The sequence below is a fragment of the Aythya fuligula genome, chromosome 2 (assembly GCF_009819795.1).
Source record: "Aythya fuligula isolate bAytFul2 chromosome 2, bAytFul2.pri, whole genome shotgun sequence".
Lineage (NCBI taxonomy): Eukaryota > Metazoa > Chordata > Aves > Anseriformes > Anatidae > Aythya > Aythya fuligula.
Window position 1 is genome coordinate 157301247 of NC_045560.1, and position 576716 is coordinate 157877962.

The 576716-nt window shown below is 43.3% G+C and overlaps 2 protein-coding genes and 2 non-coding genes across 12 annotated transcripts; 2 read left to right on the forward strand and 2 right to left on the reverse strand.

Annotated features, from left to right (window-relative positions):
- Positions 1–56262: 56262 nt before the first annotated feature.
- On the forward strand, positions 56263–312514 carry ADGRB1 (adhesion G protein-coupled receptor B1). Of its 9 annotated transcripts, none has more exons than XM_032182289.1 (33): positions 56263–56963; positions 129041–129961; positions 167015–167173; positions 175354–175461; positions 180264–180428; positions 181999–182163; positions 185608–185781; positions 187113–187277; positions 190953–191054; positions 192583–192689; positions 193468–193662; positions 194706–194774; positions 199012–199120; positions 199995–200138; positions 202064–202139; positions 205855–205957; positions 206919–206962; positions 231082–231223; positions 248820–248923; positions 256070–256172; positions 260286–260436; positions 264192–264261; positions 270450–270516; positions 274718–274803; positions 279908–280006; positions 287754–287925; positions 289773–289868; positions 292501–292555; positions 296175–296854; positions 297812–297847; positions 299318–299422; positions 301059–301112; positions 311383–312514. In XM_032182289.1, the coding sequence occupies exons 2-33, from the start codon at positions 129214–129216 to the stop codon at positions 311578–311580; spliced, it is 4851 nt and encodes a 1616-aa protein (XP_032038180.1). In that variant the 5' UTR covers positions 56263–56963; positions 129041–129213; the 3' UTR covers positions 311581–312514. The 9 variants fall into 9 exon arrangements, with proteins under 9 accessions (XP_032038180.1, XP_032038183.1, XP_032038181.1 ...); XM_032182292.1 differs by having other exon boundaries at positions 292501–292540; XM_032182290.1 differs by having other exon boundaries at positions 231085–231223.
- A 159919-nt stretch (positions 312515–472433) lies between these two features.
- On the reverse strand, positions 472434–478425 carry ARC (activity regulated cytoskeleton associated protein). Its single transcript, XM_032183321.1, has 3 exons — positions 475347–478425; positions 474653–474821; positions 472434–474246 (listed from the first exon to the last, which is right to left on the reverse strand). Exon 1 carries the CDS (start codon positions 478115–478117, stop codon positions 476903–476905), a length of 1215 nt encoding a protein of 404 aa, XP_032039212.1. The 5' UTR covers positions 478118–478425; the 3' UTR covers positions 472434–474246; positions 474653–474821; positions 475347–476902.
- Positions 478426–496441: 18016 nt separating this feature from the next.
- On the forward strand, positions 496442–496514 carry TRNAF-GAA. The gene has a single exon. It is a non-coding gene; the product is annotated as a tRNA-Phe (tRNA).
- An 11084-nt stretch (positions 496515–507598) lies between these two features.
- On the reverse strand, positions 507599–507671 carry TRNAF-GAA. Its single transcript has one exon. It is a non-coding gene; the product is annotated as a tRNA-Phe (tRNA).
- Between the last annotated feature and the right edge of the window lie 69045 nt (positions 507672–576716).

The window sequence follows — 576716 nt, forward strand, 5'->3', positions numbered from 1 at the left end:
TGCTGTACAACATTGCTTTCAAACATTGTTTTTCAAACAAAGAACAAATATTGTTTTCAAATAAAATGTTTTCAGCATTGTTTCATCTGAACAGGAGGATGACCTGCAATGTGTGCTTGAACTCTTATGGTTTGGACAAGTGGATGCAGAAGAGGAGATCTTTGGACAAGTGGATGCAGAGAGGAGAGCACATGCAGATCCTTATTCTTCATGTCCAGCTATTACAAGGTCTATAAGAAGCACCACATGCCATGAATAAACTTCTAAGAACACTGGGAGTTGTTAAAGAGCAAAAGCCATACCGAGTACCTTTGTAGTGATTTAGTTTTGTAATTTAATGCTTTTCAATGCCCTTCAGCATTCCTTGTATTGGTTAAATTACAGGTAACCATCCTGTCCCTGTGTGAGTGCTGTGGAGTTGCAGTGTGTGCTATGAAGTTGTTTCAAAATCCACCAGCCACTGTTTTGCCTTGAAAGTCACTGTACTATGAAGGGAAGAGAGTCTTTGCAATTTCAAAAGCTGCAACGAAGCTCCCAAGACTGAAGTAATAAAGTTTTTCAAATACCGGTAAGTACCAATTCTGGCTGAAATTCCAACGATCTGGCACACCGGAGGGAGAAGAGAAAAGGGAAATTGCAATGGTAATTTTGATGCAGCCAAGATTACAGGTTGCTCCATACTTGGCTAGAGGTTTTACCTTGACCAAACTTCAAGGTGGAATTTAAAAACACGTTTTGGGAAAAACAAGTGTACGTTAGCCACAAATTACCATGTAATTACATCATTGAAGGAGGTATTCATTCAGGAGTTGGAACCACAAGCATCAACATGACAGTCATCTTTGTTCTGTGCAAAATTACACATCAGTGAGAAAGCCACTTCTAAGTGCACTTGTGTTTGTAAATCATGCTCAGGTATTTCATTACTGTCTGCTTCTGAGTAGCAGAAGGGCTGCTGTGTTGTAGCTAATTAAAGTTTATTTGGAAGTGACTTGTCGTCAGGGCCTGTATATGCAAAATGTATGTGCCAAATATTTTCTCTGGGTTTAAATGCCACTCTTAGGGTCTGGCAGTGCAGCCTGTGTTGGAAAGGTCCCCATCAGAACCACCCCCCTCTGTGTTTTGCAGACCTGATTCACTCTTAGGTTTAATTTTAAGCAATCTTAGTGATGGGCTAACAGTTCAGAAGACCCTTAATGATTTTCCTGTGATTTGTCTTTGCCCTGATCATATTTATTCCGGGTTTACACCTGAAATTACAAGGAGGTTGAAAGTCCTTGCAGGAGATATGTATAGCAGGAGATTGGTGTCCTATCAAGGGAAAGACCTAAGAAATTATGGCAAGGAAAACTGCTGATAAACCATGAGGATCTTTATAGCTGTTGCAGGCACAGTGAAGGTACACATTGACCTTTCTCTACTTTGCTTGGTTTCTGCCCCTATAGTTTTATCCTCAAAGCCAAAGGAAACATAAGGTCTCTACTATGGGTTGAAAGAAGGTGTCTCATTTAAGAGTTTGTTGATAAAACTATTGTACAAGCTCATCCAAGCCATGTGTGAGAGAGAAACCCAATGATTTTGGGGGGTTGCTCTAGGACCTGTCTGGGGGTTCACTATCTTTATGTTATTTCTACAGCAGAGTCCCTATGAGACACACTGTGCTCAGAGTGCTCTTGAGGTCATTGCAGCAGGAGGTGTGCTTTATTGGATTAATGGTCTTCCTGCAGGTGCCATGATCGCACACCACTGAGAAATTGAATCCTACCCACTTCAGTTTTCCCAGCCATCTATTTCCCATGCAGCATTTCTCTTAGCTTCTTGGCACTGTTTTCTTGGTACTGCTCTCTGTTGCTAAACAACTGGTCTGTTCCACCTCAAAATGTGTCACCCTTCACTCTGGGAACAAGCCAGAATCAGAAAAGGGTACTGTGTCTGCTCAGTGTGAAGCTTCGCTGTCCTCATTTCAGTTTGCAGGGGTCTCTTACAGAGGTCTCCCTGAAAATGTCTGAACATATATTGCTCCTTTTCCTTCCGTTTCTTTAACAGCAAGGATTCACACCCATTCCCATCACATTTCCTGCCATTCAGTGGGCATCGTGGTGCTGTCTGCATGAGTCCTTCTGCAGGGCGGCGGAGAGGAGGAGAGGAAAGCTGCTGTGTTCTCTGTCAGATGGAGTTTAGTAAATAAGTGTAAATAAGGCTTGCAGAGCCATCCACAAGTTTAAAAGGATCCAGCCAGAAATAGAAAGCTGGCAGGGCGGGCTGTGCTGAATAGCATCACCCTGGCCATTGAGTTTGCTTGTATATTTTTTTTTCTGTGCCTGAAGTAAAAAAATGATGGGAGAAAATGCCTGTAAAGGGTCAGGAAATGACCTGGAAGTGAAGGGATGGAAAAAAAAAAGGCTCTGTAAAATTGATATATCTCAGTCATGGGCTGGGCAGCTTTCTTTCCTCCTACACTTCATTTCTTTCTTTGTGTAAGGTGTTGTTGTTTGTGTTTGCAGAAGGATGCAGAGGCTCATCTGTCACTTGGGTGCATTATGCTGTGTACTTTTCATGAATGAGTACCAGCAGACATTTTCTGTTGCAGAGAAGGCTGCCAAAAGTGGTTTGAAATACAGCTCTCCTTCCCAGACCTTTCCATACAGCCTGGTGGGAGGACATGGGAAATCACTCCAGCCATGCCCTGAACTGGTGGGACTTTGGCCCATGCTCCCAGGTATTCCAGACCCAAGTAACTGCAAAGGGCATGCTGAGCTCAGCTTAGAGGGGTAGCAACGGATGATCTGGTCTTGGAGTACGTTTCCTGCACTTTATTGAATATTAAGTGTATTGAATATTGAGAGAAAGACACATCTCACTCAAATTGAACTACTGTGGATACTTGGTTTGTCCAGTATAGAGGAAAAAAATGGCTCAGAATTAACCTCATTGCAAAGAAAGGGAAATAGAGAGGGAGGTGTTGGTCTCTGCTCTCTGGTAACTGATGACAGGATGTGTGGGAACAGCACAAAGCTGCACCAGGAAAGGGTCAGGATATTAGGACAATTTTATTTTTTTTCTGTGAGGGTGGTCAACCTCTGCAACTGGCTTCCTAGAGAAGTGTTTGGAACCCCATGCCTGTTATTGCTCAAGAGGCATTTGGACAACACCCTTAATAAGATACTTTAATTTTTTGGTCAGCCCTGAAGTGGTCAGGCAGTTGGGCCTAATGATCTTTTCTATTCAATTCATATTCTATTCTACTCTACTCTACTCTACTCTACTCTACTCTACTCTACTCTACTCTACTCTACTCTACTCCACTATAATCTACTCCACGCTATTCTACTCTATTCTTTATCTATATATTTGAACTGGTTATCTAGGCTTCCTCTATAGTGACAACAGAAAAATGGGGAACTCCAAAGGCTCACTCAGCACATAGATGTCTGAGATAAATGGGCTGACTGCACTCCCAGCCAGGGAGCTGGACTTAATAGTTTCAGCTAGATACAGGTATTTCAAATGAACTGTTGTGAGAGAAATGCCATCTCCTCTAGAAAGCTCAGAGCATCTATTGCCCATTCCCAGAGGCCCAGTATCATCCAACAAGCAGCATACAAAGACACCTTTTTGTGGTGCTTGAGGAAAAATGCTGGAGAGATTACAGTCCACTTGGGCTTCTCATTAGGCAGGAATTTCTTTGTTGAAGCCAGATCATTGTCAGAGTGAGTTTAGATTGAATTACGCTTGTCTGGTATAGCTGGGACTCTAGAGGTTAATAGATACTCTCATTAAAATTCAGTCCTCTAAAATGAAATATCCTGAAATCTGCTGCACTTCACACCACAAGAAAGTGGGTGTAACAGCAATAGAATAAGTTGGAGTTCATCTCTGCTTAAACTGTCGGGCAATTTGCAATGCAGCATGCAATATTTTGGTGTGAAGTCATCACCTTGCTTTCTGAATGCAAACCGGACACGAATTTTAATTTACACTAGCAAAGAATGTGGTCCCAGGAGTTGCACCAAGTTGTGGAGACTACCCAAGAAACCCAGTGGCCATAACAGCGACAGAAACTGTCAGTCAGTTAGTGTAAAAATGGGCTTTGAGCATCCCTTTGCAGCACAACTTCTTAGTTCTTGCCAGTCCCATGTATATCTTTCTATAATTGCAACTTTCCTCAGTTAATCATGTCAAAAATGGCATTTGTACCCCTGGGAACTGTATCTGACGCAACAATATTTTTTTTTGGAGCTTTAATCCCAGAAGAGAATCCCCAACTAAACAGATTATGATGCTGGCAGCACAAAATAAGCTCAGACCTCCCATTAATCGCTGCAGAAACCACACAAATTCTGAGCTGAATTTAGATAAAGAGGAACACTCCTGGTACTTAAGGGAATAATAAACACAGCTTCAGACATCTTGTGAGTAGGTTGAAAGCAGAATAAATCCACTAGTTGGTGGTGATGCATGAACGAGAATCTCCTGTTCAGTTTCTTTTTTGTCTGTATGGAAGCAGTATTTGCAGAAGTAGTGGGGCCAGAAAATTGGGGTTCATTAAAATAAATTACACTGAAAGAATATTTTGCTATTTTTTTCCTTGCCTTTCCTTTACCAAATGCTGCCCAAATTCGTCCTTCCACCATCTCACTGCTGCATGGCATCCACCAGGTACAGAGCTGGGCATCTCCACCGTGATCTTGTTTAAGAAATCAAAATGACTAGAGATGCCTACTGAAACAACAGGATAGTTTCCCAGCCTGACTGCAGACACCCAAGAAGTGCAAAAGACCACATGGAGAAGCTGAAATGACTGTTAGATACCTGGAGATTTCAATTTGCTCTTGTTTTGGCCTTCTCCAGTTTCCCTTTGCAGGGAACCAGAAAGTATTTTGCATGAAAAAAAATAATCTAAGCAGTTTCATTTTACATCTCTCAGGAAAAAGAAAAAGAAAAAAAAAAAAAAAAGAATAATAATAATAATAAAAAAAAAAGATGTTTGCATCTTACAGTGTTCTTGTTCTTAAGACAACATTTTTACTGAGACAGTGAAGACAGATGTCTTCACTGTCCCTCAGGTTCATACATGCACCCTATGACCAGCTTCCTCCATTTGAACAAATACTGGTGGCACCCCCAACTCAAATTTGTACTAGTGCTGGCCAAATGGGCAAATCTTTTGGGATCATAAAAGGTTTTCTGCCCTACCAAATGACTGACCTTGCCATTTTAATGCCCAAGTCCTCAAATCCTTCTGTACTCCTGGACTTTCCTTGTTCACAGAATCACAGAATCACAGAATTTCCTAGGTTGGAAGAGACCTCAAGGTCATCGAGTCCAACCTCCAACCTAACGCTAACAGCCCTCCACTAAACCATATCCCTAAGCTTGTTAGATAACCCATCAGTTGCCACCCAAAAGAGGGCCTGAAGTAGTTTGGGCACTACCTTCCTCCAAAGAGTTCTTCCACATGGCAGTATGGCTGAGGCTGCAGTGTGGGTCTTTCCCTGCGATAAGTGAATTTAGAAGTGGAGATGTAAGCAGTGAGGAAGTGCAAAGGTATCTGGGTTGAACCATCAGGAGTAAGCAGCAGCTGATTTCTGTTCATAGTTTTTGCAGGAGAACACTGCTTCCTTTAATACCTGTCCTTGCTGGTGCTCATTCCATGATGCTCAGTTCCTTTGGAAACCATCTCCCTCTTTCCCTTTCCAGTTGCAGGGATCTGAAATTGCATTCAGATTTCAAGTCACAGGATGGCTTGTAACCACTTTATAATGGCCAGCCTCCCCCTGGATACATAGGTGATTTACCAGCAGCTTTATCACTCAGGGAATGAAGATCTCATGAGGTCAATGGAAGGACTTGATGATCCTGAAGGTCTTTTCCAACCTAGATGACTCCGAGTCTTTTGGAATGGATGCTACAAGGGTCTTTGTTAGGATATAGTATGCAGAGGATAAAAGTTTGTCTCAGAGGATTTAAAACTCAACATGCATGAAATTTCAGTGAATTCTCACTCCTTTCCTTTGTGTAAGACACTGAAGGTGTTAAGGACTGTCTCCATCAGCAGACAGTTGCTCGGTGCTGGTTTAGGACTTCAGTGTGGTCATTGTGACTCTATTTCCATCACAACCTCATCCATCTCCTTTTGAGAAGAATGCATCAAAATTCCATGTAAGAGATAAGGACTGGAGAGCAAGCTGAAAGCTATGTTACTTGACAGTGTGGTTGCATCCTTAGAGACTGATTGGTTTTCTCAATAGTCCAAATACTCTGTAAGATGACAGAGACAAAAATAATGCATATATACTCAGTGCAACGGAAACACTAATGAGCAGCCTCCACCTACCAGAGCCAAAAAGATAGGAAATTATCACTGTGGTAAATTTAAAAACATGCTCGGTATTGTTGCAAAAAATAGTTGAGTGTGATTCAGAGCACACGAGGCATTTCCACTGTGATGAGGTGAATACAAATGCGCAGCTCTGCTAGGCGAGGTAGGATGTAAATCAACGTTAATAGTTGTGGTCTTTCACAGTTCAGGACACCAGCTTTGGACCGAAGTGAGCTATCCCCAGAAATTAACACATGGTTGGGTGCCTTTTGTGAAGACTCCTCCAGGGGTACTGTGGGCAGGTGACTCCTGCTTGTCCCGGGGAAATATTGACAGTGGATCAGATGAAGCGAAGAGCAGCTGGTGTGAAAAGCTTGGCTTTGAGAGATGGAAATGAAAACGTGCCCAACAGTTTGGGAGTTCACTCCCTGGGCTAGAAAATGAGATTGAAAGAGGAGACACAAATAACCTTTGCGTTAAACTGTCCTTGCTGCTGGAAGCCCCTGCTGTTTCCATTAGACATCCTTAGCCGAGCCTCCGAGCTGTGGAAATATGTTTCTGCAGCAGGGATGGATGCTTCTGTGCAATATTCCACCTGCCTTGAGGGCTTGGAGCTTGTTTTTGTGATTTTTGCTCTCTTTCCCAATTTCACCTCCACGTGACATGAGGAAGCATACCTTTCCAGATGACTCTGAGGAGAGCTCTAGCAGAGCAGGGACATTTTCACAATGGGGCTTGCCATATACCTTGCTGCTTCCTTCACACCCAGCTTTCCATTATAAGTTAAGTCATCATGTGGAGAGCTGGGTTTGGCTGGGGAAGAGGAAAAGATACCTCTGGATATGCAGTTACATGCTGAGGATGTATCAGATCCTCTTTTCTGCCCCTCTTGCCCAACCTATTTTACATGCCTGTCCTCCAGATCATCTAAGTCCTTTTTTCCCAGGGTGTAGGAGTCATGGTGCAAGTGATGCAGTTAAGCAGGACCAGCCCTGTCCATGGTTCCTTGCCTATGTTGAATGGAAAGAGCTGTGTAACTCCAGCGTGAGTTAATACAAAAGGTTTGCAGTGATTGTCTGACCATCTATGTGTACCTGAGATCCTTATCATGGCGATGTGGGAATGATTGGATACTGCCTTGTTACTTACCAAGAGCTTTTGAGAAACTGGGCATTTTAAGGGAGATTTAAAGGAAGAAAATATAAAGAATGTAATTGAGTACATGAGGAACAGGAGACCAGAAAAACCCTTACAATAGGCTGTTGGCTGGAAGGGCCTTTCCTTGACATGCCAGTGGTTTGATTTCAGCATTCAACTTCATTGGCTTCTCAATATCTGCATAAAGTTTAGTGTTTCATGAAACAACATGCCATACCCAGAAAAGGCAAATGAAAGCAAACTGAAGCACACATCAGCATTGACTAAGGAAATGAAATAAGACAGTTTTGGTCTATTGTCTCATATAATATTTTTAAAATACACTTATATAAACACCACCAAACTTCCCTAAAAAACAAACTTTCAATGTGCATAATCTATAATGGAAGGAGAACTGATATCAATTATGTGCTTAGTAATCCTCTCAAAATATAATAACAACAGGCTTAATGACGTCAGGTCTATCTGCTGTAGTGAAAAGACATTAAAAAGCAATCATAAACAAAATCAGATCTTTACCTAATACTCTGTTCACTGGGATATAGAAAGGCAGATTACTGTACTTTAAAGATTTTGTCAGAGCCAGGAGTATAAGGAAGCATAAAGTGGAGCTCATTGTACTATACATACTTTGGTTATACCACTGGTGATGCAGGAATCACAACTTTCAACAAATACATTTGTCAACTAAATATTTGCAGAATTGTTACAGGCAAAGGAAAGATCTCACACAATTTTTGGTACATGGCTGTTCTCAGACATTTTTTTATTCTGAATCTGCAGTGTATAGTTAATTAGCAAAATTTGCATTGTTCCGCTTCTTCTCCCTTACTGAGGAAATCAATGTTTTCAGCCTGAGGATAAGGAATAGCAAATGCTACATATGCTTATGCAGTATCTGTGTGCTCTTTAGTTCTAACAAGAAATAGGATGTATCTAGAAAGAAGCTGAAAAAGATTCAAAACCAGTAAATGTAAACATCTAATATCAAACACTTAGGCACGATAATGATATCATTCAAAAAAATCACAGGAAAGTGGAATGTTTTATTCACAAAAGCAAAAATATTTGTAAATCAATTTTTAATGACATAACAAATGACAGTGTTAGAAAATAAAGACATGTTTATATTTCAGTGATAAAATAACTACACCAGCATGCATAGTTGAGCTGATACAGATCTTAAGTCGTAGCTTCATGGGAAATTCAGTAGTTCTGATTTTTTTCTTTCCATTGCAATCTGAGATATAATGCCATATTTTAATTTTTGACTCTCATGTGCATTTAAAAAAGCATCACGTTCCGGTCAATGAGAATATATCACTGAACTATTTCAATATCTTTTTTCTTTGACTTCTAATATTTCATTTCTTTCCTAGACAAAACTGTAGAATATGGAATTAAAATAATAAAGTGAATATAAAATTAAACATGAAAATAAATGCAGAATAAAAGAAAACACAATAAATAAGACTATAATATAAAATAAATCAGAATAAATGATGTAGCCTAAAATATATTTCAAACAGAATTAAGTATGACAAATATATGCTAAAATGCATTATGTAAAAGGTTTTTTAAGTAACTTTGAATTGAAATCAGCGCATTCTTGAAAAAGATTGAGATTATGATGACTTTGCAAATTGTGATGGAAAAATATTATGCCAAAACCGTGGAAAACACAGCTAATATATTTTGAAAAGCGTATGTTAAGAAACGGTTTCAGATGACATACTTGGGCCACATGGATAACAAGACTATTTCCAGATAATTTCAGATGGGAAAGCAGATGGGGTTGTTTCTTGCTGTTAGACTTCTGTGGTCACAGTCTCTCAAGGGCTGAACTTGAACATCTGAATTCCTGTAATTATTATTATTATTATTATCACTACTAAAATTACAGTGACCAAATCTGCAACCTTAACTTAGAGCCTACTGCATTTAGTGCTATGCAAAGAATGGAAAGGTTTTATCACTATGTGAAGAACCTTCAGCCCATTAGACCTTTAGGTGAGTCTCCCCTATGTTTAGGTATGGGGTTCAGTTGCCAATGAATATAAATCTTCCACTGTTTGGGAGTTCCCAGGGTGCCCAAGGCATCTTCACAAGCCTGGCAGGGAAACCTACAGTTTTCTGGACTGTCATCCGTTGCCAGGTGGGATTTCCAAGAGTGTTTTTAGTGGCATTACATTGCTTTGTTCACACAACTAAATCCCCTATTATGCATTCAGAGCATAGGTCTCTATCTGAGCAAGGTATCAAGGCTCTTGATAGAGTCAATGGGGAGTCTGTGGAAATTAGTCTGTGACCTGAGCTATTATAGACATCTATTTTAGGAACAGGCAATTTCTTCCCATTTTAGGAACAGACAATTTCTCCCCAGACTCCACTGACTCTTGGTTGCCTGTACAGGGAGCGTGGGGTGACTTGCTCATGTGGAGCTACCTAAGTAGCTGACACTGATATCTAGGGAGATAAATTTCTCTCTGGTGTTTGCTGGTGTGCTGGTGAGATGCTTATCTGGATCTGGGACCTGAAAGAGCTCAGCCATGAGACAACACATGACCACTTGGGACGGCCTCTTTTATATGACATCATGCAAAATGCTAACCTTTGAGCAACTAGAACCGATGGCCACTTGGAAGATGTCAGATTGTCAAATATTTTGTTTGTTTGTTTGTTTTGTTTTGTTTTTGTTTTGTTTTGTTTTGTTTTGTTTGTTTGTTTGTTTTGCTTACCCTTGAGATCTGCAGAGATGCATCCCTCTGTTGGGAGCAGCCTGGAGGGGGCTGCAGAAGACTCCCTGTTTCATTGCCCACAGCTGTAGGTATCCCTTGTATAATCCTACTGGAAGTTTCACCAATTTAACACCATTTAACTGCACTTAAACATGGACTGGCAGGTAGCTAATGTTTTGGATATGTTTCAGCAGTGGTTCTTTACCTTGATTGTCATTTTTAGCATGATCACACTGTAACTGTCCATCTGTTTTATCTGACTGTCAATCCCACTTCTCCCTCCTAATACTGTTTCCATTCGCTTGCCAGTTTCAATGAGACTGAAAGAATGACTCAGAGTCCCAAGAATTTGTTCTTAAAAATGTACTGGAAGAAAAAGACTACATTTGTAAGCATATGGAGGGCAGAGTTTCAGCATGAAAAACAGAATTACCTGTTCCTCCTCCACGCAATCTGATGGCACTCAAATCAGTGCACCCTGGTGGCATCGTGGAATTGCTGCCTCTTCTGCTTCTTGGTAAATGGGTAATGAGGGGACATGAGAGGGGTTGGAGACAGTTTGCATGGAAGTTCAGGGGTCATGAGAAAGACCTGGAGAGATCTGTGGAGTTTCAGGGTTGTGGAGGACTGGAGGTGTTGATATCTGAGAGGTGGATGTGGCTTGGGGTTTGGATAGGACCTGCACATATCTCAGTAGGTAAGCATCACTGTACATGGGAGGAAAGCTGAGACTGTTGTGGTAGGCTTGTTTACAAAACACAGCGCACACTATTCTGTAGAAAATCTGTCCTCATTAAATTCTGCTGTTTATGAATACCATTTGGGTGGTTTATAATCAAGAATATTCGTTGCTCCCTCTTCAGAAATGAACACTATGGAGACTGGTAGATCCTGGTCTTCAGGGCTGCCCATTTTGATTTTCATTTTGTGTTCATTTGTGCAGCTAATGTGAGTGTTTTCCTAATCAATGTTGGTAGATTCCTCTTTAATTAATATTGATGAGTTGGATCAAGAATAGCTTGGGCCACGAGTAACATTTTCCTGTGACTGTATGTTTGAGGAGAAAAAGGCAGGCTTGTGAAACAGAAATCACTATGTGAGGGACATAGTAGAATGAAGAACCTCAGGTGGACCCATATCCATTCATGAAAGAGAAGAAATGTTCCACAATCACCCTGTAAAGATGGAGAAAATACCTGACACCCGGACATGGACACCCTTGGACAGCAAAATGTAAGTGGTTTCAGCAAGCTTCAGTGGGCTGCCTACATACAAACCTCTTTACATAATAATAAATAATGCCCAAGGTGTTCTATTTGCTAGGAGAGCTTCACATCGATATGTCCCAACCTCAACACAGTACACAGCTGGGAAAATAACACTGATTTTCCCCGTTGGCTTCTCAAAGAGTGGATCTGGCAATGTGTCATGGACAAAATAGATATGTTAAAATGGAGCCACCCTGACAAACAATGTCCTTTTTAAAATTTAAATGAACTGTTCCCTCCCCCCCCACCTCCCCAAAATAATATAAGTTACAGATCTAAATTTATTGCTGTGCTTTCCCTTTGTTTCTTTTGTTTATTTAATTTGATTTAATTTAATCAACCATTTGTTTTTGGAGCTGCCTTTATGAATCTGCTTAAATGTGCTGAGTGCTACATTGGAAATAGAAATCTGCTGTCCTTATTGTCTATTTTTTTCTCTCTTGGTTTGCACTTCTTCTAATGAGGTGCGCAATCCAAAGTTTAGAAGATGTTTTTTCATGTCTATTTTAAGCAGACAATCCAGTCTTCTTAAATAAAGACTGATTAAAAATTGATTGAGGGCTTCAGAATTTGCCTTGATACGAAGTGAGGCTATTCTAGTGACCATTCCCCAGGGGAAAAAAAAAAAAAAAAAAAAGTAGTATATCTTGTCTTTGGTCAGGAGTTGAGACACTGTGCCTGGTGGTCAAACTTTCTCTAGATCATTATGAATATGACTTCATTTAAAATAGTGAAGATAGAGGCAGCCCAATGTGTCTCAGCACAGAAAGCAAAAGCAAAGGTTTTGATTTTGCTTAAAAATAAAAAAAAAAATTGCTTTTTGCTTTTTTTTTTTTTTTTTAATTAATTTTATTATGAATGATGATGCATAAAGGCTAAAAAGAGTTCAATACAGGGGAAGAATTAAGGTTGAAATAAAGACAACCAGGCTGAAGAAAGACCTTAATGACCAGGCTCATCTCCAATATTTGGAGGAATAAGAAGTGTGAGGACAGGAAACACTGCTGCACAGAGGAGCTGAAAGGGTAGATCTTTGGCCAACCTGTTCGTTGTTCACCCACCAATGGTTACCATCATTCTCCATGGATCTGACAATGAAAAAAAAGTGTGTGAGCATTGATGACCCACCAGTCATGGGTAATTTCTGTTCCCCACCCTTCTCTCCTACTTCAGGCAAGAGACAGGACCACAGTTGTTCATGCAGAGGGGGGTGTTTGAGCTCAGAGGTGGCCAGGAAAGGGAGACCTTTTATCAGGGTTCTTCTGAGCACTGTATCTTGTCAGGAGGCATCACACCAGCTGCACCATGAGTGATGTCTCCTGCTTGGCACCATTGGTCAAGGGCTCAGGATGGCTGTAGGAGGCAGGACACTGCTGAAAATGAGTGATCTGCTGGCCAGGCTGCTGTGTGATGTGAGGTGAGAGTCAGCAGTGTGACTCTCATATTCAATACATGAGCAGACAGGTCTGAGAACCTGGAGTGCTCCCCAGCCACACGCTAAACGGGACCTGCCAGCTGGTCCAAAATGAAAATGAGGTTTGTCTGCCTGGATATCAATGTACCGAATAGGGCTTATCAGAAACTCGAAGGACAGAGCTCGTTGCTTACCAAAAGGAGTACTAAACATGAGTGACTTGGGAGTACCACAACAAAGTCTGGGTGGTACAAAGTGGAGGTTTAGGTTGGATATTAGGAAAAACTTCTTTACTGAAAGGGTTGTTAGGCATTAGAATGGGCTGCCAAGGGAAGTGGTTGAGTCACCATCCCTGGAGGTCTTTAAGAAGCGTTTAGATATAGAGCTTAGTGATATGGTTTAGTGGAGGACTGGTTAGTGTTAGGTCAGAGGTTGGACTAGGTGATCTTGGAGGTCTCTTCCAACCTAGATGATTCTGTGATTCTGTGAAATGGGAGGCGATATTGCCTACACAGTTTTTCCATACTTATGCTTAGGACAATCACCTTTATTGTGCTTGTAAAGATTTTTTTTGTGTATCCCAACAAAAGATCTAATAGAGTTTGTACAAGTGGTGACATTATTAGAACAATTTATTAACATTTTCAGCTCTTTTAAGGAACCACCTTTAGAACATGGTTTAGTGGGTTACAGTGGTAGTAGGGTGATGGTTGGACCAGATGGTGCTGGAGGTATTTTCCAACCCTAATGATTCTATGATTCTATGATTCAGTGATTCAGATGAGCTACCAACTTTCTTTTCATATCATTATTTAGTATGATTTAATCATTCCAAGGTTTTCAGACCTATCATTTATTTTTATTATTATTTTTTTTCAAGTATGCAGACTGACACAGCAAAATCTGAACAGAAATTCCTTCTGTGTGCATTATTGTTTACCTTATGACAGAAGTTATCAAGCTGTATAGCTGGACATGGTCCATGTAAAGTGACCTCAGAACCCTTTCCCATCACATCTTGTAGAAAAGTAGCAGAAGAGCCTTTGGAAGAAGAGGAAGAATGTTTAAGAGGCAGAGAATCTTTGTCCCATGGCATTCTTTCTGCTCTCTCATTTCTACTCTTTTTGAGTCAACCTCAAAACAGACCAGGCACCCTGATCTGTCCAAAGCCCCTTTCTCTTTCAAGGTCCCAGGTTTTCTGTTTCAAAGTCCCATAGGAACCAATATACTTGAACCCCATTAGGTTTCACCCTTTATTTTCATATACCAGGATTGTTCCTTGGTGATCCCTGGAAGGTGTTGAAAGACTATTCCTTTAGTGATGTCCTGGCAGCAAGAAGTACTCTTATCTTCTACAGTTTTGGCCAAGATTTATCTGCAGGGATACTTTCCCTTGAAAAAGAGTGTGAGGAACAGTAACTCACTAGCCAAAATAAACTGCGGACACCAGGTGAGACAGGTAGGAAGGTGGAATCTACATCATCTCCAGGTATACAAGTACAATCTGTGCATCTGTCTGTCTGTCCAACCTTCCTCAGTGTGTCATAGAAATCTATGGAGAATTCCTACAGCAGAGTCCTGAGTAAAATCTGAGATGTGCTCAGATGGCTACCAGTGATGGGTCAGAAAAGTACTTGAAAAAAATTGCATGTAATATGCAGATATATTAGCTAATGAGACTCAATGCTGATTAAGTGCATGGTTAGAAAGGAAAACTTTTCTATACATTAATGATGAACACATTCCTTATCATATGAGAAAACTAAGAATTTATATACCACCCACTTACTATTTTTGGAGGATTTAAAAAAAGTCACAACACTTGAAATTGTCCCAAGTCCTGTTTCAGGAATGTGAATGAAGTATTTCATCTTCCTAAAGAAGGAACATGCAGTACTTAGCATTTCCAATCGGAGTTTATTTTGGTCTAATTTATTTTCAACAGCTTTCCCCTCATCTTGAGTGCTCTGAGAAGAGATAAAGATAATACATTCCCACTAGAGACAAGGGATAAGACAACATCAGCAAAAAAAAAAAGATGTGTACATTGAATCAATTCTCTTATTGAGCTGAGATTTCAGCCACTGAGGGAGAAGCCGAAGGGCTGGAGACTCCAGGTGTGTGAGGTGTGGTAGTGGGATGTGACTGGTATGTGGTAGATAGAAAATTTCTGTCTCAGTGCCACCATGCAGATATGAAAATGGAAGCACCCCTCACATGTTAAGGGTCCAATAGCTCCAGCCATATCTTTGGCATTTAGGGCAACATCTTTTTAATTTATGTCTGATTAAAAGGGTTAAAAGGAAAACATATTTTAGAAGAGAGAGAGAAATTCTTAAAAGGTAAAAAAGATGCTTCCCTTTTCTCTGCTTTTTATTTATTTTATTTATTTGTTCTTAATGAATCAGAAATAAATAAGTTTTCACAAAATATTAGCAGGTTAATCCCACATCCAGATAGACTTTGGATATAAAGCATATTGTGGGATGTTAATCATGGATATAGTTGAGACTTTCTGTTAACCAGCAACCTGTTTTTAGGCTATGTACATATATATTTTAAGAAGAGAGGTGAAATTCATCTTTGGATCCCACCTTAGTGATTCCATGTTTTCTTGTGGCTTTGCCTTGTTATGTATGTTATCTTTTTCTTAGCAGCTGTTTTTCTGGAAATCCTTAAGAAATGGAAAGCATTATTCTTCTGATATATTCTCTTCCTCCTGGAGGACTGCTAACACTCCGCAGCTGATTATGATAAATGTTACTGGTGTAGATAATCTAACTGTTATACTTGAAGTTTTCAGCTACTGTCAGACTAAAATCTAACAGTATAGCCTACTTGTTGTAAGGGTATGATACTCCTGTGTGTTGCTTTTATAACTATTCTAAGATTGTCTGGAGAGCCTGGCAGATGCTAGCAGTAACTTGTTCTTCTTTTAATCTTCTGAAGTTGTGATTTTGACACAAACTTTTTACATGCAATACTTTGCTCTGGGTGCACTAACTTCTCTCCTTTCTCATTTGGCTGTGCTCAGCAAAGCTAACTGGATCAGTTATGGCACAAAACCCTCCTCCATAAACCAAGCTTTTAAATACTCTCTCTGCAAATCCTCTGCATGGAGCAAAAGGCTGCTTATTCACAGTGCTTCTCTGTCATTTGAATAGATGCAGCATCTTCTTGTACTTTATAGGCTCCACAAGTAAAGCAAAGAACACGGAGTCCAGGGTTAATGGTGAGGTGACAACGTCTGTGTTAGCTCAGTATGAGTAATAGCTGCACACAAGGATTTGTCAGGACACTTTGAATATGCCAAGGTTAAGGGCTGTGGAGCAGCTGTTAAATAAGTTACTGGAGTACCTGCTCCTCCTGCCCTGTCCTAGGTACTCCATACTGTATTACACAAAGAAGAAGTCAATGGTAACACTGAATCCAACAGGTTGGCCTTGTCTCAGTTCATTTGATGTTGACTGTATAGGTGCATGTTCTGGTATGAACCAGCCAGGCCTACATGACTCCCACCTACATACTCAACATTGTCACCAAAATAAGATCAGCCACCCAAATCCCCCTCAAAAACAAGTTATATCTTCCATGGACTGCAGAGGGAGATAGACTTCTGGGCTCCAAACTTAGAAATTAAGGTACGTGCTATGGAGTTCCCACGTGCTCTGGGTGTCTAAATGCAGGATTGCCACCTTGAACTGTTGTCTAAACACTATGCCTACTCCATCTGGGGTGTCATAGGATGTTTTGGGCACCTCCACGGGGCTAGTGGGTATGACACAAGGTTACAGAAAACTGATGAACTTCTGGAGGTGCAGACAAAGCTGGAGAGATAATTTATGTGCCTAAGACACCTTAAGGACACTTAGGTGTCTTAGTGTTGACTTGATATCTACTGGGAACACTTAATTCGGGCCACTACAAACTCTCAGAGATGCAGCCTGTCATATTCCCTGCGTATAACAGGGAGGTAACTACAGTCTTTAAGTCTAAGTCAGGAACCTGTGCTTTTTACAAGTGATGGAAAATGCTTATCTTGACAAGTGGAATGGGATGAAGTTGGCAATCATTAGATGGTTAGCTATGGAAGACACACTCATACATCACATATTTCACCAGGAAGCTCGTAAAAATCCCTCTGGATCAGGGGTCAAGCAGGTGTGTGCCTGTGTTACCCCATAGAAACCTTGCCTTGACACAGGAGCTTGTGCCAAGGGATCTTCAATGACGAGACATCTCCTTCCCAGTAGATCAGGGTGCTGACAGCACAACACCCTGACCATGACAAAGGAGTGTTCTTTGCAAAGGGACTCATAACAGAGAATCGAAACTCTTAAATCACCACTGTCTAAAAGGCATGTTATAGAAATGCATTCTGGGTCTGGGGAAGTTCTAGCAAACCTTTCTATCCCTCAGAAGTGGGTGATATTCTAGGCAGGAATTTATGTCCAACAGCCTTTGCTAGCGTTCTGTTCAAGAGCTCACAAACTTTACCTGGATAGGTTTGTTGTTTTTTATTTATTTGCTTGTGTTTATTTATTTGTTTGATTATTTATTTATTTTTAATTTTTAGATTATTTGTCACTTCTGTTCACTTTAACTCTCAGTACTCTGTTCAAACTACTTGTAAGATACTGCCTCACCACATAGCAAAGCACAGGGGAGCAGCTGCTCTGAGCCATGCCAAGGATTCATGTTTGGTTTGTCCATCTCAAGGACTGCCTCACTCCCAAAAGAACTGTCTCCCTTTTTTCTGCCGTGCTGGATTTCCCTCCAAGCTGTGCACAGAAAATGTGTTATTCCTTCACTTCCTCCTTTTCCTTACCACCTTGGTAACGATCATAATGTAATTTTGGCCACCGGTTACCAACCTCGTTTTTGGGGAAAAAGAATAAACTATTCAGCAAGGGGCTTAAAAGCTCCAAACCTACATAGTGCTAGACGTTTGCATGTCCTTTATTATTCGCTCTTCCTTTTTCCGCTTTCCTGGTCCTCCCCCATCGCTTCTCCACCCCAGCAGCTTGGTCCCTTTTGTACACAACATCCTTTCTTTTCACAAAGCCACAAAGACCCTGTGGGGAGGCAGACACAAGAAATGTTGCAAGCAAGCAAAATCCACCCTTACCTTGTGACATTTGAGCTGTTGGGGAGAGGAGATATTGGCTTTGTGTGTGTTTTTCCTTTCCTTTCCTTTCCTTTCCTTTCCTTTCCTTTCCTTTCCTTTCCTTTCCTTTCCTTTCCTTTCCTTTCCTTTCCTTTCCTTTCCTTTCCTTTCCTTTCCTTTCCTTTCCTTTCCTTTCCTTTCCTTTCCTTTCCTTTCCTTTCCTTTCCTTTCCTTTCCTTTCCTTTCCTTTCCTTTCCTTTCCTTTCCTTTCCTTTCCTTTCCTTTCCTTTCCTTTCCTTTCCTTTCCTTTCCTTTCCTTTCCTTTCCTTTCCTCTCCTTTCCTCTCCTTTCCTCTCCTTTCCTCTCCTTTCCTCTCCTTTCCTCGCATTTCCTCTCCTTTCCTTTCCTCTCCTTTCCTTTCCTTTCCGTTTTGCTTTTCAAGTCCTTTTCTCCACATTTCGCTTCCCAACCACTGATTTGAAAGCAGATGACAACAGAACCTGCAGGCAGAACATCGCTTCTCACCCTTCCAAGAATTTCCTTTCCTTTACCTTCATAAACTACCCTTATTTTGATGGTTGAAGAGGAAGGGAAGTTGTTATCCCATTGAGCCTTGCCCATGTCTGCTATGCCCACCTAGCTCCACAGAGCAGGACACTGAAGCAGTCTTTCTGTGGCTTAAATCCCCCATTCTTACTTCACAAGACCTACATGTCCAAACTCCTGCTAGGGTTTCTATTAATACTAACTCCTGTGGTCACTATGTGAGTGAAAAGGGAGTTAATGTATTGTTCTGTGTTTTTTTTTCAGACCTTGAACATGGGATGTTTTGCTTCATCCCATATCCAAAGGCAGGACTATTGACTTCTTTGACATACATTATGGTATCAACCACAGGCACAGAAAAAGCAAATTAAGTGGAATTAGGCAACAGAGCATCTTGCAGGACTTGGGTTTGCAGCTGTTATTATTTCTGGCCATGCAGTTTAGCTGGAGGGGGATTGTTTCATTCTGATTTCATCACAGAATGCTATTTACATGAATGAGAACATGCCGTAAAATAGTTCAGAACTTGCCTCTGAATGGCTCTGAGGCTTCACAGAAAGACTCATTACTAGCAAAGTTGTGCTCTTAAGTTATCCTTGTGTGAGCTAGGCACTGACATCTGGGATTAACTTTTCTAATATTAGTCCTGGCATCAGCAGCTTCAAAGAGGAGCTGGCCCTGAAAACATGTACCACTGGAGGTGAGAGCCTGCAACCCCTGGGTTTACTCCCAGGTGAGTGGTGTGACCAATAGAGAAACTAAAGTCTCCTGCTGTCCTGCAAAAATATGCTTTTGGGTCTCTGAAGACAGCCTGTCCCCTGTTCAGGGCCAATATAGAATTATATTGAGGTTCAGGGGTGGGCACCCCTTTAAAGACCTCAGTGGGAGGGAGGCAGAAGAGATGGGAGCTGTTGTTAATTCAGATCAGAAGCCTTTGCAAGGCACTCAGCCACGCCAGCAGATGAAAGGTTTCCTTGTACTGTAACTTTCAAAATATGCATTTTTTTCTGTTTTGGAAGGGTTATGCTATCATCTCGTTGCTGGTTCCTCTGGGTGGTGGCTAGAGTGATTGTGTCTGGGGGAAAATCAGTGAGAGAGGGGACATTTTGGCTGTGGGGAACCACACACAAGAAAAGGGGGAACATCTCCTGTGAGCTGGGAGTATTCCTCAGGCTGGTAAGAAATCCAAGGACTAAAGACTTTCTTTCTGTCACAAAATCCCATTTAACACTTAAATAAATAAATAAATAAATAAATAAATAAATAAATCTAACACCCAATTTCCCTGCACCTACAGCTGCCAGTATCATGGTGTTTCGGGACTGATATCTCGTTTTGTTCTCTTCTGGTGGCTTCATTTTCTCCTTCCCCAAGCCTGCATTGTCCTGTACCTCTCCCCCCACTCCCTTTCCAGAGACTTGTGATAACCATTGCCTAGGTAACAGCATCTTGCCTGGTGTGTTTTACTGACTGCAATGCATGTGGGGGCGTGTGCTGTGCCTGCATTCCCAGTGGGATAAGAACCAGAGAGTCAAATACTGTGTGTGGGAGAGAAAACTTCTTACGTTGCTTCTGACACCAGCAGAGGCAGGAGGGTCAGCTTCTTGCAGCCCTACATAGCAGTCGGTAGGTGATGCCATGGTGGTTAACGTGGGATTTATTGACTTGTTGGGGCCCCGGTGAGAGGGTCGGTGACTCGGTGAACTTTCTGACAGCATGTTTGCCCAGGATGTTTGCATGTTTGTACAACGGGGGCTAGATGCAGCTCATGAAAACTTTGACCAAACAGAAGCCATCCTGATGAGAAAAAGGATTGACTCTTTATTCATACCTTGGGCTTCCTCGGGAGCAAAGTCAAAATTTGTTATAAAAACAAAAATTGCCATGGTCAACATCTATCAACAGAACCATCTATCAACAGAGATCAAAAGAATCAGAGCCAGCAATCCAGCAAATTAATCTGGCTCTTCTCTTTAACCACCTGAAATATTTTTTTTTCTGCTGCACAAAGGGTTAATACAGGCCCCAAAAATATTAAAAAGTCTGTATGCCTCTTGAAACTTCATCAAAGCATTAATTCAGAGAAATCTGGATTTATTTTTACTGATGTAGAGATTGGAAACCAGGTAAAAGACAGTGAGCAGAAGGACAGGTGTAGTGTAGAGGATGGAATGGAAACAGGATCCATCGAGGCTTTAATTATCTTAGTTATGAAGTGAACTCGTAACATATTCATGACTTCTTTTTTCAAGGTGCCTGAAGCAGTAAGGATTGAACCAGCCAGCAAAGGAAGGAAAGTAAATCAGAAGGTTCAGAATTAAAACCAATGACAGAAAAGACCAAAATGTGGTTGTACATGGGGAGATAGAGAGAAATACATTCATGCAAGTCTATGTAGTGGAGAAGAGAATTCAAGAAGCAGTCATGATAAAAAAGATCTTTAAGCAAGGATGGACAGCCAAGTAGGTAGGAATATGGTCCCAAAACTCAGGACTTGCAGAAGGTAGAAAGAGAAGGGAAAAGCCCTCTGTCAGCCAAGGTCTTCCCTTCTCTAAAACTAACTTTTCAGGGTAGAGAAAGGATTTGAAATATTGACATGGGGATATTGGTCTCCAGTAACAGCTCCTGCACATCATGAACCACGGAGTTAGCACAATAAAGCATGGGCAGCTCCTATCTCCCTCGCCCAGAGAGATGAAAACAGAGCTGGCAGAGGAAAGGGTTTGAGCCATCACCCAGCAAGCCACAGACAATTACTTGTGGAAAATGTCAGCCAGGTTGAAGTACACCAAAGAGAAAACCAGCTGACCTCTGGCCACTACTCCACAGCATGAAGCTGTCTCCCTTCTCCTTTTGCCATGTGGTCACTTCAGCTTCCCCTGTTCCCTCTTTTCCAAGGCATGCTCCTGACTCGGACTTTTCTCCAGTGCTTTTAATAAATCAGATTCTCTCCTCTATGCAGAACTTCACAGTGTCAGAAGTGGACGGAGCAGGACTGGCCTCCTGAAAACACCAGGCTAGGTTTCCAGGCTAAAATGAAATAGCTTTGCATACTGTGTACATCAGTCTTGTGGATTTGTTCCCTGCTTTGATTAGAAGTAAAAGGGGGAGCCCTTAGAAATAAATATATATTTTTTCCAATATTTTTTCAAACTTTTAAAACTATTAAAGTATTTGTGGTGTCCACCCTATCCTTTTTTTTTCTTTTCTTTTCTTTTCTTTTTCTTTTTCTTTTTCTTTTTCTTTTTCTTTTTCTTTTTCTTTTTCTTTTTCTTTTTCTTTTTCTTTTTCTTTTTCTTTTTCTTTTTCTTTTTCTTTTTTTTTTTTTTTTTTTCTTTTTCTTTCTCTTTCCCTTTCCCTTTCCCTTTCCCTTTCCCTTTCCCTTTCCCTTTCCCTTTCCCTTTCCCTTTCCCTTTCCCTTTCCCTTTCCCTTTTTCTATTTCTCTTAGCCAGGAGTGAATCAACTGCAAGCTTTCACTGGTCTGTTTTAGGCCATTCAAATCAGAATTGGAAGCAAGGCAGTAAACAAGGCTTCAGGGTATAAATCAAACACTGAAATCTTCTATGTAGGGAGAAAGAGAACAAATTCTACATGTGCTCACAGTATTGGAAGGGGAAATAAAATTCCCCAGAATTAATGGTTTCTTTCACTTCCCTCTCATTGCTTTTGTTTGTGTTGGATGGGTGTCCTGTGGTTTCCAGCTTGTAAACTACCAGATTTCTTCTTTTGGGATTTAATGCCCTTACGAATAACGTCTTTGGGATTCTGATGTTTTCTGAATCATCTGAAGGTTGGAAATGAAATGAAGTTTATTACAGTGTACAACAATTATCAATTATCATTCATGAATCTTGTTAACCTGAAAGCATTCAGGAGTTCCAGACACGAAAACCTCATTGTAGGACCCCAGAGCAGGAAGACAGTGCCCACAGTGGCAAGGCAACCGTCCAAAGGCTCAGTGTAGGTTATACAGGTGCTTTAGCCAGACAGGTAGAGGAATACCAAGTATGATATTCAGCAAATATGGTATTCAATATGATTATCAGCACTTTGTCATGCTGATTAGCTCTTACCATCACCCCTCTGCACCAATGATTTTCCTTTCTCCTGTCCCAAACAAAAAGGCTTTTAACCTCATCCTTCCATATAGTTTTTTCTGAAAACCCTTTATCAAAGCACTCCACTTCCACTCGGTGCTGCATTCACACCCCTTCACAGCAGGAACCGAAAACTTTGAGGATGTCATTAATGATGAGGGGAATTGGAAGGTCTCTGAGGAGTAGAAAAAGGTGTAAGGCAGAAGTTACCTGCTCATGAAGAAAAATGGGGAAAAATCATAGGTATAATTACATTTTTCCCTTTTTCCATTTTTCAGCCGTCTGCCTGTGAGGGATTTGCAGGAGGTAGTAGCAAGGATGGAGGGAAAAATATATAGAAAAGGACTGGATGAAGAGTGGCTAGAAACGGAGTGAGAAATAATATAAGGAAGAGAAAGAGGCAGAAGATGACAGCAAAAGGGGGCAGTACATGGGGTAGAAAGATTTACGTGATATCCTGCCACCTGGTTCCCTATGGTCTTAAAAGTCTTGGGAAATTTCCAAGGGGAAAAGGCACTTGGTGATATAATGAATGCTGGTTTTACCCATCATGTGCTTGAATTGCTCATGAATACTAGACAGGGAGTTTGAGGCACCTCTAGAAATGGCCTCACCTTTCATGTTCAACCACTTGCTTTCAAGTTCAGAGCGAGGGACTGCAGTGATGCACTGACCATTGGTGAGGGATGGCCATGGCCATCCCCTAGTGAAAGAAAAATTCTCAAGTGGCAGAGTCCAGCGCGCACTTCTGGGTTCAGAAAAACAAGATTGTGGGTTTCTGCTCTGGTCCTCTCCCCCCAAAAATTGATGTTTTGGTGAAGTGAGTCAAATAAGTCAGACAGGGCAATTGTCTTCCTCACTTAGGTCTTCCTCATATTGTATTATCCGATGGTAAATTTGGATGTGGAGCTGAGAGGGGCTGGGAAATAAAAGGAGAAAACAAAAAGGAGGGAAACAGGAAGAGTGTGAGTAACACCAGAAAGGCATGATGCTTGCATCTGTAGGGCATTGATGGGAGGGGGGATGATCTGGGGGGTTACACCCTCCATCCACGTGTCTGTGGGGTGTGCACCTCCCTCCATCCCCTGCCTCTCCTTCTCCCACTCCTCCTGAGGCTTCTTTCAGAGCTGCTGCTGCGGCAGGTGAGTCAGTGACAGCTCAGACACAGGGCAGCCCCCTCAGCTGCCGAAATGCCAGCCAATCCCCCAGCAGACTCAAAGCCCACTATTATAAAGAATGCAATGCTTTTTTTTTTTTTTTTTTTTTTTTCTCCCTCTCTCTCCTTCTCCTTCGGCTGGCACGGTGAGTCAGTAATCAAGATCCTTTGTCATTTTGTGGGGTGCTGGTGGAGCTGGTGGTGGCTGTGCTGGTGGGGCGGGATAGCTGCATCCTTGTATGGGGTATTAGTTTCTTCCCTGACTTGGATGAGAAAGCCACACCAGCCCCATTAGACACACTAAACTGTGGAAAAGTGAGGGGAATTAAAAGAAAGAGGGAGCTGGCCCCACTCTGATTTTCTACAGTCTCCTTTCTGATTCACAACATTAAATAAAGAGCAAGATCCTTCCCCTTTAACAACAAGCGTTCGACAAATGCCTGGAAGGGGTGTGAATGAAAAAATCATAGCCAAAGTCCTGGGAGCACTCAGAGAAGCTGGCGGGCAACGAGTATAACGTCAGCCCCTTTGTTTGGCATCTCTGTGCTGAGGTGGGCTGCACGCTGTGGAAAACATGACAGCTGCAAGAGAAAGCAGCGAGGGAAGGAGGGACGTGCAGGGGAGGACAAGGGAGTGTGTAGGGGAGTGGGAGTTATGCTGTCAGCAAGGAAGGGAAAGAGAGCCCTGGGCAGAGGAGAGAGAGCCAGGGGTATTGCCAAAGGGAACAAGGGTTGTCCAGTCCTCAGCAGACAAAAAATATGCCAAAGGGAGGGCAAGAGCTGAGAAAACACGTTGGGATACATCCCCAATGTACCTTGACCCCACCAGGGCTCAGGGACATCCTGGAGAGAGCTGGTGTGATGGTACCAGGTGGTCCTGTGCCACTTTTTCTCCTCTGAATTTATCCAAAAACTTCGTTAACCCTTGTAAACACCAGCAGCAGCTCTCAGCAAAGAGCGGTGGCAGCTTAGCACAACTTCTACTGTGTAGAGAAGTATCTCCTTGTATTTGTGGTGGTCTCCCCATGTTCTTGCATTACAAAGGAGTGTAATTGCCCATCCCCTTATTCACCATCACTCAGTCCTTCCTGATTATAAAGCCTGCTCCCATTCCCCCTCAGTCATCACTTTTCTGAGACAATCAGTCCTTCATCACAGCACAGGGGTCTTCCTCACACTCCCAAATTCCCCTGTGGCAACTGAAGCATCAGGAGTGTTCACCCTGGCCTTGGGGTTGGTGGGGTCACCACGGGGTGGGCAGGCTGGCAGAGATCTTCCTTGGGTGCCAAATCCAACACCGGGGCAATCTCCCTGTATGGGGAACTTCTGTGGAGAGTACAGCAAGAAACGTCACAAGAAATGATGTGATAAATATGAAAGAGAAACAAAATGTGAGGATGGCTGAAATATTTTCTCTGCCCTGGTATTGCATTAATGTGGTTTCTCCTGTGCCAGATTGGCTTTGAGGTACACCTGCCTACCACTTTGCCTGTGTGTGCACACAGGGATCTGTGTAAAAATCTATGTTTTGAAATAAAGAGAGAAAAAACCTTGTCCAGAGCTTCCAAAAACTGTTTCTGAGTTCTGGCTTAAGCCAACTGTGCTAAGCCGCAGAAGCTCTTTGCTGGACGCTGCTGCTGGCATGGGTTTAAACCATGCTGTGTGGCTACCAGAAGCACATTCATAATGCATTTCTGATAGAGCATTCTGAAGAGCATTCATAATGCCTTTCTGATAAAATGCCGCCGTTGTGGAGTCTTTAGCATCTAGAGTGAGCTGACATGCAACATCCATTTATTTCTTTAGGTAGGAGCACAGAAAGGGTCTCTGTCCTCCAACTCCATGTGTTTGTTCAGACTTGTCTGAGATTTTTCAAAGAGTGCAGAAGTTCTTGGGAAGAGGAATAGGCAGGGAAAACAAAAAAACAAACAAACAAAAAACAACAACAACAAAAAAAAACAGTCTCAACAGTCCCAGCAGCATTGGTTTCTTGGGAATATGAGTCTAAAAATGTTTCTAGAGAAGAGGGAATATGAATAGAAGAGAGTGATGGAGATGCTGTAAAAGACAGCAAGGACTACCTGGGGCAGTGACCATGTGGGTTTAGAAAGAACAAGGGACAATGCAATAATGCAATGATATGAGTTGCACTATCTGATGTGGAGTAAAACAGAGGGTTGAAGACTGCAGGAGGTGTGGTGGAAGGGGCTGAGGAGCAGCAAACACTTGATGCTCCATGAGAAAGCAGTTTTCTGGATGCTAATGGGCCTTGGAATATTTTTTGGTCTTTGTCCCCGTTCTAGGGGAAAATTTACACTTTGAGTTGTTCTAGCACTGAAAAGAATACTTGTATTACAGTATATTTTTAGTTAATTGTGTATCGATTTGCTTTTTATTCTAGAGTAGAGATTAAGAAACAATTGACAGTTTACTTAAATTACTGACTTCTGCAGCCGTTAAATTGTCCAGAGCAGGAAGAAGATCTTAATGGAAAATTCTCTGTGTATAAAGCTGAAGGACAGGTGGGACTTTTTTCCATCATCTGTTAAACTGTTCTAAGATATAGCTCGTCTAACCTTGCTTGATGATGACAGCAGGTTAGTGCACACTTACGCTGAATAATGCCATGCTTCAGTGGTTACAGTGACACCATGACAATAGCAGGGTCTGCTGCTGAGTGCTCAGTTCAGGGGTGGGCCTGCATTGATTTCTTTTCATTTTTTTCCTTCAATTAGTTGTCCTTTTATTGCCCTATTATTATTTTTTTTTCCCTCCACACTTCCTTCTCAGATGAACACAACTAAATTACTTTCTCCGTCATTTTGCTGTAAGTGTTACTAAAATGTAGTGATAATCATGCCAGGGAGGTTGATATTTCTGTTGAGTATAATGGGTGAATGTCCACCTGCACCCAAGCTTCTCTAAAGCTGACAGGTTTTCAAGGCAGCTCTTTCAAGACAGGATCTTTGTTGTTTTTTTCTAATTTATATTATTAAACAAAATGTGACTACATTACACTTTGTGACACTTTAAAATACTTAGTCAGAAACAATTCTTTCTGAGGGAACCTACAATCCGGGGAGACAAAATGAACACACAGAAGAAGAAGGCAAGAAGTGAGGATGCGAAACATTATCCTTTTAGTGATGAGCATTTGAGTTTTTCAGCAGAAAAGGTCAGCATCTTTCAGGGGTGACTCAGACCAGCTCAGATCTGAGTCACTTCTCCTGCCCATCTCCTCTCTGTATGGTACATAAAAAAAGCCAAAGATGATGTGGTTCCTCCCATAGACATCTCCAGATGTGTCTTTAAAGACTGGACACTTAATATTTGTGTGCAGCTTAGTTATGTAAGACTAAAACAGAGCTGAAATTACCTCTAGGCTTCTCTGTGCAGCTCTGGGCACTTAAACACCTTCAAAGATCCCCTCTTGAACCACTAGACTGCAAGAGGCAGTTATGAGAGACACTATGTTAGAAGCAAATATGCAGTTCTGATTTTATGCTATTTTTTACCTATTAAAGAGTTTAAAATAGCCTCTTTTTTTTTTTTTTTTTTTTTTTTCCTTTTTTTCTGGAAACATCATTTGTGTGCGTTCATCCACATAACACCCTTAAGGGAGCTGCTGAGCTTTTTATAAAGATCAATGAAACCTAAAAGGTGGAACAACTGCAAGTTTCTCAAGTCCTTAACAAAAGGTTAACCCAGGGCTGGGGTTGCTGACCCCTTTAGGGTGATTGTTAGGAGAAAGAAAGCCTTGACAAAGCCAAGAGAGTATCGGACAGAAAAGGGGACTGTGGGACTTCTAATGGAAGAAGATGCCACAACCGTTGAAAGGTCAAAGCTACAAGCTGCATAAACACAGGAGTAAGTCCATCTGATAATGTGCAAGGGCATAAATTGGTGCATCTTTGTACAGGGAAGGGGATGAAGGGGTTTGTAAGGTCCCTGGTAAAGCAGCTGATGGATGGATTCAGAATTGTATAATAAATGTAATAATAAATGTATAATATATTACAATAAACTGTGCTTGTGTGGTATTTAGGTCTTCATTTCCTGATATATATAGATCCATTTGTTCTAGGCATTGATTTAGTGAGGGACTTTTCCCTTTCTTTAGGGGTTTTAATGTGTTTGGAAAAAACAGAAACCAACATAGTTAACACCCAGGTGTCCCTGTAACCCTGCCAATCTAACAAGGACTGTATCTGCCCCTTTGCTCAGCAGATCATTGCTGAATGACTGCCAGCTGCATTTCAAGAGCCTTTGCCCTTTCATTCATTTCAATTGGTTGCAGCTGCATTGTTTTGTGAAGTCAGGTAGCTCATGTACCTGCTTCTGTGGAGCAGCTCTGAAATTTCTTGTATGCTTGTGACCAGAAGGTGTTGCCTGAATATTAGAGAGCCATCATTACCTAAATGATATTTGATATCATAATTGTAAAATCAGATTTGAGTTAGCTCCCATAAGCCTGCCCTGTAAATTGCATTGACCCCAGTACAAATGTCATGCAAGTGCTCATCCATCTATCCTCACCATGCTGCTGTGGAGAGGAACTTTGTAGTGCACACCCAGAGTTCGTGATGTGGAGGAGAAACAAAGGTCATATCTCCAGACACCCGGACAAGGAGCCCTTGCACATCATTAAAGGAATGGTTGTGAATGTAATGTACTTACCAGAGGGGCAGACAGCAAGGATGTGGCAACCAGACCAGGTAATTTGATGTTGTACAGAAAAGCAAGTCTGATTCTGCGTCAGTTCAACTCATCTAATTCTGTTCCAGATCTCAGCAGTACAGGCACCCTTCCCTGACAAATTAAAAATTCATATGTGTATGGGAGGGAAATGAGAGAGAACCTCAAGCAAAAGACTGAATTTCAGGCAGAGGTTTAAACTTGATCTTATTTCACCTGAAATACTTTTTCTTCTATAGCAGGGAAGAGAGCTCTTTGGAATGAAACTCAGCCTGCTTGGGGCTTTGTTCTGAGCATAAAATTCAGATCATGCTTTTCTGAAAAAATGCAGACCTGGGTCAGAATTGTAAATGTCGGATCTGGAGTTGAATTTTTCTAAAATCTCTGAGCGCTTGAATTTGAGATTCTTGGTTTGATCTGTTTTAGAGAAGACATCTGAGGCTGAAGCTTCTACTTGCTTCTGAACTGATGTATATTTGGAGATTTTTCACCTTTTAAGGTTTTGAAAAATATGCGTATTCTGCCAAAAGGTTTAATCACCATTTTGACAAAATTTACAACTTGCAATCTAAACTTCTTAAAGATTAGATTTTTTATTATTATTATTTTTGTGCATATTAGTAAAAGTGAGAGTTCCAAATCTGCTTGGAAACTGAAAAAAACACAGTGGAGTTTGAAAGGATGTAAGTCAAATACATTATTGCGATAAACCCTCAAGAAGTGTTTCTGTATGGAGGAACTCTGAGAACATTCTCTGTGCTTTTATCATTCCTTCATTCTTACTCTTTCCCAACAGAAAGCTAAATAAGGTTGGTCAGTGAAAATAAATCCTCCAAAGAGTTGATGACCTGCACTTGCACTAATTTTAATTCTAGAATAACTTTAAGTTTTTTGTTGTTTTGTTTTGTGGTTTGTTTGTTGATATTTTATTTTTTTTTTTGACCTAGATAGCACATCTTCTTAGATCCCGAACGTTACCTGTGCATTCATATGGTGCCTACAGAGAAATATAATTGCATATTCATGCACCAGATGTAGCCTATCCACAGAGATTTGCACCACCATTTGGTCTAATGAAGTAACAGCTGGATTGAACGAGGGTGCACAATGAAACAGAAGAAAGACATCAATTATGAAACGTTCTCATAGTCCAAAGTCCTGCCAATATTACGTACCACATTCAAGTTTCACTTAGAATTTGGCAACTAGTTCCTATTGGAGATAATCCTGCTCTTCTGGTGTTTAAAGAAAAATGTTATCTGCTGTTTCTTTGTGCTCCCCACAGTGGGCTGGTGTCATTCATTTCTTCTCCAGTCACAGGCAGTCCCCAAAGGGTATATTCTAGGAAAAAAATCATTTCAGTCCAATTGGTGACCTTCCAAAACTGTAAGACAAGAGGAAAAATAATAAATCTTTAATTTTACCCTTTGGCTTCTTTCCTCTGACACTGATTCTTTGGAATTATATTTTAAAATAATTTTATTTGACCTTGTTATCATTCTTGCAACCTCAGGACTATCTTGAAGTTCTCCAGATTCTTGTCCATGTTCAGAATTCAAGATGAAATACGCCCCCACACCCCCCTCTTTTTTTTTTCTTTTTTTTTTTTTTTTTTTTTTTTTTTCCACTTCTCTAGGAAGGGTTTAGATGATTGCTTACTTGTGATTCATGCTACAGAAAGCAAAACAAAGGGCTCAGTAGGTTTTTCAGACACTACTGACAATGCATTTTCACTCAAGGCAAACTATGTTTGAAAAGTTTTCTCCAAAACTTAGGCTAACTTAAAGGCTTCTCCTGAATATTTTGATGCAACTAATAGAACTTTAAAAGACCAAATGCAAGCAGGCTGCCCACTGCAAAAGCAAGAGATTGACTTGTGGAAGTGTGACCAAGGAAAACTTTTAAAATGTGAGCAACCTTGAGTTGCTCTGATGTGCCATGCAGATGCTTAGTGCCAAGTAGGGTGAGGAGTCTCTGTCCCTTCCAGTTTTGTAGTCCCATCATGATAAGACCTGAGCAACCATGGCATAAATTGATACCAAAAGTCTAGTTCTTGTGGCCCAGCTCTATCCTACATGACTGTAGGTTCTTACATGAAGCACATTTTGGATGATCCCAGGCTCTCCTGCAGTCAGTGGAATGACAGTCCCGTCCCCCCAGAAGTTACTTTTCCTTGGGTGTGCTGTGGCCTATACATTACTGTGGTGGAAGACTAGATTCCTAATTTCAGTGCTTAATTTAGCTGGCACGGATTTAGTGACTCCACTGACTCAGTAACCAAGGGACACAACACATATTAGATGCTTCCCCAGGAAAGAGAGTCATGAAGTCTCAGGAAACTTTTTTTTCTCATGACTTGAACCTCTCCTTTTTTTTTTTTTTTTTTTTTTTTTTGTCTGTTGGTTGGTTATGCCATCAAAAGATCCAGCTTTACTTGTGGGAATCAAGCTAGAAGTGGGAAAAGACCTCTCTAGACTTGAACATTATCTATCTTCAATGGGAAACTCAACAAGTCCCGAAGACTTGGCACCTGTTCCATCAAGTTTTTAGGCAGAGACTTTATTCTTTTTAGTTTCTCCCAGTATCACTTTTCATGGTTTCTGCTAGCGACATTGGCTCTGCATCAAAGAGCTTTTAGTGTCTCTAAGTTTTAAGATTACTTTTGCATTTCAGTTTTACCACTTATTTAGTCTCCAGTGAAAGCCTTTACACACTTTGAACTAAAAAATTAAACTTCTGTTGTTGTTTTGAAAGCAGAAGGAATGGTTCTGAGTGGTGAAAATTGATTGCAGTGTGTGGCAAATTTAGCAGTTGTTCCTCTCACATAAGCACCTCTGCAACCCTTTAGGAAGTGTTTCAGCTTAATCTTTACACCCTCCGGGATTTTGCAGCTGTCAGAAAGGTGTTAGGTGAAGAAAACAGGAAAAAACAACAACAAGAAAACACCACAGAAAGGTCTTTCCTGATTGTCCTTGCCAGCATCATCTCATCATCCCATCATAAGAAGGAATGGACCAAGCAGTAAAACCTTATATTTTGTACACAAATGAACTGAGGCATTAACCTTTAGGTATGGAAATAAATAATAATAAAAAAATAATCATAAGTGAACGTTTGGGGAAAACAGGGAAAATAAATATGCTCATCTTTCCTAGTGCAGTAACTGTTGACCACGTCTGAAAGTGTGCTTTGATGAAGCATTGATTTCTTCTGACATTACAGATCCCATATTCTAATCTGGACACTTTGTTATTAACTCAGAGATAAGTACAAACAGATAGCTCTCCCATGAATGCTTGTGAATTCACAGCTCTTGATGGGTTGATCTCCCTCAATCTCATGAACATTAGTTATCTGAAGTAGTACATTTATCTTCCTCATCCTAAACCCTCAAAAGCACTTCAATGAAAGACAGTGCTCTGTTAAAGAGGAGAACTCTCTCCTTATTTTTATTTTTTTTCACTAGATTTGCAGTTGGATGGCAATGAAGGCAGGCTCCCTAGTGTAAGGAAGGAGTTCCTCCTTCTGTGAATTTGTAGTGGAGTGCATGTTCTGTCTGCCTGCCCGACGGTCTGAAACTATGACGAGCTGTGAAGAGATACTCCCTTGCCTATGAAGAAAATTTTAGCCATGCTTAAGCTGAAGAAAATGCTTGCCACATTTGTTCTCCTCCTGAGAGCCTGATGTAACCTCTCCCGGCCCAGCCAAATTCCCCAAGAGGGTATCTGGGATGTTTTTCAGGCTGTCAAGTGGATGCGTTTTGAAGTGTGATCCCACTTACAAGGAATGAAACCAAGTTAAGGAGAATGAATTTTTGAGCCAACTTCCGTGTAGACCTTAAATAAACAGAATCTTTTTCTTCCTCCCTCTTGGCTTCTTGACAAGAGCAGAGTACCAGGCTCTCTGTGGCTTCCTCTGCATTTTGTGACCACTTTTGCAGGCTTTTTGCTTCTGTCAGACACCAAACACTGATTCAATCCATGCTCCACCACTGAGTATTTCTTCAACTTCCTGGGAAAATTCTGGGCATCCCCAGTTAAAATTAACCTTCACCTTTGCTCTGAGGGACCAGCCACCAGACAGCATCTGCTACGATTTCATAGATCATCAAATAGGAAAACAGTGAGGAGTTTTCCTGAATGAAAAGCAGCTCACATGCCCACTATCCCCCATGGGATCAGGAGTTGCCCAGAGATCAAAAGATAATGCTAGTGACAGTGCCAACAGCTTCAGGCAAAACACCTGACATTTTTGGAGGTGAAGGAAAAGTATCTTTTCCAAGCTTTTCATCTCCTGCTTCCTGGCATATGCTGAAGGACCCACACCATTCCTAATCATGTGGCAGCGTTCCCCTGGTGGTGGTGGACAGGGGAGATGCAAGCCTATGGAGTAGCTCCAGCTGCATTTTCTGCCCAAGCAGCGGAAATAAACAATATGTAATGTAGAAATGATTGTCTTGGGGCTCTTGCAGCATTCGCAGCTGTCATTTTTCATTGCACTGAGTGATGTTGCCATGCATTTTACAGTTACAATCACAGTATGGCACACATGGGGATAGATTAGTTGGTTTTGACCTGACCCCCCCCCCCCCACCTCCAAGCAGGTTGATCAGAGGCCTTTTCTAACAGGGCTCTGAGTATCTCTTTGGATGGAGATTTCAAACCTCTCTGGGCCCCTGTTCCAATGTTTACTGTCCCGCTGAAAAAGTCTATTCTAATATTCAATCAAGTTTCCTTCTGACTTTCTTCCAACTTGTGACTTCCAGCTTACTTTTCCAGAAGTGAGGCTGGAGGGGAATAGAGAGAAACCACAGGGAGGTGTAGGAAAACATCTTGGTAGAGCTGAGAAGGTGTGCTGAGTAGGATGCAGGGTTTGCTGTGCCCTAGAACAGAAGGGGAAAAAATACATGTACCTTTTTTTCTAGCTGAGAGACTCCCAAGCTGTGGGTGTTATGGTACACGTACCTCTGCAAACCTTCCCCAAGTAGCTGTCTACACAAATTATTACTTGCAGAAAGCTGCAAGAAAGATATCTTGAGCATGGTTGCACCAGATTGTCTCATGACTTCTTTGTGCAGCATTATCAGTTTATACCCATCTGTTGTTCCTTGTCTCATCTTTCATCTGCTGAAAAGGACTTGGCAACATGGCCCAGGGATGAGACCTTCATCTTGAGGCTAGGGAAGAGATGAAAGCTAGGTGTAATGAAAGGCACAGGCAAAAGTTACAGATGTTGTCAGTCTGAAACATTAGCAGAAAGGGACCAAATTAATTCATCCTCTCTCAGACTGCTGTTACGGGGTTACTAGTGCTTTTGATTTTTCTCCATCGACTACTGTGGAGCAAGCCAGGTGATATTTTCTAATGCTTTTTTTAACTTCTTGATAGCTAAAATCTGGAAAAACATATCTTTTAAAGATTGCATTTCTTGATGAAGTGTTTCTGGAACTGTCTGATCAATCCTCCATATTTTATCATATAAAAGTTTTTTTCTAAGACATGCAGTCACTTGCCTTCATATATTTAATCAAAAAAAAAAAATGCTAAGCAAATTCTTGTACTTAGGTACAAGATCATGTGTGCATCTCAGCACAGGTGAAGACTGATAGATATTAATAATGCCAGATCATATTCCTCTTTCCTTAATAATCTTGAGTCATTTAAGCAGTAATATATATGAGACAGAGAAATGCAATGAGTCTTCAAATGTTCTGAGTTTGTCTGTTTCTTCACTTCCATTGCTTTTGATTGTTTCCAAGAGAACATACTTAGGAAATGTAGGTTTATGGCACCAAATTAACTTTGATGGTAATTCTACTAAAAGTACCAGAAATTGTTTCAACAGGTTGAGAAATCACACTGCTGAAACGTGAGCTCCACAGTTCTGTTTGTTGAGAAATTAAAAAATATCCAGTTATCATTTTGAGGCAATCAACCCTTGATGTTGCTGACCTATATTTATTTATTTATTTATTTATTTATTTATTTATTTATTTATTTTTCTTTTCTCAAACCCAGCTTTTAATCAAAAATTACACCAGACTATTCCTAACTGAGGGCTGACAGTAGATGACATGGTGTGCGATCATAGAGTACGTAACCTTCGGCTTGGGTAGTATCCATGCATTTATAATGCCTCATTCAACTCCTGCTCTCAGTTCTTCTCCAGAGGAGCCTGACATCTGAATTCCCGTTCGGCAGTCTCAGGAGACAAAAAACAAGAGCTGAAAAGGTCATAGAGACTTGAGTTCTCCTGCTTCCCTAAAAGGTCAGGCACAGGGATGGGACCATAAGAAATAAACAAACAAACAAACAAACAAACAAACAAATAAATACCTTTACTTTGCCTTCCGTACCAGAAATGTGGAAAAACAGATCTACAACTTGCTAAAGTGTCCTGGGAAGATCCTTTTCAAGTGTTGTCCCAGTTGTGTAACCTGATTGATGTACTTTGAACAGGATGTCTCTGGCATGTTGTGGGTCTCTGGGAAAACACTTTTGACCAGTAATGGCAAGAAAATGATATTTGACCCCTTCAGTGAACCCTGCTTCTTGAATAAGGCAGTTGAGAATGACTTTGAAATTCTTGGAATTCAAAAGGTGAAAATCACAGAGAGTAAGGGTCACGTTTTTATAAGTATTTAAAACGATATCTTAGTGGCTTTATGAATGAACAAAAATGGCTTCTGTTCTTTAAACATAGTGAAAGGAAATGGGAGCTAAACAGTAACTCATACAGAAATTATTTTGTGTTTCTACCTGTATCATGAAGTCGAGTGCTTGACAGACATTTGGGCACAGGAATAGAATCATACAGAGGGAAGTAAGGAACTGGGACCTAAAAGCTGGAGCACAGACTTCTATGGCTGGAGGGGGAACAAAGGGGAAAATGAAGATGTCTTCATTTTGGCAGGATTTTGAATATACTGAGCATGCCTGAGCTCCCTCTAACCTCAGAAGAAGATATGAGAAGATGGAGCATACAGATTTAAAAAAAGAGATTTGTTTAACACATCAGTAACTAATCCCAGAAGTTGGCACTACATTTCCATAGAGGAAATGCTGCTGGTTTTGGTGCAGAGGGCAAAGTCATTCAGTGCAAGAAATTCATCAAAAATTTTGTGGAAGGAGATTCAAGCAGTATCCAACTTTCTTTCCTCTAACTGAATAGCAAACTAAAAACAATCCCTAAATGAGTTAAATATTTAAATGTCGGTGTCATGTGTCATGCTTCCCCTCTCCTCCCACCACCACCCCTCCCTCAAATTTCCAGAGTATGGAGCTGTACAGTTTTTACTTTGTTTTCACTTTTTTTTGTTGTTTTTACTTTTTTGCTACCCATCTGGTTAATTAACCACCTCCAGTTTATTTTTGTCACTCTTATTATTTTCTGAACTACTACGTTATTTTAAAGGGAGAGAGAAGAAGAATATAAAAGGAAAAAGAGAAAAAAAAAAGTTGAAATTAATCTCCTCTGGTGAAAGGAATTCATATTAATTCAAATACTGAATATTTCTTTTCTTTTTTTTTTTTTTTCTCTTTTTTTTTTTTTTTTTTTTTTTTCCTGATGTACATCTTTTTAGACTTTTTAATCTATACTGTGCATGGTACTCCTATTTATTTTCTCTCCACCATCTTGTTTGTATTGGTTTATTCTTTCCTTTTCCTCTTGTGTACTCTTACTCACTGAAGGAAGACCATAAGCGGACAGCTTGAAGAAGTGGCTTTAGAAATAATGTTAAATCCAAAGGTGAGGTTAAGAACTGGTGTTTGCAGTGAATAGCAGTACAAGCAAATCCTTGGTACAGAGTGACAAAAGAAGATTCTCAAACAGTTGTTTTCCTTTTTTCCCAGGATGTGTTCAGTCTTGCTAGGCTGAGGTTGAGCCAGATGCTTTTCCTTGTACGCATACTGGCAGATTGCAAGTGGGGTTGGAAATGTCAGTGTAAGGCAGCGAAGCTCATCAGCATATTTCTGGCAGGAATACTCGAGCGCTTCTCTATCCTTCCAACCGATCATCTGTAAGCAAACAGTAATAATCCAGGGCTGAGTCCACAGTCTTGATGAAACACAAATTCATCACTGGTGGAGTTATATCTTTCTAATAATGAAGTAGCCAAAACCTGAAAAAATCAATTAATGTTAATATATTTGGCTCTGCAAGCAGATATGAATCCCAGCATTTAGCCAAGCTGTATGTGACTTTCGAGTAAAATTGAGAATGAAGACAACAAGAAATAAGAGCTCTGTGCCTTGCTGGTGTGCCAATCCATGTCAATCTGGTGAGAGTTGCAGCAGGTCTGACAGGTCCACAGATGCAAGATAATCTGAGCCATAAAAATGCTGTGTATTAACCGGAACTCTGACACCAGCCTTCTTCCTCTTCCAGTCTGATGGGAGTTCAACTCTTCGTTCTTCTTCCCCTTGTGATGGTGGACACCAGGAAGGGCATCTATAGTTTTAGTCTTTTAACCTATAACATTTAGAACCTTGTAGGTCAAATGACACTTCTTGGTTCTCTCCAGAAGCCAGTCTGGAACGAAGTCTGGCCCAGGGTATGTCTCATTTCTGTGCTTGTAACTGAACTTCAAACTTCAACAGTGTTTAAGAGACTTTTGGATAATGCTCTCATTAATATGCTTTAATTTTTGGTTAGCCCCAATGTGGTTAGGCAGTTGCACTAGATGATCTCTGAAGGCCCCTTCCAACTGAACCACTCTACTCTACTCTACTCTACTCTACTCTACTCTACTCTACTCTAGACTACAGAGCTTTGCCAAATTCTTTTCCACAACTGAATTCAGCAGTAGTGGATACAGTTCTCACTGTCAGGGACATTATTGCCTATATAACAGGAGTGCTTTGCAACTACAGCAGAAGTACAAGTGCTTTTGCAACTCTGGCTATCAGACTGCTAACGTCTCAGTTAACAGTGCTAATAGTGCTAGCAGTGAGGATGAGCCGCACCTCATCCATTCAGGGTGGTATTCGTCTGATATATCTTTAGTGATCTTAGGACTTGTCCCACTGCTTTTGTCATTCCAAAAGGGAGGTGAGTACAGGAAAATGAATCCCAGATTCTCTTTTTTTTACTCAGAGGAGAGTGAATCAGTAACACTGACAAAGTTTAGGACATGATTAGTTTCATCCTAAAGAAGGTGCCTCTCTCAGGTTCAGTGAATCATATCCCTACCCCCACTGGATGCCTTGACTTATTCTCAACTGCTATAGTATGGACATCATGGAGATACTGGGTTGTAGCTAGCTAAAATTAGAAGGGTGAATTCCATTCAAGTTGCCTACAAGTCAGCTAATGGAAATACTTGTGAATAGTTTGCCCAGGTGTGCATCCTATAGTGTGAATAATCCCTTCCCAAGGATTATTATATCCTTTCCCGGGATAAATGTCTGAATAAAGTGAGGAACCATTTACTATCTGCCTGTCATAGCATTGGCTAGATGGCTTAATCTTAGGCAGCAAAGGTTAGTTGAGATGAATGGGGTCCTGAAACACATATCATCACACACCTGTATTTAGAAAAGGCTGTCAGCACTGATGGCACTAAAAACTCAATGTCCAGTCCTGGGACCCTTTCTCCACTGATTCTCAGATAGAAAAAGAATTTGGCTAGGATCCTTCCAGTATTAAAATTCAAACTGCCATTAGGGCACAGATCTGGGCTTCAGAGACATTCATAGTGACAGGGACTTTGGGAAGATGAAGGATCTCATCCAGGGCCCACTTTCCCATTGTGCTAGGCACAGTAGAAATACCAGGCAATCATGATGGAAGCGGTCCCCTCCTATGCTCTTCCATATCATGCCTTGAAGAAAACAATCCTTCTTGCATTCATTCATTCACTCATTCATCCATTAATTCACTCATTTTCTTATCTGGGAAAAAAATAAAAAATAAAATAAAGAAGAAGAAAAAAAACAGACTCCATCCTTGTTATAAGAGGTTTTTTTTTTTTTTTTTTTTTTTTTTTTTTTTTTCAATGTTACTGTCACCACAAGCAAGAGCAAGAGCCAGACTCATCAATTTCTCACAGGCCAGTAAATGCAAATGCGTTGTGATTATTACCACTCTGCACCAGATTTCTGCCACTGACCTTTAATGGAAAAATTCCTTAACCCACTTTCCAAATCCCTGAATCATCTTGAACCCAGAGAGTAACAGTTAATAAAGCACTTGGCAAGTTTCACATTGTTTTTAGCTGACCTGTATTTTGACTTATTACATGATTCGCAGAGCAAAGAAAACCCATGGGTAACACTTCTTCCTAATGCTGAGCACTGTGAGATGGCACTTGAGAATAACACTGAAGTACCCCTGATTTACACCTGTATAAAAGTTCAAAGAAAGAAGAAAATGAGAAAAGGAAGGAGGGAAAGACAAAGAAATTCAGGGAGGGAGAGGAACAGAAAAAGAAAAAAAAAAAGAAAGAAAGGGGGAAAAAGAGAGAGAAAGGGAAAGAGAGGAAGAGAAAGTGGACAAGAACAAGGGAAGGGAAGGGAAGGGAAGGGAAGGGAAGGGAAGGGAAGGGAAGGGAAGGGAAGGGAAGGGAAGGGAAGGGAAGGGAAGGGAAGGGAAGGGAAGGGAAGGGAAGGGAAGGGAAGGGAAGGGAAGGGAAGGGAAGGGAAGGGAAGGGAAGGGAAGGGAAGGGAAGGGAAGGTTCAGCCATTTCAGTATGGGTTCACTGCATACCTAAGCTTGTAAGAGCAAGACCAATTTTGGCAGACTGAGCTATGCTGTTTTCTTGGGATCTTATATTACAGGGGACATTAAACTCATTTACCTTAAAAAACAAGTGACCCACAGAATCATGGATTTACAGACTGGTTGAGGTTGAAATGTCCCTTCATGCTGGAAGACCAGCACACAAATAACTTCTGTGAAAAGGTACTGTAGTTGGTTACCAGGTACATACAGGGGAGTTGGCAATAAAGATGCTGCCTAGAGAGTAAAAAGGCATTTTAAGTGTTTCTGCTAGTTAGGATCATCTGCACAAGTGCACAAATAAGACCAAAGAATAATTACTGACTCAAAGTATGTCTTTGTTTTCATTTATTTAATATTTTTCCCAAGCTGAAATTTGCTGTCAGTGTCATAACTATACTCTACTCCTTACAGTTGGTGCAGCAGTGAGAGCACTGCTAGCTTTGCACTTGCAGTGATACAACTGCTAATGCTGCTAGCTGGCATTTTCATGCTTCCAGGCTCAGCTGAAATGACAATGTTGGAAAGACAGTGTGAAAGAGAAAGAAGAAAGTTGACAGCTCCTTAAAAGTCTTGTACAAATAGGACATTGGTTGACATAATGCTGTTCCAAAATCAGTCACCTGGACTTGATTTGCAAACTTGCAAGAAGCTGCTGGTTGCCTGACTTTTGCCACAAAAAGTGTTTTGATTTGGTACCTCTGGGTTTAATGTCTTGAACAAAGCTGGGCAGATACCATTGGTAAAACAAAAACAAAAACAAAACAAACAAAGAAACATTGCAAGGCTTAGGTTCAACTGGGAGAAGAATTAGAGCTGAAGAACAGAAGTGTGTCTAAGGGGAATCTGGCTCTATTATTTGCAGCTGTAAATACACATAGAATACACACAGGGAGAAACAAACACTTTCTATGGCTGAATGGAAGAAGACCAAGAGTGAACCATGCCCCAGCAGATTTCACTTGGTTTGTACAGTCATTAAAAAAAAAAAAAAAAGTGTGGTATTTTGGTATTTTATTTCTCTAGAGTCTCTTGTTTGCCTGTCCTTGTTCTTTACATGGCCTCATTTAAATATCCAGGGATGAAGATCTTCCTTCTGAGAGCCACTTTCAGCTCCGTGGCTGAATACAGGCTGTTTTTCCTTCCATTTAGCCACCTGAGCATGAAGACATACCTCATGACAAGGTACCTGTCCAAGAACAAATCACCCTCTGGAAGATCCAGCCTCCCTCTGGCCACTAACATCCAGCTGTGATAAGACACTTAGTTGAGAAACCACAGGTGAGGTGAACTGTATGCTATATGATCCATCACAAAACCATAACCAGAACTTGAGATCCCACTTGCAAGGCCACTGATGTATATTCTGACCAATGAAGCTCTCCAAAGATCATTCTTTATCTGGTAGGTGAGCTGCTTTCATCAAGGGCAACAAGTCACAGACACTGCACGATACAAGTGAAGGCATGAGTGGTTCTTGCTATAAAAAGTGGGTGCTATTGGTTGAATAGTTTGTTATTCCTTTGATATAAACTGTGACTTCTCCCACACATGGAAAGGCAATTTTTCAGTGACGTTTTCCTTAAAGAAGCTTGAAATATTCTCTCTCTTTTTTTTTTTTTTTTCCCCTTAATATTTATTTATTTATTTATTTATTTATTTATTTATTTATTTATTTATTTATTTTCTGAAACGATTTCTAAACAGGCTTTAGAAGTTTCTTTTTCCAGCAGTGAGATAGGAGATAGCTGTGGTTGGATGGATAAAGAGATGGAAGTGGGAAACAGGAAAGGCTTCTGTAGTTTGTGAAACCTTTTTGATTTCTCTTTTCCAAAGCAACTGCTGCAACACCAGTAAATCCTGGGAGGCTTTGGGATCAGTCCAGGTGTGGCTGAGAGAGGGAGTAAGATTTACCAAAGTGAGCTGGGGTTTTGTTCAACCAAAGAACCTAAAATGTGATGAAAGCATTTGAGTAGGGAACCCTCAGAGTTGGTGTACGTTCAATCAGGAGACAGCCATCAGCAGGCGGTGAGGGTAATGGCCTGCCCTAGTGTAAATGCATGTTATAATGCTGACCCAGATCATTTCTTCTGGCCTCGTAATGAGAAAGGAAATGGATGCCCAGGGCGCAGCAGGGGAAGTATTAAACCGAGGGTGGATGCATAGTAGAGAAAGCTTCATAAATAATCCGTGCCAAGGAATGTAAGCTGCCTCCTGACCCAGCAGGAAGACAGAGAGGTGGCCATGGCTTTGCTCAGGAGGAGAACTGTGGCAATGAGCAGCCCTGGGTGCCCAGACCCGAAATCCATCCACATCACCCATGTGTCTGCAAGAAACAGTTGACAAACCCTACAGGAGCCTTCAGGGTCTCTGCTACGGGGTGGACTAGTTCACCCCCTCATTTCTCAGAGTAGCAACTGCTGATTCAAAATCCATCTATCTGCATGTTCTGCTTGCCAGGGTGTAAACATGTCAGCCCTCAGCAGTGCTAAGCAGACGTAAATCATCTGTGTGGGAGAAGGCTGGGAGGGAACGGGGGACCTTGTGGGGCAGAAGTGCAGGTGAGCAATGAGGGATTTGTTTTTGCTTAGCTGGAAATTAAAATTGTTCCCTGTCTTGCTACCGTCTTGCAGGGACCTCTCTACCCTCAGGGCTGCAGCATCCCCATTTGGGAAATACTGAGGTCAATAATTTCACTCGCATATCTTGCCACACTAAATAAGTGCTTCCAAAATCCCAAAGTAAACGGCTCTAGCTACACTGATGTCAGCAACTGGAAGTGGGAGGCACAAAAAGAGCTGAGACCTTCAGGCAACTGTCTCCTTCATAGGTTGGGAACGATTAAACTGCACATTTAATTGCTTTGATATATATTTGTTTTACATGAATGCAAGATCCAGCTAATCTAATTGGCTTATTCGCTCCAAAGTTGCTAACAATGGACCCTAAACTGTACATAAATGACCATTAAATTATTAGCTATCAGAAAGATCTGCAATTGGATTTTGAATGTGAAATAAAATGAGGGCTCAGAGAGGCAATTATTATTTTTTATTTTTGTATTTTATTTTTTTTTAAGCAGCCTTATTATCTCTACAAGAGCTTTGTTCAGGAGACAAGCATTCCCATTAGAAAATCAATAACAGAGCTGCTGCGATAGCAGCAGTAACCTGTCTGCTTTCAATTAGTGTTTGGGAGAGGTTGATCCTCTTCCCTGAGACTGTCACTTGCTAACGCCAGTGGTATTTTGTGCATATGTATTGTCTGGAGAAGTTTGAACTCTTGGCAGTAAAATTTTGGGGACTGAGGATAATTTCTTAATTTTATTTTTTTCTACTGACACCAGCTGGTGTTGCAGTGGGCCACAGGCACAGCTGATGGCTGCAGACAGAAATGGGAAAACCTCTGACCAATACAACCTCTTGTATTGGTCCTTGGGCAGCAACAGTGATAGAATTATGTGCATTGTGCAGTCCCATTGTTTGTTTTTATTTTTTTTTGTCCCTGTTTTCTTGGACTACTGAAGATCCTTGAGACCACAAGAGTCATTAAAGGGGTTTCTGAGCAATGCAGTAGTGAGGAGAAGAGATTTGTAGTCTGCTTCCCTCACAATTTGAGAAGAACTCTGTTGCATCTTGACGGAAGACTGATCTTTAGAGATGGTGCTTTTAATTTAAAATCAAATATTTATACAGCACCTAAAACACTGAAATGATTTGATATGAGATGGAAATTCTGGTTTCTACAGTCAAAACAGAGGAAGGCCTGAAAAGGTATCTTCAGTCCCAATCACCTTTGGTTGGCCAACTCCATCCCTCCTGCCTTTCAGGATGCAGCCGAAGCTGGAAAGGGGTATTGGGATGCTCAAAGTGGGAACCCACATTTGTGGGTTATTCGGTAAGAAGGCACAGCAAGCAGTAAATGAGGGAGATAACACCCAAGATGGGGACACGGGGTCAGGCTGGTGTTTTACAGGCACCATTTTGTGGGATGTAAATCCCAGTCATATTTCTCTTCTTTTCTCACCTCCTTCACAAGCTCTGCCAGTATTCCAAGGCCATCTTGGTGGTACCATATTATCTCTCCTCTCCATGGTCTTGTCTCACAGGTTGTCCCTCTGGGTAGCCTTTATCCTGTCTACTCTGGTGCAACCTTCAACTGGTCAACACTACAGCTCCAGGGAAGGTGACTCAACCACTTCCCATGACCATCTCTGCTGTCTCACTCTGTAAACTTTAGGGTGAATTCAGCGCGACCACCAGAAACATAAGGAAACACTTCTTGTCTGGCCTTGTCTCAGTAGCAAATGGGAATATTTTGCACATGTAACAGGAGTGTACACTTGTTTTCATCAAATGACAAAAACTGGCTGGCAGCAGATCCACTGATGGAGTTGCTGCTTTTTCAAGTGTCTCCTCAACTTTTAAAGGAAGAAACACACCCAAAGCAGAATGGTGCAGAAACAAGAAACAGTATGTAAGGACAAGATACATGCCTGATGTGACACTGGATACAGGCAAGGGCTTGGTCTATGTGATGCGGAGAGCAACAGAGAAAATCAGTTCTTCATGACGGTGACTTAATGCATACTAACAGAGTTAGTCTGCGACAGTCACCCTCCAGAAGAGATCAACCTCTTTCAATTGACCACAGAGTGACACCTGGTGAGTAATTCTCATGAGATATTTAGATCTTCTGATAAAGAACTCATTAAGAATCCCATGGCTGGTGGTTTGCTCAAAACTTTGGTTCTGCACCTCTCTTTCCATAAGAAAAATCAAAGCCTTATTTCCCTGACACGTGTTACTGCTTGGTTGTTGACATGAAAGTCTTCTATCCTCCAGTGCCTGTCACTGAACAGATGTTTATGAGAAGGGTGTATCGATATCCTTTCACGGAAAGTTTAAAAGTAGAGTTCTGACAAGATTAATTTTCTACTTCAGACAATGTCTCATCTATTAGAGATTCTTTAATACTTAATTATTAACCTGCATTATTAATGAATACTTTTGGATTCATGGATTCACATTATAATAATGCATACCCCTAAAGTTACAATGTGTCCGACAATTACAGAAACATGCAAAATTCATTAAAGTGTAGAAGTTAATACCAAATTTCTGACTGGGTGTATTTTGCAACCTACCAGAAGTTACTTTTCACTGTGATTTTAGGCAGTTTCAGAGCAAGTGGTTTCATTATTGAATGCCATCTTGCTCTGCTGGTGACTTAAAGGTGTACCTAGGATAAGGGGACAGCTTTTCTGAAGTGGAGGTCTGTATTTTCAGCTACCCAGACCCAAAGTTCATTATTTTGATTCTTGCTATAAGGCAGTCAAAAATTTCCAGCTGAAAGAATTTTGTTGGAAAAAGTAAAATCCAAACTGATGTGATTTTTTTTGACAAGGAGCTTGGTTTTTTATTGTTGTTCTTTGTTTGTTTGTTTTTTCATCTACAGAAAGAGAAAACACTCAAACAAGCAAATCAAAACATTTCACTTTGATTTGTTTCTAAACAAGATGCTTTTAAAAAAATAGAATGATGTTCCATTTATTATTTTTTTTCTTCAGTGCTGAGAAAACGTTACAAATCTTGAAAACGACATGAAGAAGTTTATTGTGGGTGGAAGACAACATTCTTTTAAACTCAGATATGCTGGGCTTGTTAGTCTGTTTGTTTGCTTTCCATTTTCAGTTAGCCGACTTTTTTTGGTTATTTCAGGTCTGCCTCCAACTTATTTATTTGCTTACATTGCAGAATTGGCAGCAAAATGAAAAACCAGTTATTCCCAGATCTCTGTTTAGCAAACAGCTTGTCACTGTCTGTGCCTAGGGGTGTCCAGAAATTGCTCTAGATCTCCAGATAACATTTTACTATAATTGAGAATAAGTAACATACATAATAGAATTAACAACAGAGCAATAGTCATGATAATAGTAATGACAGATTTGAGCAGTTTGGGATTAGTGATGATCACTGTGTTTTCCACACTGGGTATGAGTGAATGAAGCCCCAACCCAATGTCTTTCTGAGACAGACTCTTTTAGAATATCCACTTTGGTTGAATTTTGCACACTGTTCCCCCTTAAAAATATGAGACCCCTCTGCGACCTAGCAGTGGTTGACTATGGAGTGTCCAGCAGTGCCCTTCATTGGCCTCTGATGTCATTTATGTCACCAAGTCTAGAGCAGAGACCATGAAAGGGTTCTTTTCCAGGGAAGCCAAGGAGAAACTGCTCTGTCAGCCAAGCAAGGAGCAGCTGCTGAGCTTGTCTCAGCCGAGGAATCACGTTCCCCTGTATATAAGCATTGCAGATGATTTCCAAGCTCAGTCTTTTGCTTCTTTTACTGCATTGCAACAGCCAGATCATGGTTCCTATAGATGAGATGGAGATGATCCTAATGTTGAAAGGGTTTCATCCATTAGCATGCAGACAGGAGGTAGTCAATGAGTCTAAGTCTTGCAGAGATGTGATGAACCATTTCTTGGGCTTCTGCTGCATCACAGCCATTGACTAACAACCTTCTGGACTGAGAGAAACCTCTGCATAAAGCCAGAGGAACTTTCAGCTATGCCAAGACATCACCAATAAAGTCAGCTGAGAAGGATGTCGGGACTTTAATTTCTGTTACATAACACAAACATCCTCAAAATGCATGAAGCTATGTCTCTTGGACAAAACCTTTTTATTCTGATTTTTGTGAAGAAGAATGTTTGGAACTGACTTCTTGAAATCAATGCTGCAACTGGATCAGATTGGGTTGGTGCTGGAGCCTGAGTTTTGATCTGAAGCTGAGTAGTTTGGTATGCTGAACATGCTTCTTCTGGAACAGCGCCTGCAGGGGTATGGCAGCACCTTCTGCAACTTCATTTGTCCGTGCTACAGTGCCTGACAAACAACAGCATCTTTACTTAACTAAAAGACAGAATCCATCACAGCATCTATGCATGCTCACCCCCCAGTGAGAATAACAAGGGAGTTTAAGAGAAGTAACAATCTCTTTTTCCTCCTTCCCTGTGGGCAGGAGATATAACTGGCTTAGTCTGATGTAGCTTTGATTTGCTTTCTATTTTTGTGTTTCTTTCTTTGAACAAGCAGCTAGAGATGCCTAGGACCGGAAAACAGACTGCACCAGAGACTTAGTCCCTTTTGAAATAGCTAATTATTCATCTCCCAGCTTGCTGGTAAGCTTTTTGCTGCAGCGTCGCACTATTGTGGAGGCTTTCCCTTGATTCCTTGGGCTGGTGTTTGCAGCTTGCAAGAGTGAGCCACCTGTGGCCCTACCACTGTCTGCCTGAACCAGCTTGTCATAGTTTGTCTCTCCCTGATACTCCTAGTGTCTAACTAGTTTGGTATTTTCTTTTAGCTTTTCTGTGCTGGAGATATTTCCATTGGGAGCCCAATGCTCTTCATGTGCTTCACAGTTGCATTTAGCTTGAAAATATCTGACTACTTGTAAGAAACTTTCCCCTTTGCAAATATCAACTATGCTGACAAAGAGAGACACTGCAGATCACTACTTTAAAAAAAAAAAAAAAAAAAAAAAAAAAGTGGTTTGTGACATAGTGGTATGCTTGCTTAAAATGTCTTTTGAGCTCAAGTTGATTTGAGCCGTCATCTGGTTCATTGATCAACCCTCCTTTTTAAAAGACAGCCTTTTGTAAGTAAATGCTAGAGCCAACTATTTTCCCTCCTGCATAAGAAGGGCTGCGTGAGATCCCAGCTTTCTGTAACCAGAAGCCTTCATGCTTTCCATGCTGGAAGTCACAAGCAGATCACTTTTTAATAAGCACTGGTGAATTTCCTCTTCGTGGGTTTGTCTAAATCTGTGTCAAGGGAGAGCCATCCACTCTGGAATAGGGGGAAGGTGAGCAAGTCTGAGACTAATCCCATCACCTCTCAGTTGTGTAAGGTTCATATGCCAATATGAGCAAATTTGCTCAAAGGTCTTGCTTGTGTGCACAAGTGAGAATATTGCTACTGCAAGACCATGGAAGGTGTTTGCAGATTTTCTTTTTTTAATATATATATATATATTTATTATTATTATTTTTTTTTTTTCTAGCTGGGCAGCATAGATGATCAAATTTACACTGCAAAAGGATGAAATAAAAATATATCTGCTCTGAAGACAAAGGTCTCAGCTTTTCTGGTTTCATCAGCTTCTCCATCAGTGACCAACAGGACATGCAGGACATGGTCAAAATTACAAAGGTTCTGAGCCCTCCTTGGGGACAGCAGCAAATTCAGGAGACAAATTATGTGCTATTAAAATCAGGAATTAATATCTGATTTTATGTCATGCCTATGCCCTCCTTCAGAAGATCTTTAAGTAAGGCAAGGAAAATAGAAAGGTTCTCTGCCCCCAGCCATTTACAATGCCAGTGTTTTACTCTCTTGACTAGCTTCCACAGTTTGCCATGCCTGCAGAAGAGTGGCAATTGTACCCTGAGACCAAATATTTCAGTAACAAGAGGACAGACATGGTAACTGAGTTTTCCATATAGATTGAAGTACATCAGCTGTCTAAACAAAAGGAAACCAGATTTAGGGTTTGAATAATCAGCTGTATCGAGTAGGATGTTCCCAGTCTCTTCCAATATTTCAAGTCAATCCTACACTCCTAGAGATTTGCTGATTTTGTGCTTTATAACATCCCTGGGGATCTTTACTCTTATTTTACCAACCATTTTCCAAGCTCCCAGGCCTTCTGTGGCAGAATTGCCTTGGAGTCAGCGATAAAGTGTGGAGGAGTCGAAGGAAAACCTTCGTGCCCAGGACAAAACCTCCTGACAAGAGTGTGCCCATGTGTCTGCACACTTCTGGTTCAGAAAATTAAATTTGTGTCTGCCAGAAGGTTGTAAAACATTTGTATGCCCCTTGATATGGGTCATATTTCATGCTCCCTACTCCAAGTAAATTAAAATGAACTCTGCTTTGCTTTCTCATGTTTCCAGCACCATCGGGTACCTCAGCGTGGGCTTCAGCCTGTTCTATTGATGCCAGTGGATCCCTGCTGATTCCCATCAGTTGTTGATCCACTCCCCATCTTCAGGCACTCTCTGTAGTCCTCTGTGACCTTTGTGTGGTGAAGAATGGGAAGACAGGGAAGGAAATTAGGAAAATCTATCTGTAAATGTGGGCTTTGATGTAAGAAAACAATCCTATTAGAAAGAATAAAATAAAAACAAACTAGCAAACACAGTTCATTATATATTAAATGAGCCTCTAAATAGCAAAATCCTCTTCGAAGGAAATGTGGAACATGGATATCACTTATGAAGAAGGAAAGTACAAATACAGTCTGCAAGGTGGCTTTTTTAATTGCATTGCCCAGTCTGACCAAGGTGAGGTAGGACTGGGGCTACAGCTGGGACTGGAAATGGCCCCAGGGTCATCTGCTACATCCCCATGCTCCTGGACCATGGTTGTTCTTGCTCCCTTAATCTCCTTAGGCCCAAAACAGATAAGCAGCTTTTCCCTGCATAAATGACACGTTAGGGGTTCTTATGTTCCCTTCAGATTGTCTTCCAAATTTTCCAGTGGTCTCCAAGCTCTGTATCTAGGCACAAAACAGCTCTATAACCAGAGGAGATAGTTTCTAGTATCTGTGGTTTCCCCTTGGGTGGGGAGGGAATTGCTGGGGAGAGGGTGAAAGTACTTCGGTGCTGGTGGTCTTTCTTTCCATTAAAACATGTAAAGAAAATAATAAGTTTCACTTAAACTGCAGCATTTGCGTTTGTTTCTGGAAGTACAGTGGGACTGAAAACTTGAGACATAAAAAAAACAAACAAACAAACAAACAAACAAAAAAAAAAAAAGGCAGAGAAAAGAATAAGGAAAAACACACAACTGAATTGCTTGTATATTTTGAGCTTAATATGACTCGATTTTGTCCCTTAAGCTTATTTAAGCATTTAATTTGGTTCTCTTGTTCTGTCCCTGAGTACATATGGATTGCAGAGACGTTTAAGTTTAACAGGACAGAAGAAAGTTCTCCATAATTGAAACAGGCTTTATGCTCAAGTCACGATGTTATATTCAAACCTCGGAGGGAGAGAAACACACTCTTTCTGTTTCTAATGACTTATTTTCAGATTAAAGGAAACAGCTGCAAGAAGGGAGAAAAGTCACTCTTCTCTAGGTGAGAGCCAAGAACACGACAGTAGCTGAATTCTGTTCAAAGGGAATCATCTTAAAACTTTGGGATGGGAATACTGCAAAGGAAAGACTAATGCAGTGTCATGGTAAGATTCTGGGGAAGAGGAGGGTAAAACATTCATTCAGTGCAATAATTCTCACAAATTTTTACAGTGAAACTAAGCCTGTGAAAGTAGCCTGTGGACTCCGTTGCCTCCTGTGATGCAGACTTCCCTAAGAGCTGGGACAAAACATTTATTTGCTGTGCACTACTCTTCTCCCTCAGTACTCTGGGATGAAGGAATTGCCGTGCTCTAGAGGGTTGTTTTGAAACTGAATTTGGCTAACTTGGCACTGTTAATAAAACGGGGTACTGACAAGCGCCTTCAGCTGGTCTCTGAGATGAAAGCCCTAGAAAAAATCAATGAAGGGTGTGGGTAAATTCTCAAATAGCACTTAGACATCAAAAAGTAAAAGAAATCACAGGTCATTGCATTTAGAAGTAGTGTTGCACTTGGAGAAGCTTTGAACTTTTTTCTGCAAGCCTCTACAGAGTATTTATGAACACATGTGGCATCAGGGGGTGAATTGTACGCTGGTACCCAGTGGCTCCATGTGGCTCAAAGTGGCTTGTTCCAACCGACCTCGGTGATCGATTTCAGGATACAAGGATAAGCTGTCTGGTAAATGGCTTCTCCATTATCATAAAGCAGATGCTTTCCAGCATACATTATAATTGGATCTGAGAAAACACAAACAAACACAAAGGTTATGGGCCTGAGTTTGGGTGAGTCCTTTATTTAGTCTTATGGTTGTTATTTTTCTTTCCTTATTCAGGAATAACCCAACCTTACCTTGAAGGACTTCCAAAGTAAATTCACTATACTTTTGGGGGATCAACCTCATATTTCAGCATGCAGAAGATATATTTCTGTCAAATAAATCTATGTGAAAATCACAGGTTTTCATTCAGGGAAGCACCAAAGAAACAGGTCCTGAAAGGTTCTGAACACACGTCAGCTCCACTGCTTTCTGTGAAAGCCTCAAAGCACTTCACCTGGCAAGAATTACACTTTGGAGCTGATTCAAGTTACTTGAATCTGAAAAATTAGGCTGGAAATACATTGTTTTGGAAATTTTTGGTTGTTTATCTCTTCTGACATTAATGAAAAACTTATCCTTGTATGTAAGCTGAGATGCCGCCCCTGTATGCTGGGAGCATAGGGGTCAAAGAGGTGACCTACTGGCTAGCTGGGGTTGCTTACAAATGGCTGGTGAAGATGTCATTCCACCAGCTATGGGGTTCATTGCTATGGAGAAATTTGAATGTGGAAGCAGTGAGTATTCCCACATATTTTTGTCCTAGTCAAAGATTTTATTTAACTTTGGGTGCAAGAGTCATTGACTCTGCTGTAAGGACAGAGGAGAGGAGTTTGCTGAGACTCTGTTGGATGCAAATTCTCATGCACGTTGGATGCAGATCTGATGCAAAACTGGAGCTTACACACTATGGCCAGGAAGCTTACAAGCATCCTTACAAGTGGCTTCAATGGATAAAGTTCCTTTGCTCTGTAGCTTCCATACACCAAATACCCAGCAGGAAAATAAACTTACAACAAGCTGCATATCTCTCCAATTGGGTAGTTGGCTCTCTCTTTGGGCTAGAAATTACAGTGTATTGAAATTAGACCAATTTTTTTGGAAAAGAAGTTTTTTGTTATTTTTTTTTACTATGATCAGGAGGGAAAAAAAATAAAAGTGTGTCAGTATTTTTGTAAGAAATAAATATTATTACCTTAAAACTATTTTGATTTTTGAAATCCATACTCTTGAGTGTAAAGCAAAAATAATTAAAAATATATATATAAAAGAGAGAGAAAGTAGCAAGATGAATTGCCATGCACTTTGTATGCCTTTCATAACCATCAGTTTGTGAAAGCGATCTGGGGATTTTGAGTTTGGTTTGAATTTTTGTGACAGACAGTTTAGACTTCTAAAACTTTTCCCAGTGTGGGTAATTCATTTCCTCTTCACCTCTCCAGGTATCGTCCCTGTGAAAGGGGACACCCAATCACATATAACAGAAGGATTTTACATTTCAAGCTCTGCTTGCCAGTATCCAGGCAAGAAGGCTCTTCTTGCTGTGTATTTCCCCTTTTCCATTTGATTTAGGAGTTCTCATTCAGAGTGCGTTGTAACTACAAGAAAATGAAATTCTCTTGCTTTCTTCTAAAATAAGGAGATTTACTCGGGGAAACAACTCCGTAAATACTACGTACTGCCATCTATGGCTCTATTTAGGAAACACATTCGCAAGGCGAGCTCTGCACACGAAGCTGCTTTTTCCAGCACCCGATGAACCTATTGTGTTAACCACTGTTTTAAAAACCTGGCTAGCCCTCTCCAATAGCTATTGTGGGAAAAGGCTGCGTAATTATTATTGCCATTGTTATTTTTAGAGGGCGTTCAGCGCTTTTCCTCTCGTGAATCCGATTTCCAAACAAGGATAAGGAAGAGATGGGAACTTGTTAGAGAGATTCCCTTTATGTGACCATTTGGGATGCTCCGGTTTGACTTCCCTGGCAATAGCGTCACTCCGTGCCCCACCGTAATGCAGGCAGAGATAATGCAGCTCCCTCTAGGACAAACAACTTCAATGTTTTAGCAGCTTCCCACTCGTTAGAATAATCTCTATCTCTTTTTCTTTCTTCTTCTTCTTCTTTTTTTTTTTTTTTTTTTTTTTTTTTTTTTTTCCTCTTTCCTGCTTTTATTCTCAGACCTGCAGTTCTCAGTCTCTGACTTATGGATGCCCACCAGCTTTTGACCTTGCCACACGAGTCTTCAGAAGACCCCTGTGGGATTTCCGTAGACATCTGGGAACAGAAAACCTGAGATATCTCAAAAGCAAAAGGAAGGAAAGGAGATAGGAGCTGGGACAGATCATGGTGTTTGGTGCTAGAGTGGGAAGGCAGCAGGAGGACTCTACCACCCTCTCCTCCCCACGTCTTCCCTTGGGAGGGGAAACACAGAGACGGCGATGAGAAAAGATCAGGATCATTGCAAAGCTCTGGGGGAGAATAAGGAAGCTGGGAGCATCCAGGTTCGGGGATGGGACCCCCCCATCACTGCTTCCTACCACCTGCCTCAGCTTCACAAGTGTTTTCAGAAGGACATCTCCTCTCCCCTGGGAGGTCAAGGGTTTTGGGACCCCAGTGGCAGCTTGGCTTCCTCACCAGCAGTTCAAACACTAAGCTGAGCTCCACACCCATGGACACACCCATGCTTTTGGGCTCCACGAAGTTGTCCTCTGGCCCTGGTGTGCAAAGCAAATTGGGTAGAGGAGAGGACTGCAGCTAGGATTTCCCCATATTGCTACTTGGGAAGCCAGGACTGCTGACCTGCCTCACTTTGCAACTCTATAATTTATTTATTTATTTATTTTAAATACTTTTTCATCCTAGTTACCATCTGTGCTTGCCTCTGGCAGGGAATGCTTAGGAATGTTGTTCACGCTCACGTCACAACACATCAAACCTATCAATCACAGCCTTCCCTAAATACAACAAAGATAACTGTGGTTGGTCTTGGCTGCTTCTCTTTCCTCACATGGTCCTAGCAAGGTCCATACATACATGGGAAGCAGAGGGGACAGGCACTAATACAAATTTGTCTTTAAATCTCAGTGCATCCCAGCATTGTGAGCTCAGTGGTTCCATTTAGGGACACCTTTGGGAGCTATGGGGACTGGTGAGGGGAAAAAACCCTGCTAATGCAACTTCTTCATTCCCTTCCATGGCATGGTTATTTTTCCAAGCCTGCTCTCCAACTGGGAGCAAAAACAGGTCTAGAGGATACACCTGCTGGCGCACTCCTTGGGAAGAAATTCCTTGATGAAAGAGGGTTTTTCCAAGAGATGCTCCTTGCCTTCCCTCTCCCTTCTTTGCCCAGGTCTCAATGATTGTGGTGTTGCTGATGGCAAGCTGAAACCCATAGCTTTGCAGCAAGGAGTTATCTCTGTGCATCCAGGGGCTGTGTAGGGCCAATACCTTTCATTCCAGACTGTTTTATTTTTTTTACACCAAGTGTGAATTAGACCCTACAAAAAGTGAATTTGACCCAGGTGTAAATTTGACCCTAAAGTTCTCAGTGTAAAGGAACATTAAAGTAATTTTCAGACCGCTCCAAAATGTTTGCTTGGAGGAAGACTGCTATGGAAGAGACTATTCTCCCCAAGGATTACATCTGAGGTATGATGATGGGATGGAGGAAAGGGCTCAAGGGCTCAGGTTTGGTGACACCTGATGAGCTGAGAGCAACTGCTGGCCTGCTGGTGGATTTCCATGCCCTCAGGATTGTCCTGCAGCAGTGAGTTTCACAAATCCCAGCACATTATTATACAGCTATTTCCTCTTCATCACTTCAAAAGTATCCAAAACCAAAGAGACCAAATGAGGGATGATATTTGGTTACTGCAGGCAGTCACAAGCCCCAGCTCCTCACGTGCACTACTCACTGCTGCAGCTTATCCACAGTTCTTTCTAGGGGGTACCCGATGAGAAACAGGCCATCAGCCCTTTATTTTCTACATTTTTAAATCTTGGGTCATGTTCCTGCTCCTGTTAAATGAGGGCCTGGGGGTTCATGGACCTCTCCACATGAGGCTGCACAGAAAGGAGCTGTGGTGAATATTTTTCCTTGCATCGATCCCAGTCCCCCACTCCCACCAAGCTGACATTTCCACCCTGCTCCATCGCAGCCCTGGAGGCTGGAAGTGGGTTTAATTTTGTCTGTGACACTTTCTAGTATTTTTTTTTCCTTGTGCTGAGCTTCTTTGCCCTATAACACAGGAGAGATCTGAGCAGCTCAGAAGGTGTGTACCCCCATGTGCTCCACCACCCAAAGGTATGGCCAAGATGCCCCATGGGGCTCATAAATATTGTGCATGGGATCATTTTGCCACCCCCCCTGCACTTTTCCCATAGAAGTGTTCTGCTCCCCCTTGTGCCACTGGGGAAGAAGAAGAGGAGGAGAAACCTCTGGGGTGTGCACCCCATAGGAGAAACCTCTGGAGGTGCACAGGAGCCTTCCTGGATGAAACCAACCAAAATCCCGAAAGGCTGGAGAGCGAAAGGGAGAGATTTCCATTCTGTGCATGCACCGTGCTAATCCAGCATAGCCGCCTGTCGGCTGAAAACAAGCATTTCAGGCCCCAGCTGCCCCTCTGCTCCAGTCCCTGCTTAACTGGAGATGTCACAGATGCCTTTGGCCAGCAGTGCTGCAGTGCTGGCTGGGGACGGGGAAAGGCTGGCTCGCCAGGTTTTGCTGCTCAGCTCTCTGAGATGAACGATTTCCTCTTTTTTCTCCTGTTCCCTGAAGTTTTTTTGGGGGATGAAAGGGGTTTGGAGATGTGGAAATGGAAGTGAAAGGGCTGGATGTGGTGAAGGGAAGGGAGGAAAGGGGCAGAAGGCCATGGGCTGGGGATGGAGGCAGGAGGGAGGAGGAGAGAGGTACCCCTGGGGTGGCCCTGAAGAGGGGACCGGGGTCCTCATCACCTTCCTTGGAGCAGAAAGAGAAGGAGATGGGGTCAGGATCATTTCCTCTGCCCCATGAGGCAGGTCTGTGACCCTCTACTTACAGAGGGAGGTGGCATCAGCAAAGCAAGGGGCTGCTTTCCTCCTTGTGGAGCAGGAAGGGTTAAAGGCAAGGGGCATGTCCTGGAGTCTGGCAGGATGCTGGAGTCCCCCTGCCCTCCCCCTGCTCTCTCTCCCCTCCATCCCTTCCTCCCTCCTCCCTTCCCCCCCCCCCCTTCATTAAGCTCCTCATTACCGGGGACCTCCCCCTGGCTGCACACCCGGAGGCAGCACCTTCACCCCAAAGCCTCCGGGATGCAGCAGGGACCTCTCCCCAAATCCCACGTCCCCCTTTCCTCCATCTCCTCAATCTCTCTCTTCCCCCCGCACCCCAGCCCAAACCCACCCTGGGGTGTTGCACTGGGGCAAGACCCCCCCCAGTCCCTCCACAGGCTGTGTGATGATGGAGCTGGTGTGGGGGGAAAGAGGCTAGGAAAGCAGTTTAAAAAAAATAATAATAATTAAAAAATAATAATAATAACATAAGAAAGGGTTGATTGCAGTCTCTGTGCCTTGCCTGGGCAAACAGTGGTGCAAATCCACGACCAGGCAGGGCTGCATGGGGAGCTCCAACCCCTGTCCTCCTGCAGGGCTAAGGGGGGGAAGAAAAGGGGATCTGGTGGTGGGGAAGGGGGGATCCGCTGCCCCGGGGGTTCCCCGCCATCCTTTCCCCTGTCCCAGGCTGTCAGCAGTGCCTGGGAGGCCAGGGGCCCCCCAGCAGCCCCCCCCTCCACGTCCCCATCACCTAGGTGGCAGCGAGCTGGGTCCCTGCGCATCCCTCTGCGGGCACCTCTCCCATGCAGAACCCCAGTAGGATTTGGGGAAGGTGGGGAGAGGGGGGCAGAGCCCCTATTGCTCCCTTTTCCCCAGCCCCCCCCACAACCACCCCGGCTCCCTCTTCACCTCCTGGCTCCCCGCTTAGGGCTAAGCTGTCCCGGGGAGGCTGCGCTGCCCAGCTGCCAACGCGCTCCGGCTCTCGCTGGCTCCTCTGCTCCATCCATCCATCCATCCATCCATCCATCCATCCATGCAACCATCCATCCATCCATCCATCCATCCATCCTTCCTTCCATCCTTCCTCTCCTCCTATAGGCTAGCAGAGTGTGCCCGATGCGATACGGTGGCAGTTCGGGTCCTTGCCTATAGCTGCCTGTTTTACAAAGCTCCGATCCGTGCGTGTGCGTGTGGATGTGTGTGTGCATTTTATCCCTCCCTCCCATCCCTCCCTCCCTCCCTCTCTCTCTCTCTCTCTCTCTCTCTCACTCTAATGTGTGATCTGGAAAGCTTATAAAAGCCTGATGTAATCCTTAATGCAGCCCCTGGCTACAAAGACTGGATCTAGTTTCACAGAGAGAGATTCAGAAGCAGAATTTAAAAAAAAAGAAGAAAAAAAAAGTGGGGGGAGAAGAGAGAGAAAGCAAGAAAAGCAGACGAGTGGATTTTAAACAAACATATCTTTCTGCAGAAGACCATTCTCTCTCTCCGCTGCTGGGAAAGCTACTCTGAACCCTGCTGTATATTTTTTTTTTTTTTTTTTGGGAGGGGGAGGAAGAAGAAGAAGACTTGATTGTCTGCTTGGATCTAATGATTTACTGGCTTTCGACTGCGTTTTTCCCCTCTCCTAAGGATTCCTCAAAAAACGGCTTAATTATTTTCAGCTTTTCTCTTCCACCTGCCTGTCTGCAGAGACACCAAAGGTTCTTCCTTCCTTTCCCTCCCCACCCCCATTTCTTTTAGGGTATTTTTTTTTCCCCCCCGTCTCTCTTCGGTATACACACAGCTACGTCTAAGTGTGTATGTATATATATACGTAGAGGCAAGAGTGGAGGGAGCGGAGGGAGAGCGAGCTCTGCCTTTTGGACTTCACGCGCTGCCCAATGTTGGTCTGGTTACCCCTGGATATGTTGCTGCTTTCCATTTGGAATTTGACAAAGGGAAGAAGGAGGATATAAAACCTGGGGAGCTCCACAAGGTAAGGGACCCCCCCCCCCCCCGGCTGCCCTTCCTTCTCCCTTGGCAAGGAGGGACTTGGGGGGGGACGCGACTTCTCTGGGATGCGCCTTGCATCGGGCACCGGGGGTCTCCCCATCCCTGGGGGTGGGCAGCGGTGGGCTGCTCTGCTTTTTACCCCTGGAAACAGCACCCGGCAGGAGGTTTTCGCCCCCCCCCCCCTCCCCCCCTTCCCTGCCCGCTCGGCAATTTGGACTGATGGAGCACAATCGCTCCCTGCCACGGGAAGTTTTAACTTTCGTGCATGCGGGTCCTGCGGGCAAGCATCGGGCGGCGGTGGAAAATATCGGTGCCTGCAGGATGCGGGGTGTTGAGAGGGGGGGGGGAGAAACGCCTTCGTGCCCTGGGGAAAGAAGCTGGGGACTGGGTTGTTGCTTGGGGAGAAGGAGGCAGGCAGGCAGGGGAAGGGGAGCAGGGGATCGCGGCGGAGAGCTGCAGAGCCAGCCGGGGCTGAGCTGCGAAGTGCTGCGAAACCGCGGTGCCTTCGCGGGCAGCCCTGGGGTCCGGGACTCCTCAGCCCGCAAGGCTGGCAAAAAAAGTCTCAAAGGGAAAGGCAGCTGCTTGCCCTGGGCACGAATCCTGCCCCCATCCCGGCTCCTTGCCTTCCTTTTCTCCCTTGGGGAGTTTTGGGGGGATCCTTCCTTGCTTGCTTTGCCGCTCACAAAACCTTCCCAGGGCTGGAGGCGATGGCTGGGGAGGCAACGAGCTTCTCTCCCCCCCACACACATTAATGCTGTTTATCTGCACTTTGCTTCACACCGTAGGAGAAAATTAGCCTTTAGCCTATGTAGAGATGAGAGCATCGCACAGACACACACATAGGATGCTCCGGGGCTCCTGGGGGATGTCAACACCCAGGCACAGCTTCCCCTTTCCTATGGGGATGGGGTTGGTGGGGGGGGAGAGAGAAGGAGTCTCCATCAGGGATGCGTAATTACAAAGCATCTTGTTCTGAATCACCCTGTGTGGGAATGAATCGCAAAATTTGTCTCTCCCTCTTCCCCCACCGCCCCCTTCCCTTTCACGGCCTGACATTCGCTGATGGAGGGTGGCTGTTGATGCAGCCTCAGACTTTCGCAGGGAGGTATTTCAGCCATGCCTCTGCCGAGGCTGGAAGGAAAAACGGGGCATGGGGGGAGCAGCTGGCAGGGTGGGGGGCTCAGAGGGACTTTTCAGCCTGGTTGTGTCCTGCTCCTGGCTGAGAGGGAGCATCGCTCCCCGGCAATCGGAGGCACGGGCTGCAAATCAACTCTGCCAGGTACCTCCAGCTCTGTGACTCATGCTCGCATCCCCGCTCCTGCCCTGGCAGAGGAAACAACCCCTGTGAATCATTTGCATGGAGAGGAGGTGGTAGCGGTGGGGGGAAATATCAAGGCAAGGTCAAAGAGGAGGAGGGCAAAAAGATCTTCCCCCCCCTTCACGTCCCTCGCCAGCTTTTCAAGCCGGGGCTTCCTAGGGCTTTGGGCTCAGTCCTGCTCCACTGCTGGGGCTGGCGAGCTCTGGGGCCAGCTGATGGCTGAGGGAGGAGGAGGAGGAGCAGGACAGGGAAAGGGGGGGGGGAGAAAGGAAGAGCGAAGCTACTTTGACAGATGCCAAAACCTGCCTGCGAAAATCACGAAAATCACGCCGCCTGGAAAGCCAGAGCGAATCGTGAGAGTGCTGGGGGTCTGGGGCACACATCCCTGGCCCCTTTACCTGTTGATTTTCTCCAGGTTTGTTCCCTCCTGGCGGTGCAAAGCCTAAAGAAAGCCAGGAGGGATGATCCCCGGGCACTCGGAGTTGACTGGCGACCTCCACCGCGTAGCAGGGAGGACTGTGTATTAATGATGATGACTCTGCTTTGGCTGGTGCCGAAATATCTGTGTTATCTATTATCAGCTGGGAGACGAGGCTGGAGGCTTCGCAGAGCTGGGATCTCGTCCAAAGCCCCGGCTGCTAAAGGAAACAAACAACTCCCCGTGCATATTAAGTGGGTCCCGAATTAATTAATGACTCATTAACCTGGGGCCCGCAGCCCGTACCGGGCCCAAGACATTGGTGAGGATGAGGAGGGAGGTTGCAGGGAGGATTTTTTTTACCCTGGGAGGCTGCTGAGGAATTGCACCAGGGCTCAGCCAAGCTGTGCTGCCAGGGGACCGTGGGGCTGAGCTAGGCAGGGGCTGGGGACAGGCAGGACATCCCATCCTGCTGGGTGTCAGCTGCAGGAGAGGGGAAATGGGGAGCCCAAGGGGGGCAGGCAGGGGACCCCCAGGCTCTGCTCTGCTTTGGCAGGGTTTGGGGTGCAGCATCCCTCTCTAACTTCTGCTGCGGGGGGCAAAGGGGAAGGCCAGGCAGGAGCAAGGAAGGAGCAGAGCTCCCAGCCCTTCCCGTGGTACTTGGCATGGGATTGCAGAGCCCCGAGGGCAGGGGTAGGGTCTGAAGTCCCTCTCCTCCCACTCCCTGTGCCTCACAACCCCAAATTTCTCAGCACTGGGGAAGGACTGGATGCAAATTGGGGTGGGTTTCTGCCAACGAATGGTCTGTACCCCTATTCCACTTAGATGGGGGAAACTGAGGCAGGGGAGGTGCACTGGATATGTCAGCTTGTCTGTGTGTGTGTGATGGTACTGGGGGGGGGGGGTCCTGAACCCCAATCCCTGGGGAACAGCCAAAGACAGCCTGGAGTGGGGGCATCACCCACCCACCCCCCTGCTCTGCCACCCTTCAGAGAGCCCTGCAGGGATGCAGAAGGGGTTTAGGGGGGAAAGAAAGGACGGGGACACACACACAACCTTACCCTCCATCTCAGTACCCCCCTAGAAAATCCCCTTTTACCAGCACCCCAAACTTTGCAACACCCCCCCACACACCCTCCCCACGGCATCGGGGCTATCCGGCTCGGTCGGGAGAGCTTGGCAAAAGGCTGGGGGCATCGCAAAAGGATCTCAGGGTCCTGTTGGCCCCTTACTCCTCAACCCAGGCCGTTTCTCAGCACCGCGGGGGGGGTTGCCGGGGGCGGCCGGGGCTTGCGGCGAGCGGCGGGGAGGTGGCGCTCGCAGCCCGGCTATCGCCGCCCGCCGCCCCCGGTGCGCAGGGATGCTCGGCAGAGACCTTCGGAGCTGTGTCCCCCCTCCTCTTCTTTTTTTTTGCACCACGACCCCTCCAAAAAATAAAATAATTAAAAATAAAAATTAAAAAAAACTAACAACCTGCTGCTGGGGGTTGCAATCAGGGCTGCTTCTCACCCCACCGGGGGTTTATCCCCTCTGCAAACACCTTCTTGTGCCATTTTTTGCTTTGCCCCCACCCCAGTATCTATTTTTCCATGCACACCCCCCTCCCGTGCATGCATTTTGCTCCCCACCACCACTTCTCCCCTCCTCCCCAGCAGCATCCCCGTGAATGCAGAGGCTGCTCGAGGCTTTCCCTGGCTGTGCGCACAGCCGCAGCTCGTCCCCGTGCCCAGGAGGGGGGATGCAGCCCCCAGACCCAAGCCTGTGGATGCTCCCTTGGTCCCTACAAGCAAGGAGAAGGGTGCGTGGGCACTGCTCAGAGGGTTCTCCAGCAGGGATCGGGCTTTGTCATTGCTCCGGGTGGGGAGGAAGGTGATGGAGGGGGTCCCCGTGGCTGCAAGGGGCTTCTCTTTGCCCCCCTTTTTTTGGGGAGGGAGCAGTGTGATCCTACACCCCAATTCACCTTCTCCCAGAGCTGGTGTTGCACGTAGGAAATCCCCTGCCATTGATACCTGTTGCAGGCTATCAGCTTTGCTCATTAATTAGCTCCAGGAAACCTGCGCTGGTAAACAAATGAGTCAAAGCCTTTCCCTGGGCCTGATCCTGCTTGCCACCTCGCCCGGGTGGGTGCAACGAGAGCGGAGTATTTTCTTCAAGATGGATGACAGGCTGTCTCCGTAACTACCTCGCCTCCTCCCCTCGGAGAAAATTCACATCCCCGAGCAAGCCTTCGAAGCTAAGGGAGCTGGCACCTGGCCTGGAGGTTTGCAGGAATCTTTTTCGGTGTCGCAGCACATATCAGAAAGGCTTGGTGAGGCTGCAGGAGAAGTGCAAAGGTCCCTGGTGCATCTCCCTCGTCCTTCTCACAGCTCCTTCCCCATATCTTCTCGGTTTTCCCCTTGCCTGGGGTTTGCAGGAGGTGCTGGGCTGGAAGAGGACAGCTGGGGAATGCTTGTGCCTGAGTGAGAGCAGATAAGAAGTGCATGACTTGGTGGTGGGGATCACTTGCCCATCTGGATATTCAGGTGGTCTGGGGGCTTTGAGTTCTGAAGCATGTGAATAAAAGGGTTGTGGGCACAGTCCTTTCAGCCAAGGTGGGGTAGGGAACTCCTGCTTTCCTCTGAACTGTGCCTCTGTCAAGGAAAAGAGAATTTTAGCGCCTCATCTGAACTGGGGAGGCAGGGTCCCTTTTCCCTTGAGCTGTATTCTTTTCACACGTGGCCCATCAGGTCCCAAACTCCCAGGACCCATCTCTCTAAGTCCCCAAATCAGGGAGCTGTGGCAATCCTTAATTTTCCAGGTCAGCGCCACCAGAAAACATCATCCCAATCCTCGGCATCCTCCAGCCTCTCAGCACAAGTGGTCCTATCTACCTCATAACCCTTCTCAACCCTCCCAGTGTTTGAAAGGCCACTCTTCCACAGCAGCACACCATCACCAAGCCAATATTGGTTGTGTTTTGATCCAGCATAAAGAATGACCAACTGGAAGCCAAACTTCTCACTCGGAGAGCAATCTGGCAGGCCAGCCCACGTGGAGAGCGCACCTCCCTTTCTCCTGGATGCACTCCATGTGTTGGTGGGCTCTTTAATTTGGTTGGCAAGGTGACAAGGCTACAAACCACATAAAAATAAAAAGGAAAGTCGACAGCAAATGAGGTCCCTTCAGAAAGTCTGCGCGTCACCATGTCTTGAGCTTAGAAATTCCTTGCAGTGCCTTAGAGAGATGGTTTTGTGTTGGTCTGATTATGCTGAGATAATCTGTCGTGTTTCTCCAGGAGGCTCTCAGGGAAGGAGAAATAGATAAAAAATAAAAAATAAAAAAGGAAAGGAAAGATAATATTTTAAATCAGAGGGCTGCTAGATTGGTGACTCTGTCTTGCAAAGACACACATCACTGCCCCCTTTATGAAAATTTAAATTGGTTACCTCTGTCAGAGAAAATGAGAGGAGATTTGCTGATTTTAATTTGTTGGAGCAGATCGCCCCCCACCAATGCTATCAGAATTAAACCAGGGATGGCTTCCTACCTTCCTTCTCCTGTTCCCTATACATTTTTTTTTTCTTTTTTTCCTGTAATATCCCTCTATAAAGCATTGATCGAGGAGTGGCCAGCTGATGAGAAATGAGCCGATGAAACTGCAAGCTCTGTCATGTATGGTGCTGTGCCTTATCCCTGGGACAAGAGGGCTTGGGGAGAGAAAATGACATCTGGAGGAAAAAAGAGCAGGGACCTGCTAAGGAAATATGGGCTTTCTAGAATATTTTGGGGGGTAAAAAATGAAACAAATGGCTGAAATCTGCTGTGATGTCCTACGTTAGGTTGAAGTACATATCTGAAGAAAGATTCACAAAATGCAAAATTCTCCTTCCAGTGAGCATCTTAGTTTTTAGAGGTTGTTTTACTACAGGTAGAGCTGCTGCTTGCCAGACTGATGTGGCCTGAGACAAGAAGGGAGGAAACCTGCACGTATTTGGGACACCATTTTGTGCATGTCATTTACACGTAGCAGTATATATTACTGCCAACCTCTTTTCCTGAACACCTACTTTTGGCCTGAGGCAGGCCTTGTGATATCTCATCCTACCACTTCAACACTCCCACCTGCCTGCTCACCTTGTCTCCTGCCTGTTATCAGGGTGGAGTTCCAAAATGTAGATATTTCCTTGTTTTTTGAGCTCATCTGGCCTGTAACAAAGTCCTTGCTGTTTGCAAAATGGTTCTATATTAGGACTATCCCATTCCTGGCAGACGAACCTATTCCATATTCATTGAGAGTTAGCATAGCTTTCTCTCTAAATGCTTTTGGGACAGGGGCCATCATGATTTCCATGCTAGAATGGATCTTGAGCTGATACACTTTCTCTCTGTCCCATCTGTGCTGCTGTCTTCTTGTGGACCTCTCAGCTGATCATTTAAGCTTACAGCTCCATAAACCTCTGAAAATTTGGGGTACCCAACACAAGAGGCTGTGACTTGGTTTTAAAAGATGCTGTAGTCCAATCCCCACTAAGGGCCAAGGGTGATCTCTCCTACTGCCAAGCCATGGGTCTCAGGCCAGAGATTCAGGTCACAACTAATTTAGGCAGTGCTCATGCTGTACTTTAATATTTTCACCTGTAAAATGGGGGTGCCTGATTTCTTCTTTACCTGGTGCTGTTCCCCAGGCCCTAATGGGGCTCTGTGCCAGCTGCTTGAATGGACTTGGCCAAACTTTATTTCCTCCCTTTGGGATTGTGAGATGAAAGACATCCGCCAAGCACCAGGCATTAATTATTTTTGTGTCTTGAGTGAATGAATGTCTCCCCTGAAACCTTCCTCCTGAGTCATGTTTCCTTGTCCTTTCTCAGTTCTTATTTTCTTAATGCCTCCCTGTGACTGAGAGCCTGGAAGTGTGTGAGTCTCCTGTCCCCTTTCTGGGTGCCCCTGGATCAAGAACATGCTTTTCGGGAGACCTTGGCTAACACTTTGTCCTGTAAAATGCTTAGCTCTATAGTCCAGGCTGCTGATATAAAAGCAGATTAAGCCTGGGTTAGGAGCCTGGTTTAAACCATATATTGTTTAGCAGCAATCTAGCAATGACTATCTTCTTCTTGAAACAAATATCTGCTGGTTCCTGCAAATGAAAGTCGATACACCTTCAGAAGGAAATTTGTCCCAATGGGGTCTTTTGTATTGAAAACTCTGTTGGTAGATTTATTCATTGCGCGGGTTCGTTCCCTTAACAAGTCAGTTATTCATTGGCCATTGCTTGAGGGTGTGTGGGATTTATGGTCATAGTCCTGTAATCAGATATTTTGTTATAGAGGGCTTTGCCACCGCGGAAGGTTTAAATAAATCAGCATGCAGCAAAAATTGATTCTCTCACAATCTATTTCTGGACTCAGCTGTAAGTTGAAGAATACTTTCCCCCCTTCTTGAGCCATGCTACTTATCTCTGCAGGTCCATGCTCTGGTCAGCTCTACCAACGCCTTGCATTAGTGCATGTGCACACATAAATGCAAACTCGCACACACTTACACACGTTTTCTAGATTTAATTTTTCTTCTGACAGCACTTGAGATACACACTGTTGCCATTTCCCAGACCCCCAGATGTTTTCTCTATCACCTGATTTAAGCATTTTGAATTTGGAAAGGACTCTTGAAAAGGTTTTAATCAAATGCCAGTATAGAAAGGGAAATCTGATTTTGAGTACCCACACTGATGCCTTAAGTAGTAAAGAGGTCGGCGAGCTAATCGCCGCTTCTCAGATGTTGCTCTACAGTCTGATCAGCCCTATTGAGCTGAAGCAAGGGTTAATTACTGACAAAAAATCTCCTCACCTTTGTGCATACAAAGAAAGGGGCAAGGGTGGGCATCTTGCTTTTTGGTTGGTGCAAGCTCACTGTGTGCAGGTGATGGCAAGAGCCTTTGGTTCTTGCATGTGCCCCAAGAGCGTGTCTCTGTGGATGTAATTACAGCAGAGCCTGTGATTTTGGTGGCAGAAATCAGGGATGGGGGGATAGAAGGCTCTCAGTAACCTAGCAGCCTGCACAGCTGGGTGGCTGGTGATGTTAAATGTGCAGTGGCAGGGAACCTCTCCCAAGTGTTCAGGAATGAACTGTCCTGGCACCATCTAGGCTTGGGAAGGAGTTTGGCTGTGATAGGGTTAGTCAGGAGTCTGATGTACTGCCCACCCTGCGCTGCTCACTGGGGCAGATCAGCTCTGAAGGAATAAGTAAATAGCCAATAAATGTTTGCTGCATATTCCGAATGCTTAAAAAATAACAATATGAACAACATAAAACGTTCTCCGTTCTGTGTGACTTTCTGTCTCCTGCCAGCTCGGGGTTTTTAGAAGTCTTAATAGGGATAACAATGCTGTGGGGACTTCCAGATTCTCCAGATGGAGATGATTCTGCTACCAGCAGGAGAGACGGTGACAGTCAGAAGAGCAGCAAGGCTGGGAGGGCAAGGGGGAAGCAGGGAGAGATCCCAGCAAAATGCCAGTAAGCTGTGGGATCCAGCTAAGGAGGATGCATGAAAATATAAGGATCCTGTACCGTGAGAGTTGTAGTTGTAGGTGTACCTAAGGCACCCATCTGGACAACAGGGGCAATGCCTGCAGGCATGGAAATGCCACTGGAACAGGAGGTTTTGAGAGCAAGTCCCCAGGTGGGATAATCTGTCCAGAGCCTTGTTCTCTACCAAGACTGAGGAAGATGAGGGTGGGGATTGGACAAAAGGTTCCTTTCAACCCCAAGGTTATGTGTTTCTCTGAATATGGGACATGAGTGCTGCAGGGTTTGATGATCCCATTGGATTCAGTTGTCCTCAGGAGCTGCCTAGCTCAGCCCTAGTGTGCTTTGTCCTGGTCACGATGAGCAGAAGATCTGCAGGATATTAAAAGGTGTTCTGAAAAAAAGTGCTGGAGGCTGTATTGCAGGACAAGCTCCAGGGGAGTCCATGGTCTGATAGCCCTACTGTGCTCCCCCCTTGCTCTGGGAATTCCCCATAAAAGGTCCTTCTTTGTCCCCACATAATAGACTGTAGACAAAGCAAAGCATGAAAGAAGAAGAGCTTCAGGGAACTGCAAAACCTTTCTCCTTTCTATCTCGAATAGGTCATCCATGTGTTCATAGAGGAGCTCGCAGTGGTTTCCATTCTGTGTGGTGAGGGGATGTGGGACAAGGCAGTGATTTTTCTCGCCTCCCTTCCCTTGCCCGAGTCATCTGTCAGAAGGGTGTGTGGATCTAAATAGGACATGACTTTTCCCCGTGCTGGAGTTTGGTCACCGGGCTGTGCTTGCGTGCAGGTGACAGTGCTGGGAAGCGAGAGGAGAGCTGGTGCTAAATACAGCTGCCAGGCACAACCAGACACGTCGTGTCAGATGCTCAGCATTTCACATGGGCTGAAAAAAAAAAGTCTTCCTGCAACTTCCTCTACTCACAAATGCAGTTTAGGAGCTGTAAGGTGCACAGCATGCTGTAGCGATGTGGTTATTAAAACCCCAGCCTCCCACCTCAAATTACAACCCAAACGCTGTGTTTGTTTCCCACTTAATGCTGGCCCTTGGAGGTTTTCTTTTCGCTCTAAGCCCTTTTGAAGTTGCTGTTGATTACAGAGCAGACAGCATAATCTCCCCATGGAAGTTATTTGTATTTGGGGGGGAGGAAGGAAATCAATCACCCCAGTGCAAATGCCAGAAATGGGGTGGGGAATTAATGATGCTGCTGGACCACACTTTCCACTCAGGGCCCAGTACAGCATCTTGCCACTCATGTCCATTCCTGAAAGTGTCAGTCTGATTGCCACAACCCCACAGACAGGCAGAGAAGGAGGAATTGGAACAGGGTTCAGCTCTGCAAATTGGCTCCTGGGCAGGAAGGTGACTCTGGAGGTGTAATTGTTCTGTCCAACCGCCAGCTCCTCATCAAATACTGACAACTGAGCCTCTGCTTATGCCCTATTTTCTCTGTTCTTGTGGCAACTGGCCTGGCTGATTCCTGGGTAATCCACAGGATAGATCAGTTCAAGTCACTGTGCTTTATTCCTTCCCAAACTGTTGGCCAACACTGTCTGTAGTCTCTGAGGTTTTCTTGATGAACTCTTCTTCTAGGGTCACATCACTTGGTCAACATGGGTTGTACAATATCCATCATGACTATGACCAATGTGGAGCTCTTGAGCACTGAGGCAGCCAGTTGGTCCATGGCTTTAATTAGGCTGAAAGTGATCCATTGACAGAGATGAGGCCAGCATCAGGTTGCCTTCTGATTTTGCTCCATTTCCAGCCCAGCACCATCTCTCTATGAAACTCCTGGAGAGCTCTTGCATCTCCTGACTGTGACTTTATTTATGCCCTTTCTTCAGTCTCAGGGATGTTTGGATATTTGGACTGGTGGTTCATGAAATAGAGGAAGTTGATCCTCCTTTGTATAGTGGCACCTGAACCTAGGTGCCTCCTGGTATTATGGTGGCAAAAGTAGTGAGGGTGGGAGAACTCCAGATTGACCAAAAGTTGGTATATTAAAAGCCAAATTTCTATTTGTAGGAATCCAACTGCAGTTTCCAAACTTTGATTATTATTATTATTATTGTTATTATTGTTATTGTTGTTATTATTATTATTATCCTTTGGAGTCAAGGACTCTTACTGGTGAGTCTCCTCTTTCAGATATTCTTGACATGATCTGTTGCAGGTTCTCTACAGCTGCAGTATTTGGGCCTTGCCAAATGCTGACCATAAATAATCTTGAAATGACACAAAGTCAGGCATTTTTGCCCTGGTGTGACAGGCATTCAGAGATGGGGAGTGGAGCACATCAGCCCAGACCAGCACTGCCACCAGTGCTGAGTAGTGGGTATTCTCCTTGATTTCCATAAAAGCAGCAATCAAAGACTCCAAAAGTGGCTGAGGATTGGTAAAATATGAAGTATTATTTCCCTTGAAGAAGAAAAGTTCTGGCAGTGGTAAATATTAAAGGTGGGGGAATGCTGAGGAAGCCTGGGTAGATATGGTGCTGTTGTTAGCTCCATGGCAGCTAGGAGAAGCTCTGACTGAGGCTGAGGATTGTTGTGCTCTGTTCAACCAATGTTTTAAAGATCTCTTTCTTTCTTATTCCCTAAGTAGAGGCAGTTTTCACCTGGGAACCTTTAGGGTTTCTTGTCCTTCTGGTAACTCCTTGTGAGTTCTTTCCTGTGGCAGAATCTCAAGGGTGTGCAGGGATCTGAATCCCTGCTGATGTGCAATCAATGAAATATCACATCTAATGTTAATAAACAATGCATGCCAAGGCTTGTTTTACAGCCCAGTGGCACCATGCAAGTTGTTGCCACAGGACTAAGTTCTTTCTGTCTCCCCACCTGCAGCTTAGCCTTGTTCGTGCAGCTTATTAGCAATAATTCCTGGCTTGTGCTGTCCCCTGGATAGCACCTGGCATTGTTTTGCTAACAGATCAGTAGTGTGGATGACCATCAGACAGCTCTTGTGGCCAGGCTCTGTGCAGTTTAACGGTATAGCTGCAGACAAAAATGCTGCTCTCAAGCCAAATAATAAAAAATAAGAGGTGGCCAGGTGAAAGAGAAAGAACAGAACGAGAAGGGAGCTATTGGCATCACTAAGAAGGCTGAGAGGCAGGCAGTACACACAAACCACATCTCAGAACAGGACTTTGAGGATAGCCTGGCGTGTGCCAATCCTCGCTAGCAGCATGGATTTACTCTCAGAGGCTTGGCCTACAATCAGTTGAGGTCAATGTGTTGCACAGTGGCGTGTGGCATCTGAGATGAGTCCCCAGAACGGTGGTGGCTCAGCTGGGCTGCATCCCTGAGTCTTCCTGCCATTTGATGGAGGCTCCTGGCTCACAGCACAACCCCAGTCCCGTGCACACATGGAAGAGACAGGAGGGAGGGAGGGACCTGGCAGCACTTTTCTGCCCAAGCTTCAGTGACATTCGGTAGCTGGGAAGGATCTTGGCTCCTCCTTTGCAGCAGTTCTCAGTAGCGATGAGGAAACACACCACTGACTTCCCTGAGCATCTGTTTCACCCGTGGCATGGGGGAAGTGATTTTCTTCGCTGCTGTGCTGATTGGAAGTCGAACAGCCTTCAATCCTGTGTTGATTATGTTCCTGGGAGCATTGGGTCTCCTGCAGGCTCTGATAGCCTGCATGCATGAATGCCAACCTGTAACCCAGCAGAGGCTTCGAAACTATATTTTCTTTTGAGACAAAGCCTGATAATTTCTGGCCTTTTAAAAGCATTCAGGAACATCCTAAATTGTGTCCTCTGGGCTGGAATCCAATGTCAAATCTTTTGTATTTCAGACTCTCCTGTATTATTATTGGAACAGGGGGATGGAATCCCTACATGAACAATCAAGGGCGTCCCACCCCCCTTTTCTCCACTACTATGGCATTTTGCTGAACCCCAGGGTACTTTCTAATCCTCTCCCCCTCTTGCAGCGTAGCTAGGGCCTTGTAAACTAAACAAGGATAAGACAAAGATACAGAACTGCCCTGTATTTGAGCAGACAGTCTGATTTTTCAGAACTCACCCTGATTTCTTGCTGCCCTTTTCCAGCAGCGCTCTCCCACTTGGTGCCTGGACATATCCTGGAGGAAAAGCATGGACAGGGACTGCTCTCAGTAGGAATGTGGCCACCTCTCCTAGCAGGGAGAAGATTAAAATCCTCTGCCCATACAGTGAGCCTGTGTTAATTGTAAAGCAAGCAGCAGAACGTGTGCTGAGCTGTGTGGAGATGCCTATCTGGGGGCTCCTCTCTGTCCTATAACACCGCACTGCAACAATCAGCCACTTTTACAGCTCCATAGATCACTGGATAAAAAACACATTTAATTCTATGGTAAGGTCACTTTTTAGTTAAAAGGGACAGAATGGATTTAATTTACAAGCCTCTCCAACTTTATGGCTTGCATTTAGACTTATATCTATTATGTAGTGCCAAACACGTATTATAAAAATTGATTCCCCCTTTCTCCTCCCTAGATTTGCTGTGTCAGGCAGATTCTGATTCCTCTCCTGCTTGCTTCAAGCCAGCAGATAGACTAAGGTAGATCTAAATGACAGGGATGACATCTGTGACTGCAGAATTCAGGTTTATAGGGGATGAAGCTGGCTCAGATCTATTCCTGGGTGGCTGGCAATGAAAATGCTTTCTATCAACCTACCACAATGCAGGATAGGAGGAGAGGGCTATTGTCTGTGAGGAAAAGTGCAGGTCAAAGTGGTTGCAGGGTGCAGGTGGTCAACAGGTTAGCTGAGGTTACTGCCTTTGTGTGGGTCCAGTCATATTAAGGTAACTTGGATACAGCCTCTAAATTCAATGGCAAATTTCAAGAAGAAGAAGAAAGCCTAGGGGAGATCATGGGGAAGAATCTTTATCTTTTATTTTATTTATTTATTTATTTATTTTCTTCCAAGAAAACTCTTTAGCTCTTTAACTTTTCCAAGAAACTTCTTGTCTCAACAGCAGTGAGAATAAAGGTTGGGAGAGAGAGACCATGGCAGGAAAGAGAAGGAACAAAGTGACAGCAAGATGAAGCAGACCTAACTTAAAGCCTGATCATCACTCACAGCATCTCAGTAAGTGGTGCTGTAGCTTTGGCCCTATTTTATTTGAGTGGTCTCTTTGCAGAATTATACACATCAGAGAGGGGAAGACAAAGACAGAGAGAGTCAACACTTGCAAGGCCAGAAGATATCAATGTCATCTTTCTCCTGCAAAACAGGAGTGGTAGATTGTCCCTATGATGACTGAAAACGTAGTAGAGAGATGACCTGCCCTGATTTTGAAGCTCCTGGGTGGTGGTGGATGGAGCACAACATACAAGAGAAACTTGACATAGGGCCAGGGTCTGAATGAAAGGGGAATCAGGGTCCTCCTTGGGATGATGGGAGCTAAGATCCAGTGAACTTAGTGTTCCTCCCAAAGGGTTTTCCAGTGGGCCCTTCACCCCACTCGTCATTGAGCCTTTGGGCTTAGCTCTGGTCTGAGCTGCCCAACAGCACTGGAGACCACAGACAACGTGCCAGGACATGGCCGCGGGGAAGCTCTGATTTCTCCGTCTCCTACCAACAATATGCTGGTCTAAGACTTGAGCTGACAGTGGGTTTAAGTTGAGTATTTCACTACTGCTTGCCATGCTGCTGTTCTTTGCCCGCTCCACAGCATGGTTCACCCACCAGGAGGGCAGCAATGGGTGGATCTGCCTTCCTTTCTTGCAGCTGTGTTGCTCGAGCAACTGTTTTCTACCTCTGTGATTAAGTTGTGCTCATAAAATTCATAGCAAACACTCTAGACAAGATGTTTGCTGCCTTTTAAAGCTGAGAAGAGGAGAAGTGAACTGCATTTGCCTATATACAGTCCTGGCCATGCCTGACTGAGTGACTGCGGTAAAACTAGAGCTATAAATAAAATGCATGTGCCTGCATCTACCCCAGTAATCTCCTGAGAAGAAGCCATTTGCTTGAGGACTTCAGTGGGATATCCTTATTTTCAGCCTCCATTTGTATTAATTAGTGTTTGTTGGTGTTTTTTTTTTGTTTTGTTTTTTGTTTTTTTTTTTTTTTTAATCTATCTATTTTTCTGTTGCTGCTATTGATTTTTTTATTTTTCTATTTTTTATTTTTGCTTTATTACAATGCAAACAAAGTAATGCAGGACACCCTGTCTAAAATAGCAACATGGACAAGGTGACAAGGGACATTTGGACCAAAGTAGCAAGCAGTGCCAAGGAACAAGCATGGTGCCAGGCAAGGGTGAGGCTATGAAAGAGGAGGGACTCCTCTGTGTGCAAGCACATTGCTTGAACAAGGTCTCACTGTTCCTCCGACAGGTGCATCCAGCCTTGGTTTACCTGTAAATTGTGCAGTCCTGTTTGAGTGTTGCATGAATTTGAGTGGAAAGATCTATGTCCAAAAAAGAAAATAAAAAGTGTGAAACTGGATCCTTTCAAATCTTGAGTTGTTTAGAATTTTATTTTTATTATCTTTGTATATTTTTATTAATCTGAAATTTGAACTGTAGTCAGAATTTACAGCTTGTTTCAACAATGACAATTGGGATATATATATATATTTAATTGCTATTTGTATTTCTTTTATTATATATATATATAAATGTAATCTGTCTTTTATAATTGCACAACTTCAGGAATTCTCTTTTCCCAAAAGAATACCAGGTATTATGAATGCTGCCATGGCTGTGACAGAATCTGTGGGCAGAAGTATGTCCAAAAGGACCAGCAGATTACCCAGCAGTAATAAGGACAGAATACCGTCTCTGTGAGGAGTGAAGTATTCGCCTTCACATCTTTTCTTTCAGTCTCCAAGGAGCTCTGCTTCTCTAACAGCAGCATCTTAGAAACTGAAAGGAGCAGTTCACAGGCAATGAAGGTCTCTCTGGCACCATAATCCCATTTATCAGCATCCTGGCTGGAAAGGGCATGTCCTTTAAGTTAATGGCGAGCGTGGAGATCAAGAGTCATATTTTTGGAAGTCTAAACAGGAATTTGCCTAAAATTAACCAACAGAAATGTGCTAACGGGAACTTTGGACTTGTAGGTGAGATTTAAACGTGGGATGGAACTTGACAGTCACACCTACATGGGCAAAAAAAAAATATCAAAGAACCCCTCCGAAGGTGAAGATACATCGTGAGGTAATACTAAAGGGAGAGGATTAAGGGTTGCTGTATTTACAGTGGGTCCCTTCCAGCTCGGGATATTGCATTCTGTTTTATTTCTCTGGAGTCTGATTTGCTGATGTGAAGAGGTTTTTGCTGTATCAAGGAGAAAGTTTCGTCTCTACCAGATTCATTCACCTCAACATGGAGAGGAAAATAGTGCAGGAGAAAATTGAGAGCATGAACAAGAGATATCTGTCCCCAGAACTGCAGTGTTCAACAAGATTTACCAAGAGTCTGAGGCTCAGAGAAGGAGAAGGAGGCCTCCAAAAATGTTCATTATGCTCAGAATAGCGCTGCTGGTCTTGGACCCACTCATTTGAACATGGCTTGTTAACATCATGCTAGATCTTACAGGGATGAGGATCCTCTCTGGTATTTGCCCTGCACCCCTAAAATGGCTGTAACCTTGATGATAAGGTGTTAGAGATGGAGGATCTTAGAGTAAAAGTGAATAAACAAGTGGAAAGAGTCTCTCCTGCCTGCAGAAGGTAGCTGTCAGATCTCCAGAATGTCACAGGAGGTCCTTGAGGTACCGGGGTCTTTACTGTAAGGATAGAGCAGAAAACTTTCACCTTGTTGCTGATGACACACCAAACACCTGGGAGAAAAAACCCACAGGCATCTCACAGAACAAACACTGATGCAAAAGCCCCTGTTGAGCTTGGCTCTGTAGATGGAGGCTGCAGAGATGTGAAGCTGCTTCCATCTCTGCATTAAATGGAAGGGGACAGAAGTGGAAGGGTGTTCCCTGAAGCCAGCTGCCTTCCAAGTGAACTCCAGCTGAACGGGAGCAGGGGATTACCTTGTTAGTCATACAGGGATGACTGTACAGGTCTAGAACTTTTGTGATGGCTGGAAAACCCAACCTATAAATATACATATACATTATATATATAATATTTGTAATATTTGTCAAATCAAACCTGTTTATTCTCATAGCAGCACAGCTCTTTACTTGGAAGAGTCTTTTTTTTTTTTTTTTCCCATGGTGGTTCTTCCTTCTTTGTTTTGCATTATAGTGTTTAAATCTTCTGTTTACCTTCCTTTTTCAAGGCCAAATACACCAGTATTTTCTGGTGGCTTGTGTTCTCCTGGTCATCTTAATGGTCTTTCCCTATAATCCTGCCTGTCCATGAATTCGTCTTGAACTCGAGCATTAAATATGCACACAATATGTTCAATATGGCCAAAGCTAATATCTTCCTATGTTTGGAAATACCTCCCCCAGTGAATTCTAGATTGACACTGTCTTTTTTTTTTGCAGCTGAGTTATTTTTTTATACACAACCTTTCTTCAACCTTTCTTTCTTAAGGAGCTTTTCTACTCCTTAAGGGTGACTTTGTTCTCCAATAGCTTTTGGCTTAGAATGTGCTGATTATCTAAAGAAGCCCGCATTACCCTTACGTTACACCTGGGGAAACTGGGACAAAGGGAAAAAGTCACTTGGCCTTCATGAAGGAGACTGTAGGTCTTGCCAAGACCTTGTTAAGGAGAGAAACACTTCAGGCTTCAATGTCAGGCTGCTGTGGGCAGCCTTCATCCTGCAGCCACTAGCCTCTGACACTGGTGGAGTCTAGGTTCAGATGGCTCCCCATGGGCAGAGGCAGCCTCTACCAGGCGGGCATTATTATAAGGAGCCTGGTTGTTTTTCCTGCTCCTCAGCCTATGTCCCCCCCTTCCCTTCTTTGCCGGGCTGAGATGAATAGGAAGAGAGAGTCTCTGAGTGGACTCTGTTCTCCAACACCAGTCGCTGCTGAATTTCAAATAACTCCCCAAACAAAACCCAAACAAGCAGGCCCTTGTGTTCCTCTATCTCCTCTCTCTTTGGCCTTAGTCACCAGGCTTGGCAGCAGTGCTGCTCTTCTGTGGCTCGTCACATGCTAGCCGGGGAGGATGGGCTGCTCTTTCCTTCTCCTTTTCCTTCAGGGGTCTAAAACAACAGGGCCCTTTGCCTTGTTTGCTTTGCTGGGGCAGGAGGGAACAGGGATGGAAAAGGGGGAGGATGCTGTAAGCCTCCTTGGCATGGGTCAGCAGCAGGGTGGAGGCTGGCATCTTCGGAAGAGCAGCTGCCATCTCCTGTCCTTGTCCCCTGCCTCCAGTGTTCTGGTGGCATCGGGTCTCCTCCTCACAAAGAGGGTTGGGAAGGGGATGGCTGCAAAGAGATGGAGGGAGAGGGGAAGGAGCTGCCCTGTGCCTGGGGACAGAGGCTCCCTCATGTGCTGGGGCCACTCGCCAGCTGGCCAGGGTGTCCTGGCTGCTGGTCAATGAAATTGGCTCAGCTTTTGTCCTAAAGCCACCCGTCAGTGAAAGGGCACAGCAGGACGAACCCAGCTGGGAGCCACGGTTTGGCTAGCGTGCTTGGTCTGAGATATCAGGGGTGGACGTCATTCTCGTGGAACAGGGTGATGGTGTGCATGGTGGGCTGGGGAGGGGAGACAAAAGGAGAGCACGCAACTTTTCTTGTTACCTCTGTACCCCATAGCAGTCTGTGACATGGCAGACATGGCCCAGGCAAACTCATGATGTGGGCAAAGGCTTTCTAGGGGGTCCTGAGACCTGTCCAACTCACTCTACTGGTGATACAAGGCAGGGCTTGAAGCCCTTCGACCTGCAGGGAGAAGGATGTGTGGCAGGGTCAAAGCGACGGCAGCCTGGTGCAGCTCCTTATGATCTCCTGATTTTTAGCAAGCCAAGCCTGGCAGACTGGGGACAGTGTAGTCCATTTTCCATTGAAAAGAGGGAATTAGCACCATTCCTTTATCTCGTTTCTTAGACCAGAAAAGCTCTCTGTGCAAAACTCACTCAAGATGCACTGTGAGCATTTGGCAGCATATTGCAGCGTTGTTCACTCAGGCACAGGTCGCAATTCAGCCCAGCTTTAACGGGGTGAGAGGGGCTGCTCGTCCTGGCAGCGTGCTTGGTTTGCACTGACTTTAAACGGCAGGCCATGACCCTTTGCTTGTGATAAGGGTTATTAAACTCCTGACCTAAATAGGCCAAAAGAGAGCAGGAGTTTACGGAAAGCCTGTTCCACTGGTCCGAGTAAAAGCCAGCCAGCTCCTGCCTGTGATCTACTGACTAGAAAGAGAAAATCATTAATAACGTTTCTGATTGCCAAGCAGAAGAGCCTAAATGATAACCGGTGCCTGTGCAAATTCACAGGATGGGTCAGGACAAAGGAAGCTGTCTCTCTCTTGCAGATAAATACAAATCTTCCTTCTGCAAGGCTTGTTACTGCTGCTTTTTTTATGGGCTAAACAGCATCCAAGATCTTGTCATTGCAGCAAGTCACTGCGACTGAATGGCTCACAGGGCTGTCAGAAAACAGAGAAGTAAAGTATAATGGTGGGGTTTGTGCTAACCCTGGGTTTCTGGTCTAAGTGCAGGAAACCCTGGGTGAAATTCAATGGCCTCATTCTGCCTGAAGACAAACTACATGAAAAGAACAATCCCTTCTGGAATAAACATATTTATATTAAGCAAATATTTAATGAAGAATGGCCTACACCTTGTACCATCCCAGTGTTTTGCTTGAGATGAAGAAATTATCCTGAAAACCTCCTTGATAATGGTGCTTCATACCAGTTTTGCACGTGCTGCTATGTGTCCACCATCAGCTTGGTTGAGCTGGGTTGAGCTCGTGCCTCCGACTGTGCAATGCTCTGCTGCTTTTGAAAAGGTTTTTTACAGTTATACTCAACACTCTGATTCTGCGAGGGAGCTCCTATTAATATATCTTCTTATATATTCCTACATATGATCTTTATAGCTAACTATATATATGAAATAGTGAACACCTCCAGCAGGGAGTGGTGTGTAAGGAGCCTTTTACTGCTAAGCAACCGCTTCAAACCCAAGGCTGTGAATTGTTTCTCAGCCTATGACAGCTCTCTTAACCCCTGAGCTCTTCTGCTGAAACTGGGAAGAAAGAGGCATTTTGAAATGAATTTGAAAGGCATTTTTATTTTTAAAATGCAACTTGTTCCAGAGACAAGGTTCTAATCTTTTCAAGATGGATGTTTCCCAGGCAGTTGGGGAAAAATATCAGAAAAAAAAAAAAAAAAAAAAAGTAGTTAAAATTACTACTCAAAAACCCGGTTAACTTAGTATCTCTACTTTCTTTCTTTCTCTAAGTCTGTTGGGAAAATGTTTTGAGTTTCTGTGAACTCATTTGTTCATTCATAACAGCTTATCTCAAAGCCAATTTTTAGCCAGTGATCATTGCCAAACTCTCTTTGACTACTAGATATTCATGATCCCTTCAGTTGCATTATATATTAAATTATATTTGATAAAATACAGACCATGAATCACAGTCATTTCAACCACACAGTGGTTCAAGTGAGTCCATATATAATATTAACATGTATAGGCAGTTTTCCAAACTTTTTAAAAAAATATTAGATAAGTTGGTTTTACACCAATATTTGCAGATAGGGACATTGGGATTTCAGAAGTCTAATTTCAGATTGGGTGCATGTGTGTGTGTGTATGTCTTTCTCCAGCTGTGTGCTGTACACATATACATATATTTAATCCTGTTCCTTTTGTGAGTAGTTTATCAGAACAGAAAGTCAAATGCTGAATAGGGAATGAGAGATATATATGATTTTTTATTTTTATTTTTATTTATTTATTTTTTTCACAATGTCTCAGGCACAATGGTCCTGGTAAAGCTCTTTGTGGAGAACTGAATCTTCAGCTGCTGGCTTTGAGGGCCTTGCTCCTTCACCATGACCACCTGAGTTGTTGAGAGGTTGAGATCCTTCAACCTCTGCCGAAGTCCTTGTCACTAGAGAGAGGCAAAAGGATGCCTTGTACAATGAAATAGTAGACCTACATCTCTTTTGATGAGCATTTTTCCAAACGTTCCACTTATCAAAGTAATCATCAACATAAGCTATCAGAAGCAAAGAAGGAAAATGAGACAATACATTGCTCTTACAGCTGCAAATTTGTTCTGTGTTCCTCCTCCTAGCCACAATGACGTTCACCAGATTTCTGAAATCTGGAGATTCTCCATCTGTGGAAAGAAATCGATAAGGAGAAATACCAGATGGTGGTCAGGGGTGAATGTCTGGGATGATAAGGATTTTGGAAGATTTACAGAACATGTTGTTGACGGTTGCATCAAAATTGATTTCTGAAAATGTTATATGAGAAAAAAAAAAAGGCATAGCAAATCACAAGATGCAGAGGAGCTGCAACGACAACAGCATTTGCCATGCAAGTCCTGATCAACTTCACTTTCTATTACTTCCTGTACCTGGAAAAGGAAATTCTCTTTCAATATGGTGATGTTTCCACAACTCAAAGCTCAAAGGTTAGGAACCAGTATTCTTTAATCCTAAATAGCCTTACTGCTACACTAAACACCTTATTACTAGAGCTGAATGTGTGAAGACTAGAGGCAGTACTTACAGGTTACTAATGTTACTAATTACTACTGGTCATTAATGACCAATCAGAGTGTGAAGAATGACTTCGTATCTTTTCCTCCCATGACCTGTACTAACAAATCCCACTGGCTTTTTACATTTATGAAGGATTTTCCTTCTATCCATCTTAAATAAATACCCTTCTAATTTCCTGGAGCATCAACCAGAGAGGTTAAAATTCTGTGAGTTACCTTTCTCCTGGGTGTGCATTGGTGATGCATAGCTATTCTTCACTGGGTGTACATTTATGACAAAATATTTATCTGCTGGATTAGGAAAACCAAATAAATATTCTATATTTATATATAGAATATAGAATATATATTTTATTATATAGATATAGTTACATTTTGGTCCTATTTGCTTGGATGGCAAGGGACCATTTTTGCCTGTGTACCTAAATGGAGTTTTCCACACCCCACATAAGTAAAATCACAGCAGTTCCTTATAAAGCATCTGTGGTCAGGAAAAAAATCCAAATCTAGAAGATTAGTTACCTCATCTTTCATCAGATGATAATGTGTTCTTGCTCCAAGGCTTCCAACTCCCACACTTGTGAAAGGTGTCTTATAGCTAGTGTCACAGCTGAGCCAGGGAACCAAAGAATCAAGTTTTGATCAGTAGATTCTTTCCTCCTGCAGAAAACAAGACTCCCCATGGACCCGAGCTGTCTGGAAGGACATCTCAAAGATATCACTGGACAACTCCAGTTTTATTGTTTTCTCTATGAATGAGGTTGAACTCTACTTGAAATCGTGATGAGAAGAGGTGGCTTGGGAATTTGTACCAACTTACTGCCTTCCATTTGTGCATCTCTTTGAAGTTCTGCTCTCATCTAATCATTTCCCTGTATGCACCCAAAGGGAGCTAAGAGCTAAGGCTGGTTCCCGTACCACCAAGACACTGTTAATGTTAGTGGCCTCAGTTATTTTAAGTGCTCAAGTAATCCTAGAGAAGTATAGTCCATACTTAGTCAGCCAGTTATGTGAAAGTAGACTAAGACTCTTCATGGAACTACAGACTGATTGGCATTTGTCCAGGCTTGTCTGAACGTATCTCACTCAATGGACATCTGAATAAAGCACTGATATGCCCTTAGACACAGGTGCTCTGAAAGTCACTCCCCAAAATCTTCATAAGCACGTGGATATCTCAGAAACTTTGCAGAATAAATATCGAAGCCACCAAGGGCTTCCCTAATATAGAACCACGAAGGTTGTGTCACCTGGGATGTTTACTAATAGGGACTCTCTGATCTACTTCTTTTCATTAGGACATACTGGGTCACTTCATTCTCTCCGCAGAGAGGGGATCCCTTTTAAGCAGATTTCTGCCTTGACCTTTGAAAGGAACTCCCAACCTCTTGTGTTTGCTGCCACAACATATATATTTTTTTTTGCTTTAAGGCCTCCAAGGATGCTGAGAAGCCTTCAAAACACTAAAAGAAAATTTTTCAGTGAAGGAAATAAGTATCTTGGATGAAGAATGGGGATAGGTGCCAGACTGGATGGAAAACAAGGGGTGACACAGATGAGAGATTTGAGGTTTCTCCCATGGTTTGAGTCCCTCATGCAAATTCTGAACAGGGAATGAGGAAGAGAGCTTTTTCAGGTCCCAGTGGTGACAAGGGGAACAGACGCTCTTGAAGGTCGCCAGAATGCTGACATTTGATAAGCAGCAGTAATGGAAAATTACAGATCCTGACCTCCTCTGGCACAGCAAAGGACGTACCAACACAAAACCATCCCCGGGGAGAGGAGCTGTGACTGCACCTGCCTCCAAAGGGCAAGGAAGAGGACAAACGTCACAGAGGGACAGAAATCCTAACAGTTCCAGGCCAGACAGTGCCCAGTTGTCCTTGCCTGGGGGGCACTGGGATGCTCTGTGAATAGTTTTTCCCTTTTGAGATAAATCCACTTTCATACTGACTGTACATTTCGGATCTTCCTGCATGACACATGCATGTTAAATGCAACTTATCTCATTTTTATTTATTTATTTGTTTTTGCTATTCTTCACAGACATTTTAGAAAGAGGTGGATGTTTAACCTGGTTCTACGTCATGCTCAGAGAAGCAGAGAATCAAAACTGACTCTCCTGTCCCAGTGTAAGTGGTGGGGCTCTTTTGATGCTTTAAACAATTGGTGTGATAAGAAAGACTTCTTTACTGAATTTTGGAGGGTGTTTCATTCCGGAATAGCCACTCAGAAACACATCTTTTTATTTTTACCTCAAAAATCACACCACACATCTCCGTCATACTCCCATATGGAATACTTTTAGATCTACGTGATACTGTATGGGTCAGAAATTAAAATGAACCTCTGACCCACTCATTCACACTGTGTCTGTGGAATTTTCTCTGATCTAGTGTTTTTCTTATGATTACATTCATCGGTGGCCTTTTGTGACTTTGAAGACAAAAGCTATGCTATAACAAGCCCAGGAAGCCAGAAGCAAGCTGCTCTATTCCTCTTAAGCCCCATGCTCATTGCTGAGCTGAAGAAACAATCAGTGGATTGCCTTCAGCTTGAAGAGGCTGAAACAGAGCATCAGTGGGATTAGAAGGGCTTAGGGGTATTAGGATAATTGGTGGTGCTAATTTCCTATGCTGGAGACTTCCAGCTGTGTGAAGATACTGCAGGTTGCTGCTCTCTGCAGAGAAGGATGCACTTTAGAAAAAAAAAGAAGTAGCTGGCTGGTGTGCAGGAGGAGTGAAGAGATGCAGAAGAGTGTCAATATGAAAAGGATCTGAGTATAGCAAGATCTGCAGCTTTGGTATTAGGAGAAAAGATACCCTAGAAAATGTGATGTATAAATTTTGGTAGAACACAGCAACCCCAGGTGAAGGACGAGAGGATCGAGAGACTGAAAGCTTCACTGGGGACTTGATCTGCAGAAGGAAAGGGGAGATACGATTACATCTTCTTGATATGTGGGGAAAGATAAATGAAAAAGCAGCCCTGTCCACAGAAAGTGAGGATTCTCTGTAACCTGATTAGACCATCTGATATCCTGTGTATAGCTGTGTATCTCAGCTGTAGCCTGAGAACAGGAAGCACAAGTATTTAGATGCCCATCTTTAAGGAAAAGAGGCTGGGAGCCCTAGTCCTAAGATTTTTAAACATCATTCCTCTTGCTCTCTTAATTTGGTGCACTGTCGTTTTTTAGTTTGTAGGATATTTTGTTTCCTTGCTTGGTTTTTGTTTTTGTTTTCCAGAGAAAGCTGGGGATTTTGAGGGCTTCGTATGTTCAAAGAAGCAAATTCCATGAACCCTCCACAACTGCACAATACCAGATATTAGGGAGGCCATGAATTTTAACCTTCCATCTCTTCAACTGTGTTTTTCCTTTTAGTACTAAGGAGGAGGGAAACTTCCTTGCTTCCCTAAGAATGCCCCTATGAGCTCTTCATATTTCTTGCTTGAAGCTTTCAGCAAGCAGCTGGTTAAATCCTGTGGAGTCAGGGAGGATTGTCTTCAAGGAGAACCACAAATGCTGAAATTTTGTGAGCAAGACTTCTCCTGCTCCATCTTCGGGGAAGTGAGAAGTGATAGCGTATGATTAACTTATGAAGTGCTCACCGAGGCAACGTCATTAGTTCGAACAGACCCTCATGAAAATGGGAACTGCCAGAACATGAATTTTTAACGTCTGGGCTGCATTAAGATCTAAACGTGATGAAGACTAAACTTAGAGCCTGAACTCAGAGAGCAATGCTGCTATTTGTGGCAGAAGCCAGAGATGGGTTTAGGGGAAAAGTAAGGCAGTGTTTTTTTGGAGGCTCTCATGCTGGCAACATCCACCAGTTTTGGACAAGTTTCAGTGGAAATTAAGCTTGTTTCTAGAGGATGGTCACACCTCTGTCTTTATCCAGAATCTCCTCTGGGCTATTTTAACCTTTTGCCTTTAATTATTTTTATCCCTGTCTTCATTCACTTTCAGTCCTGATGGCCAGTCCATGCTTCTTCCTTCTCCCATGCCACCTCTTCCCATCTTATGCTGACTGGTGGCACCCCCTCTTCATTGCTTTGCACGCGTGTTCCCTCCCTTCATCTCCTGGAGGAAAACTCCTCTGCTCAGAATCCAGGAGCTGGCACTGGAGGGAAACTGCATTGTGAAACTCAAGTGATGTGGGAGATGGCCAGCTTGAGGCTGCCATGGCAACAGCTGGATTTTCCTCCCTCTGGAGATTATGCTGAAATGACAGGGAAAGCAAAACGCAAAGAGAAAACCCCAAACAGTTAGGGGGAACAGAAGAACCCAATTCCCCAACAAGATCTAGGGGTCTTTTTATATATTTCACGGGGCATCCCTGTTGTTTTTTTACAACAACCTTGTTGACTGCTACTTGAACAGGGTAAGCAAAGAGGGGGGTTGATTTGCTTCCATTTGGTGGGTAAAACCTTGCTCAGTGCTTCTTATTCTCTGATCTTAGAGCTCAGTGGCAGAGCAGTGGTTGATGTTGAGATTTAGAGATGACTGTTGCAGTCGTTCCATGAAGATCTGGGCCCCAGGGTATGAATGTGTGCAGGGATATCTCCAGTAGAGGTCCCAGTGGTTCTGTTTCGGCTCTGACAACCCAGAGGAAGGGCAAGGCCAGCTCTTTGTCATGGGGTTGTGAGAGAAGTTGACAGCATCCTACTTGTGCATGCAGACACGTGCAAGTCTTCTTGTATCAAGCAACAGAGATGAGATGTCGACAGACCATACTTCAAACACAAGAAGAATCTCACCTCCCTTTGCTGTTCTGAATATGATGAAGTTGAAGTGCTTTTTTCTCTCTCCCCTCATAATTCCCTTTGTGGGTGTTTGCATTGGGAAACACCAAAATTGCCTGGAATATGGAGCGCAAAAGGAATTCCCCTGTATAAACAGGAAAATCAACCCAATTGCAAATTGCTATTTAATGTTGTATCAGTGACTGTCTGGGGATGTTTGTGCAGTACAAGCTGTGCTGCCATATCACAGACCCCTTTTGCAGCATCCTCTGTTTGGTGCAAAGCTTTTCAGTGCTGCAGAGTGCTCCCAGGGTCTGTCCACTCCCAAAGGCAGTGAGCTGCAGGCACCGTGGTGCTCCAGATCTCAAAGCCCATGTTGGGCCTGTGAGAAGGTGAAGGTGGGCTGGCATCCCACCTCTGACAGTGACCACAATTGGTGCCTTGATGTACAGACAGATAGGAAATGACAGATTCCACCCATAACTCTAAAAGTTATATGCTGGGCTTTTGTACTGATGCGCAGTGATGAATATCCCTTCTCTGTGCCTATCAGCAGTGATAATAAACATGGATTTTTGTTATCCCTTTATATGTCTCCAAGACCACTCCACTGCTACTTTTAACACGTATCCCCAGGGATTTTTCCTCAGACTGAAAGCCTTGAAATGTCATAGTAGGTCAGGTTTTGGAAGACTAAACTTGGTTTCTGAATGGAGCAGCATCTAGAAGATGTCTTAACAGCTGTATCAGGGTAATTCTGTGCCAGTCAATGAACCTACAGCAACAAACATCAGCTGGGAATGTAACATAGTCAGACTTATCCTGCAGTCAAATCATTTCCTCTGAGTACCAAGATGCCCTCATTCTCCTTGGGTCTCAGCCTGAAAAAAAGGTTTTTAGCTGCTGAGATATTTTCAGTTTGCTGTCGTAGCTGCTAATGGTGCGGAGTCCTTTCCTTGAGAGAGGAGTGTTTGGTGGTCAGTGTCTGGTCAGAGGAGCATAGAGTGGTAAACACCCATGTGCACAGGGGTTGCAGGTAATATGGGCCAGGGAAGGTGAATTTCAGCTTTATCTTGAGGATGTCAAATGGCTGAGCTTTGATATCTTCACTTAGTTTCACACTGTTTGTTTTTCTCCTTCCCCCCTCCCTCCTCCTCGACAATTAACTTTGCAATTAGACTTAATTATATTCGGTAGTTACTGAATGTGTCCTCTGCCCTGGTTGATGCTGATGGAGAAATGCAGCAGTTGGGGTGAAAGATGCACAGTCAGCTCAGCAGACCATTCAGCAGTGATTCACACCTCTTCTGCATGGCTGAGAACAAGGATCTCTGTTAAATATGCAGTCTTGTGATTTACTTCTCCTTTTGCTCCCCCAGAATTTCACCTTTCTGTCTCATTTAGGAGTCAAGCAACTGCTTGCTTGACTTCTAAATAGCAGGACATCCTGGAAGGGTCCCTTTAAGGAATGTGCTTTTTTAACCAAAGGTGGCAAGTCTCAGGACAGTATTATGCAACCAGAAAGCTACGCTTTGTTTTGTTTTGTGTTTTATTATTATTATTATTATTATTATTATTATTATTATTATTATTATTATTATTGTTTTGGTTTTCAATGAATTATAAAACCAAGTCACAGGCCTCTTTAATACAATGTTGTGTCCATCCTCTCCCAATGTCTAGGGCACCTAGAGATCTTCTATTAAGTTGGCACACCTCAAAGCCAAGTTTGTAGAAGATCGAGAACCGAATATCTTTCGGTGTTAGTTGATTTGGAAGTGTCCAGATATCTAATACCCAATATCATTCTTGAGGTGTTGGTATTAAAATCACTACCTTTCCTCTGATCTGGATAACAGGCAATACATAAAGTGTGTATGTGTGTACAGGTATATGTGTGTGTGTTGTTTTTCGTACAATACACAGTTTTATGCCATGAATTATTATCTGAGATATCAGGTACTTCAGCAGTCTCTTAACAACAAATGAATTATTACAGTATATGAATGTTAGATTAATTTCATTTCCAGCTGGGAAATATGTCAGTTTTCCTTTGGGAAGGATGGGGTGAGCAGTAAATATTTCCAGCTTATTGTGCATGCTAGAGGTTGCTTTGCCTCTTGGAAACAAAATATTCCGGTTCAGCACAACCTCTGTGCAGCAGCTACAGTGAAGAGGCGGTTTGTGAAATTTGGCTACAGAAAGCCTTTGAAATAAAGGCTCAAGATCTTTCATGAAAATGACCTTTTGTTGTCAGAAAGTGAAAGATTTTCTTGATGGAGAACTATCTGGAGAAATAAATTTGTGTGGTTCTTGGTTCGTGGACTCCCCTAAATGATAATGGCCATTGGATAGGAGGAAGAGGTTTTGCTATGAACATCAATCTGCTTCAGACCAGGTGTGCGAGATGCTTTCATTTGATTGTAAGTGTAACCTACTGATTTTTATGTAAAGTTATTAACTGGATCAAAGCCTTATCTCCTGGAGGACTGATACTTCTATAACCAAAAGGCAAGAAGTGGTACTCCCTTCTGCTAGTCCTTGCAGGAAGGCAGAGACCACATCTCGCAGTAAATAGTCTCATAAAGACAAAGGGAGCAATGGTAAACTGAAGACCAAGCCTTGGAATAACTGGCTGTACTTGTTTTGTGAATTCACTTCATTATCTTGTCATGACAATCTAAATTAATTGTAATGCTCAGTACCTTCGCCCACTTTTGCTAGCTGAAATTTGACTAAACAATGCACCCCTTGGGATAAACAGGCAAAAATCCCAGTCAACTTGCTGGGAGCAGAGACATCAGTCAGATGCAGAACATTGGCCAAACACTTCCTTGGGTACTTCATTCGGGGAACCTTGGGGGAACAGCTGAAACCTTCCATCTGCTTGGCGAGAAATCGTGCTCAGAAAGCTGAGGAACCTGGTCCTTCCCAGCGAAGCAATCACTCCTTTCTTCCAATTAAGCTGTCTTTATGCTGCGTTGTTGGGAAGACATGTAATTGATGGAGAAAGAAGAAATTCACATCCTGTTGCTCCCTCCCCACTCTTTCTGTGAGTGAAAACTTGATTCTTGTTGGATTTTTTTTTTTCCCCTGAAGCTTATTTATCTATTTATTTTTTTATTTGTTCCTGTGCTTAGTAATTAAAACACTGCGTCTGGTCAGATTAAACAACAAAAAACCCCAAACCTAAACACCCGACATTACCAGAGGAAAACAAAAGCTGAAAATGTCATAAATAACACAGTGGTTCATAAATTATTCAAGCCAGAATATACTCATTTTTGTAAGGAGCTATCGCAGCTAATTATAGTCTATTGCTATCGTTCTCTCCGAAGCTCTGGCATTGATCACTGCAGGACATGCCAAATATTTCACTAAAACAAAATATTGCACTCAATACTTTCCTGTTGATAAGCAGGTCTTTCCCTGAGAGAGATCCCTGTTCTTCGGTGCGTTTTGTTCCTTAGGTCATGGCTAGTCAGAAATGGAAAAGGCCTTTCACTTAATGGACTCATTTATTCCTATTAGTCCAAGTGGTCCCAATAGACTATTTTCCCCTGCCCAACCTTGGTCTAACTGCCTTGGCACAGAAAGAGCTCACACTTCCACCATTCTAACAAAACACAGAAGATCTTTATAAGATATACATATATATATTCAATATCCAGATTTATTTGTTATTTTTTTTCAGTCTGTTTGACTCCTCTTTAGAAAAGGCTTGCATCCTTGGGAGGAGGATTTAAGCACACTAAAATCTAGCAGGATGTGTGGCTTTCCTGTTGGGTTTTCTTTCAGGTTTCCCCATGAGCTGCAAGATTGCTGGATATGCATAAGGTTTTACGAGCTGTAGACTATTGGCAAGCAACAGATGTTGACTAGACATGAGCTTGGAACCAGATAAGTTGAAGGAATGAGCTCCAGAAAGTCAAAAAATGTTGAACAATTGTCTGTAAAAGTTTTAGTAAGAATATTAATCATGATATAGAGAAAAAAAAAAGAAGTAAAATAACATAATAAAAATATTTCATGACAGAAACACAAAGCCAGTATTATTTCTGCAAAACTGACAGACAAAGAGGACAATTACTGATATCTTTAGGAGTTTAAAGGGTCTGAAGAAGGTTAACAGATGGCCAGCCTGGTAGGGGTAAATCTTTCCCAAGCTTCAGATATTAAGTTGCAAGGAATTGAGGGTGTTATTTTACCTGCAAGTGGGAACCTCAGCATGGACATGAGTCCTGTGCCAGCAAAATGCTGCTCTAGGGTAGAAATCTCCTATTATCCAGTCTCTGACATAAGATTTACAGTATGTTGTATCATTGCAAACAGTTGTTGCTTGTCCTTGGTCAGACTAAATCTAACTTTCAGTCTATTTTGAAATATGGTTCAATCTGATATTGTTGTATGGTAGAGGTGATAGTTTCTTTTCCTTCTATTTTCACTTATGTTTTTGATTCCTTTTCTTTTGACATCTCTTTTTGGCCTAGTTTTGGATAAAAGCCTGAATTTATAAGGCATAAAATTGATATTCCCAGAACTTAACTGAGAAGTCTGCAAAAATCTATTATTATTATCATTACTATCTCATGCATAACATCCTGTGCATGAATTTCCTACAGGATCTTTAGATAAAGTGAAGGCTTTTTACATGACTGTACAGTGCATTATATGGGGTTGCTCCATGATTTCATCTCTTAGACAGACCCAAAAGGTCTACTGAGAGTTAGAGAATTTTGGCTCTGCTCCAAACTCACCCGAGTGAAGGAAAAAGTCTCAGTCTGCCTGCATTGCTCTGAAGGGTTGGCTCTGGACCAGTGTTGTGGTGTGCTCCACCTTTTATCCTCTTCCACCCATCCTCCTGCCTCCTGGACACTCAAAGGACTGCTGGCAGGAGATTTCCAGGTGGTTTGCTGCACGTGGGCATGCAATGCAGGGCCTGGCTTTACCAAAAAGGAAAAAAAAAAAAAAAAAAAAAAAAAAAAAAGGTATGTTTGGCTCTTATGAGCTTCTGATATAGCAGGTAGGCAGGTGTAATCTTGAAGGTAAGTGGGGGTCTTCCTCACCTGAAAGAATAGAAAAGGTCCCCTTGACTTCCCCATCTCAATTCATTAAGTCCTTACTTACATTTTTTAAGTGGTGGGGGGATTAGGAGATAAACACATCACATCAGATTCCTTCCAGATTTGGAGTCCAGTTATTTTAGGCTAAGAAGCCTGTTTATTTCATAGGCATATACTTGTTGTTGCTAGGAATAAAAGGAAAATATCCTCTAAAAGGAGAGGAATGTTTTCCAGATGATTACAGACAAGAGAATCTGAACAGTGAGCGGCTTTTTTGGGTAGAGAAAAATCACTATACTGGAAGAAGAGGAAGAAAACTGCACATGCATTTTACATGAAGAGGTTATTTGAGAACACGACAGCTATAATGAGCGAGAGATCATCTTGCTTGTGGCTGTACAGAGAGGAGGTCAGACAGCTCTGAATTAGCAGAGTCATTAATATTCTACTACAACATAAGGCTGGAAGGGACCTTCTAGGTCATCAAGCCAACCATGTCATATAATCCCTTTTGCAAAGAGCTGATGACATTGGAGGCTAAGCAGTAGAGAAAGTGCTTGTGGAGATACAAAATATTGGTCACTGACCAAGCAGTTAGCAGAAAGTAAAGGTGAAGATTTTGTTAGGGGAATTAGGTACCTGACCAAGATGTCTTAGAAATTGCCGGTATTTCTAAGGTAATTTCTGTCTTTCTTGCTGTATTTGGGTGAGAGACTGACTCCCTACTAAACTTCTTGCATTGCCTATCTTGATAAAAAAAGGATAAATGCTGTGTTCCTCCATGGACCAGTGAAAGCTGATGGATGCAGAGCAGAGAAAGACTGATCCTGTCTGCTCTTTGGTGCCCTCAGCTCTTCCCAAAAGTGGCGGTGCTCGACACCCTGGAGATCATTCCCTTTGGGGTTGTCTTGAGCTGTGAAGGACACATACCCTTGACTACTTCTGAAACACGGACACAGGAGAGTGTTATGGTGCAGCAAGAGCAGAAAATCGAGGTGTCAGGTTTTCTTCCTGGGAATCCCACTTGATTCATGTCTCAGCTTTGCCTGAGCAGAATTTTAATTGCTCTCTCCCTTTGTTCTCATCCATGTAACGTGCTAAGATAATTACATTTTTATGTCTCACAGGGATGTTTTGAGGTTTCTCTAACATTTATCAAGTGTTTGAAGAAGATCTTATGAAGGTAGAGTGTAAGTACCAGAAATTGCTAACAGTCTTGATGAAGATCCTTCCTTCGAGCAGCATAGACAAATTCAAGCTGGAACCATGGCAAACATTTTTAACAGCAAAATTAATTAAATGCTACAACAGCTTCCCAGGGGAAGTGGTACATTTTCCATTGCTCAAAATCTGAAGTCAGAGCTGCCTGTCTTTCTGAAAGGCAGGCTTTAGCTTAACTATAAGATATTTGTTTGATGGTAGTTATGGTGATCCTGTGGCATTATAAATGTACCCCCCTGCTCTGTTTCTGAATGTTTTCATCTGGGAAGCAGGGAATCCCCTGTAGACTTTGCTGCCATTGGCAGATTCCCCAGGTCTCCTCCCCAGTATGTTGTTCTTACCTCTTCAACTAATTTTCCATCCACCTTGTAACAACAGCTCCTAAGTACCGTCATCATCTTATTTGGGGTCATAATGGTAATTCTAAAAGCCACTGTGCTGTCAGTTCTTTTATAGTCTTAGACAGCAAACAGCTATCACTACTTTTATTTGTTTTTGTTTGTTTGTTTATTTTTTTTTCTTCCATCTCTTTTCAGTAGGGACTGTGTGTTGAAATAATTCTATCTCATGTCAGGGACCATCCAAGTGACTCCCTTGTCTATTATGATCAGTGTTAGAAATAAAAGCAGAGCCCAAGTATCTGAAGTACCTGTGAAGGGGTTTTGCCACTCTATCTACCTTCACCCTCTTTTCCCTCATTTCACGTGCTGTTATGCTAACAGTTCAGAATTCTTTTTTTCTATTTATACACAGGCTCACAACACCAGGTAAAAGAATATTTTGGGAAATGGGGTTCTCTAGTTCTCTCTGATCTCTGCCTGGCTGCATAGTCCTTCATATATTTATCAGGTTGGAAAGGACACAGTCAAAAGTATTTTGCTTTCACCTTCCACATACTCTCAGCATCCCTGTGATACCTGTATGGGACTTTAGACAAACTGCTATCTCAGATTTATCGCTTTGTAGGCAGCAGGATGGATCTAGGTTTGGGAAGACCGCATCTGGTGATGCATAGTATCCAACTGTGCCTTATGTGCCAGGTGTTTCAGTCCTATCTCGATGTAATATAAAATGTGGAAGAATGCAGTGGATCTGTTGACAAAAGTTCTTTGGTCCCATAAACCACACTTGCCACATCTACTGCATGTATGAGAGGTTGCCAAAATCTACACGTGGTGCTCTCTTCCTCTCTATTATAGAGTTTGAATTACCTTGCTGTGCCCCAAAGCAAAAAAATGCTTTGTTATCTAAAACACCCAAAATGCTGCTCAAAGTCCAAACATGATTTGCTGCTTATGACAAATTTCCAAAGGCAAGTTACACCTATAAACTCTGCAGCCATGAGCAGGGTTTGAATAACAAACTGGTGGTTAGAGTTTGCTAATATGATGGATGAAGCTAAATTTTAGGAAAGAACATATTTTGCAAACAACCACCAAGCTATTCCTACTACTATTCTAAAGGGGTTTATAACAGGAACTCTGATGAAAAAGAGTTGAGAGGTGACCTTTGTGCTAGAAGGTGGGGAAAAGAAAAGCATTTCATTGAAAAGATCATATTTGAAAAAATCATTTGATAGTGATGACACAGTAACTGCTACTGTAAATACAATTTTCTCTATTTTTAAAGAGCCATTTGGTTTCCAGACACACAATTCAACATTGCGCTAACTGGCAGCTTTGGTGTTTAAAAATGGATTGTGTCGAGACAATATAATACCCAGAGGCAAATGTGCTGGTAGGAAAGAGCTGTACAGGTTTATATTAGAGTGACTGTCAGGAGGCAGGATAAGGGCAATCTTAGGTCTTGCCAACACACTAAGTTGGAGTTTGCAAAAGTTGTCTTCCATCTTGTGGCTATATGGACTGTCAAAAATACTGGAGGTTGAAGGATAGATGTTGTGTCTGTATTTCTGTTATGTTCAGGCAAGTCTTGTGGGTGCTGAGCATTCTGGTTATTATTATTATTTTATCATTATTATTTTTCTTATTTTATATTTGATTATATAAATATATAACATATACTATATTATTATATAAAATATATAGTATATCTAATGATAATAATATATAAAATATATTTATATAAAAATAATATTATATATATTTTTTGCCTGTAAAAGTTTCCTAAAACTTTTAAAAAAGTTTTATTTGGTATAAAAGTATACCAAATAAAAGTGTTTTAAAGATGTTTTAGGGCTCTATTGTCTTCTTCCAGAACCTCCACCAGCAAAAGATAATTCTTTATTTTAAAAGCCCTTTTTTTTTTTTTGTCCTGTGGTGCCAGATCTGTACATGGCTGTAGGTGTTAAAGTGCCTCTTGGACACCCAAATAGGTGATAGGTACTTGTATGCGTCTGACTCCCATGTTTTTAAAAACTGAAGTCATATTTCTCTGGTTCATGTATTGGTTGATTTTCAAAACACCTCTAAGTGAAGGGAGATCCTTGCTGTTGGCCATGGAAGAGAATAGAAGACCCCCCAAGGCTTCTCTACAAAGAAACGTTTAAAAACCAGAAGGGAACGTGATGATCTGCCATCTGTGTGGAGCAAACCATAGAGCTTCACTCAACAGTCTCTGAAACAATCCTTTAACTCAGGCTGAGCGGGAGAATTAGATCCAGTCTCAGTTTAATATTTCCCAGAGACAGGGAAGCTACTGCTCCTTCTACAATTAGTTACCACAGTTTAGAGTACACATACACACTTGGACTTTGATTTTCTTATTTGTGCTCCATATTGTTCACTAATATCAGGTTTCATCCATGGAAGGGTTAGGCAAAGATCTTAGGTGGCAGATGTTGGCTTTCGGCTGACCTGGTTCTTCATGTCACCTAGACAAAGGTTTTTATTTTTCCACTGCCAGCAGGGATGCTGGAAATACCCAAGCTATCTCTTTTCTTTGTCTATAGGCTTTTCTGTTAGAAACAAAGCCACCTTCATCCCTTCTCTCCTTGGGCTGCCTCCAGCCATCTGCAGTTACTCTCTGCATCATAGACACTATTCCTTCCCTTGGGCAGCAAAAAGTGAGTTTTGTTCATTTTTTGGTGATATTTTTTGCCTTCATAAATGAATGTCAAAGGAGGAAATTGGAAAGGGACCACCTGCCTCACCTTTCTGATAACCAGGACACGTTGAGTTGACTGTTTCACGGTCTGTGAGCCAGTGAAGAAAGACTTTTCAGAGCTTTCTGGAGTAAAGATGTGTTGCACAGTCATCTGCATTCTCTGCAGAAGATATTCAGTGGCTTAGATGATCTTTACCAGACCTTTGTGCTGGACTCTACCTCCAGTTTTTCCTCTTTAAAGTAGCCTGTCCACTCACTTATTTCTGGATTTGCATATTCTGATCATCTCAAGTTTTTTTCTGACTGTTCTTTGTGACTGGCTTCCAGCTACCTGTTTTCTTCCAACTCCTTCCTCTATGTTTTTGCCCCTCAAAAGAGCAAAACAGATGACACCACGTGTGTGACTATTAATTTTGCTTTAAGACCAGTCCCCATCACAATATGCAGTAGGACATGCCATTTCCACATGGCTTTGCTGCCATTCAGGGCAAAGGACATCTAATATCCATCCATTACAGCAAAAGAAGATTGTGCAGAATGCAGACTTGATGCTGGGAGACGGGAACCTTGTTAATTAAAATGTCAGTGACTCAAATCCCCTTAAGGTGAGAGAGATGCATTTTCTTTTATTACCATTGCTGATAATGATACAGTCAGCTCGTACCTTGTAGAGGCAGAATGCATTTCATTTATCCTGACAAGACCTGCCCACTTTGCATGCTTTCTCTGGGCAACATATAGAACTTTTCAAAAAATATCAGGATGTAAGGCTAGAAACAGAAAAGAAAGGGAAAACAAAAGTCTGTTGTTTTGGTTTTCTGTCCTGCTAGGCTAATGCTGTTCTCCGTCATTCTCCAAATCCTAAACAGGTGGAAGGTAACATTGAGGGAAGGAACAACCTAGAAGGAAATGGAAGTGAAGCCAGGCGGGAAGACAGGTGAAATTAGGAAAATGCTAAGATAACTAAAGTCTTAAGTCACCTTTTTTAAACCCATCCTGGGGCAGCTATGACTTGAATGGTCTGCTGAAAAAAAACTCCCCCCTTAATCTCCTCTTGCATAACCACAGTTATTCACTGCCCTGCTTCCACCCTATTACCTGCAATGACTTTTGTAAATCTGTTCCCCCTTCCTCCCCCCTCCTTTACAGAGGGTGGAGGAAAGGGCTGTAAAAGGAGGACTTTAAAAACTATCATGGAAGGGTTTAAAAACTGTAGCAAAACTGCACCCCACTTCATTAGGCACTTTACAAATGCATAGGGGCATCTCAATGACTTGTTTAGAGCAACAGGCCCTCACTGAAATTGTACTGATGGGATATTTTGCCTCTGCTATTTTGCCTCTGCTTTGCTGAAGTCGTGCCATGGACAACGTGTTCACAGCTCCTTTAGGGTAGAAAGTGTTCAGAGTGTTCTCCCTCCAGCTTGATCTCACAACCAGGAGGCAACACTGCTTTCACAGCTCCTTAAGCACCTGCGAGATCCCAGCCTAGCAGTAAGCATGTGCTCCAAAAGCCGCAGTGAGTGCAAGCTCAGCTTCGAGGTAATGGGCCTTTTCAGGCCTTGAGATGCACAATATTTCTGTCAGGACAGCATCTCTGAGTCAGGCTCGAGAGATTCTGATTCCACCTGGGAGTAGTTCCCATAAAGGCCAGCCAAGTCATTAACAGGCTATGACTAATTGCCTGCTGTAAGACGGGCGTGAAGCAACTTCCCTTTGAGACAGAGCTCGGCTTGAGCCCCATTGCCGGTTCCCCATTTATCCAGGATTTATCTGCTGTCTTGATGCTGTCACTCCTGACAATTTGGGTCAGAGGATGGACGGGGAGAAGGTCTGCTTTAAAGCCTCACATTTCCATGACCTACTCAATGGTGAGCCAGGTGGAGCAGGAGTGCCAGGTGAAGCAGAGAGCAGCGGCAGCCTTTACACACGCCTGCCGTTGCATCCCTGCACGTGCAAGGATCCCATTAACATCGGCTCGGCGTTGCTAGGAGATGCCATTGTCTTGGGCTGTGCCAAACCGTGACTCAGCCGCTTGGAGAAGTGCCTTTTGCTCCCGTGCAAGAGGAGGCAGCAGCTCTGGGCTGGAGGGATGAGTCTGAGGAGCTGCGAGCGCCCTGCAAGGAAGGGATGTTCGAGCCTGAGATAGGTCCCGGGGCTGTGCTGAGGAACAAGAGGGAATTTTTACTAGATAACCCTCCTTGTTTTATAAGTATCTAAATGCATTTTAACATTGGCACAGCACAGAGCCATGAGGATAACCCATTAAGTCCCATACAGACCAGCTCATGCTTTGGGAACATCTCAGACATGTTAGCACAGTTTACCCAAGCACAAATAGACCAAATCTAAGGCTAAACTATTCTTGGGCACTTTCTTGTTATGTGTTGTGCAAAGGATGCTGAGGATGTACCTTTAACTGAAATTTAGTGGGATTATTATTATTATTAACTCTGGTTATTTGAGGGGAAAAGGATCTATTCAATATTTAGTGTATTTTCTAGTGACTAGCTCTGTAAGGCTGCGACTTTGTAAAGCAAAAGTGGAGAGAAAGTAATATTGTCAAAACCCTCAAAATCTGAGATCTCATATGACTATTTACTCAGATTTAAAAAAAAAAAAAAAAAAAAAAAAAAAAAAAAGCAGATATCTGATTATCCTAATCTTAGACTCTGCTATTAACCCCTTCTGTGCTAAACATACACAGTGTCACTCCTTCTGTTGGGTGACTGAGGCTTCAAGAAACTACTGCAGTTTGAACAAATAATAATAAGCAGTGATTATTTCACTGACAGGGAAAACAGACTCTGGAAGGGAAGAGAATTAACATGAACTGATTTTTGCTCTCACACAAGTGCGTTTCTGACAGCAGGGCTCTCGTACACTGCCCATCGAGGAGCAGAAGCAGCAATCTGTGACTGCTCTGACCGATATCGCTAACCAGCATGGCATCCCAAATAGCTCTGCTTCCTTTTTTTTTTGTAATGAATGTGGCCTTGAAAAAAAAAATGCATTCACCAAGGAACAAATAATTGAATAAGTGAAAATAACTAATAAATGTGCTGAAATCCTGATCTCTCATTAGGGAAAAATACAAATTGTATCAGATCATTACCTGAAGCTGACTACTCGCTAATTTCCACCTTGGGACTCACTTTTCAGTGTGGACAGACAAAACACAGGAAAATGAACACTTGGTCAGTGTTTTCTGGACTGAAGTGGGCGGATAAAATGAGCTGTTTCTACAAATCTTGTCTTCTCGGTCTCCTCTGGTTCTTATTCACAGCTTGGTCTTAAATGCAGGGCATCAACAGGTTGGTCCAAACATGTCTTGAGATCTTACTGATAACAGAAAGAGGTTCCATTTGTTTATATTTGTTTATTATTTTATTTTTCTTTTCTATTTTTATTTTTATTTTTTTAGTGAATGTGATAATAGAAGGAATCCTGTCTTTGTGACAGAATAACAGAGCCTAATTTTCCTGCTTCTGTATCACAGCTTGCTCTAGAAGAGATGCATATTCCCCGCAGCAGTAGAGCAACCTCTGTAGAAAGCTGCTGGTGTTTTTGGACTGCTGCCTCATCTCCCTGCTGGAGGGTTTCTCTCTTGGCCTTTAATTTCTTCCTCTCGATGTGGGTTAGTTTCTGATGGATTGGGCTGCCATGTGTAGGGATCTGCTTTTCCTGCTGCGTTGATGGCTGACAGTATTTAGGGTTTGGGATACTGATGGGTGACATTATTTAGGTTTTAGGATACCTGTGAAATATTTTGCTTGGGAGGCTGTCAGATTAGCATTAACTGTCAAACAAATGACAGAGGTCTTTCCATAATGGGCCTGACAGCATTCCTCCGGGTTGTCCATTTACATAACACCAACATTAACATGAAGCAATTAAATCCTTCTGTATGTGATACACTCAGCTGCACTGCCTGCACCAACAGAAGAAAATCAGACCTTTAGGCTAACTGAATTGAATAGAGATGTGAAGACGAGCTAGGTCCAAGAACAACCGTCTCTAAAGAGGAACTAGAGGCCAGAGTATCACAATAGCTCTGACTTCTACAAATAGCTGCTTTATACCTGATACTTTCCTTTTCTGCCCGGGACCTCCTTAAGGGGTGAAATGTCTTATGTGTCTGTCGTGGGGCTTTGTTCGGGATGAATCCTCCTCCCTCCCCAGCCTCCCCGAATGACTCAATAATTACTTTAACTGATTCAACGTTCCCCCTCAACCTCCAACCACCCCCCTCGCCACCATTCAACTTCAACACAAGACCACACTGTTTCTCGGTTTCCAATGCACCCAGAGCTATTCAAGCCACTTGTTCCTCTCTGAATGGAGCTGACAGAGCTGCTTTTGTACAGAGGCAATTTTGGATTTAATTGGAGGCTTTCTGGGGGCAGGGCTGGGGTGGAGGGGGGAGGGAATGGGGTCACTAGGTCAGTGTTTTGGAAGGATCACCTCAAAGGAGAGTCCGAGGAGAAAAACGAGCATGGGTTAGATGTTTGGGAAGAGGTTTTGCGTCTGTGTGTGTACACAAGGGAAAAGCTCCCCATTTTCCAGAAACGATTATGATGCCTACTTGGCGTCAGGAAGCAAATCGGGTCAGGTCCAGGGCAAAGAGCTTTAACAGCCATTTTGAATCTATAATGACAGATCCCTGGGTCCTCTCTGCAAGGATCACAGAATAATTCAAGCTGTGGTGAAGGAGGTCTGATGTCGGAAAGGTCACTTGCTGCAGTCCGTCCCCTCGGGTCAGCCATTCATCATGCACATTAAAGGAGCTTCACTAAACTCCCTTCTCCAGTTCTGCATCCCGCCCTGGAGATAAGTTCAGCCTCAGCCCTGTCCATACCACTTATGGGGCATGGCTCAGACCAGCACTCTGAATGCACAGCAAGAGGGAAAGACCTTTTTTTTTTTTTTTTTTTGTGGTGAGGAACACGATAAGTCATGCCATACTTTGAACCAGCATAGTGTCACTATGCAGGAAGACCACAGGTCATAATCCACATGAAAACCGGGCATCAGTGGGTAACGTAAAAACAGTGTGACCCTCCTGCTTCACTGCTGTATTTGGGCCTCCTCATTTTCACATTTGACTGCAAAATATAAGGTAAACTGGAAAACTTTGGATTGATTTTGCTGCAGAAAACATATAATCTTGGTAGAGTTAGATGACAGAACAACAGAAAACGGAGATTCAATAAAGATGCTCAAAAATAAACTTTTTTTTTTTTTTTTTTTTTTTTTTTTTAATAAAAAGACAAATGTGCATGGCAGGAGATACACTACGTAAGACTATTTTGAGTAGTTTAAAAAATTCCCCCTGCTGGTGGTACCTGCTAATCCACCCCTTCCCACATCACCTGGAAGTCACCTCCCCTCAACAGAGAGGTTAACAGTCCTGCTCCCTGCTTCTCCTCTGTCTGAAAGCCATCAGAGTGATGGCTCCCAATTTGCTGACCTAGCTGACTTCATTTTTAAAGCAAATGGAGCTCCGCGAGAGGAGGTTGCCTTGTATCAGCAGCAGGACCATCTCCTCTTAAACTTCTCCATTTGAATGACAAGTGTGGAGCTGAGAGTGCCCTTGTACTGCCCTGAGACAGACACCTGCTGTGAATGTGTGCTGGGGGGGTGATACATAATTTAGGAGTAAAGCAGCAATTGAGCTATTATCCTGAGGATGCACTTTAAAACCTGACATCCCCAGCCAGATGCTCTGGGGAGGAGCAGACGGATGCTACCCAAGTGGGTTGACCACAAGTGTCTGTTTTTTGTGGGGAAGCAGGGGAATAGCCTCAGCTGAGTGAGCAAAGGTAGTGAGAAGCTGTTTAGTCAAGCTTGTTGCACCCCTGAGAATTACATTTCCGCCCAGCATCACATCTTTTCTCTGTTTCTTTCACTTACGAGCCTCGGGCTGCATGTCCCTCCGGGATGCCTCCGATGCCATCTCACATCATCCCTACAGGCCCCAGATCTCAGCATCCTCTGGGGGAGCAGGGAGAGGTGTTTAAGGATGTTGAAGACCTGTAGAGCTACATTTTAGATCTGCAGCCTGCTAGACCTGTCTCTGGCAGCGTTACTCAAATTGAAGTAACACGGAGCTCAAGCAGCCTTTGCTCTTTTCCCCTTACCTGCTCAAAAGCAGACAAGGCTGACATTTATAAAGCATTAGCAAGCCTGAGTATAGCATTAGATCTGCTGTCAGATCCATATAAGCGATTGTATTCCTCTCCACGCAAGCTACACAGGCTCAAACTGCTTGTCATTTGGGATGGTAGCAGGTAAGGATCTGTGACCTTCCCATGCAAGGTTGGGAAGAGACAAAACACATCTTCTGGCCCCTCTCAGGTTTTGGGAAAATACCTGGGGCAGTTTCTTCTTGGTATATTTCTCTTTCTTTGCCTAGGGAGGGCAAAGTTACTGTCCAAGCCCAGGATGCTGCAGTGTTTTAAGAACCACTCTGTGATGCTGGTTGCAAGAAAATAGGAGTGAGCTGTGTCAGGCAGAGTTATCTTGGTATAGCTCTGCAGAGCCCCATGGAGCTCTGATTCCTCACATTGCTGGCAGCAGGAAGGACTTGCTGCACTGGGGACATGGGTTTGGATGTGAGCCATCACAGCAAGGCTGCCACGTGCTGCTTTAGGCTGATGGTGATGGAAGTTAATAGCCAGGTACCAGCCACACCGAAGGTAATGAGTGAAGAATTAAACATGCCTGATCAAGGCTAGGCACAGCAGGGGAGAGCACAGAAGCCTGCTCTCCTCCATTCCTGAACCCAGACAACAGAGCAAACCTAAGCATAGTGAAGCTGGCCGGAGAGGCAGGCCACATACATCAGCACAGCACTGCAGTGGAGGGTTTTCAGCACAACTCCTGCCAAGCAGCATCCCATGATACAGGCCACTTCTGCTGATTTCAGCTTTGGCATGACAAGAGAAATACAGTGCTTCCCATCAACTTATGGGTCAAGCAGCATTGGACTCAGTTACTGGGATGGTAGGGCATGGATACACACAGCGAGCAGTCTGCCCATGCTCAGGGTGCCACCATCTGGGTTATCTACATCACAAAAATCAGTGAAATTTGCTTCCCAGACAGGCAATTCTCATCCTCAGTGGCTTTGGATGGAGAGCAATGGACAGTCGAACATTTTTTCTCTAAATACCTTCTTGTCTAAGACTGCTTCAAAAACAAATAAGAGTTTGCTAGGTATCTGTAGGCAGCCAAGAGAAACAGTGCTGATCCAAAACCCTTATTAGATAATGAACCTCCTGAAGTGGTTATGTTTAAAGAGAAACAATTCTTCCATCGATAAATCCACACAACACCTGGATTTTCAAAGGTGGAATGTTATCACCAGTATATATATATCTCTACCTAGACTATAGACTGTCATAGCAAGTATAATTAACAGGCTTTCAGCACTTTGAAGGTGTTTTCTGATATATATATGTACCTCCTAAATATGAGTTCTAGTATACCAAAGCATGACCCCAGCATTTCAGCTAATGTTCTTTCACTCTGATGCCAAGATCTAATGTCCAGGCGTAAGTGTGAACAATCACCACAGCTGCAATTGCTATTCCCCAGCACTGCTCCATCAGTATTTAATCTGCTGCTTTATAGAGCACCGTAGGGGATCCCCAGAAAGGAAAGCAGCTGCAGCCAAGTTCTGCTCCAAAAAGTATTTCCGATTGAAATGCCTATTAATCCAGGCAATGGGCATTAAATGACGTAATAGTAATGCTGGAGGGCTGCTATGCCCTTCTACCCAAGGCAGGACTTTTTTTTTATTATTATTATTATTTGTAATGCCTAGGATAGTTGTTATGTCGCTGTGAAAGAGGGCCCTACAGGAGTCTGAGAAAAGTGTTCCAGGATTTTTTTTTTTCCCCACTTAAGTGGCAGCTGTTAGTTTTTCTATTTTTTCTTAAGCTAAGATAATGTATTTAATTTCTTAGATTATTGCAGTAATCGGTTAGGTATACACAGATGACAGTCAACAGAATGTATTCTCAGTGCAAAAAGAGCCTGGAGCTGTGTGCCTGTCTTCCCAGCCACTTCCATTCAGTTTAACTCTTTGAGCCTGCAAAGACAGAGATGTCCTGCAAAGAAGGGCTTACAAGATCTGCTGGGAAAATGGTTGGCTTAGCAGAAAGCTGCTGCTCACTTTTCAGGATTCGTGAAAAATTGAGATTACCTTGAAAAACTTGCTCCATGTCCCTGTGCCCGAAGCCCTAGTATGGGATGTGGATTAAATAACTTTGCCCTCTCTCATGGAAAGGTGGTGAACTTTCTTGTTTGAGTTGCAAGAGCTCCTTCAGAGCAGAGATGGAGAGGTAAGAGATATTCACTCTTCTGAGGAAAAACAGCAAATGAATCTTACAGGTCAGAGAAAGACAAGTCTTGCTTGCTTATCTTGACTCCATCTCATAATGCTGATCCTGTCACGAGCATAGTCCACTGCAATGGAGATTAGATAAGGTTAGTGTGACTACAGCCAGAAGTGTGAAAATAAGAGCTGCTCTGAGAAATCCTACATCATTTTCTAAGCTTTATCATCAATATGTCCCTCTATATTGGATATAGTTCTGGATGCCCCATCCCTGGAGGTGTTCAAGACCAGGCTGGATGGGGTTTTGAGTAACCTGGTCTAGTGGGAGGTGTCCTTGACCTTGGCAGAGGGTTTGAATTAGATGATCTTGAATGTCCCTTCCAACCCAAACGATTCTATGATTCTATAATATTCAGTTTTACTTCTTGCACCTTCTATTTTCCAACAGATGAAACTTGAGATGAGATGTTTGGTATTTCTCACAATTAAAAGATCTAGAATACCATCCGGTATATGATAGCCTGATTTTTTCTTCTCTTTTCTCTGATGACGAAGTCAAGAAGCTAAGTAGGTGAGTTGGGATCGTATCTATGTAAACCCCTAGAATTTTATTGCTCAAGTCAAAATATTGAGAGAGAAGTTACTGATGCCCCATCCCATGTACAAGACCAGCATGAATGGGACTTTGAGCAACTTGGTCTAGTTGGAGGTCTCCCTGTCCATGGCAGGGGGGATAAAACTAGATGAAATTCTGAAGATCCCTTCCAACCCAAACTATTCTATGATTCTATGATATCAGAAAGCAGTTTACATCTCCGTATGTTGTCAGGGTCTGAACTTTGAAAACTCACTCCCTCATTTTGGTAAGAGGCAGCACTAAGCCATAATATTAGGCTCTAGTCTTGGAAAAAATGGATTTCTGACTCTACTCACTTCAGTGCATCCCACCCATTGAATGCTGTGATGCTATTAATGTTGGGTCAACAGTTTAATGTGATTGTTTTTTTGGAAACAAAAAAATAAATAAATAAGTAAATAAGAAGAAAGGAAGGAAAAGAAAAGTGCATTTGACTCATTGCTCCTTCCATAGTACAGATCATATTAGGCCTGCAAGGTTATTTTTGACTCTATATAATGGACACTTTATTCAGGAGATGGGTTCAGCACTTTTGTAAAATATGAAGAAAAATAGATGGCAATAAATTGCCAGGGAGCTGAAGTAATAAAGTATCTCATTGGACTACCTGGTCTGCAACTTGTTTTTCTCTGCTCAGGCTGGAAATAGGCAGTCATGCCTCTTCTTCTTCTCTACACTCCCTTCACTTTCTTTTTAGACATGTTGATTCTTCTGCCTTCAGAAAGAAATTGCTGTTCCCTGAATTTGTTTTTATTTGTTTGCTTTTTGTGATGGCATCACCTGACAATCTCCTTTCATCACCTGCCAACTTCTTTTATAAACTTACTCCTTAATCACTGCTCAGGCTTCTGATCAGCTTTTGCACAACCATTGCTTGGCTCCCAGTCCATCTGAAACCCACTGGCTCTAATAACAACACAGCATGACAGGAATATTTTTTTATAACAGTGTTTCCGATCCTGTGTTTTAAATGAACGTAATGCAAAGAAGCATGTCCCCACCTAGGTGATGGAATTAAAATTGAAATTGTCCTAGAGAGATATTTTCTTCAAGATCACATTTCCCAACACACAGCAGATCCATCCCACAGGGTAGTGCACCTCACTGCTATGAAGGATGTCAGTCTTAGGGATTTATTCCACCTACCAGACACCCATCCATGAGTGAATGTTCCTTCTACTTTTGGCTGTATTTGAAAACTCTCTCTGTAATGTCTCTAAGTTAGCTCATCCTTCTTCTCATTAGTTTGGTCCATTTCCCTGTTTTTTTTTTTCTAACTGCAGAATGAAGTCCAATGAACATATCTCTAACACACCAGACAGTCACCTTCTGTATTGCTCAGATCCTATGTGAGTATGCACTGGTTGGTTTTACTGGAGTTCTTCTACATCTCATATATCTAAGAATCACATGGTTTTGCCAGGCAAGGCTTGATGGTGACCCATCTGGAGAATCTATTGGTGACCCCCCAACGGAGAGGGACATTTGGTCTGATGAGTCACATCCTACAACTCATTGACCTTGCTGTCTTTATCATTACTGATTGTAAGGGGAATGTGCAGACTTTCACAGAAGAACCAACCTTGAAACAGATATACATGTAGGTATGGAACAACGTGCCTACTGTCTAAGTCCATTAATTTCAGATTATTTAATATCCCTGATATTGGGAAGTAAGGGCTAAGAAAGTTCTGTGGCTCTCATATATGTTGATCTTTTGATAAAATCATATTTTTAAAATCATCATTTTTTTCAAGATACTGGAGTACATACCATTGCGTAGTATCACTGCTTGTGAGAAGAAGAGCAGATATAAATTAGACAATCTTTAGACCAGTCTTTAGTATGCAGACCATACTAGGAAGGAGCTGAGTGGGTGATTATCTACTGGTGGAGCTTGGTCCACCCTGGTCCAATGTACCTAGTCAATCCAAAAGCCTGAAATTCCTCTTCCAAGCATGTGTGGAGATTGGTCTGAGATATCTTCTCAGAGTAGGTTGGTGGGATCACTGTGGGTGGAGGAGTTGAAAACATGGCTGGATGAACGTTCTTTGTGTTGACTCACTGTGTGCCAACATGGGGTGCAAACATTGACCCGTGCCTGTGGTGTTCTCACACCAGAATATTTTGGGACTCACATGACTCATGCCAAACTATGGAAGAAACAGATTTATGAGAAATGCCAAACTATGGAAGAAACAGATTTATGAGAAATCACTCTGGCATTTTCAGTTGACTTTTCCCAGGGCCAACTTTTCCTGATGTAGCTTAATATCATAAATGCCAGCTAGGTGCCAGGCACATTTTCCAAGTGTTTCCTTCTACAGCCAGTATTCTTCCCTCCAAGACCACATCTACTCTGTTGGATAAAATCTTAATGGTAATAACCTTTGGCCTGGGAGATGTGGCAGCATAACTGCATTTCAAGAGCGTCATTGCTTTCCTGGAATTTCTTTGAGCATGTTTTCTTCTCAGGCTCTCCTCTCAGGGGGCAACTTTCAGCTGCCTGTTCTGTGAGAGCATCTATCTGAACTCCTGTGTTCTGGATGAAAGTTGAACATGCAACTTCTCAGTTTATTTTCTTTAGTTCAGGATTTAAGTCACCTTTCTGAGCCTTGTACTTTGTTGTGCTTGGATAAACTGAGTACTTGTGACTGGTTAGTTAACTCCAGACAGTTTTGAATACTGCATCTTTTATCAGCAAGAGATATAGAGGTGTCATGGCTTATTTATCATACATCTCTAGCATTTGCTTGCAATTTTGAAAGGATCCTCTCGTTTTATAAGCATAGATAGGTATCCATCTTGATATAGGGGGTCTGAATCTAAGGACAAGCCCAAGAAGTCATCCAATGCAGTTCCATCGCTGAGAAAATATAATTAACACTGCAAATAAACTGCAGACATAATCTGATGGTTCAGCCACAAAACTGGTCATCAGGGCCCCATTATTTTCCTTGTACCCCTGTTACTGATTAGGCAATACAGCCACAAGCAAGTCACATTGTTCCCTATATATTGTTTTATATAGAATAGGATTAATATTACTATATCTCATATGATCTGTGCAGTTTTGTTGTGACACAAGAAGCCTCCCTGTATGTAATGACTCTTAGTTGAATTAGGAAAATCAGGGAAAACATGAAACATGATGCCAGTTTTTAAACAAATAGTAGCAGTTCACTGGGACAACTTCAAGAGAAATGAATAAGCAGCATTTTGTATGCAGACTTTCATATAATTGTAATACTTGTCTCTTACACACCTAGTTTTCTCTTTAGAGTAATATATATATATATCAAAACCAAACAAAACATGCTTCCATAGAAAAATCCTCAATTTATGGGTAAGGAAGCTGAGGCAAAGAAAATTTGGATTCGAAATCAGACACTATGCAAAAAATAGATCCCAGAGCTATGAGGAGAATGCATGTGTCTTGGGGCTCAGGTAGAGCCCTACCAATCTCTGGATCTCATGGTTCAATTTCTGTTATTTCTGAAATACACACTATAACATAGTCAAAAGTTCTGTGTAAATGTAATCTCTGACGTCATCACCATTCAGGAGATAAGAGAGATAAGGGTTTAACTAGCCTTAAAATCCAGAGTGGATGGTGGCTGGTCTTGTGGGTCACTTAAGAGTAATGTATCTTGCAGGAATAGCTCAGATAGACATAGAGACACCAGCAAACCATATAGCACCTCATGGATGATGAAATAAAATAATTCAAGGCTCATTATGAAAGGAACCTGTATGGAAATCATCTTAGTTAAAAGCAGAATAAGAGAACAAAGGAATCAGCAAGTACCCAGAAAGGTCATGCAGGGCACCCTCCCTTGATATGATTAAATAGAGGAATAAGTGAATAAGTAATAATCTAATCATGGAGGGGGGTAGGCAAATTCGGCATTAAACTACTACAGTAGGCAAGTTTTTCATTTGTGACCAAATGACCTCATATTTTTTCCATCTGCCTCTATTAAGCAGAGTCATTTCTTCCATCAGTGCAATGGTGAAAAATTTCTCCAACTGTTCCAGAGAGAGAGGACTAAATTCTGGAGAGGGATAGCAAGAAATGAATGTCCTGACATGTTCGTTACTAAAATCAGTGAGATTTTTTCTATTAATTTCAGGGAGTTGTGGGGGGATGACAGAGCCCATGGCCAGAACAAGTTTGATCTTGCATCACTGAAAGCCATAGTCACCTTGCTGGTGAGTCAAAGGGAACATCTGTAATCAGAATCAGCATTTCAGAACATCTGAAATCTCAAAATCTGAAACTGAGAATGAGGAATAGCTCCCATCTCCACCAACCATGTAGAACCTCAACCACATGCACAAGAGGATGACCCATGTCTCAGTGAACTGGGCCAGACATTGGTTTATCTGGAGCCCAGGCTGACAATAAACCTATTTTCATTCCTGAACTTCCATGCTCTCATCTGTGTAGCAAAGTGCACTACTCCCTGCCTGTGTAGAGTGTTACAAGTCTGATTTTGTTGGCATTGGGGATCTTAAGGGAAATAACTGGTGTGGTAGAGCAGGAGTGCAACATAACATGGCTATGGAGAGGGCAGATAAGGCAGATAACGGAACAGAGAAAGATGGACTTTGCAGACCTGCTCAGCATCCACGTTTCATGAAACTCATGTGATTCTGCTAGTAGCAACTGCTCCCTCCTGCAGAGTTTTTCATGTGAGACTTTAAAGCATTGCATGAGACACTTTAAGGAAGACTCAGTACCACTCAGTGCATTTTTTTGCAGACAGTGCAGTGCATCCAGGGTACAGATCTAAGCACCTTACCCAAGAGCACTCAGGACATCAGACACCTAGCAATCAATAACCATCTCTGATCTCCTGTCTTTCAACACAGTTTCCAACCTGTTAGCTTGTTTTGAAGAGAAATATCCATCCTATTCCCATTTCTTTCTCCACCTTGTTTCTGTTGGTAGAGATGAGAGCAGACTTTGACTTACCAGGTCCACATGGGACCGGTGTAGAAAGGCTCATGGACACCCCTCCCAAATGTAGTAGCGCAGCATAGATCACAGCACTTTTGCAGAGTATCTCCAAAAGCTGTGGCATTAGGAAGGTGCACGTGGACATGAGGAGCTCTGTTGTGATCCCTTGAACCTCACAAAGCTCATAAGACTAGCAGTACTCTCAGTAGTGCTCCCTTGTACTCAAAACATTCAAAATGGATCATTCTCAGGCAACAACAAATAGTTCGTGCCAGAATACAAATTTCTTTCTATCAAAATATCTGTTGCAAAGACTCTGAATTGGTAAATTTGGTACTGTGCCGCTTGGCAGGAAGAAAGCACTACAGAGAGGCAGCTCAGCCATTCATTTATTTAGAGAATAATTGAGGGTTATTAACTAGTTAATTAATAAAGATTAGATGGAGTGGTGGGGGAGGGGACCTTGACATTAAAAAAGTTTGGCTGTAGTAGTAGCTGCTGTATTATAAAGGTTTGTAAACCAATGGAAGAACAGGAAATGAAGTCAAATTGATCAGTCACTGTCCCTGGGGGTGTTCAAGGAAAGGTTGGACATTGTGCTTAGGGACATGATGAAGTGGGTGATATTGGTGGTGAGGGGATGGTTGGACCAGATGATCTCGGAGTTCTTTTCCAACCTTAATGATTCTATGATTCTATGATCAGGTAACAAAGGAGTAAGACAAGCAGAGACAGTCTCAGTAGGACAGCTCTGTGTTTAAAAAAGGAAACAAGACCGTACCTGTTAACCAGCACCAGCTGGTGAATAAGATCACTGCCTCACCTTGCAGGTTGCAAGCGGAATGTGAATTGGGCTTCCCATCCCCAGGGCTAATTCTGGGCAAGCAGATGCTCAGCTGAGTTGAGAGATTAAGTCAGCGTGAACCAATCGACAGTACATGGAGGAGAGACTTTCTAGACTATTCATAATAACTTGACTTTTCTCTCCTAAAGTCTCTCCTCCACAGGATCACAAAGCATTACATAAACCACAGTTCGCTAAGTTTTTTGATGAAGGTTTTCCTTTCTTATTTTAAAGAGTGGGTAAGGGTTATTAGCTTTGTTCCAATGATGAGGAAACCAAGGCACAGAGAAGTCAATATACCTCTACCCACAAATCCCATTGAAAGCATCCCCTGACTGCTGAGAGCCATGCAACGAATTCTGGGAGACCTGCCAAGACAGCCCAGTGCCAGGATCAGTGACTCACAGCATCGTGGGGGAATGAGAGATGATTTACACCAATGCAGTTCCAGCAGTCAGAGGCAGGTTGGACTGGTGCCATCAATGCAGACTGCACCAATGCACTGCATCCCCTGCTGCCCCCGAAGATGGAGGCTGGTGGCAGAACTGCGTATGAAATCAAAAACACACCTTGAAACAATCATCATACACTCACAACACCAAGGTGAAGCAGCTTTTTGGTGAACTAAATCTCTCCTAGGAGATGGCTGTCATTCTCTTTTGACTGTTCGGAGACTTATGTGCTGGTACCACTCTTTCTGTCTCTCTGCCTCCAGCACACTTTCTGTTAAAACAATAGTAAATCTTGTGTATATGCTGGCTGTTGGAGAGAGTTAAAGCCCTTCATAACTTTGTCAAGGAGCTCACAGATAAGTCCTAGCAGAATGTAAGTGTCTCATCCTGGGACAGAGGGACATCAGCTGTAGCTGTTTTCTTACAAAAATTGAGTTTATTTTACCCAACTCCTACTGCACACACAAATATTTTAACAGTATTTTAAACCTGCCCACTGACCTCTAATACACTGCGCCATCTCTCTCACCCACCCAATTCCCATCTCCATTTGTATCATACTAGAAGGGGAAGCATCCACTGCAGCAGACATTTCTGGAAAGAAGGAGCACTACAAAAAGATACTTTAAGGAAGTGTAATGTAACTGATAGAGGAGCTCTGCTCCTTGATGCCAGCAGTTCCCAAAGCTCCTGGATGATATTTTAACTCTTTTGCATCAAGTCCATCAGTGCAGACTGCAGCTATGTGATGTCCATTAGTGTCTCCTAGAGAAACTGGCAGGTGAGGAAACTGAGCAGATACAAAAAGAGATCTCTGGGGTAGTCTTCTATAATGTCTTTGAATGAGCATCCCTAGATTTTGTATAGGAGAGAGTGGCCAAAATGTGGCTCTTCCTAAACAGTGTCTACTATTGACATTTCTGGAAACAGAGTATTAGACTTTACTGGTAGGGCATTTTTCATGTCAACTCCCTTATGAGCTGGTGAACTCAAAGATTATATCAGGACACTACTGATGAAGAATAATAATAATAAAAAAACCTGATAAGTAAATAAATGAACGGTATTTTTTCATTCTATAGAAAAACAGAACAAAGGGAGACATGAGACTGGTTTGCTTGGTATGGGATGTGGGACTCTCGGAGGAACTGTGGCAAAGACAGAGGAAACAAAAGTAGTTTTCTGGACCTACAAGACAAGAAATCATTGGCTTAGATTCCAGTGGGAAATATCTAGGTTAGACATGGCAGAGTTTTTTCTAGAGAGATGGGTAATGATGAACTATGAACTGACAGGGTGGAGAGGCTTCTAAAATTAGTTTAGAAGGGTCATTGCTCAGGCTTGCCTTCTGTAGGTGAAACAACTCAAGAGGTAGGAAGACAGGGCAGGTTTCTCCTGTACTGTTGTCTATGATTTAAGACTGTTCTTCCAACTCTGTTTTGTTTAAGGGCCTGGAAAGTTTGTCATGAACTCTCTAGTTCCCAAAATAACATTCCTATGTTATACACATTCCTCTTGCTGTCACAGCAAAGTAGCTCACTTTGGTCATCCAGTCAGGATCATACCTCAAGAAATGGGTTGCCATTTACATGTGCTTTTCTCCAGTATTCTATTTATTTATCTATTTATTTATTTATTTTGTAAGACTTTTAAATGCGCAGAGAAAGAAGAGACCCCTTTAATAAAACATTGAAGAAGCACTTTTTTTTTTCAGAGTAAACTCCAGGTGTTGATTGGTTATTGATTTTCAGGGAGCAAGTGATTTCCTGAAATAGCCCCTTGCTTGTCCTAGACCCTACAGAAGGAAGAAAAAGCTAATAAAAGCAATTCTATGGTGGGAGATGTTGATACGGATTATAACTGGTCTTCATCACTAGTTGATCGACCGGTTTATTAGATCATTAATTGCCCTTGGCTTTGATCTGGGCCATTAACTAACAAACTTGTCATTAGCTGTTGGAAAATGACCAGCTCTTTCTTAGGATTATTGCACTGAGCAATCAGGGCTGTTAAATCCCAGAGGGGGATAGGCAGGACTCTCCAGAGCACTGTTTGCTTGGTTCATTGGTGCTGGACAAGCGTCATACCAGGCTGTTCCTTCTGCAGGGGTCAACAGCTATCTGGGATGCTGGGGCATGTTGTTTTCTTCTTTCCTGGAATTTCTAAAGACAGATACTGCCTCACTGTAAGGAAGGATTTTTTTTTTTTTTTTTTCTCTCTCTCTGGTACATTGTTTATCAAATAATGGGCTAGTTTGAAATGACTTTGCTTGGTTGATATTTTAGAGCTTTCCTGGTTTCTACCAGTAGAAGATCTTTGTTTGGAAGTTTATTTTCATGTCTCCAAAAGATGTAGGACTGAAAGCTGTGGAGATTGAAATACACAGTGTAAGCAGAAAGAAACTGGAGTCCACCCATCCTTTCTCAGTAGTGTCTCTCAGACCAGATTTCAGATGGCAGAGGAGAAGTCTCTCAGTTTCACTGAAGAATATCAGCAGTCAGGTCATTAGTGCTCATCTGCCCTGGAATTTCAGAGATGTGCACATCAACCTGGTCAGAAAATGAAGAACGGCCAAAAAATCCAGCAGGGAGCCATGAAATGGAAATTTCCTTTTCTTATGACTGATCCAAACAGAATTTATTCTTTTTTTTTTTTTTTTTTTTTTCCTTATTGGTCCAAAAAGGATTCAAGCCAGTCCTCTAGAAATGAAATTCCCCATTTTTCATTCCAAGTTCCCCTGAGCCAAATTCCCACCATGGCGCTTTGCCAGGACACCAAGAGCTTGAGCTGTTCTATCTCAGCTTTCCTAGGAAAGCAGATCTTGATGTAAACAGGTTCTCCCAGAAGAAAAATCCTTCATCTTTCCAGCACTGAGAAAACAACTCTCCTCCTTTTTGGTGAAGAAATTAACCAGGAGGCAAATTCAAACAGAATTCATGCAAGTGCCAACAAACAAAAGTGCCAGCACAGTTTTCTTTTACAAACATTTTTTATGGAAAATTCTGCTCCAGCTCAAGATGTGGGAATTCAATTCTACCATCACTCTGGACCCTTTGCTTGTCTCCCCTCCCTTCTTTCCTCCCCAGGAATTCAATCATGTCAACGTCCTACTGCTGGCAAGGGAGAAATGGAAAGGAAGAATAGATCATTTTTAGAGTCTGTGTCTCCCAGACAAATTGTGACCCTCAAGTCATGTTATTATGAAATCCTTAATAACAATAGTAGCAACAACTAGAAAAGGAGGGAGGACTTATGTCTGCATGCAGCAGACACTGCAACACAATTCCTTTCTGCAGAGCATCATTTGTGCTAATGCATCCCAGAGAAGCTTCATATCTGATTATGGGCCGTGCAGAGAAATGCAAGAAAGCTCCCTGGAAGATAACTGCTTGGGGCTGCAATCTTTCAGAGTTCATCAGCTAGGCAATGAGTTGAGGCTGATCTACAGTTCAGCAGGGAGTCCTCTAAGAAAGGAAGAAAAGTGGGGCTGATTTTTCGGCAGGTGATGTTCTGTTTTCTTCAACTTAATATTCAGTCAGATTTTCATAGCTACTGTCACTTTTCTTCATTTCCTTGTCTGTCTTGCTTGAATATTTACAGCTTTAACAGTAAAACACATGGTCCAGACAGTTTTCATCACTAAAGACATACTGGACATTTGAAAGGGGTAAGGATGGGTAAACTAGGTGATGGATGCTGTAGCCAGTAGCAGCATCCTTGCACTCTCAGAAGGAATTTTTCTCTGATTCCTTACCTCAGGTTTGGAAAGGGATTTGGAGCTCTTTAAATAAGGCGGTTAGGTCATGGGTCTGCACTGGATTGCGTTAACATCACCAGGGATTTGGGGATGTCTCAATAGTACAAGGCTTGGCTCGGGAGAAAGTCTAATACAGGAGTGTTGGACAGATCTGGCCTCTATCCGAACTCCTTGAGAAACACCTACTCCCTGCAGAGGGATGCCTCGAGGCCTTCAGAAGGATGTTCCTTAGTGTTAACCATGTGTTGAGATTTTTTTATCCCATTGATATTCTTAGTGACCCTATTCTCCATCTGTTCCTCAAGTCCTTCTCCAAATGGATTCACCCTATGATCTTTCACTCCCAGAGACTGCCTCCTGATTTTTTTTTCTCCAGCTTCCATCTGTACTCTTGCCAAATCTCCGTCCTGTCAGCAGCCAGTCTTTGATTTCTTCTTCCGAAGGTAGTTTTCAGCACACAACATGACCTGAAAGCACAAATGAGCACCAGGGATCCACAACAAGGGTCATGCTTTACAGATCTTCCTTTACACAGGCATAATGTTAGGGGTCTTAACATGTAGGATTCCCCCTTCTTCAGGTACCATGTCTCTAAAATGTGTCTTTTTTTCACCTCTGGGGATTGGTTAGTAAGTAAGAATTTTAACTTAGAGTTTTAAATATGCCATTCTTTATTACTCAAAGAACTCTCTAACAATAGCATATGGTGTATCTGTTTAACTGTATTTATCTGTATACAGACATAGGTTTGCACAGCCATGAATCCCAGGAGTATTAAAGGATCCAGACTCTTCTTAGCTGATAATTTATTGAAGCAGCATCTTAGCATAATGTCATGCCTTGTACAGTTATTGGTTCTGGCAAGGTTTTCTTTGTAATAGCTTGATCTGCTTTCTATTGAACAAGAATGGAATTGACTGTAGGACAGCAGTGTATTTCTAAGCGCACCGTCTCACACTCTGAGTATCCCAGAGCACTCAATAAAGTAATGAGTTAGTCTGGCAACACAGTGGCTGTGGAAGGAAACAACTGCCAGCTCAGATAGGCGTAAGCATTACACATTTGGGAATTATTACCTTATTTTTATTTTTTGCACGTGCCAGCGTTAAGCATCTACCTGTGCCTTTTTTTTGTGATGAGGTGCCATGGGAGCATAGCCCTCTCCGACCAGGATTCCCACCAGAGTTGGGCAGCAGGATCCTGCCTGTGCTGTTTTCCCTGCAGGGTGCACATCGGCTTTTCTCCCTCCCCTCTTTCACTTGTGCTGCAATGCAGTGTCAGCGTTGGTTGCAAGCCCAAGCCCTAGCACAGACTCTGACTCTGCCACAGTCTCCTGGCTCTGGGGAGAAGCCTGAAAACACTTGGCCCCTCTCTCGTAGCTGCTGCAGTCTGCCTGCATGCTCTGGGCGAGAAGGCAGAGCTGGGGCTGCAGGGCAGGTTAAGGGCTCATTTGCTTTGCACATCCGTAGGGCTTCTGCTGGGACAGGTGAGAAAGAGCAAAAGTCAAATTGGCAGTAGCAGTGTTGCACCAGGCTCCCTGTCAATGAATGCTATCTGGTTTGTTGGAAAGGGGAAAAAATAAAGTTAAGTCTTCTGTTGCTGGTGTTACTCCTTGCAACTGAGAGGAACAGTGTTTTCCTGGAGGGTATGGCATCATCTACCCTGAACTTTTGCTTTGAGTCTTGGCCTGAAATTAGCTCAAGATCTTCTAAAAGAAATTTAAATGGAGATGCCAGGCTTGAACACCTCTGCAGTGGCAGGCATTGGGCCATCATTATGAGCTCATTGCTTGTGCCACTGTGCTTGTCTCAGGTTTCCTCTAAATGTTGTGAAAATTCACAAATCATTCCCAGCTCTGGAGACGACTAAGTAGCTCCAGACTGAGCACCTTGCCATGTCCATGTGATCTGCACAACTGTATGGTTTATGACACCAATTAACCAGACCCCACACTGTATCTATCACACACAGGATCCCACCAGGGGATCCTGAACCTGGGGATGAGGCTGGAGGCTTTGCAGAGTGCTGATCTAGGCTCCTTGGATCAAACCCTGGATGGTCCCTCACCTTGCAACACTGATGTTCCCTTAGTAAGATGGGAGGTCTGAAGGCTGGATGTGACTCTGAGAACACAAAAACTCATTAATACCCATGCTGGGTGATACTGATGGGCTATGCACTCGTTGATACTGATCTGCTACTGCCCATAGCAGATCTCTATGAAAAGAGTAAAGCAAAGAGGGTTAAGCATAAACAGATCCCAACCTTGTTATGCACCCTTTACTTCTAGAGGTCACTGAATTAAGGATTTTGATTGTATTTTACGTTTTTCTCCTGATCTGGAAGCAAGCATATTTTGTAGCCATTGATAAATTCTTCATCTGTGAATCTGCTCATCCTTCCCGGAGCCCACCAGAATACTTGGCCTCTAGAGCATGCCACAGCAATGAGCCCCAGTGTTTAACCATTCTGCTCACTCAGCTCAGGATGTCTGCAACCCATTTACCAAGTAACTCTCGTATTATTTTGGGGGCATGTAATAAATAAAATAAAATAAAATAAAATAAAATAAAATAAAATAAAATAAAATAAAATAAAATAAAATAAAATAAAATAAAATAAAATAAAATAAAATAAAATAAAATAAAATAAAATAAAATAAAATAAAATAAATAAAAGTGAAATCTCCATGTTCAACCTGGTTTCAGCTGGGACTGGATCATGCCCTCATGCAAGTAATGAAAAAGATGGAGAAATATTCATGAGAAACTGGACAAAGTGTTTGGGTCAGTAGCCATTGGCTTTCAAAGGAGAGGAACTGGGATCAAAAAAAACATTATTTCTTGTAAACATTAAGACAAAAATAGAAAAAAAAAATCAAAGGTAAAGGAGTTCTGTTAAACTGCATGTTGCCATAGCTACTGTATCATCCAGAGTATCCAAGAGGCACACAGGATTTCATTATTTTTCCAACTTTTTCATTGATTTTATATATATATATAACTTTTATTTTTATTTTTAATGAATAGGAATTAAGAGAGGAAATTTAGGAAAGGGAGACACTAATTGTTCTTCCTGATGCATTAAGCACAAAAATGCTTTGAGACTGCTGCGAAGATAATTGTCTGCTGTCATCTGTGAGTTGTCCCAACCTTTTCTTGTTTCTGAGACAAATAACTTTACTCTCTTAGAGAGAGGAAGATCTCTGCGGTGGAAGATCTTTCATTATCACTGACATCAGAAGGACCCAGGGGTTCTCATAGCATTGCATCTTGAGGAAGGTGTGATCGATATGAATAACCCTCTTTTGCTTGCTCTCTGTCCTGAATCAGATGGGATTTTGGAGAGAGAATGAAGAATTAGAATAATATTTATTTTCCACACTAATGACTCATTGTGTTTTCAAATACAGAGGAAGGAGGACCCTAAAGAGCTTACAGAAAATGCTAAACTGAGGATTAGGACACATCTTCTGGTGTTACATCTTTCTATTACAGTATCTATTACAGATTTTTTTTTTGTGATAGTCATTTGAAGATGCCGGATACATGAAGGGTTCAGGAGGGCTACTCAGCAATGTTGCTCTTTATAGTTAATTTTCCAATACTAAGCCAGGTTTAGGTTGAAATGAATTGATCAATGCTGAACCCTCTTCTCTTGGGAGGCTGTGCAATATTACACAATAATATAATCTTTTAAAATTATGGGAACAGTGTCTCCCTAATCTCATTGTTATTGGCCAACCCAAATAATAGGAAAAAAAAAAGTGTAATTACAGTAGAATTATATTACAATTAAAATGTAGTTACACTGCGTTTTTTTCTGCTCAATCAATAATTATTTCTGTTGATATAATAAGAACATTAACGGCATGAGTGAATGGTTTGTGTTAGCTCTTATGTTCCCTTGTCACCTGAATTGAATGTACACCATGGCAATGAGATTTACAGTATTTATTCTCAGGGACACTATAAACCCTCCAGTCACTTATTTTGCAAGACACAAGGATACATGTGCATATGTGTGTGAGTGCATGCAAACATGCATGTAACATGTCCTATAATTACCAATTCTATTATTACATTATCATACAATTATATTGCAATAATAATATGTATTGTAATGGAGTATAATTATATTACATTTGTATTTGTGGTATTAAAGTGTGTCAGAGAACATACTTATCATAATTACACTGCAATTGCTCTTTAACAAGAGTGGAATTAAAGTCATCATATTATGAAATACGACAGTGTTATCTTTATACGTTATTTGTGTTAAAGTACAGCTTAGAGGGCCTTTTAATTGGTATCTGCTTAAGAAGATAGCAATCTTCCACTGGTAGTAGGGAAAAGACCAGAGTAAGCACTAGTAGAGGATCCTGGCTCAACAATATTTGTGGCTCATGGTCTGGATCCCTATTTTGAAGTCCAGTTTCTTCCTTCCCATGAAGTATCCTTGCTGAGCAGTGCTGCTGCTGAATCTGTCCATGGAAACTTGTACCCATCATTTCCAAAATGCCACCCTGCTTCAGATGCCCATTTCTTTCTGTGGACAGCTCAAGGAGTCCAGAGTGGCTGGTTCAGATTTGCATCTCTTCTTTTTAGTCATCTAAGGATAGTTCAAGCTAATTCTTTATTTGTATCTTCCAGCTGGTCCTGCCTACATGTAGTTAGAGCATTATATCACTTTTCAGCCAGACTGGGTTAAAAACCCACCTTTTCCCATATTTTGGTGCAATTTATGCACTTTTTCTTGAACAGGCTTCCAATAAAATGCACAGGTTTTAGAGGACTTTTTATACATTCTGGTTCAACCTACAGGTTATACTGGCACAATCTGCTTTATCTTCTCTTTCTGGCCCTGGAATCTTCCTGAATCTTTCTCTGGGTCACTCAGCCTGGTGAAAGCATCTTGTAGTTGAGGTGAGGCTGAACTGGAGATCCTGATATGCCAAGCATTTCCAGTCCAAGGTCTGGTCACTGCTCAATGGAGCCAATACTCTTTGATCTATGCAATTCTTCAGCTGCCTTAACAAACCAGTGCCAAAGAGGCAGAGACTGAAGCAACCATTCCTGATCTCGTTAACAAACTTGTTTGCAGATGTGTGGGCTTTACTCAGGTCAAAGTGTATCGGTGTCCTATCGAATTGACATTGTCATTGCAGTTTGTCCTCTGAATTAGTATCTCAGTTTCTTGAGAAATGTATGCACTCCTATGGCTCGATCTCCCGAAGGCAGAAACAAACAACCTGAACGAACATTTCCTTTCTGCAGTATTTATGATTCACCAAAACAATTGCTCTTGGCAATTTTGCAAAGCAGGAACTTTATTTCAGTAAAAATTAGTTGGACAAATATACTGCAATGTAGGCTTGGACAAGAATGTGTCTGAGTGTGTGGGCTTCTTACAGGATATTCAAGGAGCTCCAAGCAGAGGAGGATGAATCAGGATGAATGAGCGAGAGAAAAATCAAGAAGATGCATAAAGAAGATCTTTACAGCTGCATGAAAACAATGTATAGGCATTGAACTCAGGAATAAAGAGACGGATTCCTGGCCCCACTGACGTCAGTGAGGCTTTATGGATTCAGTGAATAACTTTGGACTTATAATAAAAAATGGGTGGTGCTTATTTCCTAAGAAAATAGCTACCAACTGTACAAGTTGGTTCCCACACTGCTTGAGTTCAGTCTCTAAATCCAACTGATTATCAGAGACCTCCAGAGACATGATGGTCTGAAGGTATTAACTCTGCAGCTGCTGACCATCATCATGCCATCTCCTTTCCTCTTTTCATGTCCTGCATCTATAGTTTTGCCAGCTATGAATCTCTAAGTATTTTCTTCTTCTTCCTCTTCCTTTTTTTAACCAGCTTTCTGAGCTTGTTGGAGTTATCCAAAAAATCATCATCATTTGAATCACCTGCAAAATGCTGCCAAGTGTACTGCAGGGGATCAGCAGTTCCTATGGACATGGAGAGATGGAGAGGATAATTAAATGAACCTTCTGACAGGGGTTGGCTAACTAGACAAAATGAGGTTTCTATACTGCTCTAAATATTCTGAGCAGTTCAGAAGAGGTGCAGGTCATGTTCAGGGTGATGCATTGCTGGACTCAACCTGTGAACACAAAGTAGAGATGTGAGATTCCTGTGATAGGTGGGAGAGTTAATATATGTAGGAATGTTTCAAGCATAACTGATTATTGACTTCTGAAATTTCCACTTTCCATCCATCTGTCTCTCCTACCATTATGGTATATGCCCTTATCAGAAGGCTGGGACGCTTTTCCAATTTGCTTTTCTGGGCTCTCATTTCATCAGGCTCCTTTCTGAGCCCATAAAGTGAGGCATCACTTCTGCCTGATAGTTGGCTTGGGGGTTGTTTTGTTAGTGGGGTTATATATATTTTTTAATTATTATTATTATTAGTTTCTAATCAATCAAAACTCATTAATCTTAGTCTCAAGAAGTGCTGATGTTGTTGTGCATGCCTTTGTGTCTCCTTATACATAGTGTTAACTGGAGACTGGAGGCATTTCCAATGAAGTGCACAGGGTTTGTATAACTGTATTTTCTTGCTGAAACTTTGTTCTGCTGTAAGATTTCCTGCTGACTTGTACCTTTATTACCCGGGTTACACAATAAGCTTCAAGATTGCAGGAATGGCAAAGACTGAAGAAGAGCAATGGAGCAGTATTAGCTGTTTGCCACAATCCATGTCCAGGATTGCTCTGCTTTCCCTGTAGCAGGTGAGATAGCAAGAAAACAAATAAGAATTTCACCCAGTGCCATTAGGAGAGAGTGGGTGGACAGGACCATTTTCACCAGGGTCCCTCCGACTAGCATGGACCCGAAACAGCACCGTTTCTGCTCAAAATAGCACGCCACAGGCAGAGACATTTTGTTTTTGTTAAAAGCAAACAGAGTTGCTAAGAAACGAATATTGCAGAGACGGAAATCCACAAAAGGTTTGACAGTTACCGAACAGTGCCTGCTAGATGGAGTGTCTTAGCAAATATGGCCATACGGAGAGCAGAGAGGAGCCAGCCAATTCCCTGGCCATGCATGGTCCTTCCAGCAAGAAGCCCGTCAGTCACTCCATGCCTCCATCATGCATGCTGCTGATGGGGCTGGACAGACCAGAGGTGTCAGAGGGGCAAGGCACACAAAGACCAGAGGATTTGCTAAGCTGGGAAGACTGAGTAGATAGAAGGCTTTGAAAGACATGCCCTCCAGCATTTCTGTCTGCCAAGGCTGGGAGAAATGAAGGTCAGTGAGTGCTTACAGTTCTTCTCATCTCTGCTCCTGAAGGAAAGGTTTTGGAAATCCTTCCTTAGTACCTCTTTAGTAGACCTCCAAGGAGAAGTCATGAAGTTGGGAGTGTGTCTCCATTAGTAATGACTTCCCCTTAGAGCCTGGTCATGGTGATTGACCCATGATGAGGGTCCATGACCCTCTTGTTACCAATGTCCTCAGGGGTGGGAACCCCTCCCTATATTTAGGTCACTGTGGAGCCTCTGTGAACTGTGGTGACCTGTGCCTCTACAGGCTTCTATGCTTTCACCTCCACTATACCCCATGTCAGGCAGGCAAATTTTAGCTACCCTAATTTCATATGTTAGGAGAAGAAATCTTACATAAACTTCTTATCAGATGATGACTGACACACAGAAGGTACCCAGAGATGCTGAATTTCTGTATGTGTGTGACTACATGCACAGGGATTTTCCTTGAAGGACACTTAGAGAGCAGTATGGATGGAAAAGACTGCTGAAGTCTGAGATGCTCAAGGGATAGCATGATGTTTGATTTAAGCCTTTAGAAACCAGAGATGAGCACTACCTGGAATAACTCAGGAGCCATCTCTGCTCTCCGGTGCAGTGGTGTTATTGTTAGGTATGTTATTCAGGAGGGTGGACTCAGAAAAAGAAAAAAAAATGAAATATTAAAATAGAAGATAAAAGCAAAGCAAACTAAGGCTGAGCCAATCTGATTAATAAAGGATGCCAGGAGTTGGTGTTAATTTGTGTCTGATTTAAAGTGCCTTGTGGGTGGAGAGAGAACAGCCCACAAGAAGCAGCTGGGCTCCTTTTCCATCCCCCAGCCCTGCTGTTGGTGCGGCATGGTGGGGGAAAGAGGAGCACACAATCAGGCGATTCATCCCCACGCTGTCGCACTTTCCAAAGGCAAAGGAGAAGAAGGGAAGGGGGGAGAGGGAGAGAGAGAAAAAAGCTGCAATCCAGTTCTCATGAAAAGCTCCGGCAGCAAATGTGATGCTTCTGCTTGTCTAATCAGGGTCAACCCATCCCATAGACACTTACCAGCCCTGAGATATTGATGGGCAACCGTGATGAAAAGGAGGAGCTGGACTGATGCTTTTCCTTGTCTGGTTGTTGGGGTCAGGCATGCTGAGTGATGGAGTACCCTAATTAGCCCTGGTGGGGCTGGCAGTGCTCACCACCTCCTCCTGAGGACAAAGTTCCCAATTTGCAGAGCTGAGACAAAGACAAGCTCCCCCGGTGACTGCCACTTGCTGGAGGAGTGAGGGGGAAAGTGTTGATGAGATCTTTCATATTGCATCATCCGTGGTCCATCTCTTGAGCACCTAATGAGGAGCTTCTCAAAGCAAGTGGGCTGAGGTGTAGATCTCCAGGTGTGACCTCATTCTCATTTACTGGCCCTTAACAGTAACGGACAGAAATCCTGTCTTCATCAGAGGACAGCTCTGGCCAAAAAAGAGCCATGGGAAGATGTAGGGACCCTGCCCAGACGAGAGGTGAAGGTGGGAGCATCAACCAACTGGCTGGCTCACCCTCAGGTCTGAGCCACCAAGAGTAGCACCCGGATTTGCTCCCTATGGAAAGGTCTCCACCAAATCTTCCAAAGAAAAACCAAAGGACATGCCCTTTGCTATTCACATCCATTCACTCTTTCTGAGGCTATGCCTATCCTCGTAAATAAATGTGGGATTAAATGCAGGTATGAGCATGGTCCCATGATCATCCAGACCATTTAATTACTTGCATGCTCCCTGGTGCAGCTTTGGCCCAAGACCGTGCCAGGGCACAGTCTGGTAGATGGCTGAGCCAAGGGACTCTCTCCCGCAGGTCTGTGGGACGAGGCCAGCTTGTTTTGCAGAGGAGGAGAGCTGAGGTGTGCAGCCTCAAGCTGTGCCATGCTTGGCCCCAGAGCCAGAGAACAGTCCCTGAACTGTTTTGTTCAGCAGCGTAGACGTAGCCCATGGAGACAGACAGCAAAAGGGCAAATTAGCATTTAGTTGGCATGTGAATTTCTGTTCTTCAGGAACAAAAGAAGGACCATCTGCTCATTGTGTCTCGCTCTCCACCAACCTGTGCTGGATTTCAGCCCATCCCTGAATGGGGAGGCAGGACAGACCCTCCTGGGAGTGTCCAGGGAGATGGAGGATGCCCACCTTATGCCACTGTGTTGGGCAACCTACCTTCTGGACAAAAAAAAAAAACAGTGATCCCCATCTTTTGGCACGTTCCTGGAAGGTCTGTTTTTCTCTCCTGTAATTCCTGGCTTAGCAAGACTGATTCCTGGGCTGCACACGTGGGTTTGTCATTGCGAGGTGCCGGGGAACACCTGGCTCTTTGCATGCGGGTGACTTATGGTGAGGTTTCTCTAAGCAGGTGCTGGGCTGGAAGCAGGACGAGCAGTCTCAAAATCACTCAGGAGGAAATGGAAGCAGAATTGCTTGCATGTGGCTTTGTAGCTGAGGTCCATTTAGCAGTGTATTGGATAGGAACCTAAATATAGTCCTGTCTGCCAATGTCCCCAGCCAGAAAGGAAAGCCCGTATAAATGAAGGAGCATGTGAAAATCATAGGCTTTGTTGTCATCCCGGTGATGAGGCACCACCTGAGCCCTTCTCAGAATAAATGTAAGCCTTCCTCATTCAATCCTTCATCTTCATCAAGGCTGCATGCAGACAGCTGACCAATGCCAGCCCCAAACCAGCACATTCCCGATGCTGCACAAATAACTCCACAGCATCCTCCACCATTTCTTCTGATTAAATGAAGCTTGGGCAAGTGCCTCCTGATAACCACCACGCTTGCCCCTCACTACTAAGCCATCCTCCCTCCCACCTCCCTTTGCTCAAGGGTTCCTAGAGAGAAAGACTGAAAATGGGAAAAGCGTACATCTGGCTCATTTATGTAAATCCTGAACGGCTTGTGGTGAGGCTGATAGATGAGATGCAAGGAATAAGCTGGCTCTTTAGTGCCTCTGCCATGATTGCATCCCTTTGCCTGCCTGTGTCGCTACAGGCTTCTTAGGATTTGTGGTAGGGGAGCCTGGAAGGCAGCCTCTGCCCTGAGGAGCCTGCAGTGACTGTGGGGTCTCCAGGGAGCAGGGTAGGAGGGTGCTCCGTGCTCCACAGTGTGGTGAGCTCAGGTAGCTGAGACCCCTACATCTCTCCTTTATAAATGATGGAATGGTTTTTTAGGGAAGGAGGAATGTCCCATGCAAGTCTGTGTGCACAAGAAAAGGCTGAAGGAGAAGTTTTCCCCCAGCTGCACCTTTTCATCTCCTAGGAAGAATAGGAGACACTTCTGGGACCAGCGGTTACACTCAGACCATCATGTCTAACAGCGACTGATGGACTTGTCCTCCACAAATTCTCTAATCCGTTTTGGCACTCTTTTATACCTTTAGCCTACACAGCATCCTGTGGCGATGAGTTCCCCAATTGAATTATGAGCCGTGTGAAAAAGTACTTCCTTTTGTTTGTGCTCGGTCTTTGGGATCGGTAAGGATGGCTTTCTGCGTCACGAGGCTTGATTCACTGCTGCTCCCCATGTCCCTTGAGGACCCTGGAGAGAAGGTGCTGTAGAAATACACATATTTATCACTTTTTAAATTTAATATTTTACATTTTTTTGGCTGCAAATTTCTGCTGCTCCAAGGTCATGGTTGGATCCAAAACTTCAGAGACTTGGGGCTTTAAAAGGGATCATTTTTATTCCTGTTTCTCTCCACCTTCAGAGCCTGTGCTCAACCTGGAAGAAAGGCTCCATGATCACAGGCTCTGGCTCAGATGTTTCTATATTCTCCATATCTTTGGGACATTCCTGTTCTCCCAACCTGGTGTCACCAGAGGACCCCAGCCCCTGATTACAGACAATGTAGGAGAAACTGGAATCACTTGTACTGCAAGTCCAATCCTGTGGTTCAAATTCTTATGTGCTCCTGACTCTAAGGATAGGGAAAGTTAGACAAGGGAGAGATTCGTATCTGTGTTGGTTTATTATTATTATTATTATTATTTATTTATTTATTTATTTATTTATTTTGGACCTATACCCTGAATCTTCATTTTCTTTCTGCTGAGACATATAAGAAAATTGCAAATCTGAGCAGTACCGTGTTAAGGTCTTTCTGTATGCAATTTAAATAGACATCCTCACCAAGCATTGGAAACTGAATACCTAAAATTATGAGCTGAATTCCTGGTGTCAGAAGAGGAAAACATTCTCAATCCAGCTTTAATTGCTGAGATTGCAGCATTCAAAAACCAAGCATTGTGCACCTCCAGGGTTGCTGTACAAAACTGGAGAGGCACCAGGACTTGCACCCGTGCAGGGCAGCCTGAAGCATATCTCAGGACACTTCCTAGCCCAGCTTTGACTCCAGCCAAAAATCACCGCCCTTGTGGGCACAGCTCAGGGGACATTAAGCACTGCAACAAGGCTGCTCTGCTATGGGGACAGGAGATTCAACTACATGGACATGAGCATCATCATGAGCACCCAGACCTCCCTGAGTAGTCCCAAGCCCTGGGGGCTTCCATTTAGCTCCCCAGCTAATGACAATGCTTTTATCCTCCCGCTGGTTTTCCAATCAATCACAGCCCAGTCCCCAGCAGGAATGAGTGGAGAGAGAAGTGGTCCAGCCCCTGCCTGCTTTCTGCCATCCAAGAGGATGACCTTGCCCTCAGAGGCCCTCTTGTGTAACCTGGTCATGGAGGAACGGGGTGGGAAAAGAGGAAAAAATGCCCCAAAAGGTTGGCTGTGAAGCATTTATGGGCAGAAGTATGGCAAGAGGGACAGCAGGAGGTTCATAGGGTTTGACGGGGAGAATCCAAGGTGTTTTTGGTAAAATATGAAACCCATGATGGCAATAAGCTGGGGATGCCAAGGGGTGCAGGTGGTGCTGGCATGGAGGAGATAGGAACTGAACATCTCACAGGGGTCAGAAGAGTTGTGTATTCCCCTGGGGGTGAGGAAATGCCCAGAAGCAGTGTGACTGCCACCACTCTAAACCCACTGTGGGATTTACCTTACCAGAATTAACTTAATCACTGTGGTTTAATTCTGCTCTGCTAATGGGAAACTGAGGCAGAGAAAGTGGCAATGTTAGATGTAATCAAGACTCCTATTGGATTCCTCCTGCCAAGAACCCCGTAGACTCCTTAGCCTCATTATGCATTGGCACCTAACCCACCTCCATGTCACAAAGTCCTTGAGAAATTCCCAACCCTGGTGCATCCCCAGTGGGCTGTGCTGACAGCACTGCCCTCCGTGAGAGGACAGCCGAGGACAAGCATCTGCAGCTCCGGATGAGGTGATGTTAAAAAACACCGAGCACACACATGACAGCTGCGTGCTGGGGCTGCGATGGGCCCAACAGAAGGTGCTGCAGAGCCCTGGGCTCAGTTCCCTTGGGCAGCCACATCTGGGAGCAGATGGAGCACATCTGGCCCTCCTTGTCTGCCAGGCTTTCCTCCATGGAAGGGTTTCAGGGTCCTGCATTTTAGGGTCCTGCCTTGTTGCTCAGGTGCTCACTGAACCAACTCACAAAAAAAAATAATAAAAAAAAATTAATAAAAATATATATGTATATATAAATGAAAATTCAGAGTCAGGAACTGATCTTGACCCCCTGCACCCCTTCCTGACAGCTTTAGCCATGGGCCCATCTTCCATTTTCTTACTTGGGAGAGGAGGTGTAAGTCTTTAATGTTATTAATCTGATATCAGGATGAAATCCTAGAGTGTTGGGAATGAATCACTCTCTTCAGTGTCTTGTTGGAGCTTTTCAGATCAATGAAGAAAAACAGAGGAGGCTTCTTACATCCATTTTTGCAGGTGGGGAAACTGAGGCACGGATAGGCAGAGGTGCTTAAATGGGAGCAAATACCAATCCTGCAGTCAGGATTAAAATCTGCCCTCTGGCTCTTTCCAGCAGTGTCTCTCCACCTGGCCGATGCTGATAGAAGTCAGACATGGGATGGTTCAGTCAAGGCTCAGGAGCTTTGGAATTTCCTGAAAGCAGTTAAAAGCCTCTTTGAGCACCCCAGCATTTCCCCAGCATTATCCATTTCTACATCTTATCTCTCAGCCCACTCCCCAGCTCCCCTCTTCTCTGAAAATTGAAATGGGAAGGGGGCTTTGACCCACAATCAAATCCCCATCACGTCATCAAATATTCCCCATCCTATTCATGTTGTTCCTGTAGGCTGTCCCAATCTACCGGAGTCCACCCCCAAAGCGTGTACCTTTACAGGATGGAGCTGAGAGAAATTTGGGATGAAGGATGTTAGTGTGTTTGAGTATCATTTATTAACATGGCAGGCAGGTGAGCATCAGGCTTTACTTGCACTCAGGAGACTGAGATGGATGGAGGCAGTGAGCAGGATGGTCTCTGTAGCAGCAGAATAAATCTGCCATGAGGCAGATTTTCATGAGGGGTCCATGAAAAAATGTGAAAGAGCAGGAGGGGAATGGGGCTGGACCCTTGGCTATCTGACCCTTGTCTGCTTCCCAAAGGAGTCTTAGCCAAGTCCAGCTCTCAGGATTTGATCCAGAGGTAGACCTGACCCAGGGAGCTGGAGCAGTTCCACAAGGGAGATGTGGTGGGTTGGAATCCTTTCCAGGATGTTTCCCACACCTGAAATCCCTCTAGAGGGTGGATGTGCACTAAAATCAGGACGAGACCTAAAGGATTTCCCAGTCCTGCAATACCCACCAGTCCATCCTTTTTCCCCTTTGGGTCCTAGTTTCCACCAGGTTCTGCTTTACCAGGAAATAAAGGCAAACCTTTGCAGATAACTCTTTCTGGGAAGGATCAGAGTGAGGGAAATCCTTGTAGAAGGCAGAAAAGAGGGAAAATGGATCATTAAAAAATTATTAAGCAAAAACCTGATTTTAAGCACTGAATTTATGGAAGTTTTGCTGCTCCAGGACTGGTCCAAGCTCCAAGGACTGGTCCCTCTCTAGGTGCCAGGTCTGAGCCCTTTCTGACTTCCCCATGCACTGTTGGGTGACAGATGCCAGGATATTTCTCCAGGCACCTCCACCGCGCTTCTCTCCCTCTCTTCTGTAGCAAGAAGAAAATTTCCAAGTGGTTGCAGCATTTTTTTTCCCTTCTGCTAGCAGATCTTTTTGAATAAGGCCAGGGCATATTCATTTCCCCTGTTTTCTCGCAGTGACAAGGGACTGAGCTTTTTCAGGGCCAGGTGTCTTTCCGCCTCCGGCAAAAGGGATATTTTGTTTGATATCGGGGGATTTCTCGCAGGGAAATGGGAAGCTCCAGGAAAGGAAGATTAGCTTGATGAGAGTGGTTTTCACCCCGCTGGGGTGTCAGCCGTGTGCCAAGGTCAGGAGGAGGAAAAGCAGAGGGAGGTAAATCCTGGACGATAGCACAGCTGAGCCCACAGGCAGGAGAGAAGGGATTTGAGGCTTGGCAGATTGGTGTTTGGAGAGATCCTATGGCCAGCAGCGGGGAAGGACGCACTTTCTGCAGTCGTGGTTTTGCTATTTTTTTTTTCTTCTGATTTGATTTGATTTTTTTTTTATTATTTTATTTTTTATAAAATGTGTGTGTGTGTTTGTGTGCGTGTCTAACAGTGCCCTCCATTGGCCAGACCCAGACTGCTGCTGCGCCGAGAACCCCCTGCCACCAGCAGAGAGGAGAGGTTGGATACCCAGGCGGGGAGGCTGCCCTTGCTGTGGGGAAGGATGCTGGGCAGCACACGCATCCTGCAAAACCCCTGGGGTAGGGGTGAAATGTGTCTGGGGCACAAGGATGTGTGCCAAAAGCAAGCATGTGTGAGAGTGATGGAAATCTCCAGCTTCAGACCCAAATTTTCTTGATTTACCATTACCGTGAATTCACCATTACAGCTCGACAAGTTTTGCAGGCTCCAAAAGTCACACGGAGCAGTGCAAACTAGGTGATTAAACCCCGCAAGCAGTCCAGGTCCTATATGTAATGTGTGATTCAGTCCCTGCCTAGGTTTGTTTAAGCTGCAAAGATCGATCTGGTTCTGTTTCTAACCCTGCCTGGCCCTGTGGGTGCCAGGGTGGGACGGGAATACTCAGCAAGAGGAAGTACAAAAAGACTGCTGAGGCTTTGGGCAGTGATGTGAAGGTGCATGGGCCATGCCAGTGGTTCAAATCTCTTATTAAAACCTTTTACTTGACCACCTTGGACACATGTGCAAGGAAATCAGAATGGGGGAGTCTTTTGGACCAAACTTATCAGCCTCTTTCTGCAGTTGCTTGGGATGAAAACTTGTCTTTCAATGGGTACACGCATAAAGAGGGCAACATTTTTGCCCTTTGGATGGTCCTTGAAAAGCTCAAACAAGGGGTGGCCCAAGGTAATTCACAGTCACCTGCTGTCCTCAAAATTTCCTCCAGCAAAGGCTTCTCTGCTGGTCCCATCTCCTGCTGGAAGAAGGAGCATAGCAGAGAGAGCCGGGCTACTTAGGAACCAGACGTGGCAACTACCAGGGGAATAAGGGCAAATTAACCCATCTGCCATAGGTACGAGGTTTTCCAGGTCGGGACAATCTGTCTTTTCATGCAATTATTATCAACTCCCCGGCCGCAGGCTGCAACCTCTTGTGTGCATCCCCCTTGGGGGATTAAAACGTGGCAGATCGATCTCCTTGCTGGAACGCAGCGTCTGAAAAACTGCCCGTTGCTTCTTCCCCACGTGTGTTGGGCCAAAAGTGCAAGTTTAGATGGGGGGTTGCTCTAAGGAAAGATTCCTACTTCAGTAAGAATCAGCTGACGGAGAAAAAAAAATATGTTTATGCTCCTTATGGTGAAACCCTCCAGATGGGACCGCATTCAGGGGAAATCAATTCTGAGACCTAACAACCGTAACACAGCGTCCCATTAACGGGTCTGTTTACTTAAAGTTTGTTGGCTTTTACGGTGTGCTTTTTTCCCCAAAAGGGGCAAGGGGAGGGTGAGTTTTGTGCTTTCCACCTCTTTGTTCAGTAACAGGGATGTGGCCGGCGTGAGAAAAGTCAGGTTTGTGGAGGGCAGGAGGCTTGGGCTGGATCCCAGGAGCTGAAGTCACCACCAGGGGCCAGATCCTGATGCTCTCCATCAGCTCCCAGCCCTGTCTCCTCCTCATCTCGTTGCCATGGAGGCGCTGCTGGCTCCTGCAGCTTCCTTCATGGGCTGGACCAAAGGTTAGGGTGATCCTGGCTGGCTCGTGGTGGGAAGGTCGGGTAGACTTGGGCTTTTACCAAGGCTGTGCCCACTTCTGAACAGCATGAGCTGCCCAGGCACTGCCCTACAGCGAGGGAGAGATGAACCAAAAGATCTGAGACTCTCTGCTCCCTTTCACAGACTCAGCAAGCATGCTTCACTTACCGAAGCTGATATTTAAAACATTCACAGTCATTTGCAGGCAACCCCTCCTGCTAATCAGGATGACCTCTCCGGAAATTTATAGGATGTTTGCTTGATGCCTGTGGTTTTCCTTGCAACCGAGCGGTGCTTTGCATCCACTAAGCAGGCTGCTGTTCCTGAAATCCAGCCCCTGAGGCTGGCACGGGGAGGGTTGCACTGCGGAGTTCTGCAGGCTGCAAAGCGCCATCAGGAGTGGGGATCCGACTTCTAAAAAATTTAAGTGCAAACGCATTTGGACTCCGTGCTGATTAGTGTCAGGTCTAACAGACACACAGGAATCTGCTGGCAGAGGCTGCAGTGATTTGAAGCTGGGCTGAAACCCAGTTTGCAAACAGCAGATCTGACTTTCCAGTTCCCTAACCCTTTCCTCCCCAGGAAAAGAAAAAGAACAAAAAAAAAAAAAAAAAAAGAAGAAAAAAAAAAAAAAGAAGAAGAAGAAAAAAAAAGGATTTTTCAGAAAAGGGGTAATGCAGAGGCAAAACTTTAATATGTGGAGAGGAAAGGAAGCAAGAGGTGAATGTGGAGCTGCATTTGGCTATTGGCTAGGAGCCTGTCTCCTCCCAAATGCACAGGATGGTCTATGGGCTTCATCTCTTGTTTAAGTGTCTCCTGGGAGGCAGGATTGGGTTTAGCTGCATAACTCATAGATTTGCTGGGAATTCATCTGGCTGCTGTGAAAGCTTCCTCTGCTTGCAGTTTGGGAAGGGAGAGCTTGAGAGCAGGGTGGGAGAGGGCAGGTTTGGGGGCAGGTTGTGTGGTATTGATGGGGATGTGAAGAGGATCAGAGTCACTGCCCCTCTCCTTAGCCAGGGAATTCATCCTAATTCCTTCCTGGCAGTGCCAGCTTGGTCCCTGATCAATAAGATGCACACCCCAGGTGATCAGAGTTAATTTTGCAGCCCAATATTTGCAGCTGAGAAGCTGGGCTGCTTGCACCCAGGTCTCCAATGCAGAGGACCTGAGCAATTCTTTTATTTTTCTGTTTGTTTATTTTAGACCATGGAAGCTCCTGACATCATCCTGATACTCGTCAGTAAGGTTTGATAGGGGGAACCTCCCTGCCTGAAGTTAGAGCTGCCCTTTCAAAATTGGGCAGCAGTCCTGGTTTGGAGGAAATACGTGCTGCAGGGCCAGGGAAATCCTCACCCAAGGGGGAACTTCTGATTTCCTCTACCTGGTGTGAGCCCAAGGGGCAGGAAAGAAAAGGGCTGGGAAGATGAGAAGTAAAAGGAGTCCCTGGCTGGGACATCCCAGGGATGGGGACACCTCCAAAGCTAACATGGGGAGGGTGATGTGGGGCTGTAAAGCCTACCAGAGAGATATAGTGGGGCTGGGGATGCTGCATGGATTCTTGGCTTTGTGAAGGGTTAATGGAAAAAATAAAAAACAAATCCCAAATCTCTTCTCTTTCTCTCCCCTCCTCCTTTCCTCCCTTCCCTTTTTTTTCCAGGTGTTCTTTATGGCCACAGGAGGGAGCTCAAATCCAGACATGGGAGGATTGGCTTGATTTCGGATCCAGAGCCTCTTAAACTCTCACTTTTCCTCTAAGCTGGTCCCTGTTATGTCCAGGATCTGGCACCTGCTTGACATTTACTTTGAGTTCCAGAGGACCAGAGACCTAGGATGAGGAGCATTGGATCTGCCCTGAACCTGCTTTTGGTATCGCCACTCTACTTTGTGTGGACCGTGGTCGCTCTGGACCTGGCACAAACTCCCTGCACCACTTTGGTCCAGGGGAAATTCTTTGGGTATTTCTCCTCCTTTGCCGTCTTCCCGTTGAACTCCTCTCTCTGCTCTTGGATTATACAGAACCCAGACCCTCGGAGGTACACCTTGTACATGAAGATCCTCAAACCCACCGGCGTATGTGACCACCAGCACATCCGCACCTACCAGTTCGACTCCTTCCTGGAATCTACCCGCACCTACCTGGGCATGGAGAGCTTTGACGATGTGCTGAAGCTCTGTGATGGGTCCACCCGCTACGCCTTCCTCCAGTCCAACAAGCAGTTCCTCCAGATGAAGCAGACTGCGCCACCAGGGGTGGAGAACGGACCCGTGCGGTGGAAGCCCATGAAAGCTCAGGAAAGGGACTTCTCGGTGGAATACCTCGTGGTGGGCAACAGGAACCCTAGCAAAGCCGCGTGCCAGATGCTCTGCAAGTGGCTGGATGCGTGCCTGGCCATCAGCAGCAGCTCCCACCCCTGTGGCATTATGCAGACCCCCTGCTCTTGCTCGGGAGGGGAGGTCCTGGATCAAGCCAGTGAGATCCTGGGGCTCGCAAAGAAGAAGGAAGATTGTTACAAGGATGGGATTTACTTGGAGAACTGCATGAGCAGCCCGAAGGACAGCAGTGGAGTGGAGTTCATGGGTGAGTGAGGGGACAGCCGGGGGGGTTTGGAAGGAAGGGATGGTTGGGTTGTCCCCTCCTGGGTCTCATGTTGTTCCCACCATGTGTGTATCCGAGTCTGCGAATGCCTGCTATGAAAAACTTCCTTGCTAATTGCTAGGCAGATCTGGCAACCCCTGGTGGCTCTTCATGAGTGGTTTCCCCGAAGTGTGTCCTAAATTGTTTCACTACTTCCTCAGGCTCTTTCCTCACTTGTTTTACTTCTGCAGCTTCATTGCAGCTGAGGGTAAGTTGTACCTGAGGGCAAGCAGTTCCCCAACGCAATTAGAAACATCCTAGAAGAGGCAGGATGCAAGCTACCTCCCGAGGTGGGCTGCACTCAGCAACCCTATCAACCCTTTAAATTAATGGGAAAAAAACTTTATCTCCAAGGCTGGTTTGAGAGAAAGGCAGCAGAAGGCATGCTCATTTTGTTCTCAGGATCTCAGCTTCATTTTCCTTCTGGAGGCTTTCAAAAAGAGAGTTCACCACATTACTTGTGCGGGGCTACGTGGTGCCTTTTGTTTGGGCTCATTCCTCGGGTATTTGGTTCGTCTTTTGTTCTCTTTGGGATGTTGAATGTGATGTAGGCTGTGCCTGCCAAGAAGCCATGAAAGGGATGGGGAAGGAGGAAGAGAAAGGGTTGAGAATAAAGAAAGAAGATGAGAAAGGGTTGAGAAAGGGTTGAGGAAGGAAGACGAGAAAGGGTTGAGAACAGGGATGAGATACTCCTGAAGTCTGATCCTCGTGTGTTGCTTCTGCACTGTTCCGGGGAGAGAAACTCTCCTTGCATCCATCCCCACCGGTGTCACAGTACTGTGCAAAGCAAGAGGGAACTGGAGGGTCAGAAAGCAGAGCCGCTATTTCAGGGACTGTGTCAGATCTGCTCCCGTCCCACCTGCCAGCAGGCAGCTTATGTAAAGCGGGGGTGTGATGCTAAATGGGAATTTGGGCAGTGTGGAGGGCAGCCTCCCATTTGGGCTGGCCGTGGGGGCTTCTGCCAAGCTTTTGCAGTCCCCCTCCCAAGCAGGGGGAGAATTTCTGCAGGTGGAAGGAGGCAAAATGTGCTTGTGGTAGGCAGGAGGTTATCAGGCAGAGTGATTTTCTTGCAGAGATTAGGATATGATCAGGTATCAGTGCTTCCGTCGGTGTATTTCGGGGGAGATTTTGCTTCTCGCCTCTCTGTAAATCAATACGCAGAGTCACACAGATGAGCTGTAAATCCTACAAATTAGTTCCTCGCCGTGCCCCTCACTCTGGCCATGAGCACAGGGGGCCAGTTGCTCCCCAGATCCCAGATTATTATTTTTTTTTGCAGTGTCCTTTTCCTCCTGTACAAACAGCTTGCTAGGAGCACTGCGCTGCCCGCCTCCTCAGAGCGATACGAGCCTCCTTCAGTCAGGTGCCACGCTCTGCCTTGGCTGATTGGAAGATTTATGCATTCAACCCAAGCAGCGTGACCTTTTTCATCGCAACCAAAGGTGAAATTTGAAAAAAGATTTTCAGCAAATCCTGAAACGTTCAGGCTTAATATTGGCTTTTGTAAAGATCTCTCCTAGTCCAGCTTGAGTGTTCGAATGTTCCCAGAAAATAAATATGGAAGAGGCTCAAAGGTGGCTGAATCTAAATCCTTTTGGGATGTCAAATATTTGTAGAGAGTGTAGATTACTTTATTAATATTATTATTATTATTATTATTATTATTATTATTATTATTATTATTATTATTATTTTTGTTTGCTGGCTGCTCACATCTGCTCTGTGCTGAAGACAAAGAATTAGCATCTTTACTGGTGGGATGCCATCTACATGGAAACAAAGCTTGCAGGGCACCCGGCCTCTCCATGTGCTGCTCTGTCTGTCACTGTGTCTGTTTTGATTTTTGCAAAGGCTTGATCAGGAAGATGGAGGCGAGATCCAATTTGGACAGCGAGCCAGCGATCCCTTAACAGAGTTCTGTGGGTGGAATATTTTGATAGGGTTTCTGATTTCTGAGCACTGCTGATGGTTAATGCTGTTATTGTTGTCCTGATTGTATGATTGTATTTGTAACATTCTTCTTCTTTTTAACGACTTTTTTTTTTTCTTTTTTTTTTTTTTCTTTTTTTTCTGATGCTTCCTGAGTCATTTGTTTTTTTTGGAGCCTGTCTTGACACTTTTGTCTTTGAACAAGGGTGTATGTGTGTGCTGTACTAGTCTGGTCTGATAACTTTCAAGGCATGTAAGGAATTGTCAGATATCCAGACACCACAAAATGTGGAGCCTTTTTTTGTCGCAGTGTGCCTCCTCTCTACCTGGGATATTTTCCATTCCTGAAGGATGGAAAATGCGCCCACGTGGCAATGTGCTGGGCAAGATGAGCATCCCTGCTCTCTGGAGATGCTCAAGAGCAGTCCAAGAACAGATCTGCACATCAACTTTGGTGACCAAAGAGCAACGGTGGACAATTAGAAGGGGTCTTCACAAAGTGGCTCTGCCAAAACTGCCTCCGTACCCCCTCCTTGTCCATAGCATCAATGCCTGGGGGAAAAAGAGCTTTTGCTTCCAAATTTGCTTCCTCGGTTTGGCGAGCCACCTCCTTTGCACCCTGCATCCCACGCAGACGTTGCAGAGGTTACGGCAGGCGGTGGTGGGAGCAAGAAGAATCTGTCAGGGTACAGAGGCGGCAGGAGATATTTTGGGGTCTTGCTGCACATGGAGCTTGTCCTGGTGATCAGCAAGACAAGGCTGGAGATATATTGACAGCTGCAGCCCACTCCCCACAGCGACACTCCTTGCTGTAGCTGTCTCAAGCTTCTGCACCAGAAAGGCTTTGAAGAGGGATATTTATTTCATTTAATTTGTATTTTTCTAGAAGATAACTAAACAAAAGAAATATTTTTGGGCAGCATCAGATCTCCTCTGTCTGCTTAAAGCAGGGTGGGAAGAAGGCAGAGACTGGTTGTAGGTCCTAAAGGTTAGAGGCAAATTCCCCTTTGGGAAAGAAAACCAAGATTCCTGGGATAGGCTCCCCCATAGGTTAGGGGTAGGGGCCCCGTGGGACAGCAGATGAGAAAGCATCCTGAAATACGGGGTCCTGGAACTCGAAGGTCTGGAAATCCTGGTGGCCCTCCCAGATGTGAGCTGGTTTCACTGTAACAAGAGCTGGAGCTTTAAATGGGACATTGATGTGACACTGTAATGAGAGAAGGTTAAATGTGTGCTTAAGTGCTGTGCTGAGTTAGGTACTTAATGAACATCTAATTAGCCCTGTCTCATTGTAATCTGTTCCTGGAAGACCACTGCTTTGCTGTCATGTCGTGGTAGCCCAGAGAGGCAGCTGTGAAACAAATGCTGGTCCTTCTCTTCTTCAGACCCCCAATCTTGGGGGGATTCATGATGCAGACTGCAAAACTGAGCTAATCATGTGTTCCTGAAATACATTGTGTGCTCCCTGGTAGAGCAGATGGCTTCAGGGCTGGAGGGATTTTTGTGACGAACAAGTCTGATCAGCCTCATCAAGAGGATTTCACCAATTCATTCCAGCAAAGAGCTTGAAACTGAATAGAAATGAGACCTGCTTCATTCAAAAAAAAAAGAAAAAAAAGAAAAAAAAAAAAAAGAAAAAAGAAAAAAAAAATTAATCAGGACATAGCTAGTTGAAAATGCTGGGGATTTTCCTGTCTTTAAAATTTACCATTGTTTTTCTGTCCCCATTGCTCTCAACACACGCAGTCCTTCCTTACCCCTGAATGCTCAATCACTTCATTGCTGTATTTTTGTGATGTTTCCCTTTTCAGCCCTGAAATGCTTTTCTTTGCCCGCTAGATTAAGAAATCACCTAGTGTCCATTCTCTACAGTGGAGAGGCATTTATAGACCCATGAACGAGTTCCTTCTTAACCTCTGCTGCGTTAAGTGGGCTGAGGTTCATAAATCTCTCACTGCAGGACACATCCTCCAAGCTGCCAGTCGGTGTTGGGAACTTTGCTTCATGCCTGGCTGGCTCTGCTGGCCAAGCATAGCATCTCCTCGGCAGGGCTGAGATTCTGCTTGGAGTGGCTGCAGAAGGAGGTCCCTGGTGCGGAAAAAGGGCCAGACATATAGGGTCAAAGCAGCTGCAGGATTCATGTTGGATGGCACAGCCTTCCTGCCCTTGAACCTCTCTTAGGGCAGGAATAACTCAATAAATCATTTCCAGTGTTTGTGGTAGGATGTAGTGAGCAGGAAAGCCCAGGGACTGATAAAAAGCTGTGAGTAATTGCCCAGGGGTAGGCTCTGAAGCCTCTCCATTGACCTCTGCCTCCACCACAAGCTCCATCCCTCCCAGCAATGGTCCCCCAGGCCCAAAGAACAGCTGGGCTTGTGGAGAAAAGGAATTTGGCTTTGGATTTGCTTCATTTGGGGGTTTAAAAACCAAGTGGCCATGGGAGTTGAGCTCAGTTTCAGTGCCTCTCCTTCCTCCCGGCATAGACCCATATGTGCCAGGGGAAGGTGTGCTGCTTTCCAGCTCCTCACTGCTCCATCTGTGTTTGTCCCAGTTCTCTATGTTTGCCCTGATCTGTGCATCTTTGAGAGCAGAGCAATGCTGCAGTGAGAGCTCCCCGGCACAACCTGGGGCAAATAAGGTCTGCTTTCTGGTCTCTATATGAAATTTTCCTACCTTATGTAAAGCATTAGGTATGTCACCTGTCATCTGGGGTGTTTCGTGGAGGCAGCTCCTCCTGGGTGCTAGAAAGGGCAGTCCTGACTTGGTTTGAAAACTCAGACCTATGTGATCTGCAAAATCCTTGCTTGCCCCACTGCTTCCCTTTGGGATCATTAAAAACCCTGCAATTAGGCAGGAACCAAAGCCTACATAGCATCTGGGGTCTTTCCAGCAGCAGAGCAGAGATTTCCTGCGTCCGCAGTGTTGTTTCAGCACTAAATCCACTCGTGCATGCGTCTGTATGGAGATGTCCTATTTAGGAGATAGGGGGAGAAAAATGAGAAAAATAGAGCGATCAGTTCCATTGTGAGCCCAGCAGCTTGTGGACATGATCACAATGCAGAAACATCCGCAATTACCATCAGAATGTGCTATTGTTGTAGCAGGGAGACTAAAGGTGGAATTTACATCCAGTTGCTGAGGGAGTTTTACAAGGCAACTACTCCCATTATTGCTACGAGGGGACTTTTATGGGTAATTTAATGAGTAGCAGCCCTGGTGAAGGGCTCAGCCTTTGAGTTATTCACCTTTTTTTTTTTTTTTTTTTTTTTTAACATTCATTATTGTTTATCATCCTCTCATATTCGGGACACATAGCAGCTGCCCCCAAACGTTTTGTATGGGAATATGGGGTGAAATTTAATGCAGGGAAGCACAGGCACCAGATTCAAAATCATCACATCTGCAGTGGAGCTTTACAGCTGTAACTGCTGAATGTGAGAACAAGGATGCTAATGGCTCAGAAGGGAAGGTGCACAGAGCAATTCCTGGCCCTTTTCACCACCCACCCTTAACCTCTGATGCATTTAAATAATCAGAGCAGGATGAGAAATGGGGAACATTATCTTTCCAAGGGAACTGGATCCACAGAGCTTTTCAAGTGCCTCATTCCCTGCTGAGGGTGCCTGATCTCCATCGGTTTCACTGGCACTGAGCTGTCTGACCTGGAGGATCCCCTATCATTTGGTTGACAGGGCTCCTGGGTTTCTCCCAGGCTTCACTGAGAGTTTTCCCTTTTTCGGTGTTGTTTCTCTGCATTTAGATTGTCGAAGATAGACTTTAGATTTAGCAGAGACTGTGCATAGCCCAGCTGTTGTAAAGGTCTAGCAGGCAACGGGTCTAGAAGGGGAGAAGAGCTCTGATCTTTCCCTAGCAGGCTGTAAACAGAAACACATCAAGGGTGAGACCTTATCCTCAACAAAACTGCAGCAACTATGGGTGCTGGTTCTGGCTTCTATGAGGCTGTACATCCCCAGGGCTGTGCTGAAGCAAGCTTGGGCTAAAGAAAATAAAAGGAAAAAATAACAGAAAACTGTTTTTGGATTCTCAGCAGGTATCATTTATTGTGGCTTTGTGACACTGTAACCTGGGGGGCATTCAGCAGCCGTGTGTCCCCAGAGTGGTTCTGCCAATGTCACCTCCAGTCTCCTTGAACCTGGTGCAGCCAGCCATCTGACACTGATGTCCCACACTTCAGCCTGCCATCAGGGTGAGAAAAATGAGCTAGGAAGGAACGTCCTTTAGCACAGCATCAGAATTGCATATCTGTTGAGTTTAAATATATTCCTTTTTTTTTTTTTGTTCCCTGGCTCTGGTTTTGATGGAGCAATAATTGCCACACAGCTCATTAAGCTGAATGCTCTCCGTGGGCTTCGAGTGATCCGTGCCGTCAAAAGAAGGGTTACCAGCTTGGGATATTCCCAGTGCTTGGAAGCAAAAAGGAAGGAAAATGGCTTGGATGGATGAAAGCTGCAGCTTCAGATTCCTGAACAAACTGGGATGCCCTGGCAGGGTGGCAGCTTTGCCCCACAGAAGTCCCACTGTGTTTCTTTGGCACAGAATAAAAGCCTGGTGCTGATTCCCAAAGCCAGAATGCTGTCATAGCTCAGGTGTGTGGACGTGATATAGCACACAAGGAGTATGGTTGGGTCTTAAAGCACAAGGATGGAATGGTCATCAGCTGGAAGGCTGGCTGAGCCCTCTCTGCCTTGCAGCAGGACCAAAAGAACTGGTGCAAGTCCTTGTTTTTTTTTCCTTGCCTGGCTGAGGAGGAGGATGCCCCGGCCTTCGCCGGCCTGAATTGTTGGTTGTTTTGTTTTAATGGATGGAAGATGGCATATCCCCCCTCGTTAGCTTTGAGGACAGAGGAGTTGGTTGGCTTTGTGCTGAAGATGCCCAGACAAGAAGATTCTGCACTGAAATCAGGAAAACCAGCCAAGGGCATAGGTGCATCTTCAGAGATGTGGCTTAAAGCAAAAAACCCAGCCACATGAAGAGCACTATGCAGTAATTTCTGTGCACTTAATATTTTTATGCCCCATGGATGAAATTGAGGTCCAGTTTTAGTGTCCTTTTCCCATAATGTGAGACTGGCTGAGCCAGCCATTTTCTAACAAGGCTGGTGGCGTGACCAAGATCACAAACAGAATCCCATTTCAGCCAGTTCTTTGGCAAGAACTGGAGGTGTGGAGGAAAGGCACTATGGTACATGTGCCATGGGAAAGACTACTGCAAGTTCATCTTATCCAACAGGGATTTCAATTATGGCACAAGCTAGAGCCCAAATGGGAAGAAGGCGACCCTGTTGTTGTGCACAGAGCTTCTTGGCTTTGTGCCTGTCTGTCTGTCTATTTATCTATCTATCTATCTATCTATCTATCTATCTATCTATCTATCATGTGTCTATCTAAAGGAAAAATAGTCCCAGTGCAGGGAAATGCCAGGAGAATAATAGTCCAGTGCTCAGGACCAGTTCCCATCCATGAGGTCAGTGCCGGTTTTGCTTTTGGTGCCTGTTAGCCTGGGATTAGGACCAAGGTCCCCAAACGCTGTGGGTTAATGATGTCTACAGAGCTGGACCAAGGGGACATCTGCACCAGATTCCCTGTTGTGGATGTGGGCTTGGCAAGCCATCACTGGCCTCACCCAGCAGCAAAGCATTAATGCAGAGAAGCCAGGCCTGCTGCTTGCAGATGTACTGCTGGCATTTGGCTTCTGCAGTGCATGCGCTGAGTCTGTCAAAGGAACATCAATAAAAGTGGCTGAAGATGATTTATTTCTGCCAGTAAATACTTTCTCTTTCCCTGCCTCCTCCTTCATTCAGTTCGTTGTTTTGTTTGTTTCTTCATTAGTTTGATTTTCCATTTTAGTGCCCTGAATTATGAAGCTTCCTGCTATACTGCCCATGGACACATTTTGCTGAGCATTCAGCAAAGCAGGTTTGAGTGCTCTGCTGGGCTGGGAGAGGCTCCAGATTGGGAGAAGTCCCACGACGCTGTGCTCTGTGCATAGCCATGTAAAAGCCCAGAATGAATTTTGGCACGTCAGATCTAGCATCAGCACTGCCCTACCAGGGGTGATTTGACCTGGAGAGGAGGTTGTTGGGTTGGCTCCATCACCATCCAGCAGTGCAGCATCTAAACCCAGCTGCCCACCTTCCCCAGCAGAGATGAGTTGGTCAGCCTTCTTAACCTCCTCAGACTCTCATCCTTAATGTTCAACTGTTAAAAGCGGGGTGCACCTTCATTGATTGGCCTGAAATTTGGCTAGCTACCAGGCATTAGGGTCAGCCGAGATCAATGGATGGTGATGTGGCTTGAGATTATTAATGAGAATAACAGGAAGGCAGAAAGAGCAGCAGAGGAGCTACTCAGAAAAATTTCTTTCTTTCTGGGGAAGGTATTCACTGAAGAAGAAAAGACGTGGGGACTGGGACAGTCCCCAGGTAACCATAGAGAGATATTTAAAGAGATTGCATTTCATGCTTCTGTACTTCTGGGCCATGGAGGAGCTTGAAGGCCCCTTCAGGGAGCTCAGCTGCTTGCCCCTGCAGACCACTGCAGCTGAGGAACCGTCAAGGAGAACAAAAGACCCCCTGGGAGAGCCGCGATGGATGCCACCAGCTGTCAGGGCAGAGATGGCTTTTCTCGCTCAGCAGCTCTTGCGTGCCACGTGCCGCTCTGCTCGGTCCCACCTCCATCCCCAGGCAGCTCAGCAGCACTGTGATTTGAGCCTGTCGCCACTGGAGCTGCTGACAAGCTTGGTGGGAGCTTTTCTCTGACATAATTTGATGCCTTTTACTTGCTGTGAGATGGAGGCAGAGGCTAATTATAAAACTTTGGCAGGTCTTTCAGCGCAACAATCTCCAGTCTTCTGCATGATGTTCCAAATGTCCTAGAAGGGATGGCAAGGTGGCATGCTGTCCTTTCTACTCTTAAAAGGATGGCTTTTTGAATAGTAGAAAGGATGATTTCATACTATGTGAAATCTTCTCTTTCCCTACTGAGGCAAGTCCAGCTCCTCCCATTTTATCCAAACCCTTATGGCCCTCATCTTCAAACAATGGCTCCAGATCTTTCCTACCACTAGCATCCTTCTGAGTCCCTTAATTACTCACTGAACAGGAGATAACTTCTCTGGAACATTGCTGGACTGGATGATGGTCCAAAGAAGCCAGATAATTGATGTGCTAGCTAATTTTTTAGTCAGTCAGTTCATACCATGGCATATTTGATGGGAATGTGTTGTGTTGAGTGACTGTGGGAGTGGAGCATCCCTGTGAGTACAAGTCCAATACCTGCACCCTTCCCTGTAACAGGACTGTCCTGCAGCCTCTTTCCTGCTGAACAATGCCAAATGCACCTAGAGTGGAGGTCGCAGACCTGGAGAAGGGTGCAGGTTACAAGGCAGGAGTGGGTCGTGGTCGCTGGAGCAGGGCTGAGTTGGTAAGGGTGAGCAGGAAGCCTTGGGAGAAATGTCCTACGGAGTGCTGGAGGCTTGAAAGGTTTCTGGAGGGGTTTTCCCTTGCCCCTTTTCTCTCTGGTTCAGAGATACATATCTAGAAGCAAACAAGTGGATTTGCATGTGGATGCCCAAGTGTGTGTGCACATGGAATAATGTGCATATGGAATAATGTGCCTGCGTATGGGGGTGACTCCACGCAGGGCAAGCAGACACACACGTGGGCATGAACGTCCCTCCAGGCATGTGCATGACCATCAGCTGAGGAGATGGATGCACGTGCTCTGGAGTGGATACATAACCATGTAAATGCATGTGAAAATATACAACTACACCCATCCCTGCACAGCCATACACCTCTGCATGCCTATGAACATGTCCAAAAGTCAAAAGCCCCATGAGTGCCACATAACCAGATGCATGGAGAGAACCAGGACATGATGCCTTCAGTTCTGGAGTGGCGGTGTGTCCATCGGGACCCTCAGCATGTACACTCGCTGCTGGAACACAGGGCTGACTCATGCTTCATCCTTTCCATGCCAGGAGGCAGCAGTGGGGAGGAGGAGCTGTGGGAAGGGCAATCTGGGACTTGTGTCTCACCTCATGGTTTGCTGAAAGCCCTCTGTGGGCTCATCGACTCACTTTCCAGATCAGCATCACGGTGCCTTTTGGAAGAAGCTGGCTTTGTTGATGCTTGTGGAATCCTTCCTGGGAAATGTACAATTTGTGTTAACCCCCTCAAAGCAAGCTAATTATTTCCCCATGATGGCTTGGTAGCATGGTGAGAGAGGACAACATGCATGGCTTAGTGCTCAGAGGGGACAAGCAGGTCCTGCTGTGGGGTTGTTGGACGTGCAGAGAGACCTGGGTGGGAGAAACCTGGTGGCCGTGCTCCTCCTTTGCAGGAGCAAATCAGCAGACATGAGGACTTTCTTTGAGACTGACATTTTTCTGATCTCTCCCCATGGCCACTCTGCTGGTGGGACACGCTTCCCTCTGCTGTCCCACAGCAAAGCTCTGCAAAGGGCTCAAAACCCAGTTCCTGCTGAAGTAGAGACTGAATTGGAGCCCTCCTCAGTGACCACCAGCTCTACCTTAGAGCTCTTCTTCTGCTGGTACAAAACCGTTTGTGTGTCTCCAGTTCTTTATTGATTTGCACATGCAGACACATAATTCCATCATACCCCCCACGCCTTCTCTTCCTTTTTACCTTGGGGTATGTTTCTCATTACACCAAGACCCTTGGATATGTTCTTGAGGAGCAAAGTTACTCCAAGGCAAATACTGGATGCTGAGCCTCTTCTCACCTCCAATAATTTCTTGGTGTCACAACAGCCCCAAAGCAGCAGACAGTTGTGGCTTTTCTATTTCCAGGCCCACGGCTTTGAGAAAATCCCAACTTCACAACACAAAGCAGCCAAAAAAGACAGCTTCAACCTCCTCATATCTTAATTAACACTCTACCCATTCTCCTTTGCCTCCACTCCATCCCGCCATCCCTTTCTCTGCCCTGCCCCTCTTGCTGTAAATGAACATCTCATGTCAGCTGGGGAAAACGCACTCATTCAGCAGTTCAATAATTGAATACTCCTCTGGCAAAATGAATTATCACATGACTTTCTTGTGCTTTACCATGTTTTTTTCCCCCCTTTCTTTTGCCCTATTTCTTTCTTCTTCCCTCCGGTGAGATAAGGCTGCCATTCTTGAAAGCCATTTTAAATATTCATGTTTTAATTAACAGACTTTATTGCATGAACTGTATGTAAGATAATAAAAAGACTGCCCGAGGCACAACACATTTTTGTTGTTTGTTCTTGAAAGGGAACTAGGAAGTAAAAAGCCTAATACCTTTCCTCAACAAACATTTGAAAGGTACACAGAAATGACAGCCGGGGGTCACTTATCCTGTGCGCCCTCCATAACTCACGTGCCCCTGAACATCGCTTTGCAATACGTTTTTATAAATGTGGAACACAGGGAAACTCTACAAGGGCTTTTGAGGGCGACTATTTTCTCTGGATGTGCATCAGGCTCTGCCATGGGCAGTGGCTTGTATCTAGAAGGTGGAGGTGGACGCTTCAGGGCTGTGAACATTTGGGGCTGAATGCAGTCTTGCATTGGAATGGAAGACGTGGAATTTCCAGAACCTGGAAATGCTTTGCTGTGAGTCTGGATTATTATATTTTTATATATATTTTTCTTTTCCAAAATAAAACAGAGGGAAGGTTTTGACCAACTTCTCTCCCTAATATTTCTGGGTTTAAAAACCCAAATATTGACTCTATGTTGCTGCACTGGATTTTGCTTTTATTTAAGACAAACAGTTTGACAGAATGTATGAATTCTTGAAACATCTGGTATTGCCAGTTATGTATTTTTGCCAGGAAAAAAAGAAAGAAAAAAAAAAAGAAGAAGAAGAAAAATCATCTTAGATGAAATTTCTCTCTATGTGGGTGTTTTCTTATGGTGCAGCATGCTGAAATTAATTTTATATTCTGAGTGTGTCATCCGTGCTGTGTGGCATGGACCTCTGCACCCAGTTTAGCTGTGGTCTTGTGCTGGGAGGGGTGCCAAGGTTGCTGGACCAGGAGTCCTCTGCTATTTCCGTGCATCTGCTTATAACCTTGAAGAAATCAAGGCATTTGCATACCTTGTTCATTTAGCCTTATTTTTACACTCCTATTTTTTAATTTTGCTTCTTTATATTTTAGGAAAAGGATACTCTTTTACAGGTTGATACCCATGCGTTGAGGCTGCTTGGCAGCTAAATGGAGAGGGGCTGTCCAGCATTAAATGAGGCACGGGGGTGGTGCAGAGAAAACATCTTTAATCACCTCCTGTAGGTTTTCAACGTTTTAATGATAAACTATACTGTGCCCTGAGAGTATCTATCTATCACATAGATCACTCCATTTGTTTTCTGCCTCGTATTGAAGGTTGTTTTTTTGTTTGTTTCTTTTTGTTTTTCATCCTAAATCAAGAAAAGGCCAGAATTGAGCAGTAGCTGCCAAGGAACAGTATGGGGTCTCTCTGCTGGATTTAGGGAAAGGTCTCTGGATTTACACCAGTATGAACAAGCACACAGGCAGGCCAGACTTTATGAAGATCATCTGGTGGAGAAGTCTCCAGCCTGTCTTCTGCATGTGCTGTCACCTCTTTGATGCTCCATTTGTGGGGGCTGAAGTGCTGGACTGCTCTCACTTTATGTTGTCCAGTCCTGGCTGGATCATCTGCTGCTTCTCTTTGGTGTTAGTTATGGGTGAGAAAGTCATTGCCACCATCCAACAAAGGATCCATCTCTCATGTGTCAGCAAAGCTGGAGGTGGGTCATCAATGTCTATGGAGCATCATGGCTTTGATGACATTGGGTTTCTTATAGGAGCTGGGAAGACCAGTTAGAAGGATAGATGTGATGTAAAAATTCTTGCTCCATTTTTTTTACAGCACTTTAACTAAGAGTAGCAGGAGAAGTAGAAAACCCCAGATTTGGGCAGATCATGGAAAGACAGGAACTCATTTACCACCACTCATGTTTTAGTATGTGCCATTGCACCACGAGTGTCAAAACCCAGTTAGAGCATAGCCCTCACCAATTAGTCTTGGACTCCCAACTTCACCACAGGGTTTGTTGCTCTCTCCATGAGTCCTGGCTCTCAGATCTGTTTTCAGCAAAGATCCTCAGCTCTTACTGTCCTGTGCCATTGTGGCTAACTCCAGCTGTCTGTGGAGACGGTGGAGATGGTTACATCTGAGCAAGTCACCCTGAGCTCCCTTCTTGGTTGACAAAAAGCTGCAGGTGCATGGTGGGGCAGATAATGCTTTGTCTCACCCCAAAAATGGCATCAGAATAAACTAGCCAGGGTCTTCCCAAAAGGAGAGCTGATTTGGAGGGAGAGGATTGGATCCAGGAGGATGAGGTGGCTCAGCTCAGCTCGAGTGCAACTGTGCTACTGGCTATAGCTGAAGTGCTAGTCTCTGTGCTGAAATGAGGTGCCAAGGTTAATTCTGATATAAGCCCATCCTTTAGACTGCTTGTCCTCATGAGCTTCTCTCCATCTCCTTTACAGGGGAGGTTTTTCTGGGTGATCTGGATCAAAGGGTTAAGGCACAAGAAAATTGCAGGGAGGGTGCTGCCAGAGCCCGTGCGTCCCTCAATATTTCTTCTGCTGATGCAGGAGGAATGAAATGAAACAAAGAGGTTCCCAGGAAGCTTTGGGTAATATCTTCTGCTCCTCCCTGACTTTGTTGAGCATCACCTTCTTTGCACTTAAGCCTCTGCCCTTCCTCTGGATCTATGGGGTATCCCAAATCATGGTGCAAGCACCTGGCTGTCAGAAAGGGGACAGTGTTACCATGCCTTCTGGCCACAGCCTGCCTTAAGGGCTGTGTCAGCTGCCCTCAGCACCCCACCTCAGCTCTGCCCCGTGCCTGAGTCACCCAGCAATCCCTTTTGTTTGCATTTAGTGTAGATCTTGCTAATTGGCTCTTTCATTCCTCTAATTAAATGTAAATGAAGAGTGGATCATTAAACGGGAATGCGGGAGTACTCGGAACAAAGCAGGTTTCAGCTGGAGGAGGGATAGGAGGCAGGTTTTCCTCTGCCACCCTTGCTCCAGGTCTCTCCCTTTTTGGGTTTTGATCCCAAAGGAGCTTCACAGCTCTTTTGTGCAAGGGATTCCCTGGTGACAACAGGATGGGATAAGGCCAGAAAAAGCAACAAGCCAAACCCAGATGCCTTCCCTTTGCTCTGCAAGCTTGTGTGTGTGCTGATCCTTCTGCACAAACCCTGCATATCACCCCATTGGCTTGCAAAATCTCTGCGGAGGCTGCAAGCAACTTGGCCAGAAACCTCCTTGGAAGCTCCCAGCCCTGTGTCACATCAATTCAGGCATGGTGCTGGCTCTCAGGGTGTCCTGCTGCCTGATTTTTGCTCAGGATAGAGGGGGGTTAAACACTGCCTTGTCGCTAATACCATGTGCTTGGCGCTGCAGTGACGCGGCCACGCAGCACGGCCGGATCTGTGGGCGAGGGAACAGATGGCATATGCTGTGCTGCAAGCAAAGCTCTCCCATCACTCGGGGTGGAAAGTGATGTTTTCATTCCTGCAGGCCTTAAATCTGTCCCTGGTGTGTTGCTTTTGGACAGTTTAGGGCATTTAAAGGGGCATTTTTCTCCTGTGTGCTGATCAGTGCTGTGAAGCATGGGGTGGGTGATATGGGGTGCTGTCTTCTTGATGACCTGACAGTGGTTGGGGTTCGGAGGCTGTTTAGAGATGGACCACTGAATTTTTTACCATTTTGAGGGATCTAGGGGATGAAAGCAGCTCCCCAAAGCAAGGACATGCAGGGAGAGGACAGACAATGCATACGACGTTGCTTCAAAGGCAGAGCAGGGTGGTCTGCAGCTGGTGCAAGGAGCCAAGGAACAAAAAAGGGGCTGGGATGCTGGGCCAGTGGGTGAGGGCTGTGTTTGTTCGTCTTTGGGGTCACCCTGCAAAGCCTGGGGACAGCAGGGAGGGACCAAACCTCTACCGTGACCAGCTTGGGTCAATGTGGAATCCAAGTGCAAAGACAGAAATGCTTCTTTTCCTTCCAGAGTCTCACATGGTTCACATAGGTGTCTTTCATTCCATTTTGAGGCTTGCACCAGTTCCTAAAAACTCATAAATTGTCATACACTTGAAAACAGTGATCTAGAATTCCCCACCATTTTATTTCTCTATTATCTTTGAAAATCCCCTTCAAACTCCCCCAAGAAATGGCACAATTCCAATTCTTGTCCTCTTGCTCCCCTCAGAAAGGATCCAGTGGGAATATCCCACACAGAACATTTGTTTCTAGCTTTTCCTTCTTTCACACAAAAATGTAGCAAAACCCAAATGTTTCCAAGAGAAATTTGTCTTTGTGTCAGAAAACCACTTAACTAGTTTAATCACTAGTGTTTTAGGGATATTTCCATAAAATGTCCTGATGAAACATCTTTCCCCATCTCTTTGATGAAGTCCTGGCCTTTATGGTCATTAGATTGTATTTTTTCCCGCTCTTTTTTTTCCTTTTCCTTTTCCTTTTCCTTTTCCTTTTCCTTTTCCTTTTCCTTTTCCTTTTCCTTTTCCTTTTCCTTTTCCTTTTCCTTTTCCTTTTCCTTTTCCTTTTCCTTTTCCTTTTCCTTTTCCTTTTCCTTTTCCTCTTCCTCCTCCTCCTCCTCCTCCTCCTCTTCTTCGACATCCTTGACAGGGTCAAGGATGTCCTGGAAAAGCATCTTCAAACAGGTCCTGATTCCTCAGTGTTTAGGAAGTATGGGGGCAATGACTGTTGGAACGTGGCTTTCCCCACATTGCTGTGAAGTCAGAAACTGGTGTGCAACTGGCACATCAGAACCAGCTGCATTTTGGTGCTGGGCAAAATAAGCTTTATGGGCCTCCTTTCAGCACAGCTGTGTTGTATGGCTGCTCTGAGAGCCATAGATAGATCCAGTTTAGGGGAAAAAGCAGTCTTTTTTGTTACTTATGAAACTCTTATTCACATCTTGGTATCTCCCCCATGTCTTTAATCCTCACCTACTATATTGTGCCAGCGTGGCTGGAGAACTGAGAAATACATGTAGTTTACAATTCCTACCTGAAAAGCACAGATCTATTCCAATGTCCTGTGGGTGTTTGAGATTATCAAAAAAGGGTACAAAATCTGCTAATCTGACACGGTCACTGTGCTGGCTCATCGCTACACTACCAGCGCTCTGAGGGCTCACATCTCCCTTTGAAATCTTTTCAAAACAGAAACACAGGTTTAAAGGGATATCAGCTTCTCCTGGCCTGTTATTAGCTACATGCTCCCATGACAGCCCCATCCCTGCCCTGATTTCCACTTGTGCCTGTCAGTATAAAGAGGAGGAAGAGGAAACAGCCATGGCCTGGGCAACCTTGGGTACCCACCATGGGGTCCCCACACCTTGAGTGTCCCTTCTTTGCCATCATCCTTCATGCTGAATGCTTCTTAAAGGTGATATAGGAGAAGCATATTTTCTCTTCCATTAAATCATTGCTGGAGACTGTCACTGCTCCGGCGTATTAGCTGCCGAACTTAAAAAGGAGCGAAGGAATTATTTGCAAAATACACGTTGGAAAGAAATTAAAAGTGACACTTCAGCTAGAGAGCCTTCCCCAGGAGTAAAGGATACACAGAGCTGCAATATGTTTTCCCTCTTCCCTAGGTGCTGGAGGAAAGGACTTCCAGTGAGTTATTGTTTTTTAATCCACTTCTGCAGACGCTTGCTAAACAATCTCTCTTGCTAGTTAACAAGGTCCCTCAGCGCTCATCTTTCAAGGTCATAATTTGATCATCAGGTGGGGATTGGGAAGAAATACCCCTCCTGCCAGTGTCTCTGTCTGTTGGAGGGAGCTTTTCCACTGTTATAGCAGCAAGGGAAGGCACAGGATCATTCTGGCTCTGTTCTTCCCTGTGCTTCACAGTGAGTGATTGCTAAAAAGATATTAGGAATAGCAAGAGTTGAAGTGCTCCAGTCAAGGCTTTTTTTTATCCTCAACAAGCTATGTGTTTGGAAATCTTCTGACCTGCACTGCAACGCAGCTTTCCCTTTTTTCTGAACCTCTCAATTCCAACCAAGTTTGCGAAAATGCCTGGGCAGGGTGACGGTCCCCTGGGACATGGAGAGAGAGGGAGAAAAGCAGGCTACGATGCTGAAAGCAGGTTCCCTAAACTTTCTGCCCACCTCTAAAATATTAACACTGATTTAAGGAAAATTGTTTTCTCCATGTCTTGATTGTTTAGTGTTTCTCAGCTGGAAGAGTTTTGGTAAGGATGCAGGCACCACAATCATCATTTCCAAAACAAGTTTGCACCATTAAGGGATATACAAGGGGACTATTTCTCATCTCCAATGTCCTGGCTGGATTCTCTAAGCGATACAGAGGAGGCTGAGAATCTTATTTTCATGCATGGTCTGCAGAGGCAGAGGGATGGGGCAGGGGGCAGATGGGCAGCAGGGGCACAGTTCTTCAGCTCCTGCCATGGGGCTTGAACCATGGGACCTGATCTCTGACACTTTGTAGGCCACTAGAGCAGGCAAAACAAAGGATTTCTAACTTTACTAAGTTGCATTTCAGTTGGAAAGGGTGGATCTGGTATATAGGGACATGGTTCAGTGTCAAATATTGATGGTAGGTAGATGGCTGGACAGATAATCTTAGAGTTTTTTTCCAACCGTAATGATTCTTTGATTCTGTGATTTCCCAGAGGACATGAATAACCAACTGGTGCCAAGGAGTAGCTGACTTTTCCTCATCCCACAGAGATTGATTTCATTTTAAACGGTGCTTTTGGAGGCTGCAGCCTGCCTGGGATGCCTCTTACGGGCCAGGGCAAACTCTTCATTGCTCCTGAGCTTGGGGCCCAGGGCGTCCTCACTCCCCAAGTGATCTGCATCGATTTCCTCCCATGGATGCCACAAAAAGCTCCCCCTTGCAGATCTGTGTCTCCTTGGTAACTGAACCACATCAGATAAAGCCAGAGCAAAACCCAGCAGCCTGCAAATCCTGAGCAATGTGACGGGAGGCAGGGGGAAGGATGTGAGAAGCCATGGGTCTGGATGGCTGAGGGTCATTGCACGGACAGACAGACAGCCTCTGCTGTCCTCTGGTTTGTCCCAGCTCCTGTCTCATGCTACAGCTCTTCTATAATGGGTTTTCTTCCAGCAAATCCTCAGACTTTCCCCTCAAGGAAAGCTCTGGTGTCCCCACGTAATTCCTCTGCCCCAGCTTGTCCTCGTGACCTCCACACATGCGAAAAGCTCTGGCTCCAATTGCTTTGAGCTCTTCCTGCTCCTACACAAAGCCTTACTGTTAGGAGCCCGGAATTATCAGTCAGAGTCCAAAATTATCAGTTATGGTCCAAAATCAATCCCAGGGTGAGTGTTTGCTGCTGGCCCTATGGCAGTGGGTGAGGGCACTTCTGTGGGGATGTCGGTGGGGTGTTTGGGTTGTTTCTCTCTCCCTGTCTGGCCCAGCTTTGATGCCCTTTCAGCATCATTGAGCTATTTACCTTTGCAAGGCTTTCTGAAAAGGCTGCCTAATTTTGGCTTTAAATCAGAACTGGTATTTGAACAGAGACAAATGGTACAAAGGAGTAAACAGTGGGTATCCCCGGACAAAATTAATCACCCTGCTCCAGGCATTTTTCCCTTTCCCACTCACCCTGCATCTCCTTTCCTGAGAGGAGCCTGAATCTCCTCTTTCCCTTCCTAAACAGGAAGGTTGCAGCCCAACAACCACCTTACTGTCACTTTCACATAGACATTTAACATCTGGAACATCTGTCCTGAAATGGGGGAGGAAAAAAGCAGACTGGGAAGGGAAAATCTGAGCAAAATACTTTGTTCTTCTTCAAGTTCAGCCAGTTTAAATATATTTATTTCTGTTTAAATAGTTCAGTATATATATATTTGTTGTCCTTGCAAAGGTAGGATAGAAGGATGACTTCAATGAGTAGAAGAAGGCACTCGCAGAGGTGGGTAGAAGTGCAAGGAAGCAAAGTCCCAACCCCTTCTGATGCAGTTCCTTTAAAAAAAGCACCAGTTGTACTTTTGGAAGGATATCATTAGACCGAGTATTTTCCCCCCAGTCCCTGGCAAAAAGTCAACATTTGCATTTAAATAGTGCTTTTGCTACGAAACAGAGGCATGTTGCAGAATAAATGCACACAGATAAAGATTCCTTTAAGAGAGTTGAGGGGGGAGCAAACCTCACTGAAAGCTCAGCCCGTCCCCTTGTGCTGTCAGCAGAGGAGAGGTTATTTATGCATTCGAGAGTGTGCCCACTGAGATATAATCTAGTGCTCTCAGGAGTCTCTGCTTGCTAGAGGTGGAATTATTAGAATTAAAAATTACAAGCGTAAAACAAGGCCAGTCTAAAATGAAATATTACCCAGTGAGTCTAAATAATTCATGGGCAAAATAACCCCCTGGGTCCCCCATCGATCCATCTTACTCTGCAGATGTGAAGAGGAGCAATCTGTTGAGGGGGTGTTCAAAAAGCCTCCAGGGTGATTTCAAGGGGTCAGGGGTGGTTTCCGAGTGATTGTGGTTTATGTGGGCCATGAGGGGCTCCATGGGGAAGGATGAGTAATGACATGAAACGGGCTTTCCTCTGATGATGAAACCTTCCTCAGTGCTGATCAGGGGAGAAGAGAACACCATTTAGACAAAATAATAATTAAAAAAAAAAAAAAAAAGTCTTGTTTTATTTCTGTGCTCCCAAGTAGAACACACCAGTAATTTAACTTCTAGGTGCACAGATCTCCGAAGAACCCAGCAAGAACGTTTATTGGAAATATTTACCTTTCAAGTCCATTCCCAAATGCAAAGGCAGGCTTTTTGGAAAGGCTTTTGCTGCGTGAGTCTGGCCATGTCCGAGGTTAGAGCCCCTCCTTCCTCTGTGGATGGGATGGGATTTGCAAAGCCCATAGGGGCAGTGACTGGGGCTACAACTGAGAAATCATGTTGGTATCTGCACAGCCAGAGCTTGCTGCTGGAGGGAAAAACTTCTGTGTAATGCTATCACCTCTCTTCTGCTGCAAATCCACGCCTGAGAGATGACGGTATCAAGAGATTAGATTAAGGCAGATTTAGAAGAAAGTAACAGAGAAAATGTATCTTCATGTTTAGTTGTGTTTTCCAAATACATGCATGCTTATATACAGATATTTATGTGCCAGAACATCTTTGGAGGCTGTAGAGAGTTATTTAAGATTGTAGAAAGCTAAAAGAGTCAGTGCTGATGCTGTGCATCTCAGCTTTATGGGACTTGCGCACAGGCACCAGTTGCCTACTGGCGACATGAACCCCTGTGCCTCAGCAGACCCAGCACGTGCTGCCGTGGTCTCCACGGTGGCTGCAGGAAGGGATGAAATTAAAACAGCCTTTGTAAAAGCTTTGCTTCGCAGTCTGTCTCCAGGCCAGCTAGGATTCATGTAGACAGCTTCGTGTCCCAGTCAGATAATATACCTTGGTCTTCAGCAGGGCTTTTTGACTTGCAGGCACGCCCAGCATGCCAAGGAGATGTATCGCAAAGCTGTGGAACCCCTCATCACAGGACACTGCCAGCACTGAAGTGTCTGTGGGTCCAGAAACTGATTTAGCAAATTTACAGATCAAAAAATGTCTGTGGGTGGTGGTTAAAAATAAAGTCACCACCTCTGAGCAGAGGCTACTGCTTAGAGTATGCATTGGGCTTGCCCATCAGTGCACAGTTGGCATAAAGATGCTTGTTTCCCTACAGCTTTCTGTGGCAGAAAACTTAAACCTATCTGATTGTTGTTATTGCTCTTCAGCTTTCCCAGTGTTTCCTTGGAAGAGTTTTAGGTTATGCCAGATTTTAAGTGCTAGATCAGAGTGTGCTGTTTTGGGAGGGGTTTGCTTTGGGTTTTAATGGTGTGTGCAGCTGGGTATGGATGAAGGAGGAATTGCAACAAAAGCACGACTGATGGGGCACATAAATGAATTCTGGGCTGCTTTCTAGAAAAAAAAAAAAAAAAAAAAAAAAAAAAACCACTCCCACACTTATTCATTTATGGCAGGAAAATCCACAGCATCTGTGTCCTTGTTAGCCATTCCTCTGTGTGCCTCCTATTTCATGCTCACCTCCCCAAAAGTGTAGTTAGCTTAGGCACATCTAGCCACAGGAGGGATTTTCTGCCCCCAAGGACGTGGTGACCAGTCCTGCCTGGGCGTACCAGCTATTGGGCTTTTCCTGGTGCTGCCTCGGTGTCTAGTAATAAAGAGAGGAGCTGTTTGTACCTACAGGTGTAATTTGTCTGGTACTGCTGCAATATTGCTATAATATGACCCTCCTTTTCCTTTGCAATCTTTGTTAAATCCAGCGATCCAGATGTCCATCAGGGACAAAATGTAGAACACATTCCCTTGATTTATCTCACTCTGCAAAGATGATAAAAAGCTCTGAAAATAGTTTCTTGGAAGTCAGAGCTTAATTCTTAAGGCAAGGAAAGGTTAGAAACTTCAGGAGGAAGGAAAAAGCCATGGGAAATACTGTTTGGATGCCTAAGGATGCTCAAAGAAAATGGAAAAAAAGTCACCAGGAGGAAGAGACTGCAGGAAAATGAGAAAGAAAATAAAGCAGTGTTTGAAAGGAGGGGACACAGCTCCGGCTACTGGGGTTATTTATTCTCATAGGAGACATAAAAGAGCCAAACAAGGAAAATGCCATGCAGAGATCACACATTGTTTTTTAAGGACAGGCCCCTAGACATGATCCCCACTGGCTGAGCTGTAACCCGGCTCCCAATCAATCTCTCCTCTCTGAAATGTCACTAACCTGCACTTAAGTGCAATAAGACTTCCCAAACTAATTGAAATTCTAAGCCAGAGTCAGGAGACATTTGCTTCAAGTAGTGTTTTAATTGTCTGCTCCCTAGGCTAGTAACAGAATATTTTGCTCCTTGCATTATTCAAGGAGACACGAGAGCTCAACCTTTCCCTTTAGGTTAGTGCCCCTCCTGTCTTTGGTTTATGTTCTGTTCTTTATTTGGCCTCTGCTCACGAATTACCTGCGTGTATCCTCGTGTGCCTGCTCAGCCAGGGATCAGAAAACCTCAACCATCCCATCTGCTTAGATGCAGCATTTTGATTCAACCTATTACCTAGAAATAGGAGCCAGCTGGGAAGCATGGAGCTGAATCCAGATCCTAGTGATTCTGTAGCCCGGAGTAATTTTTATTTTTATCTGTTGTTAGACATAAGGGGACTCCTTCTCCCCATGCACAAGGAGATGCTTGTCCTTAAAGCCTCCTATGTGCAATCTGCAGTCTAGCAGGAAGGGAAGGAAGGCTTGAACTGTCTGGGGTGTTGCCCTATTCTTCCAACACTGCTGCAATGAAGCCATTTCTATAAAACTGTGTTTGAAACCAAGTGGAAGTGATGAAACACAAAGTGCATGCCCACAAAGCATCAGATAAGGTCAGGCATCCTCAGGAAGAGGTATAAGAACATCCTGATCTTCCTGGTCCCATTGAACTCTCATTGACCATGAATGCTCAACACAGTTTCTGTGCCTAAAAAGTCCCTACAAGAACTCACCTGTGCCGTTATCAGTGGACCAGAATCCAGTATAAGATGAATTTATTTCTCTGCCTTTCTGTATATGTGGACAAATAACAGTGCCTGTACAAAGAGGTGGGCTTTGCTATGGTCCCCTTCTGGTTGAAGCTTGGGACAGATGTGTCTGAAAAGGTTTGGGCTTCACCAGGCTCAGTAAAATATACACAGGACTGCTTCAAACTGGGATGTGTTTCTACAGATAATGGTCAAAAAGAGAATTGCCTTTCTTCTTCTCCCAGTTCCAGTAACCTCATATATTATTATATTCCCCATCATGACCTGAAACCCTCACTAGCTTAGGGAACAGAGATAGAAAGAAGATGACTCTTCCGAGATCGCACATCAGACTTCCAGCAAGCCTGACCAGAAATCCTGAATTTTTAGGCTACATACGCAAATTATTTGGAACTTATATGTTCCTATGATGCTGCTGGTCCCTACCTTTTCAAAGGGCATGGCTCCCTGCAGCCCTCAGAGCTTGTTTTTGATCTTGTCTAAAAGGAACACCTGGACACCATGGCCTGAAAGAAGACTCACAAGTGGACGGTTGGATGTGGCTGTGAGTCAGTAGGCAATAACTATACAGAGCAAGTTCACCACCAGCCTGCAGGCTTTTTCTTCCTCTGTTGTTTTCACTCACTTCTACTTTGTTGTTCCTTCTCATTTTAATCTCTTCTGCTTCTCTGCAATCTCTCATGGAAAACAGGATTGCACTGATCAAGTGACATCCTCTATATCTGAGCAGGTCATCTGGTCTAAAATCAATATATTTCTGGGGTAAGGACCTAAAGCAGGATGGTGAAATAGATGGCCAACACCCTTAAAATGCTTATTTCCCTCCATTACTTATGAAAGGAATTTGTGGCTCAGATGACACATCTGTATCATAAACCTCTAAAGCTAAGGGAGTTGTTGCCAGCTCTCCAATGCTTTGGGTGATTGTCCATGATCTTGCAGTGAGCTCAGAATAGACAGATCAAGCTGTTCTGCTCTTTCTTCCCCTTAAATCTTGCTGTGCAGGGAGGAGTGGCTCTCTTGAGGATAGAAAACTGCATTTTTTGTGTAATTGATTTGGAGTTCCTTAGAGCTCTGTTCACCCATCAATGCCCAAATGGCTCTGTCCTGCAGACTGCGGAGATGGAAGCATAAGTTATGCCCATTATTAATAAGTTTCAGACTCAGTCATCCTAATAAAGTGAACTTGCAGTCTTTTCTACTTCTATTTTTTGGGTGTAACTTCACCAATTTTTCTTTCTCTAACATACACGTACTGCTATACTCTCCATTGAGAAGGACTGTGAAGGGAGAGGCCGAGGGTGGAACAAGGGCTGCTAATACCGAATTTAACAACATCTAAATGGACCTTTTTTGGAAGACGAAGCCTCTTCCTTTCTTCTTTGCCCATAATCCACATTTAAAGACATCAATTTTTATGCTGAATTCCCACCATGAAATGCACACGCAAACATGCTGTTCTCTCCCATTCCCCACACATTTGGACACTAATGTCTGCAAATTTGGACACTTTAGTTTCTGCCTCTAAAGGCAGAGCACTTGAATACTCCCAGTGGAAACTTCTTGCAGCTTTCATGACAGTAGATAAATTACTGCTTGCTTTGTGGCTGTTTCAAACCAGGCACAGCCTACAGAAAGTGCAAGGAGCACGATGTTAGGAAGATGTGGAGATACTCTGATATTTGCTCACCACCAGGATGCTCTACCTGTGACACAGTGGGCTTGAACTGCAAATTTTAGATTATACATGGATCTGAGCTAGTCCCAGGTGTGCAGAGCTGAGGTGTTTGGTGCTGACCCTGGTGTTTGGGTACTGGCTAAAAATATTTCACAGCTGTGTTGTGGTCTGTAAATCCACAGGCTGTGCCGGATCTACACTTGATCTCACTAAACAGCTCGGCCAGTAGATGTTGCTCTTGGCTTATACTGATGCGCTCAAAAAAGATGTATCCAACCCGAGACACTTGGAAGTCACACAATGCAGACCTGTCCCTCACCTGGAATTCTGTGTTTGGCCATCACAGATCATCCCGAATGACCACAAAGAAAAATAAAATACAATCTAACTCCTCAGACAGCAGTCCTTTGTAATTAGTAGTATAACTATTAGCTCTCATTTGCCTTGTGCTAAATGAGAATTGTTGGACAAGAAGTCAATATTTCCAGGGGAGTTTTTGGAGTGCATTTATCAGAAGGGAGTCGTGGACAGCCACAGAGAGAAATTATGAGAGTAAACCATGCTGAGAGGCTGGAGTCAAGCAGGTATTGGGTTAGGGGCTGTGGGGGCTGTAGCTCTCACTTGGAGATGCTCACCAGGGTCCTTCTGTGCTGTGGGGTTCAGGTTTATGAGGGCTTCAGATACAAGTGCTGGGGAGAGGAATGAAGATGAGAGAACATGAGGGGTTGTATTCATGTGGCTTGCCATATGGGATTTAAACATGTTTTCAGGTTCATAGAGTCTTGGAGTAAAATGAATCACCTGGTATGTTGGCTCTCCATCCTAAATATTCCTTGTGAATATTTAGAAATATTTAATTATTCGTGACGGTTCTGTGCAGCAAAGGTAAGAAAAGGAAAAAAAAAAAAAAAAAAAAAAAAAGATGCAGATAAATTTTCCTCTGTCAGCCTCCATCTCTTATTCTTGTGTGAATTAATTTCCAGTCAATTTTGGACATGTGCTGGAAGGAAAATAACATCCATGGTCTGTTCAGGATCCAGCCATTTCTGTGCAGGCAAGAAACCTTTTAGCTCAGGGATGTTTTCTACATTTTTGCACAGGAAAAAAAGTAGCTAATGCACATGATGTTTAACATTTAAGTATGGCCAATAATTTGTAAAGTAGCTTGAGTATCTGTGTATCTGTTAATATGCCCACTCCTCCCCACTCGTCTTCCCTGCTTTCTCCACGCAGGTTCATCTCTCTCTCTCTGTAGTACCAATCACAGCAGCATTTAGATGCTGCCTAATGCGAGCTCTCAGGATCAAGGACTGTCTGGAACTGTTTTGTCTGCAGAGTGCTGATCCCAGGACAGCTCTCACCTCACTCAAGGCCTCTTAACATGGCTGGAATATAAATGGCAAATATGGAATTTTTCCCCTATAACAGGGAAAAAAAAAAAAAAAAAGAAAAAAAAAAAAGTCATTTACAAATGCCTAGGTAAATGCTGAGCCTTCCTGGCAACTTCTCAGTACCTGTGATGGTACAATTAGTACCCTGACTGACAATATGATTACCCTCTCTCGGTAATGTGCCTTTCTTTTCTTTATCAGGACATCTCCCAGGCCAAGGCTGTTTCATTTCTTTACAGTAAAGAATAGTCTTAGGCAGGACACACCTTCATCTCCATTAGCTGAAGCTTATGGGTATCAAGTTGAGACTCAGCAGATTAGAAAATGTCTGAGAAGATGCTTCAGAGATTCATTAAGGGAAAAGCTTCAACAGTTCTCCAGCAGTAACTGCTCCTTCAGCAGTTATAACAGAAGAAATCAAAGAGAGACCTCACCTGTAGCAAGGTGACACGGCTGCTCAGGCCACCCTGCATCAAACTATTGTGAACAAGTCACAAAACACAGGATGAGTTCACGAGTCGGCTGTCTGCAAGACCAGATGGGACACAGCAGACGTGTGAGTGGTCCCCTCTCGCCACTGATGGAAAAGGTGATGACTTTGAGAACACTCGTTTATGAATCAGGCTGGGAATTGCTTTAATCATTACAAAGCGGTGTCTCTGCAGGACTTGCGAGTGAATTGCTGTGCCTGCAGTCTGTTTTACAGTGCCCCGACTTCAGATTGCCAGCAGTGGTGTTAATGGCTCAAGTATTTACCATGCCTTAGCATCAATGTCAAAAGATCCTAAGAGCTTGCATTAGGCATCACTTAAACGCTGCCATGATTGGTACAACAGAGCAAGAGAGAGATAAATGCACACGGAGAGGGAAGAGAAGAGTGGGTATATTAACGGGTACACACAGGTTCAGACTACTCTACAAATTTGAGCAGCCCACAGCACTCAATTAATGGTCAGAAGAGCACAGGCTAACAGCAAGCAGAATGCAAACACTGACCATTCAGCATCAGATGAAGCACTGAGTCCCTGCAAAGATTGGGGAATGAAAGGCTTAATGGGTAACTTCAAGATTTGTGATGCCAAAGACCTGACCTCCTGCCAGATGGCCTACTGTAATAGGAATATAGGAATCCCAGGGAGAACAGGGACAAGAGAGAGACTTTTTTTTTTTTTTTTTTTTTTTTTATGTGGAAAATAACCAGCAATAAGATATGAAGTGGTCTGGAGATTCAGAGCACAGCTCAGTAGCCTAGCATAGATCTCAGGGACCTGCAGAGAAGAAAAACAATGTATTTCTCTGCTGTTCATGTTTGCATATGGGACAGATTTGGCACTGTATACTACACAGTGACTCTAAGAGTTGTACACATCCTTTAGCATTGTCAATATTTATTAATCATGTACAAAATCAGGGCAAACTCTTCCCAAAGCTGAATCCAGTAGAAACTTCAGATCAAAATCAGTTGATTTTGATCTTTTTGAAATATCACACACCATCTGAACTTTTTTTTTTTTTTTTTTTTTAAACACCTTTGGGAATAGTAAGTCCTGAAGGGAAATGCCTTCCCAACACTGTTCCAGCACTGCCAGTGTTCAGAATGGAAAGTTTCTTCCCCTTCCCACTATGGTCCACTCAAGATACTCTGAACACCTGAGAAGAAGAAGAGTAAAGTGGGAGATGCTGCATCTCACTGGTTCTTCTGTTGTTCTCTTTTACTCCACTGAGTGCCAAGGGGACAGCCAAAGAGGGAAAAAGAGATTCAGTCCTCATCCTCATGACCATGCCTGGTGCAGTAGCAGCATCACTCACCCTGGACACCTCCGGTGCAAACATGGCTCGATGTTACTTTCTGTTGTCATTGTCTTCTGTGGGATGGGATCCTACCACTCTTAGCCTGGTCCCAGGCATCAATCCATAACACCTCTTCTGACCCCGGAGGGAGTGGCCAACCCAATACAAGGGGCTTGGATGATCATCAGTGCAATGCAATTTCTGCTTCCAAGCAATCCTGATCAGACAGCTACTATCCCAAGGGCTGTTTTAACCATCTGTGGACTACCTGGGTATCTCTTTACAGCAAACTATCTTCCTGAGCCATATGGACATGTAGTTTTTATTGACCCCCAACTTTGGCTTGCATACAGGTTCTTCTCCACACTGCATCCTGACCCTTTGTACACACATCTGGATATAACCCCGCAGATGCCTCCCCTATAGTTCTGCAGTCACCTTGCACAAGCAATACATGACCTACCCATTCTGCCTCTTCTCTTGCTTGAAAAGATTTATTAAGAAGAAACTACACACAGAGACAAGCCCAAAGCCTGCTCCCTCCTGCAAGGAGAAACGCTAACAACGTGTCAGAGGATGAGCCTGTAAAGTCAGGCTCTGCCCAGCAAGGAAGCCAGGATTAGCATCTTCCCACTGCAGGATGAGTGTAACCGACAGCTCTGCGAAAGAGAGGACACTGAAGGGAGAAATACCTGCTGACAACCTGCTTGTTCACCAGCCTTCTTCAGAGGTGCACACACACCGAGTGCTTTCATGTGGTTTTCAACTGCCTCTGTTCCCCTTCGAGGCAAAACCCTTATTACTGACACCTCCGTGTGAAGAGGGTTTGGCTGTGTGTATCCAAACGTCATTAAATATTTGGTTTAATAGCTGCCAAGGCAGCTGCTTGAGCATTGAGCTGGAGTTTGTGTTGCTGGCTCTGTCTTGGGAGCAGTCAGAGGAGCCAGGCATGCCACGGGCCACCAGCAGTGTCTGCAGATAAGTGTCTCCTTGGCAAAACCTCTCCGAGAAGGGGACACTTGACTCACTTTCAATATTCAAAAGCCACCTGGCTGTAGTCCTGGGCACCCTGATGTAGATAGCTCTGCTTGAGCAGGAGGTTGGACCAAATGACCTCCAGAGGTCCCTTCCAGCCTCATCCAGTTGGTGATCCTGTGATCCTGTGACTCTTATGTTCTCCTGAGTGATTTACTCCATGTTCTCCTTTAAGATGCTTAACCTTAAGAAAATTTAACATCTGTCTGAGCTGTACGCCAGGCTCCCTGTGACACTGGGCAAATTTTTTAGCTTTTTTGCCCCCCTGGGGTCATGCTTGCAGAGGCAATAATAGCACAGCCCTATTCTGCAGTGCTCTTTTGAACAGAAATATGATGGAGCTCGTGGAGGATTGAGATACTGCGGTCCTGGGGACCATAGAAATCCTTCAGCTGGAAATACTGCTCAGGAAGCAAGCTAAAATTGCATTGGGCTTGCAGACCTCTGGGTGTCATAACATGTCACTGCATTTATGTTTTTTTGGGGGTTCTAAGAATGCTTCATGCAGGAGGGTGAAAACAAATTTGGAGAAACTGAGGCACTTCAGGCCAGAGCAGGCAGCACATGGAAGAAAATTTAACAAATGTTCTTCTCTGATTTCCTTTTTGAACAAGCTTTAATGAAAACAGATAATGACATGCATATCAGGAAAGGTTTCAGTCAACTTGAGATACACGGTTTTATTTTAATATGTTCATGTATTTAGCACCGTACAGAGGCACGCATGTGCCTATGCTAATATGTCCCCTCTGTGCTTTGAACCGAGGCCTGCAATAACGCGGAGAAGCAAACAGCGTGTGAACTCGGCTCTGATGTGATTTATGCAGTATCAGAGAGGTTCAGGGCGGGGAAGCATTTCATTCCTCCCCAGTGGTACGTGCTGGATTTTTCCTTACAAGTCTGCTCTCTGATATTTTCCCTGTTCTGCTTTGAAATAAGTGAAGTGATGAAGCCCCTACAGCTTCCTTGGGGGAAGAGTTTTCCGCAGTCTTATTTGATCTCTTGCTCCAGACTAAACATTTCCTTTCTCATTTCCCTGCCCACCTCCCCCATTATTTCCACATAAATAATCCCTCTTTATCTCTGGTGTTTCATTTGCAGGGATTCATGTAATAAGCACAGCTTTATGCTGGGTTTCCTTGAAAGCTAAGCACTGTGGCCTCATTTCCAGCCTCCTTAAGTGATTTGCAGAGCATGGGGAGACTGGAGCTGGTCCTAAACGTTTCTCTGAACCAGGCCTCAAGACCTTTGTTTGCTGGGACAGAGGGCACTTGTGAATCTTACACAAATAGATGACAGCTTTGGGCTCTCAGCAGCTTTGAAAATCACACCACTTTTTGGGTACTCAGAAGTGAGTGATCTGAGCAACGTTTTCAGTGGTGGTGGGACATACTGACCTGCCCCTGAGCTGTCTGTACTTCATCAAAGTAATAAAGTTAAGGTAGGAAGAGACCAAGAAGCTGGAAAAATATGAGACAGTCTTGTCGGTCAGATCAGGGGTTTCTCAGCCCTATATTCTCTCATTAGTGGTGGCAACCAAGAGCAAAGGGTGGAACAGGACAAGCATACAGCATCAATCCAGCCTTCAGCAAGGTGCAGCCCAGACATTTTCTGAGCAGGAGCTGCCATCTTTGCTTCAAATAGCACTTGGTGGTTTCTTTTTTATGCATTTCTCTGGCTGCTTTTTGTACTTTGTCAGCGCCTTTTAAATGATGCGATGAAACATTGCACAGCTTGACAATACTCTGCTTGGGGAATTATGTCCTCCATTGGTTTTGCACCTGCCTTCTGCTAATTTCATTTGACACCCCTCAAGTCCTGTATTGGAAAAGAGAGCAAACAACTGTTCCCTAGTAATCACGTCTCAGTCACTCCTGAACTTACAGATTGCATTGTCATCGTTCTCCTGCCTTCACCCATCTCCTTTCTGTGGGGGAAAGTCCTGATGCATGGTTATACTGAAGCTATGAAATGCCTTTGGTCATTTCTCTTGACCTTTATAGTGTTCACAGTTAGAGTTTGTCATGAACCACTAGTTGGACCTACATAGCAAAAACAACATGATTGTTTGCTCCAGATAAAAGTTGGGTCCCTCCCCTTAGGATGAAGGAAAAAGCTGTTGTTGATATAGAGTTTGTTAGAGGTAAACATACACAGTGTGGAAAAGATGATCCTGGCTGTGCAGATCAATGCCCCCGTTTCGGATCTTCCCTATCCTACTCGCTCGCTAGTCCATCTTGAGGTTTGTGGTGCTTCTTACATGAATCTGCTTTGATCTCTCCTTATCCTTATCCTGAGCACCCCAGAGGAAGTTTTGTGTGATTCCCAGACTCTTGTTCCCATATTCTCTTTTCCATATAGGACCACAAGTCCTATAGCCCTTTAGAAAATGAACAGAGTGTCTTTCGTGAGGACTCACCTTAGTAGGTTTTACACCAGGGACAGATCCTTCCCCTTGGAGGCTAATACTTTGTTCATAGTCTGGTCAGTGCCATCTATTTTCAACCAGTAGGTTTCCAGGGTGCTTTTGCCTGTCATGGATCACTGTTCACCACTGAGCCTTTATGTTTAATTAAATTAACAGTTAGCCAGATAACCTAGCTCATGATACGTGGTGTGGATGGTGGGCAGAATAAGGTACAGCCTTATTTTTTGTTTTTATTTCACTAGATCATTAATTGGGGAGGTGGTTGTGCTTTTTTATTTTTTTTTCCTCAAAGCTTTGGGATCTGAAAAAAAAAAAAATAAATAAAAAAAAGGAAAAAAAAAAGAAAAAAGAAAAAAAATAAAAAAGGGAAAAAAAGAAAGGAAAAAAAAAAGAAAAAGAAAGAAAAAAAAGAAAAAAAAAAGAAAAAGAAGGTTGTACAGGAGAGATGGAAGGAATTATTTTGATTTCTGTGGAATTTGGGTGGGTTGTTTATGATATTAGTGTGTACAATCTGCAAAAGGGCAAAGTGTTATATGGGGTTTATTTCTGAAAGGGAAGAGAATGAACGACTGGAGCAACTCACTTGTGCTGCCACAGGTTCTCATCACATGGAGCATCAGAAGGGGACATCTTCCTGAAAAAGGTTTTTTTCCTGGCTCACACAGAAGTTACAAACTGAAAGCATGGCTCTCCAGGGAAAGCTCACTGCTTTGTGTAATAGAAGGTTGTCTTCAAAACAGTCCCTTCTGGAGTTTTTTTCTTTTCCTCAACATAGTAAAAAAAGCAACTATAAACCCCTATGGAACATCTCCTTCTCTTTTTCCATTGTATAACAAGTTGAGATAAGACACCAAATTTTCAGATGCTATAAAACAATCTTTCTCTTAATCTCCTTTTAACATACTTCCCCCGTTTGGATAAGAAATAGCATTTCCTCACTCAGTTGCAAACTGCTGATGATTCCCAAGCCCTCAGATACTGTGATATGAAGTCCACTATAAATATTTCCAGATATAGGACAAAGAACTGTGATGGCTTTATGTAGTCTTAGCATGTTTTTTCAAATACAAGATGTCCTGGCCTGCAGGATCTGAAAGAGAGCTGCCAACCAGAAGTGTCTGCAGCTGGGGTCAGTGGGAGGTTAAATCCAAAAACAAAATTAGAGATGGATGCAATGTGCCTGCAAAGACCATTTTGCTGTGCTCTATTGATTGTTTTGTGTTGATTCCTTAGGGTTTTGTTGGTGGTGGTTTTGTTTTTTTTCTGTTGTCACTGGTGTCTAATTTAAGGAATTGCTGTTAAATTTAAAGGCATGATTGACTGACTGGCATCTGAGACACAACGCAGCTGTCAGCTGCAAAGATAAACTCCAGACTGGGATGCAAATCTTCCCAAAGATCAGGGGTGTTTGGACGAGACTTCTAAGTGGAGCTCTCTCAGTTAATTTGTAGTAAGACCTATTCTTCCAGCATCTCCACTTAAGATTCAGAACAAGAAATACCAAATATGAGCTTGAAAGTTGAGTCTGACCATCCTGAAAGTTTCTCCATTTAACTGTGGAGAATTAGGATGCATTGGGTCAGCCTAGCGTGAAAAGTAATTTGTTTTAGTATGTGATCATGATAAGAACCGACTGAGGAGGATCAAAAAACTCTTTAGAAACCGGATTAAAGGCCGCCCCGAATGACAGTCTCCACAGCATTCAGAGCAGTCCCAAGAGCAGGAGCTTCCCATGCTATACAAGACTCATGTGAGGGGCTAGGACTGCTCTGAGAAATGAAAAATAAAAGCCATACCTTGCTATAGGATTGAGGTGATAGATGCTGGTTGTGGTGGGAGCCACTGGAGGTGGAGGTGTAAGCCACAACTTACTCCAGTTAAAGAGAATAAAGGAGCAGGAAGGCCTACAGGCCTGCAAAGCCACAGCTGAGAAAAAACTTTGCTAAGTAGGAATGGGTTGGGTATATGACCTTCACAGGAACCAGTGCCTTTGAAAAGCAAATCCTTCATAAAGCAGTTGCAGCAGACTCATTATTTCTGGATTAAGTACAGATGGCAACTCAACCCGCATCGATCAGCGGGGTGCAGCAGTTTGTTGAGATCTGCTGAAACAGGACTCCAGGGGCAAAGGGCCTATCTGCAAAAGGTCCCATTAGCTTCAGTGGGATTCTGCATTGTATTTCACCTCTTACTTGCTTTTTGGCATCAACAAGGTCTCCTTCAAGCCCACGCTTGAAATGTAAGAAGGGTCAGAGCAGGGAAGTTGTGTGGAAGTCAGGTGGAGATGAGTCTGTCCTTGAAGATGGGAAGTCCATGCAGATCCATGCCCCTCTCTGCAGCTCAAGTCACTCCTGATGAATTGAGCTATAGGATATGTATGAAGCCACTGCTGTGACAAAATCCAGCCTGTTTTTCTTCTGTTGCACCTGTGGTGGACCAGGAGTATTTCTGTTTTGCCACAGCTCATCTTTTCCACAGCAATGGTAACTCATTGTCTTGCCATTATGCAGCCACACCATTACACCAGCCAGATGCAGTGGCCAGAAGAGCTGAATGCTTTACTCTTGACACAGCATTTTTTTCCCCCCCAAAGGTGGGATGGGTATAACTTCATATAATAGGCCCTTAACTGCTTCTTTACAACACCACTAAAAAAGACAAATCACTTGAAACAGCAAATGACTACACCCAGGAAAAGAAAGGAGATTTCAAAAGGTTTATCTGACAGCCAATAAACAGGATAAATAACAAGCAGTATTTCATTTGTCAGGAACATGGGACAACCTGCTGATAAAAAAGGACTACACCATAAAGTGGGGAATACCTTTGTCTTGGCTGTAAATGACTGTGCTGATTTAATAAGTACACTGGCAGTTCTACTCTAGCTTCTCTTTAGTACTCGCAAATGGGATGGAAACAGAGGAAGAAGGGGAGGAATGAAGCTATCTGTCCTCAGCCCCATAAAGTGGTTTCATTCTGGTTAAGGGTTTGAAATCATGATGGCTTTTATCTTATATTGACTGGTTTACCCATAGGAGCTGATAAGCAGACTATGAACAAGTCAAAGACAGGACCCTAAACTCTCCACCACTCTTTCCTTCGGTAAGACTGGACAGTACCCATTTCTGTATATTTTAGGGTATTATTTCATAATTGATTACCTCCTGGCATATAAGTCTATTTGAATATCCCATTGTTGAGCTAAGGACCCAAGACAGAGATGTGTTTGGATAAGTAGTCTGTGTTGTGCCTACAAATGTAATGGAAATTAACCTTCTAACACACTGCAGCACATGTATTTTAACTCAAAAAGTATCCTAACAAAGTGTAGAAAAAAAAAAAGGATTTTGTGAAGCTATGAATCTCAAAGGGAGGGAGAATAAAGAAAGACATTCTTAAAAGGGCAAGCAAGGAGTTTATTAGCTCTTAAATGTGTCTGGTTACAGATGTCCTATTGATCAGCTCAACCAAGGCAATCAGGATACTTGCCATTACGCCAATGGCTTCTCTTGCAACAGAAACACAATCTATCTCCTGTCAGGAAACAGGAGACACAAGTCTGTTTCCCCACACAGAAAAAGAATCAGCAGAGAAAGTAACTTTCAAGGGAAAGATAATCTCCTTCAAGGACAAATATTTACTGTGTGCTAATAACATCCCATCTTCCTCACTGCTTCTAAGATCTCTGAGTCACTTGCCATCAGGTTCACCAGCTTGTGTTTCCATCCTGACCTATTTTCCCATGTTATTCTCATTATTAAGTATCTTTAACACTGCATTCAGCACCCTGTTTGTTCTCTCTCTGTCTTAGTAGCAAAAGTTTGAGTCCCGTTCAGTTGGTGTTGGTACAGGATCTATGTTAGTACAGGATCTCTTCCTCTGAGAGGAAAAACAAAACTGAAAGAGGCAGAAGGAAACCTTTCAAAGTCCACCCAAGTGAGTAGAAAGGTGTTCCTAAACACTACAAAATGGATCAGACCATAAAATTTAACAATTCATAGTAAAAATTAAAGTATAAGGGTCTGATGAGGACAGTGCACCCTTCTCTGCAGTACAAGAACAATATTTAGGGGAATTGATCGAGACTGATGAGAAAGCCTGCTCCAGTCCCAACTGGAGGACCTAGTTTGCCTGAGTGCTGACACAGTAGGAGCTCTTGTGACACCATGATCGGAGAAGAGGGAGAGCTATCTTACAGAGCAAAGATCAGGAGGATGAAATGTGCAGGATTCTGTGATAAAATGGTTTGTGAGGAACACATCACTCCATGGACAGGCTTGGGAATGGTATAAAAGAGTCTAGGAGGACATCATTTTGCAGTGCAATGAGGGAAGTGATGAGAGTGCTGAAAGTGCTGATTTATTTCATTTTTCATGAAATGAGTTGATTCTTGGCCCTACCATGTCTTTATGCTGTGGCAGTGGATGAGTTTCTGCCCATCCCTGTGCAAAGGGGTGGTAATTCCCCCAACGTTCTCCCCTGTTACCTAGATGGGCTGTTGAGGACCCACTTTGTCAGAGCTGGACTCCTGCCCAAGGTGTTCCAAGCAGTGGAACGCACAGCTCAAAGGGCAGCTGCAATCTCCATTGCCTCACAAATAGCAAGACAGGAAGGCTGGGCCACCTGAAGTGAAGTATTTGCAACTCCAGAGGCAATGATTCATGGTGAAAATAATAACAATAATAATGAAGTAGTTATTTTATTTATTTATTTATTTATTTTTAAAGCAGCATTTTTCTTTCTCCCAGTGTTTCCTCTGTTCAAAAAAAAAAAAAAAAAAAAAAAAAAAGTGTCTTTGTAGCTCTTTATCTTTACTTGTGCCTGAGCATGGCACACCTGAAGCCATGCTGAAGAATGAACCTGAAGCATCTCCCAGGGTAGTGAGGTAATAAGAGTATGCTCAGCAGGAAAAGCAGCCATCTGAGAGCACCCACCTCTGGGATGAAGGGCCACCTCTGCTTCTCCCCATGGAACAGGCAAATGATGGAGCAGAAACGGGCACCAGCTGTTAGAGCAGGGACCATTTACAGAGCATACAGACCATTTACAGGGCTTGCTGGATATGGGTGATGAGGAGTGAACAGATCAGTGAGGGATATGACAGCTTATCTGTCACTTGAAGGGCCTGATTGATCCCCTGCTGTCTTTTTACAGCACAAAACTAAGCCTTGATGGGCTCCCTGCAGGTGCCCTGCTGCAAGGCTTCAGCCCATGTGAGGCAGACCTGTTTTAGTCTTCACAGTCTGTTCTGCTGTTAATATCCCACCAGGGCCAGAGGTTCTCTGTAAGAACCTGGCAAGGCACAGGGTGCAGACGACTGCAGAGGCTTGGCATTTTCCTTTTGCATGTGGAAGGGCCATCCCTTCAATGAGGGGCTCCATCAGCCTGCAGGGCTGCAGCTGGTAGTACAAGAGGAAGTTTGTGCATTGCTGCTGGCATTGGTGTTGGGAAGGGGATCTAAAAATCACCTTCACCTTCTTGTAAAGCTCCCAGATTACTTCCCATGGGTGCTGCAAGGGAACTGCAGGGGAATATCATTCTCCAAACCAAAGCGGTCCCAAGGAGCCATGCTTCTCTGCCTGTCACCTGTGGTTGGTGAAATCTACATTTTGGGGGAAAGGATGATCCTTTTGGTGTCAAGGGGGAGTGGACAGAAGGACCTCTAGCCCTTCCCAGGTCCCTTGTGCTCTTTCCACACAGGAACATGTGTTTGTGCGGTGGGAGAGGGAGAAGAGACAACCTCATCTATGATGGATGTGTACTTTGAAGTGGTTGTCACTATTGTCTTTTGGGGTTAGGGTCCAACAGGCAACAAAACAGGGAGAGGGTCTGTCCAGAGGAAGGGACCCCATTGCAACACCAAGCACAGAAAGACTAGTTAGTAATGGGGCAGGGTTTCAGGAAGGTGAAGTACCTGTGTAGAGATGGGGAATGGTTGAAGAGAAGTCAATGAAAAGACAACGTTTTTCTCTTCCTCTCTCATCTCTTGACTCTCTGCACTTTCCTGTGGCGTCTTCCTATCACATTCAAAGACATTCTGCTTTGGGGCCTTGGCAGGGGCTGCGTTGTAGGGTCTATAGGTCTGGTTTTGTCTCCCCTCTCACGACACCGAAGCTGACAGGGCTTTTCTGGATTTCGCCCAGGTGGTTGGAACTCGTGGTCGGCTTGGGGCGACTGCACCAAGGACTGCGGGGGAGGCCTGCAGACCCGCATGCGCTCCTGCAAGCCCCTTCCCAACGAAGGCCTTGCCTGCGAGGGAGTCCTGGAGGAAGGACGGCTGTGCAATAGGAAGGCGTGCAATAGTAAGTGGAGGCATGTTCCCCTGCACGCGCGCGAGCGTCTCGCCCTTCTCAGGAGGATTCCTCAACCCTGTGGCCGTAATTAATGAAAGAAGCAGAGTAAAATTGCTGAAGGTCTGTGGTGGAGCAGTAAGCCCAAGGGAGCACAAGACTTCAGCTGTGCATGGCCTTGCCCTTCCCTGATTGTCTCGTGGCCATGAGTGCTCATGCACACATGCTGACACACGTCTTGCAACACACGTGTCTGCAGATCCAGACCTCTGCCCCACAGAACAGGGATCTATAATAGGTATCCATAAGCAGGCCTACATCAGGTGTCAATGGACTTGTACGATACGTACACCCTAAAGGCATTTCTTTGATAGTTGCCCTCTGGAGCTTCTCTTCCAAACAATTGAAGCATGCAGCTAAGAGAAGTGCTAATCTTGCTTCCTTCATCTCTCTTTGACTTACTTCCCCTTCCTAGTCAAGTGCAATGTTGTTTTCCCCTTCCTTTACACAATGAAAGCCTACAGCACTAAGACATGGAGAAAGGTCTGGCCACTAGACAAAACACAGGGCCTGAGCAAGACAAAGATTTTGACAGAGGCTCTGCAGCCTCTTTCCAGGTCCTCTTCTCCAGAAAGCAAGGGACAAATTGCCAGTGCCAGTCAGCAGGACAATACTGATGGGTCCAGCTGGTGACCTCTGGCACTTTCATTCCCCTGTTTCTTTTGCGTTAGCTGAAAGGAGAGAAGACAGTAGGGAAGAACAACAGCAGAAGAATCTCAGCCCAGCAAGTGCTGGCAAATGTCTGATTATAATTATTTTCTGCATTGTATTTCACATTTATAGTAGAGAATGTTTGGATAACTCCTCCAGCTAGGCAAATAACTGGGGAAAGTTCAGTTGCCTTCAAAGGCAGGGAAGCATCTCTTAAAAAAGGGGAAGTTCAAATAGAGGGACATAAATATATTCCTCTAATAAGGGCTAAAATGATTTCATGCATTTTTTACCACTTCTATAAATTTAAATCTTGTTGCAATTAGGCTTTTTTTTTTTTTTTTTTTTTTTTTTTTTTTTTTTTTTTTTTATGAAACCTTCCAGTATATTGAACTTTATCTCCTTGACTCACAGTTGCTAATTTCCCTTGGAGATTCGCCCACACTAGGGGAATTTAACTGATATCCCCCACGCTCTTGCTGGTGTCTTTGGAGCTTTAATGAGGCTGGTGCTTGAGGTGGTGATGGTGGGAGTACACCCATCCATGGCCATGGACCTGGAAGCTGGACCTGAGGGGAAAGACCAGCTGTAGGACCTGATTGCATCTAAATGGAGCTGGAAAAAGAACGACACTTTGCTTGGTGGACATGGCTCTGAATTCCTGAATGTCTGGAGTAACTGATAACATTGTAGAGGGGGCTCTGAGGCTGTGGCCATTCCTGGGACATGACAGCACATGGGAGAAGAGGCAAAAAATACTCCTTAGAGTCCCCTTCCTGTGTTGGATAAATGAGAGAGGGACTGAGCTTCTGCAAATTCTCTTTGCAGCCCATCCATCCCTAGCCCTGATCATCTTCACAGACATCCATTGGACTTGCTTGATTCCTTCACATCCCTCTTGAACCAGACCACCCCAGACTGGACACACTGTTCCAGGTCCAGACCCACCAACACTGAGCAAGGGGCATCATGCTTTCCCTTGGTCTGCCCCAGCCTTTGCTCTTCTTTGTGCTGGATCTCCTGAAATTGCTGCAGCAAGGAAGGATGAAGGGAGCAGCCAGGGAGCCTGGAAGCCTGGGCTGGGCTTCCAGCTTTACTCATTGCATGGAGCAGAGCAGTGGAAGATGAATCATTATTCACTCACCATTTATTTACTCACTTTTCTAGAGTGTAACACTGAGTAAAGCTGATCCTAAGTGAGGAAAAGGCTGATTGTGCCCCAGGGACTGTGATTCAATAAATTATTCCACTTGCCTTCCAGTCCTCTTCTCATTAACCATCCAGTCAACTCGTGCTCCAGTTAAAGTGTGGTTAGTTCAACAGAGCTTATTTGGGAAGAAAGGATCTTGAGCTAAGTGAAAAGCCATAGTTTGGAAAAAGTATGGATCCACTGAGGGAGGCAGCACAGATTGATTTATCCCTTTGAAATAAATAAGTTAATTCTGATTAATTTTCCCAAGCGTCTCTTTGTAGACAAACTGCTGAGCCCCATTGTGATGCTTTCATGATGGCAAGCTGAAAAGCATTTGAAGGAAAATGTGAACAATTACTCTTCCAAATGACTTGCCCATGCACATCTTGAGCTCTATGTCCAACCTCAGGATAAACCTACATCTCTCCACATCTACCCCAGCTGTGCCTTTGGATCTAACCTTGCTCTTCGGAGAATCTGTCCCTTGTTGCCTCTGGAGCTATGCATAAAAGAGGTACAAGTTATATTCCTTAAAACCCCAAAATATAAGGTGACCCGGGAATTGCTTTTGCATTTTTATACTTACCCTTTTCTTCTCTTTCCTGTGATCTGTACCAAAACCCAGGAGGATTTAGAGGTAGATTAGAAATCCTTCTGTTTTAAATGTGTCATTGTTATTCTCTTACTGACTTTTGCTCACAGATTTCTTAGGGATGAGTAGGAAGTTCATTCTTCCACTTGAACTGTTATTTTCCTAAGTGTTCATTATATGTTGCAGCTAACTACATTTTAATTCCTTTTCTGAAAAATTATTTTTTTAAAAAGAACTGGACAGAAGTATATTTTCATAGTGAATTGCACAGCATTTCAATACTTTGTAATAACACCTGGCTAGCTCTTCAGATAAAGTGGAGTGGCTGACACCTGAATTTTCTAGTAGAAAATAAACAAACAAAAAATGTTTACTTCCTTGACCAAACAGCCATCTGTAATCTCAATAAAGCAGCAAAGCAAAACAGGGATGATTACTTTGATATTTTTCTCCCTGCGGTTGGGACCATCAAAAATTGCTGAAGAAAAGTAATCCCAGCATTAAAAAGTGAAATCAGTTGCTGAACAGCAAGTTATGTTTGAATGACAGAAATTACCACCACCTTCAACACAAGGACAAGCCCACCTCTTTTTAGCTTCTCCTTCCTTGTTCCTGCCAAAGTGGCTCGTAAGCTGGTGGCTGATTAGCAGAAGTGTCTTAGCTGTTTGTTTGGATTTCCAGCAGCCAGAAGAGGTCATTGATATGGCATCGGGAGCAAGTTCGCAATGGGAACAACCTTGCATGATCCCACTGAACTCCCTGGAGCTGTTAGGTGAATACTTGCAGAGGATCTACAAAGGTTTCCTTGGTTTCTTTTCTTTTCTCTGTCCATGGCAGATGTGCTAGAGGGATCCAACCCTCCTTATCATCCTGTTTCCAGCCTTCCTCTTCCAGAGCAGCCTCGGGAGGACCTTCAAGCAGGTCCCAGTATGCAGTGATGGGAACGGTGGTTCTGCACATGCAGGCTGGAGACAGTAGTGTTAGAAATCATTGCACGGGCACAGCTGAATGGCTCCACAGGTGACACTTCTGTGTGGGCTTAATCTTTTCGCACTTGCTTGGGCCAGTGTCTCTGCTGTTTTGTGTAGCCAGTTGATCCTCGTCTGGCTAAATTGCCCCAGGGATACACACCCAAGCACAAGGGCATGGGAGTCAGGTAAATTATTTGCATGAAAAATAAATATTTCCCAAAAATCCTGAAGGAAACCTGTAATGAACACTTGTCCCACACTGGAAAGGAAACTTTGAAAGCAGCAGCCTGACTCGGGCAGAACCATTTTTCATGGCAGACCTTCATCTCAAGAGGCATCATCTGAAGGAGAGTATTCAGTGTTTGTTGTAGCTCTGGTTTTTCCTTGCTAGAAGCAGAGGACCTGGTGATATACTCTTCTCTGGTGGAGGCAGAGGAGATTTCCTCCATCTGTTGGACTTGGCCAGGAGCTGCTGTTTTATTGAGGGGAAAATAAGCCAACCAAATGGCAAATGATTGCAAAAGAGCTTCTGAGTCCCAGGTCTTTTGGATGGAACGGGCAACATACTATTCTTTTGTACTAAAATCTATGGTTGCTGGTGACCTGGAATGCAGAGTGTCCTGGAGGAGAAACTGGCTGTACAAGGCAGGACAACATCCAGACCAGAGGAGGGATGTCATGGGCCTGCCCCTGGCACTAGAATTCAGCAGAACTGAAGAAGTGCAAGAACCATCAGAGCTGAAAGGAGCCAGCATTGATTCCTGTGGAACAAGAATCTCAGAGGATCCTGCTGAAACCCTGCCATCCCATCTGGCAGAGGTAACGCAAAGCCATCTCTGACATTTATGAATACGCAAATCAGGCACTTATGTCTCCCCTAGCCTGGGAGAGGAGTGCTTGCATCCTGCCCTCAGGTGCAGCAGTGTGAAACCAGTCCAGTCCCATCAGCTTGTGCTGATTTCCAGTGTCTAGCATGATAAGGATCTGGCCCTTCAGCTGTACAACTGTTAGTCGTGTGAAGAAACACGTGTTCACAATTTATATGGATGAATGTCTGTTTGTTCTACGACGCCCCTGGATTTCATTTAAAATAGCATTTTTGCTGCAGCCACAGAGCTGAAATATTCTGAGAACATCTCTGCTCGCCACACACCAGGCTACAATTCATAACAAGCTGAAAGAGCACCTTGTCTTATATGTGCAAGCTGCTGCTTGCAGCAACTTTGTTGTGTTCCCACTTTTAATGGTGCTTCAGACAATTCATACCTGGGAGTAAAGCATCTCACTGACATTTTCATAAGCCTCAAATGTTCAGACTGGGCCATTTGGGCCATTTTGTTAGCTGACACAGTTGTCCTATATTCAGTGGCCTCCAAAATGACTCCCTTCTACACCCACCGAGGAGCTGGTCCTGGTCATTAAAGGGTATTAATGCTTCTTCCCTTCTCAGTTTTGCTCCATTACCAAATGTTGGATGTCCCAGAAGGTCCATAGACAACACCTTCTCCTTTGGCTTCCCCTTTGGTTTTACTGCGCTGAGATACTTTTTAAATCATTCTTTTCTACCCTTTGCTTGGATCCATCTTTTCCTTCCCACCACCCCAGCTTACCTGAATAATATTCAAGATTCTATCATTTTCTTTCTATATGGGGGACAAATAGAGGAAAGAGTGCTTGGCCCTGGTGAAGAACTCTTGGATGTTCAAAACTTGTCTCACAATGACATGAAGTCTCTGCATTACTTTTATTTATTTATTTTCCCTCAACTCTACTGCAAGATGCTGACTGACATGTTACATGTTCTCATCAGCAGCATTGGTCACCAGCTTCCTCTTCCCACTGCAGCCAGCATTACAGGAACATCCTCCTAAGTTTCGTCTTAAAAATCTCATGTGCTTTGCCTCTTGTGTGCAATTGCAATTTCTCTTGGCTGCCCCAAGGGCATTATTTGTCTACCCCTCCTTCAGACTTCTCCAAGGTGCTGGGTATCTCCACAGTGTGCCATCCCTGTGTTATTTGTATAGCTGGGATGTAAATCACATCTAGGTTTTCCACTGATCCTGGCATTACTCTTCACCAACACTGCTGTAGGGAGCAAGTTTTTGAGATCTGACCAGTTCCCTACTACCTTTATTTTGTGGCCCCATAAAGTTCAGGTGCATAAAACCCCACAGCAAAGCATCACTTGCACCAATTTTACCTTGTGCATAAAAGACCTGGCATCTCCCTCCCTCCTTCAGAATCACAGCTGAGTTTTGCATATATTGGAGGTAACTATCCAAGTCAAATCTAAGCCGTGCTCTGTGCTAAATGGGGCTTGACCTGCTTCTTTCCAACACCATTTCCAAACGGCAGGCATCCTGCGTGCTGCAGCAGAGAGACCTTGGCATGGGCCTGGAGGCAGACTTTCCTGGAGGAGGCTTGGGGCGAGCTGTCAGGGTGACGCGTTCAGCCACTGGACCTGATCGCCTTTAATTAGGATGAGCAATAACAGTGCAGGCTTGTCATTTCTGAAGGAAGTCATGCCGTTCGCTCAGTCCAGGATCAGTCGTTAGGAAACGTCAATAACACAGAGCCCTAAGAGCTGGTGGGAGGAAGGCCATGGTGCCAGGGTTGCTTTTAATTTTATTTTGCTCTTTTATCTTTTCTTCCTTTCTCCCTGTCTCCCTGTCAATCTATCCATGCTTGCTCACTGGCCACTTCTGAGACATGCAGTCTCACGTTTCCCTGTCACCTTCCTTTCTGTGGGCAGCTGACAAATCCATCCAAACCCCACATCTGCCCTTTGCTGCCCACCTCCTTTCTCCTCCCAGCCTAAATGAGTCTCTGGGAAGTCTCTGAGATTTACAGCAGCTAAAGATTTTGTGGGTCCTCGTGGTTTAGATGCTTTCATGAAGAAGGCTTAAATCAGAGCAGACTAATATGTGGGGGTATAGCCAGAAATGGATGCAAGGGTGGTGGGAATGGATCAGTGACTGGGATGTGTCCCATACTTCAGAGCATGGAAATAATTTAACCTGCCCCTAAACAAATTCAGAACACTGGATATAGTTAGAGGTTGATTAACATTTTTGTGAACAGAGTCTCACATACAGAGGTCTCATGACTCTATAGTGATTAAAAGATTGAGATTTGGGCCGTTTCTGTTCCTGTAAAGAGACAAACAAAAAATGATTGCATGCAAATATCAGGGTTTTTATAGTCCTGATGTCCAGCTATAGCTACCCTGCCACTGATGACTGCCCCATCCTGTCCCCTCCAGCCAGCAGCCTGCAACCAGTGAGTGCTGGAAGGGTTTGGAGGTGGTGGTGTGATCAGTCCCTCAGTTTCTTACGCCCTGCTTTGAAGTGGCAGTAATGGGAATAACATAATTTCACACACTAGATGGGCGTCTTCCATGAACCAAGCTGCTGAATATAAAGTCTGGCTCCTGGCAGGAACTCTGAATCATTCCTCTTCCTCCTCTGCTTTCCCTTTTTGGAAACCAATGAAGACTCCTGCCACCACGCTGAAGCTTCATTAACCTTTATTAATTTTCCCAGGGTTCCAGGATTTGTCACCATTTCATCTCCTCGCAGTTTGTGTGTCTTGAAAAGGTGTCTGACTGTTTTACCTCCTTGGGAAAAAATAAAAAAGACCCTCTGTCTGGTACCTGCTGTTTGGAAACAAACTGGGTGCCAGATCGCAGATTACTTGGATTCAGTTCTGCTCTCTGTTGTTCTGTGTGACTCCAGTGGAGCTCTCCTGATTTACAGCGGGCAGGTCTGGTGGGTGGAATTTGGTTGCTATTGCTCGGTTGCTTGTCTGTTTACTAGGGAGGGCACGTGTCTGTGTAAATCAGGCTTGCCACATGCCCAAAACCTAGGAGAACGTGAGTCAAATTCGAGTTTCCTCTGTAGCAAGGAATCCCACATGGGATGCAAATGCAGAGCTGGCAGCAGTGTGGGTTTGGCAGGAAGAAGGGTGCTTGCTGTTCATCAGGAGTTCAGTGCTTTTACTCCACATGATTTACCTTATGATTTCAACAGTCCTCAGTGGGACACCTCCACTGATATCTGGATGCTGTAATCAGAATCTTTGCTCTTTCACCTGAGTTGCAAAAGTGCCCAGTGGCAGCTCTGTGGGTCTACAAGCCATGGTGTTGGCCCCAGACTTTCATCTCTCCTTGTTGCTGGTGATATGATAGCATTGGTGGAGGAGACATCCTTTTGAGCCATCCCTTTCCTTTTCACCTGCCCTCACCTGCCTGCTCTACTCAGCATGTTTCTGAATACTCTACTGAGCATTGCTAAGTAGATGTTGCTTGCAAGGCAGAGTTTTCCACCGAAAAATACTGCCGATCATCACCATAGGCCTCAAAGCACTGCCAGGGTTGGTGGGGTTCATTGTCGGCACATCCAAAAAGGTTAAACACAAGTGCAACAAAGAGTGCAGACACCTTAGCAATTAACCACAGTTAATTAAAGACCAGGCACAAGGGATCGTATTCTTCATGGTCCCACGTGTCACTGTGAAACAAGGGGTTGACCTGCCAGCCAGACCAAGTCTTGGAGGCTGGCTTGGTGCTACAGCCCCTGGGGACTGCCAAGGGTGCCGGGGTTGGAAAGCAGGTGGTGGTGTCAACCAAACATTGCAGGTCACTGTTGTTTATACGTGTAACCTTTGTAGTGAAAGATCTTGCAGAGTGAACCAAGGTGTATTTACATGACCCATTACCTTGCCATAGCCAATGGACGCTATAATTCCAGAAGCCAATCGCTGAGGTCCACAGATAACAGAAAGCGAGAGGACACTGACGAACTGCAGCACTACGGGTACCCTGCACCTCAAATAGGTAAGCTCTGACCTCCTACGACAGCCTCTGGAGCTGGCACCCTCCTGGTCCCTGCACCCCCCGGCTGGGCTGGGCTGCCTGCATTGACTCGCTTCGCTGTTCCAATGACCCACCTAACCCACGCTTTTCCTCCCAGGTTGGTGTGGTCTTACCCAGCAAGTCACACCCTGAGCAAACAGTCGCCGTTCAGTTTGTTTCCATCCCATTGCCCCAGCAAGGGATTTGTGTTGCTGCCGTTAATTAAAGAAGGCAAAGAGGGTTAGACGCTAAGCTCTAACCAGACCATGCTTCTCACAGACTGCTTCTCATCACCCTGCCTACTTCTAAATCGCTGCTTTGTCTGAACTATCTAAATAGCCATAGTTCATTAAGCCAAAGCTGACCTTACTGCGATACAGCCTCTTTGCTGAAGTCCATGCCATACCTTCCCATCGACCATAGGTGTGCAGGGCATAACAGGGAGAGAGCAAGGCTGCTTTCCCTAGGACACCAAGTCTTTAGCATTGTGCAAGGGCTCGTATCTGAGAGCCTCTGCAGCAGGATCTTCCGCCCTCCTGCAATCAAAGAGGAGTGAGATTTAATAACATCAGAGTGTGTGATCTGGGAAGGTGGGAGTGAACTGGAGAGGCTTTGTGCTGTCCTTTTACTGATGCCTTTCATGGCAGGCACTCAACGCATCGTAACTCTTGGGCAACGCAAGATGTGCTGACCCTGGCTGCAGGTTAAAAATCATTGCCTTGTGGGCTTGCAAACACTTTGTGCTCTAGAAATGTTTCGGAGGAGCCACGGCTGCAACATAAGGGAGAGCGGGTTATGTTCTGGTGCATATCAGATGTGCTCCATCCAACTCAGCAGGATATTACCACTGTGCAGCAGCAATATCAGGAAGCAGCACTGTGGTGCAGAGGCTCTGGAGGTGATCAGGCACCAGCTGGGGTTGTGGGAATGGTCTGAATCTCCTTGCTACCCTGCACTGAGTCTGCTCCCTCTGGTGGGAGCAGCTCTGTGGCCTGCAGGAGCACTGGCAACTGTCAAAAAGTTGCAGGGAAGGGTGAGTGTTGGTACTGCTGCTACTTGGAGAATGGGGGCGAAGGGAAAGAACTCCAAGGCAAGTCTTGGGATGTCCCCATTTTCCTGCTGTGCCTCAGGTCTCAGGTGCTTCCCTGGTGCTTTACTCCAGCCTGTAGCCTGGCCAATAGGTTTATAACTTATAACTTTAACATTTTTTTCCTGTCGTGCAGCTGCATTTGGGCTAGGGGGATATCTCTGTTACATCCCTGCCATCGTAGCCACTGCAGCAGCCAAGCTGACCTGGGCTGTGGTGTATCCCTGGGAGCAGCCTGGACTGGGATGTCCAACTGGGAAACAGTGGGCTGTCCTGCAACGCGCTGGCCACACTCCTGCAGCTGTTCCAGAAACACTAACTGCAGCCAGGGTGGTCAAGGAGATGGGGATGGAGGAGATGTAAAGACCAGGCAGAAGGTACAGCCCAGAGAGGGATTTAGGGGGAGTCTCGGGCTGGGGATACAAGCAAAGCACAAGGCTTCCCTAGCAGTTAACATTGTTTGTAGACTATAAGTGATTTCACATCCATGTAAGACCTGGCAAAACATGAAGCTGCAAGAGCAAGATCCATCCCAGCATGTCCCTGGCCCCGTCACTCCCATTCCAGCCCTTGTGCTGCTTCCAGAAGGCTTTTGCCAAGGGCAGGGTGTGAACACGGAGGAGGTGGCACGTGGCGAGATGTCAGAGAGGTGGGACGTGCCAAAAATCAAGGGATCCTGGCGGAAGGATGACAGCCGTGTGCCGCTCAATTAATGCCGAGTGAGGAAGTGTCAGGAGGAGCTGCAGGCGCTGATGGGGACCCCACAGCCAGCTGAGCTCTCTGTAAAGCCAGATCAGTTCCTCACAGGGCTGGCCAGGTGCTGGAAAGGATCCTGGATGGCAGTGCTACAACTCCATGGAGCAATGCCCAGAGTGTCTTCTTCTGCAACGCCTGCTGGGCCCTCTCCAGCCAAAGGAGGGGTGCTGCAGGAGTGCAGAAAATCTTCTCATCCGTAGTTTTGGTGGTGATCTTTATTTCTGCTTCTCTTGGAAGGAGAATGGAGGGTTTTTCCCAGTGCCAAGATGTTCTGAGAGCCTCTCAGGACTGGGTCTGGCATGGTTTGAAATACAGTTGCATCTCTTCAAGGCTTGAGGGGTCTGGACGCAGTGTAGGTTTATATAAATCCATAGCAAACCCAAAGGAGTAACTAGCACTTGGAAAATAAACTACATTATGGATTGAAAATACCAGGACTGGTGCAATGTGGGGGATGATAATTGAGATTAACCTCTATAAATATCTGTTTGTATGGTGAAAGGAAAAAGAAAAGAAATACAAAGATGGGGAATGAGAGAGACTAGGTGGAATTTGGGTCAGAGATGCAATTCACTCATCTAGTAACACTAACTCTTGTCTGGACACGGAGCTTGCAAAACCACAGCCAGGTCTGAATGGGGAGGTGGTGGGATGGCAAGCCCTTCAAGCCATGGGTTACTGATGGAGGAAGCCACTGCATCTCTTCAGAATTCCTCTGTTCCACCTCTGATCTTGCAGGAAGACTTATGAGCACAGGCTGGCAGCATTTAACAAGCAACAAAAGCCAGCTCTCTGCCACTGAGGGACTTTACATTGTGGGGTCCAGTACTGGTGGGTTGCTGCAGGGTTGGTGGAGGAGGTTGGCTGTTTCTCCAAGCACTGTGAAGACTTCGTGTCCATGCAGCATCCAGGTGGGCTAGGTAGCAGGGATGGTTGGGCTTTGTGGGCCAAAGAGGGATCTTCTGGAGTCTGGGCCACTGTGGATGGCAGATGCTGAAGCAAAATGTGATGGTAGTAAAAGGTAACGGGTTGGTGGTCAACTCAGAGTATCACAAGGTTATCTGACAGAACCAGTTGGGTTCCTTATTGGAAAGTTAATCAAACTACCATGGAAATGCAGATCTCTGTATTCCAGGAGATCTATTACATGAGAAATGGGATATAGGAGTGTTGCTTTCCTGAAGCCCCAAGGCCTGAAAACACACAGTCTCCTACAGATTCCAGAGAAAGAACAGTGGTCTGCAATATTTCCCTAACTGGAACTAGTTGGGTAGATTAATAGAACAAAATGCAAAATGGAACAGTATTGAGCAACTTTGGCTTAATGAACACGGTTACATTCAGAGTCCCTCCCCTGCACAGGCAGGAAGGGAGGCAGGTGGTGCACAGATTCCAAGGGTCTGCAAGGTCCCTTTTTCTTTGTCCCTGATCTTGTTGGTAGGAAGACATATTATGAAAGGAGGAGCTTGCAATAATCATTGGGACTGCACACATGAAGTAGAGAAAGCCTCATCCTTAGCTTCCCCTCTTTCTGAGTCCAATGAGCAGACTGATGAGAGCCACAAACACTTGAAATCCTGCATAAAATTTAATTAAGTGCAGACAACTCCCATAAGACACTGGTGAACAAATATATCACCTCGTGGAAGAAGTCAAACATGCGTAGTTTTAGGGCAGGTGAGGCGGTTTTGGACAGTTTGATGGTCTCCAACCCCTACAGATCCCATCACAGTTCCTATATGGACACTCAGCTCTTTTTTAAGCCTACAAGCAGGACAAGATCTCAAGCTGTGCCAGCCCACCATCTGTATGTCTTTCATGCTCTGTGTTGAAGCTGGTCAGTCTAATACAGCATTTACTGTCCAGCTGTTTTTGGGAATGGGGTGGTGGTGCTGGACACATGTCCAAGTGCTGGGTGCAGTTCGGGCTGTGCCATGAGCATGTACGACCCCTAAAGTCATGCTGCACCAAGTACCATGGTCCTGTGTATTTCATCTGTGGTCTGCCAGATGCATCTGGTTATGATGTGACATGGTGTAGTCTGATGATCTTAAGAACTTGTTACTACAAGGACATGCCCCTCTCTTATGCATCCTCAAAGATGTGCTCTTGGTGTTTGCCTGTGTCATATGCCCGTGTGCTATACATACCAAATGTGTTCTAAGTTTATCATGCATAATTATTGGTAACCCATTAGAAATCTAAAAAACAAACAATGGAGACTTTAATTAAATGAAACAGAGCAAGCTTTTCTTTTCATCTAGGTATTTTCCCAAAGCTAGATCAGTGCCTATGAAAAAGAAAGGAATATTTGTCCTTTCCTACAACATGCTTCTCGTGACTTTTCTGGCTATTGGGACCTGGGAGATACCCTCCTGGTAGGACCATATGAGTCCAGGGATATCAGTGATAGAGGGAATATGTCTCAGTCCTTTCCACTCCCATCGTTTGTTCAGTGGGATGCTCTTACTTGTCTTCCCAATACTACAGGGAAGAACTTGTTATAGTGTATACAGGAAGTCAGATGCTCAAAGCAGCTCTTCTCCACAGGTGAAGGAGATGACAAGAGAAAGCTCTGTGGGATTGCTTCAGTTGATTTTCTTTTGCTATTTTATCTGTTCCCCCTCTGTCAAGAGAACACAGGGAAAGGAGCTGGATCCTTACACCTGCTCTGTTTTTGGACACGTGTACCTTCCCTACCCAACCACTGTTACTTCCTCTCTGTCATTCCCTTTGTGTGTGTGTGTTACAACACTGAGAAACGTCCCTCCCCCTCCCAAAAAAAAACCTTCTCTCCGATCCCCTTGCTCCCTACACATGGGACACTTTGCACAAATTCCCAGATTTTTAGCTGCTGGCAAAGTGCCACTCGCAAAGCACATCCCCAGAGATCCAGGGACCAAGGATGCCCCATCCTCACCTTCTGCTCCAACCCCAACAGGTGACCCTGCAGCAGAGGAGTGGTCCCCGTGGAGCGTGTGTTCGACCACCTGCGGGGAGGGCTGGCAGACCAGGACCAGGTTCTGCGTGTCGTCTTCCTACAGCACTCAGTGCAGCGGTCCTCTCCGGGAGCAGAGGCAGTGCAACAACTCTGCTGTGTGCCCAGGTGGGCTGAGCGCTCCGTGCACCCATGGGCAGGAGGGGAAGAGAGGCTCGTGGAGTACTAACAGCTCAGGACATCTCCTTCATGACATCTTCTTGGAAGGAGGCTTTTTTTTTTCCCCTTTTACTTCCCTTTTAACACTTATAGTCTCACAAAGAGACCATTAATTGACCAAGCCCTGTTAGATGGGCACTTGCTCTGTATGGTACAGACAATTCCATGCTATTTAAATGCAATGAGCAAAATATATCTGAAAGGCCTGTACCCTTGGGGGGTGTTTCCAAGCATGAGGCAGATTGGGAAAGAGCAGTGACAGATGACACTTTTGGTTGCTAACACAAGGTACAGCATTGCAAAGTCAGCACGAAAAACTCAGCTGCTGGTATGTTCATGTATTGAGCCATCCCTCTCCGCTTTTATATCTCTTCTTCCACAATTTTGATGATAAAGCACAATCTGGGGGCCTGGATATTACTTTGAAGAACTGTGCTGTTAAACCAGGTGTGTTATTCACAACTCCTGACCAGAGACATCATTGTTCAACCCAATCTTACAAGGGCAAAACCACAGAGCTGGTTCCCATGCTGAATTTTCTGCTCTAGTTATCTCTTATCATGCAAGGTGCCTGATGACAATCACAAAACATTAGGTTTAAACTCCCCCTTCCTGAGGCTGGTGGATCAGTTAACAACCAATAGAGGACTGGAAAAGTGACTGGATGACTGCATTTTTATTTCTTTTCTGAAGCATTATAGATATTGTGTTAGCTTCTCCAGATAAAGCTGGAAGGGTGAAGTCCTGCAGTCCCTTAAGAGAGATCAGTACATCCTTGTAACATTTGGCCTCCAGAGATTACAGTGACGAACCTTCCATAAATAAACTGGCCAGATTAGATTAGATTATCTTGGAGAAGATTATGTTAATATAGATTAGCAGGCTTTAGAAGTCTAATTCTTGGAGTTGTTGGTGATGGCCTGAGCAGTGTTGGAGCATTGCTGCACATCCTATTTCTATCCTGCTCCTCCAAGCCTCCTGAGCTTTGTCCCTGCAGTATCACTGCATATGATAGCAATTATGAAACAGGCTACAGCTTTTCTGAGAGCTTGAAAATGCTGTAGCCTTTGAAGATTCAATAAGAAAAAACGTTGAGCGAGGGAAAAAATGGTGACAAGTGAGAAAATGATGGCAATGCTGCGTTCCAAAGGGTGATTTTTCTGTTTGTTGTTGTTGTTCCTCTCTAGCTAATTGCATCTTTTCCACCAAAAAAATGCCCTTTCCCTTGGCTCAACATTCTGAAAAACGTGTTGAATTAAAAGTGCATTTCAATTTATTTCAAGTGGGATGGAAAGTAAAAGATACTTGTTGTCAATACCAAATCACAAAAAAATTACACCATGTTCCTCTTGCAGATTTCAGGCTGATTTGTTCTTGGCCTTCCCATACCAGCATCTCACAGGCTGCTCATTCGGGAGGGGGGGGCAGGGGGTACGATGCTGTGCTCAGTGGGCTTAATCACTTTTCCAGAAGTGATTTCCTCTGGAAAGGAAACTTACTTCTTCTGCTTTGGTTGCAGTGCATGGCACCTGGGACGAGTGGTCTCCGTGGAGCCTGTGCTCTTCCACTTGTGGGAGAGGGTACAGGGACCGGACCCGCACGTGCAAGCCCCCACAGTTTGGTGGGAACCCCTGTGAGGGCCCGGAGAAGCAAACGAAGTTCTGCAACATCGCACTTTGCCCAGGTAAGGCAGTTAGAGATTAGAGGCCTTCCCTCCGGCAGGTCTCCTGGCCCCCAAAGATGCCCACAGGTGGGTCAACAAAGAGCTCTGTAGCTGTCAGTCCTGTCTAAAGGATCACATGGACTGATTTGTTCCAAAAAGGATCATCTATAAGGAAAGGAGACATCAGAGGAGCAACCAAGAGCCTCCTTCTGGGGATATTCAGCTATTTTAGGTTTGAATTTGCCCTGTGTAGTAACTTACTAAGGACGCGTTACATGGGATGGATCTGGACTGGTTCAGTTATCACTAACATTTCCATGAACATCTCATATTTTTCATTTACTATCCCCAGTGGATGGTTCAAAACCATGGTGTCCACCTGGGTTTGTTGTACAGGAGTGAGTGCTTTTGCCCACTAGTTGCATACCTGCCTGGATTTCACTGTCTGTGCAAGTTCTTTCTGTATTGGAACCTGCCATGGGCAGCGAGATGAACTAAGAGACCCCTGAGAGCATTGTCTGACATATTTTAGGAACTTCTTACGAACTTTTAGGAACTTCTTCCCATCACCTAAATTTCACCTCCAAACACCTCTCTCTGATTTATTCTTTGAGACACCAGAAACAAACCTCAAGACAAAATGGTTTCTGCTCACTGGAAATCCAATTGTGCTCCTGTGGTTTCCTTTCCCTGAACCAGAGAGGCCCTGGGTTTACCACAGAGCCTCCATTAATTTAGCTGGGGGTTTCCTGGTGGACGCGATCAGAACACAAGAGAGCTCCCCAGCACGCCTCCCCTCTCCCAGGATAATGTCAACTGACACTTTTCAGGTTTAATGAGAATCATTATGAGAAATTATGATGTCCCCGGAGGAGGAAAGGGACTGTGGGAGTGATGAGAACTTTGTGAAAACATTTGTGAGAAACCTCCTGGCATTTTCCGCCTGGTTTTCACCCCAAGTAACTATCCCTGGATTCCTGGCTGCCGTCCAGAAGGCTCTCCTCAGAATAAGGACATCCCAGGCATCAAATTGGCTCTGTCATAAAAAAGACAAATTAAAGAAGTCAGACCTGGCATTGCTTGGGCAATAAAGCATATTCTGAGTTAATGTTGAGCCATAATTAATTTAAATGCAAATAAATATGTGGATACACTGTCTCAAATGAAACAGGGAGGGGGGGAGGAAAGACAGGCAGCCCAACAGAAAGACTTCAGCTCTAATTAATGCCACAAAGGCAATCAGTGGCTTTGCCGTGCCAAATGAGTGCAGCGCTGGGGGACTCATTGAAGCACAACAATGGGCGCTGCTCAGTGCTCGACATGCCAGACATCCGTATCGCTCCTTCCCGCCCCACTCAGAGGATTTATTACTGCGGCCGATAAAAACGCTTTGCTCAGGGACAACGGAGCTTTTGTTCCTCCAGAGCAGCAGATATCGCCGGCTGAGTCCCAAGTCCTTCAGAGGAAAAGAAATCAGGGGGAAGACAATGGCAGTGTCTGCACAGGCTGCACAAAGCAGGCTCCAAGGAACTTTGATAGACTCATTGTGCGGTATGGTGACGGTCTTTGATGGGTTTATGATGGAGATCCCTCAACATCTTGCCCAAGAGATGTCCTTACATCAGTGTACATGGCTGGAGATGCCACATGGTCTCTTCCCCATTTTAAAAATATTTTTACAATTGCAGTCCAGGAATAAATGAGCTCTCATCTCAAAGGAAATTCCCTGCTCACTCTCTCCCAGTGAATGAGCAATTTGTGGATGTAGCTCTTTTCCATTTTCCCATCTCCAGAAGCTCACAGTGGTGGTAGGATTCCAATCACCACCAACACCGTACACTATGGAAAAAGCATATTTTTTTTTTTTGGTAAAAGCAATATTTACTTTGGGAAATGCAATGTCAACTTTCCAATATCAGTGACCACTGTGGAAGGTTAATCACTGTCACTTCGTCCCATCAGAGGAACTTATTTACATCTGGTAGGACCTACTCTGTGGCTTTTGGGATCACTTCCAAAGAAGAACCAACCCTCAGCCACCACCTCATGCATTTCTCCTCCTTGGGGCTGATAAGCATGGACATGATAATTTGAATTATGCATGATGAAAACATCAAGTTTGGATTACCAAAAATGGGCACTTTTTGGAAGTACCTTTCTGCCTTATTTTCAGACCTTCCAAGCTCACCTGATACCATCCGAGTTAACAGTTGTTCATTTGGATGTTTTGACATTTTCTCCCATGCTTGAAGACAAAGAGCCACTCAGCTGCAATGGAGATTATTTGGGGCCTTGCAGATGACACAGGGGACCAGGCTGCATATATTTTTCTTGGTCTGATAAACAAAGTGAAAGAAAATGAGCTGCAATCTACAGCAACGTGATACAAGCCAGAATTCAGACTTTCCTCTGATTCAGTTGTTTTTATTCTGAGTGAGAGCTAACAGTTAATGAGAGCTAAACAGAGCATGATGACCGCTGCTAATGAGAAAAAGCGCTCCAGGAATAGCAGGCTGGGTGATAGATCTGATGATCAGGGACCAATTAGGGTGTGAGTGCCACACTTGGGAATGCCTCACACTGCACCACACTAATAAGATGCATTCATGTTTCTTTCCAAACCTGTCCCTATCATAACCTCTCTTTTCCCTCCCTTTCCTATTTAATTATCAGAGATGTTGCTGTGTGGAGATACATCAAGCCTGTCAGTGTTAATTCAGCTGTGACAGAAGGGCATTGACCACACACGCGCACTCTGTTTGTGGTCTTCTCTTGGAGCACACCTTTGCTCTGAGAATTTCCTGGCTGACAGAGTGAATTTCTCTCAATAACAGTGTCATTCGAGTTTGTGCTTGAAGGGCTTCCTCTGCAAAACAGAGCATTTGAGTGCTTGAGGAACCAGGCTCATGTATTGCTTTGGACTAGTTATGGTGAAAAAAAAAAAAGGTTCCCTAAAAAAAGTAGGTTGACCAAAATGGGAAATAGAATTATAAAATAGTAGAATCATTAAGGTCGGAAAAGACCTCTAAGATCATCTGGTCCAAATATCCTGGTAACAGATGGATTCCTTCAAAATTTTCAGTGAAAATATGATCCACACTCTCTATTTTAAGGTTACATTGTCACTGGCAATATTAATAGTTTGGAATTTTATATTAGAATATGTAATGTCAATAATTTTAACTTTTCTGTTGCTATGAACATAAAAATCAATGTGTTATGGTGCTTGCATCCTGGAAGAACATAACATAACGTAACAGCTGGAGGTTGCACAGGGTCCCAAGACATTGCCGTTGCCACTCTTGTTTGAACTTTTTCCTGATGATGCTGTCCTCCTAACACTCTCTGTGACCCCGGTTTGTCCTCCCCTACCTCGGTCCCTTGCTGGCACAGGCCAGAGACTCTTGTACATGACTCCTTCCAGAGGGAGCGATTTTCACATTCCGCTTTGTTTTCTTTCTTTGGGCCACTCAGTGGACGGAAACTGGAATGAGTGGTCGAGCTGGAGCTCCTGCTCAGCCTCCTGCTCCAACGGCACCCAACAGCGGACGAGGGAATGCAATGGGCCCTCCTACGGGGGAGCCGAATGCCAAGGACACTGGGTGGAGACCAGGGACTGCTTCCTACGTCAATGCCCAGGTCAGTGGACAATGACTTTTCCTCTCTTTCTTGGGTCATCCTTCTCTTCAGTCCCAGGTAGGCTTTTATAACCTCCCCTCCCGTTTCCCCTGGGGAAGAGTTGCATAGTTTTCACCAGCGATGCAGTAGTAAGGAGGCTGTGGATCACACTTACAGACCATGAACCCAAAATCTATAGCTGGCAAATGCTCCAGGAGACCCCAGACAGGTGAGTAATTATCCATGGAGAACATGTCTTTCTGACTAATTGGATAAACTGGTGTGAAAAATATTCTTGCCTGAAAACAAGGCTTAGATATCTAGAAGCTGTCAAGATTAATCAGGACCATTTTTTCTTGCCATACATTCCCTGGCCCTTTTTCTGGCTCTCCTTGGGTGCTCTATCCCCATTAACCCATAGGATTGAGGAGTGGACACCCAAGATGTCACCAAATAAAGCACGAGAGGTTGGTGCTGGCCCTTTTCTTCAGTAATTTCCTTCCACTGCTTGGAGAAGAAGAGACGGATTTCTCCCACCCTCTGGAGAGGAATTATTTGACCGGAGGTGACCTGCTAACTCCTAATTAAAACCCAAATATGAATCAGAAGACTTAGGTTCTTCCTCTATTTCTGTCACTGAGTTGTTGTTTCTTGTCTGTGATGAAACAGAAGAAAACATTTTCCTACCTTGCAGGCTTGTAGTGAGGGCTAATTAACATTTTTATAGTGCTTTGATAAAGGCCATTGTTAATGCAAAAGAAGTAGCATTTCCACTGAATCTGTAAAGATGCTTGGAGAAGATACCAGGAAATGAGACAACATCTTAGCCTCTTGCAATAGCTCTTTCCAAGGTACGTGAAACCTTAGTGCAATGGAAATGGCTGGAGTGAGGGTGGTTTGATGTTTCTTCAAAGTTTCTCACCTGGGAGGGGCTCTGCTGGTCCCTTTGTGCTCATTTTCAGACATGTATTGTGCATCCCAACCAAATACCAACTATGGATTTTGGCTGGTAGATGAGGCTGCCCACCAGGTTGAATCTCTGTTGGCCCTGAAAGCATTCATGGTCAGAGCCCCAAACCTGAGCAGGGCTGGTGTTGTTGGGGGAGGATACTGAGGAAGAGCACAAGAACACCCCTCACTCATCAAAGGGCAGCCTTAATGGGAAAGAGTATGCACTTATTCCATGTCTGTTGAGGATCAGACAAGGATCTGAGGCAGGAGACCTCCCTTCACACCAAGCCATTCTCTACTCATCCTACCTTCCAGTGCTCGCCTTGGGAAGTTGCCTCCTTCCATTGCAGATGACGCTGGGGATGTTTCAGGCTGTTTCTTTCCTCTTTTCTTGTCTCCAGTGGATGGGAAGTGGCAAGCCTGGGGCGTGTGGGGCAGCTGCACCACCACATGTGGAGGTGGGACCCAACGACGTGACCGGGTGTGCTACGGGCCCTTCTTCGGCGGAGAGTCTTGCCAGGGCCCCAAGGAAGAGTACAAGCAGTGCAATGACAGGAGGTGTCCTGGTACGTACCCCAGACTCCTCGCACCCTCCTTCACACTGGGGGGACAGGAATTTTGGAAAAGGGTGCTGAGCCCTGTGTTAGGGAGCTGAATGCAACAAGGAGTTGTGATTGCGTTTGACCCTGCTCATTACCCAGGCACAAAATTCTTGCTGAAGCCAGTGTGACCATGCTGATTTCAGTGGATGTTTGATAAGTCCCACTGGTCTAGACTTCATATTTCTCATTTTTTTATTGTCATAGAGTCATAAGAGTGAAAGAGACTTCCAGAGCAAAAATTGATATCAGAGTTTTGAGCCCATGAAATATTTGAGTGTGGAGGAAGATTCATTGTTTCCCACCCTTTACCTAGCCTCTGGGAGACCCGCATGCCACTGGCAGTTTTTAAAAAAGACAGATGTGTGCAGATCCATCAGAGCCTTGCTCAGTCTCATCCTTCTCTAGCTACAGCCATGGGAACAGCATCCAGTTGAGAAAAAGGGTGTAAAAACCCTGGTGGAGGACAAGGGAGCTGCAGGACAGACAAAAACCTGGGTTTTAATGAGAAAAATAAGCAGAAGGAAAAACTTATATGTTGGAATGCTTCTATCTGTCTTCCATGCAGTGTAAAACAACAGGCTGGCACACCTTTTCTATTCTCTTTCTTAGTCTGGGTTGAAGTCCCTGCTGGTGAAACTGCTGGTGGGGAATCAATGGCCTGTGTGATGTTGGCAGGCAGACTGCATCGATCATAACGGGCCCTGATTTTTGACCGAGAGGGCAATTAATTGTTGGAGCCTCTCGGTGAGCAATGGCAGAGATTGTCATGGTGGTGTCCTGGCTGTCCTCGTGATGTGAGGTGCAGAAGCTTTTGGGGATGGATGTGTGATGGTCAGGACATCTGACCCCTGGAGCCCTGTGCAAACTGCTGAGGACAGATAAAAGCCAAAGCACTTCAGCACAAAAGTTTTACCCAGTTTAGCCAGAAGATAACAGCACATTCACTCCTCGCAGCTCCGCTGTAATAAAAGACATCACCTCCCCTTACAAGCTGTGCCTCTCAATTAGCAGAGGCGGGTGAGAGTCTCTCCTAACTCAGCCGTAAAGCTCTCCTCCGCCACGGAGAGGCTTAGCACCAGGTCGTCTGGTGGTGTCTACAGAGCGATGCAGATTTAGTTCAGCTTCAGCATGTGCCAGCTGGGGCCCTGGCAGAACAAGCCCAATCTTTTCTTCTGTGTCCGCAGGGGCCGATGCCTGTATGGCACTCAAAAGGAAAAGGCGCTGAGCCCCGCTAGGGCTCAAAACCAGAAGGGTCTTGCTGCAGTTGTTAATTTGCAAGGGGAGGAAAAGGCGGGGAGCCATCAGAAGCTAAAAATAAACCCGTTCGATTTGTTCTCGAGAAAGTATCAAATGCCGGCATGATTTGATTTGAGCAGAAGAATTGAGCTTAATTGGGTTAGTTATTAAAATCTCCCGGTGCAAATAGGTTACTCTGGCAAAAGGGATATTGTTATGAAGCAACATCAAGAAAACGAAAAAATAAAATAAAATAAAATAAAATAAAAAATAAAATAAAAGGATTAAATGATTCTCTCCTGGCCTTGGAATTGCTCCTGCACTCACTGGCAAGAGAATGCCAGACAATCAGTGTACTTCTAAAGAGCATCTCTGATCCACAGCATCCCTCAGCGGCCCCCAGGGAGACTGCAGGGGTGCAAGCCAGAAAAGCTTCTAGAGGTCAGGGAAGGAGCAAGGGCAGGTCAGATGTGAGCTCCCTGTCTGCTTTTAGACATGCTTTTGCACGCTGGGGGTGTTAGAAGCTTCCCACCTCATGTCCCAAACCCTCCTGTGGGCAACAGTTCCCAGTGGAGAATATATGACCACGGCCAAACCACTGGGCCAGGAGTTTTGCATTCAGCTCCCTGCCCTACAACAGGCTCTGTAGGCGACCACGTGCTGGTCACAACTGGGTGGCTTCATCTTACTGTCCTACAGCTCCTCGCCAAATGTTTGGAAATAAAACTGCCACTTTTCTGCCCATTTTCTGCCTTATCCACTGAAGTCGTGAGCTGTTGGCACAGGGACTGTTTCTGCATATGTGCAGAGCACAGCAGGGATCCCGCTTGCCCTCTGGGATTTTATTATAATAGTGATTACTCAAAGGGGAATTTTAAAACAGGAAGAAACATCTGTTTTCAAGCAGCGAGCATAACTTGTTCATTATCAGCGTCTACTGGATGCACCAGGGAGGAATCTGTATTTGAAATGCAGCTGGGGCTGGAGACACACAGTCTTGGGGCTTGACTCCAGGAGCTGCGATATGTAGGCAGCTTGTTGGGTCCTCTCTGAGTTCTTCAAAGCAGCGGGACGTTCTGTGCCCATAATCTTGGGTTGGAGCCTTCCCCACATCCAGTTTGGAGCTCTGGCTAGTTCCAGAGCATCTGCAGGGTATGTCCATCCCCAGGGATTTGCTCCTGACACAGACCCTGAGGTGATCTATGCCATCACATCTACATGACCCTTATCAAAGGAGACCTTCAAGGTCATCTCCACCATTGGAAGCAGCATGACAACTCCAGGCCCCCATCTATTGCTTTATATAAAATGTATGTTTTCCCTGCAACTTTGGCACATCTCTGCTGGCATCACTGGACCTTGGCACGGGCAGCGCTTTCCTACATGGGAAGGGAGCTCAGCAGGCAGCTGCCCAGCTCCACGGCTGGTTGCCCTTGGCTTTGGCTTTGGCTTTGGCTTTGGCTTTGCAGCTGCCACTCCTGCCCAGACACAGGCATGCTCTCAGCTTTCTCTTTACTGGTAGATTTAAATGCACAGTAAATAAATATGTTACTGAAAACCATTAAATATAATTTTCCCTTTCTCAACCCTCAGGAGTGATAGATAGCTTCAGCACACTACTTGTGGTTCCCTTCATTTAACAGAACACCTCCTTCTGTGATGGATGCATTTTCTCAGGTCCCACAGACCCTGGAGCCAACTCACCTCTACTCAGAAAAGCATCCAAAAGCCTTCTCTTTCCAAAGGGCTTTCTCTGTAATGCCTCTAAACATATTTTGCATATTTCTGCAGTCCTCCTGGACTCTGCAGCACTGTTTGGAAAGGAGCTGCTAATGCAAATCCAGCCTGTTCATTCTTCCTGCATCCTTGGATAAAAGGGTAGCAGAGTGCCTGAATGAAGCCCACCCAAGGAATATATCCACTTTTTTTTCTTTTTTTTTTTTTTTTCTTTTTTTTTTTCTACTTGTTTATTTCCTTTGCACCTACTCCAACTTATTTATGCAGAGCATCTTTTGAACCACATCCAGCCCCAAACCTGTGTGGTGACCCCGATGGGTGGAAGGAATAGAGTTTGAAGCCTTGAGGTTCAGCCCCAAAAGCTGGACATCTCACCTTGAAATGAGAGAAGAAAACTTTAGTAGGGCGTAGCAAGAGCAGCTTTCCTCTGAGACAGGGCAGGCATGTAAGAGGACTTTCCTGGGTTGTTACAGGTGTATTAATGAGCTGATCCTCAGGCTGGTCAGAGCTTGCAGACAGGCAAAGCAATTCCCAGAGAGTTTAAAGTGGTTTTGACATTTTTCACCCCACAAAGATCTTCCCTCCAGGCCGTGCTCCTCTCTTTCCCCTTTTACACATCCCTCCTGAGGAAGAGGCTTTACTAATGGAGTTTTTCCTGCCTTGCAGAACCCCATGAGATCTGTGACGAGGAAAGCCTTGCCTCTGTGGTTTGGAAGGAGACGCCCGCTGGGGACGCCGCAGCTGTCCGGTGTCCTCGCAATGCCACCGGTAAGGAAGTCTGCATGCCTTGGCTGGGGAAATGGCCCACCTACAGTTCATCCTTCATCCTTTGCCTCCAAGATGAGGACAATGTGGATGTGGGAGGAGAGCATGATCAATGGGCTATCTGCCCTTTGCTCAAGGCTAAGTGAATTCTCTCTGGATTTCTGCAGCTCCTAACTATTTAAAAGCAACCCTTTGATCCATATTAGACACTCTGAGGTGGTTTCCCATCCAACCGCTGCCTAATCCTGGACCAGCTTCACTATCAAGGGCTGCTGTGGTATGGCTTGTACACCCAATTGCTACAGATAGCTCTGCAGAAGCAGGCTGGGCTTCACAAGTCCCCTAGTCTTGGCCATCCCCACTGACCATAGAAGAAGCTTGTATCTAAAAGCACAAAATCTGGAATGCATTGCCAAGCCACACTTAGCTGATTTCCACTCCCGTTTATGAACCAGAGTAACTCTCTCTGCTTATATTCAGGTGCTCTGGCCACGGTGGTGGGAAGGGGTAGTGCCTGGGCATCCTGGTGTTATCTGTTGTGGCTGCAGCCACACATTCCCCAGGGAGTGGAAAGCAGGGAAGAAGGCTCCAGGAGATGTTCTGGTGGTGGAGATTGACCCCTGATGCATGTTTCTCAATCCCAGGCAGGATCAGAAATAGGGCAGCAGTGTCCATAATGAACATAAAGGTTTTATTCTGTTTGAGTGAGGTTTTTGGATGGAAAAGACCCTGGACCTCTCCTATTCATGCACTCTTGGAGGGTCAGTCATTCCAAATGTTAGCCCAGAAGAAGGGCCATATCCATAGGACACTGAACCACTTATCAGTAGCAATGGGACTGTGAACCCAGCCATGCCTGGTCCTTGGACACTCTCCAATGGCAGTGTAATTGCTTGGGCAAGGCGATTCCTGTCCGCTGTCTCCTCGCCAGTACTCCTGTTCCTCTGCATCGCGAAGGCATGTGATTGCCACCGCACAACCCACTGCAAGCTGACGCTGAGGAAAGGCCTGGGGGAGGGCTGCGGGCAGCTTTCAGAGATTCTCAGCTGATGCAAAGATGGATGTTTTGGATATTTTTGCTCGTTGAGACTGTGTAGGCAGCAGAAGACAGTGTGGCTGGTTTAGCTGCAAGTACCAGACCGTGCCGCCTGGGGAGGCTCGTGGGACTTCCAGAAGCAGGGAGAAACTTGCTTTGATGGGCAAATTAAACTTTCTTTTACCTTGGCCAGCTGTGTCCCAGCTGTTAAGTTTTGTTTTCATTTGCGTCTCTTGTATTGGCCTACCCCTCAGTAAGAAATGAAGGAGAGGAATTGCACATAATGTTTCCCAAAATGCACAGAACCTCTCCCAAAATACACAGAACCTCTCCCCAAATGCACAAAACCTCTCCCAAAACACACATAACCTCTCCCCACCATTGCAGATGCCCCTGCTGCCCTTGGTGCTACCAGCATTGACCAGTTCTCCATGAAGGTGCTGGGCTTTTCATCCAACTGCTCCCACTCCCATGCTCTTTTCTTTCCTCTTCCAGGGCTGATCCTTCGAAGATGCACTTTAGATGAAGAAGGGATAGCTTACTGGGAGCCTCCAACCTATGTCAAGTGTGTTTCTATTGATTACAGGAACATACAGATGCTGGTAAGGCAGACAGACTTCAACACCTGATGAGTTTATGATCTCCCCAAATGTTTCTTATACTGTTAGAAGTACAAAGAAGAAGGAAAGCAACATTTCTACATGAAAGGGAGATACCAGCTCCTCTCTGATTTTGTGTTACTGCTTTTGTCTGCCTAGCTTGTGATATATGGGCTCTCCATTGACAAGGGATGGTTCCCCACTGGCTATTTTAATATCTAGCCTGACAGAGTCCAGGTCTTACCAGGTCTTCCATATCACATTATCCATAAGAATGACTGTGATTGTAACATTTTTAAATAAGCCACTTATTTTTCATTAGTTTTACAATTGTTACTGTGGTTAATTTTCCTGTTTCTGCTGGTCTTCCCATGGATTGCCTTAAAGTGGCATTGCCTTTATGAGAACCGTTCTTTTCTTTTCAGGAAGAGGTGCAGTCTGTCCCAAAATAGTTCCAGACTGGTTATAAGAAAACAAGGTTTTAGGGCAAAATAGCTGGCCTTAGGTTTGCAACAGAATAGTGTCTGTGTAGTAGCATAACTCTTCTGAACATATAAAAAACCTTTTCTTTGTGGGCATACCAAAAAATTACATTTTGCTCTTCTATCATTTTAAAAATATCACAGGCTTTCAGGTCAGCAGAGATTGTTAGGTTCATCTAATCTGTGCTCTGAATTACAAGGAAGGTCACAAAGCTTCCCCCAGCCATTCCTACAGTGAGCTCATTAACTGGGCTTTGACTGTCACTGACGTGTTTGTCATGTTTCCCTCTGCTCCTCAGACCAGGGAACATCTTTCCAAAGCTCAGCGTGGGCTGATGGTAGACGGGCTGTCAGAAGTGATCCAAAACCTTGTGGAAATCTCCCAGGATGGGACCAGCTACAGTGGGGACTTGCTGTCCACCATTGATGTACTCAGGAACATGACAGAGATCTTCCGTAGGGCTTATCACAGCCCAACTTCTGGGGATGTGCAGGTGAGCTGAGATGTGTATCCTCGCTGCCAAGGCTGGGTTGAGGGCTAAGGATTTGATTGCCTCCTTTTGAGCTGATTCAATGCTGCTGAAAAGCTGGAGTATTTTCCACGTGAGCAAAGTGTCTCTGCATGTTAACAAACCCTGCCTTTGAGGTTGGTTCTCCCCAGCTTACAGAGTCAGAACTTGAAAACCAAAGTCACTCTGAACTATTTCAACTCGATAGCACTTACTGGGGAGTCTAATTGATATGAGAGCACTCTTTGCAAGGGATTACAGCCTAATGACTACAGGTAAGATGATCCTGTGATATTGGGTAGCTGGATATTGATGAGGGAAAATGTCTCTGTGCTTCTCACCCTAGGATTTTACTTTCAGCATCTGCATGCAGAGTGGTTACAAGATATGCCCTTGGGATAGGTCATCACTACATGACTTGAAACATTAAACTGACCCAACAGGATCTGCAACGGGTGGTAAAACTAGAGGGGGAAAAAGAAAAAAATCAATGGTCCTGAAATATCTTGTCTCCTTCCTTCTCGCTGCATGCTGCATGGTCAAACAAAGGTACTACCATGCGTAGCACTCTCTTGATCCACCACTGCTTCTCTTTGCAAGCCACAGAGAAGAAATGACAATGATTCCCTATGCTGAAAAAAAAATATGAAATAGTAGGAAATGGGATGAGAAGTGATTTATACAAGGCAAGATCATCTGTTTTTAATCAGTTTCTGGCAGACATCTGTTTAATTTGCTCTTAAAAATCTTCAGTAATAGAGACATTTTCCCAGTCCAGTGCCTTAACAGGTATAGCAGTTAGAGTGAAGTCCTTGGGAAAAAGGCTTTTCTGCAACCTGAATTGCTGCTAACATCCCTGGGGGCAGAGGCCTGTGAAATGCCTCGGGAGCCTTTGGGAACAGGACCTTGGGAAGGCTCGTGGAGCACAGGTGATGCTCACATGTTCCTTGTGCACCTTCATGTCCTTCCTTGAGTGGGACACACGTGGCTAACAGCCTCCTTTGTCTTATTTTGTCTCCTTTCTCCAGAACTTCGTCCAGATCATCAGCAACCTTTTATCAGAGGAAAACCGAGAGAAATGGGAAGAAGCTCAGCTGGTATGAACCTTCAGCACACCCCGTGGAGCAAGTCAAGCCTTCAGCATAGGCTTAAGCCATGACAAGGGGAATTTCTAAGGGTCTACATGTCTTTTGTCCATGTTGCTTTGTGTGCAACATGAATCTGTTCCAGCCACAGACCACAAAATATCTCCATCCACTAGTGCTGTTCTTCTCTGATAATTTGTTGTGATGAAAGACACAAATAAACTGGATGTGGTCAGCCCTGATCAGCTTCAGAGTTGACCACCTCTGAAGGAGTTACTCCCAAACAGCTGATACATGTAACTGGTCTTTTGGGTGAGCTCAGTGCCAGGCTGAGTCATATTTATGGAGTAACTCAGGAAGCCACAGGATCTCAGCCCTAAGCCAGGGTCTCTGCATGAGTAACAGGAAAAAAAAATAACAATAATAAAGGAAAAATGGTGATGAATAGTAAATTTTGGATAGTTCTCAGAGATCAAGCTGTGTTTAGAGTTGATCACACCCTTGGCTTTTTATAATTCTCGTCTCCTCCTCTTGCCAAGATAAAGCACTGGGATTACATGGGTCTGAGTTTCTGGCTACAAAGATGCAGGACAGGCAGGATTTTCCTAGTTCAGAGCTATGCTGTGCTCACCTGAGCTTCTTGTTCTGTTCAGCGTAAGATGAGCTAGGGTTCATTTATATTTTTTTTGTTTCTCTCATCTCAAGGACTGGGATCCTGTTGAATAATTCTGTAGCTATACCCTTGTATACTTGGAGGAGAGGTTGACATGATTTGTTTTTCTATCCATGTCATACTTGCTCTTTGTCTCTTTTGTCCCATTTACACTCCTTGCTTCTCCCTGTCTTTTCCCTTTCCTATTCCCTTAACAAGCTCTTGGGCTTCTCAACGTCTTCATGTTGCTGCAGGTTATGGGGATTCAGAGTAAAATGGTTCTGCCTCAGACCAGCAGCAGCTCTGGTGAACGGACCAATGGTAATGCTCATTCCTTCCAAGTCCATTCCTCGTTATAGCACCTTGGAACAAAAACACCGGTTCACTTTGGTCACAGCCTAAAAAATAACCTGGCCAACGTGAATAACTTGGCCTTTGTGAGATCAGTCCTCTGGAAAGTACCCATAGGTGTGGATCAGAACATGGCAGCCCCTTTTTAACCACCTATCATTGCTGTGAAAGTCATCAGAGAGGTCTGGAAGTACTAAACAAACAAGAAAAAAAAATCATTTGACACAAAAAAAAATCAATATTCACCCCAACCAGGGAAGTCTTCTGGGAAGGAGCCTTCCCACCAGGGGCACAGTCATTGGTAGTCCAAAACTTGAGACAGGAGCTGAATGCTCAGCTGTGCTACAGTTCTTTCAACAACAAAACCTTCACCAGGAGCTGAGCAGCCTTGTGGACGTCTCCTTCTCTCCATTCTCCTGAGATCTGGTGTTTTCCCATTGCACTTGGATGGTGCGTTCTGGTTTCAGGAGCAGTAAGGGACCAAATGCACAATTTCAAGCCTCCAGGTGTGTGTACATATTTCAGAACAGTGCAGAGGAAACTGATGAGTTGTCATGACAACAGGGAAATCCTATTGATCCCCGTAAAAACAGCTGCAGCTTACTCCCGGTGGCAATTTGTTCCCATCGGCTTTCCCTGTATGATCTCTTTGCACCTATAGATGCTGCCAGCATTAGAGTGACCTGCATGAGCAGCAGGACAATGATGAAATCAACGTTAAGAAAATGTTTATGTGGCATTTCTTTTAGTGGAAATGATGATGACAGCCCAACACCGTGGCTTTAGGACAGAAGCTGCCCTCAGAAGTCTTCAGGCACTGGATATCAAGGAGGCTTCAGCAGTCTCTGTCTTTCTCACTTAAAGCTGATGGAGCAAACTCAGGCTTCGTGCTTCACAAGGTTAAACAGTCCTTTTGAAATGAAGGTTTTGGCTCCCAACTTGCTCATTAAAAATAAACCCTACTTCATTACAGTCTCACATTCCAGTGTCCTGCAAACTCCCAGGCAGAGGTGTTGTTCAAGGGGAAAAAAAATAATAAATACATAAATACATAAAATAAATAAAAAACTTCAGATAGAGAAGGGCCCTTTTTTTGGGAAGGTTAGCCATACAATATGGTCATATCGTATATGACAGAAGCCTGATAGATAATGGCCAGTGTAGCTTGGGGTTACTTTGACTTTGTGATTTCAGTCCGTAACAGAATATAAACATATCCAGTTAAAATTAGTGTCCTCACTTGCTGCTCCTTATGCGCACACCTGCTGTATTGGCAGGACTGTTTGATCTGATCCTGATAGAGTTTTATTCTCACTGAGCTTCCTTTGGCTGGCCAGACAGAGGGACACGCGTGGCCACCCCTGTGCTCCTTCTCCATCTCTCGCCAGCTCAGCCTTCCTTCTGCCTCCATCCTATCCTGCTGTCCTCAGCTGCCCCTTCCACTCTGATCAGCCACCTTGGGAGGTCTGAATTACAGTGAGGATCCACAAGCATGAAAATCGATGGAAGAGAGGCAATGTAAGGAGCTTTTCTTTGACCTCCCGTGGTGGTTGCTCAGCCCAGTAGGCAATTGTGCCTCGAGGAAGGCAGGCAGTCAGCAGAGCTCATTGCAGGTGGATTATCTTTTATGAAATCAGCCACTGCTTAACCGGTTATTGTTTAACAGCTTTATGTATGCCTGGAAAAGAAGAGCTATTGCCAATGACCTTGTCATGTGGGGAACACCAGGAAAGGAAAGAAAAAAGAGACCAAAGATCCAACGCAGCTGGGCAAGAAGCAACTTGGTTTTCTGGAGAGTGAGGTGCTGCCAACAGAATGGGAATGCATGAAAATGGACCACAGTGCTTTTCTGCAGAGAAAAAGTGATCCGGTGCCTGGAATTTGACATTAGGCCCTGGAAGTCCTTGTTAAGCACGTGCTTGTTGGACCATTTTTGTTGGGATATGGTCTGCCTTTCTGGTGGTTTCTGACTCAGGTCAACAACTGGCTGAAATGTGTCAGAGATGTGGTTTGGTGGACTGTATTAAATATACAAACTACCCCCCCATCACTTTTCTACCTCTTCCCCTGCTCATTGGAAGGTAGCAGTTTAAGGCTGCAGGTGCCTCTGGTGTTGGGTTTAACCAGTCATTCAAAGACTTTTCTTCCAGTGTTTTCATGTCTTTGTCACTAAACACAGCCTGATTCATCTCAGGAAGAAGGTTTAGGGGCTGGATTCCTGCCTTTGAGAATGATCTTCCCTCCCTCCAGGAGAATTTAACTCTGGATATCTTTAAAGTGCCCCAGGTCACCCTGATCTTTGACCTAGAGGAAGGCTCAGACTGAAGAACAGCAATTGGAAATCCAACAGAGATCAAGAGAAAAAGCCAACAAATATCTCCCCATTCTCACCACCTTTCTGTACACCTCTTTACTAGTGTGTCTCACCAAACTGAGACATCCAAAGGTCCCTGAGATGCTCCAGGTGGTAGGGAAAGCAGTGAACCTCCCTTCAGTTCTGTTCCCTGCTTCTCCCTGGAGATCCTATTGTGCTGCTTTTTTTCTCCACATGTAAGAAAAGTTCTCCCAGACATCCCCCTGACAACAAGCCTAAAAGCCAGCCTACTAGAAACCTGCCCTTTGTGCATGCCAACAGTGTAGGCTGGAACTTTTGGGTGATAAAAAAAAATAAAAATAGCTATCCTGGAAGGGGCAAGGTTTAGTGGGCTCCCTCTCAGTAGGTTATTTATATGCAACCTTCTTCTGACTCTACATGTCTGTGGCTTCCTGAAGCCAAAACATGTTTCTCAGACCAAACATTGCAGTACCTGAGGATAAGGGAGGTCTAAGGCTTGATAGAGGCTCTCAGAATTTGACTTAGGGCAGATATTCAACACTGACCGCTCTTCACTTTCCGATGAGATGTCTCTGGAAGGGCAAATTGTCTCTGGTAGTAGAGATAATCCTGAGGAAGAAGATGATGATACCGTAGATTACCTGCTCCAGACAACCTCTGATATTTCTCTTTGCTTTGCTTTGAGATATTGCCCTCCACACTCAGTTTCATCAATTACTCTTTCCTATCTTTTTATTTATTCTAGGCTTCCTTAGCATTTCTCAGCCCTCATTCTCCAAAGCTCCATAATATTCCCTTATATCCAGTGTCTGTTCCACTACCAGTATGAGGACAAAAATCTTTGCCTTCAGATAAACTCATGCTGGGCTTTTTGTTATCCATGCTACCAGGTATTCTCCTTCTCTCTGCAGATAGGGCCAAATGCCAAGGAGCTGTTCAGGCTGGTGGAGGATTTCATTGATGTCATCGGATTCCGCATGAAAGATTTCCGGGACTCCTACCAAGTGACCGACAACCTGGGTGAGCTGATTTGCACTCCCTGTGTTGAGTGTAGACCCCAGGAAGCTGTAATTGCAGGGCAATATGTATAACCTGAAAGGTGGGGAGGGAAGGAAGGGAGCCAGTGGGTGGTGGAACATCAAATAGTCTGGGGAAGAATGTGGATGGACAGAACTATGGGGTGGCTTTTCGCCAAATAAGCTAGGGCTTCAACCTGAAGAAGGTCATGGAGAGATTTGAGAGATAGCTATAGAACTGTGAATGGAGAACAGATGACAAACTGGGAAGAATTAAGCTGCTTCCTTTTATTTTTTAATACAAGAGCCACACAGCAGCCAATGAAGTGATCAGGCAGCAGGCGAACAGCAGGCAGCGTTTGATTTATGCTGTAAGCACAACCGCAGCATGGAGCTTGGGGCTGGAGGATGCTGCAAGAAGCCAAAAAGTACAGATGGGTTCGTGATGGGATTAGGAAAATGCACAAAGGAGAGGTCCACCGGTGGCTGTTAAAGTTGATGGTCTGGATGCAACCCCTAGCTGAGGAAGTCTGCTGACTGCTGGGAGGACACGTCCAGAGAAGTCTTGGTTTTCTTTCTTGTACTTCTCAAAGCAAATACTACTGTCCACTCCTGGAGATGTGGTGTAGGAGCAGAAAGACCTCTCTTTTGCCAGGTTTAGTGCAAACGTCCTTCACTGAGCAGAAGCATGAGACTTAACAATTCATGTCTCCCTCCTTCATGCATAAAGAAGATTGCTTTCTTCCTGGAGCTACTGAGGTCCACCCTCATGGTTCTGCTACCTGATTTCCCACTGTTTCCTCCAGCATTTTTTTCAGCATGTGTGAATTTATTAAGGCTGGTCTTGCTAACTGAATTTATCTGTTCCTTCCCTCTAGTCCTTGGCATTCACAAGCTGCCCGCTAATGCAGCAACTGACATCACCTTCCCCATGAAAGGCTGGAGGGGCATGGTGGACTGGGCCAAGAACTCGGAGGACAAGGTCACTGTCTCCAAGAGCATCCTGTCTTCGGGGCTGGCAGGTAGGCAGAGCAGTCAAAGCACTCCAGGAGAAAATGTCTTCTTCATTTTCTAAGAGAGGTTCCTTCCATTTGGCTGGTCTCCAAGCTCTCCTCCCAGCTGAGCTTGCTCACAAAAGCTCATCGTATCATTTCTGAGTGCAAATAAAGCTTTCAAATGTGGTTAGACTGAAGGTCAAGTGTGAACGCCTTGCCCAAGTTCAGGAGCAGGCTCAGTGCATGGGTATGGATGTTTGTCTTCTCCTAAATCAGCAACATGTTTGAAACAGAGCAGGAGTCAGCACAAAAAAAAAAAAAAAAAAAAAAATCAGGGCAATGCTATCTTGATGATTGCTTCTTACAAGGCTTCTGAACCTGCAAAGAAGTGAAAAGAAAACTTGTGTCTGCACAGGGTTGCTCATTTCTTGGTGCATATGGGTTCTGAGCTCCATCCACAATCATCTGCAGGGCATGTTGAAATGAGTCTCTCAGGCCTCCTTGAATATGCTGGCTTTCTAATATGGGAAAGCACAAGTCGTTGTCTCTGTTGGTACCTTATAGGTACAGTTAATGAGCACGGAAAGGCAGATGTAATAGGGGAACAGCCATGTAAGCAAACAGTGCTGTAAGTGTCCTCCAAGACTGGATCTGGTCCTGGAAGAGCCATCTAAGGATGAGCAGCTGAGGCTTACAAACCTCCAGCTCTATCACAGCCAAGATCCTATGACATCTTGGGATGGTGCTGGGATATCCCAGACTGCGAGATGTGGGGTTTTGCTTGCTCACAGTCTTATAGGAACACACATTTCTTCAGTAAATCTCCTACTGCATTCAATTAGCACCAAGGGGAAAACTATCTCCAAAGTCTGCAGGATCCTTGTGTTTGCACAGGGATTCACAGGAAAGGCCAAAAGACTGTCAGCTTTCCTGGAGAAGCAATGCTTATGTGATTGCTCTGAAAGCCCGTCAGTCTTCCTTGTCTTCCACTCACCTCATTTGAGCCCAATTTTGCAAAAAAAAAAAAAGAAACATCCAGAGTCATTTCTGCCCTGTGCTGAGGGAGTGGGTGCTTTCTAGGCTCAGCCTAAGTATGAGACACCAGAGAAGCTCCACAGCAGGCTGCTTCCCTGGCTTTCCTCATCTCCAAGTGATTTATTTCTCCCCCTACAACTCAGCCTTGAGGTTGTCCCTGCTGCCTGCTCTTTGCCCAGCAAAGCTCTCGCTGTTTTTATCTGGGCTGTGCAGGATGCAGGAGGAGGCCGAGCGGCGTGCCCGGAGGTCACGCAGAGCATCCAGGCTCCTTTGGGACCACGGTCCCTGCAGCCTCCCAAGGCATCACACGAGTGATGGGGTCAGGCCAGGCACTGCAGGGCATCTCCCCTCCTGGGCTGCCCTTGTCGGCCCGCGTGCAGCTCTTCTCTGACAGCTCAGTGGCTGAGGACAAGGCTGAATGCCTCTGGGTGGCTGCGAGAGACCTTCTCACCCTACACATGTTGCCCACTGTAGTACTGTCAGAGGGATTAGTGGGATTTCTGGAGGGGAAGACACCAGGATTAAATTAAACGTCAGGATTAATAAGCCTTGCCTGCAGGCAAGCAACGTCACCCCAAAGGTGCTCGTTCCTCCCTTCTGTCCCATGGAGACCTGATGTGGTTATAGCAGCACCTGCATCCCACCACAGTGATGCTGGCAATGGCTGTGCCATGGCAGAAACCCCCATGAGAGGTCCTGTCCTGCACCTGGCTGACGCCTTCTGGGGCACACATTTCTCTCTGTCATGGGGCAAGGGGAGAAGGAAGCACAGATCTGGATCCAGCCCCTTCTCTGCCATGCCCCATGTGCTGTCCTGGTGGGTTCTGGGGGGCAAAAAGGGCTCAGCTGGGGGGACAGACGACATCCCGATTGTCTCAGTGCTCTTTTCTTCTTCCCTTTCCTCTGGTGTCTTGCAGAGGCAGACGACTCTTCTGTCTTCGTGGTGGGGACCGTGCTGTACCGGAATGTGGGCAACATCCTCTCGCTCCAGAGGTAAGAGCTTGTGAGACCACACCTAGTGCTGGTGCTGGGTCCAGTATAAGAGCCCTGGGCACACTGGGGAGAGCCCTGGGCATACTGGGGAGAGCCCATAGCAGGGCCATTAAGGTTCTGGAGGGCCTGGAGCCCCCCTGTTATTAGGAGAGGCTGCGAGAGCTGGGGCTGCTCAGCCTGGAGAAAAGGAGGCTCCAGGGGAGCTCCCCCACATCCCTGCAGCCCTACAGGGAGATGTGGAAAGGATGGATCCAGGCTCTTGTCTGTGGTGTCCAGCAACAGGACAAGAGGCAAGGGGCACCAAAGATCTGCCGCCCCTGGTCTTCCAGGAAAATACCAAAGGTGCAATGTGGCAGGTCTTGGCTCAGTCATGCAAATGTTTTGCCCCCCACAAACCAATATTCAGTGGGACCATGCTCATCTATATTAGATTTGCTTGCTGCAGGGGCAGGAAGGCTTTGTCCTGTCCATGCAGCCCTGGCAGAAGTGGAAGCAAGGTGCTGGTGCTTCTGCACCCCTGCCTGCTAGCTTCCTGCTCTCCACCACCCCTGTCCAAGGGGTTCCCCATCCCCAGGGATTTGGGGAGCTTAAGACATAGGGACACGGGTGACCAGCCACCAACTGGGGAGCTGCCAACCCCAGCGAGCCCTTCAGGAGCATCTCAGCAGAAGACAGGCTCTGGGAGAGGCGAGCAGTGGAGCAGCACGCTTGGCCGCACATGTCTACCACGTTCCCAGCCACTGCAACACGCCTCAGGCACCCAAGCTTTTGTGTTCAGCACTCCCTTCCTTTTTCTTTTCCCTTTCTCATGCTATTTCACTCTTTTCTTTATTTATTTTTTTTTTCTGAGGCTGGGACCGAGGCAGTAAATTCAGCATCCTAAGGCACCTTCTAAATCTGTTCTGCACTGATTAGTGTGAGCCCATTTACCATAAACACCAGGGCATCTCTTCTCACTGATAATCATTTAAATACCTACAGATTTAGCACTGGCAATGGCAAAAGAGCTCCAAGTGAGTGCAGAGGGGAATTAACAAGCCAGCCAACTGTATTCTGTAATATCTTCCATTACGGCGCTGGGAATTAGATCAGAAGGGCAATAAACATCATTGGCTCAAATGATCCAGCGGTATTTCAGTGTTTTCTGGCCAAGCAGTGAATGAGCTCTGAAAACTAGCAGCTGCAGCACCGCCGCCGCTGAGCAACGTTCCCGTGGGAGAACTGATTTAAGACATTCCTTAATTAAAGGACTGTCCCTCTTTAAAAAATCCAGAGCCCTGAATCACCTGTGGCTATATGAGGCCAAAAAAAAAAAAAAAAAAAAAAAGAGGTAATAGGAGCAGCAGCAGAGAAGTACCTCTTAATTCACCGCCGTGCAAATGGACACAGCAAGAAAAAAGGAGAATGTCTTTAAATAACCATGCAGCCATGTAGTACCTGCCTACAGGGTAAAAATATTTCTGATCACAAAGGAGAGCAGCTATTCCTGGGTACACATGAGCATTAAGGACCCTCATCCTGGGTTTGACCACATCGACTCAATGCAGAGTTATTTTCCCTTAAGGAAAAAAAAATGTAGATTTAATTCAGCAAACTGCACCAGCTGAGCTCTTCCTAATTGTCCCAATTTACCTCCCCCAAGCAGCAATCCCTTATCTCAGCCATACATTTCCCTGTCCCCTCAGATCCAGATAGCCCTGAGCAGAACCAGTAGCTTTGTGCTCAGAGCATGCATTTTTCAGGTGCAGATGTGTTTCTGGGATGATGCTTGGGAATAACTTCTGGTTGGGCTGGGATGACTTCATTCTGCATGAGAGCATATCCTGTGTGCTAGCGAGTTACCACACTGAAAATCTTTCTGCTTTTATTTGCAACACCTATCTTTGTGTGGTCTGCAGCCTTTAAAAGGATGTTTCCATGCCACATTGGTTGTTCACACAAACACTGGAGAGTGCTGAACCAAGACCTGACCCTTCCAGACCCAGCTACTAATGAAGCTATGCATGGATGTTTGCCTTTCAGCAGCTCTAGTTTTTTGGCTTTTCTACAGCTGCCTATATTTTAAAGCTTGCAGCTGACATTTACTCCCATTGACTTCCCCCTTTACTCATCCTTTGTAGGCTGTTTTTTGTGCTTCGTTGCTTCTTCTTTTTGATTTTAATGATTTATTTTTTTTTTCTTTAACTTTCTAAAATAGTGTTGTTCCCTCTGCTGTTGGTCTGCAATAATGTCTTTCTGAACATCCACTTGCACAACCTTGGATGATTCCAAGTTTGTTTTATTTTGGATGTTGGTGTTCTTTTTATATTTCTTTTTATTAAATTTTATTTTTATTCTTATTTTAAACCCACCTGCCCTTAAGCAAGTACAATACTTTTTTAGGAAATCCTTTTGTAAAAGGAGGATAAGACCCAGACAGAAAAGTGAATGGTTTTGCCAATGCCAGTAGACTTGGTGAAGTTTTGGATGGGGAGAGATTTCCATCAGTGCAGGAAGAGCTGGGAGCAGCCTGATGCTGGTCCCACTCTCCTACCCAGCCTCGTCAGCTGCTGGCCATGGGGACCTTTTACATTCTCAGACACCTGATTTTTTTTCCTGCTGCAGAAATAGTGGGATCCCCTGTGTATTTAGGTGTCCAGTATCCTGTGAAGTGTCTACAAAGAATTTGGCTTTTTAGAGACCAGCAGCGCAGCTATGGGAGGTATCCCCTCCCTGCCTGCCCCTCTTAAGAGATGAATCTCCTAGGCCTGCCAGCATTAATAAAGTATTTGACTAGCATGGACATTTAGGCAGACACACATGAGAGGCTTGGCCTCTTTGCATTTTCTTTTGATTCTCAGAGGCTGGAGATACATGTCAGTGCCTCTGGTAATGAGCTTCACATGGTGTCCTACAACCTGTTAAAGGCCACCATGGCAAACTTGTAGTGCAAGGCAGATTGAGGCAGATTTTGAGAGAAAGAGAGAAGGAGAAAATAAAGAGAGAAAGAGAGAAGACAGAGAGAAGACAGAAAGACAGACAGAAAGGAAGGAAGGAAGAGAGAGAGAGAGAGAAAAGAAAGAAAGAAAGAAAGAAAGAAAGAAAGAAAGAAAGAAAGAAAGAAAGAAAGAAAGAAAGAAAGAAAGAAAGAAAGAAAAGAAAGAAAGAAAGAAAGAAAGAAAGAAAGAAAGAAAGAAAGAAAGAAAGAAAGAAAGAAAGAAAGAAAGAAAGAAAGAAAGAAAGAAAGAAAGAAAGAAAGAAAGAAAGAAAAGAAAGAAAGAAAAGAAAGAAAGAAAAGAAAGAAAGAAAAGAAAGAAAGAAAAATTTTATTTTTCTTTTTGTAAGGATATGAAATGAACTCTGTTTCTTCATGTCAGGGCCAGAAAATATGTCTGGGACATATTCTTGCCATGTTCTTGCCAGGGTAGATATGGCTTTTAAGGCCAGTAGCTGCAGGGGTCCATAACGCATTTCATAAATGGTCTAATTCCCAGGGAAATAAATGCAGAGTGGCTGTGCGGAGAGCTGGAGGGGCAGAGGGCAGGGTCCATCACCAGCAGGTGTCTTTGATGGCATTTTAAAGTAATGGGGCCAGTTCTTTCTGCACTGTATTCACTAAAGCTTGTACAACCACTGATGAATGCAGTGGGACTCTCCGTTTTGCAAAGGGACGCAGTGGGATTCAGCACTTTCCCCCAGTGGCCATTAAAGCACATCTTCTCACTTCTCTTCCCAGGAACAGCACTGTTCTAAACTCCAAGGTCATCTCTGTGACTGTGAAGCCATTTCCCCGGTCTCTCCTCACCCCCTTGGAAATTGAATTCTCTCACCTGTACAATGTAAGTCTTTCCTGGGAAGCTGCACCACCCCACATCTGTGTTTTGCTTCTTCCTTGCCAAGGCAGGAAGAGCATGATGGCATTGCTTGCATGGGGAAACACAGGCATATTTGACCCACATTCACATCATTTCACTGTGAGGCACAGCTGTGGGCAAAAAAAAAGAAATGTACATTCATCAGAAAATAGGCTATGACAGTGATCTTCCCGGGTAAAGGAAGAGGGAAGGGAAAGATTGTTCTGATTGATGCTTGCAATGTTCCTTGCAGATACCACTAGAGACTTGAATATTATTGTTGTGGTCAGTGCTGTAAAAGGCAGATGAAGATCCCCTCTAGGGTCCCCTGGCCAACCCCAAGCAGATGTACATGATGGACATTTACATACCCCCAGGTCCCTTCTTGTTGTGGATTTCAGATGTCTTCCTGAGGCTTTGGAACACGAGTATTAGATCTGTCATGTATTTGCTTTGGACCTTCCAGGAAGAATTTTCTGAAGTGCACAAAGACAGCTGCAGAAGAAGTAATGATAAATGTATTTCAGGGGCTTTAACCATACCTGGCCGCCCCCTATAGGGTCGTGGCTCTTCAGAGAACTGTGTCCCACAGCAGGACGTGGTGTACTTGATCCACTTTCCAGAAGGGAGCAGCAAAAGGATTCTGTATGAGAGAAGGGATGAGGAAGAATATCAGTAGGTAGAGACAGTATTTGGAGTCAAACCCTTGCGTAGTCCTTGTGTTGATGGAGAGCAAAACGAGGCCCATTTTATTTCACCTTTCAACCCAAGGGTAAAAGAAGCTATTCCAAGGCCTCATATCTGTGCTCCACATCAGACACACCATGCTTAAAGTACTGGAAACTGTTCAGCAGAACCTGAATAGTTCTCTCCTCTTGCTACAAATACCCCATAAACAGCACAACACTGATGTGCTCCATTTTCCTCTTTCTTTTTTTCCTGGCAGGGAACCACCAACCAGACCTGCATCCTGTGGGATGAAAATGAAGGGTGAGTTTTGTGGCTTTCTCTTTACTCTCACGGGTCCGTGTGCTTTTGGGGTGAAATCCTCACAATTTTAGCAGTGATGTGTCAGTCTGTTGTAGTCGCTTGAATTCTTTACTCATTTTTTTTCCTGCATCAACCTCCACAACTAGCAAAGCCCTTTGCCCTGGTGGGGAACAATCCTTCCTTCACACAGTTGCATCTCTCCTGGTGTTGTATATTATTGTCAGTTGAACTGGGTCTTATACTTAAAGAAGTAAAATCAGGTTTGTCAGTGTAGCTCATGAAGGGATCTGTGTGCCAAGAATGTCACATACCTGTAACAGGGCATCATATCAGTCTGAGCAGGGATCTTATATCTGCTTCTGCTCACAGGAAGGGAGGTTTGTGTATTCCTTTGACCCCAACCCATGTTTTACAAGGGTGGCTTCTCATTCTGACTCTTCCAACTTTGGATGTTACAACATGAGGAATACGTGAACTGAGACATAAGATCATGGTGGCTCTAAAGAATAATGCAAAATCAGAGCTCTTTGTTGCAAATATAGCCTGCCATGGTGAAGTAGGTGTTGTGCAACTGAGATATAGTAATGTGATTTCCGTGAGGGTTCCTGCCATAGCTGCCTTGAGTATTGTGATAGTGCCTAGCAGGGAAAAAAAATCCAGAGTTATAAATGTTTCAGGACCATAAAGTCTGTATGGAAAATAATTGCTAGAGAGAGAAAAAAAAAAAAAAAAAAAAAAAAAGCATTCCAAAAATGTGGTCTCAAATCCTGAATGAACTTAACGAGGGCCCAAAGTGTCTGATTTAATGGTGTTTTTACTTCGTTAACTTTTGCATCTCAGTTTGTGGACCGACCTGACTCCTTTTCTGCTTACATTCAGTTTCTCCCCTGGCGCATACCTCTGCTTTTATTATTATTTATTATTATTATCTGCAGCATCTGAAAAATGATTTTATTCTTCCCCTTTCATGCTCCATTAAGCAGCATATACACACATAGGCGGGCAACATATTTGCAGTCAGTTCTTGTTGGTCTGTGATTAATTTGGCATGTGTGAGTGGATCCAAATGAAAGCTGAGGAACCCAGGGAAACTCTGAGCTTGTGAAACCACATCCGTGTTATCCACCAGGGCAGCACTGGTACCTCTGGCTTACCATGTAAATTGCTCCAGCATTTGAGAATGGTTGGTATTCAAGAGCAAGGTGTGGACCTCGAGTGCTCTGCTGACCTCATGCAGCAGGACATGGGTGGAATTAATAAATGGGGATTGTATTGTATTGCCTACATGCCAGAGAGCAGATTCAGTCTGTAGGTCAGCCAAAAAGAGAGAGTTGTCTATAGGTGGGCAGGCTTAGGAGGAAGCTTGGACAGGAGCTGTCCTGTAGGAATTAATTGAGATTAAAGCTTTTGTGTACTACTCTGTTTTTGGAAAGCCAAATTAGAAGCTGGAACAAATGCCTCTTCTGGTCTTCACAGAAGCTTGAGTTTTTTGGTTTTGTGTATTATTTTTTTTTCTGCCATACGTTTTGCTTTTATAAACCTATCCAGCGAGAGGGTTGTATCCAGAAGGTTGAGGGTATTTCGTTCTTACTTACCCCCTTGAATTATTTGTAGCATGAGAAAGGAAAAAACAAAATCCAGCCTGCACATGGAGGGATTTTAGGTGGGGTGAGGGCATTCAGAGTGGAAACACATCTGCTGGAGCTGGCACTGAAATGTGCCCGGCGTGAGAAGCATGAAGGACTGCCCAGTGCTGGACGTGGCTCGGGGAGCTTGGATGCCACTGCAGATCTGAGGGCAAACCAGTGCCCCTAGCCTCCGCCTTGTCCTGGCAGTTCTGACTGCTCCACATGCTTGTTCCCAAGGCTTGGCAGCTTGTTCAGCTTCTTGTTGTCTCTCTGTGGGCACGGGATGTTAGGAATATTTCGGTCTGACCCATGGCATCGAAGGATGGTCTAAGAGTGAAGCAGGCAATTTCTTGGCACTGACATAGGGGTTCAGTTCTCATGGGTGGTTTCCAAAACCCCAGCAGATTGTTTGCACAAATGTTGCTGCTAAGACTCGTCTTTGTGTGTGTGTGTATGCACGCACACACTTGTTTTCAAACAACATTTGCAGTCTCAAGCAGTTAAAATCTCCAAAATGCTGGTGTCAGCAGATTTTTCAAGGGGATGTTGCAAAGCTAGACCTGATCCCGTGAGCTTTGGCAAGGGGAGCTGCAAAGCTGTTTGCACAAGATTTTAAAGCTCATTTGCCACCACTGCTGTGTCCTGGGAAAGTCTAATGAAAGGCAAACTCTGCAAACCCTATTGTCCAGGACTGAATGCCCACCTCCAGCTTGAGCTGCACCCTGGAGCTCTCAAGGGGTTTAGATCATGGTTTTTGATACTTGTTTCCTGATTGGAGTAAGGGTTTCTTTAGGTTCCCCTGGGTTTGTTGCCTGGTACATGTTTGAGATCATGGCTGGAGACTCAGGAAACCCTGAGGTTCAGTTGCACTTATGTGGGTTTCCCTTTGCTCCCACCTTCTTCTTCCTGCCACCTCTCTCTCTCTCTTAATTGGAAATTAGCCCATTGATTGGTCTCATAAGATGGCTGTGCAAGTGGACAAACGTCAGAAAATCTTATTTCCCTGCTCTGACCAGTTCAATAGCTCTACAGCTTCATATCCCATGGTTTTCTCCCTGTCATATTCCCCACACAGGCCAAGACAATTTCCCATGGTTTTGCTTACTCAGAAGACACTTCTGTCTCTTAATCTGGCTCCTTTGCTGGCTCTCCATGCTCCTGCTCCAAGATTGTGTCCCCAGTCACCCATCTGAGGCTGGAGACCTTGGGGATCCAACCTCCACTGCAGCAAACCAACCTCTGGATTTATCCCCTTTTATTTGATGTGACCTACCAGGCACAGAGGCAGGGAACTCGAAGAGCTCCTGCCTGTTACTGCAGCCACCTGAGCTTTCAATCCCATCCAAAAGATGCTGTGGCCCTTTAAAAGCCACTTAAAATCCATGGGCCGTGAAGGGTTGAGCTGTAAAATTGCAATTAAAACTGACAATTATCATGTGGGCATGTGCTTCCTCCAAGACAGAGTTGTTAGAACACATTTAAAAAAAAAAAAAAAAAAAAAAAAAAAAAAAAGGAAGAAATCCCCGGTGCTCATTCATTTGCATTTAGATAGATATTTAAGCCGGTATTATTAATAATGGATTTTTGATTTATTAATCCCAGCCCCTACAAGTGACTATTAGATTCGTGGGTGGCACCCCTGCGTCTCTTTTCTCTTCCTCTTGCCCCCAACTCCTCACACCATCAAATAAGAGGGGCGAGGATCAGGGACTCATTTCTGTTGTGTTGGGTGCTGCAAGTATGATTAATGAGCTTAGCACCGGCTGGGTAATTGAAAGTTGAAATCAGAGAATGATTTGGGATTCTCTGGCTCTCCTCCAAGGGTATTCATCTGGAGTAATTATTAGCTGCTTAGCCCTGACCAAGTTAAAGCCCAGGCATAATCTGGTTGGGTGCTCCCTCTTTCTCCTGCTGGGACAGGATTGGGTCGATAGATGCAGTCATTTTATGTGTTCTCACATTCTTGCCCAGCACCAGATTTTTATTTCTCACCCACCATGGTTTGGTGCACCAGGGGGATCTGGCCAGTCTGTGCTGCCAGGGGACTCATCCCTTGCTCTTAGAGGGGCTGGCAGGCTCCTGCCACCAAATTTTCTTTGCTTCTGTGTCTCCAAGAAGAGCATAACAATATAAAATAAATGTAGGCATTATATTAACTGCTCTTGAGAGACCTTCTGAGCCTTCGCAAATATTTGCATAAAGAGCTCTTCATTCCTAGAAAAGAAAAAGCCTCAGGAATCTGTGGTTTTAATTCAAGGACACTCTTACCTTCCCTTGGGAGAGATCATCTGTTTCAGTAATTAAAGCCTTTAACCTATCTCGTTTAAGAAATGCAGACCTTGCTGTGGAGGAAGGTGCCCCGTGTATGCCAAGGTTGGGCATGGAGAAGGTGAGTGATGCTGCAGGTCATGGGATGAGGCTGGGTCGCATCCTCCTGGCTCCGTCCCAAACCCAATCCTCAGCCAAGGTTAGGCAGAAATCTCCCCCGTGGATTCACGGGGTGTTTTATGATGCTGCCAGACAGGGCAGACTATCAATCTGTTCCTCTTGGGACAAGCCAAAGGAGCCCAAAAGCATCCTAGGAGGAGATGCCAGAATTTTGCCCTAGGGTCGCTGTGCTCGTGGGGTGTCTGTAGTCCAGCAATCTTGTGGGTGTTGCAGTGCTGCTGAGTTACCTGAGGTTCCTGATTTCAGGATGGGATGCTCAGGCTCTAATGTAGACAGTCCCAAGCTGCCTGAATTCCTGACTGCGTGCCCTGTGTGGTCAAAGGATAGCTGCTCTCTGCTGCGTGCTGCAGCCTAGCATGAGGAGCAGGACACTGTGCCCTCCTAGCTGGAAGCCTCTGATGCACTCAATAAAAAGAAAAGCACTTTTTTTTTTTTTTTTCTTCTTTGTGCTTTCCAGGATTTTAATGCAATCCCAGTCCTAGTGGTTACTCATTCATTGCCTTCAGAGTGCATCTACAATAGGTCTGTTTCTTCTTGTACTCCCTGCCCAGTGTCACAAGGGAGGGGTCGTAGTTACAGCATCCTATGGAGACTTTCACACTGGCCCATTGCATCCACCTCCAAATAACTTCCCTTTGAAAGAAAGTTCCTTAACAGCAGGAAACAGCTTCCTTTTTCTTTGACACATCTTTTGTGCATCATCTAGTGCACTCCCAGCCTTGCCGCTGTCACACATCAAAAGCTAACGTGGCCTGCCTGTGTTGAAAAAGATGGAAGAGTGCCCGTGTACAGGCTGCAAGGCAATGTTACAGCCTCAAAGCCCCATGAGAAATCACTTCTTTCCTCTTTGCACCCACTCACAGCCCATTATGCATTATATTTCCTGATGCAGCACTCCAGCCAGGTGTGCAGGAGCCACCTTGCCAGTGTCACCTCCTTCATGTGGCCCTGTGCAGGGTGCCAGTGCTGGGACCCCTGTCCCAGCTCCCCTAACTAACACCTTCAGCTTGTTTTAGCTCCAGCTGCAAATGCTGCCTCTCCTGCGTGTTCCCGTGGAGGAATTGAGGGGATGGTGGTGGACAAAAGGAGTGATGTGCTGCACAGGGGCATGCAGGGAGGTTGGTGTGAATTAGTTCCCCTGTGCTAAAACCCGTTGAAAGTAGCCCTGATCCAACCCAGATGACTTCACTTTCAGTGTGCACCCAGGCAGACTGAAGGATGGCCCCAGGAGTCCCTTTTTAGGGCTAAACGAGAGTAGCCACAGCATTTCTCATTCAGAGAAACCAGGTCACACCTCCAGTGCCTGAGGCTTTAGCTTCCCAGCTTGCTCTCAGGGAGGCAAGTCCAGGGCAAGCTGGTGCTGCTGGAAGCCCAGGGAACTGCCTCCAAGGGACTCTTTGGCCTTTGCTGAGTCAGTCAGCACTGTCCATGGGACTGGGAAAAGCAGGAGCTGGCTTTTCTCTTGCTCCTTTCACAGCACAGGATGCAGGAGAAGCCGAGCAGCGTGATGCAGGGCTTGTGCTGCTGCCAACAGAGCACGGTTTAATAGCTTCTGACAGAGGAGAAAGAGAGGATTCACGGGCTCTGAATCGAATACTCCAGCTTCTCCCTCACTTTCCTAGAAAAGCAGTCAAGAACACAAGTGGAATAAATTAATTTTCTTTACGGAGCTGGCAGAAGTCCCACTAGAGCCCTGTTGGGAAGAGGCTTTGGGTTCGGCAGGGTTTCCCCAACCTTTCCCTGGTGCTGGGTGTGTGCTGTGAACCAAAGCACTGTGAAGATCAGGACAGCTTCTGAAGCCCCGTGTGTGTGTGTTTGCATTCCCACATGGGTACACATGCAAAACGCATGCGAGGATATAATGGGGTGAGTGTTTGGGAACAAGTGGGTGCCAGTGCCTGGCCATGGGTATGGACACATGTCAGTGTTTCTGTGTGTAATCGATGCAGGATGCTGTTGGTGAGTCCCCGTGTGGATGCAGGGACGTGTGCCCTATGCAGGTATCTGCAAATGCATGGTGGTACTTATGCATCTTTGCTCATGTATGAGCAACACAATCATGGAGTCACAGAATGGGTTGGGTTGGGTTGCGTTGGGCTGGGTTGCATTGGGTTGGGTTGGGTTGCATTGGGTTGGGTTGGGTTGTGTTGGGTTGAGTTGGAAGGGACCTTAAAGACCATCCAGTTCCAAACCCCTGCCATGGGCAGGGACTCCTCCCACCAGCCCAGGCTGCCCAAAGCCCCATCCAGTCTGTCCTTGGGCTTGCCCTGAAACCACAAAGCCCTTTTGCAGCTGGAAGGGGACAAGTTTAGCAGCCATGTGGCCCTCTGTGGCCACCTACCATGGAGATGTGGCTACTGAGGGTCTCTGGTGACACATGGCGTCCTACTGGATTGTGTGAAGCAGAAATATTTGGGCTCTGCACCCATTCCCTGGTGCATTTCTCCTGCATTTCCATTGGTGTTTGCCTGCGTGGTACCTTGTGTGTGCTGATAATGTAATAACACAGCACAAGCAGCTGCCTTTGCTGGTGGAGAGCTCAGAATTCCAGCTCCAGGCCTTTGAGCGCAGAATAAAAAAGGATGCTGGGGAAACTTGAAGCCCACCCTTGGTGTGGTCCAACTCCAGTGGGTCAATAGCCAACAGGGTGTGTTTTTGAAGCAGCTTCAAGGCAGGCTCAGGTGTATGGAGGAGAGACAAACATCTGCAGTGTCAGGATGCTCATCACCTGCCACGTGTAAAATTCAGAGCAGGGTGCCTGTACCTCCATGCACTTATTATTTAATTATTTATTTATTTTTCTGGATTGATTTTTTTCCCCTTTACGAGTGCAAGGAAGCCAGTCTGGATCCAGAGGAGGGCTTCCCTAATGGTCCTGTCTCTAAACCTGCAGATCCCAGCAGGTCTGTGTCCTTTGGAGCCTTGTTTCTCTCTGCTGGAAGCTGGAGGCTGTGGAGTAGCCTGTGCATAGCAGGGGGGGAATGTGTGACCTGAGCAAAAGTATCCCAGGATTGTCCAAAACACAAAAGATAAGCACTAGGTGGAAGCTCAAACAGGCTGTGTCCTCCCAGGTTCTGCTGAGAACACAAGGAGTTTCCTCATCAGGTTTTCTTGCTCAAATGTCTGGCAAGACTGAGAAAAATTCTGATGAACTTCTCTAAGTGGCTCATTTCTGATAAAATCCACGAGCTGCACAGGATGCAAGCCAGACATAGCGATGCACGTCCTCATCACAACCGTTTCAAACAGTGGGGGATCAGTTTTTCTTAAAATCTCTTGACAACCATGTACGGATCTGTTCTTTGTCTTTACCTGCTGAAAAACATACTGAATCGAGTTTCTACTGGGTTTCTTACCTGCTTTAGAATTGCCTTGTAGTGGGGAAAATAATGGGGGGGCAAAACTGCTTCTTCCAGTCCCAGAGACCTTGCAGAGCTCTAACTTTGCTGATGGGAGCCCCTGGGAAGTGGTCAGGGTGCAGAGAGAGGTCTGCGTGCCCATCTCATTGCCTGAGGATGGACAGGACTGATGGATGTGCTGGGAAATGTCTGAGAGTTGGTGCACAGAATAAGGGCAGGGAAAGCTTGACCCCATTTTTGAAGAGGAGAAAAGGGCTTGTTTGCATTTTCACCTGACTGCTCGTGCACTGCACGAGGAGATGAAATGTTCTGTTAAAATACAGCAGCAAAAAGAGGACACCGTGCCTGGGACACAGCCTTCATCTAACGATGAACTTTCTGTGTGTCTGGGCAAATCAATGTAAGCTTCGTGCCTCAGTTTTCTCAGAGTCTACTGCGCTGATAACACCCGACAGCTCTTTTAAATGTCATGAAACCTAGGGGTGAGGAGCTCCATTAAGTGACAAGAAATAGGAAAAATAGGTATTATTACTTGAAAATTGGATATCTAAACATGAGATTTATGATTCTACTTGTCATGCACGTGAGATGAGCCCACATCTTGTCAGCTTTGCCCGTTGTGGGAGCAGCAGCAAGGGATGCAATGTGAATTTTAGCCTTCACGGAGCAGAATGGGACCAAAGGACCATGCACCTGAGCTGCAGGAGCTGGAAGATGGCACAGAGCCAGGGGGCTGAGCCCTCCTGGAAGGCAGCAAAGCTCTGTGTTGGAAGAACAGATCCTCCTCCACTCCTCCCTGATTTACTGGAATTCCCTTTAACCCTCCATCAGGAGCCTCGGAAAGAAAAATAACTGACACAGCAAGGCCAGAAGGCCCCATTAACCCCCCCAGGCTGCAACACGGCATGTAATGATTTTCTGAGTTGTCAAAACCTTTTCCAATGCTGTGCTAATACTTGGATTCAATTACAGTAACGACCCTTTGGATCCTGTGTATTAATCTCCCAGAGCCACCCTCTGCTTGGGGCCAGAGCTACCTCCCAAGGTGATTTAATGGACATGGGTAATGCTGGTGGGGTGGTTTGTCAGACAAGGAATTGGGGTCTGATGGAGAGCCAGAGGAGAAATTCACTCTTCCCTGGAGCCTGGTGCCTTGCAGGAAGACTCCAATCCTGACCCAGCAAGAGTTGAGGACCTCCTAGAGGGAAATCTGCAGGTCTGAGGACAGTTTTCATCCTGATGTGGATGGTAATGGAAGGACAAGGTTCATAACTGCAGTGATGAATTATGCCTGTCCTCAAAATCCCAGATGCTGTCATCTAAAGATGGAGAAGGAGAAGCTGAGGGAGCATCACCCACTGTCACCAAGGAGGAGCACATCTGAGCCAGAGCCCAGAGCTTCCATCCTCTTCCATGGCTCTGCTGGTGGCTAGGAGCAAAAGCCAGCTGTGTCCCAAACCAGGCAGACAAGACACAGAGGAGGCAAGGATCCAGGAGAACATTTAGTTTTTCCAGTGGATGTTATTTATTTAGCGGTGGTTTTGGCTCACATGTCGAATCTTAAGGGCTGCTGAGCATCCTTCAAGCATCCTAGGCAAGGCTCCTGAGTGACCTAGGGGCACCCCGCAGGTTTTGGTGCAGGGATCACCAACAGCCAGGTGATATTTATTTATTTATTTATTTGTGGTCTGATTTCAGCCTTAATACTACCATCTTTGGGATGTCATTTGGGATACACGTGCCTTCCAATGTCTATAGGGGCCCAACGAAAGCTGCAGCAGTGCATCAGGGGCTTTCTACTCCCTATGTCCCATGCATGGGTTAAAACTGTGCTGGAGGCCGTGCTGACATTTAACAGCATGTGCCAAGGGTCTGTTTAGTAGTGCTGTGGCCCAGAGCAGGAGTGCAGCTGAGAATTACAGTGCAAATACCTAAAATCCAGGTTGTTTCAAGACAAAAAGCAGCTCCTGGAACATGGTGATGCAAGGAGAGCAGAGGAAGCTTCCTCTGCCCAATATCACTGAAGGATCTGGCTCATAGCTGGGGAAATCCACCTTCAGCTGCAAGGATACCTGGAGGAGAGGGATTTTTGATGCTGAGGGCATAAATTGCAGCTGCCAGCACGTGGGGAGAAAGTAGCATCAGTGTGGATATGGGCAGGGCTGCAGCAGGCACAGCTGCAGCATTTTGCATGGAGGAGTGGTGCAGTGATCGGTCCTCGCAGAGGCTCTGCTCTTCAGCCCCATAAGATCGACTCAGGGTGAGGAGGGAGATTTAATTTGCTTTGTCTGAGGCTCCTGTAATGTGGCAGAGGGGAAAAAAAAAAAAAATGCAGCTCAGATGTGGCATTGACTTAGCACGATGGAGCAGGGAATGGTGTGGAGATGATGGGGAGGTGTATCCCCTCACAGTGTCCTCAGGGGTATTGCGTTAATGGGACACTTGTTCTGACTTTTTTTTGATGTAGCTCTAAGCAGAAATCCCCACCCCCTTCCTGGAAGCTGCTTTTCCATCCGTTTAGGCACCGCCGTCTCAGAAGCATTGTTACACATGGTATCGTGGCGCGGGCATTTCCTCTCTTCCCAGTCCGTTTCCAGCCGATTCGTTCAGTTTACAAGTGCGAAAGATGCTTCTGCTAATTGCCAGCTCTGCTGGCTCCTCCTGGGATCTGGGAAGCAGCTGAAATTGTCCTGACTGCTACATCTTCAACGGCAGTAAAGAGCTGCTGCCGCAGCCAGGGAAGCAAGGCTCGCATGATTCCTATTACTGTCATGCCTGAGCGTTTCACAGCCTCCAGTGTGCTGCTCTTGCAGCTAGAGCTGGACAACCCCCCTCCTTTTCTAGGTCACTTCTAGTTCTGAAGTTTCTTTGGCATTTGCCTTTACCCAAATTAAGGTTTTAGGGGAGTGTGAGCTGTCTCCTGCCCCATTCTGTTACCCGTAGGCAGGTGAGGGCTGGGACCAGCAGCTTCACCACTTTGGTCCTCCCCTGACCATCTTCTCCCTGCTCAATGCATGGTGGAGACCTTGATTCACCAGCCAGCAGTGCTGGGCTTTTGGGTGGGATGGGGACAATATAGTAAACCTGAACGCATTTCAATGCTGTGATTTCCAAGGAATCACCATCAGGACTCCTGAGTGCCAAATGAAATGCCGTGATCAGCTCCATCCCCACTACACACACATGGACACTCTCTGATCTCCAGCTTCTCTCTCCCCAACAGGTTATTTGTCCCCAGTGGCTCCTGAAACTTTCTTCTCTGCAAAATCTCCATCGCTAATTCCTTTGAGAAAAGCTGAGCAACTCCTGTTGCTATTGCTGATACTCGCTTGCTCCTTTCCTCTGGATATTCCCATCTCCCCAGCTTCCCATCAGGGTGGGAAGCAGCAGAAGGCGTCCTCCTTATCCGCAAGCCGGGGCTGATCTGCTCCTGCTGAGGCTCCTGGCTCCAGGTGCACGCTTGGCACCCTGGCAATGCCAAAGCACAGGAGAAAGGTTTCCTGGGGGGATTTTGCACTTCATCCATGGTGGTGATGCTCGCTGGCTTCATCCCATGCTCTGTGCCTCCCTTCAGAAAGCAGCTCCCAGGAAGGCTGAATGTGTTTTGTTGTTATTGGCTTAAAGCCTGAGATCTCAGCGGGTATCAGAGTAGGAAAAAGTCATATGGGATTTCTGAGCTGCCCAGCTTGGGAGAAGAAGTCTGAGTATTTCAGGCAGGTGTCTTTAGCGAGCAGGAGCTGCTTTGTTCTCTGCAAGGACATTGCAGAGCCCAAGGTGTCTGCACAGGGCTGCAGAAGGCACAGAAGCTGGGCTTCAGCTCTCAGCCTGCCAAGGGAGAAAGCGGTGATGGATGCTTTTGGCACCGATGTGCATGCGTGTTAGGAGCAGGTTTTAGGGCAGATTGGGGTGGATGGGCTGGCAGGAAGGAAGGATGCTTCACCCCCACAAATGTGCCTTCTTCTACATAATTTCTATGTAAAAACCATCCCTCATGCTGCAAATCACAGACAGGGCAGCACAGGCATTTTCCAGTATAAATTACTTTAACCAGCACGGTCATCGTTTGCACTGCCTGGTAATTGGCAGGTATTTAATTAGCCAAGGAGTATTCCCGTGTCCTGCTGCTAAGTGACAAGTTGGAAACTCCCCATCAGGTGAATACCCTTTAAGCCTTCCAAAGCCTCTTTGTGCAGCACCACTTCATTTCAGCACACAAAATCGGTGCAATTTGCACAGATGCTGCAACAGCTGTCCAATTTGGGCAGGTTAACTGGCTGGGGACAGAGTTTCAGCTCACACTGGAGGTGTGAGCTGAAATCCTCTGGCCGGGTGTCTTGGAGAGCACTCTGTCCTTCGTGGTGCCCAGATGGAGAGAGGGGAGGCAGGACGGGTAGGAGGGAGAAGAGGCTTTAATGGAGTGATGCTGCTGGGAGGAGAGATGTTTCCACCAGCCCGCATCTCTGAAAGCCATTTTCATTAGCAGAGAGTGGGTTTAAAAGGTTTGGATAGCAATCCAAAGGAGCCGGCAGCGTGTTTGGTTGCCAGCGTCGCTTTGGTTAAATACATTCGCAGCAGCAAAGCTGGGAAACGAGTGCCCCTCCTCCCCCGTGACCTGCTTTCCCGAGAAAAGCACAAGCAGCCCCGTGCTGCTCCGCTCAGCACCTGCTCCTGCTTCTGCTCTTTGCAAGTGCTTTGCTCGCAACCACATTCATCAGCAAGGGAGAGAAGGAGTGGGGACAGACTCAACAATGCTGGCCACATAAAATGGACCCCAATCTTCTGATCAATCTGGGTTCTGTCCCCCCCCAGGAGCTGTCAACATCGACCCTCAGTGAAAAAACATCCGATGGGAAGCCAGGGAGCTGGGAATGGGTTGTTTGAGGAGAGGGGCAGCACAATGTCAAGTAACAGCATTTATTTATTAACATTTATTAGTGCACCAGCCTCCTCCCTGCATTAGTATCATTTTTATTTCCCAGCGGTTTCCTCCTCTCCTGCAAAAAAAAAAAAAAAAAAAATCCAAAGCAAACCCTCAAGTAGATTCCTTTGCACACCCACGTCGGTTAAGCCGGAAATCCCGATGTTTTTTTTTAAGTTTTGCTTTACGTTTTCTTTATCCCACTCTCCCCCAAATGTGTAACAAACTAGCATGTAATGTGGCGGGACATGCACGGTGGCTAGAGCTGCAGAATAACGATGAGCAGCGATGCAGCACCACTGAGCCAGGATGGATTCAAGCGACCTTCAGGAACGGGCAGCTGCTGCTTTCCGAAATTTGACTTGGGAACAAGGGAGGCATTCCAAGCATTCAAGGGGCTGTCAGCTCTGCTCAGCTTCCACGAAATGCTCGTTTTTGCAGAGCACAGAGGGAAAGGAGGCCACATAGAAAGGAAGGAGCGGAGGAAAGCACTGACTGGGAAGAAGTGCTGCTCGCTGAGCTTGCACCCACTCAACCTTCCTGCTACATACGTGTATGCCTCTTTCTGTCCCCTGGCTCTTTGAGCACTTCATTGCTCCTTGTGCCTGATCCAGAGCTCACTCATGTACAGTTGGAGGTCTTAGTTTTGATTTTGGTGTTTTCCTGCAGTTCTGACCATGGATAATTGTTCCAGAAAGTCTGTCTGAGGAGCAGGATTGGATTGTGACAGGCAGGGCAAACCATCTAGAAATAACCTGCTCTTATTGTCACCCATATGGACATTAAGCAGTCTTTATTGCCCAGAAAAATCTTATTAGGGTGGCTGAAAGAAGTGATGAGAATGCTTTAGTGTATTAAAAAAGTTAACCCCACGACCCCTCATTTTCCTCCACCTCCACCCTTACTCTCACGGGAACAGGGTCTCGGATGCTCCACTGCAAAACGTGAGCTGCTTGTGCTAAAAGGAGGTGGCAAAGCACTGGCGACCTTTCTCCCAGCAACCCCAGAGCAGTGATGTGAAGCGGTCTAAACACTTAATTTGTTTTGATGGGACTGGTACCTCCTGTGCCCAGCAGCAGTGCTGAAGGGTGCCCTACTTACCCTGCTTGCAGTTTGATGGGGATGTGTGAACAGAGCCCCAAAGTTGAGCAGAGCCCCCAAAAGGCTCAGTAGCCCCCCTGCACAGATTCAGGATTTGTTTGCACAGTGCCAGACCCTTCGCAGATATTTCTTACACCCTTTCCCCTACGTCAGCAAGCGCTTTCCCTTTTTTTAGACAGCTTGCCCTTGCTTTGCCTTTAATTCCCCTTTCTCAGCTGGAAACACCAGCACGTGAAGCTATCCAACATTTCCAAGTCCAGATGTATCTCTTACTGTGATCCACTTGCATCTGTGAGGACTTTATTCTTAGATTTGTGTGGGTTTTGCTAAGTGCATTGAAGTAATTTGTACCTTTAAAGGACTGCATCTCCCTCTTGGTTACGGTTAATCTTTAATCCAGCATCTTCATCTTTGCCTGCAGCACCTTAATTTGGCTTCTTGATTTAATTTCTTTTACCGTCTGCTACCTCCTCCTATTCCCAGCCCCTCTGTCATCTGCCTGATTTATTTTTCTTTGTCTCTTTATCCACTAGCCCTGCACTCAGCCATTAAAATTTTCTGATTTAGGCTTCTGAGAAGCAGCATACCCTGGAGCCAGTGTTTTTGTGGCCAGAGAGACATCCCTCTTCCCGACCTGGTTCCGGGGCATCCTACACTCTTCGAGCCAGGACTGGGACCTCTGCAGCACTGTTTGGTTGCTGGCTTGCAAGGTGTTGCTTATAGGTAGACAACATTTTTTGGTTTACCATCACTGAGTTTGCCCCAAAAAGCTGGGGAGAGTGACAAGCTAGCTGGGGTCATTTTGGAGAAGTGGAGGCTGAAAATCAGAGAGTGCAAGTGGTGGGGATGCATACCAGAGCCGGGATCTGCAGACTCTTTGTTCAGAGCTAATAACACACTTTCATCTTCCTCTCCTCTTTCAGTCCCATTCAGCAAAGCAGTGTTCAAAATCCCCAGCTGGACAAGCAGCTGTTTAAACAGGCAAGCCTGCTGCCCTCTCATTTCCAAGGTCTTGTGTGTGATAACCATGGAGGGATGGCTGTGTCCGTCGCCCCACGCCAGCCAGCCTTCTGCTCTGGCTGGGGCTAAGGGCAGCTTGGAGTACTTTGGGGCTCTTTTGGGGTCATTTAAGACAAAATGTTGGACTGCAAGCAGGGCACAGACACTGCTATTTCTGAGGCATCCTGGCCATGCACGGAGGTGGATGTGAGATCTCTCTCGCCAGGTGTCTGTATTACTCTCACTGCTTTTCCACTGAAGGCATTTATACACCCTTGACTAGCCATAGGGAGTATTTCCAGCTTGTTAACTGCTGGCTGCAATGTCTTACATTTACTTTAGCATCTGGCACTCTTAGAAAAAGCCTCTGTTGCCTTGTTTCCCCATTCTTCCTAAGCCTCCTTTCTCATAAGACTTGAATGTGGGACCACAGCGTCCAGGCGTAGTAAAGGATGTGCTCAGCTAAGGCGCCTGGTTCCTCCAAGGATTTCCCTGAAATGTTTTCGGTACATATGACAAGGCTGCTGCTTATCACTTCAGCATGCTGGCCTGATTCTTCCTAGCACGATGGGACTGCCTACAGAATCAGCCACAAGCCTGCAGCGTGCTGAGCATTTTGTTGTGAAATTACAGTGGGAATTCCCTCTGCTCATGAAAGGCAGCTTCAGCAAGTCCCAAATGCTGTTTACAGTACTCTCACAGTGCCTCCTGTTGTCACCTTTGTCCCACGATGACCCCAATACCTAAAGGACTATTGCTCCAATACTCTGCTGCAGCAGGAGAGCTCCAACTCTGCAACTTTGCCCCAAAAATAAGACTTGGAGGCATGGCCTGGGCTTCTAGCTTTGGATAGCAATAATGAGTTTAAAAACAGAGACTAAAATCTTGGAGGGACAAAATATTAACTTTTGTGGAAAGCAGTCCAAGGTCATCTCCTGCAGTTACTGGCAGGTGAGGCGACCTGATGATCCCAGTGCTTGTGGGTTAGCTAAATCTGAGAACGATTCTTTTTTCTCAAAGCCGTGAAGTCACGGGATTATAGGAAACTGTAGGCTTTTCGGTTTCTATTTCACACAGTTCCGCAGAAGAGTTTGAAAATATCATCCTTTCAAAGGAGAAAATCCACAAGGCAAAAGAAAAAAAAAATCCTCAAATACTCTCTACAACAAACACCCGCACGGTACTGCAGGCTTGAATTCCTGATGCTGTGTATAAGTCTAGCTGTGATGCCGTGGGAGGGATCAGATCTTCTATTTCTTAAACAATCATTTAAGATGGGGTTATGAAGGAGAGTTTCCGCAGTTTTGATCGGTTAGTCAACTGGTTTCCTCCACAATACGAGCACTGTGGCACCTCACAGGGTTTTCACATTTATTCCCATGTTAAGGAACGAGGACGCTCGCAGAGATTTCAGCTTCTCCACATCTTCTCTATGTCCAAAGGTATTGGGTCTTCTGCATTAAAGCTTTGACACTTGTGGCATGTGTTGAGGATGGTTCATCGGGTTACTGGGTGGGACATGCTGGGCAGACTGGTCCTTCTGGGGGTCTGTCTGGGTGAGATGTCTGTCCTGTGGCTGCCTTTGTCAGGGACATTTGGCAGGGAAGTGCAAGGAAGTCCTATGAGGAGCAGCTGAAGGAACTGGGGTTGTTTGGTCTGGAGAAGAGGAGGTTCAGGGGAGACCTTATTGAACTCTACAACTGCCTGAAAGGAAGGTGTGGGGAGCTGGGGGTCGGCCTCTTCTCACAGGTGATAGGACTGGAGGGAATGGCCTCAAGTTGTGCAAGGGGAGGTTCAGGTTGGACGTGAGAAGAAATTTCTGCTCAGAAGGAGTGGCCAGGCATTGGGATGGGTTGCCCAGGGAGGTAGTGAAATCACCGTCCCTGGCGGTGTTCAAGGAACGGTTGGGCCTGCTGTTTAGGGACATGGTTTAGAGGGTGACACTGGTGGTAGGGGGATGGTTGGACCAGATGATCTTGGAGGGCTTTTCCAACCTTAATGATCCTATGAGTCTACAAAGTTGCCATCACAGGGTACAGGCCCAGGGGTCGAGGTCTGCTCTCCCACCCCACACATCCCCAGGGACTGAGGCAAGAGGAAAAGGCACAGTGCAAGAAGCACCACGTCCACATTTCAGCCCTTTCGTGGGGCCATGGAGTGGGGATGTAAAAGGGGAAAGTGCCCGTTATTTGTCAGCCACTTTCCAGCAGGACGGTGTGGATGGTGTAGCCTTCTGATGAGAGTCATTACTGCTCAGCATCAGCTGTATTTATGGTGCCTGAAAAGATTATCTCCAGATAATCTTACGGGTATTTAGCCAGCCATATGCTTTATTTCAATGGTAATATGTAGTTCTTTGTGAGTTTTAACATTGTTTATGTTAATTATGGCTTCAGACTGGATGCTGCATATGGGCTTTCTTCTTTTTATTTTTTTTTCAAGGGCTAATTTGCAGATAGTAAGTAACCTTGTCCCCTGCAAAATGCTCCAATTCAGTTAGCCATGATTACAAATTCACAGCTGGGAAAAGGCTTTGCTTTTAACCTCCTTACGACTTTCTCTTCCTGTCCCTCCTCACACAAAAAGAAAAGGACCTGGAGAAAATCTCCAATACCCCATGTCATCCATAGGTCCCAAGTCTCTTCTAAAATCCCCACTCTCTCCATTTGCCTTGTGTCAGTTCTTTTTATTTGAAACCATCTATTATTAGGGACCTCTGAAAAAAAAAAAAAATATATATATATATATATACACATATATATTCCTATGTTTAATGGTTTATGTTCCTGGTTTAATTTTCCTCACACCAAGCGACTGGATCAGTAGTAGGTTTCTTATTTTTTTTTTTCTTTTTTTCAATTTCTTTTTTTTTTTTTTTTAAGAATTTATTTTAAAATAGTTGCTAATCTGATTATTGATTCTTTCCTACTGGCAGAGAATTGTTTTGTTTAGTGCCAGGTCTGTGCTGTCAGGGTGGAGGTGAGAAAAAGGGCATCAGTGCCATGTAAAATTTGTAAGGAGGTCTGAGCAGCTGAAGATTAAATTCATGCCCTGGTCTATACCCCAGTGACCACATCATCCCCGTCTGTTGGGGTTTGTTTCCCAGAAGACGAAGAGCCCTTGGGTTCAACAAAAGCATTTGGGGTCATATTCATGGATGCAACTTAGGGGTCATTGTAACTTCTCTTCCTTCAGTGGTAGGAGAAACTCAAATGTCATGGGCATGAAGGGGAAGTCAGACTTATCATGGTGTTTAAATGAGGGACCTGTAAGTGACAGATTATCTATCTATCTATCTATCTATCTATCTATCTATCTATCTCTATATCTCATTATCTCTTTATCTCTTTAACTATCTACCTATCTACCTACCTACTTACCTACCTATCTATACCTCCTGTTTTTTTTTCTTCTGGGCACTACGACATGGGATGGAAGGACTGCTCCCACTTCTGATAAGAGTGGCTCTGGAAAGCTGCTTTTTGTTTGCTTTCAGTAAAGAAATTGGGGAACCCAACCACAAGCTGTACTCTTCGTTTATCGACTGAGAGTCAGCTTGGCTCAGTGGTTTGAGGAGTGACTGCTTATTTGAAGAAGCCCCATTAGTGCCCTCTTAACACAACTCAATCCCTTCACATCTTCTCTGTGTGCCTCAGTTTCCTTATCAGTTAAATGAGGTTGATGACACTTGATTTTACATGGATGTCACCAAACAGGTGCAACGCTTGAAATTCAGACTGGGTTTTTCTAGGAGGAGGGGTTGCACTCCAGCAAAGCCAGCCTGACTTGCTGGATGTATGTGATGTCTCACAGGGTTTTCAGTAGCATCGCTGAGAGCTCAGCCTGGCTTTCAGTCAGTGGACTGATAAAAGGCAAAATAATGTCTTCGATTACAGGATGACCCTGGTGAAACAGTTTTGCAGCTTTTATCCAGTTCTTAGGAAGGCCTAAACTAACCAAAGCATTATTACTGCTTTGGCACTGATAGTGTCCAAAACTTCCTGAGAGTCTGACATGTTTTAGATTGATTTTAGCCCATCTTTGGCTCAATGTTTCATTTATTTTAGTGTTTACCTGTGTCATAAGAGGCCTTTCACAACAGCTTTAGCAGCAGATCGAAGTTATATATAATCTCTTTCTAACCTGCCTTCTTTTCCAAGAGGAGCAAACCCTTTCCTGTCCCTTGTTCTTGGGATCCATTCACTTTGTAATCCAGCCCCGAGGTCCTGCAGAACCTCTGACTGTGCCACACTTGCTGCAGCAAAATGATTGTACATTTTTTTTTGTCCCGAGCTATTGTGCAGAGCCAGAGCGTTTGAAAGGCGCTCCGGGGCAGCCTTTGGCTGGAAATGAAAATTGCTTTTGGGAATCCCTCAAAAAGGATTAACTTTGACTTCATCTCTGGTTCTTCAAATTAATAATCAATCTGCCAGCTGGACCCACGCCAAGTGCTTGCACGACCTGCCTGGTTAGCAAAGGGGGGACGGCCCATGTGAAGCCATAAGTATCAGAGTCAGAGAATTACTGAGGTTGGAAGAAACCTCTGGAGATCCTTTATATTATATATGTCATAAATAAATACCCTGTTTTTAACCCCCCTTCCTGATCCATGCCTCTTCCTACAACAAAGCCTCATCCTTTGTGCAAATTCCTATTCAGAAAAGCATTTCCATTTCAGAAAGTCCTTAAGCTCCTGTTTAAATCTACAAGACAGTGCTTAATTGCTTTTTCCCATCAAGTGCTCAAATAATGTTCATAGCCATGTTGTAACATATGGTGAAACATTTTCTCATGGAACGTCGCTGGAATTACACCGGAGATAAATCTGACCACAGACATCAGAGACAGAACAAACTTGTCAGGTTTCCTGCTAACCCTCCCAGCACAATTTTTTTTTTTTTTTGTACGCCAGTCTGGTTTGGGGATTTCTACAATTCCTCTTTGACTGGCTCGTAATCAGTCTGACTACACTGTTCTCTGATATTCTGCCCACGTTTTCCCTTTAGCACAGTTCCTCTTTCTTCCCTCTCCTCTTGAGACCGCCTGGAAATAATTCTGCTTCCTTATTCGTGTACCTGTATTCAATATTTGTGAATAACTCAAATCCTGCTCCTTTTCTTTGCTGCTGAGTTGTGAGCAGGGGTTTTCCATTGCAAACCCCGTGTACTTTTCTGCAGAATCAATGGTTTTGCTGAGAAAATGAAGGCTCGGTGCTGACGTACAGCTGAAATCTATACACAAACACACAATCTCCTTTAAGGACCTGTTTGTAACAATCCCAATTTCTCCTGCAGCTTTTAATCAGGTCCATGATGAAGGCATTTTTTCATGCAGCTGCAATATCCCCTCATAAAGATCCCACAAACAAGCTCCGTTTTACAAATTTCAATGATTAAACCACTTAGGATTTGAAATCTGCTGTGAACCACGAGGCTTTTGCTAAGCTTTGCTGGCTGATCCTACACACCCTTGTCTGGGCAAAACTCGATCCCCATCCCACAAGAAGGCAATTCCTTCAGATGTGATCCCCTGGACTATGGACAGATCCCATTAGATCTCTCTTGGAGGCATTAAATATGCCATGTGCAACAGATATTGCCAGACAGGCTCAAGCTTTTCATAGCCACAGCTGGAACACCCCAAAATCGCACAGCTGGCATTACTCATGAGGTTTGGATACAGCTGTGAGTTTGAAGTCTTCCAGTTGCAACTCAATTATGTATTTTTAGGAGCTTATTAGCAACCATGTGGACAAGAAATTTATTTTAAAATGAAGAAATACATGCTGAATCCAGAAGTGAGGCTGACGAAGGTTCAATATATCCAAAGCATTATTCTGTCCTTCCAGATTAATCCTGTCCAAAGGATTGCAGGGCAAAGAGAACAGGTAATTAAACAGATTCATGAAGAGGAAGAGGAAAAAGAGAGATGAGTTCTACTTTTGAGTTTAAAACTAGTGCGATGCACATGCCCTTTTGGAGCAGCAGCCATTTAAATATCCTGAGCAGCTTAATTTTTTGCAATAATCAATTAACGAGGGCTGGATTTTCACTTTCTGCTAAATGGCATAGTTGATGAGATGATTTACCCCGAATTTCTGACTCAGCACCTCCCACAGCACCCATTGTTGGTGTGATTTATCGCAGCTTTTAAAGTGACAAAACCCGTGTGGCTTTGATCCAATTGATTTCTTTGAATCCAGTGGGATAAATAAGCAGGCAGCAGACCTGAGCAAAGTGGGGGTAGGATAAAATGGGTGGTTTTCTCTTTGTTGTCGTTTTTGTTTGTTGTTTGGTTTCCTAGATATCACTATGAGCTCTCTCTGAGCACCTAGAAATGGGGATCAGAGCATGCCAAGTGTGGCTTTGGACTGACTTTATTCTGATATTGAGCTCACTGCTGTGCTCTCATTTTTTCTGCCACGAGAGAGTGAGACCGGGCACAGCACCTGGGGAGCGGTATTTGTTTTCTGATACCTTCCCTGGGGTTTCCCATTTCGGTAGGCTTTCTGATCTCTTTTTGTTTTATTTTTTTATCCTTTCTTTTTATTTATTTTATTTTTTTTTTTTTTTTTTAATGAGGTTACTTTCACTGATGTGTGGCCCAGATCTGTCCTAGTCTACTCTGAGAGCTGGTAAATGAATAAAGCTGAGCTTCAGGATTGAAAGTGATGTGAAGGCAATTGTGTCCACACGTTTCAAGAGAATCCAAATTGCTCATGCCATGGGGTGTGCATGCGTGTCAACACACACGTATCTGGTGTGGAAATGATAACTTCAAGGGTGTCTCTCTGTTGTGAAAGCCTATTTAAAGAGAAAAAGTTAAGGGTAATTAGAAGTCCTTTTTAAAATGCTTTCCAAGATAGCTGCAAAGCCATAAATGAAAAAGATGACCGCAGCACTAAAAAGCACACACGCAAAGAAAACAAACAAACAAAAAGAGCAAAGACAAGCCAATAACTACAAAACCAACAGCCTGGTTTAGAGAGAAAGTAAAAGCTGGTGTAGAGATATGGAGGAAGGACAAATTGATAGCAAGCAACACAAATTAAAAGCTTGAAACAGATAAGAGGGAAAAAAAAATGGAATAATTTCATTGTTTGGGATTGTTAATGTGAGTAAAAAGGAAAATTTAGTGTATGCTAAGAGAAAACGAATCCTAATGATATTGGTTTGTTACTGGCTTGGAACGACGGATTTATTTATAATAATGCAGAAATTTCAATAAACGTCTATATTCTGTAATTGGAAAAGAGCATGGCTACTTAATCCGCAGCCCTATCTAATGAAATACTTTTCATTACAGCAGCTGCTAGAAAACATGCTATACATCATCTAATAAAGCCAGGAGTTTTTAAGAGAGACAAGTCTGAGCAATTTTGCATGCGAGGGCTTGGAAGGAGCAGGCTAAGGCTAATTGGGGGTCATTGCTCTTCTGCGAGAGAAGAGGGGAAGTTCTCCAAGTCCGGAAAGAGGCATGCGTCCTTGCCCCAGAGCCGCCAGGCTCACATCTGTCATAGGCGCAATAACCCCATGGGATGCAGGATCCTACAACAAGGGGCTTGTGGGTAACATCCTGATTATAATTGAATAATAGCACGCTCATTAAAGCTGAGAAATTAATAGCAATCAACTTACGGAAAGGAGATTTTGTCAAGCTAAATGAACACTTTGTATGGCGATACACAACTGGTTGAGAGAGTTTAAGCATTTGTCATTATTTACACACACCGCAAATGAGGCGTTTGTCTCGGTGGCAGTGCAGAAACAGAACAAGTGACTGGTGTTGTGGTTCGTGGAAATAGGGCCAGCACATCTCGGGGAGAGCTCAGGAGCCATATTCCCTTGGAGGTTGGCCATGGATCCCTCAGTGCCTTCAGGAAGGGAGCTGGTGAATTGGTGACAGTTCCTGGAAGGGAGTGGGGAATGCTGCCAGGTCGGGGTCAGAATGATAGGGTCGGGATGTGGATGGACATGCAGTAGGGTTGGGACATGGATGGATGGACAAGCAGTAGGGTTGGGACATGGGTGGATGGACACGCAGTAGGGTTGGGACATGGATGGACAAGAAGTAGGGTGGGGGCACTTTGAAAGCTTTGCACAGGTGCCAGAAAAACTGTTTTGGGTTGTGCATTGCTCAGACCTCCTACAAGCAAACTACATTTGGCTTTTTTTTTTTTTTTTTTTTCAATCCTCAAACTGCGCTGGTCGCTGTTAGGATGTTGGTGCCCAGCCCTTTCTCCCTGCTTTCAGGGATGTTGAAGGAGGCAGGAGGCTCGGGCCCATTGCATGAGGAAGGGTTTGACGTGTGTTTGGAGCCCAGTCCTACAAAAACTTCTTAGCAGCTCCTGACAGGTCTGCTGGACTCAGTGGCCTGAGGTCCGGGCCATCTGTGAGCTACCTCAGGCTGCTGAGCAGCTCGGCTCCATCTGGAGCTGCCTTCAGCTCACTGCTGATGTTCTTGTCCCTGTCCCCTCCTCTGAGGACGTGGAGAGGGGACACCTCACCCTGTGCTGCCCCAGAGAGGGTGTGTGGCCCTTCTGCTCTGCCTCCGTGTCCTATGATGTGCTCCTGGGTTGTCTGCAGGGATCCTGACCTTCTCACCCTACACAAAAAGCAGGGACAGTGTCCCCTCAGTGTCTCCCTATCCACTGAAAGCCCTACTGGGTGCCACTGCAAGGAGCTCCTGGCACCCCTTTCCCAGACTCCACAGCCAGGGAGGGAGGTTTTGGGGTCACATTGTGGGGGTGGTATTTGGGGAAAGGGTGTGCTCCCCAGGGGGATTTGGGGTGAGGAGGGTGTATATGGGGTGGGATGGGGATATGGGGGGACTGAGGGGTGTAAGGGGTGTGGGACGGGGCTATAGGATTATGCGACTATATGGGATATAGGGTTAGGGAGGTATATATGGGTTGTGTAGGACAGGGGTAGGTCCTGAACCAGGATTAAGCCCAGGTCCAGGCCCAGGGTCAAGACCAGTACCAGGATCAGGGGCAGAACTAGGACCAGGTCCAGGACCAGGTCTAGGACCAGATCAAGGACCAGAATCAGGTCAAGGACCAAGTCCACAACTAAGATTAAGGTCAGGATCAGGACCAGAACCAAGCTTAGGACCAGGTCCAGAAGCAGGATTACTGTCAGGATCAGGACCAGAAATAGGGGCAAAACCAGGTCCAAGACCAATATTAGGGTCAGGACCAAGACCAGGTCCAGGGTCAGAACCAGGACTGAGGACCAGGATCAGGACCAGAAACAGGATCAGAACAAGGTCCAGGTCCAGAAGCAGGATTAGTATCAGGATCAGGACCGGCACCAGGCTAGGACCAAGTCTCAAACCAGGACCAGAACCAGGGTCAGGACCAGAACCAGGGTCAGGATCAGATCCAGGGTCAGGACCAGGTTAAGGGCCAGGTCCAGAACAAAGCTTAGGGGCAGGATCCGGACCCCAACCAGGTCAAGGACCAGGCTCAACACCACCTCGAGGACCTGGCCCAGCACCCCGCTGAGTCCCACACCCATCCCCATCCCCGAGGAGGACGAGGAGGGAGAAGGGGCGAGCCTGAGGGGACCGCTGCCGCCCCCGGGCGCCGTGCCCCCCGCCGCCCTCCCTCACGGCCTCTCTCCCTCTCTCTCCGCCGCCCCGTCCTTTTCCTTCCCCTCCCTCCAGCAGAGCCTCCGCCTCCGCCTCCCCGCCCGGCGCCTGGTCCTGGCGCGGCTGCCGAACGGTCCCGCTCGACGCCTCCCGGACCAAATGCCTGTGTGACAGGCTCGCCGCCTTCGCCATCTTAGCCCAGCTCAACCCCGACATGGTGAGTACCGGCCCGGGGGGGGGGTGTTACGGGGCGGAGGGGGGGTTAAATAAAAGGATGGGGAGGGTCCGGGAGCGATGGAGCTGGAAGGGAGGGGAGCGGGGACGGACCCCAGCCCTGCCGCGGTCACTGCCGGCATCGGCATCCCCGGGGCTTTGCGGTCCCCCAGCGATGGTGCGGGTCGGGTGCCGGCGTGGGGAGGGGGCGGCGGGGGGGGGACACACGCTGGGGGTGCTGCGGCGGCGGTGTCGCCTTCCTCTTCTTCCTCCTCTTCCTCTTCTTCCTCCTCTTCCTCCTCTTCCTCCCCTTCCTTCCCTTCTTCTTCATCCTCCCCTTCCTCTCCATCCTCCTCTTCTTCCCCTTTACTCCTCTTCCTCCCCATCCTCCCCTTCCTCCCTTTTACTCCCCTTCGTCCCCATCCTCCCTCTTCGTCCCCATCCTCCCCTTCCACCTCTTCCTCTCCGTCCTCCCCTTCTTCCCCTTTACTCCTCTTGCTTCCCTTCCTCTCTTTACTCTTCTTCCTCCCCTTCCACCCTTTCCTCCCCATCCTCCCTTTACTCCTCACCCTCCAGTTCCTCCCCTTTTGCCCCTTTACTCCCTTTCTTCCCCTTTATTCCCCTTCCTTCCCATCCACCCTTTCCTCCTCATCCTCCTCTTCCTCCCAGTCCTCCCTTTACTCCCCTTCATCCTCTTTACTCCCCTTCATCCCCTTTACTCCCCTTGTTCCCCTTTACTCCCTTTCCTCCCCATCCATCCCTTCCTCCTCTTTCTCTCCATCCTCCCCTTCTTCCTCTTCCTCCCCTTCCTCCCGGTCCTCCCTTTACTCCTCTTCCTCCCCATCCTCCCCTTCCTCCCATTACTTCTCATCCCGCCCTTCCTTCTCTTCCTCCCCTTCCTCCCTTTACTCCCCATCCTCCCTTTACTCCCCTTCCTCTCCACCCTCCTCATCCTCCCCACACCTCCTGCTCTGTTCAAAGACAACGCTGCTGAATCGTGTGCTTGTTGCTGTTGGGGGGCACAACCCCCACTGAGCATCTTCCTCCCGTGGTCCCCCCCACTCCATCTTCCCACGTGTCACATTTAAGGGAATCACCCCTCTGCATCTCACCACATCCCTTTCCCAAATTCGGGGTCCTTCTCTCTTTATTTTTTTTTTTTGGGTGGTGGTCCCACAGCAGGAATATGGGGGGTTTGCAGGTGCTAGGGGGGGTGTGTGCGTGTTCGGGGGGGGTCCGTGAAGTTTCACCTGCTGCCGGCACAGCGCAGCTGGTGCCGCTTCTATGCCGGAGCCTCTGGAGGAGTGTGAGATTCCTCGAAATGCTCGTGGGGCGCCGGGACCCCAAATCAGCTGCCAGGGCACCCAGGGCGGTGCCAGGGTGGCTGCCCTCTGCTACCTTGCACTTTGAGTATTTATTTATTTATTTATTTTAAGTAGTTCATCCCCTTTTTGGACACTTTCCTGGGTTCGTGGAGCGAGGCTCCCCCTCCCTCCTTTCCCTCCCCTCCACCTCCCTCTTCTCCATCTGCCTGGGTGCTGGGACTTACGGGGCCCTTGCAATTATTTACTAATTATGCGTTGCTTGTTAAACGCTGGGCTTAATTCGGCGAAAGGGGAGGGGAGAGGAAGAAAGGCAGGGTGATGGTGGTAAAGGGGAGGGGAGGGGGGATCACATTTTCCAAGATGAAGGTTCGGTTTATTATTAGAAACACTAATGTATTTGGTCCACTAGTTACCATGGAAACAACATCTGCACTGAAGTGGTTTTAAAGACACAGTGTTGGTTGTGTTTGCCCGGGCCCCGTGCAGGCCCAGCCACTCCAACCGGGGCTCCAGAGCTGCTCTCGGGGTCCTCTCGTGTGAGGCACTGAGCTTTGGATAGCAGCAGAGATGCTCTGGTCGAAGGTAGGAGGAGTGCATCCCTGCGTGGAAAGAACCTGGAAAGAGTTGGTTGCATCGGTGCTGGTGTCCCCGCAGCCTTTTTCTACTTTGGGTAGCTTTTTTGGTGTCTTCTGGCTGTGTGAAACCAAGTGCAGAAGGGAAGCGATGTGTTGGGTTTGTGCTTTCCAGGAATGGTCCCCAAATTTTCTTGGAGCAGCCAAGCTGAGCCCAGGGCAGCCAGCTGGGGCCCTCTTCCCGCAGCTCCCTGCTCCGTGTCATCACAGCAGCAAGGCTTCAGCCTTCATCCCAATCTTCCAGCACCCCATCTGCTGTCTCTGCACCTTATGATGCCCACAGGGATGATGGATGGGGGAGCCTCATCCCACGCAGTGAGGGCTCCGTGCTGTCATTGCAAACAACCCGGTCCCACCAACATTCAGAGAGAGTTTGGGTCCTAACTGAATCATAATTTCTTCTGTAGGAATACTTTTAAGGCAGGGCCAGCCCAGGTGTGCAGCTGAGTTTCTGGGGAAGGTTTTTTCTGGGGATCTTTCTCCTGGAGATGAGCAGAGGACTGGGCAGTGTGGGAAAGGAGGCTGTGGCTTGGCTAAAGCAGGAGTTTCTCCAACAGAGGACTAACTTTATGCTCTCACAATTTGCTTGCTGCTTATTAACCAAGCATCTAAGAAAAGGAAAAGGTTAATTTGATGTAGCTAAATACTATTACTCCCTCAGCTCTTGGTGTTTAGGTATCACAAGGTTGATGTAAGCTCTTTGCCATCTGTACGAGTATTTTTGCATCTGAGAGTGGACTTGGCTGCAGGAGGATGTTGCTTCCTTCCCCCATTCATGTTTTATTGCATCTGCAGCTAACATCTCTGCGGGTCCTATGGGGTTTAGGCCTTAAATTGCTTCTTCCATCCTCTTTCCAACTCCTCTAGTTGCTGGTTGGGTTGCAGTCTCACAACTCATTATTCCCAGCCTGGAGTCAACTCAGGAGAACCAGAGTGAGTCCTTTGGCCACGCTGGGGGGAAAGTTGGGACCTGGCTACCTCCTGATCCCCCCGAAGTAAAGCCTAGGGTTTGTTGGTGCTCTAGAGGATTGCTCACCCATGTCCTCATGGTACCACCCTCGTTTTTTTTAGCCAAGTGTCTTTATGATCAAGCCTGTGCTGCCTGCCTTTCCCAGAGGTGGCATCTCGTCAGCGGTGGCGTCTGAGGTGCTGACATTTATAGTGCAGTTTTTCATGTGCCTTGGGAGCTCTCTGGACAAGAAGCTCTGTCCTCCTGTGTCATGAAGATTATTTATTGCGATAAATCTCCCTTCTGGAGTCTTTGGCCCTGGCAGGTTGAAATATTTGTAACCCTGGTACGGGCACAGCTTTTATTTTTGCAGTGAGGATGGAATTGGGAAGGTTTGGGGGGACAAGTGTTGCTGCCCAGGTGGGCGATTCGGTCTTTCCTGGGACAGGATTTCCCTGAGTGTTGCTTTTGAAGCAGGGAAAGGAACCAGTTTTCCTTGATTTCAGTGGAGCTGTGGGCTGGGAGTGCTGGTTTCGGAGTCAGTTTTGGAAACAGACATCCTTAAACTGAGATGGAGGTGTTCAGACCCAGCCCAGAAGCTAGAGTTTGAGTTCAACTCCTCCTCTGGGTCTGATTTCTGATGGTCCCTGCTATTTGCAGCAGCCAGAGGCTGCCTCTGGCACTGCTTTGGCTGGATTGCTGTCATTAAACAACAAACCTCTTCAGTTGAGGAACACAAATGGGATTTGGGGTCTGTCTTTTCATTTTGGTTTTACCCCATACCCAGCTTGGTAGGGGAATGGTAGGGCCAAAAAGAAATGACACAGCCCTGCATTCAAACTTTACAAAGTATGGTCAGTCGGATTAAGAGTCTTGTGGTGGTGTTTTTCAATATTTCTTGGCAGTCCTGGTAATTTGTTGGAGATGGGAAGGGAAGAGAGCAGGAGCCTGAGGATTTGCAGGGCAGCCTTTCTCTCTTTGGTTGTCTTGTCTGAGTTTGGCTAGTGTTGTTTGATTCATGTTGTCTCTTCTGCCTACCAGCTCATGATCTGTAAAGTCAAGTAAGTTTTAAAAGTTGGCTCCTAGAGTAGTAGGAGGGCACAAATACAGCTCTCTGCCCTCTCCTCCCCTCCTTTCTCCCAGCCTGGTCTGCAGAGGTTGGTCAGCTCTGCCCTCATTTCTAGGGCTAGCAAAGGTGGAAAGGTGCTGGTGGCAAAAACTTGCATGGCTGCTGACTTTGGTGTGACCATGTTGAATTATTGGAGAAAAATTTATTTACCAACATGCAAACAATTAGCTGGAAGGTCTGAGCAGCACCCTTGGGGTTTTGTGGGGTGTGTTGGAGCAGGCTGGATGGCAGAGCTGACTTGGAGGTGTGCTGGCGAGGTGGGCGAGTGTAAGGGGTGAGATCCCATCCCAGGTTGCTGCAATCCAAAAAGGAGAGGCTTTGTGCCCTGTTAGCTCCAGTTGGCATGAAGGCAAGACACCTTTCAGGGTACGTACACGAGGGGACAACAAGTCCCGAGCTCCTCTCTCAATTCACAATATTTAGTTTTGTTTGTTTGTTTGTTTTTTATTTATTTACTGAAAGCATCCCGATGCTGTCTGTGCAGCAGAGGAGAAAAAAATCCTTTTTACCCTGGGGAAATAACAATGCATGGCGAGGAGCCTCTCAGTGCACATCTCGGCCAGGTCAGGATGGCTTCTCAGAATGGGCTGACAGCACTTCTGATGGAAAATTAGGGCAGTGTTTCCCTTAGCTAAGGCCGGAGCACTTTATTTAGAGATTGGTATTTTAATATGAATATTTTACTGTTGTTTAGCACCTGAGATTTGGAGTTCGGATAGGAATGAAACCTTCTGTGTTCCTTGAGGACAGCCAGTGCTCAACTTCCCATTTTTTTCCAGGGTTGTAACGAATAAATGCTGCTTCTCATGTGATGTTAATGCTGTGATTTAAAAGTTGGGCTTTTCTCTCAAAGAGAAGTTCTTGCTTTTGCTAGACTTGAATCCTTAAGGTGCCGAACCGCTGCCAGTTTGAACAGGGGGTGAAGGGTTTGTTCGGGTGTGCTGGCTGAGCCACGGGGCTGGGAGCTGTTCCCGTGCCTGCAGATGAGATGATGACCTTGGGCTAATCACTTCACTGCTTTCCGCTTCCTCTCCCCCAGCTGCAGCACGCTGGCAGGTGCCGTCCCAGCCTCGGTTCCCTCAGCCCGCGGGGTGCCACCAAAAGGTCCCAGCACTGCCCTGTCCCTGGCAGAGCAGCAGCAACCTCTGCTCACTCATTAGCCAGGACAAACACTGCTGAGATGTGAGCTTTTGGGTTTTCGAGCTCCAAATCCTCCATTTGTGCCCTGTCCTTTAAGGGATGCTGCTGCACCCGGGCTGTCTCTAGGGAGCTAATTGCACCAAGCTCTCCAGCTGGAAATATTTGCTGAGATTTCCTGAGGATTCATGCTGTTACCACTGGATCTCCCCATCCAGACATGGAGAGGGCAAAAAGGTGATGGGAGATCCTGCTGGGGCTCCTGCCCGACTCGGGACAGCTTTGTGCTGACTCTGGGAAAGGTTTTGGTGTTTTCTCAGGGGGATCTTTCCCCTGGATCTGTGGCAGCCCGGAGGAGCAAGCTGGGCTTCTGCAGGTCACAGGCTCCACGCTGCTCTTTCCCTCGCTCTGCAAAGAAATTCACTAAAATCGGGAGTTTGGCCACGTGTTTTTTAGCATGGAGTGGACAGAGTGTGAACCAGCTGGCTTTTCCCCTCCCACTCTCCCATAATACAACCAGGAAATAGGATGTGATGCCCTTCGATAGGCAAATAGGCTGACCCACTGTCTAGCAAGAAGGAAAGCATTATTTTTCAAGAGTGGCCTCATAACAGAGGGGCTCATTTCTGATCCAAATGGGTTTGTGACCCCCCACTGTGGAGTGTTTGCTTTGTCATTGCTGCCTTGAAGCCCATCGGCACCCATGGCAGAGTGAATTTGGGCGAACCCGAGTGAGTTTGGAGAGGATCTGGAGTCAGCGGGCATGTGATTTTTGTGGGGTTTTCAGGGGAAGGGGAACAGGGAGTGGAGCAGTGCTGGGTTTGCTGTTTTGGGGGTAGAGGTGGCTGGGGATTGCCATTGCTGCAGAGCGCACAGATAATTTGGGAATCCACAAATAAGGCAGCAAATGCAAGTGAGGAGACGGAGACAAGGGTTATAGGAAATCCCTCTCGGTGCAGCGCTTCTAGGAGAGACAACAGCGGAATATATTAGGAGAAGACAGGTAGCACACAAAGTAATAATGGGAGGATTTGGCTCAGCATAATAAGCAGTCCTCCCCGCATCCCACCTCCTTCGCGGCTGTCTGCGCATTTGGCTGTCTGTCGATCCGCCGAGCAGTTCGGGAGATCTTTGCAGCCGACGGCTTCCCTCTGCCGAGTTTCCACTCCACGCTTGTGGATTCGCTCGGCTCTTGAGCTCAAAACTCTGGGAGGTGGGATTGCAGCAGCAGCAGCAGCAGCAGTGGCGGGGCTGCAGCTCTCCAGAGCCAGAAGAGCTCCGCACAGCCCTGGCAGGGACTCTTCTGCAGGCGAATGCTGCTGCATCACCCTGTGTCTCTTCATCTGAAGGGGACGTGGGAGAGGAACATGATCGAGTGGCAGCGAGCTTAAAACACTGGGGGATTCACTGCTTCAGCGTGAGTAACACTGAGCCCGATTCACCCTTTGGTGCACAAGCAAGACCGGCGCCGGCGTTTGCTGGGTGACCCCAGGAGCAGGGCTGAGGTTAGTTCCTCATTTTCATCTGAAATTAAAGGCTTCCCATCTGCACCTGGGGCACTGTGTGTCCAGCAGCTTCAGAGGGGGTTGGTGCTTATTCCGAGCCCACGGTGGTTAATGGCTGGGTGCCACGAAGACAGGGTGACCGCTGTCCTACTACCCATCCATGGCTTACTACTCCGGTACAGGAGGTGTGGATTTAAGCCAGGACACCGGGCTCTTCCCAATTCCCACTTTTCCATTTCCTAAGGGCTTGAAAAGCAGCTCTCTGGCTCAGCCTCTGCTGATTTGAGCCATGAAGGGCCAAAAATGTGTGCAGAGGGGGGTGAGCGGTGTCTCTCGGGGATGCTCCACGTTGGGGCAGGAGCAGTGCAATGCATGAGCATGGCAGGGTGTGTGTGTGCCTGGGGATGGTGCCAGGCATGCTACCTGCACGCTGGTGGCACGGGGAGCCCTGTGAGAGGCTTAGAGTTGTCCCTTGAGGTTAAAATACCAAGGGGAAATGGGGAAATAGCCTAATGGATGGAAGGTAGCTGAGGACTGGGCTCAAGTGGTGGTGATGGTTTAATTCAGGAGCAAGGGAACAGCCAAGCACCGTGAGCCTCCATCAGTGGGGTTTGGTTGGACAGGTCGGGGATAGTTCTGGGGGAAATGAGCTTCTTGGGTCTTTTCTCACCTTTCTGCCTGTAGTTTGTAAACCAGCTCACTTGCTTGTCTGCTTCTTGCTGTGCGAGCGGGAGAAGCGTGGCGGAGGTGCGGTGGGTTGTCAGGAGGTGGAGGCACACAATGGAGGCAGATGGGGAGGCTGGAACGGGTGAGGAGATGTATTTGGAGAAGTCAAAGGGTTTGCCTACAGTTGAACAAAGCTGCTTGCCTGCTATAACTCTTGTCTTGACATTATTTCATATTTATCATGAGTTATTTGGACCGCCGTGTCACCAGGAGGCTGAGCTATGGAGCATGACTTCAAAAAGCTGCCCGGTGCTGAACAGGCCAGAAAAACCATCCCAAAGCTCCCTGCTCCCAAAAAACCACCCTGATCCCAAAGTGCTTCTAGCTGAAATGCAAAAGGAAAGGCAACACGTGGCTGCAGGCAGGCGTGGGGGCACATGTGAGCAGCGCGAGGGCATTAGTCACTGCAGGGAGTCGTGGCACATCTGCTGCCAGCAGGAGCTTTCTGTAGGCACTGCACCCGCCAGGCTTTTAGGGAGAATTAAAGACAGAGCCCCGGGTGGCTTTCTAGGTGTGTTTTTTTGCGGGGGGAGCTTCTCCCAAAGCAGAGGACGGCGTGGGAGACAGCACAAAGGTGCTCGGTTGAAAATGGTAACGAGTGGGTGATGGAGGCAGGTCTCATGGGCCCAGCAGGGGTGGGAGCCAGCACGTTCATCAGCGATCATCTTCCCTTGCAAAGCCCTTCCAAGGCTAATCACATCATGTTTGGAGCCCCCAAAAGAGCTGGCTGAACTGTTGAGCCTTTTTCCTTCCTTTCTTACTCACCACACACACATCTTCATAGCGCTTTTTCGCCTGGAAAAGCCTTTTTTAGGTAATTTTGACAAGCTGCTTCACCACTGAGCCCTGCTGTGCCCTGCCTAAAGGCTTAGGTTGCCCTTGAACTGCCATGCAGTGAGACATGGAAATTAAGTCGTTATTATTATTTTGCAACAAACGTCTGCTCATCTAAGCTAAAATTGAATCCGTTTACAACAGGCTCATGCTTTAATACTTTCGCTGTCCATGGACAGCTGAGTGGACAAATTCCCTGGCAAGACTTTGTCAGTAAGGCAATCTTCATGTGAAAATGGTCAATACGCACAGAAAACAAATGTCAGGCTCTTAAAAATGAGTACACGAGCTTGAAACTCCCCTATGAAAGTTAAGGTGGTCTAAGTGGGAAGCTGGCATGATGTTGTACATGGCGATGGTTGGTCAAAACAAGGTCTCCAGCTAGAGGGCTCGTCAGCTACCTGCCAAATCAACCAGAGGGATGTGTAGAATACATCCCATAAATCCACGGAAGCAACGTGACTTTGCTCTTTTCCCATAAGTAAGCCAATGCTTTCATTTTTCATGACAAATTGCTCTTTCTGCTCTTTTAGATATGTCAGTCGTGTCAGCCCTTTCCCGGGTGGGGAATATCCCACTGCTGGGGTTGGTTTGGTTGTGTTTATATCAAGTTGATGGAGATTATATCAAATTGGTGTAAATCCAGGCTGTTATGGTTTTACTTCCCTGTCACTCAGCTGAGGACGAGAAGAGTGGCAGGGCCAGAAGCTGACCCCTAGATCCCTGCTTTGACAGCACTGCCCTGTGCAGAGGGAGCTGGCACCAGCAGCCCCCAGTAACCACCCAGTATTGCACTGGGTGGGGGAAATCATGCCTGATCCCATGGGTTCTTCCGATTGTAGCTGGCAGAAAGCTGTCACTGTCACCACAACGGCATCTGTGTGACGCCCACAAATCCCATCAGCTGCTAAGTAGCTGAAATCCTTTCCTATCCTCTTCAGAGGCAAACTCCAGCCAATTCACTCCTGAAAGCCTCGGAGGATTGATAGCGAGCTGGAAACATCTTTTGCTTCAAGGTTTTGGGTTCAGCCCTAGCTCAGGTCAGGAGCCCCTGTCAGTGGAGGGACCTTCAGGGGCTGAACGGTGAGAGATGAGTCTTTGCAGGAGAAAAGTCATGGCTGGAAGCAGAAATTAAGGGAACTTCCAGACACCTTTCTCCTTTGGCTGGGCTGTCCCCAGGGCAGAGTGAGCATCGTTCACTCTGCTGGGAGACCCGCAGCTCTGGCACGGCTCGCCAGCACGATGCCGAGAGAGTACAACAAACAGCGGGCTGTTTTGGAGTAATTTGGTGAAACGCCGTCGCCTGGCATGCAACCAAAACCCTGCTTAAATCAGGATAAACACAGTCTGGATTTCCCCCTCGTTTTCCATTCCCAGTCTGCCATGGCGTTATTTTTTCCTCCTTTTTTTTTTTTTTTTTTAAGCTGTGTGTAAATCTCGCCCTGTTTTCCCGCGAGGGGCTGAGCACTGCGGCTCTGAAGTTAGCAGAGCTGAGAACGCACGTGTGAAAGCAGACCGAGCTGGGTAACGCAGGGATGAGCTTGCAAATCTTTTATAGATTTTATTGGGGCTGGTTGTCTGCTGTGTAGTACAGAGAAGGGGTGATCCCAAGACGAGAGGAGCAGCAAAGGAAGCTAATGTCATTAATGTCATTAGACTCAGCCTGTATGTCCATACTGTAAAATAATACCAGTGAGAATATTAATATTATTATTAATAATAATAATAATATCAAAGCCCAGTCTAGCACTGCCCTGTAATTGTCCCTACTGCTTTTGTCCCTGTGCCAAATCGCAGTGCCCGGGGGACGGCACAGTCCATGGATGTTCCACCTGAAGGTACGGACAAAAAACCCTCTATTTTGAAGCCTGAGCTGGTAGAACATCAGCTTTACCACATCACTTCATTTCAGGGTAGCAGAATGATCCTGGGCCTTCTTATTTTCTACAGCAGACCTGGTGAGGTAGGGTTTGCTGCTCAGTGCAGCGCATTTGATAGTGGTGTTGCACAGCCTGGTTGAAGTTCTTTTCTGCCTCGGGTGTCTCAGAAGGAAAGAGGGCCCATAGAGGGCTAGACTGCTTTGGTTATTACCAGCTTTACTATGCAAAATGGTTCTTTTTTTTTTCTTCCATCATGTAAAACATGCTTTAAAAGGAAGGGCTTGGGCAGAGCAAGTTTTGCCATGCACATAAAAAGCAGAGATTTAAAGAACAGGTACTCTGGACGGCCAGCTAAGAAACAGTTAAAGCAAAAGCTGTCTGCTCTCTGTCCTTCCTACCTCCCAACGTTGATATTGCACAGCAGAGAATGAGATGCTTGTGCTTGATTGTCCTGACGTAGCTCTGGGAACCCCCTAAGGCACACATCTAAAATCCAAGCTGAGCTGAGCTCTGGCAGACAGAGCACTGTTATTCCCTCCCATTTCCAGGGGGGGACAAAACAGGCCCCTGAGAAGTTGAAGGCAGTGGTTTCAGTCAAAAGCAGGTTGGCTGAGTGGGGTTCTTCATGTTAAAACAAGCACGATCCAGTCCTCTTTGATGTCCTAACTTCAAGTTTGGGAGCTGGGAATGAAATCAGGTCCTTCACAGAGCTGCAGCAAGGTGCCTTGTTGTGCTGACCACTGGCAAGTAGATAACACCGCCTTTACATCCTGTAATTCCCCACCAGACTGAAGGAAATGATTATATCGTTCCTACTAACCACTCCTCCACCCCGAGAGCTTCCTCTAGGCTGTTTGAAAGGCAGATTGCCCTGTTGTGTCTTGGGAGCAGACTCAGTACTGAGTGGAGTTAGCAGTTGTTAATAAATAGTAGCGCATTAAGGTGTCTCTACGGGTGATTTTCCTGGACTGTAATTACAGAGAATTGCCCGTTAGACTGGCCAAATTGCATAAAAGGAGCCCTCAGCTCTGCAGATACGCTCCCGATAACGGGGACCTATTAGCTTTGACATGAGAAGATGGTGGTTGTGATATGAAGGAAGCAAAACGAGGTACAAATCCTCCAGACAGCTCTTGCAATGACATGGGCTGAGCCAGGGAGGATGCCAAGAATGAAGTTGCAAAGAACTTGGTTATTGATGACACCACTGAGGGATTTTCATGCAGGGATCTCAAAGCCCTGCTCAGAAACTGGAAATAGTTTCATGCCTCCTCACTGCTCCTGTTTTGAGTTAGGTGAACCCTGTAGGGCTGCTGATAATGCTGAGCCCCCCAAAAAGCTCCTTTCCCAGGTGATTTGAGCCCACCTTCCCTAAATCCTTGCTCCTGCCTCTATTTTGGGGTCCACCAGAAAGAGCCTGTGTCCTGCTCTTCCTCTCTCCCCATCCCCAGTAGGATCAGTATTAGTGCATGAATTTTCTCCTGGGGCAACACAGGCTGAAATGTCTGAGGGGCAGAGCAGGCCCACAACAACTAGTGCAAAAAATACTGCTTCCAGGAGGTAAAAACTGAGCTTTCCCTTGAGCAGCTCCATCTGTATCTGTAATTTCTCTGTGGTCCTCAGCAGCTGGTGTGCTCCACTGCAGTTGGGTGGCTGGATGTCAGTGCTGTTTCGGTTGAGCACTGTGTGATGGTCAAGAGAGTATGAGCAGCACCTTCTTGTGCTGTCTGATGGGGTATGAACAGGCAAGGGCAAGGCTCTTCTTGGCTCTGCAGAGTCCTCAGAGGGGGGCACATGGCTGAGCTGGGTCAAGAGCCCACTGTGGACTCAGGTGAAGGTTTCATAGCATCACTCATTGTCAAAGTCCTCAAAAGTACTATATATTGCCCTGGAAGAATCCAAGAATCATAGAATGGCTCGGGTTGAGCCATTCGGGTCCCCATCCAGCCTGTCCTTGAGCACCTCCAGGGATGGGGCATCCACAACCTCTTTAAGCAACCTGTACCAGCGCCTCACAACCCTCACAGTGAATAATTTCCTCCTAATGTCTAGTCTAAATCTATCCTCTTTTAGTTTAGGACCATTCCCCCTTGTCCTGAACAAAGAGTCATTCTCCATCCTTTATATAAGCCCCCTTTAGGTATTAAAAGAAGAATAACCTGGATAACCTGGCTTGCTGCCCTTTGGGACAACTGCTGTCCTTTTTGTGCAGTGGTTGTGCTGAGGTGCACAACATGGCTGGTACTTCACCAAACCCCTTAAATATACCTATATATACACGTATAGGTACATACAGGCACCCCTATATTTTTGGAATGAGGCAATTATTTGGAAAGGGAGCCTTAAAGTGAAATCGAATGAAGGTCAGGTACAAAAGGAGCTAGTTGCTGTCTATCAGGTGAGCTTCTGCACCTAACCATGTGTGCCTTGGTGCCTGGAATAGGGCAGATCCCAATTCACAGCCCATGAAAGAAAGTTTCCTTTTGACCTGCAGCTGGTCGGGAGCCTGGGTGTGAACATTGCTTGGCTGGTGGGCAGCAGGAGCTGGAGACAACACCAGAGATGTATTGCTTTATACCTTCCTCGTAGCTTTATGCCTGCTTTTGTTGCCTGCATGCTGCCAGCAGAACCCAAAGAGCTGGAGCCTGAATGAAAAACCCAGAATCTAAGCGGGGATAAAAACATTTTCAGGATTTTTTTTCACCGATGACAAGAGTGCATCCCCCTCCTGGTTCACCCCTCCTAGGTTGTTTTCTTACAGCACTGACATACACCCCCTTGTTCAGAAAGCAGTTCGCTTTCATGAGTACTGGTAAAAGCAGTATTTTCCAGCAATTTTACCACCTCTTTGATAGCTCGCTGCTTTGAAAAGAGTTGTCCGACCAGCAACAAAATCAATAGAAAGTGGCTTTAAAAACTGCTGGGGAACTGAGAAAAGCCTTTAGTCTGTTGGTACAGTGAAGTGGTTTCTGAGCAGTTTTTGGAGTGCAGCATGCCATCGGGTCCAGTCTGTTCATAGAAGAGTCGAATGAGTTTCACTGCTCATGACTTGAGAGGGAGAAGTTGGTTGTGCGAAGAGGAAGGTGAGGGGCACTCTGCTCACAGCCTATGGGTACCATGGCAAAATTCATGAAACCAAGCTCCTCTGTCTTGTGCCTGATGATATAGCAAGGAAAAAGAACCACAAGCTATAGCCTGTAAGATTAATGCGGGGTATTAGGAAAAAATGTTTCCCTGGAAGAGTGGCACGGTCTTGGCATGGTCAACAGAAGTGCGCTGGGGCTTGCAGTCTTTGAGGGTTTCCCAGCATCATCTAGACAAAGCCAGCCTCACCCAATGTTAGTCTGAGTCCTGCTCCAAGCAATAAGTTGGATTAGATACCTCCAGATGTCCCTTGCAAGCAGTACTTCTGTAATTCTCTTATTTCATGAGGCTTTCATGTAAAATGTGCAAGAAGTCAGGCTTGAGACGACCATTCTAAGAAGCAAAACACATCTGCAAAAACAAAGCCCTAAACTCCATTCTCACATGTCTGCAGCTGATTTGGGAGAAAAACAAATGGTTTATTTTTTTCAGTGACTTTATTAGTAGGCTGATGTGCCTGTACAGATTTTGTGCAGCCTTGCTCGGTATCAAAGATGGGAAAAGCGAAAAGAACAGCTTGCTTGTAAGGTCTCAGGCAAACAGCATGGCATTAAGAAATACCATTTTTGACTTTGTTCTAATTGGAGCCTCTTTGACCCTGGAGCCAGGGCAGGGTAATGGAACAGGCACGGCTCAGATGAAGTCACTTTTTATGGTGTTATGCAGAAACTAAGAGATGGAAAGGGAGACATGGAGAGAATGCAAACAGGGGAGAGCCAGGGAGAAGCAGTGAGAGCGAGAAGAAAAGGCAGGAATGTTTCATGGAAAATGGCCAAAGTAAGGGGAAAAGGAAGACAAAGGAGAGAAGGTTAAAATAAATAAATAAATAAAAGGAGAAATGAAGAGAAGGAAAGGGAAGAGAAGATGGAAGCCAAGGGAAATTGTCAAGAAGAGGAGCGTTCTTGTGCCCTGCTACACAGGGTGATGCTGTGGCCGGGCAGCCAGCAGCCCTGGGCAGTGGTGCTCATTATTTCCATCCTCGCTGATGTCATTGATTGCTCCTCTCCTCCCTTGTCATGCCTGATGACAGGACAGTGGCCCTTGCGACTCGTAACCACCAGCTCTGTCCTGCTGTGCCCAGGCAAAGGTCTTCCTTCAGCCCACATGGGGCATGGTCTCACCTGCATTTTGGGAGGCTCCCCAAGGCCACCGGCAGCAGGCAGGGGATGGAGGAGAGGCAGTGATGGGCCACTTGGTGCCATCTCCAGCCCAGGCAGGACAAGGTGACACCCCATTCCTTGCCTGGCCTTCTCAAGGAACCAATTTCCCTCTTGGCTTCGGTGTCAGGGAGCTCCTGTAGAGCGCCTTGCTGTCATTTTGGTGGTATTGCTATTTCCTTTTAAACCAATCTTTTGGTTTCCTCTCTTCCTCCTCCGAAGAAATTTTTCCTTGCTTGCCTCAGATCCTCCAGCATCCAACCACCTTCTGTCAGGGGATTTAATTAGTCAGGAGAAATAAAACAAACAATGCTTCATTTGCCAAAGGGAAGGAGTGTAGGAGGGGGAAAAGAAGATGGGGAAGACAGAAAAACCTTAATAATGAAAAAAAAAAAAAAAAAAAAAAAAAAGCAGGATCCTAAGCTACATGGGCCTGAGCCTTTAGGACCTCATGTTCCCCAAAAAGTCTGCTCCTGCTCTTATTGCAGCCAGTGTTTTTTATAATTACCCATTGTTGTGATGCCAATAGGGCCGGACCAACCATCCCTGGACTCTTCCTTGGGAAGAGTCCTTCTGGTGCCCGGGGGTCTTATGGATAAAAGGATAAATTGGCAAAAGGATAAAGGAAGGAGGAGAATATTGGGGTCTTCTAGAGGGAGGAAGACACCAGCTATTGCCAACCAGCCCAGCTTCCAATTGGGGAAAGAACCTGAGGTTTTTGGGGCTGGAGGAAGTCGGAGAGGATGTGGAAAAGAATTAGGGTTATTGAGTTGTGAATATAGGGACAAAGTCTGCTCATTGTTAAAATCCAAACTCCTTTTCTCGTGGTGCTCTCAGATGGCTTAGAAATGAGTTATGGGTTGAGGTTTTTTTTTTTTTGCTTTAATGGAGCTCCTCCCTGACTTTTATCCAGTTGCCTATGAAATGCTAGTGAAACGAGACCTACTTAAATCAAATGTCACAATCGATGCTTGTCCCAGGCCACTGGTCGTGTGATGTGAACTCATGTTGCCAAAAGGGAGGAGCAGCGAGAGGAAAAGTGTTGGGAGGGAGCTTGGAGCGGGTGAGCAGAGCCCAGTCCGTGTCTGAAGAGTTCTTCTTCCCATTTTTTGCAGTCCTATATCTTTGAGGCAGGGTTGGGCTTCTGCAGGGTGAAACAAGGTAGAGGCGGCATAGAGAGAAGCTGTGGCTTTGTGCTGGGGATTGCGTTTCTCTCCATATCTGGATATCTCTGCATATCCTGACTAAATCACAGACTTCAATTCCCAGAGAAGGTCCCTTCCACACATCAGTTTGTAAGGAGCAGGATGCAATATTTCAGCACTCGGACCATCTGGAAGGTGTCCACTTTCAACTTTTTTTGATAGAAAACAAGTGGAAATGTTCATATTTTCATTGAGATGTCTTTCTCAGTGTTTAGCTAATTCTCAAAAATCCTGCTTCTAACTTTCCACAAATATTTGGCAGGAGTAAATTCCCTCGGTGGGAATAGAGTCCCAGCAGTCGATGGTAAAAATCTCAGCGATCCAAATCATAGTGATCCAAATAAGAGGAAAACTCAGTGTGTAAACTGAAGCCTTTTCAGGAAGCTTTAGGTGGGAGAAGATGCAGGTCCTTGCTGGGTGGATTGGGGAGGCTCTGCGCCATGTTCTTGCTGTTCATGCACAATTGCTCATAATTAGAGGGACTAAGGCATTGTCTTACATCCAATCCCATAATTTCAGCCAACTGAATTAGGCTCAGCATCCAGAACCTCGGTCTGTATCCAATAGCAGTTGATTCAGGGAGTCCCAAGCTTTCCATTTCCCAAAGGAAGCTCAGGGAGGCTGTACAGTCCTGGTAAGGTGATGTTTCTGGGCTAATAGGATCAGTGGGGTGTGAATATTGCAGAGACGTAGCATCACACTTGGCTTCCAGTTTGCAGTCATCTGTATCCCATCAGCTCTAAGTGAAAATCCTGCAACCAGCCCGTACTCCTTTGGGTACATACATGTATGCGCAGCTGGGCGTTCAAACTTCTGAATTCATCACTCAGTTTTCTCTCAGATCCCTTAAGCTCTTGTGCCAGCCTTCCCATAGCTCCCATGGGTTTCACCAGCAGGGTGCTGAAAGCTTTGTTCCTCATTAATTCCCCCCAGCGAGATGCAAAATACAAGAGGTGGCCTTAAGTGAAATAAGCAAGTGAGGAAGATCTTCTCAAACCCTTCAAACTGCTGGGATAATTTAGCTCAGATCCCAATCCCTTGCTATGTCAGAAACCATTTTATCTCCCTGGCCATAGTAATAGGGCTTGGTACGGAGCCAATCTTGTTTGTGCTCCCACACGTCTGCAAAATGCTTCACTTAGAGGGTCCCGTGCTGCATGGTGGGGCTCTGTTCCTCCGCCTCCATGCCAGCAGAAATCACTGGTGTGGAGATGAGAAATGTGCCAGGGATTGAGAGAACTAGGTTAGGAGAATTACAGCACCTATATATTTGTTCTTGATGTTGCAAGGACTGATGGCAGCAGATCCTTTGTGTTCAGACAGAGAAGGAGAACTGTTGCACAGCAGCATTTTCAGAAGTCCCCTGCACATGAAGAGATGCCTGGTAGTGTAAGGGTGGTGAAGTGATGGATGGTGTGACTAGATGCTGGGTCCCTGGGGGGAGTAGACAGCGTGTTTTTCCTTTCCGTGCCTCGTCTCCTCCCTTGCCAGATGGATGTTTGTAGTCAGTGGAAGATTTTCACCTTCTTTTCATCCTCCAAGCTTCAGCATCAGCCGTTCCCAGAAGAGCTCATTTGTAATCGTTCGAGTGTGGGCAGTGCCTCCTGCTTCTGCCTCATTAATTATCTTTGCACTGGATACAAAGGGCCCAATCCTCCTCTTGTAACCTGTGCTTTTACACCCCTCCCTGGCTACAGATATCAGATGTCACTCCAGACTTAACACCGTTGCATGTGGGAGCAGAATTGGGTTCAAACAAAGGTCGGGTCACCCAAAAATAGATCCTGGTCCTCTCTCCTCTTTATTTGTGTAGGTAGTGCGATGTGAAGGTCAGGTGAGTTGCAGACAATTAGGAGGAAAGTCCTTGCTGTGAAATCGAGCTGTTAGCATCTCCTCAGCATATATTTTTTTTTTCATTATTTTTATTCATTTATTTTTATTAGTTTTTGTTTTAATGTCTTACTTTCTCTCTTTCAGAACATGGAAAAGGTGCTGGTCCCTTCTGTCACGTTAATTGTAGGCTGTGGAGTATCTTCGCTGACACTTTTGCTGTTGATTATCATTTATGTCTCTGTTTGGAGGTATGGCTTTCATTCTCTTCTTCTCTTCTTGTTGGGGAAAGTAACTGTCTCTTGACCTACATGGATCCTGGAGGTTTTGCTGTCCTGTTTTGGGTGCCTGGTGCCTGAGGAAGAGCCCCTTTGTAATGAGTGGGTCCAGCAAAAAGTCATCACGGTGGCTTAGTTGGCATCACTCTTTGCTTTTCGTGCCAGAGAAATTAGCACAGTGAAATGAGTGCCACGACCCCATGTAGTCTCACTGTTCATTTTCAAAAGCTGTGTGCTGTTTCTGATGCCTTTATACACCCCAGGAAACCTCGTTTGCAGAGAGGTAGACACATGCTGCCTCCTGGCAAACAGGTTGCTTCAAGGCATCGTGGACTGGTCTTTGGTACCACCAAAACATCCATGATACGTTACAAAAAAGTCTGATCTGAAGAACTGACAGCACTTTTCAGGAGCTTAAGGATGTTAAATCTAGCAGGCTAAATAACTCTCCAATCTCGTAGTTATGTCCTGCCTTTAGCTTCAGCTGGGATTCCTCACTACATCCCATTTCAGGGAGCTCCTGGACACCTATAAGCAGGTCAGGTGCAACCTTAAATTGCGCCGATTATAGAGGCTGGCTTGATTTTGTGGTTGAGATGTATCAAACAAAAGTCCACGTTGGCCCATGCCCCTGTAAGATACATGCTGGTGGACTCTTGCAAGCACAAGAACCCAAGATTTGCATAGATTCTCCCTATGTACTGCGTCACACAAGGGCTGAGCTTATTATTGGAGACCCTTGCCTTTCCCAAATTATCATGTTGAGAGCTTCTTGACTCTAAAATAAACAAAATAAGGAAAATGAGAACCAGGTGAGCACCCCCGAAATTGAAATGGAGTGGCTACAGGGAATATACTGCTTGTGACCCTTTGTGAGAAGGGATTAGTCCGAGGCTCTTACCTTGTCCAATGACACCTCTAAGTAGGGAGGAAAGGGTCGATTCATGTTCGCATTATGAACTGAGATAACTTTTTCTACCCGTTGTTAGAGGAAAGAGAGAAGGGAGTAAAAAATGAGCAAAAAATGCACCTTTTTGTTAATACTGTGACAGTGCATAGTGGCTGGTTAATTATGGTGAGTGCTCTGAGCTGAAGACTGATCATGATAACGTTTATCTAGAACTCAGGTTTTTCCGTGCCTGGGGTATCATTGGATCTGCTCAAGTCCTTGTCCTCTCCTGCTTTTCCTCAGGCTGAGCAGCACTGGGCAGCGCTGGTAGGTGACTTACTGGTGTCACTGGTGTCAGGATCAAGTGGAAAGTTAGGAGAGAGGAGTGAAGAGCAGGTGTTGGTGCCTCACCCTCTCTTTCCTCTTAGAACTGAGTTCAGGATCTGAAACCTAAGTTCAGACATGAGGTTGAATCTGTTTGGAGCATGATGGAGTCATTTCGAGTAACATGCTATGTTTTCTTCCAGGAGCCTGCCCCTCAATATTTACTGTTATTGAGGCCAGGAAAGTTAATTGCCTTCCCTTTTTAATTTCTAATCGCAGCCTTGGTGTTATACCCATGCCCAAAACGATCAAGTTCAGCACGAACGGGGGGACATGTTTATGGAGGGGCTTGAAAGGGCATTTCTGATTTAGCAAGGGATGGATGTGCATTTCCAAGTGATCCTGAGACCAGATATATCTTGATTAAAGGGCTCTCTATCCTCAGTCTCTTTGTGTAAATATTTGTAAAGCATGATCAAGTGATCTCTAAAATTTCTCTTTGGTGCGCTGAGTTTGTTTCATTTCTTATCTGTAGATCATGTTTTCATGTTCTCTAAACTTCACAGCATTCCCGTGGCTGAGCCCTGAGCACTCTGTGTGTCCTTTTTATTTTAGGCATAGCTGCTGGACATGAATGTGCTGTTCTAATAATGGTCTCAGGAACATCATATCCAACATTCTCCTGGCTTTCACTTCATTTTGCCCTAGATGTTAGACAGTCTGCCAGACAACAGCTGGGGGATTGCTTAGAAGTGGGATCGTCAGTATTATTCCAGCTGCTAAAATACGGCAGATGTATCAAAGCAGTCTTATTTTATTCTGTGCAGGGGAGAAAATCCTCGTGCTCTGTCTGCTTGGTCTTCTGTGGAGTGTAGTCAGCAGAGCTCAGCTCTTCTGGGGAGCTTTGGCCAGGAAATTTCCCATTCAGAGCTCTGGACAAAGGCATCTGGAGCAGGCATACATGGGCTCAGCTTGAGCATGAACCTCTTGTGATGAATAGGCTCACTGAGTCTGACAGTCTGGAGACTTTCCCAGAATTTTGCCCAGCTAGGATTTGTTTATACATAGGAAGCAGAAAGAAAGAAAGGGAAAAAAATAAAAGGGAAAAGGAACATAGTAAAGGATCAGGATCCGGGGCAGAGTAAAAGGAAGGCAATCCCCACTTCGGGATCAGAGAGGAAATGAATTTGCCCCCCGTGTCCCATTGAAAACCCTGACTAAAAGATGTTTTTTAGTGACACCTACTCAGCCATCGGTGTAACCGGCATGAGCTTCTTGCTGCAAGCCCTCACTTGGATGTGGCCAGCTTGGCACAGCCTCCCTTCACTCTTGTTTCTGTCTGATGGCTGCTGGTGGCCTGTTGGTGGCCTCACTCCAGTTACCAGTAGCCAGATGGCTGTGAAATAGCTGCTACAGGTGGGAAATTTCTGGCTTTATCAGCAGCTGTGGCAGAGGGGTCAGTGATACTTAGGACACAGGAGTGGGGTGACCTCGGTACCTCCTGGCAGTGGTTGTCCTAGGTCACAGCTGGAGCCACGATCTACATGGGGACCATGTTCACCACCACCTGCGTGGGAAAGAGGGGAGATCAGAGAAAAACAAGATCTTCCCACTCAAAAGCTGATTGAAAATGAAAAATATGTGGAGAAGAAGAACTGCTCATGGATCAGAGTGGGTGAAAAGACTTGGTACTGTGTTTCAAATTAGCTCTGTACCATTCCTTCAAGCATCTCCTTGACCTGGTGATGCTTCAGAAGAACCCCAGTGGCTTTTCCATCCCTGGACGAGATGGAAACAGCGGTTCAACAGCCTCTGGAGTCAGAGTGCCCTTCGCACGGCATGGGGATCGATGCTGCTATTGAACAACCCTTCCAGCTGCTGCCAGCACGTGGGACCCTGCAGACCTTCCTCGCTGGCAGCACTTCCCAAACGCCATATCGCCAAGAGAGAGCCCCGTGAGGTTTTTTCTCTGCCTGTCCACTGAGGCCAAGGATTGATTTAGCGGTCGTTAGCGAGCTCTCGAGGGGCTTTTAACGCTCTCTTTCGATCCAGAAGCTCTGCTGCTGCTGGAGATGCCGAGGTGGCCCCCGTGGGAGTAGCAGGAATGAGTAAGGGAGTGCGGGGAGAAGGACATGTGTATGCACCGTGAGAAGCAGCCGTGAGTCAGTGTTTGCAGAGAGGAAAGGAGCAGAATAGGGACAGAGAGGGAGAGACTGCAGGGTTTTCCCACGTTCTCCATCTGTCTCAGTTTGTACGGGGCTTCCCCACATCCCACAAGACCTGGGCCGGAGCAGAAGCTCCCTACGTTTGCAATGAGTTTTTCCCAGCTTTGGTGGCTGCGTACAACATATTTGGGATATGTAGGCAGAGCCCATGTAGCTGCCAGGGGGTGGTGAGACAGCACTCTGCAGCAGCTCTGCCTTTACTGAGCTCTCTCCTCTGGCTAAACCCATCGAGACCTGTGATTTTTCCCTCTCTGTTCCAAGTTCCTAACTTCTTTTGCCAAATGGCCTTACAGTGATGCTGATGTCTTTCTGTGGAGCATCCCTGGGCTGGAGAAGAGGAGATGCAAGGAGAAAGAGCAAGTGTGGCAGCCTGAAAATATTTGGCTGTTAGGTCAGGCTACAGGATTGAACTAGGGAGGTCAGACCTCAGTTGGATTTGAACCTGGTGAGGGACATGCAAGGCATGAAGAAGGGTTTCTGTAGGTACGTTGGCACTAAAGAATGGCTCAGGGACACAATGCATGGGACACTTATCCTAATGGAGGAAGACACAGAAAACATCAATCTTCGTCTTGTTCTGCTGGCAAGGTTAACCACCAGGCACCCAATTTCCCATACCTAGAGGCAGAACCGGGGGAAGAAGTGCTCTCCATCACCAAGGAAGAGGGAGCTGAAGACCATTTCCATACAGTGGACATTTGTAAGTCCATGGCTCCAAATGAGATGTGTGGAGTGTGTCAAGGGAGCTGGCTGGTATTGTAGACCCATTATTTAACATCTAGGGAGGTTCGTGATGGTTGGAAGAAGTGTTACACCCATCTTTTAAAAGGGCAAGGAAGATCCAGAGAGTTACTGCCTGGTCAGCCTTTTTACAGCCTCTGGGAAGGTTGAAGAGCAAGTAGTTATAAAGCCTATTTCCAGGCAAAATGATGGTCAAGGAGTGATTGGGAATAGACAGAATTTGAGGAGAGCTTGTACCCGTTTTCCTTTTGAGGTGGGATGAGTGGTTTTACGGACAGCAAGGAGAAGTGGGTGGTGTACATTTTATACTTACCAAGGCTTTTGACATAGGTTCCCATAGCATCCTAGTGGCCAGCCTTGGGAATTGTGGGCTGAGTTGGTGGCTCTAAGGTAGATCAAAAGCTGGGTGGAGTTCATGGTGGTCATCAAAGGGCAGTGGTCAAAGGCTTGAAGCCTAACCAGCAGTAGGTTACTAGCAGCTTCTGTCAGGGATTGCTTCTAGGACCAGCACTCTTTAATATCTTCATTAACAACCTGGATGATGGGGAAATGGCCCCTTGGCAGTTTTTGGATGGTATTGAAACAGGAGGAGTGTCTGACATGCTGGAGAGCAGCACCATCATTCAGGACTTCAGCAAACTGGAGATATGGGCTGAAGAAATGCTACAGCAAAGGCAGATGAACACTCCTGGGACATGAGGCTTGGTTAGCTTGGAGAAGAGGAGGCTGTTAGGGAGAAGGCACAGAGAAAAAGGACTCAAACAACTCCCAGAGGTGTGTAGTGAAAAATCTAGGACCACCAGTTGCAGTGTGAAAGTATCCACCTGGATCTAGGGAGACCTGATCCTCCATGAGAGTGGTTAAACACTGCAATAAACCACCCAAAAGAGGCTGTGGCATTTCCATTCTTCCACATTTTTGAAACTTGATTGGACAAGGCTCTGAGAAACCTGACAGGACTTAGAAATTAGCCCTGCTTTGGGCAGAAGATCAAACTCCAGAGGTTTTCTTTCAGCCTAACTTATTCTGATATTGTGCTTCTACGTGGCACCAACTCACACCTCGTTGTTTGGAGGTCCAGGGATCTGGACAGCAGGGAAGCCTTTTGGTGGATGAAGGGAAGCATGGAGAGAGGAAAAGCTTTTTAGGGAGTAAGAAGTCTGAAAACAGCTGGTTTCTAACCCCTTCCATTCACATATCAACTACACTTACACTCAACTCCTTTCTTACTTTTTTTTTAACCAGGAGAGACTTCCTAAGTGCACACTAACACTAGCTAAACCACAGTGTTCCTACACAGACTTACCACATCCTGTTCCTACCAGGACAGAGTCCAGATCTCCATTTCTGTCTCCCAGAAGCTGATGGCTCTAGACTTGAGCTTGGGGCTTGTTTTGCTTTGCATGATCAAAGCCTAGGTAGATTGAAGGCTTGGTACCTCCCATCCCCAAAAGGAGGAGGATCCAGGTGATCCACAGCATCATATTGAGCCCAGTGAAATGGGGCGATCTGGGATCAGATGGGCTGTGAAAGGAGTCCAAGTTTTGTTTTGCAGGCAGCAAACGCAATTTCTAGCTGAGCTGGAAGCCTAAATTTTGGAGTGTGTTACAGGGCTGGGGTGAGTGTTGAGGAAGAACTACCCACAGACAAGGTTTCCATCAGAGCCGATGTAAGTTCAGGCTAAACCAGTGACTTTTTATATCCAGGAAAGTGGATCCTCAACCTTCCTGCTTATCTGGAGGGCAAACTCAGGTGGAAGTGAAAAGCAAAGCTTCGCAGCCTCCAGTTGATCTGAAGCATGGATCCCCCCTGGCACAGCACAGATCTGCAGTACATCCCATGCTAGCCAAATAGCGTGGCTGACTGACTCCTGCTGAAATTAATTAACAAAATTAAATTATCAATATAAATAGTTGATGTGCCGGAATATAGGAAATAATCCTGCATTAGCCTCCAGGGATGAGCTGTCTGGTTAACAGATCTGTTTCTAATTTCTAGAGACATTAGTTTCTACTCTTTAGTCATCCGGCATGCAGGCTGAATCACTGGGATTATTCACGTGTGTGCGATTGGTGTGGTCAGGTCCTGAGTTAATCCTTGAAGACTTGCGCTTTTGCAATTGCCTTTTAATTTTATTAGGTACATAAAAGTGCCTTCCAAGAAATCTTCTTCTGTAGCCAGTTGGTGGAATGAATTGTCACGCACGTACTTGAGCAGCGAGCTGACGCCGCGCTGCACCGTGCAAATCAGAAGTGACAAGTGGCTCGCTCCTGCAAGGTGCAGAAGGCTTCCTTGCTTGGATCCCTAATGTCCCGGACCCAAGGCCACAGCGACATATTTGGCCTAGTTTTGGGAAGTGCTAAACCTCTCCACCTGGGGAAAACAAACCAAAAAAAGCCACAAATCCTTCTCGCTTTTGGTTGCACTGTTAGGTTAAACAAGGGGAATGCTGAATGGCAAACACTTTGTTGTGAAGGTGCATGCTTTCGTAACCTGCTTCCATCACCAGCATGCTTGTGGCTCTTCTTATTTGGGACTCTTGCCATGTGTTGCGTGTATGCTTTCTTTTAAGCTCCTTTTCAAGTCCCCTTTCCAGTAAGCTGAGCTGAAGAAGACTTAACAGCACTCAGACCTGGTTTAGGAGGGGTTCAGGCTAGGGACCAGGCTGGCCCCTACGTTGTTGACTCATGCTCATGCCTCCAGCACTGATGGGGAGGATTGCGAGACCTGTGGGCTGAGCACCACGCCGAGCTCTCCTCCTCTTTTCCCCCTTGTTCTGCTCCATTTAACGCACAAGATCTGCAGGAAGGGGGCAATCTCTTGCCGTGGCCTTGAGTAGAGCCTGGCCCCATGCAACCTGCATCTGGTTGATGCCTTTCAAGGTAGCTTCCCGCAAGGTGTAACAGGGTGGATCTCCCTCCCTCTCTTCTCTTCCTGCAGGTACATCCGCTCAGAGCGCTCCGTCATTCTCATCAACTTCTGCCTCTCCATCATCTCCTCCAACGCTCTCATCCTGATCGGACAGACCCAGACCCGGAACAAGGTAGGAGATGCGTTGGTTTGTTGGGTGGTTTGTTTGCTTTTCCCCTGCTTTAGCACAGAAGCAATCCATCCAGGCAGCACTTCCTCATTTTTTCCCCCATCTGTTAATTAGCGACATGTCAAAGACACAACTAAATGGCAGATTTCAATTTTCTCTCTCGCTCACTCTTTGATAATTTGTCAGCATCCTCAGGGCTTTGATTAAAACCAATGTGATATTTTTGAATATCTGCCTAGAGTAGTTGGCACATGGCGCGCTGAAGAAACATGGCTATTTGCAAGGCTTTCACCATTTTTATTTTCCAAAAATGACAAAGAAGGACAGATTGAGCAAGGGAGAAAAAAAAAAAAAAAAGAAAAAAAAAAAAAAAAGAGAGAGGAAAATACTCAACATCTCAGCGTTACATTTAATTCTCCAGCAATTTTTATGCTCCAAGCTTAAAGCGTTCAGCAGATGTTAAGCAATGCAGCCACCAAGAACACCTTTCTTTGGCATTGGGAAGTGTCACCAGGTGCCCTGTACACATCGCTGGGCCTCTGGGACCCTGAGGGACTTGCTGTGGGTCTCGGTGCTGCTCCAGCAGGGAAGGCAAGGAGTAGATGTGGTTTTCAAGCCCTGTACAATGATGGCTGGGTACATGCCTCATTGCATCAGAGATCCAGATGGAGAGGTGTTGTGTTGCCTGGATGACTTTTCTCCAGCTAAAGCACTTTCTCTGCTGGCAGCTGGTGTACCCAGTCGCTGCTCGTCATGAATATTTTCCTGTCATACATCTTCCTCCCTCCCCAAATGCTTCAACCATCCGAACTACTCTGTGCAGGAAACTGAGGCCAGAAATGTCTTCCAGCTCATCCTGCTGCTGAAATCGCAATCAGGAATCAGAATCAAGTTTTTAATTAACAGCAACCAGTGACCAGCCAGTTTTGGTTTTTTGAGTCGCTACTTTGACAGCCAGCATGCTGTCACTTTTGGAAGTGTTTTTGCAGAGAAGCCCCAGGCTTTAATGAATCACAAAGCCTCATTGCTATGGAAGGCCCTTGGGGTCAGGGATGGGTTGTGTTTTGAAGGAAGCTTTACAACTGCTTGAGCCACATGTGGGTAGGAAAGTGTAGGGAGATGCAGCCAGATGGCTCTGTTGCTATTAAACCCTTCAGAAACTAGCTTTGCAAAGTAAAGCTGCCTTTCCTTGCCACCATGTTTTTCTTGGGGCAAGAGGTGGGGAAAAGGTGAGCTCAGCTTTGCTTTTCTTGCAACCCCAAGTGTGTGCTAGGAGCAGCTTCTCATAGAAAGAAACACTAAGAGATGCTCAACAAGGCCAACCATGGCTGGACCTCCTCTTTAGTTCTTCTTTTTCACTCCAGGATTGGAGGTGGATGCCTTCAACCCTCTCCCACCCCCCTCAGAGCACAGCTGGGAACCCAGGTTGCCCCTTGTGCTTCTTTTCACGTTGATGTGGATGCTCATCAGAGATGGTAGTGGGGATTCAAAGCTGGTTGCGGTTGCACGAGGCAGCTTAGCTCTTTGCACATACATATGCATGAAACACCCGAAATAGAAAGGTTATTCTTGGGTTTCCGCTCAGCCATCTAGTAAACAGTCACTGGCAGGGAACAGGGAAAGAAAACTATAGAGAGAAGAGATGAAGGAGTGTGAATTAGGAATTTATTCACATTCAATTATTGATAATGGAGCTTCCTAAAATGTTGGTGATTGATTTCTAATCGTAGTTACTCTGAGAGAATTTCTACAGTGATAGTTTTCTGGGAAACGCCAAATTCCCCCATCATTTCCATTCGTGGAACCTCAAAGGCAAGACTCCACGCCTAGATTTGCTAAGCTTTTTGAAGATGAAAGGGAAAAGGCTAAAAAATGACGGTCAGCACTAATGTGATACAAAAGAAATGAATGCTGCATGGACTGACCGTATCTCAAAGGCTACATGCTGCAAGGAACCTGATTTCTCTTCTTCAACAAAAACAAGGACTAATGGGGGACTCTTCTTTCAGGGGACTGGGAAAACAAGAGGGAAGACTCCCATATCATTCCCAAATCTGGGCAAAATCAGCTCGTTGATCGTAATGGATTTTTAATGAGGTCCATTCACAATCATTAGCATAGATGTGCATTTTTTGTTGCGTTCTCCTCCTCTCTTCTCCTCCCCTTTCCCTCAAAATTACCTGTTTGAGTAAAAACCCTTGGAAAATGTATCTCCCAGGTGGAGAATTGGAAGGCAGAGAGGTCTTTTCTCTCCTCTCCAAACTGCTGGCAAAGAGAGCAGAAAAACGTGCTGGTGTAGAATAAAATCGGCACAATAAAACTGACAGTTTCATTTGTGGTATTAGCTTAAAAAAAAAAAAAAAAAAAAAAAAAAAAAAAAAAAAGTTCTAAAATAAAAATATCTCAAAATACATTCCTGAAAGCACCCCATTTGTAGCTGTTTTACGTAGGTCTGTAAGCTGATGAATAGCAGACATATTTTGAGGATTCTTTTAAAATGTGAAAATTACTCAAATTATCACATTGAGCTGGGTTATTTGTACAGAGCTGTCATCCAGAAGCCATTTGTAGGCAGAATACCAACGGTTTCCGTGTCAAACACAAACATGGAATGAGAAGGCAGTCCCTGTCTCCACAAACTCACAGCCTGACTTTTATTCCCAGCCTCTGACAACTCCTGGCTCTGCCAGTGTATGGATCAAGAGCAATCTGATAAAATCGTGATAAAAGATGTACACGAGAGCTCTGTGCTGAAAGATGCTGCTGGATGGAAGAAGAGTTAGGTTCAGTGACCATAAACCCAAAGTCCATTTTTCCTGATATAACTCAAACCAGAGAAATTCTTCGCTGTAACCCCCCTTCCCTGACTGCCCTCAATGCCTTAAACCATTTTTTTTTCCATCCAGAGTCACTTTTATTAAAGTCTGTTTGCTTTCCCTTCTCCTTGGGAGTTTATTTCCATTGGTTTCACGTTCATTGAGGGGTTCCCATTCTCTGATGGTGAAAACGAAGCACGGCTCTGGCAGAGTTAACGGAGCGGCACCGATTTGTGCCGGCGAACGATTTGGCTTTGCTGCGTTAAAAAACAAAGACGAGCTTGTCAGCTTTCCAGCCCATCTCCCCAGCACTACAGGGTTGTTCTCCATAATGCATTCACTGGTGCTTTCCCCAGTTTAAGTTTAAATGGCCTGAGCTCCCTGCATTTCCTCCGAGAGATTTCCCTGCCGAGTGGTAGAGCACACAGTTATGAAATTTCTTTTAATGTCATTTCATTACAATTTTTCTTTGCTTTTTGTTTTTTCCTCTCTGCTAGTAGTTATGTGCTGTTGGACAGCTCAGCACCTCTCATGCTCAGAGTCCTTCCCAGCCCCTAGAAGCCACAGTTTTACCCAGCTCAATATATTTGCTCTGCAAAGAGTCATCCTTCCTGGCAGGGACCCCTCGGATTTGCCTTCCTCTGAGTCCATTACTGCGAAGCACCGCTGACACGGTGCTGTGCAAACCTTAATAACTGCTCCATCCTCTCTGAAAGCATTGGGGGTTTCCTCACTGGAAAATGAATGTGCCTTGCTAAGGGCAAACAGCACCACTATGGGCCAAGACTTCAATAAAATAGGGCATGGAGCTGGGACAGGGGAGGGTCAGGCTGGGGGTTAGGGAAAGATTCTGCACCCAGAGGTGGTCGGGCACTGGGACAGGCTCCCCAAGGATATGGGCACTGCACCGAGCCTGATGGAGTTCAAGAAATGTCTGGACAATGTTCTCAGCACACGGTGTGATTTTTGGGTGGTCCTGTGTGGAGCCAGGGGTTGGACTCAATGATTCTCATGGGTCCCTTCCAACTCGGGATATTCTGTGATCCTATAAAATAGTTAACCACAGGCTTGGAGCTCATGCTTAAGAGCAACCAGTTTCTGAGCAGTGCTTCAATTTAAGGCAAATGCTTCAACCGCAAGCTAGGTCAAAGCTCAAGGGGGACGCTCCCTCCTCCCAAAATGTCCTTTCTTTTGCTGATCTCTGTGACCTTCCCTTCCAGAGCCTGGTTTGGAAGCAGCCCTCCTCTGCCTGCCGCTCTCCTCTCTCCTCTCACGTGTCCTCCTTTCCTCCTCTCTCCAGGTGATATGCACGCTGGTGGCGGCTTTCTTGCACTTCTTCTTCCTCTCCTCTTTCTGCTGGGTGCTGACCGAGGCCTGGCAGTCCTACATGGCCGTGACGGGCCGGTTACGGAACCGCATCATCCGCAAGCGCTTCTTGTGCCTCGGATGGGGTGAGGATCATGGGTCCCACAGGGGAGAGAAAAAAAAAAAAAAAAAAAAAGCATTTTCCCATCCTGGGATGCAGAGCAGAGAGAGTCCAGGCCATAAGAAGGACCGATGCTCTACAGAAGGCTTGGCACAAGGGGCTTGACACCTCTGGGGGTGTCCAGAAGGGCTGGGATGGTTAAAAATGAGGAAAGCTGAGATGGTAAAAACTGAGTCCTATGTGCTGCCCCATCCGGCCCAGGGTGACACAAGAGAGATGAGCTGGGAGGGGGCTATGTGTCCAAGGGGCATACGGAGGGATTTCTCCTGCCATTGGGTCTCTTTTGCTTTCTCTCTCTTATTTCTCTCTCTCTGCCTCCTTCCGTGTGCAACCCGGGGAGAAGTGAGCTCTGAAATCCTGTCTCCATGGCAGCAGGGCCTTGCATAGACAAATAAACTCTGAGACCGGTGCAGATGCTTGTAACTAATTTTCCTCCTTCTGCCTCTTCCGTATGTTTAATTTATTAACCTTAAATGATGCATTCTGTAGGAGAAAACAAATGCAAGCCCGTAACCTGGGCTTTCAAAGCGACGACAAGCTTGTGTTGGAAAGCAGTAACTGAACAAAATGTTGCTCAAAAGCAAGCAGGAGGAAAAAAAAAAAGAGAGAGAGAGAGAGAGAAAAAGAGAGAGAGAAAGCACTGAGCTCCTGTATTAGGGGCTCGTTTTACTGCTGGAGTCAAGCATTTCACCCCAGGCAAGATATTAGCAATGCTTACCAAGGGCCCTGATGTGATTTATTCTGGCACATAAGGGGCCGTCCTCCTTGCAGCACCTGCATCCCTTGAAGTTTTCACCCCTGGCTTTTGCCTAGGAAACAAAATAAACTGTGTGACTGAAAGAGAAGGCTGGTATGGAACCCAAACCTGAAAGCACAGATGTGAAAAGCATGGGCTGTGGGTGCTTTTGGGGTTGGTGCATGTGTTCAAGTACAAATGATGTGACACAAGGAGCATCAGGCACATCAGATGCAAGAGACTGATAGCTTCGTTAGGTGATAAAAGGGATTTTTTTCATTCTGATTTATATACGCTGGGACAGATGGGAGTGTTAGTCAAGGGAATTTTGGACGAGTGACATCCACAATTGTGATCTGTACAGATTTTTTTTAAAAGTAGCCTACATGTGTAGAAGCATAATTTGCAGTGTTAGTGAAATGTAGTTATTCCTGGGCTAGGAAGCAGTGGCTGATAAATGATGCATAATAACATTTGGAATAGGTTAGGACATGAAGTGAAGAACACTCTTGCCTGTTAAGGCAGCAAGGGAATTCCAGATATTTAGCATCCTGCTTGGCTTCAGCTGGGATTAATGACGCCTCTAAGAGGGAAGAGGCTGAAAATATGTTTTAAAGAGCATAATCTGAAATAATTAGCACAATTCATGAGCTGATTCTCCCCCTTTCCCCCCTTTGCTTATTAACATTTTTCTAAGCCCTCGTTCTAGATCTCTGCCAAGTTCTCAGCTGCTGGCAGCTGTAGTTCATTGAAGCCACCGTGGTTTTCATCAGCACTGAGATTTATTCCCAGTTTTTCTCTTCTCCTCTCGGGGAAGCAACTTCGCCTTTCCAGCAAAGAGTTTTTAGCAATTAGAACAATTTTAAGTTATTTAGACGGGCAAATTGTTCCCTAGAAACAATTCCATCAGAACATCTAGTCCCAGTAAAGAAGGAATAATTTGGTTAGTCCTCATAGGATCATGTCGGGGCTTCAAATGGATTTTTAATGTCACCCTGGCTGAGTCTCTGAGTGGGTCTGCAGTTGTTCATAACAGTTGTGGCTCTTGGTAGTCATTTTTATCAAATGACCTTTTTTTAATGGGATGTGCTGATCGCATGACACAGTTCTCCTGCTGGCCTGGCAGAACAAAACTCTTCAAACCGGGTTTCTTGTGGAGTTAGGACTGTAAAATTCGCTTTTTGACTGTGTAGCACGAGTAGCTGCCTACAGGGACAGACCAGTTAGAAGCAGATTTCTTTCGGATAGCCAAGAATCTATTAAAATATGTTTTGATAATGCTTGAATTTATTTCTTTTTAATCAATCCCATGCAACTGTGTTTAGGCATTCATTTTACCTTTCTCCCAAGGCAGAGGAGTTCAGCAGCCCTCATTGCTATGCTCGTTGGCTCAGCTGCCTTGATGTGGCTACCTCCTCTAGCAAACACAGCTTGCACAGCTCCATTTTCAGCACAAGCTGGGGCTCCTTCCTACCCAGTCCCTGAAAGCTGACGAGTTCACAGCCCAAATGTGCCTTTCTGCATAATTGTCACGTCCCGGAGAAGCACTTTGTAAAGAACACGCTGCTATTTTTGGCAGAGTCTCAGCCAATTTTCCTCTTTCCAACGGAGCCTCTCTCATCAATGATCAACTCCCCAAAAAGCCCTTTCCCTGATGCCTTCATGGGGTGCTTGCTGTGGGGTGCCACTCCGATGGCATTGTACTGAACACTGTGCTGGTGGTATGGACAGGATGCCTGGTCTGTAGGCATGAAGGAAGTTCAGTAAGAGGGGCAAGAATTAATTAAAATGAAAACCAAAAAAAAAGACACATCTCGTAACCCACTGGACATCCCTTAACCCCTACCCATTGGTTCAGGCTGCTCAAACATGAGCAGTGCTTGGGAATTTTGTAGGGGAAGAGAAACACTTCTCTTTCCGATGACTCAAATGCTTCATATTCCAGCCAGCTTGGCCCTACACCACCCAGCTGGCTGCTGACCCTTTCAGTTAATCATCCATGCGATGGTTTTACTGCCGAGTGAGCACACTGCCAGCAGGGTTAGTGTTTGGGTGCTGTGTCTGGACAGCCCTCCAAACCACAGTTGCCTGCTGTGACCTCTACGGCGCAGGAATTAGGGTCTCGTCAAGGAGCACTAATCCCAGCTGGCTACTGATCCTGCTAATTCCTAATGGGATTTGCCCGTCTTTAGCATTGAGACAGCTTAATGTGGCATGGCGTGAGGAGGAGGGCTATAAAAAGCCCCACAGAGCCCTTGGTGGCTGAGGAACCAGATGTTACCAGCCAATATCCAGGGATTTTGATAGAGAAAGGGAAGAGCTGGGCTGAGGATAGTGAATCAGAAAAGTACCCAATCTCCTCTGTAGATTCTTGAGCAGTTTATCAAGCAGGAATAGGACAGAACAGAAGGCTATTAGCAGGATACAACATCTTTTTTTCTAGCTCAGAAGTGCCCGGGCATTCAAACACCCAACCATGTCAAAGCTTTTAATGATATTTCTTGGAGTTTCAGGCCAGCATTTCTCAATAACCTTCTCTGTCTCATTTGGGGTGAGATTTGAACCTAGGTTGTTCATATATTAAGAGCAAACATAGGTCTCAATCTCTGCCTTGCCAGCTCTTTTGGGTTGGATGGTGCCTGGATATCCCACCTGCAGGAAACAGACTGGCTTATCCATGTCCCTAAAAATAAAAGGAATTGATGCTGTGCATTTGAAAATGCTATCATTTTCCACACAACTGCTGAGACCACAGCAGGAAGCGAGCTGATTACAGCTGATGGCACTCACTTCATTAGCAGAGGTAACAAGGGCTTGTGTTTTTGGCTCTGGAGGTCCTGAATTCAGCCTCTGCCAAAGGGCCAGGCTGGGACAGATGGTGCTAGAATAACACCGGGAGGAACAGGGTATATGATATGCCTGAGCTGGTACAGACCTGCACGTGTGTTGCAATGACCAATTTTCTCATGTTTTCTTCTCTTTAGGGCTCCCCGCCTTGGTGGTTGCCATTTCCGTGGGGTTTACAAAAGCCAAGGGGTACGGCACCGCAAACTAGTGAGTACTGAGGCTTTGCTTCCTTTTCCTTCCCATCTAACCCTCTATCCTTGTCAAAATGCAGTCAGTGACCTGCAGGAGCAAAGGTAGGAGCTAAATTAGTGCCCGTGGCAGAGAGAAGCAGGAGCGATGAGAGCAGAAGGAGCATCCTCAAGCCCTCGGCTCATCGGGATGCTGTGCACTTCCCTCCTCCCCATCCAGATGCCCAGGGGAAACCTTAGGAGAGCCAAGTCCCCAGAGAGAGGACTGGTTTTGTGAACAGGAGCAGCCCTCTGAGTTCAGTTTGTCTGAATAAGAGGGACGTTTTCACCAGGGGATAAGAGTGCCACAGTCAGCAACGTGGATTTTGTCTGCATTTGCTTCTGAAGCATCCCTACGGGAATACCACCAGGGCTAGGTACTAAGCAAGTATTGTGTGTTCCTTTAAAAACAGCTTTGTGGGGAATGGGGGGATTAATTCTTCCATATAGTACATCATTTTCATCTAAGTACCTTTAGATAAACATAGCATTTATCTATTTATTTATTTATTTATTTATTTATTTTTAGAACAAAATGTGGAATATTTAAAGTTTGGGATGTCTAAAAATGAAATAACAGCCTCTGTGTTTATCTATGTAATGGATTGCTTGATTGGACTCAGGTTTTCCAAATAGCTCAGTTTTAGGCATCAAAATGTGGATAAGTTTTTCCAACCAAGTTTTTGAAAGCAATCTGAATTTGTTTGCTGAATCCCCCACTGGAAGCAGCTCAGTATTTACTTTTATGAAAACCAAGTTGTGTTTTTTTAATCTTTTTCTTTATTATTATTTATCTTTATGAAACTTTTTTATTATTATTATTATTGTAGTGGGGAAGAAAGTTGGTAGAAATTACAAAATAAAGCTGTGGAGAGGGAAAAAAAAAAAAAAAAAAAAACATTAAGGCAAGGCTGGAATCACTCAGAGCTGAGCATTAGTGCAACCTTTTAAAAAAGTAGTACTTTTTTCACTGTGTTGTGAAAAAATAGTACAGAAATTTTATGCAAAGTGGCAGTCAAAGGATATTTTACCTAGCAATAGATCAGGCCTTTCCTTATCCCATCCCATCATTGTCTAGAGCCTCGCTGGCCAGTTCTTTGCATTTTGAGTGCCTGTGTACAGGTGCTGTACCTGTCCAGACTGCCCTGCCCCAGCTTTTGGGGGATTTAGAGTCAGATTGTCCTATTAGTGAGGGCTCGGTGCTTGTTGATTGGCTCAGAAGAGGAGCCTGGCTTTCAGAGGTGTCACAGGTCCCAGATGCCCTTTAGCTTTTCTGTGAATCCAAATTCTGCTTCTAGGACACTCCTCCACCTAAGACCAACTCCTAATCAGGAGGCATTGGGGTAATGGGTGGAAGCTCTAAATATTTCTGCTTCCTTCCCCGTTTATAGACTGCTGTGAATTGGTGCAAAAAGCTTTGTGGATTCTTCCCTGTGAATGCCTTGGGAGGAAGGAGGGACTGTGCAGATGAGCTTTCCCTGCCTCCCTGCCCTGAACCATGCATGCCAGCATCTCCTTGCCCTAGGGCAAAGCCCTCCCAGCCTGCAGCACAAGGGCATCAAGGCACCACAAATGTTGCTGGACACCCTCTTTGCTCTCAGATTGGCATGCCAGCAAGGCAGCACGTTGACTTTCCATCATTCCCTGGGTGTCCTTAACCAGAGCAGCTCTCCTCTTGCTGCTAATCCCCTGTCTCCTTCCAGCCCTTAAATCTCTGTCACTCCTCGCATGCAGGGGCTGGAGGCTGCCTGCCTGGCAGGCCGGCTGGCTGCCTGTGACACCATTTCTTAGCTCTGCTGTCAGGGTGCCTGTCACCGAAATAGCAGGGGGGTTTTGCACCCTGGCAGGTCCAATCCAGTCCTTTATTATTCCCTTTCATGCTGGAGCCCAGTGGGTGGTAAAGCCGGTGAGTCTCAGCAAAGTCATTGAGGCAACAGTTCATAGAGAGCACATGTTGGTGCTAGGGCTCTTAATTAGGTTGTGCTGGTTGTGGTTGTAGTTTTTTTGTTGTTGTTGTTGTGATTTGTGGTAGGGTTTTTTGTTGGTGGTGGTGGTTTTTTTTTTTTTTTTTTTTTTTTTTTTTTTCTGGCTTGGAAGGATCATGCTCAGACTCAAAAGCATCAAAGAACTGAAAGCTGAGCTCTCCCACTACCCAATATTGGCGGTGTACGTACTGTTAGACCTTCTCTTGCCCTGCAAGCACCTATTCATCGTGTGCACACTTTCTGCCAGCTCCCATTCAAACCAAAGTGGGGAGGCACTTTCCCAAGTGCTCAGGCTCCCCTCTTGCCTATCCCCAGCCAGCTCCTCTGAAAACCCTTGTGATACATCAGATGTGTCTGCAGCAGGAGGTTGCTGGTTTCACGAGGTGCTTAGTGAATTTGGACACATGCTCCCAGCTCTAATCCACTGGGAAAATCTTCCTGGGATGTTCTGTGTCATTAATGCCACAGTTTGCAGAGCACAAGCATGAGAAATAGCTTTTGGTCAGATGTCTGTAGCTCTGCCACCATCTCACAATTCCTGCCATTGGCTGTATCTAGAGCAAAAGGTAAATTGAGCAAATTTAGGTGTGCACTAGAGCCCAGCACTACCCCAGGAAGCGTGTGTGACCCTACAGGCACTGATTGAGTGTTCTTGCTCAACTCAATCGGTGCATTTTAGTTCACAAAGCAAAAATCGGTGTGGACCAAGATAGACAGGATGCCCCTACACCGCAGTACAGTCACACTTGTCCCTGCTTTCCTGTTAAAGGGGCATAAAAGCTTTCTTCTATTGATGTGCAGGTGGGTCTTGGTTGTACCTCTTCTCTAGAACAAAGTCAATATTATGTACCAGGAATTTCAGAGCTGATCTCCAAACCTTGAGGCTGTTCAGACAGGAACTAGATGTAACCCTGTTTAATGCTGGATATATATAAACAGAATATAGACCTGGATCTCAGCTTGTCCCAGGGTTATTTTGGTTTGTGACCACAGCAGGAGTGTCTGTGGTGGTTGCAAAGCTTGGAGCTGGAGCTCAGAGGCACTTTTAGCTTTCTGTCTAGCTGGAATAGGGCATGCACAGGGTATTTCAGATGGGATGGCCGGCTTTCAAGGCACAAAGTTTCCACCTTGCAGAAGGAACCACAAGATGTTAACCACAACGTGTCTCTCCCTGTGATGCAGGGGATGAGATCTGACATGATAGACCACAAGGGACTTCACAGTGTCCTTCAAAACTTCTTCCAACCCTGCAGTTTCTGGATCATAACAGTAGTAGTAGTGTGATAGCACACAACTGCAGCAGCCTGGGGGTCTGTTCCACAGAGACTTGGTGGTGGTCAGAGGCTTGGCCACATCTCTGAGCTGTAAATCAGGGAGCTCAGAGGCTGCTTGGTGCATGGGAAGGCTGGAGATATAAGGATTACCCTTTATCTGGCTGGACTGGGACACCAAGTTGGAAGAGGCAGAGCTGTAGGGGATAGTCCAGAAGGTCCTGCTCAAAGTCAGCTCTTTGCAGGACCAAGACCAAAGCCTTCCAACCTCACAGCTTTGCCACAGCAGACTCTTGGATGGATCAGATGTGGTGTGAAGAGGTCTCGGATGCAAGAGCTGATACCATTTTGGGAAGCCCTGCTTGGAAATGGTTGTTGAGCATTGCTAAACCGCTCCCTCCCTCCCTTCAACTGGTGATGTTATTTAAAAGATCTCTTGAGAGATCCCTTGGCAAGTGCTAGGAAGCCTCGTTACACCATGCAAACATGTCTGTGTCTTGCAGGGATGAGGCTAAAAGCATCTCCACAGGACTCATGTGTTGCTGGAGTTTGCTGTCAGTTCTCCTTCTCCAGAACTGCTTTTTCCTCTCCTGCTGTCAGCCACCACCTCTGACGGCTTTGGAAGGAAACATAGTGGTTACGAGCTGTGACAGGGAGGCCAGGCAGTCAGAAAGGATGAGGCTGGTGCTCAGTGATGTGTGAACTTGCCTTCAAAAAGCTCATAGAAAGCCATCCCTGCACTGTGTCCTCATGAGTATAGGGCTGCCAGCTCCCTTCTTGGGGTAAGCTACATCTTCCCTTTGTGACTAGAAGAGACCTGGTAAGCTTCATCTTCCCTTTGTGGCTAGAAGAGACCTGGGAAAAAAAAAAAAAAAAAAAAGAAAAAAAAAAATCTTTAAGACACTTTTGAGCATCAGAGCAGAAAGGCTGGGCAATGGCAGGTAGTTGGGAGCCCCCTTCGGTTTTCCCCTTGCATTCATGAAGACTTTTTCCAGCTCTTGCAGTGCTCCAAATCTTCACTCCTATTCCCTCCCTCCCTGCCTGGTTATTTGTTTTATTATCCCGTTTATTTGTTTTATTATCACAGCTGCTCAGACAGTTTCTGAAGGAGCAACTGGCTATCAGGAAGAAATCAGAATTGATTAAATTACCATGTTACAGCTTTAATTTAGAAACAAACAAGATTCAGGCCTTGGAGAAAAACAGAAGGTCCTACTTCCAATTTCCAGTTTGAATTATTTTTTTTTTCCCCAAACATTCTGTGTTTTAAGGTGAAAAATAACGTTTTTTTGCAAGTCAGAGCTGATACGAAAACATCAGAGGTTGATATCCAAAACTGAAATGTTTCCAGGAAGGCTTTGTTTCCTGGGAGGGTCTGAAAGGCAGCATTTCTCCTGATGCAAAACAAAATGAGATGGCTGGGAGTGGCGGCACGTACGTGAATTACTGCAGGGTTAGCTGGGCTAAGAGCTTGCAGAAAGTCCTTGCTCCATTGCAGTTGCCTGCTCTTACACATTTACATTGGTAAATGCATGGAAGTTTTGCTGTTGAAATGGGATTACTTCACGTTTTCTCCAGGGCCCTGCAATGTCACAGTGGGCAAACTTCCAATGGGGCTGGTGCTGTAGTGTAAATTCACATCCTCTCTTGTTCCAAAGTGCCTGCTTTGTGTGTCCATGCTTGGAAATTGCCAGATTCCCCATGAAATGGGGATTTCAGCCCCAGTGCTGATGTAATTTTCAGACTTACAGAGGTGGGAAGGGACCTCAAGGTCCCGCAGCAGGGTGCCCAGGCCCACGTCCTGGTTGCTTTTGAAGGAGGAAACCCCACAACCCCGCTGGGCAGCCTGTGTGGCCACCCTCACAGTGAAAATGTGCTTCCATAAAACAAAAAAAACCTTTTATTTTTCCTTCCTGTCTTTATGTTCAAACCTGAAAGTCTGTGTGTGGATGTAGAGTGCAGGAGGAGCCCTGTGGGGACACCTGGAGCCCGTTCGTGCTCCCTACCTGGGATTTGTCTCCCCAGTGAGGTCTCCATCCAGGCTGGGTGCCCTCATTACCGGTGTGGGGAAGATGTGGTGAAGGCAGTCAGTGGAGTTCGGGCTGTGATTTGACTGAATGTAACTGTAAAGTGTTTTAAAAAAAAAAAAAAAAAAAAAAAAAAAACATAAAAAACATTAGACCCAGTAGACTGGATCTCCAGTGACTAAAAATCGAGGCCTACTGGCACCATGACAGGCACAGACATGATAGACACCAAGACTTAATAAGAAGATTCACTTTGGGTTGTTCAGGCACCAACCCTTTAATTTAGGAGCCTAAATCCCAACACAAGGACACCGGAGAGAGGAAAAATCCTTCTCAGGTGAGGGAGAAGCAACCAGCTGATTTCCAGGGGGTGCACCACAATGCCTCATGCTTAGCTTATTCCACAGGAGCATCCACATCCATCCCACTTTCCTCCTGCATCACAAAGTTTCCCCATGGCAGCAACCCCAAAGGGAGGATCCAGGAGCAGAAACGTGCTGCTCTCCTGGACTTAAAACCTGAGGGGCATACTGGTTAGCAAATAATGAGGGACAATTTCCACTGTTTCTACTCTTTTTGTGTAAGTGAGCACGACAAGAGCATCGTCTCGCTCGCAAATCGCAGGACCTAGTCTAAAGCAGAGTGTGGCAGAAATTTTACATGTGCTCCTCTGTCAGCAACTAAACCAGGCTTTGCAGGCAGACCCCTAGGCAGTTGAGCTTTTGGGCACATTCTGGAGGAAAGGAAAGCACAGCTTGCTTGCTTGTAAAGTCTGAGACATTTTTTTTTACCATGGATTATCAACTCCACAGGCAGCAAAACATGTGCCTCTTTGTTGGTGATGCTGGCCACTGGGTAACTTTCTTTTCCTTCTTCCTTTTCCAGCTGCTGGCTGTCATTAGAGGGAGGTCTTCTCTACGCCTTCGTGGGACCAGCAGCCGCTGTCGTTTTGGTATTTGTGCTTGGCTGAAAGCATTTTTCTTCCCCCTTTTTTTATCTTACAGGGCATCCCTCATTCTTCCAACCCAAGAGTGTCCCTCTCTACTTCCACCTGTGTTTTAAATAGCTTTCCCCTTCAGGAGGAAAGCAAAAAGCATTAAAAGCCAGCAATTTGGGATGGGGTTAAGCCTGAAATTTAATGTGTCTCAGCTATCAGCCCTCTGCCTCTGGCCTCTCTGGAGTCCCCTAGGCATCTGGTTAATGCTTTGCCTTTTTATTGCTCTGTCTGGATAGAAGTACAGCCTGGTGGTGGAAAACTGTGACATTATCTCCTTCCAAAATTGCTCTTACTGGTTGCTCTGAGAGCAAGCTGGGCCTCCACATCCAGCATTTATTCTTCATTTGTCCTGGATGTGCAGCACACCTGAGCAGCTTTTTTTTTGCAGGTGAAATAGAGGTCTTCAAAACAGTACTGAGGGTGTCAAACACTGCATTTGCCTCTCGTTTGAAGAGATGGTGTGGGTAAAGAGGACATTCCCAAACTCTGTCCCACCTCCTCCTGCCAGGTGGAGTTTGTTCTTCTGTCCCCAAAAGCTTGTCTCAGTGAGTTGTTACCCAAGTTGAAGGTGTCACTCCAGATGACGTGCTTTTCATCAAGCTTCCCTTGCTGCTGAAGCCTCACTGCTCTTGAGAAATCTTGATGTCAGGGTTCAAAGGCTTTGAGAACTGCCAGTCCTTAAAAAAAAAAATTAAAAAAAAATCCTTCCTGCAGCAATCCCAGACACAGTTAATGCCACGTTTGAGCTCCATCTAAGTGGAAGTCTGCATTTTCAGAGCTGTATGTCCTCTAAAGCTCAAGTGTCCCAGAGAGTCCCTGAGGAATGGGACTGTTGACACTCACAATTTCCCTTTCAGCTCAGGCTTTTGTTTCCTGCAGTGCCAGGGGGGTTAGCTGCCCTGCAGCAGCAGCAGGCTTACAGGAGAGTAACTACACAAAAGCTCTTGCAGTGACAGCAGTGAGAACAGACCCAGCATGTCAGGTCACGTTGGTGCTGTTGTTTCATCACTAATTCAAAGAAACAAGCCATCCATTGCCCGTCCTCTATAATAAAGCAAAGCATGTATAGTTTAGGGTCTTTCTTTAGCATAGGGCTACCACACGTGTTTGAGCCTTTGGATAGCATCAGCAAAGAGTGGGGATAAGCAGACGTTGAGGCCAGGCAGTCCTCAGATCTCTGTAGGCATGTGATGGCTGGATTTCTCTCCCTGACGTTGCAGATGGGGTCAGAGTCTTTATAGCTGGAATAATTGACAGCAGCATTAAGTGGCTGAGTGTTTCCTTTCAGCTGAACTAGCTCCCAGCCCCATGACATAATAGCAGATAGCTCTGCCTGGGTAGCTTGAATGCTCAACAGACAGTGGTGATTAGGAAGGAGTGAAGTGTTGTGGTGCCCTGAGAAAAGGGAGTCAGCCTCCTGCCTGTTTTGCTTTTGTTGTGCCAACAACAAGGGAAGTAATCCTTCAGCTTTCCGCAGCCTGCTTCCATTCGGCGGCTCTGTTTTCACTCAAAGATGGAAAAGGAAATAACCTTGCAGAGAGGTCAGCACCTGGAAATGGTACAGAAGGGCTTAGGAGGTGGGGAGTCGTCTCTGGAGGTGGCTGTTTTCAGTGCCCAGAGAGGGAGCCTCTACATCTCCTTTAGGTGACCTGACTCGTTGCTAACTGAGAAGCAAATAATGCCCAAGAGAGTTGGGAAGGAGAGGAAGGATAGGCATTGAACATCTTTTTATGAATAGGAACCTAGGAGACAGATAAGTGTGATAAATTGCCCAAATCCACATTGTGAGTTTGCAGTAGAGCACAGGATTGAACATAAATTCTCAGGTATGCACTGTCCTCAAGACCTCGAGTCTTCTTGAGCTTCCTCCTGTGCAGGCTTTGTCCTGATTTCTGGATGAACATGCCAGTGATGGAGGGGCTGTGCCACTGGCTCAGCACGAGGACAGCGAGGCTCTTGCAGGGCTGTGTTAGGGACATGCAGCTGTGTTGCTCTCAGGTGAGGTTTGCTTCAGAGATAATACAGCTGCTGTTGGGATGCACAGAACAAGGTGGGATTTGGCTCTGAAGGAGCTAAGAAGCTCTTTCTCACCTGAAACTCTGAAAATGTTTATATATGGACACCCAAGTGACTTTGCGCACAGCTGACTTAGCTCCAGCTGCATTTATTCTCTCTGCTACATCCCAGATATTAACCTCGAGCCTTAAAAACACCAGCAAGTTTATACGCAGAGCTGTTGCATGCAGCTGTACACCCCTGACTCAGGTGAAGCACCCTGGTGATACTTCATCACACACAGGATGAAATCAGCAGGTGTCTTCAGGGAGAGGCTCACAGTGAAGCGAGGACAGGGAGTTCATCAGGCACTGATATCTCAAGGGATGAATCTCAGCTTTGTGCCTTTTTTTTCTGTATGGCATTCTAGAGATCAGGAAATGAAGTTACGCTGCATGTTATTGGAAGTGGCAGTGTTTAGAGGCACGTGCCTGCCTGTATCCCCATCTTTGAAAAGAAGCAGGGCCAGGATCAGAGTGGGATATTGATCATGATGATCAGTGCATTGGATGAATTATTTATTTATTTTTTTATTAAAACAGTTGCACAGCTGCAATTACAGAGCTGCACTTCATCATTTCCCCTGCAGTAAATGATTGAGGATACACACCCTCAAGTGTTTCAAGCCCTAGTAATGATCCAGCCTGCAAAACCTTAACCTCATCTTCTCTACTGCTTTCTCGCACCTTAAAGAAGGGGACTTCATGCACTCAGGAGACTCCAGCATATAACCAGAGGTTGTTTCCATGCTGATCCTTGGCTGAACTGTGTCTGACTCGCCAGCCTTGTTTCTTTAAAACAATACCGTGGTGAGCTCTAGAAATGGACTTGCAGCTGTGGGAAGTAGTCCGCTCAACCAGCAGCTGATACAATGGGAAATAATTGCTATGTGGGAGCTCTTCCGTTCACTCCCAGCTGTGGACTCCCCATCAGAAAGCTGGGTCATGCTCTGCTGAGACCAGCAGTCCGAGCTCAGAAAGATTGCTAAGTACTGAGGATGATTTTGGCAATTAGATGGAGGCTTAGCAGCCATCTCCCTTCCCTTGGGCTGTGTTTTCTGTGAGCTGTCCCTGAGGGCTAACTCTCAAGGGCCTGTTATACTCACCGAGGCTCTCAGCCAACACGTGATGCTGCAAATCTCTAAATTTGTCCTAAAACCTTTTATTGCAAGCCCCGCCCCCCACGCAGAAGAGCAGCAGTGCTTTGTTCTGCCAACACCCTGTGGCTCCTTGTCAGCAAAACCAGGAGGGTGTCACTTGTTTTCCACCATCAGTGCTGTGCCCCCAGGGACTAACGGGTCACTAACGGGGTGATGCTCAGGGGCTGCTGAGGTTTGGTGGGGGCTGTAAAATGGATGCAGCTGGCAACAGGGAGTGCAGTCAGAACAGAGCACTGGGGAGTTTAACGCCGCTTTGCAAGACGTCAGCTCTGCACAGCTATTTCCCTGGGAGTATTTGCACCCGTTTGATGCAGACGTCTGTGTTCTCACCCTAATAAAGCAGGAGGAAGGGCTCCGTGAAGTTGCCCATTAATTTCTGGGAATCGGCTGGGTGGTTAATCCACGAGCTGTGTCAAGCAGCTGATGTTTCTACTTGCTCCAGCACCCCTCCACCTGAGAGCAACAGTTGTGGTTCACTGAGCAGAAACCACATCACCTTATTATAATTACAGCTGCTGATTTGGGAGCACAAACTCCAAAAAAACACTTGAAACTAGGCTGTATCACCCCACTGCTCTCCCCTGCATTGGACGTTTTCTATTTGTACGACCCTGAAGAATTCTTTTTGTGCCATGGGTTTGCCTGCCTAGATCTTGAGCTTGCACTGGGCTACAAGAAGCCCTGCAATGATCTGAGCATTTTACAGCCTTCTTCTGGTCCATGGGGACCTTTCTGATCTGCTGCCAGCTGCATTCTGCTCTCCTGAGCTCAGACATGTGGCAGGGAGGTGGGATGGGGTGGAAAGGGGGCAGAGGTGTGACAGTGCCACCCAGCTTTGGGAAAAACTAATGGGCTCAGCTTGCCCTGTAGATACCTTCTGTACTACTGTGTTTGACCTGACCCACTTGAGAACAAATCTGTGTGTTGTTTTTCTTTCAACAGGTGAACATGGTTATTGGCATTCTGGTTTTTAACAAACTTGTATCCAAAGATGGAATAACAGATAAGAAACTGAAGGAACGGGCAGGGTATGCCTTATCAATACATCTAAGTAAAGAATGAAAAGCAAGCAAGCAAGCAAAAAAAAAAAAAAAAAAAAAAAAAAAGAAAACAACCAAGGTTGTGATCAATAACCAGGTCAAGAATGCAAAGAGTGGAGGTGCAGACAGCAAGCAAAAGCAGATTTAAACAAAACAAAACAAACAAACAAAGAAATCCTTGGTTTAATCTCTGCCTTGCCATTCAGCGTGGAGACAAAAGACCCAAGAAGCAGAACTGTGACAAGGGTTAGAAGTTCAGCTCTTTGTTAAAAAGGCTTCAGCCCAAGCTGATGTAGATCCCAAAGATGAGGGAAAGCAGACGGCTTTTCTCTCTGATGCCTAGAGACAGAAGCTGGGGCAAGAAGGTGACACTGATGAGGATGGCATGTCCCATGGTGTCACACCCAATGCCTGGCAGGTGGTTGAGAGATGGCAAAGGGACATGGTGCTTTGAAGAAAAAGGTGTTTGGGGCTGTACAGGTGAAGAAATTAGTGGATGGATGGATGGATGGATGGATGGATGGATGGATGGATGGATGGATGGATGGATGGATGGATGGATGTGTATAGTGGATGACTGGCAGGTAATGTAGGAAAAAAAATCTGATATGACCTGAGGTTCTTTATCTTCTCCACAGCCACCACCCCAACCTCCATCCTGAAGCTCAGGACTTGTGGCAGCTGGGTTTTGCCTTAGTATAAATTGAAAAGTTGCTTCCACAGTGAGGATGGCAGCTGCCATGCAGGGCTCTCCCCTGGCTTTACCTCCAGCCCCTTTTGCCAACAGCTGCTTGGTCACTGGCTCGGGGACCGTGAAAGCCCCCTTCTCCTCTGTTCTTGTTTGGGTCTGCAGCCTGCTCAGACTTTGTCCCTGGGTTATGCCATGCTCTAAGCAAAAGACAAGTGGTATGCTGACACCTGGAGTCAAATCAAATGCATAGGTCATCCTGTAGCACCCCAGGGCTTCAGAAACAATAAGCTGCAGCATCGACTGTGGTGTTGCAACACCCACGGGCCCTAAAATTGCATCTGGGAGGCAGAAAGTATGGGCAGGGTTCAGTATTCCCATCGTTGTGCTATGGAGCAGGGAGTTCTGCTGGAATTCATGTTCAATTGATGATGGCATCAAACAGAGGGCAGAAGTAAGCTCTTATCCAGCCAGAGGAGGAGGAGAGGAACGAGGGAAGGCTCATGTTTTGGGGGTAGTGTTGGCGGGCCCAAGTGGTGTGGTGAAGAGGGGAAATTGGTGCCTTAATAGGGTTATAACAAGGGGAGACTTGAGCCTGTTTGGATGAGGATGAGCAGAGGTGTCTATTGCTGCTGGGTTGGAGATGAATGCGGTCAAGTGACCTTGGTGCTTTGCTTACAGGAACAACCACCAAGGAAGTGCTTTGTTCTGCATGAGGCCTATTTAACAAAGAGAGAACTCAAGAAAATGCCCTAACTGCAGGCAGAGTCCCCAGAAAGATAATTACGCTGCAAAGCCAACACTGAAATAAACGCTTTATTGGATTAGCAGAGCAGCGAGTTACTGCCCATCCATCTCTCACTCTCTAAACTAAACTGCACACAGAGTGACCTTATTTAATCCCTTTCAGCTGGTTATTGATCACATTCGTAGTTGTGCTTTGAAAACAAAACCTGCAAAGCAAGAAAAAAAAAAAAAGTCGTTTTTCTGATGTTCTTTGTTTTTTCTTTCTTTTCTCTTTTTCCCCCCTCTTTCGTGTCCGTGTGTGTGTGTGCAGCACTTTTTGAGCCTTCTCTGTGCTAAATGGTTTTGTTCTCCTTTTGGAGTGCACCCACTGAGATTGCGGATTTGCTTTGGAGAGCTCCGGTGCCCCTTCCCTTTAGCTAGCCGCTTCTGGCCTGGGCTTGGGAACCGTGTTGGAGGGTAGATCTGGAGATGATCCGAATGAGTAACGGCCTCCGAGATGTTTGGATCTGAGGAGCTGGTCTAAAGAAATGTGTTTCCTTTAGCAGAGGCAAGAAGTATGGTTCAGTGTTGCTAAAAAGAACAAAGGGGGAAAAAGAAGGGGGAAAAAGGACCTGTTGAACACTAAGAGGAGCCCAGCACATGTACTGCAGATCTGTTGGCACCAATAAATTGGTGTTAACAGCTCCTGTAAAATAGCACCCGAGACACCATAGGTCTTGTCCTATAGTAACCAGAGGAAATCACTCTGATTACTGTTGTCAGAAACCATTGACTTTCTAATGGCAGCGGCTTTATGCATGTGTCACAAAACTAGGCTACAAAGAGGTGGATGTGGTTACACGGAGAGCTGGCGCAGTACACATGGATGCCCCAAATCCTTTCTGGGCACGTGCTACGTGCTCAAGCTAGGGAGAAAACCCTGGAAGAGGATCCCAGCAGGTACCTACCTGCTTGCAGTGTTTCCCCATTACCATTTCTGCCTCCTCTTGGGGTCAGCTGTACCGACAGGGTTTGAGCCTTGTTGATGGGAGTGCTCCTAAAAGTGAAAGTTTTAATGTTGGACGCAGGAGCCTTTAAACTGAATTTTAAATTTATTCAGCCAGGGTTTATTCCAGAAACATTTGTGTGCTCATGCAGCCAGGGAAGAAGAATGAGGCTATAGGATATATTCACAAAGGCTAATTTTAGCCTGGTGAGCTTAATCTGTCTAGGCTCCCTCTGTAGCCACTGGAGGGAGGTGGGAGCCCTGTTTCATTCTTCCAACGTACCCCTGAGAGGAGCTTAACTTCTTTTTCTCCCTCCGTTGATTATAGAGAGGGCTTGAGAAAGTTTGCCCCAGTACCTTGCGTGAAACATTCTCTGCGTGTCCTAGCGGGGTGTAAGAGCTGGATCGTCAGTACCTAGAAAGGAAAGCAAGTGGAAAGAGATAATGACTGCATTAAAATAGGAGCAGATTCGTATTGCCCTTCACCTGGGAGCCTTTCATGTTGGAAACAATGCTCCTACTCTTTGGGCTGTCCATGGTATAAAGCACTTTTCAGTAAAGGGTAGCAAAGTCCAGGCTCTGCTGAACACATCAGATGAGTCTGTGAGCTGCTTGTGGATATTTAGGAAGCAGAAACAGCTAGATTAAATGAATGCATTATTCACTGTGGTTATTTCATTAGCTACCCTTTCATACCTACATGCACCAATATAAACCTGCTACGGAAATTCAATATATTAAGCAACCTCAAGCCCCGAACCAGAACAAATTAGAATATAAATGTACCCACATCTGTGCCTACTGCTTACAATTTTCTGCATAAATGCACCCAACAGCAGTTACAGTTGTGTGTTATAGTGGTCTTTTGGCCAGTTCTTTGTGATTCAGTGTCATTCATGTTTTTTCTGGTATAGTTTTCCATCAAATTCCTCAAATCAATCTACTTTCTTTTTGCTGCCTATCTCTGCCTCTCTCTGTCTCTCTGCTTATCTGTTCTTTGTGGCTTATAGGTCTGGGGATGGACCATTATTTTTTTAAGGGTCATGCACTTAATGCGTCTTAAGACCCACTTTATCTTTGGTTCAGCCATTGTCCTCACTGGATTTACAACATCCTTCCTGGAAGATATGAATCTATTGACACAAGAACTAACTTTCTCTGTGTCTCAAGGCTGAAAGTTGCTGTGGGCTACCTTAGTTACTTAGTCATTATTCTACAAGGGAGTAATGGCTTATGTCACTGGAACTAACTAATTAAAAGACCAATCAATAGCCACTTAAAAGTGAGCTCAACGACCACTAAGACCACTAATAATACTGTGTTGGTGTTCATGGGAGTGTCCTTTTTGCAGGGAGACTGAAAACAAAGCCATAAAAGTTAGGAAATGATCTGTAACATTTCCTGAGCCCTCTCCCAGACAGGGCAGGGCTGTAAAAACCCAAGTTCTGGTACTTCCAGACACCACCAAAGAGTAGCCAACTTGCTGTCCTTTGGCAGCGATGTTCCTGCCTACTCTGATACTAGGCACTGCATGTAGGTCTGTAGGATGTTTTGCAGAGTCCTGCACATGTTCTGAGCCAGATCTGATGTGGATGGAGGTCATGTACCTGTGCAAAGCACATAAACTAGTAAATTCTGTGAAGAAAATGGGCCAGTGACAAGCTCATGCGGCTTCTGGGCTCCCAAGTGAGAGCTGGCTTGTTGGGTTCACAGATAATCAGCTTCCAAAAATCATGTGGATGTGCCCTACCCTGATCCCTGAAGCACCCTATACTGGCAGCCCACAACAGCCTGTCTTTCTGGTTGATCCCATCCAGCAAAAGAGGGAGCAACCCATGTGAGCAAGACTCAGGGTTCAACCCAAAAAGGTTTTCAGCTCCAAAACAAAACCCAAGAGAAGAAATGTCTTAAAAATTAGTCAGCCTGTCCACCTCCCTTCAGGGCAGGTTGATGGGCTGACAAAACACCCGAGCTCATGCTCAGCCTCAAGGACACGAACAGCAGATGCATGTGCATGTCCTTCATCATGGATTAAGCCACCAAAGAGCATCCCCTGGTATTGGCAGCTGCCATGTGGTGTCCCCACCAAGGTGAAGACCATCACAAAAGGGGCAGTGGAGGAAATGTCCTACCTATCCCTCACATTGCTGTAGGAAATAAGCTAAGCACAGTTCCCACAGCCCTACTTCTTGCCTTCTACTGTACAACCCTGCCACCTTTTTTGTTTTGGAGCAAAAAGGCCAGGAGGGAAACGAGCAATTCCTCAAAAAAAAAAAAACAAAACAAAACAAAAAAAGAAGGAGGTGGAGACTGGGAGAGCAGTACTGGCTTCTCCTCCATGGGTGCCAGATTTAGGCACCCTGAATCTGGCAAAACTTACACCAACACAGTTCCACCCTCTCCAGCAGCACCAACACATCTCTGAATTGTACATTTCCCCATTTCCCGCATCTGGAGTGGTACAGATGAGAGAGTTTTATTCCTGCCTGTCTTTCATTTCTCTTTTCAAACTGGGTATGGTTGGTTGGTTCCCTTTCTTCTTCTTTCCTTTCTTCCTTTCTTTCCTTCTTTCTTTCATTCTTTCTTTTGGCTTCTCTTTCCCTTTCCTTTCTACGTTTGTGTTCATGAGCAAAGTGTTTTGTTTTGTTTCAGTCTTTTGGTTTTAATTGCAGTCAGATGGCAGTGCCCCTTTACGGCATGACGCTCAAATGTTCCAAGTGTGGAGTAGTTTCTTCCGCTGAAGTTTCGGCCACAGCCACCAGTAACGCCATGTTAGTTCCTCTAATTTCAACTTCTTTTCTTTCTTTCTTTCCACTTTCTTCTTTTTTTCTTTTGTTTTTAGTTATTATTATTTCCCTCTCTCATTTACCCCCTCCCTCACCAGCCCATTTGTTTTCTCTCCCATCTTCCTGCCCACCTCCCCACATCCCCACATCCCCACCTCTCCCTGACTTCATTGTGTGGGCCAAGAGTAGTGTAGGGCTCCTGCAGCGTCCTTGGGGCAAGAGCTGAGGGGCTGGTCCTGAAAAGCATTTAACAACATGCCTAGTTTTAAGCATGTGAGCAGCCCATGGAAGACATTTGCCTGAAGTTGGGTTTACGTTTAACGCCCCCGTTCAATTTAGGTCTTGAATTTGCAGACTTAAAGGTGTGGTTCCCATTAATTTTGGTGCTAGGCTGGGGCTTCAAACTCCAGTTTTGTCAAACACTTAAGCATGTGTTTGAGTATTTTACTCCAATGAGTAAATATACACTGGGTATGATTTAAGTGAATTGGGAAACCACCTCTAAGTGTTTGATTTTTGTCCTCTTTTAAAGGACTAGAGTTAAGTTTAAAACCTCATAGGGCTGTGGTTCTGATTTGATAGGTGTTGACTGCCTCTTTTGGACCCCTAAAAGCACTTGGAATTAGTTCTCAAAATCTAAAAGCGTTTCATAGCTCTGAGTTACAAAAGTCAAATGCTGTTAAATCTCTTCTTAGATGTAACTGGAGTTAGTCAAAAAAAATTAAATTATGAAAATGTCAGAGCTTTGTTCTGCTGGAGAAATTGTTGCTATTTATATTGTTGGCTTTTCTCCCAAAGGTTAAGGTAGTAGGGAGAGTCACGAGGAAAGATTTGTCCTTCCTCCTTTCCTTTCTGAAATTTTATCTACATCCTTACTAGGTGATGCTATATTTTGATTTTGGTGGCTAAATTAATATATATAAAATGTTTGCTTTTGATGGATAAAGTAGTATCTATTAAATGTGTGAAATGGTCTCAGAGTTAGACATTTTCAATTTGTAAAACTTCTACCTGTAAATAATCTGACCAAAAATAGACAGTTGAGAGCCACCATTTCAAAACGTGGAAACGTAAAACAAAACCACCATTTATAGGAAATTCAGAAGAGGTTAGAAAAGAATGTATATTTCTGGAAAATGACCCACTGTTGTTAGAAAAAGAGAACATGCCATTACCTCTACTAAGAGCTAACAGTTTTTATTAGATGCAAAAAATAAACAAAATCTAATTTACTTTTCACTACTGAACTTGTTTCCCTTTTGCAACAGTGCCGAGCTAAGATGCTGAGATGGCATCGGTCCAGGCACTCGTACCACGAGTCTGGAATTAGCAGGTCACTGCATTTCGCTTTCCTGTCGCTGCAGAGGAATGCTAACTGAGCAAAAACCTTACTATTAATAAAGTAGACCGTTAAATAGGAGAGGCTTTCAGTTCCTTGTAAATTCATTTCAAAAGTAAAGCAATCTCTAATCTTTCTTCCATGTTGTCTGACATTGCTCTGTCATAAGTCATCTCTTCTGATTCATCTTCAAATTAGAAAGAGGAGATATGAAATCCAGATCTGCTTATCCTGCTTTTCTAATTTAAGTGGTTTGATAGAAAGTAGAGAGCCCTTGTAAAAGGATGTATCTTTTGTTTTCCCAGCCGATAGAATACCTTAGACAGTTAATGCCAGTACTAGTTTTGCTGTGTATCCTGAAGTATCCTCTGCTCTTGTCCTTGCAAAAAGAGTGAATTATGCATGAATTAGTACACTCATCCCCTCCACTGACCTTTTTTGTTCCCTTCACTTGGAAGCTGAACTCTTTCTGGTTTTCTTCCTCCAAATTATTGTAAATGAGGTTGTCAGTAAGGCAAAGCCTTGACTGTGCCTCATGTCACTGCCACCATTCTGCTGGCCTTGATCCCGGACTCAGGCCAGCTTTACCATTGACTTTTGGAGTCTTGTAGTGTAAATCAGATGCTGTGAGGATTCCTGGCTCCTCTCTAGTGTTGAATTAGGCATAGCTGCTTGGCAGAGAGCAAGCGCATCAAGGATGTGCCTGTCTGGTTCCTTCTGGGGTTCCTCAGGCTCCCTCCAGTTCTCCTCCCATGGGTGTCAGAGGCTCATCTCTGAGCTAGGATTGTGTGAAAGAATACAACTTCCTGTCAAAAAAGTTTTGAGGAGCTCTTCTTGATAATACCTAAGAGAGAAGGGATCAGGGAAGGGGATGTGTAACTGAGGGAGAACATGGTAAATCACTGATGGGAGGGCAAGTAGTGATCGTGATAGAAGACAAAAAGTATGTACTGAAAATTAGGCAGTTTCTTGACTAGGGAGATGATAAAAAGGAAAGCTTTGGATGTCTATGACCTGTTAAGTGTAACCCAGACTTGACAGCTGTGGGTTAGAAAAAAGCCTTCCCTGTTGAATGCTCTGGATGAAATCTGGGTTATATATTGCCATTGGACGGCCTCTGTTCCCACATCTCTTTCCTTGCAATTGTTGCTTGTACAGTAGCCTCAGCCTGTCAAATACTACCTTATAATTCATTTGTCGTTGCTACCTGTGAAAAATTTTGATCTGAGACAGGAATATATCTCAAGGACATGTCATTTCTTGATATTGTTTTGAAAGGGGACAGCCACAGAAAATACTGGGGACTGTTATGGAAGGAAGAAAGAAAGGAGAGAAGGAAGGATAGAGAGGAAAGGAAGGATAGAGAAGGAAGGAAAGAAGGAGGGAGGGAGGGAGAGAGGGAGGGAGGGAGGGAGGGAGGGAGGGAGGAAGGAAGAGAGGAAGGAAGAGAGGAAGGAAGAGAGGAAGGAAGGAAGGAAGGAAGGAAGGAAGGAAGGAAGGAAGGAAGGAAGGAAGGAAGGAAGGAAGGAAGGAAGGAAGGAAGGAAGGAAGGAAGGAAGGAAGGAAGGGACTTCTCATATATCACTCATTTTATGTCAACTGAGGCTCTTCTGTCAGAGGGATTAAGGAGTCCCTTGTGTTAAGGGATTTTTCTTGGCTCAGTCATTTCAGAAAGTCTTGGATGTCAGTTTTTTTGCCCAGTATTGTAGTCCAAGCACTAATGTGAATCACCCCTTCTGTGAGTGGCTGATTTTATGACTGTTCACCAGGAACAGTGTTGTTTGCATAGTTCAAGGAATTTGAAATTGGATTCTTAACCTGTGGACAATATTTAGCCCCTGCGGGTGCTTGGGAGGTCAAAAAACTATTTCCCTTACTGAGGGTGAATAATCAAGCAGTCTTCCCATATCTGTTTCATTTCCTGCTTAATTCAGAGGTGTTTGATCTCCTGTTCTCCTGGTCATATCATGCAGACTGCAGCAAGTGAGAGTAGAATCATTTTCTGGAGAAAATAGAAATAATGTCTTGTGTTTCTGTGCTCCCCATGCGTGGGATCAGTATGCACAGTGGCTCTTCTTTGCTAGGTAAAGATTTCCTGTCTTGGCTATATAGACATTGAGTTAAAGGGAGCTGCTCTGAAACTGTCCCTAAAATTGGGGAAATGCTCAAGTTCTTGCTTCTAGAAATAACACAAGTTAGAGAAGGGTTAAAGCACAAGATTTACAGTCAAGTAAAACCTTGTATGGTGATTATCCTGTAACAGAGCAGCTGTGAGGCAGGAATTGTAGGTTTATCAGAGTAGTGGAGCCACCTTGTCTGCACAACATGCAGTGAGACATCCCTTACCTTGTGTGTTGAAGGCCAGAAACCATATTCCTTTTCAGAGCTCTTCTCCAAGAGCTGCTTTCTGAGTTCTAAAGTTATTTCTTCTGCTGCTGTTTCTTAAGCTTATTGTACTGGCAGCCCTGTCAGCCTTGAGTAATGAGAAAAATTGATTGCTTACTTCTTTAGAATGGCCCTTTACATCTTTGTTGGCATGTACTGTGTGTCCCCCTACACTTGCCTTTTGTCAGGGCACAGGCCTCTTAATCTTTTCTCATGTAGATATTTGTTTCCCAAATCCATTTTTGCTCTTTCCATTGCGATTCTCTAAGTTCCATCAGTATAACCTGCCTTTTTTATTATTATTATTATTTATTTTTTTTGCAAAGACAAAGAATCCCAAGGCTGACAGCTAGCTAAAGAACAAAACTACTGCCAGGTTTTGATATTTTTGACCAAAGACCATCATCTGCTTGCTGCCAGGGCTGGGTCTCCTATGAGGTTAAGTCTTTGCCCTGCTAGATAAAGCTGTGGATACTTTTAATGTGTGCCCATGTTGTCACGTGGCATAGTAGTTTTACTTGGATCAGTCCTGCTGAGTAATACTATCACGCCATGGTCATCATGCAATAAGTAAGCATCATGCTCCCATACTACAATGTAATGATCTTCCCTTCATATTAGTTGTTCATGATGAGTGCTGTCATGTATGCAACAAATAAATCAGGATAAATCAATAGGAAAAATGCATTCTTCATCTGCCAGCCAACAGGGTTAGTCTTTTGTCCCAAGCAATACAAATCATGGATTCATTGATCATAGATAATCCATAATGAAGAGCTGTTAAGTCATCACAGTGTTGTTATATAACAAATCATCATTTTATTTCCCATCACATGGCACCGTAACGTGATGTTTCTTAGGTCCTATGAGATTTCCTGGTAGCTTTTAAGAATGCCTCCTACAAAATGGGCACACAGAAAGGTGGCTGAAGTGTGAATTCTTCTATGAATTCAGCTCACGGCAGGTAGAATTAAGGGCAATGTCACAGGAAAACCACTTATCTTTCCCTGAGTTTTCTTTTAAAATTTCGGTCTAGATATGATTTTTTTTTAATGGAACTTTTTTTGAATTTAATATTTCAAAGGCTAAGCAGAGCTCTGAAAGTGAAATTAGAGTAAGTTATAGTCTTATGACCCATTGCCGTCTGCCTCCTGAGAAAAAAAGATTATGCATTAAATGTCAAGCAACATTTCCATAACATTTGTAAGGGATGAATATTGTTGAAAAGGCATCTGCAAGATGAATCACAAAGAAAGCAGAAAGTCAGGCCATACTCTTAGCTGCTGTAAGACATAATTCAGAATAATTCGGATTTACAGCAGCTGAATATTTGGCATAATACTATTTTAATCATCTGAGTTGGAAGTGTGATGTGGACAGTGATGCTCTGAAATTTGTTTATGCTGGAAGCAATAGTGAAGTCCACTAGGACGCCTTGACTCAGAAGAGTTGAACAGTTTGTCCATGTTGAGAAACTCAGGACATGGGGCTAGGGAAGACTGAATCCAACATAAAGAAGCAGGAGCTCTGAAGGTTCCCCCCATAGTTAGGGAATATTGCATTGGTGTTGTGGGTAGCAAATTCAGACTGATATAGTGCCTGTTTAAAGCAGAGTGTCTGCATAATCCCTTGGAGCAGGTTTTGAAGCCGATAGATTGAAGTGTTACCTGTCACTAGTGAAAATTAGAATTTATCTCTTCAGCAGCATCCTTTGCAAAGCAAAATCCACATCTAATCTTGAATCCAGATCCAAATCATTGTCAATATGATGCTGCAGTTCTTTTCAAGAATGGAAAACCCTATGCAAATTTAGATCTCTGGTTCAAACCAATACTTAGAGGTCAAATCCATTCTCAGATGTGGTTGACAGGTTTCCTATTTGCATTTTGGTAATAATAATGTACATATCTGTATGTATTAAGAGTGTGATGGGTGACCAGGTAGTTCCAGAAAAGCGAGTTCTTTGGTACAGACCTTCTCTATCAGCCTCTATTGACTGTCCTGATTTTGGGCAATCAAACTGCAGACTGCTACTTGATTGACTTCCTTTACCAAGCCATGCATCGGGCATCTTGTGTTTGCTGATCCTTTTGTGGAAGATGCATCTAGAGCGGCACGTTATGGAGCAAACCTCAACTTTCCATTTGGCTTTTCTACACCTTCAATTTTTTTTACTGCACTTACTATTTAGCCAGTTATATTAATGCACCATTGCAAATGATAGCAATGAAAGATTTCACTTACTTCAGTATAATGAGCCAGATATCAGGGAGCTGGGAGAGAAGTGGAATACAAACGTCTGTTTGGCAGTTTGGTTGAGGGTTGTCTTTGGCTGCTGGTTCTTTTCTTAATAGTGCTTTAAAATTATTGCCTTTGTTGGACATTAAAGTTGAGTTTATCCTACATAAAATTACAGCATATCTACATTATATCTGACCCTTACCTTACAAGGAAGCCTCATAATGCTTAGTTTAGTTGAAAAGATTTTATGCCATTTAACGGCTCCCTGAGGGATATCACATTGATTAAAAACACCACCGAGAAACACATCTGAGTCTGAAAAGGTTGTAGAAATATTTGCAATCATAGTATCATTATGATTACAAAAATAACCCATCACTTCAGTATGTGGTCACTGCAGCAGAACTGATGTAACAGTCCTTGAAAAATTCTTTAGGGTGTTACATCCTGATGTTCATACCCGTGTCCAGGCTCCAGCTTTCTTCAGGTAAAACTTTCACTGAGGCCTGAGAGTGGTACCTGTATAACCAGCAAGTAAACATAAAAGTCTTGATCATATATCAGAAAATGGTAAGCAAGTCCCATGAAGTACTGTAAACCATGTGTCACAATATCTGTCTTGTAATTTATTGTGTTACCTGTTTATGTTTGTTAGTGAATAGCTTGAGGTTTTCTATTCAGAAAATCCTGAAGCTCAACTTGTTGCTCAGTCTGTGCATAGCTCTACTATTATTTGTTAGATAGAAGCTCACAAAGGAAATCTCCTGGTACTCTTGGTGCCAAATACATAGGACAACAGACAGCCTAAAATCTCCATTGCTGCTGAAATTGTTTGGGATGCTTTTAGTGAGAGAGCTGAAGGGCTGAATAGCCCATAGAAACAGAGCTACCTTCTAATTTCTAGAGCCATCAACCATAGAAAAGATGGAGGTTCATGCAACAGTACTAACACTGCAGGAAGTTTTTGGTCCTGTGAATTACTAAGTGGCTTGAATCTTAAAGGAGTCTCTCAAGAATAAAGTTATTTGCAATACTTGCTAAAGATAGAAGCAACTGCAGTTCTTTTCAAAGCATTCAGATGGGCAGATCACACAAGAAAACTGAAATTTTTCTGTTCATAAAGATGATCAGAGTTACATATCAGCTCCTGTGATGCTTATTGTTGTGGAATTATAGGGACCATCAGCTACAGGGTAAGGGAGCAACAGCAAAAGGTCAGTCTTCACATCAGCTCTATGCTTGTCTGCTTTAGTCACTTGAAACCGTGACATGTCCCCACCTGTTGGTGTCTTCCATGTGCTCTGGAAGTCCAAGTGTCTGTAGCCTGAGTACTGACAGCCAATGTGACAAACCAGCCTCTGCTGCAACTGTTCCCCTTCCCTCTGGCAACCCACAGTGAATGTATTCTGTCTCCCCTCCTTGGGAAACGCCACCCTTGTGGTGTAGTGACGTAGAGTGGGAAGGGCGCGAAAGGGGGAGTGAGGTATCTGCATCCTTCCTCCCCACCTCAAGTTTTATGCATGATTGCACCATCGGCTAGTAGTCCCTCCTGTAGAAACTGTGTGTCACCTGTTTTGGTAGCGTGAGTGTTGCAAAGCATCTTCCTGCTTCCCTGTGCCAGGGGCTCAGGAGACGTCTAGCCACAAGTATGCATGTGCTGGAGAAGTCTTCTGAAGCCCCATGGGATCAGGAGGCTGAATTAGCATCCCATGTGGGAGCAGGGGAGGCTGAAGTGGAGCTCAATTCTCTTTTCCTCTCCCTTAACAGGGCATCCCTTTGGAGCTCCTGCGTGGTCCTGCCTCTCCTGGCTCTCACCTGGATGTCTGCAGTTCTGGCAATCACAGATCGGCGGTCGGCGCTCTTCCAGATCCTTTTTGCTGTCTTTGACTCATTGGAGGGCTTTGTCATCGTGATGGTTCATTGTATCCTTAGGAGGGAGGTGAGCAGAATGACTCGTTCTCTTTCATATAACCAACAAAGTTCCTACAGAAAATGTCTGAAAAATGCCCACTCAGCCTGGTAGCTTTTCTAATCCTATGAGCTTTTGCCTTCATGTAGGCAGTGGCCAAACAAATGACCATGACATTATCAGTCAGAAGATGGGAGGCAAGAAAGAATGAATCAGTGGTTGTTATGCCAAGTGTCCTGTAGAGTAGAATTTGGGGGACACTCTTAGATTCACTTTTTTCTAGCTCAAATGCCAGGTTTTGCTTGCTAAACACCAAAAATCTCTTTAATGTTTTCATAAATGACTTGGATAAAGGAGTGAAAGTTGTTCTGAGTAAGTTTGCAGATGATAATAAACTAGGAGGTGGTGTTGATTCCCTTGAAGGTATAGAGGCCTTGCAAAGAGATTATGACAAATTAGAGCTGGGCAATCACCAACAAGATAAAGTTTAACAAGAGCAAGTTCTGGATTTTGCACCTGGGAAGGGGCAACCCTGGTTATATGTTCAAACTGGGTGATGAGAGGCTGAAGACCAACCCCAAAGAGAGGGATTTGGGGGGTTTGGTTTGTGGCAAGCTGAATCTTATGAATCTTATCTTGATGAATCTTATCTTGATGAATCTTATCTTACATAAAGCTATTAGAGAGTGTCCAAAGGAGGGCTACAAAGATGGTGAAGAGTCTGGAGGGGAAGACGTATGAGGAGCAGCTGAGGTGCCTTGGTTTGTTCAGCCCAGGGCAGAGCAGGCCAAGGGGAGGCCTCATGGCGGCCTGCAGCTCCCTCATGAGGGGAGTGGAGGGGCAGGCGCTGAGCTCTGCTCTCTGGGGACAGCAACAGAACCCAAGGGAACGGCATGGAGCTGGGACAGGGGAGGGTCAGGCTGGGGGTTAGGGAAAGGTTCTGCTCTCAGAGGTGGTTGGGCACTGGGACAGGCTGCCCAGGGCTGTGGTCATGGCACTGAGCTGCTGGACTTCAAGGAATGTTTGGACAATGCTCTCAGACATAGGGTCTGATTTTTGGGTGGTCCTGTGTAGAACCAGGACTCAGTGGTCCTTGTGGGTCCCTTTCAACTCAGAATATTCTATGATTCTGTGAAAATTAATATTTCCAGGCTGTTTACACCTCTCCCTCCCCAATATGGATTATTAAGAAAACCAATTTTGCTTATTTGATTTTGAGAGGGGCAACCTGCACCAAGGTTTACGGCATGATTGTATGTTGGCATTAGCACATAGACATTTGAGCTAGAAAGTAATGTTAGCGGTAATCAAGTGAGGAAATTGAGTAAATTCTCTCCAGCCTCCCTGTGGAGATTTAAAATGGTAAATTATATCAAGGAAGAAAAGGAAAAATCTTTTATGTTTCTTTTATTCTTTTCATCCTACTGAGCGGATAGACTATTAATAACAGAGACAGGAAGCCCTTTTTTTCAGTATTCATTTTATCTTCTTACAGCTCCTTTAAATTAAGTAAAACAGATTAATTCCTTATGTCAGGCCAATGAAATCAATGGAATTACAACACTGGCTTGGCTGAGACTCCTTCTTCTAATTGCGTTATGAATATGGGCCTGCATTTAGCTCCCATTGCAGTCACTGGCATTATTTTTTTCCATTGATTTCAGTGAGTTTTGGATCAGATATATAGTACAGCTGGTGGTGGATCATAACCAAAAATTGTAGACCCTAATATAACAATTTATGCAATAGCATCCATCATAAAAAATATTGTGATCTACCAAGTGCTATATTTTCATTTGTTGTTGTTTTTAGCAGAATTTAATACATTTGGTTCTTCTGTCTGTTTCTGACTTGTGCAAATCCATTTGCTCCTGCAGGTCCAGGATGCTGTGAAGTGCCGAGTCGTAGATCGTCAGGAAGAGGGCAATGGAGACTCTGGGGGGTCATTTCAGAATGGACATGCTCAACTAATGGTAGGGAAAACTACCATCTAGTCTGTTACTAAGGGACCTATGGGTGTCTTTTACATGTAACTGATAAACAGAGGGCTCTGTCCATCATATATTTTGCAATCATCACTCCTTTTTCCTTTAAACCTGCGCTTGAACAATCATAGTGTAGGCTCTTTCACACAAGGCTTGTTTCTTTTCATTGTAACATTCAGGGGCTCCAGCTTACTGGGTTTTGCAGACATCCTGGGGAGATCTTTCCTTTCCCAGAAAACACAAAAGGCAAATATATCTCCTAAGTCTCCCAGACCTTTTCATCTTCATCATACTGCCTCATCCTAGCTGGAGCTAGGAAGCAATTTTTTTTAATGCTGATTTAATCACAGTGTGTTGGATCATAGTCATTATTATAAAGATACTGTCTCAAGCACACTTGTTTACATTGCTTCACTGGGAATATAGTTTAAGCACTGTAAACCCTGCTCTTGTTGTGTAAATCCTTTACAAACAATCTAGATAAGACAGTAGGATAAACGATGGGGAATTGTCTTGCATTTGCTCTGGTGTTGTGATGTGTATGACATAGGAGGCATTTAATTTCTGAAACTGAAGTAACAACATCAGGACAATCACTTATAAGATTCAAGCAAGTTCTTAAAACATCTATTTAATATTAGACCTATATCACGACCTCAGGAATTTTTGCCAGTCACTCCTGTGCTAAGCCAGGTAGATTGTGCTTGGGTGCAAGGTCTCATTTCAGTCCAAAGCACAATCTTGAAGTCAAGACATCAAGGCATATGCTATTCTACCACATCTCATATTTAAAAACAGGTGCCTCATTTCTAATTTAAATACGTATTCTTCTAATTTTCACACATTTATTCTGACTATGCTTATTTACGTGTAATTACAAAGGCCCTTGTGTGCCTCATACTTAAGCTCCTTCAATAACAGACAATAATCATATCCAGTCCCAGTCTTCCTTGCAGTAAGTTAACACACTATTTTATTCTCTTTCTGTAAGACATTTGCCGTCAAATTATTTCTGTAACACTTTTCCACATGTCCTTCAAACTCTCAGTATCCTTTCAGATTGTGGACACTATATTTGCTATTCTATTGTTAGCATCCCAAGAGCTATATTCTGAAGTGTCAGATTTTTCTCCCTCTGTATACCTCTGCTTTCATTTATTATCAACCATCTTGCAAAATTCTGTCAGCTACAAGTTTTTAGCTATGAGATTACATTTACTTCTGAACTGTTGATAGACGTGTTGAGAAGTAGAGAGCTTACAATCAGTTTCTTTACATCCAAGCACAAAGAGCTCCCAAATCCAGACATGAATGATGACTCCTTGCTGATATTTTAGAGGGGTACAATGTTATTTTATAGTCACTGAATTGTGCTGTAACCAAAGAAATCAAAGTCTTTGAAGGACAGAATTTTTGTTGTTACCTTTTCCACTAATCTCAAAATCTTCTCGATGTATTAAAAGAAGCTTAGCTGAGCAAACTGTTTTCCACAAAATCTTGTTGACATTTATTAAATATAAACCTATCATTTGTTTATTTATTTATTGATGGAACTAGCACAGGTTGTTCAATTGCATTTTTTCCTGAAACTCCTATCATCAAAATGTGATTACATTTTTCTTTGTCATCACACTTGCCCATTTTAACATGAACCTGATATTATTTCTCTTCTATTCCTTTCAAATTTATTTGATATTCTAAACAATTTGCTAGTAAATTAGCATAAGTAAGGTTAACATAATTACTCATAATTCCAAAAACTCTTGATTATCAACCTGCTAATACTAAAGTGTTTATCCCAGGGCAATGGGGATGTTATTTTACACACTCTTCTTAGTATGAAATTGGAATGCATTTCAGCACATTAGTACAATTATTTTAAATGCCTTCTTTCTGAAATGATACTAGAAATAATTAGTGAACTCTTCTACCTTTTGCTATTCTGTGGTCTTCCCAGCACACAAAATTCTTTAAAGTGTTATCTACTATAAGCTTTCGAAAAGGAGTTAATTCATACTGAGAGAAAGAAAGAGTTTCATTTGCCTGTACAGACCACAACCAAAGTTAATCAGCCTTTGTTCCTAGAGGGACCGTTAATTTTATATTTTAAGATATTTCAGAGTTTCAGAAGATATTTAAGAGTTTAAGAAGCAGAGACATGTTTCCATTTCATGTGATTTTGTGATAAATCACAAGAAATTACAGTAAGTATGGAGCACTATCAGCAGCATCTGTAGACCTTTTTAACTGGTGGAGGAGAATCCACTTGGACTAAATGTGGGGAGATAAGTCCAAGGCAGATCAGGCCAGGAATCTGTCCCCAGTTTATTTGAAATATGCATAAACATCTTCCAGGGAAATATATGAATTTGGTAGCTCAGGAATTAGCTGAAGAATTCAGCTGGAAAGCAGTGTTACAGTGCCTGAGGTTCAAGACCCACAGGTGGAAAAAAAGTAGTCTGTTTGATGTTTCAAAGACTAACTGAAATGTCTCTCCTCCGCTTTTCTGGCAGTAATTATGTCTGGCTCATGAAGTAAAATGTCTTTTGCATTTTCTAGATGCCTTTCTTTTCCCCATCACCTCCTTTTGACCGCGTCTTCTGTGTTCTCTGTCTTTCAGACCGATTTTGAGAAGGACGTGGATATGGCTTGTAGATCAGGTGAGCACATCACAGGTGAGAATCAACAAGTGACCTGGTTTGGGGATTGAACTAGGCCATTTTTTTTCCCTTTCTACTTTATTTGTGTATGTCTTAGTGGCTTGCATGGGCGTGTGTGGGCTACCCTTACTCTCAACCCTGGCCAAAAGAAAGCAGCTCCCCTAATTCTCCCCTATGCTTGGCTTAACCTATTCCCCTCCAGCTCTCTTGGTCTTCTAGCTAAGGTCAAACCTTGCTCTGAAGTATTATATCTTACCTATGGTCCCTGTGACACAGTGCAGAGAAGAGAATCAAGGAAGAAGAGATTGGTTGCATCTCTTCCTGCTGTGATCCTTCTTTGCTGTAGTAAGCCCTGTCCAAAGCCAGCCTCAGACAGCTGTGTGCTCAGGAGGTGTCTTTAAGCAGGTCTGGACTTTGGAGAGCCTTCCCAACATACTCCCCGGCCCCATGCACATCTCTGGTGCAGTAGTAAGCTGCTTGTTCATATGGAGGCGGGTCAGGTCTTTCTTTGCTTCCACTTTTCTCCTGTGTGTTCAGTCACACACGCTCTTTCTGACTTCTTATGCATGGGCCAACTGTCCCTGTCCCATTAAGTCCCTTTTCTCCCATGCCCCTGAGGGTGTCTGCATCTTCTAAAGTCTCCTTTGCTGCCTGTTTGTCTCTGCAGATTTTGTCTTTTCCTGATCCTGGCATGCCTGACCATTTGGCTGGGATTTATTGTTTGATTTTTTCCCTTTTTGTAGATATTTAGGTTTTCATTTACCTTCCCACACTTGTCCCCTTCCCCAAGCAAGAGAAATGCCAGCTCGCTTGGCACTTGCATATAATTCACATCTTCCAAACCAGGATCTCTCCAAGCCAAGGACAGTAAATACTATGTGTGCAGTTCCCATCATGGGAAAATTTCTCTCTCTTTCTCTGTATTACTCTTTCTCATTCTCTTTCCTTCTCATTCTCTCATTTTCTCCCTCACTCTTTACATCTGTCTACCTGTCCCTTCCATTTATCTTTATCTAATCTATCATTTCTTTATCTGCTTCTAATGTGTTTATCTATCTTGCATCTCTCTCTCTCTCTATCTTGCAATCACTTATTTATCACTGTCCTCAGCTGTCTGTCTTGCGGTACCTGTTGTTTATGTATTTCTATCTCTGTCAACATTTATCTCTGTCGCTGTGTTTCTGTGTAGTGTCTATCACTGTCACTATCATTTATCTATCTAATATCTATCTATATCTTATCTGTCTTCTTCAGTCCTTCTCTCTGCCTCACTCCCTCTCCTTACGCCTATCACAGCCACAGTATATTTATCTCACTTATCCCTGTGATATCTTATTTCATGGTCTCTTTCTGTCCATTTATCTCTTTTCAGGGTCGCTCCATTTTTTTTCTCTCTGTTTCTCTGTCTCATACTCTATAATTGTATTTCTCGCTGACTCCATCATCTCGTTTGTCTTTCTCCTTCCTTTCTGACACTGAAGACCTCAGTTCAAAAATACCATCTGCAAAAGACATGCACGTGAGACCAGGTCTGACTTGAATGCATGCTCAGCAAACATGCATACTCAACCAGCTACGTAGCCAGCAGCCCACTTTGTGCTGACAGCCAAGGCAGACCCGAGACTTCTGCAATCAGGAGCTGTTCTGTATCTATCACCAAGTTTCTTGCTTCTAAATTGAGTTTTCCAAAGGAAAGGCAGAAGACCCTGGATCAGCAGCTCTTTAACAGCCTAGCCCTCCCGTCCTTAGTTTGCTCCTTTACAACTTATTTTTTGTTTGTTGCTGTCTGCCTGAGGAGATAAACATCCCCTGGTAAAGTGCCATTAGTCTGCACCAAGCTAATTAATAATAGTCACCATTTTGGAGACCTTTCTGTACAGTATATCAGTGGTCTTCCTATGCATTCTGCTTTTTTGAATAATAATAAAAAAATTATCCATTGTTTCCTGGCCATGACTTGTCCTGGAAGCACCAGCTCTCGTGCTATGAAAGTTTGGAGATACACCTGATACTGCTCATAACATGGATCCACTGGTAGGATTTGGTCTCTAGCCCAATGTTGAAGGTTCACTGCTTCATGCTTGGAGATAGGTAAGAGCAAACCTCTCCAAACCTGCTTCATGCAGCTGATGTGAGCAAGGAGAGTCTAAATCACTGAACCTTACTGACACATCCTAGCTAAAGGCCTGATTTCAGTAACACCTTCCTGCACCCTATGGTATGAATACATTATAATTCTCTAATTTGTCCTAGTGTGCCCTCTAGCCATGTCAAGATAACCGTGGCTGCCATAGGTATGCCCTGTGTGTGTAGATTTCGAAGCTTTTTAAAAGTTCCTGTATTCCACTTGGTCTTTTCCTCAACCTGCCTTGCCTGCTCTGTAATTTTTGAGGGCTTCTGTGCTCCTCCAGCATCCACCAGCATAAGCTGGCAGAAAAATAGGTATGACCCCAGTCCCATGGGATTCCTCTGCTGTGTGTCAGGTCACCCCAAAGGCCTTTGTCTCTGCTCCACAAGAAAAAAAATTGTAAAAGGTCCTTTTTTTTTTTTTTTTTTTCTTTTTTTTTTTTTTTTTATGAGATGGGAGAAAGGGGAACAAAAATTTATATCTCCTTTCCTGTGCTGAAACTCTGGGTAAGTATCCTTCAGTGCCACGCCACTTTGTCCCTGCCCCATAGTCAGTGTTTTCTATCCCCTGCAGACATCAAGGCTGATGCCATAATCTTCTTAAGGTCTTTGCTGCAGCCTCAAATCAACCGAGCAATAGGTCCTTGTGCCCATAATGAAGCAATTGTTTTGTTGTAGACTGTGTGGTGTGGGAATGAGTGTCTGTGTGTCCTGTATATAGCTCCTAATCGGCATGTTCACCTTATCCTCAGATTAAAGCATTCCCCTCCTCTTTAGGAATATTCATGGAACTCCGTTTTGTCCCCTATGCAAATTGAGAAATACTAAATGATTATCTCTCACTAAGGCTTGGCATGATTATTAGAACATAAGCTTTATGGAGAGCTTGTCAGAAATTGATAAGAAAATATGATGTGTTTTAAAATACCAAATCCTGAAACCATCCATTGGAAAAGATCAACCTGAAGTAGTTTAGCAAATTTTTAAAATAATAATATATATTAAGAAAAAAAAAAAAAAGAGCTGTAGATAATGTTGCATTTCAACTATTTTCTGATTCAAAACCATTTTTTTTTCATGAAATCAAGCTTCTACATGAAACAATCTGCTCAGCCATAGGCTAGTAACATGTTATGTATATGCTACATGTGCTAAATAACTATATACATGTAATTGCTTTTTGAGATAGTGTTATCAGTATGATTATATGTGCTGGTGTACTTTGGAGTTTAGGCCATGACTGGGTTGGGAAATTCTCAGCACAGAGAATTCTCTTAAAATGAGGGATCTTTTTTCCTGCCTAGTTTTAGTTTTGCCTTCAGCATCCTGGACTAAAAGAAAAAACAACAACAGCAACAAAGAACAGTATTAAATTGTTTGGCCTTTGTAGTCTGTTTCTGAGAGGTCCAAGGGAACATGCTAGCATGGTGTGACTGTGGTTGGTGTATTGATGTGTTAAAAAAAAAGGCTAAGGTGAGGTGCTAAGGATATTTGTCTGTCTCCCTAGTGCTGAATAAAGACATCACCGCCTGCAGGACCTCAACCATCACAGGAACGCTGAAGCGCCCATCACTACAGGATGAGGAGAAATTGAAACTCAATCACCAGAAAGGGTCCTCAAACTTTAACAGTCTTCCAGCCAACGTCTCCAAGATGCATCTGCAGGGCTCCCCGCACTACCTGGGGGCCATCAACCTGAACGAGTTCAGCAATCACAGTCTCACCCTGAAGAAGGACAAGAACCAGCCGCCCAAATCTATCTACATCTGTGATGGGGACATCTTCAAGAAGTTGGACTCAGAACTCTCCCGGGCCCAAGAACAAACGCTGGACACCAGCTATGTCATTCTGCCTACCAACACGTCTACCTTACGGGCCAAACCACCCAAGGACGAGAGCAAATACAGCATCAATATTGACCAGATGCCCCAGACAAGGCTGATCCACCTCAGTATGGCTACTGACCCAGGCTTTGTCGTCAAGAGTCCTCCACGGGAGCCTGTGACCATGACTTGCAGTGAGGTGCAGGGTTCCTCCATGATACAACAGCAGCAGCAGCTGCCCCCACAGAATATCTCCAACGAGTCACAGATTCCCAACAGCCTGTGTGACACAGGAGACTCAGGGAACTCAGGTGTGGTGTCCAAGAGTGAGACCGTCTCCACCCTCTCCATGAGCTCCTTGGAGGTGAGCATATCAATCCCTGTGTTGTTCCCAGCCAATGGTGATGCCATGTCCTTAATGTTGGCCACATCAGATGTTTCAAGAGAGGAGTCCCAGGGCAAATGCAGTCCCCTTTTTAGTTCCAGTATTACATTACTCTGAGGGAACCCCAGCAGGTGATATCATTTTGTAATTTAATTTTTAAAATCCCTCATTGCTTACAAAGCCACTGTCTTTTGCCCTACAGGCAATGCAAAGTCAAATCAAAACTTTGGCTTGTCAAAAACGGTTAAGTTTAATGCAAGGCACATGGCTTGCATTACCTTTTCTCCTTCTATCCTCTTCCTCTGCTTCCCATTTTAGTGGCTGCAGTCATGATACAGTTTGAGAAAATCCTCGTGGTTGCAAATGTAAAATGTCCTTAAGGCATGCCCCACAAATCTCTTAGCACCAAAGAGATGTCGGGGGTTTTACATAAGTTACCCCTCCTTCTGACCTGTGGTAACTCAGGACATAAATTAGCAGTTCCCCCTAGTCTGTACCTCTTACACTGATGTCTGTCTGTCTCAGCTTTTGTACTTCTCACCACTTGAACCTTTATTTGCATGTTATTAGAGAGCAAGTCTTGGCCACTGCTGCCCAAATTTCAGTCTCTACTGACTGATGGTCAAAAGCTCTACTAGATCAGATGGCTGAGCATCTCTGTTTGCTTCCCATTCTATGAATCACCTGCAATTACCTAATTCAGAGGCTTGAATTAGCCAAAAATCTATGCTCAGCCCTCCTTGGGGCTCTGTGGTTTTGTGAGGGATCCCTCTAATGGCACTTCACATCAGGAACAGACAGAGAAACATATGTGGTGGAAAAAGGAAAAAGAGAAAGAACCTCTCTGTTTTATCTACTGTGTGGTTCAGTCTGTGCCCAGCATTATCAATCCCTTACTAACCATCGCACACCTCTCTTTTTCTTTTGAATCCCCAGAGACGGAAATCCCGGTATGCAGAGCTAGATTTTGAGGTGAGTACATCCTTTTCTGAGTGTGTTCCTTGATGGGTAGTGTAAGAAAGAGAAATGCCTTTTTTTTTTTTTTGCCTGGCATCTTTGCAGAAGTACAGACTTTGCCAAAGAGTTGCTTCAGGGGGTTGAAAATGGTGGGTTGAAAGAGCTGTGCTGGCTGCCTAGTAAGGCTTACCCTGTGCAGCTAAACCAAAGGGTGATTTATATTGGTTCATGCTTAAATTATGGAGCAGATGCTTCTGTGTAAACATTTGTAAATCAAGATCCTGTGTCAGGGTGCACAAGGCCTGTAGCTTCTCTTCCGTGAACAAACTGCTTGTGGAAAGCTGATAAGGTCCTACAGGTGGCTGTGCCACGTTCCCGTTTGGGAAGCACAAGTACATCTTTTGCTTAGTGACCTAAAATGCCTTGTCTTTTGTGCCAAAGCTCTGCTGCTTAACAGAAAGGCAGGTAATGTGTTCGCATTGTCACAACACCTCATCAAACCTGGTCTTTCACACCTATTAATGAACCTCACAGAATCTGCCTGGGAGGAACAAGTATCTGTATTGTACATAGGGACGTGTCTGACCTCATATCTGAGGCACAAAGTGGAAAGCTTTGAAAGAGCCAGTGCTCCACAAAGGGTCTTGTGGCTACTGGGAGCTGTTGAACACCTCCTAAGTCAGATCATGGCATCTGTGACTGCAGAGCCATGCTTTCCCTTCAAAGCTGCTGTCTTATTCCAAAATAAGCTACATTAAGGGACCATGAGGAGTTGCCTCTAATGTTGGAACCACTTCAGAGCCCAGGGCTGTGAGTTTGGTGTGAAACTGAGGCACAGTGAGTACATCTGAGCTGATTCTTCATGTTGGTCACAAACCACATAAGCCACCAATTATTGAGCACTTGACAAAGCACAAGCAAACAACCTTCACTGTGCTCTTACATGCAAAGGAAAACCCTTCTAAAACTTGGTCCTACGTCTCCTTCAGAGCAGTTGAAGGTAGAAGTGAGATGCAGAACGATGAAAATACAATGAAAAAGCAAATTGCAAAGCAGTTTCTGTTATAACTTCTTTGGCCTAAATCCTACACATTCAGATAAGCTCTGAATATATTTGCCAAGGAGGCATGCTCTGAACAGAGTGGGGGCATGGCATCAGTGATCAGTTAAGAAAGGTCAGCAAAACTTCCTTGATCAAGCTGGTAGACCAGTGCCAGTCAAGCACAAATTTTGCAGCATAGCCAGTTGGCAGGCGCAGGTTTGGGGCAACCATAAGGTCAAAAATTGTCCCATCTTATCCTGAAATTAAAGGCAGCATTACACGGAGTCCTCAGTGAAGTTTGAAGCTTTTTTAGGCAGGACAGATTTCACCTACAGGGAGACAGATTTAGGTTTTAATAATACATGTAACTTTGGGGGGAAGAAATTATGGTTTTGTACAGCTGGATAAGATTTGCTGACGTGTGGCCCTTGTGTTTCCTTCAGAAAATCATGCACACAAGAAAACGTCACCAAGACATGTTCCAAGACCTGAACAGAAAACTCCAGCACGCAGAGAAGGAGAAGGAGTCTCCAACAACGGACAGCAAGGTTAGTCACATACATACCCAGCACCATCACCTCCTGGAGCCATCTAGTGCCAGCAGGAGCACAGGAAAGTTTGGGAGCCCTCACTCAATGCCTTACCTTGAGCTTATGTTCGTGCACATTGCAACAATGACACATGCTCTACACAGTACTCAGAGAGCCACAGCAGAGTAGGCAGCAACCCAGGTGGAGAAAGTCTGTCCTTGTGTCCATTCACATATGGGGTCTGTGTTTCCTTGTCTTTGTCTGCTCCCCATGTTTGTGTCTGTCCTTTGCCACATGCCTCCACTCACAGCTAGGAACTGGAAACAAGAACAGCCTTGGAGAAATTGAGGTGGAAAGAGGAAAGGGCAAAATGCAGGGGTAGCAGGAATCATAGGACCATTCAGGTTGGAAAAGACCTCTAAGATCATCTAGTCCAACCTTTACCCTAGTGCTGATGTCCACCACTAAACAATGCTACTGAGTTCTACATCTACACCTTTCCTGAAGACCTCCAGGGATGGTGACTCCACTACTTCCCTGGGCAGCCTGTTCCAATGCTGCACAACATTTTCAGCAAAGACATTTCTCCTATTATCCTACCTAAACCTTCCCTGATACAACTCGAGGCGATTTCCCCTCATCTTATCACTTGGTGCTTGGGAGAAGAGCTCGATCCCCACCTCGCTGTAGCCTCCTTTAAGATAATTATGGAACAGAATTTTATGTCCCTGCAGGGGCCAAGGAGGCAGTGACGCGCATAGCTGTTCAGGAAAGCAAAGTCAGATCCAGGAAGCACAGTCACCTGCAGAATGGTCAAGGAGGTGCTGGTGGGGCTTATTTGGACGGGACAGGCTTAGAGACAAAACCAGAGTGCGGAGGGTGGCTGAGAAAGAGATTTAGTTTGATTCTTTGTGGAAGCAGAGCACTGCAGAGCCTTTGGTCTGAATTCAGAACTCACAACATAGCTGCGCCGAGCTCTGCAGACGTGGTCCCAGCAAATCCTATTTTTATTGAGCGTGGCAAGGTGTCATTATGGGCTGCCCAGTGTTACAGAATAAGTGGAATACCGAATCTAGCGGAGAGGCTCAGATCAAAGAAGCCTGTGTTGGCCTAAAATCCCAACGCATTTCACTGAGTTTCAGCTCTGAGCTTTTTTTTTTTTTTTTTTATTTAGGTATGCCACAGCTGTAAGAATCAGAAATGCCTAAGTACCATGTAAAAGCTAATCTATGGTATGTTTGCAGGAGAGTTTTATAGATTGAGATGTTTTGGGCATTTCAGAGATATATCTAAATCTATCTAGAATTAAAGTTGCCAGAGTCAGCATCAAAGGGCTTTGAACTGCTGGAAAGAAGCTGTGAAGGTGGCCTCTGCATATTGACTGAGCCTTTTTCAAGTTGTGAATTTCCCTTGGATGTTATCTGGGAGGGGGAGCTTGCAGTATGGGCAAGTAAGTAGTAGGTATGGATTTAGTAACATCCAAGGTGTTACAAAGGAAAAGAAATATATTTCTTCACCCCTTTTTCTGCCATTTGCTGCGGGGGACCACACTGGAAATCAGGTCCCATCTTCAGCTTGCCCTGAGAAGGCAAACCGGGGTTATCAGGGATTAAAGTAACGACAAAAGAAATGTTTCTCTTTTATGCGTGTTTAGGTTATAAAACGATGGAGTATTTCTTCTGGTGGAAGTGATAAAACTAACGCTAGCGTAAGTCTGGCTTTCATTTTGTATTGAAGAGCATTGTAGACCAGTCCCAAACCTTTTCCTAACGCATGACTCCAAACACATCCCTTCACCAGTAGGAAACTCCTTGCCTTGTAGGCATGAACAAGGTCAGAAGGCTCCTGGAATACCCTTGCACTCTTTCATGCGTAGAGCAGAAGGGATCTTTACTGGGTCTAGTCCATCTGCCTGCATTCCTGTATCTTTGATTCCACTTTTAAATAAGCAACCACAAAGTCAAGCCACCAAGCCTCTCTCCAACCCTGGCGGTTTCCCAGCCTCTCCTGGCAGCATGTCCCGTTGTCCTAAGCCCTTTCCCAGACACGATGCTTTTCCTAATCTTCTTGCAATTCATCTCTCCTCCTTCAACTCCAAGGTCAGAAAGCTGCCGCTGAGACTTGAACTAAATGTCTACATAGAAGAAAGACTTCCTTTGCGAATTCCTAGGAATGGTGCTGACCCTGTTTAGGGTTTGGTTTGTGTTGTTTTGTTTTTTGTTTTTATTTTGATTTAAATGTTAGTACTTTCTGGCCAAAACTGATCATCCCATCATGCTAGATACATAGTTCATTTCAGATTAATTGTTACATTGTTAAATTAGAATAAACAGAGGAATGGGAGAACAAGGAACAACAAATCTATCTCTTTAGGAAGGGGGATTGAAAACTCAGCCATCATGCATATTTACTGTTGAGGATTTCTCTAGCTTAAGTTGTAAAACATGATTTTTCAGCAAAGATCTGAAGGTTTGTACCGGCACATATACTCTTCCTCTCCAAGTACTCTGACATGTTTAAACTTTGGATAAGTGTTACTGCAGTGTACACTTCAAAGGTAAAGAAGACTGCCCTTTACCCACCATCCCAGAGCAGTTACTGGCAGAGCTGGAAACATCGTCAGGGGTTCCTGCATGTTTGAGCTGTTTGGCTTTTCTCCTTTACAAGATCCGTTTCTGAAGGGCATTACTGAGCTGAGAATGACCCAAGCCCTATCAAAGACAGCCTTGACTTGTTCCTCTGGGCTTGTCTCTCATCCTACAGACATAGAGGCAGGCTTGGGGAAGAATTCTGCTTTCCCCTCACCCAGCAGCCAGGGAATCCTTTGCTTACACCTCTCTTCTCCCTTGCATGGAGGCCACAGGGGTGGAAGATCTGTTTCCTACAGTGAGAAGGCAAAAAGGGATGCAGAAGGCTCTGCTCTTCTGGGTGATGTTGGGCAACACCAGCCCTGGTGCCAGGTACAGCTCCAAGAGGAACAGCCTTACACCATTGGAGCATCCTGCTCCAGGGCCAGGCAGGAGCTAAAAAAGCTGTCCTGGTAAAAGCTTGCACAGCCTACTCCAATCACCAAGGAGGCTTTTTTGGCTGTAATCAGAGGCCTTAATCCAGCAAAGTGCTGAAGCACACATGGGCTGCAAAGCACCCTGCAGTGCTGCCATGAGCCATCACACGTGGCCCTACAAGTCAGCAGAGGTCTGGAGCCCAATCCACACCCCACCGAGATTAGGGGTGTCCCCACAGCCTGTCATCATCCTACTGTGAGCAGTGCTGCCAGGATGGTGTGTCAGAGGTAGGCAATTAGGAGAATGGGAGTAGTGCCAGGCCATATTTAACGCGCTCCCAGGGAACACTGTGGCACCAGTGTTTGCTGCAGTCAATTTTGCTGCAAACCAAAGCACAGTGCTAATGCTGAGCTGACTTTGAGCCTCAGAGCACAGTAACACAGTAAAGTCCTTCTCTGAACAGCAAACATGGATTTTCCTGTTTGATTTTTTCAATTTATTCCATATTCCATGGACTTTCTAATATGAACCCCAACTATAAAATTGCTCCCATTGGAAGCACGCTCAGCTATCCCTGATTAAAATTGCCCAACCCAAAATTGTCCTTGTTCAAAGCATTCAGGACCACACATCTACCTAACTTTAAGCCTAGACCAGCACACGGGTGTGGGTCTCACACATTTGTGTCATTAAGAATTAATCAGGGATGTAGAATATTACCCAAATCTAACTTTTCAGTGCTAGCGAATAACAAAAATAAAGTATTAGTAGACTGACATACAGCAAGATCTGACAACTGCAAGTCGAAAAATCAATTTTTAATGCACTGATAGACCTCTATATGACCTTATCATGGGTTACAGTAGATTTTGTCTCGCTTGCAGTCTTCAAGATCAGATGAGACAAAGAAGATGGGGAGGATTTGGGGAAAATCTGCCCTAATTCAAAGGGAAGGTACAAGGTTGTTGGCAGGACTCCTTTGCTCCTGTTATGCTGGACTTTGGGACAGGTTATGTCTGTCCCCCAAAAGGGATTTGACTCAGGGACATCTGGGTTTGTTTTGCTCATCCAGACAGCTGCTTTGGGACCAGCCTGTGTGTGACAGTTGCACACTGTTCCCCTCTCAGTTTATCCCAGATGAAACCGAGAACTGGTATGGACCCTGAGCCAAGAACCAATATGTTGAAACATCTGAGAGGTCTGAATAGTTGTCCTGTAGACAGCTAATTTGTAGCCAGGAAACACAGAGGGAATCAAAGGCTTGGAGACAACCAAAGTGGGATTTGCATCAGAAAAAAATAATAATAATAATAACAAAACAGCCACCCACACGACACATTCTAAGTAATTAAAATAATTCAAAGTGCTCTCAGCATCTGGGATCCACCAAGCCTTCATTTTTAACACCATAGTGAGTCTTAAAAGTAGTCCTGATTATTAATCCTATTTTCTTGCTACTCTGCTGGATGCCAAAGCGAGTGCTGGTGGGATGGGTGCATCCCACAGGTTGCTCCACGAGCTGGGTCCTCTGCTCTCCCCTCAGTCAGGGCTGAGACTCAGCCAGCCTGAATTCATCCAGGCCCTGAGTACTGCAGGTATCTCTGTAGCAGCTTTAAGGCACGTTTTGCTGCCCAAACGGATGCGTGTTGAAGTGTTAGGTTGGTGCTGAGTCAGACAGCAGAGTTCCTCCTAGTCATTCCCAGCACCTTGAGTCATGCTTTAGCCACCTGATTGCTCAAAACAGAATAATCTCATGGCTGGAAACCTTGCTGCAAGTTTGTTTCTCAGTTTAAAAATCTGTCTTTTGCCTGTCTCAAGCATTCAATTGTTTCCCTACTTCCCCGTACGTATGCATATTTCCCAAGGTCTGTATTCATTCAGCCAAGAACCATCCACATCAAAGCAGGACGGTGGCTTCTTTCAAGCTCCTTTGTACCACCCGGGAAAGATTTTTCTGCCCAGATCTATATTGTCAGGGTAAAACATCTCCAACGCTTCTCCTCCCTGCGAGTTAATTGCTAAAGAGATTCCAGCGCCTGGGCTGGATGTCAAGAAGGGTCCCCATGCTCTGCAGCTGCATGGTATGAAAGTGAAGGCTTTGCAGCCTTTAAGGTAAGCCAGGGCTTTGTTTCTTCTGTGCTTAACACCAGCTTTGAAAGCATTGGAAGTGACACTCCTGCCTTCCCCCTCGGCAGGAGCCCTTTAATCCAGTTCCATTAGAGAAGTTTGAATCACATACATATTCCTCTCTCCTTGCCAGCATCTGGCTTTGCATTCGTTTCAAACAGCAGCTCTTTATTTGTGCAGAGGTCAACGAAAGCTGTGCTGTGCAGAGCTCTCCACATTTCTCTGCTTTGACTGTTCTTATTAGCTGCTCACTACGCCCAGCTCCCTATGGCTTGAATGGCTTCTGCTTTGGCTACAGCCCTGTCCTGGACCTCACATAAAGGTGCTGGACTCATTCCTTAATTCAGCTCTAAGCTCAGCTCTGAAATTCAAGTCCCATCTCTCCAAACCCAGTGGAAAATAAACTTTTTTTTTCTGCCATTCTCTGACTTTCCCCTGATTTCTGTTATGCCGCTTCTGCCCTGATTACTCACTTTCCTCTTCTTGGGTAGAGATTTTTCTACGCTTTCCCCTTCAGACACCTGCAGGATGTGCCCATCCCACCAGCTCTTGCTCTGGCATCTAACAGAGGAGCCAGAACAAAGGACTATTGATCAGTGCCGTAGCTCATTGCTAGTCGGGGCTGCGTGCCTCCCTGGCAGACTCTGCTGCTTGACACAATTCATCTCCTTGCTGTCTGGATACCTGGGATTCTTCACACTGGCTCAGAAGCCAGCAGCTCTGGGAAAATACAGCTTCTCTCCATGGGAAGCTCTTTGTGTAGTCTGAGGTTGTAGTGGTGGTCAAACACAGGCTTTTTCTTGCTGAGGAATTAGAAAACTGGGAGCCTGTGTCCTTCTGCAAGGGAAGCTCCACTTACTGGTGGGGTGTCTCCTCTGGGCCATGTGTTTAATTCTCTCTGCACTTTTTAAAGGCTTCGGTAATTGACAACTATTAAAAGACAAATTAGAGTAACTGTTACAGGGAGGAATGCTACATAAAGTAGAATAATTACTACAATAAATTCCGCTATGAAAACTGTGACAAACTTTAATTCATTCATCCATAAACCATCTGTCAGCTGCCCACTGTCCCACACGCCATCACTCAGCAGTTCACCTTCTCCTGTAGATCACCTGATAACCCATGTCCCAGCTATCAAGCATCAAAATTTCTCAAAAAGGCATTTTATTCCCAGTATCTTCTGTGCTGACAGCCAGTTTCTGCCTTGTCTTTTGATGCTAACCCGGTATCATCAGCTCCAAAACCGCTCAGTGCCCACCAACAGGTTCAAGACAGATCAAGCAAAGGACTCTGTAAGGAATCAATCACGCTTTGGGTGCTCTTGGTCACCTCGTGGCATCAATGGTTGTTGGCAGTTTGGGAACACCCTTGTGTCCGTGTCCACCAGCAGACTCCTCAGTAGAACATAAAAATTGTGCAGAAAAGGATGGTGTGTTCACTGGGTAGATTAATGGTGAGAATACCTTGAACAGCTTGTTCCTTATGCTGTTGGGACCCCTGGCTTTCTCTACAACCTTCAGGCAAGGAGCTGTTCATGAGTTTATGGAAAGTGGTGCTTTTAAGGGTCTTCAAGAACTCCTCGATGCCTGTTCTCATCAGCTGTGCATGGTTCCTCTAGATTGGCTCAAAGCAACCCTCCAGATCAGCCCATCTCAACTTCAGATGGTACAGAAGCAGAAGACATATTTTTCTTCTCCAACAAGTGCATATTTCAAGTTTTCTAACTGATTTCCATCTATATGAGTTAAAAACACATATTATTTCTTTTTTTTCTTTTTTTCTTTTTTTTTTTCAAAACAAAATTCTAAATTAAGCCAGCCTGTTCCTTTTATTTCACTTTTCTCTAAAATGAACAGCAACAGAAAGCATCGTCTTTGAAGCTCCGTAGGAGAAAACGAAGTAATTGCAGCTTCAAACAAAGAAAGGAAAACACTCCTTTTTTTTTTTTTTCTTTTTTATCATTCTGTAAAAATAAAAAAAAAAAAAAAAAAAAAAAAGACAGCTTTCCCATTTTCTAATCACTTTTCATCGACATTGATCCAAAGATGGATTAGACAGCATGCGCCATATTTATCTTTCAGATTCCCTGCTATATGCTCTGAATAACTTCATTCTGGTCCTGGAGTCATCAATGTCATGGGGAGAGACCATTTGGGTCATGAAATATCCTTCGAGTTGACACTGGAGGCGATGAACACAGTGTGGGAGTAGCTGTTCTAGGGGAGTTACCACAGAGTGCCCTGTAGAGAGCACTGAATTCCTCCTCAGGTCATTCAGGGTAACTATTAAGTTTGGGTATTAAAATATAAAATTAAAAAAAAAAAAATATAAGAGAGCTTAGCAGATCGCACATTTTGTTGGTTTTGACCGACATGTTGAAATGAAAGCTGTGTCTTACAAATCCAGGCAGTCTCCCTTGCTATATTTATGCAGCACTGCCACAGCTCCTAAGCAAAGGAGCTGCACCTGGATCCAGGTGAAGCCAGATGGGGTTGTAGGTTTGGCAGCACAAAGTCAAAGGGCAGAAGATCCCAGGGCAGGGAGGTTCCTCCTCCCACCATCTCCTTTCCATAGCCACATGGAGCCCTGGAGCATTGCAGTCTGCCAGGACTAGCGCTAGGTGGATGTTCACCTAACCTCTGTCTTCAGTAGCATTATAGGAATTTTGTAGGGGTGAAGGATTTTTGTAAGGTTGAAGGGTTTTTGTAGGTTTAAAGGGTTTTGGAGGGTTGAGGGGTTTTTGTAGGATTGAAGGCTTTTTGTAGGGTTGGAGGGTTTTTTTAGAGTTGGAGGGTTTTTGTAGGGTTGAATCATTTTTGTAGGGTTTTGTAGGGTTATGTTGGCTCTTCCTCTGACATGCCTTCTACCCCAAAACCTTTCCCTTGCTTTTAAGACATGCAGCCGAAACAAAAGCTGCGGGTGAGCAAAGGATTCTCCAAATGCCACCGGGGCGATGGAGGCCTCCCATCTGCCCTGTGCACCAGGTTGTACCCTAGCCTTAAGCCTGGGGCTCCCTCTACCCCGCCATCCTGGCACCAGCCAGGAACCTGGGAATATTTTTTCCCTCCCGAGAAGCCAGGAGCTGTGTCAAGATGGAGTAAAGGCTCTGAGTTATTGGCATTGCAGCCTCTGCTCCTTTCAGCTCCCGTCTCGGCCCATTCCTGGTTGTCTCCGAGGCGCCAGGCCCCGGGCCAGCAGCAGTGCCTCTTACAGCCGGATTACACAACCCGCTCTTGAGTTTTTGAATTCTTTTCTGTGCTTGGGAGGCTTTCCCTCCTGCTCACGAGGACCGCTGAGACCCCACAGCGTGGCTGGGCAGCAGTGCCAGGGCTGACACGGGAGCCCGGTGGCATTTCCTACATGCTGTTCAAGTGGCTGGGACACAGTAAAAACCTTCTCCGTATGGAGGGAAAGAAAAAGGGCACTGTTCCCAGGAGCCTGCTACCAATTCCCAGGGTGGCAATTGCCAAGAGGAGAAGATTTTCTGCTGCTTCCCAGCCTCCATGCCAGAGCCCAGCCCGGCTGATGGCACCGAACCTGCTCAGTTCTCTGCAGAGACTGGGCACTAAATCCTCAGTCCCTGGGGCACGACCATGCTCTCTGAGATCACAGAATCACACAGAATCACAGAATTGTACGGGTTGGAAGGGATCTTAAGAGATCAATGAGTCCAACCCCCCTGCCAAAGCAGGTTCCCTAGAGCAGATTGCCCAGGTAGGCATCCAGACAGGCCTTGAATATCTTGAAAGGAGGCTCAACAGCCTCCTTGGGCATCACTAGATAACCCGTTGCTGATAAGCTGAATGGGAACCACTTCACCAGGTCTGACCCAGGGACCAGGTCTGGGCTTGCCTCATCTCCCCAGCAGAGTCTAAAGCAGCTTGGGAAAACAAGAACAGGGCAGGCACATGGCAGTGCATCTTCAAAAAGCAACCCTTAGTGCCTCCAGCACTCTTTGCTCAGAGTAGTAGTTCTTGTCATGGAAGAGATGGTCATCACCATCAGTGATCTGATCCTACCATCAACAAGCCACTAAGCATCACAGACCTCTATCAGGACCATGTGCCATCTCTTTTCAAGGCTGAAAATTCTGAGTCTGTGTAATCCTTCCTCGTAAACGTGCTCAATAACTTTGTTCGTGGCTGTGAAGTGGGCGCCTTCATCACTTCCACCGTATCCTTTTTGGGATCTATCAGGAAGCCTACAGAGAGCACATCATAGGCAAGATGCAGGTGCTGAGTGGAGTTGTGCGCTATCGCAGTGATGTTTTCAGTTTCATTCTCTTCCTAATAATTCCCACCACTTATCCTTTCTTAATAATTCCCAACATCCATTTTTATCACGATCAACTTATTATTGCAACCCTTAGGTCTTGTCCCTCAGTGCCAGATCCTATCAGAGGTCACTGTTGTGGATCTGAACTTGTAATTGGTTTGTTGTTTTGTTTTACTGTTGGCTTTATTTCCAATTTTTGTTCCCTATCTGAATTTGCAGCTGCTCTCACTCCGTAGCTCAAAAGCAGCCCATTACAAGACCAGCTCCGAGGTTTGCCAATCATGCCCAGTGAACATGATCAGGTCTGGGTGCATCTTCACAGCTTGAAGGTCAAGAGTGTGGCAGATGGAGGGACTATCAAAACAGAGATTGAAAATAGAAGGATCTGCTGCTGAAGGTGGCCATAAATAATGCCATCAAAGAAGAGCTTTCATTTGAGAGGAAAGATGGAATTATTTATGAGCATTACATACGATCATTTGTGCTGCTCTGTTAAATAACACAGCTGTAGACATCAGTAACTTTGAAAACTTGGGGTACTACAACAGTAGTGGGAGAAAACAAAACATTTTTCATTGGAAAGAGCTGTTCTGGCTAAGCTTTTTGTTCTTCATCTTTTGGGAAACTTGCAGCTTCATTTCAGTTTTTGTTCTGTTTGTGCTTTTGTCTTTTTGTGTACCTGCTCACCACATCTTTTCATGGCAGACTAATGGACCTCAAAAACACCATAGGTAAAAGTTGCACTTCAGGGAGTCTCAAACTTGTCTCATTAAAACACACACGGAGATGAAAAGGTTTCAGGTTTTACTAACAGTGCCTCTTAAATGAGTTCCAAGATAGATAATGGAATAAGTCAACAATTGTATCACCTTTTCCATCCTATTGCTGTTAATCAGCATCGTGCTACCTCATGGAATAATGTAAGAATAACACACGGCATAAGAGCAGCTGTGTGCCATGGGGTTTAATGAAAACCACAGCTGCAGAATTCAAAAACTGAAACATTTTGCTCTCTTCTGAACAATACAAGGCCTTTTTTAACAGTTATTTTTTCTCCCTTTAAAATAAAACAAAGACAATTTCAGAAAGCTTTCACTTCCCATTGAAGAGAGGACCAGGTTTACCTGGTTCCCACATTCATCACTCCATGGCCACCAAACGACCCAGAGTCTTCTCCCCGTAGGCAGCTGCAGGGACAGCTTCAAACACATTTATATGAAGGGTGAAAGTCTGAAAAAGGAGAATTTGTGGGTTGGCTGATAGGATGGAAGCCCTCCCCGCTGGGATAGAGGTTGCATTGCCTCTTCTACTGTCACTGCAGCGTGGAGTGGGATAAATCACAGGCTGCCTAAAGATGCTTAGGGACAAACTCAGAACCCAAAGCAGAAGGATTTGTAGCAGTTGGGTGTTTACATGTAGGTTTCCTATGGGGCTGCAGTGATCTCTGCTGCATCCTGCTGTGCAATTGTGACACCACAGTCTGTGTGCGGCCTCATCTCCCCTCATCAATACATCCTGGTGACAGCATCGAACTGTGGCACATCCCAGGCTGCATGTGAGCTGCTTGCATGTCTCCTGAGACTTCTTCTCTCCTTGTCACCCCCAAGCAACTGCCTTTCCTCCCACCCTTTCTGCTAGCTACCACTTTTTCCCTTTGGCAGGTGGCTCAGAAGGGCTCTGTGCTCCTGTCACATGCAGGGAAGCTTTTCTTAACCAAGTGCTGGAGTGTTTTGTGGGGATAATTGACTGTGAAAAGCATCGCTCTTCGTGGGGGACAGAAGCTTAGTGGAACACCTCATTTAAAATCTTTGCATGGACTCCCCTTCAAATCCTCACTGAAGAGTTCCCCAAGTTTACAGCCCCAGTCTCGGTGCATACCAGCAGAAGCATCACAAGATACTCTCTGGGCTGATGTCCATGGTGGGATGCTGGCAGGGGAGTGGGCTAATAGTCCACAATAAAGCCTCGAAGGCTTGGTGTAGAGTTGTTGTAAATGTTTTTAGCCTCAGAGCTGACAATCCAGCCCATCAAACAGCGTGGGTTCACTGGCAAAGTGGTTGGCAAGCTTTGCTGCAATTCCATAGCCTGTAAATAGCTGGGCCACATAATGAGCATCCCATCTATATGGGATGCAGCTGATATACATTCAAACAGACCTCATCGTAATCTGAATTTTCACGTGGGGATTTCCTGTAGACATGGAAAAAGATCTGAAGTTCTTAAAATCATTTTCACTTTTCCATTGGAGTTGTGAGTGGGAAAAGCCTCAGCTGAAAACTGAAGCATCTAGGCATTATGTTAGAGAGCAATGGGAAAAAAAAAAAAAAAAAGAGAGAAAAAAAAAAAGATTTTCTTCCTGAAAATAGTCAATTTAAACACTGAGTGCAAATCTCATTGAAATCCCATGTTATCTCAGATCAGGAGTTTTATGGGAAAAATTGACTTTGATGTAAGACTAAAGAAGGTGAAAAAATGGCAAGCATTGAGCAGACACTAACTTCCTTCTCTTGTGTTTTGTGTGTTTTTTTTTCTCTCTCTCTCCTTTCCTATTCCTTCCTCCTCTCGCAGCAAGAAAAACAGCAGACACCAAACAAGAGACCCTGGGAAGGAATCAGGAAAGTCCAGTCCCCACCGTCATGGGTTAAAAAGGACATCGAACCTGTGGCACAGTCTCCCTTAGAACTAAAAACTGTAGAGTGGGAGAAAACAGGGGCCACCATCCCTCTGGTGGGACAAGACATTATTGACCTTCAGACGGAGGTCTGAGCGGAAAGGGAAGAAAGGGACTTTTTTTTTTTCCGGAAAACAAACGAAACAAACAAACAAAACCACGTTTTAAAGAAATGATTAAATTAAATCGGAACCGAGCGAGAGAAGTGTTTGGTTTCTTTTGAAACCTTTGGTAAGACGGAGTAACTTTTGTATTGTTCTCAGCAGAGAGGGGAAATATTACTTTATAGAGTATAGTAGCTGTAGGTTCAGGACAACACGAGCTTTCCCAGGTAGGACTGGAGAAGAAGTGAGCCTGGAAGAAAGCGAGGAGGAGGCAGAGGGTGGGGAGGAGCTGCTGGGGAAGAGCCCTGTGGATGCTTTCGGGCCGCTGCCACACACCGGGAGCCTTCCTGCTTTGCCACCAGGAGGTGCAGAAGGACAGCCAGCAGCCGCCACAAAGGGCCAAGAAGATCGAGGTTGTTTGGGGAGCGCAAGAGGTGACGCCAGCGGTGCGGTCCGGCTGGAGGTCCTGGAGGAGAACCCAGCCTTGAGGGATTGTGGCATCCCTTGCCAGTCCTCACTCCCCACCTCTCCCTCAGCAGCTTGTCTGAGAAAGAAGGAGCCGGGATGTGCCCAGCAGGTGGCCGAGAAGACGCCCCCACTTCTCCGTGCCACCACACGACCTGGCATCTCCGCCGCGGGTCCGTACGGGGACCAGGAGGGACGTGGTGGGCGAAAGTCATGTCACCCATGGCTCAGGTGGAGAGGTAAGGTGGGGCTTTCTCCTCTCAACCCCCCCGTGGTGGAGCTCCTGTGTGCCCCGAGGAGTGGGCCAATCACCGGAGGAAGGAACCACCTCCAAAACCTGCTCGCCCCATCTCCAGGGAGAGGGTTGAAGGTGTTAGAAAAAGAGACCACTAAGACGAATGTAGGTCATTTCATTGACTGTTACATAGATAAACTCAGCACAGGCCTTGCGAAGGTCTGCTTGGCCTCATCCTTTTTTTTTTTTTTTTTTTCTGTTACTTTTCCTTGCTTTCGGACTCAGATTTGTTCCAAGCTGCCCCTCCCTGGAAGGCAGAGAGAGAAAGAGGGAAAGACAGATCCACCGATGTACCTGGAGATATTTGGTATACAGAGATGTTGCCTTAGGACATTGAGACAAACTGACAACATGAATAACGTCCACTTGGAAACAAACAAACAAAAAAAATAATCTATTTTTTTCCTTCTTCTTTTCTTTTCTTCAATAAAAAGAGAACTTGAAACCCGAGACCTTTCTTTTCTTTGGCTCTTGTCGTTTCGAATGCCTTTCCGTGCCGTAGGACCGCGCAGGCATGGGGTGAGGATGCCACCTGCTGAAGGTGGAAGGCAACTTGCTCTGTGGAAAGTTTGGGATGGTGGGAATACACAGCCCCCCTTGCCTCTCGCTTGCAATGTTTTGCTTTGCTTTTTTCATTTTGGGCTTCAGTTCTTGTCCCCTCGCTGGCTCATCTTCTCCCTCCTCACTGCCCAGAGCCAGCGGGCAGGTTTGTGGTCCTACAAGAAGGAACAGGCGGAGTGGTCAGGAGCGTGGGGCATTCCTCATCATAAAATGCTCTGTTTATTTCGTCATGAAAAAAATAACACTTTTTTTTTTTCATTAGACATTCGTCAAGGTGATCTACAAAAAATGCTATCTACATTTCACCCCAAAAAAGTGTTGTGCAATATTTTTATCATTAAAAAATATACCACTGGCATTCCATGCAGCCTTTTATTTCATGTATTATTATTTTTTTTTAATCATTCCCAACAGTGTCTGACATTTGGGACAACTCTCCCAGCTTTGGAGATGTGCAGTGCCAAACCTCTGTCTGTGAGTGGCTGGATTCTGCCAGACAGCAGTAAAGCTTGATAAGGGTCTGAGTTATGACTGCATGTTTGGGTTTCCTTTTTTTTTTTTTTTAATTATTATTATTTTAACATTTTTAGGAAAAAGCTATGAAACCAAGAGGTAAAACAGTCACTGCCCCCAGTTGTGCTTCTCCCACTTAGAGGTGTTGCTGGACATGCAAACATCTCTGTGCCAGCTTTCTGTTGGGCCACCTGGGTTGTTGGTCTCTAAGGACAGTGGCATTTACCTTGCCATTAAGTGTGTAATATGAAGGATGGAAAGAAAAACTTGAAAATCCAAACAGGTTAATAATAGGAAAATGATTACTTATAAAAACTGTGATATTATTGTCCAATTTCAGATTATTCTATGAAACAGGAAAGCACAAAGGCCTCCCTCAGATGCCGGGTTGTATGATATTGTAATTATTATAATTACAAATAATGAATTTTAGCAAACAGATATCTTTATACTGTGTTTTAAATATTTTTTTTTCTTTTTTTTTTTCTCCCCTCCCTGCCTACCTGAACCTGCTCTCTCCTCCCCAACCTTTCCCATTCACCCATTCACTCTGGCCTACTTGCAGGACATTAACGGTGTTATGTAATTACAGAGATAAATGTTTGTTTAATAACTGTTGATATTCGACTTTCTCTGCTCAGTTCCTTCGGTTAATTCTGTTTTTCCTCACCCTACCGGCCCCATGCCACGCCATCCCTTCCTTCCCTCCTCTCAATGTTCGTCAGTTTTTTTTTTTCTGTACAGTTTTCAGAGCACAAAATGAATGTGTCTTATTTCTAATAAAAGAGGTGGAAACTCTAGCGATGTCTGCTTTTTAAAAGCTCCCCACGTATGATTTGCATCAGGCCCCAGTGCTGGGAAGCACCTCTGCTGGACACACAATGGCTCTTTGCCCTAAAAGATCCATAGCCTAGGACCAAATGTGCCCCCCAGGTGCATCCTTTGCCTTTAGTCTGTAGCTTCTTGGCACCCCCAAACCACCTTGAATTCCCTTTTCCATGCATCGCAGCCTGCTTTTCTGTGGGTATCTCCACCCCAAGACTTGCTGCCCGTTTCCCAACCTATGCCACGAAGGGCTGATATTACCATAGACCAGGAAGGATTACTGGCAGAGGGCAGCGATGCTGGGTTACAGTTCCCAATGGGGTCTGGGTGATGCCGGTGCTGCCCTGCAGAAACTCATGCAAACCCAGCCCCTGGTTCACCCCGACATCCCTTCCACCTCCATCATCACCAGCAAGAGCATGGCTCAGAGCATGAAGGGGTTAGGGATGTCACTCATGAAAGGCAACAAGAAACGGGTTGATCCAGGGATTATTTACTTCCTTGCCATTTCCCCTTGAGCAGCTGAAATCCTCCAGCAGTAAAAACGTGCCCTTATTGTCCTGACTCTGCTCCATCTCCTGATCGACAGCTTTTAGGTTTGCGGGCAGGCCTGCAGGAGGTTTGGGGTCTTCCCCAGTGCTGCTGCTCTGCCGGGCCTTGATCCAGAGACACCAGAGGTGCCCAGAAGGAGCAGCTTCCCTTGGCCTGGTTGGATTGAATCGGATCTTGGAGCAATTCGCTGTGCTGCATCCCCGCTGCGACACCTGCCACCAAAAGCAGATGACAGCCCACAGCGCTTGGCATGACCCATCCAAACAGCTGGTGCATCTGGCAGAAATAAAAGAGCAGTCTTTGGCTAGACAGGCTAAAATCCTCTCGTTTACACCATGTCATCAGGGAGAGCTGTTACTGTGAGATGGCATCGGTCCCATGGTGACTCCCCAGGTGGAGGAGCTCATCCTCGCTGCAGAGGCCACATTGTCACCACTTAGAGCCTCAGTGGCTGCTGTGAGATATCCAGAGAGGTCTGAAATGGTTGCCGTGGGTCTTAGAGGTCCAGATGGTCTTAGCCCAGTACCCCACTGTGATGATCCAGCCAATCTTCACCAGCAGCACGTGAGGGCAACATGTTCTAGGGCTTCTCTATCCTTCCCGGCCCTACATCTCCCATATTATGATCCTATAGTAGCATTAGGCAGAAGGGAAATACTAACCTGCAGGCACCTTGCAAGGTAAGGGGCTGGGAGGGTAGGAGAACCCAAATTTCTTATCACAGCCCCAGAGGAAGGTCAGGAAGTCCTGCTATTCCTCATCAAGAAGACCTGGAAAGAGGGAGCCACATCCCTGCAGTGCTCATGGGGCTGTAAATATCAGCAGTGCTGGGGCTGATCTTCAAGCTGGCAGATGCAGGGGGTCAGTGCGTGTGCTTGTGGTTTCCTTTTGCTCTGTGGTTACGATGTGGTATGGGAGGGTGAGAGGATAATTCAGCCTCCTGAGGTCCCCCCAAATTGTCTTGATCCCCCCAAGGATCCTGTTTTGCCTCCACTCCAGGCCATAGCCATGGGGCAAACACAGAAAGCCTGTAGCCACACCATGGATCCACAAGGAGAAAGCACAGCCATGCTGCATCAGTGGAGAAATGGCACACTGCACAAATATAAAATACTTCTTGGTTGTGACTGGAAAATTGAGAGGAAGCTGAAAATTGAAGAAAATACAAAGCATTTGCCCTGGACTGCCCATATAGAAAATGGGGCATGTAAAGCAAAACACCATTCCTGAAAGACCTGGGACCAGGGCAGGTTTACTCCCTATACCAGAGATTTTCTGTGTTTTCTCTGTTTTCTCTCAGAATTGGTCAGTGGGGCTCGCCTTGCTGCCAGCTGGGGCATCCAAGATCAGTGAAATGAGTTTGGGCCTGAGCTGAGTACCTGCTCCTGAGCTCCTGTATGACAAAACCTAAAGAGAGAAGAAAAGGAAGATTACTATTTTTAATTTGTTTCTTCGTGGTTTTGCCTCTTTGTTTTGTTTTGTTATTTTCCTTATTTTCACCAACCTGCATCTTCCAGGAAGAGGCCAGTGGCTCCCCAGGGAAACATCTGCCTTGTGGCTTTCATATGAATAGCAAACGCCTTCAGAGCAGCTTCCAACAGCCTTCTGAGCAAGGAGCCCTCACAGGATCCACCTGGATGATCTCTCCAGGTGCTTTTCTTGCTCGCTCAGACCTATTTTCCTTCATGGTTTTCCACAAAACCTTTTATTTTCCCGAGGATCAAAGCTCCATCATGTCCACCAGCCCCATGTTTAGGTCGATTACCTACCAAGCCCTGGAGACAACCACATGGATGACAAACACAATTCTAAGCTGATTCCACACAGGACTTCGTGTTGGGTAGTCAAAATCATTCTTTCCTGTTAATATTCTTTAAATACCTGTGAATTCTTTTAGGCCTTGATGCTGAATAGCACCAGCAGAGAAATTCACTGCTGATTGTATGCATGCAACGTCTGAGTAATAAACATCTCTCATTACGCTAGGTCATTAGCAAGTTGAGTAGCTGCTACGTCTGTAATGCCATAAAAGAGACCCAGGGGAATGAGGCAGTCAGGTTTAAGTCACTCTTTAGTCTCTTTGCTGATCATCTCAAGAGAAGTCAGCCGTGCAAACCGAGCTCCCTTCCTACACCCCAACAGCTGCCTATGGAGGCCTGTGGCATGGAGGCGCAGGCCGTGCCTTGCCCACCTCCTCCTGGGGTTTGTGCACATTGGTGAGGAGCAACACGGCTTCAGAAGACATTTCACGGCCACCACCACCCCAGAAAAGCTCAGGAAGTCCCAAAACCATGTTCTGGCACTGGGTTCCCAGCCATCAGCTGCTTCACAGCAGTTTGCTTCTTTGAAAGCAGCACCTCTTGGCTCCTGCTGAGTGCAAGATCTACTTCAGCTTCTAAACTGAGAAATAAAGGTGTTGTGTTTTGTTGAGAAATAAAGACAGGCAGGACTCACAACCAGTGGGGAGAATTACCATGTGAGGTTTGGGTGATCTGTTTCGCTTTTTCTCCTTTCAGATTTCAATTAAGAAATAACAAGGCACAAGAAGGGTGCTGCTCTCAGCTGCTGATTCCTCATCGACACAGACACACCAGGGCTGGGTCTATGCCATCACCTCTTCCTCTTGACCCTAAAGCCCTTTAAGTAACAGGCCAAATTACAGGAAAAGGGAAGTCAGTATGGCAAACAAATTTTCTGCTGTGTAAACACATGCAGCTCTGCTGGCAGCAGCAGCTGGGCAGGTGTTAATATACTTGTATATTGCAGGACATCATCAAGGTACCGCTTCAGTTAATTAATCCAGATCTCTAAAGAAATGCAGGTACATGCCTGAACATCAAAATCAGTACAGGAGAAAGGCTGAAATTCCTTTCTCAGTGTGTCCTGAGCAGTCAGTAGTGAGAAGCATTTCTCTGCTGGGCGTGAGGAACATTTCATCACTTTCTTGTGCCCAAGGAGTTGTCCCTGCAACGAAAGCCACTGCCATGTCCTGCAAAGAGGTCATGCAGAAAAATGTCCTAAGTGGTACAAAATGAGAGCCTAGCCCTAAATCTTTGACACATGCACGTTTATAGGCACACAGATATATATATATGTGTGTGTGTGTGTATTTCCCTACACACACACACACTTGCACATGTCCTTACCCACTACTTCATACACACACAGGTAAACCACTGTAAGTGTACAAAACCACTGAAATACATTTGGGCAGGTTAAGTATAGTGCATTTGTGCTGTCAAAGTGACTTTAGAAAGATGCTCAGCAGCTAGGACATATATGAGAAATGTGCTCAGTGGATGCCAGAGGGAGAATGGGAATTAAGCAGGAAGCAGCAATTAATTAGCTGCAGCAACATGTGTCAGATCTGCCCATCTGCAATAGCTTTCTTGTTGCTTTTTGATTTGTTTATTAGTTGTGGTGTGTTTTTTTTTTCTTTTTTACTTTTTTTTTTTTTTTCTATTTATGATGAGGAAACTGATTTTTTTTCAACCTGTATACCAGTATAAAGTCCAATTTCAGCAATGGTAAAGCAAAGCACATTTTTTCTCACCTGATCCTATGGGGCTGCTTATTTTTGCCTCCTGTGGGCTACTGGAACTGTGAATGCACTATTTAATTCTAAGTCTAGCAAATTGCTGCCTTCCTGCAGAGATCAAGACCAGCAGAAATAGAAAAGAGCTTAGCATATGGAGGTAAAAAACAAGTCTAGGGTCATGTTTGGGGGTAGCACCTCAGGGTATATAATGAATTTTCTTTATGGGGCAGAGACTAAAAGAAATGGGAACACAGTTTCTAGTTTTGTCACAAGCTTCTTTGCATCTCTTTGCATAAATGCACTAATCTATGTTTGAGCTTCCCCAGTTTCTTGGGTACTAGTGATGGCACCCAGTATGACCACAGTTTCCCATGTGTCCAACAGGTTTAGCAGCCCATGCAAAGTGACCTGCTGCAGCAGCTGGCACGTAGCCGTGCTTTATGCAGCACACAGCAGGGAAGAGGTGTCTTTTTTTTTTTTTTTTTTTTTTTTTTTTTTAATCTAATGGAAAATGTCAACTTCAAAGCCATGAAAATTCAAAATTAAAATCAAGCCCTTCATGGCAACACTTTGACAAGTGACCTCTCCAGAGGTAGAGCAACGACCAAAGAGTTATGCAAATATTGGGAGTGATTTGAAAGATGGAGAGGCAGGAGAGAAAAGAGCTGGCAAATACTGCAGGAAGTGCAGGGGAGTTTCTGTTCAGTAGAAATAATTGATTGAAAAGGCAAATTGTTATCTCCTGGGCTGTGTAGGATGAAGATTTTCAAGGAATGGACAATCAAAGGGTTGTTTAATGCATACCAGGAGTTTCTTCGCTTTGATCAATTGTTGTCTGAAATAATTGGTAGCTTCTTGGCATTACTTCATGTTTGGACCTATTATTAATATTGTAATTTGGGCTTTGGCGCCTCAGCCAACATAGGCTTCCATCACTACTGGGCTTTTTGCATTTCAATGGGAAATAAGAGGCCATGTTATCTTCAAAGGACTGGCAACCTGTTTGAAAAACAGGAGGGGCACAGGGGACAGGCAGAGAGGCTTGACTTGAGCAAAGAAAATCCATCAGCAGAGGAGATGGCCAAGCACCAGCCATCTGATTCCTCCACAGACGCCCCTTAGGCTAAGCCACAGTACCATTGCAGCTACTAGATCCTCTCACTCTGTTTTGCCCAAATTTCTGCAAGAAGCCAAAAGCCTAGGAGGAATTGAATTGAATTGGGAGGAATTGAATTGAATTGAATTGAATTTGAGGTCTCTTCCAACCTAGAAATTCTGTGAAATTCTGTGATTCTGTGATTCTGTGATTCTGAATTGTGGGGTCCCAGTTGCTGACATCTCCACTGACACAAGCAATAAGCTGTCTTTTGATCCATGATAGGTTAGGATAGCAATTTCACGATGGATGACACCAAACATTTCTTAATGAAAAGAAAAGATTTAAAAGGTTGGCCTCACTGATCTTCATCCATACTAGGCCAAGACAGTGGAAATCAGCTTGATTTATAAAGGGCCATCCCCACTCAGTCTCAGGCAGGGCTTTGGGCCCATTATAAGAATCAGTAGAGACAAAAGCAAATGGGAAGCATTCTTGGCTGCACTAGACAAAGTATCACCAGTGGGCCAAGAGAGGTGATCCTTCCCCTCTGCTCAGCAACTGGGAGGCCACACCTAGAGTGCTGGGTCCAGTTCCAGGCCCCCCAGTACAAGAGAGACTGTGATATACTTGGGAGAGCCCAACAGAGGGCCACCAAGACAATGAAAGGACTGAAGCATCTTTCCTACAAGAAGAGTCCAAGAGATCAGGGACTGTTCAACCCAGAGAAGAGAAGGCTCAGAGGGATCTCATCAGCATCTATAAATATCCCAAGGGAGGGAGCAGAGAGATGGAGTGAGACTGTTGTCAGTGTTGCCCAGTGCCAGGACCAGAGGCACTGGGCACAAACTGGAGCACAGGAGGTTCCCTCTGAACATCAGGCATCACTTCTGTGCTCTGTGGGTAATAGAGTCCTGGCACAGAGATGTTGTGAAGTTTCCTCCTTGGAGACCTTCAAAAGCCACCAAGACGTGGTCCAGGGCACCTTGCTGTACGTGGCCCTGCTTGAGCAGGGGCTGGACCAGATGGACCCAGAGGTCCCTTCCCACCTCAGCCTTTCTGTGGTTCTCTGATTCTGTGAAAATGGACCACATGGTGTAGTCAGTTGACCAAAGAGAACTTGTTTTCATTAGAAATTCATTACCTTCCTTAAATAAAACAGCTGATTTTGTTGAGCTTAGATCAGCAGTCAGAATAATTTGTCTGTTCTCAGCAACAAATAGATTATCGCACTGTGGTATTGATGGAGAAAATGAGACATCATGTGAGTCATGGATAAGAAAGCTGCTGGGGGAGAAAAGACTATGATGAGAGTAAGGCAGGAGTCAATAATTATATTCCTCAGTTAAGTTGCAGAGTTTGTCTTACTTAATGTGTTTGCTCGATACCTTGGAACAAAAAGGTAGGTGTTTGCCAAGAAAAGGTTTGGAGGCAAATATTTGAAGGGTGTTGTCAATACAGAGAAGGATTGAGACATCATCTGATAAGGATAACTAGATGACTGGTGAGAGCAAGGAGAGGGACTGAGTAGCATTTCTTAGCACAAAGTACAGAGCCAAACTAAGCACAGAGCTCATGCTGTAGCCCAGGAGGCTCAGCAGATGGGAGCAACAAAGGAAAAAGGCTTGGATGCATTCAGGACAATCATCAATCAGAGAAAAATCAAATGCCAAGCTTTGGGTGTACCAGGAAAGACCTTTCCAAGACAATAAAGAAGAGGAGATGACATTTTGCAAGAGCTTGATGAGATCCCTCTAGAGCAGTGTGTGTGTTCAGGCACAAAGGGTTCCTTGGGATGCCCAACCTCATGAGATTCTGGTGCCTCCTTGGTGGTGAGACCAGTGCAACTGGTCACCTACAGTCAAGGAAGAGGGATTCAGACCAAGAATAGCTAGTCAAAAGCTCAGATAAACTGAGACCACATGTTAAGGCTAACAGAGACCAGCTTGCTCAATGCTTAAACAATGTCAAGAATTTATCACTGTTGCCAATGACTTTGTTGTTGGAAGGGAAGAACAACATCAACAATAAAAAAAAAAATAAATCAGAAAACGAGAGTTTTATAACCTAAAGAACAACTGAAATTTATATCTAAAGATATAAATGGATAAAATGAGGGTAGAAGTTATGAAAGACTGTCTGTCCAGAAGAGGACAAGCTTTTTATTCAAAGAAACTGAGCATGTGTTTCCCACCACAGGTTACCTAATGGTTCAGCATGAGACCCACACACATCCCTTTCTGCTTTGCTGAATTCATATCCTCCATGAGTGCTTGTAGCCATGCCTTGGATTGAAAGGGGATTCTCCTGAGGGAATGGAAAGGATCGCAAGGTCACATTTTAACTTGATGACAAATGAAGAGCAGAATCCTAACCTCTGTTGTGAAAACAGCCCTCTTGTTCTGCCAAAGTTTTCCAAAGGCATCTTTCCTCCAGGAGGCCATGGTGCTTTCTTCTCTGGTCCATTGGGAGTCCTTGAGCAACAGACTGGAAATAACTTATCTCCTGTCCTTCATCCTGGATGAAGAGGCATCTGAAAAGCAATAGTCCCATTTGTTTTCCAGCTGTACCCTGGATGTGTGCAGGCACCTTCCAGACTTGTTGGACTCAGGGACTTGCAGACTGGTTCAAATGTGGGAAATGTGTGAAAGAAATATATATTTCCTTGTCCCAGCTTGTCTTAGATCTGTGAGATACGAAGAAGCAGGGAACACCGAGTAAACGAAAAGAAGAGGGATCTTTTTTTTCCGCCCTTCCGCAGGCATGGCTAATTATAAAACCCTTTAGAAATGCTCCTGCTGAGCAGGTGAGGGGCTGAGATGAAACAGCAACTTAATCCATGGGGATGAACTCCATCAATGATCCAATTATTTAGGATTTGATGCCTTTTGTGTTTCAGAGTTGGCAATTCCCAGCCCCGTGTACAGAGATGGACTGCATTTCGCACCAGTGAATTTAGGGTGGGGGGAGACACTGGAGAAGACTGCCTTGATTTACAAACGAAAGCGATTAGCATATAAATTGGTACTATAGGTTAGCGAGCAGTGTAGCCTTGCCGAGCTGAATGAATCAGCAGGGCTGAGTCTGTGGGAAGGAGGCAAATTAAAGTCTCTGTTCATACCGCTCACTTTAGAGTGCTGGCAAGAGAAAATGAAAGTCATTTTTTGTGTCGACTTTATTTATCTTTGATTATTTTTCACTTGCTGCTGCTTTAATTTCTGCCTCCTTTTCTCTTTCTGTCTCCCTTCTCTCCTTTTCTCTATCACTCACTCTCTGATAGGGTCCTCCACATCTGTCCAGCACCCCAGATCATTATTTCCTATGTAACACTGACTAGCAAAACTGATTTTTCTTTCTCTTTTCCCTGGATGTTTTGTCTTTTGGCCCCTCTTTCTTTATCCTTTTTTTTGTTGACCTCTTGACTTTTCTCATTTTCTCTAACATTTGTTTTCCTGCTGCATTTCTTGCTCCCTCCTCCTCTTGTTTTTACTCTTCTCACGAGGAAATGACTAAAACTCCAAATGTAAAATGACAGTAACAGCAAAGGGGGGGTGGTCCTCATGCTCTGTTTCAGTTGCATCCCTTTCTGTTCCTGCAAATGGCTCCAACAACACATCTTTTTCCTTTGGAGGTCTGGAGTAATATGTAGCATCCATTGAAGCACCCAGCCCTGCAAGCGGTCCCGCCAGGTCTCTGTTATTGCAGAGGTGTTGTTATTGCCAGGACCTTGCTGCAGATCTGCAGCTCCTCTGCTTGTTTCCCAGATGTTTGTGCACCCAAGGGAGGTAGATTCTTTGCTGACCTGTCTTCATACACTTTGGGAGCCTTCTGTCTGCCATCCCCTTACTCCAGGTACTTACTACCCTGACCTCCAATTCCCTTGGTTAATAGAGAGCTGTAATCACCATCCCCTAAATATTTAGTCCTCCTTTCCATGTTGGTAAAGTTATTGGCAAAGATGTCCTTACCTGCTTTGGCAGATGGGTCCCAGTTTCCAAGAGGGACATAAAACCCAAGTAGTAGCTCTTTGGGTTTTATAAGCAAAAGCTTCAGGCCCTTTTTTAAGGAATCAGCCTATCAGGAACACCACAAAGGAGCTGTTGGCTTCTGTAGCCCCGAGAAGCTAGCAGAGCAACTAGTCTTACAGCTCAGTACAGGCTACAGACAATGCATATGTCCCAGGGCTTGCTCACTTTGCTGTTCTGACTAAAATACACTCAATCAAAATGAAGTAATTTCGGTTGTCCCTTGAAAAATCTGGATACAGCAGTTAATGCATTTAAGCCCCAGGCCATGCTTGGGTTCTGCAAAAGGAGTTTGACTGTTGAGCTTCATATACTGCCCTAGAAGATGTTCCTTGCTCCAAGAGTTTTATTTTTATACACATTGATCAAGGATGATCTGAGGCGAAGAAACAAGTGACTCCCCTTGTGTTCATGTACATTCGTATTTAGCTACTGTGGGCAGTAGCATAGAGCAAGGAGCATCTCCCCGGGTGGGAGCATGGACCACAAGAGCATCCTCCTTCTCTCCTAGCTCTCTTCTGAGGAAGGTGGTTTAAAAAGAAAAATTGGTTTAATAAAGAGCATCTCACTGTGTGATATGTCAGCCCTGGGATATCAGTACATTTATCTGCACACATTATGGGTTTAATTTGGTCCATGTGAAACCTAGAGAAAACCAATTAAAAAAATCTTATTAAATAACTCCTCATCAAAAAAATGGAGTTCGGTCTGGTAGCTGGAGCCAGAGAGATGAACAGGGCTCCTGGGCTCTATCAGATGGGGGAGAGGGAAGCTCTGAGCCATCTCCCCATGTGTTTTTTCTTTGCCATGCTGAGTACATACATACAATGGGGAGGACAATACTTATATTTGATGTGAGCATGGGTGAATCCATTTGAGAAAGCTGAATAGAAGGCACTGAAAAAAAAAAAAAAAAAAAAAAAAAAAAAAAAAAAAAAAAAAAAAAAAAAAAAAAAAAACAAGGAACAAGGAACAAAACTGCACATAAAATGCTGAGTTACAACTGCACTTGAGTAAGGCTTTAACGCCATAACATGATGATAAACTTTGAACAGAACCTTTTTCCTTATCAGACCAGGTGGGATTTTCTTCTATGTCCATTTGAAGATCAAACAAATGAATCAGTTTTTCCTTTCATTAATTTTTCATGTACGAAGTCCCTGGAATAATTATTTGCCCTGAAATAAACCACCTCAGCCCCGATCAACTGAGTCATAAATATTGATGGGAAAGAAAAACTGGCAGAAATGTTTCCTTTGAGCATTTGAAGGCAAGTGAGTTGTAAATACAAATGCAACCAGCTGGCATTTTCCAGCATAATGAAAGCCTCTTGCTTGGATTTAGCAATCGGAGCCCAGGACATGATTCTGGGCTGGCACAGATGTCCTGGGAGCAGGACTTTTGGACTACTTGCCCTTTTGCAGCTGTTCTGTAATCTCTGTCCCAAGGTTTTGGACAGACTACTTGTTATGGAGTAAACTGAAGACCCTGGAAACTAAACCCCAAAGTCTTGTTGTAGTCCATTGAGAGCTATTTGACCTCAGAAACTGAGTCAAATTTCATATGAATTACTTGCCAAGCATGTCTCCTTCTCTTTGTGAACTCTAAAAAGGGTGACCAAGTTGCCGGGAGACGAACTTCAGGTCCTTAAAGACCAGCAAAGTCAACCCCAAACTGCCTTCTAGTTGCTCCATGATCAACTCGATATGTTCTTTTCATAACAATGTACTGATCATGTTAGTTTAGAAGAATACAAAAGACTGAAGAAGAAGCAGGTTGATAAAGAAAAAGAAAAAGAAAAAAAAAAAAAAAAAAAAAAAGGATAATTTGGTCTTGGAATGTTCAACTGACCTGTAGAAAAACAGTCTGATTAGAAATTGCCAAAAAGTCAACATTTTTGTGTGATAATCCAGTATTGTACTGATTCCTGCCAATGCTCCAGATGTAGTGTAATGTCACCAGGATGGATTCTTCAAAGCGGCGGAAAGAAAGAAAGAAACAGACTTCTTATTGCAGCTTACCCAGACTGACTCTGTTTTCTGTATTTTTATTAGCTAAGTACTTGAAATTAGTGTGTCCAGAAAGACTGGCAATGGAGAAGAATCTAATCATATGGCTATTTACCTCTGTTTCTCTGACTTAAAAAATAAAAGGAGAAATATTCATCACAGCTTTTTAAAGATTGAGAAGGACGCTTCAGTAGATTGGATTTCTCTGTTTCTTATCAAATTCACTGTTTCCAGGGATTTTTTCCAGTGAAAAGAGGGCAGTCATCTGGCTCTAATACATGCCGAAAGATCTGTCAGGACTATCTTGTCATGGTTAAAAGTTGTGTCAGCCAGCAACATTCTTTATAACTTGCTGAGGCCATGGCTTTTCTGTAGTGAGCTAACAGTATATGGTCTGTGCTTCTTTCATTTTCTATTTGGTAAATCCAGGGGCAGGATCCCTGGTGGTGTATTTCATGTTTCCATAGCAGATGCTCCATCTCCCTTCCATGATGCATGTAGAAACCTAACTGGGAATCTTCTTCTTCAGGTCACAGTCATAAAGAAATGTGCTCCATCTACCCAGAACAGTGGCTTTTTACATTGCATTTTGAGATAAATGCTCCCTTGGATAAGAGGAAATTGTTTTTGCCAGATCTTGCCTATGGCTTGATCCTAAGTTCAAGGTATAAAGACGTGTGCTTTCATCACTGAGGGGTTAATATTAGATCTGGCAAAAGGAAAAAGTTGTTCATTCATCCTGCATGTCCCACTTAGTCCATTTAGTCCATCAGGATAAAATTTATTTCTCAGTTAAGCTTCAAAATCTTGTTGAGCTCCACTTTGTCTTATTCTGGAGGAAGAAAGACCTAGGCATGCTGCAGCTGCCAATATAGATGGTGGGAAAACACCAGGTCATATTGTTCCTTAACAATTGCCTTTCAGCAAAATGCTCTATGGTTTCCCTGCAGCTGAGCATTGCCTCGCCTGTCCCCTTTCCCCAGATGCCCATCACCATTCAAATAAAACTGCAGTAGCTCATCAAGATTCAGAGAAAAAGGTCCACATTTTCTTAATTTTATCGTAGAGGTTCTTAATAAAAATTAAAGCTGACAAAATCTTTTGTTGTTGTTGTTGTAATTCCCCTTTGTCCTACAAGGGCACCATTACTTTCAGAATGTATTAAGATTTACTATCTCATTCGCTAGCAGTTTATTGCCGGGTTACACTTGGGAGAAAACTGCTCTAACAAGTGCTTACTAGCAAAGGGCCCTCAAGATGATGTGGCAAGAAAGAACATTAAAAGAAATTCCATTAAATACCAAGAAAAGTTTAACATACTTATAAATATAAGAAAACAGTTGCTTTAAAAACCTTGCACAGAGAAGGGGGGGGGGGGGTGGGGAAAGTGTGTAACACAGCAAGTTCTGGTGGCTAACATAAGTTAGAGAAACTGATTTTTAATATCCGTTTTTCTGTTGAAACTATCTTTCACCCAGAATACCTTAATTCCTTTACTGGCAACTGTAGGAAGGAGGTTCATACACCCAGGTAGGGGCTCAAAATAAGTTTTTTGTTATTGTTGTGTTGTTTTTTTTTAATCCAATCTTCTGCCTGGTTAAACTAAGACACAATTTGGTCCTATATATGGGGTCTACAAGATGTTGCAATGAAACAGTATTTGTGTAATGTTTTAGTGGTGTATTGAAAGTGCTCTGGGAAGTATGGGATATTTTTATTTAGGGTTTTCCAGTTAGACAAAATGACTGGACAAGATTTATTTCAAACAGAGCTTTCAGCACATCTTTTCAGGCAAACACTTCCTGGCTAAATCTAAAATGGTTGTTTGTTTGCTTGTTTGCTGTAGTCCTCACAATAAATAAATAAATAAACCTCCAAAGGGACCAAAAATATTCTCTAAATTGAGTTTAATCAAGTCACTCCTTTCAAGCAATATATAAAAAAAATTATGCATAGTGCAGGATAAATTAGAAATTGAAAATTTGGGGGAATATCTACTTAATTCCTGTGGTAGAATTGTTTGATTCCTGCTCTCTAAAAGCAATATTTCTGCCCTCCAATTGGAAAAACTTTTCTGAAAGATTTTAGCAACCTGAAACTGAAGCAAAACATTCAATTATAAGTGAAAAAAAAAAACACATAAAAGTAAAACCTGAACTTTCAGTTCTGTACCAACCCGGCTGAATCACACCCACTTCCCTTTTTGATTCTGACACTGAACTGTGACTCTGTACAGTTCTGAATTTTTGCTTCCTGGAAAAGCTAACATTTGGAGACACTGGATATTAGTAAACTTCATTATCAAGACACATCTATTCATGCTCTATATTTAGGGGCCTTGTATTGCAACAACCTTGAAAGAAGTGCCAAACCATCCTATAACAGAGGTGAGTCTTACATGAAGAGCTCAGGCTTATGTTGATAAAAAAGATGGTCTGTATGCTTCTACAAACAATTCTCAGAAAAAAATGAAGTCCCATTTGTTGACTGAATACCTACTTTGTCAAAAAAAAAGATGTTGACTGAATTATAGCAAGTTTGAGCAATTCAGCTTTCAATAGCTATCATTTGTTTTTATCTCAACCTCAGCAAACCCTAATGCAACTGAGAGCTTGGTTCCTAAACAAGGACTACCCACTGTCATGAATAGCAGAAAAGATCTTGAGTTCTTAAAACTTGTTTTGTGTTTTTCTTGTTTGGGGGTTGATTTGGTCATAGTTTTTGAACCCATGATTCCCCATTGGTTATAGAAGGACAACAGGATGATTAATTGGGATGGAAAGCACCTTTCAAGGCCCCCAGCCCAACCTCTTTCTCCAAGCAGGGTCATCTATGAGGTCATACCAGGTTGTCCCAGTCATTATTCAGTCAGTTATTGAAAACCTCCAAGGTTGCAACCCCTGTAGGGCCTGTTTCTCATCATGGAAAAGTTTGTCCTTATATCCAGGCTGAATCTTTCATTTCCACTTGGGTCTACTGCCTTGTCCTCCTTCTATGCATCTCAACAACCTCCCTGCAGGGGACTGCTGTGAGGTCCCTCCTGAAGCCCTCTCTCCTCCAGTTTGGAAGTGTCCCTGCCCAAGGCAGGGGGTTGGAACTAGGTGATCTTTGAGATCCCTTCCAACCCAACCCATTCTATTCTATGATTAACAGACTCTATGATTCTACAGCTCTACAATGCACTGGACTCCATCACCAACTAATCAAAAGCAGACATGGCAACAACTAGGACCTACCTCCAGGAATTTTTACTTGAAGAATCAAATACAAATTGAGTAGGATAGATTATGCCCTAATTCATAAAAAGACCTAGCTGATGCACAGAGAAATGCCTGGCACTGAAAGAAAGGACCAAGGCGAGGTGGAAAGGTGCCGAGATCTCCCCTTGCTCTTTCCTCTCAGAATCACCCCAGCAGGCATTCAGCAAGGTCTTGTGCTGTTGTAAGTCAATGAAATTGAATTACCGGCTTGTAGTCAAAAAAGTGCACGTGTTACTATCAATAAACAAACAGCTGAATATATATCTCTTGGTGTCAAAAGTCAATATCTCATTTTCTTAGTGGAAAGGAGAACACTGTTTGCTGTGGTAGACAAAATCTTTTGTAATCAAATGGGAAACAGTAGCTCTATGCTTCATATTGGTCTGTCTTCTAAAATTTCATTTTGAGCTCTTAGAAAAGCAGATAGAGCTAAAAAATCAAGGATCAAACAGATCCTCTAAGATTCTTAATACTGAGGGTTATCTTACGTTTCAAATGGTGAATACAACAGTGATTTCAACAGGCTCTAGACACAGGTTTCTAAATTAGTAATAATAATAATAAAGACTTAAGTGAAATGGAGTAACAGGATGAAGGAAACCCATTTCCCCCTATCAGGATCTGTAAACCTACCTTCAGTTTGAATATAGATGAATACCTCTTTCTTTGATCAGCTCAGGAAACCTTTTTGCTAGGTTTCACAACACAGCCAGCTTAGGTCTGAAAGATGTTTAAGGTGTAACTAAGGTTCCAGTGAGATGGGACTGGTCTTTCCTCTTATGTTAGCGTAACTCAGATGGGACAGGCTGACTGATGAAACAATAATCCACAACTACCATCTCTCATATAAATTGGGCCAAAACCATTAAAAATACCTGCCCATCTGAACTGACTAGAAGCAATGTGCATAGCTTCATGCTTGTGCCAAGAGGGGTAATTAAGATGCATCTCAGGTATTGGCTTGACTTGTCTATTCTTATCCCTACTCCATTATTTACAACTATATAACATTTGCAGAAAATCCTGTTACATTGGGATTCACATCCCATCTCAAAGGCAGGTTTTCACCCCATCCTTTGTAAATCAGGTTAGCATTGGCTCTGTGTGAAATGTATTATATATCACGCTCATTAACAAAGCATATGAACACATGGCTGGGAAGATAAGGCACTTCAAGAATGGGAGAAGAAATGCTGAGATGGCAGGCTGCCTTCTGTAGAAAGAAATGTCAGTAAAACTTCAGCGCAATGAGATTGTTCAATCATCTTCCCCACTAGCCCATTCCACCAGCTAACTATCCCTCTGAGCACTCTCCCTCACTATCTCCTGTCTGTGCCATTTTAAAAAGCAACAGCAAATTAAAAATTCACACTGAGGTTACTGATCCATTCAGCAGAGTCTAGGAAGGCTTGACATTTTTCTTTTATGCATCTTGCATTAAGTACGGGCCCTACAAACATTACCAGTAGGGGTGATACTTTGAATTTACCAGTCACAAAATAGTGAATTACTGCATCTACTTCTAAACACACAATATCTGCATCTTTCTCTCTCTCTTTTTTTTTTTTTTTTTTTTTTTTTTTTTTTTTTTTTTTTTTTTTATACTGCATTCCTTTATCCAAAAATGAATGCTGGCATCTTTTCTGTGGGTTCAGATATATGTTCTTAAAAAGTTGCACTTTTCATTTCAGCAAGTGATAAGATCTTTATCTTCTGCCAGGACATTTCAGGCACAAGAACAGAAGTTCTGGCTTTTACAACTTGGGCTAGTTTTGCATTCATGTCATCTGAGATGATTGATTTTCCTGTCTATAACTTCCCAGCGCATGTTGTGCTGCATCTTTATAGCTGGTATTTGCTGGTGAATGCTTGTTATCACTGGGAGCCAAGGAATCAGAACAGAGTTTAATGTGCCATTTACCATTTTCAAAGTACCGTCCTTGCAGAGTCTATCAGTGCCTTCATACGAGGCTGAGATGTCAAAATTGCAGTGGTGCTCTGCAGCTGGCAGCACCAATTGTGAGGACATGTGTGTTTCCACTCCGTGTCAGGCTGAAAAGCTTCTGAATTATATTTGCCAAAGCTTCTGTATTGGACTGGGATTAGCCTGATGATATTAGGAGATGAAAACAGTCCCTTACATGATTCTGAAGAATTGTGTTATCAAACATATGAACGCTCCTGTTACTTTTCCTTGCTGTTTGCTTCTTAAACTGGTGACAATAACCTAGGGTTCACAAACTAATCAAGAGCCCAAAGGTTGTTTGAAGTTTAGGTGGAAAAAAAAAAAAAAAAGAACAGTGAGAATTGAAAAGGCAGAATATTAATTTTCTATTGTTTCCTATATGAAACAGTTATTGAGGTTTCAAAATAGACTCTGATTTCTAAATTTTCTTCATCTTACAAGAAAAAAATAATAATAATAAAAAAAAAAAGCTTAGCTGAATTATTATATCCACAGTTCAAAGCACTGACTAGCATGAAACATTTCCTTTGGATCTGACAATTATTATTATTATTTTTTTTTTTTTTCATTCCAAACAGCAACAAAAGTTGTGTATATATTTATTTATTTATTTTTCAAGAAAATGCCAATGAAGCCACAATCAATTTTTCATGATGTGATCTAGCAGACACAAGCCCTCACTGCATCCCTGCTGGGTCAGGCTGTACTCACTGACAATTCAGACCTACAGACTTAAAAAGCATCTCAATGTTAATGCCAAAGAGGCTCCTCTCTCACCCTTCAGGTGTCTCCAAACAATATTTATTGTCTCTGGGAATTAATTATTACTTAGGGGTAGACGTTGAACACACTTAATGTTGCACAAAATATTGGATGTCTGAACTTGAGATATCTTTTATATTGTAATGTTCATTCACGCACTGGCAAAGGGAAGAAGTGAACTCGGTCCTCTTCTCAGAACACAAATGTTTCATTGCCAGGCACGTGCCCCAATCTGTGAGAAAAGGAAATCAGTCAGACAGATGAGGGGTTATTAATCGTCTACAAACCCCAGACATCAAGTCTGTGCAAGCTTGGTCAGATAAAAATCAGAAGCACAATCCTTTTTGATGTCATGGGCTCAGGCTTTGCCCACTGGACTCTGTTTTTTGCTCTGGAAAACCCTTCTGGAATGGTCTTGGGTTGTCATGACAAATCTGTTTTCCTTAAATTCATCTTCAGCTTTCTTTTACTTTTCCTTTTTTCAACTGCAAATAGAAACTCTTCTTTCTTGCTGTCCCAGCATGAACTGCAGGGGTGGCAAAGTGTATGATTGACAACCCACCCTCAATATCTTTATGTTTCTCACTGAAGGATGGGCAAAGATTTCTAGCAAGGAGTATAGATTACCAAAGTATCTTTGGCTAGAAGGTACTGCAGATTTCCAAATTATTATTTAAAAATTCTAGTCTTTACAGCTATACCAAGTTATACAGAAATCTTGAAAATGAGAGTGTTTCCAGAAGAAATGTTCAATTCTGACTACAACACAAGAAAAGTAGAATATTTTATAAATAATGTCTCCTGTTCCACAATTGGATGAGTGAGGCACTTTAATTTCTTGAGAATTTGTTGTTAAAATGAGTGACAGCATGTCCTGTATTTAGGTTACTTTAGCAAATGTTAAACTCACTTTTACCAATATGAGTCATGGTATCAGGTAGCTGCTCTTCTGGAGTGTTAAGAAAGATTCAGGTGGAAGATGTAGGAGACTGAATTTCTCTTTGGACAACCAAGCATGCTCTGTAGGTGCAAATGGCATCATAAATTAATGGTAAATAATAATAATAATAATAATAATAATAATAATAATAATAATAATAATAATAATAATAATAAGGTCAACTTGGTCCTCCAGAACAACCCAGGTAAGACTGTTTGCCGTGGCTGAAATCCATCAGTCAGGCAGATTTCAGATGGTTCTTTCAGCTCTCCAGTGACTTCTCCACACAGGCAAAGAACAGGAGATCTTTTCTCTCTCAAGAATATTGAGAGGCATTGGTTCCTCCTGGAAAGGACAGGAAGATTTGGAGATATCTAATTAATACATTTAATAGATTGAGAAAACAATTTTGCATTAAATTGTAAATGGGATTTACTCATAAATAACTCTGCTTTTCCATACCCACATATTCTTACTCCTTGCAAAAGTCATTGCTGAGCTACAATGAATACTGCTATCTGTACCTGTGGGAATGCAAAAGGACTTGTGAGATGCACAATAAATAAGGCAAAATGGCTGTGTGCTAAGAATAGTGTGGTCTTATGTTATTATGAAAATACTGTCCAGAAAAATGTTATTTCATCATGACTAAATAAGGGATGAGTGTTGCCTGATAAATCATTTTTTACTATAAAGCCCTTTGGGAGGAAATTCTACATGAAAATGCAAGATAATTCAATGATGAACACCGTGCAGATTTTAGTACACCTGGTTATAGCTACAATTTCAACAGATGAGCTATTCCCTTATTTTGTTTCCTTCCCCAGTACTCAGAACACTGGTCTTGAGTATATTCCTCAGCTCCGGCTCTCACAACCATGATGATACAGCACAGTGAGAGAGCTGGGATAGAAATTAAAAGAAAGATGTGGGGGCACTGTGTAAAGGAAAGAAATCTCCAAAGGCATATAAAAATGTAAATAATAAATGTCATCTAAAATAGCCTCTCGGGCTAAATAATTCGCACAATGAGAAGCTGGGTCGCATAAGAAGCAGTTGAAATAATCCTCTGGTAAACTGTGAATTGAAATCAATGGCCTTAGATGGGTCAATACTTGGCTCCAGCTCCTCATATTTATGAATTTCCCTTTCTATGTCCCTCCTTTATATGACTAGCTGCTGAAAAAGAGGTGAGAAGAAAAAGCTTTCTGCTGCCTTTTACCCACAAGAGATTTTGAACAAGCAGCTGTTAAAAGCAAAGGGAATCTCATGGATTCAATTGGCCTCTTAATTGATGGTCCTCAAAGAGATAAAGAAGAGACACCATTTCTGAATGCAACACATCATATGGAAATAAACCTGAGTAAATGCTGAAGCAGCGAGGATGATTTTGCTAGGAGCTCAAAACTGGGGGAAATTGGAGGTGTTCTGGTGGAGAAAGCATCACGTTTGATAAAAGTCCTCTGTTGATTTGGTTTGCCAAGATGCAGCAGGGTCATATTCTCTTCCATTTGAGCTACTTCATTCAAATAAGGCTGGGAACAGTGCTTTCGTGAGACTTCCATACATAAACCACCTCCTTCAGTGAACCCTGTCACCAGTAAGAGTGATGGACACATAGAGGGCATTTTATGAAGAAGTGGAAATTCTTCAAGAAAGAATTCTTCAAGAAAGAAAAGAAAGGTCTCTGCTTCTAAATGTCTCCTTTTGAAATAAAAGTTCTATAAATTTTTAAAAGCAGTTCCCAAGTACTTTATGGAGAGTACTTATCTGTAGAAGTAGGATCTGTCAGCTGTTTCACAAAACCCCTTATAGTCTTAGGCACCTTCTTATATTTTACAAGGAATTTTAAACAAGACAGATCCCTTAATACATCGAAACCCATTACACAGGCAAGGACAATTCACATTATCCCTATAGATACACAGCCTGCAGCAGTGTTGGCCTCCTTGAGATGTGTTTGCTATGGGCCTCATAGTTCACAGCTCACGGATATTCCTTCCACAGAGCCTGGTTCTTTAAGCTGCTATTCATGAAGAAAGCTAGTCTATCCTTATTAGTCCTTACAGAAGATGCTCTGTATCTGCAGATATCTTTGTCAGCCTCCCAAAAGCCTCATGATTAGAAGAACATTTTAAACAGTCAATTTTCTCCTCTTATTCTGAACCAGACACACATTGTGCATTTTATTCATTAGCTTTAAAACTGGTGCCTTTTTTGCCCCCAGTAACTCAAAGTTTACCTGAAGAAATTGGCAGGTCTGATGAAAGAAACACCACAAACGCACCCCTAAATCTAATCTATATTTCTTTGTCATGAAAATAAAGGGAAAAAAAAGTAATATTCCCTCTTCCTTTCCCTAGCATTTCTAGTGCCTTGTCAAGTGTAGGATATCTAGGAAGACCAGGCAAAAGAAACCAAGGAACATTGTTGAGATGCATTGGAAGACAAAGGTGCTTTCTGGAGAACTTGTTTCTTGAGACATTGTCCACATGCAGTGCAGATGCTGATCGTTGATGTGCCATCAATTGGCCCTCACGGTACCCCTAAGTGATCAGTTCTGTAGATGTCATTAGGTTAATTTGATAAAGAAAGTTTTTAGAGTTATCAGAATATTTCCTCTGCTCCTGGATTTGATCAGATCTACATGAATTTGGGCTGTTGCAATGGACTTAATACACTCAGCAATGCCTCATTTAACAGAGCTCTAGGTTTTGTGCCCTTAGACTAAGCTTCAGCATTAATAACATAGATAGAGAAGTCCAGCCTTGAGAATAAGCTTGACTTACGGCTGTAACACTGCAATATCCAATACAGGGGCTCTGCTTGCTCACTCTCCCTGCATTTCCTTGCAAATAGGGCAACAAAGAACAGGGCTACAGCCTTGCTAGATGTGAACGCAGCTATGTGCTCCAGCAGTTATATCTGGAACATAAGCACCACAGCTTCTCCCATAAATAAAAGAACAATGTTCCAGCAAGTTAATTTCACTAAACTTTTGACCCTCAGCTATGGAAGGGAAAATATCTTTAATATGAGGAGGTGGAAGGACTATGTGATTGCTGTACTAAAGATTTTCAAGGGAACAGTTAATACTTGCCTCTGCATGGAAACGCTGTGATTTAAACATACCAAGAGGCTGGGTTCAGCTTGTTTTCTCAGCATGAGAGGCAACACACTTCTCCTGTTATTCTTTGGCCTCTTGTCTGACAATGTGTCCCACTGTTACTTATTTCACATTTTAACCAGGCATGACAGATAGCTATATGCTGATGTTTTCCTTGGTATCTGATTACCTGGAAGATAAGTTTTTCTCCATGGCCACACTTCTCCACAAATATTTCCATCTGGCTTTTCAGAAGGCAACATACTACAGCCAGAAGAATTCGTCCAACATCTCCCTAATTCCCTTAGTCTAGCTTAGTCTCTGTTGGCAAGATGCAATGTTTTAGGCAGAATTCAGGGTCAGGGGAATGACAGAGACATTCAGGAAGATTATTTCATTCTTCAGGCTTGCTGTAATCAACAGCTTTCAATGGGGAGTAGGGACATTTCTGGGATGTATGTGCTCTTTCTTTTCCCGTCAGTAATGGAAAATGCCAAATTACTTGTTCACAGTGAGAACTGTTTTTGAAAGCTGGCCTAGGTCTGCTACACACCACAACCACACACTTTTGAGCCATGCAACCAGCCATCAGGCTGTAGCTGAGGCTACAACAGCAATGATCGCTGATCAATTGGACTGAAATACATTAAGCCAGCTGCTCCTAAGGTACACAGTGCATGAACAAGACCATAAGTCCTGAAAGGGATCATACTCAGTGTATCCAACAGCTCCAATTTAAAGTCCTGCATCTCTTAGAAACTTGCTTAAACGATTATGGTATAAACAGGAGACATGCCTGGATTTGGGAGTAAGCTCAGACAAAGCTTTAACATGCATCTTTTTTTTGTAAGACAAGTTGCAGGACTGTCACATTTCTCCTTACAGTATTATTTTTTTTCTGTCTCTAATTCCCTCTCTCATATACATATTTCAGGAAATCCTGTTTATTTTTTGAATGCTTATATATAGTTTCATATATAAATGCACTCACATGCCTCATTTTATTTTTCTGCTTATTCATATTTTTATTTTTTCCAATTTATCATTATCTTTTTACTACACACCATTATACAAATAATAATAATAATAATAATAATAATAACATGGCTGTATTTCAAGCATCTCTCTTCAGGTTTACATGGAACTCTGCTTCTGACTTTGCATGTTGTAAGATCCACATCTGTGTTCTTGGGTTGCTACAAAGGTCAGTGTTACCAGCAGACAACACTGGCAAAATGAGTGGAGAAGGATAAGATGGAAGAGGGGTATAGGAAGAGTATGACTAAAAAAGGTACCCACTAGAAAAACAGAGAACCACACCATCTGCTAGGTAATTCTTCTTTTTGTCGTCATCTACATCTTTCTGTAGAACACATCTCCATGAGTTATGTGCTGAGATCTTCCTAATTACACAGCTCAGAAAAGTAGACACTGAACCTTCTCTCCTCTGCTGCTTTAAACCTCACTCTTACTTTAAAAGACCTTCTGTTTTACAGTCTTGGAGCTAAGAAAAAACTCTTACCTCTGTACTTCTCCAGCCGTGGAATTTCCCTAGATATTTTAGCCCTAGTTGTGCCACATAAAGCCATGGTACTTTGTCTCTTTAGATTGAATCATGAAGAACTTTAATATTTGAACCTGGATCACTAGCAATAAAAGAACTACTACATTAACTGAAAACTTTAATTCTGCTTAAACAGTCTTTCTAGCAAAAGAAATAAAGAAGAAAAAAAATACCTTTGAAACACAGCCTTTTTATTACAACATCAAACTCTCTCTGCAGTGCTGGCCTTCTGAGACTGCAACTCTCCCAGTCCCTGGCCTCGAGCAAGTGCTTTATAACTGAACTGACCACACCAGTCCATGCTGGGCTCCACCTCATCTGATGAGGATTTGTGAATCACAGCAGAACAGCTGCTCACTGATAACAAAGCAGCACATTCAGAGCATGTTCCCAAGTTATTATAGTATTGTTTCAAAGGAGCTGCCAGAGGGTTAGTCAGGCTAGATCCAATTAAGATTGGGGTCAGTGTGCCTGCCCATGGCATGATAAATGTCCTGCCATGCTTATAGCACCTTCTCCCCAAAGATGGTCAAGATATATATTTCTGATTGGAATTTGGTTGCATCTGGTACCTATTTGCCTGTCCCTAGGCTTTTTGAACCTGCCCTGATTAGAAGAAGCTGGTAAGGTTTGGGATGCAATGGAGAATAGGTGGGCAGGGATATCAAACTGTCCTTGATCATCACTCACTGATGTTTCCTCGGGTCAGAAGGTGGGAAGTGTTTCTGCTCAAGTCCAGCCTCTCAGGGCTCCATCCGAGGCTTTCCCCTTGTGTTTTAGGGTAGTAATACCCTCATCTCTTCAAGACATTTTACACTGATAGCTTTCTGCATCTCTGTGATCAAGCAGGGAACTGAAAAGAGGATTTCATTACTTTCAGAGTATACAAAGTACATTGAGGACTGATGTAAGGTTACCTTGCCTGGGTGCTGCAACCAACACTGAATCCAGAAACCATGTGAGCACATTAAGACAGACAGAAAATGTGAACTTTACTACTCATCAGGTTTATTAGTTTGCCCTCAGCACATGACTGTGATCGGTCTGGCAGGCAATGTGTCCTACAAAACTAAAGCAAGTCCTTAACCCAGCCTCTAAGAGGGAATATGTAGGGAAATCCCACTCTATAACATTGCTAAGTGTTTTCTCACTCATCAGACAGAAGTTATATTGCTAGATGCATCTTTATTCTGACCTGGGGTTGCCATCATGTGTCTGAAGAAGGTACCTATAAGCACACAAGCTTTTTGTTTCCCAAGGGCTGCCTGGGAGCCGTGTCACCCTGTTATTCCCCAGTGGCCCTATAAGTGTGGAACAAATCTGATAGGATTATTAGCACGCCAGCCACCCCACATCTGACTGGTAGAGTCTAGCCTGAACCAATATGTGATAGCCCCACTATTAAGGCTCCTCCAGCTGTAGGCTGGCAGTATTCCTCACATGCAAATATACTTGTTTGTCTTAAATGACAGTTTGGAACAGAGATCATCAGAGTCTCATTTTTAGCCAATTACCCAGCATTTGCTTTGCCCAATTTGCATGGAGAACAACCTATTATTGCTCTCAATCTGGGGGGAATTGTTTGCCTTTTGCAGCCTCACAAGCTGCAGATGGAGCCTAATTTTTTGGTAAATATGTAAAACAATAAAGCGTGGAGGAAATAGTCTATCTGTGGATGTCAAGTAGGGAGAGAGCAGGGAGCACCTCGCCACAGAAAATGGTGGCATTGATTATTGCTCATTAACTGTGCAAAAGAGTGAGCCAGTGCCATCAAATCCCCTGCAATCCTGCATTGCAATGCAAGAGTTTTAATGTTTTACATCCAACTCCAAATTCTATGGGATCTCAATATTATTGAGCTCTTTGTGGGATTTATGGGCTCCATACACAGCTGTTATATTTTTTATATCAAAATGATACACACTTTCAAATATCTTCTCCTCTTAAAACTAATTTAAACATCTGCCCTCATTTTAATTAGATATCTTAGGTTTTAATCTCTCACACCAAAGTTACCTACTGAACAGTATTAGCATGTCCATCCCAAAAAGGACAGTCATTTCCCAAAAAAAGGCTAATGATCTGTACTATATTTATTGTGTCAGTGCCCAGCTTGATAGACTTTCAAAAGAATTTTCCAAAATATGGGCAAATGTGTTCTTAAATACACTTTCTGAGTATAACTCAGAATTATCTAAACCTAGAGTCATAAAACTATTCAGGTGGCTAACTCCCACTGACTTCTGTAGATATTTTAATAGCTTTATGTGTCTAGTCCCTTTCCGTGTTTCTCTGGTCCCTTCTCCATCTCTGGCTACACTTTTGTGATTATTAGCCAAAGAAGAATTTGTCTTTGGTTAGATGGTTAAAAAATAGAGGTAAGACAGTTTCCAAATGCTGAATTATTTATTTTTAATTACTGTTGCCAAGAACACCCTAGTCCATCCCCATCAATTGGATGTTTATAACCAAGCCATACATTGACAGCAATTCAGACTGCACCCAGGATCTCAAACACACTGGCCAAGAGAGGGTGAGGATGTGTTAGGAGGGGTTTATTTCATTTTCAGAGCTGTGTAATATGGTTCTGGTAAATACATACAAGAAGTGCTCTGTATATGTCCAATCACTCAAGACCAAGAAAATATAAACTCAAGGAGATCCAAAATGGCACTTAAAGACTGTTTTAGTCATCAAAATGATGTCTATGCTTATCATATATAAAAACATCAAGAACATAAAACATAGAGGGAGAAGAGCTACTTAACTGAAAATCAGTACTGGCAGAAGAAGTGAAATGTCTGTGCAGGTCAGAAATAAATTTTAGCTGGAAATTAAAGGAAGATTCCTGGCTATCAGAGGACAGAAATGCTGGAAGAGCGTCTCATCAGGAACAAAATCTTGAATACTTGAAATGCAAAACACGATCTGCTTAGAAAAATGGTATGACATAGTACAGGATGCCCTAGGAGACTGGAGATTGTGACCCAGGTTGTTCCTTTTCAGCCTAACGTTCCCGTGCCATGGTTAAGAATGGCAGTAGGAGAAGCAACAGCCCAACAGAGAACCATATTTTACAGGAAGACTCTGGAAAATGCAGAGTCAGCTCTCCAGGTGTCTGCATGCATCTGTTTTGCTGTGCCTCTCTGTATGTTTGCTCTACAGCTGGCAGGAATGTGAGTGACCAATTTATGGCTTTTCCTTCCCTTCTGTCCCAGTGACAGAAGGGGCCTGTCCTGCCCCTGAAAGAAACAGAACAAAGCAGTGGTCAGAGGATATGAAACTGACTTTTATTTCCCCTTCTTTCCTCTTTTTTTTTTTTTTTTATATACATATATTTTTATTTTTTCTGCTGACTTCAACACAGGTGCCACTTAATTTGTTGCTTAGTAGTTATGGGCAGCCTGTGTTTAAACAGCACCAAAAAAAAAAACAAAAACAAAAACAAAAACAAATCCCCTCTCCCTGCAGATCTCATTACTGAAGGAAGTTGGAAGGAAGCCTGGCTTTGAGGAGTCAGCAGAAATCTGATGCTGGGCATTTAGAAAGGGAGACGGGGTCCCAGGGTCCCAGTTCCTCTGATGAAACCCCCAGCTGGAACCCAGGGCATTTTGCATTTGTATCTCGATGTGTTCTGACAAAGTCATTTAGCTGCATTGCTACAATTCACAGTAGAGGTTTATTTTTCCTAGCAATTTAAATATGTATTACAGCAAGGTGCAAAGAGCCTTCAGGATCCTTTAGTACAATATTGCAAGTAAGCGAGGTTAATCAAGACTCACTATTTAGAAAGGAAATAACTCTATGTGCTTCGAGCCATAAAACAAGTGATAATTGACAAGTTGTGGGAAAAAAAAATCATATTCTTTACAGGCAAGGTAATTTGCCATTGCCCACACGGGCCATACTTCATGGCTTTCATCTGCATGTGCCGTGATTCTGAGGAGCAAAACCTGGTGTTACACAGAGTATTTACAGAAAGGAGGACATTCCTGCATGACCATCATCACTTCAGTAATGACTTGGACACAGGATGGCTAGAGGTACCCATCGTTTGGGTACCCATTTGCTGGGAGTCTGAGAAATGGCTTTTTTTTTTTTTTTTTTTCCCCTGCAAAAAGTAGTTCCTCAAAAGAGTCCCAACATTATCTACTGACAGCCACCAGAGACTTGTATCTGCCAGCATCTCAGGCTGTTGTCCTAAGAGCCTAAGTCAGGATCCATGTCCAGAAGGTGTTTTGCAGAGGTGACACAAGTAGACATTTAATTGCATTATTTTTTTCCTCTTAATACCAAGATAGAAAAATGTTCTGCACTCATCCCACACCATTGTGTACTGAGACTTTTCCAAGAGGTGCTTTGTGTTTTCACATGTAAAATACCTTGAAAAATCAGCCAGACACAGCTAGACTTGAGTGTTCTCCTCTTGTCTTCTCATGATACACACTTGATATGTGGTTTAACACAGCCAGCTCCTGCTCAGCTGGGCATTGCAGCTGGGGAAGCATCACCCTACATCATTACAGGGGTTCATCCTGATTTTAGGCCAGCATTACCCAAATAACAGATAATGGAGGTGTTGCATCCTCTATGCAAACACAATACATCCCAGGATCTTTAATGAGTGCAGTCCTTTAGACATAGGGCTCCACTTTTCGTTGTAAATAGCTTTCTTATGAGACGCTGCTCAGTTGTAATGAAATGAGCAAGGAAAATAATGCATAAGCATAACCTGACATTGATGACTTATATAAGTGTTTAATAAACCATCTGTAACACACTCTGTGAGAATACAAATGACGCAAACACCTCTTTAATAAGTCATTGATAATGAGAAGCAAAATGCATTAGCAGGGAGGAAACAGTTGTGATTTAGGAGTATTTGAGGGTATGTTGCAGGTCTTTGGAGTGCATCCTTATAAATATATTAATTTCTAAGGGCTATTAGTGGCAGTTCAATTTATTATTTTTTTTTAATAGACCTACAGTGTTGCAATACATACTTAAAATAAAAAGAACCCTTATTTAGGCCATCATTTTCAAAATGGTGTGCAGCCTCCCCTCTTTAGCAATGTGAGGCAGCCTGAAATCTAAAAATTCAGTAGATAGATCATAACTGTATGTTGACGATACAAATGGATGAGGTTATAATTAGGGAGAGAGTGATGTCTTGTGATTTTGAAGCTTTTTATTGAAAAATTTTTATATTTAATTCAATTCACTTCTGTTTACAGGAATATGCTTCCATTTTATAAATGGACACTTAATTTTTATCCTCCCTTTCACTTCTGTATGTGTTTCATTTATTTATGAGAATTTTCTTTTTCTTCCCTGATAGGCAGCAAGATTTTTACTTTTTATAACATCTTACTGTTTAGGCATAAAACAACTCAAATATTTTTGTCTGGGGAGATTCTCTCCCCTTTTTCTGACACATATGGTCACTTATGAATTCACCAGCTATCGCTGTGGTAAACGTCACCATGGAGGCCATGTGCCATGTGCAGCTGTTTCTACACAAAATTACATTTAGCAGACCTGGACTGTGATTTTTTTTGTGATGACATGTGTTCACGTTAATATGAAATGACACCAATATCTTGGGTAAAAAACGGTTAAACCTGTAGGCTTCCTGTGCTCAACAATCTCATTTTTTTTTTGGTGATGAATATGAATACAAAAGCAGTCTTATTAGCTAAACCAGAAGCCCCTCTGAGCTGGTATCTGAAGCTCTGCAGGGACTTCAAGCATGCCCACAGTGCTGTCTTTAGCCAGGAATCATGGGCAGTGCAATTTAACATCTCCTGAGGAATATCGTGTGGATATATTGAAAACAAAGTTCAATAGCAGATGCCAAAAGGAGCGTATGAAGACAGTAAGAGATGTGCTGCATCCTACTGTACCCTATAGAGACTTCTGGAGTTAAAGGTGGAGATGGTGATACTGCATTTATAGTCACCAGTTGATTTAATCTTCTCCATTCATCTGTCTAAACAATTATTGAAGATGTGTAGATATTTAACAATTATTACATCCTGTACTGAGAAGTCCTGTAACTTAAGTTTGGGCTGTGTGGAATATTCCTTTTGTTTATTTTGAGCCTGCCACCTGCTATTTCCATTTCAGAACTCCCAATAGCTCTTTTTTATTGGTTTGTTTGTTTTAAATTGATGATGAATAAACATTTGCTCCCTTTCTGAGGCTGCTCAAGACTTTGCAGACCTCTGTCAGTTCCCAACAGTCACATTTGCTGGGATAAGGAGGCCTAATTTATTTGGCAATTCTTTCCAAGGAGATAGTTCCACTTCTGTAATAATCCCCATCACATTTTTTTTTTCTTTTTTTTTTTTTTTCTGTATCTTTTCCAATTGTATTCTCTTATATTAGAGGCAGGGGAGTTGGAAAGGCACACAGTAATTAGTAAATGCACAATAGTTACGTGTCATGGCCTAACTATGAAAACAGACTGTTGGAATTGCCGAGATACAGACCATCACAATGCCTTGAAGACAAAAGCCATCATTTAGTCCCCCGCTCAGTGCCTGGCACTGTTGTGCCATTGGATTAAACCTGAGACCAGGCAACCCATTTTGTGCCAACAGCACTATCATGCAAAGCCCTTTACTCTCTTTTTATGGATCAATTCTAGATTATTTCAAAGATTCGCCACTTGTACTTCAGCCAGGCTCACCTTTCACTCAGCCTTTTCTAGATGGATGTTAACACATTTTCCTACATTCTCCATCAGTGTAAAGATACGGGGAGACAAAGCCTGCCCCCTTTCTCTTGGCTGCCAGATGCAGCAGGGATCTCGCCTCCCTGTTAAAGCCCTGTGCTTTATTTCTAATTGCACTCTGCCTGAATTCAGCTTCGAGCCATCAGTTCTAGTTCTGCCTTTCTCTGCCAGATTAAACAGTCTTTTATTACCTGGTATTTTCTCCACATGAAGGTATTTATGCATTCTAATGAATGTTCTTTTTACTAAGCTAAACAGATTGAATTCTTTGACTTCATTTATTCATTATTTTTTTTCCACAGTCAAGCATTTTTCCAGCCCTCAAATCATTTTTTCAGCTCTTTCTGTACACACTTCAGGGTGTTTTTTCTTTTGTTTTTGTTTTCAGCATCCTGTTTAAAGACTTTGACAGCAGAACTGGACTCAGCAGTAATACATTGGGCTGTGATTATTAATTCTGGATGGGTGCATTTTTGGATAACTCTGCAGGACACATCTGATTTGTATCAACACGTTATGGCCTGGACATTACGGTGGCTTTATGCTGGCTTTTGGAAGACAGGCAGTAGGTGATCCAGCATGAAGCTAGAATGACACAGACCCATGACCCCTTCTGTTCTCCAAAATAGAGCCCTAAAATAGCCCAAAGTAGTAAGCTGCAAAAGCAGCCACCATTGGATTGGTGATTTATACCCCATGAAAGTGATGTTTTCGGTCTAATACAGTGAATTTTCAAGTGTGTAGCATCTCATACTTCACCTGCGTTTCACCAAAGCTATATTTAGAGGTGAAATCATCCCTCCAGCCCTGTTTAGGTGGGATATCCCCCACACAGCCAAGGGCTATGGACTGTTTAGGGATTTCTGTTATTTCAGTAAATGGGTATGTGTTTTAGCTCTGTTCAAAATAGCCCTTTTACATCCAGCTAAGGACATTTTACTGTTTGTTCTGCCAAGCACCAATGGGACAGGATCCAGTGCCTTCCTGCTGCACAAGCAACTTGGATCACCTACGCGCATTGGGAATCCCACTGAGACAGGGAGATGCCAGCAATTTCTACTTAGGTTTATAAAGAAATAAGTCCTTGAAATGAAGGAGAAGGCTACTTCTCTCCAGATCATCAGAACAATCTTACAATGCAGGTTTACAAGCATAGGTGCCAAATAACCAGGAAATGAGCAAACACGTGTGCCCTTCCAAATAATCCTTTATCTGGAAAGGGCAGCTATTGAAATGTTTAGGTATAATCGGCCAACTTCTTGGTCCCTGGCTCAATATTTATGCTGTTGATTTTCTTTCTTGGACAAGACAATTTTAGCTAAGCTTAGTCTATTTGGCTCTACAAGATCCTCTGTTTAGCAAAGGCTTCTGCTGGTAGGACTTGGATGCACTCAGCTCTGTGGGTGAGCATTTGAGAAATTCTGTATCATCCGATCTTTGAGAGTTCAGCTTCCCTTGATCTCCCTGAAATTTTGGGGTTCAAAACAGAGGTGTCAGGATGCCTGTGTTCAATACAGTGAGTTTACATAAGTGTCCTGATATTGGGTTCTTTTTTATGCATTTTAGATTAATCAGTTGTAGCTCTAATCATTAATCACATTATATAACTTTGCTAGGAAGCTTTGGGAAATGCATAGAAGTTTGTCATCTATGCCTGTATATTGCTTGAGGCAGGAGAGTTTGGAGGAAGTAATGCAGAGGAAATATGGATATTATGCAATTAAACCAACCAACCAACCAAACAAACAAACAAACAAAAAAAGACAAATATTATCAGGAAGTCTGCTTTCCAGACAGTTCCCTGAACATCTTTCAGTGACCAACATCTCCATGGATAGAAGAATGACCCACTAGGTTAGTTTTTTTTTGCCCTTGAAAGAAAGGAGAAACCACATTCAGAGGGACTTACATTTGTAGAGGATTGAGGATACTGATAGAGAATGAGAAGGAAGGATTTTGTGTCCTATGTTCCTTTGATAATGCCCCATTCTATATGGTGCTTTGAGCAAAACTTTCTAGATTGGGAAAAAAAAAGTGCTGTTTAAAGTATTAAGTCTCTTGGGTCTCATTGGGCTGTTTTCCCTCTTTCTCTCTACCCCTGCACTTGCATATCAAATAGTTAACTGTGGAGTGAAACTAATGATCTTCATGCACGAGTCTCTTGCTTGTGCTCAAAGCGTCTAAATGGGAAGTGGCTTTGTACTCATGCTTCAGGCAAAGGCCTTTTGAAGCAATCACTTGTCTGAACAGCTGGATTCAACACCTGCATGGCAGAGGCTAAGTACTCTCCTTATTATGCGATCAAAAGGCTGAAAGGCAAGCTGCAAATATCACTCATTATCATTTATTATTCCAAATGATACTGAAGGGGAAATAGATCTGTTTTTGACTTCAATACCACTCCTTTAAGTTTACAATGTCAAGATGGAAAAGAGGAAGGAGTGACTTTTTCTTGAAGTTATATTTGAGCAATCATGAAATATGTCTTGGGAGAAAAAAAAACTGCAGTGAAAATAAACAAGCATTTTAGCCCACATGAGTGGAGTTCAAACAGCAACCGATGTTTCTGAGTAGAGGAAAAAATAACATTAAGCAAAACAAAACAAAACAAAACATAAAAATGAATCTACTCTGCTCTTCAGAACAGGTATTTTTAAGTGAACTTAATGGAAATCTTTCAGGAGAGGAAAATGATATCACCTGCCTAAGAGTTTACCTCTGGGTAGTGGTCACCTCCCTGGTGAGCCCCAGAGGTAGTGCTTCATTCAGTGTCCAGCACACTTGGGACCCTACTAGCCCCCCATCAGATCAAAGTGACCTTTTACATAGACACATCGATTAAAAACATCTGATTGTAGATGGAAACATCTGCCAGATAAAGGGGCTAAAGTTCCCTTAAAAAAAGAAGAATTCTTAATCCTGATACACTGCCTGAAAAACTGTTCATAGGGAAATGCACCCTGTAAAGCAAGCATAGAGCCCCCAAGTGCCTGAAAAGCTGTGCTTGTCACTCAGGAATTAATTTCAGTTGCTGATTCCTAGAATTTCATAAACTTAAACGAGCTGCATTAGGAAAAAGAAACACTTAAATGCAGGTGTCTACAAGTAGCATTCCACCTCTTCATTGGTATCTGATCTCCCAGTGAATGAAGAGCTAATCGATACAGTCAGCAGGCTTGATCTGACCATCAGAGACATCTGAGGTTATCACAAATACCACTCAATAACTATGTTTAGGTAACTGCATCTTACCTGTGATGTGTTTTAGGTTGAAATGAACTACTGTCTAGGAGCCTCTGACTACGTTTATGAGGTTTGTACTGACTGTAACTGCTCTAACTGGAGCTTAGATGCCCAAGACATATGTCAAAAATAACATATAAAAACCTAAACAGCATGACTTGTCCTGGAGGTGAATCCCACTGAATGTGTCTTCAAACTGCCATCAGTTTTTCCTCTGCTGTAGCCTTGAGGAAGTCACAGAAAAAAAAAAAAAAAAAAAATCAAGTAAATCCTTTGGTCTTGTCCCTCAGCACTTCTCGTGTACTAAAACATATGTTTCTTCTGAGGACAAGCATTCCCAGTCTGGTTGTCTTCTTAGTACCCAAGTTATGTCTTGGAAACACCACCACCACCACATCTTTGTATTTTTTGATTGCATTTTTTTGGATGTTAAGGACAGAAGGTGAACAGGGCTTTACCACATGCGTAAAAGTCTCACCTAAGAATTGGGATTTCTGGATTTAGCTCCCAGATAGAATACAAATGCTCTGGGTGGCTTTTGACAGGCCCTTTAACCTCCTTGCCCCTTAAATATTAATAGATAAAATGGAAGCTATTTTTCCTAAGGCAGTTGAGCTGAACACACTAATGACTGTGAGATGTTACAGTAATGGAGTCATTTGACAAATGTAAAGAATGCTGCTGCTGTTATTAGTGTGATGGATCAAAACTTCACTTCAGGTTCATTAACTTCATCTTTTCACTTGTCAGTGCGTAAACACACTATTTTTGGCAGCTTAGGTTCCAAAGAACTCATCATTAGTGTTTAAAGTCTGCCTGAAATTAAAAAGCAGGGTGGTGCATGGGAGCAAGGCTTTTTTTTTTTTTTTTCCTTCTCTCTGTAAAGTCTGGCATTGTAAAAATTATGTCCCTTGGCACCAGCATAGAAAGCAAACACAGAAGTTTCTCTCAGTGACATGGAAAAGACTGCTAAGGGGTGCAGCAGAGTTTGAGAAGAATAAATGCAAATCACTATTGCAAAACATCCCTGACAGAATTGGATTTTGGATGAGACATGGCTGGAGCTGAACAGGAGCTAATAAACCTGGCCAGCCCAAGCTGATTCTACTGAGCCATTTGGGATGCCTCTGCATTGAGCACCAGGTTAAGCAGCTTATTTCTTCTGATGCTGTGCCCTGCAGTAGGTCGACATGCTTATGCAATTGTCCCTGAGGTAGTATAAGGCATTATATCACTGTAAATACTCATTGTGGCTGAGCTGGATACAGAAGTAGCCTGGCCTTGTTGTTCCTGTGCTGAACCTCCAGTAAAAGGCAGAGTGAACCAGAGCTGGCTTTGACATAAGGTCTGAGCCTATCATTTAAGCAGCCGTATACTTGGTCCTATCACCATGGATGGCTGAGATTTCACTCTGATTTGTTGAAGCATGAAAATATCATACCATTTTACACGTCCACAGAGAACTCGATGCATCTGGAAGATGAAGTACCCCCTACGCAAGCTTTTCGTACAGATTGCACTAAGTACAAGAAGAGCAACCTGTAGTTACTGTTAGCAGAGGTGATTGACTGAGGTGCTTCAGGTGAGCAGCTCGGACAACTTCTTGCTGGCTGTGCTGCAAGAAACATCCTGACCTGTGCTGTAGGAGATACATAAACAATTCAAATGGATAACTACACCTTAAAAATACAGTTTAGGAAAATGCATCCCATGGTATGGCATTCTATACTGCTGTTCACCTTCTATCTTCTCTGCAGAGATGGTTAAGACAAAATGCCAGCCTGGAGGCTGATTAGGCAGTATTGTTTTCTAGTGTTTGCATGTCCAACTGCATTGCTCATTACTGCCTTGTTTTATGTTCAGGTTTCCATTCCTACACATTTGGTGGCACTTTTTTGACCTGCTTTTGTAGCCAGTGTAGCAAAAGAAGTCTGCTTCTCTGCTGTCGTGCAGAGGGGTTATGGTTATAGGCACAGTGATCCTCTGGCATTTGTTTCCTAGCAGCAGGGAAGGTAGTTTGCTCTTCAACTTCATCCCAGCGGAGATAAAGAGAGAGGTACAATACAGAAAGAAAAATCCACCATGAAATATTTCTGCCCTTTGTAAGTAGTTTCATGAGTTTCATTTAACTTCTGTTGGCACCCTGTCAGCTAGGGGAGTTTTAGACGGGAATGGCTGGCTTTGCCCTGCATTGGATCGGATGCCCACAGGTTTTTTCCCTAGAGGGCAGCAGGGAGGCTGGAAACAACTGCAGGGTAACAAGACCTCAGACTGATCTAGCTAGATCTGCCTGTTCACATTTCTACATAACTTTCTTCTGGCAGAGATAAAAAGGGCATTAACACCCACCAAAGATATGTGATATTACTGTGCCAATGTATATAACTCATAAAGGTGATGAATATTCCCCTGCCTGGTCGCAGTGCCCTTGCAGTGATTTGGGAATGACGTGGACACTTGTAAGTCAGTGTCACCATGTTGTTGTTTTTTTTACTGAGCCTCTCCAGGCTTCAATGAGACACAGTGTCTGAGCTGGTTTTCTCACCAGCAGCTTTGTGAGATGAATGTCCCAATGGATTCATGCCACAAATTGTGGTGCTCCCATTGTCTCGCCATAAATCATCCTGATAACGAAGCAGGTGAGTACAGATTGCACTTTGGGCTCATGCAGGTTCAGTGAAGATAAACCCACCAGAGGATTATGAAACACCCTGAAACTTGCTGTAACAAAGCCATTGTGGAAGAAGTACATAATTAAAAACACTCCCCTGGAGAGAATATCATTTAATCTTCTTCACAAAACCCATCATTAGGACAGAATACCCTACAAAAGAAGGTATCTGAATCACAGTGAAAATAATGCCTTTTTTTGTTGTTGTTGTGTGATTCACTGGAATTCTATGTAATAATTTTACACTTGATATAGAATATAAAATCAATTATTGGGACTTTTAAATGAAAATAGCCAAGTTGTATTTCAGCAAACATGACATTTTTGTTGTGCATGCATACCTCTTGGACTTTTGGTTTCTGATATGTTCTCCTGAAAAACACAGCATGGTTGCAAAGAGACACAACAGGGGACTAAAAGAATAATATTTTATTGAAGAACACAGGATTTATTAGACTCAATTAGACCGTGGTCCATTTGTTCCTGTATCTTGCCTCAAGCAATGAGTAAATTCCAGTATTTCAGAGGCAAGTGAAATTATACTGAAAGAGGAGACATGGGAAATTTTCTTAATGAAATTTGAAAAGTTTTCTTGATGACCTAGAACCTGACTCCTGCTAAATGGAAACTCCAGAGAGAGCTTTGAGTCTTCCAACAAAATTTGGGTCAAGTTTAGACTAACCTCAGGATGAAAATTTCAGCTATCTTAGGGCTAAAATGAAGGGACAGCTCTCTCTGGCTTTTAAGGATGTGATATTAGCAACATTTATTAAATACTTGATAGCAGTATCTTGAGGCACTAACCTTGGTCAGAGCCTTTTTAGTCTCCAAACTGTATATAATAAGACACCGCTTCTGTTCTGGGTTCCCTTGTCTCATCATATTTTCGCCAAAGAAGAAGAAAAAAGTCAACAAAACAAACAAACAAACAAAAAGAAATATTATTTTCATCAAATCGTAATCTCTCATTGTCCCATACTCCCTCAATAAATAAATAAATAAAGGGTTGAATCCCTTAAGCAGAGGGCCCAGCTTAGTATTTTAGCGATCCATCTTTCTGACCCAAACAGGAGAGTGCTTTCCTGTGAACCCTAGCTCCCACAAGAGAGGTGAGATAAATGTTAAATGCAGGAACCCTCCCAAGCATTGTCACTGGATAGGCTCAGCTTTTCCTTTCCCAGTCCATGATTCCGTGATGATCTGATGGCAGCCACATTTGATCAGTTAATTCCCACCAAACCCATGTAAAAGGGAAACAAGACACTGTGGAGCTTTCGGGAGTGGGAATCTTGTGCCTACATAGTTCCTCTCCTTGGACCCACAACTTGCCTTGAGATGGAGTCTCGTTAAATCCAGATTTAATCAAGCGTAACAGTATAGACCACTTTCTAAATTATTGTTGATCCATGGGAGAATTTTCTATATTGCCTGAATTGCAATATTAGAAGACATGTAAAAGTTGTGTACAGTAAGGACAGTAATGCTGACCGTAGAACAGCTACTTTTTTCTTAGTTTTTCTGTCTGTGGATGATCTTGACAGAACAATACGCAAAAGTGGCTTTTGTTTTGTTTGCTTGATTGATTTCATATGTTGTTTTGTTTTTAACTTTACACATGTGGGCTGTATAAAAAGAAAGTCACAGTAATTCTGAATCTCCACTGAGAATTCTGAAGTATTTCAATATATTAAGATTTTGGACCATGCACTTTGTATGTCTATTGGGTTTATGTGGCAAGGCTTTGTAAGCAGAGGTTTATGTGGCTGGGCTCGGTGAGCAGAGCCCAGCAGCTGCCCCATGTCAGATGGAGCCAGCTCCAGACTGCTCCAAAGGGACCTGCTGCTGGCCAGAGCCAAATCACTAAGTGATGCTGGTTGGGTCTCTGGGAGAGCAGTGTTATGGAAGGGAGAAAACCCAAACTACTGGGCAGCAGCAGCTGGGATAGAGGAGTGCGAAGAAATGTGAGAGAAGCAGCCCTGCAGCCCCAAGGTGAGTGCAGCAGGAGGGCAGGAGGTGCTCCAGGCAGGCAGCAGCAGTTCCCCTGCAGCCTGTGGAGAGGCCCCTGGTGGAGCAGGCTGTCCCCCTGCAGCCCATGGGTCCCACATGGAGCAGATCTCCACGCTGCAGCCCCCCCATGGGTGGAGGAGCCCCCAGTGGAGCAGGTGGATGTGGCCTGGAGGAGGCTGCAGCCCATGGAGAGGAGCCCACGCAGGAGCGGGGGGGTTGGGGGAAGCTGCCGCCCACCCGTGGGGGACCCGTGCTGGAGCAGTTTGCTCCTGGGGGATGGACCCCGTGGGATGGAGCCGTGTGGGAGCAGTTCCTGAAGAGCTGCTGCCTGTGGGCAGCCCACACCATGAAGGAGCAGTGGAGATGAAGCGCCAGGGACTGACCGCAGCCCACATTCCCCATTCCTCTGCCACTGGGGAGGAGGATGTAGAAGAGGGTGGATGGGGGGAAAGTGCTTTTATTTTGCTTTTGTTTCTCACTGCTCTACTCTGTTACCAGTAAGCAATAAATTACATTAATCTCTCTTAATGCTGAGTCTGTTTTGCCTGTCGTGGTAATTGCTAAGTGGTCTCCCTGTCCTTATCTACACTCATGAGCTTTTTTTCCCTCCTATTCGTCTGAGGAGGGGGAGTGACAGAGTGGTGTGGCGTTGGCAACATAGCAACATTGAACCACCACAATATGATTTGAGTTTCCTTGGTTAATAAATACTTTGATTGACCAATTAGATCTTATATTCTTTCAAACATTTTGGAAACAACTTTCTTAGCAAAAACATCCTTGTTGAACTTGTCTACATATAGTCAAGTAAGAGAGATGAAGTTTGGGTCTCTCTGACTACACACTTCTCCACCTGGGTTAGTCACCCTCAATTTTCTTCATTGACAAGAAAGTCATATTCTAAATAAGTTTGTTTCATCTTTCCTACTTTAGATATTTACACATGAGATTCTCTGTCTCTCCTCTATATATTCACAACAGAAGCCCACAACAACTAGTTCTTCTGGAGATCATGGACACAAAAGCCTATGGACATCAACACGTGGCTGAATATTTTTCTCTAGATTTGTCTTCATCCCAGAGGGAGCCAATGGCAATTCTGAAAAGATGTGTAGCCCTGTGTGAGACCTTCATGTCTAACAAGTGTTGCTAATTTGCTTTTTTGCAGCCCTGACAATCCTTATACCATGAACAAAGAGACAGACGGAAGATGTGACACCATCATAAACGATGTAAACTAGATTTCAAATTATTTGACTGGAAGAGAGTGCTGTGATTACCTAATCTGACTTCTTGCCTGTTGAGAAAATAAATAGGATTTTTCCATAGTAATTTTTACTTCAAGTCTAATAGCCATGTTAATACTAAAACATAATTTCTTAATAGAAGAAATCCACTATAACAAGAAAAAAATATCTTCTCGGTATAAGAATTCCAAGGGTAAAGAATCCATCACAGAATTAGTTAAGCAGATTTAATAGTTAATAGCACACAGTTACAAATGTATTCCTTAATTTCTTTTCTAAATTAGAGTTCTGCAAATAATTGATATTTTGGCTTACTGGGAAAATTAAAAGCAAAAAAGAAATTTATAACGAAACAAAATATTTTGGCATGAGTAAACTCTTCAATTTGTAAACTAAAACACTGCTATGAAGGTCTGTAAAATATGGAGTGTAATTATAGTAGCACTGCAACTATAAATGAGGGACTAGAGTGTGACTGATAAGCAGAAAATAATGTTCTAATAGGCATGAAGTGCACATCCCTTCGAAGACTAATAAAGGCCTACATGAGACATCTGTGGGGCAATGCAGAGGACAAGCACACCAGAAAATATTGGAAAATGGCATTTAAAGGTAGAAAGCATCCAGACAACACATGGCTCTGCTGGTGATTGAAATTTTTATGCATGTTATGTGTACAGACAAGGTAATTAACTTGCTGAAATGTGCACATCAGGATACTGCAAGCAATAGGAGAATGCATGATATTAATAGGAGAATCCAGTCTTCTGATCTGGATTGCTGGGCAGCTGGATCTTGCTGTGTCGTAATGATTGGTTGTTATCACACTGTATCTGACTTGCTATTTATTGTACTGCACCAAATGAGAAAACTGCAGGAGAAATCCAACCTTGAGTCCAGCTGTGCATTTAGAAGAGATCTAGGCTTGGCCCTAGATCTGTTTTTGAAGCTATTGCTCCCATCCTAACCTCATGTGAAAACTCAGTAATAGTTTTTCTATTTTTCCCTCCCTTTTATACCTTCCGTCTAAAGTACATCCCTTTAGACTCCTTTACCTCTTTGGAAGCAGGTGGAAAGAAGGTCAAGAAAAACAATAGATGCATAAATTGGAAATTTTCCAACAAATAACACAATTACCTTTTCAGTATACTTAAACAATGCCATGGGCAGGAACTTTGTCATGCTTAGAAAAGACAACTTTAAAAACAAACTCAGAAACTGAAACCTCGCATTCCTCCCTCTACCTATGTTGCAAATATATAGTAGATGTCTTCTGGGCCAACAGACCAGGGTTGAATGAAATACCTGTAAAAGAAAATAGAGAGGAAACTTATAGATTGAGCTGAAGGTCTAGAGATCCACAGGAGAGACATAATTTCCTCTGTGGATAGAAAAAAGTCTGCAACACGCATTCACCAAAATTTGTTTATGCTTTCCAGATCTGCCACTCTGTGTAGGTGTTTGTGCTGTAACAAAATAATAATAATAATAATAATAATAATAATAATAATAATAATAATAATAATAATAATAATAATAATAATAATAATAATAATACTTGCACTGTAATTAATAAGTAAAGAACCTAACAGTCACCACTAACCCTCTTGGTACTATCTCAGCTCTTTCAGCCACAGTAATAGATTCATGGATTAAAAAATAATTTAAATTACTTTCCCATGTGCTAAACATAGGGATAGTGAGATCACATTGCACAGCTTTATCTGATTTTGGGCCCATCTGGTTCTGAACAAGAGTAGTGAATAGGATTATAAGGGAGAATAATAAAGGAAGGAAAGAACTAATTAGATGTGACACAAATAATAATAATGCAATCTGAGATCACAGCATTTTGATGAAAGACATTGAGGCAACTTCTCCAGCAGTTAACTGAAACAAAATTTTGTTAAAAAAAAAAAAAAAAAAGCTGAAAGGCTGATGTGAACTACACATTTATTTATTTATTTTACTTAGTTTTATTTTATTTATTTGTTTGTTTGTTTGTTTGTTTATTTAGTGCACACTGGCACCTGTAATATTTTTGGTAAACCCCAAATTCAGAGACTGAACTTTGGTGGTCAGTGACTGGAAACATCTCCAAGATAACATGCTGATTTTGACTTCACTGCAAGCAGAAGGAAGTTTCTATGAAATAATTGCATTTAAATATTAAAATACTTGTTCTATGTCAGAGACATGTTAGAGATGAACATAAGAACAGATGCTTCAGGAAAAAAACTCGGTCCAGTGTCTTGTCCCCTGCAGTGAGCATTAGCAGATGCCTAGAGAAGAGTACAAAAGCTGATGTTTCAGCACTATAGTCTTGCAGCTTCCAGCAATCTGCTCATTCTGTACTTTCCAATATAGAGATGATGTCTCTCTGAAAGTCTTTGATTAAGTTTTTATTTTATGATATTTTGGATTTGCTGAAGAAGCTGAACACTACATGATGCAGGCTGTCAGATAAAAGCAGTCATTCTCAAGCCATGACTTCTGGGCAAAATATTGCCCATAAAACTTGGCAATTCTAGACAGCCTTTGAGCAGAAGAAATACAGATGTTAGACCCATAATGAAAGAGGTAGTAGTTTGATCACCTATGTGTTACTGGCCATGGGTAAGGGAAAGAGGGGTCCACACAAATAGGTGATTCCAGTTTTTCTGTTGACTCCTGAAATCTAGTAAACTGACAAACAACCCTGAGGGAGGCAAAAAGTCTCTGTCAATCTCTATTGCCACCCCAAATTTGAATAGTATACTACACACACTAATTGCTTATTTTTCTGGGGTGAGACCCATGACTATTTGAAACTTGCTGTTTGGCTGATTAAAACACAGTGATTTCAAATTTCTGGTTCTGAGCAAACTTGTCCTGCTTGTTTGAGCTCTCTCAGCAAGTAACCTTTTTAGTTGATTGAACAGGGGCACACTATGTTCTGTTTCAAGAGTTATTTATATTCTATTGAAAAAAAAAAAAAAAAAAAGAGAGAGAGAGAAAAAGAAAAAAAAAAATAGGAAAAAAAAAAATGTGATAATGAAAAAAAAAAAAAAAGAAGAAGAAGATAAGAATTGAGACACAGAGCCTGGGCAGCCCAGTAACCTGCTGAAACATGCCAGATGCTTTGGATTTTTCACACTCCTGATGCTTGCATTGACGTAGATGGGCCCGATATTGTTAATTTGCAACAAGAACATTTTGTTTATTAGAAACATGCAGGGAATTGTAATAGAAAGTCAACTGACAGCAGCTGAGAAATTGCAAAGCCTTGTGGATGAGATATTGTCCTAGTTCAAAGACCTGTGGAGCTAGGTTCAGTATGAACATACTCCCAGCAATGCCTTGGTCAAGATCAAGAGGTCTCTGAAATAGCTTGATCCCTACTGATTTTCAGGACTCCATTTCTTCATAGCTCTAGAATGAGACCTAAAAAATGGTCTAAAAAGCTACTCCTTCTGGCCTTAAATCTGTGAGTTGTTCAACTAAATATCGGGGAAATTGGGTACTGTAGCAATGTTTCCTGACTGCTACCAGTTATACACATAATAAAATGGCCACGGTCTGAGGTCACACCGTGAGGTCCTGGTAAAAACAGGCAAAAGTTGTTCTGGTTTTGCATATCTCTTCTGTGCCAATCATCCACATGAACCTGTTGTTGATATCAATAAGGCTAAGGGACACATCTGATCAGTGTGTGCAACAGTATTCAAAGGCTGTTCAAAGCCTTACAGAAAAGCATGAAGCTACATCAGGAAGGGTCAGTCTGAGTGGTAGGAAAAGGTTCTGCACCCAGAGGGTGGTTGGGCACTGGGACAGGCTCCCCAAGGCAGTGGTCATGGCACCGAGCCTGACAGAATTAAGAAGTGTTTGGGCAATGCTCTCGGATACAGGGTCTGATTTTTAGGTGGTTCTGTGTGGAGCCAGGAGTTGGACCAAAGCAATATCCCCTCCAAACATACTACCTGTATAACTGAGGAGAAAATAGGTAATGTCTCCTGCAGGCATTTCTGCAGGACATTCTCCACTGGACAGCCCAAACCAGCCATGTGTCATGCCTTATTCAACTTGATGATGCCAGTAATTATAAGCAGGTTCTGTATCCAACTCTCAAATTACAAATGCAATTAAATGTCACTGCGAGAAGACTTGATAGACCTTGGGCAGATAACGTCAAAGGATCTGTGAAGACTAACACATAAAGACCCAGTCATTTGCATTAGAATGGTTGGGACATAACATGGAGTTAATGTACCCTTTTATCCTAGGTTGGGGTTGGTGGCTGTTTGATATTCAAGTAGAAAGCAAAAGAATTTTCTGGTTGGTCCCACAGGATTACAATCATCTCCTTAAAATTCATCTCTCCTTGGTAGCTGATGGTCTGTTTCTATCCACAGAGCAAGAAAAATGGAGGGTGAAACTAGGTATCTTCTATGTGCTATTGGAATATGGAAGACCAAATTTACAATACATGTAGTGAGCCTGATGCCAGTATGGAAAGTTAAAAAACAAACGAAGAACAAGCCAATAAATTCTGACCTTTCTGAATTGAGATTTACACAGAGATATTTCCCATTCAGCAGTAGACTATAGGAATAAACCAGTGCAAAGGATATTGTTTTATTTAATTATTTTTTTTTAAGGGGATGTGTGTCCGAATAGAGGTAGGGGTTGTCCAGTTTTGCTGTTGCCTCCTCTCGCCACAGAGAGTGGAATACCACATGCCTAGGTCAGTGAAAGCACACCAGAGGTGTTTGTCCCTAGGGCAATATATAAGGAAGGAGGTTATAACCTAATTGAATCATGGCCAGGAAAAAAAAAAAAAAAAAAACAAACAAACAGTGGTGAGTAAGTTGATTTGGTGTGTAGTTTTACCCAGGAAACGCACAAAAGCACCAACAGGCTCTACTTATCTCATCCGGGCCACTAAACGAGCAATAGTAGAGGAGTTTCAACCATTTTCAGAAGACCTCAGCAGGCTACCAGAAAGTATTGATTATAGTACACCATGTCTCCTGGCAAGCTCGCTCAGTGCCAAGTCAATCATGAGTGAGTTTATGAAACTGTCTGCTCCACTTAGGCTGCCCAAAATAGTCCTGCACAATTTCTCTGAAGTAAATGAGAGAGCAGGACTGCTGTAATACCTAATGCATCTTCCTGACAGTGGAAAAAGAAAATGAAATGTAGCTCTGGATTTACCACGTGAATGTACAGAAACCCAGGACTGAATGTGAAGCTGCTTAGGAGAAATCAGCTAAAGGAAGGATAACCCATCCCAGACCGTCCATGGACTGGGGAAAGAAGCTGTCCTTATTGCAAGAGGACATCCCAGAGAGTAGCAAGTGTGTGCTGGTGGTTGGAAATACTTCTACAGCCCTCTTTCTCAAGTGGATGCAGTACTGCTAGTTTGTAGGACTAAAACCAGATGTCTGTGGGAGTATCTAAGAGTTTTGGATGCCACCAGAATTAGTGGTTCCACCACCAAGAGGCTTCATGCCCCAGTATCCTCTGGCCAGACGTTATCATAGTGGTACAGCGGCTGAACTCACCACACTCTGAGCTATTGAAGCAGCTAGGGAAGGATTTAAGAAACACAGGAAATTAGGTGTCAAATCGCCCTTGATTTATATAATGATTTACAGTCCATAGGAGATTAAAGTATTATTTTATGATGAGGATTGGTCCATTCTAGTTAAATGCACTTTTAGTAGCAATGTTCTTTTCTGGGGTAAAAAAAAAAAAAAAAAAAAAGTGGGGCTTCATTATATTCAAAACAATTAAAACAATATTTTCTTTCCTGTAATGGTCTTTTATTTCTTCTCCTTTCTTTCATCACCTCAGTTCACTTTTTTTTTTTTTTTTTAATTTTATTATTATTATTTTACTATATTTCATAACAGAACAGGAACAGGTAAATGGTCGTCCTGTAATTGAATAATTCCCTGGCAGCTGTCATTCTGACTCAGTTAAGAGAAAGCTACAAAAATCTTTGTAGATATTTTGGTCAGCAATAAATTTGCAATCTAACCCCCAAAAGCTGTAAAGATTGTGAAGGTGTGAAGACTGGTGATCTGTAATTCTTGCCATTTAATCTGAATATGTAGAAGTGACAGTGATATTTATATTCTCTGTGGGCAAAGAAGACCTGGGGACAGAGGTGTCAACAGCATCATCAGAGACTTGTAAGGTGACCAGATTTTGCTGTGGCCCCTCTATGTTGTGGTGCACTACACCTGATTTTTTTTGCCTCAGGAGGCTGTGGCAGCAATGACATGCAGAGGTTAATTCCCACCTGCAATTTGGGTAATAATCCTTTTGCCTGCTTTATCATCCCAGAGCTCCTTGAAATCTTCTCCTGTTTTCCCAGGGAAGTGGCCTTTAAGATGGATACCATCAAAGCCCCATCCTTCTCACAGCACGTATATTAATGCTTGAAAGCATGCAACAAATAATTTTTGACATACCTGTTCAGAGAAATTTACTCCTGAACCCCCTTGACTGTGGGTCATCTCTCAGGCATGGTTGAGATGTGATAGAAAAAGAGTTGCTACATCTTTCTGTAACAATAAGACTACCAATACTTCCCCTTCCATTCTTCACCTAACTTCTCCTTCCCTTTTCCCATCAGGATATCTGTCTTCCTGACATGACAGCTGAGTTAATATAAAAATTACAGTCCCTGTTTTAAGCTGGCAGCATGTGAAGTGATCATCTGCTTAAACACTTCTCCTGGCAACTCTGGCAACACCTTGACTGGTTTTCTTGCTCTTCCTTCAGATTGAACAGAGCGAGTCATTTGCATTTTCATGATAAGCAGCTTCCTGCAACTCTTTACAGGCTGCAATAACTAAGCACACCCTACCTGGCTTTTTGCATCTCTCTCTATCACTTTTTTTTTTTTTTTTCCCAGCCAACTGCTCTGCCTACTCTTGAAGGCACAAAAAATATCACGAGGTTTGCAATGTATCTACCAGGGCTGATAAGGTTTGCTTTATGGCTTTTGGTCTTACAAAATGGTCTCCAAGTAGTAATCAAATCCTTTAAATTCACATGATTGCTTGAAGAAACCGAGGGAAGTGAAAGGTGTTGGAAATAGCTCAACTGACAGAGGAAACTTTTGACAAATGGGCTTTTGCTCCTGAGTTATTGCAGAGCAATTATAAGAAGTGGGAGCTACAGTACTGGCTTTAAGCATGATAACAGCGTGACAATTCATATACATGACTTGACTTGCTAGCACAATCAATGAGAGTCTCACCTCAGTGATTTTGTCTGTTCTATCACTGAGTCCTTGCTCTGCCAACCAAGCAGCAAGAGCTCATCCTGCTTTTATTTGGTAAATATTAAACTAAACCTCTCACATTTTTTATTTTCCCTATTACGGTTTTGCAAAACCCACAAGACAGGACTGGAAAGCCTCAGCCTGCCTGTATCAGCTTCAGATTCTGTTTCTGTATTAGGCATGCATCCCTCACTCTGAATGATAATATGCTTCCCTCAACTACCTGCCATTCAAATGTTCCTGGTGTGTATGACATGTGTAAAGCAGAATGGGTGGGCACCAGAGTCAATAACCTTCTCTGAATAACATTACAGAATATTTTTCCTTTGTAAGTTAGAGCTGAGATGTGCTGGAAAACAAATATATCGTGTCATCGAACGCAAAATGACAAGATGTGCCTGATCTACTACTGGCTAGGACTTTTCTGCAAAACAGTGACTTCTCTTGAGCTTGGAGGTCTGCAGGAGCTGCTGCAGATATCTGTTTGGATGCTGTGGTTGCCAGCCCAGAACTCCATGTGTTGCAAGTGACAGCTATGCTTTATGAAGCTCTCCAATGTTCTCTTGATAAATAATGTGGCCTTATTCATATCCATGTTGTCAGTGGGACATGGACTCGAGAGGCAGCTGTGTTCTTCTCCACGCTTGGGCTTCCTCAGCAAGGGGAATGTTTGTTCTTCTCCAAATTTGAGATTAATGTAAAAAAAAATAAATAATAATAATAATAATAAAAGAAAAGCAGCAAACAATGAAGCCTGCCCAAAGCTGTGGTCTAGTGCCTAGATCACCACACTCGAATATCAGTTTTCTTTCTAGGTCTCTGGCAGGCACAACTTTTGGCAAGTCACTCCATCTTCCTGGTGCAGCAAACATGACGGTAGGATATTACTTTTAAAGGAGATTGCTTTCTGTGCTCCACTACTGAAATACCTGCCATATCTTTCTCCAGCTATTTCAGTCCATGGATATTAAGACCACAGGTCTGATTTGGTATGGCAAATCTTATATTGGTTTTACAGTGATTATATTATCTGATTTTGTTTGCTTGCTTGCTGTTATTTTTGTTTCTTTGTTTGTCTGTTTGTTTTTGTTTTGTTTTGTTTTTTCTTCCATGCAGGAGAAATGGGTGAACTCACTAAGTTCCTGTATAATGAAATTTCAAAGAAATTCTGTCTTTTGATGTCCACTAGTCATGGTGTGGTCAGAACAGAACAGAATATCCTGAGTTGGAAGGGACATGCAAGGATCAAGTACAACTCCTTGGTCCTCCACCCAGGACCACCCAAAAATCAGACCATCTGATAGCGTTGTACAAAGGCTTCTTAACTCTGGCAGGTTGGGTACCATGACCACCTTCCTAGGCAGCCTGTTACAGTGCCAGATCCAGTTTCTGCCCTTCTATCTTTCAGGATCACTTTTCATTTCCAAATGCCAACCGGAAAAAAAAAAAAATATATATATATAATAATAATTTTAAAAGGCATATAAATGACAGAAGGCAATCCCATTGAGCATAAACTAGATTTTTTTCAAAAAAGGATAAGTTAAATTAAGTGAAACAACTACATAACAAGAACAAATCAACAAATCAACAGCACCAAACAGCAATGTAAGTTCAGGTGGTTTTTTGCATTGAGAATGGTTGTAAGCAGTGCATTTTTCTCATTTGCATGACTAGATTTCAGCAGCAGAGACACTGAAAGAAGAATGTAGGTTGATTTTGGAGAAGCATTAACATCTGAATCAATTATTAAGGAATCTTTAATAATAGTAGTGAGTGCTTTTTCCATCTTTAGATTTCAGAAGTGCTCAGTGCATATGAGAAAAAGCTGCATTTTAAGAAGCTCAGAATGGGATTTTAAACTGTAGTGTCCTGGATCTATCACTTGATCTTGCAGTTAATACCCCTGCTGCATATCTCCATCAAATCCTTGTATAACTTCTCCTAATAAAAGAATGTTCTTCTGTTCTCTTCTCTGTGATTTATTTTTTTGTTGTTGTTTTGTTGTTTGTTTTTTTTTTGTTTTGTTTTGTTTTTTTTTTACTCCTACAGCAAGCACCAGGGAACCATGTTTCTGCTTGTCCTTATCTGTTTTCATCCACACTTCAAAGTCAGGTCAGGTACAGCCATCCTATTATCTTTCCCCGGTTCCAGATTAATTGCATTTTATACTTCAATCCGTGTTCAACAGCATATCACAGACCAACTTGGACATGTAAACGGAATGCCCTTCTGCTATAACAATTATTCTTTTAGCTTTGATTAGTAGAGGCATCCAAGACGCTGAACTGGAGAACAGATCCAATGAAGATCTTGATCACAAAACAAAGAAATTAAAAGCTACTCACTTCACATATCATCCCATCCCTACACCACATGCACACACACATATATGGATAGATAGATAGATAGATAGATAGATAGATAGATAGATAGATAGATAGAGATATAGGTGTAGATATACAAATATAAATATAGACGATATTAGGTATAGATACAGGCATAGATGCAGATACAAATGATGTATATGTATTGGCCTGATGCTGCCTACAAAAGGCAAACATAAACTTCAGCATCTAGTGTGTTCAGGGATATGGTGATGGACAGACTTCCTAAAACCTTATTAGTCTAGCAGCAAGGATGAAAGAATATCAGTCAATTTATGGGGAAAAAATCAAACCAAAAAGGTTTACAAAATGCTGCTAAATATGTTGTGGCTACAAGAGTGTCTACTTATCATATTCCAGTCTTTTTTTTTTTTTCTTTTTTTTTTCCTTTTTTTTTTTTTCAGGAAGTTCTTGTCTTAGCTATTTTCTATGAGAGAGCTTACCACCCGGCACATATTCCTTGATGTTTACCTGATCTGCTTCTGTATGACCTCGTATCATTCAAAGGAATTTTTTGGGGAGATTTTTTTACAGCTCATTACATTCTTTTTCTCTGCTTGTACTTTCCCATAAAGAAAGACTTGAGTGGTTGCTCAGGAATCCTCTCTTTAGTATTATTCATTCTCCCAAAAAGCACATATTTTGAGAAAAAACACATTACACAGATGTTGGCATCCAGATTCCCTAGAGTGTATCCTGCATGTGACTAAGCATAACTTGCATGAGTTAAGCAATGGTGTTTCTCTATTCTTTCTCATAATGAAATATCTCTTTCTAATCTCAACAGCATCTCTTCACCAATTCCAATGTCTTCTCAGATAATTTCCAAACTTGTTGAAGTTTGACTTGTTGAGTCAAGACTCAGATCAAGTTTGGAAGCCCAGCAGCACCACTTTGGACATGTGTACTAAAACTGCACTGAACTTTCACATACTAACGCAGTGTTAACTGCATAACATCCATTTCCAGCAAACCCAGTCCAGTCTGGATGTTCGTTCTTGAGCTTTGCCTATCCACAATTGACTACTGGATATTTCAGATTCTTTCTGCTTTCTGTAGAGATTACAGAGTGTATTGTTTTCAAACAAAGATCAGAAACAACCAGTAGTATATTGAGATTATGATAGTAGGACCTGGAGACAGCTAGAATATCTCCATGTCTGACTTGAAGTTTGTAATGTCTGGTCTTTGGCATACTTGTAGATAGCATTGTTTTCACATCACTACAGATAATCTTTTCAGAAACATAAGTATGCAAACAGAAATACCTCTGCAGAGATATCAACCAAGGCACTGCACATATCTCTTGGGCTCTAGTCACAAACATCCTAAATTCACTGAACTGCGGATTTTCACTAACATTTGGAAATATTTGTTGCTTGCTCTGGTTTCAGACCTAAAGCAAACGAAAACAAAGACTGAGTATGACATTGCTTTGGCTCTGGTAACTCACCTCAGAAGCGGTCCCTCCTTCCTATGAAGAGTCCTCAGGCAGAGTCCACTGCAATCAATGGAGGCCTTTCCACCCAATTAAGTGCAATTTGTGGAGGACTCAAAGGTCTTTGTTACAGACAGGTCAGCACTTGGCAGTAGTGTTAATATCCTTGGGCTAGCAGCCAATGATTCCTTCTTCTGCTGATGTTGTATTGAAACCTTTTCTCTGCTGTAACTGATGTATTCCTTGCCTCAGTGATTTTCTAAACCCCAGTGCATGGACAAACCATCTATAATAATATACTATAATAAATACATAGAAGCTCCTCTCTGTTACCACCTAAGTTTAAAAGCTTGCCAGTGTTATATGGTCTTCATTGGATATACAAATAACAAGAAAGCTCTTCTGTTTTTTAACATGGGAGAGATGCCAAAAGGTTTGTGAGGCTTGCCATTGACAGTCTCATCTTTCACAACGCCTTTGTAGATTCAGATGGAGATGGGCACCAGGCAGCAATTAGAAGATACTGGCATTCTTAGCAAGCTTGTATCTTGAACAGAACTGAGGAAACATCTTTGGCCTGTTTATTTTCTTTTGTCCAGAAAACTCAGGCTGAAGTCCTGGGTGACTGCAGTTTATGTCAAAATCTGTCTCAGCCTTAGGCACACCTGATATCTTCAACCTGCTTGTTTCTCTTGACCAGGTGGTGTCTTCCAGGTGGTAGATCATGTCCAAAATACAAAGCTCATTAGCTTTGCTCAGAGCTGATGCCAAGGTAGATTCTGAGGGGATAGTATCAGATGTTGTACAAGATGTTCTTGGGACATGTAAGATAACCTTCCTCCCATAGTGTTTTATGATGTTTTTACATTGATTCCCGATCTTAGTTGCTGTTCATAAAACCCAGAATAAGTTTCTTCTCTGGAAAAATGCTCAGTGGTCTTGGGACCTTGCTAGACTGTTGAGATTTCCTGAACTCTGCATAGTTTCATCCTCTTTACAAATAGCCAGAGCACCTATGAAGAGAAGATATAGATAAAACAATTGACTTAGAAAACAAAAATTAAACCAACAAATCTTTGTCTGGGGTTGGCAAGAGTGACTTGGCTGAGATTGGGAATCTGCTGGCATGTCCTCCTATCTACCTGAGCAGTCATTTCCTCTGACTCACCTTGGACTTTGGCAATTGAAGCGTACCTATATATTAAGTAGCAAAACTCTATGCATTTATTTCTTTTTAAGTATGAGTTTGACTGAGTGACCTTAGCAGAAAACTGCCAACAAAAGCACAAAAAAAGTTTAATTCAATTAAGTCTAAATAATGTGGTCTTGAAGTTTTAACACACACTATCTATTGACATTGTCTTGCAGTTAGAGTAAAAGAATAAAGTCCTTGTTCTGCTCTTCTGCAGAGCAGGCAATTTATAATATACGGCAAAAAGAAACTGAAAGGCAAAGTCTTTGTATAGTCATCTTTTCCAATATTATAAAGTAAACATCAAAGGTACTGCTACTGAAATGTGGCAAGATTCATATTACAGAGTATGGAGTCCAGCAAGGTAAGGCACAGGGCACACGTTCTTTGATGAAATGATGAAATAATGTCCCATTTGTACATTTTGTGTTTCTCAGCACAGGTCTGACATATATTTAAGATCACCTTCTTTTACACAGAAGAGAGAAAAAGTTGGAAAGTTGGAAGGTGATTTTCTTTTTTTAAGCTCTGGAAACTAGGGAGTAAGAACAGAAGTCTTATTGTGTTAAGTATCCCTTTGAATATTGCAGCAACTGTAAATGTCTTCCTTGCTCAGAGTACTGCATGTTATACTGTGAACAGTACAGCCCAATTGAACCACTCTATTACGCACGATAACCTTCAACTGTGCTCTTCAGCTGCATACTTCTCATCTTTCTAGTCTTTTTCATGAGAGGCGTTTGCCCCTCTTTTTGCTGTTATAAGATCATAAAACTTTAGAGAAGTTGGATGAGGACTGATAGTTCATCATCTCTTCTCTTAGAACTAGGTGCATAAATAAAATGACTGGAAGCCAGATTCAAAATGAACAAAAAGACATGACCACAACAGAGGCTGTAGATCTGCAGAATCCTTGGCAAAGGATTTTGTGCCTGCAAGATGACAGCATAGTTTCAAGCCATCCTTTGGGGTACAACAAACACTCTGAAAAGATATCCACTACAGATTAATACACAAACAAGCTACAACAGGCTCAGGTGTGGAGCTGAAAAATGGTTGGAGGATGGGAGAGAATTAAAAACATGTATCATCTCTGCCTGCTCTTTTCTTATTCTTTCACACACATCCAGCTTTGGTTTTGGAGACAGGTTGCTGTGCTTGATCTGAACAAGTTCCTCTGCACTTCTGTTCTCAAGACTCCAACCCAGGCTGATAGAAACATACTTATGTGAATACTATTGCCCTGATGAGATAGGGCAAAACTTATCCTTTTTATGGCAATTAGTACCAGTAGCAGTTGCTTGGAGATGTTATTTGTTAATACACATATTCCCCATGCCATCGCTTCAGAGATGAGGATGTTGGAAATAATAAAAGTTAACATGAAGGGATTATTACAGTCCTTATAAGGACTTGGAGGAAATTATAATGCAAGCAGATGGTACTCTGAAAAAGTGTTAAAATTTAGATTAGTGTGCCTGGATGATGAAAAGAGCTGATATTAAAGAAATAGAGAGATATAATGAAGTTAGAAAGAAATGAACCAATTGTTTGAAATTCCTCGTGGAGTTGCAGCATTCCCAATTTATCCTTTCTGCTCTTTGCTCTGCTTTCTTTTTCATTTAAGGTCTCAGACTCCACTAATAATGGAAAAATTGCTGGTTTTATCAGACAGTGGGGATCTCAGCTATCAGAACAGGCTCTGGTTACTCCGTCTCTGTAATTCCAACCCTTACATTTTACGTGTTTTTTTGTTTTGTTTTGTTTTGTTTTGTTTATTATTATTATTATTATTATTATTATTATTATTATTATTATTATTATTATTATTATTATTATTATTATTATTATTATTATTATTTTCCCCTCCCTACTTTTCTACAATTATCTTTCCTTACGTGCCAGTTTTCTTTCTTTTTCTTTCTTACATAGTGTTCTGTAACACAAACTTGGATAAAAATTGGCTGTAAGGCTAAAACCATTTGTAGGGGTTCATGGGGGTGATGTTAAAATGCAAAGGATCATCCCTGGTTCCAGCTGAACCCCTCGTCTACTTCCATTTTTCACCTTTTCAACAAAGAAAACTTTGTGGAGAACAATAGAACTCCCCTTCCCTGGTGAGGGTGTATCAAGAATGGGAGGATCAATGGGGAAACCATCTGGCCAGAGAGATTCTCCTCATGTTAGTGGTATAAGATCAGAAGGAAAAGCAAACAAACAAAGACCCAATGCTCCCACTCCTCTGTTCAACACACCTATTCCCTGGACAGTCCTTTCTTACCTGCACAAACTGGAGGAGGAATGAAGGCCAAAGTCAAGACCCCTGCTAGTTACAAGAGAGGCACATCCATTAGATCCAAATCTGCAGCCCAGTAGGAGTGGGGTTTTATTTGTTTGTTTATTTACTTACTTATTTGTTGTCTTGGCTCGGTCAGATGTAATCCTTTAGACTTAAAGAATTCTCTGCCTTTCTGAATGATGTTGATGAGTTCATTTTGCTTCCATGTAACCTTAATTTTATTTCTCTTCCTCTTCCTTTCCCTGCTTTGTGGCAGACCTCACTTCCTTGGCCAACATCCCCACACCTCCAGCACAAGAAGAGGAGGTTCATGTGCACTCTTCTGCATCTGTAGCTGCACATCTTTCCCATCACCAGGCATCACAGACAGTTACTTTCAGGGGCAAACAACGTCCACCTTTAATCAATTTCCACCAAATTAATTTCTACAAGTGTTGCATTATTACCAGGGAGGAAATGAACAAAGGGAACGAAGACAGACAGGAAATCCCAGGACACCAGTGCCTGTCTCCAAGAGGCAAACATAATTAATTGTAGTGGTTTAATTTCTGCACCTTCTGCTTGCTCCCATGTCAAAGCCCAGGTGCCTTAACTGGCATGTTAATTACTTCTGCGTTAGGAAGTGAAGACACCGCATTTGTTTAAAGCGTAGAACAGCAAACACAAAACGCTGCTGCCCTGGGCAGGCTGACAATTAGCTGCCATATTTAAGCAACCCTATCAGTAATACAGAGATCTGATGAGAATAAATGTCACAGGCTCCAGGACTCACTTGTTCCTCTGGGTTCACATCATAACTCATTAGTCATGACCCGATGTTATCTCAGAACAACACAAAGGGGCTTTCCCATCACTGACACGTCATGGAGTTAATTTATGGCTGTTTCCTAAATCCATGTAGGCTAGGATGGGAATGGAAAGAGTATGACTGATGTGTTGGTATAAGAAGATTTGCTTGTTTTTTAATTAGGTCTGTCCCAGTTGATGGATTCACCTAATTTCCTGATGAATTCTCTTCAGTGTGCAACAGATATAAAAAGGGGAAGGTATTTCTGTACTTCTGCTCATCTTCAAGTTTATCCTTACCAGACCCTCATAACTTGGAGAAATATCATTTTTGTTAAAAGTTATGGAGCTAGGGCAGCAAGATTTTCAGAGTGTTGTGTGTGTATGTAGTGTGTGTTTTTGTTTTTTTTTTTTCAGTTTGTTTGACTGTTTTTAACCCCATTCCTATTAAGAGTCTATGGCAGGGTGTTGAACTGAATCCTTACCCTGTTTTGTCTTGAAATACAAGTCCATTGATTCCCATACACATTGGAGGAGCAATTCACAATGACATTGTCCTGGTTTTAGTTAGAACAGAATTAATTTTCTTCCTAGTAGCTGGTGGAATGCTGTGTTTTGGCTTAGGATGAGAAGAGTGCTGATAACACCCCGATGTTTTAATTGTTGCAGAGCAGTGCTTACACCAAGCCAAGGACACCTCAGACTTTTGCTCTGTCCTGCCAACAGGCAGGCTGGGGGTGCAGTAAGAGCTGGGAGGGGACAAACCCAGGACAGGTGACCCGAACTAGCCAAAGGGGTATTCCATACCATCTGACGTCATGCTAAACAATATATAGGGGTGGCTAGCCGGGGGGAGGGGGCCGGACTGCTCGGGGTTAGGCTGGGCATCGGTCAGCGGGTGGTGAGCAATTGCATTGTGCATCACTTGTTTGTACATATTATTATTACTTTCCTATTATCACCATTGTAACATTATTATTATTATTGTTATTATTATTTTGTTATTATTATTTTCCTGTCTTATTAAACTGTCTTTATCTCAACTCACGGGCTTCACTTTCCATTTCTCTCCCCCGTCCCAGAGAGGGAGGGGGGAGGGTGAGCGAACGGCTGCGTGGTGTTTAGCTGCCAGCTGGGTTAAACCACGACAGTCTCTTTGGCGCCCAACGTGGGGCTCGAAAGGTTGAGATAACGGCAGATCTGACCACAGTGTGTTAAACTAAAATTGGTGTAAGTATTAGACCTGCTTAATAGTCACTTGTCATAATGCTGATTGCTTTAATCTCAACTCTGCTGCGCCTGTTTTCCAAATTGAGTATTATAGTACATTATTTTCCGTATTTGCTCTCTGTCATGTTGTTTATCCTCTCCGGGCCCTGGTTTCAGATCATTATGGTACTGAGTGTTGTAGCAATGGCTTATGAGACGATGAGATATCTGGTCATGACTCTAACTTGGTATTTGTACTCAGTAACATCGTCGACTCTGTATTTTGGAAACTGTATCTTGGAAACTATTAGCAATTATACCTATTGTTTTTTTTCCGTTAGGAAGTCAATCTGTGGAGGGGAAAGGGGAAGATATTTTTTCTTACTTGATTACTCTCCCTTTCTCCTTCACCACCCCTGTATCCTCCTGGATCACTATGCCTTCCTCCTTCACCACCCTCTTACCCTCCGAGCTTGCTACAATAGCTCTCCAAGATATTGAATATCCTTGGGATACTCAGACCAGCATAGTCTTGTTGTTCTGCCTCCTGAATGCACTTCAGGTTCTGCTTAAAGTTAAACAACTACTTAGGAAGCTCATCCGGAGATCTGCCCGGAGGCAGTATAGTTGTGGGTGGCAGGGAGTATGGGAGGATATGGGCAGGCATCTAGAGCAGTTGGCACCCCCAGTGTTTTGGAAATTCACCCCTGAACAACTGCAAAATCCTCAAAAACTGGCAGAATGCTTGAGAAAAAGGTGTCATGATTCTGGCAGTTCCAAAGTAACACAAATCATTGTAACATGCTGGGGCCTGGCTCATGCCTATCGAGCTGCCATTGATACTGCTATCAACTTAGTGACAGACCCTGCGGCCACTCCAAGCCCTGTGACAGATCCAACGGCCACTGTGACCCCTACGGTGGACTCTGCAGCCGCTCCAGTCCCAGCTCCTGCAGATGCTCCAGTCCCAGCTCCTGCAGCCGCTCCAATCCCAGCTCCTGCAGCCACTCCAGTTCCAGCTCCTGCAGCCACTCCAGTTCCAGCTCCTGCAGCCACTCCAGTCCCAGCTCCTGCAGATGCTCCAGTCCTAGTTCCTGCAGATGCTCCTGTTCCAGCTCCTGCAGCCACTCCAGTCCCAGCTCCTGCAGCCGCTCCAGTCCCAGCTCCTGCAGCCGCTCCAGTCCCAGCTCCTGCAGCCGCTCCAGTCCCAGCTCCTGCAGCCGCTCCAGTTCCAGCTCCTGCTGCTACTCCAGTCCCAGCTCCTGCAACTGCTCCAACTCCAGTTCCTGCAGCCACTCCAGCTCCGGTTCCTGCAGCTGCTCCAGCTCCGGTTCCTGCAGCTGCTCCAGCTCCTGCAGCCGCTCCAGTTCCTGTGGCTGGGTCAGAGAAAAGAGCTGTAGCAGTGCAAGTTGACCCTGCAGAGGGTATTCCAACCCCTGTGGCAGACCCTGTAACGGGGTCAGAGAAACGAGCTGTAGCAGTGCAAGTTGACCCTGCAGAGGGTATTCCAACCTCTGTGGCAGACCCTGTAACAAAGTCAGAGAAACGAGCAGTAGCAGTGCAAGCTGCCCCTGTAGAGAAGGTGAAAAAATGGTATAGAGATTCAGGTCGTTTAGAACGCAGAGAGTCTTCTGCCAAATCTAGGTATAGAGACGACGGAGATGACGACGACGCTGGGCCATCAAGGGTTCAGGAGGAGGAAGATGAGGATGCCGAAAAATCAACAGTAACTACCCGAAGCCTAAACGAGCGTGAGTTATGAGATGTGCGAAAAGATTTTGGTCGCTGTATAGGTGAGCAGCTTGTCACCTGGCTGCTCCGATGCTGGGACTCTGGAGCCAATTGTGTGGAATTAGACGGCAGGGAAGCCAAGCGACTGGGATCCCTTGCTAGAGACGCAGGCATTGACAAAGCAATTGCAGATGGAGCACAATCTCACAGCCTCTGGAGGCGTCTCCTCTCAGCTGTGAGGGAAAGGTATCCCTTCAAGGAAGAACTTTTATGTCTACCAGGCAAGTGGACCACTATGGAGAAGGGAATCCAGTACCTGAGGGAATTAGCCGTACGGGAAGTGATTTATGAGGATCCAGACCTCAGACAAACATCCAAAGATCCAGATGAAGTCAGGTGTACACGACCCATGTGGCGGAAGTTCGTACGGAGTGCACCATCATCATATGCCAGCTCATTGGCAATAATGGCCTGGAAAGAGGATGAGGAACCCACAGTGGATGAAGCGGCTATACAACTTCGGCAGTACGAAGAAAGTCTCTCTTCTTCCTTACAGGCCTGCGTCTCAGCTGTGGAGAAACTTTCTGAAAAGGTTCAACAACTTGAAGAGAATCTATCATCCTCCCCACCTGAACCAACCAGTGTCCACCGACCAAAAGAGAACACTTGGGAGAAACTTTCTGAAAAGGTTCACCAACTTGAAGAGAGATTATTCTCCTCCGCACCTGCACAAAGCAGTGTCGCAGCTATCAGGGGTAGGCGTTCATCCACACAAGGAAGACGATATGGTGGGTACTCACCCCGTGCCACTCTGTGGTTTTACTTACGAGACCATGGAGAGGACATGAGAAAATGGGATGGAAAATCTACTGCGACCCTAGAGGCACGGGTACGTGAGTTGCAAAAGAAAACAATCAAGAAAAAGGGATTCTCTGAAAAGTTTGCTGCTCCAACTTCCAGCAGACAGTCCTTCAAACACAGAAATGAAGAAGATTCTGACCAGGATTAGGGGAGCCCTGCCTCCAGCCAGGGGGAGGAAAGGGACAATCAAGTTTATTGGACTGTGTGGATTCGATGGCCTGGCACGTCAGACGCACAGAAGTATAAGGCTTTAGTAGACACCGGTGCACAATGTACTATAATGCCATCGAGCTATAAAGGACCAGAGCCCATCTATATTTGTGGAGTGACAGGCGGATCTCAGCAGTTGACTGTATTGGAGGCTGAAGTGAGTCTGACTGGGAATGAGTGGGAAAAGCACCGCATTGTGACTGGCCTGGATGCTCCATGTATCCTTGGCATAGACTATCTTAGAAGAGGATATTGCAAGGACCCAAAAGGGTTCCGATGGGCTTTTGGTATAGCTGCCTTAGAGACAGAAGGCATTAAACAATTATCTACCTTGCCTGGTCTCTCAGAGGACCCCTCTGTTGTGGGGTTGCTGAGGGTCAAAGAACAGCAAGTGCCAATCGCTACCACAACTGTGCACCGGCGGCAATATCGCACTAACCGAGACTCCCTGATTCCCATCCATAAGCTAATTCGTCAATTGGAGAGCCAAGGAGTGATCAGCAAGACTCATTCACCTTTCAATAGTCCCATATGGCCAGTGCGAAAGTCTAATGGCGAGTGGAGACTAACAGTGGACTATCGTGGCCTGAACGAAGTGACGCCACCACTGAGTGCTGCAGTGCCGGACATGCTGGAACTTCAGTACGAACTTGAATCGAAGGCAGCCAAGTGGTACGCCACAATTGATATCGCTAATGCATTTTTCTCCATCCCTCTAGCAGCAGAGTGCAGGCCACAGTTTGCTTTCACTTGGAGGGGAGTCCAATATACTTGGAATCGACTGCCCCAGGGGTGGAAACACAGCCCTACCATTTGCCATGGGCTGATCCAGTCTGCACTGGAGCAGGGGGAAGCTCCTGAACACCTGCAGTACATCGATGACATTATTGTGTGGGGTGACACAGCAGAGGAAGTTTTTGAGAAAGGGAAGAAAATAGTCCAAATCCTTCTGAAAGCCGGTTTTGCCATAAAACAAAATAAAGTCAAAGGACCTGCACGAGAGATCCAGTTTTTAGGAATAAAATGGCAAGATGGGCGTCGTCAAATCCCAATGGATGTGATCAACAAAATAACAGCTATGTCTCCACCAACTAACAAAAAAGAAACACAGACTTTCCTAGGTGTTGTGGGGTTTTGGAGAATGCACATCCCAAATTACAGTCTGATTGTAAACCCGCTCTACCAAGTAACCCGTAAGAAGAATGAGTTTGAATGGGGCCCCGAACAACGACAAGCGTTTGAACAAATCAAGCAGGAAATAGTCCATGCAGTAGCCCTTGGGCCAGTTCGAACAGGACCAGATGTAAAGAATGTGCTCTACACTGCAGCCGGGGAGAACGGCCCCACCTGGAGCCTCTGGCAGAAAGAACCTGGGGAAACTCGAGGTCGGCCCCTGGGGTTTTGGAGTCGGGGATACAGAGGATCTGAGGCCCGCTATACTCCAACTGAAAAGGAGATATTGGCAGCATATGAAGGAGTTCGATCTGCTTCAGAGGTGGTCGGTACTGAAGCGCAGCTCCTCCTAGCACCCCGATTGCCAGTACTAGGCTGGATGTTCAAGGGAAGGGTCCCTTCTACGCATCATGCAACTGATGCTACGTGGAGCAAGTGGGTTGCACTGATTACTCAGCGGGCTCGAATAGGAAACCCCAGTCGCCCAGGAATATTGGAAGTGATTATGGACTGGCCAGAAGGCAAATACTTTGGGATGTCATCCGAGGAGGAGGTGGGTCGTGCTGAAGAAGCCCCACTGTACAACCAGTTACCAGAGAATGAAAAGAAATATGCCCTGTTCACTGATGGGTCCTGTCGTATTGTGGGGAAGCATCGGAGATGGAAGGCTGCTGTATGGAGCCCTACACGACGAGTTGCAGAAGCTGCTGAGGGAAAAGGTGAATCGAGTCAGTTTGCAGAAGTGAAAGCCATTCAGCTGGCTTTAGACATTGCTGAACGAGAAAAATGGCCAGTTCTCTATCTCTACACCGATTCATGGATGGTAGCAAATGCCCTGTGGGGATGGTTACAGCAATGGAAGCAAAACAACTGGCAGCGTAGGGGCAAACCTATCTGGGCTGCTGCATTGTGGCAAGATATTGCTGCTCGGGTAGAGAACCTGGCTGTGAAAGTACGTCACGTAGATGCTCATGTGCCCAAGAATCGGGCTACTGAAGAACATCAGAACAACCAGCAGGTGGATCAGGCTGCTAAAATTGAAGTAGCTCAGGTGGATCTGGATTGGCAGCATAAAGGTGAATTATTTATAGCCCGATGGGCCCATGACACCTCAGGCCATCAAGGTAGAGATGCAACATACAGATGGGCTCGTGATCGAGGGGTGGACCTGACCATGGACGCTATAGCACAGGTTATTCATGACTGTGAAACATGTGCTGCAATCAAGCAAGCCAAACGGTCAAAGCCTCTTTGGTATGGAGGACGATGGCTGAAATATAAATATGGAGAGGCCTGGCAGATTGATTACATCACACTCCCTCAAACTCGCAATGGCAAGCGCCACGTACTTACAATGGTGGAAGCAACCACCGGATGGCTGGAAACATATCCTGTGCCTCATGCCACCGCCCGGAACACTATCCTGGGCCTTGAAAAGCAAGTCCTATGGCGACATGGTACCCCAGAAAGAATAGAATCAGACAATGGGACTCACTTCCGAAACAACCTTATAGACACTTGGGCCAAAGAACATGGTATTGAGTGGGTGTATCACATCCCCTATCATGCACCAGCCTCCGGGAAAGTTGAACGATACAACGGACTGTTAAAGACTACATTGAAAGCAATGGGCGCTGGAACATTCAAAAATTGGGATACGCATTTGGCAAAGGCCACCTGGTTAGTCAATACTAGGGGATCTGCCAACCGAGCTGGACCTGCCCAGTCAAACCTGTTACGTACTGTAGATGGGGATAAAGTTCCTGTAGTGCATGTAAGAAATATGCTGGGTAAAACAGTCTGGGCTACTCCTGCCTCAGGAAAAGGCAAACCTATTCGTGGAATTGTTTTCGCTCAGGGACCTGGATACACTTGGTGGGTGATGCAAAAGAACGGAGAGGTCCGGTGTGTACCTCAAGGAGATTTAATACTGGGTGAGAATAGCCCATGAACTGAATTGTACCATGTTAATTACTATATAATACTGTATGTTATCACTACTATGACTACTGTAGGTGACTAATTAGAATGTATGGAAAAGAGTGTAACCTGAGCATGACATAAATGGTATGGAATAAGGGGTGGATAGATGTCCTGGTTTTAGTTAGAACAGAATTAATTTTCTTCCTAGTAGCTGGTGGAATGCTGTGTTTTGGCTTAGGATGAGAAGAGTGCTGATAACACCCCGATGTTTTAATTGTTGCAGAGCAGTGCTTACACCAAGCCAAGGACACCTCAGACTTTTGCTCTGTCCTGCCAACAGGCAGGCTGGGGGTGCAGTAAGAGCTGGGAGGGGACAAACCCAGGACAGGTGACCCGAACTAGCCAAAGGGGTATTCCATACCATCTGACGTCATGCTAAACAATATATAGGGGTGGCTAGCCGGGGGGAGGGGGCCGGACTGCTCGGGGTTAGGCTGGGCATCGGTCAGCGGGTGGTGAGCAATTGCATTGTGCATCACTTGTTTGTACATATTATTATTACTTTCCTATTATCACCATTGTAACATTATTATTATTATTGTTATTATTATTTTGTTATTATTATTTTCCTGTCTTATTAAACTGTCTTTATCTCAACTCACGGGCTTCACTTTCCATTTCTCTCCCCCGTCCCAGAGAGGGAGGGGGGAGGGTGAGCGAACGGCTGCGTGGTGTTTAGCTGCCAGCTGGGTTAAACCACGACAGACATCTTTTCCTAAGCAGAGAAAAAAGAAGAAAATATTGTTAGGGGTGACATTGACCAGCGGAATTTTTGCTTTAATTCAAGAGGACTGTACACTGGCAAAGGATAAAAACACCTTCTAGAATGTTAAAATACATTTTCCTAAAGTATGGTTTTAATTAGAAAAGCTGAACTGTCACACATGGTATGAAAAGGGAATGTTAACCAACTCCCAGGTTTATAAAGCGGGTAAAATAAACTGAGAATTCTATTCACATTTTAATACCTCTGCTCTTCATGCAACCCACTGATCATTCTTCAAATAAAAATATAATTGAAAAGGAGACTTTTTTTCTTTTTTTCTTTTTTTTTTTTTTTTCTATTTTCATACTGTTGATGGAATAAAAGCCATAGAATTTTTAAGACACCCTATACTGAGACCCTACAGGCTTTTTCATGGTGAACTCTCCCATCAGTATGGAAATGTAAACTTGAAATTCATTTTGTTTCCACAATGGGAAAAAGTCAGTCTGGTGGTATTGAGGCTTTATGAAGTATGCAGAAATTTACTAGCTGAAAGCAAAACTGGAGTGATATTACATATGTTCCAAGGATAAAACATCCCCTCAGAAATGAGCAATTCTACCCTTTGAAAATCCAAGAAAGGGCAGAAGGTATACTATGGAAATCTAACATTGTAGTGAAAATGGAGAAAATGCTAGTGCCATCTATTGGCATGAAATTATAAAGGTGAAAAAGAAGCTGGGCTCATCTGCGTATATCCAAACAAGGTTAGAGAGGGCTGTTTGTTTTAATCACGTCAAGTTAAGATATTTGTAAATATGCAGTTTTATGTTTAGTCTTTTTAATGATGTTGTATTTTGGGTAAATATGTTGACTTTAAAATTAATCACCGTTGTAATCAAGCGGCAGTGAAAGATGGGGATTTGAATGTAATGGGAATTAAGAGTCATTGCTGAGTGGATAAATGCTGGCATACTGTCTAATGCTCTTAAGCAGGTTTGCAATGTCATTGCAGACTGTATTCAGAGTAGTCAGCAAGTTTAAATTTCCCATAAAAGAACTGAGGGATCTTTAGTTCCTGGAGGTTCCCTGGCTTCCCTGATCATCTGCAATTGGAAAATACCTTCATGCCTGTGTCTGGACTGAAGAAGAGAAGAGGGATTTCCATTTGCAGAGAGACAGTAGGAGGCAAACAGCCAAAAAGAACATCTGACATTGAAATTCAAAGTGAGCATGAATATCAGTCTTTAGTATCAAGGAGTCTAGACTAGTGTCAAACAATCCCCAAGAGGGACAAATTCAAGTTTTAAAATTCAAATTAATCTTTCTCCCTACTTTCCCTCTTAGCTAACAGGGCCAATCAGAGAGCTCCAGGCTTTTAGGTCTTCATTTGGCAACACAGGGCCAGGGATGCTTTTTCCACAAGTGGACAGATTGGTCCTGTGCACCTCCAGTGAGAAGAAGACGGGGCAGAGAGACATTCCTCAAGTTCTTGTTCTTTATCGTGCTAAAAAGTAAATAATAATAATAATTTAACAAAAGTTTCCTACATAGACTTTTCCAATGAATACCTACCTTCAAGGTTAGAAATATGAAACTGATCTCTAGGCTACATATATCCAACTTAATAATTTGTTTAAGCCTTTTGTTTTTTTCTATGCTAGGTGCAAAGTTTTCTGTCCTTGTTAACTTGCACACACCTTTGTTTTTCCCAGTGGATGTTCAGAGCTACTTGTTGTACCTTTAACATCATATAAAACTGATCTGAGTCATCCGGCAAGAATGCTGTAGAAATGAAAACCTCCAGGTCAAAAAGTCTTTATAAAAGACTTCTTCTGCACTGTTCATCCTTATAGAGGGTGATCAGGAAATTTATTGACTTTCTACTTGCTAAGGCAAAAAGCTCCCAAATCACTCACTCTGAGTGGACTTTACAGACTTTCCAGACTTTCCATTCATTCATATTTCCCAGATGCTCAAAGGTTTGTAATCTCTGTTATGCTAGGCCTTTTGCTTCATTTGAGACATGATCCTTACAGCACTTTCACCATCCCAAAGGATAGGATTGAGGCAGACCAGCTTGTGACCCTTTGAAAAAATTCTTCTAAAAATCACTCTTCAAGGTTTCACAGACTGTCACTCCAAAAGAAAAAAAAATCAAAGGACATATGCTTTTGTCCTGAACATTGCTGAAACTTTGGACAACAGCCAATACCAAGGGGAAAACTTAGTTCTGAGTGATTGCAAGCTGAGAAGGATGCTGTACGCCAGTGATGTATCATGCAAATACACCCTGAAACTTCTGGAAAACACCTCTCACTTTTCTAGACTGTAAGCTGTATTTCCTGCCATAGTAAAAATTGCTCATTATCATGATGTGTAATTCTCTGGGTGCTGCTGTGTTGATTATTATCACCAAGGCTTCAATGCAAAATCAGAACTCTGCTGTGTGATATGGGAACACACAAGTATGTTTAAAAGCACAGAAGTAGTATGCTCAGGGTCACAGGAAATTAATACCAAGCAAAGATGACTGCTGTCCCCAAAAGTGTGGTGAAAAATATTAATTAGTCTCAGTTCTTGCCATAAAAAAAAAAAAAAATTATTATAATAATATAAAAAAAGTCTTAATGTGAAGATAGCTATTTTTCTTCTTGCTGTTACATCAGACATAGTTTCCTATATCATCATAACTCCAGTGCCTTCTGGTTTGGTTGGCAGAGGTCTCATACACCTCTGGGTTCTAGATGAGCTCTCTGTCGAGATGAGCTCTACATGTATGTCCAAAAACATAGATGCAGAAGTAATACTAAATATTGAGCTATGAGATGTGTCCTCCTCTTTTCCTTCCTTTGCCATTCCTGACCTATTACCAAGTTTTCCCTTTCACTGTCAAAGTCCTAAGGCTTCTGGGAGTGCTTGAGAGACTCTCTATTCTTACACATGAAAACAAAATCTTGCAGTCAAGAAACAAAATGTGTAGGAAATTTCTTCCCTATGAAGAAAGCCCTCACAAAGGGGCAGAGGAGCTCAGCTGTTCTGCAGGAAGGGGTATGTGATGTTGGACTAGTATAACAGTGTTGGAGAGACTTGGAGCATATTTAGTGCAAAGACAAAAACACAACCTTGCTATCAAACGTTCATGCCTGCAACAACAAATGACTAGGTGTGACAGGAAAATGTTAGGGACCAACTTACGTCAGCTCTTTATCTGTATGGAAGAAAATGCCCTCCTGACTCCAGTGCAGGTGACTTGTTTCCTACACTTCTCTCCGAATCATGGAAGTGTTAAAAGTCACAAAACTTTTTTCATTTTTTTTCTCTTTTTTTTTTTTTTTTTTCCTTCTACACTAGTAAAACACCAAACACCAATTCTTAGAAATAAATTCTACTGATTCCACTGATTTATATATTTTTTATAAAATAAATGAAACTTTGCCAAGACGGAAAATGAAAGAGAGAGAGGAATAAAGAGAAAAAAAAAAAAAAAAAAAGAAAGAAAGAAAGAAAAAAAAGCCTGAGGGAAAAACCTAGAAAGAAAGATCACAAGTTAGTTCAATATTGACTTGATTTTAAAACTGCTAGGTGGAAGGTAGTAAAAGTTCCTTGTCAGAACATTGCAAAGGGGAAACAGGGAATTCCTGATTCCATGAAAATCATATTAATAGCCTGATCTTGAAGCTAATTGTTTTGAACAAGTTTGAGCTCCTTGTCCAGAAATGGCTCTAACAATCACTTGCTTCATAGATGTGGTGTATGGGTTTGCACAGTGCTGTACTAGAGGGCCTGATGGAAGGAAAGAGATTTATATCCTCCAAAATGCTGTGACATTTCCACATTGTTTATGCACATTCTTTTAGGTGTTTCAGTATATGCTTAAAGAAAAACCTTAAAATTAATCCCATGAGGAAAAAAAGGACCACAACTCAGTGTTCTATGCTTCACCATGCACTGATCCCTGCAAATCAATTGGAAGTATTGCCACATCCCCAGTCAACAGAAAAGTAGAGGTGAGGATCCAAACACCAACCTCATGCACACGTGAACTCACTCCATCTTTTGTCTTCTGAAAGCCAATATTCTGCATCTAGCTAAAAAGGGTTAGAGGTTTTCCCCTCTCAGAGGTAGTCTTGTCATATCAATCCTCTTAATCTTTTTAATTTGCTTTAGAAAAAAATGATGGTGTAGATCACAATCCAGAGGTGCAAATAAATAGCCTTACAAATGATGGATGTATAACATAAAGTAGTGTATGAGTAATTGCCCAAGTGGCAAATGTATGTCAGAGTCAATGAGGAAAATAAAATGTATCAGCCAAAAGAAACCCTGGCAAAACAGAGAATAATTTTAAAAATAAATCAGGTGCAAAATGTAGAGTGCAAGGCCTCCTCCTTCATGGGAAACACCAGCCAACACAATTCATCTTTAAATTTTCTATACAAGTAAAAATATATATATAACAGAGACCTTCTCTCAGGACCATCTTCCCACCTACCCATCCCTTAAGATCCTGAGACCATCATGTGCAATACCTTGTTCCTTTCCATGACTGGGCTTCTGAAACTCTAGATGAAGAATTAGCACCATTTCTCTGTACCAAGGACATGGCTTGTATGGGTGCAAGTAACCAAAGCCCAGAGATCAGAGGTAGATCAGGCTGTTCTTGGGCTGAGGAGAGGAGAAGGACAATGTCAGGGATTGAAAGTAAATAATACATCATTGAATATTGCTTGCAGGAGACAGCCCTCATACATTGTGTGTTCTGAAAGAGATGGGAAAGAGAAAAAATTATCACTGTTGCCATGGATCTGGACCAAGACATGGCCATCACCTCACAGAGCATACCCTGTGAATGACAACTTTCCCCTGGAAGATGGAGAGTGTAAAGGGAGAACTACATAAGTGATGGAGTTGTCCCTTGAACTGGGGAAAAGTACTTCGAGCCTGGCTAAAAACGTGTGGTTTTAGGGGTCTCTGCATGTTTACTGATCATGGCAGCTACCCACTGAGATTGTGCATGAGTAGAGTTTCTTGGAGGTTTGTAGTCCCTTTTCTGCACCTGTTCCCCCAGAGCAGATAACATATCTAGAATGGTCAGAAAGCAGGCAGAAAATGTTTAGATAAAGAATGGAAAATGTCCTTGGGAAGAAAAAAAATAAATATATATGTGACATATGCAGATGAGTCTTTTTGCCTTTAGCCCAACTCCAGGTCACTTAGTCCTGAGGCTGAAGAACTACCACTGCTGGGGCTCGGTTCTTTCTCACTTCTGCTGCTTGATGTCTTGGTGCCTCATGCTCTCCATCTCAGCCCGTGCTCCATCTCTTTCTCATCCACATATGCACACCCCTCTGTACCTCTTGTCTCCATGCCTGGTGAGCACCTAGACAGGAATTATTGCTGAAGGCAGCTGGGATGCAGATTGTCTGTGTTTACACATTGACGCCTAAACGACAATTTGAAATTTGTGGACATGAATTTTCTAACTCATTTCCTGTGGGAAAATATTTACATATTGTTGAATGGGCCGAGCTTGCTGTTATCATGTTTCTACTGTGATTTACAAAACATCACAGGAAATAAAATAATAATAATAGTAATAACAAACCCCAATGTTTGCCTGAATTCGAGCCTGGGAGATAAGCTGTGGAAGCCTGGGGCACTGACATCAGAGTACAGTATGAGAGCATGTGTGTGGCATTCACGTCCCACTCAGAGGGACCAGCCTGCTGCCTGCTCCATCTCAGCTTGTGGTAATTTATTCATGCACCCTGGGAAAACAAGATTAATCCTCTTAATATTTTGAGAATATCCAGTTTTAAACAAGGCAGCTGATAACTCTCCAAGGAAAGGAGGTTACTGGTAAATAACAGTCCTTAATTTATGGATGAGGGAAAGATTTATAATGCATTTCTCAGTACAGAGGTGGAGGTGGGAGAGAAGAAGGGAGGATGACCTTTGTGCTATCTTCCCAGCACCATAAAATTTCATATCCTCACAGCACCATAATGGCCTGAACATCATATTATTTTTCTGTCCTCTTCTTCACCCCTGTTTCTGTCAAAAGTTAGAAGTGGGAGTGATGACACCAAAGGGGGAAAAGTATTACAAACATAGCACATTCAGTGACTGTCTGCTGTTCTCAACAAGATCTCATAGATGGAAACGTATGTCCTGTGTTGCACCAAATGGTGAAAGTGGTCACATTTTTACAAAGTACTGTGAAATTCTGGAACTGCAAGATGTTTCTATATCCACTATATGGATATTATATACATATATAAAAATTATTATAATATGCAAGATGTTAGTATATCCTTTGTTAACGAACAGGATATTTTTGGCACCAGTCATTTAGTAATACTGTGGAATCTGAGTGATCTGGAGACTTTGAGGCCATCGCACTATTCAGAGGAGGGAAGTCTGTGTTACAGCACTGGAGTAGTTGTTGCAGCTATACTGCAATACAACACGTCCAATTCTTGCAGTTTGTTTGCCTTTTCTGCTCCATGCAAAGTGCTTATATTGGCATAACCTAAAATAAAGTAAAACAAAACAAAACAAAATAAAAACAAAGAACAAACAAACAAAAACAGAAGCACTGAACACAATGTTTTGAAAAAGCAGGTTAATAATCTACAAAGTCATTCAAACTATTCATTTTCCAAAAATTGGGGTCCTGCTTGAGCAGGTCACATCTACAGATGAATCATAAATTGCAGAGATTTTCCCATATGTCAGAGCATAAATTACTGTCAAACAGGAGTGAGCCTCCTGCCTCATCCAGCTGATGTGCTGCTGTGGATATTAAACATGAGATGTGGTATCGTCATCAGATGTTAGTTTATGGGATAGTTGGTCTGGATTAGCCCCTGTGTCTTGTAGGTTTTTTGTTTGTTTGTTTGTTTTGTTGTTGCTGTTGTCCTAGACAGGTCTTGAACCTGCTCGTCACTTACAGAGGATGGGATTTTGATCCCCCAGCCTCCATCTACGGGTTCAGGGAAATGACAGGCCTGGAAAGCAAGGCAGAATGCAGATGGAGGCAAAGAAGTTTCTAAGTATCTATTCACTTCAGGCACGCACATACTAAGGTAGTGTTGAAAAGTAGTTTGTCTGCATCACTGGCTAGAATTCAGCTATACTTCTGATGGCTTAACTTCAGGTAGGCATTAGGCTGAATTCTCCCAGGGTGACTAAACGACTTCTTATTTCACATAGGAAATCTATGGTATTATTTGTGATTGAACACTGTGGTCCAGCCTACTTTATTAAAATGTAGTTATTGTTCTGACATAGTATTATAAAAAAAAAAGATCAATTCTCAGGTTTCCAACCAAATTGGAAAATGGGGGAAAAAAATAGTGCTATATTAAGCTTATGTACCTACAAACAAGAAACAAACAAAGAGATAAATATATTAAACCACTAATTTACATACACTGATACACACAAACCCAAGCATTAAGTTGCCTTCAGTCTGGAAATGCACAAATTCTCTCCTTTAAATTTGGAGTCATATGGGGCTCCCCTGTGTGGCTACCGAGCAGCATGGGAGAAAACACCTTCCACCTCTCCTGTGAAAGCTCAGGCAGTCACCCTCTGGCCTGGAACATAAGGTTCCCATGGCCTGAATGAGAATAGGCAGAAGAAACCTAGCTCTAACTGATTGATCAAAAACCCAGATAAGAGCAGAAAGACTCTGTCCCCTGATTGGGGCATTCTGCTCAATTCAGCTGAAATGTAAGTAGATGTTCGTTAGTGCCTGTGAATTTTCAGCTCCATCTGTATACACAGTTTACCAAAGTGAGGCATATCCCCACCAGCCATCTCATCAGCTTCAGCATTGTGACCCCAATGTGACCATAGGGGTCTCAAATCACTGTGATGAGCCCTCAGGGGTTGTTTGTTGGGATCCTTCTAGCTGCTGATTGAAGGCCACAATTGAGTTCATTACCACCAGGCTCATCCCTTATATTTTCTGTCTACTGGCTCACATCCCCATGGTCAATTTGTCCCAGAGGGTTATGTATGAATAATGGGACCGTGAAACGTTTGGAGGAGGACTTGATGATATCCAATATCTTCTGCTAGCACTCCTGGGATGCCTGTAGTGGCAAAGAATGGCTTCACTATCTTCACCTAGGTAATCCAAAGCTTACTGATATCTATAGAACAAGGAAGCAAACAAGAAATCAAAAATAATGTTCCTTCTTCTATTGGGTCCCATCATGGTCAAATGGGAAGAGCAGGAGCTATGTGAACCGCCACAGTTCCTGAAGGGGTATGAAAAATAAATAAATAAATGGATAAATAAAATTGTCCTGCTTTTCACAGTTATGCAGGCACAGTTTCTTAAAAGGCAACATCCAAGTCTCTCACATGGAAGAAATGTGGAAGGAAGCCAAGTGCTTCTGGCACATCATGAGCAGAGGTCGGGAGAAGGATCTGTCTCCTACATGTCACTGGGTTCAAGAAGAGAAGGGTTTTGATTTCAGTTTCCAGTCCAACTCCAAGCTAACTGGAGGACCTGATCCCTGTGCCCCTTCTCCACCACTGAGTTCAGAGGGTGAACCTGTGAGTGCAAGAAGACATGGTGGGTGGAAGGGGAAACCTCCTAAGGCTGTGGTGAAAGCCAATAATTCAAGCCCTGCTTTTTCCCCGTTTTGAGAGGCTGAGAAATTTGATTCAAGTGGATGGTGAATTCTCTTTAAAATCTGCGTATAAGTCATCTTCGGGTTTTAACCTCTTTGAATCATGTATTGACTCTTGGCAGGTAGTGTATTTAGTGCTCCATCTTGCTGCTGTATTATCTTTATTTTAAGTCATAGATGAAAATAAAAAACAAAACAAAACAAAACAAAACATAACCACAGCAATGTGGCCAATGGACTCTTCTATTTGCATTTTCTGAAGAACAATTTGCACTTCCCTGGGTTTCCTGCACACCATCCAACAATTCCTCACACCTTTGCTTGAAGGATTGAGCTGACATTAAACAGCTGTCTTTGAATGAGATGCTTTTTGGCACCCTAAGGAAAATGGATTTCAGATGTTCCCCCTCTCCAGCTCCTAGTTGCATTAAATACAGGAAACATCAGCAGAAGAGAACAAGTATCTCCAATGCAAGTCAGGAGGTAGTGACAGAATATCAATATAGCATTAACTAACATGGGGAAGTAGGAGCAGCATCAAGTAGCACAGCTTTGAGAAACCTTCCTTCCCAGGTCCTGCTAAAGCTTTCCTGCAGTTTCCAAGCAAAGTTTTAGGTCAGAAATGACAAGGTATGAAGCTTTTTTTTTTTTTTTTTTTTTTTTTTTTTGAATTGATTTCAATTTTTGCACTGAAAAAAAAAAAGGAAGTGTTTAAAATGTTAAAGTGTTAAACACTTAAAGAAAGTATTAAATAAATGAATTTAGGGGTATGATTCTTCTTACCCTGAAGCAGATGCCTACATTTGGGTTGGCAAGAAGAAGCACAGTTAGCTGTATCTCCTTTATCCATACTGGGAAATGGATCAGCTGGCTCAGATGAAAACACCTGTGTTGTATACACCTGAAATTAAGTTTCTACACGGGAAAGCCACCCTATAAGTTGTTAGGACTTAGATTATTTGGGACAGCATTTGCACAAGGGAGTATGTGAACATTAAAGGAAGAGGCAGAATGAGGATGTAGGGGGGCATCCAAGACACACAGTATATCCAAACTTAGGGTAGAGTGGCGAATACACTCAGTGGCTCTCCTCAAGATAAATGTTGGAGAGGTAGAGTCTGAATTAGCTTAAGATGCACTAAGTCTGGGCTTGCACCAGCTACTATGCCTGAATTATACAGATTCATGCACCCCAACAAGTGCAAGCAGAATTATCAGCATGAAAGAATAGCCTTTGGAAACTGTACATATTTGAGGCCTTAAAAAAGCTGGGAACCTATCTCATATATCATATTCAGCATGTGGTATTGGAGACACTAGCAGAGAGATCAAAAGAAGAAACAATATATCCCATCCTTTATTTAGCTGTGCTCAAAGTATTATGAATTAAGCTAAATCCCCAGATTTGGGGTTTGCCTCCTTTTTATTCAGAAAGAATGCTTAAATATTTGAATATTTCCCATTGAAGGCAATGAGACGCAGGCACCCACACAAAGATAAAAATAAGCTTAAATGAATATATGACACTTTGCACCTCTCTAGAGGAAATAAGCAGGGCAGTCATCATTCCTGCTAACAAATGCAACCATGCATCTTGCATGAGCTGAATGTCCTAACTCTATTTTTCCAACTTTTCAAGCTATTGAGGAACAATCTAAATAGGGCATAATAAAAGTTTCAGTTGGGGAAGACTGAAGTCAGTTTCAGCTGATGAAAATGGTCCTGTGTTGCCTTTTCAATGAAAGGCCAGCATGGGAAAACACTCCTGCCTGCAGGCTGATACCCTGCACCTTGCTCCAGGGTCCAGAAAGTGAATAGAAGTTCAAAGTCCTCTCTTGATTTAAAGCTTTATCTGGGAGGGACTACATTGAGATCTTTTGCTTTCTGAAGCTGACATGGTTCAATTACCCTGAGTTATAACTGAACCCAACAACAAACTGAGCCATGGGAAGGCCATTTCTCCACCAGCAGTTCTTTGAAGCCATGTAGAAAGAGTTTTTTTTTTTTTGTTTTCTTTGAGGAGAATGAGCCCATAGTGAGCAATATGGAGAAAAGATAACTAGTTCTCACAAAAATCATTCATTTTTAGAATATTCATGCTAAAAAAAATAATTAATTTAAATAGAAGAATGTCTCAAAATTTGGACTTAGTATCCATTTCAAATTTAATGACCATACCACAGCCAGATTTCCTGGGTCAGGTATGACAGGTATTAGACAGAATTTATAATCTGTTCAAAAAACATCTTTTCTTAAAATGACATTCCCGAAGGACTTGAGGGGAAAAATTGGAGGCAAAGTATGTACAGAAATGTGAACATTTACTGACATACTATATATCTGATACATACTAGTCCATTAAATGTAGCTTATGTTTTTCTTGTAGTGACTATTTTTTTGCATTCTCTCTTTCTCTCTCTCTCTATATATACACATATACACAGATATATAATTTGTTTTTGCAGATCTTTCATAAGTGTACAGGAACTGCTGTCCTGTATTGGTGCAACAGATCCCCAAATTCAAAAAAAGTGGTGAGGATAAGGACATCCTAGGTGCCTTCCCATGACAGGAGAAAGTGTGTGTCCAGAAGAGTGAATGGATGTTGTACACTAGCCTTCTATGACACACTGTAACTGGTATGAATAAGGTTTGCTGTTGATTTCTCATGAGTGGGTATCTATTGACTTCTTTTCCTCATTTCCATGAAAAAACAAGACCGAACACCTGCAGTTTGTCCTAATCTGCCTTTTTTCTTCTTCATTTTTATCCTCTCGTTGTCCTATTGCTGACCCAATGGACTGCCAGATGGACTTTTTCACAGACAACTAACCAAAAGACCACACTGTGCTCAGCAAATAACCCAAGATGAAGCCATCAACCCCATGCTTTTTAATAACATGCCAATTCTAAAATTACTTCAAGGGGGGAAAAAATCATCTTACAGTTATTTTGTTGATATCATTTGACTTTTCTGAGAATGTTGCTTTTCACAGTGATGGTAAATCTCTGAGATGTTCACCTCTCTGTAATAGGAATCTCTTTGCTTTCTGGACTTTGCATTTCAGGCCTTTTGGAGCTCAAGAAGGAGCTACCTATGGGTTATACCAACTCCGTGAGCTAATGAAGGCAACAGTGCTGATGGAGCTTCCTGTGACAGCTTATGTGGTGTATTTCTGCTGATGGTTGGCCATGAAAAAATCTGCTTTGCACTTAAATTTTTCTCTCTTTTAGAGAGAGCAATTCAGTCCAATTGATCAAAGACTGAAAAAAAAAAAAAAAAAAAAAAAAAAAAAAACCTTTCAAGGGGCCAGCCCAAGCTTGCTGTATAATTACTGTAAGGGAGTTAAGTATTCCCTGCCACTCATTCCAGTGCCAGTTTCCTTCCTGCTGTATGTTGCTGGAAAGACAAATTGATTTAAGCTCTTCTGCTCAAGACTCAGATGGAGCCAGTAGTTGACAAGGAGCTAATTAGCCTTTCCAAGGTGAACACAACAAAGTCAGTGGAGTAGAAGAGAGATGATGGGCTATTCTGAATGACAGCTTGAAGTGACAACAGAATAAGGAAGACTGCAGCACTTTCTTATTGTCCACAGATTGCTCTCCCATCTCATTCCAGTGCCAAGTTCAGAAAGTTACTGTCAATTAAACAACATCTTTGCAATGTGTTAACTTGCAAATACTGCTGATAGCAGCTCAAATCCAACTTTATTGCAGATAGAAACAGCTATCTGGGATCAGCAATCATTAAGTATCTCAGGAAACAAAACATGCCCTCTCAAGGCTGAATTTTGAGGAAGGCAGCATCAGAGTAGGAGTCACAAGGGATTGTAGGATCTTGACTTGAAGGACAGCAATATATGTTTTCAGTCCTTGCATTAATTTCAACATAATGTATTGAAATTCTGGAGAGATGCATTTGTTTACCAGTACTTTTCCTCATCTCTTAATATTAGGATAACTGGGGAATAAAATTCAGGAAAAACTGGAAAGGTAAATATCAACTTTTTCCCAAGATGAGTCTAAGAGAAACATAAAAACGATTCCATGGATACTGTCAGAATGAAAATTGATTAATGTTTGAAGAATTATCACCAGATCTATCACCAAACACTATTTCCAGTACTGTAAAGAAGTCTGGAGCTGTGACCAGTGCACAAGGCACGGAGTGAGGGGACCTGGGGTCATTTCCCAATTAAGACCATTGCCTCTCTGTGGATGAATGTCTTCTTTTCATCCTTTTCCTCTTTCAGATGGAGAAAACAGTTCTAATCAGAAAATACTCAGGCAGCACAGACACAAGTACTAGGAAGACTTGTACTGAAACCAACTAAAAAATTAATAAATAGATGAATGTATGATTAAAAGTTGGTTATCTGTATTCTAACTTTTGACTTCTTTAAGCAAATTACAAGCTAATTATAGGAACTGTAGGCATACAGATCTTTGTGATTTTATTGTCTTCTAAGACCTTTTTTCTTGGAAAGTATTTTTTGGATCTTTAAAGAAATTATGTGACTAGTACTAAGCCAGACGGGGTTCTGCAAAAAGGGAACTTGTGGACAATGGGATAGATTTCTATGTACTTAGAAATTTAATTTCATAAAGCAGAATCATTCTTTGGAAAGGCATTATTAAAATTGGATTACAGTCCTTGAATGAGAGGAATATCTGCATCTCTGTTCCAGGCCTGTACACTCATTTACAAACAACCAATTGCAATTAAAAATACACTCAGGCTTATGGTATCAGCTTGTCTTCCTGACCAAGAACTGAGCTCTAAGGCACTAAAATAAAGTTTTACTAATGGGTTATGCAGGAAAAGACACAAAAATTAAATCTGCCTTCCACAAATTGATTCTGCACATTTATTTCATTTAGTTTTAGAAGGAGATAATGAAGAGGCACAAGTATTTAATTTTCCTGAGAACGTGGGCTTGCAAACATATGACTCTTAGCCAGGTTCTTGTATCCTGTTAGAAAGCAGATCCAAATTTTTGTTTTGGCCCAGTGGAGGAAGAATAAAACTCAATTTTGATCCCTAAAAACATAGATGTTTATTCCTGGGAAATCTGTGCTGTGTTCATTTCAATTCTTCATTTTACTGTTACTTTTATACTAGGTAAACTAAATCTGATATGTATAAAAACAGCCATCAAATTTTGCTTTAGGTCAAAGAAATTCAGTCTGTGACTCAGGTTACATTTAATACTATCTCTCATTGTAAAAAACTTCTTCTTGAACTTCAGAATATGCAGATAGGATGTCTTTGAGATACTTTCACACCTCCCTTTGCCTCCAGAATCAATTTTCAGCCTTGGAAATGTCTCTGGGATACTTAGACAAATGAAGATTTGAAGTTACGTTAGTCTTGTTCATATCAGGTTTAAGATGATGGTAGAAGGAAACAATTCTGCATCAGCTTAAAGGGCATTTTGCTGGGGGAAGACATCCACTGAGGAGCCCCTGAAATAGTCAGGATCCACAACACATATACCCAGATGTGGGTTAGCCCTTTCAAATACTCCTTCCCTGCACCCTTTCTTCATTTCATGCTCCATTCTGGTTCTGATATCCCCCAAACCCCTTTACAAATAACTGCACCAAAACCTGGGGAATTTTCTCAAAACTAGCGTGTTTCCCTGGGGAATGCATTAACTTTGTGAGGATCTTTTACTACTGCTGTTTCATTCTTTTTCCCTGTCAGAAAGCATGCGTGAGGATTTCACTCTTCAAAAATAGACCTGAATCTACCTTCTAAATTTACCCCTTCTCTGTGTTAATTGCCTGACTCAGCAACTGAGGGCCAGTTTTGCAAATTATCCTGTTTTGATTCCCTTTCCCTGCCTTTTGGTTGACTTGACTTTATCCTCCTGAAGGCTATACAACTTCACACCTCACTGTGTAGCAGGCACAAAATAAGGCAACCATGATACAGTCCTGTCATTCCTCCCATGCCCTCCCAGTTTAAGGCTCCCATTTCATTCACATTTCCTCTTAACCCAGACAGCCAGCACCCAATGTCCTTTGTTAGCTGAAATATCCCCAGGTCTTCTTCCTTTCAACATTACTGTTGTTTTTATGTCCTCTCATTTTCTCATTTGTTTCAGTTCTCAGTAGTCTCCCACCTAAGCTGTATTATTTTACAAGTCCTCACCTCGTTATGTCTGTTTTGGTACCTTGTTCACATAACAGTGTTTTATGTTTAGATATTTCCATGCAACACAACTGTTTACAAACTGGACTTTTTATTTATTTATTTTCAAAAATAGATAGATAGATAGATAGATAGATAGATAGATAGATAGATAGATAAACTGGCAGCCTCTGGGACAGAAAGGAAGCATTAATAGTATATTGGGGGAAGAAAAAAAAATACTTTGCTGTACAAGTGGCTTAGAAAAATATCTCTTTGAAACAGATATTTAGCAGGGGTAAATTGACATGACAGCACCAGCCAGCCACAGTGTTGGTCAGGGCCTTTCCCCCATCAGGACTTCATTTTGAGCTCTTACCTCTGAAGAATATGTCCCAGCACAGATAGTCTGGTCTAACCGTGGTACATCACAAATCCTAGGCAGTTCCATCCTGGGCTGAGGTGGCTACCAGCCAGCTCCCTTACCTTCCTAGGATGATATGAGATCTGAGAGTCTTGGTGGCATTTGCTGTTAAATAATTCACTAGGATTTGCTCTGGGGATCGCAACAGCCTCCTTTCCCTTTCACCCATGAGGTCTTATTTCTGATTTAGTTACTGCCATGAAAGGTCCAGGTGATCTACCTATCACTGTGCCTCCAAGATCTTCCAGAGACAAAAGATGCTTTTATTCATCTGAGGTGCTAACTAAAAGGTCAAACCTGGCTAATATTTCCTTGTAATGAAGTCATCCTGCTTGTGCTTATACCTCTGCTTGAGCACTCACTGGTGTCCTACTATTCACAATGGAAACCTTCACTTGTAAGCACAGAAACACTTTGGCTCCTCAAGTAATGCCTCCTCACTCCCAAAACTCAAAAAAGTTAACAAACCAGCCAGCTAATGGGACAATTTAATGGAAAATCATGTTTTTTCTGTTGGTCCTCACAGCAGTCATCCCTGTAGCATTGAAGCATAGATTCCAAGTGGTTCTTAAAGTCCTTAAAGTTTGATCCCAAAAATATCACTCTCCCACAGAAAATTCAATTTGTTGTGATTCAATCCCCCCTCAGACAAGCTTATCCCTTGTCCGCACTTCTGCTGCTTCAGCTGCCAAATTGGATTTGCATATTTATTTGTAAATTTCCACCTAATTCTGTGTAATATCTGTAAATGCATGCCTGAACTTTTCTGTCTCCTCTCAGAGAAAGTTAGGAGCATCCACCAACCAGCACAAGCCCCGTATCCATAGGTTATATCCTCATTCTCATTCTCATTTCGGATAAAGTAAGAGAAGTAGAAAAGATTTTCAATATCCTGGTATTATTATTATTTTTTTTTTTTCACAGCGTTACTTCATCGTTACCCTTATATTGGCTGTTTTATGATTTTTGCACTGCACTGTCATTTCTTGAGTATTTCACTAATACAAAGGATATTGCCTCTCTGCTAGCAAAAAGCTGGGGGACACCATCTTCATCCACACTGCTCCTCACTGCTCGCAAAGCAATAAACACATTAAATCAAGCCCAGAGCAGATAAACCTTCAGGCTGTCTGGAGCCCAGGAGGAAAGGTCCTCATCTAGTCTGGCAGGTGACCCATCCCTTGGGATCCAGCAGCCCCAGCAGAGAGTAATTTAATCCTATTTCAGTGATGTATGCCAGGGAAACACAAACACAGAGGACGTCTGGCTGGCTGCCAGCCCACTTGTGATGACAAGACACATATGGAACCGAGGGTGACCATACTGATCACTGCAGCATAGCTGCTCTTCCTAATTGTACCATCTGTGCAACTGCCTTGCAAGCCTGAGCGCTCTCTTTGTCTGCTCACTGTGCAGGGTCAGCTCTGGAGCTCTGCTTGGACAATTTGAGGAGCTGTTCTGGTCCAGGCGTGCCTGCAGGAATGACAAAGCTGGAAGAACACGACTCAGATGGGTGCATAGACAGGGTTTAGCAACCCTGGACACAGAGGGCTGTGTAAATGAATTGGTTGTTTTCTACATTTCCATCCCATGTCCATGAAGGATGAGCATGAGGATGTGCTATCAGGCACAGCCCTGCCAATCCAGAGTGTAGACAGATGAGCGAACAGGCCAAGGGATCTTGCTCCATTCATTGTAACTTGAAGCTCTCCACAGGATTAGCAGAGCCTACATGCAGTTGTTTGAATCAGTTTTCATTTTCCCCTCAGCCTTGGGAATTTCATAGAGAACAACAAGAAGATGTTGTCTAACCAGAGGCCTTTCAAAGGGTGAAGGAGCTTGTTTGCTGAATTCCTGCATCTACACTTTTCCTCCTTCCCCTGAGAAAATGCTCTGGGGAAGGGCAATAGCCCCATGGCTTGTATGGCCCTGGAGATTCAGAGAGCTTCTGAGAGCCTATCCTAACCTCAGTGGCCTTGAGGTCCTGGAAAGCTGATATCCTCTGTGAAAGGCTCTCTTGCCCTTAGTCCATTCAGTATTTAAACCACTGTGTTAAACAAGACAGCAGTACTACATCCAGATGTACATAAATCAAGCCTTGTCTTTCCTCACTTATATTGGATAACATCAAGCCAATTAGTGTCCTTGGATTTACATTCAGACTACCACTCCTGCCCCTCCAGAATTTGTTCCCCAGTTCCCTACTGCTTCTTATCATTTTCTGAGAGTATTGAAACTCCTTGTTTTAATGGATAAAAGTGGTTGGAGAGAAGAAGCATCTTCACCATACTGCAATTCTGTAGTCTGGAGCCACACAATATTTCTCCCCAGAAAAAAAAAAAAAAAAAAAGAAGAAGGAAATATCACTCCTGAGATGTTCCCATACTTGCTGTAGGCCTGATTCCACCACTTCAGATCTGAGGCACACCTGGACTTTCCACACATTTCAGATGTGGTTATTCCCCAGTCCTACACAGCTCACAGCTTGCTTTCTCCTTAAGTACAGCACTCCACTAGGTGGAAGTTTGCTCTTTCATTTCTAACTATGTTTACCAGCTTTAAATACATGACATTCATCTGCTGCAAAAATGCTTTTGTGATCCTTCTGTCCCACTTGGATATCCACATTTTTTCTTCCCTTCACTACCACGAAGGAATTTCCCTCTCTTGTTGTCATCCACTGATTGAAAACTTTCACCAGTTTCTTATTCTGAATCCATATTCCTACTGACAAATGTATTTTCCATGGTTGTTTGTGCAGTAACAGCCTTGTACAAATCTCCACAGGCACCTGTAACTGCTTTGGTTATACCCTCTGTTAAACAGACCTTTGTTTTCCTTAAAAACCCTGAAGGGCTAAGAGATTTGAAGGTGTACAGTACCTCCCCATCTTTACAATGTAGATCTTGGACAGGATTTCTCCTGGTAATAACCTCTTCTAATCACAGGGATAAACACAGGATGATTGATTGCAAACCATAGCTACAGCAGGGAGTGTTGTAATCTGTGTTGAATGCACACAGAATGAACCAAGAGCCTCTACCATAAAAAGCTTTCAAACCAAGTCCATGACAGAAAAAAAAAAAATGGCAGATGCTGGTGAATGGCTACAGAGCACAATAAAAAAGCAAGCATATTGGTGAGCCATGAACCACTCTTCCAAGCACATCAGCTGCTAGCACTGCTGGCAAGCCCCTTCCCCATGGGGAAGAATGAACTCTCCTCTTCCAATTTCACATTCTTGAAAAAGCCGAAACACAGGCTGAATTTAGATGTGTAATTCCCCTTCTTCCCAGGTCACATTTTATTCAAAGTCCCATCAAAGGCAGGTCATTTTGGGGGAAACATATTTTAAAAGGTGCTTTAATATCCTGCACTAGTAGGCTGCCTAAGGCATGCTATGAAGGGAGCAGCTGTATTGTTCATTTTAAGATGTAATCTAGGGAATACTTACTAGCTGTTACAAGTTGTCAATGCCAAGGTGAAAATTGTCTGTTTTGTTCCAACATGGTACTCCTTGTCTTTTCTAAGTTTCACCTTTATATCACAACAAATCCCTCAGAATGGCTGGTATACTCTTTTGTTGAAGCTGTTAATCCAAATTTGAATGTCTGCGTATGGTTTACCCAGAGTTTTTGCAGGATTTTATTTCAGTAGTGAAAGATTTCTGCTCATAGCAAGTAATAGGTTTCCCTTGGTAAAGGTTTGAATAAATCAGTCTAAGATTTTTAGACATGCAGATGGGAAGGCAGTTCCTAGCTAGCTGGAAAAAAAAGTTCTCCTAAAAAACAGATTAATAAAAATAAAAAGATCGTGAGGTTTGTACCTCATATTCAGTCAGAGCAAGTTTCATCTGTCTGTAGGATTTCTAGACACCTTCAGTCCTCTTTTTAGACTCTTTCTTCATGTCCTTGAAGGGTAACATCTGCAAAACCACCTAAACTTAACTGGATTTTAGGGGAAGGTTAAAAAGATTTAGAGCACCTCACATCAGTGGGAGCAAGGCAACTAAATGCTGAGAAGGATTTCTATAGAGAAAAGGAACTGAATATTTTCAAGTCGTGGTACTAGTCCACCTCTTTGGTATGTAGGAGATGAGTGATACCTGGAAAAAAACGTACTTTTAAAATAAGTTTTGTATTATTTAACCACCCTGTGAAATTCTTTTGGTTAGGACTACCAAAATAACCCCTGTAGCTGCCTTTAAAATAGTGCTTTTACCTTAGTGATGAACTTGGCCAAATGAAGCAAAGTCTTCTGCCATTTAAATTGAGATTGTTTGTGCCTCTATATTTGCAGGTGTTGAGGTTGAGGGAAGAGGAACGTGACCACACATCAGTCATTAGAGGTTTGGACATTTCACACACCAGTTTAGGCACTGCCATGAGCACAGCATCAAAGTCCTCAGCACGCATTGCCTACCCACCAGTGCATGAGGCACTCTCATTTTAAGACAACTGAAGGCAGTTTGAGGAGCTGCCCCTTTCTGTGCCATCTGCCCTAGCAGCCTGTTCAGTCCAGCCTAAACACATATCATGTTCCTGACAAAGCAACCCAAAATGCTTCTCTTATTTCTTCTCTCTCTGGTGCAGAAGATTGCAGCTGTGCAGATGCATTTTTTTGCACAAAAGGCTTTGGAGTGAGGTAACCACCAAACCAACATGTTTTTAGCACACCTGCATACAAAATAGCTCCAGCTATTGGAAACTGCAATTATTTAATGAAACAAGTAGTTTCTATTGATTTTGTGAAATTAGGAGGCCTGCAATAATTAGCCCTAAATTCTTCTATTTGTTATTGGAAACAGCCAGAAGACGTGGTTCTGTGGTTGTCAATCATGGTGTCATAAAACTGGTGCAAGCAGAAGAAAACATGGGAAAACCTAGAAAGGGAGTTGCATGGTGGCTCTACCCTGACACCGAATTTCTTAGGATCCACACAGGTGTGCTTAGGACTCCCCATCCCAAGAATATGAGTTGGACAAGATATCTGCAAGTCCTTTATCCAAGTTCCCTTAAAGCAAGAATTGCCAACCCTTGGTCAGGTCAGACACAGCTTTGTTTAGTCAAATCTTTAAGATCTGCAAGAAATGATATTTTCCAACCTCTCTGGGTGGTCTGTTACACTGATGATGACTTTTGTTATTGTTGTTATCGTTCCAAATATCCAGTCTGGGTCTTTCTATTGTATAAATAGAGGCTACTCATGCTGTCTGCAGTGGAAGACTTGACTCTTTCAAAACCAGCTTTTGTCCATATATGATGTTCAGAGAAAGAGAACAGTTGCGAAACTATAAGTGCAGTTAATACTTCTCATGATATTAAGGTTAAGTTTTACCAATCTGTTGTCAGAAAGCTGTAACAGTAAAAAACAGGCAAGTGGAGGGAATGTGTAAATTAAATTATGTGTAAGAAATGTTAATTAAAAATGGGAAAGGAGCTCGTCTTCCATGCCTTAGTACATGATGTCCCTGTGTCCAGAACGTAGGAAGAAGGGTCAGGTGAACAAAAGAGTGAAGTGAGAGAGGGTCTTACCACCTTAACCTAAGAAAAATGAAGTTTCGTGTCAGGACCATCTTTTGTAAGGGGAAGAGGAAGATGCAAATCTAAGAAAAATCCAGGGCAAGTTTATAGGTCATGCAGGCTAATTGGCCAGCCTCAGGAAATAGCTGAGATACTTGAGGCATCAAATAATAACCAAAAAGCAATAAGCAATACCAAGTAACAAAAAGTTGAATTATTGATAAAATACTTTTTTTTTTTTTTTTTTTTTTTCCCTAAAGTTGCTTTACTGATTTAGCTTTCTTTAAATCTTTCATCAATCCAAAATTGTTTCATTGTCTTGTCTGGTGATAGAGCTTACTCTTAGCAACATGACTGCACAAGCCATGATACTCCTTAGTGGTGACAAATCTGTTCTCATGGCTGGACTGACATATTTTTGGAGCATCTAATGGCATGCACGCTCCCATGAATCTGTAATGAATGCCCACTTCAGCAGCCAGAACCTGTTGAAACAAATAGCTACATCTCTTTGGCAAACAGCAAGATAATAGTGAGAAATAAGATTTTAATCCTTTCATGTAACTCAAACTCTTATAGCCTGGAGTCACCAAACTCTCCTGCCACCATGACACCTTCAAACAACCTCAATTTAGGCTCATGAAGAGCCTTGCACACCTACAGTAAGCTTTTGTTCTCAGGGGACTGAGTTTATCCTCAGTTCATCCTATGATGGCCACAGTTTCACAGACACTGTGACAATATCTTGCTGGGCAAGAAAATGGAAAATGGCTTAGCACTCTCCCAGCCCTCAATGTGTCCCCTGCCAAGAGGCACACTGTCCAGAACCACCTCCTCCTGAAATCTTTGCAGATAAACTGTTGTTATTTCTGTCTTCCCTTACATTAGATGGCGTTGTTCTGATAAAATATAATCATAGGATCAAAAAATCATCATTTTGAACATGCTAGTGTGGGAAATATTCTTCTGAGGAAATTCATTCCAAGGCTTCACTTCCCTGCTATTAGAAAACTTTTCCTAACTCAATTTTTTCATGTTTAGGTCCATGGCTTCCTATGTTATCCTCCATGAATACACATCTTTTTTATTTTCCTTATATAACAGTGTACAAACTTAAAGTTTCTTCCTTCATTCTGTCAAGTCTGCGTTTTAAGACAAAAGCAAAATTTTGCTCTTGATTTCTTTTTGATAAGAGTGGACATAACACAATTTATTTATTTATTTATTGAGAACTCTATTCTCTTTTGGTGTTTGCTCATTGAAGTACTGTTCAAAAGATCCTAGAGATGTGACAGATCTGACGTTGAACGATCAGCTCTCAACCAGCAGCATGATTTCCTCAGTGAAGCAAAACGGATCTTAACAGATAACTAGATTAGAGGTTCTAATTGCATATCAGATACTCATGAGTTGAGAAAAAAAAAAAAAAAAAAAGGCACAGAGGATGGAAGTTTAAAACAGTAAAATTAGAACTGAAGTCAAGGTGCCCATCTTTAATCATTAAATCAACCTTCAATCGACCTTCAAAATAGACAACAATGAACATAGTTAATTTGATAAATTCTCCCAACATTTAGACTCTTTAGTCAGAAAGAAAGAAAGAAAGAAAGAAAGAAAGAAAGGAAGGAAGGAAGGAAGGAAGGAAGGAAGGAAGGAAGGAAGGAAGGAAGGAAGGAAGGAAGGAAGGAAGGAAGGAAGGAAGGAAGGAAGGAAGGAAGGAAGGAAGGAAGAAAAAAAAAGAAAGCAGACGAAGTTATCTGTATAGTTTAAACAGAAGTAATTGGGTTAGCCTCCAGACACTGCTGAAACAAAATATCTTGCTCTGAACTACATAGGTCAGACAGCTTCTCAGTTTTATTTATTTATTTTTTTAATCTATTTATTTATTTATATAATATTTGAAACTAAATTTATTTTGGTTTACTCTCTGGCCATATGCTTGAAAGGAAGTTCCTATTAGACTGCCTTCAGCAGTAGCCCTTGATTTGCTATGAGCAGAGAAACCTGTTACCTCCGTCTCATTTTGAGGACACACACTACAGCACGCACTCTGCTTGCAGCCCCCCAAGGTTGAGAGATGCCTGATGTGACATGAAGCCTTTGCCAGAGCTTTTTCTGTGTTAGAGATCGTTGAGGGTTGAATGAGAACTTTATCTGTGCAGCTGTCCTCTGAACCACTGCCTTTCTTGCATCCTGGTCCCCTGAAGGCCAAAATATTTAATCACAGGGAATTTGGGAAAAATGTCTAACCATCTCTAGTTCTCTTCCACTAGCATAATTCAGTGGATAAAGAACTGGGTTAAGGACCTATAGCTGGAGCTTGTCACTGTATCACTGATTCAGGATGTGTGCATATCCAACACAACTGAAGACTAAAAAAAGAAGTGTCCTGAAACCTGCCAACCACCAAACCCCAGAGCAAAGATGCAGGTGAGGGATGTGCTCCAGTGATTATCTTCACTTGGAGCATAGTTTGACGAGACTTTTCACAAGCCTTAACTTCCTAGCATTTTTATCATAAGTTTCAGTCCCAAAAGAGATAATTATGGCTGGTCCTGCACACAACACCATGCAAAATAAACTAGACAACCTCCAAGAGCCAATGGTGGTGCCACGCCACACAATAAATACACGTACCCATTGTTGTCCTTCAGAGTTTGTTTAATTGATATCAGTGCATGTTATCAAGAAGAGTGCTGGAATTTCCCAGGCTGAAGTTAGAGAAATAAGGATATTCAGTGATTGTCCAGAAAATTAAACCTCATACCTGAAATGGTGAGCGAAGAACAAACTGTGAAAATGAGCTAACAGGAAAAGGAACCTGTGTTCCTCTGAAGTCTCTGTGCTGAGTTTAGCACTTCGCTTTTTGAAAGAGGCAATAGCTGAGGTGCTAGCAAGATTTTAAGAACAAGGCTAGGAAAAAAAAAAAAAAAAAAAAAAAAAAAAAGATTAGGGCACAGAGGAATGAATTGAAGTGGATGAATCTCTGCCAGAATGCTATACACAGAAAAGCAAAGGACCAGCTGTCGTCTCAATTAACCTGCCTCTGTTGTCTTCATAAATCACTTTGAGCTATGTTATATTAGTCTCAGAAATCCAGAAAATTATTTGCACAACAAATTCCTGTTTAAAGGGATAAACTACTTTTAAGACCCTGTCTAGTAAATAAGTCTGTGGATCTGAGCCTTCTGTCTGTACTGTGAAAAGTGAAAAAAAATTGAACCACACTTGTTGCATGCTATTACATCAGAGTCCATGATGAAGTGTGAGCTAAAAGAAAAATGCTGAACTATCCCAATGCCTTTGAAGGTGATTTTGGACAATTACCTGGAGAAAATGTTCCTGCAGATATAAACTATCATAGCTGTTCTTCACCACCATAGCCCTTCAAAAACTCCTTGGTAATAGGTTATCTGTCCTGAATCTCTCTTCAGGTTCAGTCTTGCTCTACAGTGGGGAAAGGTGAGCTTTCTGGGCTTTCTGAGGACAAGAACTGGATCTGGGACTGTAGGAAAAAAGCACAGAAACCTCACTCGAAGGGTGTTTCTCACCCAGTTTGGCTGGTTGAGATTAACAGGATTAGGTTTGATGTTTTGTGAAATCATCTCTTTCAGCTTGTACCTGTGCTGTATGGTTGGACCTCACTTCTCGTCCCACATTTGTCCAGAACTTTGCACAACAGGAATCTTGTTCAAGATGTCCCTGAGGCCACCTAGTAATAAATAATTACTACATATCTGTCTCCCTACCAAATTAATCACTTCTGTACATACCACCTACCTCTAGTACTGCACAGCTCATTACAAATGGCTGAATGCTAATAGCTTTCTAACAGAGAATGAGTTACATTGATAATGAGTGCCAGTCCAAAAGAGATGTAAGATTCTGGCATGAGGAGGAATGAATGTGATTTGCAGTCTTGATCTGATAAAGTGGGTGAACCTTCATCAATAGAAAACATATCCCCCCACCTTGACATACGTGTAGTGCACAGCTAAAAAAAAATATACTTACTTGAAAACCCTCTAAATTTGTCCAATTTGTTTGGAGCAAATCTGAGTCTATATAATTGCTATTAATATTTTGATATTCTCAGAAAAAAAAAAAAAAAAAATCTTTTCCTACCACATGAGAATTTAATTAAACCACCACATTTTAACCTTATTATGTTTTGGATGGTGCCATGCCAAACTCACTGATTTGCAAAGCTAATGAGTACAGTCTGACCCAGAGTTGCTTTATACAGTGTCAATCTACCAAGTAACTCTAGGAAGCTGGGTCCCCTTACTTTTCTTTTTTTTAGTATTTGATTTGGTTGTGTTGAGCAAAAATCCTAATTAAAAACCTGCAAAGCAAACTGATTCCAGAATTCTGCAAAAGCACAAGTTCTCAAAGTCCTTGTAAAAAGTTTCAGGAAATCTATTTTCCATTGTTTTTGTGGTTCTTGTTTTCCACTTCTTCTGAAATACACACTACACAGTTTAATTCAAGTTCTAGCTTTTCAAGATTTCATTCAAGAGAAGGAATAAGTGGAAGAAAGTAACCAAAGCATATATATATCACTACATAAAGGAAGTGAAACTAAAGAAAACTAACTACAGAGATAGTTTACAATTTTCCATTCCATCTGAGTCATCACAAAGCACATCTAACTGAAACAGATCTCAACTCAGTTTCTGCCTCATCTTTCCCTACCTAAACCATTGTCTTTTTCAAATTTTACAGAAATCAAACAACTCTCTTCCCAAATCTGAAAAAAAAATATTCCACTAGCTATGCCCTCTCTTCTATGCCCATCTATATGCCCATCTATATTTCCATCTTCCTGTGGTGTGACCTTGTTTTTATTTCCCAGTGTACTTATTTCCCATAAAAGTAACTGGCTGGGAGGAAATCCATGCTGGACAACCAGGGGGAGTTGGGAATGCCCTTTGCTGCTTCCAGCAGTCACTTTGATGGCTGTATTGCACTGCAAAGGCTGTTCCATTTTACACATCAGGAGTTGGAGGAGTGAGGCCATGTCTGCTTCATGGAGAATGAAACAATGATGGCTACCATGTTGGTGCTGGAGGAGTTAAGCTTGTTTGCCCATGTGGATCCTTTTCTCAAGCTTTGTTCTTACAGGGATATTTCCTAAAAGCCATAATTACCTAGTTTTCAAACATAAAAAAGAACATTCTGTAACATAGCATCACCTGCCTGTGCCCAGTCTCTCCAGCAGCAAAAGAAACACTGTACAAATATGGTGCTGATTTTGGGAAGCATTGATACTTGCAATTACTGTTCATGTTTGTAATTTTTGGGCCACCTCCCTTATCCATCTTTCATTACCCTTTTCTGTCCTTCTATTCAGCGCTGATGAATAACCTCATGAGCTACCAGCAGAGAGTTTAACCAGGCTGTAGGAATCACAGAGACCAGAGAGAGGGTAAACCTCATCAGTTACGTTCTCTCCTAATTGTCTGATGAGTTTTGTTCCTTTATTTTACTCCAGCTGAGCCTGTAAATGTCCAAGTTTCAAGCGGTGTAGATTTCTCTGTTTTTTGGCTCCTTCTCGGAAATGGAGAAGTCATTTGTACAATACCATCAGCAACTCACTCAGTTCCTTTCTGCCGCAACTCACTCAGTTCCTTTCTGCCATGGCACCATGAAGTGATGCAGATCTTTTCCCTAAAAAGCAGCCTTTCTTACAATATTCATGAGACACTTTTTGTGTTGTTGCTCCACCAGAGTACTGTAAGTGGAGTTTCCTGAAGACATTTTGATTTGAGTAATTTCCATCTGAAATTGTTGTTCAATCAATACAGAAGTGCTTTGCAGGAGTACTTTATTTTCAAGGATTTTTGTGATTTTTTCAAAGAAACAGTTTCAGAGGGAATTATTTTTCCTTTGCAGTCAAAATATATATATATTTTTCCTTTGCTCCTGTTTTGTTTTAGCTGTGCATTGCATTATATTAATCACATCACAATATATATATTATAGAGCTGAAATGCTTCTTTCAGGCCATTATTGTGTTTCTGAATTCAGTTTTCAAAGTCTTGCCAAGTTAGAGAAGAAAATAATAAATATATATAAATGTTGGAGAATACGAAAGCTTCACCTTTCAATCAATAATAAATGGGAGCACAAAGAAAAATAGACATCCAGAATTCAATTCATTCTGTGGAACTTTAATCTAACATCTCACCTAGCCCTCCGAGTCAATGGAGAGAAATAAGATTTCCCACACAGATCACGTTGGGTTATTTTCTGTAGCTAATTTAAGATAAGACAAATAATTCACAAGTAAAGTTTCATGTATGTCAAATGAGATGAATCCCTTTTCAAAATCTGCAGATGAATGAATTCCTGTTTAATATCTCTGGAGCTGCACCACCTGGGACCTCAAGTGCTGCAAGTACACATCAGACCAGTTATTTTCCCTAGCAAGCAGGTGCACATGCATTGCTTTTTATAAGTGAATTCATATGCAGAAGTCACAGGAGAGAGATTTCTCTGCGTTAGCAGTGATAGAACTGAAAATCTCTCAGACAGGATGATCTGGGCAGGGGATTAATAAGAACTTAGATTAATTTTCAAATAATTCTTTGAAATAACTTTCCAATAACTTTCTTTTTGTCCTCTCCTCTGTCCTTCAAGGGGAGGGAGCAGGCAGAGGTTGCAGATCACAGCTCTGAATACTGGGCCACCTGAAGAAGCACTATCTAGAAGCTCTTCACAGACCTGAATATTCAGGTTGGATTTGGCAGCTGAGTCTGATTTTGTCCTGCACTGCTCACAGCAGCTCAGGAAAGCTATTTCAGGCAATAGGCTGTCAAGTCAGAAAGAATCACAGAACATAAGAACATGGGGCTGGAAGTAACCTCGTGGGTCAACATGTGTAAAATGACTCTTTCAACAGCAGTATGTGGGAGGAAAATGATCCATCAATGGCAACATTATAGAGAAGTATGTTGACGGCTACCAATTTGTCCCAGACAGAAATATATTCAAGAAAGCTAAATAAAACCTCTCTGGCACTAATTAAACTTTGACCTGATTTTCAAGGGTGAGTGTTAATTGCAATACATTGCATTGCTTTTATTTAATTTCCTACTGTTGAATGAAATTGCATTTAACCAAATCACATTGCATCGATTGTTTTTTGTTGTTGTTGTTTTGAGGGAATACTATTTATTTCTTCTGCAGCAAATTATTTTTAATGAAATTCCTGGAATTGCATTTAACTGTGTTTCAGTTAGTCAAAATAGATTGAATTAGGGTAAGTTGAATGAAAGACCACTGAAAACAGACCTGAATTAAGTTGCATTGAATTTTGTTAAATTTAATGGGACATTGAATTTTATATCCAGTGAAGCGAGGACAGGGAGGCAAGAAGAGCAAAATAAAATCCAGAAGGAAGTCATTGGAGAATTTAGGAAGCTGGAAGCAGTTGGAAAACAGAGAATAGGTGCAGATGACAGAAGCACTACAGAAATGCTCGAATATATTAGAGATACATATCACACATTTCTATACAAAACCCATCTAAATACCTCCCTGGTTGTCTTCAGGAGACCCAACCCAACTCCATCTATTGTCTGAGGGCACCTTGCTCTCCTAGTGGACCTTTCAGGACACAGTCACACAAGGTTGATACGTGTCTTGTGGTAAATAGGGATTTCACAATATCCTAACAAATGGACTATGCTTGAATGTACTCCAGGCAAATGGGTGAAAGATGAGATAGAACTTGTCACCAGTTTCACTCCAGCCAGAATCTGCTCTTTCAAGGCTTGTACCTCCCTTGGAAATTCACTAGGAAGCAATGAGAATGGATCACGCTCTTCATCTGTGACATGTCAAGGAGAGAAGTGTCAAGGAAGAAATGGAAATAAAAAAGTTTCTTCTTGAATATGGGAAAACTCTAGCAAAGAGAAGAAAGCAGACCATAGTCACATAAGAACTAAGAGTTTAATAAGTCAGAGGTGTCCAAATTCAGGGTTAAACATTATATTTTGCTATTATTGCTTTATACACCTGCTCTTTCCGGTGCTTTCTGGAATTGATGTTAGCTGTAAATTTCAGAGGGTGATTTGATTACCAAGTCAATCCCCGCTGATCTTTCTTCCTCATATTTGGCATTATACTGTTAGAAAAAATAGTCAATATCCTTTCCCAAAATTGAGACACTTCATACAATGGCCACATCATCCTGAGCACTGGAAAACTTATTTTCTTGAAATAGATTAAAATTGGTGTCTAATAGCTGGATCACAGTGATGAAACTAAGTTTTAAGAGGAAGTGCTATGCTGCTGCTAGGGTTACTGTGGGAACATGGATTATAGTCTGTGGGGCATCAGCCAGACGTGAGCTTCCAGGCATATCTCAGCCAGGGGAAACAAGGCAGCTGGATGAACATGTCAGCAGATATCCACGTCACCCGGCTCCTTCATAGCCTAGGGGAGAATGAGAGAAGGCATAGAGGTTTACAAGGAAGTATGGAACTTGTTGTTGTTGTTGTTCTGGTCTGAGCACAAAAAGGGCAAAGGAGAAACAAAGAAAATAGAGACAAGAAAGTCAGAAGAGAAGGGCAGGGGGTACAGCTTTGTTTTTCACTCCTGTGATTCTGTGTGTTTCTTTCTTCACCCATTTCACTGGCCTAGGAATAAGGATGTGGCACATGGGGAATGTCTGCATCACCATGCCTCCATCTGACTCATGGAGTTTGTAGTGGGGAGGAACTCAAACCACTCTGGAGAAACATGCCTCCACCAGCTGTGGAGAAGCCTCCATCCCCAATTCAAAGAGTGTTTAGATGGGTGATCTCTCTCCTTTTGATGAGGCTTCTTTTTCATACCAGCTAATTAAGTACTTGGTTATCAAATTAGTTAATATATTAACTAGTTGGGTTTAGTTAGTCTTCCAGAAGCACTGATTTGAACAAAGATATCCAGCTTCTGTTGAGTAGGGTGGAGTACAGCCACCTACACACAGCCACAAGCGTGCACACTCTTACAGAGATGCTCTTTTATACCCACCTGCTGCAAGACTGATCGACATTTATATCATAGCCTCCCTCTGCCTCACGTTGCTGAGTCAAATTTTACATGGGTTGGCAAGTATGAGTTTTAAACTCTTCCTTTGGAAAAGTATTTTTTTTTTCTGTGAATTTCTCTGAAAAGACACTCTTTTATGACAAGTCCATTTGTAAGCTGAAACATGATGTTCCGCTCAGGAGCTTTCATGATGTGGTAGAAATGTCTGCCCATCAGCTGGAGAAATGTCTGCCAAGATGAAATTCCCTGTTTTTGCAAAAAAAAAAAAAAGATTGCTTGCAGTGGAATGGTGAGCTACCTGCCATACAAATTATGGACACGGATGTTGCTGGGGGCTGCCTCTTGCTTTCAGCATCCAGACAGAACCCAGTTTTCCCAAGACACCATGCCTCATAGCTGGGAAAAGAAGAGAAGTTATTATAATACCTTGACATCCAAAAGTGGCAGACAGTGTTCCTCTGCCATCTGCCAGTATCAGGTGAGAACCTGGCATCTCTGCCAGGATTTGCAGACACATTTCACCAGCAAAGAGTTTGCAAGTGAGCAGCTAAGTTGAAATTTATGTCATAATGTTTCAAAAGCTTCAGGATGCTTTATCATTATTATTATTATTTGCATTCAAAGTTTTCCTTTTTCACTTTATTCCTGTTCATCAGATTAATTGCTTTGAAGGGGAAAAAATGTACAGTCGGCATTTCTTACGGATCAATTTGAGCTGTATGAATCCTAAACAGGGATATTTAGTGCTCACTCATAGAAGATTTATCCAGTTAGAATTTTATTTATTTTTTTTTTTTTATGTTAATGACACCCCCTCCTCCTTCATGCTTTTATTCCACCATGGTAGCAGTTTTGCATGAAAGCTGCCAGTTCTGACAAGCTGTACATCACAAGCAAATAGAGAAAAAGTTCAGCCATCCTCTCTTGTCAGCAAAGGGTAATTCCCCCCTCCTTGCCCAAGCATCACTCATTAGCTTCTCTGTGTTTAATTCTCCCATTTTGCACATTGTGCCAATTTTGGAGTACTCTAAATGTCAGCATAATATAACAGTAACTGTTAATATCATAATTAACTGCAAGGCTTAAGGGAATAGGAATCATAGAGCAGCAATTCATTAGCGACGCTTTTTTATTTCTTGCTGGTAAACAGTTTTTCTCTGTACAGCTGAGTTTAATGCTGAAGAGTATGGTCCTTCACAAAAGTACATCTTTAACCCTGAAAATCATGAAATTTGGCCTGAGAGGACTTGTTTCTGCAGCCCTCCTTGTCCTCAGATTTAACATTTGTTCTCAGATTTAACATCAGGTGTAGCACCTGCCTGAAGTCAAATTGTCACTTCAGGACCTTTTAGATTCAAAGAAGTGGTCAAGGGTGGTTAACAAGAATACTTGTTTACCTGCAACATTCCTCAAAAATGCCTCAAATGTACCCAAAAAGCTGTTCTTTATTCAGAAATCTCAGTAGGAGAACAACAGCAGCATCAGCTTTAGAGTAAAATCCCAATGGAATGCACAGGCAGGCAAACAGATGGCAGGAGCTTATTTTGTTTAAATAAGTAGGAATATTAATAGGTAAATTGATAGAAGAAGAGCATTGGAGGACATAGATAGATGCATGGATGGACAGGAATGAGATACGCCTAAAATAAGAAAGATGTTTTTCAGTTTCTGGGCTGTGAGCCACTACCTTACACAAATGGTGTGTTGTTGTGTGTGTTTTTTTTTTTTTAATTTTATTTTTTTTTCAATGTGCCACAGCCTCTGCTTGATGTCACAGAAGCTCTTCATGCCATGTCATCTTAGACACATATGGCAGAGACTTGTGGCTGTCATTTTAAGTGATGAAGTAAGGAGATGCTTAAAACAGTGATTTTTATTTTATTTTATTTTTTGGAAGAATGTTTGCATAACTCCAGGAACATGAGGCAAAAATGAGGTTTCTGTGTGTAGATCGTCGCACATTGCACAAGCTTTGCTCTTCCAGCCCTCTAGTGGAAACACAGGTCATGTGAGGAAAGGTTTCTGCTGGTACAAACCGTATCTGACAGGAGCTGCGTGAGCAGCTTTTTCGGTGCAGCTTGCAGCTACTTCCCACTTCCCACCTCCAAAGCGATGCCAGAAAACTTCAGAAAGAGGTCCTGGCTTTTTGCCTCTGTGAGTTGCGTGCTCACGTTCCCCTCTGCAAGCGTGCATTGCTGTGACTGCACACGTCTTGTGGATCCACGTGTCAACACCAACGTGTGGGTGTGCTGGCAGGTATGTCCCTGCATCATGTTCTTGTCACTGCCTGCATGATTTGGGGTTAAGCAAAGCTCCTGGTGATGCTTCCCATAACTCCCTGTTAGCTGCTGTTCACTCTGTAAAGGATTTTTGATGTTTAATCTTCTAGGAAGTTATACGAGGGCCTCGGTGATAATTAGAATATAAATATATTTTATAGATGCTGCCAAATACCGGTGTGGGGGGTATAATACGTGGAAATTGGGTGAGTGGTGCAGGAAAAATCAAAGAATTAGTTATACGGTGAGGAAGAAACATGGAAAGAATGAAAATCAAAGGACTCCAAGTTAATAGTGCTGACGGATGAAATACCACTGGCCTAACATGTCCCATTTTGTTATGCCTCTGCTGCAAGGCAAACGGAGCCTGAACAACCTCCCTCCCACAGAGAGCAAATAAAAGAGATTTAATTCAAACAAAAGCTGCTGAGGACAAACAAGGGGAAGAGATACAGTGGGAACCAGGGAAAGAAAAACAAAAGGAGATAGGCAGGCAGTATTAAATGAACAAACAACACACTGGCAGGGAGACACTTATGCAGTGGGGTAATTACCAAAAGAACAGGGAAGGAGGAGTCCCTGAACTGGCACGGCAGCCAAGAATCGACTTTGCTGGCAGATGCAATTGTCCCCAGGCTGCTCGTCCTTTGATTGCACCATTGTGAGAAGATCAGAAGCATCCCCTGTACCTTCCAGCACCTCCCTCCTCCCTCCTTACTCTCCAGCCATCTATCTTTTGTTTAACCTTGGGCTGCAGTTGGTTATGTGAGGGCAGATGATGTGGGATGTTTGGTGGTTTTCTGCCCAGGGGACATGTGCCGGACTCATGTCTGGTCTCAGAAGGTCCCTGATGAGCCCTGAAGCTGGTGGAAAATGGTTGTGCCTAGGTCCGATCCACCTTGTTGTGTTCACTTTATTATTCATTGCCTGTGTGTGGATGGCTCAACACAGCCTTTGTACCAGAAAATTGAGTTTGCATTTTTAAGCTTATTAAAAAAAAAAAAAAAAAAAAGACATCTCGCTTTGCATACAATGTCTAAATTTCGTCTTCGAGCAGCTTCACTGGGCTGTTTTACAGATAAGCAAGTAAAAGTGGGTGACAAACAGATCAGCCAACCATGGGTCTTCTTCAGGTCTGTGTATGTGAGAGAGAGAGAGACAATGAGCACAAACTGAGCTATGATGGGGAATGATAAAAGTTCATTGGTAAGCTTACTGGTAAGTCTTTGTTCTCATTCTTGGTGGAAACTGTGAATAACTCTAATAAAGGTAAAAAAGTGAGTTATGCTGGAATAAAACCCTTGAAAGACTGGAATAAGGCTTTTCCTCCCAGCCTACCATTGCCCTCTGTGGAGCCCCCCCTCTCGTAGACCCTCTCCCACCCTATCATTGCCAGCAGTCCCCTTTCTTAGACCTCAGGTTGGCCTCCAGCACCCATGAAAATACTGAAGTCACTCCTCAGAAGTTGTTGTGGTGAAGTCAAACACATAGCATTAAGGGCAGGAGCTCCTGAAACAGAGAGGGAAGAGGACTCCAGCCCTATTGTGGAGAAAGAGGAGGAGGAGGAGGAGGGAGTCCTGGCTCACTCACAGCAATCCTTCAGTATTGGAGGGGAATCCCCAGTTGCTGGAGTGGAAGTAGGGGATGATATTTGGGTATACTCCATACTCATTCCTTTTCTGTATCACTTCAGACACAGTGCAGGTTGGGTCATACCATGCAGGCAACTCAGAGATCCGGAATGACAAGTGTATTTTCCTATTTCTGCTTTTTTACATATTTTATCTCACTCCACAGAGACTCAGTTGGCCACAGGGTATCCAAAGCACAAGAAATTAAGATCCCCAGCACAAGAAATTAACAGGATTTCTGTTTGAAAGACAAGTTTTATCAAAATGACACCATGCAGGCTGGGCTCTAGGCATTCCAGGCATACAACACGAATGCTGCCCAGAGAAATAATGTTACTGATAATATTACTAATGGCATATTGGAATAACATCTTTGCTACAGATGTGGTGTGTTTGCACAGTCCTGTTTCATTCCACCAAACATCTGGCACACACCACGGTCTGTCTGCAGTGCAAAGAGAAGCGGGTATGGGAAAGAGGGTGTTAGCTGTTTCTCCATCTTCTCCTTACATTTCCTTTCACTAAAAACCACCGATGTTTTTTTCTGTTTTCTCAGAAAAAAGCACTATCCACAATTCATGCTCCTTGGCTGACCTGCCTGTGCCTCTTGCAGAGCCTAGAATTACTGCATGCTCAGTGAAATCCTTCTTTTAAATTGTAAATTGACAGCAGTCTGGGCAGAAATGAACATGGCTGAGATAGCTTCCCTCTGTGCAACTGTCATGGACTTTGAAAATGGGGCACTTTGTGTCACTGGCACCCACCAGGTCCGTTTTCCTCCCAGACAGACCTGTGTCCAGGCAGGCTGTAAACAGCAGCTAATTGGCACCGTTAACTCAAACAATGATCTACCCCAGCAAGCCAGCACAGAGTCTGTCAGCAGCCTAATAAGGCTGAAAGATGTTTTGATATCACCTTTGAGCAACAGTACAGATGCCAGAGCCTCTTCTATTTATTTTTTTTCCTTTTTTTTTTTTTTTTTTTTTTTCTCCTTGTTATCAAGTCCTCTCTCTTTCTCCTATTTTTCTTTTGGTGGTTTACACAGTAGCTTTGGTTTGAATTTGAAGCATCTGCCTGTGGAGTTTCTGCCCCTTTCCACCAAAGCTTGTGTTTAAAGAAGATGCTAATGTTTTGTGCTTCTTTGTCAGTGTTCCTGTAGCAAGAGCTCAATTCAAACCTCACCCCTCAGAAACATAACCCTTCTCCCAGTGCAAAGGCAGCAGTGAGTTCACAGCCTGTTTTTTCCCTAAAGGGTCAGGGAAAATGGCTCTCTGCAGGGTAGAAATCTCAGGCTTTGGTACATCAGGGAAACACCGGGTCCAGAGGTGTTTTCTAAGATGTAACTTAAAGATTTTACAAGCTGTGACTTTTATTTTCGCTCTAGCAATCCTGCCCAGGCCAAGGCTAGGTTCAGCACTCTGGTCTTGGAGATATTTACCAGGTGTTTGGACGTGTTCCTGGGCAACCTGCTCTAGGTGGCTTTGCTTGAACAGGAGGGCTGGACTGGGTGATCTCCAGAGCATCCTTCCCATCTCAGGTGTTCTGTGAGTGAGACCCTTGCTGATGTCCCAGCTTTATCCCTTCTTCAGCAGCACAATGATGGAAGAAACTGGGCTGCTGCTCCTCTGCTTCTCTTACCCATTTCCAGACAGTGCTTAGGTAGGCTCAATTCATTAGTGAATAAAGGGACAGGGTTAAAAGTGTGTTACACACCTTGCAGAAAGGCTAGGAAGGAAGTCTGGAGGGAAGAAAGTAGTTTGAGAAAGGAGAAAGTGGACCCTGAGTGCTGGGTTCCTCCTATTATTCTTGGTTGATGTCCTACCTCAAAAAGGACCTAAAAGAACTTAGAAAAAGAGACAAGGTGCCTTTTTATTCGTCTCTTCCTATACCTCTGATAGAACAAACTGGAAAATAGCAAAAGAAGAATGACTTGGTGACTTGGCATAGAGAACCAAAATAAAAATACTGATCTTGATCTAAATGAAGAGTGGTTGGGAGCATCATGTGTGGAGGCAACAGAAGGATCAAAGACCAGGAGATGGACCACAATGAAGACCAACATTGGTGAAAACTCGATGAACAGGTAATGTAAAACATGGCCTTAAACACATAGCTTCTCAGGAAACCCAAATCAAAATATAAAGGAGTCAGTAAATCCTGAAGGCTTGGATCCTGATGCCCCTCAAATCCTTCAGGGGACAAAAAGGCATATCCAAACCCAACAGATGGTCATCCACCTAAGAAGGACTCAAGTGGTAAGATATGCTTGCTCAGGCTGCCATCCCCTCTCCTCTCTGGCATCATTGGCAGAACACTTGGATGCAAACATTTTTATGTCTTGAATAGTAAACAGTTTTTGGGAACACCATGTTAGCTATCCATTTTCAGTGGCCACCAACCGTGAGCACAATACTAGTTCTCGACTGGCTGACCCTTGCCTCTGTCTCAGTAATGAAACCAGCTGCTTTCTTTTTTGTTAGAGGTATTATCTGCCTTTTACTGAGTATCCAAGCATGGTTCAGATGTACAGTTTATTCTCACAGTGCTGTATTGAAAAAAAAGTTCCAGTATGTCCATTTAGAGATGGAAAATCGAAATGCAGAGAAGTGCTTTGCTACACAGGGTGTCATTCAGCTAGCTAAAAAGTGGAACCAGGTCCACAAATCCCAGAGCATTCAAGATGTATTCAAGTTTATTCTGAATTCATTAACTCAAGTATCAGGGTATTAGCTGAGACAGGATGGAACGAATCATGAGCTAATTTATCCTGCTTGTGGGATTTTGCAGATACTGTTAGCTTTGTGCAGCATGGATGGTTTAAGCTAGCTTTGATACCTCTGTGCACCATGAGAATCCTGTGCGTTTATCTGTTGCACTGTCCAGTGCTCAACTATCTCTTCTTCAAGGCAATGCTGTGACAGCGGAGACCTTCTAAGCAGTAAGAAATTTAGTCTGTTTAGGACTTTTTCTGATATTTCTTAAGAGCACTTATCCCTGTTTCATCTGAATATCCCTCACATTTTAGTTTTAAAATATTTTTAGTTTTTAAGACAGTTTGATTTAAAAGAAAAATAAAATCAGAAGAATTTAGACCAATAGTGAATGTTAATGGAATTGTTTGAAAAAAAAAAAAAAAAAGAGGAAAAAAATTGAAATCTGATATTTTAAATTTGATGTCAATGTGCATTCTTTAAGAAGGAAATTGTTGCCAGTTCAACTAATGATTGTAATATCTCTGGTATTCAAAACTATTATTAAGAGTTAGACAATTATTTAAAAGAAAACACTGAAATAAAAATGTTGGGATAAGGGGTAGTGAATTTAGATATTTATCATATGGATTCTAATTAATATCCAACAGCATGTGTTTAACTTCCAATCATTTTAACTACCTGAGCAAAAATATTATACCAAGCTAACGCTTAAAAATGAGGAGAGCTGCACAGCTAGCAACACCGCAAGTACCTCAGAGGAGTTGTTAATTCATAACTATAAAACAATCTGAGATCCAGAAGTGGAAGGCATCACATAACTATTAATGTGTAAGTACCAGCACATATCTAAAATATGTAGACAGATACACAACTGTTAAAAGATCAGTAGTAAATGAAAGTGCAACTACTCTGAGTTCTTACATGGTGACATTGAATTTGGCTTTAGCCCCAAATCTGCTGAATTCAGTGGGAATCTGTCCAGAACTTTCAGAGGACTTTGGATGCAATTTGTTAAAAAATTCACTTAAAAACTAAACATGGAGCAAACCTTTTTCGTGCCCGTAGAAAAGTGTTAGGTCCCTTGTCCAGCCTTGAACTACAGGGTGATCAAAAATGATTAGTATAATCTAATTTGACCCTCAGAGATCTGTCTCTGTGTCTTTATCTCTATACATGTACATGCATACATGTGTGTATACATATAGAAATATATCAGATATATACATAAACATGCTCATAATATCCAACTATACTAGCAAAAATCATTTCTTTTTCTTCTAGTTTTTGGGGGTTTTAGGTCATTACATCTTGATGAAATCAAATGATAGGGAAACTATCATCTCTCTGTGTAAGCTGTTCAAACATGTAATTATTTTGTCTGTAAAATGAAAAGAAATACGCATTTTGAGCTTGCATGAATCCATTTTGCCGCAGTTAAGTACCATTCTGATATCAAAGATAAGCCATTGCTATTCTAGCATAGCCAGGAGAGATGTGCCAGCTTTACATCACTGCAAGGGAGAAGAGGATGCTACCTTTCCCAATGAAATGCATTCCCCGCACAAGGTTTGTTTTGACTATATTCATACTAGCCTTGGGATATAAACTGGATGTGTAAACATTTACATTCAATAAATCAGTCGGTGAAAGCTAGTTTAAGCACTTTCTTTGCACAAAGTGCATCTACTTATTAACTCAAAACATATTATGCAACAACTATAACATGCCTCAGGTGCACTTTAAAATGTATATGTATTTTTTTTCATGCTCTTCTATTTATTACATATAGCAATTACTGATATTTTGTAACTGTGGGTGCCTGATGCATTTCAATATAATTTATAAACAGCTAATAAAACTAAAAGGTTTATGGAGGCTGCCTGGGAGGAATCTGAGGTCTAACAACTGCTCTCAGTCAGCTGATCGGCAGGAGAAGACAAACAGTGCAGTTTGATGAGTCATTAAGAAGCAATTTTGCATAGACGCAGCTTGATTATATAAGCACAAGTAATTTCAGCTTGTATTTTCAGCCTTTCTGCTTGGTGTCCAAGGAAGGCAGCATCAAGAAAGAAAAACTATTTTCACTTCATCAGAGGAAAATGGCATGTTTCCCAGTTCACAGGATCTTTCACCATCTCAGCTACGACGTCTCACTCAAAACTCGTCCCTTGGAGTCTGTTTCCTAAACTCTACTTAAACATCTGGCAGAAGATACTTTGGTCTTCCTAGGCAGTAAAGCCAAGAAGTGGAAATGCTGTATTTTGTTCTATGTGGGATAGCAACAGCATCAGTGCAGTGTTCAGCAGACATCTCTGTGTTTGGGGGTGCTGAGAGCTGCATTCAAAGCAATTTGAATGTGTATTCAAAGACTGAAGCTGTATTCGAAGTAATTGTGCTTCCATCTTGGCACATCTATGTCATGTGTGCAGCCCTGCAACAAGTGCCCTTGAGACCTGTTTTTGGAGTCCCAGGTGGTTTTATCAGCTTGTTTAGGCTCAGCTGGGTCATTTGCAGTGCTTCATGCTGATCTTCAGTAACACAGCCTTCCTAAAAGGGAATCAGGCAGATTCTAAAAGGTAGATTCAGGCAGATATGTACATTGTCCATGCATTTAGTACCTTCTGTAGAAGGATGGTTATTAAGGTGACCTGTTTTCATGGACTTTGAACTCTGGACTGGGGAAGGCAGTCTTTTCTTCCCACCTGAGGGCCCTGCCAGAGCAGCTGCAAGAAAGTAAATTGCTTTCATGTCAATAGAAAGTTGGGACAGTCCCAGGGACTGACTCACAAATGGTTAACAACAGAGACATTTCAAAAGCAGGAATTTCTTCCACCTTCCTGAGCGTTCATCTTGTCACTACTTTTTCTTCTCATCTCTCTTTTTTTTTCAGTCACCCAGAGAAGAAGATATTCACCCTTCATTGGTCAGGAACGGAGAACGTGGCAGAGGGGCAGCATGAAATACACAGAGAGCTCTCCTGGACCAGTTGTTGCAGATGGGAATTAGCCAAGCTTGGGATAAACAAGCAGCCCAAATTCTTCAGCCTGGGTGAAAGAGCAACGCAAATGTGCCCGCTTGTGTCCCACTGGGGAATAGGCAAGCAATTCTTCTTCCCTGAGTGCATGCTGGAGCAGATGCCTGCTCCTTTGAAGCCACTGCAAAAGCATTGATTGACGTCAGTGGAGCCAGGCTATCACTTTGTGGATGTGGTAGTTTGAAAACAAAGCGTGGCCAAAGCGTCAACAACTCCTTTGATCGTTCGATTGATTTAAGGCAGTATACACATACACACACTTAAATTCATGCACATAGAAAGGTGAAGAAAAAGCAGCAAATGTCTCTTGATTACTGAATAACGCATGCTGCACCTTCAAATATGAAATCAGATTATTTTGTTCTGCATTCAGGTTTCAAGCTGAGAAAGAAACCACCTATTTCTTTCTCCTTAATCTAGCTTTTAAGTATATTGAAGTGGAAGTTTAAAGTGTGAACTTTCTTTTCCCTTTTTACTGTGGTGTGAAGGAAACTGCTTCTGACACATCCTGAGACTTCTGCTGATCAGTGATGAATGGTACTTAGACCATCCATTAATTTCAATTCATCCAGGTTTTAACTTGTTTCAGAGGAGCCAAGTTATAATGAATGTGTATTGAGGTTCCCAGCAATACCACCATCAAATTAATTATCAAAAACATTTTAAAAGGTATTTGGCCTTTGTCATGACACTATCAACAGAAGCTGCCATTCATTGCCAAGCAGCAGAGAGGAGCCAGAAGGACAGGGAAGGTGCTGGAAATTGTCCATATCTTCTGCTGTCACAGTCCTTACTTGGTGAATATGAATTACCCTGCAAAGACTCAGGCACATTTCTGATTTACTGCTGCTTATGAATCAAATGAGGAACTGTGGCAGTCTGTGTGCAGCCTCATAGACAATAGCAATCGTGATGTAGTTCATCGTAGCTTATCCTATAGAGGATAGCCATAATTTGTACTGGCATTCCTAACAAGGTATCCTCAATGCCTTCTTTGTGACTGTGGTTGATAATTTTGAGCAATGCAAGGCCTGGATTAACATAACAGCATCTCTCTTCTGTTTAGGCACTTGTGAAACTTCATCAGGAGTCAACTGATGGACTCCATTCAACTGGAGTCCATCAGAATGGTTTCTATTCTAAAATTCCATCCAGTTTGAGCATGTGAAGAGGAAGAAATGCCTGAAATACCTTACTGTTTGCTTAATCCTGGACAGACCTGGGATGTTCTCACAACCTAGTAATTTCAATGCATTTATCTCTAACGCAGAAAAGCTGTCCCATGTTACTCTTCTCGTAGCCTTTGAACATCTTGGAATCTGTATTTGGCCTTACAAGATAAGAAAGTGTTATTAATCTCCTCTTACTGTTAAGAAACTGAGTCATGGATGAAAGGCAAGATTAATGTCCATAATTTCATGTGTCTGTAAATTAGTTGTCTCCATTTGGCTAATTATTCTTATTCTCATCCTACTTAAAGACAATCCAATCAATGAAATGAGTGGAGTTTAGAGCATGAATCACCTGATGAAGTGCAATCTACTCTAAGATGTGATAAAACTCTGTAATCCACTGAATGTCATTTGCTTGTCCAGGCACAAACATTCAGTCAAGTTTTAGACAATTGAGTGTACCTAAGACATCTACGTATTGCTGGTTGATAGGACAAAATAACAACATGAGATCTATTGCTTCATAGAACCCATGCAGAACACTTCAAGACACATGAAATAGTCACAGTAACCTATGATCAGGCCAGCAAACTAACTCAATAGATCATTTCCACTGTGATGGCAAAGACAGTCCTGAGTGGTTAGTTCAAATATGCATTAAAACTCCCAGACTTTTTCAACTTAAAAATCTTTCCCAAGGTTAACTACAGTATAAAAAGCAACTGCAATCATGTCTTCTAGCACTGAGCTATTCATTGGTCCCTTTGATAATTGAAGGGTCTCTGAAAGGACAGATACACATCTGAAAAAGGAATTGCCCATCCCTTAGTCACTCGTTGTGAAGATGGCTTCAGGAAGACCTCAAGAGCAAAACTGCTTGAAATCCTCCAGCTTTCTCACAGGATGCCGCTCTGTATGTGCTGACACAAGGCACTTGGATAGCTGTTTATTTGTATTATTTATTAAGTAAATGATTTCTATGCATGACATCTGGAAACACGTCATAAATAAATCACAGCAGAGCCTTAAATTTAACTGCTGTTGACAGACTGCCATACAAACATCCCTCAGCCATCCCTGCACTGCCATAGCTTACCTCCATAAATAGCACCCTGAGCTTACTGCCAGTGCCAAAGGACAGATGAGTTGCAATACTTTCTGAGGGAAGTCAAGCACAGGAACAGTAAACTCTGTCTTGCTTGGGGATTGACCAGATGACCTCTTAAGACACCTTCCATCCTTTTGGGCCTGTCTTCCAAACGGTGTTGGGCAAGGCTCGGAAAATGAGCTTTTCAGGTGGAGAGTGTTCTCTAAGCAACTGAAATCTTTTATAACCTAGAGCACAAAATCTAAATCCACACATAAGGTCAGGTTTGGTCCAGATCCTGAATGAAGACCAGACTCATCCACCCTCCATCTACATGGACAGGATAATTGGAATCAGAGAGCTCTCCAGATAGGAGAGATCTTGAATATTTTCAGTACCAGAAAATGAGTGCAAGCTTTCATGCCCATGGTCTGGATGAACCAACTGCAAGTGAGTTCATCCCAAGCTTCATTTCATAAGAACAGTTCAGGTAATATTTTCAAAGCATAAAAATAAACTCTGTGCCTTATTGTATTTTTGGAGTTGTCCATTTCATGTTTTCTTTGCCTTTGGAAGCTAACAGTCTCCTAGAAAATTGTCGGGTATCAGTTGGGTGAAGAAAGCTTGTACACAATCACCCTGATTTTCAGGATAGAGAGGTTTTATGTTAGGTTATTTTGTACCAGTGAGACAGAAAACAGAGCTGGAAACTTTTAGTGGAGCAGCTTAGATGTAACTTCTGAACCTGAGCAACTGCAGGGTAAAAACATAAATACAAGGGTGAAAAATAACAATATGGTCAGTAACATTATGGTCAGGCTTAACTCAACACTCTTCCTTGCCTAACAGTGGAGCCCAGAAAATACAAACATAAGGAAGGTGAGCAGTCCAAAGAAAAAAAGGCAAGAGAATTGCCAAAAGAGCCTTTGTTTGATATTCTCCAAACAAATTCTTCAGACTTCTGTCAGGTACAACAAGAGGTGACTGCTCACATAAGATGACCTTCAACAGGTCAGCTAGCAACTGGTTGCCAGCACTGGAAGGTGGGACACCTCATCTGAAGCAGTACACAAGGCCACCAACACCACAGACACGGTAACTGAAATTATTTCATGTCTGCACTGAGAAGACTCAAAATATTTACCTTGAAAAAAATTATGGGCCAAATGGGCTCCTGCATTTCACCTGTAAGTACAGCAGAAGAACTGGGTGAGAAAAGGGGTGCTCATGTCAGTGTATGATAGAATTATGTATGGGCTGGAATCCTGAATCTACTGACTCTGGTGGGACAGCCAGTCTTGGCAGGATTTGGGAGCTTCAATGTGCCCTAATAATTCATTAGGATACATGTTCTGGCCCTCTCATGGTCATACCTTTTTTCAAACTGGGATTGCTGCTGTGTGACTTGTCCCCTTTCCACTACCTCTCCTCTCTTCTCCCTGGGCTGTACCCCCAGGGAGGCATTGTTCATTGCTGAGCTCATTATGTTCAGCTATAGTTCAATAGGCTCAATAATTAACGACCCTCTGAGGAACCAGGACTGCAGTCAGACTGAGGCTCCTAGTCAGCACGGGAGTATCAGGACTTGAAGTGAAAGGACTTGTAATTAATGTCCTCTAAAATATGCAAATGAGATTTCCTTGCCCTTAGACCAAAGGTAACTGAATTAGTCAAATAAAAAGGGAAAAGGAACAGGAGACAATGTTTAAATTAGAGAACAGAGTAGGAATGATGCTTTTATTCCACAGTAATTTTGATTACAAATCCACTCTCCCTTGGACCAGTGAGCATTTATGTCTGCTCAGCTGCCTAATTTGTGCTTGGCTCAAAGGCGAAAGTTTTGTTTAATTTTTTTTTCCTCTACAACTCAGGAAGTTGGGAACAGAAACATCTCTGGGAAGGAACAGCCAGGTTCAGAAGGTAAAGCAAGACAACACAACAGCAATCAGTAAGGTCATCTCTGAAAGCAAATAGGAACTCCTGGGATTCTCTTGATGAGGTGGTTCAGGGAAAATCTTTAGGTATAGGTTAAAAATTGGCTTTTGCAACTGAACTAAATTGCCTTTGCAATTTACAGGAGGATGAAGAATGAAGTAAGTAATTGTCTGTGCAGGAAAGCAAAGACATTGGATGTATGTTAAAGCCACTGAAGAGACAAAGAGTGTATTTAGAGATACTAGTAGAAATAAAGGAAGAATGAAAAAGAGAAGGATGTAAGAAGGATGTAATGTCCACCCAGGAGGTCCATGAGGTATGAAATCGGACCTCTCTTACATTGTTGCATTACCATCACTGGTTTTATCCTCTACAACTTCAGAAGTCTGCAAAACTGCTGACTTCCTCTGCTAAGAATAAGCCTCAACCAAAGCATCAGAGTTAGGCCATCCACTGTGAAACACCAGAGGACTTCAGACCTGCAAATCCATCTTACATTTGGCCATTTCCTTCGCCAGCTTTTGAGACAGTAAATAGATCAATAAATGATAGCATGGCTCTATGTTAAAGTTGGCAGTGTTCTTCAGCAGGTAGGGCTGGATGCCTGGCCATTGAGATGGGTTTCATCTGCCCAGAGGTTGACATATCCAGCCAAATAAATGACCAGAACTTTCTTTTATAAGAAATGAGGACAGTTAAACAGTTTTTAGGAAAATAGGTGCTTTATCCTTGGGAAGTCATCTAAACTAGGGAATATAAATCTATAAAATGGTTTAAAAGTCTATGAATAGGGAATGAATAGTGTTATTTTCTGTCTGTCTCTAATGCTGGATGGAGAAACATTGCATGCTTGATTAAATGTGTTGGTGTCACACTTTACCTGTTGGTAACCATCCTGGTTTCTCTCATTCATTAGGCAAAATAGGTCCACAAGTCTCTCCTAGGAAATTTTACTCACTCTTTTGTACTTATAGGTGATGCATCTGTTCAGAAACCTCAAATCTTCAAACCAGGAGGCAGGACAAACTGCTGAAGAGGGTTCAGTCTAGGACCTTACAGCCCTGATTGTAACTTCAGATCTATCAAGCTAACCCATTGCAAGATTTTCCTCAAATCACTTGTACTCTCCATAAAACTGTTCTCTTTCCCTTTTTCCACCTGTAATGACTACTGAAGTTGTAACTCCTTCAAGGGAGAAAAACAGTGTTGTTTTCTTTTTAATTTATTTATTTGTTTGTTTGTTTGTTTATTTATTTTCAGGGGATCCAAATAGCAATGCATACAAGCCCAGTTTTTGTGGTGTGTTTCGAAGGACTTTCTGCACAGCTCACTCTGCCTGACTTGCCCACTAGGTGTCATGAAATCATGAGCTCTTACAGCAGTGGGCGAAAGGGGACTTTTAGCTGTTTTGTAGCAAATTGCTGGAGTTCCTCCCTGGCCATCTGCTTTCTCTAGGTAGCCCACTCAGTCGGGAACTGTGAGCAAAAGCATCAGCTGCTGCCAGCACCAGCCTATTTTCGGCTCCAAGGAATCACGACTGTTGGCTGCGCTGCCAGGAACAGAAATGCTTGGCATTTGCTGTGTGACAGTGGATGAAGGAGCAAACCCAGTCTGAGTTTCAGCTAACCCACCATTAAACATGGACAGTTCTGCATCCCTTCCAAGTCTCTATATCTGCTGCAGGAAGAAATTCCCCCCCATGTTTGCAAACTGCTTGAAGATTCAAGTGTGCTGGAGATAAAAAAAATGTGCTTGGTGCAGGTGGAGAAACTGCTACCTTCTTGGAAAGGCACGTTTGACTCAGAGAGAAAATAAAATGGTGAGTTTGGAGGCTATGGGGGTGACTCATACTCAGATCAAGAGATGCAGGCTCTGTACAGCTTCATACACAAAGGTTTCCAGAGTCTGAGTGCTCCTTAATAGGCTTTGGATGCTTCCCTTTATTTTCAGAACTCCCCTTTCATTTTTCTTCAATTCTTCATGTGATTAGCTATCATTTATCCACTTACCTCTGTTCTTTTCTAAATAGCTCTCTTCTCTTTTGGCTGACCTTCAGTCAGGGGGGTTCAAGTGTGTGCAGGATGATTCGCTTGAGTTGCTTGACTTAAGATAAAATGATCATTAGCACAGTTTTTTGCTTATTTCCAAGGGCTAATTTTATTTCTTCCCTTGCAATGGAAAGGAGAGGGAGAGGATTCCAATTTTATTTTTTTTTCCCTCTTCTGAGGGGGTTGCCAGATGGAGTTGGTGAAGTTGCCTTTCACAGGGGTGAGCTCTGTTAAGGTGAGAGCTGATTTTGTGAAGATTTGGACACCTCAATAAGAGACATTGTGCCAAGGGATAACCTGGCACCACAGCAGGACACTTTCATTGCCTTCCCTGATGCTTCATTGCCATGCAATGGTGCACCTGGACACCTTGCTCCCTTAGGCATGGTCACTTGGTTGGGATGGTCATCTTCCAGAGACCATGTCATATGAATTGAAGAGCAACCCCATGTTTCTGGACACATCTGATTCATGCCAATAAGCCACAAAAGATATGTGTTCTTTCTGGTCCAACAGCTTGGCAGACACAAATTCTTCCATATTTCACCTTTCACTATTGGAAGCAAAATCCTCGGGATGTTTACAAAGGATTCTCCTTGCCAACTTCTCTGTTCATGCTTTGGCTTACCTTGTAAGTTATCTCAGGCCATAAATGAGCCCCAGAAGGCACTAGGGATATGCCCCTTGACTGAAGAGTGAAAAGGAGAGTGAGAGTTTGGCCATGTGAACCCAATCTTTGTTAAGGCAGTTTGCTTCAGGGACAGAAAACAGATGCTAGCTCAATTTATTTGCTCTTATAGAACTTGTCCTGCAGTTCAGAGATTCACCAACAGAGGAGGAGAAGCACAGACAGAAGAGCAGATATGTCCTAGGGCAGAAAATGCTGGGCAGAAGCAAGTCCTAATCCCTTGCTGCATGGTTAGCTTAGGGACATGGTTTAATGGTGGACTTGGCAGTGCTAGGTTAAAGATTGGACTAGATCATCTTAAAGGTCTTTTCCAACCTAAGTGATTTTGTGGTTCTATGGTTGTGAGATCATTATGAAGCCCCAGTTCTTAGAAGCAGTGCAAAAATCATCCTGTTTTCAAGGTGAAAGTCCAGCCTTGAAGAGGAATCACCTGCAGCCCTGTTCCCACATCCCAGAGAAGCCCAGGAGACCTCTGCAGACAGATCCTGCCATCTCTGCAGATCTTGCTTCTGGGAAGCAAGAGTTGATCAGCAGGAACCCAGTGGATGTGATGATTTGGGGTGAGCATCTGCAGGAAGCACAGATGAGGCTGCTCCTCCCAAATCAGCATCAGGCTGGGCATCTCCCCTTCTGCCTTGCATCCCTGCATACCCTGCTGACACCCTAGTCCTTCCCGAGTTGTTTTCCCTCTGTCTTATCTGCATTTAAGCCAGGAGAGGGCAGCAACGCTCACAGACAGAGAAGCCAGAGACTGCTGTCCCCCTCTGCTCCTGCACTCGGTGTCTGGCAGAGGCATCCTAACAACCTGACCAGGTCCATACAGGCAGGAGCATACACAGGCATCTCTGACACTTCTGGCTCAGGCAGAGCCATGTGGTAGAAAAGCTCTATATTGCAAAGGGAAGCTTCTTCTCTGTGACTTGTTGCACACAGAGCTGTGATTTTAAAACTCCATCCAACATCACAGGCTGTACCCAAGCTGCCTCTCCCCTGTGCTTCCCCGCAGATAAATGTCTTACAAAATTAAAACCACCGCTTCCCACTCTGAAAAAATCAGGAACGAATAATAAGGGAACCTAATGAAAAAAATTCTTTCTCTAAATTAACTAATTAGAGTCACAGATCTCAGCCCCACATGGGGAGCGTGAATTAAATGTGGCTGAAGACATCCCTAAGAGCTGCAGCAAGGATGACCTGCTCAGGAAAAGGCCTTGGCCCTATCATCTCTGCACTAACTTCCTGTGGTTCATTTATTATTGGTTTTCCAGTTGCAGCTTAGCAGCTTGGTTGAAGAGGTTTCCTTTGTAGAAATAGGATATTTTCCATCAGCAAAGTTAGTCTGGGGATCAGCGCACACCCGTTATGTTGGTGAAACTTTTTGGATTCCTGTGCAAGTGCAGATATGCCAGAGGGTCATGCTGCTTTCCAGAGGGACCTGGAAAAGGAGAAAAGGAGAAAGGAGAAAGGAGCTGACAAGAACCATATGTGGTCCAACAAGGAGAACTGCATGGCCCTGCACATGGGGAGGAACAACCCAGGCACCAGGACATGCTGGGGGCCACCCAGCTGGGAAGCAGCATGGTAGAAAAAGACTTGGGCATCCTTGTGGACACCAAGCTGAACATAAGCCAGCAATGTACCCTTGTCACTACAGCTAACTGTATCCTGGGCTGCATTAGCCAGGCTGTTGACAGAAAGTCAAAGGGGTTGATCCTTCTCCTCTACTCTACTTACCCTCTACTCAGCACTAGCGGTACCTATCATATAAAACCTCCTTCTGAGTTCATAACTCACCCAACTGTATGGACATGATCCTTATGGGTCCCTTCCAACTCGGGATATTCTATGACATCGGAGGTTTCCCTGCCCCCTCTCCTTCTTCGAGTGAAGATGAGCCAAAGTGGCATTTGCTTTCATGTTCAAGCAGGAGAAATCCATAGGCATAAATCCTGAGCCATGGGCCTGTGCCAATCCACAGGTGGGCAAGGTGAGAGGGAAATGGCAAATGCCTCATTGATTTCAGAGCTGCTACACGATCCTGCCTGGGAAAATGTGAAGCTGTTAAAAAAAATAAATAAATTAAAAAAAAAAAAAAGTAATGCCTTAAAAGGATGCAGCGCTGATAGAAGTTGGCAGGTTGCTTTGTGCAGGCTGTTTATTCTCATACAAAGCAATCCAAATGCAGACCGGTTACCCAATGGAAACTCCTTGGCATTGTGTACACTGCTCTGAGTCTCACGCGGCGCATTCCTCACCAGCTGGAGCTCTGCAAAACACCTTTCTTAGTCACCGGTGCCCACCCACATCCAGATGCCACCAGCCCTCGGAGTGCAGGGGAGCAGGGACTGACCAGCACACTTTTCAAGCCAACAGCTAGGGGTCCTGATTTGCCCTTTTGCTCTTTGTCTCCGTATCTGTCGTTAAGCTTGTAAAAGGCAAAAAGAACATTATTTTGCCAGGAAATTGGGACTAAATTCCCTGGTATTTGATTCCCTTCACTCGTGGTGTTTTTTCCCGTGACAAGGTCATGTTGTTAAGGTTATTTCCCCATGATGGACAGTAATAAAACTGTTCTTTGCATCCGTCAAAAGCACAATGCTGTGCACTCGTTGTATCAAGCATGAGTGAACCTTCTCTGTCTCTCAGCATGGCCCATTAGCCAGGGCTCAGGATCGCATGAACCACAGCTGTGTAACAGCTTTTCATCAGCCAGGAGTGTGGGTAGAGGCAGATGATGGTTACAGACACCATGAACTTATTTCCCTTATATCCCTTTTAGAGGAATAAGGGAAAGTCTTTAACAGAATAAAATTGTTAAGGCTGTTGAAATGTCCTTTATGATGATTTCTCTCTATATATAAATAGTATAGCTATAAATCCTCTGAAGTGGTGTATATATATATATATGTAATAACATGCCTCACTAATAAGGTAAGAGATGAGGAAGGCCCCACCAGGTCAACTGCTAAACCTTCAGCCATGCCCCTAGTGCTCCTCAGCACCTCAAGTATTCTTTTTTTTTTTTTTTTTTTTATATCCCAATCCCTCTCTTTTGCCCCTGCTTTGGGGATGAAATTCTCAGCGTGGCTGTACTTAACCCTCTCAGGTCCTTCCTTAGGTTTCCTTCTCTAACTATCATTTTGGCCAACCTCTCCTTGAACCAGTCTGTGAAGACCCTCACCTGTGCCTAAGACCACACACTAGCTTATTACATGTGAAACTCCTTAAAATAACGAGTATGAAAAGGAATATTTATTTTGTATGCCTATTTCTCTCTCAGATACACTTTGTTAGCCAGCCAAGCAGGACAGCCTTGTTGCTCACATAGATTTATCCTTTACCTTGATGTCACTTTCTCTGGGAATAAAACCTCTCATTTCATTTGCAACTGAATTTTCTCAGCCCCTTTCTGGTCCCAGCTAAGCCCCTCTGTTCCCCTGCTGCCTCTTCTCATTCCAGCAGCTGACCTTCTTCAGAGCCTCCCTGGGAAGCTGCTCCCTCCTGCACTGAGATTTAGATGAGAGGAAAACCACGTCTCTTCACACAAGCAGCAGCTCCCGCATATGTCAGTGTCAATTCACCCAAATGCTCTTGGACAAATTCCAGCATTTCATGGAAAGAAAAAAAAAAAAAAAAAAAAAAAAAAAAAAAAAAAAAGTAAGGAGGTGGCAGAAGTAGAGGGAAATACTAGAAATTCTTCTCTTCTCTTCTCTTCTCTTCTCTTCTCTTCTCTTCTCTTCTCTTCTCTTCTCTTCTCTTCTCTTCTCTTCTCTTCTCTTCTCTTCTCTTCTCTTCTCTTCTCTTCTCTTCTCTTCTCTTCTCTTCTCTTCTCTTCTCTTCTCTTCTCTTCTCTTCTCTTCCCTTCCCTTCCCTTCCCTTCCCTTCCCTTCCCTTCCCTTCCCTTCCCTTCCCTTCCCTTCCCTTCCCTTCCCTTCCCTTCCCTTCCCTTCCCTTCCCTTCCCTTCCCTTCCCTTCCCTTCCCTTCCCTTCCCTTCCCTTCCCTTCCCTTCCCTTCCCTTCCCTTCCCTTCCCTTCCCTTCCCTTCCCTTCCCTTCCCTTCCCTTCCCTTCCCTTCCCTTCCCTTCCCTTCCCTTCCCTTCCCTTCCCTTCCCTTCCCTTCCCTTCCCCTTTTTTTTCTCTTCTTTCTTTCTTTTTTCTTTTTTCTTTTTCTTTCATTTTTCCTTCTTTTTTATTTTTTTTTAATTTCTTTTTTAAATTTAAATTTCATCACATTGATTTTTTTTCAGTGGTTAATCCCATGCAAAGCTAATGGTTAATCTCACAAATCTCATGTGCCACTTAGATATTGGTAAACAGAACTATCATCATTACGTCTGCCTTGCAAAACTCTCATCATTGGCTCTCATCACCAGCTTCATATAAACAACATTTAAATGTTAAAGCTTTTCCTTGCTGACCAGCTGGACTGTGGTGGAGAGCCCCGTCTGCCGAAGAAAGGGCTCCACAAGCCTACAGGACACTTTTGATGGCAGGCAACTTGCTAGTCACATATTGCTCCCACTGAAATGCAGGAAAATGGAGCACACAGAGTCCTCTTTGAACCTGAACGAGGCAACAAGGCAAAAATGCAGCAGCTGGAGCAATTAAACTCAGAACACTCTTTTTATTTTTCTCTTTTCCTATTTTCCTCGCGCATCTGTGATTTCTTCTCTTTTATACTGCAAATTCTTTGAGATGAGTTTTTTATTGTTAGTCTTTTGTACATCAGCACAGTAATTTTTGGTAGTGGAAATGTTATCCCCATATCCCAGAGCAAGTATCAACAGCATCTCTCTTCCATTTCTCTAGTTCAGATATACATGTATGAAAAGAACTGAGACAATTTATCAGCTCTTGTAGTCTCCAGAAAACATTCAGCATCCTTCCATATCCTCCTGCTTCCTGCCATTTCTCTTACAGCCTCCTTTGAACTGTCAGTGGGGCTCTTCATATCCCTCTGTGATCACCCTAATTTCACTCAACTGCCATAAAAACTGGCTCATCAGAAGAACTAAATGTTTTCCTGCCATTGTGTTTATGATAACACAAATCATATGGAAGGTTTTCTTTCTAATATAAGGGAGAACCAGTGTTCATCTGGCTATCTACTCAGAGGAAAGGTGGTAGCTGGTTGACAAGTGGACATTTTTAAATAGTTCTCAGGGGCACAGTCTCCTTTCTGGTCACACCCTACCACCATTTCAATCAAATCCCAAGTCTGGGGTTTCTTTCACCTTTCATTTTAATAACCAGTAGCAGGTTCTTCAGATCTGAGGGAACCCCATATACCCCTCTGACAAAGAGGGGAATCCAACAGAGATGCTCACTGCTGTATAAAGAGAGAAGGAAAAAAAGGAATAGTCCAGAGCTGATACCTGTTAAGAAAATATCTGTATTTTGCGCTTTGAGATCAAAATAAAAGTCTTCATTTAAGACAGCCATTACTTTGTGGAAGGAGAGATTACAGACTCCTTGCAAGATCCTCAAACCAACTGCAAATACAGTGGAAAACACAAAGACTGTCTTTATGTCATGGTCAGGCTATGCCAGGAATACTTTTGTCCCTGCCTTACTTGATCACACATCAAGATACACTGCACTCACCTAGTTTCAAAGAACAATTCATCGTTCCCTTCTTGCAGACATCTGCACCCAAACATCAGCCCTTCGCCAAGCATCACCCATGCCCTAAGCCTTATGTCTAATTCTTTGCTACAGCCTTCTCAAAATCAAAATCATATGCTCTGATGTAAGCAGCAAGGAGATTCTTCTCTGAAAAATGCTACTGAACAGAAAGGGTTGTGTGTGCTGGTGTCATCTGACTCCCACTGTGGAATTATGCTAGTTCTGCACATCAAAATACCAGGCAAGTATTGGTAAACTGCAGAGGATGGTGTAGAACAACTAGAAGTATTTAAAAAGTCAGCAGGGAGATGAGATTAAAAGGAAACAATATGCACAATTTGTCTAATCTATGACTAAGGGGACCAGAACTGTCTACGAGCATTTGCAAAATGTAAAAACAACAAAGAATGGGAAAGATTTGTTTAGAATTGAACAAAGAGTATTATTAGGAGCAGTGGGAAGTGGAAGAAAGCAGAGCATGAATTGCTTAAGATTTTAATATATTCTGCTGTAGACATTCATATTATATAATGATCTTTTTAAATACTAAATCATTTTGTGGAGAACTCTGACCTTTTCCAGAAATATCTGTTTTTTGCAGAAATTCTTATCATAATTCATCTTTTTTTTTTTTTTTTTTTTTTTTTTTTTAATATAGAAGTGGTAAAAAAGAGTTCTGGCTTTTGGCGACTGACTTGGAAAATGACGCCATCTGTAGTCTCATGTTTAATAAAAAGTATCATGTGGTAGAAGACTTATGGCTGGAGCCTATCTGGTATCTGGGTTCCTAGAAAAGCAAAAGGGTTCCAAGAGCTCCTCTGGAGACACTGGGTCCATTTTAGAGACAGGTCAGAAACAGGATCATGAAGGCCAAACCCTGGAAGGTTCATGGCATGGGACTGGTTGAGCTCCTGAGAGCAACCTTCCCTACAAAATACAAGAAAGGACATCCTCCCAAATCTTTGTATTCCATGTCTCTCTCTCTCTCTCTCTCTTTTTTTTTTTTTTTTTTTTTTTTTTTTTTAATCTATATATAGGGAACTGGTGCCATTTACACAGAGTTTTACAGAAAGCTGGTATTATACTTGCCAAGTCTGGGTTGTGGGAGGTTGGGTAGGATGATACTTATTTTCCAGTGGTATGAGGTGGGAAGTTCCCCCCAAAAGCTGATGCAGAGTGTTCCAGAAGGATTTCTGAAAGTTTTGAGGAATAACTAAATATCTGTATTAATAGGTAGATAAGTAGACAGATAGGAAGGCAGGTAGAGAGGGAGGTAAATAGACAGATATTGAGATGGACTGACAGACAGACTGTGCCTGTTCCAACATCTTTCACGTGGACACAGTCTTCAAATGTTTTACAGGAAAAGTTGTTCTTTTTCTGAATAACTTTAAGATTTGAATTTGCAGGATATATTTCTGTTTTTTTCCCTGAAGTCAGAATAATCTCAGCAGCTGATTCGTGCAGCAAAAACATCACTTTCATTGGAGTCAAAATACACTGAAAGAGGTTTTCCTTCTTGACCAAAAGACTTCAGGAGAGATTTGTATCTAAAGGAATTTCAATTAATGATCTGTCTTTCTTCCTTAAAAAGATGTAGTTAGCATGTGGTATGAACATGTTCATCTCTCAATGTAAAATAGTGGGCATTGAGATAATGCTTGCAAATATATGGCCCAGGTAGACAGATCTCTGTAGTGATCATCAGGCCTGCTCTTGTTTCCCTGAAGACAATGAAAGCCTCTTTAGACCACATGGAAATTAATAGGGCTCCTTCCTACAAAATAACAGTCAAATAGTAGGTAACCACAAATAATGTTGAAGGGGGTAATCATTCTTGTCCACAAATTCATCTCTTCTGAAAACATTGCAAGGTAAGCCTGGCACGTAAGCAGGGCTATCTCCTGCTCTTCAGTTCACATCCTATGGATCCTACTGTGAATCTCAGAAGAGCACACATCTCTGTGATCTCTGTCCTCTGCTCTGAGACAGTGTTTGCTAGACTCTTCCCTGGAAGCCCAGTCCAAGTTTAGGAAAAAACCTCTCTGCTGTAGCTGATGTTTTCCCAATATTTCCCCCCAGTCATGTGATGGAACTCAGTTTTAGACTGGATTTGATTTGTATCAACCTTAGCAGCAGCCTGTGGTAGGAGCAATCCAAATCATCCCATCATCCCACCTCCACACAAAGGTATGTGTGTCACATAACTAAAGGCAGCTGTTTTTACATGTTGTGTGTTTATATGCCATCACAGGTCAGGGTATACATGTGCAATACCATCACAGAGATTGATATGCATTTGAAATCTCATAATATGTCTAGATGTGATTATTTTTGTCCTGAAAAAATGCCTATTTTTCGAATGAATACAACTACATCTACTCACATGATCAGGAAGGCTTTGGGGTTGGGGAAGGTATCCCAAATTTTAGCAGATTACAGTGCAGGTATATCTGTTTGAATCATTTGCCCAGTCAATTAAGAAGAGTTTATGCAGTCTGTTCAAGCCTCTCTGCCTTATGGGACCTTTTCCCTCAGCCCTCCGTGGTGGTATCCAGACAAATCACATCCCACACATACTGACTAATTACCATCCTTTGCCCAATTACCACATACCAATCCTCAAAGCAAAAGCAAAACATCTGCACCCACTGAAATGATGCCCATGAGCTGAATCCAGAATGTGTGTCCTGTTTCCTGTTCAACTTGTAGTAAATCTGTGCTAGTCAGAGCTGTGCTTTCCTCTCCATGCACATAATCAAACCAGAGCTGACTATAAACACACCCAACTCTGTTTCAGCTAATGCAGCCCCGTGAAACACAGTGTGGAGCATGGGAGCTGACACAAGAAAGCCAAAGTGATTTCAGTCCCAAGGTTTATTATATGCCCTGCTTAATTGCTTATAATTCACAAGAGGAAAATAATCATTTCTCCTTTCTTTCTTAATTGCACACAAGTATTAAGAATTCAACCACATTTTCTCCCCTTTCAATCTTTGGGCCCAACTGTTATTATGACAGGGCTTTTTCAGTATTATTCTGCTATTGATTTGCATGGTGGATGGTTTATATTGCTAATTAGCATCTATTAAAGCTGCTATCTCATTCAAGCCTTGATGAATGGAGATGAAATGGAATAAGGCATTGGAATAAATCAGAACATGAGAAACTGAGCTCTCTTTCACTGTCACTGGGAAACATCTCAGAGTTTAACCTGAATATGCATATATGTGTGCCTATGAATATTACACATTTATCTGGTATTGTTTTTATGGCAGTTAATATGTCTCTTAAATATATCATCCAAGGCCTGGGTATTGGAGAACATAAGAGTTATATGGGGTTAATCTGGGTATGTTATCCCATCTCTGACAGTGAGCAAATAAAGATTTCTGGAGAGAAATATAAGCACTGGACAAAAATACAAGTAACATAAGACCACTGTCCAACAATCTTAACCTCAGAGATTTCCAGGCCAGTGAGGTCTCGTAAGGTCTTGTAAGGTCTTGTAAGTATAGTTAGTGTGCAGAGATATCCTGGAAGGGAGAAAAATTAGAAATAGAACAGAAATATTAGAAATAGAAAAATTAGAAATAGAAAAATAGAATGATAGAGTTGCAGAAAGGCAAAGGAAAACCGTTTTTCTCACCCATGGAAATGGGGATCTGAGTCTTGGAAAGGCCAGTGTTTCAAAAGTGATACGTATTACGCATGAAAGAGACCTCCAAATGTTATGTGATGAAGGAAGTGGTTTCCAGGCCAGTCCATCAAGTGGACTCCGAGGAACTGCACATGACTGAACCTTGTAACATAGAATTGGAAGAAAACCTTTTTTAATAATCCCAAAAGAGTTTATGTGAGGCAGAACCATACTTCTAGCCTTATTAAAACAAAGCAGCTTCCCAGCATGCACAGAAGCAGGATTTTAGGGACTTGCAAGTCTAAAACACACAAAGCCTGCAGATATCAGATGCCCTCAGTGAGTGGTAAGGAATGATATGTAGCTCTGAGAACTACCTCAGATCTTGATAGAAAGGCACATTTATGGTTTTGAGTAGCAGACTATAAGAGGCAAGTGCAATTAAAATTGAAAATCTGTAAGGTGGGAACTGAAACTCAGCCTGGGACTGTCTCCAGACCTTCTGCACTAAATGATGTTTTCCACTCTGACTGGGTTAAGTTCTCACAGTTCACAGGGAAATATTCCTAAACTGAGGTGTCTTGCATCTGATCAAGACGCATTTCCTATTAGAGCAGGACATAGCACAGTATTGACTTCAAAGTGAAGGGAAATGATTGGAGCAAGCTACTATTAAGTATAACTCTGCTGTAGCTTTTATAACTGTATTTTTCCAACTGTAATTTTTCTGATTTCATCAGTATGTTCTGGTGCAAGTAAACTCTAACATTCAATAAAACATCCCAAACTCATTTATAGAAAACATTTTGATAGTCAGCTCTCTCCATATAGGAGGTTTTCCTTTTATAATTTTCATTAGGGGAAGCTGACAGATATTTCTCAAAAAGCAAAAATTTGTTAAAAGGATGCTGCCATACATTGGTGAGTAATGGTGATTTTGTGTGACTGGTCAAAATGAAAGCTTGGAGAAGGGGAAGAAAGTATACATCTGACAGAAAAAGATAAAATGCTCTCAATGATTTCTGAGCCCCAGCGTAATGTTTAGCAGGATGCAGTAGGCACTGAGAAAAGACTTCAAAATTCCTGCCTTATAACCAGTAGGTGAGTTTTGGAAGTGTGGAAGCTTCCATGTTGTTCACTGACAAAATCATGTCACCTCTTCAGGCGTTCCCAGACAAGATGTACTAAAGTAAATACATTGTAGTGGGTCTCACCAAGATGGAAATCACAAGCTGGACTCATGACTTGATCTCTTGGTACAATGTCTGATGAAGCTGTACCTTCATCAGCACAACCTGCTGTCAAAATCCATCAAGGTATCATGCATTTTTAAGAATGTTCTAATCAAAAAAGTTGCTCTTTCAGATTTTCAGTAACCAGGCTCTAATTTATTAAGCTGCCACAGGATGTCCATGGGCAAATTCTCAACAGAGCTTTGACCCACTGCATGCTGACACTAGCAGCCAGAGTTTCTAAAGCTAGAATTGGAAAGTCTACTATGGCTTTAAGAAATATTATTACAACTCTTTCTTTGTCATGCATCTGTTTCAGACTCCTATCAGAATTTCAGAAGTAATGTTCCCACAACTACCATTCAAAAGAATGCTTGAATCTTCTTACTAAAGACCTGGTGTTATTTGAATGGTCATTATAGCCGATGCCTGTAGAAAACCATACCAGAGGGGAAATTGATGGTAAGCTGCAATCACTGTTTTTTGGTCTGAAATGGCTGTCTGCTTGTCTGTGTCTCTTAAAATTGTTTGCAAACTGCTTAGTGGAGGAACAATCTGTTCATGTGGTTCTTACTGTAGTGGCGCTTTGCTCCAAATCTGGATGCTTTTATAACTAAAATGACATACGCACAAAAATAGAATAATATGGACATACTGCAGACTTTCAGGGCTTTAAGGACTGAATTTAAGAGACCTCTTTAAATTTAAAACCCCCGAATTTAAGAGACCCCTACCTTGGATAACTCCACCCAAAACTCAGAGTATTGTTATTCATACTGACAAGATCTCCAGTAGCTGTGGTTGGTGTGCACATGAGGACTTTAGATTGTAGGTGTTTCTGTCTGGACTCAGATACCTCCAGCCTTGCATCACCACAGTACTACACACTCCAGTATGCACTATACACCCTAGCTCCAGACATCTGGGTGGAAATCAGGCAGAGCAGAAAGTCACCTGTGCTAATGACATTCTCCAAAGATGCTCTCTAAGCCTATTGCTGAGGGTCTGATCTATCCTGAAGTGGATTTGAGCAGCATTTCCTATGGGTTATCATTGTTGTCCTGTGCTCATATGTTCAGTACCCTGTCTGTGTGTCCTCCCTGTAACTTTTGAACTCACTGCTGACTTAAAACCTATCTGTCAAAAGAGCAGAAATCTCAAAGGTTCTCAAATAATTCATTCCCACATGCTTCAAAATCAACAAGACTCACATCCATAGGGTACTAATCAGGGTACTAATCATCATTAACTCTAACACTCATAATTTTTCTCTTTGCTGGCTCACAAAAGATGAGTAAATTCATTTGCCTCTTCAAATAAGGATAACAAATCCTATTTTACTCTCTGTCAAAGGATGGGAGAGAAAATCTCTGACCATTATTGTTAGTCTTATTCAGCGGGAGACTAAGAACCATGTTTTTGTAAAGAGACATGCTCCAAAAATGGAAGACAACTGTCTAACTTCTTTTTGGGAATCCCAGAAGAAACACAACAACTTATTGAGAGTAATATGTATGCTTGTGAAAGAAACAGTAGATACTTTGCAGATCGACGTTTTCCAACCTGTGTTGTGTCACCCATTTGGTGTTCTGCAGAAACATGAAATGATACTTTGGAAATGGTCACAAAAATTAACAGAAAGGATACTCCTGCCTTCATGGCAGGGAATAAACCCAAACCACAGGGAAAGAAAACAGTGCATGGATAGTTTAAACTGAAGCTCATTTTCAGATGTTTAACAAATTAAGACCACTATGGCAACACCATACAACATTTCTGTCCTGAAAAGTTTCCTGGGTGTTGTGTTAGAGCAGGTTATGAGTCCCCAGTGTGACAAAGCAATTCCTGAGTTCCTATGTTCCCAATGCTTATGCTTCTCTAGAAAGTTTTGGGCAGAGAAGCAGGAAGAAAAACTGTTTGTTTGCTTAGTCGTCTTGAACACTGGGCCAAAAGGCTATTCTGCTTCCATCTGCACATTGAAAACAGAAAGAAAACAAGAAAGACCTGGCCAGATAGGAGAGTTAAGAACTAGCAGGGTTGAAAGAAAGGGCAGTTTTGTTGCAATCCAGAAGATGCTGGAAACACTTGGACTAATAACAGAAGAAAAAGACCTGTTTTTTAAGACAATGGTCAAAGGACATCTCTGTTTCTAAACTTAAATTCTATAACCCAGCAGATCCAAAGCTCTTTCTTTAAACAATGTACTTTTCTATTTTGAGTTAGGAAAGCACACATTTAGGGGTGCAAAAACATCTTAATATATTTAGTGTGCTCACTTTCATTCAGGTTTTGGGCAGATCCACTTCAAAACTCTGTCTGACATTAGGACCCATCACATTAACACTGAAGGGCTTCAACGAGCCCTTCTAGGCTTCTTGCCACCAATTCTGCCATGTTCTATAGATGGTCAGTAGGTTGGTTCTCCTTGCTCACTCAGCCAGAGATATCTCATGCTTCAAGATGTTAGCATGGTAAGTGACGTCTGACAATTGCCATTGAACTCAGCTGTGCTAAAGCTGGTTTTTAAGATTTTGAGATGAGACATGAAACACACAGGAAGGGTGCATGGCTTCTAGCTGACAGGACAGAAGTCCAGTTTTGTTAGCTCAAGGATAATGCTCAGCATTGTGGAATAGGAAGGCCAAGCTCCAGCTGTAAAAGCCTGCAAGGATAACATTGATACATGTACTAGTCTATGTCTCTATGTGTGTATTTATATAAACATCTCCATGGATCCCCAATTACTGGAGTAGCTTGGTAAATTTGTGTAGACACTTAATTGGGAGATTTTGTGAGCTTTCCTTTTTCTTTTCTTAATTTCCTTTGTGTTCTAGCTGAGACTTATCTGTTACAAGCTTTAGCCTCTGTGAAACACCAGCAGGGGAAGTGTGCCCTTTGGTCTAATGCAAAAATAATTATTCACCCAAATAATTACTTTGGTTCCTGCAGTATTATAGTATTATAGAGACAGCCTTTCATTCAATCTATGAGTTGTCTTTCTTTCTTTCTTTCTTTCTTTCTTTCTTTCTTTCTTTCTTTCTTTCTTTCTTTCTTTCTTTCTTTCTTTCTTTCTTCCTTCCTTCCTTTCTTTCTTTCTTTCTTCCCCTCTCTCTCTCTCTCTCTCTCTATATATATATATATCTTTCCCTCTTTCTTTCTCTCTTTCTCTCTTTCTTTCTCTTCCTTCTTTCCTTCCTGCCTTCCTTCCTGCCTTCCTTTCCTTCCTTTCTTTTTTCTTCATGCCTTCCTGTCCCTGCTGTCAAAACAAGCAGCAGGGCTCCTACTCCAACCTTTTACTGTTCTATTGGTCTATCAAAACAAACAAAAATATCCAACAGGTTGTTTTGAACAGCAGATAAAAATGGATGATATGTTCAGTCTTGCTGTGCCCTTCCTACAAAGAGAAGAAATCCAGCATTTACAGGAGACTGTTATTTTTAGAGATCCTAATTCTATTTCCTCTCTTTTGTGTGTCATTGACACTGCTGGGCTGCTATCACTTGGTGACAATTTTGACTGCCTGCACACCAGGATAAAACATGGTGACCATGGTCACTGTTGTACCTTGAGATGTATTGGTTTACCAGCTCTAGTCATATTTCGTTACTTTCAAAGCACTCAGTGCATCCAAAGATGTATGTACAAGAGTGGTAGCTTGCAGAAAATTAACTTCTATATTTCTATTAGTGGCTTGATGCTTTATGGTATTCTCTGTTTTATGTTGGCTTAATGCTGCCAGTGAATTGAAGCAGAACAGTCTGAATTAAACATAGACATTCCAGGAAATGTGCCAGCTAATAAATGCTACAGTAAACAGGGAATCCCACCTGCTTGCAGGTGTCTTTCTTGTTTTGTGGGACAAGAGCAATGTGTTTAATACTATTTAAAAAGTCATTTCAATGAACTCCCAAAGTTAAAAATTGCCATGGTGCAGTCAATATTGGAACAGATTTCTCTCTGTAGAGTTCAAAGTCAAACAGAAAGATATGAATAGAAGTGCATACAAGCCAAGAAACCCAGGTTAAATTGTTCTTTGGAACAAACTCAGCAGATAAGAAATGTCATCCCCTGAACTATGATATATTTTTCCACTGTTATTTTCAAAATAAATAAATAAATAAATTTATTCTAAACATCTTTGAGGGAGATATGGGGGAGTGTTGCCTATCTGCTGCCAGACTTCAGTAAAATGAGAAATGCAAAATAATTGTTGATTGGAAACATCACAAATTTTCTAGTTACCACCAAGAGAGAATTTCAGGGTGATCTGAAGCCAGCTAACCCTGACTGCCAAAAATTGTAAGCATATATACTAGGAAATATTAACACCCTTGAGAATGAGAGAGAACAGGCAGTAGAAATCTTGCTGAAGGTGGACAACCTAAAATATGAAACAAGCACCTACCTTTTGTTATGAAAGAAAGCCATTTTATTCTTTTCCAGGCATGAATTCTTGTCCTCTTAGACTGGGAGAGCTAAAATTATGCAACATTTTAGCTCTTGTTATGCCCGTGTTTGTTCTGCTTTCATATGTACTGTGTCATGCTTACAGTGACTTTGGGCTAGATTCCTCTGCAGCAGCAAAAACAACAGCATAAGGGGAAATTCGATAATCCATAAATAAATATATAAAAATTTAAGAAAATCACTTTCTGGGGAAGAAAATGGTCTTTGCTGAATGTGTCAGTATGCCTTTTTGCACCCATCAGTTCCTCACTGGGAGAGAGAGAATAAAAAGGTCAGCTCTTTTACAGGAACACAAAGTAGGTAAGTCTTTTGGAAGAGGGAGTGATCAAAGTCCCAGAAAGAAAACAAAACAAAATAAAACAAACAACAACAACAACTACTACAAAAACAGAGCTACTACTTAATAATAAAACTCACAGAGTTGGAAAAAAATCTCTCACTTTCCAGTTACTCCAGGCTTTGCCATAAGGCATGACCAGCTCCATCCATGTCCATCCTGACACACTGATGGACACAATGTGATTTTATTCTTCCAAGGCTGAGAACTTCCCACTGTTTCCCACAATCAGTTCCTGTGATTCTTTAGCTTTCCAGAAGAAAGGGTTTTTATAATATTCCAGCTCTTCTCCGTTGCCTGAATGTAAAGCCTCTCGTTTCCTCAGCTATCCCTCATGGACATGCACTAGGGACTATTCCTTTTGTCCCAGGTTTTTACACACCTGAAGTCTGTTTTATCACCTCCTGGTTTTGTTAGGTCACACTATACATCTGAGTGTCCTCTTACATATCGTCAGGCTAGGATTTTGTGAGGTTTTAAACTACAAACGATGGTGCAACAGCAGACAGCAAAGTCCACAGTACACCTTACACAGGTTCCAGGTTTGCACTGGAAATTTGTCCCTGTGGCTCATCTCCTAATAGCTTGCTGATGTCATGGACAGGATGTTCAGAGGAGTTCAGATCTTTCAGTAGTCTCCACACTGTCTTGTGAGCCTTTGGTGACTTGAAATGGGAAATGGGTTGCCTAGGCCACTAATACCAAAATCTCTCAGAATCTTGACACATATCTCTGGAGCAGAAAAACAAATAAACAAACAAACAAAAAACACAGCATGTTCAAACTCAAAACGTGGTCCAAACCACCCATTCCAATTAGCCCAAAGAGTTTAAAATTAGAACATGCCCATTACAAAGCCTATAAACCGTCAATATACATCTGCATTAAATGCAACACCTTGCAGCGAGATCACTGCAGGCAGCAAAGCTAAAGTTTCAGGACATGGAGGGAGGCAACTAAAGGGTCAAAGCCAACCACCCTAGGGTCTATGTTCAAACACATAAACTTCTCCCCACATCAAAGCAAAAGGGGCGGATTTTGAAGGAGGAAAGGCAGTGAGGGACATTGTGCTAGTGAACCAGATGCACTGAAGGTTCCTGGCATGATAAGTTGTACTGCCTGTTAATCTTACAATCATTTCCAATTGCTTCTTCCTTATTTTTCTCTTTGCAGCCTGTTTAGGTATTCGATGCATTTTTAATACTGCCATTCAGAAAACTCCTTCTCACTCTCCAGTTTCCATGATAGGATTCCTATTCCAAAGTCATTTTCAGATGCTTCACATTAATATCCCATAATAATTCCTGCCAGAAAGATACTCCTTTAAATGTCAGTGTGCACAAGCGACATTTCAACATGACTGCTCTTCCTTAACACACTGAGATTTTTCAAATCCTAATTAGGAGCCAGAAGAAGAATCTGTTCCAGTCCTTGCAAGGCCTCCCTTCCCCCACAACGTCTGCTATAATTCTAAAATACGTTTTTCTCTGCCATTTTGTCCTACACAAGTGTACCATGTCAGTTGCTCTGGATACCCTTGGCATTTTGAGAACTTAACAGGGAATGGAGGTATCAAAATCACCTTCCAGATGATGAAGTGACAGGTGTTGACAGCAGGTTTAGGGATGGGTGTGTGGTGTCTGGAGCTGCATGTTGGACCTCATTTTGTGATGTGTCATCACTTCCACAGTCCTCATCAGCTGTTTTCCATAATCCTGAAGTACTTTTCATCGTGGCTGTTTCTCCTTTTACAGGAAGGGGAACTCCACCCACATAAAAAACTTGAGACTGGAGCTAGAACTGAGAAACCTGCCATTTTTCTCTAGCTTAACCAGGAAAGTATGTTGTATTTTGTATTGTATCTTCCATTAATATGCCATACCATAGTGCATTGTAACAGGCAGCGTTACATACAATTGGGTTGTAATGTACCTTACTGAATTGTTGGACTGGGCTGGAATGTAACCTATTATAAAAGAATATTTTATATAGCGATGTAAACTCTTCTCATTTTACATACCAGATTTTACATACCTGGCTGAATTGGTTAACTGGACAGTCCTGATAACCCCATGCTAGAAAGTTTTATGAGCACAACCTGCACTCACTTGTCTCACTGTCACATTCAGAGAAGAGTAGGAAGACATTCTCTAAGTTTTCCTTGTTGTTTGGGTGGGATCTTAACCTCAGTAGATGTGATGACTTCTGGTGAATATTTATGGGGTCAGAGAAAATGAGTAAGGATGTTGCAGCTATTTGGAAGATGGGTCTTTTCTGTGATTAGAATAGAAAAGGGGCTAACATATATTTTTTGTTGTTCCAGGCCAATAAGACAAGAATTAAGTAAATTCCTCACTGGTCAAGTTTAGAAATAGATAAACTGAATCTGTTTTGATCCACAGCCATTTGCATTACAACCAAACATTTCAACGCAGCTCAGGCTGCCTTCTATACCAAGCAGGTTGAGAATGGATTTGATCAGTGTGTACAGAGCAGGGTCTCTGGAGAGCAGATTTTGAGTAGCAAGTAGCTCTCTAAATACAAAGACTGTGCAACATCCTGTAACTGGAGGTGGAGACAAAGCATTAACAGGTCAGTGTTCCTTGGTCCTCCCATCTTCTCGAGGAGTAAACACCTCCTGCACAGCCAACATAGTGCTTCAGGATATGGAGACAGGGAAGGTAAGGAGATGTGACAATCCCCACAAAGGAGAAAGATTTTCCCCATTTCCAGGAGCAGGGTGAAGCTTCATGTATGAAACCTTACTGTCTATTTTTAAGACGTTAAGAGGAGTGCATGTGCTTTTGCCATAGACAGGAGAGGTAGTGCATCATGTTGGCATAATATGGCAAGAGCATAGCTGGCACATCCAGAAACCTTCCTGCCACCTTCTCTGCTTAGTGGGCAGCTGCATCAGATCAAGCAATGCATAACTGTCACCTACGGGGTCAGATTTTTATTTATTTTTTTTTTTTTGGGGGGGGGGGGGGAGTCATAGGTGGGTAAGGAACCTCCTGTGGCTCAGGTAGTTCTTGTGTTTGCCATTCAAACCCAGTTTCAGGCTGATCTCAATTTTCTCTGCAGAAAAAAAGAAAAAGAAAAAAAAAAATGTCCCCTTTGTCTGGTTTTGAAGAAGTGATATTTCTGTGAGAAATGTCTGCTTTCAGGGGATTTGTCTTTTTTAATAAACAAAACAAACATCCCTCATCCTCCTTCCTTCACCCTAGTCCCCAACCATTGGTTGACATTTATCGGTCTTCTGCCAAAACCCTCAAGTTTTTAACATTTCAGCAGAAACAAGAATCCAGTTCTGAGGAAAATATGAAATGTTCTGTTTAAATGAAAAAATGCTGGGACAATTTTACACTCAGTCTTTCTTTTCCCTCAAGGCTCTGTTACAAGAAAAGACATGAATTTTTCTTGCTACTGTTTCTAGGAAATTTTATTGATATGGTTCTGAGGACCTCAGCTTCCCAGTCTCCTTTGCTAAACAACTCTCCTTGTAGCAACATGGATGCTCCAGCATCCATCCTTATTTGTACCACTGAGAAAGGAACCAGCCCGCAGGTTTTGTGCACCATGTTGGAGGCATGGAGTCTCCCCATGAGCCTGCATGACTGTTGGTGTGTGTACATGTGTGGTGATGAACATACATGTTCTCCTGTCTGTAACTTCACATGAGCATGCAGCCTTATTTGTGTGCATCAGTGAGTGTGGTGCTTTCTTGAAGCGCCAGGTATGCATATGCCCATCTGTGAAGATGACTGCCTGAGTCTGTGTGGATCTAGAAATCTCCCCAGACGTGATTTTGGGAGGTTAGAAGTCTTGTGCTATGTCTATGTGCACTGTCCTATGTGTCTGAGTGTGTTCTTTGCATGTTGGCACACTAAATATTTCAGGCCTCCATACACATGGATTACCTCCCATGTGATTTATATATGCCAGCCTTGTCAGAGAAAGGCAACTTCCTCTGAATTCTACTGTCTTCCATAAATTCCATTGAATTACCAATTGTTTCACTGAAGAACTACAGAGAAAGAAATGATTTGTCATGTCACAGCAGTGCTTGCACCTTTACAGAGGTATGGTTTTTGGGCAGACCTGTGTGGAGCCAAGAGTTGGACTTGATGATCCTTGTGGGTCCCTTCCAGCTCGGGATATTCCATGATTCTATGATTATTCATTGCCAGTGCACTCCTCATTAGAGACTTAACACATTAATCTGCTAGGAGAAGAGGATTTTGCACAAATCTGGTGTCATGGCAATACAGTATATCTCTGTACTTATGCTGTGTTATATTGCAGAGCATTTTAACATATGTTAGGGTATCATTGCGTTTATGGTGGGTTACACTTAAAGCTGGCTTTGCTAAATGTGGATGGTTTATCAGGGACAGTTGTCATTATGCATATGGCGGATTATATCTAAGTCTTCTTTTATGTTCACTGCCCGCTATTTATGTTTACAGTGAATGATATCACAGATTTTCATTCTATATCCTAGGGATTTATTTATAGAGAGAGTGAAAAAGACCAGAAAGGACATTGGTTCATTTTCTTTACTAATTTTTGTTGCTTTTCCTGCTTGTCAACTAGATTTCATTTTTGCAAATACAAAAAAAAGAAGGAACGTTCAAGTTCAGCTTACAATTTTGGAGGTTTCCCCAAATCAAAAGGATTCAGAATAAGAAAAAAAAAAAAATCTCTTAGAGAATGAATTCTATTTGGAAGGAACTTAATTATACTTCCACATTTTTAATATAATTCCTTTGAAACCAACACCTTCCATAAGTGTGGTAAGTGTGGTAAGTTTACATTTTTCACCTGAAATGTCTTCAGGATTTGAAAGAAAAAATTATTTGGAGGGTATAGATGCCAAAAACAAAACAAACAAACAAACAAAAGTTAAATTTTTAAAAAAGCAAATTCTCTCTTTTCAAAATCTTTTAAATCCATTTTAAAACTAGAACAGTTTTGACAGTTTGGATGAAATCTTTGAATCTTTGATTTGATGGAATAAGTGTTTTCCATCCCTCAATGTTTATTTCTTGTAGAAATGCTTTGGAGTCTTAGCTAACAGAAGATCCTTCTTACTCAATAGTGTGCAAAAACAAAGACATTTTTCTAGAGTTTGGTCGATTTTGTTCGTTTCAGTAGTGTTCCTGACAATTACAATCAAACCATTGATCAAATCTGAGCAAAGACACATGCTGTTCGTGGGCATGCCCTGGAACTTGTCTCATGTGCAACAAAAATGGAATTGAGATCCCTGGTCTTATTCAAGTAGTGGTTTGGGTAAAAGAAAGAGTGTCCCATGGGTGGTTTTATTAAACAAACAAGTTCACAGCAGCCATTATTGCTCAGTTGTGCTCACTGGCACTTCAAAGTCAATCTAAAATCAAAGCATCTCTCATGATCTAAAATGAAGTTTGTTTCCAACTAGGAAATACAATATAACCGCTTTCCAAGGTGTCTTCCTCCTTGGAGAGGAGCCAAAGCAGTCTGGATATGGCCCTGTCTGAATAGGGGTTAGACCAGATGAGCTCCAGAGGTTCCTTCCAACCTCAACCATTGCACAGACAGACAATAATGAAGGACCTCCTTGCACCAAATATTTTATACTGCATAGCAAGAGTTACTCATGCAGCTCTCAAGTGTATACTCTAAATAGAAAGAACAGACACAATGTGTTTTTGCCTTTTTCTTTCTCCTATTCTATGATGATGAATGCAGAGCTTTGAGCAATGAAAGTCCTTGTCTATAACATTGGTTTTTTCTTCAGTAAACAGCAAGTAAATTTAGGACCATGAATTTCTTCTCCTCCCCTCCAACCATCTTTTTGAATAACAGTGGCTCAGGTAATCTTCTCACAAAAGACAACAACAATGACAACCAAATTACTCAGGTTTTTCATACACTGAGTGACTCCTGCACCTTCTAGCCTATCTTTTAGCTGTTCAGGCTTTGCTTTTTTAGCTCTTAGAGAGGCTTAGCAACCCAATCTGATTCTGAATTTCAAAAGACCTCTTGTCCTTCTGTAAGCACTGTGATTGAAAACCCAATTTACCTATGGAAACAGGCCAGTTTATTAAATTTCTCTACCCTCCTCAGACTGGATTTTTGTTCTTGGTGTGATGCAGATCCAGCATGCAGATGAGTCACCTCTAATGAGAGCCAGTTTAACTGTTATCTTCCTTAGACACTTTGAAAGTGCTCAGTTTGCAGATTTTTTTTTTTTTTTTTTAATTTGCTAGTTAGATTCTAGATTGCACTGAGGCTTATTTTGATAGTCCCCAAAGAGATATACCCGCTGTGCTTCTGAGCAGCATGAACATGTTTACCCAGGCCTTACACAAATAATAGGGTTTTATTGCTGTCATTGCTAATAGCATTCTTAAAATATATATAAATGGACTTTACATTGTGTTAATATAAAAAGATGAAAAATGCTACATTATAAAAAAGCTAATAAATGGTGAAAACTCTGTTGCAATATCTGTTTCTCATAAACACAGGTGGGCTTGTGAATGGATAAGGTGTTTATCTACAAATGTTTATCTACTGCAAATAAGCTCCTTATTGCATTTTTTATCAATCCAGGACATTTTGTAAAGGAGATTCTCAACCTTCACATGCACTATACACATCCAGCACTGAAATGCAGCCAGCCCTGGGGAAAGATTAATGTTATGGTAGAATAGGACCCTATTGGAATGAAAGGAAAGATAACAGGAACAATCCAAGAGCAAATTCCTAAATCCTTGAGGATCCCCCCAATGCATTTCCTTAAAAATTTGGCTTACATGTCTTTATCAGACTGATGTATACAGAATCTGCTACACCTTGAACTCCAGGGCATTGCCATAGTCCTGCTTACAAGTGGATCACACGCCACCCCAAACATGCTGGGTGCTCAGGGATGCTGTTCTAAAACCTCCTTGGCTTTGATGCTTAGAAACATTTGCATTTCCAGCCAACATTCATTTAAAATGAGTTTTTAGCTCTTTCTCCTGGTGCCAGATTTATTCTGCAGCTAAAATAGTTCTTCCCCCTCCCTGCTGCTTGTCTAGAGGAAGAGTCTGTAGACCAGGCAGACTCCTACTCAGCTTTCAGTGCAAGCCAGGTTCTTCTAGTCTTTTCTATTAAAAGAAGCTCTCCTTAGCTCTGGCAGTCCTTGCAACCTTTTCCTGAACGCATTTTGCACTGCACTCATCTAGCCTAAGGGAACAAGCTGGTTTGTGACATTCCCAATAATCTTACACAAATGTGAGATCTTTGCTTTCTCTACATCAATTTTGTCTCCTTTTACAATGTTAGCACCATATTGACCTTTTTAATATTGTCAACATGTTTATTATTCATTACTGTCCCATGATTAATTTGTAAATCTAGCTTATTTTTCTTTTCCTTCTCAACTTGAGAATCACAGAGATAAGACAGGAAAGGACTCAGAGGAGTTGTTTAACCTATAGTTTCTTGAACAGATTCAGAAGATTCAGAAGAGGAATTGAAAGGCTACAGAAGAGCAAACCTCTGAATTCTTCTTCCACTCACCTTGCCACACACACTCACACATATGCACAAGCACATTGCATTAAGATAAACAAGAGGATACATACATGTAGGTGGAGGAAAAATAAAAGAAAAAAATGACCACCAAACTTAAGTTTAATTTACTACATGGTAAAAGAAGGCAATGTCTTGCAAGCTAATTCTTGAATACACTCTAAAGCTTGTCTTTTGCTCTAAAACTAACCCAAACCTTGAGGTTCTACTCCAGAGAGGACTCCAGCTTGGCAGCTTTTAGCTCACGTTTTTTCCTGAGATTCTCCACCCATGGAGACCCACCTAATTTCTGCAATGACTGGCTGTCTTGGGAGTGTTTCCCCTCTTGCCTACAGTTCCCTTGTGTAGTGCTGACTCATGACTTCTTGTCCTGTTCCCAGAAGACTTGCACAATGCTAATGTCTCATCCCTTTGGCACACATCAGATATCAGAGAGATGGCAGTAAGAGGGTAATATGGTTAGATAGTATATGGCAATATAATTTTCTGAGAACTTTGTTTTATGAAGCCAGTCAAAGGCAATGAAAAATTATGATCTGAAAGTCAACAGAGAAAAAATAGAAAGGATTGATCTCATTTACCCACCCAAAAGATGCTCCTTCTTGCAACGCCATTTTGGTATTCTTTTGTGTTCTATCATTTTCATCTTAACTCTTAACTTCCTCTCTGTGTTCCCTTTATATGTGTATTTATAACACATACATATATATATATATATGGCCTTATATCTGTTAATTATAAACTCTAACCTTTGTTAAATCTATACTTATAGGAAGACTAAGAAACACTAGTGGGAGTGATAAGATTTTCAAGCTGGTGTTTGTTGATGCAACTCATTTGCTATCCACTATAGATTCCTTCTTTTTCTTTTAAAACATTTGCAACTAACCATAACCCCCTATTTTAGGGAGAAGAGCAGATCTCAGGGCATCTCAGGACAATCATCTTGCCCAAAGACCAAGGCCCCCTGCTACCCAGCTATGCTTGCTGTATAAATCAAGTCCCAAGTCCTCCTGGCTCTTTGTTTACAGCACAGTAAAAAAAAAAAATCCTGAAGTTAACAATTACCTGTCAACAATTACACTTTGTTGTGGACATTGAAAATAAATGGAATAAGTGGATAATAGAAGAAAAAGAAGCATTGCCAAAAGCCCAGTGTGTGCCAGATAGCCCAGGAGGTACCCAGAGGACCTCTCCCCCAAAATTCTTGCTTGGCACTGGGAATGTCTGTCCTACAGATGAACTCATGATGCTAACTCATTTTAAACTTCACATCTTAATTAAGCAAATTGTTTTACAGAGCAGTTTCATTTGTACTGCATAAAAGGTTGTTAGGTTATAATTTTTTAATGCTGGGGGGGTAGGGGGAGAAGCTTTTTCACTCAGAAGTGACATTTTCATTTCATTTTGTCTTTTGCAACCAAGATAAACAAAACAAGCACTGCAATTGAGACTAAAGTTTGTTGTTTTGAACTTTTTTGTTCCAGAATGTATTCTGGAATAGAATTGTTTTCCATCAGACAGATCAATTTCTTTGAAAACAAAAGTCTTGGGAGAAGAAAAAAAGGAAAGTAATTTAATTTTTGTCAGCTGGTCACATGAGATATCACTGTGCAGTCACCACTGTTCCTTACTGCCACTTCCCAGAAGGCTGAAATGCCTTGCAAAACCAAAACTTATTGGCACTACAAGACCATTTCTTATGGATCCCATCTAATATGGCTGGTGTTTCCAGTTCTCATTAGCTGAGTGTTAAGTGAATAATGAACTGTAGACACCAGACCCTAAGTACCAGGACATTTCAAGCTCTTACGTAAGTGTAGCCAACATTTTTTTATTAAAGTTTCTTGAATTTAGATGTCTAAATCTGCTACTTTGACTCTTTAGGCAGCTGTTATTTTTAATCCTGTCCTTTAACTAATCAATGCTTCCATTTCCTTTTAAGTAAAATGACAGTAAATAAGACCACAATGTCACAGGAGGTGGGAAAGGAAAATGATAGTTTAATCTTCCCAAAATGCCCTGAGACCCACAGAAATGAGAATTATCATCTTACCCACTCCCCAAGTGTTTTCATGATCAAGAAAGCTTGTCCAAGGCTAAGTTTTTGTTCTTTGTGATTATTCAGCCCCAGTGAATAAACCACCTGTTATCGAGCTCAGTCTGGAGACTCTGACTCTCCAGTAGGATAAAGCTGTAGACATGAACTAAAAAAGAAAAGGAAGTCTGGATGTCAACATTGAACTGAAATTCAATAGTTCATATTCTTTTGAGGAAAAGATGGGGATTGCAAAATGTGTACATCATTCCTGCTCTCTGTTGGTGCCACCATGGGAACAAAGAAAAAACGAGTGCATCCCCAAGCAGAGGAAAGAGGTGTTGGAAGGGTGAAGGGAGTTTGCAGCAAGGGCAAGCCTAGGATGGGAAAAGACATGCCCAGAGACAGATCTCCAAGGCACCCATTACTTACAGCTAAATATCTTCCTGTCAGTGAAAAAGAAGAGTAGTCAATTTATAAATAAAACTGTGGAGGAGATTTCCCCCCTAGACCCTATCCCCAAGCCTCACCCACCCCCACTGATGAGGTGTGAGAAATGCCCAGGGCTCTATAACTCAGAGAAGGGAACAAGTGGGATCTGACTGTTGTTCCCAGGATGCAGACACCTAAATTTGCATTTAGAATTATTGTTTGTTGTTGTTTTGGACAACATTTTCTGCCAGGTACTGAGCTACCCCTCTGGACTTAGATTTTTATTTGTGGGAAATGATTCAATAGTAATTATTTCATAACCAGAGAAGAGAAATGAGCTGGGGTTACACTGGAAAGACTGGAAGGGGCTGTAAATACTGGAGAACACAAGCAATGGCTGAAAGATGCTTCAAAAGCTGCATCATTTGTGGGGGCAACAGGAGAAGGGGGAGAGCTATCGCATAAGTTTAAGGCAAGAAAATCTCCTCACTACGTGTTGTGTGAGACAACACACATCCTCAGCTTTCATGGCAGCAAGGGGACACAGCCCAACAGATTCCTCTTATTGCTCCTGGGTAAGCCAAAAATGTAGGACTGAAAGTGCTGTCATGGCAGGCTGAGCTGTGATCTGCCTTCTTCACAGGTGGCAATGGATATTATAGAAGATGAAAAGCTGTCCTGAGCCATTAGGTAAAGTTATGCTGGAAGAGCTTTTCTTAGGTTCTTTAGGCGCTTTTCTTAGATAGCTTTAGGGTGTGCAAACCTAGAAAGTATACTTTCTGTGTAAGACAGTATTGCTTACTTATAATCGTACGGTTACCAACAGCAATATCTATGCTTTCTCATAGTATTATAATTAATTTACTTATTTATTTAACTTTAATGGTGACCCATGGCTAGGACTTCCACATTTGTGGGATCAGTTTAATCTTATTTCCTACCAGTTACTGCAAATTATTTCCTTAATCTCTAAATTCTGTTTCTGGTCTGCAGAAATCATCCGGGATCTCTTCAACATCAAGAAGGTTGTACCACCAGAGAGCAGTTTAAGCCATAGTCATGGGGACCTAGCTTAGGGTAGGAAATCTGCTGTGCTCTCTTCATGGATGTCAAAGGGTCCTAGAACATTTATTCAAACATTAGGTCTACACAGAGTAAAGACAGATCATGCAAATGTCCTTTCCCAAAACATATCTTATATCCATTGCTGCATTTATGTTTAAGAAAAATAAATAAATAAATAGATGGATTAAAACCTTGAGCAACTCAAAGAATTAAAAGTGAACATAAACTTCATTATGTACCTCATTGATGAGTAAACTAATATTGAATGTTTGAAGCAACAGACCTCAGCTCACAGAGTGAACAACCTACTTTTGAAAATCATGCTTTTCCTCTCTCTCTATTTTTTTTTAAGATGTAAACTGGTAGGAGAAATGAAACCAAAGAAATGTGCTGATGTTACTGTTGGGCCAATGAGGATTAGAGGCTGAGAGGGTGGATTAAGACTAATTGCAAATGAACGGTCAGTGGAAAGTGGGGCAAGGAAGAGGGTGAGGTTAGCAGCAGGGTCTTTTGTCCCCTTGTATCTATGAATGCCATGTAAATATTTTAAAGATGACATAAATCTCATTCCAAAAAAGCTGAGAAAATTGTTCACTTTGCCTTGTCTTTGGCAAAGACATCCTCTGGGAACAGAGGCTCACATCTCTGCACAGCCACACCAGGTAACCCCAGCCACTGGGGGAGAAGGGAAGACCTGATGATAAACCTCATAGGGATAAACCACAAAGCAAATATTAGCAGATTAGCAAAAATTAGCTCAGTATTGACTCTTCAAGGACTAAGGACAGATACTTACACAGTGAATGATGCGGCATACACAAACTCTTGTTGCAATTCTGATTAGTACTGCAACTCTTACCAAGGGGGCAATACACTCTAGGAAGTCAATAGCTATGTGTCTTTTTTTGTTTGTTTGTTTATAGCTTAGGCTAGAAAAATATGTTTTAGCTCTGGAATGGTGTCCACTGTTCAGGCCCAGGCACATACAGACTTATGTGTTCCTTACACCAGTGCCATGGATAACACTGAAATGAGGATAATTGGTATATTGATCTCTACCCTCTTTATAGCAATGAACACAGAGAAAATTTCTTCAAGTTCTCCTACAGCCTTTGCTCCCACTCAGAAAGTGAAATACCACTGTGCAAAGGGCAGCAGTACACTTGACCACAAACTAGTTCTCTCCGGCAAAAGTCAGCTGCTAACATACAAAAAAGATAAAATGAACAGTGAGCAACATGAAATCTCTTGAAGGCTGAAAAGGAAAACAGTCTAGCCAGACATGCTCTGAGGTGAGACGAAATGTTCACTGGCCTCAGACACAGCACTGTAGCATGGAGTGGAAAGAAAGTTGTCAGGGCAGGAAGGGAGAGATGAAACAGCAAAGCAATGTAAGGCAAGGCTGGAGTGATTGGTGGGTCCAAGCTGACTTTCATCTGACAGTAGGTAGCATGAAGCTGGGTGAATCTTTGTTAAATATTAAATGAAACATACATCAGATCTTTAGGAGCAAAAGACAAGGAGATCAAGGGTGGTTCTGAAATACTGAAATGATGGCAGACAGCATTGTCTGAAAGTCTTGTCTCTGCTTGTTTACTAGCAATGCAAAATTAAATAGCTCTCTACAAAACTGACAAGAAGATGCCAGAAATGTATCCTCAAAGGTGAATTCCAGTGAAAAAGGATCCATAAAAAAACAGGACATCAAGGGAAGTGCCCTGGAATAATATATGGCATCCTCTAGGATGCTCTTGGTCATTAAAATCAATAGTAGAGGTATGTCATCCAAGGCATTACTGAGCTACCATCCATCAGCTGAGTTGGCGTGTCATTTTATAATGTTCACCCCAACCAAAACACCTTGAATTTTGGCTTAAGCTATTATATTGTACTTCATACCTGGGTCTGACTCATAGTGCACATAGAGTTGGGTACCAGGGCTCAGTCAGATTTTGGCCATTAGACTATGGTGAAGTGATCATCATAGTGCACCTGATAGCCCGTCATCAAACTAGGCATGAAATTACCTCAGTCATTTCACTCATCATTTTAAGCCATTTCCAACTCTTGTCTATTGCCAAAGGTTTCGGCTCAGTCATTTGTAAAGGAGAATAAATCACTCATAGATGAGCATAGCATTGTCCACAGTCTGAACTGAAATGGACTTTTAGCTGAAGCAGTCCAACAAGAATAGGTCTGACCAGGGCTTTTCTACCCATGCTGTGAATTCTGCTTCTAAATACACGTAGAGTTTTATTATTCAGATTTGCTGATCTCATGTTTCCCACCAGAATTTAATGTACTTAATATTTAAAACTGTACTCGGACTACTTTCTGCAAATGGCTAATAAACTTGAAAGAGCCTACAAGTGCATCTAAAGTCTGAGGCTGAGGAATGAGTCAGCCTGCTAAACAGAGAGGCCAGACCTTGAATCCCTACTCTATCAGCAAAGAGAGGCACCCCATGGGAAACCATTTGAGTCCAGTCCTTACTGTATGCTGTTGGCTGTGTAGGAAAATTGAGCTTTGTAGAATGCAGAAGAGGGGATTCAAGTTTGCCAGTGCTCTCCTGGACAGCTTTTTGCAGCTCCCAAAGCAATGTTTCACTGAAAGCCACTGTTTTATTGAAGCCAAAGTGCTTCGCATGAATCCTTTCTGATAGAAAGATGTTTAAGCCAATTCTCTGATTAGGTCAACAGAAAGAAACCTGAATCAAAAGTCAGCTGTTTGTTGTTCCAGTTTCTGAAGATAGAGAAGGTTTTTGGAAATCCAAATTCTCCTGATCATGATTCCAGAGGTAATAACCAATTATCTGTGGAAGGAAAGCAAAAGAAAACCACAAGTTTAGACTTGTTGGATTTTTTATTTCAGTTTGAGTCTTGTAAATTTCTTATTTGTTTTTAAAGCCTGACTATAGATCTGGAATTTTTGAGAGAATTCATAAGAGAAAAAGAAAAAAAAAAAAAAAAAAAAAAAAAAGCAAGGGGAAGATTCTGTCCCTTTTCTTACAGGTAGCAAACAAACAAAGAAGCACAAGCTGGAATACAGAAATCAAATGATTTGGTTAAGAATATGACAGCAGAAAAGAGCTGAACCTCTTCAGGTCTCAGAACAGAAATGCAAGGTCTAGAGTCCAAGAACTCAAAGCTAATCCCCAGTTATTCTAGCTGGATAGCTGGTCCTTATGCTGTGACATCCAAGGCAACAGAAATAGAAGTAGCTGTCGCTTTTCCCCATGTGCTATCACTTAGAATAAGTGACTGATACGATTTTGTGGAAGCACTCTAGACTTGGGATGTAGACTTTGTTTTGAATCCTCCAGTTTTAACAAACGAAAGGCTGAGTGAATTTGTCTTTCATCTGGTTTTAAATCTGATCGTCTGTGGATGTAGGGAATAGCAGGCATATTGCTGATCGATTTGGCCCAGCAGAACTACAACCCCCTGCTTATTGTTTTATTTCATTGCAGACAGCTGCCCTGTCGCTTGCTGCATAGTGTATATTTTGGGATATTATTGCTGTCATGGATGGGATACAACAGGCACCTTGTAAGAGGAGTGATATTAAACCTGAAATATTGTCACTGGTGACAATAAGTGAAATCCTATTTTACAACTGAAAAATCAGAAACATCCTAACTTATGAAGGAGGGTTGTTCTGGCAAAATCCTTCTCTTGGTGTAATTATAGATGAAGGCTGAAATCCAGCTTGGTAGCAGCTGCTGACTGGCACTGTAGCACTGCCTTAGAGTTTGTGAGCAGTCACCGAACATATGCATATTCATAAGCAGTGTGTCAGGAGTGGTGATAAGAGGTTGAGAGAGACTCATTTAATAAAACCCAATCCACATTTACACCAGCCCAAGCATGGGACTGATTGCAACTGGAAGAACCCCAATGTGGGAGTGGAGGGAGAGCTGAAGTGGCATGACTTGGCATGGAGAATAACACTTCTGCATGCCACAAAGTGAATCCCAGAGCTCTACAGAGAGGTAATGTTAGTGTTGCAGTTAAAAAACACAGCTGCTTGTAAATAAATAGTAGTCAGATGAGGACTTTTCAAAGGAATGAGTAAGCAAAAGACAGAGGTTATTGTTTGGTTCATGGAGCGAGCCCACGTGGGAAGGATGGAGCTGAAACAAGCCAGCAACAAACGTCTGTGTCATCTCCTATGCGGGAGAAGTTGCCCTCATACAGTGGTAGCTGGCAATACATGTTGTTAGCACAGCCCATGCACATGTGCTTTTTCAGGGCTGCTCTTTACACCAAGGTCCTGTAAAATGGACCCCACAGATGGGTGCACTCCACTATGTCAAAGCAAAAACTTGGGGCAGAGCCGTCAACAAGTCCTCGAATCACACAAAACCAGGGAGGTAGGAGCCTGCTGCTTCTAACAGACTTAGCTCCTCAGAAAAGCATATTCTTGTGGCTCTGATGGACAAAGTTTAGTGACAGGACTCAGTAAGTCAGGTTGATGGTTGATGATTTTGAAGGTCTTTTCCAAGCTAGATGATTCTGTGATTATTTCTTGCCACTGGATGAGATCCTTGCACTCAGGAACATGCTGTCAGCTTATATTTGCCATGGACATGAACCTTCAGATAACAGCATGTGGTGTTGCACACCTGCCCCATGAAATTTCAGCAAAGCCCTAACAAACATGTTCAATGCAACCTCTACACCCATATTCCCTGGGCACTTCATATTGCACATTCTCCCAGACTTTTTTTTGAGGGCTAATCTAGTGGTAAACAAGGAGAAGGCATGCAGGAACAGCCATGGCATTGAAGTACCAGGCTGCCACACGGCAAAGCCAAACACACAGCTTGCACCCAGCAGCAGCTCCTCTTTATTACCGTGGATATAGGAGCAGCACTTCGCTCTGGCTGGGGCCCCCGTTGCGCTGGGCTCTGTGTACACACATAACGAGGCAGTTTAGGAGGGACTCATCAGCCAGACGTAGCCATCTGTGACTGTCACCCTGAATTCCCTCTGCAATCAACAGCCATTTCCAGAGGGTAATTCCTCCCGTCCTAAAGTAGCCAGCTAAATAACGAAGGATGAATCATGTTTTAAAATGCCTGTTTTTCTCCCTGTATGAAGGGGGCTCAGCAGTAGATGTCCACAATGCATTTCTTTACATGTATTAGAGATGAATCACATATTCAGATCCTTTCACAAGTGGTAAAATTGTGTGTAACAGCATTTGTGGTGGGCCATACAGTGAATAAGTGGCAGATGACTGTTTTGCTGCCTGTTCCCAAGGTACTAAATTCTTCCAAGACTGCCTTTCTTCTTCCCAGGAAGTCTTTTCTATCCAAGCATCTCAAAACAAGCTCAGAGCATTAGCTTTCCAAAGCACAAATTGGGGCTAGCAAATTGATGCTGGTCTTGGGCAGGATGGCTGGGAGAGAGAATTGCTAAATGCCTGCTGGGGCTTTTAGCCAGAGCTTGGCGTGGGCAGCAAACACTGCTAACACCTGGGCAATCCCCTCGCCTTGCTGGTAAGGCTGGGGCTCCCTTTTATTGCATTCAAGTGGCACATTTTGAAGAGAAATGGCTATGTTAACTGCCTGGGATGTTCCTTTCTGATAAGTCCATTTCAGAACTGCTTGGCAAATGGGTCCCTTTCCAGGCCACAAAGACATTTTCAAATATCCCCAGGCACTCGCTTGCTGCCTAAGAAGAAATCCACTGTCCCAGCCACATGCTTACCACCTCTAACATCACAGCAGCCCAGAGCTTTATTATGTACCAAAACAGTCACAAAAGTATCATCTCTAGTGCAAGGGAATCAGAACTGGGGATAAGTCTTTGTATGAGGACAGTGTGGGATGATGAGAGCCTACTGAAGTAGGGGGGAAGAATTTTAATTTTTTTACATGTCTTTTTTATTGGTTTGCCCTGATTAGCCTAGCTAATTTTGGATCCTTTGAGCAGGAAAGAGCTCCTTGAGGCTCTTCTATATGTAAGTTTAAAGAATACAGAATTATCCACAGGACTACTTAGATTATATACATAAATAATTTTTCGCTTTCCTTATCACTTCTTAATAGCATCGCATGCAATCTGTGCTCAGAGTTGGCTATAAGTGGAAGAGAATTACCTCCTCCACAAGCAGCTATTGCTTGCTGTCTCTTCCTGCCCTTTTCAAAAGTATGCTTTCAGTCTGAAGAGTCCAGAAAAGTGTCAAAGCACAATGCTGAGTCCTACCTCTTTGCAAATCTGTCGATGAGCTGCAATTCCCTTTCATCTTCATTTCAGAGCCTATGGAAGGTGCTGTTCTGTGCTTAGATTCCAGGACTTACTGTAGAAAAAAAAAAAAAAAAAAATCACATCAAAGCTGTCATTCCCTTTGGCAAGTAATTGTATTATAGATGCATGAGGTGTGCTCTAAAGTCTCTCCCCATTTACTTCTCTATCTTCTGCCTGCCGCAGATTTCTCTGGTGCTCATTCGTAATGAATTCTGCTGGTTCATGGAAATGACCCACGCTGGGCTGCACCGGAATGGTGATGTCTATTTGGATTACCATGGGGAAACTGCTAATGAGAGGTGGCAGAGCTATTATGGAGGCGAGCGGCTCTGGGGAAGAGCTGTGTTTCAGCTGAGCACACCTGGGATGCCCACGACTGACAGCGATTGCATTATGCAATTAAAAAGCAAAGTTCAGAGAGCGTCAAGCCACATGGCACTTGGTCTGTGAAACATCTCAAAGAACCTCCGTCACATCCCATTTATTGTGGTAAGGATACAGCTCAGGAGTGACATCCTTTTTCACTCTTTGGTGTTCCCCCATTACAAATAGGATGCACAAAACCAAGTCCACTCTAACCAAGTACAATTCCTGCTAAACACTTTCAATGAGACTTAAATGTTCTATGCAATCAATAGGTTGTCCCAGTAACTCTTCATTTTAACTGGCCAAAAGTCATTGGCAATACTTAATACCTAGACTGGGCTTAAAGAAGATGGGTCCTGTAGGGAACAGAGGGTGTTAGTATAGTTCAGTGGGGTGGGAGATCTTTCTTCTGTAGCATAAACTTGGATCTAAATCCAGGACCTGGAAGCTGAGCATAGATACAAGCAGACTAAAAATACCACACAGACGTAGGTTATTAGGATAAATAACCATGAGAATAGACTGCCTTTTCTATCAGCTCAGGTCTTTCTGAAAAAGCTAGGAGCATTTCACAGGATATATTGTTACAGGAGAACTCTCTGTTGGATAGATATAAGAATTGTTGGGAGAATTTAATAACCTGTATCGTGAAGTAGGTCAGGCCAGAGTTTGCAAAAGTTAGGAGAGGCTGTTATGAAGTCAGCAAGTGTTTTCTAGCTTTGCAGTCTCTTCAGGCTGCATAGAAATGGTTGGCTCAGATATGAAGCCTATGATCTGTAAAGACGTTTTGAATGAACCATTTCAAAATGACCCTGCACTTTGCCAAGACCTCGTCTAGTGCAGATGAGTAAAATCCACCTCTTCTTTCATTAAAGTCAGGTCCACTTATTCTCTTGTTTTTGTTGTCTATTTTTTGTTTGTTTATTTGTTATAACACTTCACCAACACCCTGATTCAGCCTTACAGTGAACAAATTTACTTTTATTGGATTTTACAGCTGAGGGGATCTTTGGCTGTATATTTTCATACTTAAAAGGTTTTTTTATAATTTGTGGAGAGCAAACAGTTCATTCAGTTGTCTAATACCATTTGAAATACCTAGGATATTTTGTTGTACTGCACCTACCTGTCAAGAAGGTTATGGATGACAAATAAGTTGACTCCCCACTCAACACAAAATATTTTTTTGCAAGGAAGGGACTCTCGTATGTAACTGCCAGCTCAGCTCCCATTAATTCCTCAACATGGGGTAAAAACTCTTATGTGAAGAGCTATTTACAGTGAGATAACATCACATAACCTAAAATCAAATCCAGTTTTATAATTGAGCTGTAAACAAAATTAATCTTTGAGAAAGTTTACTAGTTACCATAGGCATAAAGTGATAGAATATTATTTGGCAGACAAAAACAACCAAACAATTTTTTAGGAGGGGAAATCTGAAATTCAGGTTGGAAATAGAGTTCACACTGTTATTTTTGTTTTCTTCTGAGAAATTTATGAAGGCTGCAATAATAATAATTTGCTGTACCGATTTTCCTTTTACCAAACAGACCTTATCTTTCCATATGCATAAGATGCCAGCTGGAAGTGTGTGTTGGGTACTGACATACAAATTATTAGCACAACATGTATTTTTTTGTTGTTGTTTCCTTGAGAATGTCTATATCGAGCCTGGAACATAGTGTACTATTCCTGTTCACATTTATCTCATCAGTGCACTTACATGTTGACTGTGCTTCCTCCTCAAGAAAACCACATGCTGGAGATCCCAGGGCCATATTCTCACACTTTTTTTTTTAAAAAACAGACTTCACTCTTAAACATGTTTTTATACAACTTGTTAAAAAAAATAAATAATAATATTAAAAGATTCATTTGCTTAAATGTGAATATCAATTTTCTTCAAATACTGTTATTTAACTTGAAGTGCCTTTTTACTATGCGCTGTGGAAGATCTTCCTAAAAGGAGCTGAAATAGAATGCATATCTAATGCCGTGTAAAACTCAGAAAATGAAAGGAGAAGCAACAACATCTAGACTCAATTTTGATTTAAGATTCAGACAAAAAGAATATTCTGACTAACAACAAATGAATTTGTACCTCTTGGCTACTGCTTAATTACAGAGCTTCGGTGCCCTTCTTTTTGCCTACCCATTAGATAGAAAAACTTTTTGCAAAACATCTCTTAGTGTTTAATTAATTCTAATAGCCATCTGAGTCTGGCTATCTTGTATGAACAAAGCAAAACATCTATACATGTATATTTACGTATATATCTATATATAGATAAATGTTTTCCATCTTAATCCAGATCTGCAGTCAGAATCAGAGACAGCAAGGCTCTGGTATGCATTTACGTTGCAATTTTATTCTCTGGAGGGTTTGAGTGGGAAGGAGAGACAAAACAAGTAATTTTTCTTAACTATTTTCTCTTCTCAAAAATCACCCTAAAAACTGCAGGAGTTCTTTAAGTCTTGTGCACTGAGATCTGTTTGGATTCTGCTAGCCTGTTTACTCACTGGAAAGTCATTTTGCTGTTTCTGGGTAACCTCCGTAAGCATCTCCAATAAAGTCTAAGTCTGTTTTTTGTTTGTTTTCTCCCCTTCTCTTCCTTTTTGCCTCTTCATTCCAGCACACTTTGTAGGTGAAAAGCACCAGAACTAATACATGTTCAGCCAAGGACCCAGGGCTTTCCCTTACAAGCCCCAGGTCAGCAATTACTCCTTTGAACTAGATACTGGCGGATAAAGCTGCACAAAAAAGCCAGCTTGTGGTGCAAAGTTGAATGATTCTGGGTCATACTCAAGGACAGCAAACCTGCTTCTTTTTGTTGCTTTTTATAGCCAGGGCTTTTCCTCAGATTTTGCTATGATACAATTCAGCCATCTGTGCTGTCTGCAATTGTCCTTCGCCTTACAGAAGGAGATGTCATTGCTGTTATTGCAGTGCCTTTCATAGCTCAGCACAAAATCAGGGCTCTCCTGGATTGGGGGATTTGCAATTAAAAGATCCTTTCTGCCCTACAGAGCCATCTGAAGAGAAGAGATGAGACAGGAAACGGAGACCTGGGAAATTAAATGGTTTGCCAAAGGTCCAAGAGCAACACTGCAGCAGAGCTGGCAAAGGAGAGGACCCCCGAGGAACTCGGCTCAGCTCCTCCTGCAGTCATCCATAGGCATCCTCATGCTCAGAGGAGATTTGCCTGTTCCCTCTGCAGCTAGGAGGAGCTCCTTTTCTTCCTGCACTGCTCTTTTTGCTGCCCAGTTGAAGGCCAGACAAAATCAGGAGACAAATAAGAAATGCTGGGCCTGGGCTTTGGCCCAGTGATGTCCAAATCTGTCAGATGAAGTTGTTTATCACCTGATATTGCTGCTCTGAAGTTTTTTGTTAGGACTCGCCCAACTTGTGGACATCCATGGTGCTCTCCCTGCTACGTTCTTGCTTCCCTGAGATTTATTCTTTTTGTTGAACAACCCTGAAGGGAAGAGGGACAGCAATTATGATTTCTAGGACTGGAGTAAGAACCTCTTTTTCCCCTCCAAGAAAGGGCATCCTGATCTTCCATGTATCCTTTTCCCCTCCTCCTTGCCCTGTTCCACATGCATATATGCAATTAAATCCAGAGACGTTTTTTCATTAACACAGCTGAATTAATGTTGTCTATTTTCTCCTTTATCATTTTGATAAGCTCCATCTGTCCCAGGGGGAGGGAGGGAAGTTTTAGAGTGTATTGATAGACTTCTAGATCCATATGAGAAAGAAAAGCAAAAAAAAGGCAGGAGAATTGTAAGGGGGGTTCAGCCACAGTACTGGGTACCACAGACAAGCTGGGTAATACATGTAGATTACTGACTGATGCTCTGTCTTTGCATGAGGCCATTAATCATGACTGTTGCCTAGCTTGATTTATTTTTAAAGACTGCAGTAAGCAGGCAGTATCTGTGAGGGAAAGTATTCAAGCTTCACATATGTCAGGCGGAGAGAGCAGAGTGAGATGGGAACAGGCAGCAGACGGTGAGCTTCAAAGGAACAGACAAATAAAAGCCCCCTGCAGCATAGAATGCCTCAGAGACAAAATGGGAAGCCTGCAGCCTGCAACGATATTCAGGAAGGTTTTATTAGTAGCCTGCAAAAGTGCAAGCAGGAGAGCTGGGCTGGGATGTTTTAAAGGGATGTGGAGGAGAGTTTCAGACTATCCCAGGAAATTTTTAATCCCTGACAGAACTACATGTTTGTTATTATGTAGCTATAACTGTATTGGTTTAAACTGATGAGGAGAACATCTATTCACACTGGGTTTTGCACAGATTGAGGATGAGATGCTTGCAATCACCCTCCATTTTGTCATCTTCTATAGCCAGGTCTGGATATTAGGTATGCATGGTACAACATCTTGGACTGTCTCCTGTTCACATGCCACATATAACTTGTATATAACTTCTTTGCTTGAATTGTGATATCTGAACTAGTTGAGCCAAAGACTAAAGAGCCTCTTAGCAAGGCTCTATTCCTATTGAAAGCCCATGAAGTCATAAAAGCTATAAAAATGCAAGGTATCATTATATGTATTAGAGATATACGTGGAGGCCTGCTGAAAATAGAAGTCTCCTACCAACCAATATCATGTATTTATGTGAAATATATATATATATATAAGAATATATATATTGGAGGTGCTACATACGTATCTATATATATACACACATGCAGAAGCTTACCGTCTGAATAGCTGAAGGTAGAAGAAAAAGCAAGAGAAGCTTGAACAGGAAACAACTCTAGGAATGGGATTTCTGTCACCCAAGTTTAGCTGCTGAATTTAGCTGATGACTTTCAAAAGTCCTTTAGGCAGTACCATGAGATGGGAGAAAGAGCCCTTTAGAGATGCTTTTCTCTCTCTGTAGTTCAATGGGGAAACATAGATGACTGATTTTACATTAGGTTGTTAACTTCACAAGAAATATCAGCCTCTTCTTTAGGAGTTCTTGAACTATTATTGTCTGTTACTCTCCACGTAGGCAGAGGGGAGAGAAACCAGTAGTCCTCTTGCTAGATGCAGTTGTTCAAGTACAGCCTAACAGTCAGCCCAACAGGAATTACCTTTATGTCCCTTCACTACCAGAAGAACTAAAATGGCACGGGGCCTGATGAATAGTTTAAATACCCAACCCTGAAAGAAAACAAACCACCAGGAGTTTCTGAGTGTGGCTTCATGGAGCCACCCAGCACCCATTGGCCTGCCCACCTTGTGCCTTTGCTACAGCTGAGACTGTTGCAACCCCTATAACCATTGTGCAACCCCTATCACCAGGTGCTTGTAGTCAACATATTAAAGATCTCAGCTGTAGGGAGATGTTGTCTAGTACCCTTGCCCCACCTACGTTTCTTAAGGTGTATGCATCAGAGGAGATAAACACATCCTAGTGTCCAGCACATGTCAAAGGTGCACTGCTGTGAAATTGCATTTGGGGGCATTGCCCTAATTACCCATGGACAATCAAAACAAATTAAGTCAAGACAAATTCTCAGAAAAGCTAGCATATTGAAAGTCTGTTCAGGAACCGTCCCAGTGGATCCATGCCAGGAAAGGAGTGTGATTAGCAGATCAACAAAGCAGAATCTCACATCAGGAGAAACAGGCAGCTCAGCAGCTCAGGGACAGGGGGTGGAACCTGGGGTTTTCAGAGAAAAATCCTTGTCCAGAACTGAGTCATTATGACAGCATTAATGATAGGGGATAGAAACAGACGAATAATAGGAAAGTGCTTTTACTATGTCATTACACAACAAGGGTAAAATCCAAATTAGGCCACTGTTGCTGAGAATCAGAGGTGAAAGAATAGATGTGTTTGATTAAAACTAGGAAACCAGGCAGGCTAAGGCTGTAGAATAATCCATTGTTTTCTCTTGAAAAAACCCAAAGCCAAAGAAATGAAAATGTAGACATTAGAGGGTCAAAAACACCCTGTTCCAGGTGTGGTTTTGGACTCACTTGTGAGAGAAGTTTTAAAATGCTCAGCAAGTCACTGCAGGTAATTGGAGAAAAAAAAAATAAATCTGGGAAATAAAACAGTAACCAAGAGAGATGCTTTTGCAGGAGATTTTTGATTTAGCCTGGGGACTAGTAACAGCAGTAGAGTAGGAAAAGTAACCCAGTGGACTCTAGGGCCAGGACCCTTACTACACATTGCATGCAGAAAATGGAGAGGGAGGAGTGATCTGCAAGCTGGAGAAGATGATGGCTTACCTCTATTCCCACTTTCTGTGCAAGATGGAGCCATTCCACCAGTCCTGGTTTTCGGTTACCCAGAGGGTTTGCCTCACACAGTCTTGGGGTGGGAGCTAAAAGTAGACAGTTCCCAAGATGAATTCTGCTTAAAGGCCTTTGCAGAAACTGTCTCCAAATGATATTTTTTTTGAGATCACTGAGAACTGATTCCTTCCTAGAACCTTACTGAGTCCCAGAATTGGTGTCTGTTCTAGGTCATAATATCATAGACTCATAGAATGGTTTGCATTGGAAAGGATCTTAAAGATCATCTAGGTCCACCCCCCCAATGTAGGCAAGGACATGTTCCACTAGACCAGGTTGCTCAAAGAAGGTCCTCAAATGCCATGTTCTCACATACTGCTGATACTATTAGTGTTTGCCATGACAAAACCATTTAAAAAAAATAATATATCCAAACATTTATTTTCATTAGACCTTTAAGTAAATTTGGGGAAAATGTCTTACAAATATAGGTTCTTTAAGGTCTGAAAGCCCCTTGAGGTGCAATTCCAGGTCTGTACAGCTAGGTAATTTCTTTATAATAATGTTGATTCATCTCCTGTAGTTGGCACGGTCATACCTATACTAATCTCTACTGAGTCATGAGTGGGTATAGTCCATCCAATACCTGTAGCACATGTGTAATCACCTCTTCTGTAGAGGTCTGAAGAAGCAGAGCCTTGGGTAAAGCTTGTTTCACACAGTGTGAAACTTTTTATTGATGTTTGTATGGCCCTGAAGTCCACTGGAGCAGAGAGTGAATGTGCAGCTACCTTTCATCTTCCTTAGCCCCAGTGTAGATCAGGGCTGAGAAGAGTAGGGAAGAGTGAGAAAGTCACGGGCTCCATCAGGATGCAATTAGCTCAGCTACTGACCTATGTATTTATTGCATGAAGAAGAAAGACAGAGAGTGGTTCAACACCTTTTTTCATCATTTTCACTGTTTCTTTACTCAGGGACTCCATCACATGACAACAGCACCTGTGTGGAAAACACAACTTAATCACCAGAAAGTGAAAAGAGCTTCAGGCTTGTTTGCTTGTGTGAGTCTATATGGGTATTTTCCTTAAAATCTGGCTCTATCTTTCTTTCTCATCACTTAGTACCTGAGAGCCTAATTTCTAAAGAAGTTAATGATAGGGGAGTACTCGTCCTGCAGATGCCAACGAAGCAGTCTCATAGCAACAGCAGCCATGGAAGCACTCAGATCTGATTAGTTCTTCAACCCATTCATGTTCCTTGCACTCCCAGCAGTGTCCTGCCTGAGGGATGAGTTGGCCTCTATCTTATTTTGAGTGTCCTGGGGTATGGATAATTCCCTAGCGAACATTTGAGCTCATCCCGAACAGATGTCTTCCAGCTGCATTGTTCAGTGAAAACCCAGCTTCAGTGTTTGGGAAAAAAAAAAAAAAAAATCCCAAAAAGGTATGGAAAGAAAAATATTCTTGAATTATGCAGAGAACAGATGCAGCTGGAAGCTGAGGAAGTTTCATCAGTGGAGTTCCTCTGCAATGTTATAATACTCTCAGTAAAATTTAGCCTTAGAAAGGTAAAAGCTTAATCTCTGAGGTCCATTTTTATCTCTAGAGGGACATTAGGCATTGCAACAGAGGGATTTACTTGCAGGGGATGGTCAAGTACCGTCCAAAGCCAGAGCTGATGCTGCCAGATATTCTGGCAGCAAGCTACAGTCCCATGGAGGCTGTTGCTTGGAGAAAGCGTGAGGTATCCGCTAGTAAAAAAAGCTTTAAAAATGTAGAACATGATCTGCGAGTTTCAACATGGCAACCGATAAAATTGTCCTGAAGCAGGTGGACGGTATGATCCTGCAGCTCTTTGTGGCTCTGTGATCCCCCAGGCAGGTCCCCACTCTCCCTCTGTAATGCCTCTGAATGTGTTTGGGGAAAACATCAGGCACTAATTTCTCTTGCAAGAAATCACAGTGCAATAAGCTACTTCTCATAGCATGGGATGAGCTATGGAAAGCCTTTGCCAGGTTTTAGCAGGAGATGGGCCATGAGTGGTCTCAATGTTTTCCATGCAGTAACAGGAGTCAGAACCAAAACCATTCTCGACACAATCATTAAAACACTATCCCACAATTTGGTAGCTCCTGCGTGACTTGCAAGCAGTTCAGGCAGGGACTTACTGAGTCTGCGAGGACCTGAGCTAGGGTTCCTAGGGGACAGTCTCCTCTACCTTCACTGAATGTTTGTCATAACCATGTCACTCTGCTTTTTATATCTAGTAAGCTTGTGTCTGGTGCTTGGACCCTTACTGCCTCCACTTGCCATTCCACTGTCACCCCCCTCATATTTACTGCTGTACTGTGTGAGAGCTGTATAATCTGAATATATATCTCCAATCTTTCAACCCTGTGCACAGCCAAGCTTCACTGCAGCTCCCAAGCTCCACAATATCAGGCACAGAACAACTCCTGAACTACTTCCAGTATTCCCTTCAGCTCCTCAGATACAGTCAGGATGATGAATAACTCACTGATTTTTCACCTTCCTCAGTCCACAAACAAGTAATTGAGCAACAAAAGAGAAAGGGAAACCACCCACCCATGGACCAGCTCTGATCACTTTGTTTTCTGTCTGGTTGGTGGTAAAGAAAGCAAAGCAGCTGTGAAGGAGTTGCGAGAGGGATGCTCTTCTGGGGGATGCACAAAATGAGGTGCTGGATGGTCTTGAGATAACTTTCCTAATAAACAAATGTGGGGCTTAGTTTCAGAGGAATCAGGGTTAGATACAGTCATGGTATAATGCTCCTTGTAGTAGGTAGAAATCTTTATAATGTCCCCCACAAAAATGTATGCTGCAGTGGGGGGCTCTATTCCCCCTGCTTGTACCTTCATTTGTAAATCCATCCTGGGAAGCTGCAAATCCCTATTATATCCTGACATCCTCTATGGAGGGAAACTCATTAGATTGATTTTCCACCTGAGTCGCTTATTTAGTCATTTATAACACTGTTGTAAATAAATAGAACCCATCAAAGGGGATCCTTGAATGAGGTTAAAGGGGAGAGAAGAAGGCAGCCAGAACAACAGCAACAAGGGGCTGCAGTCCAGGGAAGTTAAAATGTTTTTTTTTTGTCTTTTCTAGAACTACAGTGGTATTAATATCTTGAGCAAATGTAAACTGTCAGGATGGGAATCTATGCAGAACGCCTCTCCATAGGCAGCGGCACCTCCGTCTCGTTTCCATAGAGACTTGGGCCCCTGCTTCCAGTAGCAAAAATCCTGATTGACACCGTGTACCTTCTGAGAGGTAGAGCCTCAGCGTCATAGAAACAAGACCTGAATCTTTATGAGTCCCTCATGGCAGGGGGCTGAGCTTTACAGGGTTCCCTTATTTTATTATTGTTAAAAGTGTTGTTATTATTATTACTTTTTAAGCTTCTTTCATGCCATGGAAAATGTTCTGGCTTAACAGATTTGGAGTCTGTGATTGAATTTTGATTTCAGCAGCCAGGTAAAACTACAGGCAAGTGGCTAGTTTGCACTCTGAATATTAGAGAAAAGGCTGAGTAGGAGGGAAAGAAAAAAAAAAAAAAAAAAGTGCTTGATTGATTCTGATTATCAGAATTATGAGGAAATAGAGACTAAGCAATGACTTCATGAGTTGTGGGTCATTTTGAAAGGCTCTTCCACAAAAGCAGTGAGCTCCCAAAGCCATGGCAGTGTGCAAAGGGCCAGACAAGGTGATGTTTTTCTGTACCCTGAATACATTGCAGGGTCTGGGATTAATTGAGCCCTTTGGGTGAAACCATTTTTTTCCTGGATGGGCAATGAGCCTGGCTTCTGGTCTTCTTACCCCAGTGTGATGCTGGTTTTGGACATTAAGCGCTAATTATGTCCAGTCTCTGAAGAGACATCTCTGGGTGAGATGAGTAGGTAAAATGGGGGAAAAAATTACCAGGCAAACTATTCCTGTTTGGTTTTGTTTCTTCCAGTCCTTGTTTCACACTGCATGTTTTCAGCAAGCACAGCTCTGTTCTCATGCTAGAAGGGTTGCCAGACAGTGACTTCTGCTGATACAGGTGACAATTATCCACATTTTTTTGGGTGGATCCAGGTAAAACAGCTATGCCAGCGTGCTCTTGCAGAGACCCTTGGTGGTCTCCTGTTAGGTCATCTAGCTTGGCCAGGAGGACACATCTATTAGGGTGTTGAAAGGTCACAGTCTTCATGTCTAGTTTGATTTAAGGTAAATAAAAAAAAAAAAAAAAAAAAAAAAAAAAAAAAAAAAAGTGTAAATTTATCAGAAAAAAAAAAAAAGTAGGCATTATCTTGATAGATTATATGTGACATATTCTACAAGATGACATTTACCAGCTGTTCAAATATGTTGTTTTATATAAAAGGCCTACAGGAACCCAGTTTTGCTGGATTTTTATGACAGCTGTCTACTATTCCAGGTGCCTGTGTTGTACATATGTCACATAAAATTGCTTCAGTTTGTGTGCTTGCTGATCAAAGGTTGATTCTGTAGGGCATTTGCAATGAACATGGTGCTCTAGATGCAAAGCAGAACCTGCAAATATTTGGGTGCTCTTGTCGTGGATAGACAACCATGGGTCTGTCTGTTGCTGGGAAAGATTTAGAGAACTCATTTCAGTGGGGTTCCCAGGACAGGGTTCATCATATCTAGAAGCAGAGTTTGCTGGTGGAAGGTTCTAGCTGAGCTTGGACGCCTGTTTCTCATTTTTTTCGTTGCAGATTTCTAGCCCTCAGGTCCCTTCAGCACTGTCTTTGATAGAGAATCTGGAAGAAGCCGTCTGTGCAAGAAGGAAACTGTTATGGGGGCTCCCAGAGATGAAGTTCAAATGCTTCCATTTTGTATTTTTCCATTCCAGGATGGCCCAGGGAGGTCTGTACACAGTCTGATGTGGCACCTCATCACTTCTGGATGGAGTGACGCTGCTTTCTTTGGTGGTTTGAATGCCACTGCCAGTGAATGAGGCCCCCAGCTCAGGGCACGAAGCTGGAGGCAGCTGCCTGTAGTTGCCACAGTGGCCACCAGCCTGAGCAGGACTATGGGATGTGACCAGTCTCAGAAACCATGCCCTCCTCATGGGTCTGAAAGGCAGAGAAGTACCAGACCCACTGAAGCATTTGCCCGTACTGAGATGTGCAGAAAAGCTATTGAGTTTAACTGCTATGGCGGATAGCATAAGCTGGCCTAAATGCTTGCTCTGGACAAACCTAACAAAGATCAAAAGAAATGTTAATTTAGCCAGGATTAATTCACCTCCAGACCTTCCTGTCTGATAAAGCCAAAAGGAAGTGAGCCACACTGCATTTGTCACCTTAATTCTGAACAAGATTGAAGCTACAGGGCTTAAAGTCTGCCAAGCAATTTCATACACAGTGTCTTGACTCAGTTTGGATTTGCTTTTCTGCAAGTCTCTATGGAGAGAAGACCTCAGAGATGAGAGACTTTGGATCAGGGCATTTTATGGCCCGTTTTCTACTTGATTCCAAGGAGACTTAGGAACCTTGGCCATTATAAACAAGCGAGAGTTATTGTGGAGGAAAATGACACCTGAGAAGCAAAAGCACAGAGTAGTAATGGAGGTACTATCCTGGGAAATCCTACACTGTTGTCTGTTTCTAAAACTGACAAATATTCCTCTCCATACCTCAGTTTCCCTACCTATATAATGAGAAGGATTTACATGGTGGATGTGTGCAATGCATATGGTATCTCAATAAGGGAGCTACAGGAATAAAAGGTGTCTGCAGCCAATTTTTTTCTTTCTGCCTCTACCCTCCTTTACTATTCATCGTTTCATAAATCCCTCCCTCCACTCTATACATCTGCCTCCCCATGGAAAACCAGAAGGACATCATACCCCATACTAGTGGCACTAGTACTGATAGGCATGTAGATCGTGAAAACACAGCTACTGGTTTTTCACTGTTTGGAGAAGTCATTCAATGCCTAAATAGCTTGAATATGGATCTGTTCTTGGAGGACAACCATGTTATGGAACACATAAACAAACTGGATATACGTGAGACCTTGAGGCCTGCCAAGTCCTACCCACCATGATGATGTCTGCATGGGTAGTCACAGGTCATCCCATGACATCACACAGGGGTTAGATCTTTCTCCAGGCTTGTGTTAAAGCTACACCTTGTCTCTGTGGTTGGGAAGAAGCTTATTATGTAGGTAATGCTCACCAGCTACCACATCAAATGAATTGTGCTAATGGTCTTCAAGACCTTGGGTGTTGCTGGCCAATGTTATACTGGTGTTCTAACCATGCTAACCCCAAAAAGTGCCTAGACACAGGGCAGTCCTTGGGGTGTACTCAGATCTTAGCAGATTTCCAGGCAAGACATGAGTACCTGAATAACCAAGGTGAAAAAGAAGGCCTTTTTGGTATCTACTGTGCCTGACTCCATTGAGGTCTCTTTTGTGCTGTTGTCACATTCTCCTTAGCCACAACATGGGTGGTGGGAATACCTGGAGGGAGTTGAGTACATGAGGTGTGTAGGGCATAGATGGGATCCTAAGAAGGTGGGATATGAAAATCCCAAGCACAATCTTCTTAGTCTACATCTCCCTCCACATCACAACGTGTTCAGTCTCACCACCCAGAGCCTCTCAGCAATTCCCGTTGTTCTTGTTCCTTCTGTTTCTGCTTTGAGATGATCTCAAATGGACTCTTAACTCCTGGGCAGGCTATAAGTGAACACCAACACAGACCACTTGAAGGATTGCACTGATATGTATCACTGTCCACGCTGAGCTCAGCCTTAACGTAACAATCTTGGCTTGTGCTGGTGTCAAAGCCTGGAGTAGTTCAGACCCTCCACTTCTAAGCTTTTGTGTTTCTAAGCCTTTGTGTGTGTGTTACAGGCTGTGTAATCCTGGTTACAAAGAGGAATTTTTCCTCAACCTTTTTGGGAAAAGAACCTCATTTTGGTTAAGGAAGGGATTCCTACTCTTCCTACAATGTTCACAAAATCCTGCCTCACTGAAGAGTAAAACATACATGTAGAAGCACATGGAGCATATTATTTGCAGAGAGAAATAATGGAGGCCTTGTAAATTCAGTAGTCAGATCAGGACTGCGCAAAATGGGGTGAGTTGAAATCAGAAGAGAAATCCTTCTAAGGACTTAATGGATCAAACTGGAGCTGAAAAAAGCAGAGTCTGAGTCCTGAAAAATTTTATTTCGTTGTCTATGAGTTTTCTTACCTTTCTCTCTTTGTTGTTGTTGTTGTTGTTGTTGTTGTTTGTTTTTCAATTTGAAGTCAGTTTATAAGTAGAGCTGTTTAGAAACAAAAAGTCAAACAGGCTATTTTTTTAAATGTCATGATATTATTCCTTTAGGAAAAAACAAAGCAAAACAAAAAAAGGAAATAAATCCCATGCAGTAAATACCAGCAAGTGGTTCTGTAAGCTTCAGGACTAAATAAAGTCTGATTTTCTGTGGACTCACAGCTTTTGTTTGAATACTTTTACAAGTAGTGTTAGATGATCACGTTCTGTCTGTGCCTATGCAGGAACAATGGAACAACTATCCTCTGTTCAGCAACTCCCTATCAAAAGCATACAGGCATTTAGTGATTTTGGAAGCCTCTGTGAATGATGCAGCTAGCAGGTTAAAAGTTATTACGTTTGCAAGGGAAAGGTGGAAACACGCACTGACACCACATGATCAGTTCAGAAATGTAGCCTAAAAAGTAATGAAAATGGTTGTCCCTTAGAAAATTATCACTTGCACTTTTTCAACTAAAGCAGTTTGCTGAAATTAGAACCATTTTGCACCTAGCAAACCTCCTTTCTATTTTTAGTGATTAGATATTGGCTGTAAAAAGCGTGTCACCTGCCTCCAATGCCTACCTGTAGTATCTGTGGGAATAGGGCTAAGATAACATCCAGCTGCATGATCAGAGTGAGCGTCCAGAGCTCACCAGAGCATCGTATTGACACGGTAAGTGGAGCCATTAGAGCTGATTGTGTCAATAAGGAAAGTTTCACAGCCTCCCTAATTACACATTGCTTTGCTGGAAAGAGTGGCTCCAGGGGAGCAGTTAGGCTATACATAAACACACGCCTGCCTGAGGAGTCAATAAATATGATTTACATGACTGACCAGTGCAATCACTTTGATTAAAAAAAAAATAATAATAATAAAATAAAAATAAAAAAGAGTGAAAGGGGAAAAAAAAAAAGGGAACACTTATTACATATGTGAATGGCATGCTCTGAGAAAGTAAATTTCACCACATTTTTAATTGCCCTGAATAAGCAAATTAAGGGACTCATAGCTGGGAAGGGAAGGGAAGGGAAGGGAAGGGAAGGGAAGGGAAGGGAAGGGAAGGGAAGGGAAGGGAAGGGAAGGGAAGGGAAGGGAAGGGAAGGGAAGGGAAGGGAAGGGAAGGGAAGGGAAGGGAAGGGAAGGGAAGGGAAGGGAAGGGAAGGGAAGGGAAGGGAAGGGAAGGGAAGGGAAGGGAAGGGAAGGGAAGGGAAGGGAAGGGACTATCAAGAGTGAATTAATGACTTTTTATCAATTCTTTGTGTGTCTGATCCCACATTCCTTCTCCACCAGTGGAAGAACATTTCTGAATAGCTCTGCATTTTGCTTTGTGCCCCAGTAAACACAGAGATGGTTCCCACCTGGATTTTGGAGAGGGTTTCCATTAGTTTGAAGCAGTTCATCCATTGCTGGGCTATATGTGTCCCAGGTGACTCCCTACTGATGGAGTTAGGAGTACTAATAAGGCATTTCTTTGCTAAAAGAAGGTGTAGGTCCAGTGAATCTCTAGGGATTTTAAGCTGGAGCTGTCAGGGAAAAAAAAATCTAGAAGGATCTGCAGCAAAACTGGAAAGCTTCTGAGTTCATCTGACACTGTCAGGCTCATCCACCTTTTCCACCTCCCTTAGCATGGTATGCTCATCCCACCCATCTTCCTCCACTGCAACTTGACCATCAGTCCTCCACGCCTCCTCCTGTTGTCCCTCATTGCTCTATTTCTCCTTGCCCTTAGACCTCCTCCAGCAAAGCAACCACGTATCTTGCATTGCTGAAGCTGTGGGAGTGTGCAGTGCAGGGATGAACAATGATGAGGATGATTTTTCTCTTCTACAGAGGTTTTTAATTTTAATTCCCACAGTGTAGAGTGGAGTTCTGCCCCCCTCTGCTGGAAGAGCTCAGCACCTCCAGCTGAGTTGCTCCTGATTTTCGCTCTGCCAGACAGAGGGTTGGTCCTTGCAGGAGACCCAGCCCTTTGGCCATGTCCATAGACCACGCAAAGTCTAACCATGTTCTCCTGTCCAGTGTTCTGCTATACTCGCCCAGTGTGGAATGACTCTGTCTAATTTTATGTTCCTAGTTTGACTCCTCGATGGTTTTTCAACTCTTTGCCATTGACAGAAGCTGAGGGAACAAGGGTGGAGATTCAGCTGTGTATTCAGATTACATCTTTAAACTTTGTCACACTTGAGTTTGTGGTTGAATGACCTGAAGACACAAGGGTTTGAAGCTGGCTTATACGCATCTTTGGCCACTGGACCATGTCCTGCCTTTTCAACCTGAGAGCAAAAGGAATGCCTGGGAGGTGCATTTGGCAATACACGTTTTAGTGCCTGTTGTGAAATAAATGAATCTGTTTGTTTCTCCCGTTGATCAATCCAAGTGCATGTTACCAGCTGCAACACGCACCCCACATTGTTAATCCTAGAGTCCTTCTTGCTGGGGGGAGACCAGGGGCAGAGCAGGGAGTGGGGGATAAATTCACCTGAAAAATGCAAAATGTTCACTAGAAAAATGTTTTCAGAAGAGAAGGGATGTGCAGAGGTAGAGTTATGTACCCCATGAGATGAAGGTCTTTGGGGTCAGATCTGTGAGTCCAGCACACTGCAGAAATACTCAGTTCAGTTCAAAACTCTCTGAGCTATCTCCCCTGTCAAGTTCCCTTCCCCTAGTCCTGATGACCTGGAGGTATGTTATAGGTAAAGAACCCAAGCAATTGAAAATATCCCTGCTGTAGAGGAATGCATCATGCAACAAAACGCTAGCCTGATAACAGCTTCAGCATGTCTGTGCTGATGAGTGCTGGCTCTGCTCTTATGACTGCAAAGGTCTCTTTGGATATCAGGTAGAGCTGATTCTGGCCTAGCAATTTCTTTACCTTGCCCCAACCTGCTCATCCGTGCAAATTACCTCTCAGGCATGGGTATGAATGTGATTGCTCTATGTTTTATTTGACTTTCTCTTAGCTGTACCCAAAAAGTCCTGAACAATCCAGTCCTGTGTCTCCCAGCCTCCTGGGCCACCACCTGGCTTAATCGCTTAATCTGAGAGGCTAAACAACCCCTCTTAAAACACCTCCATATCCACATCCAAACCCTCCTCTCCAAAGGCCCAGTACTTTTCATTCTGATGTTAGTCATCTGCTTTTGTTGAGAAGTGAGATTTTATGACTCAAATAAGCCCAAACAACTGAGAAGAATACATCTTCAGAGTGCTATAGATATTTGAGTCCCCCATGAACCAAGACAGAAAGACCAAAAAGCAAGGCACAAAGCAATTGAAGCAGATATTTCAAAGTTTTATTGTATAAATCTACAAAAGGCTTTGCTACAATAGCAAATAAAGTGTAGCATTATTCTACTGACAGGTTCTAGTGGCTTGGTGTGATCTTGTAACTCCAACATGACACATGAGGAATAACTGCCTGATACAGTCAGATCTAGGGCAAGTGATGTCGGCTTACAAAGACCTTTTGGCTTCAACCCCTATAACCTGTAGTGATTCAATGAGTTTGCCTTTTGTACAAGGTTGTTTGAATTATTAATATTTCTAGTAAAAATAAAAACTCTAAAGTAGTTCTGTCAGAGTCAAATGTAAAATTACCTAAGGAAAAAAAAAAATCTCCAGTGATTGAAATCTTCTAAAGTTTCACAGACACAGCACATACACACTTCTTCATTCACGTGACTCTACCCCAGGAAAACAAACTACCAGTCCTTCCTGGAGAAGCTGGTAATATAAACCAGGGTGCTACAAGTAAAGCTCCAATCAGCTAGGAGCAATAACTGAAATAAAACCAGCCAAGGGTGTTCAGTTGTGCACACTCCACAAAGTCAGTGGAAAATGTACAAAGCTCAGGACCATATAATCAAGTAGTTCAGGCAGGATAACTCATAGAAAAGGCAGGAAAGTCTATGGACATTGAAAATACCCATTGAGGCAGTCAGGTCCCTTGAGAGGGACTGTGGAAATTAAGCACCTCAAAATCAAACTTCATTTTGACCTTGGGATGATACCTATGAAGTCTGCTTTACATGGTTTCACATAATTTTCTGGTCCTGGACATTTTTGGCTGAGCAATGTTGGAATGTGCATGATATCCCATTGGCTTGGTTCAAACACAACAAAACTCCGCAGAATTTGGTTAAGTGGATCTGATCGCTCGACACATGCACACCCGCACTGACACGCACACACATACCCGGGACCCTTGGCTCTGGAAGAGAGAGGAACCAACGGGATCCCTTCAAATGAGATGTGAACCAAAACTGTCTTGCAAAAAGGCTTGGTTCAACTCACTCGAGCTGTTGTCTCTCATGCACCTTTTTTTTGCTCCCTGGGTCTGTATGGAAGCAGTCACGCCAAAGCCACCACAAGAGCATCACTTCTTGCAGTAACTCTGGCCCATGCAGATCCAGGAAGCGCCTGCTGTCTCACAAGTGTCCCTTTTGGCAAGACAGCTGGCCCAGTTGTGCAGGCTCAAGTAGTTCAGACAAGCATCTGGACCCCAGGATGCTTCTCCGAACCTCCAGAGCTGTTTGAGGTTTGAAAACTGATACCCGCATGAAATGAAGCGACCCTCGACTCAGGAAAAATGAGTTACAGCCTTAACAGCATGGAGGGTTCGTAGCCTAGAGAGGGTCAGTCATTTGGCAAAGTTAATCAGGAAAGTTTTTGTGTTTTAATCTGATAATCTAGTGAAGATTTCTTTAGATGAGTCCCAGTGGCCCCAGACTGCAGAGGTATGGCATCATCTCAACAGACAGTCAGTACAAGTCCAGCATTCTTGCTGTCCCCAAAGCCCAGACCTGGTTCTCTTGGTTTATCTTTTCTCTTGGTTTCTCTTTTCATTCTTAGAACTTTCTTCTGCTCTTGGACTAGTTGAACCAGCTCAGCCTTTTCTTCACCTTGTTGGAAGTGGCTCCCTCTTTCATTCTGGCTCTCAGCATCTTGAATACAGAATTGCACGGAATGGTTGGCTCTTTGGTGCACATTTTGCCTTCTTGTCTTCCAGAAGTGTTTGCTTCTCCCCTGGGAAAGTAGGTGTCTTGGGCACAGAGGAGGAAACTCAGCAACAGCAGCAGGAATTTCTGTTAGAGAAAAAAAAATAAAAAAATAGAGCAGATGAGGTTAGATTTCCAAAGTCTCCAAATAAGTTCTACAGAGAATATAGGGGATTTTTCAGGATATAGGTTAATATTCAGCTGGTGTGGCCACCAGGTGCCTGGGCCTCTAAACAGGTGTCTAAGCATTGCCAGAGGTCCAGCAGGAAGAAAAACAGGACACTCTGTCCGCAGAACTTGAATCACTGGGGCTGGTGCTTGTGTTCCCACATTAAGCTGAAATCCCACCTATCTGATGGTGCCAGCCCCCCACAGCCATTGGGCCTGAGGTCCCAAGCCCAGCCCTGATTTGCACCTGAGTTATTTCATATCTTGCCTGAGGACACTGGGGAGGTTAAAAAAGGCTCTCAGGGGTAGGATGGGAGGTAATTACCTGTGCCAGGCTTTCATTCAGGCAGAGGATCCGGCACTCAGCAGCTGGGGATCCTGGCAGCAGGTCCCCTGTTGAATTCTTAGTTTTGAAGTCTTTTCTCTTTGGCTTTCCTTCCGAGACCTGAGCACCATGAAGTGATTTCTTCTCAGAGGAGGCTCTGAGTGAGTCACTGTAATCAAGAGAAGATAATGCTTGTAATGCACGGCCAGCTCATCCTCAGCACTGACACCCACTCCTCCACCACTCATTCCCAGGTCAGGCTCCCTTCTTTCTGCAGACACAGCCACTGCAAGCTAACTCACTCTGAGCAAGTGAGGGGAGAGCCCTCACTCCTCCTGACACTGACTCACTTCTAGGCAAGGATGGAGAGCAAAGGTGCATCTCCTTTGGGCTGTGCATAGCCCTGTGATGTGTTGTCAATGCTGGGCACTCAAGCCCATGGCTTCATGGGCCAGTTCCTTCCCACTCCCTCCCTCCATTAATTAGAAAGTGTAAGATGCTGTCCTGTTTGGAAAATTTTTGTATTCACTGTCTTTTATTTCCGTTTGATTGTCCTTCCCTTTTTTCCTCCATAGCCTAGTTTGCCAGTTACAGTGCTCATATCCCATTTATCCCAGTGCAAGGATCCCACTGGCCAGGCTAAGGCTAATTTAGGCCTGAGTGCAGAGAGGATAATGTCAGAAAGTTGTCTTACCTTCAGCCTCTTGGAAGGAGGCATGCCAAAAGCCTTCCAAGCTGCCGATGTCACACATTGCTGCTGTTGTAGTGCCAGGGACATCCCAGGGACACTCCTGTCGCTGCATCCCTGCTGTACATCTTGCAGAGGTGTTGCTTATTTGGTCTGGTGGCGAATGCAGATAATGCTCAAGATGTGTCCAGCCTCAAGAGGTTTTGAAGAGCCAAACTTCCTGCATCTTACAGCAATTTCTTCTCAAAGTCCTATCATCAAGCCTCGGTCAAAGCAAGGCAAATGCTGAGCATTGCTGTCTCACCATGGAAAATGTCACTCAGTCCAAGTCCATCTCCATCCATGGCAAAGGGGCTGTTGTAGTGAGTTCTGTGTGAACAGGCAACTCTTTGTCCTCAGATGACAGAGGTGCCAGGCTTTCCAAGAGCATTTCAGTCTGTCTGTGAAAGCAGAAATTCTTCTTCGTGATGCACAGGCTGAGGCTGTGCTGGGACACACAGCTCCTCTCTTCACGTTGATTTGCTTTTATATGGCAAAAGTTCCTGTTGTCTCCACATATCAGCATGGACATGATTTGCTGCTCTGGGGATATTTTGCTCTGAATTTTGGCTGTGTTTGTTTGTTTCATTCAAAGTATAAGGATTTGTTTCCTCTAACTCCCCCCCACCCTCTCAAAATAGCTGTGGTGCTTGCTTTCTTCACCCTGACACCCTCCCTTCTCTGAAAGGAGACTCATTCTCCCTTCAATAAAATAACCCAGAATTTAATTTGAAACTCTGTTTACTGCTGAATGCACAGTGTAATGTGCAGAGAAAGGGTGAAATTTGCTACTGCACTGCAGTGGCCTTGATTGGAGTGAGCAAAAGCTAAGATAAGGAGTAAATCAGCCTCTTGGGAGGAAAAACATTAAAGCAGGTATTGGGTATACTGAAATTAAAAACACTAAACATTGCCCACATTCTTAAGGTTTTCATTTCCTGAAGTCACAGGATTTCCTCTTAATTAAACAAAATAAACAAATAAAAATCTTTTATCCTTTAAAGCGAGACAGAAGAGGAGATTGCCAAGTAAACAGAAGCCCAGCGGTAAATTAGAAATGGGCGAGGGTCAGAAGAAAGATGTCCTCTCAGAACCTCTTTACGAGAGGGAGGGGAGAAGGAGGAGAGATCCAGATGGGTAGGAACCCTCAGCCAATAGCTGCACTCGTCAGAAGTCCTTGAAAGCCGCCAGTGCCAAGCGGCTGCTTCTGAAGTTGGGAATTGTCTCTGGTTTCTTGTCATGGGTCTTATAAAATTGTCCGTCCCCCACAGTGGTGCAAGCAGCATCCCCGGCACCACCGTATGGCGTGGCTCGGGTGAGGTGGGCAACCACATCCTAAGGTTGCCTCTCCCCCTTCGCCTCCCTCCCCCCACGAGCAAAGTTGATTCCTTTGCTATGGGCTGTTGGACTGAGCACACCTCATGTCGCAGCTCAGCCGGAACCTCTCTCCAAGGAGAAGCTTCCTAAATTCGCCCCCTTCTCCCGTTCACATAACCCAGATTGCCATCATCTGTTGGACTAACTCATATGACAGTAGCTGGAGGGCTAGGGGGCTCGGGTTGTGTCCCATTGCTCGGCACGGGGCTGGCGGTGGTTGAGGGAGGCATGCTCTCCACAGAGTCCCCTGATTGAATTTCGGGGGTCCTCTGTGGGCTGGGCTCATCGGAGTGGTCCATGTTGCCTTGGACTTCCTTCCCTCTTTGGATCAGCTGCTCTAAGGTCTTGGGCAAGGGGTAACTCAAGAAGCGCTTCAGTTTGGGCTGGAGGGTGCCTACCACATACTGGATAATCTCCTCCTCATCGGCATCAACATACAGGGTCTGGTACAAGTCTCTCTTGCGCCAGAGGAACTGGTCAAGGGGCTCCCCCTCTTTCTGGGGTAGATCCAGCTCTCTTTTGATAGCATCCCTAGTCAGAGTCCCCTCGCTGTACTGCAGGAACTCCTTCTTGAACTCAACCCAGTTCTTGACGGAGTCCTGCTTGTATTCCCACCACTTTTTAGCTGGGCCGTTCATGTGGTTCTGGATCTGAGACAGCCAGTACTCCTCTGTCCCACCCACCTGCTTTAAGTATTCCTCCAAGTGGCTCAAAAACTCCCGGGGATCCTCAAAGACCTGGGTCTCCACTGGGGAGGCTGGAGCATCCTCTGACACAGAGACCCACTGGTAGGAATCGTGGCCCTGGGGGATGCTGGGCACCTCCCCAGGAGGAGGGGTCAGCGCATACATTTGGCTCATATCAAGGGCATAATCATAAATCTCCCCCTCGCTGGGCCTTATCTCTGGGCCTCCCACCCCAACGGACACAGTCTGCTTGCCATGTTCCCCAGGGCAATATTTGCCCCCCATGGACTCCAGACGGTCTGCCCACTTCTCCAGACGGAAAAAGACCTCCTTCCAAACATTCATCTCTCTCTTGACCCATCTCTCCAGATGGGCAATGGTCTCCTGGCACCTGGCCAGGCAGGCCTTGATGGACTTCTTCCATCTCTGATTATCAGTCGGGACGTGGTCCTCTAAGTTGTTCTCTAACTTCCCCACCGATTTCTGCAAGCCCTTCAGCTCGCGCTCCACCTGCTTGGAGACCTCGGACAGGAGGTGCCGGTGGGTCCTCCTGACGTGCTCCAACATTTCCGCCCTGCATTTCCCTATCTGTAGGATCACATTGGGCTTGTTGGCCACTCCACGGTGCCCCTGGAAGGAGTGGATGCCCGCGTTGGTGACATTATCCAGCTGCATGGCTCCTACCGTACAAGTGTCAAACACAGAAAAAAACTGGGTTGTAAGCCCCGGCACTAGAGCCTGCTCTCAAAACCCCCACTGCAACACTTCCCAAAAGACACACAGAGACTTCTAAACCCCCCTCAAAGGACTTTTCGACACAAACACAACCAAATCAGATATCACCGCAGAGTGAGCTGTTCGGTCCCCGTGGATCTCAGAGAGAGTTGTAGGCAAATTTCTCCCGGTGCCCTGCTGGAAACGCCTGTCTCACGTGCTCAGGGTGTCCCAGAGAGAACCAGGATCTTCCAGGAATGAGGAGAGGAGTTGGCTAAGATGTCCAGCCCCAAACGCGTGCCTGCTACCTGCTCGTCCGGAGCTGAGAATCTCGAACAACGAAGAGTCCCCGCTCGGTTGAAACACACAGCGATGCACACAGAGGCTGGAAGCTGCCGCAAAAGAAAGAAAGAAAAAAAAAAAAGAAATCCTGATGATTTCTTCTCCGGTAAACTTGGCGAGTCAAAAGCGCTTTCACTAGAGATGCAAAGAGCTGCTTCTCTTCCCTGTCTGAACTGCCACTAGTCCAGGCACTTCCATCTACTTATACCCCGCACAGCTCAACATGTGGGTGGTGCCCTGCCTCCTCCCGCACTCTCGGCACAGCGTTCATTGGAGGAGAAGCGAGGCCGGTGTCTGTGGCAACCCAGATCTTGGCAGCCTCCCCTCGCTTCCCACCCCCTCGCGTACGCCCCCAGACTCGACGCGAGATGCACTTGAAAGGTGCTGGAGACAGTTGGAGAGATGGATGAGTAATCGCACCTTCCGCCTTTCGGATTGCAGGAAAAACACTTATTCATTCCACAACTATTTACTCAGCAAGGTCATCATTAGCATGCTTCCCCTGGCAGGGCTCGCAGGGGGGAGATGAGGAGGGATTCAGTGTGTCACCCCAAGCCAGACGCCCACGGGGCCCCCGCATGCCCTCACATGCACACACACACACACAGAGCTGCTCACTCCTATTGCACTCGCTTGGAAACGGTGGAAATTCAGCAGGGAAAAGAAAAAAAAAAAAAAAAGAGAGAGAGAGAGAGAGAAAGGAAAAAAAAAAAAGAGGAGGGGGGAAGGTGAGGGGGAAGCACTCAAAGGAGACACTTCAGGGCAAATTGGGGCACTCTGGACTTTCTAAACCACTGGTGGGTGGGAGTCATCCCCAGTACTTAATTGCAGCAGACCGACCTCTATCTCGGGAATATTCGGTCAGGGAGGGGGATGGCATCCTGGTTTTTACACCGAATTAAATCCGCCCATCAAAAGCCTGTTCCGTACTTAGCTTGAATCAGATGCTTAATCAGTTAGCCAACCCACAAGCGCAGATGAAACCACATTTGTTCTCCGCTCTTGACAAAGCAGGAAAAGCCAACCATAAAAGGAGACCCGGGGACTTATATAAGCCAGAGATAAAGGATTCCCTAATCCGAGAGAGTTCCCCACCGGAACCTCCTCAGAGAGGTTTTGAGGACATCCGGGGCTCCTTGTTCTCTCCTGATGACAGTGACCGGAGGCAGGAGGATGCTGATTCATGGATATCACCTAAAAAAGGGGTTTCTCGCTTATTACCAGCAAGGAGATGCCTTGCCTCTGCCTCAAGGTGATGGGCAGTGTGCCAGGCAGGCTTAGGATGGGTCCCTACTCACATGGCTCCTTGCCACTTGTCTTCTGGTGGGACTATAGCCAGAATGGTAAATTTAAAATGCAGAGGTGATGGATGGTTTTTCAGTGAGGTCCTGCAGAAAGGGGGTGTCAGTGACCCTCTGAAGAGAGTCAAAATAAAGTCCTACGGGAGCAAACAGGCAGTGTTTAAGCTGTGTGGTGCAAAGAAGGACACAAGGGACAGGGGGTCAGGAGTCCCTTGCTCCCCATATCCATGTGCTACAGGAAAGTACAAGTCTGTTCCCTGCCAGGTGATGTGGTAACGGCACATGGACAAATACTTCTGCCATATGGCTGTAAGGGGAAACAGGAGGGTTATTTGGGGCAGCAGCAAGCTGGCATAGAAGGGCTGTGTGGCTGGGTTAAGGTGGGGAGTGCCAGTGAGAAGGGAAGGGGACAAAAGTCTAAGGCTGGAAACTCAGGATGTCTATTCCAGCAGGCCCTCCCAGTGCCACTTTATCCCCCACATAACTTGTTAGGGATATGACCAGCAGACTGCTATGCTCTCTGTCTTCCTTTCTGTTGGATTTCCTGAGCATGAGAGGTTTGTGCATCTGTGTGTTCAGAAAGGGTCAAATGTGGATCATCTGAGGGTTTGGGACAGGTCTGAAGCCTTTTCTGCTGTGGTCCCTATACCCCAGAGAATCCTCCTTAAACTTGCTTTGCCTGTAAGAGATCACTGGAACTGGGAGAGACTGTGTAATCTGTGATTCTCTGGATTCAAATAAGGTTATTTTCCAGATTTTTTTTTTACCCAGGAGCCCCAGAAATGACCCTTAAGAGACTAATGGTGGATGAGGACAGGTTATAGGCTGGATTTAGCTTTGTAGGGAGACATGGTTTCAACCTCAGTTTGTCCCATCAGATGCCAGAGTCTGGGATGAATTGGCTGTGAAAACTCCACCACATCTGTCTCTTTCCAACCCCTAATAAATCTTTTTTCTGCTCCTTTAGTTTTCATAGTGGGGGGATTCATTAAGGTCTGAGTGGCATCACTCGGCACTTAGGTCCAGTCACAGGATAATTAAGGCTGGAAGGGACCATGGGAGGTCTCTAGCCCAAATTCCCACTCCTAGAAGGGTGGTTGCAGGGTCAGATGAGGTTGCTCAGGACCTTATCCAGACAGATTTTGAAAGCCCAAGGGACAGGAATTATATAGAGCTCTTTAGGCAACCTGATTCACTTCTGACTGTCCTCAGATGGGCAACATTCCTCCTTACATCCAGATGTATCTTGCTTGAGTTTATGCCCTCTCACCAACCACCTCTGTGAAGAGTCTTTTCCTCCTTGATAACCTCCCCACAGATGCAGGGGAACCAATGTTTTGTTCCCCCCCCAAAGCCATCCCTTCTCCAGGAGGAACAAGCAGGTCCCACACCAGGTTCTGACAAGTGCTCCATCCCTGGTCACCTTGGTGTCCTCTGCTGAACTTGGTCCTCTTGATTGATGTCTTGTACTGAGGGCCCCGAAGGTGGTTGAAACAAATAGAAATAGTCTAATACATCTCGAGTAGAGGTTGTTAATGACTTCCATTGATCTTCTGGCTGTGCTTATGTTCCCTCAGCCCAGGATACCCTTTTATGCTGCCAGGATCATGCTCAGCTAGCTGTCCCCCAGCAATCCCAGCTCCATTTTTGAGCCCCAGCCAGTGAGTCACTGACAGGGACACTTTATTCCCAGGTATAGGACTTCTAAATATCATGTCCTTGTTGAACATCAGAAGATTTCTGTTGGCCCTTTCCTCCAGCTTTTCCAGGTCTCTAGCTTCGCCTCCTTCTGCACCCTTTCCACCGAGCTCCCCTCCTTATCTATGCGGGGGTGGTGGTGGGGGAGACCGGAGAGGGGAGGAGGAACGGGGGTTTTCCTTCTGGACCTGCTGGGGAATGTCTTGCTGATTAAGACATAGTGATAAGAATTTTCATTGTACTTCTAATTAAAGTAGAGTGCGTGGGTAGTGGAGGAGGAGAGAGGGGAGCCGGAAGAGAAGGGAGGAGGGAGAGCACTGAGAGCTGACAAGGAAAGGCAATCTGAGGCAGACAGGCGATTTCATGGTGCAGACAGACAATTTCATGGTACAGACAGACAGATGGGCATGGAGGAACACTAGCTAAGGACTGGGGCAGGCTGGGAAGGAGGATTTCATTGCCACAGCATCTTTATCCTGTGCTTTCACAAGGAGACAGACAGGTAAATTCTGTTGAAATTCACTGTCTGGATAATTTCAGGCAGCTAATTTCAGAGGAATCAGCAGCGGGGTGGTTGAAGGAGGATGTGGTCTGGGGTGCTTTGGGTGGTCATGGGAACTGGGAGATGAGAGGGGGCAAGAAGAAAGAAAAGAGAGGTGGCAAATGAGGAAGGGAAAGGGGGAGTACTGAGCAGGGATAATTTCCTCCAAAACAGCTGAGCAGAAAGAAGGAATAGAGAGAAAGCAGCAAAAGCCACATCTCAGCTCAGCAGGGATGCTGCCAATGTGGGTTGTCTCTACAGAGCTTCCTGAAGAGCGTTAAGGCACAGGAGATTAGGATCAGGCCCAAAACATGAGGAAAGAGAAAGAGATAAGCTGACAGACTAATTACAGGCAGACAGAGGAGCACATGGCAGTGAGCAGCCACAGAAAACCCCACTGCAGGGAGGGGGACCAGAAAAAGTGGTCACAGAGCCATAGCCCGCACTGCACCCTTCCATGGTGCCATCACACCAAAGCTTTGCTGAGGATACACTGTACCCAAAACTGGTGGAATTCACATCCCTTTTCTGCCCCATCTGCTTGGGTGTTTTGCCTTCCCGATTCTATCTCATGGCAGGACATGCCATTTTGGGGGGATGAGCCTGAGCTGTGAGCCAGGTGGGTCAGTGTAACTGGAGGATCTCAGGGCTTGGGGAGGTGTATGGGGCAGCAGAGTTGTGCAGTCCTTTGGTGTCTCATCCTCAGAAAAGCTCTGCTGGGTGCTGTGTTAACCTGCTGCAATGCCAGGGTCCCTCCCTGGTTATACACCATGCTGTGCACTGCTTTCCTTCTCTGAATCACTGTCTGGAAGGCCCCATCCTTAACCAAGGACTGTGTGAAGAGTCTAAAGTTAGAAGTCTGAAAACAAGTGTGCAATTAACCCCATACCCTTGCAGGGACTCATTTCTTCCACTGGTGAACAAGGGATATTCAGAGTTAACCTATAGCTGCTATGCTAGAATTTTCTTTTTCGCTTCCAGAAATGCTTCCCCTTTCTAGAAAGAAAAAGAAAAAAAAAAGAAAGAAAGAAAGAAAGGAAATACAATCCCTCCCCTCCGCCTCCATGCCCTTTCAATTCCTATCGATCCTCCTATAGGTTACCACAAAAAGCTGGCCAACCACTTGTTTCTCCGCTAGCAAAATCCTCAAGAAGGAAAGAAAACAAAGAGAAACCAAAGTGTTGGTCTTTTTAATATATATATATATATATATATAAAACAATAATAATAGCACGTTTTATTTACACCACATGTCCCTATTCAACCACCTCCATCCCTGGAACACTTTATTGCACTGAAGCTGGCTCTCACAACGCAGAGCTTCGCTTTCAAAACACGGTTCGCGTCAGTGGCTTCATTGTTCCTGCCCTCCCGGCGCAGCCACCCATTGTCCTCCACGGCTGGGACCCACACGTCACATGCTGGGAAGGTCGGGAAACAAGCAGGGAGCTGAGGGCACTCTGCTATCAATATTAACAAAAATCATAATAATTATTATTAGTGCCACTCCTTCTGGTGGGGAGGACTGCGCAAGTTCTCTCCGCTTTCTTTTCCTCTGAAAAGCCCTCCTTCGTGGGGATGAATGCTTTGTTTTTAGACTAAAAATATCTTCTGCCTTCTTTTTTTCTTCACCCTTTTATTTAATGGGATCTTTGTTATTTTTGTTTCCTAACCGGGTAGAGGAAATGTTAATGAGTGCCTCTGTGTGCTGCATTTACCTCCACAAGTCTGCCTGAAATTAAATCAAGAAAGTCAAGGAAGGCATCAGTATTTTCACTGTACAATCCTGAACTTTAGTGTTGGCTGTTAGAGCCCTCACAGGGTCAGCACAAATAGACATTTCCAAATTAACTTCAATTTCCTCCCATGCATATCACTGATGAGCGGGTAGTGTACATTTGAAGCTAGCAAAACAAGAAATCTCCATATCTAAAGGCCTGATTCAGACCTGGTTTATGATGAAAATCCCAGCTGCCTTTATGTCACGTGGCTGAGAGCTGAATCTGGACCACATTTGCCCTCGCTCTTGATTCTTTCCCACCCTGTCTCCCTTCAGGGTGCCCTCTCTGAGCGATCTAGTAAAAGTTTCTGAATTTAGTGCTTTTTTCACTCCTCCTCAGCAGTAAACCCTGCGGATCACAGGTCTGCTAAATAAAGAAAAGTGGTGGGGTGGCTGCAAAGCGCACAGCCCTGGTTCTCCTCCCAGCACGGTGTCCCAGGGAGGATCTGAGCTCCTCACTGTCTGCCAGGACGATGTATCCACGCTGATCCAAGGGGTACCTGTGGTTCTGGGAGCTAGTCCCACCCTCCCCTGCAGGCTTGGACCTGCTTTACCGTTTTTATCTAGGCGTGGGGTCAGACGAGGTCTAGTAATGGTAGAGAAGCACTGAGAGATTGCAAACACACGGGAAAATGGGACATTGCCCTTGTTGGTGACAGATGGTTGTGCCTTGAAACCACCAGGGGAAGCTGTGCAGACTTGAGGGACCTCGATGAGGAAGAAGGTGGCTGAGACTGCTCCACATCATGCCTGATCCTACTCTAGCTAGCTCCCTTGGAGTCACAGTTCTGTTCCCAAGGGGAGAAACTGCATTAAGCTCCTCTTTCACCTTCCCAGCCCCTACACGGATTTTCCTCCTTGACTAGGGCAAGTGGGAAGGGCATTTGGGATGATAGGAGCCTGGTTTTCCATGAGAGGAGCTGGGCTGACTCCCTGGAAGATTTTTGAGCTGCAGACTCTCAGCTATGGGATGTGGGGAGGGAGAAGCAACGGGAGATTCCTGAGGTAAGACTGACTTCACGTGTTGCTGACCTTTCTCCCCCAATGATCCCAGCACCCAGCCACTGGATCCTTCTAGGGGTCTGTTACAGAAATAATTCCTTGATGTGGTTGTTACCAACCAGTCCCATCAAGAAGGCACCACAACCTCTTTTTCCCATCACATTGCATATTCCCACCCCTTCCATGAGTGGCAACAGATCTGTCCCTTGAGAAGAAACCAAAAAGTCAGCTCAGGAGTGCTCAGAGAAAGCAGGTCCAGATTCAGAGACGGCGCAGAGCCTCTTTGGACAAGTTATTTTAGGAATTCTCCAAGATGTGCAATGACAACAAAAGCCATTTGGACACCTACATACTACCCTCATTCTCAAATCCCTTATTGACTTCCCTCTGGCTGATGTCCCTAACCTGTGTTAGAGAGCTCCAGATTAATACTGGGGACCAAATAAACAGGATTTGTTTCTGTGTTTGAGTCCAAATCCTTTCATCTGCAAAATTATAGAATTGACCTCCTATACATCCAAAAATACTCTTCTCTGAAGGATGAATTTTATGTTCTCTTACCAAATAGACACGTAGGTACACAGAAACCCCCCTAAATGCATTATTTGCCCTCACTCAGACTGAAATCCCAAAGAATTTTCAAAGCTGCCCACCCCAGACAATGTAGGATTTGGACACATAAGTGTCTTCACAAAACACCCCGGGCAGGTTCAAAGTTATTCTCTGCCTAGTTTAGTGCAGGGTTATCAACCCAGGTTCTGTCCTTGCTAGGACATTCCTGAAACTAGAGGAAAAGATAAATGCATTATTTCAACTCATCTGGGGGTACATGGTTTACTTGCTTGTTTCTTCTAATGCTTGGAGAGTGATTTCCTCGCCACATCCTCCTTTGATGGTGGGGTACAGGATGCTCTCATGCATCTGGTTCTGCAGTGGGATCTACCAAAGGACACCAAAGGGTCTCAGGCCTTTCCATGGTCACAGCAGGATGCCAGGCTGCTGTTCCTGGCCAAACCCCTGTCCCCAGAGCTTTGCATGCTGATATCTGTCAGTTCTCAGCTAGTTGCTCTCACAGCCATGCTACCATAAGGCCATAAACTAGACCACCACTTACCTATTTTCAGCAATTGTATCTTTCAGCGGTTACTTGATTTTGGCATTTTTTTTTTCATTTTTCCTTTTGCTTTTCTTCTTCTAGGCTACCTCCCTTACTTTCTTCTCCTCCAGGCACTGTTGTTGACAAAGGCTTTCCCTTAAGCATCCTTGCTTTCAGCTGCTAATCTCTCCTAGCCACAGGGAGCCGCAGTTTGAGTCAGTGCATGAGTTGTGTCCCCTTGGCTCAGGATAACAGCAGGGCAGCTGCCTCGCGTGGTGTCGAGGAGTCTGCGTCACTAGCAAAAGAAAGGGTGACGTTAGGTCACTTCTGAGGGGAATGGAGCCCAGCTCATCCTCATCCCAGCCTAATTCAAGCAGCTTTTCCATTTCCATTCTCTAAGTCCCTGTAAATGAGAGATGGATCATTAGGGACAGCAGGGAGGCTCAGGGGAGATGAGGAACGTGAGAAGCAAGGAGCAGGGTGTACTCATTACTTCTTTCTGAATGTACGAGGCCCCAAACATCACTAAAAACATATTAGATCAGGACTACCAGTGGCTGGGGAGTGAGCTGTTGCTTAAGGCTCTCTAGGAGCTTTCCATTTTCCCCCAAAACATTGGGATGGTGCCAGAGCTCCCCAGTGCACCACCACCTCCACGACTGTTTGGTGGTCTCAGGATGGAAATCACGGGTGCATGGGAGCAAAACACTGCAGAGACTTCACATCTCTGCACTGAGAAAGGTGTGTTCTTGGGGGCATTCACAGGGGAATTGCCTCAAGGTGTATGTGTAGGTCATATTTGGAGCTTGAGACCTGGAAGGTTAATTTTGGGCAGGGGTAGCGGGGTCCACATGTGGTTCTCTCTGCTCTAAGACAGAGGAGGATATGGACAGGGAAGGAGGCTCACTTTAAGGACAGAGGAATAAAAAGCAAACGTGTGACAGAGGTGATCCCAGCACCAATCTTTTCCCTTCTAGTGTCTCCCTACATAAATGTATTAAACCTCCTTTCTCCTTGTGGAGGTTATCTCTCAGGAGGGCTGGTTCCATCCAGAAAGAAAACTGCCAAGAGATATACTAAAGATTTGTTCCCCACAGGTTTGCCTGATATCTGAATGACCAAAAACAGAAAAAAAAAATAGGAAAAAACAAACAAACAAAAAAAAAACCACAAAAACATATTAAAAATAAACAAGCAAATAAATATAAAATAATCATATATATATATATATATTAAAAAAAAATAAAAATAAAAAGAAGAAGAAAATAATGGTCTGCAATTGCAGCCAGGGTTCTTTAAACATTAGTTTAGGAGAAGGTCCCTAAGTGCAGGAGGGTGAATATTGCTCAGATGTGACCCGGGGAGTGATGGTCGTGCTGCAGGGCTATGGGGCTGGGAGCAGCAGTGCTGCCCTCATCCAGGGCCCCTGTGTGCAATCCAGCAGATGCTGGGGAGGCGGAGGCAGCTCCCTCCCAGCACAATAGGATTTAGCCCTCCACAGGGCCTCATAGGAACATTGCAACAGAGAGAGAAAAGGATCTGGGGGGAGATGCAGGGGCGGCTGGCTGACCGAGCCGCTGCTCCTCTGCTGATTGCCACCGTTTCTCCCCGCTTGACACCGCCGGCAGCCTCAGCGCTGCCCTTCTCCACACAAAACCAGCCCACGCTGCGGGGGAGGACGCGGTGGCCTGGATTCCCCACCTCGCACCCCCTTTTTTTTTTTTTCTGTCAGGTTATTCAGCAGGCGAGGCTGGCTGCGGGGAGGAAGGGGAGGGAAATGCAACAGCTCCATATTACAAGGTTCCTTAAAGAGCAGCCTGGCAGAGGTTAGTATTCATCCCCGCGGCTGCCCGAGGGACCCCGAGCCGCCCCTGGATGAGACATGGAGGTGGGTGGGTGTGTGGGGGAGAAGGGGCTAGTGGGAGCAGGCAGAAGGGATGAGCAGTGCTGCATGAGAGGGAGATGGGAACTGCTGCACGCTCCTGCCTTTCCCCCTCCACCTTCCTGCAAGTGGGGAAGGGAGACAGCTTGCTAGGTGAGCTTTCAGGGGGAGAAAGTGGGACAGGGTGACAATGCTGAAATAAGGATGGTGTGGGCATGGCTCCCCAAGCGTGGTGCCTGTCACGGTGTGGGTTACAGCTTCTTTTCTTCTCCCCAAGCTGTACATCAGGGAGGGAGAGAGGGTCCCTGTAGCACTGCTTTGCCCAGAGACAGCAAGGTTTTCTGGAGGGATGCTAGTGGTTAGGAAGCTTGTGACAGAGGGGAAAACCTTGAGACTTGGAGGTTTTTGTCCCCTGTAATGAACAGATGCAGCCCCCTGCTTTCCATCCACTGCTTGCTCTCCAAAATCCTTCTCCAATCCCCTCCATGTTTGTATGTGATGGATGTGAAAGGCACTGCTTGTCTGCTACATTAAGCTGTATGAGGGCAAAGGAATCAGATCAGGGTATAGAATCACAGAATTGTTTAAGTTGGAAGGGACCTTCAAGATCATCTAATTCCAACCCCTCTGCCATGGACAGGGATGCTTCCCAATAAATCAGGTTGCCCAAAGCCCCATCCAGCCTGGCCTTAAACATTTCCAGGGATGGGGCAACCACAGCTCCTCTGGGCAGCCTGTGACAGTGCTTCATCACCTACCCTCTTTAAGTATAAAGCCATTACTCCTTCTCCTATCACCACACTCTTTTATAAAGGGAGTCCCTCCCCAGCTTTCCGGTAGGCCCCATTTAGGTACTGGAAGGCCACTGGAAGGCCTCCCTGGAGCCTGCTCTTCTCCAGCCTGTCTTCACAGGAGAAGTGCTCCAGCCCTCTGATCATCCTTGTGGCCTCCCCTGGGCCCACTCCTACATGTCCATGCCCTTCTTGTGCTCTGGGATTCATGTGAGGTCTCACAAGAGCAGAGCAGAAGGGGACAATCACCTCCTTCAACCTGCTGGCCATGTGTTTTTGATGCGGCCCAGGATATGGCCGTCTTTATGGCCTGCAGGCGCACATTGCTGACTCATGCCAAGCTTCTCATCAACCAACATCCCAGGTCCTTCTCCTCAGGGCTACTTTCAATCCATTCTCTGCCCAGCCTGTCTGTGAGCTTGGGATTCCCTAGCCCAGCTGCAGAGCCTTGCACTTGGCCTTGTTGAACCTCATGAGGTTCACAGAAGCCCACCTCTCAGACCTGCCCAAGCCCCTCTGGATGGCAGCCCTTCCCTCCTATGTGTTGACCATAACACACAGCTTGGTGTCATCAGCAAACTTGCTGAGGGTGCACTCGATCTTTGTCCATGTCACTGACAAAGATGTTAAATAGAAGCAGATTTTAAATAGATGTTTAACAGTTGTTAAACTGATGTATCTCCGTGTTTCTGCCAGCAGTTCAGGAAGCACCAACCCCCACCCATAGTCCTAGTCTAGATATAGAGGGCATGTTTATCACTCACTTTATCAACAAAAAGTGCAACATTGTGCAGAATAGTCTAGGGATAAGGCAGCCTTCTGAGGACCTGTGGAAAATCAGGTCCAAAATATCTCTTTTGACTAGGATATGAATTGTGACTTCTTCATATCTGAGGAGCTCTGACCTCCACATAGCAAGCTATCCTCTAACTTGCATCTGCTGCAAAAGGTTTTCTGCTTCAGATAACTCACCAAATATCCATTGGACCAGACTGAGTTACAGGCTTGGCAGTCTCAAATTTCAGGATATAAACCCCAGGCTATATTTCCCATATCTCACAGGAAAGTTAACACTATCTCTCTGCTTGTTTCTATTTAATCGCACACAAAACCTAAGGATCCCAGAAGGAGCAGCCAAGTCTTCTCCCCATCCAGAAGGCCCTCCTCAGATGTTCACCTAGGACACAAGAGCTGAGACCAAGGAAGGATCTAAATTCATATCATCCAGGATGGCAATCCCCTTTCTGAAACCTTGACAGTGCCTGTCTGTGGGACTCAGACCCATAATGAAATGGTTTCCCTGTCTTATCCTGCCAGGCCTGGATGAGTTTGTGCGAAGGTCTGGTAGAGTGCAGAGGAGACCATTGAGGCTCTGAAATCAGTTACCCAAGAGCTACTAAGTAGGATCATGTCAATATCTGACAGGGTACCTTCCTCCCCTTAATTTGGAGACTTATTGTGCAGCACAAAACTTCTTCCCTGTTCCTTCCTCATCTCCTTCTCTCTGCAAATGTTTGTGCACACAGCCTGTGCCATTTAGAACAGCTAAAATTATCTCAATTAAATATCTCCACTGCTTTCCTTTGTTCTCTTTTTCTTTCTGGCTTTTTTTTTTTCCTTCCAGGCAGCTGGAACATGTTCTTTAAACACTCTTTAAAAACAGGAAAAATAACACAACAAAACCAAACAGCCAACAGCTAACCCTCACAGAGCTTCAATTAGGCTCTTTTTAGGAACATAGATGAAACGGATGATGTGAAAAATATGAAAAGAGTCACTACCCTGCTCTTCATCTAATCACCTGGTCCACCAAAGTCATCCCTTTGTGGACAGGTTTAATGAAGCTGAGGGAGAAAAGACTAAAGGTTTGTGCACTGATTTTTGGGGCAAGCCTGGTACCATTGAGTCATGATAGTGCTGCTATGCTTCGGGATATCACCCCAGCCTGTCCACATAATCATCATAACCATATTTGACCCTTGTTATTGACCCATCAGCTTTGTAAATTCCCTGCCAATCTGTTCTGGGAGAGAAAATTCCTTCCTGGCATCAAATTTGGCAGCTGCCTCATCCCTGTGCCTGACAGCGTGAATCACCAGAGTTAAGTAACAAACCCATTTTATACATCAAGATACTATCACTGTCCAAGCAATCATTCTTATACTTTCAATGTGAAGTGGATTACTGTGGATTCTGAATGTACCTTTCTTATTCCCCCTCCTTTGTTCCTTAATTTCTTTCTAATGTCTTCTGGATGCTTTGCAAAACAGAGGAAACTTCAGAAGGGGGTTGGGAGGCTAGGCAGACTCAGAGAATATTTCCCAACCCCCAAGAAGTGTTGTTTACTACTAATTTTATGAGGTTCTGGGAAACCTCTCAGGGAATTTCACCAAAGTCTGTTTGGCAAGAAAAAGTGGATTGCTAATGAGGTAGCGTGCCACCTGGTTCATGTATTATTGTCTTACATATATACCTACATACCCCCACACAATTTAATGCACCTGTTATTTTTGCAAGGGATTTCTTGCTGTTGTTTTTCTGCTTTCTTAGCATCCATTTTATTCCTCTGGTCTATTGATGTTTATTAAAAAAGTGATTCCCAAATGCATCAGGTTTATCCTTCTGAAAATGAAGTTTTGATGGGTTGAAATGGCAGTGGGCGATCCATCTTGAAAGAAAGATCTGGGGAAAGCACAGAGTGCTGTGAGTTTGTGGAGGCAGAGAGGGATCTGCAAATGTTATTAAGCCTGCAAAAAGCAACAGGACTCATGCACTGAGCACAACTGCAGGATTGCAATATCCAATAATTGACACAAAGCACATTTAGACTGAACTCACTGAGGCTTGTGTGCCTCAGTACTCAGCTCCAAGAAAATACTCTCAGACCAGGTGTTCCCCTGTCTCATCAGCCTAGGTCTATGCAGGATATAACCAGGGGATGGTTATTGCTTTCTTTTCTGCACAGTACCTGGAGTATTCCAATAAAGCTCAGAAACTTCTGCCCCAAATACCTTCTTCTCCCTGATCAGAAACAAGAGTTGAACACAGGTGAACACAGACTTCGGTATTTCCAAAATTGCCCCACCAGTCTGAGTGAAACGCATCCAAGAACTCAGGTCTTTTTCTGTAACAGGGTCACTATGGCCAACATTAAAACTCAATTTTCTCAGCAAAGAGAAACCCCAAATCAGGAAGAACTTAAATGCCAGGTCTGGAGATCATTCTCACAGTGTTTTCCTACCACTGGATAGGTGGGTACTTCACAACAGGGCAGATTAAAATTTTTTTCCCACAGCTTGTTCATTGCTCTTAGGCAGCTAGAGGACCACAGCCTGCATCCTTCCACCCAAGACACATGTTTCAAGCTTGGGGATATTGCACATAATGACATCACTGCCATTATTCATAGCCTGGATTCTTAAGAGATAAGCCTTAAATTAAAATTTTAAAGAAGGCCTAGTGTTGTCCTCCCCCCATAGGATAGGTTAATGATCTCAGCATTTTTTAGATATCAGACTGAGGAGGGGAGAAGAAAAAGGCTATGTGACAGGCATACTTTTGCAGCCAGGCTTCATTAATTCTGTTTTTCAAAGATGTATTTATCTCTCCAGAATAACAACTGACTTATCTCAGGCACCATATTTTAACCCCTTTAGTATGTCTCCTCACAGCTATTGCAGTAGGTAGCTGTCACCCACAGTCGCCCTTGTGTCATTAGCACATCCTTTCCATAACATATTAAACTGCCATAAGAAAAGAGGTTTGCAAACCTAGTTTGTTGCCTACTGGAGCCTTACATTCTGGAGATGCTGCCGTTGCATATTTTGTAGAATTTTTTTGAGCAGTCCATTTTTGTTAATGGGCTCACTTGGGGGTCTGTTGAACTGCAGGGAAAAATGGAGACAAGCAACCTTCCTGCTGGGAGACCTTTGCAAACCTCAAGGAGCCTTTTTCAGAAACAGGAGTTCCATGTTCTTAATGAGATCATTTTCAGAAAAGTCTGGAAAAATAAAAAGGAGAGAAAAAAGCGACAGCAAAATAGAGATAATCACTGAAAATTCTTTTCAAGTAAACCAGAAACCTACTCGGTGTAATGAGACAGAAAAAATCCAAGAAACCTAAAGGAGGAACATGTGCTTTATTTGACACATCAGAGCCAAGTCAATATGTGAAAAGCAATAGCATCTCAACCCTGCCGTTGTCTGTTGCTCCCCTGGTGCAAATAGATGGGTTAAGAATGGAGAAATAGGGCAAAATCTGATCAGTGGCATAGTTTGGTGCCAGGAAATCTGCAGTGAAAACTAAGATTTATGGCAAATATGACGTGTGGAGCTGGGTAGGAAAGGTCAGCTCAATGTACCTCCATCTGCTTGATGCATTGACCCCCATTAAAAAAGAGTGCACTCAGCAAGGGGCGATGAATCCATGCTGACCCACAAAGGCCAGCTTCCAACCTCCCATCATGGTCAGGCTCAGCAGATCAAGGGATAAGCATTCAATGACATCTTTCTGCCTGGGTGTAATGTGATAACTTTTGAAAGCTGCATCTGGTGGATGCCAGATGGATGTTTTAAAAAGCGCAGGCAGATCAGCCTTGAGTGATAGAAAGACTGGAAGAATAGAAGGAAGGAAAGTGGAAAGAGAGGGATATCCTGACATCTGCTTGACCACCTAGCCAAAGTGTCAAATACCTGTGTGGGAGTGATAGATCACACAGTTGGCTGATAGCTAAAATTGACACCTCCAGCATATCTCTTCTTTGCCCATCATGCCAACAGGGTTTAACAGGTTGATGCTGTCTTGATGTCTTAGGGAGCCCAGGCATGAAGACAGGGAGGTGCCAGAGAAGATGTACAGAAGAAGAGCTAGCTCAAAACCCAGTTTCTGACATTTTCCATGAGTTAATGCCTACAGTGGAGTATAATAATAGAAAAAGCACATAGTGTTATACCACCAGATACTCTCCCAGTCTCCCAGTCTCCAGAGATTTGTGGTTCAGGAACCATGTGAACTAAAACGGATTGTTTCAAATTCACGTGGACTTTTTTCCCTCAATAAACTTACTTACCCAGTCACTCTTTGAATGACTGTATGCTTTGGTGATCTACAAGGTCCTGCAGCAAAGAGTTGCATAGATATCCAGATATTGTGTGAAGAAATTCTTCCTTTTCCTTTGTTCTTAGTCTGTCATTTGATCATTTGAACTGATAAGCCTTAGTTCCTGTATCAGGAGAGACAATAAGCAGTCAACCCCTTCTGACTTATTTCTAAAACTTGCAAGATCCTTCATTTTTCCATTTCTTTTTCTTTTTTTTTTTTTTTTCCAGACTGAATAATCACAGCTTATAAATCCATTCACATTATAGAAGTGACTTTATTGCCCCTTTCATATTGCTAGTCTTTTTTACATCCTTTGTTATATGGGAACACCAAAACAGCAGACAGTAAGATGTGAATGAAACAGGAATTTTTGCAGTGGAAACGAGAACAGGTAAGAGAACACAGAGGGAACCTCTGTGTAAAGCCCAGAGGAGCTCACACTCTACAGACCCAGTGCAAGTGAGACTCAACTGACCTGAGAACATCAGAGGAAACCAAAGGAGAAGTATAAGGCTACCTATCAGGAACTTTCTGGTGTAGGCAGACAGACTGGAGACATGGATAGAAAAAGGGACAGGTTATTTTTCAATCAGGAGTCCCCAGTGTCTGTCTGTCTCTTTCATGACAGTGGATAGGATGTCAAAGCAGTTTTCCCAAATCTCTGCATTTGTACACTGCGGCAGTGAGCTAGACTTGTTTGTGGTAGAGGGAAGTGTCCACAGCCCTAGTTCAAAAAAGCAGTGTCAGCTAAAAGCAGAGATTTTGACCTGCCCACAAGGCAAGTAAAGCACTGAGCCCAATTTCACTCTTCCTTCCACTTCATTCATTTCCCTTGCAGGACTCCCTACAGAGCTCCAGCCCTTAGGTCTCAAACAAGTCAGAGGGTCAGGCTGAATTTCTTTCTCCTCAATGAGAGAAAGTCTGAGCTTCCAAGTCCTCCCAGTCAGACGTGTTAAACTTGCAGTTCCGCTCTATTTTCTGATAACTTTGCTCCTAGACTTTCAGTTGTGATGTTTCACCATCTGTATGAGCCAACTTCCCAGCAAGTCAGCTTCTAAAATTTCTAATTTAACTGCAATGTAGCACTTCCTTCAGGGCTTGTTCTTTATCAGGTCCTTCACTTCCTCATTTCTCCCAGCACTGCTAGCATTTGCAAAGTGGTAGCACAGCTTATCTTTCTGTAGGAATTTTGTACCCAGCTGATGCCTGATTATTTCCAGTAAGGCAGAGTGGGTTGTCAAATCCCACAGTTCCCATGTTGGGATCATTTCTTCCTGTCTGAGGAAAGCTGGTGAGAAACAGAACTGTTTTGGCTTCTGCAGTCATTTGCCTTTGCAAGGAGAAAGCTGAAGTATAAATGAGACAGCTGAAAGGGCAGAGCTAAGCCGCAGGTGAGCCAGGCTTCCACAGATGCTGACCTGGCAGGTCTCCCTTTCTTAGAGAGAAACCCAAAGGTGGCTCCTTGCCAGCCATTCACCCACAGCCAACAGGGAGTGGATGATTCAGGCTCCTCCAGGGAATGACATCTGAGTCCGGCCTCTGAGAAAACCTGCTTGGAGGAATGTTAACAGTAGAAATGTGGCTGTAAGAACTATTCTTGTTTTGTGGCTTTATCCACCAAAGCCATTCTCATTCAAAGATCTCGGATAATTTCTGAGTTTGGGCCAAAGCTGTGTTTCAACAGAGGTTTAAGCATTGGTAATAGATCCCTAAACAGATGCTGTAAGACCAGGTGGAGGTGTTCCTTCCAGCTTCTTAAATATGGCTTAAAGGGAATGGACTGCAGCTAGTGGCCATCCTGGTGTGCTCACTCTAATGGAGCTTCTTTCTGTGCCTCTTTCAGAGAAATGAATTACATCTGACAAGGAAGGACATATTTTATGTTCCTAGGTACCTGGTACTTTATAAGAGTCCCAAGAGCTTTCAAGCCAGGGTTGAATAATATGATAGAAGGTTGAAAGATTCATCTCTTTCATGGTGTATGAAGAAAGTCTACAGTCCTCTAGAGTAGGAACTGTCATACAACTGGGATGCAACTGTCATATAACTGCAGTGTTATTTTTAAGGTATTACAAATAACATTGAATGGCTATATTCAGGCAACCTGAATGTAGTCACTGTGGTGAGATTGTATTTGAGAGGAAGGGCAATTTTCCATTGCCTGAAGGTCAATAATTAGTTAAAACCCCACCCAAGTCCCAAAGGCTTTAGAGGGTTTCCTACTCTGGTGGTCACAATGACCCTGCTTGTTTATTTGTGGTGGCATAGATTATAGTTAGCATATGGAGAAAGGATGTTGGGAAAGTAGCAAACCAGGTGAAACAACTTCAATGACAAGAAGAAAGTTGCTGACTAGTTTCTGTGCAGCATTCTCTCAGATCCTAGTAATTTGTAGTTAATAACTTCTCAGACTGGGGAAGAAAGAAGAGTGGTTTTGAGGCAGCTTATGTATAATATTTTCTGGTGGAACTAAGTTTCCACTGTTCTCTAATTGCCTCTGAAGCCCTTTTATCCATGCACAACATCCCATGAAATTCCTGGAGAAGTTGGCCTGGAAGATACTGCTAGGGGGCACCTCATCAATGTATATAAATGTCTGAAGAGAGGGTGCAAAAAAGATGGAGTTATGTTCTTCTCAGACATCTCCAGTAACAGGGCAAGGTTCAAATGTCCACAAAGACAGTCTGAATGATAAAAATCTGCAAGATAATTGCATTGCATCAGCTTTGGTGAATATTCATGCCAGGGCAGAGCTGAAGTAGCTCAGCTGGGAGAGCGTTAGACTGAAGATCTAAAGGTCCCTGGTTCAATCCCGGGCTTCAGCAGCCTTTTTCCAACAGTTTTGTGGGTTCTGAGCTCACCAGTACAAAATGGACATGGTGTGGAGGTACTGGGGAGAGTCTAATGAAGGACAACAAAGAAGAGACTGGAATACTCTGTGAGGAAAGGCTGAAAGTCTTGGGACTATTCAGCCTGGAGAGGAGGAGAAAAGGTATCAAGATAGGGGTGGGGGCAGATACCTGTGGACTCTCCTCCTTGGAGATCTTCAAGAGCTGTATTGACATGGTCCTGGGCAACCTGCTGTAGATAGCCCTACTTGAGAAGAAAGGTTGGTCCAGATAGCCTCCAGTGGTCCCTTCCAACCTAAAGAATTCAGTGAATCAGGAACAGAGTTTTATAATTCAAAGTCTTCAACAGAAAAAAAAATATATATATATATATTTATTTATTTGTTTGTTTGTTTGTTTGTTTGTTTGTTGTTCCCTCATCTTTGGGTTGCCTATTCTTTGGATTCCCCTATGTCATGGACTACCCCCTAAAGAAATAGCAAAGTTGACCCAGTGGTTCATGGGGACATTCAATAAACTGGAGATGTGATATGGAAAAGAAAAACCTATATTATCAGAAAGAGTTAACTTTAGTCTGAATCAGAACTGACTTTGAAGCACAATTTGTCTTTTTCCAGGAGGAAAAGTTCCAGTATGCCTTTTTTTTAATTTTTTATTTTCTCATAAGGAAACAGTTCCAGGTCTCTGAAGAAGCTTTATACCTTTTCCTGAACCTCTTCTTTTCCTACACTAGCCTCTTTGAGATGATAGTATTGACGTGCAAGCACCCTCAAAGAGTTCTATAACTAAGTGACTGTGTTTCAGTTTTGCTCTCTGTTCCTTTCTGACTAATTCCTGATCTGTGGAGACCTTCAGGCAAACTACAGAGACAAGATCTCAATTTCAAGTTCTCTGAAAAAAAAAATGAAGTGAGAAGCAATGAACATTTGATTACAGAATTCTCAAAGATCGATTCATCCGATCTCTCTTCCAAAATAGGGCAAAGACCTCTTGTTTCTCCCTTTCATTCTGATGGTGGGCATAACCCTTTCAGACCCTGCAGTGCTCCCAGGAGATGGCTTCCTCCTGAATAATGAATAGTGAATAATGACTTGTGCATAAGTGAATGACATCACGACCTGCTTAAGCCTGGAAGAGACATCATGGGGCCCTCTGGGCAAATCTCTTTGCCAACAGCCACCACCCACTAGCTGGTAGGGCCAGAACATGCATTTCCCTCCCGCGTGGCTCAGCAAATCTACCAGCTGCTCACCCAGCACATCCCTCTGCAGACCTGACTCACTCAGGCAGGATCCTCTGGCTCAAGGATACAGCACGTAGAAAATACATTTCCTTTGACCCTTTACTTCTATTTTCTATGCCTGTGTCAGGACTCAGGCAGGTGTGTGTGCACATCCCGGGCACTGTACTTAGGTTTAAGAATAATTTGCACACTGTGGCTCTATACTGAACTTCTCTGACCTCATTTACTGCACTAGAGAAGTGAAGCCTTGGGCCCTAAGGGCAGAAGCAAATCAGATACCAGACACACTGATCATGAGTCAGAGAGCAATGAGCTGGCACAGGCTTAGTGTTCAAGCAGTCTGGCTAAACAATATTTTGACTTGGTGCTAGACTCCTGGTTTAATATGTGCTGAAAATCTAAATAGGGCCAGTGACTGGACTCAAGCACACATCCACACTGCTTGAGTGTGCCACCTTGTGTCCTCCCAAGCAACAACCAGATGTGGTTTGGGGAGAACATGGGGCAAGGAAACAAATTTCCAAGAGGAATTTTGGGCATCGTGCATTTATAGTGGGGAGAAGAGGTTTTAGCAATATGACAGAGCAATGTGCCCTACCAGGTGGTCTTAGTGCCATTGAGATGGAGAGATCAGTTGTATTTGTAGGCTTTAGCATAAATCCTCCCAAAGAGGACCTGGTGTTTCCTACCACCAGGCAATTCAGAAGGACCAGCCACACTGTAGACAAGCATTCGGAATAGAGATTTATTATGGATTGCTGAGCAGATAAACCACAGCCAGCTAAGCAAATCCCATCAGCTGAAAATGGCCAAGAGGTGGGAGAGATACTGGGGGAGCTATCACATGCATTTGCCCTCTTCTTACTTCTCCTTAGTATCTGTTTCTAAATAAAATTGGAGGATTTGTGGTCAAAGCCATCGCTGTTGCAGTCATGGAGGTGCTGGGGACAGCTGGGCTTGCTCACCCTTAACATGGCTGCAGCGCAGTGCAAGGAGGAACCTGCAAACAAACTGCTTCGAATCCTCGTCCACATCTGTGGGAAAGCCAAGGAAAGGCTGCCACTAATGCAGACTATCAGCTCTTGATCTTACACACTGCAGGATGTAAAGAAATCCCTAGAGACCACAGTGCAGTGCTATCAGAAATGATCAGATCAGCTTCTCTGCTGCTGCTTCTCCCACTTTCCCTTTCCCGTGCCATCTCCTTTCCTCCTTGAAACTGCTTGGGCTCAAGCCTCAGTGCTGAAAGTTTCCGAGTTTCTCTGCTTTTGGCTCAAAGAAGGGTTAAAGCAGCCCCGTGCTGGATGGTGCTTGCTCACTGGGAGGCGAGATGCGGGATGAATAAGGGGAAGGTGCAGGATGATTAAGGGCAGTGGGCGGCAGGCAGCGCGGGGGCGGCTGACCCGCCAGCGCCTTCGCCCAGCCCACACACACTGATCCATCAGCTCTCATCGGACCCCAAAACCATCTCCTCCTGAGCCCCCTGTGCATCGCTGCTCCCTCTCCAGGCTCCTCCCTCCCCACAAATGCTCACAGCTCTGCCGGCTCCCTTCAGCTCTGATTTTCTGCTTTTTCTAACTGTTTCCCTGTCTTTTTCTCAATTCCTTCAGTCTTGACATGCTGCTGCTGCCCATCTCCCCTGTCCTCATGATACAACTCTCTCCATCTTTCCTGCCACAAGTGCTGGCATGGATTAATTGGCATGCACCCACTCCGACTGCACAGCACCGGTGTTACATCTCGGCACTGCTGAGATGCTGGGGCTGCAGTGAAAGATCAGCTCAACAGGAATCCTCAGCAGGAGCTTAAGACTCTTTTGTCTAGGAAAGAGAAAAAAAAAAAAAAAGAAAAAGGAAAAAAAAAAAAAAAAAAAAAGGAAAAGGAAAAGCTCTGTAAGGCCACTATAGGAGCATGATTGGCTCTGGGTCTGTTAGTAGGTCTGGGAAATTTCCCACTGAAAATACTGAATGCAAATCACCCCAGGGGTTACTACATCTGCAGTTGCATTTTATGGGGTCAGACAGAAGACCCCAGCCCTCCGTTTTGCAGTCTCTGTGAAACACTGCTGCAGTGTCAATGAAGCTGCCTGAGGAGAAGGTCATGTGGAGTGGCATGCATCTTCCCATCATCACTTTTCCTATTTTGCTGTCTTTGTGATAATTTGCATTTCCATGAAGTGTTTCTGCAATTGCTTCCGTCTTACATTCTCCCAGGACCTACTGTAATATTTGGACTGCTCATCTACTTTGTCTCTTTCTTTGCCAACGGCTAAACTGAGAAGGCAATTATTTTATTGATGCCTCAGTTTCACCCATCAAAAATTGGGTCAAAATTGTGCAGTCAGCTTGGAAAATGCTCTTTCTGACAGGGAGAGTTAGCCATGACAGAGACAGGGGCAAAAAGAACACATAAGACAATAAAAGACATTCCCAGCCCTGAAGATTAATTTCCTAAATTACATGGCAGCTACAAGATGAGGAAAAGAAAGGATTATTATTTGCATGCCATGGGAGCAATAATACTATGATTACTACTCCAGGCATAAAGACATTAAGGCTCAGTTTGTGCTGCAGTGCAGAGATCTCAGAGGTGTAGCAGCACTGTGCCATGAGCAGGCAGCTTGTGTGAGGCCCTGAAGGAATCACACACTCTGCTTGTTGTGCAACTGGGTAGAGTCCCGATTATGATGAAGACCACCCAAGTTCACATTAAAAGATGCTTCCTGCTGCCCTAGATGCAATGGGTACACAGGAGCTGCCATCCAGACCATCTGATGGAAAATTAAGTGTGTGCATCCTCAGTCTTGCCCCTTCCCAGCTCATCTTAGTCCACCAATTTTGGCTCTAACATCTCAGCAAGTTGCCTCAGAAGCACTAACTCTCCTGATCGACTTTAAAGGACATCTTAAGGTAACCCAAAATTTTATTGCATTAAATGCCTAAAGCTGAAGTCTGCCCCAAGGAGCCTTGGGAAGTGATCCAGGGCCTGGGACCCAACATTTCACCACCCGTAGGGGATGGTCCATAGGGGTCCAGCTGCTCCTATGAGCTCAACTGAGCAGCCAATTTTACAGACTCTGAATATTGAGCTCCTCTGAAATCCAGTCCTGCCTTTTTTTTTTTAGCAGGAAGTCCTTGGGTTTTGAAAAGCACAGGGCCCTAGATCACCTACTGAATTTGATGTAGGGCATGACTTACCCAGCATTGTTTTTTGGTGGCAGATATGAGGATCTGGGTAGTTTATCCATTCAGGTCATCGAGCAAGGGTCCTCGAAAATTTTGGGTTAGGATTGTTTCTCTCTGTCTAAGGAATATCCCCAAAAGTCATATAGTCGTGCATCAGCTAAAATTAAGACAAAACAAAACAAAAGTAAAACTAAACAAAATAAAACAAAACTTAAAAAAAAAAAAAAAAGAAAAAAAAAGAAAAAAAGAAATATATCCTCTTTCACATGCAGTAGTGGCCCAGTTTGAATACCCAGTGCTAAAAATGGAGAATAACTAAATATTTTTTGGACCCAGCTCAATTCTTCAGAAGTACTAAAGTAAATAGGCAGTTAAAACTTTCAAAGGGTCTTAGCTTTAGTGTCTATGGCTGATTAATTAATTGTAGTTTAGATTGTTATTTGGTCTGTTAAGTGTTTGGGCTGTTAACTTTTGGGGCAATGGGCTATCCTTTATTTTCAGTTTGAATGGCGAAGTCTAATTTTATTTGTGACTGCAGGGTGCTAGTGGAGGAAAAGGAAAGAACATCAAGCACCGCTTATTGTAAGTGGAAGCAGGCTATTTAAATATGCAAATTGTGTTCAAAAACGCCCAGAGAAAGAGGGCTGTGGAGCTCCTGCTGTCGCTTCTGAGATATGTAGGTTTTCATTTCCCTGCGCGGGGTGGGATTCAGAGGCTGTGGCAAGGGCAAATGGTCTTCTGCCAGCCTTTGGGAGCACATAGAAGGTGCCAGACTGGGGAAAGTTGGGTAGTCCATGCAGAAGGGTGGGCGGATTGCAGCTTGGTTCCCAACAAGCATCTGCAGTACAGAAAACATCCTTGGCAAAGATCTAAAGCAGTTAATGTAAAAAGAAAGAGAATCCATTTCAGAAATGATTTCAATTACTAGATTTTAGGGCTTTAAACTGCACTTAGATCACCTTCTTAAGCTACACGTATTATGACACAAACATTGGAAAATGCTTTTTTCGCTTCTGTCTGCAGAAACTCAGCTATGTCCTATAATCCCTCATTATAAGCAATTGGAAATGTCTAGAAGAAAGCTTACCTTGCCAAGTTTTCTCATGGGAAAAAAAAAAATAAAAAAGGAACACCACAAGTTCCAGGCAAGCAGAAAACTGATAAAATAAGAAAAGAACACATGGTAGAAACAAATGCAGGAATGTCAGAATGTCTCCCTAATGAGCAAATTCAGCAGCTGTGGTCAGAAGATGATGGACAGGTTTATGACCTAGGGATGTTGGTGAAGTCAATGTCAGGCTCAGGTTCCCGTTCCTTTCACCCTGACATGGGGAAACTCCTTGAGTCATTTTGAGTCAGTGTCTCTGCCTCCGATATTTTCCTGCCAGCCTGGTTACGTGGGTGATTCTCTGCTCTAGTTTTCAAGCAGAAGTTCTCACAAATTGACGGAGGAGGCTTCGGCACCTCCGCAGGAGGAGCAAGAGCGAGCAAGAGAGAGAAGTATATGGAGGAGGAGGAGGAGACATGAAATGGGCTTTTAAAAACCATAAAATTAGCATAGAAAACGGCGGCAGCTTTTCTTAACTTGGACCGAGTGAGAGGCAGTACAGCTGCCTGCTGATTTTGAAGCCACCCCATTAAAGATCCTGATGGGTGGCCACAGATGTGCTGGATTGTCTGCTGCTCGAGAGAAGCTAGCTTTGCAGCTACAGTGACAACCTGAAAGCTTGCAAAAGCAGAGTTCAGGCTTTACTGTGGCTGTTAGTTTGCCATACAAGTTCCCTAGTGTTAGAGGCATTAAATATATATATATATACATATGCAAATAACTCCAGGACTGGAAGGCTTGCAAAGCCACTGGGGATGCTTTTTTTTTTTTTTTTTTTAGCCCAAAGATTTTCAGGAATTTAGGTCCCAGATCATCACCTGTAGCTTTAAACATTTAATTGAAGTTTCTAAGTTAACAGCTCCTTTTTTTTTTTTTTCACCAGCTTCTCAGGGAAAGTCAGGAGAGAGAAATCAGCTCCATTGTTCAGTGCTTCCCAAGGGAAACACCTGTTAGCTCAGGGTTTGGTATCTGCTTTCCTCACTAAATATATTGGCACTTCTCAGCTACCTAGTGCTTCTGAAGTAAACGGGAAGTACCTGCACATAACCTCAACCCCACCATGTGCTCAAGGAGAAGAAATTGCTTTGGATTTTTATCAGACTGCAGTTCATAGCCAGACATCTCTTGCATCTCAGCTTGTGCATCTGGGTAAACTTTGCATTTTTCCCCATGGGTGGGAATCACCCATGACTTCCCCAGGTGGGTTGAACACACTGGGAGAGACTGGATATAAACAACGCAAACAAGTGAGACAAAAGCTGTCAAAAGAAAGAGGCAAAACACCACAAATAGCTCAACACCTGCAAGTATTCCCGTAGCCATCTGCAGTGTTAATTCTCCAGCAGTGCTGGGGGATTTATCCCACTCCAGGGCTGGTGGCTGTCTCAATAGTTACAAAATGGTCTCACACACTGTAACCAAGTCAAGCAGTGTTTGCAAATGGGACAGGACAATTTCCTCAGGAATACACTATAAATTAATGGCAGAGGTAAACTTTATGGATATTTACATCATCTGGATGAGGATGCTAAACCACCCTTTGCCATCCCCACATCCCATCCTTTATACTCCCAAATCAGGTTGAGTTCAGAAAATCTCCTTCTTGAAACACAACCATGGTATTTCGCAGGATCCCCTGTCCTCTTCCCACCTCCTCTGGGGACTGCTTGCTTTCCCCTCCAGGTGAACTTTCTCTTGGGCTGGCTCCCTCTTGCAAGTGGGTGTATGCAGCCTGGAGCTGGCAGGCCAGCCGAGACGAGCAGGTGGGTGGCACAGACAGCGAACATGTCGGTGCTCTGGAAATGTGTTACTAGTTGTTCCTATTCCCTGCCGGAGGGTTTCTGCTCTCCCTCCCAGGGACCACGATTTCCCTCCCATGTTCACCCCCTGCCATGTCAGCCACCTTTGGTTAGCGTGTTTTATTGGTGTGAGGGACAGGAGAAAAGGAGTTGGGAAGAGATTGGAGGAGAGTTCAAAGTAGTATATAAAGAAAGCTGAAAAAAAAAATAGATTAAAGGTCTCTCTCCCTCTCTGCCATGTCTTTTCAGGAAAATGCTGGCTTTTCATGAAACGCACTGCAGGCTGGTCTGAGAGCAGATGAGATGAATGCACAGCAAAGTGTCCAGTGAGCCTGCACACAACTGGGACTCAGGTGAATGTGGGTCACTTTATGAATACAGGAGAGGCAGAAAAGGACTTTGAATCAATTCAGCTTGCTGGAGACTGGTCTGGAGGGACCTCTGACACTGTTTTCCTGGCATTGCGATTGTGTGATAGTCTTTTCTCCTGCCAAAGTGAGCAAGAGCAGTGGAGATATCTGTGAATGGTAACAGACCTCATCAGCCAATGGTAGAAAAGGAAATAGTAAAAAAATAAATAAATAAATAAATAAATAAAATGTTAAATTGCTGTAGGAAAAAACAAATAAAACAAAACTCCTTTGGACGGATCTGACAGATCTATCAGAACTTTTATATATGGCAATAACATGGCAATAACAAGGTAACTGACAGCTGAAGAAGCCTCAGCACCTCTGGTTTGCTGAGCTGGGATAACCAAAGGAAAGGTAGCTCCACAGCTGTCCAGCTGTCTGTATCAGATTTTTGCAAACCACTCTCTGCTGACAAGACAGGGTTTGATGGACTATGGCCTTACCAAGTCTGTCTGTCCTGCTCTTCTGATGACCCAGCTAAAGTTGTCTCTTGACCCATGATTCAGGGTCAGAGTTACCTCTGTCAATGTTCTGTTATCAGAAAGAGAGTTGGAATGAATGGCAAACAAAACTGCAAAAAGAGCTTGTTCCTTAGTGAATGACACAACCACGGTGGGAGCAACTGCTGATTCATATTTTGCCCTCTCAAGAAATAACTAGCTGGAGAAGAGGGCAGGGTCAGAATGTTTTCTTCCCTATTCTATGTGTTCACCAGACCTGACTCCCTCCTGACATCCAGTTTCAGCCAGAGTTATACCTGTTCTGTGGGACTGGAGATCCCTTGATGCAACCAACATTTCCATCCAATGTCTCTGCCATGTTCATAGGCTGATACCAGTTATCTTCTAATTAAGGCCAAATATTATGTTTAATAAGACTGCATGTTGGTCCACATCCTCTGTGCCTCCTGTTGTTCCCCAGATCCTTCAGCTCTGGCAGGGAGAGAAAGGTTGGTGATATAACAGGCTTAGCATTGCTTATCTCATCACGTTAACCAAGAAACTCTCCCTCACATTCTTCACATGACATTAATTAGAGCATGGAAGCTAGTACTGCTGGGTGTGATGAAGGCAAGCAAATTGAGCTCAAGGAAAGTTTTGGGACACGTCTTTCAAAGCAAAAAGGAAATAAAACACATCCAAAAGTAGGCTAAAACCACGATGTTTCTCTGGTTTGAGAAGCTTATGTAATATCTCAGCTTTGGTTAAAAAAATAAAATAGAATTGCTCAGGAGGAGGATGAAGAGAAAGTGTTGATTCATTATGCTTTCTTCATTTACTTTGTTACATTTGAGAAGGCAGAAATCTCAGAATTTACAGCCAAGCCATATCATTAACCACTTTAGTTCCTTTCCTCTCATGTTACCTGTTAGCCTGACCCTATACATCCCCCTACATCCTTGGTGTTTATTTCCTTCAGATACACATAAAGAGTAACAAATCTCTCCAGACTTTGCCTTCATAATGATCCAAGTTTTTCTGTGCTCCATTTATATGATGTCTTATTTTTCCAGATGTATCCCAAAGTCCTTCTCAGTCATTTAAAATGGTCTTTATCAAAGATGACCCCTGGCTTCTCTACTACTTTACGTCACCTCCACTCTGTGATCCTCATTCCTACTCTATTTCCGCTTTATTTACCTCATCTTGTTCTCTGTTCTTCTGAGATGAGCTGTCCTTGTTTTCTTCCCTATCCATCCCTCCTCCTTGTTTCTGTTAAATTTTGAAGCAAATTCACCTGAAAGTCATAGGAATTCCTAAGAAACAATCTCCTGAGCACAGCTCAATGACGCTGATGCCAGCATTATGAAGACTGTGTTTTCCTGGATAGCATGACTGTTCACAGCTCTTGCAAATAAAAGGAATTAGAGAAAAAAAAAAAAAATAGGACTTGAGGTGTGTGAGTAATACAACATCATCCATGGGGACGCGTGCTGGGATAATACACAAAAACAAGTTGAAAACATGAAGTATTTTCACCTGCAAGTTAACTCTCACTACACCTGGGGAAGGTAATGGAAGGCAGGATTCAGAGCTACAGTGAGAGAAACTGAGGCATGGCGATGTGATTTGCACAGATCATTCAGTTAGTTTGCTGGAAATCTTAAGATAAGGTTGTTTTTGTTTTGGAGTGGATTATAGCTGTCAGAGTTATGAAAGAAAGCTTAATTTAATTACACAATAAGAAGATGAGGCTATGAACTCCATCAGTTACCAGGTAAAGAACTGAGAGAAGTTGGATGTTCCACCGTGTTTGCGCCTGTCTATGATGCTCCCACTTGGCCCTTCACCTCACTGCATGTGTCCTCATTAACAGCCAACAGCCTAATGAAGTCTCTTCTCCTTGCAGCCAAACATGACTTAATAGAGGCTCTACCTCTTCCACAAGCTTCCCTTGAGCCTGCTCCAGGGCCACCAACCAAGGCTGAGCACAGAGAACACCCCGCTACCCAAAGACATCGCAGCAAAGTGCTCTCCGTTGGCACGGAGGTGGTATCCGCTTCAGCTGACTTTCCCACCTCCAACGAAGGCTGTAGCTCCGCGAGGGGAACAAACACACCATAGAAGGGAAGCGAGCTGTGCCAAGTGCTGCAGAAATGGGACACAGATGGTGTCTTAAATGAGAACGGAAGTTTATTTGGGGGCTCTACGCGTGACGTAGCGTTGCAGCTCTCGCAACAGATGACAGACACCAGGATTTCAGAGCTGGTGGCGAGATAATTTTGAAACACTCCCTGTCCACAGAGCTATTAGCTTGTCGAAAATAATTTTTTAAAAATAAAAATAAAAAATTAGAACCCAATAAATGTTTCTTTAAGGATAGGAATGTGTAAACCTGCTCTCATTCATATTTACGTCCATTTTTCTAATATCCCAATAATAATCACAGCTGTTATTGCCTGGTTAGTCAGCCCGTATGGCTGTGCTGATTGGCCAGGTGGCCATTGCTAATGGCAATATTTGAAGATGACAATCCCTGCTGTTTACCTAAACTTCTTTCTTTCTCTACCCACAGAATCGTAACGTAGTTGAGGTTGGAAAGTCTCTGGAAGTCTCCTGGTCCAAAAACCCTGCTTCAGAAGGGCTGCCTAGGACTGATTGCCCAGGGCTTTTCCAGATGGCTTCTGAAGATCTCCAAGGATGGATACCATGGCCTCTGGGCAACCAACCCCAAGTCTCTCTGCCTCTCCTTATACGAGGGATACTTCCGTTCCTTAATCATCTCCCCTTTGGTGGAAGTTCTCCTGTAGCTCCATTTTTTTCTTGTACTGGTCAGGCCAGAACCAAAACCTCCAAAACTGCTGAAAAAGGCTGCTGAAGCCCGGGATTGAACCAGGGACCTTTAGATCTTCAGTCTAACGCTCTCCCAGCTGAGCTACTTCAGCTCTGCCCTGGCATGAATATTTGCCAAACCTGATGCAATGTAATCATCCTGGAGACCTTTCCAGACAAACCTTGTTGACATTAGCTTGTGAGTCAAATAAGTCATTTCAGGGAACAGAATGCAGACAGGCTGGGCTCAAAAACCATCCATCCAACCATCTGCATCAACACAGGGCCCTCTGTGTAAGACACCTGTCTATATAGACGCTCTGTGTGTGAGCCTTCAATAACAGCATGGCTCTGGGAGGTGTATGGAAGAGGAGTAGGGAAGTAAACTTTCTGTTCCTGAAGGGCTGAAAGGGGAGTACATTTACCTTCATGTTACAGAAGGGATCTGTCACTCACAAATCATTGCAAGGAAAATGAGGAGATGGAGCTAGGTCTCTATAAATGCAAAACTACTGATGGGGCAGCTGAATGACAAGGGTGATGGAGGATGAAGAGGAAAGACAAATTAATAGTAAGAAAAGCTCAACAAATGACTGTGAATGGGAACAGAATAAAAGGGACTATCAAATACAGACCGTTTGCTCTGTATTTCTTGTTTTGAACAGAACCTGTTGTTTCCTTCCTCAAATACTAATTCTTTGTCACTCTGCTTAAGGTTAGACTTAGATGTCAGTCATGCTGGTTAATTTAATTCTCTTCTGTAGAGTTAGACTTATCTGCAGTGCAACCTCTGCCCTATGGACCACAACACATTATGCTAATTAGAGAAAAAAAGAAAAATAAAAGATAAAATAAAAGAAAAAATAAATAAAAGAAAAGGAAAAATAAAAAAAGAAAATAGAAATAATTAAAATGGAAAATGTGAAAGGGGAAGTGAAAGGGAATGGGAACGGGAAAGGAAAAGGAGAAAAGGAGAAAAGGAGAAAAGAAAGGAGAAAAGCAGAAAAGGAGAAAAGTAAAGGTAAAAAAAAAAAAAAAAAAAAAAAAAAAAAAGAATTGGAAATGGAGAAAGGGAAAGGGAAAGGGGACAATGAGGGGAAAAAAAAGGGGGGGGGGGGAGGGGAAAAGAAGAAAGAGGAAAAAGGGAAAAAAAAACAAAAAACAAAAACAAAAACAAACTTCCATAAACCCAAGGCTGTATGTTCAGAGCAGGTCTGTGTGTTTTTATCTTCTGAAGGTGCTTACAGGAGCAGTTCCTTCAGCACAGTGAATAGGGATTGCACAAATACAGTTTGGAACAGCCTGCAGGAATGGAAAACTCTTTCTAGAATATTTTTCCTCATTTGCATGCTGGAGGCAGAAAGAAAAAGGATTGCAAAGCCAGCTGATTTGTTATACGAGTATCGTGGAGTCTATCACAACTGTTTACTTGTGTACAAAGCTTTGCTGAGGAAAGGACACTAATGTCTGCAGCGTGGAGCTGCTCTAGGTCTATTTATTCTATAAAGACTGAGACTATTTTGAAACACTGGTGCTTCTGATTCTGCTGGAGGAGGCCTTGAGCACGGTTTTGTTCTTCCCTGAAGAGCTGTGAGCTATTTAGCGTTACCACTACTCATGACCAGCTTTACAAAATTCCTAGAAGGCCAGATGGGGACATCAGTCTGACAGGTAACAACAACTACAAGAGAAGGCTCGTTTTGCTGAACCTGGAAGGACTTTTTCTGTAAGCCCTGGAAGTCTGAAAAAGGTTCCTGGGGTAGGATTTATTTCACCTGACTTCTCAGAGGTCAAAAGGCAAATCTCCCACTCAACAATCACTAAATAGAGCTAATAGAAATAGGAAACACTGGTGGTGCGTTCACAAAATGAATTTCCCTTCAAAACCAAACAAAACCAAACCAGACCAAACCAGACTAAATTTCTGTATCTTAACTTCGGAGGACTCTATATGACACCTCAGTTGGTGTCAACATATGTCCACAAAATGAGTTTCCCCTTTCTAGCAGAGATTCATGCATGCATCAAGAACAAATTCTGGGGGAGATACAACTCAGTTCCCTGCAGCCATGCCAGAAATGACATTTCCAAGTGACAATGCAAAGGGGTATTTCCACCACTGAGTTTTGTCAAAACATGGACTTTCCCTGCAAATTACACATGCACATACTGTGTGCTACACTGTGTTGTATGAGGTCACAGGGTGGGTGATTGTGTCACCATGTGAACATTTAGTTTTCCTCTCCACCAACAGCTGGAAAGCCACAGGCTGCACAAGCTGTACTGGAAAATAGTGTGTGGCTCAGGGAAAAGCTCTGCTGCTGATGCACAGTTTTAATGAAGATATAAAACTCTTTTACCTAAAGAAAACAGGTTATGGAATCACTCCATGGGGTTTTCCAGAAGCAGGGTTATCCCCATCGTAAAAGACGGTCTGGTTCCCTTCAAAAGCTTATCTACAAATTTAATTAGAACTGACAGCCCATGTCAGTTTGGAGTCTGCACAAATCACAGCTTAGCCTTCATTCTGTTCTCGACTATTCCTGAACTTCTGTGCTCTGTGCATAGGGATTTGGAGATATCTAGAATGAAGGAGACAGAGCAACAGAAACTTCTCAAGGCCAGTGGTGCCACCTAATGGGAAAATTCCCAAGGAATCAATTTTTCGGAAGTTAAGTCCTTAATTGGAGTGTTGCTAGGTGACGTAGAGATGGAGATCAGCAGCTCTGATGCAAGTCTCCCTTTTCTGCTGCTTTACGACCATCCACCCGTCAGTCTATTCCCTATTCCCCAGAATCTGAGCACACACGTGAGACAGCCCTGAAAAATTAATTCCATTTCCTGCTCAGTTCCACTCTCAGCAATTCCTGAAGCTTCTGAAGTATTTTTGACCTCAGTGGTGCTCAGGGACTGACTGGAGAGGAAATAATCCCAGATTTTTATGGTCATAAAAATGAATAAATAAATAAACCATAAAATAAATAAGAGAATGAGGGGCTGATCAGATAGGAATCAGGACCCTGTGGGCTGCTGTAGGTTTTCTCCTTAGCTACCCCCTTTGCAAACAAGAGGTGAGATAAACTCTCTGCATTGCAACCTCCATGCACTGTTACAGCTCTGGCTCTGCAAAACAAATGATAAAGTCTCAAAAGCAGTGCCTGACAAAAGTTACCACATGGCAACCCCCCGCAGCCTCTTTGCATCATAAATAATCACCAGAGTGGGCAAGAATGAGCCATGAAGCCTGTCTAGGGCTCGGGGGATTATTTCACTCCAACTGCGTTGCCTTCCCAGCACCTCCACCTATTTCCTCCTGACAATCCTGCTTGCCACAGCACCCCTGCTGCCATCAGTTTGCAGGAGTGTGTCACAGCAGTTAGAGCATGGTCTTGGTCTTTCTCAGATCTCATCTCTGCTCTGCCATCGATGAATCATGTGTTTTAAGCTGCCTCAGTCAGCTGCTCTTTTATTTTACTTTCTTTGAGGTTGAAAAGTAATTTCCAAAGTATCTTTCTCATTGCTTCCTGGGATGACGATGTTTGAAAGGTGCTGGCAGTTTTTATATGTATCCAACAAGCAAACAAGAACAAAATAAAGAAAATTACATATAAATGCATTAACTACTGTTCTTAGGATGAAGGTTTAAGTTACATTATGGGGTGGGTCCGTATCCACTTTCAGTGCCTCGCTGAGCTTGAACACCATCATCACAGGTAAGATGGCAGCTCATGAAACCTCTGTGTAATTTCATATCTGAGGAAGGAATTAACATTTAGGGCAAAGGGGAGAAACTGGCAGTTAAGCAGGCTCGAATCATTAATTCTAGCTGGGAGCTAGGCTGGTAGTGATGACTCTGCAGCTGTGGCTGCTGTTGCTCGAAGCCTCAAACACTGCCTGTAAGACCTGGGTTGGTAAAAGTAATTGTCCTCAGAGCTGAGGTGATTCTCAGTAACTTTCTCTTACATAGCCCTTGAGTTGAGCCCAAGGGGTGCAGCAACCAAAAGGGGGTTCATCTGTAGGAGTGTTGTGGTTGGAAAGCCTGTGGTTCAAGGCGTGATGCTTGGAGCATCCCATGAGCTGGTCCACAAAGGGCTGAGCCTCAGTGAGCAGTGAGAGAATGGCCACAGGTTGTGCAAGAGCTGTGGAAAGCTTGGTCCAGGTCCCACTTCAACTTGCTGGACTCTATTTTCCTTAATGCTTCATAGTGTAGTTACTCCATGGGTATTCAAACCCATAAAACCAACCCTACCTGAGGCACAGTGACCTGAAGGATGGAAGGGAGTGAAGGATGAGTATCCAGAGAGCACCAAGCTTTAGCTGTCACACAGGTAGCCTGGAGCCAGGGCTCAGCTTGCTGAGTACTCTCCTCTGGCTCTTTCCTCCAGCCTGGGAGCCACATGGTGCTGGGGAGGAAGAAATGAGCTCCCTCTATCTCACCCTTACCTCTAAGCAGACCCTACTGCATCAGCTGGCTTGGGTGAAGAGGATATGTGGTGCCATGGATGGGCCTCTGCAAACCAGAGCAAGCACACACTGGGAGCTGGTATATTTATCAGACTCTGGGGTCATTAGCTGGAATCTGAAATGAAAAACTTGTATGCTTGTATCTGAAACATTTGGCTGTTAAACCCCATCTGCCTGAAACTTGCCACCACAAGCAGCCGTCACATCTGAAGTTGGGTTCCTCCAAGCACCTCTCCTAGAGGAAAGAAAGAGGTTGTGCTAGAAGAGAACATTTAGAAACCTTTATCAGAGAATCATAGAATATCTTGTGTTGGAAGGGGTCCACAAGGATCATTGAGTCCAACTTAATGCTCAATCCCTTTTACATGAGTGCCCAAAACTTGTTGCCCTGCTGCCCAGTGCTGTTTCAGGTGGTGTGATACCGGCTGGTGTCACCTGCTTCTCCTGCAGTCACATTAGTCACTTGCAGCAGGGTAATTGCAGAGTCTCATTTCTCCATCTCATTTTACCGTCTCAGAGCTGCATTGCTTAAATCCCCTTCCCATCTCTGTACACAGAGAGGAGGGTACCTTTGGGCTCTTTCAAAGTCAAAGCTTACGTGTAGCAATGCTCACACCCTTTCTGGATGCAGATTTTTGCTAGGGGATCTCTTTCCCCTAAAATGGAAATTTGTGATGTTCCAGATGATTAAACTAAGCCAAAATGTTTTCAGAAGCCAGTTTGGTATTTGCTGTATTTTTCCCTAGAGATGCTGAGCAGCAGCTCAGTAAAGCTAGCATGAAAAGAAAAAAAAAAAAAAAAAAAAAAAAAAAGAAGATAAATCTATCATTTTCCCTGTGCCTCAGTTCCCCCATCAGTAAAAGAAGTCTCTCTCTGCTCTGTCAGGCTATTGAGAGCTCTCAAGCATTCACAGCTGGGATGTGCTTAGATCCCAGTGCCAGAGCTGCCAACTCTCAGTCTGAGCAACATGTGAACCTTCAGGTACTCCCTCCCCATCCTCTAAAACACATAAGGTAGGTGACCCAAGAGTCAATAGGCATTGAAATCCCAAAACAACAGTGTATCCTCCTGAATACCCATCCCTAATACTTCCCTTCTGGGAGAAGAACTCATTGAGAGCAGCCCTGCAGAGAAGGACTGGGGGTTCTGGTGGACCAAAGGCTCAACATGAGCCAGAAGTGCACACTTTCAGGCCAAAAGGCCAACTGTGTCCTGGGCTGCACCAACAGAAGTGTGACCAGCAGGGGAGGGAGGTGATTGTCCCCTTCTGCTCTGCCCTTGTGAGGCCTCACCTAGAATACTGCATCCAGGTTTGGGGCCCCAGCACAAGAAAAATGTGGATCTGTTAGAGTGAGTCCAGTGGAAGGCTATAAAGATGATCAGATGCTGCAGCACTTCTATGAAGAAAGGCTCAGAGAGATGGGGATGTTCAGCCTAGAGAAGAAAAGGGCTCCGAGGAGACTTCATTGAGACCTTTCAGTACTTAAAGGGGTCTTCTAAAAAGGATGGAGGACTCTTTACTCATGTAGATAATGACAGGACAAGGGGGAATGGTCTTCAACTAAAAGAGAATAGATTTAGACTAGACATTAGAAGGAAAATATTCCCTGTAAGGGTGGTGAGGCACTGGAACAGGTTGCCCAGAGAGGTTGTGCATGCCCCATCCCTGGAGGTGTTCAAGGCCAGGCTGGATGGCCAACATGATCTGGTGGGTGGCATTCCTGCCTATGGCAGGGGGTTAGAGTTAGATGATCCATTAGGTCCCTTCCAACCCAAGCCATTCTATGATTCTCTGATTCTAACTCCCCTTACCTTTAGCCTATTAAATGCATTATGCCCTGACTTCCTCCCCAAAGAAAAAACTTTGGACATTGCAAGAATAAAAATCAAAAGACTGCTGACCCGAAATTTCAAGCAGCTGAGCTGGGATGGTCAGTAAGAACCAGCTCATCTAACAGCTGGGCAGAGCCCACTCAAATCCCCAGAAGAAATGCCATGGGATGAGTGACCAACCACAGTACGATGCAGATAAGAAGAGACATCAGGATAACATAGGGCAGGAGAAGCCTCTCCGCAAATGACAGAGCTCTGCAGGTTTCTCTGGCAGAGCACCAGCTGAAAAGATGGAATAGAAAACAGAGTGGAAAACTTTTCAATTCTCTTGTCCTATTATGTCATATATTGTACCGTGATGTGCAATTGTTTAACTAGACTTAAATCACTCTCAACTACATAAATTACCTCCAATAATCCCCCTTCTTTCCAAATGCTGACACTTTTTTTGTTCCAAAACACAGTAATCTTGCTATCTTCCATGTAATTGTATAACATATATGGCTCATCACTCCCTCTTAAATAAATAAAAGAGTTATATTCTGCAGTACACACCTAGTCACACATAATTTTCTTTCTCTCTAATTGTTTTTAAATAGAAAGGCAGTTGAAGATGATTGGAGGGTATATCTGTGCTTAAATGTAAAGTATTTGGAAAAACAACGACGAAAAAAGAAAAAATCCTGATTCTAAATGTTATTGTTTAACAACTTAACTTTTAATCATTGTCTTCAAAACTGGAAAGAACACGGTGTATATTATTTTGGTTATACTGCTTCTCAGTAAATTAGCTCCAACTTCACGAGCAGTCCTTGTGCAGGTGTTGTTTCAGAGGACACGTGGATAGAGCCCTCACTCAAAACCCTGGCAATAACTACATGCTGTATGTGAACTGGAGATGGATCTAGAAAGATATGACATCCCCAGCTATAGCTGGCTGCCCTTAGCCCACAAAAAAAGGCAGAACCACCACAAAGTTTAACTATGTTTATACGTGGGTCCTGCAAAACTCCAGAGTGAATATGTAAGGATGGGAGAAAGAGCTGGAGCCTCTTCAGTTCTCTCCATCAGTTCACTCATCTGCTTCATCCTATGCAAGACTTCATATTCCCATTAGCGTCTGACTGGTTTTGAGCAATGAGATTCAGAAATTTACACAGTCCTAGGTCTAGGTGCACGATCCAACTTGAATTCCATCTCCATGCAAAACAGGGTATCTCTATGATAATTAAAAAAATATATATATAAACAAAACAAAACAAGCAAAAAACAAAACCTTGCAAGTTGGAAAGGGATTATGGCATGCAGGAGTAAAATGTGTGATCTGGAGGAGGGAAGGATCTTCATCCTTGTGGGTATCACAACTCTGACCCAACCCTGGTGTCTAAATGCTACCATCTCTTATCCATTGGGGAACTTCTCTACTTACCCACCCCTTTCACAGACAAGGTGAATGCTGCATCTCTTCATGGTTCCTTCTCCAAAATTCCACTGTCATACATAGTTAAGCCATAGTTGCTAATTCAGCAGCTCCTGCTAGTGCACAATAAGCTTGCTTGGAAAGACAGACATTCCCTGACAAGAAACAAGACTGTGTTTGCCAGTTATCCAACTCCTCAGGTTTTGCTTTTGTTTGTGTCTGAAAGATGGTGTACCCCACAGGGGTAGGATGCTGCCATCTCACAGTCACATAGCACTTGAATGTTTTCAACTCAATTTCCTTCTCTGCCTCAAAGTTTTCAGGCTCCATGTATTCGTGTTGCAGTGTTCAGCTTAGGGACCTTCCTTTTGGTGTCTTTCTCAGCCCCCTGATGAAATGCTCTGCAGAGAGCTGGGTGTTTCAGAATAAGCCCCATGGCCACAAAGTGCTTTAGCCAGAGTGGCTGAAGTCATTTCATAACACGTAGAATCACAGAATTGTTAGGACTGGAAAAGACCTTCGAGATCATCTGGTCCAACCAGCACCCTACTACCAATGTCACACACTAAACCATGTTCCTAACAGGGGAAACATAGCTATAAATCTGTTTGAGAGCAAGCTGTTGGGAGTTCTTGGCTTCAGATCCAGGCCTGGAAACTTCTCCTGGAGGAAGGTGGCAAGGCCAGCCAGCTCTCACAAAACCTTGCTGTTTCAGATATATACAAATTAAATTGGCTGTTGCACTCACCAGTAAGAGAGGAGATGGAGGTTCAGGTCCCCAGACTGTCAGAGAAGATAGAACTTCCAGGACCAAGACTCATGCTATGCTCACCAGGCTCTGGGTATCCTGGTGGAAACCTGTTTGCCCAGCTGAAGCTGGTTCCCAGATATTAAACACCCATTTAGTTTTTCAAGCTTTGAAACCCAGCTCTCAGCGTTATCCTGGAGCCAGAGATGACCAAACCACTGGATTAGGGCCAAAAGTACCTCAGGAGCTTTCCAAGCTCAGCTCTCACAGTTGGACTCTTGCCTCATGGACATCTGTGGTCTAATACAAGGGCTTCCTGACAACTCATATCCTCATCACCATTTACTCCAATGCTTTAACAGGAAGGATCCCAGTCCAGTGCAGGATAACCTCTGTGTTTGTCTAGGAGATTCCCTCAAGTGGTTTCTGACAAGTGAGGAGAGGCCCAGGCTGAAGAACATGGACTGTAACAAGCCCTGAAACAACATAAACCTGGCAAGCAAAGACCCTTTGCAAATCCTTCTCTCCATCATCATTTTTCCATGTGAAACATAGGAATAACTGTCCTTCTCTTTTACTAGGGTGTTAGAAGGGCATTGCTTTAAAGCTAGGGAGATCCATAGGCAGTAAACAAGATAATGGCACTAATAACCCAACCCCAAGCCATGCAATTGATTCACCATGGCTAAAGCAGCCAGCATGAAAGGGACCTGAGTGACAGTGAGTTTGATGGGAAGATTGACAAGTTTGATGTGATTTAGCTAAGCAGGGACACTCTGACATGGTCTGTGGTGTCCAGGATTTGATTTCTAGATAAGGTCTGCAAGCAAAGGAGCCTAAATTCCTCTTTTTCCCAGATTCTACCTGTTGATATGTTACCACCCATTAGTGCCAATAAACCCTTTGAAGAAGCTACTGTCTTTTAAGTCTTTACAGTCTTAAAATAAGAGTAACCCATGCATAGTCCATCCCTGCCTGAAATGCTTTTTCCTTTTTCTCCTTTCTTCATTTTCCATTTTCCCCTGTGAACACCAAACTTTCACTCTTCATCAGGAAAGAAAAATAAATAAATAAATAAAATAAATAAAATAGGTTTGTTCCAGCCACAGAATGACTGCACTCTGTTTTTTTTTTTTTTCAAATCCGCCATCCCCCAGGTGGGAAAAGACGGTGAGAAAAACCTGTAAACAGAAAATAGCAAAGCGACTCCCACTCACTGAAACTGCTGCCTCTCCCTCCGAAGGCAGCGCGCGGATGAGTCATGGCAGAAAGCATCTCTCTCCCTGCGGGGCTGGGGCTCTGCCTTGCCCACCTGCCATTCCCCCGCTGAGGAGGTGGGTAGTGCAAGCCCCCAGGCACCTACTGTGAGTCAGGAGACCCCGAGGAGTGAGGCAAAGCCACCTGCCAGCTTCTGCTCCTCTGACATTCAAAGGATGTTTTATCCCAGCCCTGCTATTTCAGATGGGTGAAGCCATGGGGAGAAAATATCATTAGTCTCCCCGGGGCTCTGTGATCTTGATTCCTTTTGGGGATGCTGAAAGTCTCAACCACCTGTGGTTTGCAGGAGGGTGGGTCACACCTACTGCTGTATCTTTGTTTTTCCCTATGCTGAAACAATTTCCAGAGCTGGACTTAATGATTCCCGTGGTTCTCTTCCTACTCAGGATATTCTATTATTCCAGGACTGGTGCTCAACCAAGCACAGCATAAGGACACTTTTTAGGGTTTCAGATGAAGGCAAATATTATTGAAAACTATCGAGGTAAACAGGTATAACTAAATGTATGAATAATCTTTGCCCTTTAAAATTATTCCCTGCCTTACTTTATGCTTACTTTGATACCTGTGTTTCTGAGTGAGAGATGCCCTGTGGAAATGGCCTCAACCTGGTAGCAAAGGGTGATTTTGTAACTCACAAGGAGAGAAAAGAGAAGAGAAGAGAAGAGAAGAGAAGAGAAGAGAAGAGAAGAGAAGAGAAGAGAAGAGAAGAGAAGAGAAGAGAAGAGAAGAGAAGAGAAGAGAAGAGAAGAGAAGAGAAGAGAAGAGAAGAGAAGAGAAGAGAAGAGAAGAGAAGAGAAGAGAAGAGAAGAGAAGAGAAGAGAAGAGAAGAGAAGAGAAGAGAAGAGAAGAGAAGAGAAAAGAGATGCTCGAATTGAGTGTTGCCACAACCTACTTGACTGTTAGCAAAGTATTTTGCCCTAGGTTAAAGAGTGAACCTCAGTTATAACCACAGTAGAGGTCCTATTGATGGCTAACAGAACAGGCCACTTCCCCAAAGTCAGACTAGCTGCAAAAGTGCATTTATTAGGCTATATGTTTATATGTTTTATATGTTTTTCCTGACATGTTACTACTGATAATCCAGAAACAATCAGGACTGGGGGGTGGAAGGGAAGAGAGATATTGCTGTTGAAAAGTTTTGAAAGCAAGCAAACAGTCTGGAGTCTTCCTCCATCTGCCCCTCTCTGTAGCAGTCACTGCATTTGCTGCTGTATTTCACTCTGTTCTTGCAGCCTTTAGTAACAGGTCTCCCATCTAATCACAGAGTATTGCCTGCAAATATACACCCTGGTTGCTTTTAGTCAGCCCTTCTTTTTTATTTATTTTAACATCTCTCCAGGGTGTAGAAAGCCCCTAATTTTCCCGCCATCCTAATGCAAGTGAAAGGGAGCAGCAGGGGATAGCTGCTGTGTCCATTAGGACACTGAAAGCCTAAAGACTGAGGAGCTCACATGGACAGCAACATAACTCCGTGTCTCCCCTTGAAGGTGAAGTTTAAATCTGAAAACCACAAACCCCAAACAACTTTGGGATTCCAGGCCACATGCTCATCAAGGTGTTATTCCTACAACTCTGGGCATGACCCACCACATCTTGGGAGGGTGTTGTGGACTTCGTGCAGCATTCACCCTTCAGTCAGGTATTTTAAAGACAAAAAGGAATCCAGATGTGAAGCAGATGTCCCTCTGTTAGCTTTCTTCTGCAGTGTGGTGACAGGGTTTGTCTGCAGGGGTGCTCTGAATACTCTGGGTGTAACCAAACCCCAGTTATTCCATGGGCCCTGGGTAACAGCAAGGTGTCTTGTTACTGCCTAGGGCAGACAGGTTTTAGTTCATGGAGTTGCACAAGAAATAAAATCTCTAGGTAAACCCCCCTGAAAATATCTGCCTCAGAGCTGTATGTGAACAATTTACAGTTTTGCCTTGAGGGGAAAAACAAAAGTAGCTTATAACAAAATATTCAGTTAGCAGCTGCTTTCTTTCCTTACTGATTCGAGAAAGCATCTATTGTCTTGTCCCATGACATTATTGCACATGTAGTGTTGATGGACCCCAGTACAAGAGACCTGGACTTGCTGGAGGGAAACCAACAGAGGACCACAAAGATGCTGAAGGGCCTGGAGTGCCCTTGTTATGAGGAGGAGCCATGGGGGGATCTTATCAATATAGATAAATACCTGAAGGGAGGATGCAGAGAAGATGGAGCCAGGCTCTTGCTGGTGGTACCCAGTGCCAAGAAAAGAAGCAATGGGGACAAATGGGGACACAGGAGGTTTCATCCAAACATTAGGCAGCACTTCTGTGCTGTGTGGGTGATGGAGCCCCAGCACAGGATGCCCAGAGAGGTGCTGGGGAATCCTCCTTGGAGATCTGCAAACCCACCTGGACATGGTGGTAGGCACCCTGCTGTAGGTTTTCCTGACTGAGCAGGGATTTGGGACCAAAGGACCTCCAGGGGTCTCTTCCAACTTCAACCATTTTGTGAGCCTGTGGTTCTGTGTCCTGTCCCTTCTGGGTGGTGTAGGCAGCAGGAGTCCACTCTCTCCCACCCCTTGCCTTCCAGCAACACAAAAATAGCCACCTCCCGCTGACTCAGCCTGTGAGAAAGGGACTGGGGTTTCATCTGCAAGCTTTTTTTTTTTTCTCCCTAAGATGGAAGCATACAGGTTGTTAGCTAATGACACATAAGGATTAAAAAAACACAACCCTTCTGTTGCTGAAGTTGCTGAGTTTGAAAAATGCCAGCCAAGTATTGTATGCAGAGAGGGATATAGATACACACGCTTAGAGGCAGATACATATTTCTAAAATAAAAAATGACTCTTTTCATGGAACAGCACAAATATATGTAAGGCTTTGGACAGATTTGCAAATAAATGATATTTTCCCAGTAGCAGGGGGAGTCTCTTTTGTTGGCAGAATGCTGCCACGCAGGACATGCCAGCATGTCTCCGTATCGCACTCACACTGACAACGTGAAAACTAATTGGAATAATACCCACACACAGCTGCTGGGCTTCCCCCAGGAGAAGACGCAGCCCACACGGAGTGTAGGTGGGTGCATATGATGTAGGTCACGGCACATCGCTTCACTTAGTAAGGGCAACCTTCCTGGTGGGTGACTGACAAGTATTTCCCTCGGCATCTCCAGCTAGTCTAGCAGACACTGTTAGCACCAAGGTTGCCTAATTACACGCAGTGGGCTAGGACAAGAAATGAGAGATGAGTCTGTAACATGTATAACTGGGCAAGAAACTGGAGCGAAGATTCCTTCCAGTCCTCACCTAGAAGGTTTTTTTCATCTTTCTCTGGAGCAACAGCATTTCAGGACCAGTGTTGAGGAGACCATATGATTTCCAGCACGCCAACAGCCTGAATCGTCATGGGAAGATCTTTTCCATAGGTAAATGCTTTCACTGATGCAAGCAACAGGAAGCCTCCAGGTGGATTTTGGTTATAACTTTATGGTGAAATAGATGTTCAGATCTGAAGTCCTATGCTAGTAAGGGCATCCACAGAAGAACCTGTAGAGTCAGGTCATGGTACATTATCTGGCCTCTGGGTACATTATCTGGCTCATGGAGTCTCTAGCTCCCTTTACTCACCAAATAGCCATAAGATGATGATATTCTTGACCAAGCTAAGTCAGGTACTGCCTTCTTGACTACTTCTGGACCATACAAAGTTGAGGGCACAGTTTAGCCCCTTACCTGCAGCAGGTGGCTAATGTAGGTCAGAAGAATGACACCCTAAAAACCTCTCTCCTCTGATTATACAGGGGGCTGTATGTGACTAGCTCAGGTAGAGTCCTCTACAGTGAAATGAGACCCAACCCAAGCATTTCTAGGTTACTCTCCAGGAACACAGGCTACCCTGCTTCTCACTTTGCTTTGCAGATGGACAATAACACACCTGAGAAGTGCCAGATGGCTGCTCAGCCAGCAGCAGTGAGTCTCACGGTTACAGGATTTTGATCAGTTAGGGTTTTGCTCCTGTCTAAGAGTATGACTGTCTGGATACGAAGAGTCCAGAAGGCAGATGAGCAATGGTCCTCACTAGAGATAGAAATGAGCCCTTTCATTTCTTTCAGAGAGGAACAGACCATTTTGCTATTCTGGCTGGACACAAACCAAGGCAGGACTGAGGTGGGTAAAAACCTGCTCAGTTCCAGCTGGATGTCATGAACCCCTGCCAAGTCCAAAGTGCTTAAAGCTCTTAACCGGAGGGTAATGTCTGTAATTTCCCATCATTATTATCTGTTTGATAGCTTGGCTATTAAACCAAGGATATGCAAATGTCTGATGTGACCATCTGCACCTTTGCAGCTTTGTTTCTCTTATCTTTCACAGTCGGTCAAGCCCAGATAGAGAACTATTGCACACACAGCAATGAAGGCCTTCAACACTACACTTCATTACTGATTGAGAAGCTTTCAGGATTTATGTCATAATACTCATAATAAATAAATAAATAAAAATGGTAAAGGAAAAAAAAAAAAAAGAGGATTATCTTCGCTGATTGCAGCTCAAGTCACACTTTTTGCCTTTGGTGATAGGTTTTCCCCATCTGTCTCCTTCATTCATCTTCTGCTCTCTCCCAGTTTTTTTCTTGGTTGTTGTTTTTTATTTTCCCCATTTGGGCTAGTGAGTTTATATTAAGCTCCAGCTCCCATCCCAAGGACTACTCAAGTATCTAGTTGGTGGGAATCATTAGGCACATGGAAAGTAAGCTCAGGGTGCTCCTGGATTTTTGGGTGGTCCTGTGTGGACCCATGAGTTGGACTTGATGAGCCTTGTGAGTCCCTTCCAACTTGGGATGTTCTGTGATTTATTTTATGATTCTATGATTCTGTGACTAGCATCTAGATTGTGAAGATGCTGGTCAGCTTGGACGCTCGTGCTAGAGCAGTGTCAGTCATCCTCCTGAGCCACTTCCCTCTGCTGATTGAAGGTACTTCAGGGGATCAGCATGCAACATACACAATGATGTTGAATGGCTTCATGTAGGCAATGGATTTCTCCCCGTTGCAGAGTATTTTTTGGGACAGACCCAACACTCTCTCCCTTGGTGTTAGTGATCTGCAGACACCTCCACCTAGCGTTGCTCAGCATGCACAGCTCCTTCCAGACAAATGACAACAAATATGACTGTAGGTGCATTTCATGACTGCCCTCCCTGTTACAGGACATCAGTCTGGCACTATAAAATTGCTGGCAAAAGTCTTGACACATTTCAAGACATCAAAATCATACAGGACACTTTGGTTTCTGGAGCACTCTTCTTTGTCCAAAAGAGGTACTACAAAATTAATCAGAAATAACAATAATAATTATTTATTTTGACATAGAAAGGATGAGATCCCATAGTTTCAACAAGGCAATCCAAAGGGCTTTTCTTCAATTTGTTACGGACTTTTTATTTGTAGGGATGGGTCAGCTGAGGGGCAGTGGATTTAAGTCTATTCTACTTAATGCAATCAACTGTTAATTCAGATGACAGGATCTTTATTAAAGATGGAATGGGAGGTAATTTGCATTTATAAGAAACTCCAAATGACCCTTCTTTGGCATTAGCTCATTTGACACGGATAAGGATAAGGGCATTTTTAACTAGAAAGGCAATGTATGAAGGGCAAGTAGCTGCAGAAACTGACTTTAATCTGCAGATTTTAGCTGCAGTAAATTGGAGAACAATTTATTGGAACACAAGTTTTCTCATGGTCCTAATTCTGGAGTTCACAGCAAGGTAGCCAACCTGCTAGTGTGAGATGAACTACCTGGATTAAACCTGAATTGGAGATATCTTCATACATCACATCATACCTCTGGACTGTAGCATGAACATACATGGCCCTTGGTTCATTGTGTGCCAGTTACAGTCCTACCTTTCTTCCTCGTCGCCTTGCCTCATTGCTTGCACAGCAGTAACCAAGTGTCCATTTGCACCTCCCCAGACTGATAAATAAAAAGCAAACTGAACAGAAAAATGACAGGAAGAAGATATTATAGCAGGTTGCTTGTATATAGGCATCAGAGACTTACTGGAGCTTACCAAAGGCAGAGTATCAACTCTTCAGATTTTTATTCCTCAATTCAATTTAACAGTGTAAGAAATGAAACTGAGGCATACTTTAATGACAATTCATAGTGTTTAATATTATTATTATTATTTTATTATTATATATTGATAAGATAGTAACTCTTAAAGCCCCAATACTATATGACAGACAGATTGATGTGGAGTTCACAGCTCTAAAGAATAGTTAGGGTAAGAGTCTAGCCCAGGGACACTCTTCCCACTAAATTCAGATAATAATACATACATAAGAAAAAAAAAAAATCTTCTAGATTTGAATTCTTAGGCTGAGATCAGATGAAAAATGCCTATTTGGTAAATCCAAAATCCTTTCTGGGTTTGTATTATTTTCACCAAATTATTGGGTCTCAGACAGACAAACAAAAACTTAGCAGGGAACAAAAAATCTGTAGGAAATGAAGCATCTCATTTCAAAGTAAATCTTTTGTATTTCTAATTGGAAATGACATTTGTTCAATCACAAAAATATATGTATATTTTTAACAGGAATCAAAAAGCGAGCACTGAAGTGAAACTTTTCTCTTTGAATGAAAGCATTATCTTTAAATTACCAGAGAAAAATGTTTGATCAGACTCAATGCAAAATGTGCTGTGGGCTTTTTTTCTTTCCTATAAAGGATGCAAATCTGAAGGAAAATAAAATAAATTAGTGAGTTTTCCACACAGCTTTCTTATTAAGGGGCTTAATACCTGTGTTGTGACATATGTTTATCAGAAATGAAGATGCAGGATCTGAATGCAGTTCCTGCTACATTTATACACACTCTGATACATTTTGCCACTAAAAAAAAAATTATTTGGAAGCCTACTACTCCCTCAAACATCAATATTCAGAGTGGTTAGCAGTTCATCTCAGTATTCCCCACACAGTCCTTAATAAATTGTCTGGTCAGCAAGCATGATGTGAAAGCTGCAGAAAATATGATAGCAAGTCAGTAAGGTATAGAGAAGACATTTTAAAATAACACTGGGTTGCCCCAGTTTTTCAGCAAGTTCCTCAATATGTGCATAATTTTGAAAGTTGTGCTCTGCAAAGATAAAATTCCCAGCAGAGATTTATGGAGTGGACTTGGAGGTGCTTAAGGAACTGGGATTTCTGCCGTCTGAAAGCAGATTTACAGGCACGTGTGCACACACCTCTATTTCTGCTTCCCTTCTAAGTAGAGCACGTACTATTCATGCACCACGCAAGGGAGAAAACCATATCCACATTTCACAGGCAAACTAGGTAATGTCAGAATCTCATCTGAGGAGATAGGAAGGGATTTGTTTGCATATTAAAATGTATATGAGTATAGCTAAGAATAGGTATGCACTTCATTAATGGAAAGTAGATTCCTGAGGGCTGCCTGGATGGGGTTGTTTGATCTTTATGAGACCGAGATCAGTTTGTTTGGGGGGAAGGAGTCTTATCTCTTCTCCCCACTTGGGCAGGAGGATTTTATAGCCTAAAGGGTAACTTCTCTTCTACGCTGCAGTTCAGAAAAATCAAATTTGTGCCAATAATGCACTGAGAAACGATGGAAAAGTCAAAATAATTTTGTTCTCAGTGGTGCTTGGCACTCTTGACTTAACCTTGAACATGTTATTAGATAGTGGTCTGGTCTCTTTGTTCAGCTCCAGCAAATAACAAGTGAGATATAACTTCATTTTGCAGAGAGGTTTTCATCTGAAAATATCCTAAAACTGAGAGCCAAAATTATGGAGGTACTTGCCTCTTCTTGCTTATCCACATGACCTTCCTCATTTCTAGAAGACATCAGATTAACCTGACCTCAAAGACATTTAGTGATGGAGACTACAATTCCTGGACAATCTATTTCAGTATTTCACTAGTCTTAACATTAGAAAACATTTTCCCAAATGTTTTTTCTTGCTGCAGGATGAACTCATGGCTTGTTGTGTTACTTAGCACATTGAAAAAGAATAACCTATTCTTTTGTGCTAGCAAGCGTATAAACTACTCTTTACCCATCTGAAACCATTTTTAGTTAGCAGATGTAACCAGCCTGGAGACCTAGGTGAAACTTGCTGCCTGAGCTATGGCATTATAGGTCTGGAGATGAGAACATCAGTTCTGTTCTTCCCACTCCAAGGTTCAATATTTCTGCGTTCAATGAAAAAAAAAAGAACCTTGGGACCAAGGGTGCCATGGGTCCTCTATACTTGAGGTTGTCATATCTTGTTCCAGAAGATGAGCAAGTGTTCACTTAAATAGACAAAACTCTCTAGGGCTAGGTATTGGAGCATAAGGTACTGGAGCATATCAAGCTCTCTGTTCCTGAGTAAACAGCATGGATGGTTGCCAGAAGACGATAGGTGTTAAGGTGATGTTCTCAGACCTCAAATCCACCACCAACAGTCTTGTGGAAATCTCTCCAAGCCAGCATACCCCAGTATAGTTAGAACAGACAGAACCGAGATCTAAAATAACAAATGAAATACTAAATGAAATAAAATATTAAATGTCTAGCAGAGAAGACATTGCCACAGCACAGCACAGGATTTTCAGGACTGCAGATGCAGCAAAGCATCAAAGGCTGCTGCCTGTAATATTGGTGGTGCTGTTGTTTTAACTTTCTGTTTGTGTTAGTGTCTGGTAGCTCTTAAGATGATGGCTTATTTTTAACTTATTTAACCTGACGCCCACTGAGAAATGTGTTCCTGGGACTTTTTTTTTTTTTTCCCAAAGTGTTTTTCTTCTCCATCTAACCCTTTAGTTCCTTCATACATTTCAACAGGTTCATAATAACTTTGCTTTGCCTCACTACTTTCATTGCTCCCATCCCCGGGTTATTTACCAAATGGAAGTACTGCTGCAGAAAGGGCAAATAGCTTAAGGAACTCAGAGCTCCAACATGATGATAAGAAAATTGCATCTCTCTGCACGTGCCATAGCAGCAGGGGTGAATTGGGCAGAGCAGTTAACCTTTCTGGATCATGGGTACATGGGAGCAGAAAATAAGCCCTCTCTCCTGATTTTGCAGAGTACATTCAAGTATTCTGCCTGCTGCATTTCCTTGGCCATCCATCTCTAGAGAACATATCATGGAAATAACAGTATATTTTTATCTTTTAAATTTTACTAGGCATGATGTGTGGGACACTGTTTGAGACAGAATACTGCCCAGGCACACATTTGGTCTGACAAAATGCAGCCATAAACCCCTCTATGTACAAGGAGAAGGGCTATAACACCTGGACGCGGCACAATTTTCCCACCATTCACAATCCCTGGGCATACAGCCAAATACATCAGCCATGTACAGAGTGAACAAAATTCCCAGTGCAGCCCACAGCACTCCCAGTACTCCCATGTTAGTGTGCTCTGTCGTGACAGTAAATGTGCCAATAAAGCTAACTTGACCTATAAAACAACTGAGGCTACAGGTGTTGCAATGAAATACTTGAGAATCTCTGAAGAACATAAATCAGTACTCTCAGAAAAAAATCTACTAAGTTTTGGAAGAAACTTTGGGTTCACCTCAATCTTAACATATCCTGGAAAAATGGAGATCTTTCAAGGGACTGGAGGGCTTGCAGACCTTTAAAGCTGGACTGTAATGACTGATCCTCAGCAAGCAAAATTATTTTTAAATCAGAAATTCATCAAAAAAAAAAAGAAAATTTAAAGTTAAAAATAACACTGCAGCATCAGATGGCATTATTCCAGGGAAAGTAGGTCTCGTCAAAGAAACCTGTTGTGTTTTTGATAGGATTTCAAGTCTGGTTGATAAAGAAAGTCAAGATAATATAACCTACTTTGATTTCACTAGATCTAAACCACGTGCCTTCCAGATTGAAGCTGCTGTCGTATAAAGAAACAAAAAGACACATCCCACATCAATTAAAAACTGTCTCAGTACATCAAAATGCTGTTTTAAATGGGGACAGAAGGATTTCCAGTGAATGGCAGATTTTTGCTGCAATCTCCCTGAAAGTAGACTTTGAGCCAACATTATCCAGTACTTTTTCACTGATAATATAAACACTATTTTTTGTTTGTTTGTTTGTTTAGTGAAAAAATGACATATAGCATATGAATTAATAATATGGAATAAATAATAAAAAGGACAAGTTACTGTTATGAAGGTAATCACTCACTACAATGAGTGGTCAAAGTGCACTGAAAACAACCAAATGAACAGTTTTTATCTCCAGAAACAGCAAAACTGAAGGGATTAGGAAACTGAGGAGGCCTTAGAAATCCTGGAGATTAATGTAACAGAATTTGTTTGAGAAATCCTCCAGTAAAAGCACTGAGACAATTTTTAAAATGTATTTATTAATTTGATTTAGTATTTTATTGAAATCATGTCTCTGCTACTAAAATACAACATCACTCCTTCAAGTTAGAGAAGTGCTAAAATAGTGGAAAAAAAAATAGAAAAAGTTAAGGTTTTTGAAAACAGGGCTAATGATATGAATGTTGGGGGGTGAAATCACATCACTCCATTAAAGTGTGTAAGAGGGACATTTTTGTGCAGAGTTTTATGCACGTAAATAACTGAGATATCAAGGGGGCAAGTTGGTAGCTTTGGGACTTGAAAGATGAAGGTATTCCTGAATCAAATAACTGGAAATTTCAGTTAGTTAAATTCAGCCTAGAAATAAGATAGACTTCCCAAAAAGTGACAGTAATTATATTTCAGGGTAATTTAACAGCAGACATGGTGGACTCAACATTCCCTGTAGTGTCTAAGACAGGAATAGACAGGGGAATTAAGTAGAAATCAGGATTTACGGTTTGTTGGTCTTTTTGAAAAAGAAAAGACATTCTTTGTTGAAATGAGCAAGAAAACTAAAACCATTCACATTTCCATGGAACAAGAATTTCCCAGATCCCAGAAGTTGCTCAGCAAATCTGACATTCTTGTGCATTTCATTACTAGCTGGCAATTAACAAGCCCATTAAATGCTAGTTAATGAGAATGCTAATTTCACTGAGCAGCTGCAGGTGGCTCCCAGCATGGCCAGCTCTGGGGCAGATCCTCCAGCTGATTGCCCCAGGCTGGAAAACATCCATCTTCCAAAATCCCCAGCTCTGGGGCAGCCTTGTCAAAGCCATCTGCTCTGGAGCCAGAGAGGGTACAATGGCTAAAATGCCTGGCTCCGGATAAACCCTGCAAAGGGTCCGTGTGCTGCCAGAAAAACAGCATTCATGGCTCTGAGGACAGACTGCCCACTGAAACCCAGGCTTGATCAAAGTTCATGGGACCTGAAATACTTCTAACAAAACTCTCCAGTCCAATGGGCTGGCATTTCCAGGTGCTTCTGCAGCAAAAGAAGCACGGTAGGAGCAGCAAAGTCGAATCTGGGGAATTGGAAGTCCTGGTGAGGGAAACAGTAAACCCCTCTGGTGCCTGTTGCAGAGCACGACCTAGTGTGCATGAGCTTTTGAGAGGGGAATTCAGCCATCTAGCGTCTGCTTTGGAAAGGCAGCCAGGGCTTTAGCAGCTCATAGAGTTTTCTTCCCAAAGCTCTCATACTCATAGCTTGTAGATCTAGCAAAGAAAGAATTGGGTTCGTCCCCGCTCTCTCTCTGTGAAAGATTTATATAGCAGTGGCAGCATGTGGAACTGAAAGTACAGATAAACCTCTGCACCTTTTGATGCTAATTCAAGCAGAACCTTCAAGCGTAGAAAGTTCAGCATCATTATTAATATAAAAACCTTTGAACGCAACAATACACCCCCAGCCCTGCACACCACACACCATTGTACTTACTTTACTTTTATTTCTTCTAATTACAAAGCATTACTCACAAGAATGACAGATTTTATTACTCACTATTATACAATTTCTTTATTCTCCAGTCCTAACAAAAAGAAAGTACAGAAAAAGAAGTTATTGGAGAGAAGAAAAGAATACCCCTCATAACAAATGACTTAATTTTAAGAAAGAATTTTGATGCCAAGGCATTACTTTTGCTGAATTTGCCAGTTTGGTTAAAACTCTTGCCATGTTTGACTTATCTGAATAAATGCCATGTGAAGTAATTTTGTACTTAGCTTAAAATTTGTCACTCTCGTGACTAATTTCTTTTAATTAGACTTAACAACATATAAAAAAAAAAAAAAAAAGAAAAAAGAAAAAAGATGTCATCATTTAAAATTAAGTCAAGTAATGTATTGATTGGATGAGGACTTAACAACATAAGTAGTCTTATAGAAAATGATTCCAGCAAGCATGTTTTTAATTTCAGGCATTTTTCTTTACACCCCCTGGGTCCTACTCTATATTACATTTCGTGCTGCGATCCTTCTAGATTTTCTGTATAGGCACACACACACAGGTGCACACGTACATTAAACAATTATATTCATACAGACGGTCAAGTTGAGCATGCAAATTGAAGTGTTTAACCATTTAGTAGCAAAATACTCATTTTGAAGACTTCCCAAAGAGAAACAGCCTCCTTATCCTAATGATTTTTGACCATGTTCTTCTATAAGTGGCTATAGCAGCAAAGCAAAATTCAAGTAGGCCATGAGAGCAAAGGAACTTTACCCCCAGACAGCATGGGAAATAAAATCCTGTTGGATAAGAGGCAGGTTGTTGGCATTGACTTTCAGCCACATACCCATGGAATCGCTCAGGTTCATCCTGTGCCACTTCACAAAATTACAAAAATGTTTACAAGACTTTTTGTTGCTTGGATAGACCTGTCTGAAAAATACCTCTTTGGGGTTCTAAAATGAAAGCTTGGTCTTTGTGCATCTCTATCTACTCTACATTCAGGATTTCTCTGCTACACACAACAGTTGCCTGTGGGATAAAAGAATTTCCTGAAATAGCGTAATCTTGACCCAGATCTTTTCAATACATCATTGCACTTTACTTTTTTAGCATCATGATGATAATGCGATCAGCAACAGCAATGTGCTGTAATTGTACTGTTACCCATGTTTGCTTGAAAAGACTCACCCTGGAATCTCCTTCTCCTGTTCTGTTATTTATATAGCAGTATGGGAGTGCTAAATCTGACTGGATTGTCACCTAAGATAGCCTAAAGAAAATATGTAGATCCTGTAAAAATTTTTCAGATTAAAGCTATACTTCAACACCTACAGTGCATAGGATCTTCCTAGGCAAAGTAGCCTTGAGGAATGACTGCTAAGCCTGCAGTACATGGCAGTATCTCATGTAATTTCCAATATTTGTTTGAAGCAACTAGTCCACTCTAAGAAGATTAGATCTTCAGACAAGTCTTTAGGTAACACAGGTAGGGAATTAAACAAGGCTGATAATTCACCCTTATATTTTTCCTTCCTCCCTTTCTCCCTTCCTTCCAAAAGCACTGAATGCTAGTGAACATCAGGAGAACATCTGAATGATTTCCTGAGTTACTTAGTAAAGCACTGCGTTTGGTGCCAGCATCCATTGCTGGTAATTGTCTTATACAAAAAAAAAGCAAGAACTGAGAAAGACATTAATGAAACAGCCAAGTGTCAGGGATAAATATGAGCCCTGAAGCAGGCCATTATTTTGAGACCTGCACCTCCTTTTGAGATGAAACCTGGAATTTCTCAGAAGCAGTTTTACATCATGACAGCTCACAATGCAGAAACAATGGTGTATTTTTTAAATCATTATCACGTGTTATGTCACAAGCTTTGTACTGAGACCACCACTGAAGACACAGGTGCTGAATGCCAGCTCCTGATCAGAAGAACTACACTGCAGGCTTTCCAGCCTCCATTAGTACATTTATTGTCAGATACAGAGTGCAAGAAATCTAAACTTGCACCCTACCGAAGAGACGGGGACATAACTCATTGGTCTTCCTAACATTAATCCAGTCTTTGACTATATCTCTATACCTTGTCTTCCTTCTTCTACAATCTCTAACTAACTGCTAGCTGATAATCTGTTTCCTCTAGATTTTACTCTGTTTTTCAAGAGCTGAGGGGAAATATTACTGAGACTGTTAGCTTTTTCAGTGTCAGCCACCCAGTTTGTTGCATCTAGTTTATTTCTTCTTTGCCTTTGTGTGGTTTGTCATGCAATGGCAGTACCCTGTGGAAAGACTTGGCAAGAATGCTATAGCAAGATATGAATTAGAAGGTTTTGTTCAGGCTTTGGAGTGCATGTTGTTGTACTTAATTCTGAAATAACTTGTTCCTATTTTGCTCACTGAAAGACTTTCAGCAGTCTAATTGGTCAAAGGAACAAAATCAAGACTGTAACAATATGGCTGTTTTGGATGAGCTCAGTGTTTTCTGTAGAAACTTCTTTGGATTGATTTTGACAGACTTGCCATTGTCTTCTGAGTCTTATCTAAGCTTCTTGAAAAGCAATGTTACACAAGACATGAATTACAAAATGAATGTAAGTCAACACATGATGTTGACCAGCTGGCTTTCTAGTCATTCCAGATAGGATTTCTAATAACAATCATGATGTTTCTTCACTGACTGTAATAAATAAATAAAATAACTTTTTTTTTTTTTTTTTTAACCTAGATTGAAGTGCATAGCTGATGCGTCTGGTGCCCTAAGTGTGGTCAAAAGAAGAGCAGTTGAATAAATACAAGGTAAGACTATAAAAGCAAACAGGAAGGGTATCTCTATGTTGACCAAGATGTGAAGTCAAATCTTGTTCATGACCTGTGCCAGCAGAACAATTCAACTCATTGTAGTTGTAAATTAATGCCTTATCATTAGATTTGAAGTTCCTGGTGAACCTCAAGTGAATAGATACTTGACTTTGAGTTATACAAATTGCTTCTGGCAAGAAATAGAATTTGGCTGGTGTAAAGCTGAAGCTATTTTCCTAGGCACTGGAAATGTTCTTTCACATTAAGCTATCTCTTTCTCTCCTTTATGCTTGCTTCCCAAGGATATGTACACTGACTAGAACTGCAAGTTTCTTGTAATGTGGGACATAAGGGTGATGGCTCTGATGATGATGTTTGCAATGCTAAACAGCCAACACAATTTCCATTCAATGCTAGGAATATGCACAAAAATACACAGTCCCTCACACAGATATTGCTAAACTTATCTCCTGGACTCCTTTAAAAATCACTGTACTGGCTGGTTTTCTCCATGCAAAGTTCAATACCCAGGGAGTATTGAGAACATTTTAAATGCCTATCAGGAGGAAAACTTTCAAGGGAGATGGTGAGAGTATTAATGGAAAGATTTTGAAGACAGTTTGTCTTTAACGCTCTGGTGAGGCATCTAATCCTCTGAAAGTGAGTCCAAGTGGGTAACAAGTCTTTTCCAACTTCTACACAGCAATTCATTCCCTTTGGTGCAGAACAATATCCAGAATTAATTTTCTGCTCAGCCTCTGCATCTCCAGGCAAAGCATATTGTCTCACACTACTCAAAATGGCTGGGGGCTACAGCAACAGACATTGATCATTCCTTTGTGATAATCTTTCCTAAGAGCATATTTTTCTGCATCAATCAATTCCTGAGAATGCTCAAGTGGGAACAGAAGCACCACAGAGAGGGTGCTGAGAGGTGGTTTCTTCTCCTAAATGTCAGCACAATGGTTTGGGAGTTACTTCCCTGGGAGCATTCATCAGAGGCGGTTTGTCCTTTGACAGAACCCAAGATTCTTTAAATCTGGTCACAAACACATCAGAAATGAGAGGAAGAGAGATACAGCACAGAAAGAAAAAATATCATCATCTTATGCAGCTGGAGTTTATGGGAATTGGAGGCAAGGCACCATCAGCAAGAAAACTGTTAGTCCCCCCAGCAGTCTGTGCCATGCTATAGGTGTTTGGAGACTGGCATAAAGTTCATGGCATGTCTCAATTTGCTCTTCTTCCTTAGAGGAAGACAGCTGAGAGATACTCATCACTATCTACTGATGGTCCTCATTATCAGCATCCCATGTCAGTTTCAAGGACTGGTAAACAGAAACGTTCACCTCTGGCATCAATTTGCATCCCACCTGGTCTGGCAGTAAAACAAAATGTTGGCACAAAATAGGAGCCCATGAATTAATGAGTTTATTCCATCCAGTTATTCATGTCACCTTTCTTGCTCTACTGTCTGTGTCCAGATTTCTGAACTAAAGGTGAAAGGACTGCACTGGAAATAGTTCTATAATAATGTATCCTACAGAAAGTGTTTTCCCGAATGCCAGCAGTTAGCTTTATATCTCACAGCATGGAGAGACATGTTCTTTCAAATTCTTTCATCTCTTCCTCTTTAGTCTGGTTTCCTGATGTACCATCTTGCTGTAAACCTACCTCCACCATCACTCCTTCCCTCCCTTCCCACCTGCCCCAAACAGGTGGCCCCAAATACCCACTGGCCAAGTTCTACTAAATTTGACAGAATAAAAGTCCACTTCCATGGGTTACCTGTGTGTTGCTTGTTTTCACACTTGTAGTATTTCTTGCTTGATCTTCCATCTATGGTAGGCAAAACAGCATGGTAAATCTGGTATTCCTATGGTCTTGCCAGTAGGAGGGTCAAAAATGAGCCTCAGAATACATGTTTCTGTACACATTACATATGAACACTGGCTTGGTAGACCAGTTCAGAGAGTTTCAGAGAGTTTCAAAGAACAAATCCTGACTTGTGAGGTTTCCCCTTCTTCTGCAGACAGAATCAGTCACAGAGTAATGAAGCAGCCAAGCCCTCAGTTGGTACAAAACAAGACTTACACCATAGTGTTTACTCCACTGAAGCAGAGCACTCTGCAGCTCATTAAATCTGAACCACTACATCTTTTAAAGTGATTAAGTCCTACTGTGCTTGTGGATTTCTACCAAAGGTCAGCGCCCAATGCATTAGTGCATGTGAAAGAAGAACAAAGACCAGTCCATACTTAGCTTTTTATCTTTATGCAATGGTAGATCATGAGTATCAGTGTGGTATTAGTGACAGAGAAAGCTTGTTCAAATTTTCTGAGCATCTAGGGGTTGATTTGGACTTGGGATCATTTTATTGTGAGCTTGTTTGTCCATATTCAGAGGACATGACATAAGCTTCTCAGAGCATTAGATACCTCAAGTATCTCTCAAATGTTTTGTTTAATACACTATTAAACATAAATAAATAATAAAATGTATACCCTTTTCTTGTCCTCCTCATTCCTTCCTGAAAGGGAAGACTCTCCAGTCTACCCTCTGTATCAGCGGAGAATCATCCTTGTAGGGAAAAACAACATGTAATCAATTAAAAAGACAAAGGAGCCATGCACTGCGTTCAATCTGGACTGACAGAAATTTGCCTGGGGAAGCTGCTTTCTTATTTACTGAATGCTTGATTACTTGAGCAGTGGCCTTCCAAGAGAGGCATAATTGCCAGGCAGGGGATGGAGTTCCCACCCTGGATCAGACGATCAGCCCTTTTAACCTAACAACATGTTTCTGTCAGTAGCAGGGTTGGCAACCTCCAGAGCACAAGTGAAATCAACCTCTTTGCAACATTTTCTGAGTTTCCTTAGCCACAGTGTGACATTTCTTCTGCATACCAATTGAGATAGCAGGCGTACTGGTAGTTTCTTTTTCTCAACTAGTATAGGTGCTGAATTATGTTTATTCATGTCAAGCTCTGATCTTTTTCTTTTCTTTTTTTTTTTTCCTTTTTTTTTTTCCTTTTTTTTTTCTTTCCTACTTATCTATTCCTTAGCCTTCTTAAGAAATTTGCCTGAAAAATATCACATGAGAAAGCTAGTCTGTTGTAGACAGACATTAATGTCATGTGAGAAGGAAACACAGCATCCTGAAAAATGAGACAGAAATTAACCAAATACGTAACTTTTTCTAAAAGCCCAGCAAATAATTGTTTAAAAAGACATGTCCAGCAAACTTTAAAATAATAATGATAATAACAATAATAATAATCCTAGTACCCAACCAATAAGAGCAATTAGTAAAACTGCAATGTATTATCTAGAGAGAAAGGGAAAAAATACAAAGTTTAATTTGCTGGTCTTCAGACATAGGGATGCTGGGCATGATGTAACATCAGCCAGAAGAAATATGACTTTTTATGTACAAAAAGACAGCAGGAGATGAGAAAGCAGCTCCTCTGATGGATTTTCTGATTGCACTGAGCCCCCCAGAATGTTAAGATGGGTAGTTTTATTGTTTTGCCCACTATCTTGGCCAGAGATTTAATGGATATCATTTACAGAGATGATAGGATATTTAATTTCCAGAACAAGTTCCTTTTGACTCACTCTTTTTTTCTTTTATCTTAAGCTTGTTTCTAATCTTGACCATCAATACCAGTATATAGAAGAGCTCTTTCTACAACCTGGTAAATGAAAAAAATCCCAGTAATGAACTTTAGAGGGTATTAAAGTATCTGTTATTCTCCAGTGAAATTCATGCCTCCTAAGTCTTTAACATGATGGCTAAAGGCTATGTGACACTTCAAGAGATGTTTTTCTACCCTAGTTTCCTCAAAAAATAAACAGTTCTTGTGCAGATATATGCAACCATACCAATAACTGCCCAGACATCACCCAGAGGGGCCATCATATTCCTTTGAGTTGACTTGAAACTGCTGTTCACTGAACATCATAACATTAAACAACATCTAAAAAACATCAAGGAAAATTAAGAGTGAAATGGTGTTAAGCAATGATCAGATACATTACCAAAGATTGTCTGTTTGTCCAAACATTTTCACACATGGAAGACGAGGCAGATAAATAATATGAAAAAATAAAAATAAAAAAATAAAAAATAAAAATAAATAAAAATAAAAATAAAAATAAAAATAAAAATAAAAATAAAAATAAAAATAAAAATAAAAATAAAAATGTGTTAGACTTGTGTTAATGATGATAAGCAGGAGATATACATCATTATTACATGATTTTTCCAGGGTTATCTACTGACAGTCAGTGGGAAAAGTAGCAACCATCCTGAAATTTCCTAAAAAACAGTATAAAGTTGGAGTCTTTTCCTCACTTGTGTCTAGTTTTCCATTCCAAGATGGATTTATCTGAATGAATTGCAGATCTAGCTAGCACATTGCCACATGACTCCCAAATCTGGTTCTGCAGTTTGAAGTGGGTTCCTCTAGCAGCTTGTACACAGCTAAGAGCTGAGAAGAAGGAAAGAAAAAAAAATCTTCCTTTTCCCCTCATTTCTAATTCTGTGGAGGTCTGAGCTGAAGACTCCAGAAATTTGGTGCCTGTGCCTGCCAAGAAGAAAAGCAGAGCAGGGATAGCAGCAGAATTTTCTTTTTGTGTTCAGCTAAGAGCCACCTGAATTGAGCATTTCCTATGCTTATCTCCTGCAAGGGGAGGATGTCCCAGTCAGAACTGGCTTCCAGTGATACCAGTTCAAGTGACAAGCCTGATAATAATAAGTTGGCTTGGATGGATCAAGCATATTTGAAACTCGGGACAAGACCTAGCACTTTACCCCAGCAAACATCCTGAACCCAAGTGCCTTTCTCATCACCTTGAAGCTGAGCTACAGGCAGGTGATATCCTTCACCAGGGACATGGGATGTGCAATATCCTAGGCTTACAACCCCAAACAGAGACGTATTCATTTCTCTACTCCCTATACCTAGTAACCAAAGGGATAATAGTGTGTTCTTCATTACTGGAAGTGAAGGTGAATGTAGAAAAAAACTATAATGTGATCCATAGACATGGTATAGGGAAGGGAGAATGGGACAGTCATGAATGCATAGTGCTGCTGCATGCTGATTGCTAGACTAGGGCCTCTAATAAACTCTCTACCCCAACATCTCTGATGGGTAAGCTGTCACCAACTGCAAATGCCAGATATTAAGACCAGTGGTTGTTTTTTTCCAGCTTTAGCACTGGAATAGCAATGCTGAAGCAGAACAGAGCAGGGCAGAGTTTCCCTGGAATGGGAAAATAGATAAATAAATAAAAATTTAAGTTTCTCCTTTCAGCACTTTTGACTGGAGCAGATAAAGAGATGGAGATCTCGAGGGCTGCTTTCATTAAGAGAGGAAATATGACATCTCAGCATCGTGTTAAAATCACCCACTCGTTTCTCAGTGAGGAATGCCTTGTGTGTTGGGTGGTTTAAACCAACTCGACCACTACAGAGATTTAATAGCCTTGTTTCTCAGACCCTCTATAAATTTGCAGCACGATGATGCATTGCAAAAATGTAGATCACCAAAACATATTATTAGCGATGTATTTAATGACAAACTATCTGCTCAGCTGAATGAACCACTCTACTAAATGTCTCTCTTGCTGCATAATTTGGATTTTTTTTTAATTACTATAAAATGGTGCTTCCTTGTGTAATCTGAATACTTTGCTCTCTTCATTCCATCTTCATTGCTATCTCAGCAAGAAACTGAAAGGGTAAGAACAAAACAAAACAAAGTATTTTTTTTTTCTGGACCATCTCAGGCTAGAATATCCTCTGCGAAAATGTGCTTGCTAAAGTCCAGGTTCAGGAATTTGGTATCACACAATAGTGAGGTGACATAACCAACTGATTTTTTCCTTTTTCCTAAAGGTGCTTTGATATAAATTTCTATTTTATATTTAACAAAACACTCTGTTGGTTTTGGCTGCTCCCTTCCCTTCCATTTTCCCACAAGAAAAAAGAAAAAAAAAAAAAAAAAAAAAAAAAAAAAAAAAAAAAAAAGGACATGTTTTTTATATCCTGTTATCTTCTGGATTCATAATAAGCCTTATTTTGTCAGCAAAGTATAACGAGCAAGCACATTTTGCAGATGGTATAATTTGAGGAATGCCTCTCAATTCCTCCTTCAGCATGTTCAGCATGTAAGATCTTCTCTGAAGCAGACTGTCCCACTCCCACTCTTGGATTTCAAGAGGGTTTAGTCTTATTACTACTCTAGCTAGCAGAAAACACTGAAATAGATCTTTTTTATATTATTGAAAAGAGTTGCTTCAAAATGTAAACATTTAGATAAATCACACTCATTTCAGTGACATTTTCCATTTTGTTATGAAAAACCATTTCCACTAGCAATGTAATGAAGATTTTTGCAGCTTATTTTACTTTTAAAAAGCTGTACATTTTCACTTACTTTGGAAAGGTTTTCTCACTTTTTAACTTCATGCCACCTGTTTTTTGCAATGGAAATTCAAGAAAAGAGAGTGGAATGAAAGTGGATTTTATTACATTTTAGCAATGCTACTGCTTTCACTTTTATTTTTGTTTTTCAAGGGAAGGACAAGGAATAATTAAAAATTTAAGTCAAAATTAATATCATGGCTATGAAATAAATATTCTTACTTTTTTCCCTTTTAAAAAAGATAAAATATTTCAATCAGATTCTTTAGAAAATGTCTTACTCTGTTTGCTTTTTCTTGCCTGAAGTCCTAAAGGCAACTACACTTAAACAATGCATGATCACGTAGCGTTTACTTTATTGTATTCTATTTTTTCTTTCTTCTGTGTTCATGTGCTCTTCCTTAATAATTCATACAGCCAGCAGACCATTTCAACTTAATTTGTCAGGATGGAGAATTCCTAAAATTCTGCTTTCTGTAGAATATGTGACTTGAAAAAAAAAAAAGATAAAAGAGAGAGGTGTGAGATGTGTCATACCTTCTCAACCCTGACTTGATATCAGAGCATCTGTGTTTATTCTACGACTTGAGACAGTTTTCTTCATGAAACCAAGGGTGAGTTCATCTGATTTGGTGTGTGTGTTTCTGATGAAGGCATTTCCACGTGAAAATGTCACTGGAGGCTCCTTTCTCAACCTCTGGTGAGCAAGGCAACATGACCTGTGAAATCTGAGCAAAATCACCACTCTGCATCTGCCTTGGGTGTGTTGTATCAACGTCCAGTGCTCTGCAGGCTTATCCCCCAGAGGTTATTAATATTGGGAGCACAGAGTGACTTGCTGAGATGCAGAAATACAGAGATCTAAAATTAGGTGATACAAACCCAGCCTCGGTCTTTTTGCAATTGTTGATCTCCTTTTGGAGGCATTGCAGGAAGCAATGCCTAGAGGTAGTTTTGACTTCAAAAACTCACTCTTTCTAGCAAAACATCTAAACAAAACACCCCTAGATGACTAATGCATTTCTGTAATTGTGTCTTTCAGCTATTCCTTTGATGTTTTGTCCCTTAAATGAAAGTGAAGGAAAGAAATTCAGTCCCTTGTTCTCCCAGCTCTTCCTTTTCTCTGACTCACAACAATGGTGGAGAAGTTTTGATATCAGAGTCCAGCCCCGTGGAAGCAGAGTGCTGTCATAGATGCAGGCTGCCTTTGAAAGTGAGTCAGGTGGGAGTAGGAGGCATGTGATTGTTAAAAGATAATGAGAGAGACACTCCCAATTAGTAGGTAGCCCACTCTGCAGTCAGCTGTGATAGGAACAGAGGAAGAGGAAACAGCGTCAGAGAGATGATGCAGCAGGAGTGGTTATTACTACCTGGGTACCTCAAGAGCTAATTAAACCCACAGTTTCTCTTGTGTGGCATTATCATATGAATGAGACGGAAAGAGAAAATTACGAGGGCGAGCTGGCTTCATAATGAGAACTACTTCAGCTGTCAGCAGTACATCTGCACTGAGAGGGGTCCAGGGAAGGGTGTAGGTGAATATCCTCACAGCTCCTCCAGTCATCCCCAGTTCTGTGCTAAGTGATGTATTGACATCTGGAGCCATAAGAACCCTTTAATTAGGCTTTTGTCTGTCATTCTTCTCTTGGCAATCTCAGCAGTGTTATGTCATCTTATGTTCCTTGAGGTTTCCAGAGGCACTTACCTTACACTCTTCTAACTGTACATTGCAGGTATAAATGGACAAATGAATGCACCTGAGAACTGAAACAAAAAAATAGTGTGGCAAAAATATTGCTTCCTCTATCACTACTATTACCTTCCATGGAGAATAAAATAAAAAATAAAATAAAATAAAATATTAAAAAGAATTAAAAAAGGAAAAAGGTAAAATGGTAAAACAACACACCAGGTAGTTCTAAAGTATTCCTTTGACTCAGAGTGAAGTGCTGATTATCTTCATGTTACTTAAATTAAGAAAAGTTGGACCATTTATTTTATAGGGAGGTCAATTAAAAAGAAAGAAAGAAAAAAAAAAAAAAAAGTTATTTTGAAATTAAGGGTGAAAAGGTTTAATTTAGAAAATGTCAAAATAAAGGAGTTTGGTATTTCCAAAATGAAACATTTCACTTAGAAAATGTCAAAGGAAAATGCATTGACATTTAAAAAATTATTCCCACATTAATGTTTAACAATTTTTGGCTTAAACTCCTGCTTAAATCAACCTAATTCTGGAAAGACTTTAATTTTAAAAAATCATTTCTATTTAGTGTTACTATTTACTGAAATAATAATAATAATAATAATATCAACAACGATAAAAGAATATCTGATGTTCACTCTGGGTGTGTTTACAGACAGTTTTATGAACGTCTACCAAAGATTTGATCTGCTGATATTCAGGCTAAGGCCAAACAGACCTGTAGCATTCAAGCTTGTTGGCCTATTCAGAATATTCGGTAATTATTAATTCAGATCATTACCAAAATCAGTCTTACTTTCTTACTTGTGATAACCAATTACCTTCTGATACATATGCATTAAATATGTAATTTCAATGCCAAAATGTCACCTGGACTAGAGTCTTGACAGAACTGCCATAAGAAGTATATAAAGAGTATATCTGGAGTACATAAGGAGTATAACCTCTCATTACAAATGCCCATTGCTCTCAGTGACAGAAATAAATAATCTAATTTATTTCTAAAAACAATGCTATAATAGGCGGCAGATTCTCTATAGATAGTCTTGGGGATTACAGACTGGTAAGTGTGACTCCATAGCAAGCAACTAGAGTCTATAATTAAGAACAAGACTACTAAATGGTATGGTAAATATTGACTGCCAGGGTAATACTTTACTGGAAATCCAGTGGGAATACTATGTTTTGACTTCCAAAAAGCTTTCACAGCAATTAAAAAAATAAGATGCCACAAGAATCAAGAAAAGATTTTATGGACTAATACCTATTTATAAGGAAAAGCAGGGCTGACTGGTCGCTCTGCAGGATACAGAAGATGGGGATGAAATGCCATGGTGATGATCTCCAGAGAGACCTCATAGGACTTCGAGAATCATCAGAAAGGTGGCAGTAAATCAGAAAGGTGCAAGTAAATGTTACATACCCAGGGAAAAAAAATCCATATCATACATGCATGCTTCTGTACTCAAAGCTATCAGTTAACACTCAGGAATTATATCCTGGAGTCCTCATTGGAAGTTCTCTGAAACCACTGTCCCAGAGTGTTACAGCAACATTTTTTTTTTACCTTTATCAGAAATGGTTTTGAAATAAAGATGTCCTCAAGGGAGTCATTCTGTTGTTACACAAAACTTCAGTGCACGCACATATTGAGTAAGATGTGCAGTTCTGGTCTCTGCTTCTCAGGAAAGCCTCAGTGGAGGTAAGATAAGGTCCAGATAAAATTAATTAAGCTAATCAAGAGTGTGGCATAGCTGTCTTTAAAGGAGAGACTGAAAAGGGTCCAGAGACCCACCAGTCTAGAGCAAAGAAAGCTGGAGAGGTGGAGGATGAGATTAATGTTTATAAAATCATGAAGGTAACTGATAAATCAAACAAGGAAGCGTTTTTTTCAATAAAATTAGAAGAAGATCAGAAAACAGGCCATCTTGCTTGCTAATCCAGCAGACAGAAAGTGGATGTTGTTGCTGTATGAGGAAATGGGGCCAGGCAAGAAAAGCATGTTGAAAATGAATTAAACAAATTCAAGGGCAATAGTTACTCAAAACAGATACCAGAAAGGAATTGGCCAACAAGATTTCCCTTTTACCAATTTGAATATATCTTATTTTTAAAACATTATTTCATCTGAGCACTCTAGTGACCCAGTTATAACAATGGAAATATAAACACATGAGTAACAAGTGTATTCAATTATTCTCCATGGTTATAAGCAGACAGCTTGACCCAGGAACAATTGGCCAAATATGTATTAAGCCATCTATAAGTCATTATTACTTCAGGTAAATTATTTATAAATACCTGAATAAATGACCTAGATTTCAGTGCCCCTGCATTGATTTTACACTCTGTGGGTTTAAAATTGGGAAACAGTAGATTCATGAAAAGTTCATGTGGATTTTCTTGAATTGGATTATCTGTTATGGAAGCAACCTGTAAAATTTCAGTGTTTCTGTGGTGGCTTTATCATTTTGGAAGTTTAATTCTGCTGAAAACTTCCCTAAAAATTAATCCCATTTACATCAGGTACCTTTTATTAAAATAAATAAATAAATAAATCGACACAGGGAAATTAATATATATATATATATAATAATTCAAATGAGTTTTCCAAGTGGGTTAATGACTCCGCACAAACCCACTATGTGACCCTTTCCTCACCATCTCTGGAGGTAATCCAGATAACCAAGACACTCCAACCTTTTCCAAGTGATCATCATGTGTTTCCTCCAATGGACAAACACTTCTGCTTGAGTCTAATTGCTACCATGGGAGCCCAGACCTCTGGTGCAATTAGCACAAATTCTTCTGTGTCTCTGCATGGACTGGATTTCAGTTAAGAACCATCTCAGATAGATCTTACTTTGGGCCCTATGACAGATTTTGCTGTTGCATGCAACCTCCATCACTTGTTCTCAAATGAAGTGGGCTCAGCTGAAGTCTTCTCAGTTCAGTCTGAAAGAGGATTAAACTAAAATAAATCAGGTCAGCTTTCACTCTGAATAAGGGCATGTCCACCTGCTCGTTCAATATGTTTAAAGACTTCCAAGTCACACTTCCATCTGAACTCCTGATGGTGCCTCCTATACAAGCCTATGAATATTTATATCTTGCTGAAGCTCATACAGATTCCTTATGGCAATTTCATCAACAGTAGGCATGGGACCTTTCCTCTTTCATTTTGGTATAGATTTTTTGTGTGAGTGTGCCTCGCTCTTCATCTAACTTATGTTACAGACAGATGCGCTTCCAGATGGCACAGGCTCGCCTGGGTCAGGCATCCAAATGCGATAGTGGCAGCAACACTTCCAGTGCCCCCACAGTGACAGGAGCAGATGTTTGGCATAGATGCACACCAAGAGGTGACACATCATGAATCTCCTCTCCTCTTCTCTGGGTATTATTGACAAAAATAGATGCAAAGGCCATGCATTCTGGTCTGTCTGGGGATGACTGAGCTGTCTGTGAATTGCTTCATATATGGGCCAATATTGAGGTGGAAGAAGAGACTTCAGTGGCATGCAACTCTTTGACATGAACTCCTCCTGAAGGAGTCACTCCTTCTCTTTCTTGTTCATGTTGAGAGTGTAATGAAGTAGTCAGTAATAAACTAGAAGGCAATTAAAGGGTGGTGGTTGTATAGAGAAGTGCATTAATGCTTTGTCCATATTGTGCCTGGGGAGGTATATCAAGTCTGCAGGTCGGTTAGGATGGAGAAGAACAAATTGTGCAGCCTGCTAACACTGCAAACTTCACACATCCCAGATGGCAACAAGGGTCCTGAAGCAACTCTTCAGAGATTATAAATCAGCATAAATGTTGCTGCTTACCTCCCTGCAGAGATGCAGCCTACCATGTGCTGGCCTGTGCTTATGGTACCCCAAAGAGGCTGCAAAGGTTATCATGGTGAAACTCATCTTCTTCAACAACCCCAGGGACTAGAACAAAATCACATGCTAGGACAAGCCAGGATTTAAAGTAAAGGTCAAACAGAAGCCATCAGGTGATACTATAAAGCAGGTATTTTGTTGTTCATCTCCTGCATTAGCAACACGGAGAGTATGGACCGCATACCAACGTTATCCCCACATTTCTCCTCTGAGTATTTTGCTAGTCTCACATTAAAAACCTCTCCCAGAGTCCCAGAGTCTCTTTCTGGGGCCCTCCCCTTGATTTCATTCTGATGCATTGTCAGGATATGATCAAAATGCACGGACTGAGCTAGGAGTGCAGCACAGGTGCTGACAGAAGAAACATCCCTCAGGCAAAAAAAAAGTTCAGCCTTCCCCTGAAGGATGTCTGTTTTCAGCTGTGTCTCCTTGGTTATTCAGCATTAGCAAATTAAAAAGTCCAGAACTCTTCTCTGGCCCTAAGTCCAACTAGGATGGCACAGCCCACACTCTTTCCCATAAAACAGAGTGGATTCATCCAAAATATCTTTCAGAAAAGGTTTCCAGCTTGTTTCAACTCCTGAACTACATCTTGGTAGTCATCAAGAGAGGGCTGTTAGACCCAGACTAGATCTACATCAGTGAACATCTTAAGAGTTAAAATGCTGTGGAAGAATGTAGAACATTGCTTTATCCTGTGCCACGGCCTGTATACTTATCTGGTGTCAATACAGCCATTTAGTCCAGTTACACCCCATTTATCACACTATAATATCTGTTCAGGGGTTTTACCAAGCGTGGATTTTATTCTGCCCCCGTGATTAACACCAGTCAATGTGACACACATCCCTCCATTAGCTGACACTGTCCAGACAAAACAGTTCTGTAAATCTCCCATTGCTTCCTGTAAACCAAGACTATGCCCATCCATGCCCGTTTTATAAACCCCTAGCTGTAGTGATATTAATATTTTATATTTGATAATCAATATGTACAAACGTGTTTTAAAACAGGGTGCCTAGGATGGCCACAGTTGTGAAACTGAGAATGATTGAATGGTTTCCTCCACATACCACAAAGCATTAGAAAATGAAGGTAGCCAAAAGTCAGGGACAACTAATTTGTGTCCCAGTACTTCACTGTATTATAACATATTGCAAATGAAAACTTCTGGTTCAGAAATAATGAATCATTTCACTTGGATACTTTCAACACCTTTCAATTTTATGATTTTTTTTTTAATTTCAAATGATACTGGTCCTTTATAAACTACCATGAAGAAAAAGGGAATGAGGTTAAGTAGAGGAGTTAAAAAACAAAACAAAACAAAAAACAAACAAACAAACAAACAAAAACATTATAAAACAACAATAATTTGGAGATGATAGAAAGCATTTTAGACTGACACAAGCTTTTTTTTTTCTTCATTGGTCAAGTTTGCTTTGCTCATTTTTGTTTTGCTTTTGCCTGTATCCATGGTTCTCTACCTTTGCTGCATCTCAAGACTTTTTTTTTTCCCTCTCCTTGGTCTCTTCCTTCTTCCTCTGCAAGTTACTTTCTCTTCCAGAACTTTTCTTCATTGTTATTTTCTTGTTCCTTCCCATCCAATTAATTTCCCACTGCATCTATTCTTCTCCTTTATTCTCACAAATCCCAAATCTCTGTTGCATCTCAAGCCCTTTCCCAGTCTATGAGACTTTCATAAAATGGATTGGGTTGGAAGGGACCTTCAAGATCATCTAATTCCAACTTCCAACCCTCCTGCCATGAGCATGGACACCTACCACTAGAAATGGTGCCCACTTTCATTTGCAACCTGCTCCTTATAGCGGCGAGTGTGGCCAAGCCTTTGCCAGCCTGGTGAAAACTCAGGTCTGCAACCCCCACACACTTGTGCCGTGGTTCCAACCCCATAGTTTCAGACAGATGCACCTGAGGATTGTGCATTGGCTGACATGAGGAGTGTTAATGTGGACATGAAGTGAGCATCTCACAAAGAGAAGATGCAAACAGGCATCTTCTCTGTGACTTTCTCATTACAACTGGAACGTCTACTCCCCTGACCAGTGCAGATTGTTGGAAATAAGTGCCTGATCTCCTGACTCAGCCACTGGTAAAACCACTTTTCAGCCTGTTTTAGGCAAATGAGCCAGGTGTTATCATTTTCAATACATGTATTACCACGTGGGAAGATGCAGGGCTCCCCTGACAGCAGTTTTTAGGAGGCCTTATGAAGGTCAGTATAATCATCTTTCTGCATTTGATGTCTTGGCAAGCTGAGGGGAAGTGGCTTGTCCAAGGTCTCTCCAAACATCAATAGCAGTACTAAGAATAAAACCCAGATCTCCTGAGTCTATGCCTGTTGTAACAGCTTTCGGAAAATATCACAACTGCATCATGCTCCAACTGTTGGAAATAGCATCACCACCTGAGCAGCATCACTCCATGGAAGAAAGATGCCTCCTTGACATCAGCTATCCAGCTGAGGACAAAGAGATGTACATTACTACTGTAGCATGGAATATAAGATTTGAGTCCCAAAATGTATTTGTGTGTTTCTATAAAATATATACTTGTGCATGCCTAAATCTCTAAGTAAAGATTGCACATGTAGAAACCTGCATCTATAGCTAAGACTAGTATAGTATTTTGGATTACTGATCTATGTTGCTGAAATGATGTCATTGGTAATACAGATACTTTTTTTTTTTTTTTCTTGCAAATTGATATTTTAGCCTTAGCCAAATGGAGGGGGAGAAAGAGAGATTCAGCAAACCAATCTTGTTGATCATTTTGGTAATGTGAGGTATCCAGAATTATTGTCTAGCTAACCAAAGATTTTAAGACCTCTGGGAGCAGGATATCAATCTAATTTGCCCTTAGACATGTCTGTAAGTAGCAAAGACCTTAGTCCACCTTGATATTTCCTGGAGTGCCCTTTAGCACTGTTTCAACTCCCTTAGCTGTTGAACAGCCAGGAAGCATTTCCTTCAAAGTTCTGCCTGCAAAATTTTCCCAGGACTAAACTGAATAAAGCTCCTGAAATAAATAGTCTGCAATTTGTAATCACTACAAACAGCAACCATTCAGCTCTTGAGTTCCATTTCTTTTCTGAAGTTAAGTCCCATTGTTTGCTTTTGAGGTGTATTCTCAGCTTTTCCAGAAAGTAAAACCTCAGTCAATCTTTTATTTATTTATTTATTTTTTCCCAGCTCCTCAGCAAGAAAATTAAATTAATGAGATTAAGGTGATTCTGGAAAGACCCTGAATTATGTGCTCTGAAAGCACAAGGAAGGCAGTGATTATGATAGCAATATGCAAGATAAATATTTTCTGCTGCTGGGATAGTCCATGTTTTCTATGAACTGTAAGAATTCTTCATGATTTGAAGCAACCTCCGGCCTGCAGAAAGAAGTGTTAGAGATTATGAAGTGGGGGGGGGGGGGGGGGGAAAGAAAAAAAAGAAAAAAGAAAAAAAAAGTGAGAACCGAGCTGTTTTATTTTCACATTATAATTCCTAGTAGCAGCCATACTCTTTACAGGTTATGGAGGGAATTAGTGTCCCAGGAAACTCATCACTGACACACAGAGGCTGTATTTCCAGGCCATGACTATGTTCAGCAGCCACGTGTCTATAAAAGAGCATGGCACAAACCACTCTTCTGTGTTTTCCTTTGTGCAGAAGAGCTTGCTGTTTTGTCCAGCTATTGAATGGCTGTGTAAGAGCTCTGCAGGTCTCATTGGGTAAATACCAGTATCAGTAATTTCATTTTACTGCAGATTATTTACCAAATTACACTTTCTGGGTTAACACCAAATTAGCATGGAAGTCACATGTTGCAATCAAAGACCTCGTGCACAAAGGAAATTGTACAAAACTTCCCACTGCTGCTGACGTCTGAATCAGTAACAACTGTGGAGGTGCTTTCTAGCTTCTTGTCACATAACCATTGAAAAGTAAATTTGGAGAAAGTAAGGAGTCTGCTAATTCAGGATAACACCTGGTACAGACAAACCAATGTGTGTTAACATGTTTAACTGGCTATGGCAGTTATTTTATTATCCTGGTTTAGTAGTATCCTCAAGAAAAACACTCAAGCTCTGGCCCCTGGTCAGAGGTGAGTAGTTGTCTCCTCCTGTGGCATGATTATAGCGCAGGTGTTGATGTGTGAAAGTGGAACATGTTAAGTAGATTGGTTAGAAATGTCCTGCTGATTCATTGATGGAGGAACAATTTGTGTTTTTTGATTAAATATCTCTTGGGAGAAAGAAAACAGAACACAATGTTCGAATATAGCTGGAACCTCCTATCTGACCTTTCCAGCAGATAACATTTTGATTCTTCATTTACAAGTTAATTTTGTTCTTATTTTTCCTTCCCTCTGACTGTATATTCTGTTAAATCATATAGAATGAAATTAAAAAGTAAAAACCAGAGGAATGCATTTCTAATTTAGTTAAATGAAATATTTTAATTAACCCAAGCTTTTGGCCTCAAAAGCTCGTAGGATTCATTAACACTAGTTGGTTTTCTTTTAGGCAGTTTCAAAATGTGAGGAAAAAAAATTAAAAAAGAATTCCAGACAAACAGAAAGTCCATTATCTATCTTGTTCTGGTAATGAGAAAAAAGATACACTGGATAGGATTTATATTCTCAGGAATAACAAATTCTTGAGTGAAAGGAGACCTCTTTTAATGTGGGATTTGCACCTCTACTAGTGTGATCAACCTAGGCACTCCCTTCCAATATTCCAAGAAATAGACAAATGGAAGAGGTGCCTGTACTGGATTTGGCTGGGATGTTAACTTTCCCGGCAGCAGCCCATACAGTGCCGTACTCTGTACTTGTAGCTGGAACAGCAGTGTTATCACACCAGTGTTGTGTCTACTGCCGAGCAGCAGTGGCACAGCATTGGGCCTTTCTCTAACCCTCCTAGGGGGTGGGCAAAAAGTGAGGAGAGAAACATCACTAGGGCAGCTGACCTAAACCAACCAAAGGGATATTCCATACCATGTGGTGTCACACTCAGCAATAAAAGGTGGAAACAGGAAGAAGAGGGGAGGGGTGGGCTCTCGTTGAGAAGACGTCGGTCCTCCTCTCGAACACCGGCTGCGTGCGTTGAGGCCTTGCTTCAAGGACGTGGTCAATCATCGCTCATTTGTGGGAAGTAGAGAGTAATTTCTTTCCTCTGCACTTCCATACAGTTTTCATTTATTTTGTTTGTTTGTTTTCCTCCCTTTTTCCCCTTTCCCTTTTATTTCCCCTTAGTTAAATTGTTTAGTTCATGGTAGTCTTTATTTAATTATTATAATTATTTCCCTTTAATTAAATTATCCTTATCTCAACCCGTGAGTTGTTCTTTGCTTTACTTCTCCCCCTCCTCATCTAAAGGAGGGGGAGTGAGAGAGCGGTTGTGGGGTTTAGCTGCCCAGCACGGTAAAACCACCACAGTGCCTTTTGACAGCAGGAATCATAAGTTCCCTCTCACCAGAGTCCAATTTTTTCTTCATCTGATGCTGATATAGGAAAGGCAAACTCCTTAAGTAAAGTTTTATAAAGCTGTTTTTGTATGCTTCTATTGCAAAACATCATTGTACAAAGCACTAGAAATATATCAGCAAAATCTGGAAGAACTGTTACTAATCAATGTTTTATATGGATATTTAATTACCAACCATTTCTTGAAATTCTTCTGTATTATCATCCTATGAAGTTTCCTAGCCGACCTATATATTTCACCTAACACTTTCCAGCTTAAAGACAAGGTGTTCCCTTTGAGAGCTTAACCCTAAATCATTGTTGTTCTATCATCCATGAAGGCTGAGACTGTTGAATAAACTTCAGGAATTTGATTTAATTCCTTTCCCCTACAAAATGTCTCCCTCATGGGAATGAAATGATGATAAGGTGACAATGTAATGCTGTGCTCTCCAAGCTAGCTTTAAAAAAAAATTATTTATGGTGCAAACTAAACAACACATATATGTGTGCATATATATATATATTTAATATATATGTATTATATGTATATTTATGTAAACTCTGTGCTGGTTCTTGGCCTCCAGTGTTAGAAACAGCCACCGGTGTTCAACCCAGCTTTATAAAGCCAAGCCAACAGCACTTTTGCTCTACCTGACCATACTATTGTTGTGTCTTTAGTGTCTGCCTAGGTTTTAGCATGAGGTACTTATCTTCTTAACCTCGTGGCAGGCTAACAGGACTGAAAAAAAATACCTCTTTTTGGTTATGCTGAGCTTAATGCATCCCAAGAGGCATTGCTGTGACCATGGTATTAAGCCTGAGACGTTTGTTAGCTCCTCACACATAGGCCCATGTGTTTTGGTCTTGTCTGTTCTGCAGTCCTCTACATTACACACAGCTGGGCAACCTGATCTGTGACCCATAGTGTGTTGGGGTGATCCCCAAGGTGACAAAAAAAAACATGCCTTATCCCAAATTTCTTGCTATCATTGTCCTATCTATCAGCTCCCCTCTCAGCTCATCCTTACTTCAGCTCTAAGTCCCTTTCTCAGTGCATGCATTGCATTATTTTTCAGGGGTGACAAGGCTCTTTTGTCAGAGACCCTTGCACAGGGAGGACCACAGAAAGCCATCTGGATTTCGGTCTCCCTTTAATGCACCACGGGGTGCTTTGCACCCAGAGTGCAACTTCCCCGAATGCAAACCGACCCCTGCACATCTTGCAGCTCTCACAACGTGACAAAACTCTCGCCACATTTTTATGAAGCAGACACTTGGGAAGTTGTGAAAAACCAAACTCCTGTAGCTCTGTGTTCCCCGTCAGTCTTTGAATACATTACTGTGATGTGAGTCACAGCAGCCTCGGTGCTCCATACACCGAGCATGGCATTATGCTCAGCTCCGTGTTCCCTTCTGCTTTTGGTGTCAGTGCTGCCACTTCTGACCTATTCCAATAAGCCAAAGAGGAATAATCCTGGTCTGGCAGTCTAATCACACGGTTCCTGTCTGGAAGAGCAATCAAGACAGTCTGCACACCAGTGGGATTCCCAGCACGGGAACAAACACACTGTCTGCATATACCTGAGGGTAAAAGTGCACATCTGGATGGGTCCCAGGCAGCAGCACCACAGTCTGTGAGTCCCTGTGAGCTCCACTTCATCCCACCTAGCATAAGACACTTGACTGAGTCACTGAATATATTTAAAGCCTGTTCAAAATAAAGAAAAAACAGCATGTTTAAGATCAGGGTTACCTCCAGAGAATGCTTTCCTGCTTCTATTTATCTGTAAACATAGCCTGGGTAACTGATACCTAATTTAACTAATAAGGAATTTACTTGTTACGAACTTGTTATGAACCTAGACCTGATGCACAAAAGGGAATTTGCTGCCTAATTCCAATTCGCTATGGCCTCACTTTGCTAAGTTAGGCACTCTGCAAAGGACAAGGTGGACTAAAGCTAAATCTCTCCTGTTTTCACAAAGGCAGAGACAGACTCAAATCAAACGGCTTAACACCATGAGAGGATCCGAGACCTGCAGATTTTCACCAAGCTCAACTTTTCTGAAGGTGCAAAAGGAAACAAAAGTACTTGGCCAGCTCCAAACTTGTAGGCTTTGTGGAAAATATGTGGATAATAATATTAATTAAAATACTACCACAGTACTTAGTGGGAATTATTTGGCTGATAATTAGGAAAGACAACATGTCATTATGCCATCTCCATGATGTACAAACAGTAATGGCATCTACTGTAAATTACTATGGCAATATCAATTATCTGTAGTTCTAATATAAGTTATTGTAATGAGCCATGAAAGGAAACACAGGGCTCAATAGGAGACAACAGCTGGTACATCCCAGAGAGATCCTGTCTGTGGTCTTGGTGTAATGCAGTGTTGAAGGCTGAAGGTTTGCAGGGTGGCAGAGATGACACAGGAGTTTGAACACAGGCATGGATCAGGACCCATGAAGAGCATGGGACGTTTCTGTTTGGTTCTCTGTTGTTAGTTTGCCAACAAGCCTGTAAAACTGAATCTTATGATCATTTTGTACAGAGAAGGTCCTTCTTCCCTCCTTTGCTAGGACGATCCCATGGAGTTGCCTTCATTTCACCATCTCCTGTTCTGGAAAGCAGTGTTATTGTCCATTAGACCATGCTGCTTTTTCATATTTATTTGCTTTTCCATTGCATGAAACAGTCCTGCCCTGGAAAATGTGACTTCCTTATGTTCAGAGCATGGATAGTTCCAGGTATGCACGTTGCTGACGTTCAAGATCCCTATCCTGCAGCATGGTACAGAGTATGATGACACCAGGGAATGTGGATGTGGGGGCTACAGCTCCCCAAATTCTCTTGCCTCCCTTAGCCCAAAGGAAAATGTGTGCTTGCAAGATATGGAAATGATAGAATCATTAGGGTTGGAAAAGACCTCCAAGATCATCTGGTCTAACCATCACCCTACCACCAATGTCACCCACTTCACCATGTCCCTAAGCACCACGTCCAACCTTTCCTTGAACACTCCCGGGGGAGTGATGTCACCACTTCTCTGGGCAACTTGTCCCAATGCAGTTTTTCTGCTTTGGTGGTTTCCAACAAGCTTAAGTAGGTCTCTTCCCATTGGTTCCATCATGTCCTCTAGTTTTTCAGAGTTGGACTAGTGAAGTTGTTCACGAACCACAAAGATACATGTCGACAAAGAGAGGCTGCATACAGATAAGTGTCAGCACTTGAGTTATGGCTTAATATACCACATCTTCTCAGCTCATCTGCTCAGTAGGACTGCACTTCACTTGGCCAACAACCTGCTGCAGGGCTTTGGTAGGGGATTCCTATATTCCTATATTCTCAAGGTGACTAGGGAAAGGACAATGAGTATTCCTATATTCTCAGGGAGTTCCTTTCCTAGGAAAAGGTGAAAGGAAATAACTGCAGCAATGTAAAGGTGTGTGGTTTCTCAGACTTCTCCACAAAGGCAGCCCTCCTCTGCTAGCAGACTTTGTGACTGGGTGTTCCCAAGCAATACCTTTCCTCTGTCTTTCTTACTCTGCTCCTAGTAAATTATGGTCTAATTATTGCTAGCTGGTATATATATATCAATAGGAAATGTAACGTGAGTCTTTGCCAGGGAATGAGAAAGGAAAAAAAGGAGCCAAACGTATAGTTAACTCCTTTTAACTTTTTTTCATAGGTAGATGAATGCACTTCGCTAATTTAATCTAGTCTTAAGTACTGACTGTATTTTACAGAGATGTATTTTATGGCTGGTATTATTGATACTGAGAGATATATATTGAGCTTTTGGATGGAAAAAGACCCACATCCATCACATTGCATTTTTATTGCTAAATTGAAATTTGCAATATAAAGCAAAATGGATTTAGGGATCTTTATATAAATATGCATATAGGTCCAATAATATATATGAATATATATTGATATATTGTAATAGAAAGAGATATAGACACACCTGTTATATTTCCATTCTGATGTTTGCTGGAGTGTGCCAGAAAAACTGAAAAAAAAAAAAAAAAAAAGGAAAAAAAAAAAAGGAAAAAAAAAAAAAAGGAAAAAAAAAAGGAAAAAAAAAAAGCAAAAAAAAAAAAAGCAGAGAAGTTTTAATTATTATCTGTAGGAGACATTTCTAGGCTTAAATCCCTGATGATTTCATATCTTCTGTCTGGATGGAAAGGAAGGAGGGCAATGAGCTGGTAACACAGCAAATCCCTGGCTTCCTGATGGAGACATGCTGTTTGGTCAACAGTGCATAGAATCTAATGTATTGGGAAATTATTACCTTAGGCACTAAAGATACTAGGAGCCTTTGAAGAAATGCTGTCCTACCTGAATACTGTGAAAAATTAGATACAGCTTTTAGAAGGCAGCAACAGCTTGAGTGAATACAACTACCTCATTATTCTGGTATTTATCAGACTTATATATGGAATTTTAAAAGTTAAGTCTCATTTAGTGTAATTTTCCTAGACTATTTTTTATTCAGTGGAAAAAAAAATGTTAAAAAAAAAAAAAAGAAGTCACCTTTCAGAAGTTAATTTTCATTTATTTCAGACACTGATTCAGCCCAACTGCCTTAGATATTGGCCTTAGGGAGAGGGTTAGTCATCTCACATCAATAATCACCTCTTACCATTGATTACTAAGGCCAAAAGGTGAAGATTTGGATCACACATCTGATGTCTGTATGCCTACAGTTAGGTGAGACAAATCCCATTTGTGGAGATCCGGGAGCTGTAATACAGCAAGATGCAAAACCACGCCTTCAAAACCACATAAGTTTTTGGAAGAAACAAAATCAAGGTCAAAACCATTTTAGGTTCTCAGGAATGTGGTGTGGCAATGGAAACTAGGCTTTTTATCATGTCCTGGGGTCTGTATCATTTAGGATGGCCCCACGTGGCCTGGTGACTTACAGAGAAGAAATCCAAGTGAAATTATTTATGCCTTGCTGTGTGCTCCAGAGAAGCTCCATCTGGAAATGGAACAAGCTGGACAGTGTTTGGTAAATATTCACTAACAAACACTGTCTTGTCTGTAGGAAGAAGCGATGCAGGAAAAAGCAACTACACTACTCAGAGAAATCTGGTGTCCTTGAATATAGCCCCTGAACATTCAAATTGCATTTGGGTGGATCAAAGATATTCCATATTTTGTGAAATTCTGCAGTTTCAAAATGATTTCCATTCCAAGATGAATAGTGGATACAGAGGGTGGAGATAAGGGACCAAAGCAGAAATATTTCATAAAAATAAAATCCAGATTAAACAAGAAAAATTAGGTTAACAAAATTTTTGCTTAAATAAAAAATGTGTTGTTGTTTTTTGTTTTTGTTTTTGTTTCTTTCTCCCTTTTGCCTCTTAAAACCACTGAAAAAATCCATCGATTCCTCTTCAAAAAAAAATTGATACCTAAATCCAATTGCACCAGCTCAGAAAAACTTGTTGGCAGCATTATCAAAATACTGTCTTTCAGGGAGGAGGAGGACTGCTTCTGAACACACATTTTCAGTACAGCTGACATCTTTTTTGTGACAGGATAAAAAAAAACGTTCCATCAAAACTTTCCTGAGCAGCTGTGGGGGAGCAGCTGTGGGAAACAGAGAAGCTGGTAGTGTATAGTGTATATCGTCCTCTTCTGGCTAGGAAGAAGATGTGTAAATAAAACCTTTTCTTCCCCAGATATGCTCAGGGATACTGGCATTTCTCCTTTTGATACTTATCCTAACTGCTGGTCCCAATGCAGATGCTCTCTCCATCCCCTCTCCAACCTGGGGACATACTTTCCCCTAAGTGCTCCACTCAGTCTCTTTTCCCTCCTCTTTTCCCACAAGGTCTCATCCTGTGTCCCCTTTTGGAGCCAAGCCGTACCCTCTTGGGGGATCTTTGGAGCTTAACAAAGAGACTCTGAAAGCTGGATATACACTTGGCTTTTGCAGCAGGGATGGTGATGCAGTTTCCACCGGCACCACTGCTTTTAACAAACCTGAGAGCTCATTTCCTAGGTGACACAGCCATCAGCTGGCTGGATTTAAAATGACAGCAGGGTTCACATCCCAGTCCCAGCCCTCCCAGCTTCACCGGTATGGATTCTTACCTGGTGAGCTTGATGTCACTTGAAGGAGTGACATCTTATACTGATATTGAAGGAGTGATATCATACAATAATATTGTGACAGCAAAAGTTAAGATATCCCAGGACTATGGTGGAAGCAGTTTCTGCAGCTTTTAAGCATGTAGAGCTCATTAATTTCCCTGTGAAAGCTGTTTGCTGTCTGTGCAGCTTGTATCCAACCCAGCACCAAAGACAAACATTTGTCTGGTGGAGGAATATAATCCCCACTATTGCCCATACTCCTCATATTTGAGCCACAGGAAACTTTTCCAAGGGGACAATTAAGCAGGTCTCCCATTTGGACAAGGACCAGGCTGGAAAAAACTACAACAACTGAGCAAATGTGTGAGGTTTGCACTAGATGTGGAAGCTTCCTCCCAGCCAGTGGCTCTCTGAAAATCTGTCCAGATAGATTTTGATATGAAGACTTTGCAGACCATAATTATTAGCCCAATAGGATAGATAGTCCTTTTTGTGATAAAAGAGGAACATGACCATCTTAGGGATACTGAGCTTAACACAAAGCTCTTAATGCCTTACAGTTGTATTGGTTGAGGAGAAAGGGCTAAGTAATTCCTTATCTTCTGCCACTGGTCCCACTGGTCATCTAGATTAACAGGGGAAGAATAGAAGGGCATCTTCAGGGTAGTCTTCTCCTCTGTTATATATTTCCTTCTTATGGAAAGGAGCAGGATTTTTATCCCCCAAGTTTTAGGTTGCATCCAGATCCTTGCATTCAGCAGTCCTTCTAATTCCCCATTTCTCCAGAGATCCTCAACCACAGCACATTGACGATGCTGCATCTTTGATACACATTAGCTTGGGGAATCTGTGGTTTCTTTCAACCACAGACATTAAGCAGGAGAGGATTTCCCAAGCTGGAGAGGCTAGACATTACTCACTGTGATGGCACAGGATCTCCATCAGCATTTTCCTGTTTTAATTTATATGGTACATTGAGCAGCCCTTGAAGAAAAAGGGGTGCATATTTTGACATGCCTGGTAGATTAGGAAACAAAAACAAACAAACAAACAAACAAACAAACAAAAATAAAGAAGAAGAAAAGGCTTTGCAATGGAAGATATCTAAAGGCTATACTTAAATTTTTGCCCTCTGAGTAGTGTGACACTTGGTTCAACATCCCCATGCTCCCCAGAGTGTCCCCAAAACACTGGCACTGGTGAATTTACTCAGAGAGTGAGGGACTCTCTGCCACAGCAGTCTGTCTCTATCACAAAACTTGTGCCCGTGATCTTCCCAGTCAAGTGATGCGCTGCAGTTTTCTTTCATACAGGAGGCAATATATAGTGCAAATATGTCACACAGGTCCACCACCGACTGGTGTCATGGTTCAAGGCACTTTATATATCAAGATCCATGCTGGGTTTTGCACTCCTGCACATGGTGCAGCTGCAAAACAAGTGCCAGAGGAGCAGATGCTCGGGATCAGAATGAAGAGGGGAAGCTGTGCACCAAACAAATACCCCTCCCTTCCCACAGCACCGTCTGCGTGAATCTGGCAACCTCAAATTCCAGGTGGTCCCAAGCATGAGAAACCAGCACTGAAACTGATTTTGATTCAGTATTCACTTCTCATTTCCCTATTAGAGGTGTTTGTTCATTTATTTATTTATTTATTTATTTATTTTAGAAACAAACAAATAAAAAATAAACAAACAAACAAACAAATAAACTAAAAATAAAAACAATTAATATGATGCACAGAAAGAAGAAATATCATTATCTCAACACCAGGACATCAGCTCCTATGCTGGCATGGTTCTGTTTACATTTGGATGATCACATAACCATGATCTGTATAACGTGTAAAAGAATCTCCCATCAAAGGACAAGAAAGATATTGCAGGTATCACGTTGTCAGACAGTGTTTTTAAGAGACAGTTAACACAAACATGAAAGGGGTTAATCTCTGGTGCTAGCAAATTTTCCCAACAATCTGAGCATCCCTAAAGCTTTACCATATAATAGAGACTGTTTTTAGAGTTTCCACTCAATTTTAGGCCCTAAGCCATGTTGATGGGTTTATGTTACATCCTTCCAGATCAGCTTTCCCCAGAGGCTTTAAAGCAATAGGCCACCTGGAACAATCTGAGGATTTCCACTGATCTAGGGTTGGATTTAGCAATTCTCATGGATCCACCACAGTTCTCACCCGTGTTTTTTTTTTCCACTGGAACTGTGCTGACTGCCATTAGTGGGGTTCTGGCAGCGATTTCAGCTGAGTCTGCCTGATGTACAGCTCCTGAAGATCTTACTTGGGGTAGGAGACATCTTCAGGTCTGTAAGGAGAAGCAACAGTTAATGGTACAATTGGGAAGAACTGCCCAGAGTCAAACATCAGGTCATCAAACGCATATTCTTCAGTATTCTGTAGGTATTTACCTAATTTCCTGGGCTAACCTGTAGGTCTCCTGTGAAGATAAGGACAGAGTGGTCCAAAATTAATTTCCACAACCCTTCATTAAGTGTATGAGCTCTCTCTGGTGCTGGACATTATTTCCTGTAACTTAGAGCAATTTGTCAGTGTCAGTAGGAATCTCAGAGGATCCCTTCCTACCCCACCCATGCTAAGATTTACTTGCTAGCCCAGTTAATTAGTCACCATGCCTTTACAAATCTTGGCTTCCAATCCCAGCCTTAATCCACAGTCTCCTCTGCAGGTAAACCACAGAGGAGCACGGCTCAATCCATGCTCCCAGCTCAGGAGCAAATTTCTGTATTGGTTTTCAAGAGCCCATGTGAAAAATAATGTTGTTGCTTCCTGTATCTAGAAGCAGTTTTTTTTTTTTTTTCCAGCACAGTACAGGAAGACTGATGTGATGAGTGGGGTGTATGAAGAAAACATAGCTAAACTCAGCAGAGATAATTTTAGGGTGGGGAGGAGAGAAAAGGAAGAAGAGGAGGCAAAACCTGTACAGTGCTGAGCAGCAGCCCAGAAGCCTTTTTGCATCTCTTCTGCCAGAGATACCTCCATCCCAAAGCTTGGTGGTCTTGAATTGAAAAGAGCATGAAACCTGATCCTTTTCATTTTCCATACATCCTTGCATGCAAAGGCAATCTCTGCAGTCTAGACCCTCTCCTCCATGAGTAAGGGATAACTTTCCAAGCTTTTTCCCAAAGCAAAACCACTTCATACCCACCCCTTAAACAAATATGCCTGTGCATCTTGTTTTCTTCAGGGTACCCAACCTCTGTTTCTTTTGACTTCAGCAGCACTACAGGTATCTGTGGGAAGTGCCTTGCAAAGAGATTATGGTACACAGGAAGACAGATTATTGAACTCAAATTATGGTACACAGGCAGCCCAGGAGGTTTATGGTAGAAGACAAATGTCCTCATGTATATAGGGGATTGTAAGTGAGGGAACACAATAGATCTTAGTGGATCTGAGGAAGAAAAACACCTTTGCCCATAGCAAATGTTCAGTTTGCCTGTTAATTTTAAGCTGAAATCCATGAGCATTTTCCTTTCCTCAGACTTCTGGTTCCTTGGCTGCTTACCAGTGATGCATATTTAAAGCCCACCCTCATGACAGATTCATTGTGCTTTCTAAAGAGGAACCAGACAGACCTTTGGTATGTCTGGGATCCCTCTGGGTCTTCCTCCCTAATTCATTTTTCCCAAATCCTTTGCATGTCTATAGCTAATAATCTTCCTAGCCTAGCAGTGTCATCTTCTTTTTGACCCATGTGCTTTTCCTTTCCTCCTTCTTCAGTACGGACAATCTTATCTACTTCCTAAATTTCCTGTTTTACCCATCTCACTAATTTTACTCTTTCTTTCTCTTTCTTTCAAGCCTGTTGCCTAGAGAGTACTTAACTTTTATCTGATTATTCACCTCTTGTGAAACTCCCATTGCTTGGAGAGAGGGAAAGAAAGTAGAATCACGTGTTTTAGTATCTGATCTTTTTCCAACACTTCAATCTTCCAACATTTGCATCCTCATCCATCCTTCCAACTCTCTGCTAAGCCAGCCCACCATCTTTCCACCCACCACTGTACTGCCATGGCTCATTCAAGTGGCTGGCACTTTATAATTCATGAGGTGTTTGTGTAAATGCAAGGTCTCTGCAGCATATGGAGTGTGTAGATGGACAGAGAGGCTCCAAAGAGGACGTAAGAATGACCAGAATGTCTATCTCCAGGACAGCTGACACATCCTTAGCTACTCCACGAGCTGAGAATGATTTTAACAGTGTTTAATCCTGCAGTATATTTGCAAGCCCAAGCAGTTTGCTAAGCAGAAAATGGGAATTTCACTTGTTTGTGTGTGTATCTGGTGATTGGGAGTGTTCAGGGAAGGGTTGGACCTGGCACTTAGGGACATGGTTTAGTGGGTGACATTGGTAGTAGGGTGATGGTTGGACCAGATGATCTTGAAGGTCTCTTTCTACCTTAATGATCCTATGACTGGCTCTAAGACCACAATAAGGATTTTTCTGTTTTTCCCTTCATTTCCAGGATTTTCTCCTCAGTTCAGGTAAATCCCTCTTTGAACAGATACCTTTCTTCATGTGTCAGAGCCCAGATTTTCAGACTTCACACCTATTCAGTTACCACAATAATCAGAGGGTTTTCCCTCCATTTTTATTTCCTCTTCCCCATCCAGTTCTACATGCTCAACTCACAAAAAGCTTCTGTCCTTTCAAGATGTTATTGAGCTAGTGGGCTTTCTGTCCATATAGCCTCATTTCTCACCACTCTAAATTGAAACCTACAGTTATGCAAAAAGTAAAAATATCTTCAGTCCTCATGGTCAAGGTTAGCACCAGGTATAAGACATCTGCACACCTATGTAAGTTACATCTGTCTGTGTGGTTTCTACACATTTTTTCAGATTTCATATAAAACACTTTATTGCTTAATAGAGCAAATACACACATAGAATAGAGAGAATATATACATATTATCAATATAAATTTATGCAGACCAAAGTATTGGCCTAAATTAAATGACAATACTTTCCATTCAGAATTCATTCAGACTAGACAAACAAAATACCAATATATGAAGAAAAAACCTTGTAAGATTGATAAAGACGGCAGAATGATGATTTTAAAGTGGATTTTCCTACTTTAAATGCATAGGTTACATTTTCTTTATGCAGTCTTTAAATAATTCATTAGTCCCCAAGACAGTTTTATTAAGTCTCTGAGTATTGCTATAGAATCCCAAGTAGCTATAACTTCTCTGGAGCTTATGGGACCAGGCAGTTGGAATGCTAAAACATACTTAAAATTAAATAGTCATATATTTGTGCTGGGATATTGCATTTTGTCAAACTCATGCTCCTTTTTATTGTCTGGGATCGTGGCTACCAGATCATGAGCAACCTACAGAGCTGATCATCAGAGATCAATCAAAATTCAATAGCTTTTACTACATGGTTTCTACCCAGCAGAGTGGCAGTTATCATTCAGAAGGAAGGAGTGGGATGGATCAGGCAGATCATAATGCTTTTAATTTATTTATTTATTTTTATTTTATATAGGAAAAAGGCAGGACACTCATATTCGGAAGACAATTGTTAATAGGATATTTAGCCTGCTAGCTGGAGGTTGGTTGCTTAAACTATGAAACTGAGAGGTGCTTCTAAACAAAAGCACAGTGAGCTGTACACAACACAAAATGTGCCACAGCTTAGGTCCAGGACTTATGTGCCTTTTCAATAATTCAATCACTGTGGCAAGAAACAGCCTCCAGTTCCCTTCTCTTCATTAATTATTGTGTTCTTTTTTATTTCAAAAGTTCTCTTAAGAAGAAGACCTTGTAAATACCATGTACAGCACACATCACAAGAGGAGGATGCTTGAATCCACAGGGTTTCAAGTTCCTACAAAGGACGATGCACAATCCAATTTTACACTGAGAGTCAGTTCAAATCCTGACACTGAAATCACTAACATCTGGTTAGGGTATCAGGTTGGGTTTCAGACATTAAAAAGAAAAGAAGAAAAGAAAAAGTAAAAAAAAAAAAAAAGGTAAAACAATTATGCATTTACAGGACCCCTAATAACATTAACTCAGACTATTTGCCTAACTTCATCTATTCCAAAAGTTATGTGACACCTAGCTAATGAAATGCTTATCTCTCTTCACTGTCTGTTGATGCATCCTAAATCTGACTTAGACACCAACCTTTCAAAAGTATGAAATTAAATGAACCTCATGCATAACATTAATATATGTATCTATAAAACAGCACTCCAGAGAAGAAAAACTTCCCCCAGCACAGCAAGGCAACTCAGGCTGGCCAGATAGGTGCTGGCTATGGTTTGAGAGGATCATCTTCTGCCAAGCCCGCTTAGTATTAGACTCAGGTCCGCACCTCCCACAAACCTATCACGTTCCACACCAGTTATCTTCCTCGATTGACACTATCAGCCTCAGAAGTAAGTGACTTAACTCCACATTCCCCTGAACAGTGGAAATCAGTATGTAGCTGTGCACAAAGCAAGCACTGCCACCGCATATGTTAACCTCTGTCCAAGCAGAGGGCGTCACTCCCCGGAGTGGAGAGCTCGACGCTTCACTATAAATCTTACATTTGCTTTGCCAACTGAAATAGATTAAAAGAGATTTCCAAACTGGGGGAAAATTCTGAGGTTCATATTGTTTTAGATGCCTATCATCTTTCTTTTCCTCTCTTTATAGTTAATAGAGAAAAATAGTCAACTGCATGGTGTGGTTCACTTGGTCTCTTTTAGTATCTCCGTTAGGAAGAGACAAATTACATCCTAAAAACTGCTGACTGTACTAAACTGTTCCTATCACAATTTTCAACTACAGTGATACCCTCATTTACCAGGGAAAAATTCTGTTTTCTTAATAATTCCAGGTGGCCAAAAATTTTTTACAACATGAAAAAGTCTGACAGAAACAGACAGCCTTGGCAGGGGATGTCACCAGAAAGAAAATAGTAATGAAAACAACAATAATAACAACAATAATAATTGTTCCACTAATGGCTGCAAGCCCCCATTTCAGGACCAAAGACAGTTAATGCATCACTGGAGGAACACTGTAACTTCAATAAAATATCTACAACACTGGTAAAAGTAGAATTGGAATTGTAAATGTAGAATAAACTGTTGTGTGATGTTATCTGCATTTCATTTGCATATTAAAAATTGTGGTACATAAATTCAAAGGGGTAAGAAAGCAGTGAATATTCATTGCTAAAGAAAAATAATAAAATAAATAAAGACTTGAGGGGGAGGGGCAATTCAGCTGTGGATTAAGATGTAGAGGCAGTGTTCATGGTCACTAGATATCAGCTCCCATTACTGTCACTAGAGAGCTGATGGGTGGGAGGAATTCAGATGTCACTTTAGCACTCAGGTCCCACTTCAGAAGGACACTGTCTCCTGTAACTGATATTGCCAGCCACACAGAAATGGCTTGATACACAACTATATATAAAATGGCACTAGATGCCTGTCTGTGGGCAGCCAATTTGTAACCAGTAACTGCTGAATGAATCACTGTCTGGGACTGCGTGTCTCTGCTGGAGGTTCATTGACTGTATTGGAAGCTTAAACACAAAACCAAATTGCAGAAGGCTGTATCCATCCCCCAGGAGCAAACTGCTCCAGCACGGGTCCCCCACGGGTGGGCGGCAGCTGCCCCCAGACCCCCTGCTCCTGTGTGGGCTCCTTTCCACGGGCTGCAGCTCCGACCTGGGGCCTGGTCCTGCGGGGGCTCTCCATGGGCCGCAGCCTCCTCCAGGCCACATCCACCTGCTCCACTGGGGGCTCCTCCACCCATGGGGGGGCTGCAGCATGGAGATCTGCTCCATGTGGGACCCATGGGTGCAGGGGGACAGCCTGCTCCACCAGGGGCCTCTCCACAGGCCGCAGGGGAACTGCTGCTACGTTTCTGGAGCACCTCCTGCCCTCCTGCTGCACAGAACTTGGGGGCTGCAGGGATGGTTCTCTCTACATTTCCTCACTCCTCTGTCCCAGCTGCTTCTACCCAACCGTTTTTATTTTTCCCTTCCTTAACTGTGGTCTCACAGAGGTCCAAACAACATCACTTATTGACTTGGTTCTGGCCAGTGGTGGGTCCCTTTTGAGCTGCTTGATTCAGACCCTTATCTAATCTAACATGGGGCAGCTGCTGGGCCCTTCTCACAGAGGCCACCCCTGAAGCCCACCACTACCAAAACCTGGTGCCTTCATTTCAAACAGAATCTCTCTCTCTCTCTCTTTTTTTTTTTTTTTTTTTTTTTTTAAATAAATAGAACTGATGTTGCTCACTACAAACACTCTTCCTTCACACATGAACTTAGGAATTTTTCAGTACCTAAGTATTTAACATTAAAAGAAGCATCCAAATGACAAAAATTACTTCTAATTAATATTAATACATGTAAAAAAAAAAATAATCAGGTGTTCAGCTCTAGCTCTCTCCACCTACTTCATCAGGAACATGTTTGCTAAAATAATTATTAGCTCACTTGTTAGCTCACATCACTTACCCCTGTGAATCCCTCCACTGATCAATTTTATTCATATTAAATGCTGTCCTGCTTTTACTATAGAAGTTAATGTTATTTTAAAATTGTATACATCTTGTCTAGGCTGCTGCTGTCTGACACACTTTTTTTACTATTATTTTATTTTTAAGAGCTATATATGAATTGTTTTATCTCATTTGGGGGTATGTTAATGAAGATAAAAGAAGCAAGTGGGGTAGTAGTCTTCCTTTGGGTCATTGGTAATCTGAAGGGAAGAACTAACTCTATGACATACTGAAAAGTCAAAATAGATCCACGCTGGACTCCTAAAATGCTTTATCATACCACCAGTACAGGTTATTACTAAGTCATGAAGCCGTGCTATGAACTATTTTTCCTTTTGCACTTACACAGCTATTATTGGTAAATCATTGACGATTTTTATTCTTAGCTGGAACTCTGATGTACTATCAATACTATTTGTTGTCCATGTTTCGTTGGAAAATTATTTGCTTGTTTATTACAGATGGTTTGTTAACAATTTTGAAACAATTTTCAGCCTGTTTAGTTGTTGCATTTTGCAGTTTTTGCTTAGTTGACTTGGGTGTTCAAGCATAGCACATCTCCATGGTGAAATATAGTGTAAAAATACTTAAAGCAGCATTGAGAGTGTTAGCCAGAGTGCTTCACTGCAATATTGCACAAACCAGCCATCTCATGCTAAAATGAATATCCTTCTCAATATAGCTGAGTTAATTTGCGCAGACCTGGCTTCATTACCTTGGATACAAACGCTGCATCCAACTTCTTTGCTATTGAGATTTTGTTCAGTTGTTATCCATTCCAGGAGAAGAAAAATAATGTGCTGTGATTCGGGAGCCCAAACCTATCAGATCAGAAAACTTTGGCTAACCAAAGAGATAAACGATATTCCTTGCTGTCAGATCAATTGACTTTTCTGTAGCAATTAGCACTTTGCCCTATTCTTTTTTTTTTATTATTATTTTCTTATGGGGTAGTCTTTTTCAGCTTTTCCAAGGGGGAAAAATAAATAAATAAATAAATAAGATTGTATTGCCATTAATATACTAATGGAATCCATTTCATGACCACATTTCTGGAAAACATAATCTAAGAAATGCAAACTTCTCCTTCATTCCTGCCTTACAGAATGTCATTTATACTCAGCTGCATCTCTACCCTACAAGTTTTAGGGAACTGGATATTTTTCTCCTTTCTACTTCCAGACAGATGAGCCCATCAGATGCGGAGTCTGACTGCAAGAAAATCTGGGGCCCATTATCAAAAGCAAACAATTATAAAGCACACAAAAAATTGTGTCTAAATCCCACAATGGACTGATATCATCATGACTCTTCTGCCAGGCTGAAAAGGTCTATTACTATCTTTGGATATAGATAGGTGGAACCTGTATTTAATATTAAAGGTAATCTTTTTAACTTCTAAACATTTCCCATCAAAAAGACATTTCATTTAGACAGGAAAATAAACAAACAAAACTACTCTTTTTCATTTAATAAGAAATGGGAAGAAATATGAAAAAAAAAGTCTGATTATGTATGTATATATTTAATTTAATTTGGTACTTATTCCAAAGAATCAACAAGGTTTGGAAAAATAAAGATTCTTTTTCATCTTGTTTTGTTCCTTTTCCTGAAAATGCCACATATTTTTTAATGTACTTTCTGATCTGCAAGTCAATGTTTTTCTGTTGAAGCAGTCTTGACATGAGACATTGATAATCCTGAATTATGAAACAATGACTTAACTGTGTACAGATGGCCACTTCCACAGTCAAGGGAGAGATAGAATGTTAAGCTATGTGGATTTTTGCCTGTTTAGGAGGCAGGGAGTAAAGACAGTACCATTGCAATCCAGATCATTTCCACTGGTTTCTCCATTTTTCCATTTTTCCTGCATTAAATATGCAAGATGCCATTTTTAAATGTTGTAATACAATTTGTACCCAGGCTATGTGTATCCTAAAGAAAACAATGGTCTTGATTCCTCTATCAACTTCCAGCAAATATAGTTTTCTCTGACATCATTCAATTGGATCCACAGTCTTCTCCAAAACTTCTCACTTATCCCTGACATATGTTTGTGGAATCAATGAATGATTCATATTCCAAGCTGTAATTTCCTGTTGATTTTTAGTGACTCATTTATATGCCAACTCAGCACCACTTAAGACAAGGCTGACATGGGCTTATATTTGTTCAATATTGTTTTGCGGTTCATTTTCCATGAAACCTTAAGAGGATAAATGAATCATCAATTAGCATTGAATTAGCAGTATTTGTTGGAAGGGATAATATAGTGCACTTATGGCTCTTGACAAGTAATTCCCAACGCCATTCCCATCCTGTTCCCCACTAGGCCAACTGTTTACCTTCCCCAATATTTATTTCACAGGAATTCTGAGAGGTAATGGGCTCCTCAGTTTTGAAAAAATAAAAATAAAAAAATAAAAAAGATATAGAAAACATCAGTTGTCTGAAAGTTGAATCAAGATGGATCCAGTCTAGAAATGAATGCAAAATTTCAAATAATCAAAAATGTGAGTTATTTATTTACAGTACCCATTGAGTCTCCATGCTTGGAAATCATGTATTTAGGTCTGTTTTGTTTGTTTGTTTGTTTTGTTTGTTTGTTTGTTTTTCCTAAGAGTTAAACTGGAGTTAAAAAAGAAAAAAGGGGGGGGGGGGGGGGGGGGGGGGAAGGAGGGAGGAGAAGCAGTGGACTTGATATTTTTTGTTTGTTCTAAATAAGATTAACAGGAGCTGACAATGCATAAAGGCATAAAGCACTGAGATAGAGTAAATCAAGTGAAATTATAGCATTATAAGATCTCTGTATTTGCTCATTATTTTATAGTTTTTGAGGTTTCCTAGTTTGCAAGATTTCAAAACATGTTTCATACTTCACGTAAACTAAGTTGTGTTTTAAACACAATCACATCGATTGATTTTTTCCCTTCCAAATGAAGGATTAAGGTGCCAAATAAGCCATTTGGCTCTGTGCCTCAGTTTCCCTAGTGCTAATATAACATAATGTTACTTATACATCTCAGCGACATTTTGAGGCTTGACTCATTACCATTTGAAAAACACATGAGTATCCCTCCATGTAAGATAGCTGGCAGTTTCAAGCATCTTGAGCTGAGACTGCCTTCTTGTTTATCACCATTCCTTAACAAACAGTATGTTTTCATTACATATTATCCTTAAAAATAACCTCGTCAATAACATTGTTATCCTATCCATCCTAACAAAGCAGTCAGCTGAGTGGAGCAGTGCCCAGGTTCTGGTTATTTTAACTCACAGATCGATATTTTACATCTATTAAGGTAAAGAAATGGTCAAGACCATTTCTACCAGAAGGCATAGTGAGGTGATCTACATGGGCAGGGTGTTATTAACTTTGCACTGCAATTAACACAACTGAGATGGCCATTACTACTTCTCCCCCAGTGGTACAAAGTAGAAAAAGCCTCATAATTTGGGGCCATTACAAACACATTTAACACCAACAGGGCAATTTACCACCCTGTCCAGCCTTGGCTTCCGCAGTTCTAGTAATTCTATAAAGCCCCAATTTCCCTCCTACAGTTTTGCTTCCTTCAAACATTTTTACGTCTTCTTCAGCACTCTCGGGTTTTGTTGCTGCACTCAGCCAAGCAGCTCCCACCCACCTCCCCAGAGCTGGATGCAATCTTACAGGGCCCCTAGAGAAAAGACGAAATCTCTCGCAGCTGGTACTTACGTCAAGGAGTTGTGTGCCCCCGTAAGTGAGGGTAAAATAAAGAGTTTGGATTGCATACAGCTAATGGAATGTTTTTCAAGGCAGAAGGTGTTACATAAAGACCAACCCTTTCATTGCACTTCACCTTTTTTTGTAAGCAGATAAAAAAAAAAATAAAAAAGAAAAAAGATGCAAGAGCAGCACAGCAAAACACATCATTAATCTCTGGTCCACCTTTTCCCCCCTTTTTAACTCTCCTGTTTTTCACAAGAGGGCTTAATACATAGATCAGGAAAGAAAATATCAGTGTAGCAAACTTAAGTGCAAGGCAAAGGTTTGGTTTGTTGATTTTTCACAACTGGGCGTTGTGTAAATCAATACATTGTTCCCTTGGTACTTCAGTACAGAGCAGAGTAGATATAAAAAAAAACAACAGCAACAATGATGAAAAAAACATGGCTATGCCTGTTGCACAATGCCTTGCAAAGCTGTTAACTTTTTGCTGGGGTTGTGTGTCATCAAGAGGGCTGGATATCAACAGAAGTACAGACAAAAAACGTTGTGGTCATCACTCTGTGCGATAAAGGTTGCAATGATAAAAAAAAAGCAAAGGGAACAGCCAGGAACAACCTGGCACCACTAAGCTGTGTCTCATCATATGTTTGGATGAATGATGGAGATGTTGTCTCCAGCTGACTGGGAAGCAATGACCTGCTTGCGTCACTGAACTTTACACAGAAAGGAAGACTTTTTTTTTTTTTTTTCCACTTTCTGATGGCTTTTTGGCTTTTGATATGATGCATGTATTCCTCTCAGTACCTTTACCAGAATTTGATGCATTCTCATCTAGCATTCTGCAGCTTATTCCTCTTCCTCCTTTCCCATGGGAAAATTTGAACTGTTGAATTGACAGTGTTATTTTCCATGGGAAACCTGCCTCCTCAACAGCACAGCAGTCCTTGTCAAAAATATTGTAGTTTGGACCTAGCCTTCCGCTGAGTTAAGGCTCTCTTTCAGAAAATGGGTCTGTTTCCATTTTGGGTTGGAAATGCAAAGTGTTCTTTAAGGGTTAACACTATTCTTTGTTGTTCCTTTTTGCTGGGTTGGCTCATTCCATGAGTGTTTTGCTTTAATGAGCCCTCTTTAGCTTTGCACTGAAACTGGAGATCTCTAGTCTCATTAGTTTGGCTAATTAACCATTCCCTTCTAACTGTCTGAGGTTCATCTAAGTTCAAGAAACCTTGAGAAAATAACTAACAATTGCATTATCATGCAAACTCGTAAGTAGAAGTGAGCCAAGTTCTTGCTTAAAAATATGTGCACCTTTTAACTGTGTAGGCTGTACTGTGTTCCACAGCGATTCAAGCATCACACAAGCAATTCCTCTCCCAGAAAGAGAGATTTTCAAAGGATACATTCGATTGTGCTCAGGATTTGCATCAGCCTGCAGTCAGTGTGGAGAGCTGGTCCTGGCAGGAGATTTTCCAAAAATGTATTTCTTGCCAAGCCTAGATGAACTTATCTTGAATGTCATGGATGGAAGAGAGTTGGCAGTGGTCTTTGATGCTATGCAGTATGGGTGCACTATGAAATGGAGCTGGTAAGTCCACATGACATTGCTTTGTGCTAGGTGAATTTCTTGGGACCTGCTATGAGAACAGAGGTCTTCACTGTTGCCTAAGTTGGCTGAAGAATGGGAATGGAGGTGGCCAAGGAGCGGTTCAAAGACAAGGAGAAAGACACACCTTCCTTCACCAGCCCAGACAGCCCTCCGAGCCCTAGTTATCCACTGCATTTCCCTTGGGCAATGAAGGTCTACTCACTCAGCCCACTACTCCAGACATTCTTCTTAACCATGGAAAACAACTCAGTGCTGCCTTAAGGTATGATCCATCACATCTAACAGCAGAGGATGACATCTAGACAGAAGAACCATCTCTGTGCTCCACTGACTCCAGGCATTGATTATCAATGGATTAGACAGTGATCTAGGGCACCAAGATCAGATATAAAAATCCACCCTGCACAATCTCTGGGGTTTATCCAGTGGATACGGCTCTCATGTTCTTTCTCCAGTTCCTGGCACCCAGATCTCTCAACCAAATCAGTGGTGAGTTCAGCCTGGTGTTTGCTAGCGAATCGTACCTGTCCACACAAAACAAATTGCATACTCAGCCAGAAAATAGTCAGGCATTGAGTTTGCTAAGTGGACCAGATTGTGATGGCAGTCAGACAATTAGACTGACTTATTTTGGACTCAACAAGTTTTTTCTGTCCTTCTTTCTCTCCAATTACTCATTTTACTTCTTCTCCTGTCCCTCTCTTTGATACTTTCCTTTCCCTGCCCTTGTTTCTTCCCAGATAATTAACCTCCCCAATACTTTTTTTTTTTTTTCCCATCAGTCTAGTTCTTCTGTATGCATACCCAAATTTGCTATTTCTGAAGTAGTTACTGCAGCACTGTTGGCCTTGTGAAATTCCACTTACAAAAGGTCCCCAATGCTCTCTTTAATTAACTGTGAAGTTTGGCTGTTTCTCGCCCAACTCCCCCTTAAACATCTGTGAAATCTGTCCATTCCTCATGGAGCTATCTGTATCTTTTGTCAGCTTCTCACTCTGTTAATTTGTTGTTCAGCAGTTTCTCATGCCCTATAGAGTAGTTTCTTAGAGTCTGTTCAGTAAGCTAAGCCTCAGGCCAAGGCCTAGTCATATGCTTGCATACTTTAGTAGAAATTCTTTCTGTTAAAAAAAAAAAAAAAAAAAAAAAAAAAAAAAAAAAGAGAGAGAGAGAGAGAGAGAGAGAAATCTCAACATTTGAACAGACAAACATTTAGCTTTTCTCTTTTCCAAGTGTAATTTCCTCAAGGGGTGGAGGGCTTTAAGAGGGTTGCCTTTATAAATGCAAAATGTCTCCAAATCCTTGTGGTCTCCCATGAAAATGATTCTTCTCCTGCTATTTACATAATTTCAGGCTTTTTGAAGGGCAGATCATATAGATTTATGTCCACAGGGGTTCCTTGTGCAGCATGGTGCTAGAAGTTTATGTGGAAGAGGGGTTAAGGGATATTTTAAAGCCCTTTGATGGCACTAGGCTATAGATTCTCTATAAAAATGTGAATCAACAAGAACTACTTGTTTCATGCCAGGATGTAGTTGATTTTAAATGCAAGGAGAGGATAATAATACAAAAAAATAACAAAGCGAGTCAGAGAAAAGCATGGGTTTAGCCCTGAGGTCACTCTCGTGGTTCTCTTTGTTAGAGCCCATGCCTGTTGGGACATGCTGAGAGGCTGCTAGCCGCTCCCAGTTACCCCAACAGCCTCCATTCGCTGCTTGCAAAACATAATGCCATGAAAATAAGTATTCGCTCCACCTCCTTAAAAGAAGCCAGAAATCTGCGAGGGTTCACGCTGTGATCCTCTGTCAGTTTAAGCCCTTAAAACAAAACTGAAAAACGTCCAAGGGGGTTGAGGAGGGAGATCAACACCAGCATGTAGACCTCATGGAGACCTGCCTGCTAGCAGCAGTGAGTCAGACACTGAGGAGAGCACAGGCAGTTTGGCTGACTTAACACCATTGACTGCTCACTGCCCTGACTCAAAAGACCAGAATGGACACTTTTTCCTGGGTTTTGCCTGCAGGAGGTGAACTACAAACGCAAGTGACCCCCAGCTATGCCTGATCAAGCAAGTTCTGACACATCAGAAGAACTAAGAGTCTATTGACGACAGCAAAGTCTCCGAAGGGATGTGATGATAATTTTTATGCCTGGAATCTTCATGCCAGGATTTGCACTAAAGGAAAGAAAACTCCGAAGGATCTTCTGGAGAACGAGACAATAAATTTGGTTTTGCAGTCTTCAGGGTGTGATTCCCCACTGGTTTTGTGGTTAACACGAAGGCATGGAGAGCAGTGCTCATCTGTACTGCTGCATCAGGGCAGTTTAATAATTTTCAGTATATTGGGTTTACATGGAAAGGTTTTGGTAACAGGGGGGCTGCAGGGGTGGCCTCTGTGAGCAGAGGCCAGTAGCTGCCCCATGATCAGAGCCAGCTCCAGCCAGCACCAATGGCCCACTGCAGGCCAGAGCTGAGCCAGGGTGTGACACTGTTTGGGCCTCTGGGAGAACAGAAAACAAACACACAAGCAAAACAAAAAAACAAACAAACAAACAAACAAACAAACAAAAAAACAAACAACAACAACAACAACAAAAAACTTCTGTGCCTCAGCAGTTGGGAGAAAGAGGAGTGAGGAGCAGCCTTGCAGACACCAAGGCCTGTGCAGCAGGATGACTGGAGGTGCTCCAGAAACGCAGCAGCAGTTCCCCTGCGGCCTGTGGAGAGGTCCCTGGTGGAGCAGGCTGTCCCCCTGCACCCATGGGTCCCACATGGAGGAGATCTCCATGCTGCAGCCCCCCCATGGGTGGAGGAGCCCCTTTCCCTTTGAGGAGAGGGAGCGCGAGAACAGTTGTGGTGTATCTCAGCTGCCTAGCTTTGTAATAACACCACATCCAGTTAGCAAGACCCTAAATATTTTGCAGTAGAAAGATGCTGATATTTGCAGTCAAGTCTGACTTCCTGGAGTTTCATTTTCTGGGTTAGCTTCAAACATCCTCTTTAGAGAAATATATGGACAAACAAGTTAAATCCATTTCTCCAAACTACCAGGGGCAGAGGCAGTTTCATAAAGATATTTAAGTTATTCTAAAACTATTTAGATGTCTACATGGAAATTAGAGAACAAAATACTTCAGAGAAAGTGACCAATCATCTTTTAACTCACATTACAAAGCTTCATATGGCTAAATCCCTGGATCTGATTTCCTTTGACCTATGGCGTTTTATGTCTCTATTACCACTCATTACACCAGTACCAGGATACTACCTGCAGCTTCACTGAATACTGTCACCTTTAAACCATTTTTTATAATTATTCTCCCAAAACAGACCTGAGAGACATATATTTAGAAACATAAGTGAAGTCAGGCACATTGCCACGTCAGAATATTCTTCTTTCTTTTCCACAGCCTCACGCTCTTATGAGAGTTGCAGCCTGCCTTATGCATGCTGATGCTGTTCCGTGATTGCATCACTATGATCGTACTCTGAGCTGAGACTATGTCAGCCTGGGATTCACTCCTCCAGGTTTTGCATCAGAATTTCCCCCCCTTCTCCGGGCTCAAAATTATTGACACCATTCTCATTCCTCAGGAGTGTAGATTTATGCTTCATTTGTACACACTTCCCTCTGTGCTGACAGATCTATTTGGCTCCTAGGAGAAAGTCTTTATGGAAAATGTCAATGATATCAAAATAAGGCATAATGATTTACTCGTATGTCATCACTAGAAAAGAAATTCCTCCTCTGTCTTTTATTTCCTGTGTTACAGGAACAATCATTTTCATATTCATTTCCACCTAAACATTGATTTTCTTGTGGCTGGGCTGTGCAACATACGCTTTGTGCAGAAGAGTAAATAACAAGTAGGTACATTCACATGGACTGAGCAGAGTTTTTGTATCCAAGCTGTGTGTTAATGATTAAAAGATCAAATCAGATATTAATTGCACTGGACCCCAGACACAGAATACAGACCTACATGTAGAAGAGTTTTCATTACTGATTTGGTCTCCACCAGGAAAGAAAAAAGCCAGAGTACAAGCTGATATTAAAAAACTATCTGATGGCCATTCACATTGATGATCCATGTCTTCTCTGGCCTGGGTGGTCTGTGTTAAATGGGATCCTGCCAAACAATTCCTTATCACGATCTGCAGGTAGCACAAGCAGGAGACTCTTCCCAAGAGGTACAATGAACAACATTGCCCTCTTACATAAGGATGGAGAAGAGCATTCGTGTCTGTGGATGTGAGCCATGCTGCGTCATTTGGTTCTGATGCCAGAAGATCACCTGCAGTATGTTTTATTTCCTCTTACAAGTGTAGAGTGCATATTGCTAGGGCTGGATTTTCTACTGTCTCCAGTTAGGATGCGTCCACTGACTGGTGAAACAGTGTGAGTTTCTATTGACAAGGATCATGCCCGTGGCCCCCATTTATTTGAAAATGCATGGAAATGACCTTATCTCTTCTTTGCTGAAAGCCTTACCTGTGATCCTTGAAACACACCACAGAATTTTCATTTCAAAACACTAGATGGACAATAAAAAAGGAGAAAAAAAAAACAACAACAACAAAACTAAGCAAACCAAAACAAGAGCTTCTGTGAACATATATAAGAATTGAGGTTGTAGGTATTGCACCAAATTTCATAAATAATGCCTTTCAAGGTTTACTGCACATACATCTAAAAGGAGAAAATAAAATGTAAATGATCATATTACAGATATTACACAAAGAATGTCTTTCCTGACTAATATTAATAGGCAGCTAAGATATATTTATGTTCCTACATTACTACTTTTGAACAGAATATATTATTATGCTAAGAATGCAATAAAAATAACACAGCTCACTTGCATCGGCAATCATCTGTACCAAAAATGACATCCTATACTATGGTTCTTAAACACAAAAGATAGAGAATTGTATGAAACGCAAAAGGGTTGGACTTTGTCTCAGAGTTAAAGCTATTGCAGCTGGGATAATTCTGCATTTGTAATATGACATCTGGCTTCCAAGAAACCCTGTTTATATCAGTTCTTCACCCTTCAGGAATGATAATCTGTAAAATCATCTTGAAGAAATTATTCAATCTACAGTAAACTGAATTCCATTATTAAAATCCAGCATCTACTGAAAATGTATGGCAAAACACACATTGCCCTTGCTTTTGCAAGATTTTTTTTTTTTTCCCTTAAAACCCTTTAGACTCTCTGGCAGGTGAGGATAGGATGTTACAGTGTGAACTTATCTCCTACCAAAGCTATGATGGAGGGCTGATTCCTGAAGGATCTGAAAACCTTTTGCTCTTTTCCTTCCCAGAGATAAAAGGCCCAGCCTGGATGTGGTGTTTTCAGGTGTTAATTCTATTTAAACCTCTGTGCATGGACAGAAAGGAGCATTTTCTGGTTAGTTCTCTTTCCACAACACCACAAAACAGGACTGGGAGTCAGGGGATGAAGTCGGCAGCAAAGCCACAGCATGGACCAAAATGGATAAGATGTAAACCAGCTCCCAGGTGACAGCAGGGCCAACTTCAAAGGATCTAATCCCATCACAGACCTAGCAAGGAAATGTCAGATAAGCAGAGGGTTTCTTTAAAAGGAAAAGCCCTCAAAGTTCAACTGAGGATGCCCCATAATCTGTATTTTACTGCTCAACCTTGCTTTCCAAAAGGTTCAAATTTCTCCTTCTTGTTGTCTCTGTCATTTTTATTTTATTTATTTTATTTTATTTTATTTTATTTTATTTTATTTTATTTTATTTTATTTTATTTTATTTTATTTTATTTTATTTTATTTTATTTTATTTTATTTTATTTTATTTTATTTTCTAGGACATCCAGAGGAGAATGTCCTTCCTTTGCTGCTGGTACTTTAAGAGGAGAAGGGGCACGGATCCAGCAAAGTGACCGGATGGTGTTTGGATATGTGCACTCCTGGGGTGCTCAATCCTCAAGGCACATCTGGAAAGTGTGGGTGCGATAAGGGCTGCAGCCAGGCACTCTACTCAGAGCAGTGCAGTGCTAACAGCCTGCTGTCCATGAAAATGGAAGAACCCTGGATTAACAGAGCCTCTGAAGGCACAATAAAATCCAGAAACTCTCATCTGGGTGTCACTCAGGAAAAGCAGGCTTTGGGAACAATGTGGTAATTTTGCGCAGAGAAAGGTGTTAATTAAAACCACAATGACTCCTGCTGAAGCCACAGTAAGGCACAAGCAGATGAGAGCCTCTTCAAGGACATTTGCTTGTCTCATTATTTACACAATTCATTGTCTTTAAAGTCACTCTGATGGCTTGTTGTTCTTTTTTCTAAGTAATTTGAGTTGGAAGAAGATTAATAGAATGAGGTTTCCAAATGAAAACCATGCTTCCTGCTGAGAAACCTTTTCTGAGGTTGACCATGGGTAAGATTTTTGCTCTCCCAGGCTCTGGAATAGAAATTGGAGAGAGAGAAGATAGCTGTTGAGGGTTTGCAGTGGCAGGGGACACTTTCCTGTTCATGGTTTACTATAGATACTGGCTTTGGGGGCTGGGTTTCTTCCTGGGTGTCCATTCTTGAGCTGTTGTGAAAATAAAGCCTAGCAACACTGAGGGGTTTAAGTGTACTATAACTCTTTTATTTATTTATTTATTTATTTATTTATTTATTTATTTATTTATTCCCAAAGAAAAGGGGGTTAAAAAAGCTTAGCTTAAATGTAGAAGTTTACATAAAGATTAGAGTATTGTATTTGGGAGAGACTGAAAAAAAAAAAAAAAAAACAAAAAACAAAAAACACACACACACACACCCCAAAAAAAAAACTTTTATTTTTTTTCAAGAAAAAAATGTATTTTTTCAGTTTTTATTTGTCAAGAAAATAAAAAGTCTTGACTTTTGCCTCACAGTATCCTTTACTTGAGGAGAACTAAGTTCTGATCTTGGACAAACTGGGGGAGGTAACCTCAACATCCTGTTATTGGCTTTCTGCAAGATTGATTAAAAGAAGGAAAGAGAGAGTCAACAACACATCGAGCTTAAAAAAGCTCAGTTGCAGTCTCCATACACATATATATTTATATAGATCGATATATATGCACACAGAGATCTAAATATACATACGCACAGAGTGTTCGCAAGAGGGAGAGGATGGTTCTTAGTCATAGCATCCTGGCACTGAGCTATTCAGACCAGAAGCTTGTATGACTGATGCTCTCTTCCATGTGTGAAAGGGGGGAGTTGCCCTACAGGGAATGGTCCAACCTGCTATCATACCCCAGATTC

Coding starts and splice junctions, on each gene's coding strand:
- ADGRB1 (XM_032182289.1), top strand. CDS start 129,214: ATGAGGAGCATTGGATCTGCCCTGAACCTGCTTTTGGTATCGCCACTC. Junction 192,690..193,467: donor ACAGGAACATACAGATGCTG/GTAAGGCAGACA, acceptor TCTGCTCCTCAG/ACCAGGGAACATCTTTCCAA. Junction 199,121..199,994: donor CCAAGTGACCGACAACCTGG/GTGAGCTGATTT, acceptor CCTTCCCTCTAG/TCCTTGGCATTCACAAGCTG.
- ARC (XM_032183321.1), bottom strand. CDS start 478,117: ATGCAGCTGGATAATGTCACCAACGCGGGCATCCACTCCTTCCAGGGG.